Below are 576,716 nucleotides of genomic sequence, written 5' to 3' on the forward strand. Positions count from 1 at the left end.
GTTACAAGGTATAGATGGAGGGAGAAGAGAGCTGCGAACAGCGAAACAGTACGTCTCACAGATTTCAACAATCATCAGTCTTATCGATCCCGTAGGGCAAAATGTATCTTCCATTCTAAACAAGAAAGATCTCCGTGATAAATGGCTGGCAAAGATGGCGAAAACAAAGAAGCCAGGGACATGCAAATCTTACTTGGGCACACTCGAGAGATTTCTGCGCTTTATTATCGTGGAAAAGCCTCGAAGTCTTGAAGAGTGTGGCAAGGAGGCTTCGAAAGTCCGCGAGCAAGTCCATGAATGACAATGCTCAATATTTGCCTCTCTCTTCCAGCAGTCGTACGACTCGGGAAAACTGCCATCTTCCTGGAAAGATGCGAACGTTGTTGCAATTTTCAAGAAGGGTCACAGAGCTGACCCAAAGAATTACAGACCGGTATCCCTAACCTCCCTCGTATGCAAGGTCATGGAGCATATAGTATGTAAACAACTCACAAGCCACCTCTCTGAACATAGCATTATCTCACACCACCAGCATGGTTTTCAGAAAGGTCTCTCCTGTACAACGCAGTTAGTCTCAGCGATTCATGACTGGGCCTCAGTGTTAAATGCTCATGGCCAAGTAGATGTCATCTTTTTGGATTTCGCCAAAGCATTTGACTCCGTTCCCCACGAACGTCTTCTTGCTAAGGCTCAGTTCTATGGTGTCAGAGGAAAAATGCTTATATGGCTTAGAAACTTTCTGATTGACCGTAGGCAACGAGTTGTTGTAAATGGTGCCTGTTCAAGCTGGTCAACTGTGCTGTCTGGAGTGCCGCAAGGCACTGTATTGGGACCAATATTATTTCTAATGTTCATCAATGACATGCCATCTGGTATCCAATCACAAGTGAAGCTTTTTGCTGATGACAGTGTACTCTATCGCCCCATCCATGACCATTCCGACTACGCAATCTTACAACAAGACCTGCATTACCTTGAGCAATGGGCCAAACGGTGGCAGATGTCATTCGCCCCTAAAAAATGCTACGTGATGTCGATCACTTTGAAGCGCTTCCCATTTCAAGGTTCCTACACATTATGTGGTTCTGTTCTGGAAGGTGTGCGGTTTCAAAAGTACTTAGGCATTTACATCACGCCCAGTCTAAACTGGTCCAAACAGTGTGACGAGATCAAGAAGAAAGCGAACAGGGTGCTAAACATTCTCCAGAGGAACTTATCATCATGTCCCGCTGAGGTCAAGGAGAAAGCCTACATTAGTCTTGTGCGTCCTGTAGCTGAATATGCCTCCCCAGCGTGGTCTCCACACACTCAAAAGGACATCAACTGTGTCGAGTCAATTCAACGCCGCGCTGCCCGCTTTGTCACAAACGATTATCGTAGAGATAGTAGTGTTTCAAACATGATTGCCCAACTAGGATGGCAATCGTTACAAAATCGTAGAGTGGTAAATGATATTTCGTTATTTTACAATGTTAATTTTCATCACGTAAACATTGACTTTCCCACTGACATTAAGCTGAGACACTTCAATTATGCTACTAGGACTAGTGCCCGTCATTGTTTCCAGTTTGACCATCCAACACCAGCAGTAAATTGTTACAAGTTTTCGTTCTATGTAAGATCTGTTCCAGTTTGGAACTCACTGTCTCAATCATGCTTTAACAATATATCAACTGTAACACAATTTCGTGCGGCCTTGCCTAGCGAGCTAATCCTGCAATGATCGTATGCTTTATTTATTTGTTTTAAATGTGTTTTTTGTGTATCATTATTATTACTTGATTGTACTGTTTATTTATGTATTATTTATTATTATTTATTTATTTATTCTGTTGTTGTAGTCAGTTTTTTTTTTTTTTTTTTTTTTTTTTTTTTTTTTTTATCCATTGGTCCTTGGTCGTCGACCGCTCATTGCCGGATTAGCTTGCTAGGGGCAATTAACCTAATTAAAGATTAAAGATAAAGCTCGTTTAAAAAGCCACTCGCCGAGAGAAGATGGGAGAAACTCATGGAAGATTTGGAGAAACTTATAACACCTGAAGTCCAGAAATCTAACAAGACAGGCTGTTTCCACTCTAGGTGAGCATATGGATGCCAAGTACGCGCCAAATTCGCCCACCATGACAGATTATTGTCTCGTAAGGGACCATATAATCACCCGATTGTGCATCGAGAATGCCTGCAGAGCTGGACCGCTCGCCAACATGACATTAGGAGAGCTAGAGAAAGCAAGACAAGATAAAGAGCAAATGGTAGTGACTGTTCTGAGAAACAAGACTTTGGCCTCTCTTGGGCCTGCTTATTTGGTACTTAGCCCTTGCATTGTAACTTGGCTGAAGGCATTCGTCAAGTACATGCGCAACAAGCTACCTGGCGCAGGAGAAAGCAACGATGATCATGTCTTCATTAGCTTCTCTGCAAACGACATGTCATCGTCCATGATTTCCGCTCAACTGGTTTTGGCACAAAGCTATGGGCAAGGAGCTGGATAGAGTTAACGCAGCCTCCTTTCGAAAGGCGGCCGTCTCTGTTATCCACGAGGATCACGATCACCTGAAGAAAGATCTTGCAGACTTAATGGGCCATCATCAGAAGACAGCAGAGAAGTTTTACCTGATCCGACAAAAATCAAAGAACGCAGCAAAAACATCTGCTGCGCTGCGCAATATTTTGTACAGCCCGCAAGAAGTCCCCGAGAAAGACGAGACGGACGCAAATGAAGTAACGGACAAGGTGCAGTAAGATGGTGAGACCTCTTCAGGAAAATCTGACATACATCGCTGGACAGCCGAAGAGAATGAAGCGGTGAAGACGGCATTTGAAGCAGCTATCAAGGATCAAGGTATAGACATAGGAACGGTCAAAGTCAGATACTTCATCAAGGCAGCTCCAGCAAAGGAGACTGCATCAGCTTGTCTTCCGCCAAAACAAATGGAAACGACCAACGAGAAGATTCTACGTCTGCTACCGTACAACGAACCGTCCACCTCTGTGCCAGCAAGCCGCAAGAATGGACCTGCATTTTCAAGTTACCAAACAAACATCTACTGGAGATTGTTTAAAGATCTGATTGAAAGTAACAAGCCGATTACCCAACCTATTGTTGTGGCCAAAATAGAAGAAGACAAGGAGAAAAAGAGGGAGATTATCGGCTTTACAATACGACACCTTGTGGATAAGATTCGCACAGAGCGCAGAAAGATTAAACGTGATCTAGACAAGAAAAAATTTGTTCGTCATTAACAACACTAACTTTTAGGCTGTCACCATGCTGACAAGCCATTTTGTTACAATCATGGCGTTGATTTTATGACTTAAATGTTGTGTATTCCAGCTTCTGTTTTCCAGAAAAGCCATTTGTTGATACCTCGTTTCAAGAAAAAACATTTCAATTTGTTAATCGAGCAAGCAATATTTCTTTTATTATTGTATTTGTTCATTTTATGACTTGAACAACTCATACGTTAAGCCCCCTTTTCAAGGGCTTCGATGCTTTATTGTTAAGAAGAGACAACCTTGCAGAACTCAGAATAAACATAATAGTTTATCATTGTCTAGCATCAAATGCTTGCTATGTGAATCATTGCAAAAGCTGGAAAAACAACTATATTGCTCTTTCAAATACCCCCGCGGTCACAAATATTCTTAGCATGTGATGGCGTTTGATTACATTCTTTAACTGGAGTGAAATATTTGTCAGCTTTTGCATTGATATCGCCAAATAAACCGCACGACACGCGCTAATAGTACCACGCGCCTTCTTTATTCAGGAACAAAACGCGCTTAGAGTATCTGTAAGGAGCATTCGTCTTGTTTATTGCATCATTTTCTTTGTTCATTTGATGACTTGAAAGTCTGATATGTTTAGTACGTCGATGCTTCGAATTGTTAAGAAGAGGCTATCTAAAGGAATACAATCAAGCTTTACAAATTATTGCAGAAAATATCCTCTGTTTCTGTTTTAAATATCCCCTGGTTAACAATACGAGGGTAATTTGTCAGCGCTTGCATTAGTATCGACCAATATATACTTTTTGAGGAAAGAACTCTCGCATTAGTAAAACGCACAATTTTCACTATGTTCCTTTTTGTAACCTCTTAGAGTCTTTGAATAAAAAAAGAAAAGACTTTGTAACATTAAATATTCAGATTTACTGCACTTCCCAAAGAATATGCAACACGAAAAGAAAAGAAAATTGTGATCCGAAAACTACTGAATACTCATTTCTGTGTATCCTGTCGCACACCCTGCAAATGTTCCTTTTCGTAACATTGGTGCATTTTGAACGAACTCAGGAAAAAAATTTAAACTCTCTTCTGCTTGACCGTATTGCTTCCATTCTTTTATATTACACAACCAAACATTTCCAAAATTATTGGTCATCATCCTCAGCTATTCCTCTCGCTAACCTATAAATAACAATGCATTAGACTGTGAATTTAAAGAGATATTACGTTTTTATGCAGGGAACCAAATATTACTACTTTTCGAAATTTGCTAAGGATTAGTCGACTATTATAGAGTACATGTACATCTACTAGACTTGGATGCTTTTAAATTATAACACGAATTAAAACGTTTCAGGAAGCTTGGTGGCCAGTATGTTAGTAAAGGGGATATATCCCAATGACTCGCGTTATTTCCTAATTTATTAAGTATTCTATTTCAGAAACCTGAAGAGTGTTCCTTTTAGTAACATTTTCGACTTTGTCAAGACTTGACGCCCTTAAATATTAACGCCAGCTAATACGGTCATCAGTGCCGTAAAGTATGTATTTTATCTAGCCAACCGCCTTAATATGGTTCAAAAAGTATGTAGTATATGACAGAAGGTTACGAAAAGAACCCACGGTGAATCTAAGGAACGGACGGACGGACAGATGTTGGTATATTAAAACCAATTGCAGTAGTGACTGAATTGCTGGGTCCGTCAGCGCCAGCAAGAATTACACACATTGATATTTTACAGAAATAAAATCATTGAACCTATGTGTGTGTCCTATCTGAGGTCATAAAGCATTAGATGGTAGGTTATAACTGTCAGTATTCTGCTGTGGTCTTGGGATAATGTTCTTGAGGGGAGGAAGGAGACGGGCCCGCACAAATAATTTCTTGCATGCAGCGTCTCTCCTATCACTAAGGGACTTGAGACCAGGCATGTCCAACCCTCCCCCCCCACCCCTCCCTCCTGGCCGCAAAAAAATTGGTCATTTCTTATTGAAAGACTAGATAGACAGTTGGTACAGAATAGAAGCTATTGTATTAGCCTGGTCTCGTAAAAATATCCGCACTGAGCAAGGTACAGTACAGTACAGACTTTGTCATTTTAGATATAACAATAATAATGATAACGTTGCAACGAAAAAAAATGCCTTTGTAATGCTCCATGTAAGAGCTACAAAACTAAAAGGACTGCGAAATGGCATGTGAGCTAGAAATTCGGTTGGCCAAGACTCAAAATCATAGCCTAACTGTTCTTGAATATTTTACTCATATGCTAATAGCTATCGATAAGCAGCCTTCTGCTGCAGTCTACTGCAGGCGGAAATGGGAATGCTGCTGTAGTACAGTTTACCTAAAAAATTTTTTTTTTTTATGATGGTGACTAAAAGATGAAGTTCAGGAGAACGCAAAAACTACTTTTCAGGTACAAGAAACAATAACAATAACGGTTCCTCAGAAGGAAATCAAGAAGCAAAAAAGGCTAGATGATATATTGTGGGCTGGGCTAACACGCTTTGGCCAGTCTAGACCTCCAAAGCAATGCTGTGAAGGCAGTTGAGCTGAAGATTCTTTAGTTACAGTACGATGACCAGTTTTTGCCGAGGGCCCAATGTTCATGATTTTTTTAAGACGAATACAAATTTACTTACGCATATAATATGCATAGAAAAGACTACACATTTTCAAATTTTGTGATTTATATGGTATTTTCTGTTTGCACATAGTGGCAGTAGCAGCAGGCATAGTTCCGTATCACTCAAAAATTCTGTCTCTATAATTTTTAGAATCAATAAAAACATTTACAGAATCCCTTCCTTTTTGCTTAAAATTAATGTATACAAATGATTTTAACTTCGCATTGCAGCAGGTTAACAAACCAACAATCGTCAATGGGCTTTCACTCGCGTGTCGCTAACAAATCCATATTGCAAGAAACAAAACGGTCTGATAGAATTTTTCCAATATAAATGCCACAACCCACACAAATACTGAAACGGCAAAATAGACAAAATTCAAAAATGTAGAGGATAAGGTGAACCTGTATTGGTTCAGCCAAATGACTGAAAAGGCCCACATAATAAAATTAACAGTTTAGAATATACATTACTGGGATTAAAATGATTAATTGAGAATGAGATAATCAAATCAACCCTTTTCGCGGCTTTATATCTGCAGTCAAACCAAAAACCCACTATGGGCGCAGGGTGATACGGAACTATTCCCACGTCCTCCGGGAAGCACAAAAAACAAAAAGGCATGCTGCTTGTTGCTGTTTACCTAAATTGTGGCCGTTTACTGACGAATTGGCTTTTTTCTTAACAAATAATTTTGAAATACTTTATCAAGCCGCTAGCATTTGTTTATATTTTTTGAACAAATTTATATTCGCTTTTTATTATGTGGGTTTCTACCTACAGTAATGAGGTTTCAACCTCTTTATTTATTTAATTATACACTATTCATACATTATTGTTTGATGTTTTTTGGTCAGGCATCTCTCATCCTTCTTTTATATTCATTTCAGATGCCTCCAAGACGTTCAACAAGAAAACGAAAACGTGATGCGGAGCCTAACCTGGTAGTAGAGGTGCCTGTCCCTCCTAACAAACGCACACGAGCTGGCCGCAAGACAAAAGAGGGTGCTATCATTCCAGCGACATCGGCTTCAACAACAGAATCAGCTACTCTTGTCGCAGATATAGTAAGGAGAGTGACTGCAGAGGTAATTTAGACAGTTACCACTGAAGTGACGAAACAGCTGCTCTCGTTAATCCAGCAAGTGCACCCTGCAGCGATTCCCGGCAACCCTCCTGTCCCTCCACTGGAAACATTGCCTCCTGCCATCGTGGAGGATTCTGTTTCATCGATACAGGACGCTCTGTCAGGTATGGAGCCCAACCAAAGCTTTATGTCCATTGGTGTGGCTATAGATCACCGCGTCTCTACGAAATTACACAGTAAGATTTGAAATAACGAATTCATCGGCTTTGGCTTATTGATAGATAGTTAGGTGAAGGCAGATTTCAAATCAGAATGTCTTCAGTAGATGAAAGCGACCGACCATCACTCTGTTTTGAGCCAACAAGCAAGCCAAAACGTATTCGCTCAATAGATGATTGGCTATCAGCATTCCATGTTTTTGTTGGGGTATATTTACGAAAGTACCCTAATGAGGGCCCAGCCCTCATGAAGTATTGGGATGTCATTCGGGATTTGGCTGTCAGGGGGCAGAATTGGCAACTACACGATGAGAATTTTAGATCAATGCAGGAGACAAGGGCATCTGCAATGCCTTGGGATGCAATCCACTCCGAGCTATGGCTTCGCTCCCAAGGTACTCAGACCAAGAGGCGCAGCCCGTGGACAGGGATTTGTCGGGTATGACAAACGGGGTATGTTATGACTTCCACAGGGGAGCGGGTTGCTCAGGCTGACTACAAACATGCGTGCTACAGTGGCGCGTCACACCCTACCTTTTAAGATTATTGTTAATTTTTCGGTGTTATTGTTTGTTCAGTAGATTTCTCGTTATTCATTCTCGTTATTGTTCAGCTAAGAGCTCTTTGTTTACTTAAGTTAAGCTTTTTGCCTTAGATTTATTATGAAGTTTCATTTATTTTTTTCGTTATTTTATTGGTAGTCCCTAAATGTTGTCCCGAAATGTTTAAATCATATTTAAAACTGTCGAAAGATGTTTAAAAAAAGGCAACACGATTCACCGAGGAAATGAACAGAGTGCTGGTGGAGAACTTCTCCAAACACAAGGTGAGCACTACTCTACATGATTACTTCTATTAGCCTGACCTTGCATTTTTTATTTCAATTTTTTGCAGAGAACATAGTATACACTAGTATACGAAATTAAATGCATAATTTATCTATAGTTGCAATTTTATCTGCTTTGTTTTGTGTATGTTGCAGACCTTTTTACAGGCAAAATTTTCTTCAACTATAACTTATGCAAGGAAGAAGGAGTTATGGGAGGAGTTGACCGCAGTAAACGCGGTCAACACTGGAGAAGAAAAAACCGTGGAACAGGTATACAATACAGTAGTTTTGAGTCTCCATGATCTAGCTAGATCCGTAAAATGATTTGTTTTAAATTCCTGTTATTCAAGATCAAGTTATTTTTATGACGCTATTCAACTCAGCCTTTAGAACATAAAAAAGCCATCTTTTGGTCTGTGAAATGTGAACCATACCCTGCTTTACCACCCAAACTATGCATGGTCTGTGTTTTTTTTTTGTTCGCATTATGTCACATCACAATTGTAACCAGGTTCGAAAGAGGTGGGAAGACTTGATGATAACTGCCAAGAGAAAAAAGAGGTCTGCACTCCAGCAAGAAGTGAAACGAGTAAAAGTAACAGGAAATGGCAACCTGCCAGATGACCAAGTAAGATTCTTTGTTTAGGGAGATTATTTACAGTAAATTGTCATCATTATCATTATTTTCCTATTTTTGCCCTCTGTCCTGGGTACAGGTAAATATTCGCTCGTGTGAACAAGTATTTCGTGGTGAAATACATGTTTGGTTGTCAGATGAATATTAATTTTTAGGGGTGATGTTTACCGGAAATGAGATTTATAGTGTCGGAGTCATGTGTCGGAACCGCAAAATGTTAAGAGTGTGATGGAAGGTCAAAAGTTTTGTTGATCTGAGCAAAGCTGTGCTATGTTTATGCTATATTCCTTTCACTAGCAATTTAAAGTTGTGTATTTGTTTTGGACTCTGTTTATGGGTTTAACGCCGGGCAATGTAATAAATAGAAGTATTGTGTTGGAATTTAATATTTTTAAGTCACGTTGTTTAGAAACGAGTCGCTGTTAACCCTTTATTATGCTTCAAGAATTGCAAGTATTTCTTCTGCTTTCCCTTTGTCCATTACCGTAATTCCTTGGGGTTGATTTCGGGGACTCCTCAGTATCGTTTCGGGTCCGAGGATCAGTTGGGGTACTTTTGGGGATCATTTCGGGTCCTGGGATCGTTTCGGGTCCTGGGATCATTTCGGGTCCTGTACAGACCCATCGCATTCGCATCTAGGACTCTCACTGCAACAGAGCGGAATTACTCGCAGTTTGGGAAAGAGGGATTATCGCTTGTATGGTGAGTAAAGAAGTTCAATCAGTATTTAGAAGGTAGACATTTTACCTGGTCACCGCTGCACGCATACAGCGAGGGGCAGTTTTCTTGAGTGGTTTTGACTAGACCATTGTATAGAAAATCACTAACGGTCATGGCAATGCAGACGGATTGTCTAGGCTACCACTTTAGACAACTGAGAGAGATGATAACGAGTATGATACTGTCGGTATGTTTCATATGAGTCAGGTTCATGACTTACTAGTGTCCGCAGAAGAAATCAAGAATGAAAAGCGTAGAGACCCTGTGTTGTCCCAAGTACTACAAGAAACTATGGACGGTTGGTCACCACGACTTTGTGAGGTTAGTGAACTACAACCATACTGGAACATGAAGGCTGTTTGCTGTGGGGAATCAGAGTTATTGTACCACTAAAGCTTAGAGACCGAGTCCTTGACTTACTTCATGAAGGTCATATTGTTATAATGGAATAGTCGAAATGAAGGGCTTTGCAAGAGATCGTGTATGGTGACCTGGTATCGACCAGAGCATCGAGAATTTGTCTAAGTCCTGTCAGGGTTGTCAAGAGGTGCAGAATTCACCCAGGTCAGCTCCACTACATTGTTTGCAGTTTTCAGAGCCCCCATGACAACGCATTTACATAGATTTTTCTGGTCCATTCCATAATCGTATGTTTCTTGTTGTTGTGGACGCATATTCAAATGGCCTGAAGTTACTATCATGAAGTCCTCTACCTCTGAAGATACCGCTAATGTACTTAGAACACACAGTGCAATATTCGGAGTTCCTGAGATTGTAGTGTCCGATAATCGCCCTCAGCTAGTGTCAGAAGAGTTTGAGTACTTTTTGAAGAGAAATGGTATACGACATATCACTAGCGCACCCTACCATCCATCTACTAATGGACTCACGGAGAGGTTCGTGCAGACATTTAAGAAGGGCATCTCTGGATTCAAAGAGAAAGTTCCACTACAAACAAAGGTTGACATCGTGTTACTAGCTTATCGCAATGCTCCTCATGGAACCACAGGGCAGCCTCCTGTTGTATTGCTTATGGGTCGAAGGTTAAGGTCAAGGTAAGATGTCCTCAAGCCTGATGTGCAAAAGACTGTAGCAAAGAGGCTGCAGCTGAAAGAAGGAAGGGAAAGGAGAGGTTAAAAGAAAAAGTAGAGTGAGAGAAAAGAAATATTTTTAGTCATTCTTTCATTCTTGTCATTCTATTCCATTATGTATAATTTACCTTGCTATCCCTTTTTTCCTTTAAACTTTCTCCCTTTTTCATCTTCCCAGCCCAGGTGCTACAGCTAAGATTTATACCAAATGAAATTTTTTTAAACAATATTTCAGGGTTTGAACCAGAGTAGAATCCTGCCTATCTCAAGGAGACAAGTTTTTTTCATCAGGTATGTAAACGATATCGCAAAAAAATTACAGTTATTCAATTTTAGTAATTGAGGAATACCGGTTTGTGGATTTAGACAGCCTCAATGAAGCTAAAAGGATCCATCGCCGGCTTGGAAAGTGTGAAGGTAAAATTATAATTTCTTTTTAGAGCTTGGTTGGTTATTTCTGTGCTATATTAAGCACTATGGATATATGTGTATACTGTATACCGCACGGAGATATAAACACATACTAATGGTTATAATAAATAATATTATAAATATATAAATGAATAATATTTTTAATTTTCCCTCTAGAAAAGGTTTCTTTGATCGAAGACACCAGTAAACGCTATGGCCTGAGCAGCAGCATCTACGCCACGTGCAATGGCTGTGATATGAGAGAATTTCTCAGCACTGGAAAGCACGATTTGTGCGATCAAGTGCCGAGGACAGTACAAGCCAAAGATGTGAATCAAAGAGCTGTTTTTGCTGCAAGCGAATTTGGTCTTGGCAGGGAGGGTATCAAAGCTATCTGTGAGATATTTGACATGCCTCCCCCCTGTCAATGTCACAGCCTGGGCTACCCATTAACAGGAACTTTTGAAGCCATATGGGGTGGCTGTTCAAGTAATGCTTGAAGATAATCGGAAAGAACTGCAGCAATCTGACATAGAAAACACTAAAACCCCATGGCACATGGGCGAAGAGGGGTTTCACTTCCAACCATGGAGCTGGGTTCACTATGTCCGCAGATACAAGCAAAGCCATTGACTATTCAATTGTATCAAAATCGTGCAATGCTTACAAGCTTAAATTGAGAAATCTCTCTGAAGCAGAATACGAGGAGTAGAGGGCAAGTCATGATTGCCCTGGAGATTATGAGGAGTTTAGCCCTAGTATGGAGACTGCTTGTGCTAAGCAGATATGGGAGAGAAGCAAGAGCCTTGATCTAGAGTACAGGTACATGGTATAGGATGGGGACTCCAAAGCGTATAATGAGATATGGGACAATAATGGATTATGTGACAGTTTTAAGGCTCATCATAGTCTTGACAAATCCTCCCTAGAGTACAAAGAATGGAGGGATTCAGAGGAATACAAGAAATCTGAGGATGAGCAAGCCCTTGGTAGTACGGAATGCAGACATGTAGAGAAGCTGAACTGTACCAACTATGTCTCAAAGCGAATGGGAAAAGCACTGCGAACTGTGCAAGAAAAAAGAGGAAAGCTGCCAGATGGTAAGCCTGTTGCAGGTAGAGGTGGCCGCCTAACAATAAAAACAATTCAGAAGTTGCAAAACTATTATGGGAAGGCCATACGCAACAATGTAAAGAGGTGGATTTTAAGTGCATATGAAAAATCGAAAGCAGTGGAAGCCATAAAAAGGGAGATAAAAGCTGGGCTTTACCACAGCTGTAAGCTTCCTAGTAAGGAGAGACAAGTTTTGCCCTGAGAATTCATGGTGTTCCTTCAAAACCACTGGGCGTGAGGTTACCCCCCAAAAGCCACCATCTCGACCCTGTCTTCTGCGCGCAACTTGAGCCCATATATGACAGGCTGTCAGAGGAGAACCTACTGAGACGCTGCTTGGGTGGGTACACCCAAAACCCAAATGAGTCTATCAACTCATTGGTGTGGAACCGGTGCCCTAAGCACAATGGGTTTGGAAGGGGAAGAGTGGAGATGGCAATTGTGTCGGCTGCCCTCCAGTTCAGCGCAGGTGCTACTGCAAAGCATCAGGTGATGTCTCTGGCTGGCATTCCACCAGGTAGCTCCCCCATGAAAGCCAGCAGCAGGAGAAACTCCTTGAGTGTCCAGAAGGCAGAGACCAGGTCAAGGGAACAGTACAAAAGGTTCAGGAGTGCGACCAAAAAAGTATCAGTGAGAATTGAGGAGGACAGGAAAGAGGCTGAAGGCCTCATTTATGGTGCTGGAGCATTTAGGGGACTGGTTTTCTATTTTCTTCAGTGGTTCTGTCTAGTCATATAGCCAAATGAAAGGAAAGTACTAGAAACAGAGGGAAATTATTCCCAATGTTGTACATTGTAACTTTATAGACTTTAACCGTGATTTCTTAAACAGCTTCCAACATTTGTTTATGATATAGTAACCTACTGGATGAGTGATTTTGTTTTGATTTCCAAATTTGCAATATTTTGTAAGAAAATTAATAATTAACTAAATCAGATCATTCTCAGAGCAAATATATTTATATTTTCACTTCAGTTGACACAGTAAATCCATGCAATAGAGCTTATTAAAAATCGTCCTTGATTTGATGAGAATGTGACTGTAATCCCCGCTTACGTATTAATGCACACACATACTATCACAAATCTCGCAATTTGATTGGCTCCCGTACTCACTATCTATTGAGCAATAGATAGTAAGTAGCGAAAAATCGGCGACAAAAGCGGTTATTTATTACTGAGAAATATTAAAACTGTCATTTATTTGAAGGTAGTATGTGAGTGGATGTATACTAAAACAATTAGACTACTCGTTCACGTTTTCTATGAGTCAAACAGTCAACTCGGGAAACTCGAACTTGTAGTCTAATTGTTAACTAGGGCGAGAACTTGAAGATTAGGAGCAAATGCTTGAGTCGGAGGAAACAGTCCTAGGAGAGTAAGTTGGATATTAGCTCCGTTTCAGAGCCAACAACTGAAAAAGTCCATGGTGCAGGAGACCGACTTAGATGAAACAAGAGATGAGGAAGGTGATACCTCAAGCCGGTAAAGATTGGAAAAGTTTTTTCTTATAATGAAGTTTCTTATGCATGCTTACTTTTGGCTCACTCCCCATTCGAATAAGTAACCATAAACTTGGGTCACACCCATAATTACCCATTTTATACCTGTATGCCTGTATCAAAGGACAGGGGCAAAAAATGGTAAAGTGGTAAGGTCGTGTTAGCTTATATTCGCTTGATTTTTTGCATAGATGTTCCTTGTGCAAAATAAAACAAAATAAGCGTTAGTATTTTTTTAAGTAGATAATCCGTTCTTGAGATATTGCAAATTGTAAGAATCTTGATTTGTCTGAAATTGCCCAATTTGGGCGGGCAAATTTGCTCAAGCATATCTCAGGAACGGATCACCTACCAAAAAATACTAAAGCTTATTTTGTTTTATATTATGCAAGGAACCTCTAGGCAAAATATAAATAAAATGTAAGCTTAAACAACCTTTCCATTTTAATTTTGCCTTTTTTTGCTTCTGTCGTATGAAAGCAAACATAGTATGTCGTGTTGAAATGTCCCTTACTCTGAGTAACGCAACATGAAGAAGGCAGGACTCCAAAGCTTTCACCTCCTCGTTTCAAAAGAGCTTCAAAGGATAGCTTCTCGACGCATCCAAACTCGTGGAAGGCTTTTAAAAAATGTGGCATCCTTTTTAGATTATGGAGACGATGATGAGCTTGGAGTTTGCTCGTTTAATACTACTGAGGATTTTACAGAATTCTAAATTCTCACATCATTATTATGCAAATAGGCAACCAGAGCAGAATTCGACATTCCAAGAAGATAATATTAGATTACATAATCTTTCTTGTCGTTATTAGCAATGACTATTTTGAATCTGAAGAACCTAAGGTAGAAGCTAGTATTTTTGAAGCATTTTGTTTGCTTAGTGATTCAATATGTTTGATTGGTGCACGGACAAGTTCAAGAGTTCGATAGATCAATTACTCTAAACGTTCACCAGAGGACTCGAGGAAAGAGAGGGAGAGTCACCAGAAAAGCCGAAAAGTTGAGTTTTGGATGTCTGGTTTCAAAGCCGGTGAGGAATTCAAGATTGAAGCTCACGAAATCAGCTATACAGTGCTCGATGTTCCTCTCATAGATCGCCAGGGCTAAGATCATTCAATCACCTTCGTGGCATCGATTTCACGCATAGAGCCGGCCCATTTGATCTCAACTTGGTAGTCCATTGCAGCCATATCCACGCTGAGAAGGAAATACGTCAAGGGACACCGTTCCAACCAGTAGCTTAAGGTGGTACGAAAGGCAAACAAGGCAAATATGCGCTCAAATTACCCTAAATTACAAATTACAGTTATGAGGCTGCTTTTGGATAAAAGTGATGGAAACTTTTACAACAAACAGATACGTTATCCAACTTCATGACAAAATTCCAGAAAAATTCCAGGAATTCGGCTAATTAGCGCAGGCTGTCAATTAAGCCGAAAATGCCTTTTTTTTCGCTCTAGAGCGGACGCGTTTCAATGTAACCCAACATGAATTCAATATATAATACCTAAGGATAAAAAACAGAGTGCGCCAAAAAAAATTGAAATGCAAGAAATTAGTTGCGAAAAATCAAAATTCAAGTTTCGCTGGAGATTATTCAGTTTTTGATTGCCAAGTTTCAGTTCGATCGAATAATTCCTGATACAGATAGAGCGTATTTTGTGAGTCTATGTGTCTTTGTCTCGAGTTGAATCCAGCCAATTGAGCGCATTTCTTCGCCTCATTCCTCCGGAACTTACTCAAATGCTCGTGGTGTTAACATCTTGTATAACCTGAGCCTGCTGTATCGAAACAGCGGAAAAACATTCAAAATACACGCTAAAATGACCATATATGAAGCTCTATTTTTCCCGCGCAAAACCAATCACATGCCGTTCTGGAGACGTCGCACAGCAACTGTCACAGAGAACAATAGAGTCCAGCACTCGGGTCATGACCTGCAGAGCTTTATCGCCACAGATTTGTTTAAATGCAGTTTCTGCTAGCATAATGTGTAACAAAATTAGTTGTTTATATTCAACAGCTTCAAAATTAATTTATATTTTGAGAACAGCGAAGGGGCGAGAAGATCGAACGCACTGTTGTTATGCCCGAGCGGCGTGGCACAGCAGCAATATGTGAAATCGGAGAACTTCTGATGACAAAACTTCAATCATTTCCTGGGAATCGTGACTTTGGAAAGGGGATTTGATAAATATGTGTCAAACTAGCTTCATGGGTCCACTTTGTTGGCCATTGTTTTCGAAGCTTGTGTATAAAGTATTGGCGCAAAACTTTACTTCACAACGCAACTTCGATTTAGAATATCTCGAAACCGAAACCACTAAGACGCTCGAATTTTCAGGACTTCATATTAATCTTATATGCAATCGACTGTAAAAATTTAAAGGCAAGTTGTCTTTCCTTTCGTACCGCCTTAAAGACGAAGCTCGGATGATGTCACTGACTCTGTCACTGAGAATAAGTCAAGTCAACCATACAAAGTTCTATGGGTTTGAGAGGAATACAAGAAAATGACTGTGTATGTCCAAGGCAGCCAAATTCCGACTAAAGACAGACAAGGAAAGATAATGAAGACTGGTAGAAGAGAAGACAACCGTAATGTTGTTGGGCTACAAAGGAAACAAGAGAAAGCTCTTCTCCCTGACAACCGTCCACTTGCGGAACATGATGGTCCCTAGAGAAATGTCTGCTGAAAAACCAGAAACGAAAGGGGAGATATGTATCATAAAGTAACCCTTAAATGCTAAGAAAATGGTTGGGCAAGAGAGCTTACCCAAAAAGGTCTTGAGAGGCCCGTCAAGCCAGTCCACTATCTCTGTTATACTTCCTAAAAGACTACAACACTTGAATCGGGACATTTAAAAAAACTTTTGTAGAGATCTGCCTCCCATAGGATGACTAGCAAGTCCATCGCTTCCTCTGGAGAGACCTAGACAACTCAAAACCACCAGCTTTATACGCCCTACAGAGAGTCACCTTTGATGACAAACCATCACCAGACAGCATATTGTATGGGGTGGAAATCGAATGAAGAATATTGGCTAAGAAAATTATATTTACCCTACTTTTAGTTTTTTTACTCTCTTCATTAAGAGAATTGAAGATTGTTACTTTAAAACAACTAAACATGCTACAGAAACCTGGAAACCATTTTGTGAAAGTGAGGAAATATTTATTTCAAGATATATGGCCCACATCACGTCATGTCAATTTTGCTCTTGTTTTTGCCTGGTCGATCAGACAATGTATAGTTATGACGATTTTACACAATTTTCACTCGTACAAAAAAAAACCTTCAGTTCCTGTCCATTCGATGACATGTTTGCGGTACCTCGCATATACCAAAGCCGTAGGAGAAAGTCAGCAGGAAAAAAAACGAGCAAGACAAAGGTATTTCGAGAAGGATTCCTTCCTGACAAGACGATTAGAGGACGAAGGACTCACTTACAGTCCGCAGAGCAGAACTGTGCCGTCGATTCATGGCTAAAGCAAGATGCACTGAGCCTATAAAATATATAATACAATCTGGGACTGAGGTCGCCCATGGTTATTCGCTAAGGGGGGGTTGCAGCCGTTTGGATAAATCAGTTGGTGTAACTGAAAGGTATAATAACTTTATCACAATTCGTTTCCAGTAGTTATTCCAGTATTTATTTATACATTGTTAAGTGTAGTGTGCATCGGCCGACATACTGTAATTTAGCTTATGCTACAAAAGTATGAATAAACGATTATTATTATTATTATTATTATTATTATAAGTACAGATAGCGATAGCAAGGATTATTAGATAGTTTTAGCGCTATCTGATCTTACGCTAATATTTACTCAAACATCGCAAGTGTTCCAATTTTACATAGAGCTATAGATGGGTTATCTAGTAACTAGACAAGAGACGCAAGGAAATAAGCAGTTACTCATCAGCTCTATGATATGGTTAATTTAAGGATCATGTTATAAAGTAATCTTCGCAGTTTCTCGAACATGGAATACAAATAATAGAAGTTCAAATGTTTTCAAGAATAATAGAGAATGTTAATTTATAGAAATTATCGAATTATTAAATAGGATTATCATTAATATAGATTCATACCCTCATGTTACAATTGCGTTCTTAAGATGGGAATATTTTGCTTCCAGTTTGCTACATATAAGGCAGGAGATAAATTCAACTAAACTAGGGTTCATCTTTTTTCCAGGAGTTCCAATGCAATGCAGTTTACCGGAACAGCAGACCAGTACACTCAGAAGACCATAAGGGAACTTTGAGAAGCTTTCGGTGTGCCCTTCTAGACACCACCTTAAATTTCCTAACAGTAAAAAGGGAGAAGCAGGAGATGCTGAGTCAGTGAGATTGGGCTTTGAAAGCAATAAAAAGGGTTTCCATTTGGACAAGACAATCATATTCTGCAACACATTAGTACATTGCAAATGTTACAAACTGGTTAATGATGCATCTCGGGAATCACGCCACCATTCAGGATCAAGAAAGTGATAATGCTGTTTGATAGGAAACTATCATTCTCTAACTCTAGACCAAAACAAGAAGAGACTAACTGAATCATTAAAGGAAAATGGGTTAAACGGATTGCAGTTGCTACGACTGGACTGCATGGGTGCAAATTTTTCAAATGTAAGAACTGAGTTGACGTTTAGAAAGACCTCGTAACTTCGATCAAGGAGAAGCATCAAAATGGCCTTGCGATCCTCCCTTTATTGATCAGAATTGAGGCTCGGGATCTTGCAAAGACGAAAAATGCAAGACAAGGCTTCCCTTTGACTACGAGGAGAAAATCACGCGTGGATGGGGTGACATAGACATAGTCATTTACCAGTCATACTTAGGCAATTTCCGTCCACACTGTCATCGCTAGGCTGAAAGATGCCCTCCTCTTGACATCACGCAGGCTAACAGAAGTCCCAGGGCGCACATATGCCTTGTCGTTTATGCTTGTCGTTTATGTCTTTCGTCTGTTCTTACAACAGAACAGTGACTGGCCCAAGTGCCTCTTTGCTTTGATGCTGTTCGATCGTTTGGCTCTTCCACTCTAGCTCTTCGTCTAGCTTCGGGGTGAAAGATCGTGATTCAAAGTCCTTGTTCGGAACTTACATACATACTGGGAAGATGTGATACATGTTACACTAAGATGCAAGGAGGATGGGCCGTTGTATGTCTTAAAGTGTGAAGATCACACGGGCAAGGAACCGCTACTACATAGGAACTTGCTTTCCCTGAGTACCTTCAGGATACAGCACCTGTTCTGTTATGAACATTGAAAATACAAAAAAAGAACATTGATTTAAATTCAACGGATTAGATAATTAAGATAATTGTTTAGTTAAGTTACCGCGGCTTCCTCTACTTTGAGCACAGCCGCCCTTCCCTATAATAAGACTGATAAGATTTATTGTAGTTTACGCATTTCCCTCTGAGTAAGAGTTCAGGAATGCGGCACGTCCTACTTTAGGAAACGTCCCACCTGCCTATAAATTATAGTACCAATTTAGCAATCTTTAAGAGTTGAGCAGAATAATCGAAAAGAGAAGAGTTGAGTTGAGAGCCAGAGAAGCAGAGTTAGAGGAGTCAGAGTGGAGTTTGAAGAGTTACAAGCTTACTTGGAGTTGTATTTCTTTAAGCCCCGGAGACAAGATCAGACGTAAGTTGAATTTGTAAATATTGATTTCGCCTTTTTGTGATTTACAGAACTGCCTGTAATCCTTAGCTTTTTATCCTTTATTTGTAAATTGTTAATTTATAGTTATCACCGCATGTGTTCGATAGTTGGACGAGTTGATTGTAATAAACGCTGTTAAATCAAGATTGGATGACTGTTCTACTTTCAGGCTGACACTAAAACGAGCCCACTGCACACTTCCCACAAGTCGCTGCTTTGGAACCGCTTACAGTGATAAGTCTGGTAGAAAACACCGTTGGAATGTAGGCCCTTTCAAGTTTATACTGAAATGAGCGAGAGAGGAGATCCCGAACGCCACGGCGCTGAGTCAAATTACATGCCGAACCACAAAAATGACGCAAACAGCAAAACACGATCGGGCGTAGAAGTATCGAAACAAAAGCTCCCTTGCGTTATCGAAACGTCTAAAAGTCTAAGCCAAGATAGTAACTTAGATATAGTTTTGCACGACCTCACAACTGAGGTGCAACAATACGGGACAATTATGCAACAGAGCTGCACGAGCAAAATATTAACGGTGAACGTGGACACGAGGTCCAACTCACCAAGGAAAACGAAATCCTGTAACTAGCTTTTAAAGAAATAGAGAGACTTAAGTATATGATAAGTGTTAAGCACAACGGTAAAGAATTTGATGCGAATTCTGAGCGCTCGTTTTGATCGTCGCGATCGTCCAGATCTAGAGGAAGTAGCGCCCGCATGAAAGCTTTAGCAGAGGCGAGGAAGCCGAATATGCACACATTTTGGCCGAAAAACAAAAGGAACTCGCTTTACTAACTGCAGACAAAAACGCGACATTAGCCAAAGCAAAACTCTATGCGATAGAACAAGCGATAAACGAGGAGGAATTTCGGAAAGGGCCCGTAGAAAAAAACGAATGGAGAGAACATCACGGGACAGTCAGGCCATTCCTCCCCGCACTCGAAAGCGATAGGCCAAATGTACGCAACGCCATAGGGCCCAAAAACACACCCAAACCACACACCATGTCGTCATTCCACCTCCCACGGTCAGAGAACGTACCAAAAGAATCAACAACGCTTTGCCCTACCCAGAACACATAGAACCCCAAGACACGATGTTTACCAATCAGGGCCATGACAAAGACGTCAATTACCATCCCATCATATCAACACCTGATATGATACAGAGACATCACGCATAGCCAAGTAATATATTCGCTAACGACGGTCAATAACCAAATAGTAACGAGCTTAGCACGTCAACACTTACCAATTTCTGAGCCCATTATATTTGACGGCGACGCCACGCTATTCCAGCCTTCAAAGCTATGCTTTCTGATGCGATAGTTTCACCGACCCAAGAGATAAACTATCTAAGAAAATTAAACAGCAGGCCCCCGCAAGCCCTGGTCGACAATTATAGAAATAGATTCCATTATCCCGCCATGCTACTTGGGCAACTCTGGGTCGAATTAGAGAAGCGCTTTGGCAGTCCCGCGATAATAAGCAACTCGCTCCTAGAACGACTGAAAATTGCCGCCCGCTTTAGTGAAAACCAGCCAGAAAAATTGCAACAGTTTGCCGATCTCTGCGCTGACGTCGAGAGCCAAGTCGAACAACTACCAAGCCTTGCCTGCCTTAATTTTGCGAAGGAGATGCAGCCGGTAATTAAAAAGCTACCAAAATCTATATGTGCAAAATGGGAGAAAGAGATAGGGAATTTCTCTGACGCTAACGGCGGCGCTTACCTCCCATTTGAGGCGCCGATGGCCCTAGAGAAGTCTACTACCTGTTCACATGCAGCAACGAGAGAGCGAAAGAGTGGTAGACGAGTTACAGGCATCCAGGCTCGATCAGTTAGCGGAGCTGCATTTTCGCTGCCTACACTCGTTGTGTGTGACGTTATTCCAGGGGACAAGCTCGAGATCCCCACACCTGAAATGGCGAGGAGCTTCCAGCGCCTTAAACCAATCGCCGACCAGATGTTAAGTTGAGATGCGCCAGAACTACTTAAAGTGAGAGAGTTCAAGAATGGCCCGGGAGGAGCCACATGGGCACAGCGACTGTGTGTGGGACTAGCCTTGGATGGACCATCAGCGGCCAGATGTGCCTCGATTTCCGAACAGTCCCACACACATCCTAAGCCGCCACACCCATGTGTCCAACCATATGCTACAGGAGACCGGGGAGATGAAACGAGAGTACCTTGGGTTCATAGGAAAAGTCCTCGAAAAAGGACACGCCTCCCCCATTCCCCACGATGAGCCCCCGCCAAAACCAGGCAATTCCTGGTACCTAGTGCACTTCGCAACCTATCACAACATTGAACACACCTTAAAAGTAGTTCTTGATAGCAGTTGATAATTTCAAGGAATCTCACTGAATAAAGTACTTAATGAAAAACCTTATAGGCGTATTGATGCGTTTTCGAAAAGAAAACACTGGTGTCATGTGCGCAGAGAATAAATGTTTCACTCCTTTCTTGTCGACCCCTCTCACAAAGATTTCCTCCGCTTCCTGTAGTTTGAAGAGAACACAGCCGGAAACAGCCCCAGCCCAGCGATAGCCACATACGGCCTCTGTAGAACTGCGGCGGATGGAGAGGAGGAGTATGGCAAGGAGGCAAAGAATTTTATCTGCCGCAACTTCTACGTCGATGACGGACTGGCTTCGCTTCTAACAGCCCAACAAGCGATAGATCTAGTTAAAAAACACAAGCACCCTAGGCTAACCTCAGACTCCACAAGGTCGTATCCAACTCGGTAGAATCCATGGAAGCATTCCCCGCTAAAGACAGAGCAAAGGATTGCGTGACCTTGACCTGCGTCAAGACGTCCTAGAGATGGACTCTCGAGGGAAGGAAAATACTACAAAAGCTATTGCTTATGGGTAAACAAAAAAGCAAAGACGACTCCCCATGTCATGGGACGACCTGCTCCCCACCACGATGAAAGACTGATGGGCAAGATGGAAAGACTCGCTCTCAGACCTCCAAAATGTGTCGGTACCCCGCTGCTACCACCCAAAAATTTTTGCCACTGTTTCCACGGCAGAACTACATGTGTTTTCAGATGCGGGTCAAGGCGCGATCGGGACCGCCGTTTACCTCCGACTCGTGAACGAATTGAAAAAGGCATCCGTCTCCCTAGTGTATAGCCAAGCCAGAGACGCACCAGCAAATCCAACCATCAAACCCAACCAGCAAACCACACCTAGAGCTATGTGGAGCAGTCCTTGCAGTACAAGCCGAACAAAAGGTTATGAAAGAGATCGACATCGAGATATCCCAAGTCAAGTACTAAAACGACTCGAATGTAGTACTCAGTTACATAAAGAATGAAAGCCGGCAATTTTATGTCTATGTAGCCAACATTCAACAGAGAAAGCTTGTCTAACTGACTAGCCGCAGCCCCTCTCACCTGCGATGCTTCTAAGCACGAAAGAGCGCCCGACTGGACCTCTTCCAGGCCGTTTCTTACCCACAGACATCTACGCACGTCGCCGTGTTATCCGTGCAGATGATGACAAAGAGAGCCAATAGTAGGGTAGAGTAGAATAGAATAGCAATGATTGAAATCCTTGGGCTAGGAATGTAATGAACATGGAAAATACAAAAAAAGAACATTGATTTAATATCAACGGATTAGATAATTAAGATAATTGTTTAGTTAAGCTACCGCGGCTCCCTCTATTTTGAGCACAGCCACCCTTTCCTATGATAAGACTAATGAGATTTATTTTAGTTTACGCATTTCCCTTTGAATAAGAGTTTAGGAATCTTTAAGAGTTGAGCAGAGAAATCGAAGAGAGAAGAGCTGAGTTGAGAGCCAGAGAAGCAGAGTTAGAGGAGTCAGAGTGGAGTTTGAAGAGTTACAAGCTTACTTGGAGTTGTATTTGAATTTGTAAATATTGATTTTGCCTTTTTGTGATTTACGGAACTGGCTGTAAGCGTTCGCTTTTTACCCTAAATTTGGGAATTGTTAATTACTTCGTAGTTATCACCGCATGTGTTCGATAGTTGGACGAGTTGATTGTAATAAACGCTGTTAAATCAAGCTTGGATGACTGTTCTACACTGTGGTTGACACTACGAGTCCACTGCACACTTCGCTGCTTAGGAACCGCTTACATGTTCATCAACCACGTACATGTTCATCAACCACGTACACGTTCATCAACCACGTACACGTTCATCAACCACGTACATGTTCATCAAGCACGTACATGTGCATCAAGCACGTACATGTTCATCAACCACGTACATGTTCATCAACCACGTACATGTTCATCAACCACGTACATGTGCATCAACCACGCACATGTTTATCAACCACGTACATGTCCATCAAGCACGTACATGTTCATCAAGCACGTACATGTTCATCAAGCACGTACATGTTTATCAAGCACGTACATGTTCATCAAGCACGTAGGAGGCATATAAGCACCTGACAGCGCAACCCTATAGTGAAGGGAAATGGCAGCTTAGAGAACAGTGACATTGAATGCTCAGATGGATTTGTTGAGGCAATACCTCCTCTAATGGTTGGTGAGGGGAAGCAGAGAGCAGCTAGAAGTCCTACACACACCTTTATGCCCTCCCGAGATACAAGAGATGAAATCTACAAGTCACGCGGTAGACTGCGTGACCACAAGACCTCAGAAATGAAGTCTTTGCAGCATGCCCCGGCGTCGTCAATCTACATTAGCAAAAGTCTAACGAAAATAAATCCTTATTCAAGAAAGCCTTAATCTGCAGAAAAGACCTCAAGTACGACTTTATCTGGACTGTCAATGGAAAGAGTTTCCTTAGAAAGCACACAGACATTAATTTACACGATGAAAGCTCCGAGTATGAGGATTCTTCCCAGGAGGAGTTTTTGCCAAGCCAGAGTAAAGTCCAAAAACTCTCGAACGACAGCTATTTGTCGCTAAATCATCGCAGCTAACAAATCTTGTTGATCAGGTCAACCGTAATTCTCGATGTGCTACACCAGGTTGCCAAGGTACAACATAATTTTGGTTTGCATGCTTTGATTTTGACTGTTATTGATTGACAGGCAACGGCGTCCTTGCATTGTAAAACACTCACTAGACGATGTTGTTTGCACTGTATAAGCTTACATAAAGCAAGAGACTCCAGGTCCCTGACCCTCATATTACCCTTCATATTATAATTCCAAGCTAAACATATTGAAAAAAAAAAGAACTATTGCATATAATTTTCTAGTAAAAAGGCAAAAGAAAATCGATCATTCTAATTCCATCCTGACCATTATACTCAGATATTGATATACTGTTTTTTTTTTAGGCATATTGATTCCAGCAAAGATAGATACTGTTGGCCTTGGTGGAACTATAAATGTTCTTTATGTTTGTAATGGCTGCACCAACAGACGCTTGAGTTTTGAAGGATCATTGGCTGTTGAAGGTTCTCGTCGCACTGTGGTTGGTCTGGCCCTTGCAGTGGGGTTTATTGTTACTGGACATGGATTTTCTAAATTCCAGAAAACACTGAACAATTGCCTTGGGATACCCGCAATTTCCAAGAACAGATTTTACGAGGTGATTAAACTGATATATCCCCACATTGAAGAAATCGTAAACGAGATGTGCGAAGATGAAAAAGAAAAAATGAAAAAGACGAACAGTGTAGATCTTGGGAGCTGAGACCGTGCTGTCGTTACGTCAGACGGGGTTTGGCACAACCGTGGACACTTCAGTAAAAATGGGTCATTCATTGTAAAGAATTATATGACCCAAGGGCTTCTGTGGTATGGGAACAAATCAATGAGGGGAGAAATAACTGAGGAGGAAGAGGGTGAGGAATTGTACCACGGCACGGCCAAGTCTATGGAAGGAGTTCTTGCTGAGGAATGCTATGGACAGGCAAAAGAAGAAGGGTGTGATATTATTTGTGTTTGGCAGGATGGGGACTCTTCTTCAAAGAAGTCAGTTCATAATGTCTATGGGGAGGAACCCCCTCAAAGAGTATACAAGTGTGGTGGGCATGTGGGTAGATCCCACGGGAATAATCTGAAGGACTTTGCCAAGCAGAAGGCATTCACCAGTACCCATATTTCTAAATGGAAAGAACTGTTTCCAGAAATGGAGAACTTGAAGTGCCATTGCACACGCCATTCAAAGAACTGTGGTTGCTTTTCAAAGCAGTTTCTGAAAAATGCTAGAGTTAACCATTTTTGCTGTTTGCAGCAGTGTGACTCTCCCGAAGAATATGCTAGACGCATGAGAGCATTGAGCCAGCACCATGTTGTTGATAAACACTCTTGGGAGGGAGGGAACTGTGGTTTCCATCCAGAAACAGTTTGTTCATGTGGAGAATGCAAAGACGAATTTGAGTTGAAATGTGAGGGAATACCATATTCGACAAAAAACAAGTTGTCGTGTCCATTTCATCTCTTGGCCTACCAACTGGAGTGCGAGCTACGAGTTGCTGACGCGAAATCAGTAATACATCCTGAGATGGGCCGTGGCCATTCCAATCAGTGTGAGGCTCATTTCAACGTGCTTCCCCATTTTCGTGCTAAAGACCAAAGTCTCAATAGGTAAGACATGTAACAAAATATAGAAAGCAGACAGAATCTGGCATCATTATAAATCACCTATGCTAAAGGCACTATTTTAGAACATCCACTAAACAGTTTCAGTGAATGAATTGTGTTAGTATGAAAAATTATGCCCTGGACAGTTGTTTCAAAGGAAGGGTGCCTTGGGTGGAATAAGAAGTGGGATAAGTAATGAAAGATTCAATTTCATGCTTTTCGCTACATGTGTAACATACCAGTGCCCCCAGCCTTGTTTTAAATTAGTAATAAATACATAATAATTTAATAATAATTTTATTATTTATATAGCGCAAAATTCATTATCTATGTGATCTAATGCGCATTGGATGTTTCCCAATTTAGGTTGCACTATATTACATCAACAAACTGTGGGTTGGCCCAGGGAATATGACATGGTGCTGGGAAAATCGTGGTAAGGAATACCACTGGATAAAGGACCTTTACACTCGACTTCATCTGCCTGTGCTTCCTTCCATTGAAAAGGCGCTTGATAAAGCAACTGAGGACAGGATGAACCACCTCATGAAACAAAAGACAGAGGCAGCCAAGAAGCAGCGAATATGCAATAAGCAAGCAAGACAGGAAGACCAGGAAGAGAGAAAGAAGTGGAACAAAAGGCAGGCAGTGCTGCATACATATGGCACTGAAGATGATGACGAGTTAGATAATGATGATCCAGCACTGATAAGAGAGGCAGAGAGCATGCAATCAGCCACCCACCAGCGCACTTCTCACAAGGACTGTAGTGAGAATCCCAAAAACAAAGAGTAGAATTACACAACATGTTCAAGTTTATTATACACTTTATACAGCATACAAAATATGATAGATGTTCTAGTCAAGTTTATACATGAAAATGAGGCTGGTCAGTGTCAGACATTTACATGTTTTTCAGTTCTAGTCTTGGTTCTTTTTATCTAACACAGACATAACTAAAACTAACAGAAAGCCTGGGGCTGGTTTTTGAGGAAGATATTGATTTTAAAATAGTTTTATTATTTTTTTTTAAACATTTTATGATAGAGTAGTTTTAATAAACCTGTGAAACAAAGAGTGACAGGTGCTAATGCGTCGATAGTAAAGGGAAGACAAAAGCAAACAAAGGAAATAGAGCGTAATAAAGTGTTATACGCTAAAGTGTATTTTATGGGTTTTTTGAAAACACTTTTTTATAGAAAAGTAACTAATAAAATGTAGATAAATCAATAAAAATAGACAAAAAGAAATGGGAATTATTGCTTACCCAATTTTCAGTACACCAGAAACGTACATTTTTTTATTGTTCAATTTTAAAACTTGCCTGATGAATTCTGATAAAACAACTGGTTCATCTTAGCACGAACAACAACATATGTACAGTGATTTTGGCATAGAATACATATTGAATAAAAATATAATTTGAATACTCTTATTTACATTGTTACTTTTCACTTGTTGTAATAATATATGTGATTACAGAAAATACCAAAAGCTGCTATTAATAATAATCATATCGTAATGATTCCAATGAGTGCTCATTCAATGATACGGGGCTCTTGTGTGTGTTTATTTCATTCTCAGCGGAGAGAGAAAAACAAGGTCGATCTTTTACGAAAAACTGAAACAAAATTACTAAAGGTTGATACGTTACTACTTTTAGACGTATTTGTATGGAAGGGCAGAGTGCTCATTGGGAAGGGGGCGATAATTCTAAAAGACAAGGTCGAGAGGGGGCGCTTATTCGAATCATTACGTTTCTACTTCGTCTTTGGCCACTTTGCCTCGGCCAAAAGTGCAATGTTGATCTTGTATACCTAAAAAAATAATAACAAAAATACATGGGTGAATACGAATCCAAGGATACCGAAGCCGCATTATTTTTACAATGAAAAGAAAAATAATAAACAACTGTCATGTTATTGGCAGGGTTTGAGGAAAAACACAAAAAGATGAGAGACTTTTTGTTGTTCACTTAAAATCTAATGACACTTAACTACATTTGATTAGAGTTTTTCAGGCGAAACCTACCCACAGTAAGCACCGGAGGCGCTTGTAAAGCCTGGCGCGGCCTTCGTTAACCTTCTCCCCTTCTCGGAGGCGAAACTGCCTCAGAATACTCAGAAGTCCCGCGGGCGCCTTTCCAAATCTGAAATCAAAGGGGAATACTGATTATACACTAAAAATCGTCGAAAGACAATGATATACTTGTCTTACCCATTCCTTGCAAACTCGGCGTTGAATGCCAAGAAAGCTGCTTCGAGTTGCAAATTCTCAGCCGCCATGCTGAAGCCGATCGTGTTGCATGTGCCCAGCCGAAGGTGTGAACAAAACGTGGATATTATGTGACAAAGCGTCACTTCCTTCGAATCAGCAAAGTAAATTTATTTCCGGTTCCGGTAAAAGGCCCCATTTTCGTTCACTGATTCTGTATTCGCTTTTGGAAAAAAAAAATCGAAAAATTAGTTCGGATGTTCAAATTGCACATATAAATTGTACAAAACACGGCACTTTCGAGAAGAATGGAGATACCCGAAATTAGCCAGTGCTAGTACTTAACATAGTAACTTATACCATATCTTTTAATTTGTCTTAAGCTTATACAATATGTTTCACTTTTCACTATTGGAAATGCCCGATGTAGGACATTGGTAAGAATGGGTTCCTTCTTTGGTGAGTTTCCAAAGACGCGTGGCTACAATGGTATGTAGAAGCCAAGAATTCGGCCAAGAATCTGAAGCAAAAGATATTGACAGAAATGCTGGGTATCAGCAAACAAGTTGTAGGGTATATGTTGTCAGGATGACATTTGGTGGGCCAGGCACTGTTTGCCAGATTGATGAAGCAAATTCAAACAGAAAGCCAAGGTAAAGCTCAATTCAACCAGCAAAAACTCACCATTTTGTATCTTCAGCCAACAAAAGGCTGTGGAAATAGGGGTGTTTTGAACTTTAGAGTAAATGAAAGAGAGTTACTAAATTTGCAGCTTGCCCCACATAAAAACAATATACACCTATTTCAATAAAGGTTGTCGCAAATGGAAAATGGCGATTGTCGAATGGCAGTTCTACGACCAAAAGTAACCATGCGTATCAAAGAATATGAATAAATCAAAACATTTATCCATTAAAGGGTACCAATGCTTGGCCCTAGCATTGCTGGACTTTATTTAACACCTTTAATTTTACAAATAATTAGTAATTATAAGCCATTTACCATTTACCATTTGCACTGACAACCTTTTATGAAATAGGTGTATGCTATTCTTACATCATTACTTTTAGTAATGATGTAAACTTTACCAGGTGCAAAGCCACCTTAAAGTAGATTAAGGAGAGGCAGGGTGTGAAAAGGGGGGATATATGTAAAGTTTTCTTGGACAAACAAACCTGGAGACGCTGGCACAGCTGCAATGGTAAAACTTTTTACCCTTTTGTTGGCACTGTCTGTTTTCAGTTTTTTTTTTCATACAGTAATTACTCTCAAGTGCCTCAAGGATTAGATAACCATTTAAACCATGGATAGAAAACCATACTGTTGGATGATACTTGGCCACAATGAGCCCCTGGCCAGGGTGACACCCCGGGGCTTGGTGGGGGGACCAAGATGCCCTCATTTAACTCTTGAACTCAAAAAGTGTTTAAATACACCTACAAAGCAGACATAACACACCTTAAGACTCAGCCTTCATTGTTAGTGATAGGACAGAATTTGTTAAATAGTAACTTGGCACCGTTCAGCCCTTGTCTGGGCAGTGCAACGTATCCATACATATTAGCCCAAGCTTGGGCTCTGGAGAGGCCAGTTCATTGTAGCCGCTATCCCGTGAAAGCACAGAGGACAGCAGTCTGTGTGTTATAAGTCTGCGTTGAATTGGCAAGTGTTACAGGAAAGCTCATCTAAAGAAACAAGTTCACATCCATGTGCCGGCACTCAAAAAAATTCGTTCTGAGCAATCTGTAAAACACTTAGCCCCTTGCATAAACAATTCTGCATGTGACAAGAGAGAGATAAAGGCTCTTTCAATACAGGGTTGTAATGCTATAATATATGTCTTATCACATTTAATCTCATCCATCTATTTAAATATGTTATATATAAATATGAGTATTGTATTTAATATGTAATTATCAGTATTGTAGATGATCCTTCAAGATCCTTAAAGATTTTTAAAAAAATATAGAAAGGTATAGAAATATAAGGTGCATTTAAAAATCGAACACATCATACTGTAGTTCAATATGAAATGCTTATACAACTCATGATAACTTTAAATTTTATGATGCTGTTTTGATTTTATGATGCAGTGCAATACTAAACATATCTTGGTGTGTACAGTACATATCACATTCCCTGAATTGACAAAAACAATGCACTGAGGTGAAAAAGAAGGCCAGCTGGGTACTTGCAGTCCTCTAGAGGAACCTTGCTTGCTGCTCTAAGGCAGTGAAACAGCGCTTTCCTCGCCCTAGTGAGGCCAACATTGGAGTACGCCACTCCAGCCTGGTCGCCACACACACAAAGAGACATAAATAACATTGAATCGGTCAAGAGACGTGCAGCCTGCTTTGATTACCATATAATTGCTATATAAGCAATTTTTTTAAAGCCCAATTGAAAGATTAGTTTATAAAGGGAGAGATGCGATAGTATTAAGGTATTGGCACCTATTTTCGTCCAGGACCTTTTCTTGACCACACGAAAATATCAACTATTTAGTTATCTCTGAAGAACAAGGGGAAAATGACACAAAGAGTCGAAGAAGACGTAGGTAAAACATGCTTTCTCAAGCTTTTTACGAATGTTTATTTTTTCATTTAGCTTAGAGAATTTTTATCTTACGCATCATAAAAACATATAAAAAATTGTGTTTGATTGCACTACGCGAGGATTGCACTATTAGTATCTTATTACTATATAAGCAATTACCATATAATTGCTTTTTTAAAGCCCAATTGAAAGATTACTTTATAAAGGGAGAGATGCGATAGTATTAAGGTATTGGCACCTATTTTCGTCCAGGACCTTTTCTCGACCACACGAAAATGTCAACTATTTAGTAAACTCTGAAGAACAAGCAGAAAATGACACATCGAGTCGAAGAAGACGTAGGTAAAACATGCTTTCTCAAGCTTTTAACGAATGTTTATTTTTTCATTTAGCATAGAGAATTTTTATCTTACGCATCATAAAAACATACAAAAATTGTGTTTGATTGCACTACGCGAGGATGAAAAATGCTGTTCAAATTTTCAACATTTACCGATTGTGATGAAAATCGCTCGGCAAATCGACCATTCAGTTGTTGATGTCCCAGGGTGCTTTCTGGCCTTTGTTTCAGCCTTGGTTTCATGCTAGCTTTCATTGTTTAGGCCTCTGTCACGGCACCTTTTTTCAACCACTCGAAATGAAGCTTAAATTAGAATTGAATGGCACTTTGGCAAATTACATTTATCAGAGATTATTGTCTGCAGTATTTTAGCTAAAATGAAACAAATTTTCCGTGCTATTTTTCCAAACAGACGAGAATAGGTTCCGAGCGGACGAGAATACATGTAGGTTCGCATGGGCGAAAATAGGTTCAGCGAAGGCTTATTATTTACTTTAATTTTTCTCGGTAAAAAAGAATAGTCGAAGTTTACACAATTACTCTAACATGGAAGAAGCTCAACAATGCAAAATATTCTTCTTTGATTTGAGATTTTTGCCGCAAATAAGGTAGTGGTACCTATTATCGGACAGTGCCCTATTATCAGACACGAAAAAAATTGTAAATATCTCAAACAATAGGAAAACACGCCGAAAAATGACCCATCGAGTCGAAAAAACAACATTCAGAAAACATGTATTACGAAGCTTTTTACAAGTGTTTATTGTTTCGCAAAACTAGAAATAATTTTCTCTCATGCACCGCAAAATGGCGATTGAAATCCTCTCTTTGACTTGAATACGCGAGGAAGAAAAGAAGCCGTAAAAAAGTCCAAGATTTACTGATTGTGATGAAAGTCGCTTGGCGAATCCGCCATTTTGTTGTTGATCTCCCAGGATGCTATTTGGCCTCTGTTTCCTTAGACACTTCGGGATAGCTCGAATTGTTCGTACCTAACCTAGGTGCCCTATTATCGGACCGTCGAGCAATCATTGAACGATTCAACGTAAATTTGAGCGATTGATGAGCAAATGCGCATTTCGCCATGCAGTTTGTCATGTGCGAGATGCATGTGTTTTGAATCGCTTGCTACGGAGAAGAAAGAGTCTCAAACTAAAAACTATCGTGAGTTTTGCAAAGTACATATGTCAACAATAATTGCCTGCTGTATTTTAATGAAAATGAAGCATGATTTTCCCGTTGTTTTTTGAGAAAAAATCGGTGTCCGATAATAGGGCTAGGGTGTCCGATTATAGGGCTAGGTATCCGATAATAGGGCTTCAAAACAAGTAATACGAACGATTGTTTTCTCCTAAATTTAACCATCAATTTTTTGATAAATTGGTCGAATTATTATGTTTAATAGTCAGTGATTTCTAGCTGTAAACCTAAGACTCAATTGAGTTTTGTACGCGAGATATTTTAGCGTAAATCTAAAGTGTCCGATAATACATAGGTACCATTACCTATTTCAAAATAAAGTGGACGAGAATAGGTGCCAAATACCTTACCATTTTGCTGAAGCCTTGCCAACATTAATATTTAAGGCATAAAAATTAAGAACATATTTAAGAGGCTGCAAAGCCTATTATTTTTACCAAGCACCATACAACAACCTGTTTTAAACAAGTTTTAGGATAAGCTGATAACTTGGGAAAATGTGGTTTCTTAATCGCGTCTAGATGTTCGTACTCACTGGGCTGAATGAAATGTTGTTCCATTTCCTTTCTTTCCTTGCAGCTTTGTAAAATCTTTTCCTGTAAGATTGAAAGTTTGCTTCTACTTCATTTCCTTTATGTAGAACTGGATAATATGCGAGTAAATCTGAAGGAACTGAGAGGCAACCGAAATCAAAATGGCAATCAAAAAGGTGAATCCCATGATGCATATCGATCGCGCTCATTCCCAGAGCTCCTCGGTCATGCTGATACAGCGGAGGAGCCATTGAGGAGCGGAGGAGAGCTGTGGGAACGAGATTGATTGAGAATACCGCTTTTACTCGAATAAGCGCCCCCTCTCTTTCCCAGGTTTTATGTAACTGAGTAAAATGACTATCATAATGTAGTTCTAAGAAAGCACTGGAGCTCCTAGAAAGGACAAGAAAGAGAGTATTCAATGGATGAAAATTGTAAAAAGCTGCTTCAAGTTGATATAGAGAAAAGAAACTGATGAAGTATAAAATTGATATTAACAATTCGGCCTTTTGTTCGAAATTTGCCCTTTTAAATAAGCGCCTCCCTCAAATAAGCGCCTCGCTCCGTCTGACAGTCAAAAAGTTTTTCTATAAGCGCCGGGGCGCTTATTAGAGTAAAAACGGTACAGACCATACATTATAGTACAATTCAATGAACAAGAAACTTTATATTATACATAGCAACCATCAATATGGTTTGCTAACCTATGACCCTTTCTACTTAAATAAAATGCAATGATAAGGAAATATGCTCAGATACACAGGGAAGGCAGATTTTTAGAGCAACCAGCCAAAAGGGGGGGGGGGGGGGGGGGGGTAGACGCAGATCCCGTTTCCCGGGCTAAAATAAAGGCAAATCCAAACCCCAGTTCTATCCCTTTAGGACCCTTTCTAAGAAAACGCATTAAGCATTGTGTCTGGGCGTTTCTGCAATGAAAAGAGAAAAAATCAGAGAAAGAAATTAGACAACAGCAATTCCACAAGAATAACATGGGTAAACACACCCCACACTATGCTGCAAAGAACACTATAATCCATATGCAACTCACCAAAACGATCAACTTTATTTTTGTGGAGTGGGCAGAATATGGTCAATGGAAAAGAAGAGAAGGAGTTGGGGGAGTTCGAATTAACTTAGCCTACGTGTAGCCGCTGACTCGTTCTTATACCAGGGGCGGCGGAGCGGTCCCATAAGTAGGGGGGGCGAAAGTTAGGGGGGAGGGGTGGGTATTGGTTTCAGGTGGAGGGATGGTTTGTGGTTTCAGATTTTAAACTGTTCAACAAATTTGTCCTCGGTTGCCATATGTACCGCGTGAAACCCGTTGTTGGTTTAAAAAACGTTCATATATATAAAAAAAAATCCGCACAGAAAAGTGGTGGGGTGGGGGGCGACTTCCAAGAGTGGGGGGCTGGCGCCCCCCTGCCACTCCCCTTCTGCCGCCCCTGTATATGTAGGCCTGGTTCTAAATCCAAGGGAATTCAAACCCAGCAGAGTCGTTTAAATAACAAAAAATTCACGTTAATTACGCCTTAGCCTCAATCCATGAGGTATATACCTATTGGGGAATGCTTCTAAAATGTGTCGTAATTAGCGGTGAGTTAAAAAAACCGAGATATTGGAAATTATACAAATGGCTACTCCTGTGTAACAGAGTTCGTATAAAAAAATGTTACATTACGTTATCGATATTGTTTATCGTTCATGAGAATAAATAGAATATTTCTATGCAAAAACAAAAGTGTTTTCCATGAAGCAGATGAGTCACGCGTTGCGTGTTTGTTCTATTGTGTACATAATCCAGATTGGCCTAATTGATCTTTGCGAGATGCGAGAAATCAATCAAATTGTGGCTCTTGACGATAACCAATAGAACACAAAGAAAACGCTACATCGTCCAATCATAGCGTTTGTTGAAAATGTTCCGCTCCACTTCCGGCCGCAAACGCGTGGCCTCGTTTCCAAGGAAAGCGACCATATGATGTGAATGAACTCATGGAAGTTGAAAATCGCGCCAATTTATAAGTTTTATGGAGATGCGTTTAATTCAAGGCTGTAGACATGTTCTAAATACATCGATGGAGTTGACGACAGTAGCTGGGGTATTTATTTTAATGTTTTATTAATTCTGGGACGGTTAAACATGGAAGGGTTTGAAATCCAACCGTCGACCTCGAGTAGACAAAGAACTGGATCAAACGCCACTGTGGATGATAGTTTATCTGAGATGTCGGGCACAAAAGTTGATCTAGAAGCACTTCGAAGAGAGAGGAGTCATCGTAAAGAAGCAGATCAGTTGTATACAAGACTACAAGCAGAATACGATAACCTATTAACTAAATATGCTCAAGCTGAAAATACTATAGACCAACTGCGTATAGGAGCTAAGCTCAATTTATACAGTGATCTACCTCCTCCACAACGAGGACAAGTGATAAGTGTTTCCACAGGAAAACAACCTAGGATATTTGACTTCCCTCGGGCTAATCAGGCAGTTCTGAGCCCCTCAACAAATGTGGAGCATGATCGCTCAACTTCTCGCGATTCTATCGGCACCGGAGGGAATTCGAATTTAGCTCTTACTCCAGACTTGCGCGCTGAGGGAATTCGAACTTCTTTGATGTTCCAAGTAGAATCATTGCAGGAAAATATAGATGATTTACAGGAGCAAGTGACACATGGTGAATGGAGTGAGCCCGAATTAAAGGAATTACACGAAATTTGTACACACTTGATCAGACAACACAAGCAAATGAAACGCGAACTAAAAGAGGCAAAGAACCTCGAAAATAGATCTCGAGGAAAAAGCTTGTCAGAGACTGAAAGGTAAGTTAAGATAAAGAGATTGTCAAGTGGTTATATTTTCAGCTATCCTTTATCGCATAACTCTTTAGAAAACACAAGCGAAATTCCTCGACCGGTGCATTGTTTCGGTTTCTACCGGGCTATGTTGACATAAATTCAGTAAACAAACTTTGCTGTTGTAAAAGCATTGTCCAGAAACAATTCGCTTTCTCATGGCACCGTTGTTATTTACAATATCATTTTTTCCTAATTAAAGTAATCTTTATTTTAAGGACATGACTTGGTTTGTTTTTCCTTAAAAGCCTTAAGTTTTTTATATACTCTTTGGCCATTGTCTGGGCACATACATCTTTTATTACCTGTGCAACTAATTTCCAATTAAAGCGAAAATAACCATGCTGTTATCATCAAACGCACGACGCATAAATATTTACTCTTCTTATTTCTAGCGTAATGTTTTGCTTTTCTTTAATTCTTATCTTTGGGTCGGGGATATTGCCTCGAATGAGCGTCGTAGGCGATCCGGAATTCCGTGACATTGTTTGGAGAAAATCCAAGAAAATTATTTCAATTTCCTGACAGTCATTAATATTGTTTAGCAAATTTTCTATCTGAGCACCAAACTTCACAGAGAGACGCCGTGCTCAATAAGATTTTTTTAAATAAACAACACCTCAATGCATGATAATTAGGATTCCGCTAAACAGTGTTCTTTTTTGTATTTGTGAAGTGACAAGTGTGTGTTTCATGTTGTATATTACATAATGCCTTGTAAAACAGTCGCATAGCTAGCGGTGGGGTCTGTGAGAGCTATACACCACACTAGCAAATTAATAAGGAATTAGGGGGGAGGGGGTCTATGACAGCTATACACCACACTAGCAAATTAATAAGGAATTTTGGGGGGAGGGGGTTTATGACAGCTAGATGTAGGTGTTTTATTATTGGTACCATAAAACTTTTGTCACATAGGTTGTTTCAACCAATAAATTTCTATATACACCACACTAGCAAATGTATAAGCTAATGTCTTTGTTATAGGAAAGAATAAGCAGCTGATTAAAAATTACTTACCAATAAGTTGTACCTGCCCATCTAAAATCTGACAGAGGTTGATATTATCTTGGCCTTAACTTTTTTGTTGAAATTTTGATACAACTTGAATTGATTTGATTCACATGAGTTTCCTTTTACATTTATTGCATGCCTCACAACTCTCAGATTTAGTTGTTGCTTTTTCGTACCATGAACACACTTTTTGGTGCTGCATATGTTTGCAGTTTGCAGCCTGCATAGGGCGCTAAAGTTGAGGGGGAAGGAGTCCCTGGATGAGAGGAAATAGTCCCCTGCAGCCAATTGCTCCGATTTTTCTCTCTCGTCCATGGACCCTTTACCCTCCCCTTTAGCACTGCTACGCGGGCTAGCAGTTTATGGATCTGTGTTTTTGGGTCTAATATTACATAGATTACAGATTTTATGAGAAAATAGATCCACAGATTTCAAAAGCATGCCAGATCATGAATCTAGGAGCAAATCGACTTTATTTTGTGTTTGTACTTTTTAAAGAAAAATGAACAACTTAGCAGATTTGTGGAGCCATGCTCTCCTTAGCCATGCTCTTCATAGCTCCCAGTAACTATATTAAAAAATGACAATCACTTATTGAACACATCTTTTTTTTTCAGTTTGAATGGAGAGTTTCTTCTTGAAGACAGTTTAGAGGGACAGGTAAGTCGTCTTGGGAATGTGTACTATGTACATGCTTACTATTTCTGATAACCTCAGTCAGACAGACGAATTATCTACAGTATGCTACCAAACCAGGCTACAATGCAAATGGAGTTATTTGTCTAGGGAGTCCTCCCCTCCCTCTATCTGTTGTCTCTATCTGGTGATTTTCTACCATGTGAGCATCTTGATTTTTATTATAGCAGATTTTGATAGCTAAAAATTGAAGGGGCACTTGCATGGCCAAGAGTGATTTTCATGCTACCTCAAAAGCAGTTATAACCATGTGGAATAATTTAAATAATTATCCCAACTCAATTATCCAGGTTTATTAAATGATCTTTGATCTTTAAAAAATACAATAGTGGTTTGAAGTGCTAACATCAAGAGGGGAATGAGAATGGATTGAAAAAAAATACTCATAGGTTTTTGAACAGACTGTACCTTTTACTCAAATCTTGACATTTCAAAAAAGCACCAACTGCACAATAAATCAATTTTATGGAAAATTGGTTCATTTCTATTTGTTACACTTGAACAATGTAAACAGGAAGATTTTACATTGGTTGTTACACCTGCCTACTTTTTCATTTATTATCAAACTTTCTTAGACAAAAGTATTTACCTTAAACCTTTTGCCTTATTGTTGTTCATTTTAGCTTATTATTTATGACTTTTTTTGTACAGTTATACAGACTTGGCTTGAGGTTGGATGAAGTCAATGAGCAAATAGAGAGTAGCTTGTTGCCCTTAGTAACACCCTTAGCTCAAGAAAGTCGAGTGCAAGATTACAGGTAATTAAAGACCCTGAATTGGTATAATGCATGTTTTCATAGACTATGGAACCTTTTGCAAGTGAGAAGCTCCTCATCTCAAGATCTAATTCAGTCTGCATTTGTCATTGTAGATGGAAGCCTTGGTTATGAGCAATGAATTATCCCAGCAAAAGTGCTCACCCTCACAATAAATTAAGCAAGCACCTAAAGTAATAGATGAAAGTTGCAAGAGAAGCTCAAGCTTTAAAAGGAAATATTAATTTATTAGAGTGATTAAAATCACTCTAAAACTCAAATCATCCTAAAATGAAAACCCTAAATTTAAGAACAGCTTTATTTTTTTAGAATTATGAGATTTCGAAATATTCAAAACAAAACCAACACAACATTGATACTGGGCTGATTACTGACAGTGAATCCTACTAAAAAGTTTGAATAGAGGGTGTGTAAAGTCTTTCGTGGAAAAGTAAAATGCTATCATTCCGAATGATTTAAGACTGTTTTGTAATTTCAGTGGCAATGGGTTACCGCACACAGGCAGTGACATCCAAGGACTAAGACAGGTAAGAAATTCATTAGGCACAGGTTGGAAGAAACGCCCCACTCGACTGGAAGGTCCGTTATAATAAAGGAAAATTGCGTACCACTGCGAGCTAGGACGAGCTACCTAAAAGAAAATGGTACCCCCCCCTCCCCCCAGCTCAAAATCCTGGCTACTGGCCTGAGGTAACACTGGTGTTAAGTTGCTGTAGTGCTGCATGGAATTCAAAGATACTAGTGCAGTACTGCATTGAAAGTAGAATATTTTTAATATTTTTATAAATGGCTTCAATGTTTTACCTCCATGAAACAAACACATGTATTAGAATTCCATGTCATAAATAGCAACATCTCAGTTAAAAGAGCTAAAAAAATGTTTTTTTTCTATTTTGTTTTTGCAGAGGCTTCAAAGAGTAAAAGATTTGTCCAAACAAGATGACAACTTATCAAGGTAACTGTAAAGAAAACTTCTTTTATCTCCATCACAAAAAAATCATCTATAGGAAGATTCTAAAGTTTAGGATTGCAATTTCAAGAAAAAAGATATTTTATTTGTATCAATCCTAGTACATTGGTGCTGCCACGTACATATTTTGAAATGTTTTTCTTTTTTTCTTTTTTATTCTGCCAACAAAAAAGCTGACAAAAAACATTTCAAATGTAATGACTATGGCTAGATATAACCTAAATCCTTTTAAGTTTTTTTTGTTCATAACAAAGCAACCAGAAATAAGCAAGTGAAACAATTTCTTTTTCATATAGTTTAATGCTTGTTTTAAAAATGCTGAAGTCACTTGTCTGCCGTCAATGTACAATCAATGTTATTGTTTCGTTGTAAGAGAAATCGCTAGATACCTCTGAAAAAACATTGTTTGGTGAAAATAGCCAAAATCGCAAGGTTTCCATTCACCGAAAATGAAAATGAATTCCAAATGCGAACACTCGTAGGAAGCCCTCTATTTTTTCCTGAAATGACGGGGAAGTCTTTAATATTAGAGTGAAAAAATGATCGCTATGAAGGCTTTCAGAAAATTGCTCTACTCACCGTTACTGTGTGATTATGAACAGGTGTTTGGGTTTAAGGTTTTAAGATCGACGAAATTCCCCTTGTTTTTCTATTTTAAGTAGAGTAAATATAGTTACCTGGGTTTTCTCCTTCTCGTTGTTCCGCTGTCCGTTACCGTGTATTATTCGTCTCGGCCTATGCAAGGTTTCCAAGGAAACCAATCGCCTTGGCTCGACTCTCAGGAGCTATTCTAATGAAATTTCTTCACCTCTGAATTATTATCATGTTTGAAATTCAAATTCGTTGCCAGCAAATCTGTTTGCATGAAAAAAAAATAAACAGATTTAACAGAAGACATTCAATGTTTTCTGCTTTGTTTGTCGCACAAAAAAGATATTTTTTTCGAGAAATGTTACCTTTTCTATAACAAAACTCACGATGTCTTTATGTGAGAGTATTCCCCATTTTGTTGTTTTTCCATTCCTCCATATTCAAAGTTTTGCATGAGTTCACTTAAGTATTGAATTGCTGAAACGCGATAATTGAGCTGACCGATTTGAATTAATTTGAGTTTTCTTTTCCATGCATTGTTTGCTATAGTTGGCACGTCCTATGCAGCAAGAAAGCCATTCTAAACACATAAAGCCCGAATCAAAACATCCATTAACTTGCCTGGCGGGGGGCACAACGAATCGCTTTAACCGACACACTGCTTTCAAATCTAATTTTTTCTTCCATGATTAATGAAAATTCAAGTATAAGTCATACTCGTGGTTGGCTGGATATTTTAATATCGGTTATTTGTGGACAAAGTTAGTCATTTAAACAAACAGCAATCATAATTTGCGCAGGTGCATGTTTATGAAAGACGCTGTTTTCTATCTGCAAGCTTGGAAAACTGCCAACTTGGTAGCAATCGAAACGTCTATAATGGTTCACCTTTTGAGCAATGCTTGTAACCTCGGAGTGGAGTATGTTATATAAGAAGCCTTAGAAGAGTATTCGTCGTCGATGAGTGATGAATATGGAAGCGATAGTGAAGATGGGGAAATTGTGGCAATCTTTGCAAGAGTGTTAGTAGTTTACCAGTTTTTAAACTTTTGCATTTCTCTTGTTTCTCTCTTCAGATTATCGTAGGCAGACATCATTTCAATTGCAATGAGCAAATTTTTTTAATGCGACTTTGGTAATTTTGCGTCTACTGTCGCCAATATTACTTTTACAGCAAAGGCTGCTACGATAATTTTTTTTTTTACAAAATCGGTTATGCATAGAGTTGCTCATTCTATTAGATATTCGAGATATTATTTGTAGTAGTTTCTAGTGAATGTTTGAACGGGTTGCAAATAGACCTTCAATATGAATTTTGTTCCGCGGTGCATATTGTTATTGAAATAAAGGAAAAATATTATCTGATTCGAATGAAAGGCGGACGAAAATGTCCTGATGCTACGCTCGTGTTCGACTTGTGACAATATTTCAAACTTCGCACCCGGAGTGAGCGTAAAGTCTTCGTCATGTGTCAAATTGTATCCTGTCGTTTCGTTGTGTAATTCTGTAATAATTATTTAGCTGCTCGGATTTCAAGTATTTATTTCTTCGATTTCTCGTGTTTCAGGAGTGCAAACAGTCTGGCTGACGTTGAAGATATCGAGTCGAACGATGAATTTTCTCAAAGAGGAGAAAATTCGAGACATTTCTCTCTTGGTAGGTATTTTAATTAATAGCAAAGCCATTTCTGCTTTATGAATCAATTCTAAAAAGATTTGAAAAAATATGCCCTGTGCCTTATGCTAGTAATTCTCAAAAACTTGTGTAACCATCGTATTCTGTTGGAAATTCCATGTTTTGTATATAATTCTAACGTTAATAAGAGGTATCCATTTTTTTTTATATAAAAAAGCCTTATACGGTCGAAGATCTCGCTTCTGTTTAAGTCTTGTCCTACACACACTTTTCCTGCTAAAAGATGCCTTGTGTCTCGTGCAGCAATATTCAATACTCATTAACACAAAAACACTTTAAACAAATTCATTCCGTTTTATTCATAATCTTTTTATTTTTCGCGCTTGCTGACTTGTAGTATTTACAATTTATAAAAGATGACAGGTGTTTTGTTTTGATTTTGAAGGTTCTACTTGAAAATGTTTGCTTGAGTAACGTAGGATGAGAGGAGTGTTGAATTATGCGTAACCTATAACCTATAAACGCGAGTTACCGCTTTGCAAGCCGTCGGCCCTGGGCAAATTATACTGCTTTAAACTGTTAAATCCACGTGTTTTTTTTTTTTTTGCGCTTTTAGTGGTGCAATAGGCGACTTGCGGAAAGAAGTCACGTGACTTTTTAAGTGTAAAAAAGTTGACGCCAAAATAAGCACGGCAATGGCTACGCCGTCACGCCAGAGAGCGAAGAATATTTCAACCAAAATAGGCCTATTTATATTATGGAGACACAGAAATAAAATATATATTATGTGTGGAAACATTTCAGTCATTTATTAGAATATAATGCATTAGTCCATATCTCTGAATGGATTATATTACTCTATGCTAATAATTTCTGATAATTGTCAATTTTTAAATTGATATTAAAATATCTCCTTCAACCCTTCTAGCCCTCAGCAGCTAATATCCTGCTCCCTTCAAATTTCAAGTTATTTGTCAAGTAATATCTATTGCAAGGGTGTCCGCATACTAATCGAATAGAATAAAAAGAGATAACGGTGGGTGAAAACACCTTTTCTGAAAGTAGAATACAAACGTGAATAATAGACACTTCTCGTCTACCGCGAGCACCGATTCTAACATTCCTTTTCGTGTGTTCATCCAAGATGTTGATTCTCTTACCGTGGATTACAATAATGATCCCCTTTTAAATCGTAAATCGTTGTTTAATCATTTGATCATATTTGTTAGATGCTCTCCCACATGAGGACGACGACGACGAAGACGCAAAAAACGTAAGTCAACTAAATCCATTCTCTATATTTAGTTCGTTCTCTTGATTGCTCTTTTAGTATGCATATAGAATCGTGTGCTCGATCAGTATGGATCTTGCTTGCACGATTCTTGCGGGTCAGTCATATTATAAATCCCCAGTTCTTTCGCTTGGGGCTCTTATTTGACTCCGTATTTTTCATAAGAATCAATTGGCTGTTTTCCAGATATTCCAAGTTTTGATAGATAAAAGGAAAATTGAGCGCGAAAGCGAGGTATCGGGGCCTTCTTAAAGCCGTCAATGCCATTGGTGGGAATTTTTTTTACTATGGAACGTTTTGCTAGCTTGCGCTCTAGCTTGGCCATGTGCTGTTTCAGGGCGAGCGAGGAATCGACCTTCAAGAATCTGGCTATTTCGCGTCCGAGACCATGAGCGTGTCACAGCACTCCGAACCACTCTCCAACACCTACCTCTCAAACAGCGCGGGCGCAGGCCAGCTGGACTTCCCCAGAGACGAGACGTCACTCTTCGATCAAAATAGCGTGACGTCATCACCCGAAGATCATAGGTAAGGTGTTTCCATCGTCACCGTCGGAAATTGTTACCTATTTGACCGGAAGTAAACTTTGATATTGCCGCTTGAAGTCCCCGGAAACTGGATGCAAACGATGCAAACTACCTCCTCAGAAATTATATTCATTTTTCATCAGGCGTGACTCCACTGCATTTGTCAGCCCCGACCCTCCCCTCCCTCGAGCGACAAGCCAACGCAATCGATCAAGCACGAATGAGTCTTATCTCAGAGCATCGCGGGGAACATCCCAACCTTATCCGTCCCAATCGCAAAACACAGCCTACCCAGAAAGCCCAGATACCCCTCAGCCACAAGCCTCCTCCAGCTTCCTGCCAGAGCAACCAAGGCCACGTTCACACTCGCAAACTAGTAGGCGATCCCGTGCAAGCACGTCTGAGTCCCGCAAACCTCGGGATCCTCTCGGGTCCCGTCAGGCGCCAGGTCACGTGGATATTTTAAGGACCAATCACGACGACCCTTACGCTAAATTAAACGAAAGCAGAGACAGTTCCCAGAGTTCCCCGCGGAATAACCGCAACGCATTGCAGAACTCTGTAAAACCCAGTCCCAGAGAGAGATCTCAAGCTCCCTCCCACAGGCCTGTCGCGAGGAGTATGTCAGGCGATAGTCGTGTATCAACTCCGCTCTTTTTACCGCACCCTGGGGCGAGACCCAAATTATCAAACCGACCGAGCAAACATCGACCAGTACAAGCCGAGACGGAGAGGGGATTTGATAGCGGCTTTTTCGGATCGGAAGGAAGCCGAGTGTCCCGGTCCGTGTATTCCCCGGATGTTGCGCCCGCACGCCCTGTTGACAAGAGCCAGCGTACGCTTATAAGGCAGCCCTCGGTGACCGAATCCGAGGAAGAGCCTCTTCATGTTTCTGCAGCCCAAACTCCTTTGCGGTCCGCTTCCAGGTCACGTGACCAACGAAGGCGCCGCTCTCGACTCCAATCCCTCTCTGAAACGGATGAAGAATTGGAAATGGAAACCAGTACAAAAACTCCGATGCGCGATCGACGTGGGCATCGCCACACACCGACTTTCCCCGGCAGCCGATCGGACGCCGAAAGATCCCGACGGATAGATAACCTGCGAAGACCTTCGTCGTCACCTAATCTTTACGATCCAGCGTCGGACAGGCTTACCTCATCGGGATTGGGTCGGAGCACGTCGTCTCGTCACCAGGCCTCCAGGCGAACAAAGGTCGACCTCGATACAACCGGTAAGAGTTTATCTCTTTGTGCAGTGGGAGGGGGGACTGTTAGTGCAGTGGGAGGGGGGACTGTTAGTGCAGTGGGAAGGGGATACTGTTAGTGCAGTGGGAGGGGGGTACTGTTAGTGCAGTGGGAGGGGGGTACTGTTAGTGCAGTGGGAGGGGGGTACTGTTAGTGCAGTGGAAGGGGGTACTGTTAGTGCAGTGGGAGGGGGTACTGTTAGTGCAGTGGGAGGGGGGTACTGTTAGTGCAGTGGGAGGGGGGTACTGTTAGTGCAGTGGGAGGGGGGTACTGTTAGTGCAGTGGGAGGGGGTACTGTTAGTGCAGTGGAAGGGGGTACTGTTAGTGCAGTGGGAAGGGGATATTGTTAGTGCAGTGGGGGGTGGGGTACTGTTAGTGCAGTGGGAGGGTGCAGTGGGAGGGGGAACTGTTAGTGCAGTGGGAGGGGGATGAGGAAAGGGAGGGGAGGTGAAATGGGAGCCGCTTGTTATTAGGTTGTGGTTTTGGGTTAGGCTCTTATGATGTCGCGATACGCAGATATCGCGCGTTTTGTGACAAAACGGGGCACATTTAAATTAGTTTATTTCAGCAATGACGTCATACAAGTTTTGGGTATCGATATTGCGGTTATTTTCGATTGTTAGATGCGGTGTTTCCCCGTCCTCCTTTGCGATTGTTTGTTGCGGTTCGTGCGTCAGTAGTAACCAGCCTTCTAGAATATTCAATATTAACCATCTTTGGAAATAACTACAATATTCCGACTCGCTAAGATGAATTTGTAACACTCCATAGAAACGCTTTTTGGAGATCATTACAATCTGGGACTCGCTAAGATGAGCTTATGTTAACCAGAACATATCTTAAATATTATGGTAAACGTTGACCTTTCTGTTTGTTGAGTATTTTATTGAAAGTTTATTCTTTTTTAAACCGCTCATATTTCCAGGCCCTCCACCTTTGGGGCGGTTAAATTTTTTCTTGGAAGTTTGTTTTCTATTTTAGATCGCTTATTTTTCCAGGCCCTCCACCACATCTCGACACTGGCCTCGGCCGCCATTGGTTCCTCTATTTAGGTATCTTTCTGATTTTGTTATTTGAGTCCGTTTTAGCGTCCTCTATGTATTATTCACGGTTAGCTCGTACGGATCGGACATCTGGTATCCTTGTGTAAACTAGTTTAATTTGATTTCATTTCCTGCCTTAAGAAAACTTTCAAGTAATGTTCTTTGTACGCGAGCTTTCTTTAGAAGGTAGGTAACAATGTAACAAAATTTAATTTTGGATACGCCTCATATGAAGATGAATTCATGAGTATTCTTAATTTGTTGTGAGTTATATTGGGGTTATCTTCTCATTAATATTGTATGAGTTAAACCAAACCTTTGTAAACATTACACTTATTAAGTACTGTAACAATAGCGTATAGCCATCGAGACAGGTAACCGTTCGTTAATTTAGAAATATCTTTGCGGAACTGTTCAGAGAAAGCTCCACACCCGCTGTTCTTTCGAAGATAAACAATCGTTTTAGCGAATGAAGGGGTAACGTTTCCAATAATCAGAGTTTATCTGGGCGTCCGGGCTTGTTCGTCGATTGTTGTAGGTTTGCACAACTAGTCGTCCCGTGCTCTGGACTTAAGCTCTGTTTATTTTTAATACGAATATTTAAATTCGGGAAAAATACACGATGTATCGAGACTTGGATCATGACAGCAGTGAGTAATTAATAATATTATCCTATTATCTTTACTTTTAAATTTAGTTTGTTTTTTCCTATGATCTTTACTTTCCAATTTAGTTTGTTTTTCGTATTATCTTTACTTTCCAATTTAGTTGTTGTTTTTTTTCCTATGATCTTTACACTTCAATTTATTTTGTTTTTTTCCTATGATTTTTACTTTTCAATTTAGTTATTCTAAAAACAGTGTTGTAGAAATTTGGAATATATTACTGATATAACATTCCGTTGTGATTGTTTAGTTTAACTAGACAATCTTTCACCGCTTATGCACGTAAAACCACTGCAGAGAGTGTTGTGCATCGAGAAAAATACATTTAGAAAATATTTCAGCATCGAGAAAAATACATTTTGCAAATATTTCAGCATCGAGAAAAATACATTTTGCAAATATTTCAGCATCGAGAAAAATACATTTTGCAAATATTTCAGCATCGAGAAAAATACATTTTGCAAATATCTCATCCAGTAAACTCCGGCGTATAAGAACCTAGAATTTAAAAGATCAGGCTGAATCGGTTCTTATAAATCGGGCTGTGTAGGTTCTTAATTGGTTCTGATTTTTTAGTAAACATTAGACCCACCAGAACAGTCGCTATAACAATAAGAATTAATGCTGGTCGCTACATATAAGCCCATTTTGTATTTAATTATAGTGTGCAATGTACCAAAAAAGTAATAAAAAATATATCTTGTTATCAACCGTAATTAAGAATTTTGTCGAAGATTTCCCACCAGGCTGATTAGGTTCTTATCAAAAGGGTGCTTAAGGGCCACATTTTAGCCTGTTCTTATCCTCTAGCTTCTTGTACGCGGGCGTTTACTGTATTATCAAGATTACGTATCACGATTTAAATTGAAATGCTGAATTGATGTTTCAGTCTTCTTTCTCGTCCCAGGCCCCCGCTCCGACCATGAAAACCGGCCAATGGACAAACAGAGTCTGCGAGGCTATCCCATGGACCGTGAGTCTGTGCGGTCAGGAAGACGGTCGAGGAGAGATGGGGATAGCAGCAGTGCATATAGCGATGGCGCAAGAAAATACAAACGGTATTGCACGCATCCTAGCACAACGTCAAACCCATTGCACACAACCTCACAACCTATTGCAGGCGACCTAGCACAACCTATGGCAGGCAACCGACTACAACCTCACAACCTATTGCACACCACACAACCTAGCACAACCTCAACCTATTGCAGGCAACCTAGCACAACCTCAAAACCTATTGCAGGCAACCTAGCACAACCTATTGCACACCACAGAACCTAGCACAACCTCACGCAACGAGTGATGTACGTATTTGACTAGTTATCGCGGCATAAACACGAGGTTAGAGACAGGGATACGAAGACGTAGCGAAGACGGGGGACGGCTCAAAACAATGCCATTTATTTAATAATTCAAAGGCCGAATGGGAAAATAAAATCTCAAATATTACCCGCCAAATTATGTCGTGAAATTCCATGTTTCACGGTCTAGCGAGACGGGGACATGTAAAAGATGAACTCCCCCTGTATTTTTTTACTTCATTTTTTTTTCCTTTTTCTAATTTATTGCCAATAATATTGCTAAATTGTATTTCCCGACCGCTCTGTCCTAGCTGTCACCGTTGTCGCATCCTGTTCTCTCGTACAAGGGCGTGACAACAACTCTTTTAATAATTGAATTATTAATTATTATGAATTATTATGCGAAGAAGCTTTACATTTAAACGAATCACGGGCCGGCAGGGTAAATAGATCGGGTACATATTACAAGGATTTGACTAGAAACTGACATTCTTAGTTAAGCCAAAGCATAAAAAAAACCAATAGCAATGTTAGGTTTCAGACATGCATATGACTACCTCTTTCTATTCCCGCCACAGGGATCCCGTGGAAAAGCTGAGGGCGGAGCTTCAGAGGCTTGGTGCGCAGTTGCAAGAGGAGGCTAGCGCGCGGACCATGCAGACCCACATGTACGACGACCTCCGACGCAAACACGACGACCTCGAGCGCGAAATCGCACGCAGAAACGCCGAGCAGCAGATGTCCAGTATGTACAACGGGCTACGAAGCAAGTACGACGAATTGGCGAGTCGAATGGGGGAACCGTCGAGAACTCCTCGGCAGGGTACCGACGACGAGCTGAAGCGATGTTTGGAAGAGCTAGCGAAAGAAGTCCGAGAATTGAAAACTAACAAAGGAAGCGAGAACCCCGGTGAAGTGCGGTTTTTGTGCCCGTTCTGTGGGGGGTGTGGTGGCCACCATCATGGGGACTATTATTATCCTGGATATGCCGGACCCGCCGCGCCCGCCCCCGACAGACCCCCTTCGACGCATCATGAGACCCAGGCTCCTTATTCGGGGACGGCACCACTGCATGCACGTCACGCAACTACTCCCACCGCTACATCCACACCATTCTACCAGGGGTGAGTAGATGGGTTACTAGGTCATTCTACCAGGGGTGGGTAGATGGGTTACTTGGCCATTCTACCAGGGGTGAGTAGATGGGTTACTAGGTCAATCTACCAGGGGTGAGTAGATGGGTTACTAGGTCAATCTACCAGGGGTGAGTAGTACTTGGCCATTCTACCAGGGGTGAGTAGATGGGTTACTAGGTCAATCTACCAGGGGTGAGTAGATGGGTTACTTGGTCATTCTACCAGGGGTGAGGAGATGGGTTACTTGGCCATTCTACCAGGGGTGAGTAGATGGGTTGCTAGGTCAATCTACCAGGGGTGAGTAGATGGGTTTCTTGGCCATTCTACCAGGGGTGGGTAGATGGGTTACTTGGCCATTCTACCATGGGTGGGTAGATGGGTTACTAGGTCATTCTACCAGGGGTGAGTAGATGGGTTACTTGGCCATTCTACCAGGGGTGGGTAGATGGGTTACTTGGCCATTCTACCAGGGGTGGGTAGATGGGTTACTTGGCCATTCTACCAGGGGTGGGTAGATGGGTCACTAGGTCATTCTACACGGGGTGGGTAGATGGGTTACTAGGTCATTCTACCAGGGGTGAGTAGATGGGTTACTAGGTCAATCTACCAGGGGTGAGTAGATGGGTTACTAGGTCAATCTACCAGGGGTGAGTAGATGGGTTACTAGGTCATTCTACCAGTGGTGGGTAGATGGGTTACTAGGTCATTCTACCAGGGGTGAGTAGATGGGTTACTAGGTCATTCTACCAGGGGTGAGTAGATGGGTTACTAGGTCATTCTACCAGGGGTGAGTAGATGGGTTACTAGGTCATTCTACCAGGGGTGAGTAGATGGGTTGCTTGGCCATTCTACCAGGGGTGGGTAGATGGGTTACTTGGCCATTCTACCAGGGGTGGGTAGATGGGTTACTTGGCCATTCTACCAGGGGTGGGTAGATGGGTTACTAGGTCGTTCTACCAGGGGTGGGTAGATGGGTTACTAGGTCATTCTACCAGGGGTGAGTAGATGGGTTGCTTGGCCATTCTACCAGGGGTGGGTAGATGGGTTACTTGGCCATTCTACCAGGGGTGAGTAGATTGGTTACTAGGTCATTCTACCAGGGGTGGGTGGATGGGTTACTAGGTTATTCTACCAGGGGTGGGTAGATGGGTTACTAGGTCATTCTACCAGGGGTGGGTAGATGGTTTACTAGGCCATTCTACCAGGGGAGAGTGATGAATACTACAGAAAGAACTCTAAACTTAACATATCCTTTTAGTGTCGGCGTATCGCCCATCCACCAACACACAAGTACTTATCCCGGCGCTGTTTCGGGGTCACATGGGTTTGTTGCGGGACCACACGGGATTCTTACGGGATCGCCCATCCATCATATCCATCATCTCCCAAGAAGCCGTGCAGGCAGGCTTTTGGACGAGGAGCCTGGTGACTACAGTAGTGATGAAGAAGAGCGGTACCAGTCCAAACGGTAAATATCGACAGCAGTATTTTCAATCTACAGAACTGTTTTGTCCTTTACAATTGGCAACGAGTGCTCTGAGGGAATACGGACTACCTTCTATTGTTTTTGAAATCGCGAATTTAAGTACCATGAGCATCTATAAATGTCTCTCAATTTCAACGTACTCGAAAAAAATAAAATCACACAGCGCACCATAGTATTTAAAAATATTTGTAAAATACTCTTGAACAATAACTTCTCATGTTTTGACTTTTCCACAGCCGGAGTGGGAGTACAAGACCTCGAAGAACGCCTAGGAGATCTTTCTATGAAGATGAGGTAAGCTTCTTCCTTCTTTGTCTAAAACACCGCACAAATGCTCTATCCTGTTTTTTTTTATATATTTTTTCTTAACTTTACAAGATCCCTTAGCTGTTGTAGATTTTTGTATTATTTTATTGTTGTTGTTCTAATTTTTTGTCTCTGTCCTTTCTTACAGATGTTGGACAGCCATCGCCTTCATTTATCCCTGGACGAGGCTAACCGAGCCGCACGGCACATGCAGAAAGTATCTAAGCGTATGCTCAGCTCCATAGCCAGCGATTTGATTCGCTCAGGGCAGAGATAGCGACTTGATTCGCTCAGGGCTGAGATAGTGACTTGATTCGCTCAGGGCAGAGATAGCGACTTGATTCGCTCAGGGCAGAGATAGTGACTTGATTCGATCAGTCCAGAGATAGTGACTTGATTCGATCATGCCAGAGATAGCGACTTGATTCGATCATGCTAGAGATAGCGACTTGATTCGATCATGCCAGAGATAGCGACTTGATTCGATCATGCCAGAGATAGCGACTTGATTCGCTCAGGCCATAGATAGTGACTTGATTCGATCAGGCTAGAGACAGTGACTTGACTTCATTTGGCCAGAGATTGCGTCTTGATTCGGGCCAAGAGGGCATCACCAAATTACGTAGCTGAACCGGGGTTTCCACACCATGTTGATAATTGGCATTGGCCATTTGCGCCGACACCGTTTAAAGAAGGCGTATTTTATAGCTAACATGGCTCATACATGGTACATGGATGGTACACGGTTCTCTAGCTCAGCGTTATTTCAAATACGTGTGTACTTTCTAGTCGAACTTGTCTTTCTTATTTAGCCTCAACTTCTACAGTTGTTCAAACATTTTACGCTAATTGAATACAATGAGAAAAGCGAAGCTTCAATTATAGCCACAAAACGTGGCACACATTTTATATCAATAATATATCCCCGGCTTAACCGTTTTTATTTCGATCGTTGCATTATTTACAGACTCATGTCTCGTTAAAGGTTGCACTGAAGAATCTATGTGTAGTTACCTGCAGTGCTTCATGGGAAACAAATGAACGAGCATAATGAGAAATGAATCATGGTTCAGAATGCTGTAGTATTCCTATTTGTGTGCCTCTAAACCATTCCATTTGTTTTAGAGACCAGGATCTAGCAGATCTTACTCTACTCATGAACCACTGCGGATTACGGCAATTATATTCCCCGAGAGCAACCTTATTTGAAATAGGTGTACATCTATTTTATTTTAGAATCAAAAAGCCCAAACTGTCGCGATCTCGCACCAGAACAATGAATACAATACACCAAAAACTGGAATTCGACTCTGCCAAATTTTCGTCTTTAATAAGACTTCTTCAGGGCAGGCCCAGACAGAAATACTGCAGTTTTCCAAACATGTATTTATGTTAAATTGCTCGATTTGCTCACGTAGCACTTCGGGCTAAGTTATAAATGGAAAATCGAGAACCTTATTTTAAATTGCTAAATATCGTGTAAATACCATACTCCAGTTTGATCTTGTTTGTACATTTTTATTCTCACGTAAGAATAACGTGAGGAGCTCGTCATGGAAGGATGTGACTCAAGTAAATGCATCTATATTTTTATGCTATGTCTTTATTGTCATGGGTTATTCCCGTATACCTGGTTCATCAATGCCCGTTCCCCCGGGAGAAGCCATCGACTCATGGGTGGGTCTGGTGTGCAGAGCGGGCTCCGGTCCCTCTATTCTCAGATATTCCGCTTAAAAATATGAAGAAGTATAAGGAGACCCACGGAAGAACAATTCCGGGCCCTCGCCTTCGTAAAATACCTTCACACCCATCGTCCCCCCTTTTGAGACCCATCCCACTTTAAAAGGGTCAGTCAGAGTAAGTTATTTTGTCCAGCAAGTTTGCTCGCGGCGATTTTGTTCAGACAATAGTAGCTTGTCGGTATGGTCTGGATTGTTTGAGATTGCGGAGGCAAATTGGGTTATCCCTTACATTTTGAATCTCCGGCGAATGAACCGTTAGAGCCCCTCTTTTTAACATTTAGCGAGCACGGCCAAGCTGTGAAATACTAATTGGGCACCATCTTTTTCTCTTCTATTATATATTTCTCTTTCCTTCCTTTTTCCCCAATATTCACAAGTCAGGGCCGTAGGCAGGATTCATATGGGGTGGGTGTATTTTTAGGCTTCCCAAATATAAACTGTCATCACAGGGACGGTGGAGTGGTCGCATCAACACGCAATACTATATCCTGACAATTATATTCAACATAGCGATTAAATAAAGACCACAAATCATTACAATGGGTTTGATGCAAATTATGTCTAAATTACGAACAATTTCTGAAAATGGCATAATTTCGTTTTTTAACAAGCTATTGATTTTATGCATGTAACGCAACGTATGCCTAGCGTTGCAAGCTACATGGTGCTATTCCCTCATTTTAGAGGGTAGCAATGCGATAACAGACAGCTGTCTAGACTGCAAGTGATCCTTTATCACATCGGGGGTAGCTTGTGGGTAGCTGTGGACCTACTTATCTATATCTTTCCAAATAGCATCTTCGCTGCTCGTTAATTGTGGCAAAGTTCTTCGCTTCTTGTAGCGTCGGTGTGCGCCTTATGGCAATGTAATAACATGCAAAAAAAAAGCCGCATTCTCACCAGTTTACTTCTGGTCGACATGACGGAAAAACCTGGAAAACGCGCAATTCCAGATAGAGAGAGAAAACACAATTACTCACAATGGCTATAGGTTCCTTGTTCTACTGACTGATTTTCACAACACAAATAACGGGCCGAAGTGCACAAAACCAGATTTTGGCTTTTTAAGATAATTTTTCCTTGATCATCATTGCCCTGTGCATCAGTTCATGGACGAAAAGCTAAAATTTCAATGACACTTAACAAAAAAGTCGCATCAATCCAAAAAAGGTCGCACTTGATATTTTGTTTGCTATAAGTTACTAAGTACTCAAAGAATTTCTCCGCCTTATTCGATGTGAAATGGGCTTATTTGAAGCGTCACGTCATGTTTTTCCGTCATGTCCTTCTGGTCGATTACGTAACAATCTCTGATGTTTTTCGGAAACTACGGAAAATATTTCAAAATTTTAAAAGCAGTGTTTTTTTTTTAAAGTTTTGGAAGTTTCTTTGAGGATTTGACTGATAATTTAGAGCGGATGGCCCGTTTTATAGCGCGGATTCTAATAGATTCTTTTGTCTTTTGACGGTTGAGGTTTCCGACGGACCTCCGGAAGTAAACTGGTGACAATGCGGCTTTAAGGCGATCTTGCCGCATCGTGCTTTGCATGTAGTTCTTAAGCCTTTTGATCGCCGAGAAGGTACGCTTAGAAGTCGCCGAAGCTACCGGCACGGTAAGGTAAAGGCGCAGAAGCTAGTGGACTTCGCAAAGCAATGCCTTGGTAACAGGATTGACATGTATAGCGTTACACCGTCCTCACATTTGTCACTTGTTTTACTTTAGGTAACATACAGCTGGTGTCGTAGCCTAGAAGATCACCTAAAAGTGCGCTAAACTCTTTCGAGTTGGCCGCTGCTAGCACAAGCTTCTCCAGGGTTGCAACCGGCTTCAACTTCTCTTGATTGAACCTTGTGTCAAGAGCTGCTTGAATAAGATCGCACGCTTCAAAATATTGGGCTCTGTAATGATCTTTTAGGCATGTCATGTCGGTGGGGTGCGGATCCGGCATCAAGCCTGGCGGGCGGTCTCCTGTACCTGGGCAACACCGGTTAGCTTGTGTTCTCAATAGCGAACTCTATACAGGACTTAAAGCCTTATTTCCACTGAGTCGCCAAGGATATGCTCAATAGTACAGGAAAATGGCGCAGAATTGTTCATTTGTTTAGTACAAGCATGAAATTTGGCAAGGTGATAGATCTCGGCATTACGAGTAAATTGTGATAGGACGCAACGCCCAATTTATTTGTTGTACGCTTTTTTATTATACAGTGTAATTCATTATTGCTTAAACAATAAAAATTTAATAAAATGATACTGTCTAAATATCTTGCATTAAGAGATACGTGTATTCCATTATCCATACATGCGACACGCCCTTTCCTGGTACTTAAAAAGAGCACAGAGATACTGGATTAAAATTATAATCACCAAAAGATACGCTAAATACGTAAATGTGTATCTGAAACTATGCAAAACGTTCGACTGGCTGACACTTGGCAGCTTTTGCTAGGACGCCACGCCCAGAGACTCATTTTTTTTGGCATGTCAAGTATTTAAGCGGATATCCATATAGTAAGCTAAGAAATAGTTTTTTATATAGAATTTTCCTCTCAATTATTTTTCTTATTAAGTTTTTGTATAGTTTCACGTAAATCCACGTAGATCCTTTGATTTCATGGAAAGTTAAAAATCCAAGATGGCCGCCGTTCAAGATAAATTATATTGAACATTTTACATTGAAAACAGTAATAAACGGCAGTAGCTTTATTGTTCTGTTAAAAACCAAATTTTAGCTCAATTGTGGAAAAATTCTAGCTTACCGAGTTGCACAATTTGGCTTATATGTTTATACAATATAGGAAATGGCTGGGTTGCCATCAGACTCATAGACAACAGGAATGACTGATTTCTATCGTTATCGCGGTGAGGGAATGCCATCAGACTCGCATGCAAGCAGTGGTGATCGGGTGCCATCCCGACTTGCAGTAAAGGGTGACGAAATTCCATCGGACACGCGAGCGAAAAGTGGTGACGGAATGCCGTCGGACTCGCACGCAACAAGGGATGACGGGATGCCATTGAACCCGCACGCGACAAGAGGTTAACGGATGTCATCGAACTCGCACGCGAAAAGGGGTGGCGTGATCCCATCGGACTCGCACACGATAGGGGATGACCGGATGTCATCGAACTCGCGTGCTACAGCCGACGACTGTTTAGAGTGACCCCGTCTCCAAGATTTTGAGTTAAAATTTGCACGGTATGCAAGGCTACGAACAGAAAGAGTTATCCAGCCTATATAATTTCCATTTGGTTTTAAGCTCTTACCAACTTGGAGAGTTCGCGCTTTATTGAACCTCCAAATTTCCGCCACATTTGCACATCGCTGTGCCGGGGAAGTTCCACTTGACGAACTTGCCCACGCATCTTTTCTCCGGTTAACACCCACACTTTAGGAGTAACAACTAACAAACACTTGACAGCTCTGGGAGGGTCCAGACAGGATCCCACTGTCCACTGCCGGTTTATTGTCCCCAATCAGATGGTAAAAAGATTGTAGGACAGGCAGTGAGTGCCTGACCCAGTAATAACCAGCGATGTAAGCAGTGCGCAAAACGTGCTGAAGCAAAGCAGCAGATATTGGTGGAGAACCTCTATTCTGTTTCTGTTTGGGAAGATGCCTGCCCTTGCCGCATCCCCCGCCAGACAAGTGCTGGTGCGACCGTACATTATAACTACAAATAGCTCCAGGTGTGAGGGCATGGTTCACAGACTCCTTATCAGGGATGCTGCCGAGTGAGAACAGCACTGGAGTGACATCTTCACGAACGCTCCAGGTGTCCTTTTTCTTTCCTCTGTTGTAGAACGAAGATACTTGATCACAACCAGTTAGTTAATCTGAGTCTTGCTCGCTGAGCAGCTTATAGCCGCAAGAAGTTGAAATAAGCTTTTTCCAGTTTTCGAGCATGATAAAACATCGTTCCATTAAAAAAACGTGAGTTTTTTTTGTAGAGAAACTTTTCTTAGAAACTTAACTTTTCTTAGCTTGGAACAGATGTTTGCACGTGGTATGTTATGTATTAAAGTAATAAGTATTTGGCCTACGTCATTACTATTCATTTGTTCTCAAAATAGACTGTAAGTTCACAGAATTGGGTGTGGCATCCTATGAAAAGCTATTTATTTGAAGTAAATGAATGTTTTGCATGAGTTCAGATATATCATTCCATTAATTAAATTGGACATTGTCCATTCAAAGGTTAATTATACGCAGCCCTATAATACTGTATGTATACGTTATAGGGCGTGGCGTCTTATTGCAAAATTACTTGTAATACCAACAATCGAGATCTACCATCTTGCCAAATTTTTTACTTCTACTAAAAATTTGAACAATTCGGCGTATTTTCTGCACCATTTTCCTGTACTAAAAAAATTGCACTTGATTCGACGGATGCGCTTTGGAGCATTTACCCATAATGCTTTTCAGTCAAAGACGGTCACGTGGCTGCGGAAATCCGCTGTGCTTCACAAACCGCGTATTCAAAAACAACACATTTCCAAGATGGCAGCCGACAGTCGGCAAAATATGATTTGAGCCTTTACCCTTAGATTTACTGTAGAGTTTAACAAACCAACTCTAAAGATGAAGTTTACGGAGCATTTAGGGACACATTTGACTCCAGAATGGCGAAGCCAGTACATTCAATACGAGGTATGATTAAACACATTTCCTCTAGCGAGTCGGCCTTCGAAGTTGCGCAGTTAGGTCACATGAAAAAATCTTGCGTTTCTGGTCGCGATTCGTTTCTTGGGAACATGCGGATGGGCGGTTTTTATGATTTTATTATTTTATCAACATTACGCTTTCCGGTGGAAAAAAGAATTCATTCAATCATAGGCACTAGTACGACAATTTTTGTGCAGTGAATGTTTTTCATGAAAACAACTTCCGATGTATGGCGAAATTGGATGTCTGTCTTTTGCCATTTCTTGTTATCGAAGGGCGCAATACCCAAAACTTATATGATTCTAGAAGTTTTACAGAAACATAATTGAAATAAGAAAAAAATCAAAGTTGTACCGGCACAAATTCTGGACGCTGGAGGCGACCAGAAACAATTTTTTTATGTGGCCTTGCTTATGTTTATTGTATTTGACCAATCGATCAGCTGAAATTGCTTACAAGAAACGCGATTATTCAAATATCTTGATTTCTTTGACATTAATAAGAAAATTGATGCTTTGCACAAATGTCTTGACTGTAACACTTTTTACATGGGACGGCATCTCCAATCACCAACAAAATTAACCGGGACTAATATCAGACGATGATTTGACCAATTGATGCATGAGTGACGAAAAACTTGAATTTGTGCTACATCTAGCTCTACATATTGAGTCATGTCAACTTTCTTGCCAAGCAGCATTCACTTTCCTGCTTATTTTATGTTTTTAAATTTTTTCTGTGTTCAACACCTTTTGTTAAAAACATACTATTGTCATTTTGTCAGGCATCGTAATGCTGCAATAGAGATAGCAAGCATGTTATATAGCTAGTGATGGTTAATCTAGCCCTTTTATAGTAGTTTAATCTTTTTATCGTTTTCCTCAAAGCTAAAATAATAAAACAGATCTTGACAAATTATTCTGAACCCTGTGTTTGTATTTTATTGTATATCATTATAGGGGGCAGCAAGAAGCTTGTGTATGATGAATGCAAAATAATGATAATACATTGTATAGATAATACTTCATTTTATTTTTAGTTAAGTCCTTTTGTCAGGTTTTGAAAGGAGAGCCGTCTGCTTGTGAGAGGTTCTTTTAGCAGGGGGGTTGATGTTTACTTGACGAATTCACCATAATGACCACACTGTAAAATCATGCCTTGTGTATAACTGCATGCAATGTAATTTCTTTCAGAAAATGAAGGAAGTCCTATACTCAGGATTTGAAAAAATGCCCCCTAAAGAAGGTATAATCTTTGTCTGCTTTCTCATGTTACGTATGTATACTGTATACTTGCTGTATACTAACAACCGAAAAGAAAAAATGCATTGATAGACAGGCATCAGTGCAATGGTGTTAGAATATGCATTCCAGCAATGTTATAGAAATGGCTATCCAAAATAAAAAAAAACTCAGGTTGCTAGGCAAATTAACAATTAAAACAAGAGAAATCAAACAAGGCTAAAAATATTGATTAATCTGTTTAAACACTCATTTTGTTTATAAGAACGTCTATTTTTCAGTTGAGGCTGGGCCGTTCTTATTTTTGGGGCATTTTATAAGGCTGAATATTTTCATAACGATGTTCTTAAATTTTAGTGTATATAAGAATATAATACCCAATAAATTATTAGGAAGAGAATTACACTAATGATCACTAGCAATAAAAATGTTGTTACTATGAGCACAATTTGATTCTGGATTTAAGAACGCATCAGGAGTTAAAAAGAAAAAAGCCTCTGCTATCTGAGCACAGCATGTTCTTAGCATGTTCTTAAAATTTGGTGAAACCTCAGGCTGGACGTTCTTATAAAAAAAGGAGTGTAGTTTATTTCCAAGACCAAAAAACACATGGCCAATTGTCTTGAATTCAAGTGATTACCATAAAACCTAGTTTTAATTTCGAGTAATGATGCTTTGCAATGATATGCCAAAAGAAAGGGATTTTTGACAATATGCAAAAAATTCCATCCTTAGATTCCCGTTGCAAATATTTTTGTTGAGTTGGGCAACAAAATGTGCAAGACCATAATGTTGTCTTTAGCGAAAATGATTAAACAATAATCAAAACTGATTTCCATCAGCACCTATCAACCTTCAAAAGAGTATCTTATTTTATCTTTATCATGGAGTATATAAGTATCCATATGCAATAAGCAATTTATTTCAAAGCTGCCATATGCAAATTCGAGTGCCCTCAACTCTACATGTGTGCAAAATTGCACATAAATTGGGCAAATGCTTGTGTTCAAAGCTTATTTTAGTATGTCAGTACTGCACCTCGAGGTTCTATGTTAGGGGCGGATCTATGAAGTGGGGTAGGGGAAGAATTGGTAAGGAACATAAAAATACTCAATAAAGACCTGGAGCAAAGTGTGTGCATCCAAAACTACACAAAAAAAAAAAGATTGCAGAAAATAAAAATTATTGCACGTCTTGGAGACAAAACAAGATCATGCATGAATGAAACCTCCACACCCCTCCCCCTATCACTTTTCTGCTGCCCACCCCCTGGCTCTTTAGTTTTGTATCCTTTCGCACCTAATTACTACTTTCACATTAGTCAAATTCACTATTTGATCTCATTTTTGCTGAAAAAAAATTTCATTTTTTTTTATGCCCAACCCAAACTGAAACCTAAAGTGGTAAAACAATAAATAGCTTGCAGGTGTTTGCTTTAGTTTATGACTAGGGTATTGTAATGATTCAAATATGCACTCTCCTTTTAATAAGCAATCCCTCCCAAATAAGCGCCCCCCCCCCCCCTTCGACCTCAAATTTTGGAAATAGTGCCCCCAAGAATAAGTGCCCCATTCCTCCCCCTAAAAATATCCCAACAATGACAAAAGCACCACTTGAATGGTGTGAATCTTTATTTTATTTAACTTACATTGACATTATCACATTACAACTATAATGTCATTGATTTATGAACAATTAAAATTCCCTCTATGAATGTACTGTATTGAGTCTAAGAACCAGTTACTGTCTTTACATTTTATTGCAAATACAGTTTTGTTCTCATTTTATTCAGAAGCTTATACTGTATTTTCTGCCCCCCAATAAGCATGTTCATTACTCGTGTTTAAGGCTTCTGTCAGACTGCCAATGCCAGATACTAAACATGATCTAATTTCTTTCCTAGACTCACCAGCCTCAGACATACAGAGGTATTTTAACAAATTCCAAGATGAGTGGTTTCAGATTTGTGACGAGGAGCTGCGTAAGATTAACACATTCTTTGCAGGTCAGAAACAAATGTCACATCAATCAAAGACTAGAAGACATCACCCACCATAGACTACAGGGTGTTATCCACCTTAGACTACAGGGTGTTATCCATGTTAGACTACAGGGTGTTATCCACCTTAGACTACGGGGTGTTATTAACCTTAGACTACAGGGCCCAGTTCCTTGAAAGTAGGTTAGCGCTTATCCACGGATAAATATGATTAGTGTGGTGGTAAACATTCCATGAAAGAGTAAAATTCCAACACGTCACAACTGTAACAAATGAACGATTTTATTTAACAAATTATCTGCCATTGAAACGGTGATGACGGTAATGACGGTTGCTGCGATAAATATCAGGAAAATAGCTAAAAACAAACAAGTTACAAGCAGGCAGAATGTTCTACAAAGTACGGCAACATTATGTATACAGATAATTTTACGAATTCTAGCAAATAAATGGAACGAGATACTTACAAATGATGTGAACTCTTTCAGACCGGTGACTGCTAAAAGCGATGGTAATTTACATTGATTTATACTAAGAATGTGTAAACCCAAAATAAACAAATGGAAAATAAGCAAAGAAAAAAATAATGCTATTGTTATAAAATGCTGCGGAATGTCGCAGTACTACTTATAGAGACATTTGATTGGATAACAACTTTATTTATCTCTGGGTTAGCGTTAACCTGCTTTCTAGGAACCCGGCCCAGGGTGTTATACACCATAGACTACTGGGTTTTATCCACCTTAGACAATAAGGTGTTAGCCACAATAGACTACAGGTTGTTATCCAGTATACACTACTGGGTGTTATCCACCATAGACTACGGGGTGTTATCCACCTTGGACTACCAAAGTGTTATCCACCTTAACCTGCAGGGTGTTATCCACCTTAGACTACAGGGTGTTAACCACCTTAGATAATGGGTGTTATCCACCATAGACTACGGGGTGTTATCCACCTTGGACTACCAAAGTGTTATCCACCTTAACCTGCAGGGTGTTATCCACCTTAGACTACAGGGTGTTAACCACCTTAGATAATGGGTGTTATCCACCATAGACTACAGGGTGTTATCCACTATAGATTGGAGGGTTGTATAGATTTTAGGGTGTTATGCATCATAGACTACATGATGCTATCCACTATAGACTAAGTGTAACTAGCCCCTTGTGTGCAGAATGGCCCATCTCTTCCATAAGCATGCTCTGCAGTGTGCAGAATGGCCCAATTTGACTTCATGTGTTTAAGCATATTTTACCACCATGCAACGGCTAAAGGTCCACTTTCGGTTCTTCAAACACAGGTTAGAAGATATCGAAATACAAGATAGGAGATCAAGCCTTTTTGACGATAATTTCAGATCAATTGGAGGAAACAAACTAAGAAAATTCAGAGAATTCAAATCAGAATATAAACTAGAGGATTATTTACTTATAGTTTCGAATATAGGATATCGTAGGTCACTAACAAAACTAAGAATAAGCGACCACATTCTACAAATTGAAAGAGGTTGCTACAATAAAAATTATATAACACCAGAATCAAGGTTTTGCCTGCGCTGTCACACTATGGAAAACGAAGAACATTTTCTTGTCAAATGCCCAATTTACAAAAAACGTAGAAATAGTCTTTCGCAACAACTAAATAGACATTTCCCAAACTTTACAGATTTTATAGCTCCAAAAACACCAAAGCATTATCTTATCAATATTAGAGAATAATTGTCCTATGTACAACTTTGTTCACAGCACTCTAACAAATCTGTCTGATTATTGTGGATTTCACCCCCCCCCCCCCCCCCCCCCCCCGAGGAGAAATCCTGGGTACAGGCCTGTAAGTGAGATTTTATTCAGCAATGCATAGAATGATCCAGCCATGACTCTCAGGTACAGTATTTGCTGTTTATAAACATGTTTTGCTTATCTCTTCCCCAGAAAAAATTGCTGAGGCTGATCGTAAGTTCACTTCGTTGAAGAATGATCTGGCCCTGTTAGATAACCTTAGGGGAGACTCCGCCAGAACCGTAGTGAATGGAAGTAAGTTGACATTAGCCTCCAAGACTGCTAAGCTTGGCAACAAAACCAAGAAGACTATGAACGACATGAAGCTGGCCTTTAGTGAGTTCTACCTCAGCCTGGTCTTGGTTCAAAATTATCAGGTATGACTTATTAGCTCGGCCAAATGAAAATGAGAATTCATGAAATCATGTGTTAAAGTGTGGCCCAGCTTTGAATCCTGGCTGTTTTTTTTGTTTTTTTTTGTTCATACTTAGATCCAAATCTGTGTCACCAGTCTGTTTCCAGTCTTCTAGGATAGACACAGAGACGCAAAACAAGAGTTTCTTTTCTGAGCAAACCTACAGTGCAGCCTGGAAGAAACTTAAGATTTTGTGCGCGTTTTCTGCGCGAATTTTGCGCGTTTTTTGCGTGTAGTTTGAGTGTAATTAGATTCATACACTCAAACTACACGCACCTAGAGGGGACTACACGCACCAAACTTCACGCACCTGTTTGCCTCATCAACTTCTATGGAATCCCTTGAGAGTACAGTATTCGTGGCTATAACTCAATGTTTTGGCGTTTGGCGTTAGATGTGATAGAATACCACTATTCAAAAGCCTGATACAACTTTAGCTCCTTTACTTTATATCGGCAATAAAAACTGATTTCTTTAAACTTCATGCCTAATTTGGCTTAATACAAGTAGTTTTACCAAGCGAAAGTAAAAAGTTTTGTATTAAATAAGAAGGAATAAAAGCGAAGGTTGTGTGTTGATCTGGTGCTTTCTTGCTCAAACAACGAAAAGAGTTACCGAAGCCGTGTCAAACTAATATATTTAGCCGCGCTCCGTACTAAAATCCCTACGATTCTTTAGTCTATATATTTTTCGGTTCATGTTAGTTTGTACTTCACAATGTGTTGTAGGAGTAAAGCAAATGTTGTGTGTTGAACTCCTTCCAGCTTGTCAAACAACCGAAGAGTACCGAAAGCCGTTTCAAATATCACTGTTCTTAGCCGTTTTATGAAATTGCACAGAAATAACGACGAAAGCTCACGGATTTGCCGTCAGTAACCAGTAACGTAGCAGAGAGGTTCTTGATGCACGAAAGGAATAAATGTAAAAATGTGCGCCTGTGAGGTTTTATTCGAAATAGAACCGAAGGCGTGTCAAACAATCACTGCACAGGACTGAATCGTCCTACTAAAATATCCTTTGCATTTTACATCTCGGAAAAGATTGGTTTCACTCAAATTTTTCTGAGCTACTGAGTCAAACAAAGTATGTTAGTTTAAATCGCGAGAAATACTCATAATAAGATTACGGCAGTCAGACAGTGTGTTAGTTTTACCAACGACAACGAACGTGCGAATTCACACCTTTTCGTCCCTGTATACAAAGTCTCGCCGGCTAGTCAGACACTACATCTAGTTGTTTGTCACTTGCATGACATGATGTTGTGTTTAGGAAGTGTTTTAAATTTCGCTTGTTGTAAACGCTGGTGTAAAAATTGACGACGACAACGACATGTTAATGTCGGCGGCAACTAAACTATGAATGTTTTCTCTCGCTATTAAACTCGCGCATCAAACAGACCCCTCATAAACGAATCCTCTATATCCAGCTTTAATTTGCTATAAAGAATGTCGCAATCGGTAAAGTAGTCGATTTAGTTTGGCCCGTAGGCAAGCCCGAGAAAGCGAGGTACCTTTGCAAAACAAAGACAGTATAATGTCGGCGGCAACTAAACTATGACTGTTTTCCCTTGCTTTTAAACTCGCGCATCAAACAGACCCCTCGAAAAAGAATCCTCTATGTCTAAGCTTTAATTTGCTATAAAGAACGTAACAATCGGCAAAGTAGTCGATTAGTTTGAGCCGTACGCAAGCCGAGAGAGCGAGGTGACAATTGATCTTCGCTTGCCTTTGCGAAACAAAGACAGTGCAATGTCGGCGGAAACTAAACTATGACTGTTTTCCCTTGCTTTTAAACTCGCGCATCAAACAGACCCCTCATAAACGAATCCTCTATATCCAGCTTTAATTTGCTATAAAGAATGTCGCAATCGGTAAAGTAGTCGATTTAGTTTGGCCCGTAGGCAAGCCAGAGAAAGCGAGGTACCTTTGCAAAACAAAGACAGTATAATGTCGGCGGCAACTAAACTATGACTGTTTTCCCTTGCTCTTAAACTCGCGCATCAAACAGACCCCTCGAAAAAGAATCCTCTATGTCTAAGCTTTAATTTGCTATAAAGAACGTAACAATCGGCAAAGTAGTCGATTAGTTTGAGCCGTACGCAAGCCGAGAGAGCGAGGTGACAATTGATCTTCGCTTGCCTTTACGAAACAAAGACAGTGCAATGTCGGCGGAAACTAAACTATGACTGTTTTCCCTTGCTTTTAAACTCGCGCATCAAACAGACCCCTCAAAAAAGAATCATATATATCTAAGCTTGAATTTGCTATAAAGAACGTCACAATCGGTAAAGCACGCGATTAGTTTTCTCGTAAGCAAGCCGAGAGAACGAACAACGTACCACGTTATTTTAATGCATACATGCCCGTACGCTTCAACTAAAACGTCCCCGTTTTATGTGGCTTTCGTATGGAAGTATTTTCGGCATTATCGATAGTTCTCCCTGCATTAAAAATTCGAGCGAACAATAGCCAACATTCCTTCATAACAAAGGAAAACTACACGCACCGATCGTGCAGTACACTCGGCGTTTTACACGCAAAATCCGCGCATGCACTACACTCAAACGTACCCAAAAAAAAAACACGCAAAAAACGCGCGCGACGCTGTTAAGTTTCTTCCAGGTTGTACTTGTAAACCTGAATCTGAAGGATGTAACCACCCTTGCAGTGACCACCCTTTTTGACCATGCTTGCTTACAATACACACATGGGGGCATTTGATTTGGAGCCTTACTCTAATAATAATAATAATAATAATAATAATAATAATAATAATAATAATAATAACAACAACAACAACAACAACAACAACAACAACAACAATAATAATAATAACAACAACAACAATAATAATAAATAATAATAATAATAAGCGTTTATTCACTCGATAAAAATACATATCTAGTGTTACAAAAAATTAAAAGATAAATAAAGAGTTTCTGCTGTGCCTACCAGAATAACTTCTTAAACTTATATACTGTACAAATACAAAATGAAATGTGATTTACATGTGCTAGAACTAATGTTATTCTTTTATTTGTAGCAATTGAATTTTACTGGATTTAGAAAAATTCTAAAGAAACATGATAAGGTAAAGTTTAGTTGAATTTTGTAAAATGAATGCTATTTTCCCTATGGATACTGTATATAGACATTCTACACCATTAGGAGAGAACTTTAGATTTACTGGAGCTTGTCAATCAAAATCAGGCACACAATGAATATTGCTTTCTTTTGACAGATATTTGACACAATGAGTGGCGTCTCCTATAGGCAATCGAAAGTTGAGACCTCGCTGTTTTTCACAAATAAGCACGTGGATGACCTTATTTTAGAAGTTGAGGTAAGATCAGGATTCCTGATTGAGGATTGTTGGGCGGGGGTGGTCATCAGCAAAAGCTATTTTACCTAAGGGGAGAGCACTTTGGGTGTGGTCAACAGAAATTCTTACCCCTAAAAATAGCACAAAGGTGTGGTCGAAGCAATTTTTAACACCCCCAAAGGATAGCAGTTTTTTATACCCTTAAAGATAGGGTAATCACCCTTTGTCTATTTTTATGAGAGTCCCCCCCAAGGCCCTCCATGAAGCAGGCAAATGTCTCGATTGTCTTGTAAGGTAAACTCTTTAAGCAGACATGGACATTTTTTACAGTTCTTTGATGGTCACCAGAACTATAAAATTGGGATTTCTTAAACATAACAGTACTCAAAACTTACATTTTGGCGAACAATTTGATGAAGTCAAGGTAGACAATGAGCACTACACTACAATCCTAGAATTGAAATTTTTGTCAAGGCCAACAAGAATTCTGCAATGCACAATGTATCATATCAGGATGTAAGTCAATGTTGCCGTTGCATTTGACAGTGTATCTTAAAGAACGCAACTTGTACATAGTGTTTAGACTGTTTAAATACCTAAATCATTGCTGAAACCCTTATACTGTTTTTCATGCAGAGTATATTTATCTCGGAACTGGAGCATGGTAATCGCTCCAAGGCAATGAACAGACTAAGAGTACCACCGTTAGGAGCGGAAACAGTAAGTAAAGTAGATATTAACTTTTATTTTTGTCCTTGACTCTTGCTACAAGTACTGATGTTCCGTTTACGGGAAACATGTTTTACAGTTACGTGTGAATTAGATGACACGCCAAGTTAATTAAAACACCCACAATTATAAAGACAGTGTTCTTTTATTTAGTACAAGACACATAAGACCGAGTTTTGTTTTATTTTGGAATAATTTTTCAGACTGGAAACTGAGCTTTGTTTTTTTAATTGTATTATTTCAGACAGGAGACTGGGTGAATTTCCGTGTCGGATTTTATGCGGGGATATTTTTTATGATGATAATAATCAATATTATTGCAAGTGAGTAACAGTTCGTTATTTTACTATGCTTCAAGCCCATTTTGCTAATTTTATTTCATCTATTGAAGAAAAAACATTTGTTTCTTTTAAGTTTATATGCTTTCCAAAAAGGAAATCTTGTCACATTAGTATTGAAGTGGAAATACCGTTTGATGTATGAAACGAGTCAGAGTGATCCAGCTGTTGATTCAGGATCAGATTGTGGGCTCACAGAAATGTTCTTGAAATCCAAATGTTTGGATTTCAAAAACATTTGGAAATCCATTTATCCAAACAATATGCGCAACTGATGACTAGCAGCAAAATCCCAAGAAATTTCCAGTAACAATGGCTCCAGTCTTCCATAGACCATTTAGGGCGCGTTTTTTTTCCAATCAGTCCGGAAATGGAATGGTTGGTAGTGAATGTTCAGAATGGCATTCGAGTCATTCTGCTACATGTAGCAGAATTGGTGGAATGGCCATCATTCCATTCCGGAATAGGAACGCGGGATAAACGGACTCGCGATTTTTCCATTGTAATTATTCCTATTCCGGAATAATGAGTAAAAACCGCGCCCTTATATGTAAGAATATTATGTTTGCTAATACAAGGAACATAAGAGCGCAGTTCTTGGTTTGTATTAACCGTATAGGTGTGGTCCTTGTCTTGTAAAGACCGAATTGGCGTGGTAATTATCATCTTTTCACCGTGTGGGCGTGGTCGTGATTTTGTGGTGACAATATGGGCGTGGTCCTTGTTTTGTTGCTGACAGTGTGGGCGTGGTCATTAAAGTGTGCTTACCGTATGGGCGTGGTCGTGGTTTTGTGGCGACCGTATGGGCGTGGTCCTTGTTTTGCCGTTGACCATATGGGCGTGGTCCTCGTAGTGTGCTTACCGCGTGGGCGTGGTCGTGGTTTCGTGGCGACCGTATGGGCGTGGTCCTTGTTTTGTCGTTGATCGTATGGTTGGGGTGCTTATCTAATACTGACTATACGTTCGTGCATGTTGTTTTAGTATTTTATACGGATCATTCGGGTGAGCTGGAGGTTGTTATCCGGACCTATCGGGGCATCTTCCTCGTGGTGCTCGTCACATTCCTTCTTGCGATCAATACCTGGGGCTGGAGGAAGGCGGGCGTAAACCATGTGCTGATATTCGAGCTAGATCCCAGGAATCATCTGAGCTACCAGCAACTACTCGAGGTCAGTAATACAGTGGCGCCTGTTGGCAACCCACAGGACCGCGTCAAGTGGCCGCTAAATGGAGGTTGACCATTTAATGGAGGTATCTAGTTACAAAAATTAAAGGGAAAGCAATGCTGTCTTACTTTGCATAACTACTGTATGCACCTATTTAAAAACTTTCAGTGCAAACAGCAAATGTAAAATGTGGTTAGGGAGTGAAATTATCGGGTTGAATTTATCAACTCAGGACACCAAATGTTAGAGCTCCTCATTCCTTCAGTATAAGATATTTTTGGGCCCCCCTAAACAAACCCCAGGATTTCAGCAGAACTCATAAAAAAGTGAGAGCCCCCCTTAGATGGTCAATGTCTTTTCGGAGTACCACCATTGGTTGAACACCTTTGGAGCCCCCCCCCCCCCCCTCAAGGTATTTAATGAACATTACAACTATTTGTAACCACGGAAGCGCGCTTCGCATGGTTAACTTTGTATTGTGTGTATGTAAGGAGGCTCGCCTCTTCAAAAACTGGGCGAGGATATTTTAACAAGAACTTTAAAAATCTTAATAGGCTCGTATTTAAGAATGGGTGTTAAATGTCATTTTCTTATTTAAAAGATTTCTTTCGATTGTTTAAGGTTGCTGGCATGATCGCCATAGTCTGGGCACTATCTCTGACAGCATTTATGTTTGGTCACGTGGTCGGCATCCCGTATTATCTGCCAAACCTCGTGCTTGTGTCGTTGCTCGTCGTCTTTATGTTCAATCCGTTTAGATGTTGCTACTTCAAGGCCAGATTCTGGCTTCTCAAGGTTCTTGTAAGTATGGATTTATATAAGTTATTATGGGATTATGCATTATGGGAGACCGATGCCCCGCTCCTCCCCTCTTGCCCTCTTGCCCATGCAGGAAGTTTAGCTCGTACCTTAAACCCAGGAGTTCCAATCTCTGGAAGAGGCCAAAAAAGCAGTGTTATTATCGTAAAATACGGACTTCTTCTCAAGAAAATCGGCATTGCAAATAAGCACCACCAGCCACTGAAATCTCAAATCCCGTGGAGGGTGGGATGGATATTTTTTGGAAGCAGATAACCGTATAGACACCAAATATGGCAAAATGCTCCTTACTTAAATGATTTTTTTTTGTATTTTTATTATATCTTTAAATGTGCACAATGTTTTGGTATAATTCTTGTTAAAACGTTTCTTTTTGTCCACAGTATCGTATTGTTACTGCACCATTTCATCATGTGGGTTTCGCTGATTTCTGGCTGGCTGATCAGCTCAATAGTTTAGTTGTAGCGTTGCTCGATTTTGAGTACATCATATGTTTCTATTCGTATGACTGGCATTTAAAAACATGTAAGTACCAACCATTGTATATTATTTTCTTTGTGGCGCTCGCCTCGCGCCTTTTTTTTTTGCAATGTCACGCGCTAGCGTGGTCACTTTGAGAGATTTGTGAAGTGAACCAATTCAGACCAATTAGGATGCAAACAATACGTGCTATCTGATTAACATAAGCTTTACTAGCCAATCAGCGAGGCAGAGCAATACTTAAGTGCACATCAGACTAGGGCGGATTCCTCCGAGTTATTAAGCTTGTGTCAATAAAAATGATGTTCTCCTATGCTTATTAGCTAACTGTCTCAAACCTTTGTATTGGTGGCCACGGTAGCGCGCGTCGCATGGTTAACATATATTGGTGGCCACGGTAGCGCGCGTCGCATGGTTAACATTGTATTGGTGGCCACGGTAGCGCGTGTCGCATGGTTAACTTTGTATTGGTGGCCACGGTAGCGCGCGTCGCATGGTTAACATATATTGGTGGCCACGGTAGCGCGCGTCGCATGGTTAACATTGTATTGGTGGCCACGGTAGCGCGTGTCGCATGGTTAACTTTGTATTGGTGGTCCCGGTAGCGCGCGTCGCATGTTTTACACCGAATCAAATTAAATCAGAGTTTTTCACCACCAAAGGCTATAGCCCAGAACCACTATTTACCGGTTTTTTTAACATTCATTTATTTATATTCTTTCTATGTTACCTTTTTTTATAACTTCACCTTATGGCTATGGAGTAGTAAACAATTAAGGTGCGAATCCTTGACTACCCCAATTATCACATTTTTCTCTCTTTCATTCCAGCAAAGGAACACGTGTGCCAAACCAATATTTACGGCATCAGACCGCTGGTTGCTTGCTTGCCTGCGTGGTTTCGTTTCGCTCAGTGTATCCGTCGTTACCGTGATACTAAGCTAGTGTTCCCACATCTAGTGAATGCTGGGAAATATTCCACTTCATTCCTTGTAGTTGTCTTCTCTACCTTGGGTAAGTAGACCACGGCGTTTTGACAGCGCGGACCACAGGCTTACCGTCCTCCCGTTGTTACCATCAGAATTATTTCCCGTAAATGATTTATTACAAAATAAAGGTCGAATGGAATATCATAAAGTTGTCTTTGATGTCAATAAATCGTAAAAAAATCGAAATCTTATGGATTTCAAGGAGGGAAAGGGGGGAGGGGGGGAGAAGAGTCTCTCTCTCCCCTCAAAGACAACTTTATGAGATTTATTTCGACACTTATTTTGTAATTATTTACGGGAAATAATTTTGATGATAACAACGGAAGGATGTAAGCCTGTGCGCGAACTGTTAAAACGTAAACACAAAATATGTCTTGAATGTTTATTATTTTCTTACGAATCACAAACGAGGTTCAGGTACTGAAACTTGGGGCACTTCAGGCACTGAGACACGTTCTTAGTTGACCAATCTCGCATGTGATCAAAACAAACATCCCATACCAATATCCACTGTTACGGTTTAATTGCGTTAGTTTACTTACGTTTAGTTGCGTTGTAAGAGCATTTATTCTTCGACTTTGGTGCATGAGACTTTTGTCTTTTTATAACCAACTCCAACTTTCAACAATTTTAGTGTATTTTTTTCTTATCCATATGCTAATAGTAGCATATAGTAGTAGTAGTACAATCATATAGAGTATATGTTTTTATTTATATGATAATAGTATTGTCTATGGTATAGGTTATTCACTTATGTCTGCTCTTCGTTTGCTCAACAGCCCGCTCCACGGTTGCAACTGATTATTTTTTCATGTTGTGGATAGCATCGGCCGTGTTTAGTACGTGCTACACACTTACGTGGGACATCAAGATGGACTGGGGTCTACTAGACAAGGACGCTCCGTCAGACAATAGATTTCTGAGAGATGAGACTGTTTATAAAAAGGTAAAACAACAATGTGTTACAACTCGGGTTATGTTGACCACGAGGGAGGAGACATGCTTATTGCTTTTTTATTTGATACCCATTCATGCAAGAGGCGATATTAAAGTTTCCTGTACTATTGCTTTTTATCACGTAATTTGGTAAGACTGTACCTGAAGGTGCTTAGAAAACGCAGCACATCCTAAAACGTCGGTTTTGAAACACAATTTACTGTACATCGTTCTTCCTGACGCTGAGAAGGGGTTATTTCATCTGTAAAATATAATCAACCAAGAGACTAGAAAAATGGAAAATGAAGAATATACAAAGGTTTATCAACAAAACTAAAAGACATTGGTGTGTATTTTTTAGGTAATTTATAACTGAAAATGGATATGCAAAGAGGTACAAGGAGTGTCTTCTGACACGGTTTTATATGTTTCTTACTTAGGTGTTTTACTACTTGGCGATGTTCGAAGACCTCGTGTTCAGGTTTCTTTGGACGCTTACTGTATCAGTGAGCGATGCCAATATATTGAATTCGGAACTACTCAAGCTATGCCTCTCTGTCTGTGAGGTGTTTAGGTGAGTGAGAACATACAAAGACTTTAAAAAAAGCCAAAAACACAAAAATATCACACAAGACGCTATAGTAGAGTGTTACGGCCCTATCCCGGTGTAATTATTCAAACCTGTGTGTTGCGTCACAAAAACCTCTTTTGTTTGGTAGAATGAATCATGATGAACACAGAGCTGAATAGAATAGGTGTCCTCTCGGAATGGTTCTTACACCGGGGGTAAAGCCAGTGTTACACATGGAGTGTTACAAATGATACAATGGTAGAGTTATACACATGACACAGGTGTGGAGTGTTACACATGACACAGTGTTGGAGCGTTGCACATGACACAGTGTTGGAGTGTTACACATGACACAAGTGTGGAGTGTTGCACATGACACAGGTGTGGAGTGTTACACATGACACAGTGTTGGAGTGTTACACATGACACAGGTGTGGAGTGTTACACATGACACAGTGTTGGAGTGTTACACATGACACAGGTGTGGAGTGTTACACATGACACAGTGTTGGAGTGTTACACATGACACAGTGTTGGAGCGTTGCACATGACACAGTGTTGGAGTGTTACACATGACACAGTGTTGGAGTGTTACACATGACACAGTGTTGGAGTGTTGCATATGACACAGTGTTGGAGTGTTGCACATGACGCGATGGTAAAGTTTTACATGTGTCACAGCGGTTACAATACACATCATAGCCGTAGCAGACCTCGAAAGATTGGGGGTTGGGAGCACAATACAGAAACAGCAAAATACAGAAGCATTAAGAAAACAATGGGGACACATCCACGCCCCTACTGGTTATTTCCTTATAATTTTTGAAAATATTGGGGAGCACGTGCCCCACCTGGTACGACCCTGCGCATGATATAGCGGTAGAGGACAGAGCCAAAAAAAAATCGCAAGTTTTCCCTAATAAAGTCTAGTTAACTTCGGTAAGCTTGAATTTTTGCATAGAGGTCCCTTATGATATGTAAACCAACATATCAAAAAGTATTTTTTTTCTAATGGATTCGTGCAATTTTCAAATGTTTAAAGTATTAATTATCCTCGTTTTTATGGAGAAGTCGGGCTCTGATCAGAAATTAGGCGAACTTTGCTCGCTAATATCTAAATTTCATATCTTCTAAATTTCTTTAAAATTCGGAATTAAGCTTTTGGTCAGAGGAACTGCTTGTATGCGGAATCTTGAGCTTATATATTGAGAATTGGAAAATTTCATGCCATTTTTTGCTATGCCGCGGTAGAGTAATGACACATGACACAGTTCAGGCTTTGGAGTATGGTTCCATCCGGTACCTGATTTGGGTGGGTGATACCTGAATCAATAATTCGTTAGATTGTAAAGACTTGCTCCTATTGGTTGGTCGTGCTCTAATTATTCGTTAGAATGTAAAAACGTGTTCCTATTGGTTGATCGTGCTCTAATTATTCGTTAGAATGTAAAGACGTGTTCTTTTTAATTGATTGTGCTCTTAATTATTCGTTAGAATGTACAGACGTGTACCTATTGGTTGATCGTGCTCTTATTATTCATTAGAATATAAAGACGTGTTGCTATTGGTTGATCGTGCTCTCATTATTCCTTGAATGCAAAGACGTGTTCCTATTGGTTGATCGTGCTCCTATTATCCGTTTGAATGCAAAGACGTGTTTCTATATGTTGATCGTGCTCTAATTATCCGTTGGAATGTAAAGACGTGTTCCTATTGGTTGATTGTGCTCTAATTATTCGTTAGAATGTAGAAACATGTTCCTATTTGTTGATCGTGCCTTAATTATTCGTTAGAATGTAAAGACGGATTCCTATTGGTTGATCGTGCTCTAATTATTCGTTAGAATGTAAAGACGTGTTCCTATTGGTTGATCGTGCTCTTATTATCCGTTTGAATGTAAAGACGTGTTCCTATTGGTTGATCGTGCTCTAATTATTCGTTGGAATGTAAAGACGTGTTCTTATTGGTTGACCGTGCTCTATTTATCCGTTTGAATGTAAAGAGTTGTTCCTATTGGTTGATCGTGCTCTAATATTCGTCACAATTAAAAGACGTGTTCATGTTTCTCTTGCAGGCGGTTTGTGTGGAACTTCTTCCGTCTTGAGAATGAACATCTAAATAATTGTGGACAGTTCCGTGCCGTGCGTGACATCTCAATCATGCCACATGACTCCCACCATCAAGTGAACTTAGAGCGAATGATGGATGACACTCGAGGCCTGGGCTCCAGCCATAAGCACCGCAAGCCGAGCTGTGTGGCCAAGTCCATGAAGAGACTGAACTCACAGGTCTTTGCCCAGAACAACGACATAGCACTACATGCTGATACATTTTTGTGATTACCAAGACGACGTCACGCTGATACACATGATTACCATGACGACGTCACACTCCACGCTGATACACGTGATTACCATGACGACGTCGCACTCCACGCTGATACACGTGATTACCATGACGACGTCGCACTCCATGCTGATACACGTGATTACCATGACGACGTCCCACTCCATGCTGATACACGTGATTACCAGAACGACGTCGCACTCCACGCTGATACACGTGATTACCATGACGACGTCCCACTCCATGCTGATACACGTGATTGCCACGACGACGTCGGACTCCACGCTGATACATGTGATTGCCATGATGACGTCACACTCCACGCTGATACATGTGATTGCCATGACGACGTCACACTCCACGCTGATACACGTGATTGCCATGTCGACGTCGCACTCCACGCTGATACATGTGACTGCCATGACGACGTGACACCCCATGGTGATAATTTTTTTTTATTTCCATGACAACGTTACACTACATGCTGATACATGTAATTACCATGACGACTTTACACTCCCCACTGATACATGTAATTACCATGATGACGTCACACTCCACATTGATACATGTGATTACCATGACGACGTCACACTCCACATTGATACATGTGATTACCATGACGACGTCACACTCCACATTGATACATGTGATTACCATGACGACGTCACACTCCACATTGATACATGTAATTACCATGACGACGTCACACTCCACATTGATACATGTGATTACCATGACGACGTCGCACTTTACGCGGATACATGTGATTGCCATGATGACTTCACGCTGATACACGTCATTGCCGTGATGACGTCACATTCCATTTTGATTCGTGACTGTGATGAGCTGCGTTCAGTTGTCAGGATTGCGTGACATCTCGTGCTTATTTGATTGGCTGCTCCACAAGTCGTTATAACTCGCTATGTATGGCATTATTGTATGACGTATACGTTTCACGGCTGCATGGTAATATGAAGCTAATGCGTGATTGGCTTCACCTCATGCTATTGTGGCATCTACCGGTGTGACCATACTCCGTGGGAAAGTAAGGCCAGCGGGGACTGTTACACATTGAATGTAGTGAAGTACAAGTGAAGAACTTCCATGATTGTGGGGGATGGGGGGTTAAAGCCGCATTGTCACCAGTTCACTTCCGGAGGTCCGACGGAAACCTCAACCGTTAAAAGACAAAAGAATCTACTAAAATCCGAGGTATTAAACAGGCCATCGCTCTATATTATCAATCACATCCTCAAAAAAACTTCCAATAAACATACTGCTTTCAATATTTTGAAATATTTTTCGCGTTTTCCGTTAAAAATCATCGGAGATTGTTACGTAATCGACCGGAAGTTAACTGGTGACAATGCGGCTTTAAGGTACACGACAGATGTCTTTCTGATATATACTATATTCCCAATTTGAGGTGAAGAAATTGATATATTTTCAGAATTTTGTATTTAATATATTTTTTGTTGGATTAATTTCTGCCTTACTCCCTCGCCAGATGAAGGCGGTAGAACCATGGACCTGTTCCAGGCTTTCAGGAGAATATTTCTGTCGATAAAAAGATGATCAAAAAATGTTTTGTTTAGATTTCCACATCTAAATTCTGAATTGAGAAAGACTGGAGAATGAAAGGCATCAGTTAGTGAATTATTAGTTTTATATTACTGCAATTTTTTAGTATGTTATTTGTTAGTTTTATATTACTCCCATTTGGAAATCGTGAGAGTTTCAGGATTCTAAAACTCGTATGTTAACAAGTACAGTATGTTAATTATTTGATCACGTTGAATACTTTATGTGCCTAACCAACTTACCAGGTCCCCTCGATAGACGAATTTAGGTAGTTATATTTGATGCATCTTTTTCAAAGCTTATTTTTATTTTTCTATATAATATTATTGTTATAGTGAAATTCAAACGGTTTTCGGGTTTGTGTATGAATATGTGAAATAGATGTTTTTGATACTATTAAAAAATTGAATATCTTCTACAGGAGTTTAGTGTTTTTACTTGTGCCTTTGTTTTGTGTCTGCTTGTTTTTTTGTTTTGCTTCTAAAGTTTTAACTTTAGAACTTAAAAGTTCGAAAGTCGTTTTAGAGTGCTTATTACAGTATTATATTCTCGTCGTCCTCTTTGTGCTCATGAAAGTTTGGGAAGGAGACCTGGCTCCGCCTAACGACGCTACCAAGCCTGTTAAAGCCGCATTGTCACCAGTTTACTACCGGAGGTCCGACGGAAACCTCAATCGTTAAAAGACAAAAGAATCCATTAAAATCCGAGATATAACAGGCCATCCGCTCATAATTATCAATCACATCCTCAAAGAAACTTCCAATAGACACACTGCTTTCAATATTTTGAAATATTTTTCGCGTTTTCAGTTAAAAATCATCGGATATTGTTAGGTAATCGACCGGAAGTAAACTGGTGACAATGCGGCTTTAAATGATAAGCTGGGGGCCGCCATATATGGTAATGATAATTATGAACCACTATAAACCATCCAAAGAATTCATAATTCAAAATACTATAAATCTAAATACCCACAACTCACCTACTTACTCCCATGTTTTCCCATACTTCCATACACCATGCCCGTTTCTCCCGCAGCAAATCTGTTTGTGAACAACCGTAACAAGGGTAGGAATCTAATTTGTTAAACAGGGGCAAAAGTACCATAAGCAGAAGTAATGGTAGACTAGGCACACTAAGGTACACTATAGTGGCGTGGGTAACATGGACAACGGTAACGGTAAATATAATGGCGAAGTTCCCAACTAGTAGCCCAACAAGAAATTAAATGAAAATTTTTGCGAGGTCCTTAACCGTCCTTCTGCATGCAATAAAATTACAAGAAAATTAATGGCGAGGTTCCAAACCAGTACCCTGGGTACAAGAGTCTCGAGCTTCGTTTGTTTACTATGCGCCCTCTACTGACTACGAGGAGCGCCAGGGTACCCAGGGTACCAAACCAGTCGCCCAACACAAAATGAAATGACATTTTGGCGAGGTCCCGAACCAGTCGCCCAACACCAAATGAAATGAACTTTTGGCGAGGTCCCAAACAAGTTGCTCAACACAAAATGAAATGACATTTTAGCGAGGTCCCAAACCAGTCGCTCAACATAAAATGAAATGACATTTTGGCGAGGTCCCAAACCAGTCGCCCAACACAAAATGAAATGAAATTTTGTTGAGGTCCCAAACCAGTCAACACAAAATGAAATGAAATTTTGGCGAGGTCCCAAACCAGTCGCCCAACACAAAATGAAATGACATTTTGGCGAGGTCCCAAATCAGTCGCCCAACACAAAATAAAATGACATTTTGGCGAGGTCCCAAACCAGTCGCCCAACACAAAGACCCCAAACCTTTTCAAGCGCAGGCATGCGGAAAAGAAGTTAGCTCACCCAAAGGGCGTGTGAACCACCGTTGTTGTGGTATTTTGCTTGTTTCATTTTGAAGTAACCACGGTATTTTGAAACAATGACAAAAGAAGGATTGTTGCGAAGCTGGGACTCTGGGGGACTATTTTCTTTCTATTTTGTGTTATCCGGCTTGACATTACTTAAGGTAACAAAGTCTAGTCTGATACAAAACCAAAAATTCCCCGGAGTTCATGCAGTCTCTATTGATGCACAGATCACAGGCCCGTAGACAGGGGGTGCGAACGCATCCCCCCACAACGGACGAAAGTCCACTTTCCGTTGTCAATAGACGTGCTATTTGTATAAACTAGACGTTGTGCCAAGGTTAACTCCTGTCCATTCTTCATAGGTAGGCTAGTTTTATATTGGCAGTACAGTGCCCGGTTCCTCGAAAGCAGGTTAGCGCTTATCCACGGATAAATATGGTTACCCAGACATTTGATTGGATAACAACCTTATTAATCTCTGGGTTAGCGTTAACCTGATTTCTAGGAACCCGGACCTGGACATCAATTATGAGCCTAATTATAATGAAAGTTATACAGGGTCTCTAAATGGTAATTCCCATATTTAAGGATACAATTTAGAGATACAATTCTTTCCTGTTGACAATAGCATCTGAGAATTAATACTCTTTCTACAATGCACTTGTCAAATAATGAATAATCAACGACAAAACGTTTTAAGAAAACATAATTTAGTTCAACAAAAACAAGTAATCAACAATAAAAAGAAAGACAATTTCAAGAAAATGGAACATGATAAGAAAAAACTGAATCCACACAGAAAACTTGTTATAATATAAATCAATGGACCCTACAGATAAAAAAAAACAACTACTGACAGCATGTGCTCAAAAATGCAAGTCCATGGATCCTAGCGATAAACATCAACTTCTTGTAGAACGTGTTCACAAATAATATAGATCAATGGATCTTAACAATAAAAACAAACGTCTTGCAGCGCGTGTATCATTGAAACATAATGATAAAAATAAACTTCTTGCAGCATGTGCTAACAAATATAGATCAATAAATAAATGTTTTTGAGAAAAAAGTAGTAATACCAAAAGGACAGCAGAGAAAAATTGAAGGTGCCGTATCTTAGTGCGCGATACCGCTGGACTAAACAAAGGTAGCCCAAGATTCAGTTGTGACCAGTTCCTCTCGGCTGCACGAGGAACGCCTGATTACATTTGCCTGCTAGCTCGACCCGACTAACTATAGTAACTATAAAGTAACTATAAAGCATAAGCAAGGTCACTTCGGTATGTCATCAATCCATAAGTCAGACTTTTTTTGTAGCAAAATCCGACAATAAACGTCCCGTGGAGAAACTACAAAGACATGAAAAAACCTTTTTGTTTTTTCGGAGCTGGTAAGATTTTAATTAGAGAACTCTCCCCCCCCCCCCCAAAAAAAAAAAAATTCTGATTTCGCACCCACTCCTACCCCCATCCCCCAAAAAAAAAACATCCTGGGTACGGGCCTGGATCACGTCATGAGATGCTTTTAAAAGTTTCTCACCTACATGGAATTATCTAGTGCTGAATATGTTTTATGATTTAAGGAACTAAACTGTACATTAAGATGAAATTAGAAAATGATCACTGCCACTCGACCAATCAGCTCCCCCCATTTCACACCCCTAAATCTAAAAGAAATTAAGGTGTCAAGCGGCGAGGGCATTGAACAATAGGGAATTAGTGGGGAATGTAGCTAGTAATTAGTGGTTATCTACTTGTAGTGAATTGTTTTCCTGGCGAAAACAATGAAAACAAAGTTGCAACTTAGGAAAAACTATTCACTAAGTAGATGACTACTAAAATATTTCTAACTACAAACTTCACTTAAATGTCCCTGTGAGAGTGATTTTCAAAATCCCGTGAAATACTATTTAGTTTATTTAGTACTAATACACTGCAATGTCTTTGTTCTCTTTTGTGCTGGCTTGACTATTACACTTTAACAATTACATTTTGTTTCAAGGGATTTTGAAAACCACTCTATTCAAAATCCTCAACTGTTTTACATCCTAGACAAAAATAAAGAAAGCAAAAATACAACGTTAATTGTTTACTAATAATATGTTCACAAATTTCAGCGATGGAAGAAAAGAAACAACACCTTAAGACCTCAGTTTATCCTTTTCTTCTCGTGTTTTTCTTTGCTTTATTTCTTTCGCCGAATGGTTTTTAGAACCGCGCGCTTTCTTTTCCGGGAACGGAAAAATCAAGCGCTTTGGCTTCAAGTCTTGCCATAGGTAGCCCAGGCAACGGTTGCTTGTTCGTAGCTCGGAATTCGGCTGTTCTGCTGAGAGGGGACGAGTAAAGCGTTTTTTGTAGAATGTTGTCAATAAAATTGCCTTAAAACTTAGAACATGCCTTAATTTTATTGTTAACATTCTACAAAAAACGCTTTACTCGTCCCCTCTCAGATCAGCCGAGTTCCGAGCTACGAACAAGCAACCATTGCCTGGGCTACCTGTGCTCCTTCCCAGCGCGGTCAAGCGTAACTAATCGTACAACGGCGTCGGTCAAAGAAAGCTTGTGGCTACTTTCTTGTTTTAAAATACGGCTAGCGGCCAGGGAAAATAGTTAACTGCTCACTCGTGGGATGAATTGTTCCTCATGACCTCGTGTAAGGAGAAATTCGAGCTCTTCCACAGTACTCTGACGGAAGCATTCAATAAGTACTTTCCTATCACTACTATCCACGCATCTCCCTCGGATAAACCCTGGATTACACATCAGATTAAACACGCTATTTCTAAAAGGCAACGAGCCTTCTCAAGGGGTGGCAAGGCCCCCCCCCGTAATAAGGTTCAGCGGCTAATTAAATCTTGTAAGTGCACCTATGAGAGAAAGGTTGAGGCCCTCAAAGAGTCTAACATCAGTCGTTGGTGGAAGGAGGGTAAAGCTTTGTCTGGTGGCTCCTGTCGCAACGGAAAGTGGTACGATCAGCTCCTTGTCACAAGTGAATCCGACCCTACTCGAGTCTCTGTGTAACAGGATGAATTCCTTCTTTGTCGGGCTGACCTATGACCTCCCCCCTCTAACTACTGGCGATGTGGCATCCTTTCAAGTCGATGAAGTCCCTGCTAGGTTACTTGCCACCATCCCGGAGGTTGAGCGAGCCCTATCTGCCACCAAGATAAAAAAAAGCACCCGGTCCCGATGGAATTCCCAATACCATCCTGAAGACCTTCTCCTTCGAACTTGCTCCGGTCATACAATTACAACAGCTCGCTAACTGATGGCTTCTTCCCATCTCCTCTAAAGTCTGCTATCGCACGTCCTCTCCCTAAGTCCAAGCATGCCAAGACCGTGGAAAACGATGTGAGACTTATCTCCCTAACGTCACAAGTCGCCAAGATCATGGAAGGACTAACACTTTCGAGAATGCTCCCCGCTGTCCTAGATAAAATAGATAGTAAGCAGTTTGCAGTTGCGTCTAAGTCTACCGAACAGGCTATTGTCTATATTCTACACCTTATGCTTGAGGCCCTTGATCTCGGCAATTGCTCGGTTAGACTCTTTTTCGCTGATTTCAGAAAAGCATTCGATTTAATTGACCATCACATCTTACTAGATAAGTTAAGATCACGTTATGTTGAAACGGCACTGGGTTGCAGCCTTTCTACAAGGGCGTTCGCAGTCTGTTTGCCTCGATGGTAAAACATCTTCCTCGCAACTACTTAACGGGGGAATCCCCCAGGGTACCAGGCTTGGGCCCATTCTCTTCTGTGTAATGGTCAATGACTTGGTCAGGACGTGGCCCCCGCGGGCTAAGTTCGTGGACGATTTGACTGTTCTTGAGGTGGTACCTAGGAACTCACCATCCCTCCTAGAACACATTGTTAACGACATTCAAGCATATGCCCTAAAGAATAACATGCGCCTTAATCCATCAAAGTGCAAAGAAATGTCCCTTAGCTTCTTAAACTATGATAGTTGCAGTTGGCAGCCCATGGCCGTGGCGGCAATACCATCGATCGGGTGCAGTCGTTCAAGCTGCTTGGCGTTCTCATATCGTGTGACTTGACATGGGTTGCGCACTGCGACTTCATAATTAAGAAGGCTAACAAAAGGCTTTATGCTCTAAGAGTACTTAAGAAATGCGGCCTGGATGCCATAGAGCTGATAACAGTCTACCGGTCACTTATCAGATCGGTCATTGAATATGCGTCTGCAGCCTTTGCGAACCTTCCAAATTATCTGTCTGACGCCCTAGAGAATGTTCAGAGGCGTGCGCTCAAGATCGCTTTCCCAGGTAGTAGGTTTGAGGGCTCACTCACGCTTGCAAACCTTCCAACGTTGCACGAGCGAAGAAATATCGCATGCCAGCGATTCGTTTCCAGAATCAAACCAGAGAATCCTCTTTTTCCTATCATTAAAGGGCGTCGCATTACGCATGATCCAGGTTTTAATCTCAGGTCTAAATATAAATCGTATCAGAGGCCTAATAAAACGAGTCGTTTCAATGAGTTCATTACTGTTAAATATGCTGATTACATTGATTAATTGTACTTTATTATAGTGCTTACTTGTATCTCTGACTCACCTGTAATCCAGTCTATACTGCGAAAGGTTGAATTAAACTCATTATTATTAGTTTAGCTCGGATGTTTTGCCACATATTGAATGTAAGTGTACCCTGGCATAGGTCTGCGAGATAAAAATATTTTGTTTGTTGTTTTTTCCTCTCGAATTTCGACGGTATTTGAGTGCTACCGAAAATGGCGCCTCCAACCTTGTTTCTTTCCTTAGTAGGGGGAGAGAAGTCATAAATCCCGTTAAGAAACCCCCCCAAATCGTGTATTACACGTGAATTTGACAACCACAAGGCATGTTTTAAGTTCTAAGGCAATTTTATTGACAACATTTCACACAAAAAAACGCTTTACTCGTCCTCTCTCAGAACAGCCGAATTCCGAGCTACGAACAAGCAAACATTGGCTGGGCTACCTGTGGTCTTGCAGCGAGGGCAAGAATTCCAGCAGCGAGAAATCTAGTTTTATTCGCACACAATTGACGTGCAGTATTGTCTGACGTGTCAGAATTGTCTGACGTGTCGGTATTGTCTGACGTGTCGGTATTGTCTGACGTGTCGGTATTGTCTGACGTGTCAGTATTGTCTGACGTGTCAGTATTGTCTGACGTGTCGGTATTGTCTGACGTGTCGGTATTGTCTGACGTGTCGGTATTGTCTGACGTGTCAGTATTGTCTGACGTGTCGGTATTGTCTGACGTGTCAGTATTGTCTGAATGATGTTGAAAATTTGTTGACAACCATACAATGGCCTTCGACAGTAAGATATTATTTAAATAAGATGTTAATTTGCCAGTGACATCTAGTATAAAATCATTTTGAAAATCTCGTGGCAGTGTTAATTTTCTAAGAAAGTTAGATAGAGTGGTTTTCAAAATCCCATGCAACAAAATGTAATTGTTAAAACGTAATAGTCAAGCAAAAACAAAAGAGAACAAAGACATAACAGTGTATCAGTATACTAAATAAACTAAAAAGTATTTCACGGGTTTTTGAAAACCACTCTAATGTCCGCTCGTGTTCTATGGAATTTAGGGCACTCATTAACAAAAATCTGCTCGTGTTGCGCACTCCATTATTTTTGATAATTCGTGCCCTAAATCTCATAGAACACTTGCGTCCATTATCTCACCCTTACAGTCTACATACAATATATACCCGTATAAATTAATATGTTTTACAGTGTATACCCGTCAATTGCTTTACCAGCTTTTCTTTGTAAGCTTGTCTCGCTCTTTTACGAAGGAATGTATGAGAAACTCAGCAGGAAAATCAGCAGGAAACCATGCCTCAGTAAGTTCTTCACAAAACATGGAAGACATTTAGTTTAAAAAAAGAGATTCGAAGAGTCACAAAATGTGTCACTAGTAATGGTAGGAATTTTTACTGCAAAACAGCTCCTATTACAAACGAAAATTATTTGTTTTAATCATGTCAACTAGTCCGTGACAATCAACGTTAATTACGAAATTGGAATTCTGTTCTATCATTACATGTAAATACTCGCTTGAGCTGCATACACACGGACAGGAAAAGGGAAAAAGAAACTCAAGTTTTACGCCAACAACATTTCCATACCAAGCAAAAAATTCTCGACTCAAGACCTACGCAAAGCAACTTATTATTCTATTCTTTCCATGCTTTTCCTAAGTATTTGCCACAGGGGGTCGATTGACAATTAACTAGTCAAAATAAAAAGTAGTGAGTAGTTCTTGGTGATCGCCTCGCCAGTCTGTAAGAGATGGACGGACCGTGGAACATGCTGTCGTTTTCAGTGATGCTTCTAGTTTGGGGACGCTTTGCTACAGGTAAAAAAGAGCGATGAATGCAGTGGCGGATCTAGGATTTAAAAAGAGGGGAGGGGGCTTTTTTCTGTCGCGATTTTTTTCCGACTTTAAAAATATATATTAAAACAATACAGTTGATGTTCGAGGGCGTAAATATGTTTTGGGCCCGACTCGAGCTCATTTAAGCCCGAGCGCAGCGAGCATTCAGAGCATTCAGCGCAAAAACATTTATATGGTAATTCCCTTGAAATAGTTCTACTACACAGAATATTTTAAAACTTGGCATAAACAATATTGAAGTTATGGGCTTTCAAAAAATGTTATAAAAAATGGGGGTAACCGACCTTGTTTTCACAACAGAAGGGCGTACATTTGACGCGTTTTTACTGATCGCGCGGCGCGAGGAAAAACCACAACTCTTAATTCTCCAAATATAGTGCCTAGAAAATTAAGTTCTTTGTGTCTGGCTGCCAAACTCCGATCTCCTAAACAATAACCCGTAGTAGCTAACGTTTAAAACAAATCAAATTTTAAGAGATCGAACTAGAAGACACTGTTTGCCTATTTTTACGGTAAAAAGCGCCATTTTGAAATATTTTTACGGCTATAACGAGAAAATAAACAAACTTCTACTATCAAACTTTTTTTCTTCTTTCAGTATATCATTTTTCCGTATATATTTAACTATTTGAGCAAATAAAAATTGGGGTTTCGGGTTTTTTTTGTTGGGCGACTGGTTGAGTGACAGTTTGGCATGACAGCCTGTGCAGAAGTATTTCGGGTCAAGATGAAAAACTTACATTCATTTCAATAGGGGTGGGGATTGTAACAGCACGGTTTTTTCAAATGTTACATTCCCCCCTATGTCCCGGGGTTCGGGGGCCGGAGTTTCAATTGACTAGTGCATAAAACCTCAGCATTCCCGTAGATAGGAGTTTCGCGTGAGGCCTGCTCTCACGCTCAAGGTCTTGAAAATGCTAAGGTCTTGAAAATGACCCGTAGTTGTTATTCTCCAAGCAAATAACACCTTATTATTAAAAGTAAATAACCACATTTTTTTCCTTGTTTAACAATCCTTGCGATAGTTTTTTTTATTTGGTTTTATTATTCCGACACCTTCCGTTTTGTGTACAGTCTATTTCGAGCACTTTGTCACACTACGAACTCGCGAAGTCTCGCATGCATGGGGCCCGGCATGCGGGAGTTTGAAGGCACGCAATGCTAAACTTCTTTAGGCTGAAAAAAAAAATGCTCGAATTGATGGTCTGTACACAAACAGCGGGAAGCGTCGGGTGAAAGAAACATCAATCGCTTCTTGTTTCAAAACAAACTAGAATTATGTTTATTTGCTAACATGTCATTTTCTTGGGTTTTTAAAGAGCAAAACAATCTACCGCTCATTTTTTTTTTTAAGACCTTGAGCGGGAGTTTTAGGGCACGGGATGCGAGACTTGCTCTCTTGACTGTACACAGAACGGAAAGCGTCGGAATAATAAAACCAAATAAAAAACAATCGCAAGAATTGTTAAACAAGGAAAGAATTGTGTTTATTTACTTTTATTTATAAGGTGTTATTTGCTTAGATGATTAAAGAAAACGACAAACTACGGGTCATTCTCAAGACCTTAGCATTTTCAAGACCTTGAGAGTGAGAGCGGGCCTAGCGGGTCACACGCGAAATTTCTTTCTACGGGAAGGCTGAAGTTTTAGCTGTGTACAGAAAACAAAGAGGGCAAACAAAAAGGCACACCAGAATGCATAATACATACGCGGCTACCCCTCATTTAGCCATTATAGATATTTATAGTACGAGCGAATGGCTGGCTGGTTATTGTGCGATGAATTGCAGCCCTAATACCCTTAAGGGCACTCGGCGAGAGGTCCGTCTTGTCTTTTGTTTTGACTTCAGCATAGAAAACGACATAAAATGCCTCCGAGTAGCTGATGCTGTGAAAATCACATTCAAAATTTCGCTTCGTGAATTTTTTCATCGCCCAGGATGTTGTTTCTTATTATTTGTGGGAAAAGAATGTTCTTCCATTTTTAAAAGCTTCGAGTTGAGAAGATTGTGAGTCGTGCTCAGACATATTTCCCTGTTATTTTTTGTAGTGCTTTGTAGGTATCAATACACAACCAGAAGGCAAGCAATACGACGAGCGGTTTGAATGAATTGCGGTAATTTCTGCTTCCTTCTGATTGGCTCGCTGCAATTTACTCGTCCTCTCATTGGCTTAGAGCAGCGGGCTGTAATATATTACGCAGTGGCTATATGCCCGGCAGTCGGGAAAGGTCCTCAATGGACTAAATGCCCGACAGTTTCCAATTTATTCAAATAACCCAGTAAATTGTCGACCTACTAAGTTCAAATTATTCTAGATTTGTTGATAAAGGGCAAGCCAATCTGATTCAAAAAATGCAAACGTTTTGGCGGGCTCTAATATATTTGCGGTGGCTATATGCCCGACAGTCGGCAGAGTTTGGCAAAAAAGGTGACCTAATCGAGACACAATCTGTCAACAGGAGTTGTTTTCAAGTCTTCAACCTGATATTGTGGACGACAAAAAAAAAAAAGCCAACTGGCCAAAAGATCGGGCGCCGTCGAACAGGGTAGATTCTACATTTTTTGGCTAAGTTCAAATGTCGTATTATCCATGAGCGAGGCGCGTACCCAGGATTGGCTGGGGGGGGGGGGGGGGGGCACCGCGCGCACCCTGCGCACCCCCCCGTGTACGCGCCTGTGAGCCGTATTCAGTGCAAATGCATGCAAAAGAATGAAATCGATTGTTTCATCTTCATTTGCATGCAGTTGCATTGAATACGGCTCATGGATAATACGGCTTTTGAACTTAGCCTAAGATACCTAAAACAATAGAAAAGAAAACAGGGTCGTCGTGGCTAACAGAAAACTAGGACTATGATATTTGAACATTTGAAGCAGTGATTCTTCTCAGAAAAGCATATTATTTCTAAAGTAATTCAAAAGTTCACGTGTACTGGAGTTTGAGCTCTTAAATTTAACATTTTTTGCTCTTAAATTTAACATTTTTTTGCTGACGACACAAACCCAAAGAACTATTAAAGCAATATTATTTAAGGTTGTTATTATGAACACATTTTGATTCTGCATTTTAGAACGCTTCAGACTAACAAAACAATATATTGCTGCTATCTTAGCCTCGACATGTTTTTAAAATTTGGTGAAATCTCAGCGACTGGGCGTTCTTTAAAAATAGTTTCTTCTAGAAAAAGAGTGAATCCTACACGAAACCAAGTTCTAAGGCCCGATGTAACTTATAAAATTGTTAATTTACATCATTTGAATTGAAATCAATTTCAAAATGATAACTCGCTGTAAAATTTACTAGGTATTTGATTACCCCCCCCCCCCCCATGATCCCACTATAATGATTCTAGAATCATGTCGGTATAATGCTTGGTACTCATACCGTACTGCTATGCTCAAAATCAATCATGCCTGCATAAAACCATACTTTTGAACTTGTTGCACTAAATTTGGTTGAATGGGGTTAGACTTGGTAGCTTACTATCTCTTCATTTTTTTCGGGGTCCGGTATCCATCAAATCGCGTTCTCTGATTGGCTCTCGTGAGGTCCGGTATCCTACGATTAGGACCCCGCGATACCGGACCGCATACCTCCAAAGCTCGAAATAGTGAGTTGATTTGTTAAATGACCCCAAAATGACCATCGAAAACTGGAGTTTTACTCCCGAAGTTATAAACGGCATTTTATTTGATATTTTATCAAGAATCATTGATTTTACGAAAAATCGGCTTCAAACTCCCTGTGCTTTGACAATTTCCCGCCATAATGATTTTGCAACGCGCGCGACAATTTCAAGTTTGCTGAAAGTTTATTTGGGATAGAAAAAACAGCAAATCGTCTCTTCATACGAAGAAAAACAACAAATCACTATAGGAATTTATTACCTGGATAACCAGCTTAACGTATCCACATTCAAGAAAAGTTCTTTAGTGAATATAGCTTATCCTCTGAGGAGGATTAAAGCGAAAGAAGACATTTCTACGATCAATTTGAGTTGAGAATGACGTATCCATTTGGACTAAATTATTTTACAAAATTGTTGGTCAAAACTCAGATAATGTCTTCTTTGGAGGTTCTGTATTTCTGGAGGATAAAAGGCGTTGTGTGGAAATACAAAATGGAGTTTATTGAATGATCATGAGCGAACAAAATCTTCACGAACATTGACGAAAGTCAGAAGCGAAACCTCGCCTCGTGCATTCATAAGTCCATAAGGTAAACAAAGTTGGAAAATCTATAGAGGAAAAAAATAAATATGTTATTTCCCAGCTAAGGGTCGGTCCGTACCATGAAATACAGTGACCTCGGCCTTGAAAACACTGACCTCGGCCTTCGGCCATGGTCAGTATTTTCAAGACCTCGGTCATTTTTTTTATTTGTTTATCACTCTTTATTTCTCTTTTTAACATTCCATTTACAATTCACATTAAACATTACAACTTACAGTCTATTACATTACTTTACAGATACATTACACTTTCTACTTCCCTTTCACAAGAGGCCAGTTTCTCCCATTTTTTCAAGTGGGTTATTACATTATTTTTCTGTTTACTGATATGACTTTCAATTTTGTGCACTCTATAAACTAGTGATCTGAAAAATTGATCATTTGGAAGTTTTTTTTTTCTACAAAAGTATATGCATTGCTTTGCTATAAGTATTAGATGGTTAATGATCATGAAATCATTTATACCAGAATCCCAGAGACCAAAAAGAATATACTGATCTGCTAACAAGAAATCATCAGAGCATAAATGACACTGTTCCATCCATTTTATGACTTCAAGCCAAAAAAGGCGCACATAGTTACAGTGGCAAAAAAGATGTTCTAGAGTCTCGTCTTCAGCCTCGCAAAAAGAACAGACGGGCGAGTTCACAATACCGATCTTAAATAACTTCTTATTAGTCAAGAGAATACAATGTAAAATCTTGAACTGAAACGCACGTGAATATGTATCTATCGCAACACGGAAGGGCAGCAAGTAAATCTCTTCCCAGTCAAAATCGTTCTCAGGATAGTCAAGATTATACCTTGTCTGTGCTGTGGGTGTCACCAGCATTTTAGAGATAGTATGATTGTACACTAATTTGGCAGTAATATCTAATGCATTTATCCATTTACTGCTAAGATATAAGGTTGGGATTGGGGCCTCTTGAAAAACAAGTAGCTCTTAAAAACCTGACCCTTTATCATACAAGTCCACTTTTTCGGTATTGCATTTAATAGGCCAAGCCATTTGAGAAAATCACCTGACCTTAATCCTCTAGCCTGAAGGTCATTCCATGTTAATAGTTGTCCCGTGCTTTTCATATATCTACAACTCTATGGATACCTAATTGTATATATTCCTTATAATAACAAGATTGTTTTTGAACACAAATCTCTTCATTATTCCAGATCACTTGCTCTAAAGCTTCTTCCCTTGTGTCAACTTCCTGTCTATTAAGTTTTGACCATTCCTCTAAACTCTGTAAATAAAAGTGTGGGATATTCCTTAATGGGAGTTTTGAAATATGAAATCTACAGCCTAAGATGTATGCACCGCCAACAGGAGCTAGAAAAAGGTTTAAAAACGTTTTCCAGTCAGCATTATCTTCTTCATCCAAATATCTTTTTAACATCACCACTTTCTGAGACATTATTAAGGTTTTCAAATCTGTCATTTTAAGGCCACCATCCTTAAATACTCCAACAAGAGCCCGTCTTTTGACCTTGTCGTTCCCATTCCAAATAAACTGATATATTATGCTATTTACTTCCTTAATGAAATCCTCATGTAACGATAAAAGAAAGGCCCTATGAAGGCATTTAGGTATAACAAAAGATTTCACCACCTGTATCCGCCCAGTGTTAGATTTCTCCATTTCCAGACACAGATGGATTTTTTAAGGATTCAAGAGTGTCATCAAAATTTAACTTATATGACCGTTTTTGATCGTAGGTGAAGTAAACACCTAAAATCTTCATTGGTTTATCTAAATGTTTCACATCTATTATGAGCCTGTTAGAAACTAGTGGGTCTCCCAAGTTAAGAGCTTCTAACTTATCCTTATTTACCTTTAAACCTGAGCAAACACTAAACTGCTCCAGAAGATTCATAAGAGAGTTATACGAGGCTACATCTTTAACAAAAACTGTCATATCATCTGCATACAAAGTGCACTTAATATGTTCATCCCCAATGTCAAAGCCTCTTATGTCGTCCTTGTGCCGTATATTTATTGCCAAGATCTCCAAAGCCAGAATAAAGAGATATGGCGATAAAGGGTAGCCTTGACGTACACCTCTTTCTAGGTCAAGCATAGCCGAGGAAAATCCATTATTCATTATACAACTTTGGATGTTGCAGTAAAACGTTTTCACCCAGCTAACAAAGGAGGACCCAAAATTAAAAGCTATTAAAGCCCCTGTAAGAAAGCTCCAATCCAATGAATCAAATGCCTTTTCAAAATCAATTGCTACCAATAAACCAGTCTCTAGTGTATAAAATTAATCAATAACTCTTACACTGTCAAATAACTTTCTACCCTTTACATACGCAGTTTGATTTGAATGTACGATTAACGGAAGTATCGGTTCTATACGTTTGGCTAACACCTTTGAAGCGATTTTAACATCTACATTTAATAAAGAAATTGGTCTCCAGTATGGAATAAACGTTCTGTCCCTATCCTTTTTAGCTATAAGCTTTAATACAGCCTGTTTCTGGGATGTGGATAGCTCTCCATGGCTGTATGGATAATTTAGACACTTAACCACTAAATTTCCTATGACAGGCCAAAAGGCTTTGTAAAACTCAATCGATAAACCATCCATACCAGGGGATCGGCCATTATCAAATGTGTTCAAAACATGCAAACACTCGTTATTCGAAATTTCACCTTCACATTTTTCCTTGAGTGATTCAGGAATTTTAGGAATGTTGGGATTAAGCAGAAATTTTTTCTTAAAGGAGTCCTGCAGGGGCGATGACGACTTTTTGTAGAGAGACGAATAAAACTTGTTCAACTCCGCCATAATTATTTCAGAATCCTCTGTTGTTTCATCTTCTGTTACATGAATTTTCCTTATAACAGATTTATCATAATTAGTTTTTTCCAGTTGTAAAAAGTATTTGTTATTTTTTTCACCCTGTTCAAACCACTGAGCCCGTGACCGTATGATCTGACCCTGGGCAATATACTCATAGTGAGACTCATATTATATCCTTTCTACTCATATTCTGACCTCGGTCAGAATACGGACCTCCCAGCTGGTAAATAACATATACGTATTGTTGTAGTGTTATTTTAATAATTGTTAACGAGCCCGAATTTGGGGCCATTAGGGTGGTGAAACTGACAGGCTATTTAACAATTGGAACTCGAGGCCGATTTGACTATGAGGCCGAAGCCGGGATGGTTTTTATTCAAAATCATAGTCCGAGATGCCCAGAGGTCTAATTGTTCACCAATTAAGACAAAAAATAATCAAGATCATGGTCTTTTGCTTTTAAATAAACATTCCACCCCCCCCCCCTTTTGGCCAAAAATGGGTCATTTCGTATTAAGCAATCTTCAAATACTATGCTTTTTCCATATGATACCTATGACTGCGCACCCCCCCCCCCCCCCTCGGCCAATCCTGGGTACGCGCCTGATTCATGTCTTCTATTTGTCAACTGAACTTTGGTTAACTTTAAAAACCATTCTGCAAAGTGTAAACTAACTGTAAATAAAATCAATAAAAATGTTACATTTCTCGGGGATTTCCCGCTGAAGAGTTGAACAACTTGAAAATCGCATTAATTTAACGTTTTCAGTTGTTTTCTTACAGTTGAAGATCCTCTTTCCATATCAGGGTGCCTTTCTTTTTCTTGGATAGCATTATTTAATAAGTCAGTTAAAAAGTGTCGTCGCTAGTTTCAGCAAATTGCGATTGCGCCTGCCATTTTTCCGAGCATTTCGCTACTCTTCTTCTATCACTATTTAGTATAAATCCATTCACATACTATCACAAATCTCGCAATTTGATTGGCTCCCGTACTCACTATCTATTGAGCCATAGATAGTGAGTAGCGAAAAAGTGTGCATCGCACGTGTTGCTTTTCGCGACAAAAGCGGTTATTTATTAACTGGATTATATACCAAAAGAAGACTACTCGACTACTAAAACTAGACTACTTGTTCTCACTACGAGCCTCGTTGACTATCTATTGACTTATAGAAAACTCGAACTCGTCTTATTATAGACTATTAGTAGCTCAGCCAATCAGAAAGCAGGATTTGTAATAGAGTTCTAGTTGATAAATTCTAAATCTTATTATTTAGTAGCTCACCCAATCAGATTGCAGCTTTGATGATAGACCATTAAAAGTGCAATTTGACTAAAACGAGATGTTCTGGTCTGACTGAGGGGAAATTAAAGAAATACGTGTGTTGATTTTATTTGAAAGAACAACGATGTGGAGAGAAATCTCAATATTTGGAAGCACGATAATAAATAAAATGTTGAACTAAACACACAAGTTGATAATAATACGCCATACCAATAGTCCAAACAGAGTCTCTGGGTCGTATACGGTTCTTGATATCCTGGTTCTAGAGTCTCCTTCATTCCTGTTCTCTAATTACGTGTCGCAGCTTCGCGCCTCGTGAGTAGTGAAACTTTGGGTCTGTGGAACCAGGGTAGGTTCTTGATATCTTTCAAACAAAACATACCGACCAACTAACCCGGTCAGCGTTTTCTCACATGTAGGTACCTGTCACTTATGTGTTTACCAGTCCCCTGTGATACCAGGGAACTCTCAAGTAATTATGTTTTTTTTGATGGTGGCACAAATTGGTGAATTCTGACAGATATTTATTGATATCATTTCTAGGTGTTGATATCGGATGGGAAAAGAGCACAATGAATGTTAATGAAGGAAAATTTGATGTCACGACAAAAATCAAGAGATCAACATCTTCCGGCCTTAATATTGTGACGTAAGTAATACATACTTTATATATAATCAAGAGATCGACATCTTCCGGCCTTAATATTGTGACGTTAGTAATACAAACTTTATTAATAGGTTATGGGAGTCGAGAATACAATTAGTGTACCATAAATAAGTGTACCATAAAATGTTATACGTCAAACTAACGTAATGTTAAATGTCAGGCTTGAATGCTCCTTTTGAATATTCTTTTCACAATTTTTTATCAGTGTTTCTCATCTCGATATTACTGCAAAGTTTGGAAAAGACTACGGAATACAAGAAAATGAAGATATTGTTTTTAAAGATGGCGAGAGTGAAAAGATTTTTCACTTTTACATAAAAGACGATAATGTCGTTGAATACGACGAAGATTTTCAACTAAAAATCAGTTCGAACGACTCTGTTACCATTGGACCTATAGCAACGCTTCAGGTCACCATCGCGTCAGATGATAAGGGTAGGAAGATAATGATAAAATGCGCAGTCTTTTATATGAAACCCTGTGTCCATGTGCATCACACATGACACCCTGTGTTACACCATGTGCATCACACATGACACCATGTGTTACATCATGTGCATCACACATGACACCCTGTGTTACACCATGTGCATCACACATGACACCATGTGTTACATCATGTGCATCACACATGACACCCTGTGTTACACCATGTGCATCACACATGACACCCTGTGTTACACAATGTGCATCACTCATGACACCCTAAGTTACACCATGTGCATCACACATGACAACATGTGTTACACCATGTGTATCACACATGACACCCTGCGTTACACAATGTGCATCTCACATGACACCCTGTGTCACAGACTGTGTATCACACATGACACCCTGTGTTACACCGTGTGCATCACACATGACACCCTGTGTTACATCATGTGCATCACACATGACACCCTAGATTACACAATGTGCATCACACATGACACCCTAAGTTACACAATGTGCATCACACATGACACCCTGTGTTACACAATGTGCATCACACATGACACCCTGTGATACATCATGTGCATCACACATGACACCCTAAGTTACACAATTTGCATCACACATGACACCATGTGCATCACACATGACACCCTGTGTTACACCATGTGCATCACACATGACACCCTGCGTGACACAATGAGCATCACACATGACACCCTGTGTCACACACTGTGTATCACACATGACACCCTGTGTTACACCATGTGCATCACACATGACACCCTGTGTCACACAATGTACATCACACATGACAACATGTGTTACACCATGTGCATCACACATGACACCCTGCGTTACACAATGTGCATCACACATGACACCCTGTGTCATACCATGAACATCACACATGACACCCTAAGTTACACCATGTGCATCACACATGACACCCTGTGTTACACCTTGTGCATCACACATGACACCCTGTGTCATACCATGAACATCACACATGACACCTTTTGTTACACCATGTGCATCACACATGACACCCTGTGTCACACCATGTGCATCACACATGACACCCTGTGTCACACCATGTGCATCACACATGACACCCTGTGTTACACCATGTGCATCACACATGACACCCTGTGTCATACCATGTACATCACACACAAAACCCTGTTACACCATGTGCATCACACATGACACCCTATGTCACACAATGTACATCACACATGACACCCTGTGTTACACCATGTGCATCACACATGACACCCTGTGTTACACAATGTGCATCACTCATGACACCCTAAGTTACACCATGTGCATCACACATAACACTATGTGTTACACCCATATGCATCACACATGACACCCTGTGTTACACAATGTGCATCACACATGACACCATGTGTTACACCATTTGCATCACACATGACACCCTGTGTTACACCATGTACTTTACACATGACACCCTGCGTTACACCATGTGCATCACAAATGACACCATGTGTTACACCATGTGCATCACACATGACACCATATGTTACACCATGTGCATCACACATGACACCCTGTGTTAAACGATGTGCATCACACATGACACCCTGTGTTACACCATGTGCATCACACATGACACCCTGTGTTACACCATTTGCATCACACATAACATCCTGTGTTACACCATGTGCATCACACATGACACCATGTGTTACATCATGTGCATCACACATGACACCCTGTGTTACACCATGTGCATCACACATGACACACTGTGTTACACAATGTGCATCACTCATGACACCCTAAGTTACACCATGTGCATCACACATGACAACATGTGTTACACCATGTGTATCACACATGACACCCTGCGTTACACAATTTTCATCTCACATGACACCCTGTGTCACAGACTGTGTATCACACATGACACCCTGTGTTACACCATGTGCATCACACATGACACCCTGTGTTACATCATGTGCATCACACATGACACCCTAAGTTACACAATTTGCATCACACATGACACCATGTGTCACACCATGTGCATCACACTTTACACCCTGTGTTACACCATGTGCATCACACATGACACCCTGCGTGACACAATGAGCATCACACATGACACCCTGTGTCACACACTGTGTATTACACATGAAACCCTGTGTTACACCATGTGCATCACACATGACACCCTAAGTTACACCATGTGCATCACACATGACACCCTGTGTTACACCATGTGCATCACACATGACACCCTGTGTCATACCATGTACATCACACACAAAACCCTGTTACACCATGTGCATCACACATGACACCCTATGTCATACCATGTACATCACACATGATACCCTGTGTTACAACATGTGCATCACACATGACACCCTGTGTCACACCATGTGCATCACACATGACACCCTGTGTTACACAATGTGCATCACTCATGACACCCTAAGTTACACCATGTGCATCACACATAACACTATGTGTTACCCCCATATGCATCACAAATGACACCCTGTGTTACACAATGTGTATCACACATGACACCCTGTGTTACACCATGTACTTTACACATGACACCCTGCGTTACACAATGTGCATCAAACATGACACCCTGTGTTACACCATGTGTATCACACATGACACCCTGTGTTACACCATGTGCATCACACATGACACCCTGTGTTACACCATGTGCATCACACATGACGCCCTGTGTCACACCATGTGCATCACACATGACACCCTGTGTCACACCATGTGCATCACACATGACACCCTGTGTCACACCATGTGCATCACACATGACACCCTGTGTCACACCATGTGCATCACACATGACACCCTGTGTTACACCATGTGCATCACACATGACACCCTAAGTTACACCATGTGCATCACACATGACACCCTGTGTTACACCATGTGCATCACACATGACACTCTGTGTTACACAATGTGCATCACTCATGACACCCTAAGTTACACCATGTGCATCACACATGACATCCTGTGTTACACCATGTGCATCACACATGACACCCTGTGTTAAACGATGTGCATCACACATGACACCCTGTGTTACACCATGTGCATCACACATGACACCCTGTGTTACACCATTTGCATCACACATAACACCCTGTGTTATACCATGTACATCACACATGACACCATGTGTTACATCATGTGCATCACACATGACACCCTTTGTTACACCATGTGCATCACACATGACACCATGTGTTACATCATGTGCATCACACATGACATCCTGTGTTACACCATGTGCATCACACATGACACCCTGTTACACTATTTGCATCACACATGACACCCTGTGTGACACCATGTGCATCACACATGACACTATGTGTTACACCATGTGCATCACACGTGAAACCCTGTGTTACCCTGTGTTACACCATGTCCATCACAAATGACACCCTGTGTTACACCATTTGCATCACACATAACACCCTGTGTTACAACATGTGCATCACACATGACATCTTGTGTTACACAATGTGCATCACACATGACACCCTGTGTTACACTATTTGCATCACACATAACACCCTGTGTTACACCATGTGCATCACATATGACACCATGTGCTACACCATGTGCATCACACATGACACCCTGCATTACACAATGTGCATCACACATGACAACATGTGTTACACCATGTGCATCACACATGACACCCTGCGTTACACAATGTGCATCTCACATGACACCCTGTGTCACACACTGTGTATCACACATGACACCCTGTGTTACACAATGTGCATCACACATGACACCCTGTGTTACACCATGTGCATCACACATGACACACTGTGTTACACAATGTGCATCACACATGACAACATGTGTTACACCATGTGCATCACACATGACACCCTGCGTTACACAATGTGCATCTCACATGACACCCTGTGTCACACACTGTGTATCACACATGACACCCTGTGTTACACCATGTGCATCACACATGACACCCTGTGTTACATCATGTGCATCACACATGACACCCTAAGTTACACAATGTGCATCACACATGACACCATGTGTTACACCATGTGCATCACACATGACACCCTGTGTTACACAATGTGCATCACACATGACATCCTGTGTATCACACATGACACCCTGTGTTACACCATGTGCATCACACATGACACCCTGTGTTACATCATGTACATCACACATGACACCCTGTGTTACACCATTTGCATCACACATGACACCCTGTGTTACACCATGTGCATCACACGACACCATGTGTTACATCATGTGCATCACACATGACACCCTGTGTTACACCATGTGCATCACACATGACACCCTGTGTTACACAATGTGCATCACTCATGACACCCTAAGTTACACCATGTGCATCACACATGACACCCTAAGTTACACCATGTGCATCACACATGACATCATGTGTTTCACCATTTGCATCACACATGACACCATGTGTTACACCATGTGCATCACACATGACACCATGTGCATTACACATGACACCCTGTGTCACACCATGTGCATCACACATGACACCCTGTGTCACACCACGTGCATCACACATGACACCCTGTGTCACACCATGTGCATCACACATGACACCCTGTGTCACGCCATGTGCATCACACATGACACCCTGTGCATCACACATTACACCCTGCGTTACACAATGTGCATCACACATGACACCCTGTGTATCACACATGACACCCTGTGTTACACCATGTGCATCACACATGACACCCTGTGTTACATCATGTGCATCACACATGACACCCTGTGTCACACACCGTGTATCACACATGACACCCTGTGTTACACCATGTGCATCACACATGACACCCTAAGTTACACCATGTGCATCACACATGACACCATGTATCACACCATGTGCATCACACATGACACCCTGTGTTACACCATGTGCATCACACATGACACCCTGCGTGACACAATGAGCATCACACATGACACCCTGTGTCACACACTGTGTATCACACATGAAACCCTGTGTTACACCATGTGCATCACACATGACACCCTAAGTTACACCATGTGCATCACACATGACACCATGTGCATTACACATGACACCCTGTGTCACACCTTGTGCATCACAAATGACACCCTGTGTCACACCATGTGCATCACACATGACACCCTGTGTCACACTATGTGCATCACACATGACACCTTGTGTCACGCCATGTGCATAACACATGACACCCTGTGTTACACCATGTGCATCACACATTACACCCTGCATTACACAATGTGCATCACACATGACACCCTGTGTATCACACATGACACCCTGTGTTACACCATGTGCATCACACATGACACCCTGTGTTACATCATGTGCATCACACATGACACATGTTATGTCAAAGGTCTTTCTTACTCTATATCTTATCGACTTATTGATATAATAATTAATTAATTATTTCATATTTGTATCAATATTTATTATTTATACTTGATTCCAAGGCTACCTTATTAAAGTGCATCTGAAGAAATAAAAGAGATATCTTCCAAAACGGTTCATTCACTGATATCTAGGTTGTTTACAATTTAATCGGAAATTCCGGAATGAGATCGCAGTTTTTCCGGGATGCCATAATAATAAGAAAAATTTTCCTATATTCCAGAATTTTCGGGGTGGATTATGTACCATTTGCTTCTGTACCCAGAAATTCTACTTTTGGAGTCCTGGGGCCGGTTCCTGAAAAGTAAGATAATTTTATCTGCCGATAGAACTTATCCGTAGGTTAAATTTGCTTAGCGGTGGATAGCTATCCGACCGATAAAATCTGGTTCCTGAAAGCAAAGTTATACCTCCGATAGCTATCGGTAGATAAGCGCCATTTTGAATCACCACAGGCTTCCCATCACGTCATTTGCAAGCAATATGTTATATGCGCTACGCGCTAATAATTATTTTCGAGCGACATCCTAAGACTTTTAAGTCATTTAAAAATGACTAGATAAATGATTGAGTGTTTTAAATCTAATTTTATTTGACGTTTTTCATTTAAAAACCCCAATTGTCCGAAATTTGAGTTTTATTTCCAAGCTTGGGAGCCCTGTGTTCTCCCAATAACCATGGCAACAGCTCATCCGCCATCTTGGATTACATGACTTATCGGTAGATAGCGACTTATCGGGTCCTCCCGACCTCTGCTAATTTTATCTGCTACTTTATCAGAGGATAATTTTATCTGCTGTTTGAGTAACCCAATTTATCTACAGATAGACTTATCTGAGGACAAGTAGTGCAGATTTTTCTACCGATAACTGCTAACTGAGCTTTCAGGAACCGTCCCCTGGAGAATAGTGGCCGATGGGGGCCATGGTCAAATATTCTATGGAAAACTGCAAATGGTACACGATTTTCCGTAATTTCTGGTATCCCCGGTGAAAGTGGACTACCTCTCAAGCAACTTCACATTTTCCGAAATTTTCCAGTGGGAGGAATATGTACCATTTACAAAATAACCAGAAGTACCGGAATTTCTGATTGAATGGTCAACAACCTTAGTATCTCCTATATGCTAGAAGAATCGCTATTACCCCCATTTTTTTTAAAAATCCCCGATTCTTTAACAGCCCTTTAAATATACCTGTCTGTAAAAACACCTACTTGCCCAGTCCCCTCACGGCTACAGCACGAGTTGGCGCGAAAGGATCACCAAATAAGGCGTATTGCGCGAGTTCGGGTGTGAGAGAAAACGATTTTGACAACATGTGGCTTCTTTACCTTTCAACTTTATTTGACGTGGAAAAAAGTGTTTTTCCTCTTGTTAATTAGCTATAGTTACCTACTAGTATAGGTTATAAATATAACCTATACAAGTATAAAACGTATTTATTGTTTGCGTTTTAAAGTAGCTATTATTGATAATTGAAGAGGATTTGCACTTGTGCCATTGACGCTATTATAGTTTAATAAGTGGCACCAAAACGGCCCCATTTTGGTGGGGGTAACAGCAATTCCACCTCGCACAAAATTTTTGATATCTTGCTCAAATTTGGGTTCTTTAGGTATTCGTATAAGTTACAGATAATTTCAATGATACACGATCCTCAAAACCTAGACGGAATGCTAAAGGACCAGGACCCACATATTTTCGCACAAACAGTGATCATATTTTCGGCTCGTGTAGGATACAGTATGTATGTGATATAGTAGCCTTTACAAGCAGGCCCGTACCCAGGATTTTTTTTTTTTTGGGGGGGGGCAAAACCCAAAAAAGTGGACCTAATTTTACCGGAGAAGGGAGGGGGGGGGGTTTTCTGATAAAAATCTTACCAATCCCGAAAAAATCAAAAAGGGTTTTTTATGTCTTTGCACGGGACGTTAATTGTCGGATTTGGCTACAAAAAATGTCTGACTTATGGATTGATGACATATCGGAGTGATCTAGCTTATGCTTTATAGTTTTGTCTACAAATAGCACGTCTATTGACAACAAGAAGACTTTTGGCCGTTGTGGGGGGGGGGGGGGAGTTGGGGCTGCACCTCCTGCACCCCTGGGTATGGGCCTGATAATAAGGGTACTGGTTTCTCAATCGGGATGGTTTTAGTATTATTTTTCCATTTTCTCATCGCATTTGCGTACCCCCCCCCCCCCCCAAAAAAAAAAAAAAAAAAAGCCGGCACCCACTTGTTGTGGATGTCAGCGGTTCCACCTCGCACAAAATGCTTGATACCTTGCTCAAAGTTATGTGGCGAGCAGTTGTACTAGCGTGATGTAAAACATAAAATATAACAACAATAAACTTTATGATGTAAGTTAACTCATATAATTCGTTATGGATGTATCTAAAGATATCACGATCGCGATTCTACTGTTGTCAAACCGTTCAGACGGCTGACAAGCTGCTCCTCCTTCCTCTTTTTCAATAATTTGCCAGCCATACATCGATTTTCCGAAAATGGCTCGTCTTGGTTTGGCAAAAATATGTTGCTGTAACGTTGTTGAGTTGCTTTCTCTGTCTTGATGTCAACTGGCATCGCTTTCTCACTCGGCAGCGCTTGTCGTTTCACAGGGAGGAGCGCTCATATTTTCGTGCATGCAGACTGCGCGCGAGCTGACAAGAGTATGATTTTCGCGCCACGCGCCCGCAATACGTTTGTCGGTCAGCGGCAAAGGTGTTTTACAGACTGCTATATTCAAAGGGCTGTAAAGAAATCGGGGATTGTGGGAAGAATGATTTTTTTGGTAATAGCGTTTCTTCTAGCCTAGAAGATATTAGATAGCGATGAATATGAAACGTTTTTGGAGGATATCGCTCTAATTCTTTCAGATGCACTTTATGGGCGCAGCTTAAAGTGTTATTTTTTAAATTTACTTTATTTTACTGCTGTTTACAGCCATATTTAGAGTTTATTCAATAGGATCTGTGTCAGAGGATGGCACAAAAATGTCGGTCACTGTTACCAAAGCGAAGATCTGTGAAGTTACCATTCATATAAAGTAAGTACTCAAGTAATAATATCAAGTCATAACACTAAGCACTCAGGCACCTTTTCTATTATTAAGCCATAAAGTCACATGAAAATCACCCTTGCCGTAGATCTCTCTAGACAACCCCCCTCCTCTTCCCACTTATAGTTATAACATTACCCTACCCCTAGATTCTCCCCTTCCATTTAAAGTCATACTTGTACCCGACGATACTTGGAAAGTTTGATCTATTACGCTAGCCCTAAACAAATGTCAAATGGCAATTAGATATTCCGGAAATGCCGATGTCCCAAACTCGAACAAATAGGATGGCAGTAATTTAGTAATGACTGCTTGAGGATATTTTTGTTTTTGTTTTTCAGGTGCTCCACTATTGCTGGAACCGCTACAGAAGGGGTAGACTTCACCCCTCTAAAAGATCATATACTCATATTTGGTCCAAGCGTAAGTTCCTTAAAATGCGAGATCCCGATCATTAACGACGATCTGGTGGAAGTCCCCGAAACGTTCGACTTGGTCCTTAGAACAGATGATAGCGCTATAGCTGTGATATATGGGCCTACAAAAAAATGTACCATCAACGACGACGATAAAGGTAGGCGTAGTTTTCTTCAAGGTAGTGTTACTAGGGGACTGTGCAGAAAGACTCCGAAATTAACCTATAATATGGAATACATTTTATACTACGCGCACTATGATTTCCATAAAGTCTAATGACATAACAGAGACAATTTCAATGTTATGTCACATGGTTTTCACGGGGTAGGATAACATTTGTCCCTACCATTTTAATGAGAATGCTCCAGAAATAACGGAGCGATCGTGGAAAGACAAAAACCTGTTTCTCCGCGTGGCAAAACCGGACGAGTAGCTGGACTCAGCGCACCCGAAGAGGCATTATCCTGCAATCTTTCAACCCACTCTTTCCAACACCTACTTGAAGATATTTTGCTTGGCGCATTGCCTTGCAATGCGGTAGCGTGAATCAAAACTCATTCATTTAAATGTTTGCAAATAAGAAGGAAATTCAAAGATTGACTAAAGAAAGCGAGAAGCCGATGGTTCACCCACGTAGTAAGGCACGTCATGAAAGTAGAACTGCAATTCCTTCTACTTCATTAATACTTCATTAATTCTTACTACAAGACAACTGTCAACAGTTATCAGGGGCCGCTCAGCGTATTTGGGGCCCGTATTTGATAGGGGAACGTTTATAAGTGAAATTGCATCACTATGAAGGGTGCATGAACTACAAAGAATGTGAAAAAAAAGTTGATCATGTAAGGGGGGCTACGGTCCACCGCCCCCCCTCCCCATCTGCTCGGACCCTGCATATATTCTCATTCCTCCAAACCGTGGTTTTCATCTTTAATTATTGACGAAAAGGGTGTCCTCAATATTCATGAACGCCTTTGTCAAAACTTAAACCTTTTCATGGATGAAAAGATGAATTAACAGACGTAACACGCCACGTGATTGGGGGGGACAATACAGAAACATTAAGAAAATATTGGGGGGCACAGCCACGCCCCAACTGGTCATTTCCTTATAATTTTTCTTAAATATTGGGAAGGGCACATGACCCAGTGCCCCACCCCCTGCTACGGCCCTGATTAAAGTATGATCTGATGCTTTTATGCTCAGTGATTGTGCAGTTCTCAAGCAATGGCTTCTCGGATATAGAGGGCAAGGGGAAAGTAACTCTAGGATTTGAAATGATCGGAAAGGTCACTACCATGGACCTAATCATAACGTAAGTACAATAACACAGTCAGATAATCAGCCAGGCAGACAATTAGACAGACAGACAGACAGACAGACAGACAGACAGACAGACAGACAGACAGACAGACAGACAGACAGACAGACAGACAGACAGACAGACAGACAGACAGACAGACAGACAGACAGACAGACAGACAGACAGACAGACAGACAGACAGACAGACAGACAGACAGACAGACAGACAGACAGACAGACAGACAGACAGACAGACAGACAGACAGACAGACAGACAGACAGACAGACAGACAGACAGACAGACAGACAGACAGACAGACAGACAGACAGACAGACAGACAGACAGACAGACAGACAGACAGACAGACAGACAGACAGACAGACAGACAGACAGACAGACAGACAGACAGACAGACAGACAGACAGACAGACAGACAGACAGACAGACAGACAGACAGACAGACAGACATACAGACAGACAGACAGACAGACATACAGACAGACAGACAGACATACAGACAGACAGACAGACAGACAGACAGACAGACAGACAGACAGACAGACAGACAGACAGACAGACAGACAGACAGACAGACATACAGACAGACATACAGACAGACAGACAGACAATCAGTCCAATCAGGGAATCAGACAGGCAATCTGACAATATGGGAATTAGACAGACAGACAGACAGACAGACAATCAGACAATATGGGAATCAGACAGGCAGGCAATCCGACAGACAGACAGGCAATTAGACAAACAGGCAATCAGACAATCAGGGAATCAGACAGACTGGCATTCAGACAATATGGGAATCATACAGGCAGGCAATCAGACAGACAGACAACTAGACAGGCAATCAGAAAGACAGACAGACAGACAATTAGACGGACTGGCAATCAGATTATCATGTAATCAGACAGACAGACAATTAGACAGACAGACGGTCGGACAGACAATTAGACAGACAGGCAAACAGACAGACAGACAGACAATAAGAAAGACAGAAAATCAGACAGATAGGCAATCCGGGCGGATGGTTCGATATAGATTTATCGAACTTTGTTCTTTAGCTTGCAGGATACACCAGGCACGGCTGAAAAGGTGAACTCGTCTAGTGGTGAAGGCGATTACTTCTCCTGGTATTCTGGAAAAAATATCACATTGCCTAAAGGCAAGAACTACACAACCTATACAGTATCGGTGGCCAATGATGGCGTTCCTGAGAGCAACGAGACATTTACAATTAGTATGCAGAAAAAGTCTCATCCGTTTATAACATTTGGCACCCCAACTACGACCACCATCACGATAATAGACGACGACAAAGGTTAGTATTGTCAGGGCAAACTATGCATAAATGAAATGTTATACTAGAAAAAGTTCTTACTAGGGCTGCCCCCGTGCTTTAAGAAATTTTATTTGCAATAGCCCTATTGTAATGCTAGTATTATCATCTGAATTTGAATGTTGACTTCGATTCCTGACTTAAAAGAACTCCTATTCCGAGCTTTGGATTTTGAGTGACCAAAAAGAAAAGTAACAAAAAGGTGGAAAAGTGCGCACATGTACTAGTTGTATCTTTTTTACACGTTTTTACAGAGTAGTTTAAATCAATTTTATTTCGAATTTATCCCTGTCATTTATCGCCGTAACAATCACGCTATCCGATAATCGCACAAGATGAAATTATTCCATAGGCTCACTTAATTGACAATAATACAGCTTTCAACAAAGATGTATTTTTGTTGGCGCATAAACCATGCGAATGTGAGCGAATCGTAAAGATTGAAGACCATCAATCGAGGTTCTTATTATCTACAGGAATCTATTCACGAATCGGGAATTCAGATACTAGCTACTTTAGCAAATTAACTTACTACTACAAGTAAAAAAAATTGGGGGCGAGAAAGAGAGTTATTATTTTTAAATTTAAATCCAACTCCGATAATATTTCTTAGTTTATAAGAGCGCGCGATTCTGCTTTTGAAACTCGTGAAAAAAAATCTTTACATATTTTGGAATCCTAAACTAAACTCCCCCAACCTAAAGGGACATATATAGGGACATGGAACTAAAATGTTGTATTCTGCAAACAGAGTATCTTCTCACGGCTGAGAGCGCCCCCACCTGTCAAAGAGTTTGATGGAAAGACAGCCAAAAACAGCTTTGTCTTGAGAGTCACGTTAGCTTGTCAACCAATCAGAAAGGTTACCCGATACTGTTTGCTTGCTTTTGCGAGTCACATGATCTCCTTATCCAATCAAAAACGTTACCCGATACTGTTTGCAGGCTTTTTGGCAGCGAATCGAGATTTTTTTGCCATATACCCAAATACCCCTATTTATTCTCTACGCGGGGGGTTCTATCATGCCTCCTCGGGTTTTGCCCTCTGGGCCAAAACCCTGCGGGGGAAAGTACTGCAAAATAGAAGTAACGAACCAAATCTATTAATCAAACCAACAGCCGCAATCACGTTTGCAAAATCTGCAGACACAGTTGATGAAGAGGCCGGCACGTTGGACATTATACTAAAAAAGACAACAGAGACGGAGCTCACCCTTAAGACCAAGTAAGTCGAACGGGCGGCTTAGGCAAAGTTATACCTTACAAACAGTTGCGAAAGAAGGGTGTCATAGACAAAGTTGGACCTCGTCAACAAGTACGTAAAAAGGTGGCATAGACAAAGTTAGACCTCGCCAACAAGTACGTAAAAAGGGCGTCTTAGAAAAAGTTAGACCTCAACAACAAGTACGTAAAAAGGGTGACATAGACAAAGTTGGACCTCACCAATAAGTACGTAAAAAGGACAGCTAAGGCGGAATAAACTAGAGGGCTTATTCCTTTTTTTTGTCTTATTCGTGAGGGAAGCTTATTTCAAAATCGCTTTATCACGTTTGTGGGTGTATTTTCCATCCGAAATGGTGTTAATTTTCGATTTCGGTTTTTATGTGAAATTCATTATTTTAAAACATTATTTTCCATTTCCCCCCATTAAAATGTTGACTGAAATTGTAACTGGTAACAAATGACGAAAAAAAAGTGTATCGTGAAAAATTGTTAACAAAAGTACATTTTTTCACTAATTTAACCTCGGGGTAACGCCTAGGCGATTTTAGCAATAATCTCCACATTGTTGTGACTTTCTTTTGCCCTACATCTAGCAGCGCAAAGGAAAGTAATACCATTTGAGTTGAAAAAGAAAAAAAACTCACTTTATAATGGAGCATTTTTGGCTGATTGGTTTCATTTGCTCCCCATAAGACTGAGTTTGCAATTACTCGGAATTGAGGCATAATCTGATCAAAATGTCGTTGTTTTTTTTTCAAAAATTTGGGTGAATCGCCCCCTTAATCTCACTAGAGTATTGAACTATTTCCCCGTACGGTACATTACATTTTCAATTCAAAACAACAGGGCTTTTTATTGACATTGTGAATTCGGAAGGATGGAGTAATACGTCATACGGATGGAGGATAGAGTAATACGTTTCCCGTAGGATTTTTGGGCTCACCATGTTCGCTTAAGGACTCCAAACTGTTCAAGCTGGCTGGGAGACACTATGCTTTTGTGCGTAGCCCCATAATTCTCTCTTGAAATTGGCCCAAAGAGTTAGCAGACGCTTCAAATGTAAACACAATAACAGTCGTCTTTTCCCTGGTGGTAGTACTGAATTTCACGATATCAAAAATACTATACCACGAGTTTCTAGTTCTTACATAACTGGTTTGGAATCATTTGCAAGGATATTGAACTTCAACATGAGAGGTATAATTTTAAGATTAAATCTTTGTTTCATGTTATTTGGTCCTCGAAGTCTTTGTTTGGTATAATAAATTCGAAGGCGAAAATAATGATTGCCATCTCGAATCAATTTGTCCCAGCCGAATGCCTTTATACTTGCCTTACAGAAATATAGGGCTCTGTTTTAAGACCTTACTTTTCTGTTCGCACTTATATCGTGAAATCGGTTAAAATGTTAACCAAATTAGCTTCAGGGCTGGAAACTTGATTACTCACTTGATTAAATGGCGAAAAAATTACGAAGATCGGACAATAAATGCGCGCGATATAGAGCCAGGAAAATTGCTTACATTTCTGTAAAAAATACGCGCAAGCCACCTTAAGCATCGTCTCGAGATGGGTAACAATTAGCCGAAAAACGTAACTTCGTTTCCGAAAGTAGACATTACGTACAAAGTGGTAAGGATTCAGCATACTACCCCCAATATAATAGCCACGTTCTTGTTTCTTTCTATGACTGGGCTAGATCAAAATGTCTTATGTACATTAACGTGTTACCAGAGTATGTACATTAACGTATGTACATTAACGTGTTACCAGAGTAACGTGCATTGATGTTACTGCAAAAAAGGGTGTTGATTACGAAGACGAAACATGGCCCAAAACTTGGGGCAATGCCAAAGATGAAAACCAGACAATCACATTAACTGTCAAGAACAATGCTTATGTCGACGGCGAAAGAACGCTGAAACTAAAGCTTTCCACGGAGACCCCTGACAAGGTACAATTTGGAACTGAAGAAATGGAGATCACGATTATCAACGAAGAGAACGGTAATTCAAGTTAAGTAGTTGAGTTGGGATGGTAAGATATAGATGGGTAGGGATGGTAAGATATAGATGAGTAGGGATGGTAAGATATAGATGGGTAGGGATGGTAAGATATAGATTAGTAGGGATGGTAAGAATGAGTAGGGATGGTGAGATATGGATGGGATGGTAAGATATAGATGAGTAGGGATGGTAAGATATAGATGGGTAGGGATGGTAAGATATAGATGAGTAGGGATGGTGAGATATGGATGGGATGGTAAGATATAGATGAGTAGGGATGGTAAGATATAGATGAGTAGGGATGATAAGATATGGATGGGTAGGGATGGTAAGATATGGATGGGTAGTGATGGTAACAATCCATTGTAGGGATGTGTAGGGATGGGTAGAGCTGGTAAGATATAGATGTGAAGGGATGGTAAGATATAGATGGGTAGGGATGGTAAGATATAGATGAGTAGGGATGGTAGGATATGGATGGATAGGGATGGTAAGATATAGATGGGTAGGGATGGTAAGATATAGATTAGTAGGGATGGTAAGAATGAGTAGGGATGGTAAGATATAGATGAGTATGGATGGTAAGATATAGATGAGTAGGGATGGTAAGATATAGATGAGTAGGCATGGTAAGATAATAGATGGGTAGGGATGGTTTGATATAGATGGGTAGGGATGGTAAGATATAGATGGGTAGAGATGGTAAGATATAGATGAGTAGGGATGCTAAGATATAGATAAGTAGGGAAGGTCAAATATAGATGAGTATGGATGGTAAGATATGGATGGGTAGGGATGATAATATATAGATGAGTAGGGATGGTAAGAAATAGATGAGTAGAGATGGTAAGATATAGATGAGTAGAGATGGTAAGATATAGATGAGTAGGGGTGGTAAGATATAGATGGGTAGGGATGGTAAGATATAGATAAGTAGAGATGGTAAGATATGGATGAGTAGGGATGGTGATATAGATGAGTATGAATGGTAAGATATGGATGAGTACAGATGGTAAGATATAGATGAGTATGGATGGTAAGATATAGATGAGTAGAGATGGTAAGATATAGATGAGTAGGGATGGTAAGATAATAGATGGGTAGGGATGGTTTTATATAGATGGGTAGGGATGGTAAGATATAGATGGGTAGGGATGGTAAGATATAGATGAGTATATAGATGAGTAGTAATGGTAAGATATGGATGGGTAGGGATGGTAAGATATAGATGGGTAGGGATGGTAAGATATGGATGGGTAGGAATGGTAATATATAGATGGGTAGGGATGGCAAGATATAGATGGGTAGGGATGGTAAGATATGGATGGGTAGGGATGGTAAGATATAGATGAGTAGGAATGGTAATATATGGATGGGTAGGGATTGTATAAGATATGGATGAGAGATCGATGTTTGGGTGGTAACCGCTTGAAGATTGAAGAAGGTTTATAAAGTCTAAAATTGAGATATTTTTTTTTCAGTAACTATTGCATTCAAATCAGATGCCGTGACTGTTAATGAAGATGTAGGAACAGCTACAACCATAGAACTCGAAAGAACAGGCGCGATTCCTCTTGTGGATGTGTCAGTAAAGTAAGTCTTCAGCACTCCCTGCACTTTAGTCTTCATTATATATAAGGATATAGGAACAATTGCGACCCACAGGGGTCTTTTTGTTTATCATGTACAGCGAGGTGTCCTCATTGAACGGCTGCCCTTGGAGAGCGCGATTGTATAAATTAGCATTCAGGGGCAGGGAAAGAGCGAATGTCGAAGGGACTGATGGAGCTCCCTTAACAGTTTGTACAACAATACTATGTGGTGGTCTTTGACCCTTGTTTAGTATAGAAGAGCACCCTCACTGGGGTCCTCTGCCAGTGTCATTTAACTGTATACTGAAATCCCGTGAAGGATTCCTTTTATTAGGGGCCCATGAAAATATCCTCCATTGATGAAATCGGCAAAAGCTTTCAAATAGTAAGCTAGTTCGAGTTGAGAACTATATCAGCAATAAATCAATACAAGGTTGGAATTTTAAGTTTTACTGACATTTCAAGCAATAGTCCTTTGTCGCCTTTTTTTCCTCTCCGTCGACGGTTATCATCTTATTTACAAACTTATAGCGTAGCATCAGGGGGAATTTCGTGTTTTCTTTAGAGTCACATCAGCTGATGGTACCGCCAAAGGAGGGAAGGATTTCGTTGCCATGAAAGACCAAGTTATTACCTTCAAACCTAGCGATACGGTCAAGAAAGTACCTGTCGTTATTATCAATGATAACATACAAGAGGCCGACCAGTTGTTTAGTCTCACAGTGAGGTCAGACGATAGCTCAGTTACTGTTGGTTCTACGTCTGTATGCGCCGTAACCATTGCAAGCGACAGCAACGATCTTTGTAAGTCATGCGATATGAGAAATATCTAGTGAAACCCTGTTATTTTTTTCGCACCTTGACCTGAATTTATGTAGAGGAGTGGGTACGTTATGGTACCTGACATGACGCAAAGGAAGAGCGATAGGTCATGGTACTCAAAATGAAAGACGGGGGAAGAGTGAGTGGGTGATGGTACTCGACATGACAGAATGGAGTGGAGTGAGTGGATAATGGTACTTAACATGACAGAAGGGGGAGGAGTGAGTGGGTAATGGTACTCAACATGACAGAAGGGAGAGGAGTGTGTGGGTGATGGTACTCAACATGACAGATGGGGGGAGGAGCGGGTTGGGGATGGTACTCAACATGACAGAAGGTGGATTGTGTGTCTGGGTGTGTACTCAGTCCTTCTGGTCACCATATATTGGGGGACATTTGGGGTACATCCGTGTAACATGTTGGGTACCTTGCCAGAAATTGTTTGACTTTTGACAATTGTTTTACTCTTTTTATTTACTTTTGACAATTTTTCCTTCTATTGCAGCAATATTTTCCCTGTCGGCGTCGTCCTATGCTATTGCTGAAGGCGATGGACCAGTCAAAGTGGTGATAAATAGAGAGCAGAAGTCAGAGGGCGTTGATAGTGTTAAAGTGAAGTATGTTGTAGAAGGCTATGAATAAATATAAACAATTTGACAATTAAATGAATGTAATAATATTTTTTCAGACTTACAACATCCGAAGGTACCGCCTTAACAGGGGTTGGTAAAGACTTTGCTGGTGAAACTTATGAGGAAACATTTAATTCCAATGATTTATCTAAGGAGATTTCCATTGCTCTGTTTGATGATGATATAGTAGAGCTGAACGAAACGTTTACTGTAACAATCACGCCGATAGACGCTGCCACTGCAAAAATTGGCAACATACCAGACGCCACCATTACTATTTTAAACGATGATAAAGGTAATGAATAGTTAAAAACGAAGAAAGAATTTGTTGTCATATGATGAACCAAGTGGGGCGTGGGAGTTGCGCGGCTGGATATCCGGATTGTGATGCACAGGGAGCCCGCGCGACGTACCACGAAAGTCTCATTTCTATGACTATGGAGCTCAGCACGCGGCCTGCGGCACACTGGCTCCGCTGGACCCTCCTTAAGGGCATTACGCAAATACAACGGCGACGGCAAGGAGAACGTGACTTAGCGCTCAACTCTTAATTGGCCTTCTACCGCGAACACTGCCTAAAAGCGTAGCCAGAACGGAAGTCTTCTTTCCAGCACACTGTTCGCATCCTCGTTCTAGTACATTAAATTTTCATTTTCCACGTCTTGCTTTGCAAGAAAACACTTAAAATGTATCAGATAAAGCCAACTTCTAGATGCATTGTTGCCGAATTTTTTTTTTCACCTTGCTTTCGTCGTCTTCTTGCGTAAGCTCCCTAGTATCCGCAATTTTGCACGTGGCTGAGTACTCTAATCGCGAGCTCTCTGAAACAACTGCGTTGTTGTATGAAATATGATCAAATGACTCCTATACATTGATCTTGAGATTATATATTAATCCTATACATTGATGTTATTGATATTGCAGAGATATTTGAGTTTTCGGCATCAACTTTCTCAGCCAAGGAAGACACTAAACAGGCCGTTGTGACGATTACCAAGGCGGGCAAAGCAACGCTTGCATCACATACTATGACTATTCTGTAAGTAATTTAAAGGCATCAGGCGTCCGTCGCTAGCAGAAAATACATCGTTTAAGAGAGGGTCTTTTTCCGTCTGCTTATTTGGAGGAGCTTTCATGCCATTTTTGAAACAAAAAATTGGCAGATAGAGTCTAAGAATACTTTCAGATGGTTATTTATGCTTAACATAATTTGCCTTCCAAGGTAGAATGAAAACAGTGACAAATGTGTGGCTGATAAGGACTCTTTAACCACCAACTAACTTTATCAGTGTTATCAATCTGAAACTTAAAATACTATCATTTAAGCAATAAACATGAAATACCAGTACTGTAAGCGAAATTTCGTTTTTCCAATGCAGATCATTGGATGTAAGAATTCTTTTGCAAAGACTATAGCTACGAGGATCAAGTATACTAAAACTTTAAGTCCAAAATGCCTTTTCTATTGTTAGGAAGGCGTCTGGGCGAGCAAAAAAGGCACTCTACCAGGGCTGAGACTCTTAAAGGGATATGTTTGTTATTTCAGTTTAAGCACGTATGACGTTACAGCGAACTCATCATCCGCACTGGACTACACTTCAGTCACCGACTTGCAAGTGAATTTTGCTCCAAGCGATACATCCAAGAGCGTCACAATAACTTTGTCAGAAGATAATATCGTAGAAAACGACGAAACTTTCAAAGTTCAACTCAAGCCATTTTCTTGGCTCAGCAAAATCGGAACAACAAACGAGGCTACGGTAACAATAGAGAATGACGACAAAGGTAAACAAAATCTGCCGTCCTTTTTGTTTGTTTGTCGGTCTCTTTTTGTTGATGCTGTCACTTTCACTTCTTTTTTGAGAAAGGCACTATGAATTGTTCCAGGTCAAACCATTATATAACTGGACAGTCTTCTGGTTGTATCTCAGCAGAATCATCGTGTCTGAGTACATTAAACCTAGCATAATATATTCTTTTCAGGCAATATAACTTTCCATAAGTCTACGCACACAGTTATCGAAGGCGAAAATGTTACCTTTAACTTTGGCTGCAGTGGAAACAACGATATTGACTTGAACTTCAAGTAAGTGTATTTTGCTATTCTAATTCCAGCTCGAAGAGTTTGACCGGTACAAGGCTTCAAGAAGTAAAAATGCACATAAACATTATTAAGAGCTCATCGCTCATCGTATTACTCTCAATTGACACCTTTTAATAATAATAAAAAAAAATCGACAGGGCTTCTTGTTTTGTGCACAACGAGGCCACAAAATGCCACAAAATATACCTTAGGCAGTGATACTTAACTTCTATCACAACGTATACTTCTTAACTCCCTTTCAATCATTTTGAAATTCAACCCAAGCAAACAACTAAAAGGACCCCATTCTATTGCTAAAACATAAGATAGTTTATGGATAAGGTGGTTTAAGAATGTTCAAATAAAGGCAAAACAACAGCTTCACATAAAGCTCCTTTGCAAGGTGTTGGTGGACGTAAAATATACTAGTTTAAAACTGTTCGGACCCGATCGGGACGCCTGTGCACCCGTTCGAGAGACTGGTCCTATAGTATGTTCAAAAGCTCCCGGATGTAAGAACACTGACTTTTTTCGCAACACTTTTGCATTCCATCGCAATTCTCGTACACCTTTTCGTATTTCATTGTATTTCTCGCAGTCATCTTCGCGTTCCTCATACTTCTCGTATATCAAACTGTATATATTGCATTCCTTGAAGTCCAGAATTAAAATCGTTGTTGTTAAATCACAAAAACTCTGACAATAATGTATGCATGGTATTGTTCCCTTCCATTGTTTTACCTTGTTGTTCTCTAATACGCTCCAGTACACTTTATTGTTTCAGACAATTCATAAATTTTTCAGTGTATTTGACAACCCTCAAGAGGTTCTCATTTGTACACAGAATCACGGCAAGTCCAGTTGTAGTAAGCCACACAAACTCACGAAAAGCTGATTATACCCTTGCGGACAATACTCCCCTGACGTGCGGACCGCGGGTTCTTGGTATAAACTACACCATGCCTACTACACAAGATAATAACGCGGAGTGGCCGGAAAGCTTCCATGTAGATACAACGACCACTGACACGGAAATAATTGATTTTGCGATCAGTCAAACCACTGTGACCATCATTGACAACGAGGACAAAGGTAAAGGAGGGTATCAGAGGGCCGGGTGATAGAAATAGGGGAAGAGTTTGGTCCGTAATAATGGAAGGAGGTTGGAAAGCTAGGGCCGTAACGGGGAGGGGGAAAATGGGAGGTGAGGGCCGTTACAAGGGGGCAGGGGATAGAAGAACCAGCCAAACGGTACATTTCAGTCTTGTCAAACTTGAGTTGATTCTTCTTAATAGCTCCTGTTGTTAGGGTATCAGGGGGCCGGGTGATATTAAGGGTAAGAGAAGTTTGGAGGCATGGGCAGTAACAATGAAAGGAATTTGGAACGCTAGGGCCGTAACGGGGAGGCAAAGAATAGGAGGCCACGGCTGTTAGAATGGAAGGTAAGGGTGAAGGCTTGGGATGAATCAAGGCGGGTAAGAAGAAAGGTCAGGGCCGTAACAAGGGGAAGAGAGGGAGAGATAAGGGGCGTAAAAAGAAGTGGGTGGAGTTAAAGACAATCTATCTGATATTTCACCTAAATTCACCCTAATTCATTCAGTTAAATTTATTATTGGTAAACGAGATTATAGGTCTACGGTGCCTTCAGTTAAGGTGATGAGTCAGACTTTAGTCGTTAGGCTTCGTTATGAATACCGTTTCCCTTTTTTTCAGTAAATCTATGGATAAAGGATGCGGCGTACAATCTAACGGAGGATGAAGGAAGCATTACAATGACCGTAATGAAGACGGATAATGCATAGGTTGATATCATTGTAAGGTTAGCGAAGTTGCACTTTTTCCTTTGTCCTTCCTTCCTCCTTCTTTCCTCCGCTTCTGATTTGTTGGAAGACAAATATAAAACACACACTTCTGTCGGTGTTCACGTTGTTGCATTTTATGCTGTAATGACTTTTATATGTTCCATATTCTAAGGTTGACCTCGGTGGATATGATTGCAAACTCAACAAACCAGTCCATCCCCTCTGCTCAAGACTTCAAACCAGTTTTCCAGAATATCACCATCTCTCCTTCAGAAACAGAGAAGACGTTTACAATTCCAATAACTACAGACGATTATTTGGAATACAATGACACCTTCAGTGTCTTTATAGAAACTCTAACTCCCAACAAGACTGATTCTATTATCAGGAATGAAACATTCTTTACCATCTACAACGACGACAATGGTAAGATAAGCTCTCTGCTGTGTGCGGCTATTTTGCTAAGATAAGCAAGCAATGGGTGATAAATGGGTAATGACGGCCATGGTAAGATAAGCTCTTTGCTCGTGGGTAGTGGAATGGGTAATGATGGCCATGATAAGATAAGCTCTTTGCTCGTGGGTAGTGGAATGGGTAATGATGGCCATGGTAAGATAAGCTCTTTGCAGTGTGTGGGTAGTGAAATGGGTATTGACGACCATAATAAGATAAGCTCTTTGCTATGTTAGGGTGAAGCAATTGGTACTGACAATCTTTAAGAGATACGCTCCTTGCTTTGTATGGGTATTGAAATGGGTATCATATTAGCAGCGGGCGTGTTAATGATGAAAAATGGTGTTCATTATACCAAATAGATTGTAGAAATAAGCTAATATTTATTAATGGGTCCTAGCCACTCTTGAGTTTGTTGAAAGATCAGTCACCTTAAAGGAAAACCAGGGCGTGGTCGTACTAAGCGTGCGACTTCTTGGCAAAACATTGATTCCTGTTTTTTTCAAGTAAGTTGTCATCCTGTCCTGTCCTGTCCTATCCTATCCTATCCTATCCTATCCTATCCTATCCTATCCTATCCTATCCTATCCTATCCTATCCTATCCTATCCTATCCTATCCTATCCTATCCTATCCTATCCTATCCTATCCTATCCTATCCTATCCTATCCTATCCTGTCCTGTCCTGTCCTATCCTGTCCTGTCCTATCCTATCCTATCCTATCCTATCCTATCCTATCCTATCCTATCCTATCCTATCCTGCCCTGTCCTGTCCTGTCCTATCCTGTCCTGTCCTGTCCTATCCTATCCTATCCTGTCCTATCCTGTCCTATCCTATCCTATCCTATCCTATTCTGTCCTATCCTATACTGTCCTGTCCTGTCCTATCCTGTCCTGTCCTGTCCTGTCCTGTCCTATTCTGTCCTGTCCTATCCTATTCTGTCCTGTCCTGTCCTATCCTGTCCTGTCCTGTCCTGTCCTGTCCTGTCCTATCCTGTCCTGTCCTGTCCTATCCTGTCCTATCCTATCCTATCCTATCCTATTCTGTCCTATCCTATCCTGTCCTGTCCTGTCCTATCCTGTCCTGTCCTGTCCTGTCCTGTCCTATCCTGTCCTGTCCTATCCTATCCTATCCTATCCTGTCCTGTCCTATCCTGTCCTGTCCTGTCCTGTCCTGTCCTGTCCTGTCCTGTCCTGTCCTATCCTATCCTGTCCTGTCCTGTCCTGTCCTATATCCTATCCTATCCTATCCTATCCTATCCTATCCTATCCTATCCTATCCTATCCTATCCTATCCTATCCTGTCCTGTCCTGTCCTGTCCTGTCCTGTCCTATCCTGTCCTGTCCTGTCCTATCATGTCCTGTCCTATCCTGTCCTATCCTGTCCTGTCCTGTCCTGTCCTGTCCTGTCCTATCCTGTCCTGTCCTATCCTATCCTCTCCTATCCTGTCCTGTCCTATCCTGTCCTGTCCTGTCCCGTCCCGTCCTATCCTATCCTATCCTATCCTGTCCCGTCCTGTCCTGTCCTGTCCTGTCCTGTCCTGTCCTGTCCTGTCCTGTCCTGTCCTGTCCTGTCCTATCCTATCCTATCCTGTCCTGTCCTGTCCTGTCCTATCCTATTCTGTCCTGTCTTGTCCTATCCTGTCCTATCCTATCCTGTCCTGTCCTGTCCTATCCTGTCCTGTCTTGTCCTGTCCTATCCTATCCTGTCCTGTCCTGTCCCATCCTATCCTGTCCTGTCCTATCCTATCCTATCCTATCCTGTCCTGTCCTGTCCTATCCTGTCCTGTCCTATCCTGTCCTGTCCTGTCCTGTCCTGTCCTGTCCTGTCCTATCCTGTCCTGTCCTGTCCTGTCCTGTCCTGTCCTGTCCTGTCCTGTCCTGTCCTGTCTTGTCCTGTCTTGTCCTGTCCTGTCCTATCCTGTCTTGTCCTATCCTATCCTATCCTATCCCATCCTATCCCATCCTATCCCATCCTATCCTATCCTATCCTATCCTGTCCTGTCCTGTCCTATCCTATCCTATCCTATCCTATCCTATCCTATCCTATCCTGTCCTGTCTTGTCCTATCCTGTCCTGTCCTATCCTATCCTGTCCTGTCCTGTCTTGTTCTGTCCTATCCTGTCCTGTCCTATCCTATCCTATCCTATCCTATCCTATCCTATCCTATCCCATCCTATCCTATCCTATCCTGTCCTATCCTATCCTATCCTATCCTATCCTATCCTGTCCTGTCCTTTCTTATCCTATTCTATCCTATCCTATCCTATCCTATCCTATCCTGTCCTGTCCTGTCCTGTCCTGTCCTGTCCTGTCCTGTCCTGTCCTGTCCTGTCCTGTCCTATCCTGTCCTCTCCTTTCCTATCCTGTCCTGTCCTATCCTGTCCTGTCCTGTCCTGTCCTGTCCTGTCCTGTCCTGTCCTGTCCTATCCTATCCTTTCTTATCCTATCCTATCCTATTCTGTCCTGTCCTGTCCTGTCCTGTCCTATCCTGTCCTGTCCTGTCCTGTCCCATCCTGTCCTGTCCTATCCTGTCCTGTCCTGTCCTATCCTATCCTATCCTATCCTATCCTATCCTATCCTATCCTGTCCTGTCCTGTCCTGTCCTGTCCTGTCCTGTCCTGTCCCATCCTGTCCTGTCCTGTCCTGTTCTATCCTATCCTATCCTGTCCTATCCTATCCTATCCTGTCCTGTCCTGTCTTGTCCTGTCCTGTCCTATCCTGTCCTATCCTGTCCTGTCCTGTCCTATCCTGTCCTGTCCTGTCCTGTCCTGTCCTATCCTATCCTATCCTTTCTTATCCTATCCTATCCTATCCTGTTTTGTCCTGTCCTGTCCTGTCCTGTCCTATCCTATCCTATCCTTTCTTATCCTATCCTATCCTATCCTATCCTATCCTGTCCTGTCCTATCCTGTCCTGTCCTGTCCTGTCCTGTCCTGTCCTATCCTATCCTATCCTTTCTTATCCTATCCTATCCTATTCTGTCCTGTCCTGTCCTGTCCTGTCCTATCCTGTCCTGTCCTGTCCTGTCCCATCCTGTCCTGTCCTATCCTGTCCTGTCCTGTCCTATCCTATCCTATCCTATCCTATCCTATCCTATCCTATCCTATCCTATCCTATCCTGTCCTGTCCTGTCCTGTCCTGTCCTGTCCTGTCCCATCCTGTCCTGTCCTGTCCTGTTCTATCCTATCCTATCCTGTCCTATCCTATCCTATCCTGTCCTGTCCTGTCTTGTCCTGTCCTGTCCTATCCTGTCCTATCCTGTCCTGTCCTGTCCTATCCTGTCCTGTCCTGTCCTGTCCTATCCTATCCTATCCTATCCTATCCTATCCTATCCTGTCCTGTCTTGTCCTATCCTATCCTGTCCTGTCCTGTCCTATCCTGTCCTGTCCTGTCCTATCCTATCCTATCCTTTCTTATCCTATCCTATCCTATCCTGTTTTGTCCTGTCCTGTCCTGTCCTGTCCTATCCTATCCTATCCTTTCTTATCCTATCCTATCCTATCCTGTCCTGTCCTGTCCTGTCCTGTCCTGTCCTGTCCTGTCCTGTTCTATCCTGTCCTGTCCTGTCCTATCTTGTCCTATCCTGTCCTATCCTATCCTATCCTGTCCTGTCCTATCCTATCCTATCCTATCCTATCCTATCCTATCCTATCCTATCCTATCCTATCCTATCCTATCCTATCCTATCCTATCCTATCCTATCCTATCCTATCCTATCCTATCCTATCCTATCCTATCCTATCCTATCCTATCCTGTCCTGTCTTGTCCTATCCTGTCCTGTCCTATCCTATCCTGTCCTGTCCTATCCTGTCCTGTCCTGTCCCATCCTGTCCTGTCCTGTCCTATCCTATCCTGTCCTGTCCTATCCTATCCTATCCTATTCTATCCTGTCCTGTCCTGTCCTGTCTTGTCCTATCCTATCCTGTCCTGTCCTGTCCTATCCTGTCCTGTCCTGTCCTGTCCTGTCCTGTCCTGTCCTGTCCTGTCCTGTCCTGTCCTGTCCTGTCCTGTCCTGTCCTGTCCTGTCCTGTCCTGTCCTATCCTATCCTATCCTATCCTTTCTTATCCTATCCTATCCTATCCTATCATGTCCTGTCCTGTCCCATCCTGTCCTGTCCTGTCCTGTTCTATCCTATCCTATCCTGTCCTATCCTATCCTATCCTGTCCTGTCCTGTCTTGTCCTGTCCTGTCCTGTCCTATCCTGTCCTGTCCTGTCCTATCCTGTCCTGTCCTGTCCTATCCTATCCTATCCTATCCTATCCTGTCCTGTCTTGTCCTATACTATCCTGTCCTGTCCTGTCCTATCCTGTCCTGTCCTGTCCTATCCTATCCTATCCTTTCTTATCCTATCCTATCCTATCCTGTTTTGTCCTGTCCTGTCCTGTCCTATCCTATCCTATCCTTTCTTATCCTATCCTATCCTATCCTGTCCTGTCCTGTCCTGTCCTGTCCTGTCCTGTCCTGTCCTGTCCTGTCCTGTCCTATCTTGTCCTATCCTGTCCTATTCTATCCTATCCTGTCCTGTCCTATCCTATCCTATCCTATCCTATCCTATCCTATCCTATCCTATCCTATCCTATCCTATCCTATCCTATCCTATCCTATCCTGTCCTGTCTTGTCCTATCCTGTCCTGTCCTATCCTATCTTGTCCTGTCCTATCCTGTCCTGTCCTGTCCCATCCTGTCCTGTCCTGTCTTATCCTATCCTGTCCTGTCCTATCCTATCCTATCCTATCCTATCCTGTCCTGTCCTGTCCTGTCTTGTCCTATCCTATCCTATCCTGTCCTGTCCTGTCCTATCCTGTCCTGTCCTGTCCTGTCCTGTCCTGTCCTGTCCTGTCCTGTCCTGTCCTGTCCTGTCCTGTCCTATCCTATCCTATCCTATCCTTTCTTATCCTATCCTATCCTATCCTATCATGTCCTGTCCTGTCCGTTCCTGTCCTGTCCTATCCTATCCTATCCTTTCTTATCCTATCCTATCCTATCCTGTCCTGTCCTGTCCTGTCCTGTCCTGTCCTATCCTATCCTATCCTTTCTTATCCTATCCTATCCTATCCTATCCTGTCCAGTCCTGTCCGTTCCTGTCCTGTCCTGTCCTGTCCTATGTATTTGTTGTTGTAATTTGTAGCGTATCATCAGCTTAGTATCTTTGAAAGCATTTTTCGAATCCTAGCTTAAATTCGGCGACTAATAAATAAAATTATTGTGGTCTACTCTTGTCAGTTTATCTACAATAAACAACACAGCCTTTGGTAACCGTGATTTCCCAGCCTTCGTGGAAAAGACGTACAGCTTTGGGCCGTCGATCTCTGGGAACACTTCAATGGAAATTGAGATCAACGTTACTAAGGAGGTGTTAGTGGAGCACCCTGAACGATTTGACATCGTCATGACAACTAACCAGCCCTTTGTAACTGTGGTGGAGAACAAGAGCATGAGCGAGATTCATGTACAAAACGACGATGCAGGTAAAACCTTTTTACTATTTGATTTTCTTATGTCATCATACATTGTAAGCACAGGGTGAGGTTTTAATAAAATTGAAATTGTTACAAGTTTTGAGGTGTTGCTGTTGGTTTGGTTTTTGAAGTGTAGTTTTTTTGTTTGGAAGCAGTTTAGGCGGGCTCTCTGTGTTGTGAGAGAGCAAGCGGTAAGAAACACCTTTCAATGCAACGTGACATCATCCAAAGCTGCTTGGTCTGCTGTATGTTTGCTCAATAGCGTGGTGCTGTTTTGATAGGGAAAGAAAGTAATCGAAAACATTACTTTTTATTTATTTTATCTATCATTGATATGTTACATGAACTTTGAATTGTTTGATAATCATTTTTTCAGTGCTGATAGGGTTCATGACGTCGCTTCAGACCGTCGTCGAGGCCAAGGGATTTGTGAACGTGTGTGTGGTGGTGGAAAGAGGGCTACCAGAGATTCCACTCTATTACAAGTACGTATGACAACCCCAGGGGGGAGGGGTGGGGTAAATGTGGGCTACCAGAGATTCCACTCTATTACCAGTACGTATGACAACCCCAGGGGGGAGGGGTGTGGTAAATGTGGGCTACCAGAGATTCCACTCTATTACAAGTACGTATGTCAACCCCAGGGAGGGAGGGGTGGGGTAAATGTGGGCTACCAGAGATTCCACTCTATTACCAGTACGTATGACAACCCCAGGGGAGGGGTGTGGTAAATGTGGGCTACCAGAGATTACACTCTATTACAGGTACGTATGACAACCCAACGGAGGGAGGGGTGTGGTAAATGTGGCTACCAGAGATTGCACTCTATTACAAGTACGCTTGACAGCCCCAGGGAGGGGGAGGTGGGGTAAATGTGGGCTACCAGAGATTCCACACTATTACAAGTACGCTTGACAGCCCCAGGGAGGGAGAGGTGGGGTAAATGTGGGCTACCAGAGATTCCACTCTATTACAAGTACGTATGACAACCCCAGGGGGGAGGGGTGTGGTAAATGTGGCTACCAGAGATTGAACTCTATTACAAGTACGCTTGACAGCCCCAGGGAGGGAGAGGTGGGGTAAATGTTGGTTACCAGAGATTCCACTCTATTACAAGTACGCTTGACAGCCCCAGGGGGGGAGGGAGGGGTGTGTTAAATGTGGGCTTTCAAATACTCCCCTCTATATTACAAGTACGCTTTACAGCCCAAGGGAGGGAGTGTTGAGGAAAGATGAATTGTAGATGGGCTGATGGTAAAGCACCCTTTTAGGCTAAGTAAACCCAAGGTACACACCTATTCAAACACCTTATATGTCATTCCTATTTCTCTCTCTTTTTGTTTCAGTGTGAGCACGACTCACATCGACACAACAGTTGGTAGAGACTTCATACCGCTGACCAACTTCACAGTACTTATACCGGATCGGTCAATTATCTCCTGTTTCACGGTGACAATCGAAGAGGATCACGTGACTGAGCTTGACGAGAGTTTCGGCATATCGCTTTCGAGTGATTATTTGGATGTGACTGTCGACGAAAATCGGAATTCAACTGTAATCACAATCCTGAACGACGATAAAGGTAGGTAAAGACGTCTCAGCGAATCATTTTCTCGGCCACTAAAGGTGGGTAAGAAATGCATCAGGAATCGATTTCCGAGTCAATATTAACTATATGAACATTTCAATGTGTATGATACTTTTGCCCAAACAATTTCTGCAAAATGTGGACATTTTATGTTTATTCATAATAGACTTTCACAAGAAGCGTTATTTTCGCACGTGCGTGTATATTTACATTATTATTTCTATTGATCATTTGTTTAATTCTCTTCTAATAGTTCATTTAAACAACGCGCTCTATAAAAGGGACTTGCCTTAGGCAAGCTGTCATTCGTCATTTGACATCACTCAGTGCAGAGCTCCATAGAGAAGCCAGAAAGTTATAATAGAGCTCAAGATTGGCCAAAAACACACCATTGAAGTAAACACAGTCTATTTATTAGCCTTTTGTTATTTAAAAAAATCGAAAAACAAGGAAGGATTAGATAAGTTTTTGAAGTTATGAATTTTGAAAATTTGTTGTTTGTTCGCGCGCGCACGCTGTTTTTAAAATTTATTTTTCAATTCGAACGAGCGCGCGCTGTCTGTGTTTCATTTCCCAATGACAATTTTTACTTTTGTTTTTGTAGAGAATTGATTTGAAACACTTTCCCGAATGCTATGCTTTTTCCTTATGATACCTATCACTGCGCACCTCCCCCCCCCCCCCCTTTGGCCAATCCTGGAGGAAACGCGCCGGAAGAACATCGTTAAGAACATTCAGCCTTAAAATGCTCCAAAAATAAGAACTACCCAGCCTCAACTGAAAATTAGATGTTTGAATCTGATGTGAAAATATCAATTTTAAATATGTAGTTGAACCCGATAAAATATAACACCACATGAAAATTGCATTATATTTTTCTGACAAACTGCCATCTTTTATGCTCATAATTGAAAATGTTAATTCTTTTTGTGATTGGCTAGTATTACTCAGTGCCGTAGCAGGTCTTGAAATATTGGGGGGGGGGGGGGGGGAGGCACAATACAGAAACATTAAGAAAATATTTGGGGGCACGTCCAAGCCCCTACTGTTCATTTCCTTATAATTTTTTTAAATATTGGGGGAGGGGCACATGCCCCCAGCGTCCCACCCTCTGCTACGGCCCTGTAATTGGAATGATTCTCTTTCGTCAATCGGCGACTTGTACTAAGAAATTACGTGACTAATGCGAGTGGCAAACTCAACCCTCAAGCCAACAATAGACACAGAAATGGTTACGGCCGTCAGCCCGAGAGCCAGCAATAGACACAGAAATGGTTACGGCCGTCAGCCCGAGAGCCAACAATAGACACAGAAATGGTTACGGCCGTCAGCCCGAGAGCCAACAATAGACACAGAAATGGTTACGGCCGTCAGCCCGAGAGCCAACAATAGACACAGAAATGGTTACGGCCGTCAGCCCGAGAGCCAACAATAGACACAGAAATGGTTACGGCCGTCAGCCTTCAAGCCAACAATAGACACAGAAATGGTTACGGCCGTCAGCCCTCAAGCCAACAATAGACACAGAAATGGTTACGGCCGTTAGCCCTCAAGCCAACAATAGACACAGAAATGGTTACGGCCGTCAGCCCGAGAGCCAACAATAGACACAGAAATGGTTACGGCCGTCAGCCTTCAAGCCAACAATAGACAGGGAAATGGTTACGGCCGTCAGCCCTCAAGCCAACAATAGACACAGAAATGGTTACGGCCGTCAGCCCTCAAGCCAACAATAGACACAGAAATGGTTACGGCCGTCAGCCCGAGAGCCAACAATAGACACAGGAATGGTTACGGCCGTCAGCCCGAGAGCCAACAATAGACACAGAAATGGTTACGGCCGTCAGCCCGAGAGCCAACAATAGACACAGAAATGGTTACGGCCGTCAGCTCTCAAGCCAACAATAGACACAGAAATGGTTACGGCCGTCAGCCCGAGAGCCAACAATAGACACAGAAATGGTTACGTCCGCCAGCTTGAGAGCCAACAATAGACAAAGAAATGGTTACGGCCGTCAGCCCGAGAGCCAACAATAGACACAGAAATGGTTACGGCCGTCAGCCCTCAAGCCAATAATAGACACAGAAATGGTTACGGCCGTCAGCCCTCAAGCCAACAATAGACACAGAAATGGTTACGGCCGTCAGCCCGCAAGCCAACAATAGACACAGAAATGGTTACGGCCGTCAGCCCTCAAGCCAACAATAGACACAGAAATGGTTACGGCCGTCAGCCCGAGAGCCAACAATAGACACAGAAATGGTTACGGCCGTCAGCCTTCAAGCCAACAATAGACACAGAAATGGTTACGGCCGTCAGCCCTCAAGCCAACAATAGACACAGAAATGGTTACGGCCGTCAGCCCGAGAGCCAACAATAGACAAAGAAATGGTTACGGCCGTCAGCCCGAGAGCCAACAATAAACACAGAAATGGTTACGGCCGTCAGCCCGAGAGCCAACAATAGACACAGAAATGGTTACGGCCGTCAGCCCTCAAGCCAACAATAGACACAGAAATGGTTACGGCCGTCAGCCTGAGAGCCAACAATAGACACAGAAATGGTTACGGCCGCCAGCTTGAGAGCCAACAATAGACAAAGAAATGGTTACGGCCGTCAGCCCGAGAGCCAACAATAGACACAGAAATGGTTACGGCCGTCAGCCCTCAAGCCAATAATAGACACAGAAATGGTTACGGCCGTCAGCCCGAGAGCCAACAATAGACACAGAAATGGTTACGGCCGTCAGCCCTCAAGCCAACAATAGACACAGAAATGGTTACGGCCGTCAGCCCTCAAGCCAACAATAGACAAAGAAATGGTTACGGCCGTCAGCCCTCAAGCCAACAATAGACACAGAAATGGTTACGGCCGTCAGCCCTCAAGCCAACAATAGACACAGAAATGGTTACGGCCGTCAGCCCGAGAGCCAACAATAGACACAGAAATGGTTACGGCCGTCAGCCCTCAAGCCAACAATAGACACAGAAATGGTTACGGCCGCCAGCTTGAGAGCCAACAATAGACAAAGAAATGGTTACGGCCGTCAGCCCGAGAGCCAACAATAGACACAGAAATGGTTACGGCCGTCAGCCCTCAAGCCAACAATAAACACAGAAATGGTTACGGCCGTCAGCCCTCAAGCCAACAATAGACACAGAAATGGTTACGGCCGTCAGCCCGAGAGCCAACAATAGACACAGAAATGGTTACGGCCGTCAGCCCTCAAGCCAACAATAGACACAGAAATGGTTACGGCCGTCAGCCCTCAAGCCAACAATAGACACAGAAATGGTTACGGCCGCCAGCTTGAGAGCCAACAATAGACACAGAAATGGTTATGGCCGTCAGCCCTCAAGCCAACAATAGACACAGAAATGGTTACGGCCGTCAGCCCGAGAGCCAGCAATAGACACAGAAATGGTTACGGCCGTCAGCCCGAGAGCGACGAATAATAAAATATTTCAATAAAAAGAAGCCCTTTCTGAGATAAATAAGAATCTTTTTGATTCGTAAGGGCTAGATAAGTATTTTTATTGTTGTTGTTGTTATTTGCCCCCAAAAGCCGTACTGAGCGCCTGAGTTTGACACACAAAATATCAAGTAGCCTACAAGAAAATGTTATATTTAGCATAATATGTTTTTTCTTTCCGTTGTCATTAGAAGCTTATTAACTTCCACAAATCCTTTTTCTTTTATTTAAGATATAAAATATTCTTTGCGTGCCTTCATTGAGTTTTAAAAACCGAGGTGTTTTTGCAATTAATGTACATAAATCGTATGGTACTCAACACCAAGACAAGTAAATCAATGTTAATTGGTTCCCACCAAAAAATATCAAATCTGGATGAATTTTATCTTTCAGTAACCTAAAACAGTTGTCCAATTTAGCAAGTAAACAGTGCGTGGGTTCTTGGAGTGGTGTTTGATAACCACCTCACCTGGGAACCTTATGTCGAGCACTTATGCAAAAAGATTAATAGCCGCATATCCCTACTACGCCGTATTGCTCCCTTCCTGACGCCAGCTGGTGCAATACATTACTACAATGCCTGTATTCATAGTCAGTTCCTCTACTGTGCTAGCGTTTGGGGCAACTGCTCACAAACCCTCCGGCTTTTACTTCTACGCTCTCAGAAGCGCGCTGCGCGCATTATTTTGTCTGCAGATTTTCCCGTCCCGTCTGTTTCGCTCTTTTCTCGACTAAACTGGCTCCCCATTTGTGACTTGATAAAGCTAAGGCAATTATTGACTCTTTTAAATTCTTATTTATCCAGATTCCCCTATTTGTTTCCGTTCGAAGTTTTCTTTTGTTTCGCATGAACGGAGAACAAGGTCATCGACTTCGAACAATCTCGTGCTCCCGCAGCCCATGACTGACGCTGGCAAACGCACCTTTTCCTTTTCTGCAGTTTCTCTTTTTAACCTTCTACCCCCAGCCCTTAACAACTTGCTTTCTCCCGTATTTTCAATCCCAATCAACTACCAAATGTTACAAGTCTTGCTAAGAAAAAAGTTCGTGATATTTTCCACTCTCACCTAAACTCGGTATCTCACTTAGAACAACTATTTTGCCATACATGCCGTTTTTATATAGACTGCCGCTGCTACTTTTCCTAAAACCGGTTATCCATTCACATGTTGATTGTTATTGCATGTTAATTAATGTTTGTCTGTTTGTACTTGTTTCTATGTTGACGTCTACCTGTTTTTGTAGTTAGTTTTGTAGTTAGTTTGTAGTTGCTTTATCAAGATGTAGTAATAGTGTCTTGTATAGTTTAATTTCCAAATTTCCCCTTTGTATTTCCGTAAATGTATAACATAGTTTTTTTTATTATTATCATAGGTACTTAGATATAGGGAGGGCTATATATTATACAACTGTAAATGGTTAATATGAAACCCTCGTTAAATAAAGTTTATTGTATTGTATTTTGTTTGAGAGAATTCGAGAGCAGATCAGCGGAGAGCACGAGACCGCAGGTCGAGTGCTTCACATCTGCTCGAGAATTATTTCTAATCCCAATCCTACGCACAAGACAAAAAAAAGCTTCACAACAGCGCACGTTAATGGCGTCATTCAAGAAAACAGTTTGAAAAACTGGCTTTAAATTCCAAGCAATATTTACTTTATTCATCGCTTAGGTGTTTATCTATCTGGATATATTTTGCAAATTTTTCTCCCGAAGAATAATATTTTTATTGTTAAAAAGGTAAAAGAATTCACAGAGTTGTTGAATGATGATGCACAAATTCTCCTTACTCGATTGTATGATCGATTGTATCACATGACCTTTATGTAATGAAAGTGACCAATCTCACTAATCAGAGCGCCTATATCATCACAATTATTTTATAACATTATTTCCAACAAACGACCAGCAGCACGAGAAACGATATTTATTGGATCTCCTTCACTTCATCGATGGCGTGTAGCTTTTTTTTTGTCTGGCTAAAATTTTCGTTTTTATATTTTGATTGTTGTGACAAAGTATGTAAAAAAAATTAGAGAGTTGTGTCTTACGAGACTGATATTGAAAAATTATAGTTAATCATGTTAAAAGTGAAGTCCGTTCTAATGTTTTTGTTCTCCGTTAGTGACAATGGAGATTGATGGTCCAGTCAGTCGATCTCTGACAGAAGGCGAAAAGACCGTGGTGTCTGTTGTCGCTAAAGGACACTACGATATCCCTTTATCTATCTTGTAAGTACCACATTGACCACACCACCAAGAGAGCATAAGATAAGAGAGAGACTATTTGGGGCGCGTCTCAATGCAACAATGACACCATACCAGCTTATATCTAACAACAGTTATTATTTCATAGAATTGCTCCAAATAAGACGTCTACAGCAGATGATGGGGATTTCAGATTCACATCCTTATACTGGCCTATCGATAACCAGTCTTTGCCAGAGGTTGCGGACTACCACGCCTGGAGATTACCAGTCCCCCAAAGCCTAGCGCATAACATGACCATGGTATTCAACAGAGGGGCAAAACACGTCGCCATTGAAGTAGAGATCCCGGTCGACAGGCAGTCGGAGTCCATGGAGACGCTAGTGTTGTCACTCCTGAGCCTTGACCCATCCAGAGTTGTGTTTGGAAACAATCGAACAGTGGAACTTAGTATCGAGAACACGGCTTATCCTGGTACGTACGAGTCCTAATAGCCATTCCTCCTCATTGTCTTTTACCATAGATACACTCCCTTTTAAGGTCTGTAGGATTATATGTGAGTTTCAATATCGGTTATTGATCCAAGAAGACGTTGACATGGGAAATGGCACATGGATGATAGTAGTAAGATTGTAAACGCCTATATGAATACAGAACAAGGATGTTACAAGTAATAAGTATGCTGATAGTGATGGTGGCGATGGTGATGTCGATGGTAATGATGGCGATGGTGATGATGATGGCGATGGCGATGGCGATGGCGATGGCGATGGCGATGGCGATGGCGATGACGATGGTGCTGGCGATGGCGATGGCGACGCCGTTCTTCTGATATGACCGAACGCAAATACATGTGCAAATCAGATTAATGAACATAAAATAATTGACTTGGCTCAATTGCATTCATTTTCATTTGTAGCGTTAAATTAAAAGAACGGTAGTCTATGCCCAGGCCCCAGGCCTCTTTTTCTTAAACGAACCTACTGTATCTATACTATGACGTAATACGCTAAGGAATGGACTGTTGTCCACCTTTTACGAAAAAACGGCTGGGCTAGAAAACTCCGAAACCACGCCATTTTCACACATTGCCGGAGAGGAGGTGTGCAAAATGATTTTTATTTCAAGATTACACAGGATAGAAAAGTTCCAACTCACGCGTTTTTGTAAGCGGGAGGATCGCAGTCGCAAAGGCGCCATTTTCAAGATTTCACAGAAGCACAAAAATAATTTATTTCCCGCAGCAAAAAGGACTAATGACCTTCAGACCTCCGTGTCTCTAAAAAAACACACTAAAAGTATACAGTAATAAGTCTATCTCCAAAAACCCATCGTAGAGGAGAAATCTTATTCTAGACAATTTCGGAAGATGTGTAAACAAACCTTCGAGCGAGCGGAAAATCAAATCTGAAAAAGAATTCGAATACTTGCCGTATTAATTGTAACTGAAAACACAACCGTCTTTTTATCATTATTGAGAAAGCCATTATTCCTACCTCGAAAAGAAAGTAGATTCTTTATATCCTTCGCGCATAAACAAAACGGTTCGCAAACAAGAAAAAGGAAGAAAAGAGCTTTTATTAACAACTGCAAGACTTTTGACTTTTTAACAACTTCAATTCAATCAGGTGCATCAACGCTTATTTAATCAGGTCGATATAAGAAGTAAGTACATACTCTTTCGAGTTTTTTTTATAAAAGCAAAAGGTTTGTTCATTACAAATAGTTGGCGGTCACTTTGTGTTTTCAGACCCACATACCTTTTATGTCACATTGATTTTCATTAAAAAGTATGGAATCGACCACCAAATAACACACTAGGCCCAAGAAAACCTAACGAAGCGAAGATTCACGATCCACTCTCTTATTCACGCTATATTTTCTAATTAAGAAGGAGTATTGATTTGGCCGCCATTTTGAACCTGAGGTAGACTACCTTTTTCAAAAAAGTTTGATAATGTTTTGCCACTAGACGACTAAAATGAAAGTCACAAAATGTATTTAAACCCAAGATTGCTGAAAATAACCGCATATTTTTCATTCTTGGAACTTTCAAGGAGATAGTCACCTTTAACCGGAAGTAGTCGATAGTAAAACCTCGGACGTTTATTTCACCCCGCGCCCTCTAGCAAAAGACACCAATTTTATTGCAGTTGTAGGTTGAAATAACCTTTATAAGATAAGCTATGGAGCCAAGATAAAATCGGCTTTTATCACCGACTAATATGGTTGATTAAAATTGCCGCCATTTTGCATCGGAGATTAAATTTGTCATTTTTGAAAGCACAGAGATGCACATCTTGTTTAAAAGTCTACGACTAAAATATTCATGAAATCCATTTGATAAAGTTGTGGAAAAGGCAAAACTGATTAGGTTTCTGCTATTAGTTTTACCGTTTTTTTAAACAGGAAGTAGTTTCCAAACCTGTTTCTGTACACTCTAATCAAACCAGCTTAATGCATATACGAATAAGCAATGAAGCATCATTTTCAATAGAATTGCACAAATGATAAATGACAGTTGTATTGTGCATGTGCATTAAATTGATATTTAATATTAAGAAAATATTTTCCTGCTATGTGAGCCTCGGCATGTTGTTAAAAATTAGTGAAATCTCAGGCTGGGTGTTCTTAAAATATAGATTCTTATAAAACAAAAAGAGTGTGGTTTATATACGTCGGTCTAACGTAATTACAAGCTGCGATGAGAACTGCTATCTTCATTTAATGCAGTTCAGATATTTTACAGCTTTATCGTTACACGATTCAGTGGAGCTGCAAAGGGCATTCCATGCTGGCTTTGGAGCAAGTGCAGCGTGCTGGCCACCCTATCTTGCATCTAATAGCTCTTGGTTCCTCATCTAATAGTTCTTTGGCTTCTTGGCACGCCTTGGAAAGCCTTAGTAGCGTTTTTCCAAAGCGGCTGGCAACTTTTGTCCATTCTGCTAAAAAAAACGGAAGTACTGAGGCAGGAAGGAGTGCTTTGCCCCCAACAATGCTCTGCTTGAATGGCAGCTTTCGTGGTGTGTTGTATGATAGCAGCCTTCGTCAGTGAATGACATCAAATGCCGTTCCTTTCTTCACGAAGAGCAGCATTCTTGCCTTGTCTACTTCCGAATCTCTGTACTTGTTCGGTCGTATAGAAGCAGTGGAAAGCGCTCAAGTGTTATCAAACATTCTGTCTTTTATCTTAACTGACCTGAAGGCTAACTGTCGAAAAGCATCTGTGGCTTTGGGGAATACAGCAAGTACTGTCTTTTCCCCCTATCCGCACAACAGGATACAGTAAATGCGTGAAATTCTACCAGTATTTATTTGGCGAGATACTCATTTCACTTTTCTGTAGAATAAGGAAGAAAGGCAAGGAGAGTGATAAGCGCGCACCCGAGGCCACCAGTTAAACGGTTCCTACAGTTAGAAACTGTTCATTTTGTAGCACTTGCGGTCGTTTACAGACGTTGAAGTCAATAGGTGGAGCGGCCCGCTCACCGGGTTCTTGGAATCCCCACCAGGCTTGTCACCTAAGCAGTTTCTTTCGTCTTTTTTCTTTTCTCTTGATCCGGGCTATTGAGTTTATATTTGGTATACTTGGGCTGGCTACAATTGGCTTTTCTATCATTTGACGACTTTTAGTGAGTATCGACGCGTGATTTTCACTTCCAGAAAATTATCGGCCATTTTAATAGCGCAAGATAATCCGTGAATTAATCAGATTTTTTTTGGCTCCATAGCCTATCTTGTAAAGGTTCCCCGAAACTACTCCTGAAATAAGTTTATTCTTATTTTTGTTAAAAGGCGCAAAGTGAAACAAGCGTGCCAGTATTTATTCTTGACTACTTCCGGTTCAAAATCCCTGTCACCGTAAAAGTTACGAAAATGAAAAATTTGCGGTTACTTTCAGAATTCTATGGTTAATATGCATTCTTTGATGTATATTTTATTCGCCTATGAGTAAACTTTCTCAAAATGTGCGAGTTTATTTACTTTTTGGAAAAAATTAGCTTACTTCCGGTTCAAAATGGTGGCCAAATCAATATGCATTATTAATAAGAAATTAAAGCCGAACTGAGCTTGGCTCTATAGCCTATCTTGTAAGGGGTATTAAAAACTATCACTATGCTAAAATTGGTAACTTTAGAAAAAAGTGCGAAATTCAAGGTAAAATCTGCACATATCCGCCGGACTAAAACACCATACACAGGGTTCACAACACGGATATAGGAAAAGGTGGAATACTAAAATATGGGCGGTATTTTATAGACAGCGCCTTTTAACATTTTTATGAGGTAAATTTAATATGAGATAAATATATTGGGGACTCAAAAGGGGGGCATTGGTTTAATTAATGTTTACGACGACGTATGCTATTCCCCTATAAAGCACCAGGAAGCTCAATACATTCAAGATTGAAATATACCTTTAAAAGTTCTGTACAACAAAGAATTACTTTTCGTGAATATTTCACGGGTAACCACTATGAATTCATTTCACCAACAGAAACAAAGGCACAGGCAGGAGCGCTAGCCGCGCTTCTTGCTGTGTCAATTGTGGTTCTAATAATCATCTCAGTGGTTATCCTTGCTGCGTGCTGCATTGTAAAGCTTGTCAAGTAAGTAAAACTAAAAATCCTCAGAGTATAAAAAAACGTGTCAAGCATGTAAAACTGATAGTCGATAAAGTGTGTCAAGTAAGTAACCTTCCTAGAGACTCTTCACTGTTTGGCTCGACGTAAATGGCCTTTCACAGGAAGTGAGGGGAGAAAGGCCCTGGGAAATTTATTTGAGAGCGACAATAGGGTTATATAGTAAGCCTACTAGCCTGCATAGCAAGCGTTCTCGTGTGTTTTGAGGGAAAGGAAACCCATTGAAACAGAGGAAACCGGCGAGAAGTTCGATATGCCTCATGTTCGCCGCGCGAGAAGTTCGGTTTGCCTCATGTTCGCCGCGCTCGCCCCATTTTTCGCGCGGTCAAAATCTCGCTCATCGAACTTCTCGTCGATTTCTGGGTTTACTTGCTCTCAAAACACACGGGAACTCTTGCAACGTAGGTTAATAGCCTGCTTGCAGGAGGTACTTGGTCATTGCGGAAAACCCGCTCCGTTCGATGATCCGTCGACAAGTAATCGCGCGGCTCAAAATACAAGACGGCATCCGATCATCAAACAGAGCAGGTTTTCCGCGATGATTAGCTTATTGCAAGTACATAGTGAATCTATAGTTTTTGCGCAAAAAAAAAGGGAGTTGTTCTCTTCAATAGGGGACTTGAGATCACACGACCTTTCAAAGTGGCAATTAAACCAAAATAATCAAACCAAAAAATCATAAATGACTGCGTCCTAAATGACGCAATTTTGGAACCAAAAAAGCGGGCGCTCGTGCGCAGAACTGGATGCGCAATGCAACGATAAAATTACATGTTTTCATTTTTACAGGTAAGGCGTAACTTACCATGGCCGATGTAGACGAGGAGAAATACACAACACACAGGCTGATTTAGACAGCACGATTTAGTCGTATGCAACCTGCCTACGACCTGTCTTACCCCAGAATTACACGCTACGACTTTCACAGTCGAGTATCGCAGCGGAGTCGTAGGCTGATTTACACTCTCTGCGACTCGAGTGGTGTCAAGTCGAGAAGTGAAAGTTCTTATAGCACATAAGCATTCTCGGGAACCGAGGGCGTGGAGGTCAGCGCAACGATGCGCGAGAACAAGAATGTCTCCTCCCTCCTTTCTCTTCCATCCCACCCCCTTCCCCCTCCGACGCCTCGTTTTTGCAACTCTTTACCGCCTTGTGTTCCCGAGGATAGGTGACAAGGTCATAAAGGTCAACCAAATGCAAAACAAATACTCAAAAATCTTCTAATTTCATTCCTGCTATTACAGTCTTTTATCGTTATCAAGACAAATTATTTTCACCAAGTGTGTTCGCAAGAACACAGTTAAACGGTATAGAAATGAACCAAAGTAACGAGAGTAATGCTACCCTCAATACGCTAGAAAAAAAAACTAAAACAAAGATCACTTACACTTTAAATGCTTCTTGTGACGAATAAGGCCCATACATAGGTCGTCGACATAAGAAAGCTATAACAGTGGCGTAGCCAGGATTTTTAACAAAAGGAGGCTCAAAAGGCCCTTTCAAGGCATTTTCTCCTGTGTTTTAGTAAATGTCTCATACATTTACTGTATTTTTGGCTGCTAGAAGGGGGGGCCCGGGCCCCCTTGGCTACGCCCCTGGCTAACATATAATCTGAATTTGTATTTAGAAGCAATAAATCACGTGCAACACCAAGTAAGCGAAGTAACACACCATCGAAAACTGTAAATTCCAAGGCAAATAAAGTCGATTTTTTAAATGGTTAACCGTTTTATGTTTTAGCTTACCGTTTTGCCCAAGTAAGGCCACATTCCCTCTCACCCCTCCTCTCAGATTAAATGTATGGAAGGGTATGCATATATTTTTCGTTTTTTTTTTCCAATTTTCTCTCCATTTTATATTTTTGCCACTTTTTTAGAGTAAGTACGCAGCTGCTTTGTCTCCTATTATATGTGTTCTACAAAGGAGTTCTTTTGTCTCTATTCTTCTCGTTCTTTGTGTCGAGGTGCGGATATTGTTCATTTGCCCAATCAAATTGCAGCTTGTAAGAGCTGCGTACTGACCCCTTTTTTAGTGTTCAACTGAAGCTTGCCCGGCTATTTTCCTCTTCACACATTTCTTTTTTTTTCCTCTTAGTGCCGTTACGCCTATAGGGACCCGTCTCCTTGCTTGTATCGTCCCCCCCACCCCCAATTTTTCGATGTACTGTACTATAATTTTCATTGCATTTTCAATTCATTGCATTACATTTGTTCTGCTTTATTTTATGATCCATATAGGGTTGAATACAACGTGTACAGTAAATGATCTAATAACGCCCCATATCTGAATAACGCCCCCTCTCTAATACCCTCCCTCCCAGCTTAAGAACAAACGACATAGGAATTCCGGTAATATAAATCAAATTTTATTGCCTTCTTGGGGTGAGACTTGCTGAATGTCAAGAAACGCTTGCCACGTAGGCTATAATTCAATGAGATCCTGATTGAGATTAGACCCCCACTGCACTTGGGTGCAGGGAATTCCGATCAATTTGACAATGGGTCGGTGCGCCGATTGGCCAGTGCGAAACGGCAAATGGCGTTTGGCAAATGGCAGTTCTAGGACCGAACGGAACCATGGGTCTCATTAAATTTCTACTAAATGCTGAAGAATATGGATAAATCAAACAATTATTTATTAAAGATCATCAATGTATGTCTCTGACATTGCTAGACTTTATTTAACTTCTTTAAGGTTACGAATGATTAGTACCCAGAAGCACCGTTCGGGCTTAGAACTGCCATTTACTATTTGCCATTCGCCATTTGCACTGACAACCTTTTTTGAAATAGGTGTATTTCCTTTTTTGGAAACACAAATATGGCGGCCTAAATGGATTATGACGTCATCATTCAAGCCCCTCGCCTTTTACCGCCGGGAAGATATGTTTTTCGCTTTAAAAGCTTTTTCCCGTCGATTTTTGCAATTTTAGAGCAGCCAGCGTGTTAGGTCATCTTTCCAAGATATCTCGTGCAAGGCTTCGAAGCGATGGAGTAAAAATATGGAAGATGGGGAGTATTTATTCGAAGGAAATTGGAGCTCTGCAGCGCCATGTTTGACCGATTTCGAACCCAAACACATGTAGAAATTTGCCAAGATCTCTCTACAATAATTTTTCTGGGCTTAGAAAAAATTATTCTGAGAATAAGGGGGTTATGTAGCTTACGAAATCGGTATGTCTATATGGGACGCGACGCCAGTTGCTGGGACGTTTGGTTTCTTTAAACAATATCGTGTTGAGCTCTGCACATCACCGACATAAGTATAGGAAACAAGGGCCCTCCCTACACTGTCAAGTGGACTGCTTCGTTTGATAGCTAGCCTAGCCGTATTTATTTCTATCATTTTTTGCTTTTTCTGGCTGATTTTAAAACTAGAAATCTTATACAGCTGCCAAAGTTTATTAGTAAATAGCTTAATTGAGTAAAAATAAAAATAAAATAAAATCAGTGTGTGAGGCTGTAGTTTCAGTTGGCTCCTCTGCAATAAGGCCATCATAAATAAAAAGCTACTGTACTCTATAAATCAAATTGAAAAGAAACCCCTTCCTCTTTTCTTAATATAATTGTTACAATTTATTTCAGATATTGACCATGGCAAAGAAGATGAAGATAAGTAAATATATAAGGATGGACAGAGAGATCATTGAATTTTCTCCTTTGTATTCCACTCTTAGTGATAAAAAACTTATACTATTCTTTTTTTTGAATATTTGTTTTATTTGTTTAAGCTATGTGTTATTGACTATTACACTTTTTGAAAGTATGGTTACAAACTGACCCCCCCCAGTTCTGTAGCACTGTCAAGAAAATAGGGGGGACCCCCTTCGTATTTACAAGAACAATGCTTAAAAAACGCTGCTTGGTGGAAAACTGGTATGAGATTATATGGCTTTCAACGTTAATGGAGATTTGCACCCCAGCCTCTGCTATGGCCCTGCCCCTGGACCCCTTGTTAAAAATAGATTTTCTAGAAATAACATGTTTTCTAGTGAGTGAAGGGTTTTCTACTTCTAGTATGATCCGAGTATAAACCAAGATGAAGGATGGATGAAGGTTGGTTCAAAAGTTTCTATGTATTAAAACCCCAGAGCTAACACAGTATTATACTTCTGGATTTTTTAATTTGCACTTAAACATAATATAAGACACAGCATATTGTGCATTCAAAAGGTGCAATGGGCTTTTGAAATGAGAGGGGATCTACGATTATTTCACATCACTTTTATGTATTGTGCTTGATTGTAAAAATTGTATGATTGGGCAAATTGTTTCCACTTTTCTCCCATTTACTTTGACTGAAAATTTTCTACCAGAAAGAATTCAAATCATTAGAATTCTGTTGGAGTAAAATTGTTTAGGAGAAGAATGATAAGCTCATGAAAATGATTTGTTTTCTAGACATATTGCATTATACATATGCTGTAAAAACATTTACAACATAACATGTGTCCACTGCATTTCTTTGGGATCGAACATTTTACCAACAGGCTTGTGTATTTTGGGGGTGGCAAGTTTCCATCCTTTTTGGGTGTATGAAATGTTGAGCTCTGTTGGACCATTCCATTATGTTTTGAATACTGCCCCCCTTCCAACCCACCCCTGGGCAATTATCCCTCTAACCTTCAAGGCATATAAATCCTAAGCCCATTCAGCCTTTCAGCTATCAAGTCATAGCCCATTCATGCTCTAGGGACATTGTCAAATATTTAAATTTAAGAGATATACAAAAGATGGGCTGGTTGGTACAAGCGAAGCAAAAACAAAATTCAAACTGTGTCTTCTATTTGTTTTATTTGATATTCTGTGTACCACATGCTATTTGTGTGTAGGAGATGAGATGATATAAGCTTATACCACTATTAAGTCATTAAAACAAATATGAAATACTGTATGTTTTAAGTCATTTTCTGCAGTGGCTGATCCAGGTGTGGTTCTGTGGTGCAATGGTCCAATCCTTTTTAAGCACAAAGCTATTGTAATAGTTTTCATAAATTGAACCAACTTTGAAAAATTCTAGACCCCCATTCAGCCTTTAACAGCGCCTGCACAAGGCAATTTGAATACTGAATGTTCATGATCGACCGACAAACTCGGACGGGCTGCATATATAACTTATTGAAACTAAACACAACACACCGTAAGGCATGTATTTATGCATGCATTATGAGCTTCGGAGGACGCAACGAATACCATTTGCAGTACTGAGTAGTCAACTCCATGGTCAAGAATCAACGCCTGCTTGTCCACAGTTAAGTGTGCCTTCGAATTCCAGTATAATTACGCTTCCAAGCTGTAATTCAATAGTTATGACCATCATCCTCGCCGTCATCTATTGACTTTAGCGAATCGGACTTTCCCACCGAACATAGCCATTCGAAATATAAATTTTTACCAAATCTTTGCACCCAAAGCTTTTCTACAAGTCTTTCAAGTTTTGATACGTCTAAAACCCTACCAAAAAGCAGAAAGATACTGTTTTATGCTCTTATTATCGTCTCTCTATGGCCGCCATGTTTTTTTTTACTTAGGTCCAGCGAGTGTTATGACGTCATCTTACATTTTGATCTGTGATTGGTTGTTTCAATGTTTTGATGCCTCGAATGTCAAAACAATGTTTCCAGAAAAGGAAATATTCTGAGCTGGAGACACGGTCCGACTCGTTCCCCGTCGTGATCGTGTGCGGAGAAAAAAAAAAAAGACGGCGCGCACAGGTTCACGGTCAGTGAGAAGCAAGACAATGCAAACGCAATGCATGCTGGACCGTCACAAAGGCACGAATCTCGCCCCTTCGGTCCGCCTTCCAGTGGTCCTTTGCGCGCCGCGTGTTTTTTTTTAACAGAGCCGAGACTGGGGACGAGACAACCTGGAGGTTGTTGAAGTCAATTCAAGATACGATTTGAGCTTGAAAACTCGGGGAATTAGCAATAATCTGTATCAAGAGAGCATAAGATAAGAGAGGGACACTTTGGTATTACCCGCGCGCCATGTCGATTCCCAATCTGGCTATTTTTAGTAACCACCACCCCACCACTGCGCGTGAGGATTTGCTCCTTTATTTTGTCCTACTCCCCCGCGGGTTGCGTGTTGTTGTTTTGCCAACTCGAAAGGAATGAAAAGAGATCATGTAAAATAACTCGGAAGAAGAAAACAAGTCTAGCTTAAGTAAGCAAGATTGGCAAATATACTCACAGAAAGCTAAATCCCTGAATAGTTTGACTGTTTTGTTTATCTGAGCAGCGAAGTCAAGTCAAGAAGAAAAATGGCTGTAATACCGCGTTTGATTCAAATCCCGACTCCAGCTTGTATTATATACTTAATAGTTATAGAAATGTCTAGAAACAACATAAAAAAAGTACAGTGATATCTCCCTCGTTATTTTCTCACTATTAAGAAAGGTCAGATACTACAGTTTGCTGGCTTTGATCATCACCAAAAAAACATTCCCTCGCTACAAGCGGCATTACTAAAAAGCGGAACTGGAGGAACCAGCATATTTTGAGTGCAGGTTTGAAGGGGGATATAGGGGTAGAAATGTTATGTTTTTTTTTCGATAACAATAATGTTTCCAGTCTTCTCGGATAGGGACACTAAACCGGAGGTCCCGTCTCTTCAAGCTGCACTACACTAACCTGAACCGAAGGGACGTAAAAGAACCACTGGGGACGCAATAAACCAACCCTCTGGCAGTGACCACCCCCAGTGACAGTGCTTACTAACCGAGAGTCATATGTTAGAAAACTGTATATTTGGTTAAATATGTTACCCTCGATAAACAAAGATTAAAAACAGAAAAAAATATGGAATAAGTTAACGCAAGAGCAACGGGCTATTTCGTTAATTGTTTAAACTTGAAATAAGTCCTGTTCTTTACGATTTATTCTCACCGTAAACAGCACCAGCTTCGAAGCCCCGTGTCGTCTGACGAGTCCAGGGCGACCGCGAGTTTACACACATGTAGAAATTGTTAAATAAGGTAATATGTTCGTAGTATGATATGACAAAAAAACAAAGTTGTAAAACACTTTATTTTTTAGTTGTCTGCACAGATTCACATTTGGCACTAAAAACCACACACTGCGAGCGCTTGTTTTACAGTATGTTTTTTGTTACTTATCCGGAACTTTCAACGGAATTTTTTTACAAATTGCATATGACAGAATGTGAAATGAACGTAAAATAACTTAGCACATTTGCGCTTAGTGATGTATTATGGCAAACTACCAGTCCGTTTAGAACAGAATTTTTCGAAAATAAATCGTCGTAATCCTTGTATAACATCTCTACCCCTATACCCCTCTTTGCTCCTGCCTTCAAAATGTGCTGGTTCCGCTGGTTCCTTTTTTAGTAATGCCGCGCTACAAGAATAGTTTTATGAAATGTATTTTCTTGGAATCCTTCTCAATTCACCGGAATATTCACAAAAATCAATATCATATCTAATGTCTAACTTACAGATTTCGTTTGACCATTAGGAAGATAATAAATGTTGAAAAACCACGAAGAAGCAGCAAGTTAGAGCGGAAGCGGTAAATATTTGAAGCACGAGGTTTTCCGCTCTTGATTTTGAATGAAGTCTCTTTTTTTAACGTTTTCGAAATCTTGCAATCCTCGAAGTACTACATCCCCTATTGCAGCCGCCTGTATCCTTGATGCTAGAATGAAATTTTCGATGGTATTTGTGCAAATAGGGTGGTTTTTTTTTCGGTTTCAAGTCACAAAACAGCGGCAAACAACAAGATGTAAATGCCAAAGCGCGGGGGTAGGGTGAGTAAAAATGCTCACGCGCAGTGGTGGGTACTAAAAATAGCCAGATTCGGAATCGACATGGCGCGCGTGTAATACCAAAGTGTCCTTCTCTTATCTTATGCTCTCTTGTCTGTATTATGTAAGTGTCACGGCGTTTCCCTGGATCAGGCCTCTGCTTCGATCAGAAGCGTCAATGTTTGTGCGATAGCTCTAGATTTTTTTCCAAAGACAATATGGAGAGTGCACACATGTAAAAAGTGACTACCTTGCATCGCGACACTTGACCGGCTACTCATAAGACAAATATGTTTTCTTACTATAAAATACCTGATCTCTCTCATTGAATGTCATGATTTTTTCACAATTTAAATTTAAATAATGTGTAAATTGAGGCAAGTTCCAACAGAATATCGAGCAGTTTTCATCAATATTCGCAAAAAATATTGTATAAGTAACTTAACTCAACAAGAAAAGCTTAAGCCTGCTGCTTTGGTTTGGTAAATTTTTTAGAGTAATCATGTTAGTAGCCATGTGTAATGTAAGATATGTAAAACTGAAAATTATTTTGGTATTTTAGTGCTCACTTATTTTTTGGTATTTTGGTCCTTCCTTTAGATAATTTTTGTTTTCTTCCTAAAATAACTTAATCCCTCATTGAATGTCATTTTAATTTTATGGAACATTTTCAATGAAATCTTCTATAGCCTTCTCATTTACTTCAATGTAAAAATGTTTAAACAATATGATAGCATAAATAGATATTGTTGTTTACTTTGCACTTACATAAATGAAATAATAAATTAAATCTAAATTCTATTGTTAATACAATAGGACTTACTTTGGGTGTTTAGATAAATTTCCCCCTAAGTGATAGCACATTCAGGCATGATATTAAACTGGCCAATTGTAGAATTGAATAATGTACCGGCCCTGTTAAAGTGAAGCAAGAGTTTTTCGCAGAAAGCGCACGCTGAAGAAGTTAGTTACGATTTACGTCAATCAAACATTTGGAAGTTTACAGGAGTGGCCCTGTTAAAGTGAAGCAAGAGTTTTTCGCAGAAAGCGCACGCTGAAGAAATTAGTTACGATGTACGTCAATCAAACATTTGGAAGTTTACAGGAGTGGCCCTGTTAAAGTGAAGCAAAAGTTTTTCGCAGAAAGTGCACGCTGAAGAAATTAGTTACGATTTACGTCAATCAAACATTTGGAAGTTTACAGGAGTGGATGTTTTAATAACGAGGGTGCGTTTCTAACACAAGGTTTCATTAATCTAGGCGAACAAGCAGGGGCGGATATCCACCCCCCGTTTTTGAGTAAAACAAAAAGAAAAGTATTTTTTTGTTTGTTGAAAATAAATGTCTGAGGGACGGGAGGTACTGTCCATGTACTTTGGCTTGCTTTACTTTGCTGATGCGACAAATCCAATACAGCTTGAAGTATTGTTAGAACTATGTGACCTTCCAAGAACCACTGGATCAGTTATATAGAAAGCCGTTTATCTGGCCATTATCCACCCCCCATTTTAAAATCCTGGATCCGCCCTTGACAGGTGCCGTCCAGGAACGAATACACGTGTCTTGCCCACATTATTTATGTTCCCCATGAATCCGGGTGGTGTTGTCTATCTTCGTCGACGATGATTAGGCTGGTTGAGTGACTTTGTCCTCATATTTTGTTCGTCGTTCTATTGGCAGCGCCGAGTAGCGGTTTCTTCTCCTCGCTAGTGACGTTTGCATGACTGGCGCTAAAAGAGGGCATAGTTGAATATGTAAAAATACTAATTAAGGTAAATTAAATACGGTATAAGTTTGAGATCGATTGGACAGCAACAACAATAATCACTAAAAGAAATAACTATAACAGCAAGGGTACCAACGCTAAGCTAGACCACGAAAAACAAATACATGAAAGACTAAAGAAAGTCTGGTTGAAGCCAAATGACTAAAAAAAAACAAACACAAAAAAGGTTTGAAAATTGTGAAAAATTATGCTTTCTACCTTAAACTTGAACACAGGTTCCATACGACCGTCAGTACCACCTTTTAAGAAAGTGCACAAAGCATTTTTGAGGGACAGGGTTAAACTACAGAGCATGTTTCATGAACCCTTACAACAAAGCGTAATAGGCAATTTCCTATGTACAATCTTCGCAGAGAGATTGATGTTACAGATAGTTTAAACATATAAAAAGCTGCGAAGGCGAGAGGGAAGCATCTAGGGATACTCACACCCAAATACCTCTATTCCAGGGGACCACCTCCCAACACCCATATTCCAGGGGATCCACCCCCCAATACCCCTATTCAAAGAGATCCACCTCCCAACACCCATAATCCAGGGGATCCACCTCCCAATACCCCTATTCAAAGGGAACCACCTCCCAATACCCCTATTCCAGGGGATCCACCTCCCAATACCCCTATTCAAAGGGAACCACCTCCCAATACCCCTATTCCAGGGGACCCACCTCCCAATACCCCTATTCCAGGGAACCCACCTCCAAATACCCATATTCCAGGGGACCCACCTCCCAATACCCCTATTCCAGGGGACCCACCTCCCAATACCCCTATTCCAGGGGACCCACCTCCCAATACCCCTATTCCAAGAAACCCACCTCCCAATTCCCCCATTCCAGGGAACAAACCTCCCAATATCCCTATTCCAGGGACCCACCTCCCAATACCCCTATTCCAAGAAACCCACCTCCCAATACCCCTATTCCATGGGACCTACCTCCCAATACCCCTATTCCAGGGGACCCACCTCCCAATACCCCTATTCCAGGGGACCCACCTCCCAATACCCCTATTCAAAGGGGACCCACCTCCCAATACCCCTATTCCAGGGGACCCACCTTCCAATACCCCTATTCCAGGGAACCCACCTCCCAATATCCCTATTCCAGGGGATCCACCCCCCAATATCCCTATTCCAGGGGATCCACCTCCCAACACCCATATTCCAGGGGATCCACCTCCCAATACCCCTATTCAAAGGGAACCACCTCCCAATACCCCTATTCCAGAGGATTCACCTCCCAATACCCCTATTCAAAGGGAACCACCTCCCAATACCCCTATTCCAGGGGACCCACCTCCCAATACCCCTATTCCAGGGAACCCACCTCCAAATACCCCTATTCCAGGGGACCCACCTCCCAATACCCCTATTCCAGGGGACCCACCTCCCAATTCCCCTATTCCAGGGGACCCACCTCCCAATACCCCTATTCCAAGAAACCCAACTCCCAATTCCCCTATTCCAGGGAACCCACCTCCCAATATCCCTATTCCAGGGGACCCACCTCCCAATACCCCTATTCCAAGAAACCCACCTCCCAATACCCCTATTCCAAGAAACCCACCTCCCAATACCCCTATTCCAGGGAACCCACCTCCCAATACCCCTATTCCAGGGGACCCACCTCCCAGTACCCCTATTCCAGGGGACCCACCTCCCAATACCCCTATTCCATGGGACCCACCTCCCAATACCCCTATTCCAGGGGACCCACCTCCCAATACCCCTATTCCAGGGGACCCACCTCCCAATACCCCTATTCCAAGAAACCCACCTCCCAATACCCCTATTCCAAGAAACCCACCTCCCAATACCCCTATTCCAGGGAACCCACCTCCCAATACCCCTATTCCAGGGGACCCACCTCCCAATACCCCTATTCCAGGGGACCCACCTCCCAATACCCCTATTCCATGGGACCCACCTCCCAATACCCCTATTCCAGGGGACCCACCTCCCAATACCCCTATTCCAGGGGACCCACCTCCCAATACCCCTATTCCAGGGGACCCACCTTCCAATACCCCTATTCCAGGGAACCCACCTCCCAATATCCCTATTCCAAAAAACCCAACTCCCAATTCCCCTATTCCAGGGGACCCACCTCCCAATATCCCTATTCCAGGGGACCCACCTCCCAATACCCCTATTCCAGGGAACCCACCTCCCAATACCCCTATTCCAGGGGACCCACCTCCCAACACCCCTATTCCAGGGGACCCACCTCCCAATACCCCTATTCCATGGGACCCACCTCCCAATACCCCTATTCCAGGGGACCCACCTCCCAATACCCCTATTCCAGGGGACCCACCTCCCAATACCCCTATTCCAGGGGATCCACCTCCCAATACCTCTATTCCAGGGGATCCACCTCCCAATACCCCTATTCAAAGGAACCCATCTCCCAATACCGCTATTCCAAGGGACCCACCTCCCAATACCGCTATTCCAGGGGACCCACCTCCCAATACCACTATTCCAAGGGCCCCACCTCCCAATACCGCTATTCCAGGGGACCGACCTCCCAATACCCCTATCCCAGGGGATCCACCTCCCAATATCCCTATTCCAGGGAACCCACCTCCCAATACCCCTATTCCAGGGGACCCACCTCCCAATACCCCTATTCCAGGGGACCCACCTCCCAATACCCCTATTCCAGGGAACCCACCTCCCAATACCCCTATTCCAGGGGACCCACCTCCCAATACCCCTATTCCAGGGGATCCACCTCCCAATACCCCTATTCAAGGGGACCCACTCACAATACCCCTATTTCAGGGGATCCCCTCCCAATAACCAAGAGGGCCTCCTCCCAATACCCCTTCTCTGAAATAAGATTTCCGGACAATATGGGCTCACACACACGTTAGTTTACAAACAATTACAATTGACAAAGTATCTTTAAGTACTTACAAGAAACAGGGACAAAAATGACATCACCTGAAAAAAAAAACGGAGTCAAGGTGACAATAATTACTTAAGAACATGGGTGGAAAAGTCAATGTGAAAACAGCTGGCTTCTTGGTCGCTTAATAAAGGGGGTACGTCCTGAGTTTTCCTAGGCCATGGTCTTTGCAATAACCCGCCGTTTAAGGAAAGAAGGGAGCTATCAATTAAAGGGGTAGTGTCATGGGATTTCCGTGGGCCCGACATGACGGAAAAACATGACTTCACGTTTCCAATAAGCTCATTTCACATCGAATAAGGCGCAAAATTTCCCTGAGTACTTAGTGAGTAATATGAAACAAAATATCAAATGCGAATTTTTTTTTTAAATCGATGCGACTTTTTGTAAAGTGACATTGAAATTTGAGCTTTTCGTTCCTGAGCTCATACGTTGCGCAAGGATGATCAAGGAAAAAATATCTTAAATAGCCAAAATCTGGGTATGTGAATTTCAGCCTCGCGTTATTTGTGTTTTTAAAAGGGAAAATCAGTCCGGAATACAAGGAACTGATGGACATTGTGAGAAATTGTATCTTCCTTCTCCATTTCTTCAAAGTGCGCATGTTCAGGGTTTTTCCGTCATGTCCGTGGGCCCCGGTTTACTCAATAACCCGGCATTAGATGACCAAAGAGGATGCCCTGAAGGGTCCCGCATGATGGCTCATGCTTATCGCCTTGGCACATAAACAGATATTAGAATTTCAACCCGATTTTGCATGCGCAAACTAGATGCGCAAGTAGCTTTATGCTGTGGTCTCTATGATAGGCCTCGGTTACCCCAAATCGGTCGATTACGTAACAATCTCCGATGATTTTTAACGGAAAATATATATTATATATTATTATAAATAAATTTAATTTTAACGCGAAAAATATTTCAAAATTGTGAAAGCATTGTATCTATTGGATTTTTCTCTGAGGATGTGATTGATAATTTAGAGCAGATGGCCTGTTAAATAGCGCGGATTCTATTAGATATTTTTGGCCGTATAACGGTTGAGGTTTCCGTCTGCCCTCCTGAAGTAAACTGGTGACACGGCTTTAACACGAAGGTAATGGACTCAATTCTATTCACGAAAAGATTGGTCATGATTCTTACAACAAAGAAAATGGTCAGTTTTATCAATTAATGCTTGGTTCATACCGTGGCCATCCATGGAAATCCTAGCTTTTCCACAAGTGCTCCACCAAGCACAGGACCCGCAAACCCGCTACGGACAGGACAAACAGAGTTGTTTATCAGTATCATTCTGCTCTTACTGGACATGGGGAGCACGGTGTTATCCCAAGAGGACCAGAGAGTGTTCGCCTTTTTCCCACTGCATATGGTTTCGCAAGCACAAATGTCCCAGGTCCCACTGACTCGAGCGTGTCTCTGTGGCTGGGGCATGAGTTTGCGAGAGACGTTTAATTTAAGGCCCTGGGTAGCACCAACAGAAGCGCAGGATGAAGAACCATAAGCGCAATATAAACAAACGATTACGTTCTCTTGGACTAAATTTTTAAAAAAGCTGGAAATTAGTAGTTTTTAGCTTCGTTCTTCCGTAGCCTATATAGAATTACCCAAAATTCGACGCGCCCGTGAAAATACCAGACAACATGGAGTTCAAAGCCAGGTCACTCGTGAAGCTCCGATCTCTGAAAAGATATACAGGGAACGTTATAAGGACTAGACGGCAGTCATAGAAAACACGTGCATGAAGTCACAGGAGAATCTAGGTAATTGCGAGGGTCGAGTGTCGAGGGTAAGACGAGAAAAAAATATCGAGAGTCGAGATTTTTTCCTCGACACCCAATATTTTTTCTAGACCCTTGATATTTGGGACAAACTTACAAACAGCAGCGCTGCATCTCAGGTACACACGGGATGAAGAAGAGCGAGCCTCCGATGCCATTTAGCGCCAGACTGATGCATATCAACCATATTTGTCTACGGAAAATAGACTTAGCATTAAAAGACACCACTCAATCTCACACAATCACTAGACTTCGTGGCAACCTAAACCATGGTGGAGCTCCACGTGGGGCACGGTAAACGATGGGGGTTCATGTGGGATGTGCCTTCAGGATTTGATTGGTCGAGCGAACGTTTTGCGGGAAATTTCAGTCTCGTGGGTGGCACTAACGAGACTGATTCATTTCAATGTAAGTTTCTGTCTGGCTCAGCACGAACTTGCAGTTTTGCAGCTCGAGTTTTTTGGTTCTATTATATTATATTTCTCTTCTTAACTCCCCCCCCCAAAAAAAAAATTAATATAATAATCAGAGATAACTAGAGCGACTACAGACAAACTGAAGAAAAACAAGATGGTCCGCGTAGGTGTGGTGTAGACCAGGTATAAATCAACACAAGGTCGAAAGCTTTTGTGAAACAGTAGCTGCGCTGACGTTTCTAGCGTTAGCACTTCGTCGGAGCATAAAGGCTAACGACGAAGGGCTAACTAAATAAGAGCTCTGATAACTTTTTGGCATGTGTGCACTGTGCATTGGGGTGTTGATAACTATCTGTTTTTTTATGGAATTTGGATACTTACTTTTGCGGTATGTAGGGATCGAGGAATGGTGCAGGACCGAGGAATAACAGACCGATACCAATCAGCACAAAGGACATTACTAGACACGTTCGGAACGCTTTCTAGATAACGCAAAATAGTAAAAGGTTTATTAACTACAAATATTACGATGTTTGTATGGTCGCAGTACTGTTGTTGTATGCTTTTTTTTGTTGTTGTTGGCTGTTGCTTTTGCATCCTAGGAAATAACCCAGGGCAGGAGGTCATATGCGCGAGAACGAGGCGGAATACGGCCGGCGGAGGGGGAGGGGGTAGAGTGCGGGAGCGAAGAGAAAGGAGTTCTCGCGCCTTGTTACGCTTAACTCGACGCTCTGGGTACCCGAGGATGTCGCTTGTGATATATTTAAAGCGTTTTGCATAATAAAAATTAATTAATAAATTTCATTTTCATTCCTCATAAAAACGATAAAGAGTCAAGTTCAAACAATTTTTGAATCAAAACGATTTATAACACCCTGTTATATATACTCATTCAAGAATAACATAGAGTACATGTTTTACTGTTGTTTTTGTGGTCGTCATTGTTATTGTAGTTGTTGTTATTGATGTTGTTTGTGTTGTTATTGATGTTGTTGTTGTTATTGACGTTTTTTGTTGTTGTTATTGATGTTGTTATTGGTGCTGTTGTTATATTGATGTTGTTGTTACTACTTTGTTGTGCATTGTTTTGCAGTGTATTGTTTATGTTTTGATCCACCACGTGTCACCCTGTGATAAAAGTATGAGTGGTATAAACAAATAGAACTTACTGTCGAATTCGTTGTATCGCGACTTGGTTTTTATAACACGATTTGTTTTGGTTTTCTGTTCCGTCAGTAAAACCATTCTGAGCCAATCAAAGTCTCGCTTTGTGTACTTCTCTAGCTATCGTCTGGACGTAAACCAGACAGTGTCGCGACAGAAAGCCAGACAACTGCACTAGGCGAGAGATGACAAGAATCTGATTGGCTTAGAATAATTTGACTGGCGGAACAGAAAATCCCAAAAGACAAAAACAAATCGATGTTTTGAAGATGTGGCGTCGCGATACAACGGATTCGACAGTTATAATAGCAACCCTACTGACCGTCTTCTCACAGATCCAGCCCACCACAACCGTGGAGAGAGCGTACGAAAGAGATATCACCATAAATAGAAGACCAATGTACGCCGCATTCAGGCCGAGCTAGAAACACAGGGAGACCGTGATAATATAACATCATAAATAGAAGGCCGAAGAATGCGGTGTATGCCGCATTCGGGCCGAGCTAGATAAGCCATGATATAACAACATAAAGCAAATATCAAACTGATTATTGAAATCCCTTGACACAAAACTTGTTAAAAGCTCTTTTCATGCGCAGCATCATATCGAAAACAGATAAAAACTGCGAATAGCTAGGACTTGGATTGTGGCCTGAAATGGCCATACACATTTTCGCTTTTGCTAAAATAAAAATGAATTTTGAAAATGCGAATTAGAAATTAAAATTAAAAGTTGAGTAACCGCGCTTGATCGCTCTACAAAAAGACATCTACCCCTGCGTCACATATGGTTTTAAATAATCGATCGAGGATATCCTCCGCACCAAGGAGGATAGTGAAATTCAATTATGTCTCAGTAAGATCATTTTAGCCTAACATTGATAATAAAATGAATCAAATACAAACCTTTTCCGCAAATGGAGCCAGTGTTGGGTCTAAAAATGCGAAGAGACTGGTGCCTATAGTCAACTGTATTGCTAAAAAAGAGAGGGAGGTTAATTTCTTACAGAGAACCTTATAGTGGCATCTCTTAGTAAGATTGCATCATTATGCAAGCTATACAACTTGACAGGCAAACTCTGTGTTTGTCTTGGGTGTCTTACCTACTAATATTACTCCAGGAATAAACAGAATATTGGTGACTGGTAGCTTGCCATCTCTTGACTCCGCAACCCCTTAACAGATTAAACAAAAAAAAAAAATACTAAGCGGGGCTTACAGCTATTACAGAGCCAACCATAGCTCTGTTCATTATGTACCACCCCATGCTCGAAGGTCCAGCGTACTTTGCAGGCGCTCCCAAAGGAAACCCCCACAAAGTACGCTTGATGTTCGAGCATGGTACCATCCCCAAATAATAATATAATAATAATAGTTTATTTCAACTACCACTATCGCAGGTGCTACTGAATTACAGTGGTATAGTCATAACACATGACGAAGTTATTTGCCATAAATATCACTGGTAACGAACGGTTACAAACTCATTAAGCCTAGATGTCATTCCTTGAAATGTATCAGTTCTCTGTGTACCCGATCTCAGAGAGTAGCCATGGCCTATTGTATCGCCTCTAGGAAAAACATAGCTCAGAGGAGGAGACGTTCTAGCTTTGGTCGCAAAAGAGCGAAATAGGCAATCCCGGCGCTCAGCAAGGGACCCGAGTCCAGAGCTCTGAAGTGCGGTGATATACTCGACCTGCGAAAAGATTATGCGCATCGCCCTTCTCTGAACTGTTTCAAGCATGTCTGAAAGATAGGCAGGAAGCCCAGCCCATACGGGCGCGGCATAAATAAGACCTTGTGGAATAACTGGCGCATACCCCATGCAAGGTCATGGAAGGGGAAGCAGCTTGAAAGTATGTTAGGTTGCACCTGTAAATACGTGTCATAGCCTGTACTGGCTCATGGGTAACACACAGATGGCTAGTTCCTGGTCTCTGAAAGCCATGCGAATGTTTGCTTTTGCTTATTATTTTGGTACCCTTACCGAACCTAGGGGGGTACAGGGGGTGCGAACCCCCCCCCCCCCCCCCCCACACACACACACACAACGGCCAAAAGTCTATTTTCGGTTTTCAATAGACGTCCTTTTTTCAGACAAAACTATAAAGCATAAGCTAAATCACTCTGGTATGTCAATCCATAAGTCAGACTTTTTTTAGCCAAATCCGACAATACTTGGCATAAAAAAACCCTTTTTGTTTTTTTGGGGGTGGTCAGATTTTAAGAGATATTTCATATTTTGGAACTATGTAAATAATATCTTTATACAGGTCGTAGCGCAGTTTATTGTTTTGTTTGCAACGAAGGAAAAAAAGTATTCGGTGTCCTCATTTGGTAGGCATAGCCGACATAGCCTTTGTTCAACTTTGTTTGACTCCAATATATCACCTAAACCCGTCAGACAGGGTTTGTCCCAACTTGACAGCGGATACGTCGCTAGAATACATGAAGTCAATAAGGAAGTAAAATTGACCCCAACGCCTGCTTGCATTATTTTGTTGAGAAGCTTTTACTTTGGTATCAAATTGAAGGCTTCAAAACAACTAAAAAGGAAATTAGCTTTTTTTCTTAGGTTTGTTTTTAAAGTACTTGTCAATCAATGAATTAACGATATATGTGCTTTCTAAAGTGAAAACTCTCTCCATTCCCCCCCCCCCCCAGGTAAATTAGGTCCACTTCCCCTCCCCCCCAAAATAAATCCTGGGTACGGGTCTGCTAACAGCACTGCATGTTGCAGCACATTGTTTCTTCGATTGCAACCTTAATTGAAATAGGTGTATATATAAGTACAACAACATGGGAGAAAGTGAAAGCTGGAAGGGTAGAAGAGGATGTCACAAGATGGTGGGGGACAATAGGGTTGTGCATTGTGTGACACCCAAAAGCCTCATTTCAAAAAATGTAGAGTAAAATCGGTTGAAGAACGAACTGGACAAAATCACTTATTGTTACCTGGGATTTTAGGAAGAAGTATCCACATGGTAGGAATAGATACAAAGAGTGCTGCACCCATCACAAGAAATGGTAGTTTGAAGCCCCCTACCTACAGGAATGAGGAATTGGTAAAGCAGCCGTCATGATCATAGCTAGAAAATTCTGTTGAAGGACATACTACGCCATCATCAGGCGGTGTGAAGAGATGAGTTCAATTCTGGTTGACCCCCTTATTGGTAGTTAAGAAGACATTCTAGAAAAAATTCTAGATGGATCTGTTGTCCGATAACCAGAGCAAAGGATGTGGGATTTGAATTGAATTGATCCATATGGTCAGTGGGTTAATACTCTGGACCCAACCTTGCGTTTTTCTCTAGACACGCCCCTGATCATAACATACAGTATGTAACTTCTTTTATCCAAAATTCTGCAAAATTACAAAAACTGTCAATTATATTATAAATTGTGCCCCTCAAATAGTATGATGCCATACCAAATCACAAGGAAAAAAATAAATGCTAAAAAACATGAATTGGTGTAATCCTTTGTTGAATCTCTATTCTTCCTCCTCCTCTCACTCTAGGGAGGTTTATAGCATCGCGATGTGACTGGCACTCAATCCTTACCGTGTAGAGACCACCTCCAGCAACAGGACCAAGAGCAAAGGAAATCCCAGCAAATATCTCCAATGCACTCTATATCAACCAAGAATACAATAAATCATATATTTGTTGTTACATATAGTGCAATTGTATGTCATATATTCAAGTCTTCAACTCAAAACTATATACTAAATCATGTATCAATAACAAAAAATCAAACACATGCAACTCCAATAAATAAATCAATAGGTGGCTTTTATTATTTAATAACAAAAAAGAGTAACCTTTCCATTGCTTATAAGCGTGACTGGGTTAGCCATAAGGCCATGTATCCAGTCACATCCTTACTTTTATGGGAGTGGGGTTATTCAAAGGGGGATCCTTTTTTTATTTTTTATTTCTGCATCCAGGGAGGCACTAATTCAAAGTGGGGTGCTTATTGAAAGCATTTGAAATAATTATAATTATTATTTATTTATAACAATAATGCCAATAAATTAATGTATTGCAAGGCTACACTTACCACAATTGCAGATACATTTTCAGGGAATTCTCCAATGAGGATGGCTAGCACAGCATTCTCACAAGCAGATCCCCCGAATGCACTGACTGTACGTATGAGGAAACAGAATAGGATGTAGACAGCTCCAGAGGGAAGATTCTCTACATATCTACAACAAAGTAAATACTTCTTATTTGCAAAATAGGATAAGGAAGGATTAGAAGGTGCTCAAGTGGTGTCAGAATTTTTTCCACTTCTTCCATTGGTTGTGTTTAAGAAAACGTTTAAGCCCACTCCTCTTAAGGTGCGAAGAGAGAACTACACCTCTTCGTTAATTACTTTTTTTTCACTGTTTTTTATTTGTGCATGATTTATAATTGCATGTGCAAATAACATGTGCAGGTTGATGAACCAAAAAAAATCATTTTTGGTACTTTTTTTATACCTTTTTGGAATATAAAATTAAAAAAATTCTCAACTTACACATTTTGTTCCTGTCCCTTGTCTCATTTATATACAATATGATTCCACTGAAAATTGTGGAAAAGTTGAAGACTTACGCAAATAGAAAGTGTGCTCCTCCATTCAAGACAAGACCAGTTAGAAGAACAAAGTTTGGACCCCACTGAGGCATCTGTTGCAGAGAGAAAGAGAACATCAAAATGTGACACTAAAGAATTTTCAGCATTAGCTAATAGTAGCTTGTGAAATGAGTGCGTAAGCCAGTCTTAAACTTGTCTTTTTATATTGCAGGAGCTTGCCAGCTTGTGAATATTCCATAAAATGTAATTACTATCCAACCAGAGATAACAATCACATTAAGCAATGAAAACCAGATACAACTCACATAATACTATCACCAGATTGATAAAAGAATATTCATATTTTGAAAGTAAAATGCAGACTAATAGGAGATATTGCTTATACTCACACTCCAAAGTAATTATATCTGTCAACCCCAGAGAATCTCAAGAATTGATAATATTTTGGGGGGAAGGGTGGGATGGATCCTTATGACAGGTGGCCTAAGATAAAGAATTTTGCCTCAACCAACCAATCTATCCTCCAACTGCCCAGACTTTTATCACCATCACCATCACCATCACCATCACCATCACCATCACCATCACCATCACCATCACCATCACCATCACCATCACCATCACCATCACCATCATCATCATCATCCTTTGGCCGAGATGACCTGTGCAATCTCCCCCACACCGGAGTTAATTTTCATTTTCTTACAGCTATACACTAAAAGGCACAAAGGAGAGCTGACATTTCATATAAGATTGTGTACGACCCATACCAGCCATGCCCCATACATTAAGGCGGAGAAAAATGCCATCAGGGGATACATGCCAAAAATGAATCCAATAACAGTGTTATTCACACCCTTCTTTTGAGCCTAAAACAAAACAAGAAACAGAATATATAATAAAAAATACTTACTAGTGTTCACACACAAATAATTCATATTCAGTACAACGTATTGGTTGCTTTTTTTAGCTACTCAACCAAAGCAGGCAATACCATTGCTGTTACTTCCATACCTGTCAACCTTAAAAAATCTCATGGCTTGAGAATTTTTTTGGGGAAGGGGTGGGGTATATTATTTTTTTGGGGGGGGAGGGGTGGGTTTAACCTTGCAGGCTTATCGATCTCACAGATAAATTGGGATACGCAAGGGAATTATTGTTTCAAATATTTTAATAGAAAATAGGCAAAATGACGATTTTCTATAGGATAATTTTTCGGGAGAGATTTTAACTTTTCTCAAACTAACAAACTGTGGAGCTCAAATTGTAAAAGTGTCTATGTAATTTACCAGGCTCGTAGCCAGGAGGTTCAGAAGAACCACCCAGAATGGAAGGTTCACTCTTATTAAGAGAAATTGAGTACCACTGCGAGCTACCTAAGAGAAAATGGTCCGCTAAATGGCTAAACGCTCAAAATCCTGGCTACGGGCCTGTTTAGAGTCCCATTCCGACATAACCTAATAATCTAATGAGTACGTTGTCTCACCTCTATTGTGAAAAACGCAGACATCAGTGAGAGACAAGCGTACGTAAGAAAGTAAACGAGCGACAGTAGGAGAAAAATGAAAACTCGTCTTATTGTCCATCTTGTAGAAAAAATGGCCGAACCAACTGCGCTCAGAGAACGACTGGAGCCTGCCCGAGAGCGGGTTCTCACACTAGCTACACTGTACACTTCATTTGACATGATTTCATCAACTTCAGAGTCTGTCGCCGGTGATGCTATGTGACCTTGTTTATTATGACTGTCCATGGTTTAGCTTTTGCTGTTAACAGTTAAAGTGTTTTATAGTACCCGGTCCCGTGTAGGGACATCACGTAAATACCGTAATCTTACACTTGAGCACAGGTAGCCCATGCAGACGGTGAGCAGCCGTCGGCGTTTGTCGGCACAGGCAGCCCAAGGCTACTGTCAGTAAGTTTATAAAATAATGTGCGGGGGAATTTATATGTTAGCGAAAAAAAAATAGTTAATCGTGAAAAATAAAACTTTAGACCATGTAATATTGTGTTTGAGTCTTCCTTTATTTCAATTTTGCTGATAGAATGTCAGTACAGCGAATTTGAAGCCCGCTACAAATTGTGTTTTTTAGACAACGGCATAGACACTCACTCGGCGCGGTAGTCCAGACCTGAGACTCTCTTTGCGCTCGACATTCTGCCAAAAAAAAAAAAAACTTGGCGGCAACAGTTGCACTTTTTAATTTTTGCCGCGAAGCTCGCTGATTGGTCCATTGGTTCCATTGGTCCATCGTATGACACCTGTCATACGATGTTTTTTGGGGACGGGCGGACATCGCGTCATGAAAAAAACTCGAGTCGATGGGTTACCAATGTTTGTTACCATATTTTTCTTGTATACCACTTTTCTTATGTATGGGGCTTAAGCGGCGCTTCGATATAATGAGATTCAGAACGAAATTCAGTGAAACGTAACATTACCATTTTTTATCATACTCTTGCGAGATTTTACGATTTATCCACAACATTATTACTTTGTGACAAGGGATTACGTGAATATTTTTTTAAATTATTATTTTCAGCCGTAGATTGAAAGAAAAAGCACAGCGCAAGATACTGTAGATACAAGATATATGTTATTGGTACTTTTTTTTACATAAATATCGATGTGGTACCTATTATAAAATGCTCTAAGATGTGATCTGCATTCATGGGTCTTTTGTCAGAACTCAAAACATCACCTGAGTGAAGGTACCCTCAAAAGCCTTGAGCTTTATCTTCCTGTGGTCATACAAGTCGTAGCCAGAGCAGGGGGCGGATTTAGGACTGGGCTGAGCTGGCCCAGGCCCCCTCTATTTTCAGATATTTGGCTTTGAAAATAACCAAAAATATATAATACTTAACCGATCGCAAGGTCCGTACTGAGAAATCTCAGCCCGCGGGCTTTTTGTACAGACCGAAGACCAAGGGCTGAGATTTCCATTAGTAAGGAGCGAGCAAGCGAGGTTAATAACTTTTCATTTTATGGCTTTTTAAAATATTTGCACGAGAAGGAAAACTAATGCTGCTGAAGTGAAAGTAGGAACCCTATCTGGATTTACAAGCAACGAGTGCTCAACTCCAAAGCTAGAAATAACGAGTCGATTTGTAAATGACAACGAAGGTACAAAATGCAGGTTGCCGGTCGGATGCAGGTCGGGTGCAAGTTGAGTACAAAATGCAGGTCGGGCGATTTTACTTTTTTTTTCTTTCTCTATTTCATTCAATTTCTGCGGCTCACGTGACGCGCTAAAATATTGAATACTCAGATTCTCGTTTATTACTAAGTCACTACGTCACCTTGGGAATAATATAATATCTCGCCAGCGATTTGCTGCACATCAAGTAAATTTTGGTCAAATAATGTATAACAGTATAAATATCTCAGTTAAAATTTTATAAGAACGTAAATCCACCAATTTTCCTCCGCTACATGTTTAACATACCGGTGCACCCCCTTCGAAAATCCACCCCTGCTGTCTGTTGGACTTTGAAACATTTACTCAAGAGATATAGTCAGCACATTTTGGAGTTAATTCAATGTATTTTTAGTTGATGAGTAGCAAATCACTGGCGAGATATTCGTAGTTTTCCCACGGTCACGTGATCTGTGACCTAATCACCTATACATATTTTTTTCACTTGTCCATCTACCGTTATACATTAATTGACCCAAGTTTGGTTGATGTTCAGCAAATCGCTGGCGAAATGTTCGTAATATTCCCATTCCACCGGAAGTTGGACATACAATTTGTTGGCATACAATAAATGGAAATACACGGAAGAACATTGAATCCTCCCCCCTTTCTTAAAACCCTTGCTTAGGCCCCCCTTTCTTAAAACCCTTGCTTAGGCCCCCCTTCCTTAAAACCCTTGCTTAGGCCCCCCTTTCTTAAAACCCTTACTTAGGCCCCCCTTTCTTAAAACCCCTTGCTTAGGCCCCCCTTTCTTAAAACCCTTGCTTAGGCCCCCCTTTCTTAAAACCCTTGCTTAGGCCCCCTTTCTTAAAACCCTTGCTTAGGCCCCCCTTTCTTAAAACCCTTGCTTAGGCCCCCCTTTCTTAAAACTCGTGCTTAGGCCCCCCCTTTCTTAAAACCCTTGCTTAGGCCCCCCTTTCTTTAAACCCTTGCTTAGGCCCCCCCTTTCTTAAAACCCTTGCTTAGGCCCCTCCCCTTTCTTAAAACCCTTGCTTAGGCCCCCCCTTTCTTAAAACCCTTGCTTAGGCCCCCCTTTCTTTAAACCCTTGCTTAGGCCCCCTTTCTTAAAACCCTTGCTTAGGCCCCCCTTTCTTAAAACCCTTGCTTAGGCCCCCCTTTCTTAAAACTCGTGCTTAGGCCCCCCCTTTCTTAAAACCCTTGCTTAGGCCCCCCTTTCTTTAAACCCTTGCTTAGGCCCCCCCTTTCTTAAAACCCTTGCTTAGGCCCCTCCCCTTTCTTAAAACCCTTGCTTAGGCCCCCCCTTTCTTAAAACCCTTGCTTAGGCCCCCCTTTCTTAAAACCCTTGCTTAGGCCCCCTTTCTTAAAACCCTTGCTTAGGCCCCCCTTTCTTAAAACCCTTGCTTAGGCCCCCCTTTCTTAAAACTCGTGCTTAGGCCCCCCCTTTCTTAAAACCCTTGCTTAGGCCCCCCTTTCTTTAAACCCTTGCTTAGGCCCCCCCTTTCTTAAAACCCTTGCTTAGGCCCCTCCCCTTTCTTAAAACCCTTGCTTAGGCCCCCCCTTTCTTAAAACCCTTGCTTAGGCCCCCCTTTCTTTAAACCCTTGCTTAGGCCCCCCCTTTCTTAAAACCCTTGCTTAGGCCCCCCCTTTCTTAAAACTCTTGCTTAGGCCCCCCCTTTTTGGAGCTAATGGAGCCGTCCCTGCAAAGTCAACTGAAGCCAACTCGATCGTTTCGACATTTAATAATTTATTTTCAATTAACTCTTCTATATAATAGGCGAAAATCAATTAGTTATCTAATATATCATATAGGCGACATAAAAAAAATATTGTCGTTTCTGGTCGCCCACCATGCAACTTTTTACAAATTTTTAATTTTAATTCTTTCTCAGTGAAAACATCAGAATCTTGCTAGTTTTGCGCTCTTCGATAATAGGGAAATGGCCAAAGATAGACATCCATCTAAAAATGTTCTCGGGAAACGATTTCACTGAACTAAATAATGTAGTGATAGTGCCGATTGAAGTACCACAAGAAAAGGGTCGCGACATATTACACGTTATTTCCACAAACAAAGCAAGACTGGTAATGTCTTTAATAATAATAATAATAATAATCTTTATTGCCTTAGATAAATCAACATGTCTAAGTTTACAAAATGTAGGGGAAACCGATTATAAGTAAATGCGCTACATCAATTATATGTCACTATATTTAAAGACAAGCCTATTGACAAAAGTATTTTTGAATCGCTCTGAGTTAACCCTTGGATAAATCACATTTCTTTTTCTGAGGTTGTATTTTTGGTCTTTTTTCTTAGGCAGGATTTTGCTCAGAGGATATTCAGGTTGATCTAAGCGAGTACTATCATATCTATCATATAGCTTCAAAGCAAAACCTTTGGATTTGAAAAACAAATAAAATAAAACGCCCGTCCGCATGCTCCCGAAGAAATCGCGACCAGAAACGAAATATTTTTTGTTGCCTTACAGCTATAAAGCTTTAGACGAAAAGACAAATAAATATCTGAAACCTGTCGTAAAACTCGACTCTTAATAAAAACAGTACCTCTGATCAAAAACAATAATAAAGGTGTGTCTGAGTATGGCTCTTTAAAGTTATAACACTAGTAATATAAGCTTAACACATGCTTTTGAGGACGCTTTCAACGTCCATGGACAGCAAGGAGGAATAGGTCCCCTTCGAGCATGTTTCCATCGTTACACACCTATTCCAAATAAGGAGCATGTTTCCAAATAAGGTTACACAGAAGTATCCATGTGTCTAAGCACGCGGTGCACCATGGGTGAGATATAAAATACAAATTCGATATCTCTGAAAACTGTATCGGATGTTAAAAGCACAAAAGTAATTTCACTTTGATATAGTTTATTTGATATCCCTATGGCAAATGGGTTATTACGGAATCTGCAGTCAGTTTGAGCACTGACAATCTTCATTTGTCCAACTCAAACTCTGTAAATTAGTGAGCATCACTATATAACTTAACAGGCAATTTTCTAGGTACTGAGGACCTTATTTGTAACAGTTTTTACTGTAGATTCAACTTTTGTTGAGAAAGTCCGTTTAGTTATGAAGGAATAATCTCTTTTTTTTCTCATTGAACTTTCGGCCAGACAGCCCGTTTAGCTAGGCATAATCCTTTTAGCGAGACAATCTGTTAAGCTAGGAATTATCCTTTGTTTATTGAACTTTCGGCGAGATACCCCGTTTACATAGAAATTAAATAATCCTTTTATTCTCATTGAAATTTCGGCGAAACAAAACGTTTAGCTACAGTGCCAATAGTTTCCCCAAGAAGTTTCCCCTGGGCCACGGGGACTTCAAATGGTTCCTACACTATATTGAATAGTAGTCAGCCACAAACAACAGTAGAGTTGCAGATGCTAAAAGCTAGCTTTAACTCTACTCTAATGGCAAATGGTCTGCTTTTATTAACAATGGGCTTGTGAGGACATACAAATACGAAGCTTTTTTTTTTTTCACCAACGACATATGAAGCAGTGGTGCTTAATCACCAAAGATGCAGTTCGCTTGTGAGGACATATGGACGAAGCCATCAGCGAAGATGTTATACCTGAAAAAAAAACAACAAAAGACCCGCAGGTTAAAATAATAAATGTACATATTTCACAATATGTAACACTAGGGCACGAACACTAAGAGCTGACCAGACAATCAAGTGGTGCGAGATAAGCGGTGCGAATGCATGTACACAATATGAACACACGAACACGGCGATGTAAGATATGACCAGACAATTAAGTGGTACGAGATGAAAGGTGCTAATGCATGTACACAATATGAACACACGAACACGGCTTTGTAAGAGCTGACCAGACAATCAAGTGGTGCGAGATAAGCGGTGCGAATGAATGTTCACAATATGAACACACGAACACGGCGATGTAAGATATGACCAGACAATTAAGTGGTACGAGATGAAAGGTGCTAATGCATGTACACAATATGAACACACGAACACGGCTTTGTAAGAGCTGACCAGACAATCAAGTGGTGCAAGATAAGCGGTGCGAATGAATGTTCACAATATGAACACACGAACACGGCGATGTAAGATATGACCAGACAATTAAGTGGTACGAGATGAAAGGTGCGAATGCATGTACACAATATGAACACACGAACACGGCTTTGTAAGAGCTGAACAGACAATCAAGTGGTGCGAGATAAGCGGTGCGAATGCATGTACACAATATGAACACACGAACACGGCGATGTAAGATATGACCAGACAATTAAGTGGTACGAGATGAAAGGTGCGAATGCATGTACACAATATGAACACACGAACACGGCTTTGTAAGAGCTGACCAGACAATCAAGTGGTGCGAGATAAGCGGTGCGAATGCATGTACACAATATGAACACACGAACACGGCTATGAAAGAGCTGACCAGACAATCAAGTGGTGCGAGATAAGCGGTGCGAATGCATGTACACAATATGAACACACGAACACGGCGAAGTAAGATATGACCAGACAATTAAGTGGTACGAGATGAAAGGTGCGAATGCATGTACACAATATGAACACACGAACACGGCTATTAAAAAGCTGACCAGACGATTAAGTGGTACGAGATGAACGGTGCGAACGCATGTACACAATATGAACACACGAACATGGTGATTTAATAGGAGTAGCATTTCTTGCATGTTCAAACAACATTTTCAGCCCTGTTCATGAAAGGGTTGTCACCATAAAAAGGTCATTTTTGTTCGAATTGTCACGTATGTAACTCATTATATATTGACTTTGAGATACGAAGACAGCGGCGGTAGAAAACAAAGGAATTGATTTGAAAACGGTCAAGGCCGCCCTAGATATGCGTTCTAATTGATAGTCCCTAACTGATTGGGAATCGCGGCGATTTCATGTATGAAACAATTCTTCCGCGAAGGTAAATAAATAGTGAATCATAAGTTTCAACCTTAAGAATTTCTTTTCAGATTGACAACCTTTTCAAGGACGGCTGCAAGTAACCTGTATTCGCCAGCTATATAACAAGTGGAATACGAGACCATTGCGTACTCGTGCAAACATGCTTTACCATGGCAACAATGACGTAGTGCAGTTCACACAACGTGCGGTGCGGCGTTTATGCTGTAGTCCGACTGGGAATATGACATGATACATTAGGGAATATATCATAGGGTCACACCCAAAGACAGGTGATATGACATGATACCTTAGGGAACATAGCATGGGATAACACGCAGGGAATACGACATGGTATGTTAGGGAATAATCATGGGGCCACACCCATAGACAGGCGATATGACATGATACCTTAGGGAACATAGCAAGGGATAACACACAGGGAATACGACATGGTATGTTAGGGATAATAGCATGGGGCCACATCCATTGATAGGCGATGTGACATGATACGTTAGGGAATATCATAGGGTCACACCCATAAACGGGTGATAGAAATGATACGTTAGGGAACATAGCATGGGATAACACACAGGGGATATGACATGATACATTAGGGAACATAGCATAGAAAAACACACAGGGAATATGACAAGATACATTAGGGAATAATCATGGGGTCACACCCATAGATAGGCGATATGACATGATACGTTAGGGAACATAGCATATGGGATAACACACAGGGAATATGACAAGATACATTAGGGAATAATCATGGGGTCACACCCATAGATAGGCGATATGACATGATACGTTAGAGAACATAGCATATGGGATAACACACAGGGAATATGACATGTATGTTAGGGAACATTGCATATGGGATAACACACAGGGAATATGACATGTATGTTAGGGAACATAGCATATGGGATAACACACAGGGAATATGACATGTATGTTAGGGATAATAGCATGGGGCCACACCCATTGATAGGCGATGTGACATGATACGTTAGGGAATATTATCATAGGGTCACACCCATAAACGGGTGATAGAAATGATACGTTAGGGAACATAGCATGGGATAACACACAGGGGATATGACATGATACATTAGGGAACATAGCATAGAAAAACACACAGGGAATATGACAAGATACATTAGGGAATAATCATGGGGTCACACCCATAGATAGGCGATATGACATGATACGTTAGGGAACATAGCATATGGGATAACACACAGGGAATATGACAAGATACATTAGGGAATAATCATGGGGTCACACCCATAGATAGGCGATATGACATGATACGTTAGGGAACATAGCATATGGGATAACACACAGGGAATATGACATGTATGTTAGGGAACATAGCATATGGGATAACACACAGGGAATATGACATGTATGTTAGGGAACATAGCATATGGGATAACACACAGGGAATATGACATGTATGTTAGGGAACATGGCATATGGGATAACACACAGGGAATATGACATGTATGTTAGGGAACATAGCATGGGGCCACAACCATAGTAATATGACATGGTAAGTTAACAGTGCAGTAGGGTAACATGACCCATAAAGTGTGAATCACAAGTATTGTACTGGTGCGTTTTTAGCATCTTTAATAGTGGTATGTATCATGTGCATGATACAATAAATTGTCATCTTATATCACACAATTATTTGTGTCACAAAATGCACTAACATATAAAATGGTAACTGTGTCACATGATAATATAGTATGCAGTGAATACAGGGGTGTAGCCAGGGGGGTGCCCCAGTGGTCCCGGGCCCCCCCTTCTAGCAGCCAAAAATACAGTAAATTTATGAGACATTATCTAAAATACAGGAGAAAATGCCTTGAAATGACCTTTTAGGCCCCTTCCTGTTAAAAATCCTGGCTATGCCGCTAGAATACCTTGACGTTGTTTGGTGTGTTCATGGTGCCATAGTTGCTTGTTGTGGGAGCGGAAGGTGGAAAACCATTTTCTGTACCGGACGCAACTTGGTGATATGAGGCGAAGCGTTTTCTGTGAAAAAGTCAAGTGGAACATTGTGTCTGAAATAGTGAGGGAAAGTCTTATTTTCTAGTCTAAAGTCTAATTTTCATAGCTGCCTAAGAGACCAAGGCAAGACTGGAGGCCATAAATCTACAATTTTGGAAAAGAAAATGAAAGAAGCAATCTCCAGTTTACTTAGGCATAGAGGCTGGCAGGTATGAAAAGATGCAACAATAATCAGACATCACAGAGAGGCATGCAGCAAGTGAAAAAATAGACGACAAGCTGAATGCTGTGACTGAATGCACCAAGTCGGACCTTATCTCACCTTCGGTGTGCAGCTTCAAAGATACTAAAGACAGCCAGAAGAAGACCCTAAAGAGAACAGATGATAAAAGACTGCTCTTTGTGGGTTGAGTAATCACTAATGTAATATTGAAAAGAAAAAAAATTGAATTGAATTGAATTGGAAGGGTATACCATTATTAAAAAAAATATCTCGAGCCAGACCACTGAATATAAAACAAACAAATAAACTCTAAAATTTTGTTTTTTTTAAATAAAGTCTTAAAAGACTTAGGGGAGACTTTCCAGATTATTCCCTACCTGGAATGTTAAAATCGCAGCGAGAATCTAAAATAAGAAAATACAGATTAAATTAGAATAGGTTTTCAGTTCATTGCTACCTAAAAAGAAACACTTTCAAAGAGTTTCATAAAAATGGCAAGGGATATTTGAAGCTGTCATTCAATTTTATAAGCTACAAACAATTTGTTGCACATAAAATATAGAGACTGGTAACATTAGTTAAGATCCTACAGACGGTTGAGCTTTTGTAGCAGATTTTACTTCTGGCTTCAACGGATAAAAGCCGCATTGTCACCAGTTTACTTCCGGTCGATTACGTAACAATCTCAGATGATTTTTAACGAAAAACACGAAAAATATTTCAAAATATTGAAAGCAGTGTGTTGATTGGAAGTTTCTTTTAGGATTTCATCGATAATTTAGAGCGGATGGTCTGTTAAATATCTCGGATTCTAATAGATTCTTTTGTCTTTCAACGGTTGAGGTTTCCGTCGGACCTCCGGAAGTAAACTGGTGACAATGCGGCTTTAAGGCTGTAGAATGATTGCTGTAACACACTCACCGTGGCAGACCATGGAAACCCCAGCCAGCGGTTCATCGCTCCTCCTATAGTGGGGCCAAGAAACGCCCTACATAGATAATACAATATATACTACAACACTTGTAAATCGTGGGGTCTGATTGGTTAAGGGTTTATTTTTGTTATTAGAGGACACACACAATTGGCGTCAGCGTTGGAGCCAAATTATTAGGAGATGACAACCGGCAATTTTTATGTCTCTATCAATCGTGAGTAAGGAATGCTGACTCGTGTCACAAGGCCAAAATACTGGAACGACAGAGCAACAAGAACTGCCCTCACACCAACTGAAGAACAAGCTTAGATAACTTGACCCATGAATGATTGCCAGACATAAAACTGAACACTGAGCCAAAATTTAATTGTTGACTTGATTCAGTGCCAGGTACCCATCCAAACTGAGCCAAATTCAATCCTAATAACAGCACAAGATTGAAAAAAATATAACAGGGAAAATCCAGTTCAAATACTGTATAAAGACAGAGAAACTGCATATTGACCCAACATATGGCCGAATACTGACCCAACACAATGACGAATACTGGCCAAACATAAACCCAATACTGACCCGACGCTTATGAGTGATCCAAAGATTCCAGATAGTACTCCATGCGTAGTGATATCATCAGGCAACCCGTGATACCTGAAGAAAGGTAAAGGTCACAAGTTCCGTACAATAAGCATGATATGTACTGTATCATACAGTATGTATGCTTTTTCATTGCAAACCTTACTTGATAGCCGTTTCCATCATGTCCGGGAGGCATGGGACAAGGTAGAAACTACAGGAGAGCCCAAGCAGAATAAGCGCGATTGCTGCGAACCAAACAGACCTGACAAAGCAGAAAAACAGGTTAATAATACCACAAAGAGACTAAGAACCAGTAACACCTGCCAAACCAGAAAAACAAGTTAATAATAGCACAAAGAGACTAAGAACTAGTAAGACCTGCCAAACCAGAAAAACAGGTTAATAATACCACAAAGAGACTAAGAACAAGTTAGGCCTGACAAACAAGAAAAAAAGCAGGTTATTAATACTACAAAGAGACTAAGAATGTACAGAAAGCCCAGGCCGGCCACTTGTGAACCTTAGTTTTTAATTTCACTTAGCGACTTTAACTTTCAAATCGCAATCTGTTATTGAACTTAAACTTTTAAATTGTAAACTATATTATAGAATTCTAATGTTGAAATCGCTCTCCAATATCGAGTTACGAGTTTAAAATGCCAAAAACAAGCTTCCCAAGTCGCTCTCTCTTTTAGTCATCAAAATACCAAATTGCACTCTCTTTTAACTTCTCAAATTGCTCTAGCTTTTGAACTTCAAAATACAAATCTCAAACCAAGCTCGCTTTTCATATCAAAAACACAACTCTCAAACCTCCCTGATATAGCTAAGTTTATTGTCAATAAAATAATATAACAAGACTAACTTAAAAATGCTTATCATGTGTAATCATCTGTATCATATTATCATCTGTAACAATCATTTGTTCTCACTTCTGTGGAAGGAACGGGACAAGGGGTGTTGGTCCAAGAGCCAAGTATCCTAAATCAGCAAATGCCACACCCAGTACAATAAGAAGCTTCGTCTTTTTCTGAAAATAAAAATAAGGTAATGAATAAATAGGAAAGCTATGTCAGTGATGTTTATGGTAATAACGTATTATTTTCTATCATAATAAAACATCAGTTTTTTGCTACTGTGAGAAATATAGTACAAAGCCAAGTATTAAGTTTGAATAATAATTATGTGTTATTATATAATTCTATTCAAACCTGCATCTACTTTATCCAATGGTTAGCCCGGCATGTTTGAATTCTTTTGTATTCATAAATATCCTTTTTATAAAATGAATCAAGCGTTTTTATGCTTCTTCCCATTGCAATACTGTAGTTTTGTAACTCGAGATCCTTATCAATGTGTTCAGTTTGATTGCACAGAATTTTTTTAAATGCTACATGGTAAAATATTGTGTATTTTTTCAAATTTTATCTTCCATTCTATTAATCACCAATAATAAAGCAAACAATTAAGCAATTAAGCAGTGCATCTTGGCCACTAAGCTACAGGGCAGCTTTAGGAATTTCATTCAAACACTAGACTATTGACAGGACACAGACCACAACAACTCTCCTTGCTAAAACTGTGATGTACATATAAACCCAAAACAAGGGATATAAATCACATTATTTGCCAATGATTTGATTGATTGTTAGGTTTAAGTTATTAGGTTTTTGTAAAAGGGGTGGTATCGTTTCTTATCAGGATACATAAACAATTTATTTACATATTTTTCCTTAATTCGTTCAATAGTGTTCTTTCTCTTAATTAATTTTAAACTAACCTTCAAACAATGCTATAACAAATAATCTAGATGCGAAAGCTGTTTACCGTCTTGTCTCCAATCCAGCCTACAATGGGTGAAGAGATGGCATACACTGCTCCCATCAGAAGAAACATTAGTCCAATTTGAGTTGGATTTAATTTAAACTGCAAGAAAGAAAGGAAAGATCCTGGTTAGTAATAATTTGATGCACCGACTGGCTTACTGTAAATTTGTAATAATTGCTTTTATGTATATATAATTATTACAGTAAGAGTATAGTAAAAAAGGGCAATCACACCAATTAACTCCTGGCTGGCTCATAGTCCAGACCAGGGACTCTTTTTTGCGCTCGACTGGCTCGCTAGAATGTTGAGTGCAAAGAGAGTTTCAGGTCTGGACTAGTGGGCCCTAAGAAACCAAAACTGACAAAAGACAAAATAATCATATTAGTCTAGAATCATCGTTATCTGCTGTAAGTCATATCACACAATATCAGTCACAAACTTCTGATAGACTCTGCTTTCAATTTTCCATTAAAAACCATGGAAGATTATTACATGATTGACTGGAACCAAACTGGATTCGTATCAATAAATATCTTGTAATATTTGCTGCTGAAATTCACAATGTTCCCCATAAGGGTATTGTAGGACTTGTAAGTATGTTATTTCATATTACGGAAATCTGTTAAGAAACATTAGAAACTATTTCTTACAATAATTGACAAGTTTTACAACATTTTCAAAATGCAGTACTGTAATTTACTGTATCAACACTTTGACAACTTTAGAAAGGATGCAAGACTTACCGGTTTAAGGTGAGGAGCCAGCGTAGGGTCTAGAAATCCTAGAACTACACCACTAAGGATTATACAAGAACCTGAAAACAGAAACACAGGAATAAACCAAAGGGAACTAGGTACAGACAGATGATGAGACAAAAGGAAAAAAAAGACATTATTGTTTTGACTAAACTTGCTGTCTTTCTAGTTGTGATTTCTTCTGAATTATTTTGTACCTAACATGATAATCCCTGGAATTTTCATAACCTTCAGAAGGGATCCTTTTGATTCTCTACTTGTAGTTTCTGTAAAACAGAAATAATATACCAGATTACCAGACCCGTAGCCTGGGGGGAGGGGGGGGGGTTTGGAAGAATCACCCCACTCAACTGGGGGGTCCGTTTTAATGAAGGAAAATTGAGTACCACTGCGAGCTACCTAGGAGAATTTTGCTTGGACTTGGTTGATCTTTAGACACCAAAATCCTAACAGACTATGTGCTACATAAACCAAACAAACCGCCGCTACGCAGGCTAACCCTTATTTCGATCTCTGACACGCAAGATTGTGAGGCATTGCTTCAGTTTTATTAGTAGTAGATATTTTGTTTCTAAAGTCTAGACATATCTTACGGGCTAAACACATAGAGATTTCAACTGCAATCTATGCGATCTTTGCAGTTAAGCTTTTCTTTTTAAGGAAACGCATTGAATGCTAATTACTGTAGTTTCTTGCTGTGACTTTAAACTAGAAAGTTCAAGATTCGGTAAGATGCAAATTGTGTTCCGATTCCGGTCTCAAGCTCTCACACCCCAGGATTCTATACTTTGTAACCTCCCCATGCTTGGAGAATTCCAAACTGGGCAACCTTGCTGTGCTTTCGTGATTCCAAAATGCTGCCTGTCGTTGGGGTACAGATATTTTCTGGAACAACCCATTAATAATGAGGGACATTTAGAAAAAGACAAAAGGATCTTTTACCTTCTAAATTTACCTCTACATCAGTACATGAGAGAAATTTAGAACCAAGATGCTTGTTTTCTAGTTTTCACCAAGGAAACAAATAGAAGGAAGCTTCCTGATTAGCACAATTAGACCCTGTGCCAAGAGTCCGATCTTGTGATACCTAAACAACGTTAGACTAGATCCATGTGGGATGATTTTGATTGCTGAACGCATGCAAGCTAATGACGTCAAAGAATTAAGCTGTAGATATGTCGAGAAACCATGTAAATCAACTATGTTTGATTTGAGAATTGTTCATGAAAATGTGGTGGTCTCTAGAGGGATAAAAAGAAATGCGTATGCAATGCCCTGATCCATTGAACCGTGTTCGCTTATCCAACCTAATATTATTTGTAGTTGCGAGTTTATTTCCTCAGTGATCATGCCTGCAGTGTCAGGACTTCAACTAATCATCCCTCGGTTGAGTGGACATTTCATCACTAAATTCCTCTTGTGCCATGCTATAACTTATAAATATCTAATAGTTAATTTTGAAAGAACCTTTCCCTTGTCGATATTCAACATGAATGAGGGATTAGGGGAAGGGGGAAGAGGAGTGATTGTAAGGGAAGAGGAGTGATTGTACTGTATAATATAACAAGATAAAGACTTTCTTTGCCTCATCCTTTTTTAACAGTGCATGCTTGACATTAGAGAGCTTAAGCAAGTCAACACGAACGGCATCAAAAACGGCACGCGCGCTCACGAATTGCTGAAAAACGGCGTTGACGTCCATGGCAGGAAATCTAGAACGGCATTTTCCCTATTTTTACGTTCTACGCGCGGTCACGGACGTCAACGCCGTTTTTCCAACAATTCGTCAGAGCGCGCGCCGTTTCGTGTTGACTTGCTTAAGCTCTCTATTATTTGTTATTTACCCCTTGGCATAGGAAGAACAAACATCACTAGGGGTAGGGAAAGTAGAATGCTTGCACCCATAACTATGAACGGCAACCGGAATCCACCAGCCTGCAGAGAGATACAAGTGTTCATTCAACTATTGAATTTACGAACTTTCCAACAGCGCTTTGTGGTCTCATCCTTCAACTCAACTGCTGCTCTTAGCCCAGCACATGTTGGCAGTTTGCTTGCATTTTTGATAAAAAAAACAGCTAGTAGCATATTTGGAGAGTGCCCTAGGACATCATTAAGTCTTTGAGACATAATTGAATAATTGGCTTATGGATATTTGCAAGAAAGGGTGGCTTATCGGGATCCATTCTTGTTTAGCTACTATCACCAGAGAAAGAATCACTTTCCAATGAAGCACCAACACTCTCCTTAATACAATGTCTTTTCTGAAACCAAATTGAGATTACCGTAAATAAAACGCCGCCCAGAGGAGGACCTGCCATGAAGCCAAGCCCAGAAAACACCTCCATGGAACCCTGAAAAAAAGTTAAGGCTTTCTAGAATGTTCTAGATTTGATATAGAACCCTGGAAAAAAAGACTTTGTAGAATGGTGTAGATTTGATATGTTATTTAGCGGGGGAGGGGGGTACTCCAGCAAGAAAAAAAAATCAAAGAACCCTGACAACAAAACAATAGTTATTGTATATAGAGCTTTCTAGAATATTCTAGATTTGATATGTTATTTGGCGGGGGAAGGGGGTACTCCAGCAAGAAAAAAAAAATCAAAGAACCCTGACAACAAAACAATAGTTATTGTAGATAGAGCTTTCTAGAATATTCTAGATTTGATATGTTATTTAGCGGGGGAGGGAGGTACTCCAGCAAGAAAAAAAATCAAAGAACCCTGACAACAAAACAATAGTTATTGGAGATAGAGCTTTCTAGAATATTCTAGATTTGATATGTTATTTAGCGGGGGAGGGGGGTACTCCAGCAAGAAAAAAAAAAAATCAAAGAACCCTGACAACAAAACAATAGTTATTGTAGATAGAGCTTTCTAGAATATTCTAGATTTGATAGTTATTTGGACGGGAAAGGTCTCCTTCCATGGAACCATGAAAATAGCAACAAATAGCTCTTTTTGGATAAGAATTTCCCTGAATTTCCTGAATCTTATTTAGAGGGAAAGGGGAGAAGGTTGATAGGATGGGAACAAGAAGAAAAGACAAAATTCTGCCATAGGTCATTTTATGCATCCAAGAAGAAGGGGGTGCATCTGTGAAGTCTTACTGTGACAGCGCCAATACTGTTTGGGAACTCTCCAGCCACGATGGCAAAAATAGCCACATCAGCCATGGAGCCACCCAACGCAGACACGATGCGCAGCAAGATGCAGAATACAATAAACACAGAACCATTCGGCATATCAGCTACAAACCTACAAAAATGTTTATCTCAAATTTCAAGAACATTTTGAGGCTTCTTTATATAAAATAAAGCAAAGCATATTAGTTAAAACTAAAAAAAAACAGGCCAAAGTTGTTTTAGTAAACTTTATATGGGAAAAGTGAGCTTTAAATTTTTAAATTCATATTCTTACATGTATTGTGTATTGTAGGGCCTCTAGGCTTGGTTCTCACTGCAAGGGGAGCATCCTGACTACCCTTCATACTAAAAACTGTAAATGTTTTTTAAATGTGTGGGTGGGTAGGGTAGTAATAATTTCATACTTAATGGAATACTAATACTGTAGCTTGCATGTAAACTCTGTATTGTCTTCACTCTAGGTACAGTATAAATAAAAGTCATCTGTTTGTTGTTGTATCAGCCTTTCGAATAAAATAACATACACCCTCTATTACAAATACAAAAAAAACAAAACAAATGTCTCTCTCTCTCTCTCTACATCCTCTCTTACACATAACCAAATACTGCCTCTGTCTCTCCTAACATACACACTCGCTTACACTTACCCAAATGTCTAAACTAACAGACCCTCCCCCTTACTCTTACACTTACCCAAATAATGTCTCTGCTCCACCCATTAAAAACAACCCAGATGTGATCATGAATCTGGGTCCAACTTTAGGCAACTGAAACAAAAAAAAAAACTATAGTTGAAAAACAGGCATATAGTGGTTTTCAATAACCTGTGAACTACACTTTAGTATATTACACTTTATTTCAATCTAAATCCATGGTTCTCTTTTGTGTTTTACTTGCTATTACACCTTGACTAACACACTTTGTTTCACAGGTTAATGAAAACAACTCTAGTGAAAGTGTATGATTTCCTAAAAAAAGTTTACTGAAACAGTATACCAAAGATCTGTACAGTGAAATTTATAAAATGTTTATACTGTTAACTGGGCAATATCATAGAGAATTGAATACGTAAAGTCAAGAAGAAGAGATTTGGGTGTTTTTAATAATATCTTGATATCTGACTGAGTGTTCTTTTCAGCATGAATCAAACTGCAAAAGCTGCATATTGCAGGAAATTCCCTCATCCTTGTTGTATGGTAACACAAAATTCAGGTCAGAACGAGCAGGCAGGCATGTACCCAGAATTTGGTGAGGGGTGGTGGTGTGGGCAGTCAGGAATCATATGAAAAAGGCAAGTTTCTGACAATCCTTCAATAAAAAATAAACCCATCTTAAGCTGTCAAGGGGGTGGGCGCAAACCTGATGACTGCATGGTAGACTCAGAAATCCCTGGCTTATAGCTATTTTCAAGACAATATTCTTACCCAAATGCCCATTAACGGCGACATAAGGAAGGTTACCAATGAGTAAACTCCAAATATGATGCCAATGCTTGCACTATCGGCTCCTTTAATTGCAGCCTGGATAAAAAATAAATAAATCCATGCGGTATTACTGTAAACTACAGTATAAAAGTACTAAACTCTCAGCCTGTAGGTTCTTATACATGGATGGTGTTTACTGTATTACTCTTTTCTGGTGACATCACTGATGACATCACATCACATGAACATCGTGTCTTTTGTCATGAAATCTGCCAATAATTATTTCTATTATTATTGATTAATAGATTTTGCCAGATCGTGTCACTGTGGTATTACAATTTGCTGATGTTTAAATGTCACACTTGACACCCCAGGGGGGATTTCTTTAAAAACAGATAGGGGTAATTACGACTAAATCAAATTTAGCCCTAAGGGATAGCACTTTGGGTGAAGTTAACCATAATTTTTACACCTTAAAGCTAGGACATTAGGTGTTGTCGAGGCAATTTCTAACTCTAACCATTTTCAGTTTCTCTGAATTGCAATCCTAAGATGCCACCATCAAGCACATCTCATTTCTGGCTCATTCATGTCCAGTTGTTATTAGGATGTGATGATCAACGAGCTTGAGATCACCCCCCCCCCTAAAGTATAGCAGAAGCAGAAAAAATTTTGCGCACCCCTTAAAGGCCTGGCTAAACTAGGCGACATGTCTCCTAAATGTTTCCTTGTGTAGCCACCACCAAAAACATGAAGTGCGCGACAAATTTTGTAGATTGCGACATAAAAATGTTTCTCAGCTATCGGAGAAACATTTCTTTGTCGCTTCTACAAGATTTGGCGCATGCTATAATGTCTTATTGGGTGGCTAAACTAGGAGACATGTCTCACGCTACATGTACATGTTGTGCTCAACATGTCGCCTAGTTTAACCAGGCCTTAAGGGATAGCAGTTTAGTATAATTTTATACCTTAAAAGATAGGATGACCCATGATCCCCCCATAAACTTTTGTGGAGTCCCCAACCCCGGGGCTTGACACTCAAAGCTGACACTATTACTTATGTGAAAGGTACTGTATTAACACAAAAAGTATTACATTTTGCACATTTTGCACTGGTATTACATTTATATTTAACAATTAGACTATGAGTTCGAGTTTTCTATGAGTAAATAGATAGTCAACGAGGCGCATAGAGTACGCGTAGCATAACTGAAAACGAGAACGAGTAGTCTAATTGTAGAAATTAGTATAATTAGTATAAATCCACTCACATACTTCAAATAAATGATGATTTTAATAATTCTCAGTAATAAATAACACAAACAACGCAAACAGTATTTTACAAAATCAAAACAGCACGAGCTTGTTTGAAATGGTGTTTTTTCGCATGCCACCGGTGTTTGCAGCGTGTGTAGATAAACGAAAATTGAAAACTTAAAAAAAATTGAAAAATTGAAAGCTTCAAAACCCTGCAGTCTTCGTTACTTATATTGCCCTTTTGTAAGGATGGAAAATACATTTACAAGAAAAGATTGAGAACCAAATTTCTCAAATTTGAATCAAGGTTTTTTTGTCTCTTTTGCGTCAAATGGCTTTTTCGCTACTCACTATCTATGACTCAATAGATATGATAGATAGTATACATAGTACGGGAGCCAATCAAATTGCGAGATTCATGATAGTATGTAAGTGGATTTATACTTAAAGGAGGTATAAGGACATTCTATGTATAGCATTTTATATTATTATACATTTTGTGCAGCGTATGAGAACCTATTGCGTTATAATACTACATACTATACACGGGTTATACATTTTGATCGAGGTATTACATTCTGTGGGGTTTTCGAGGAATTATGCCATGCAGGATTTGTAAAAGATTAGCCACCACAACCTGTTGTGGGGGAGGGGTGGGGGGATTGTGGTTTGTTGCACATATGGCATATGTGGCACTTGACAAGTATGTACATAATTGTTATGTAATTTTATTCGATACAGGGTTATGGAGATTGCAAAGGAAACATAAAAAAATTTAATACCAAAACAATACCCACCTCATTTGGGAAAAATGGCGATAGTATGGAAAAGCTGGCGCAGCTCGAAAAATAAACAAAACACAACGACACGAGGATAAGTTTTCGACGAGTACTTCCCCAAAGCTTCTCAGCCGGTGCATTCACTTCTGTGGATTCGGAAGCACTTCGCTGGGTTCTCTTGAATTCTTTATCTTCCAGACTTTGAAGCCTTTTGAATGCGGGTTTAGCTGACATTTTTGTGTGTTATTTGCTTGCGGAGTACGTGAGCGAACTTCCACGAGTCGAAGTCTAATAAGTAACTTTATCAATCTCGTCTATAAATCCCAACAAATACTGTAATTGTTGGCAAAAAATAGAAACGATATTCCTTCGGATGGGAAATGAATGTTTCCTTACTGACTAAGCGTGGTGTGAAAGACGTGATAGCCCCAATGGGGATACACCGGACTTTTTTTGCGTCTCGCTATTGCACCACCACCACACGAACTGTGCACACCGTACCATACGGATTTTGACGGGCTTTGTGTAATTTTACTCGTTCGGTCCCGGGCCCTTACGAGCAAATGACCCGTGACTTTGTCACACAACACATAACCTGGTAACACAATATACAGCCCCTATGAATCCTAATTTAACCTTTGCGTTCACCTAAAATCAGTTGCGACACAGAGACGAAAAGCACAGGTTAGACGTGTGACTGAATATTTACCTTTTTGAGAGATTATATTGCTGTTCTAGTGTTTTACTAGTATATGAGGCGTCGTACAGTACAAGTTCGCTTGTACAGGCACAGGCTTCCCACCCGCGTCAGTGAAGGATTTCTGAGGACATACGGATTTACCCGAATAAACATATATGAGTTATATCGTTATGCTGTAATTCATGAAGTAAACTTAGTTGGGATGAAAATGTATCCGTTTGTGGTGTCTTTTTTTTTTCTTTCCAAGAAGCTCAATTTTACGAGTTTAGAGCGATAAAAGTTTGTCTCGGATTTTGAGTCGATACGAAAGTATGTTAATGAGGCAAGGCTGGCAACTTAATTCTGATTACCTCAGCTTCAGCGCGATTTTCTGCTGGATTTTAAGCAGTACAAAATCACTGACACCGGTACAGAATGGGAGGGATGGAACTATCCCCGAATCGAGTTTTTAAGCAATCAGCCAAAAAACCTGCGAGCAACGATTTTTTGAACGTCAATTTTAGCTTTCCGTCCATATCGGGGCATAGAAGCTGGTCAAATGGCATCGTTGGAATGTAATTTGCATAGACAGCGTAGCCATTATAACTCAGTTGTAAAATTTATATAATTCTTTTTTTAATGCTTTTCCTCTTAGCATTATAGTGAGGACACAGAAAGCGGGACATGCTGAACAACTTTGACCAGATTCGGCTTGGACACCGTAAACATTTTGAAAAAAAAAAGTTCAGTCAATGAAAAACGCCGGACGTTGCTTATCACTCGTATTAACAGGATCATATTATCAACGTCCGGCGTTTCTCATATTGGCTAAACTCTTTTTTGCAAAATGTGTACGGTGTGAAAGCCGAATCTGATTGGTCAAAAGCTGTCACGAATTTATATGCACCGTGGACTTTGTCATTCCCTGCTAGCAGAGGCCTCTTCTCTCTGTATTTCGCTGGGCTGGAGTTCGCGAGGAAAAGATACCTCTGCCATTGGTCGCAAGTTCGTTTGATCAAACCGCCGTCCACGATCGTGGACGAGATTCAGAGCGCATGCTCCGTTCATTAATTACTGGCCACTATTTGAGCCCACAATGACTAGCGCATGCATGAAACGTATATCCGCTGCGGGATAATAAGCCCGCATTCGAAACGGCGTCCTCCGTCGAAATATCACGCGACGAATTATAAAAGAAGCCATTCAATGCCTTATCTTCATTCATAATTTTCTCTCTTTTGACTAACGAGTAAATCTTCCGTTTACAGGTTTTGTATATTCTTCTGGGAATAGCTGATCTAATTTTACCAAAAAGTTTTGTAACATTTTCTTCGAATCCAACTGTGAGATATTTACATTGAAGAAACTCGCTTGCCCAGATGTCTTGAAATTAATCCCACAAACAAGACAAAACTCGTCTTTGCTGCGTTTGTTGTTCAATCTTTTAATGACGTTTTAGGTGATTGAAATTGAACAGTTGTTTTCTTTTTTCGAAGAGGAGAACTAACCGGAGTTTGATTCATGATTTCCGACTAAACCCATGCAAAGCATATTAGCATATTGACAGCTTTCGCGCGATGGTACGGGTTTTGGCACGTCGGTCGCTTATTAACGCTCACGCATGCGCAACAGAAACAGTTTCGACCCATGGCAGAGGTATCTTTTCCTCGCGAACTCCAGCCCAGCGAAATACAGAGAAAAGAGGCCTCTGCTAGCAGGGAAACTTTGTCACCAAATCGGGAATAATGTTACACAATACCAACAAAAACCTCTGGAAGCCGAGGCAAGAACAATGCACTTTTAGGTCGCACTGCCTTTCCTTTACTAAACGATCCTACCGTTTGTCTCTACGTGTTAGCACTTCATCTTTTTTTCATAATGATTAGGGACCGTTTTTTATCGGGGAAATTAGGGGGGGGGGGGCATCCCAAAAAATACACGGAAAAAGGCGGGTCACACGAAATGTTACAGCTATTTTTAGGACCATAATCGCTATCCTCATCGCTTCTATATCCTCGCCATCCTCATCGCTATTCTCGCCATCTTTTTCCGCACTTTCGTTTGTGGTATACTCCTGCGGGTACAGGATCTGGTATACTTTGTCTTGCACTCGCGCTCTTAGATTGTTTGAATAATCCTACTGGCAGATACATTGCCTAGCGCAAAAGTTAAATAAAAATGGGCACATTTTGAACAGTCATCTGTGAAATGCCATCAATGTCTACTACTTGTTTCTATAACTAAGCTTCATGCTTTCTCAATTTTTTATTATTATTATTTTCTTCCCCAATACCATCAAGTCATTTTGTCTTTTGAAGGGTTCATCACTCGCCCCGGGTTTTCGCATTTTTTTGTACGAGGGGGGCATGTGAAATAATACATGGGGTTGAGGGGAGGGGGTTATCCAGAAAAATACAGAGGTTGGAGGGTGGGTCACGGCGCTTATTAAATTTTTCGACTGTCAGACGGGGCGCTTATTCGGAGTAGGCGCTAATTCGAGGGAGGCGCTTATTTAAAAGAGCAAATTTCGAACAAAAGGCCGAAGTGTTTTTATTAATTAAATATCAATTTTATACCACATCAGTTTCTTTTCTCTATATCATTATTACAACTTGAAGCAGCTCTTTTCAATTTTCATCCACTAAACACTGTTTCTTGTCTTTTCTGCTTTCTTAGACATAAATTATGATGGCCATTTTACTCAATTACAAAAAAATCTGGGGAGGGGGGCGCTTATTCGGGGGAGTCGCTTATTCGAGTAAATACGGTATGTTTGACCGATTCTCACTTGTCTTGCGCCGCAGTTTGCGTCCTAGTAAAAACCAGCCTTTAGGAAGGACGTAATGGACTAGACCTGCCCCATCGCCTGCGCGCAGTAGCCAATGAGAATAGAGCTGCGGCACCAAGCCTCATTTGTTTGGTTTGAGTTGTCAAACGTAATAACACATATTAACAATGGATAAAAATGGAATGGATGGATAAATCGATGGACAAATGGATAAAATACACATATTAACAAATGGATAAAAATCTCTTACTTGCTGTGCTATAGAATTCTCATAAAGTGGCACTTAAATATAAAGTACAAAAAGCAGTCGCTGTTTTTACTAGTATTGGAATCACTATTGAATTTTTTGATAACTTTTATAAAATACGCTAAGAATCAATTACTTTTCATACAAATTATTTTTAATTTGTTATCTCTAAGCTCTACTATAATATTCTCTTATCTTTACATTAACTATATCTTTACCAACGAATTACCTATCGTAAAGACATTCTCGTTCCCAGAGCCCCTCGGTCATGCTGACTCCGACAAATAAGAGAAAGCAGAGGAGGCTCTGGGGACGAGAATGGCCTTATATAGCTGGCCGAGTCACGCAATGCGTAACACACAAAGGTTTAGCGTGACACAAAGATGTCGCACGTGTACTGTCACGTTAGCTGATACATGACACATAACAAGTATAGCTCGTCAATAGCTCATTACTAGGATGATGCCAGAATAACGGCTCTCAAGCGCTGACAAACGTAGAAAGCTGGCCTTGATATGCTTTAAAAAGAGAACTAAAACCTTTATTTCTCCCTTATCACAATATTTACTATTTTCTCATCAAGCTTTTTGTTGCGCGTCATGAGTGTGAAATCTTGAGATCAAAGCATCTTTTTGTACTAGACCTGCTAATACCAATAGATATTGCCCATCTCCTACCCGCTCGATCACGCATGGCAAAAAAATATGAAAATGTAAAATAGTATAGGTATAGGTATGTAAATTTGTAAATCTAAACATGCCCGTTTCCAGATCGCGCGGCATTGTAGCAAATACAGGGGCGTAGCCAGGGGGGTGGCCTAGGGGTCCCCCTTCTAGCAGCCAAAACTACAGTAAATGTATGAGACCTTATCTAAAAAAACAGGAGAAAAAGTAGTCGTTCTTGTCTTTGTCACTCTGCGCCTTCATCTTGTTTAGTGTCGTGAAAAGTCTTGCGTTACTCTTGTGATATCCCTTATCAAACAAGGTATTGCGTGAAAAAGATGTTTGAACATCAAACGTGGTCGATAGTCTCATTATCAATTTGGTTACTCTTGTCTTTGTCACGCTGCACCTTCATCTTGTTGAGTGTCTAGACAAGTCTAGCGTTACTCTTGTGATGTCCCTTATCAAACAAGGTATTGCGTGACAAAGATGTTTGAACATCAAACGTGGTCAATAGTCTCGTTATCAATATGGTTACTTTTGTCTTTGTCATGCTGCACCTTCATCTTGTTGAGTGTCGTGACAAGTCTTGCGTTACTCGCGTCCAGGGTTCGTATTCTGCGCTCCTGGGCGTCGATGATCCTCTGCTTCGCTTGCGTGACACCCTGCATGTCTCGTCTCTCTCGTGCTAGCTCATTCTCTACTCTCACGAGTTTTTCCATCAGCTCGGCGACTTCGCGCTCCTTCTCTTCCCGCACGCGCCGTAGGTTCTGTTCGCTTTCTGCCAGGCGTTCCTTGAATGAGGCGACGAGTTTGTGGGTGGTGGATTCTTGGAGGATTAGTTGTTCGTGCGTGGAAGCCAGGACACGCTTTGTCTCCGCTAGCTCCCGCCTCAATTCCTCCTAAAAACATTAAGACCAGATACATCAGGTACTAACATCCCACCCCACCCACTTAAGAACGATACCACCAGATAGACCATCTGTTGGATTACCTTTACCCTTACCCTTAAACTACTTAAATTACCTCATCTGCCTTTAAGTTTTTCGTCATTCTTGTTACCTCGTCCGGTGTCTTCTGCCGCAAAGTACCGCTTGGACTTTCGTCACGGAGTTCGTCTTCAGCTAGAGGTGGGACTATTTCTGAACTTGTGGTCGAGTTTGAAAAAGGGTAAAAATGAGAATGTAAATTTGTGCTGGGAAATGAAGTAAACGATAAATTATAGCATCCGAATGAGAACAAAGGGGTGAAACTGACTTTAATTTATCAGGGTCCCTAAGCATGCGAAAACGTAGACATTGGATTTGTCCGCGGACATAGGATTTGTGCGCGTTGGGCGAGCATGCTTAAGGTCCCTATTGACAGGACAAAGGGGGTGGGGTGGGGGCGTAATCAAGAGTAAAACAACACCAATATCATTAACATCAACAACAAAATAAATAGCGACAACAAAAACAATTAACCGCAGCTAACAATAACAATAGCAGTAACGTGAACAACATCAACCATAGCAACATCAACAATAATAACAACAACAAATACAAGAATGACAGATATCAAAACAGAGAAACGAGAAGTCAGAACAATAATGACGAAAGCAATAACAGCCGTAAAATAACACCGAAATCAACGTTACCCAGACCCCCGTCTCGGCTTCTCTACAGGTGTGGCCGGTAGTTTATGTTGACGTCTCTTTGTCCGGATGGTCGACCCATCGTCCTTCCTGTCCAAACTTCCAAAACCCGAAGTCGGCCAGCTCCCGCTGCTCTCACTTGAACTGCTGCTCGTCGCCGACGGTGTCCGATTCACACGTGTCAAGGAATCGGTCTCCTCTCGGTGTGTCCGAAGCATCTTCGGCGAATGGTTCGGGCTTCTTCGACGCGTGACGGGAGATACATTCGGCGAGGATTCGTCCCCATTTTTGTTATATTTATTGCCTCGTGTAAGGGAATCATCAATCGCGAGAGAGGATGTTTTTTGCGAGCACCTACTGAGATTTGTCCCTGATGCGGATCGTGATAAATCCGTTATCAATTGGGGTGTGTGCGCGTGTTTAGGGCTCCCCGGTAGGTTGTAACCGTTGGGGGATTCAATGAGCATTGACCACGGTCTCTGCGGAGTTTTTCCTCTTTGCACGTAATCGAGGCTCGAGTAGGACTGAGATAACTGTTTTTGTGCGGTAACACGACTCTCTTGTGTTTCTGTGCTGTCAAAACCATGGATAAAATCACCATTTCCACGACGTGGACTCATGCTGACTGCCCAATTACGTTCCTTAATAAAATCATCTGCGCTATCCATCGCATTTAGATACGAATATCGCCGAAGAGTGCCCGTACTTGTATTCGACATGTCTTCGAGATCTCGGCTGACCGGCAACGAATACCGACGCGATTCCGAATCAAACGGCGACGACGCAAGGATGTCCTCAGGAGACACGATCAAGTGCTGCGGTGTCGGCAACGCTCGGTTCCCACGTTTGACGCTTTTCTTCCAGTCATCAAGTGATGTATGTGAGTCCCTGAGCTCCTTAGTTTGTGATTTCGAGAGCTTCATGGGCGTCACGGGTGTCAAAGTGACCTTCTCCTTCTCCTGGTCGCTGATCAGATCCGAGGATGACGCCCATTTTCTCGATGGTGATGCCGCAGTGTTGGGTATGCTGTGGTCGGCCGTGGCGTAGGACCCCTCCAGTGAGTTTAGGATAGAGTTCAACTCGCTGAGCTTGTCTAGGGACTCCTGTGACGAGCACCAAGAAAAAGTAATTATATTGTTCAAATTATTATTTAATATATAATGATTGATTGGTCTGATTGTTATTGTTTCATATGGCCATGAAGATGCGATCAGTGCAGCATGAAATATCGTAAGGGGAATTTCACCACTCACGAATATCATTCTACAGAGCGGAGTAATCACTGTTGCAAAAAATACAAGCTCTTTTTAAGGGAAAGCCTCGAGTGCTTCACTGATCTACTCTCGCATTCTAAAAGAAGACCAAAAATAATTTTGTTGGTAAAATCATGAGTAAGAGCCTGCATTTTGAAAGTGTGCTTAGATGGAAGGGTATTATATGAATGACATAACTAATATGAGTGACGTCACCGATATGAATGACGTCTCTTATATGAGTGACGTCACCGATATGAGTGACGCAACCCATATTTCCATACGACGTCATTTCTTACCTTGCTCAATCTGCCCAACTGATCCTTGAGAATGTTGTAGAGTAGAGCTAGTTCCCTTCCGTGATCGATACTTCCTTCAAAACGGTTTTCCCGACCAACTGATGGAGACTGTGGAGGTATTGATTAATACGAAAGAAAATCAGGTTAGAATGGTTCAGCTTCTATTTATTCTATGTAAAATAGCTGTTACTTCTTTGTGTTGGTTAAATCTCCTTTACCTCGACGAAGGGCTAACGCTCGAAAGGTCAACAGCGGAAATACTTCAATAATTCCAATTCAACCTTGTGGTGATTTATCGCATAAAATCGGAATCATTTTGTCGAAATCATTTTAGACAAAATCATTTATAACCGAGATCGTGGCGACAAACTCCCTCATTTTGTCGAACTCATTTCAAATAAAATCATTCATTACCGAGATTGTGGCGACAAACTCCCTCATTTTGTCGAATTCGTTCTGGACGAAGTCATTCATGAAACCCATGTAGTCCTCCTTGCCGCCAAACTTGGTGAAGTTCGCAAGATTCTGGATGACTTTAGCGATCAGTGTCAGCGTCCGCAGAATCCGTTCATTCGGGTATTCTGAATAAGAAAAGAATTTCGAACAGCCATTCCTTCGTGCCTTAATGAACTTAATGAATCACTTAAAAATAAAAATAAATAAAGAATAAAATAACCGATATATGCTTTGAAAGGCTCAGTCCCTAGTATTGAAAGCGCAAAATGCTTGACATTATCTTGCAGTTAAATCTAGCAGATGACTAAAACAATGTTAAAATATCTATGCCAGCCTCCGTCTCTTCTCAAATTTCCGTTTGCTAAGTTCCCTTAACGTCTCTGCTCTCAGCTAAAACCATGCAGCTGGAGGCCAATGTTATGTGTGCTACTCATTAAGCACGTAAGGAAGTCTTGCTGCAGGCGCGTTCGCAGGATTAGCTGGGGGGAGGGGGGTGCGCAGTCATAGGTATCATGAAAAGCATAGCATTTGAAGATTTCTTGATAGGAAATGACCCACTTTTTGGCCGCAAAGGGGGGTGCGCGAGCACCCTCCTGTGTATGCGCCTGTGCAGGAGGCTGATATTTGTGTGTAACTCACCCTGGACAAGATGGAACAAGCTTGGAGACATGATGGCAGGGCATAGAAACCGTAGGAAGATGGACGCACTATAAAACATGGAAGAGTCATAAACTACAGAAAACAAGTGCAACAGAATCAGTTAATCCATCATTGAGGTCAACAAAGGTAATGACAACACAGTAAAGATAACGAAGCAATAACAAATGCTATCATCATCTAAGAGAAACAAGTCAGATATCATCTAACAGAAACAAGCCATCTACGATATCAGCATTTAACAGAAACAAGCCATCTACGATATCATTATTTGACAAAAACAAGCCATCTACGATATCATAATCTAATAGGAACAAGTCATCTAAGATATATCATCATATAGCAGAAACAAGTCATCTACGATATCATAATCTATTATAGAAACAAGCAATCTACGATAGCATCATCTAACAGAAAAAGTCATCCACAATATCATAATATAACAAAAACAATCCATCTACGATATCATCATTTAACAAAAACACTCCACAATACCTGATTAATTTATTGCTGAGGTCTCTACTACCGTTGATACTTCTCTGACGGAACTCGTGAAAAGTGTCTTGCAAGTCACTGTGGTAAAACATAACACTCGTCAGAGCCTTCGTAGCCGTAGCAGGCCTCGAATTATTGTGTGTGTGTGTGTGTGTGTGGGGGGGGGGGGGGGGGGGGGGGAGGGGCACGATACGTTAACATTAAGAAAACATTAGGAGGGGCACAGCCACGCCCCTATTGGTCATTTCCTTATGTTTTTGAAAATATTGGGGGGGGGGGGGGACGCGTGCCCCAAGAGCCCCACCCCTTGTTACGGTGGGTATTACTTTTATAAAGAGCCTGTATTTTCTGTATGACCGTGTTACTCACCAGGGAAAGATACAGGATGAGCACAAGATGTGGTTCCATGCTTTCTCAGCAAAAGCCTTTAGATTCTCTTGATTACTCTGAATGCTTCCATTCACAGACTTAGCAGGGTCGACCTGAAAGTTGTTTAAGTTTAGTGAGCGACACAGCGGAAACCATTTTAAATACACGGTTAACAAGCTGCCGAAGATCATTTGATATATAATTTTATTGGGTACCGGGCACTCTCAGGACACAGCTTTGAAAGCACCTCGTTAATTAGGACAGTGGGAGTACGCTGCAAGGACACCAGCTCAAAAAGGAAACCTTTTTTTAAGTATATTTTAAAGTGTCGATAAAAAAGCTGCATTTTAAAGTAAGATATAACCACGCTAGCAATGACAATTTCAAGCGCCTCAACGACGTTCTGTATGAAGTTTTGTATGGGGACAATTTCAAGCGTCCTTATGATGCCCGCATTCCCCAGGTTCTACTGTATAAGGCCAATTTCAAGCGTCCCATGTCCACATTAACAAGGTCCTACTGATGTCCGTATAAACCAGGTTCTATTGTATGATGTCCGTATTAACCAGGTTCTACTGTATGATGTCCGTATAAACTAGGTTCTACTGTATAAGGAATGTTTCAAGCGTCCAAAGTTGTCCCTATTAACAGCGTTCCACTGCAGTCCTCAGCAAAGCGCGCAAAGAAAAGGGGAAAGCATTTTGCACCAATAGCGACTCTCACCTCACAGTCTTCGCTCATCGCGTACACGGATTGCACAAAGTCACCAAGTGTCTCCTGGAGATACTAAAACAAAATGGCGCACTTGGTTACCATGACGACCAAACTTCAAATCCCTTGAATAAACATGCTGTCATTGCCCTATACTTAAACACGAATGCGCACTGTAAAAGGGACTTGCCTAAGGCAAGCTTTCATTCGTCATTTGACATCACTCAGTGCAGAGCTCCGTAGAGAGAGGCCAAAATGCTACAATAGAGTTCTAGAGTGGCCGATGACACACTATTAAAGCAAACATAGCTTTATCAACAGCTGTTTTTTGAAACAGAACGAAAAGTAGCGAGGTTTTGAAGCGATGAATGTTTGAAATTAGTTGTTTGTATGCGCGCGCACTATAATGACGCCATTTCAAACGAGCGCGCGCTGTGTTTGATTTCTCAAGTTCAATTTTTGCTCTTGGTTTTGTAGAGAATGGACTCCAAACACTTTCCCGAATATTCCTTATAGCTCTTTAACACTTTTGATACGACCCGTCCCCACAAAAACGCAGAAACGATACGAAAACGATAACAAGTTCTACAGCGCCTGCGTACTCGCGGCCAAGTGGACTGGAACTGAGTTATCACACCATCGTTTTCGAAAGGTTCCGTTTTCGTCCGTACCCATGGCTCCGAAAGGGTATCGTTTTCAAATTGTTCCACTCTGGAGATCGTTTTCAAATTGTTCCACTTTCGGTCATCGTTTTCGCGTTTCCGTGTGGACGATACTCGTATCCGTAACAAAAAGGTTTCGTTTACAAACGAAAACGGATACGTGGGGACGGGGTCTCAATGGAGTCTAGTTGTGAATGACGACGACTTACGCGAGAACTTGCGAAAGAGGGGGTGGAGCTATTCCTTTTATAGCGCGTTCGTGTTTAAAGTTGATTTAGACAGCTCGATTTACTTGTATACGACACATCTACAACTCGAGTCGTAGAGTGAAAATCAGCCATCGACTCGTAGGTCGTAAGTCGTAGGCTGTAATTCAGGGCTAAGACATGTCGTAGGCAGGTCGCATACGAATAAATCATGCTGTCTAAATCAGCCTATACAATTTTTATGTATTTCAGCTACATGCATTTGATTATGTCACGTGTTGAATCACATGTCTGTGTGTCACGTGATTTACACTTGCTCATTATTCAATCTGGTATCACTGTGCTATTACAGTATCACGTGTTTATCACGTGCGGACGTACCGACTCGCCAACCATCTTCATGTAAGTGTCCATGGCTTTAGTTGCGAAGGAATTACCGCGAAAAACGAGATTCTCATCCGCTACAAATTTAGAAAATACAAATTAGAGAGCAATTGACGAATCCTTGCTCTCTTTAACGTGAAAGGGTGGATCCAGGAATATTTGAAGGGATGGACGGGGAACGAATGTAGAGAGGTAATATAGCTGCGGGAACATTGATATGTTTTATCTCCCATCCCTCATCGAATTTCGGCATGGGAGGATTAATTGGGTACGAGAGATAGGGGGACATATGGGGAAGGAGGGAGAGAGGGGGACATATGGGGAAGGAGGGAGAGAGGGGGGGGGAGGGGGAGGGAGGGAGATTAAGGGAGGAGGGAACAGGGAGTAAAAGAGAGGAGAATGAGAGAGATGAGATATGGAGAGGAAAAAAAGGGGGTTGCGAGGGGGAGAAAAGAAGGGGGGGAAATAGGGAGGAAGAGTGGGAGATTGGGAAGGGAGTGTGAGACAAAAATGGACAGACTGGAGAGGAAGAAGGAAGGGAGGCGGAGAGGAGGGCGCAGAGAGGTGGAGGGGGGGAGGGGTGAGAGCGAATGGAAATATCATTGTTGGTATAACCCACTGCCCCTACTTGATCACAGAGTACTGACCTGATCCGAGTCTATTGACCTCATCCATGACGATGTCAACAAGGAATTCTTGCGCTTTGCCGACAGGCTGCAGCACCCTGAGAATCACACCAGCGATCTCGTCCTGAAAAAAAGGCAAATCTGAGTTATCATAACCTTCCCAAAACATACCATAACCGGGGTCTACGACGACAATACATTCAATAGAAGCATGTAAAAATGTGTACTATCTGAAACATTTCAGTCGATTTCTACCAAAACACGTCGTGAGAACTCTATCACGATCAGCTACGTTCGTCACGGGATGTTGGATGCTGTGAAATTGTCATGTTATTCTATTGCTGACTTGTTTGAAATTGAAGCCCAAGCGCGTATTATATTCACCTTATTTTCGCTCTCGTTGTCCTAGCTTTTTGATCGTACGGTCAAATTAGCTGCGATCGGGTGAGATATGGAAACCAGCTTTAAGACTGTCGCTTACCTTAACTTTGGAGCTGACGGCCGACTCCAGGGTTCCACACAAGTGCATGTAGTTGTTGCTTAGGTACTACCAAGACAAAAACAGTGTCACTGATCTGCAAGTATCTTGCACTTATTTTCTACATTCATATTATTTATTCTAGGGGACGGTGGGTCGATGGGAAATGGTACGTACGGCCGGCTCTGAACCAACATACACTTTCCTTAGTGTCCTCGTTTGCTTCAGCCGTACGGAAACTTATGGAGACTCAAATGTTACCATCATTTTACTTCTTGGATCATAAAACGATAAAAATTTTAACAAGTTCCTGGGCGGCCTGAGCACCCGGCCAATAGTCTCCTGTGCAGACGGTCCGCGTTTGTCAGTCGCGAATGCTTTGATAACTAGATAAATGCTGATTCAGACAGCACGCTTGAGTCGTATGCGACCTGCCTACGACATGTCTTAGCCCTGAATTACACACTACGACTTATAGCAGTCGAACATCGTAGCGGAGTCGCAGGTTGATTTAAACTAACGACTCGAGTTAAGGTGTCGCGGGCAAATCACATGTCTAAATCAGCCTTGATGGAATCGATGATACGGAATAAACAAATAATTCATGACTCACCGACAGCATTTCGTTATATGTGGTTAGCGGTAAAATATGGATTTTCTGTGAATGAAAACAAAAGGAAAGTAGATTTCAACAATCTAGCTCTAATCTCAGCTAAAGTTCATTCCAAGACAGGATGGCGATCTCGTCAAGAGACGAGTGATCTCAGGCCCGAAACGGCTGTCATAATAGATGAAAGGAATCAAGATCTTCTGCAAGTCAGTCGTGATTTCTCAATTAACATAGCCAGAAAAGCAAGAAAATGATTTTCACTTAAAAATATGGCCAGCAATCTTCAAATAAGTAAAGAAAAGACTAAGTAAAAAAAAAGAGAAAAAGAGAAATCGTGAAATGCGCTACACCGAGGCGGGGCGGGGGGAAAGGGAAAAGTATTACACTGTACCTGATACTTGATCTTCAGCCTTATGCTCCCACTGTCCGCATTGCCTTTCGTTGTCATGTCAACCGGAAACCACTTCTCCACCTCTTGACTAGAGTCCAGGTCTCTGACCGGGATATTGACAGTGCCTAAAATGCACAAATAAATAATGTCAGCGCTAGAGTGAAGATATTGCGATATTGCGATATTAGGATATTTCGATATAACGATCGTACGCACGATTACGAGCCAAGTGCCGTCCCACTGAAATGCACAAAAACAGTGTTATTCAACGATACTTGATTATCGTTCCCCCGAGGCATTTCGTTAAGCATGGCTCTTACTGTAAAGAATGCCAATCACGCCGCCATTTTATGCTCCCTACAATAACCGATTCAAAAAATCCATTTCCATCTCAAACGGGTAACTGAAACACTTTCAATCAAATATCACTAATAAAATATCAGTATTTAATCGTGGCTGGTTATTTTGAACTTTTCTTGCAATTGAATCGCTGTATTTTCAATTGTAAACAATAACAAAGGAGTGGTTGATCGACATTCTTTAAAGAGCCCTTTTCAGCCAAACCTTTGTTATTGTTTTCATTGAATATTAAGAAAAATCCTCAGAAGAAAAGATTAAAGTAAAAGCCTAAAAATAAATCTTATGGTTTATTTAATGAATTCAATCGAAAATATGCCTTCTCTAAATTAGCCGATGAAAATGTATGCTTTCTATCTTTTTGTACTTTGCAAGGATGATAAAATTGCGGCTGACAGCGGCTTTTAAGTACGTTTTTTACTGGCCCACGAAAAAGGTCTGCATAGCTATCTTCTACACGAAATGAATGTTCTTTTATGATTTTAGAGACACATCAAACAGAACACTTTTTCTCACCTACAAGCTTGCGTTTCTCTTTCTTGTTCTTTGCCTCGAGATCTTTGTAGATGTTCACCGTGATGGTGGACAGGTCAAGCAAGTCACTATAAATGATAATAGACTAGCTCAACCAATAACAACCCAGAATACGGTCACGTGTACAGGGAGTGTGCTTAGCAAAAAAAAAAAAGGGAGTCATCCGAAGTGGAAGAAATGTATTACGCACAACTTAAAGAAACATCGAGAGGAAAGAACAAAGGGTAATGTAAGGTTTATGCTATAAATTACTAATCAGCCCCACCCTGATAAAAAACTGGACGGTCCCGCCTTAAATAATATTCAATTGATAACAGCCTAAGCATAACCTATGACTTGCCGAACAAACGTTCTTAGGTATGACTTCGCCTACAAAGCTGTGAAAAAGACAAATTAAATCTGCCAGAATCAGAAAAACACTCCCCACAACTGGCGTTCTTGAATAAAAGAAGCTATAACTCACTTGAACGAAAAGTTCTCTCCCCAGAACAGTGTATCGACCTTGGTCTTGGAAGTCGTTCTTGCGTAAAGCATCTTGTCTAGGAGAAGCTCGCAAAAGTACCTAAAATAAAATAGATAATATCTCACGTTAATTGACTTTTCCTTTTTTTAAAAAAAGGTGGTTTCACCTACCTCTTTTTGGGCGTGGTCATTGCACCCTTGGCCTCGCACACCCATACGCTGAGGGATATATCCATTCGATTCTGCTGGTCGCGCGCGGGCTGAATAGACTTCTTGATGCTACAAATAAAATAGTAACAGTGTATATAGTACTAGCGCATACAAGCTAATCACACTCCTTGCAGCTTAGTTGATGGAGGACGCAAATACAACAAGATCGAGTGGAAAGCTCATATGCTGCTGCCGAGGAAAACCCTTGAGGCGAAAACGGAGAGTTCTGTGTGTCCTTACTAACAGGGTTCCCCCGTTTGAAGAGAGATGTGTGTCTTAAAGGTGCCCTTATTTAAAGGGTCCTACTGTATGAAGGCGTTTTGTGGGTCCCAGCGGGGTTTTTATTACTGGGGTTCCGTATGGGGTTCCTGTGTTACCGCTGTCCTGGTTAAAAGAAGTTTCAGGTTCCACCATGTCCTAATTAACGGGGTTCTACTGTATTGGAAAGGCTTTGCTAGTCCCAAGGTGTCCTAGTTAACGGGGTTTAACTGTAGTTGATATCCCTTAAAGCTAAATGCGGTGTCCCACAAATAAGATGCGCACCTGTTCACCCATTTATTGAGCTCCTGCGCACTACGACACGAGAAGTACTTGACCTCGGTCGGTGACGTCACTTGGAAGCAGTGCTGCCGGTGAAGGATGCTGGGATGGATGGGCCGCACGCTCACCTTGCCCGACACCGACATGTCCAGCGACTCCTGCAACACATACGCATTACTATCGTATAATCGCAACAGACGCAATAATATCGTAACATCGTGGTTTGACTACAATAACAAACGTATCAGGCCATCGTATGTATCGACTCCTACGACATTTATTCCAGCACCGTAATCGTTAATAATATCCTGCGATATTCATATCGCTATCGTAATATTGTAATTCATGCCCTGCGATATTCATATCACCATTGTAATATCGTAATTAATGTACTCATATCACTATCGTTATATCGTAATCCATGTCCTGCGATATTATCATCACATTCTTTATATAGTGGCTCATGTCCTGCGATATTACCATCACAATCGTAATATCGCAATTTATGTCCTCATATCACCATCGTAATATCGTAATCAATGTCCTGGATATTATTATCACCATCGTAATATCGTAATTAATGTCCTGCGGTATTTATATCACCATCGTTATATCATAATTCATGTCCTCATATCATCATCGTAATATCGTAATCCATGTCCTGTGATATTGTTATCACCATCGTAATATCGTAATTCATGTCCTGCGGTATTTATATCACCATCGTAATATCGTAATTTATGTCCTGCGGTATTTATATAACCATCGTAATATCGTAGTTCATGTCCTGCGACAAACAAATTCTCAACACACGCTTCATACCGTATTTTCACGATATTGATTTGTAAGATAAAAGCATGAGAACCTGCGTATTGAAGATTCTCAATTTCCATAAAACGGGATGGCCTGGTAGCAAATCTAGTAATATAGTACTCATGTCCGCTTAGAGTCAGCAGAAAAAAAAAAATGACGGAGAAATGATGTTGAGTCATGTAGATATATAAAAAAAAAAGCAAATTTACCTTTAAAAAAACAATATGTTATTATGTATGTAGTATGTGTTTATTCCAGGTTCTCTAACCTTTTTCATATTTGATGCCTTTGTCTCCACCTTTCGGATGCATAACATTTCCGATACATAACACGAAAATGCGGAGAAAGCGAATTCCAAGGCGCAAGCGGTGTGAATTTTATTAGCAGTTTGTTTATACGCTAGAAATCCAAGGCCCTCACCATGGGTGACACGAAATCGATATGGCGGCTTCTCGGATAACGGGCACGTACGCAAATGAATGCGCGTCCCATAGTAGCATTAAGTAACGCAATGCGGTGCGTCACGCAAGAAACGCGTCACGCTAGGACTTGAAGGACCTCTATATGGGTGACAAGAAATCGATATCCGATATCGAGACTTCTTGGGGCATGCACGCACCTGAAAGCGCGCCTCCATAGAGGTATTTAGTAACGCAATACGGTGCCCCATATAAGGCAAAGAGAGAGAGAGAGAGAGATCATATAAGGCGAAGAGAGAGAGAGAGAGATCATATATGGCAAAGAGAGAGAGAGAGAGAGAGATCATATAAGGCAAAGAGAGAGAGAGAGAGATCATATAAGGCAAAGAGAGAGAGAGAGAGAGAGAGAGAGAGAGAGAGAGAGAGAGAGAGAGAGAGAGAGAGAGAGAGAGAGAGAGAGAGAGAGAGAGAGAGAGAGAGAGAGAGACCGTGAGAAAAGCTAATATTTTTCCCATCCTATCCCAACTTCTTATAGTATCTATCCATTCTGAAAAAAAGGTTGCCGCCTGTACACTGATGAAGTTCCTTTGTGGAAGTTTTGACACTGAACGTTTTTTTTTTATGTACGAGTTCTTCTGTCTTTACGAGATAAAAATCTCGCAATAATCAAAGTTCTTTAATTAGTCTGTTAACAAGCAAACTTTTTTTCCTTGCGCGACGTTGTGTTTTGCAACAAGGTAAAAGAGCCCTTGACGGACGCACCTTTGGTAGTGTCGTTAAACAATTGGAATCCCAAAATAACCACCTAAAAATAAAATCCTATGGTTTATTTACAAAAGTAAATCGAAAATATAGCAACAGCGTCCTAAATTGAGCCAATAAAAGTGGATGCTTCTTTCAAACTTGGTCCTTTGCTAGGATTCCAAAATTGCGGCTGAATGAGACTCTTTAATTTATAAAAAGCAACTAGATACACAAGATCGTACGTCACGCTCTAAATGACGCAAACATTGCGTGATACAACAAAGAGCTTTTAGTGAAATAACGAAAACACTCCACCAGTTTTGTAGGATTGTTTATGTAACTTCAAGGGATTTATCAAGACTCGTTCATCATTCATTCATAACATTGTAGTCAGATATAATAAGCCACTCCTACGACAGCACAGCTTGAGTTTGGAATTCAGGAAGCCATGGTTGTCCATCCTTATATACTGACTTCTAGCTAAAGATTTTTGAAAGAGAACAAAATTGAAAAAACTATATTCAAATACTATGCCACTTTGAAAATATTATAATATTTACCTAAAAATTCCATGCGTGCTATCTTCGAAGCCTGTTGAATCATAACAGTATAGAAAGCCTCAAGCCCGGCATGGGATTTGACGTAATTCACGTGTAATCTCGTATACTTAGGGAATTGGATTAGCTTACAATCTCAAAAATGAAATACCAAACGACAGTGCTGCAACTATACTTTCTCTTTATTCAATCTTTACTCCCCAAACTCCCAATATTTGTATCGGAATGTTTCTGGAATTATTTCCACTTAAACACTAGATTAACCGTCTTTCCGTTAAAATACCTCAATAGAACCAGGTATTTACCCGAGTAAAAATACTCTTGTTTGTTTTCATAGTGAAATTAAATTTCTTTACAAACACAGTGACATAATAGTATGGCATCGCGGGACCAAAACATAAAATAATAAAATAGCCACATTGCTTTCGATATTGGCTTGTTTTGGTGGAAAGAGCAACGACTGAATAATTTAGAACCCGGACACAGATATTACATTAGATATTACACGAAATAGAAGAATTATATATAGAGGTAAGAAGTCATGTGTTTGATAATCGTTTGACAAGGGCATAGGTTACTAATTCTCGTAAAACACCCATGTTTTGATTGTTCATAACTTGAACTTTACGTGCGGATCCCTAAAAGGCATATACAAGCGACATTACATAGCCTAGTAGAACTCATACTCTATCAAAACCTCTCAAATTAGATAATTCTTTGAGTGATTGAAAGGATTCAGACTTACCCCAGTTTTCTTTGAGTCATACTGGGCGCTCGCTCGCCTAGTACTAAACCTTCGCACGGGTAGTAGGCGATTCTTCCGTATAAAACTCATCTCAACTTAGCAATATTCCCTCCACTAATGTTGCCGGAATTCCATAACTTTAATTTCGCAACCGCGAGAACCCAAACTACAAGCATCAGTGATAGAAATCGCTTATCAGTAGATTCCTAGCTGTGAACTGTTGGTTGTATTTAGAGGCTACCGGTTATGCTAATCAGTCTATTGTCCTGAGCGCTAATTGGTCGCCCGTGAAGCAAAGGAAGTCTATACAAAGTTGTGAATGGGCCGGCACAAACGTTACGCTCAGTTGATAACGGGTTCTAAACTCGATTAACTGTACACATGGGCATTCAAAAAGGTACAAAGAACAGATTATTACAAACTCTTTCATAAAGGGGCTTATCGTATCCGCTTGACTCATCAGGAACTTGCAGAAATGAGACTTCTTTGCCTAATGGGTATATCGAGATATAGCAATAAGGTTTGATTCTAGTATTCTCGGAACAAATTTGTTTTTTATTCAGCCCATGACACGTTGGGGTAGGGAGTGGATGGTCGGTAAATGGTTTATAAAAATGCATTTCGATATTATTACTATACGCAGCACCGGATAAATTTCGAAATATATATCCTTTTTTTAATCCAATATGCCATTGCACGCTACGATATCAGATTTTTTGGTTTTGATACTAATAGGCTGGGTGCATGGTGCATGGTTTGCAAGTGCAATGGGGGGGGGGGGGGGGGGGATATAGTTACATACCATTCTCTGTATGAGTGCTAGGGGATGGACTGGAGGTAGCGATATACCATTGTCTGTAAGTGCTGGGGGTGGGGTAGGTACATACCATTTTCTGTAAGTGCTGGGGGTGAGGTAGGTACATACAATTGTCTTTAAGTGCTGGGGGTGGGGTAAGTACATACCATTGTCTGTAAGTGCTGGGGGTGGGGTAAGTACATACCATTGTCTGTAAGTGCTGGGGGTGGGATAGGTACATGCCATTGTCTGTAAGTGCTGGGGGTGGGGTAGGTCCATACAATTGTCTGTAAGTGCTGGGGGTGGGGTAGGTCCATACCATTGTCTGTAAGTGCTAGGGGTGGTGTAAGTACATACCATTGTCTGTAAGTGCTGGGGGTGGGGTAGTTACATACCATTGTCTGTAAGTGCTGGGGGTGGGGTGGGTCCATGCCATTGTCTGTAAGTGCTAGGGGTGGTGTAAGTACATACCATTGTCTGTAAGTGCTGGGGGTGGGGTAGGTACATACCATTGTCTGTAAGTGCACCCCCAGCACCCCCAGCACTTACAGACAATGGCATGGACCTACCCCACCCCCAGCACTTACAGACAATGGCATGGACCTACCCCACCCCCAGCACTTACAGACAATGGCATGGACCTACCCATGCCAGGGGGTGGGGTTTTATTTACCATTGTCTGAGAGTGTTGGGGGGGGGGGGGGGGGGCTGGTAGGGGGGTAGGTAAATGCTACTGGCTCTATGTTCTAGGGGGCTAGGTAAATGCCATTGTCTGGGAGTGCTGGGGGTGGGGTAGGCTCTATGTTCTAGGGGGCTAGGTAAATGCCATTGTCTGGGAGTGCTGGAGGGAAAGGGGGTTGGGGAAGGTACATACCATTGTCTCAGTGTGCTGGGGATTGTCGGTTGATCTGTTCTGGAAAAGTGATTCCTGTGATCGTGAAATGAGCAAGTGACCATGTGACAAGGACCTGGAGAAAAAAATGTTTATTGATCAGGAACATTCACCATCATCAAACTCAACATCCTAGTCCTCATTATCCATATCATCATCTTACGATCGTCATGATCGGCAGGATAATCTTATCATACTTACCATCTTATTGTCTTACTAATCATCATTATCATCATCATCGTTATCATAATCACATCATCATCATCATCCTATCAGTATCATCTTATTATAGTATTGTAATTAACATCACATCATCATCTTATCTTAAGCATCACGATAAGATGATGATGACGATGGTGATGATAGCGATGATAGTTATGAAGATGATGATGTGGTGGTGGTGGTGATCATGATGATGAAATGATAGTGATGACTGATGTAGATGATATTCATAAAATTGATAACGATGTTGGATGGTGGTTGATTAGGCAACGATGATTACGATAGAATTATGATCATGATGATTATGATGACGAAGATGATGATGATGATGATAACAACCTTGTGATCATCATCAACACCCCCATTATTTTGTCATAATAATAACGAGCGCGTAGCCAGAAAATATTATGAAATATTAATATTCGTCGTTTGGAGTTGCGTGACGCGTTGTTTCGTAGGCTATAAAGATATTTGCAAATGAGATAGATACTTATCTTAGTAGTGAATCACATTCGCGTGAATCATGGTGAATTTGAAGCCATCTCACAGCTAAAATTGCTCAAATCTATTCCTTAAGTATAGGTTAAAATTTTTGTTGATGAGAGTCAGGAATATTCAAAATATAACAAAACAATATTTAGTGACACTGGCCCTATATATATCAATAATTATATTGCTTTAAAACTTATAACTACCACATGCCGCTACATATTCGTAACTACAATGAAATTTGATATTGAAGCATAATATAATTAATTCCATGTCCTATTCATACAACGTTCCTTTTTGGGATGAAAAATGCTTCAAACTGAATTCTCTACAATGAGTTGTACAACAAAGTAAGTTTCTACCCATTCTCCGCGCGGCCATACTTTTCTCTCGCTCTCCATTACCACTGAAACTCCACAAAGGTAAACTGATAAACTGACGACAAACGATCAATCTTTACTCGGAAATCCCGATTCACGATTTTTAAAGAGCATAGATCACGATTCACGCTGCTCAAAGTTCGCCATTCACGAATCACGGCGAAGGTTTCAATCACAGATCACGGTTTTCAAATTTATTGTTCTTTTCACGATTCACGATAAACAAAAAAGGCCGTTCACGGATCACGAAAATAACCCTTAACGCCCCTGTAAGAAGGGAAAAGACGTAAGAGTGTTAAAGTACTCATATACTTCAAATATATTTTACGAAGTACGTATGCTAAATGTATTGACATTAGAATCCATAAATGGGCCAAGTACTTTACTTATCAAACAAAAAGTACACCTTCAATGACGTCTGTTAGCAGAAATAGAGTAGAGTAGAGTACCTTAGCATCCTAACCAGTACGGTGTGGTAGATGTTTGACTTAAAAATCCATACGACATTTGTCAATTACTTCACTCATCAAATAAAGAGTAAACCTGTAAAAACGTCTGCATAAATAGTGTCTTTCTCGTAGAAGCCTCTGTTAAAAAATAGAGTGCCTAAGCATCGTAACAAGTACGGTTTGGTAGATGTGTTGACATTAAAATCCATAACTTGGCCAAGTACTCTTCATTTATTAAACAAAGAGTACACCCAACACCTAAAAAGGCCAGAGAAAAAGATATAGTGCCTAGAGAGCGTAGAGAGAGTACTCAAATATTGTGACGAGTACGGCGAGAGGGCTGTTAAAGGTGATGTTATTATTATCAGCTATGCCCCTTACCCTTGTTGGTCGTGTGAGAACACACTCCTTGGACTCAAAAGCATGTCGTGTCAAAAGTCAACTGCTTAATCACGCATTCCTCCACATTAATCACTTGCCGAAGATACACGCAATTCTGCGCTCGAATGCTCCACTTTGATTAACCAACAAGCGATAAAACACACAAAGAAGACCTCTTATTTCGTTTTCTGCTCGAGTTCCTAGGAATTCGATTTTAGGAAAACATGGGGATTAATTCATCTACCAAACTGACAAGCGGCGAGTGAAAAAAAACCCTTGAATTATCATACGGAAGAAGTGAGGTCCCAAAGGACCTATCAACAAACACTTGGTCCTCACGACATAGCGGCACACTTTGTCTTTAAGACATTATCATATTTAATTAGATGACGGAACCATGCCAAAATGCACTATGAGGAATCGTCTAATCACAAAAGAGATGTGTTTACTTTACCAATGAGTTTTGTACAGAACTGCCCAGGTCGATAAATTAGACTCGTTAGTTTACCCAATGATAAACCGACAGGCGTTCACGTCGACGGAGAACCTAATTTGTGTAACGAATCACTTTCACAACCAGGAGAATCGACGGTCTATATTTAATAGATTATATATTTGTACTAAAGGCAAAAAATTATCGTTATTTCAAGACAAGTAATTGATTCCTCAAACAAACCTTTCGACAGCCAATCACAGTTCGAGATTTTTTGTTTTAAAGAAACCCATTTTCTGTTCCATTAACAATATTTTGTGTTTACAGTAGCGCCATCTGAGCAATACAGCGGAGTCCCGTGTCCACGCACGGTTTGGTACTAATAAAATTGTTAAAAAAAAGCTAGCTTTATTATAAAATAAAAAAGGATTGGAACCAGAGTCTATAGTCCCTTATTTCTATGAGAACGTTTTATTTTCAGTTCAGTTAAGGCTGGGATGTTCTTATTTTTGGAGTATTTTAGGGTGGAAAATTCTCTTCATTCCAATGAAGTAATACAAAAGAATCAATAAATGATCAACTACAATAGCATTTAACGTTGTTATTATAAACACAATTTGATTCTGCATTCTTAAACGCACCACTCTAATAAAACAATATTTTGCTGAAATTTGATGAAATCTCAGGCCCTGTCCACACGTATCCGTTTTCATTTGAAAACGCAACGTTTTTGTTACGGATACAAGTATCGTCCACACGTATCCGTATTTGAAAACGCAACGTTTTTGTTACGGATACAAGTATCGTCCACACGTATCCGTATTTGAAAACGCAACGTTTTTGTTACGGATACAAGTATCGTCCACACGTATCCGTATTTGAAAACGCAACGTTTTTGTTACCGATACAAGTATCGTCCACACGTATCCGCGAAAATGCTGACTGAAAACGAGACAATTTGAGAACCCTCTCCAGAGTGGAACAATTTAAAAACGATACTTTTTTGGTGCCGTGTGGACGGAGAACGGGACCTTTTGACAGATGACGTGTGACCATGTAATTCAGGTGACCCGTAGTACGCGTGCGCTGTAAAGCTTTTTGCGTGGACGCTTTGTTTCTAAATGAAAACGCGTGAAAACGCGAATCTTTTTAAAAATGGACTATAAAGTGTCTGTTATTAAATTAAAAAGGATACAGTACGTGTGGATGGGCCCTTCGGGGCTGGACGTTTTTTTTAAAAGATTGTCATAGAACCAAAAGAGTGGACTCTTTTACAGACACACTTTTCTCTCGCTTTCGACCAGTCTGTGCGCGAGATCTTCATATGATGGCTTATGCAATACCATATTTTGTAATTTAAAAGAAAAAAACATTCGAATCCTTTAAATTTAATTGGAAAATAATAGCTTTTAATCGATCTTTAAGATCACTTAAAAAATTCACACAAGGGCGCCACCAAACCTCTATTCCTTCTATTTGTATTCCCTAAATGCAAATTTTGTCTTCATGTTTTACCCATGCCTGATACCCAAGTTTCTCGCTCTTTAATGAGGGTCTACGTATTATAGAAATTTATTGGTTGAAAACAACCTATGTAACAAAAGTTATATGGTACCAATAATAAAACATCAACATCATCATCAACAAGATGATGTTCCCCGACTGACCCCTACCCCTGCCCCCCAAGGCTAGTTTGCCTCAACACCTTACCTCCCCTGAAGCTCGTCATCACCATCGTCAAATGACGACACACTTCGGGTCCGGTACTGTCGTAGACCCGCTGCCAGCTTTCGCGAGAAACCCTGAAGGAGAAACATAGGTGATATACAATTTTAAGACGGTGTACATTTTACAGGCGGTATAAAATCGTCGGGCGGTAAACATTTAATAGCGGGGCACTAAGACTGAACAATCCAAAACACTCTTTTTGCGCATCTGAGGTTTAGCTTGGCGCCACTCGCAGGAGCGTACCCAGGATTGGCTGAGGGGGGGGGGGGGGGGGGGTCATAGGTATCATACTATTTGAAGTAAGACATGACCCATTTTTTGGGCGCCAAGGGGGGGCACAGGGGGGGGGGGGGACACAGGCGCACCCCCTTGTGTACGCGCCTGTCTCTCCATTAGCTTGACACCACTCACCATTAAACTGTGTCCTAGCAAAGGACTCACCATTAACCTGTGTCCTAGCAAAGGACTCACCATTAATCTGTGTCCTAGCAAAGAACTCACCATTAACCTGTGTCCTATCAAATGACTCACCATTAACCTGTGTCCTAGCAAAGGACTCACCATTAACCTGTGTCCTAGCAAATGGCTCACCATTAACCTGTGTTCTAGCAAATGACTCACCATTAACCTGTGTCCTAGCAAATGACTCACCATTAACCTGTGTCCTAGCAAATGACTCACCATTAACCTGTGTCCTAGCAAAGGACTCACCATTAACCTGTGTCCTAGCAAAGGACTCACCATTAACCTGTGTCCTAGCAAAGGACTCACCATTAACCTGTGTCCTAGCAAAGGACTCACCATTAACCTGTGTCCTAGCAAATGACTCACCATTAACCTGTGTCCTAGCAAAGGACTCACCATTAACCTGTGTCCTAGCAAAGGACTCACCATTAACCTGTGTCCTAGCAAAGGACTTGAGCCACCTGGGATGAGACTCTGGCTGCGCCGCTTTGTCTTTGCTGCTTCTGAGTAAGATGAGATGAATAGAAAGATAAGTAAGCCGTGGCCCACGAAAAACACGTGACATTAACCCTTTAACGGCGCTCTTAAAATACGTCCAGCAAATTTGAACCGACTCCGACGGTCGGGTAGATTCGGTAAACGCGTCGACATTGGTTTTTCTTCCGTCCGTCTCTGGTATTGGCTGTCCGTCCGGCCTTAATGTCACCTGGTCACTCTCATGTGCTGTCAGACCGTTCGTCTTTAAATTTTTGCGACACTTAAAAATCCTCAAATTTTCGTGAAGTGGCAGGAAAAAGAGCCTTGCAAAACAAGAGAAAACTTAGAGCGAAACTCTAAATGGTGTTTGTTTTGTTACACTTGTATTTTGATAAACAGAAAGGAAATCGATATCATATTCAGAAATCTTGTCTCTTTGGTAAGACCAATATTTGCCTTTGAAAATTGCGCAAATGTGATAAGGTAATTAGGTAATAAATAAAGTTCGGAGAAGGTTAACCAAGTAGCTTTAAGAATTTAAGAGGGTTCCGATCCAGCATAAGCTTGCTGAAGTATAACGCCTTTTGAAACTACAATTATGACACAATAGTACACGATAGTGAAGGGATTAGCGGCGTCCTTATAAGATGATAGGCCGACGGAAGGCCGACGGTGATTCACGGACAATGGTGGCAGCGAGACATCAGATACGGCAAAACATTAGGCTGCATCAGGTACGGGAATACTGTTTTCTCCTGCTATTGCTTAAAAATATATGATTTGAAATAGCTTGTTCTTTTAAAGTAAAAAATAAATAAGAGTAACATTAGGCATAATTTGAATCTGACTTGAAAAAAGGACAGTCAGACGCTCGGGAGACAGTTTTTTTGTGCACAGATAAAACGTTTTAGAAGTTTTAGATAGAAGAGATGCTGTAGAGGCGATATGAAAAATATATAGTAACAACAACAAAAGTGTCCTCGAAAAAACAATCTCATCGCCAAAGCGGATAATTAAAAAAGCCGGCCCAATCATTTGTTTATAAGCTATCCCTCTGTGTTTTTGTCCGTAATGAATTTGTTCGCTAAGTGATTTGCACTAATGTCAACGGTTTGTTTGATCCATTATCACATAAGTTGCCGGCCCTGCACAGCATGCCAACACAATAAACAACAGCTAAAGTCAGTCAAACCCAAACAAAGATCAAACAGAGAAACAGGGATGAACAGATGCGCTAGATCTTGGGAACATTTGCTATCAAGAAACACAAATAGATAAATATCACTTTCCTACCTTGCTGTTTGGATTCCCATGTCTCCTTTGGCCTTACAAACTCAGTTTTTATAAAGAAGGCATCGACATATTCAAAGTAGCGCTGTTGAGAAAAAAACAACCAGATAGATACCAATGATATCGAATTTCATCTCACGAAGTTATTATTGCGTTCCCTCACCTGCTCATCTTGAAACAGCTGAATAGCATTTCTTGCTTGATCAACAACGCAGAACTTCGGTGACCAGGTTTCTTGATCTTTCTCTAACAAAACATAAATTTCTTAGAAGTTTTGTAAATAAAATCAAGGATCAAAAGATAGGGGTAGATTATAATTTTGTGGTTACATACCTAGAATTTCTACCCATCCCTCTAATTTGTTACAGAACATAGATCCAGCGAAGGCTGCTTCTCATACACTTTGGTTTTTATCGGCCTTGGTAGCCGTGCAAAGCATGTTTTGCTCGTCTAAACAATCGTGATTTTTCGGCTACTGTCACTTTACGCCTTTGTCTTTGCTTAAGCGATTCTCAACCAATCAGATCCTTCGTAGCAGATCGGAAGCGTCAACTTTCTTGGAGTGTAAGTTTGTGCAAGTCAGCCCCATTTTTAGATGTAATGTTTAAGGAGCAAAGTTCGTTTTTCTTCAAACAAATACTTATGGAGAACGTGTGCTTTTGTCGGGAACGTTGGAGGAAAGCCTGGAATAATATCAAAATAAGAATGTCATCAGTATCCTCGTGTTATTATAACACCGCAATTACTGAATACCTTTAACATAATGGTTCCTAAAATTAAACCAATGCTCACACAGTGACAGCGTACTCAAAGTACAAAAAAACACAAGTCAAAAAACAAGTCAATGCCATTGCTTAGCACACTCCATCCTAGGAAACGGGAGTCTTTTCTATCTTTGTAAGTATAACAGTATAAGACAGGAAAAACTATACGTTCCAGAGGATGAGCATAATCAGGCTTCGATATTAAAATGCATTTTATGTCTATGTAGACATGCCTTCTTGCGCTTTAAATTTCTTAATTGACAACCCGTCAAGAGAAATACGGACTGCTCCACGCAGTTAACAATCGTGAGCGTTGGTTGTGTGTAATGCCTTGTGCACACTTGCGACATATCAACATAACGACATGGGCGCGCGCACTCTTATCTTCGACCTAACGACATGACATGACGACATTAGAGAAAAAAGCATGTTTTTTTCTTTTATGTCATTATGTCCATGTCGTTATGTCGGGCTAAACATAGTGCGCGCGACCATGTCGTTATGTTGTTATGTTGCTAGTGTGCACTAGGCGTAAGCATTGTCACTGAAGATTGTACCACGGGCCAGGGTCCCCAGCGGTTCTTATCCACCCCCTAATACAGGTTAGTGCAGTGTGTTAAAGTGGCAGTAGCACGTTCGTTTCAAAGTGAAAATACACCGTGGAATCGTCCTTTCCTGAGAGTGAAATAGACGTCTGAAATAGTGTGTAGATGTGAAATCCGTTTGCATCGCGCCGAATTTACTCACAAGAAGACAATCAAACAGCTTTTAGATAGTCTGTGTTCAGTAGTTTTCCTCTGTGCTGGTTTGGTGACGGTGGTAGCATTCTTGGAAAATACTGCTACCGGTGCGACTGCCCCTTTAAGGAGTCAGGACCTCCGGCCAAACTTCCTTACCCGAGAAGACGGGTGGTAAGAGTTTTTTTTTACACCCCTAAAAAATTCTCAAGGTGATGCTACCTGGGATTGAACCCCGGTCCATTGGCTTGATAAACAAAGCCCTTACCACGGCAGGCCCGTACCCAGGGTTTTTTCTTGCGGGGGTGCGAAATCCGTTTTTTATGCCTTAGCAGTATTCCCACGAGACGTTTATTGTCGGATTTGGCTACATACCAGAGTGATCTAGCTCATGCTTTATAGTTTTGTCTACTAGCACGTCTATTGAGAACCGAAATTGGACCTTTGGCCGTTGGGGGGTGGGGGAGGGGTGCGCGTTTGCACCCCCTGCACACCCCCCTGGGTACGGGCCTGCACGGTAGGCGCTCACCAACCAAACACAGCGAGTTGGGTTGACCAGCTTACTGCCTACCTACAGGCTTCCTTATTAGTTTTCTTTTTCGGGATTACTAATGCGCGCGGACGAAGAAAAGAAGGGTGTGTAATGCCCGCTCACCGCCGACAGTGCTGAATAACGTATGCGCATGCGCGTGCTCTGGCGAAAACAAGCACAATCGTAGTGTTGAATCGTTCGAGTAAAGGTACGAAAGGCTGACTTCAGTTGCTGTTTTGACTAACTGTACAGCATTAAAACCATACTGTACAAAAATGACAGATTTGTGTGATAATGAGGGAGTCATAAAGAAAATTATAGCCTTATGTTTGGTCTAGTTTTCTTAGCATTCGCCAAAATGTGACAGTTCGCCGGTAAAATGCCGCCATTTCAAAACAAAAAGGCTGGTTTAACCGCGCGGGTACTGGAACTAGTCTTGCGTTTTGCAGCACTGTCTTCACCGCCGCTTTATGGCATACTTCGAACCGAACTTGAATTGAATTAATTAAATAACTCTGGTGCTTGTAAGAGTCGAGCTTATTTCCAGTGGAGCCTGTTTTTCAGGAGACAATACTCTTCAAGGAATTTCATTATTGTCTCAGAACAAAAGAACACAGAAATGTGCACTTTCTCGTACGGGCATTCGTTAAAAAAATAATGAATGCTGCTGTACGCAGCTAAAGAATTATAATCATCACCGACAAATGTCAAATTCTGGTCAAATACATAATAAGCACATCTGTTGCACATCGGTAATTCGCGTTTCAGGCACATGTTTTCCCCTTTAATCAGGGCCAGCATAACAAAGATTTGTGTTGACTTCTTGTAAATTCACCATATTGTTGATCAGTATGTAAAGCACATGCCATTTAACGGGGGACCCGGCATGTTTGTGGGTGAGACAGTGCTGTAACAGTTGTTTTTAAGGTTAGTGGTTCATTTGTCTGTCACCTTTCTATGGCGACTATGACCCACTTGGCTGGGGGAGGTACCGGTTTAACTTGTTCGCTGTTACAAGCTAAAGGCTTTATAAGGTGTTTCCAAAAGAGGAACGACAGCATCAAATCATGTTATCTACATATATATAATCGTGTCTCTTCATGCACACCGTACCGCTTTTTATATGCTCCTGAGACGGCATCCCTTATGCCTAGTGCACACTAGCAACATAACAACATAACGACATGGGCGCGCGCACTATGTTTAGCCCGACACGACATGGACATAATGAGATAAAAGAAAAAACATGTTTTTTCTCTTATGTCGTTATGTCGAAGATAAGAGTGCGCGCGCCAATGTCGTTATGTCGATATGTCGCTAGTGTGCACTAGGCATTAGTAAATCTGAGGCTGACAGCCATGAAAAGCTTTTAGGCACGTTCTGATAAGGACTTAGCCAATGGGAGTCCGAGGAACGAACTACCCCTCATGGGTGTGTCGGTTTGTTACAATGTTGCTACGGCTACCGATGTCACACACTAACTTGTTACACTGCTAGTGCGCATGTCAAGCTACACACGTGATTATTATAATTGACAGCATTCCAACCTTTTTTGCAGTCAAAATTTTAAAACGTACTAAAACCTACTTCTACCGACGGCAAGCCTAGTTTTCCTTCCTTCGTTAATGAGTATAAGACGAGAACTGGTGACCAAATCCCGATTCTCAAGTACCATTTGAGAAAGGACGCGCATTTTTGGGACGGCTAAGTAAGGGTTAGATACTGGACGCGAGGTTTCTATGGGATTAAAGGCACGAATTAACAACAATTTTTGTTAACGAGTGTCCTAAATTCCATAGAACCCTCGCGTTCATTGTCTAACTTTGTTAGAAAATTCACACTGACACGAGACATTTTGAAATGCTTTCGTACTAGATGTCACTGGCAAATCAACACCATTAAATGTAAAACAATTAAAATATTATCTTACTGTCGAAGGCCATTGTATTGTTGTCAACAAGTTTTCAACATCATTCAGACAATACTGACAAGTCAATTGTGTGCGAATTTCTCGCTCTGTCGGAATTCTAGTCATTGCTGCAAGACTCAAAGCCGGAGCGCTTGATTTTTCCGTCCCCGGAAAAGAAAGCGCGCGATTTTAAATACCATTCGGCGAAAAAAGTAACCCAAGCTCCGTATTGTGCCTAAATTGATCTCTCCGTCCCGAACATTATTTGAATTGGGATTCTTCAAAAACACTAAAGACGCTTTAATATGGCCAGAGAACACACAAAACGTGAACAAAAACGCAATACTAAACTTCATTTTTCTTTTCGGCAAGTATTTCTTTATTTTTCGCTTTTTTGTGTTTCGTAAAATTTTTACCGTAATATCAATTTAGGCACGAATACGAAGCTTGGGCCACCTGTGGTATGCACAACAGCCTCTATTAGTTTGCACACACCCTCTCTAGGAGCTCAAAAGATCGGTACAGTGCGTCACCTGGTTCGTAATCGTTTTTAGGAATCCTGTATTTTAGTATTTGAAAACTGAACGTGACTCGAAAAAAGAGGCTAAGGCCTAGGACAAACGCTGTTCTTTTCATGAACATAGAACAATCGAAATGGTCTATTTGCATTCTTTGGATTTGGAACGGAATAAAAACATAAAAAGAAAGGCTACTAAGCTAGATCTAAGACGTTATTAGTTATGGATTGAGGTTTCATCAATCAAACGCTTGCGGAAGACTTTGGCATAGTTTGCACAAATTGAGCCACCCTTTGAAAATTCCTGGATCCACCACCAAAATAGTTTGGAAAAAAAACCTAAACCGTTCACGCCTTTTATACAGAAAAACGTTTATCATTAGCCAACATGATACAGACCATCACAGAGGAATTTGTATTTCCAGTGTTTCATGCTACCTCCAATTACTGTTTTTTTTTTTCACAGGATAGGGTGCAGGGGTTACCGTGGAGATACGTGTTTGGGTCACCAAGCTTATTGGGTACGGATGGACTAAGTATGCACACATTTTCTGTTCGCTTTTAAAATAAAAACACCCCCTTAACATATGTTTTTATAATTTCAACTAGTGTCCGGCACTCGACTGTATATCACTGGCAAGAGGTAGGGAAATGTCCACGGACCCTACCCCTATCTGTTCGGACATGTCCTCGGACCCTACTACTATCTGTTCGGACATGTCCTCGGACCCTACCCCTATCAGTAAGGAAATCTCCTCGGCCCCTTCCCCTATCAGTTTGGACATGTCCACGTACCCTACTTCTATTAGTCCGGACATGTCCACGGACCCTACCCCTATCAGTAAGGAAATGTCCTCGGACCCAACCACTATCAGTTCAGACAAGTCCACGGACCCTACCCTTATAAGTTCGGACATGTCCACTGACCCTAGTCCTATTAGTTCGGACATGTCCAAGGACCCTATCGCTATCAGAACGGAAATGTCCTCGGCTGCGGTTTACTCAGAGAGTTGTTGCTAGTCGAGCCTGATACCCCGAATATGTTCCAGCCAGTTCCTCCAAACGAGGGCTTCTTCCCGTAATATGTGTCGTACATCCGGGACACCGAGTAGTTGCCGCTGGGCGATATGAACCGTGGATCCACAGTACTAGGTGAGGGACTGTCCGCTAATAAACTCTTAGGGGAGGGGGTCTTCGCATTCTGATCCGTTACCATGGTAGGGCTGAGCCTGAAAAGGTTAAAAAAGTGATAAACAACGGAGAAAGAGAGTGGCAAATACGCAAACGTTTACGAATTTCATTTCAGCTCTTCTTTAGGACGCCTTGTAATGATTTTAAGTCGCCGTGAAAAAATCTAAGGAAAGAGGCTTAACAGGAACATTTCGCTTTTGAGGACAGTTTTTAAAACAGACCCATAATTCTCATAATTAATAGTCTTGTGGATAAAATAATCACCAAGTCAGGGCGTAGCCAGGGGCCAAAATGCAGTAAATGTAATATATAGATTTAGGTACTGCCTAAAAGCGGAGCGAGCATTACTTTTTTCAGCATAAACTTATGTAGAACCTCCCTCCCCTCCACTTTCATTATGCATCATGTTCCACCACCCACAAAAAGGCACCATATGTAAAACATATAAAGATTGCATGTTCTATAAATACTGCAATTATTATTAAAAGGTGTCCTCCCAATCCTCATAGGGAATACCTAGAACAAATATGTTTTTTGTTTTAGGTAAAAAAGTATTTATTGACATTACTGAAGATATCATTAACTAAACTATACTTGATAGACAACTGATACAGCAAAATTAGCAAAATAAATTTATGCTTTGATTACAGGGAAGGCTTTCAGGTGTGAAGGGAGGTCAAAGTTCCTCACAAAAAACTGGGTGCTATTTTATTCTCTTCAAAATTAAAAACAATAAACAAATACATATGAAATTTCTATACATTAATAAGTATATCAGCAGATCACACTATCATAGTGGGTTTGAGGTAAAAGTACTCATTCCCTGCCTGTACTGTCCCAATTCCTTTTACTTTTTTTATATTACTTTACTTAACTTGCAAAGATAGGGCTTTATCATTTTCTTTCTCTTATGTAAGTTTTAAAGAAAGCAATTCAAATATTGAAAAAATATCTTTATTAACCTTCTCTCTTGTGCTTTAGAATGTAACTTTGCTAAAGGTGGATTAAAAGCACTCCAACATATTTGAAAAAATCTGAGTACATTATTTTATTATACAGTTAAGAACCACAGATAAGAACCTAGAATGAACCTGTTATCCTAAAATTATCAAATTAGAATCCTTTTTATAAGCATCTATTTAGCCTATAATTTGAAATAGGTTGAAATAGGAAAATTGATTTCTAAATAGTTTTAAATCTTCTAGATCTAGTTCTAGATCTTAAGGGATCATATAGGAGACCTGTTTTTGTTTTTTACGATTAACTTACTTCCTCAATCACTTTACCATGAGTCATTGTAATTGCAAGAGACTATTTATGAACCTAAATAGCCTCAGGCTAACTTGGAAGGGAAACTAGGTTTTTCTACTTAATAACTCTGGTTCATTTTTTTAGAACAATTTTTCCATTAAAATATTATCTTACTTTTTGTTACTTTATATGTGTTTATTTTTGGTGACCTACATTAAGTACCAATGCCTTATATGTACATCCTGCCCTGGGTCATGCCTCTTAGCCAGCAGCTTGTGTCTCAGCTTGATTTCAGAATCTCTGACTGAGATTAACCTGAAGAAGTTTGAAGAAAAGCATTTAAGAAAAAACTGGTAATTTCCTTACAATACAAATATTATACCACAAAAACCTAATTCATAAAACCCAAAACTAAAAATAGGATACAAATATTATGCCACAAAAACCTAATTCATAAAACTTAAAAATAAAAATAGTCCCAACTAAAATTTTCTAAAAAGATACCCATTACAGTAAAAGAAGATATGAACTTTGCTGTCTCATAAAGCTCTATGATCTGATGAGCCAGAGGTTGAAAGAGCTTTTATAGGAGAAGCTGCAGAGGGAAAAAACCATTGCTTTTGAGCAAATTGCTCCTCTACAAAAAAGCTGTATTGGCTTTCTATGAAACCTGAATTTTACTTTTGTACCACATTATATTGTGACTTTAGAAAAAAACAACATTTTTTTAAGGTTTGTAAAAAACATTGAGGTACCCAGGGTTATTGAAAATATTTTCGTTGGTATAAAAACAACGCATATTTTTTAGGTAATAACAGATCCTAGGTCCTAATATGTATGTGCACCTTTTTTTAAAATCAAAGCAGAATTCCAAAATAGTCGATTTAAATTTCAAGTGTTTATCAAATATATGTTGTTTTTCACAAATTGCCAATACTTAGGGTTTTTAGAGACCAGATCTCAATTTATTTAAGGTTTTAGGAAACCAGTTCTATATTTCTTTCTCCAAAGAAAGCTGGAGTTTACTCATCTCTGTAAGAATTTGACCAATCATTCATTGAAATGAATTAAAAATCACTTTTGGTTTTATTTCTAGTAGTAGTAGGGTTTTGCCGATTCTGGGACAAGTTTTTGATCACCCCAAATTTTATTCCAAAATGGCGCAAAAGTCTCCGCACCCCTCCGCCAAGCCTCGCGACCTGCGCATACGCGAGTTTGCCCAAGACTCCTTGCACACACGAACACGACCACGCCCACCTGTCAATCACTTTGTCACGTGATAGCCAAGCCCACCTGTCAATCACTTTGTCACGTGATAGCCAAGCCCACCTGTCAATCACTTTGTCAAAAACCTGTCGATCATTTTGTCGCGTGACGGCCACGCCCACCTGTCAATCATTTTGTCACGTGATAGCCAAGCCCACCTGTCAATCATTTTGTCAAAAACCTGTCAATCATTTTGTCACGTGTCGCACTTAGGGGGAGCTCGAGGGGATAGCCTCTCGGCTTCACATCTAAAAAAGCTTTTGAAAAGTGGTTTAAAGACATGACTGGTTTGATAGAAATGGAGAACCTGAAGGTGAAATATCTGAAAGCCCTCGCCAAGGAGCGGGGTATCCCAAGGTATTACTGGATGCGGAGAGACGAGCTCGTCGGGGCGCTGACCAGCACGTCACCACCACCACCACCCCGACGGGTCCCTTTACCCAAACTTCTCAAAGGGCTGCCACGGCCACCCCGCATTACCCCGTCCAACACGTCGGAGAGTATTCTCGACGGCCCGATACCTGAGATTAATGTCCCCATTCTCAAACCCTCCCAACCCACACGGAGTTCCCACGTCCAATCACTCAAGCATTTTGCAAACAGGGCGGCCAACTCGATCAAGAGCGAGTTAGACAAGTTTGCGGATTGGATACTATCTTATGTCCCTGAGCCCATAAAAAAGACCGCCAAAGAGGCTGTAGATAAACGGGTCAAACGTCTGAAGGAGAGGATTAAACGTTTACACGAGGAAGCGGAAGATCGCTTCACACCCAAGGAACAACAGACAGCGTTGAAGGGGTATCTTAAAACCCACGGGATAGCCGGACAGAAAGGTTACGACCCCAAGACATTCATCGCCAGCATCAAACCGAAAGTCCTTGAACTCATCGGTCGACAAAAGAAGCCTATCAAAGTGAAGTTTATCTTTACTTGCGGGTTTATAAGAGAGGATTCGGCTACAGCTAAGATCGAGGAAGAACTAGGATATTTTCATACAGAAAAGCCTGAGATTGTGACAGAGTCGACTGATCTCTCTGATTTGTTCGATACGATGGCAAATTATTTACTCGGATTAGTCGAGAAGTTCCAGAAGCAAGGCTCCGGATGGAGGTTTGACCAAGTGGAGTACTTTGATATCAACATCGATCCTTTTAAGCCGTTGTCTGGATCTTCCTATATTCCGTTACCGTCGGAGTTAGCGTCCAAGAAGGCGATCATCAATGTTAAGAACGAGAATGATCACGAATGTTTCAAGTGGGCAGTAACCTCCGCTATCTATCCTAAGGAGACACACCCTGAGAGACTGAACAAACAAATGACAGAGAGCTCTAAGAACTTCAACTGGTCAGGAATAGAGTTCCCCATCTCACTGAAACAGATCGACGAGTTTGAGAAGCAAAACCCCCACGCAGTTAACGTCTACGGGTACGAGGGTAGTGTGTATCCCCTAAGAATAAGTAAGAGACATGACACTCGTACGATCAACTTACTTCTCATCTCAGATGATGAGACAAATCATTACTGCTGGATCAAAAACATGAGTAGACTTTTATCCTCTCAAATCGGTGATCGCCAACACGCGTCTGAATTTTGTCCGAGGTGTCTGAACTCGTTTTGGTGTAAGAAAGCGTTGGAGAGACATTCTGAGTACTGTTCTAAAAATGAGGAAGTCAAGATTGAAATGCCAAGAGATATAGACGGAAACCCCCTCTACACAAAATTCAGGAGCTTTAACAGAAAAATGCGGGTTCCCTTTGTCGTCTATGCCGACTTTGAGTGCTTCACAGAGAACATAGACACGTGTTCCCCAGATGAGAGTAAAAGCTTCACTAAGCAATATCAGAAGCACAAACCATCCGGCTTTTGCTATCTAATCAAGTGCTTTGACGACAGCATATTTCCACCCACGCTTGTACGGGAGACGCTTCAAGGACCTGCCGAGGATGTCGCACAGATGTTCGTAGAGTCTTTAGAGTCAGACATTAAGGAGATTTACGATAAGTTCAGGTTCTCTAAGAGGGTGGAGATGACACAAAGGGACAGAATTGACTATAGCAATGCCACTCACTGCCACATCTGTGAGGGTGAGTTAGGAGGGGACAAGGTTTTAGATCATTGCCACCTTACAGGGAGGTACAGAGGTGCTGCTCACAACGAATGCAACCTAAAACACAAAATTCCAAAGTTCTTTCCTGTTCTCTTTCACAACCTGTCTGGATACGATTCACACCTGTTTATCAAGAACCTCGGTGAGTCGGAGGGTAAAATAGACTGCATACCTAATAACGAGGAGAAGTATATCTCTTTCACAAAACAGGTTGTGGTCGACAGGTTTACGAACAAAGAGGGCAAACAGGTTGATGTCAAGCGCGATATCAGATTCATCGACAGTTTTAAGTTCATGTCGGCAAGCCTTGACAGTTTAGTAAGTAATCTACCAAAAGAGTCTTTCAAGAACCTCACGACTTACTATGAGGGAGAACAATTACGGTTGTTGTTGAGAAAGGGCGTCTTCCCATACGACTGGTTCGGCGACTTTGGCAAACTAGACGTGACCCAACTTCCACCTAGAGAGAAGTTCTACTCGAGACTCAACGACACAGACATATCGGAGGGGGATTACCAACACGCGCAAAAAGTGTGGGAGACCTTTGAGATGAAGACCATGAGGGATTACCACGATCTCTATCTTGTGTCGGACGTGCTCCTGTTGGCAGACGTTTTCGAGAACTTTAGAGATGTCTGTCTCGAGAACTACGGTCTGGACCCAGCCTGGTACTACACAGCACCCGGACTGGCTTGGGATGCAGCCCTAAAGATCACAAGGGTAGAGTTGGAGTTGCTGACCGATTGCGATATGTTACTAATGTTTGAGGAGGGTATTCGCGGAGGTGTCTCCATGATATCCACCAGACATAGTAAGGCAAACAACCCCTACATGAGAGAGTACGATCCCAACCTACCGACAAAGTACATTACCTACCTAGATGCAAACAACTTGTACGGCTGGGCGATGAGTAAACCTCTACCCACTCACGGGTTCAGATGGATGACTGACCAAGAGCTTACAGGCTGGAGAGACTACCCGTGCGTCTTAGAGGTTGACTTGGAGTATCCTCGCCATCTCCATGACCTGCATAATGACTACCCGCTAGCCCCAGAGAGCATCAAGATTGGCAAAGTAGACAAGTTGATCCCAAACCTTAACAACAAAACAAAGTACGTCGTCCACCATGAGACTCTGAAACTTTACGAAAGTCTTGGTCTAAAAGTCACCAAGATTCACAGGGGTATTGCCTTCGAAGAGTCTGCGTGGCTAAAACCCTTTATTTACCTAAACACCAACCTTAGGGCAAAAGCGACAAACGATTTTGAGAAAGATTTTTTCAAGTTAATGAACAACTCTGTTTTCGGGAAAACCATGGAGAACATCAGGAACAGGGTGGACATTCGGTTGGTGACGGACGAGAAGCAGGCCAAGAAGCTCATATCAAAGCCGAACTATCAACATCGCACCATCTTTTGCGAGAATCTAGCCGCCATCCACATGAAGAAGACAAAGCTGATCTTCAACAAGCCTGTCTACTTGGGCATGTCCATTCTGGACCTGAGTAAGACGCTCATGTACGATTTCCACTACAACTTCGTCAAGCCCAAGTACGGTGAGGATGCAAAGCTCTTATTCACTGATACTGACAGCCTGATGTATGAGATCGAGACGAAAGACTTTTACGAGGACATCAGCGGGGATGTGAGGTCCATGTTCGACACCAGCAACTTTCCGAAGGGTCACCCATCTGGTATTGAGGTGGGTGTGAACAAGAAAGTCATCGGAATGTTTAAAGATGAGGCTGGGGGCCAGCAAATTACAGAATTTGTAGGACTGAGAGCCAAACTTTACTCATACAAGATGGATGAAGGTAAAGAAGAAAAGAAATGCAAGGGCGTCAAGAGAGCAGTCGTCAAGAAGAGCATCGGTTTCGATGACTACAAGGATTGCTTATTTGGTAAGAAACCTCAGATGAGACTTATGAATGTCATCAGAAGTCATAAGCATGATGTTTACACTGAAACGGTGAACAAGGTCGCTCTATCTCATGAGGATGACAAGCGAATCATCTGTGACGATGGCATCCACACCTTCGCTCACAGTCATTTCAAAACTGCGGCTGGTGGTAGCTCAGTATCTTCAGGAACGACTTGAAGTTCTTCCCTAACGAACGACCTCCTTGGAGCACCTTCAGAGAGGTAATACAACACAGGCTGCCCAACCGAAACAACACTACGTGATAGATCAAACACTTTTAAACTCCAAATAGGATCTGTGGCTCGTCTGCGTTCACCTCCTTCCTCTTCTCCAGGAGCTAATAGATATCTAACTCTAACCCCTGGTGGTAGTCTAACTTCATCGAGTCCAACAGGCCGCTTATACGTTGGAGGATCGATATCAACCTCTTTCAAACCAATAGATTTTGCAGGCTCTTTGCCGGTGATTCTTATAGGCTGACTATTCAGAGTTTTCAAAACATCTGGCAATCGTTTCACCCAAACTCTAGATCGATCATCGCTAATCATTTCTTGAGCATACTGATGAGAAAACAACCTCTCCGCCAGCGTTCTATTGGCGCGTTCGACAAAAGCCTGTGCGCGATGGTTCCCAGCCTCGCTTCGCTGGATGGTGACCCCCTTCTTTTTCATAATCTTCGTTACCTCCCCCCTAAATTCTGTCCCCGGATCGACAATCACCGTATGAGGCCATTTAAGTTTTCTGGAGTATATCTTTTCAAACCCTTTAGCAATTCCACTCGAATCCTTGGTAGTCAGTGCTTCTGCATCTTTATATCTCGAGGCAATATCAATCACAACCAACGCGTAACGGTAGGTTTTTCTGCCTACGTTATCGTGGGGCATAAACAACAGATCGGCTTGGTGAATCTGATTAGGTTTATTCACAGTCCAATGCGGTCTGGGGACATACTTTGGAGCTGGGAGGTAGATCTGCCACAACGCCTGTTTTTCAAGCCACTTCTTAGCCTCGGCTTCACTGACTTTAGCGACACTAGCTAACTTAGAAATAGCTGAATACCCTTTCCAGTATCCATCGGCGGAATAGTATATTTTTGATAACCTGCTTTCGTTACTCATTTAAAGATTATCTCTCTTTTCTTAAAATAAAAGATGGCACAAGCGATATCAGAAAAAATCAACCCAAACAGGATCCCGCGGGAACCCTTCGGCCTGAAAGCGGAATCGTCGCTGAATCGGATTACATTCAATCCCTCATCGGCAAGTCCTGGAGAAACCCTCTATATAAATATTCCAAAACTTGCTGAAAATGTAGTGATTGTTCCAGGTAGTGTATCCTTACTATTCGACTTAGACGTCGCAGGACACGCGAATAATACTCTCGTCAACAACGTTGGTCGAAACCTAGTGTCGAGACTCAAGATTCTCTTCGGCGGAGAAACACTACAGGATACTCAAAGATACGATCTCTTTCAAACCTATCACGACTTATACTTACAAGCTGAAGATCGTGGGGATAGAATAAAACAAGGTATTTCCTCTGAAAACATGAGGAAGCTCAGGACAAATGCAGGTGATAAAGTGACCTCAGATGCTAAGGAAGTAGCTCTTGCAACAGTTCACAACACCAAGTACTGCATTCCACTCGACCATCCTATTCTCAGCGAGCATGGGGTCTTTTATCCAAAGGCGTTACCTCATCCGCTAATCTTTGAAATTACTCTAGCCCCAGTTTCCGACGTCGTAGTTTATGCTGACACGGTCAAGACTCCAACGTACACAATCACAAACCTCGAGTTGGAATATGCTTGCATCTCAAGTGAATACTTGGCCCGTGAGGCGTTGTCGACTTATCAGGTTGGTAGAGGATTCTTTTACGAGAACGTCATTCTCCACAAAACGTTCACCATCTCCAAACCTAATGATGGTGTCATAAACGAGCACATTAATCTGCCGAGGAGGTCAATGACAGGGATATTGTGCCTGTTCACAGAGAGCTACACCGGAGGAGCAAGGGATTCCGAAAAGTTTGTCAATCCAAGCATCACATCGATCAACATTAATGTGGATGGCATGCCAAACCGTCTCTACTCCAAGGGGATGACACCGCCGGACCTCTGGGAGTCGGTAAAGAAACGTTTCGGTAGAGAGGGTGTTAAGCAAAAGGATTTTTACGCTAATAACAAGTTTGCTCTGTGGGTCGACTTGAGGGCACACCCAGATAACAGCATTCACGGAGGAGGTCTGGTCTTGAACAACACGCGAGACGGGGTAAAACTCGAAATGAAACGAAAAGTTGGAGGAACGGGGAATATCACCTGCTACATGTTTGTAGTAGCCGACGCGTTGATGGAGGTTATGAACTCGAATTTGAGAGCGATCATGTATTAAAAAAGACTTGTGTGATAATACAAAAAGAATGGAAGAATTACGGGGAAAAGTTCCTTTTCATTGTATTATCACAGGACCTACTAATTGTGGGAAGACAAAGTACCTCACGGAACAGCTCCGAGGGCCGTTCCGGCATGTGTTTGAATACATTGTGTTGATTTGCCCGACTTATGCGAAAAATAAGTCCTATCGTAGATTTGCTCACGGAGATAAACGTTTCTTGGTATTATCGCCGGATGCTAGTAACACCGATGAGATTAACGAGTTACTAACAGATTGTGCGGTGCTATTTTCTGGTACAAATACGTTACTCGTTTTGGATGACTGTGCTGTATCGAAAGATCTAAAGCAACGCTCGAACAAGTTTATCGATCTAGCGTTCTCAGGGAGACACGATGGGTTATCAGTGTGGGTATTGACGCAACAATTAACATCCATAGCAAAGCCCTTCCGTGATAACGTCGCCTGTGTGGTTACATTCCATAATCCATCTCAAATTGGCACCAAAACACTGTTTGAAGATTATGGGGGTGACTTAGACGTCGAGACTCGTAAAAAGTTCGTCGAACTGCTGAAAACTGAAAAGTATTCCAGACTCTGTTTCTGCCTACGACATCCATTCCAACGTTATTTGGAGATTCCTGCCACGCGGTGAGCTCTGATTAGAGAAAAGTTGGGGAGCTCTAGGGGCTGGCCCCTCGAAGTGGTTTAAAAACATCTTGGTCTACTTACAAAATAAGATGGCAAGCATTGAGGATTATATGGAAGAGGAGCCTAAGTCTAAGGAGAGTTCGGGGGGTGTGCCTCTCGAAGACGATGTTGAAGTCAAACGAGAATCGCTGGCTATTCTCGCATCTCTTGGGACTACAAAGGAATTTCTTGGTGTCGGTATGAGTCTTGGTGATATCAAGAAGCTCTCGGCGAAAGACGTCGAGAAATACTTTGTCCGCTACCAGACTGTCTTAGGCAAGCAAGTTACTGATGGATTAGTAGAATCAGCACTTCAAGTAGTGTCTCAAGTCATTTCCTACGTGGTTCCTGTAGATGACACCGAAGCGCTTAGCAAAGACTTACAGAACGACGAGTTGGTTAAACGCGAATTGTCAAACTTTGCAGGTCTCTTGGTATTGAAGGGAGGAAGGATGGTGGCACTTGCTAGTGCCCTCTTTCGGGTCGCTAAGCATGTTAAACTAACACCTTCACAGGAGACTTCCAACAAACTTCAAGAAGTTCCAAGCACAACTGAGCAAGCTCTTGAGCACAACTGAGCAAACTCTTAAGCACAACTGAGCAAACTCTTGAGCACAACTGAGCAGACTCTTGAGCACAACTAAGCAAGCTCTTGAGCAAACTACTAAGACGTCATTTAAAGATTATGTTTCTTATTGTAAATCGAAATAAGAAATGTCTGACGAAAATCAAGAGGTTGAACAGATTACTAGGAACCCACAACCGACAAAAAGCAAGGAGAAAGATCCTAAAAAAGTCGCTGCTGGTAAGAAACTCGCCGAATATAATAGGAGGGCTAAAGAAGCACTTGCTAGGGAGATGAAACGTGACGCGGAGGCGAGTTTAGAAGACGCTACACAGGCGGAGACACCCCACCTAGGGGGAGCTCGAGGGGCTAGCCTCTCGGACGCTTGGATTCCAGAGCTATCGTTTACAACTGTACTGTCTCTAGTTGGAATAGGGTTTACCGCATTGGATATGTATATGCGTTTTTACAAAAAGAAAGAGGGCGAACCGTCTAAGATTAACGTCAACGAGACCGAAACTCTCGAGAGACCCACCCCCCACCTAGGGGGAGCTCGAGGGGCTAGCCTCCCGAACGCGACGCCAAAAATAGGAATGTTGTGATTTAAAGATTATCTGAATCTGTAATAAATAAAATCATGTCAACTGAAAACAAACTTGTGAAAACGATCACCGACTCAGCAGTCATTGTCGGATTGGCCGCCGGCGTGGGTTATGTTGCTAAAAAGGTTATGAAAGAATCGTTTATCAGCGACCCTTCGTCGAGTGTTACAAACTATGCTAAATGGGTTGCTGTCCTGTCTGGTAGTATGTATCTGAAAGATTATCTGGAAACACAAAAGATTTTGCCAAAACCGCTGTAGGCGACTTAAAGATCTTATAGATTGATTAATAAATGGCAACTATAGCATTTATGATTGGTGGGGCTTTTGTTAATGCAACAGCATTCGTTGGAGGGAGTTACCTAGCGAGATACTTATCTTCTGACGCTACTCATGTCGATAAAGAAAAAATAAGACACGATAAAGCGCTTGAAAAGTATCAACAAGCAATGGGTGATTGGCAGAAAAAAAGACAGGAATACCAGGATTGGTTGGGGGAAGAATATAATAATAAACTTCGTGCAGACCAGAATGATAAGGAGACCGATCAGGCTTTCAAACTATACGCTCAAACACATCCAGATTTTGATTTGAAAGAGCCTGAGCTCTCAGATTACTACAGACCGAGTAGCAACCAAAAGATGGGAGAGATGGCATATGTTGGAGGTGGAATGTTAGCCCTTGGCTATGTAGCGAGTAAATGGCTCTGAGCATATTCGGTGTAAAGATCACTTAAAGATTTCTTATTTTCAAACAAAATAAGAAATGGATATAGATTTTGATCCCACAACAGAAAAAGGTAGAGAAGATTTGAATACTACTGTAGACGAAGATTATGACTCTCTTATTCCAAACGATGGTGAGGGAAGAGAATCATGGAATGAAAGGATTTCAAACAGATTTGGTAGAGGTGCAAGCTATGTGAGTAGGAGGTTGACCGACTTATGGAAAACACGAAACCCCGGGAGGGCTGTCCCCGAGTACATGGAGTTACAGAATATGGGAGGTTCTCCTTCAACGGACACACTTAGGGTAAACCTTTTGTTATCGAAATATCCAGATCTTGATGAAAATTTAGTTCAGATTTCAACGGATGAAAGAGGAAAACAATTCATCTCCTTCTTTTCTGCGAGAAAAGGTGGTTGGACTAGACCAGAAAGGTTGTATAATGAGGATAAAACGGTGCGGAAGAGTGTTGACGCCAAAATCAGATCCGGAAAATACAAGCAAATTCAGATTCAACTCGACGAACTAGACGCTACAGCTAATACACTCAGAGAAGAAGAAGAGAGAAACACCGAGCAACTGAGAAAAAATAATGAGGAACGAAGTGAAACAACTAACCAAGAAAGACTAAGAGCTATAGATCGTAAAAATGAAGAGCTCAGCGAAAGAAATTCTGTCATAGACGAGACTTTGGAAGAGAATCAATTGGAGAGAGAAAATCTTGAAGAGAGAATGTCGTTGAAAGATCGTGTCAAAGCGATTTTTAAGAAATACGGATTTACCACCGTTGCTGTCGTTACCGCTGTTGGCGTTGTTATCGGTGTTATTGTCTCTAATCTGAAAGCTGGGCTGACTAGTGTTGCAAAAGGTGTTGGAAATGGTCTGAAAACAATAGGCAAAAAATTAGGAGAAATACTCCCAGGAATGGTTGGTGCTATAGCTAGTTTCATATTTAGAACGGCAGGTGAAGTCGTCGGCTTTTTAGCTAAAAACGCATGGCTTCTCATCGTCGCTGTCGTTCTGTATTTCGTAGAACGATTTAAAAGGAGACGGAAATCATAACAAATGGTATTACTCTACATTGAAGGAAACGTTGGTGACTTTACTATCTATTTAGAACACCCTATTGAAAAGCCGCGGTTTATCGCGCTGCGAGGATGTGCGTTTCATAATCGTTGTGACAGTCTCTCAAGCGAGGGAACGGTCTCCGACGGTGAGAACATTATACTTAGGATCCCTGCGGGGCGGCATACGATCGAGACGCTAAAACGTCAAATAGACGAGGGTTTGCGTCTCGGTGAAAAGCCAATCTCTATTGAAGACTCGTCGCTCGAAGCTCATCGAAACGTTGTGTTGAATGAGCCGCTTGCCTGCCTGTTAGGACTCAAGACCAGGGAGCTGGAAGCAAACACTCGCCACAAGATAAAGATGATAGGTCACGAGGCTATTTTTATCCACTGCGATCTTGTGAACGCGTCCGACTCCCTTCAACAAGGAGCTCCCTCACAAGTCCTAGCAAGTGTAGAGCTTGATGAAGGAAAGATATACCTCAATCCAAGCGATCCGGTACGGGTTAGTACCACATCAGCCGGTTACGTGAGTAGTCTCCGTCTTAGTATAAAGGGCGGTGACGGAAACACAATAGAGCGCGGTCTCTACCCGATACGTCTAATTTTAGAAATCACTTAAAGAATAAACTCTCCCCATAATAAAGCTATGGAAGAGTACAACTCAATCTACCCAAACGTACCCCGAGGGGTCAGCCCCTCGGGTGATAACTTCAGACTCCAAAAGACCCACGATGTTTTGGTAAGTTTGGAGCAAGAAGTTAAACATTACGAGAACGTGAGGAAAAAGTATAAACGAACGCAGAGCGTGTTTTCAAAGATAAGTGTGTTCTTAGGACTCGCATCCGTCATTCTCGGATCTAGTGGTTTGGGGACTTCTCTGTCGGGTTTTGGTATCGTCGTCGGAGTTCCGTTAGGCGCTCTGGCTGGTGTTTTCGGTCTCACCTCTGTAGGCTGTGCGGCGGTTTCTAAACGGCTGTCGCAAAAAGTCTCCAAGCACGACCAAACAGCGGCGATGGCAAAGGCAAAAGTAAATAGCATACGCGACCTGGTCTCTAAAGCTTTAAAAGACAACAAAAGATCAGACGAAGAGTTCTCTCTAATCTTGAACGAGGTGGACAAGTTTGAGGCTCTAAAGCTCCAGATCCGTCAAAAGTCGGTAAGAGAGGACGAAAAAAACGTAAACATTACCAAGCTGAGGGAAACAGTAAGAGAAGAGATCTTGAAAGACCTGGCGAGTCGACCCGCTCGGTGAAATTTCTGTACGAGAGAACTCCCGTCGGATGGATCTATGAATTGAGATGCGTAAAGGACTGATTTAAAAACATCTTATATGTTAAATGAAGAACATATAAGATGAAGTTTACAGAATTTGTAAAAAGGTACCCCTACTACTCACGCTTCAGGTTCTCTGCCGACGAGCACGGCAATGTGCAATTCGTTTTCAATGGGGACGAATACGATCCATTCGACAAGAATGGGAATCTAGTCAAAACGTTATATCACTTCCCTGGTAATAGCTGGAAACCCGAGAATATCCAGGATTTTCTAGTCGCCGACGACACACAAGCATACAAGGAAACGATCCAGCAACTGTTTGGGTTCCCAAAACAATACAGACTAGACGCGCGTGCAGAGTACAAGATATTGCCGTGGGACGAAAACCCTACGAGAAATAATTACGTCTCTTTTGATGTTTTTATAACACCAAAGGTGAAGACACACTTTGTTTTTAGGGACATATTCACCGACAGCTTGCTAGTATTCAGAACAGCAAAGGAGGCTAGTAGGTGGCTCAACGCCCCGAACCTCAGTTATTGGAGTCAAGCCTTAAATTTTGCTATGTTTTGCGCGACTGCTGGATGTGGTGTGACGCGTGACATGATTGACGACTCTCAAGTGGGGTCGTTCTACAGATTCCACATCATTTTCACTATCAGACGACTATTAAATGAGCTACAATGTCCTCTTCCGAAAGATAAGCTTTTTAGTTGGAATAAAAACTTCTACAGCGAAGCAGCTTACCAAAAATTAAGGACAGAGTTCCGAACTGGCGGCGATTTCCGGTTCCTTGGACCGATAAATCATGGGTTGGGAAATGTTTATAACTATGATTATCACGGCTTGTCATCTTCTAACGACAAGTATAAGCCTTATGGCACCATTGATCAATTACACGACGAATGGGACGCTGCCAAAAGCGACCACGAACACATGAATCACTTTGAGATCGAGTACCTGAAAGACCTTAGAACTGGGTTTCAGTATGAGTGGTTCTTTCCGGAAAAATCAATGGGGTTAACCAAAGCTGGGTTGTCTAGGATAAACCAGAGCATCGAAGCCTTTGTTTACTGTATTCTAGGAGCGCAAGTTCAGACCCGGTCGTCAATCGTCGGTGATAGCGGTTCAGCTCAGGAAACGAAACAGGTCTTCACGAAACTCTTTGAAAGCGCGGTGGTGGAAAACAGTATATCGAAAAGTATACAACGGTATCAGTTTGCTTTACAACAGGCGAGACAAAAACTAGACCTGGCTTTCGCCCTCGGCTGTTGGTTAAGTCCATCGTATCTTGTGATAAATAACAACACTTCGATCGCTGGCTATAATAACAAGTTACAAAAAGCCACCACTGATATGAAACTGGGGCTGAATCCGATAAATAACGAGATAAAAACGATCCCAAAACATAATATGGGTCATTCAAAGATTGTGTTACCTCATACCGAGTCAGTCACGGCTCACAAACCGGAACCGGAGGCGAAAACTAACCCAAAGCCGGAAGTGATTAAACCCACGAACACACAGCACGAAACTAACCTTGTCATGATCACAGTCTTCACGGCTGGTTTGGCTTGGTATCTATTCCGGTAACATGCGGGGTGCATGTGGACGGATGTGACGTACCGCAAGAAGACAATACCTGTTCACGTGCATACCAGACCACCCTGGCGACCGCGAACTCTCAATGTAAATACAAAACCTATTTTCAGAATCGCTAGTTGTTAGGGTGATTAGGAATGTACGTGTTTTGTAACGTGAGACGCGTTACAAAACTGAGTGGGTCAATGTTAATTTCCGTTACACGTTCTGCAATGGTGCTTTTGTCTATCGTGTTCGCATATTTGAGACCCTCCGCATAACTTACAAAAGGGTCTCTGTTTGCCGTGTTCACACATCCCTCTCCCCTTGCAGTCTTTACAAACATATCTTGCTCGTCTGTGCTCACAAATGCTACCGCCGTTACATTCTCTGCACCGCGTTTTTCTCCGGTTGTGAGGGCAGATTTGCGATCCGTGACAATCTTTGCAATAATATTTCACTCTGCCATGAAGACACTTATAATCCGTTGTTCGCTTTACGGGGGATACTTTCGGGTCTTTCACCGTTTGGTTCTCCATTTCTATCAAACCGGTCATGTCCTTAAATCACTTTTCAATTTTTTTGACACCGCATACCAAAGCATGCCTCTCACGCCTACCCATCGAAATACTCTTCCAACATTCCCTTCTCTTGCTCATCAAGACACCAATCCCAAAACCTGTCTGGGTGCCAGGCCACCTGGAGCAATTCACCCTCCAACTCCTTGAACCTCAACTCGTGGGGCACCCTCGCCACACCGGGCGTACCAGTCCGGGCCGCCAACCGCGATAAACTGTCTAGATTGGTCGCCCCTAGTCTGACACACACCCCCGCGACGTCAGATCTCTGGCAAGCGACCGCATGGAGGAGACACCAGTTGAAGTCATCAGTCCTCCAGTCGTTCACGATATCCCTGACGCACGACCTGACCGGCCAGAACGAGGCCAATACGTGCGCGTCCCTGGACCTGACCGAACCCTCTATTATACGTTCGACGAGCCTGGTCTTTCCTAGTTTACCAAAGTTTTTGAGACCTATATTGTTAGCCAAATACTTGAGCCTGCCGGCATCTAGCCTCAGCAGGCCGTTCTCGCCCAGGTCCCCGATCTCACCCAGCGCCTGGTCTGGTTCGCACCTCGACCCGCAAACGCCACATATCCCGCCACGGTCTTCCTCGGGCGGCCCCGTCCCCGCGAAGGCGCCGCCAAAGAGACTCCACGAGTATAACATCGCACTTCAATCAATGCGTCCATGTTCTTAAATCAATTCTCAAAGATTTAGGAACGTCTCCTCGGCCCCACGCTCTCACTTCATCCGGAACAGCTTCCCCAACTCCTTCCTCTGGCCCTCATCAATGCACCAATCCATAAACCTGTCCGGGTGCCACGCGACTGGGAACAGTTCGTCCTCCAGCTTTCTACGGAATCTCACCTTGTGTAGCTTCTCCGGGAGCTCCTCATGCACGAGACCCCAACCCTGCGCCGCACGTAGCACTGCGACAATTTCGTGTAGACCCCAAAACCGTGCGTAACTCATGGGCCCACTGAGATCGGTCACGCCCCACTCCAAGCACAACCTCACAATCTTAAGGTTACCAGATTGGGTGGCTGAGGTTATAGCATAGTCTGGATCGAACTGGCTGAAGTTTTCTCTCAACAACTTTAGAACCTCAGCGTGACCATTGTACGCCGCCTCAGCGGAGGCCCAACCGACATCGGCATCGACACCTAGATCTATCAACAACTCAACAACCCCCACCTGACCTTCCCCCGCCGCAGTACCCATAGCTTCGATCATGGCCTCTTCGTCGTCACAATACTCGTCCATCACCTTCAAAACCTCTACGTGCCCGCCTTTCGCGGCCATGGACGCTGGATATACGAAGTCACAGGCGCCCAACTCACAACACATCTTAACGATCTCGGCGTGCCCATTCTTCGCGGCCTCGGCCATCGGCTTTTCGAAATCCGTCGCACCCCAACTCTTACACAACCTCACGGTCTCGACGCACCCCTCCCCCGCCGCGCGCTCCATAACGGTGTCAAAGTCTGCGGCTCCCCACCTCGCTAAGGTGGCGGCTTGATCCTCCACGGTGAGATTTGTAAGACTCCCAGCACTTTGCGTATCCATTTTGTTACTACACCCACGTCTTTAAACCAATTTAATCGAATTTTTTTAGACGTGTCAATTCACATCTACTCCGAACTGACAGTTTTCTGGAAATCCTGATTTCTCTGGAAATCAGGAAATATCATACCACACCAGGCGTACCCAGGACTGTGGCCACTTCTCTCGCTTTCCTACTGATGGTTAACTCGGAGACGCCCGTTCTTTCGGAGAATTTTTTAAGTGTAATATCGACCCCCTTTAGCCGTACCCAGTAATAGGTTAAAGCGACCGCAAAGGATTGTGGGCGAGCGCGATTCAACTCAGACGAGCGGTTCTTAGATCTGTAGTAGAGCTGGACCACCTCTCCCTTCTGTGCGGGGGACGCCGAGAATCTATCCATCACATCGCGAATGTGGTCCACGACGGTGGGAGACGTTCCGTGTAGTAAGTAATCTTTAGGCGCGTTAATACTAAAGATTTTTAGACCCTTAAGGCAACTCTTCCTGCTCAATCCAAAAGTTTCCATCAAGGTTTTCGGTGTCTGACACTTACCAGACATCTTGTAGGCGTAGTAGATACACGCAAAGACGATCGCCTTCCGTGGGTCGCCGCGAAAAATCTGGCCTTTCGTCACCTGAGTGTATATCTCGTTAGCTTTGGCTACAATCACCCCGCTAAAACCCATGTTCTCCACATCCTTGTCAATATTTCTATCCTCAGACCTACGTACCTGGACCCGACTTGGATTCGAAGACCGTTTGCCATCGGAATGTCCGTAAAAACCCCATTCCCTTTCGTGCGCGATCACGCGCTGCATCTGTTCCCCGCACTCTAAGCAACTAGTGACCCCGTCTTCTGTGACTAGGTCGTCATGATTGCAAGGGGTGTTACTACTATCCTCATCTCCCAAGGAGACTCTACTAGTCTCGTATTCGGTGAGGGCTTGGTCAAACAGTGCAAATTCCGGCATGAGGGTGGGGACGTTAATCTCAGGCACCGGTCCGCCGGGGATATTATATGGTGGTGGTGATCGATCTTCAGCCGTACGTTCAACTGTTCGTTCCTTCATTTTATTAAACTGTTCACGTCTTTAAACCACTTTTCAAAGGATTTTTAGATGTGAAGCTGAGAGGCTATCCCCTCGAGCTCCCTCTTGGTGTGATGTGTGTGGTTGCTAAGACTTCCGAAGGGGTCCGCGTGGGGGCGGTGCGGTCTAAAGCCTCCGCACCACATCCGTGGACTAGTATCTTACCCATCTTTTTTCGCCATACCGTGGCATGGAGACTAACATTGCTAGAGTACCAAGGACAATTGTCGCCGCTCCGGCCACAAACCCAACGGGGTCGAAGCTTCCGTATTCTGAGTCTTCATAGTAATCAGCGTTACAACAGCAGTGTTCAGGCCCCGCATCCGCAGTGTCACTCACATTCACCTCCAGCACCGAACAACCGCCGGCGGTAGCCGCACCGTTTTTAATCTTCACCTCCGTCTTTAATGTCATTTTATCTAGGACCCCATACGTCTTTAGACCAGAATAGCCTCCCGAGCTCCCCCTAAGTGCGACACGTGACAAAGTGATTGACAGGTGGGCTTGGCTATCACGTGGCAAAGTGATTGACAGGTTCTTGACAAAGTGATTGACAGGTGGGCGTGGCTGTCACGTGACAAAATGATTGACAGGTGGGCGTGGCTATCACGTGACAAAGTGATTGACAGGTTCTTGACAAAGTGATTGACAGGTGGGCTTGGCTATCACGTGACAAAGTGATTGACAGGTGGGCGTGGTCGTGTTCGTGTGTGCAAGGAGTCTTGGGCAAACTCGCGTATGCGCAGGTCGCGAGGCTTGGCGGAGGTGTGCGGAGACTTTTGCGCCATTTTGGAATGAAATTTGGGGTGATGAAAAACTTGTCCCAGAATCGGCAAAACCCTACTACTCTAGTATATCATAGCTGTCAACCCAACTTTTAAAGAAATCTTGTGAAATCGGATGAAATACAGCAACTATGTGAAAAAAACAAACAAACAAGAGAGACAATGCGGATGAATACCGAGAATGTATGAACGTTCTCACAAAAATTAGGTTTATAATGAGGTCCAAAATCTTGTGACAGTTGACAGCTCTAGTAACTTATATTCAATTCATTCATGAATAGTAGTTATGATTTTCCTATGATAGATGGTGAATGGAAGATTTAGAGAACGAATTTGAAAAATACAGCCTAGAATATTTATTCCCTGAGGTAAGTACTTAAAGTAAATTAAATTCAATAATGAAAAAGGTGTTCAAAGTTTGAAAACAAAACAACTCCGAAAGATCGTTCCGCTAAGTACTTTAATACAATACGCTAACTTACCTACGTCTGCCAGTGCAAGAACAAATACATAGGAGCACTTGTCGGAGAAGGTGTCCATAAAATTAGCTTGTTTTTTCTTTCTTTATCTTGTGGCTTACTCTGACATTTCAGCTGACCTTGACTCGAGCACAAGACTTGACTCTTCAAAACTTTCAACCATGCTTTTACAGTCTTTTGCACATAATTAGACAAGTTCATATCCGTGGTTAGCATTCCCACGAATGATTTTTTTCAAGCACTTCTTTTTCGACAATTCTTGGCTTTTCTGCAGTCAGTTTTTGAGGCGGGCAGAAATACTCATCCGCCATATTGTTTTGCGCGCTCTGGAGGCCTGTGCCGAGGCAGATCGCAGCTGGCTGGCAGCTTGTGACAATGACGTCATTGACCACAAAAACTCAGTCGCCTAGTTATAGACCATTTCTATACCTATGGAGCTCCGCGCGCGGCCGCGCTGGCTCCGCTACGATACATTATCTTAAATACAGGGGACATTGCCTTGAAACGGCCTTTTGGCCCCCCTCCTGATGAAAACCCTGGCTACGCCGCGGATAGTAACACTTCCACTGACCTTCTATCCTTGGGCTCAACCGTCGAGGTTCCTACATAGAATGGGTTTCCGGAGGAAGTCATATGTAGTGTGCGTCTCTTCCCTCCGCTCCCCCCTGCAACGACATTCCCAGCCCCAGCCTCCCCTCCCATGGAGTCTTGCTTGGCACGCCGACCCGTCAATGAGGTCCCCGACCCCTCCCTAGAGAGTGAGTGTCGACTGTAGGAGGTTGCACGCGCGGCGCAACCCCGTGCTGCGTTGAACGCGTCAAGCGGTGGCGTCGGTTGTGGGTTCAAGCTGAAATAATTCAAATGGAATTGAAATAAACTCAATACCTAATATTCTCAGGCAAGCGCTTTAAATCATTACTTTTATTACTGCAAGTACTTTATCTCACAATTTATTTGCGAGGAAGCACACCCCGAACTGTTTTGATCATACAATTCCAATCGTGAATTCCATGTAGTGGTCTCATTTCGCGTGTAGCTACTTTTGCACTACAGTACTTATAATAAGATTGATCTCTGTTAAATTATATTAAGGCTTCTATCTATGTTAAGGGATAATCATTTCTGAATTTATGTAAGAATAATAAAAAAACTGGTTGGTAGATTATGTGTGTGAGTGTATAGCGCATTGATAAATGACCAGATTAGCGCGAAGTTACTGCGTTACTCTACCAGTCATACCTGTTTTGTAGCACCCATCTCCCTGAGCCTGCTGATGACTCCCGGGATCTTGAGGCCGAGTGACGTCCCGGGGGTCTGGGGACTATTGACGGTAGCGTGATATCCTTGAAAGCCTCGCTTTCGCGCTGCACAGTGTCCGTGGTTGTCGAGCGATGGGTTGCACCCGCTGACTCCTGTCGGCTGTTTGCGCCGGCGCGCTCGAGGTTTTGGCGTCTTTGCAGCAAGTACTCATTTTGAAAACCTGGCGAAAATGACAATAAATCAGAATTATGGCCCTGTGCGAACTGCGCCAGCACCCGCCAGCATTTCTGGGAGAACAATGCTGGCGGGGTGCTGGGCCGAAGTTAAGCCGGTATGCAAACTGCCCCAACACATGGCCAGCTTGTTGGTAATAAGTTCACGCGTGACTTGCGTTTGATACATGACGAGACCAAAGGCAACCCAAGACTCCACAATTTTACTTGTGTTTTCAAATGGCAACCCACGATTCCACTGGATTCTTTACGATTTACCCAAGGGGGCACGGCAGAATGTGTTCCTATTTAACGTGCGATTTGTATTATTACGGAAATAAACGCGTCATGTGTGTTTGTTTTGTAAGGGGAGATATCAGTCGAACTGTTGGGGGTGTAAGGCTCGGATTATGGGTGGATTATGTTTGTCAACAGGGTCTTTCGTATAATGCCCGAATCCTTTCCGAGAATAGAGAGTTACCGCGCCTCTCCGAGGCTCGCGATGCACTTCGTGTACCTTTCGTCGGCACTTCGTGCCGACACTACGCGTATCCGATATCTTCGGGCGGGCTGTAACCGATAAACCAACAAAGACCCTGTTGACAAACATAATCCACTTTATAATGCGAGCTAACACCCCCAACAGGGCAACGGACAAACACATGAGGCGTTGCATAACAAAGTGGTTTATTTTCGTAATAATATCAATCGCGCGTTAAATAGGAACACATTCTGCCGTGCTCCCTTGATTCACCCACGATTCATTTTTACGACTACGAGTGAAAACAGGACGATAAAAACAATGAATTTAATCTGATAATTAGAAGGTAGCACGTGGGATTGTGTTCTGCATGATACATTTCAGTCATATATTGGTTTCGCGACCAAACATTGCGTTGTTTGTTCTTTTTTATTATATATGCGGGAACGTTTTTTTAAAATTAGAGCATTATTCGGACGCGAGCTATTTTCTCTGTGGAAACGCCAGCAAAGCTGTGATATGCTCGAATGACCAGGAGAGTGTTGGCCAAAAGTTTGAGCTCAATCGAAATTTCGCCAGCACCTCCCAACACGGCGTTCAAACTGCGCCAGCATTGCTGGGCCGACGTTTCACCGGTATTGCAGGGCCAAAGTCTTGCCGGTATTGCTGGGCTAACGTCTCATTAGTGGCTAGGCTAACGTCTCGCCAGTATAGATGGGCTAAATCCTCGCTAGCATTGCTGGGCTAACGTCTAGCCAGTATAGCTGGGCTAACGTCTCGCCAATATAGCTGGGCTAACGTTTCGCCAGTATAGCTGGGCTAACGTCTCGCCTGTATAGCTGGGCTAACGTCTCGCTAGTATTGCTGGGATAACGTCTCGCCAGTATTGCTAGGCTAACGTCTCGCTAGTATTGCTGGGCTAACGTCTCGCCAGTATACCTGGGCTAACGTCTCGCCAGTATAGATGGGCTAAATCCTCGCTAGCATTGCTGGGCTAACGTCTCGCCAGTATAGCTGGGCTAACGTCTAGCCAGTATAGCTGGGCTAACGTCTCGCCAGTATTGCTGGGCTAACGTCTCGCTAGTATAGCTGGGCTAACGTCTAGCCAGTATAGCTGGGCTAACGTCTCGCCAGTATAGCTGGGCTAACGTCTCGCTAGTATAGCTGGGCTAACGTCTCGCCAGTATTGCTGGGCTAACGTCTCGCTAGTATAGCTGGGCTAACGTCTAGCCAGTATAGCTGGGCTAACGTCTCGCCAGTATAGCTGGGCTAACGTCTCGCTAGTATAGCTGGGCTAACGTCTCGCCAGTATAGCTGGGCTAACGTCTCGCCAGTATAGCTGGGCTAACGTCTCGCCAGTATAGCTGGGCTAACGTCTCGCCAGTATAGCTGGGCTAACGTCTCGCTAGTATAGCTGGGCTAACGTCTAGCCAGTATAGCTGGGCTAACGTCTCGCCAGTATAGCTGGGCTAACGTCTCGCCAGTATAGCTGGGCTAACGTCTCGCCAGTATAGCTGGGCTAACGTCTCGCTAGTATAGCTGGGCTAACGTCTCGCCAGTATAGCTGGGCTAACGTCTCGCTAGTATAGCTGGGCTAACGTCTCGCCAGTATAGCTGGGCTAACGTCTAGCTAGTATAGCTGGGCTAACGTCTCGCCAGTATTGCTGGGCTAACGTTTCGCTAGTATTGCTGGGATAACGTCTCGCCAGTATCGCTAGGCTAACGTCTCGCTAGTATTGCTGGGCTAACGTCTCGCCAGTATAGCTGGGCTAACGTCTCGCCAGTATAGATGGGCTAAATCCTCGCTAGCATTGCTGGGCTAACGTCTCGCCAGTATAGCTGGGCTAACGTCTAGCCAGTATAGCTGGGCTAACGTCTCGCCAGTATAGCTGGGCTAACGTCTCGCCATTATAGCTGGGCTAACGTCTCGCCAGTATTGCTGGGCTAACGTCTCGCTAGTATAGCTGGGCTAACGTCTAGCCAGTATAGCTGGGCTAACGTCTCGCCAGTATAGCTGGGCTAACGTCTCGCCAGTATAGCTGGGCTAACGTCTCGCCAGTATAGCTGGGCTAACGTCTCGCTAGTATAGCTGGGCTAACGTCTCGCTAGTATTGCTGGGCTAACGTCTCGCCAGTATAGCTGGGCTAACGTCTCGCTAGTATAGCTGGGCTAACGTCTCGCCAGTATAGCTGGGCTAACGTCTAGCTAGTATAGCTGGGCTAACGTCTCGCCAGTATTGCTGGGCTAACGTTTCGCCAGTATAGCTGGGCTAACGTCTCGCTAGTATAGCTAGGCTAACGTCTCGCTAGTATTGCTGGGCTAACGTCTCGCCAGTATAGCTGGGCTAACGTCTCGCTAGTATAGCTGGGCTAACGTCTCGCCAGTATAGCTGGGCTAAATCCTCGCTAGCATTGCTGGGCTAACGTCTAGCTAGTATAGCTGGGCTAACGTCTCGCCAGTATTGCTGGGCCAACGTTTCGCCAGTATTGCTGGGCTAACGTCTCGCCAGTATTGCTGGGCTAACGTCTCGCTAATATAGCTGGGCTAACGTCTCGCTAGTATTGCTGGGCTAACGTCTCGCCAGTACTGCAGGCCAACGTCTCGCAAGCATTGATGGGCCAACGTATCGCCAGCATTGCTGGCCGAACGTTATTATTACTGGGCTAACGCCTTGCCAGCAATGCTTGTGCTGTTTGCACAGGGCTTTAAAAAGGTCAAATAGCACAGGTTCGATATGTCATAAGAGAACGTTATAATTACTGGGCCAACGTCTCGCCAGCATTGCTGGCCCAACGTTATTATTACTGGGCTAACGTCTTGCCAGCAACGCTTGTGCTGTTTGCACAGGGCTTTAAAAAGGTCAAATAGCACAGGTTCGATATGTCATAAGAGAACTGGGGCGAGCGCATGGAGACGAAGTAGACCTTTACCTAGATATTCTAAATAAAAATTTGTCGGGAGTCTTCACAGTTACGCTAGTGCATAGGGGGTCTTACCATTCCGCTTGTATGGGTGCATAGAGGGTCTTACCATTCTGCTTGTATGGGTGCATAGAGGGTCTTACCATTCCGCTTGTATGGGTGCATAAAGGGTCTTGCCATTCCGCTTGTATGGGTGCATAGGAGGTCTTACCATTCTGCTTGTATGGGTGCATAGAAAGTCTTACCATTCCGCTTGCATGGGTGCATAGAGGGTCTTACCATTCTGCTTGTATGGGTGCATAAAGGGTCTTAACATTCCGCTTGTATGGGTGCATAGAGGCTCTTGCCATTCCGCTTGTATGGGTGCATAGGAGGTCTTTCCATTCCGTTTGTATGGGTGCATAGAGGGTCTTACCATTCTGCTTGTATGGGTGCATAGAGGGTCTTACCATTCTGCTTGTATGGGTGCATAAAGGGTCTTACCATTCTGCTTGTATGGGTGCATAGAAAGTCTTACCATTCTGCTTGCATGGGTGCATAGGAGGTCTTTCCATTCTGCTTGTATGGGTGCATAAAGGGTCTTAACATTCCGCTTGTATGGGTGCATAGAGGGTCTTGCCATTCCGCTTGTATGGGTGCATAGAGGGTCTTACCATTCCGCTTGTATGGGTGCATAAAGGGTCTTAACATTCCGCTTGTATGGGTGCATAGAGGGTCTTACCATTCTGCTTGTATGGGTGCATAGAGGGTCTTACCATTCTACTTGTATGGGTGCATATAGGGTCTTACCATTCCGCTCGTATGGGTGCATAGAGGGATTTACCATTCTGCTTGTATGGGTGCATAAGGGGTCTTACCATTTCGCTTGTATGGGTGCATAGAGGGATTTACCAATCCGCTTGTATGGGTGCATAAGGGGTCTTACCATTCCGCTTGTATGGGTGCATAGAGGGTCTTACCATTTCGCTTGTATGGGTGCATAGAGGGATTTACCAATCCGCTTGTATGGGTGCATAAGGGGTCTTACCATTCCGCTTGTATGGGTGCATAGAGGGTCTTACCATTCTGCTTGTATGGGTGCATAGAGGGTCTTACCATTCCGCTTGTATGGGTGCATAGAGGGCCTTACCATTCTGCTTGTATGGGTGCATAAGGGGTCTTACCATTCCGCTTGTATGGGTGCATAGAGGGTCTTACCATTCTGCTTGTATGGGTGCATAGAGGGTCTTACCATTCCGCTTGTATGGGTGCATAGAGGGCCTTACCATTCTGCTTGTATGGGTGCATAGAGGGTCTTACCATTCCGCTTGTATGGGTGCATAGAGGGTCTTACCATTCCGCTTGTATGGGTGCATAAAGGGTCTTACCATTCCGCTTGTATGGGTGCATAAAGGGTCTTACCATTCCGCTTGTATGGGTGTACAGGGGGTCTTCCACGTCCACTTGAAGTCTGTTGGTTTCTTTTTTGGGCCTGGTTTACGGCTAAAATACAAATAGTAAAGAAATGTGAAAATCATAAATCGAAAAATAAATCATGCATATCATTTGTGGCTAATCAGAACAGATCTTTAACACTTCTCTCAAAGTCTTATAAGTGAAACATTTGGGGGCCCAGCTTTTTACAGTTTCATGAAGGTAGAGGAGTTATTGGTAGAGCATACAATTTATAGGGTGAGGCCCGTGTAAATTTGTGTTTTTCGTTATCTGCCTTGCACAATAAAGGATAGTCACAGTAATAAACATTTGTTTCTAAATAGTTAAACACAGCTGTGTCCTCACAGTAAATTTCCAAATGTTGCTTTTTCATCTTATTGATAAGAGTTTTAAATGCCTTTTACATACCTTGTAAGTCCCTAAAGAATTCAACAAAGACCACAAAGTTGTTGACCTGCAACAGACGAAAGCAACAATGTCAATAAACTATTCATCAGAATAAAAAAAAGGCAACGAAATAGAGATATAACCTTGATGAGTTGGACGAGTTTCATGCTGTATAGTCTGAGGTCCCTTAAAAAGCCAATTTTTTAACCGCTCAAAAATTCATACAGAAAATTGTGCCTACACAGAACTGTCCAATTTTTCACACTGTTTTCATGGCTCTCTGCACAGCCAGCTCACTATCCCATGTAAATGGCATGGGTAACCATGCTTATCTGTCGAAAAGTTCACTGTCATCGTGTGTGTGCCTTAGATTGAACAAGTCATCATGGGAAGGCTTGATGACTCTTAAATAATGGCATAATACTTATTACATATCACCACCTGTGGTATGGATTTGTCCAGGTTATAATGTTTTTTCAAGAAGGAGAGAAACTTTGGTGACGGTCTATCAATAGCCAGCATGTGCGGCTCAATGCCCTCCATCTGAAACAAAATAAGTCAATTTTCAGAATTAACGCATCTTGTTTCACATTACCTTCCCTGGGATAACTTCAAATACTGTCTGGTCAGCTAGCAATTGTAAAAAAACTCGACCTGTTCAAAAAAGGCTCTTGTTTCTTATTGATGTTTTAAACTTCCACAAGAAGTCAAAACCGGGTCACCACAGGGTGCCCAAATGATAACATTGATTTCCCATCTATGCCACCACAAGGTACCCAAATGATAACAATGATTTAAAATCTACGCTACCACAGATAACCCTATTGATAACAATGACTTCCTATCTATGCAGCCACAGGATGCCAAAATGATAACCTTCAAGACATGTGATGTGTTATCGGGCTTGCACTTTATATGGAATCATTCCACCAACAAATAGCTCTAGATTGAAGGCTAGATGGATCCTTAAGTTTATGTCACACTAGGATATTATGTACACTTTTATAAGTTAAAAATGAAATCATCGGTGATTCCCAGCAAGTTTGTTTGCCAGTTTCAGATGAACCAGACGTCTAAATATCAGTGAATTTGCATCAGTGGCAGCAGACAGACCTGGCGATTTTCAGCCGATGATAGACTTTTATTTTAAGTACCTTTAGGAAATGCTGGAACAAAGACTTGCCACACCCCTTCCGCTGCCGTGATTCATGTACATAAAAATCCAGCACACATAGAGGGTTGACTTCATGCTGATTGCCTTGGTAATCCTACATAGAGATATCAGTTAAGTCTTGAGCAAACATACACAAGGGCATGGATGTAGGTACTGTAAATATAATTGTGACTATTGCAATCATAAAAAAGTGACGATAACGACAGTAGTAATGGCAGCATCTATCAATTCTGGGGTTTGGGAGATATTGCCTGCTCAAAAGTCAAACCAAACAAGTGCTGTCCCTCAACCATATTTTAAGCACTAGATCACTTATCAATAACAAAATTTTAACAGCCCTTTTCCATCCTACTGTACATTATTAATTAAACAGGGACATGCTGCTGGATAGAGTACACAGGGTTGTATATACTTTAAGCCTCTGTGTCCTAAAAAACAGGATTCTGATTTCATTATTTTGTCATCACAAGAATTGCTAAGTAGAAAATTAAAAGGGTTCTTAGGTTTGGGGCATATTCAGGTTTTCCTTTATTGTTTCTTCTTTGTCCTAAACAGGTTATGAAAATTATTGAAAATTGTTTTTTGTCCTTAGCAGAGAATGTTATTCTAAGATATTTTGTCCTACATAGGGTCAGGGTTACAGACCCTTGTCCGCACCTCTGCACCAAAAAAATTGCTGAGTCTCCCTGAGTATCTCCATCACCTACCAGAAGGAACAGCCTTTTGTAGCCAATCTTGATTAGACCAACCACTGCACCTTTGCCACTAGAAATAACAACAAAGTAAAGAAAAGCAAAGAATGGTTCTATTTACTCACCAGAAACAGATGTACAATCTTAAATTTGAGTAGAAACAATTATTTTTACTATGGTTTCCAATTTCTGGTCTTTGTTTTAGGTAAATTCAAGTTTGGTTATCTTTTTTCAGTTCTGTGTTTTCTAACCGTTTAGCTCTGTCAACATATTTTTACATTATTTCCCATATAACTTATTGTCTGTGGAAGCCTGTTAAAAATACATAGCTGGTCAAACATACACAAGGGAGCACTTGCTTGACATCTTAATCAAAGAACATGTAGATCAGAGCTAAATACAGTTACCTAATACAGATACCTGTTAGCAGACGCATCCTTGGATATGTAAAGTTTGTGATCTGAATGGGAAAGCTTCATGGCACTAGTGATAGGAGAACGCAAGCCCTGTGCCTATACAACAAAAGGATTTACAGTACATCAAGTTTAACTCAATGATTCCATGGCACTGATTTCTTGAATAAAAGTAGCAACAGAAGGCATGGACCAGGAAGAGACTGTGAATATCTATAAAAGAGTTATCCTCCACATCAGAGTATTTAAATTTGGTTGAAACCTCTTCTAAAATTGTGGGATATGTAAATTTTAAGGTTTGATAATATTTACTGTATACATGGAGCTGTACTTGGCACAGAGAGCTGTAAGAGAACTTACTCTTGAAGATGCTTCTCCCATCATATCAATCACTTTCTTCAGCTCTGCTTGCTTGGTAGAGAACTCAAATCTGAATCCAGTGGAAAGATTAATATATACATCTATCAGCAAAGAAAAGTTCCAATTCAACTCTTTCGCCAGGATAGTGGACCTTCCAGTTGAGAATTCTTTTTTATTAAAAGCATGTTGTGGAGAGATGTAGAACTTTCTGTACTATAGTAATTTTTCGTAAAAAAACAGAGGTCATAACAAATGGTTGTGTTTAGGTTGTTTACTAAATGCCCTGTTACACAATATACTTTTCAGGTGCAACATGTCTCGCAAAAAAAATTGCTGCAGGTTGCATGCACAATGTTGCAGGTTGCATGCACAATGTTGCAGGTTGCATGCACAATGTTGCAGAAAGTAATTGCAATTTTTTGCAGAAAGTGGATGGGCATTCCTCTTTTTCGTGTGACTTTGACAAATGCTAAACAAGTTGCAAAGGGGGTGTCACACGCGAGACAGATCACAAGAGCAAAAATGAAGTGGGATAGGGCCTTAACATAAATGGAATTTTTTTTTCAGGTAAGTTCAAATGCACAGGTCTACCAGGCATTGTGTAAGGGGGTTGTATGAAGGTTTTTTAATAACTTACCCCAAAATTAATAAGAACTTCTCAATATAATTGACTTAGTTCGATAGCATTAACGTTATGTTTGTTTTCTTAACACTCGAGAGGAGTTTCAATTCAATGTAACTTCACTTATATACTTTTGCTAATAAAGTTCAAATGTTTTCTCACCGGTCTCGAGTATGTTTCCCACGAAATGGTGCCACTTTCTCGTCAACCAAAGTAATGTCGTCTGGCAGCAGCTCGTTGATGTCAAATGCAAACTCCATGATTAAGTTCTACTGTTTGTTGATTTATAATTGTTTAAGTTATTACTACAAAAAGTGTTTGTTTGTTTATAATCTGTCAGATGCGTAAAAGCAGTGTCCCCATCGTGTTTGTATAGAATCATATCAGTCTTCGATCAATCTTGCGATGCATGCTCGGGTCTCTAAGATATTTCTGTAGCAAAACCATCCCAGTTCCCTCGTCGATCTCTTCGTTATGTGTTGTGTTGCTCAGCTATTTGTTGTTGTAGTCAACAACCCTGAGAATTTCAGCACACTAAACCTTTTGCTTCGTCCAAAACTTCTTCTTAGTAAGTTTTTTTATAAAATAATGGGCAAAGAAACGAAAAACTTGATAGATTTCTTTTCTACGGTAGCAAAAACAAAATTATTTTTTCTGTTCGTAATTCATAGCAACGGATACGTGCCGCCATTTTTTTCTAACAGTGAGGAGCCTGGGGATAAGACCACAGGTGTCCCGGCGACTATGATTTCTTAAATTAGCGTCTCCCTCATATACGATTCAGTCTACGGAACAGATGCTCATTTGCATAAGCCACTGTCCGGCGTCCTCGATTCCATGCGACGCCATTTTCTGCCATTTGTCATGACAACAGCCCACGCTTTGACAAGGCGATGTTTTGCGAAGTTTTATTACATTTATAACATTAGATAGTATGCTCGCCTGTTATTCTTTTTAAACAAAAAATATCATGACAATAAAGTATAAGGGTCAACTTATCTCATGTTAGCAAATCAACTTCCTAAGAAGTCTTAAAATAATCAGATTTTGGCGATATTTTGAAGAGAATGAATCACATGAGAAAAGTTATATTCTATATATCTCGAAAAGGCGTGGAAATCGCTGGAAAGTTTGTATTGGACGTTTGATAAGAATTCCTTCAGGAATTTGTCTGGGAGGTCTGATTTCCGTGGCACCCTTTATTAAGAGCAATAAGTCCTTAAATAGCAAACACATACAGCAACAGCCAAAAATTATGTTTGCTTCTAAAAACATTTTTTTTTTTGGGGGGGGGGGGGGGATTGGGGATTTCATAGACACCGAAACACGTTTCGCGTAGATTAATAATTAGCAATTATCAATCTACGTCGGGATCACTTCGCGTAGATTAATAATTAGAAATTATCAATCTACGTCGGGACAACTTCGCGTAGATAAATAATTAGCAATGGTTAGCGATCATTAATCCGCTGTCTATCGACAGCAGCGGGAATGGGACCTTTCATAGAAACGAGTGGGAACCTTGCAATTAGACCCCCGTCTGTCCTGTAGTATATGCACATGTGCATAGCATTCGAAGGATGAAGTGCGGAAAAGATTACTTCAGGTGGCTAAAGGTCGGCCATGCAAACACGTGTGGCCAGAGGTGCATGGACACCTACTGCAAGGTGCACCTCGAAAGGCTCCGTAAGGGCAGCCCCCTCCCCGTGCCGTGCAGGATCTGCGGCATAGGGACGCAGTCAGAGACGCGGTTGTGCCGCCCCTGCGGAGCGAATCGTTTAGGGCAGTGGATGCGCGGCACCGAGAGGCGCGCTCGGGAATGGTTCGCACTCGTCCTGTCTGATATCGTAGCCCGCGATACGGGCAGTTAGAGACTGGGTGGCATAAGGCATACCCAAACACTCGTCCTGTCTGATACCGCAGGGCTGCGATACGGGCAATTAGAGACTGGGTGGCACAAGGCATACCCAACATGGACGCTTACATAGAGGAGATTCTCAATAGCATGCCTGACAAAGAGGCGTCCGCCGTACTGGCAGGGCTGGTCCAGAACATCCTGGACGAGGGCATCCCCGAGGATACCAAGCGCAAGCTGCTTAAGCCGCTCATGCCGGCGAGCTCGCAGCCAGAGGAAGTGTGGCGCGAGTTCAACCCTTTGCTGGAGCAAAGGGGCCCAGAGGGCTTAGACCCCGAGAAGTACTATTCTCTCTTCGTCGGCGGCGCCCATCTTCGGTTCCCAAGCGTGGATGCCACTCTTCGGGGCCAAGACATAAGCGCCGGTGTTTACCAGGAGATACGAGATCTTGGTGGGGCAGGGGTCATTGCTCCAAAGCCGGTTATGCGGGGGCCTGATATTAATGACGATGGCTCGGTGTGGTGGGTCTCGCACGAGAGAGAGTCTCTGCGGGCAAACGCAGTGTTGCCACCGGTGCTTGAGATGGTAGACCCTGACCGGTGTTACAGACTCTTTACGGTCGTTGGTAAGGCCCCCGCAGAGCCATTGGCGCCAATCACAGAGGAGGAAGGGCGCTCGGAGCACAAGATTGGTGGGTCATTAGTCAAAAGAGGGGAACAAATCGCAGTCGGCGCCCTGGAAGGCATCGATGCGGGTATTTGGGAGAAAGGACGAGAGTACCTCGTCTACGTGAGATACGAGCTTCGCCCTTTACCTGAGCAAAATGGTGAGCCTGGGCCAATGTTTGAGCGAGAGGGGGGTGACACCTTCGCTAACTGTGTTGCGAGTTATGTTGCCGACTTCTTGAGGAATCGCGGCACCTCGCGCTCCCTCGGTCTAACCAAGACACGAAACAGGATCCTCGAGCGATTTGACAAGAAGCTGGCCACTACGGGATGCACCAAAGAAGAACTCTTTGAGATGGAAAAGAAGCTCGAGGTAAAGCTAGTAGCCGTGGACGCCCTGGGCAACGTTATGTGGGACTCGGGGAAGTACAAGACTAAGGCGAGGGTCAGTATCCCTTGCCACAATAACCACGCCTGGGCGGAGCTCCCGACCGAACCACCTGCGATTACGAGCGTCCACGGCCTAGACTTCGAGGCTGAGGGGGAGCTCCGTTCGTTATGTCAGGAGAAGGCAGCGCTTCGCGCTACCAGTGCCGCCACAAAAACGCGCGAGGCGAAAGTGCGAGAGGTGCTCATCCGCTTTGTAAACAGGGCGATCCCCAGAAGCACGAGGATCTGGCTGTGCGGGCGCGTTATAGTCACGCACGAAGGCAAACTGTACCGATCGGGACAGGACGGAGCGGCTATCGACAGGGCGTTTACAGAGGAGACAGGATATGATCCCCAATGGCTCCCTGATGATCACCCAGCCTACCAAGAGTACACCGAAGCTACGCTCTCGATGGCCGTTGCAATAGGGTATCGCTTCAAGAAGTGGACCCAAAGAGAGAACATCAGACCAACGCCTCTTAAATACAGGGACGTCTGACGAGCGGCACAGGTTGAGTCCAAAGTGTGGAATAGCAAGTAAAACTTAGGGGCGCAGCCCCATGCGCACATCGACATGCGTGCGGCGTACCTAGGATGCGAGGACAGTGTCTTCGGCGGCGCCTCGGACGCCATTGATTTGGTACGGGAATTCGGCTTCCCTACGAACGTGTATCGTATCGCGGATGTTGTGAGACGGCCATTGAGCGAGGTTCTTCAACTAACCGGGGTCATTCAGCTGACCGAGTGGGAGTTCTCTGAGGCCTGCCACCCCTACACTTCCGGGAGGGTAGGGCAGCACTTGGAACAAAACGAGGGCTGGATCACCACGCCAGAGCTCAAGGACCTGTTGGGCTCGGGTGACCTCGTCATGGCCACGGCGAGGGAGGTGTTGTATAGCGTCGGAAAAAAGGGCTCCATCAAGTTCCCCCACTCAATCGCGTGCTGCCCCGGAGGTGAAGACTCGCAGTACCATGAGGGTCGAGATCTTGCTGTCCGTTTCGTAGGCAAGTGCGCTCGCCATGGCGACGAGTCCTCGATCGTAGTCCGCGACCGTGAAGAAACCGCGTATCTGACAAACCTCCATGCGGGCACCGACCACTTACTTAACTTCGAGCACGCCGACGGGGCTCATCTGATCCAATACAAAGACGGTGTCCGACGCTCACAATGGTACAATATCAGGGCCTTCGTCTTGGCGTACACAAACATAGCGTTGCGACGCATGTTGAGGCGGATTCCTCGCGAAGACGTCCTCCGGGTGTGCACAGATGCCATATACGCAAAGGCGGTGCCCAGTGGTGTAAAGCTCGTGGAGCGAAATCCGAGGTATGGAGAGTGGCGCCACAAGAAGCCTGGGTATGAGTGGCGACCCGAAGCGGCTTGGGGTTCGAAGAAGTCGGGGAGCTTGGCTAGGGAGCCAAGCACTGCGCCGAGTCTGCCGTGCGATCTAGTGGCCGCAACCTCTGCGAAGATGTATCTAGCCGGCCAAGGAGGATCGGGGAAGACCGAGCGGGCGGTGAGCATGTTCCGCGGCCGCAACGTTGTGGTGCTCACCCCCGAGAACGACCTCGCCCAGTAGAGAAGTGGAGACCTTCCGAGCTGGGGCACAAACTCGACCGTCTCGCAGAAGTAATCATCATTGACGAGTGCTGTAAGGTACAGACTAAAGTGCTACGCGCCATCCTAGGGTATCTCGCCACGCGGCCGTGTCAGGTAGTGTGTTGTGGCGACTATGGGCAGGTCCCGCCCTGGGGAGATAAAGAGGGGCCTCACGATATGCTCGAGGAGTGGGCACAAGGGAACATCCGCCGGTTCGAGTCCGACTACCGCTGCCTGTGTGTAGACTGCGGAAAGCCGTACAGTACATGCGGCTCTGCCGCGCCCTCCTCCAGGCTCCACAACATAAAGGGCCGGATTTGTTTTCCAACAGCTTGAGGTGTTTCGAGAGGAGTGGGATGGGGTGGCGTTCGACGCGGCGATCGAGCAGGCCCACCTAAGCGATATGTGGGTGTGCTCGACCAACAAGATGGGGGCTCTTGTTCAGCAGCGGTTGATAGAGCACCACAGGAAAAACTACCCCCGATTGCCAGCAACCATCCGCTTTGACCCCGATCCTAGCGGCGCGCATCGTTACCGCAAGCAAGGGCGGCCAGTGCCCGTGCCAGGCAAAAGGGGTGAGAAGGTCGACGCATACAAAGGAACGGTAGTCGAGGTTCCTCTCGACGCGGTCCTTAACTGGCTTCCCCTCGAGTGGAAATACGCGGGCTGGGGAACCATCCACCGGGTGCAGAGCAAGACTATCCAGACTCCAAGACGTCTGTTTATCGTAGACCACAGCTTAGAGGGCTGGATCACGAATGCTGTATACACCGGCATCTCCCGCGTGCGGCACGCCGACCAGATAGTCCGCGTGATCCCCCCCGGTAACACCCCCGGTGCCTTGGTTCCCACAGGACTGCAGGCTACTCTCAGTGAAGAGCTCATTATAGCGCGAATCAAGCGGTACGCTATAGATGACAGGCAAAAAGGTCGCACAAAGTACACGGGATCGCACCACGTTCTGACGGTAGACCACGTCCTCGGCATGATTGCTGACGCGGAAAAGAAGTGCACGGTCTGTGGCACTCAGCTTCTGCTTCAGGGGTACACCAAGAGTACGTGCGTGAGTAGTGGGGTGATGTCTGTGGCCGTGCTCTACGCGTTGGTCGCGGGCACGGCATAGAGCAGCTTTTGCGCGAGGGTCAAAGACCTAGGGAAACCGGGTTTTGCGTGTTTGACTTGTTCGGCTATAGCATGTTTGGTATGTTCGGCTATAGAGGCTCCCGCCGCAGTTGCCGCCTTTTTCGTCTCTTCCTCCCCCCTTCGGGGGGCCGCCTCCTCGTTCAGCATCCGCCTGCCTTCCCAATCCATGCTCAGTCCTATTAAACACGAAGGCGGGCTATGTTCAACACAATGGTGGTCCTACATATTGTGCTCACCAAAGGCGAACAGACGCTCTTCTTCGAGCGGCCGATAAGGCGCCCACGCTTCGTGGCGCTCCGGCAATGCTCTCTGTTTAACAGCTGGTATAATCTCGATATAATCTCGAGCGGGAGCATCAGATAACGACTATAGCCGCCCTCCCGCCTATCGCTACTCTGCCAGCCGGGCACCACACGGCCGAGTCCATCGAGGAAACGATCAACCGCGCTGAAAGCAAGATTCTGACCGCGAAGCTGGATCCCCTCACCGGGGAAGATCGCGCTCATGTCCAATGGCTTCGCGTTCCTGAATGCCGAGCTTTGCGCACTATTTGGCCTAGAGGTTAAAGACTACCAGTTGAGGGAGCGGGGCCTCGCACTGCCCTTGGGGGGGGGCACTTAAGGTGGCGAAAAGATGAAAAAGAGACTGCGAGAAATTCGTGAGGAGTTCGGGAGCGAGGTGTTCGAGTAAAGCTCAGGTTTAAACGCCACGCCAGCGGCTTTGAATTTACGGCCGAAAAACGGTCATTCCGCGCTCCGTAGGGTGGCGGCCCAACCCAATGCTATGCACATGTGTATATATATATATACAGGTTCCCACGAGGCCCCCAGACGGTATACCGCCGACGGAACGGCAAGCGCTGGCGTTGGGCATGCCCTAGGGCATACAAAAAACAACGGAGAACGGGCTGGGGGGCGCGGCGCGGGTCTCTCTCGTTTCTATGAAAGGCCCCGCTCCAGATCCGTTAACGCGTTGAAAAATAGGAGGATAAATTCAAAAGTGTGTCATTTACTCAGTATCGACTAAATCTTTGTTCTAGCCGTAGAAGCATTCCAGCATGGCAACTGCGTTAAAAATAAACTTCCCTCTTTTTTCTCCAAAATTTTGTTTATTTGGACAAAATAAAATTTTTTTATTATGCGTGAACATTACTCTTTAGGATGAGGTACAATTTAGAAAATGAAAACGAATGAAACGCTCAAAATATAATTTTATTCACGTCCTAGTGATTTTATGCTAATAAGTCGAGCATGATTTTTTATTGTAAATTTCCTCTTCGCATTTTCATGGGGGCAAGACACCGGGAGAGAGGGTAGAAAATCATCGAAAAATACCTCTTAAGCCTCTTTGAAGCTAGAAACATAACTTTTGGTACTCCGCCTGAAGAAGGAAAATGCCATTTATATGATAGTGTAGGCTGTTTCATTTATGAAAGTTTTTTTACCAGCTTTTAAGCAATGCGATTCAATCGAATCAAAATGTAAACATATGACCAATGATTGATATTAACAAAAAAAATACTTGCAAAATAGGTTCTCTATGAAAAGAGTCATCAAACTGTCATGTGACCCATAGTCCCTAATTTGTCAGGTTAAAGCGGTTAAAATCGAGAGAGTCCTCTTTTTTAAAAAACTAAAAGTTTGGCGATCAGCTTAGAAACTTTGAGTAAAACAACCTAACTCAAACCCCCAAATGCACTGTTCGGTCGCATTTCTCCTCAGAAGCTCTCTTCCACTATATCTATATTTTTAGTGCGTTTCCTGAAAAAAAAATTAAAAGAATTCGGCTAGAAAAGTTGCTCACGATAAATTTTGAAATGTATCAAAGTGTGTGCTCAAGTACAGGCTTGGGTTTATTATCATTAAGCTAGGTAGAAATCTTGGTAAAATAGGTCATCCTTGTGAAACTTAAAATGGCGTCGCATGGAATCGAGGACGCCGGACAGTGGCTTATGCAAATGAGCTCTGTTTCGTAGACTGATTCCACCGGATAAACACCTCTTCTATCACAGATGACAATTGACTGCAATAGACTTCGATGACGAGAGGGACTGTGGGTTGGAAGGGAAGTAACGAAAACTGACACTATCCGCCAAAACATTCTATCATTGAAAGCCGGTTTTGATATGCGTGTTCTGTTGTAAAATTTAATATAATAGTTTCGTTACTTCTTATCTACTTTTTTTTCTTTATTTTTAACATATATAACAAGAGTTGTAAAGCGCTATTGGATTTTAAAGAAATAGCGCTATATAAGTATTTATTATTATCACCACCATCATCATCAGCATCACCATCACTTTGCGCTATATGGTTACCACCACATAAAGAAAGGTGTCCTTGCCTGTCAGTTTGGAGAGTATTTACAGAAATTTGCGTTTCGTAAATGCAAACTGAATAAAATGCCGTGTTGGTGACATTTTGTAAGAGGGCTTGTGTTTGTTTGGTGGAGAAGATTACAGTAGCGGATCTAAAGGGAGGGTTTAAATCCCCATTTGTGCTGCCAGGCAGCCATAGGTAACAAAAAATAGTTATCCCCTCCCCCCTTTGTATCTGAGCCAACCCCCCCCCCCCCCCCCCCCCACAGTAAAAAGTTAGATCCGCCTCTGTAAGAAAGCAGGAGTGTAATGTTATGATATTAGATTAATCACACGCAATTATAATAACTGATTATGCAAGCTCAATATGTAACTTGAACCGACACTGTTATCCCCTCTCTTATCGGCATCAAGCGCCATCGCCCACCGTAAATGATCTAATTAACACCCGGGGCGTTTATTACATTTCGATGGTCCGAGGGGGGCGTTCAATAGATAGGAGGCGTTTATTACAGAGGAACGTTCTTTACAAACTATAACAATATAACAAACCCAAGTGCAGTGGGGTTCTAATCTCAGCCAGGATCACGTTAAATCATTGCCTGTGTGGCAAACGTTACTTGACATTGAGCAAGTCTCACCCAGTAAAAGCCAAGCTCAGATTAAGCAAGAAGGCAATTGCATTTGATTCAAATTACCAGAGTTCCTATGTCGTTTGTTTTAAAGCTAGAAAGGAGGGTGGGGGTGGGGGTAATTTGAAATTGGCGTTCACTACAAACTTGTAAACATTGGGAGAGGGGGGGGGGGAGGTGTTCATATGATAGGAGGCGTTTTTCAGATAGGGGGCGTTTATTAGATTTTTTTACGGTACACTTTATATTCACCCCTCTATGGATCATGAAATATAGCATTTAAAATAATTAATTGCAATGCAATGAAAATTGTAGTTTGTTTACAGTTTGTATACAGTTTGGTGGTGGGGGGAAGGCGTGATACAAGCGACATTAAGGAAACGGGGGGGGCACAGTCTCGCTACTGTTCATTTTCTTATAACCTTAGGAAAATAACTGATAGGCACGCCCTCCCTGGTTCCTAAAGGCGTCTGAGAGAAGAAGAAAAAGAAAGGTAAACTAAAACATAAAACGATTAGCCATTTTAAAAATCGACTTTATTAGCCTTGGAATTTACAATTTTCGATGGTGTGTTACTTTGCTTACTTAGTGTTGCATGTGATTTGTTACCTATTACTCTGCTCCTTAAATTTGTCAACAATTCAGATTATATCTAAGGTGGTTTCTTATGTCGACGACCTGTGAATTTGCCTTTTGCGTCACAAAAAGCATTAAAAGTCTAAGTGATCTTTGTTTTAATTTTTTTTATTCCAGCGTGTTCAGACGATAGAACAGAAAGATGATATTAATCGCTTGCAAACGATGCATATAGCTAATTGTATCGGCAATCGTTAATAATCGATGGCAGAAAAATTCTGAAGTTAATCGATAATTATTCCGATGATCAGAGTAATTGACTTAATCATCGATATCGATTTTTAACGTTTGAGTACACCTAGTTTTTTTAAATCGTTTTTACTCAAGCCGACAAGTAGAAAATCTTACTCACAGAAAAGCTTAAATCAACCTAGTTATATGCTTGTGTAGCTATAGCTGCACTCTTTTATAAGACCGTCTAATTTTAAGTTGAGGCATGGCCGTTCATATTTTTGGAGCATTTTAAGGCTGAAACTGCTCTTGACGATGTTGTTAAATTATAGTACCCAATGAACTATTAGGAAGATAATTACTCAAATGATCAATAGAAATAATATTTAAGGTTGTTATTGATAAACACAATTTGACAATGCACTTAAGGACACTTCAGACTAGATAAGTAATATTTTGCTGCTTATTTGATGAAATCTCAGGCTGGGCGTTTTTATAAAAAAAAATTCTTTAAAAGAAGAGTGTATTGACGAATAAATTTCTTGAGTATGATCATTGCTGACAGTTTCTAATGGTTTTGCCTCATTCGTGATTAATTTCTGGCTACTGCCCTAGTTTAACGTACAGTGCAAGGGTGTAAGCTTTTTCACAGGACTACTGTGAAAGTTTTCAATACCATGCAGTTTTGAATACAGGGGGAGGGCCAAGGGGGACGGTGCCCCCAACCCCACCCCTGAAAAATCCATCCCTGCCATGATCTGGCTGGAGTTTCCGGTTTGGTGTACTGAGCTTTTGGAAGTCTAGGGTGTTAACGTGACGTATTTCATAAATCAAATTCTTATTACTGACGGCCTGTTGTATCATTATTTGGCTCTGTGGAATATGAAAAATATATTTATGTTTATTATATTAAGCTACAGCTACAGGGGTAAATATACAATATTAAAGGGAACATATCGCTTTAATTTTTACATCATCCCTTAATTATCCTAGCTCCTGACTAACAAGATAAATATAAATTGGAGGCCCGCTGTAAGGATTGTTAATATTGATTGTTAAGAAGAGAGAATCAGAGCAATGCGATTACATATTATCGTATCGTTGAAAAGACGTGATTTTCCAAAACGCAATCCTTCCGTTAACAAAGAATTGTCTTTTTTACGCTGGATGAAAGAAATTTGAATCCAAAAATACTTAGAAAAAAACAGGCCCCACCTCCCTCCCCTTCATTTTATTTGACGAGTATTCCCCCACCCCTGGGACTAAATCCTGAACTCACTTTGTTCGCTTTAAGATGTGGCACGCTGCAAGGATGACTGCCACCCAGACGATCAAAGCGAATATGATCGCTATGATGAGCAGCACGATGAATGGAGTTGCATCCACTAGTGAAAGACACAGTACTTCATTCAGTGTTTATTATAAGATTCATTCAGTGTTTATTATAAGATTCATTCAGTGTTCATTATAAGATTCATTCAGTGCTCATTATAAGATTCATTCAGTGCTCATTATAAGATTCATTCAGTGCTCATTATAAGATTCATTCAGTGTTCATTATAAGATTCATTCAGTGTTTATTATAAGATTCATTCATTGTTTATTATAAGATTCATTCAGTGTTCATTATAAGATTCATTCAGTGTTCATTATAAGATTCATTCAGTGTTCATTATAAGATTCATTCAGTGTTCATTATAAGATTCATTCAGTGCTCATTATCAGATTCATTCAGTGTTCATTATAAGATTCATTCATTGTTTATTATAAGATATTTACTGTCCAGTTAAGATATTCATTAATCAAAATATATAAAATTTAGTCAATATATGATATTCAGTGTTCAATAAAAGATACTCAGTATTTAATATATGATATTTAGTGCTCAATATAGAAGACCCGGTGTTCATTATAAGGTGTTTAGTGTTTAATATAGGATATTTAATGTTCAATATAAGATACTCAGTATTCAATATATGATATTTAGTGCTCAATATAGAAGACCCTCAATATAGAATGTTAGTGTTCAATATAGGATTTTTAGTATTTCATATAGGACATTTTATGTTCAATATAGGTTATTAGGTGTTCAATATATGATATCCAATACATGTATATATATATAGATATACATATGTAAGATATACAATATACGATATACAATAAGATATACAATATAAGATACGCAATGTTCAATATAAGATACGCAGGGTTCAGTATAGAATACGCAAGGGTTTAATATAGGATACACAGGGTTCAAAATAGGATACGAAGGGTTCAATATGAGATACGCAGGGTTTAATATAGGATACACAGGGTTCAAAATAGGATACGAAGGGTTCAATATGAGATACGCAGGGTTTAATATAGGATACACAGGGTTGAAAATAGGATACGAAGGGTTCAATATACGATACGCAGGGTTCAATATAAGATACGCAGGGTTCAATATAAGATACGCAGGGTTCAATATAGAATACGCAAGGGTTTAATTTAGGATACACAGGGTTAAAAATAGGATACGAAGGGTTCAATATGAGATACGCAGGGTTTAATATAGGATACACAGGGTTGAAAATAGGATACGAAGGATTCAGTATGAGATACGCAGGGTTTAATATAGGATACACAGGGTTGAAAATAGGATACGAAGGGTTCAATATGAGATACGCAGGGTTCAGTATATGATACACAGGGTTCAATATAAGATACGCAGTGTTTAATATAAAATACGCAGGGTTCAATATAAGATACGCAGGGTTCAATATAAGATACGCAGGGTTCAATATAAGATGCGCAGGGTTCAATATAAGATACGCAGGGTTCAATATAAGATACGCAGTGTCCAATATAAGATAGCTATGTATTGCTTGGTATTTAGTATAGGATGTTAGATATATGCTAGCAATATTTTGGAGTGCAACATTATGTAAAATAGGTGGAAACATCTTATAAAGATGCACCACTATAACAATAAAGGGCATCAAGCACAAACCTGGTTCTTCCTCCATTTTCTGGGGTTGAGGAGCTGTGAATTAAATTATTGCATGCCATTAATTATTACGCAAATTGGAATACCATTAGAAATCCAAGTAGGGTTAAACTGGATAGCCAACTCTAATAGTGCTAGCTCACATAATCTTGAATGCCCCAAGAAGCCATGTTAAAAATACAACTTTATATGAGCCCTTTGTTCTAACCCCACATCTGCGTAAGTCATACATTCACACATACAACCCCACATCTGCGTAAGTCATACATTCACACATACAACCTCACATCTGCGTAAGTCATACATTCACACATACAACACCACATCTGCGTAAGCCATACATTCACACATACAACCTCACATCTGCGTAAGTCATACATTCACACATACAACCCCACATATACGTAAGCCATACATTCACACATACAACCCCACATCTACTTAAGCCATACATTCACACATACAACCCCACATCTGCGTAAGCCATACATTCACACATACAACCCCACATCTGCGTAAGCCATACATTCACACATACAACCCCACATCTACGTAAGTCATACATTCACACATACAACCCCACATCTGCGTAAGTCATACATTCACACATACAACCTCACATCTGCGTAAGTCATAAATTCACACATACAACCCCACATCTACGTAAGCCATACATTCACACATACAACCTCACATCTGCGTAAGCCATACATTCACACATACAACCTCACATCTGCGTAAGTCATACATTCACACATACAACCCCACATCTGCGTAAGTCATACATTCACACATACAACCTCACATCTGCGTAAGTCATACATTCACACATACAACCCCACATCTACGTAAGCCATACATTCACACATACAACCCCACATCTGCGTAAGCCATACTATCCATTCTCTAGACTCTGTCAACCTGTCTGATATAGTATCCACTACGACAGAAACATTCTTGGCATCCATGTTGAACACAATGGTCAAGTTATGGGATGAGTTTGCAGGGATAGGTAACTCCCAGTCGGGGAAAACTGGCATGCCAGGAAGCGACGGCATATCTTGAGGCCATACAATGCTTGTCAGGTTGTAATCGTCTTGGTATGCTGTCGATGATTCGTTCATTGTATAGAGCCTACAATCGTAAAAAAGAACCATTTTTTTGGTTAGAGGGTACAGTATTTATTTCGTTTTAGGTTTAATCTTAGTCTGCAGAAGTCCGAACAATAAGCAAATCGGGATTAGGTAAAGCTAAGTTCAAACGTCGTATAATCCATGAGCCGTTTTCAATGCAAATGTTGCGAATGAATCGAGTCGATTGTTTCATCTTCATTTGCATTGAATACGGCTCATGGAGAAAACAACGTTTGAACTCAGCCTAAGAAGGAAAATATAACAACACAAGCAAGGTCCCGCTATAAAAGGGAAAGCTCCTCCCACCCCCCGGGCTCGTTTATTTCAGTGAACAAATTCTATATGTATTTAATTTACGTGCGGCAAGAATGTAATTTTTCTACTGAATGGAATTTGCATGTGATTATAGGCAGTATTAGTAAAGTAGTATAAGTGTATACATTTTGCGGTATCAAATCCACATTTAGAAACAAATCTTAAAAGAGAGTACGCAATTTCTGTGTGAAAGTTTGAATATAGATTTGATACTGCAGAATATAAACCTCTTTCATATACACCTGTTTCAAGTAAGGTTGCATTCGGAGAATCTGTGTATCGTAACCTGCAGTGCTTCATGGGTATCAAATAAATAAGAAAATAAGTGTAAATATAATAAAATTCCAGGTTTCAAAAGCTGTAGCTTATGAATATTCAGCCACAAGGATTCAGCCATTTATACGCTACCCATGAACCACCGCGGGTTACGACACATGGATTCTGGAGTGCAGCCTTTATTTGAAATAGGTGTATTGTTGTCCGCGAGAATCTAAACCCGAAACGGTTAATGGGTGGAATCCTGATTTTTGAAAAGCATGTGACGGTTTAACAAAACCAGTGATGCCAGAGCTTTCTAAAACAGTACTTATTTGCCTATCTCTTCGATACCAATAAAGTACTTCATAGGTTATGACAAATGCATTCCCCGACTGCAACCTTTGAAAAAGGTGCATACATCTTTGAATATTTCTATTTCGTTCAGAGCATACAACAAATACAAAAAATGCGAAGCGCTCTGAGGGAGGTGTAATTATAGCATACCACACAGACAAGGGGATGTCATATTTGCCATTCACAACCACAGTCACAAGAGTCCTATCTCCCTCTGACACAGAAGTATTTTCCGGCACATGAAACTCCATTGTCACTGAAACAAGACAATAATTTGTGAACAACGAGAGCAATTTGAGCAAGGAAACGTCAGATCAACACGAGCAAGTGAACATTAGAGTAATATGAGCAAGTAACATCACATCAATACGAGCAAATTTAAACCAGAGCAGGTAACAAGTAGACATAAGCAAATACATTTCTGCAATACCGACTTTATCACAGTAGAGGTAATGTATGTGCGAGGTCAATCAAGGTTTTGGATGTTTAGAGTTATTTAATTATTTTTCGCTTTATTTAGATTTAACATCAAGTTTAAGAAGTGGTGTTTTGTCCAGTCTGCTAGTCTGAATATCTAATAAACCGAAGGATAGTTAAAAACCCTTACATACCGAATCCTCTATGGAATCCACTTACCAGAGTCAAAGTGAAAACCCCGATAAACCGAACCCTTTATAAAATCCACTTACCGAAGTCATTGTAAGGATAGAAAAAACCCTGATAAACCGAACTCTCTCTAAAATCCACTTACCGGATTCATCGTTAACGTCAGCGAAAATCCAGAAAAAATTCGAACCCTCTATAAAATCCACTTACCGGATTCATCGTTAAGGTCAGTAAAAACCACGATAAACCGAACTCTTTATAAAATCCACTTACCGGATTCATCTTTAAGGTCAGCGAAAACCCCAATAAACCTTAACCCTCTATAAAATCCACTTACCGGAGTCATCGTTAAGGTCAGTAAAAACCACGATAAACCGAACTCTTTATAAAATCCACTTACCGGATTCATCGTTAAGGTCAGCGAAAACCCCGATAAACCTTAACCCTCTATAAAATCCACTTACCGGAGTCATCGTTCAGGATAGTAATCTCGTAACTATTTAGTGTTTGGTCGATGACCACATTTCGTTTCCCACTATAAAGCTTTACGCCAAAAGTCTCGTCCAGCTCGGCCACGTCATCATCTCTTATGGTCACAGTAAAGCATGAGGTGTTCGTTCCATACGGAATAGTGACGGTGAAGTTACTGAGAGTTACGAAATCTCTTCCAACTGTCGTGGTGATGTGATACGTGCTGACGCTGGTAAAAGAAAGCAGCAGTGTTAGGCACCCACTATCTTAGAGTGATGTGCCACAACTTAGTTGTATCTGCTGACATAAAACATGATGATTATCTTTCCAGCTTTAACTCATTACATATACGGCAATAAAAGCAAAAGAAGCGCATTCTCCCCCCCCCCCCCCCCCCCCCACCTGAAAATTAGTTAAACGGTAACACGTACTTGTAAAAGACGGGAACTGATCATTACATAGACGACAATAAACGTACTTGTGAAAGACGGGAACTGATCATTACATAGACGACAATAAACGTACTTGTGAAAGACGGGAACTGATCATTACATAGACGACAATAAACGTACTTGTAAGAGACGGGCATAACTCTCTCCCCTCTGACCAATAGTTAGACGGTAATACGTACTTGTAAGAGACGGGCATAACTCTCTCCCCTCTGACCATTAGTTAGACGGTAATACGTGCTGTAAGAGACGGGCATAACTCTCTCCCCTCTGACCAATAGTTAGACGGTAATACGTGCTTGTAAGAGACGGGCATAACTCTCTCCCCTCTGACCATTAGTTAGACGGTAATACGTACTTGTAAGAGACGGGTATAACTCTACTCTCCCCTCTGTCCAATAGTCAAAATGGTAATGCGTAATTGTAAGAGACGGGAACAATTCTCTCCCCACTGACGATTAGTTAGATGGTAATACGTACTTGTAAGAGACAGGTATAACTATCTCCCCTCTGACCATTAGTTAGATGGTAATACGTACTTGTAAAAGACGGGTATAACTATCTCCCCTCTGACCATTAGTTAAATGGTAATACGTACTTGTAAAAGACGGGTATAACTCTCTCCCCTCTGTCCAATAGTCAAAATGGTAATACGTAATTGTAAGAGACGGGTATAACTATCTCCCCTCTGACCATTAGTTAGACGGTAATACGTACTTGTAAGAGACGGGTATAGCTCTCTCCCCTCGGACCACCATCACACACACGTTAGCGTATCCTTGGGACTCGTTTACAGACTGAGCGGTATTGATGAACCCAACCATCACTGGAAGAAAAGAAAATATTACCCAACAAGACAGAAACATGTCCATATATAGGTACACAAAAAACACATACGCGTATGAAAACCTAGTATGTTCGTTGAATTATAGGGAGTGCGAATTATGTGTCCTAAAAATGCAATAATACTGTTTTACCGCAAAATTGGTCTTCAATGCGTAATTGTTTTATCACGTGCGCGGAGCATTCTTGGAGGGCATGGTTGACAGGGCCGTACCCTGGAAGGGGGGGGGGGGGGTGCGAAATCCGAAAATGTAGCCCTGTTGGGGGCATAAACACCACCCGCCCTGCGTAACTCTTTCGGAAAATCTCGAGTTATGTTTCTAGCCGAACTCGAAAGCGGCGAGAGGCAAGCTGAAGCACGGAGCCCTGAGATTAACATCCACACCCACACAATTTTTTCAGTTTTGAAAACGGGGGGCACGCGACAACGAAATTGGCTATAAGCGACACATCTTTTCAATGCCTTTTTCTAGGGTTTGTCTGCAGTTTATATTATATTGTATATAAAAATGCGCCAAGTGTAATAAAACAAGTAAGCATTATTCTCATCCGGGACATACCATGATCGTCGTTGATGATTTGAACCTCGCTTGTATTCATACTCTCCACCACATACACAAATGGCTGCTCGGTCGTTAAGACGATGTCAAATTGCTCAAGATATTCTACGAGCAGCTCATCGGTGACGTTCACTTCAATCTGCATAGTGCTTTCTCCTGATGGAGACGGTCTAAAGCTGTAGGTTTGTTTGACGACGCGAGGAAAGTCACGACTGTCGATCGCTGTGCTGTTCATTGTGGATATGCTATCGATTGGAAGATAAATAAATGAAAAACGGAACAAAAAAGGCATCGACAACACGAAACAAAACATCACATTTAAAAAGAATACTTTTGTGTCTAGCTTTCGCGTAATGCTGCCATTTTCCTCTAAACGGCATAAAAAAATGCTAAGATGTTCTTAAAAAATATTCCATAGCATGGAAGTTCTGTAAAGTTCAATGACGGATTTTAAATAATCAAAAATCTATAACCTGACAATGTCTTTAAAAGACGGTTTTGCATAAACAGAGCTCTAGATTTAGAACGAAAATAACTCACTTGTAATAAACAGGAATCAGTGTTTTTCCGAGAAGTCGCACGGTTAACTTGACCATCGCTTGCGCTTCCTCTAGGCTAACTAACCTCTCCACAAGTTCAAGTGTTGCTAAAAAGTTACAATATTCATTACTTAACCCCATGTTATCTATTTTTTGCAACCTTTGTTCCTTGGGTAACGTACGGCTTCGGTTTTGTTAAGGCTTCGTCTCTAAATCATAGGTTGTTTACCATTTAATCGGAAATTCCGGTACTTCTAGTTATTTTGCAAATGGTACATATTCCTCCAACTAGAAAATTCCCGGAAAATGTGGAATTGCTTGGGAGGTAGACCAGGGTTTGAACCCAGGTCAAGTCATCTTGGGATTTTTGGTGTAAAAACCTGCCCACTACATTGGTGAATGTGAGCCCCGAGTCTTCTCGGATACAAGGTCCCGTGTCTCTCGGCATTTCATTGACATGTATTGGGGAACGTAAAAGAATCACTGGGGACGACCTTCGCGTTGCCACTGGCTCGCGGCTATTTGGTAGTGAAGCTTAAAACCTTTGGTAACCAAGGTTACTTGCTAACTAGCTCGCACCCATTATCGTCGTTGTATATCGTAATAATAGTCTCGTTCTTCTCGTGAGAGTTTGTCTTAGGCTTAGTCATTCTTCTACTGATTGGGGGTCCTTTAGAGTGTTTAAAAGAGTAAAGTCGTTTCACAGTAACTCACCAATGTCGTCGTTGTATATCGTAATGATAGTCTCGTTCTTGACGATAGGCTTGGTCTTGTTCGGGGTCAAGCTCTCTAAGACAATCTTGAAAGTCTCATTGTATTCCAAAAAGTCGTCATCGGTCATAGGTATTAAAAACGTACGCTCTGTCTCAGAAGGAGCAAAGGTGATGTTCAATGTGTAAGGCTCGAAGTCTTGAATAGTTGAGGCCCGAGGTGGGCATTTATAGCTAGTGTCGGTGTAGTTGTAAAAGCATGTAGAATTGTAAAAGTATGTCGTGTTTGTTGTGTTGGACGAGACTGTAGTATTTAATAAGCATGTGTAGTTTTTGAGGAATGTGGGGTGTGGAGGTTTTGGTGAAGGTTTTGGAAAGCCTGTCGAATTTGTCATGATGTCCATCGAGGAAACCCTAAAATTAAAAAAGCGTGTGTCAAATTAATGAATCAACCTATGTATAAAGAAAGAATTCATAGCCGAATTGTAAGACCTCTGCGAATCTAAAACTCTGGTCTCGTTTGGGAACAGCGCGCAATCAATCAATTGTCTAAACCAATCGATGGCTTTTATTTCAACATCTTTCATGTTAAACCATTACCTTATTACCCCGGCTGACAGAGCCTCCAGACTTCTCTCGTCCAGTGACGCTCAGCCCAAATGCCGTGACGAGTTGGCTGAGCATCGCTGGGCGAGAGAAGTCTGGAGGCTCTGTTACCCAGGGTAGTTAAACCATTTGACTGCACAGCAAAGGGGAATTGATTGTTCGCGTTGGTATGACTACACGCTATTCCCTGACGAGAAATGGATTTGAATTTTCTGCGGTCATGCAACAACGAATTCGGCTATAAATGATTTATTCGCGAAAAAAATAAAATATAAAAAAGAGAAAATATCATCGAAGGAGAAAAAAGGATCTCATTTCAAAATCAAACTGACAATAACAGTTATTGTGTTCTTAAAATGGCGAAATCTCAGGCTGGACGTTCTTATAAAAAAGGTTCTTATAAAAAAAGAAGTGTACAAGAAAAAAAGAGAAAGAATTCATAATGGAGATACCATTGTTAGTGGTTGTGACGAATATGACATACTTTACGGTTATATCGACCTCTGTATTTGGCGTCTTCTCTAGAGTTACTACAATGTGGCAATCTGCTTCCGTCAGATTGTACTCTACATGCTTGATGCCGATGTCCACTGCAATTGAAGAAAGATGTTTGAGTTTAATCATATTTGAGTTAATAAAATAAACCCTCCGGTAGTGACCACCCCCAGTGGCAGTGCTTAAAATGCTTACTAACAATACACTCAAGGGGGCAAGTGATTTGGAGCCTAGCTCTGTTCTGCCTTCTCATCGGTATAACTGGTGGAGGGCCGACGGAAACCTCAACCGACAAGAGACAAAAGAATCTCGAGGAAACCTCCTCGAAGAAATTTCCAAAAGACACACTGCTTTTACAATTTTGAAATATTTTTCGCGTTTTCCGTTAAAAATTATCGGAGATTGTTACGTAATCGACCGGAAGTAAACTGGTGACTTTGCCACTTTACTTCAAATGTGCATAAGAGGACGTATGGTAGTGTGCTAATTGGACTCCAGTTTACCCTTATCCTCATCGTCCACAATAGTCACCGTGGCTTCAGTGACCAACAAGTCAACATGATCCTGAGAAGTGCTCATATTCACATGGAAGGTCTCTGGCCATTCAGCGTTCACATCGTCCGTTAAAGGTACAGTATAGGTAACACCCGTAACTCTCGGTGAACATTTCACAGCTTGGCCGTCCGCTAGTGTGTAATCAGCCTTCTCAGACAGCGTATTATTGGCCATGATAGGCATTGCCTTTAGACTGGGAATACAAAAATCGATACATAAGTGTCTGAAAGTTGCTGCATCTTTAGATGTGCTTTAAGTTTGTATATGCAGTTGAAGCTCTATGTTTTCTCAAGTATATCCATCGGATGACTTAAAGAAATGGTCTTTATCAGGTTCTTAAGGTCTCTCAAGCATGCATAGCGCCGCGAAACAAAGCGAGGAAAAATGTCGGTACAGCATCATACTTGAAGAACTCGTGTTCACTTGAATATCAGCGAGCCTAAAAACAAACAGACTGGAGTATCTAAATCACATTTGATCAAGTTTTCCAGTGACACATAACGGAAAACTTTTAATTAAATTTGACGCGTGTATCGGTATTTTTCGTTGACTTTCGTAGCCTTAGGGCCTTGAAAACCACCCAGACCAGATTTTTTTTGTTTTTATCCACATATTTACGTGATGATATGATATGATCTCCTGAAGGTGCTTACTTGAAGTTCATGTCGATGTCGTTGTTCCCGCTGCAGCCAAAATTTAAGACAGCGCCGTCGCCTTCGTTGAATGTATACACCGTCTCATTAAAGGTAACGTTGCCTGGAAAGCATATATGAGACAAGCACTTAGTAACTTTATTTGTAAATATGAACAATAAGCCAAAGTAGGGAGAGAAGTTATCATTCTTGATATTCACCTCTATCTTCGTTCCATATTTTTATCGTAGCCTCCTGATTTGACCCTATTTTGGTGTCCCAATCAAATGGAACCAACTTGACTTTGAATATCTCATCGTGTTCCAGTATTTTGTCCACTGTCACATACACTGTGACGTTCTTTGTTGTTTCCATTGGAGCAAATGTGATTTGCTGACCGGTGAGCTTGGGGAAATCCCCGGATGAGGCAGTAGCCGTATCGTCCACAGTAGTCAGCCTGAAAGTGTCAAACATCAGGGTTTGGCAAACAGTAGAAATACCTACTATTGCATTTGAATTCATTTAATGGGCATACACCTATTTCAAATAAGTTTGAAATCAAGAAGCCATGTATCGTAGCCCGCGGTGGTTCATTTGTAGCGCATAAACGGCTGAATCCTTGTACCTGAAAGCTATGTGAACGTTCATGAGAATGTAAACTAGAATTCTACAGCTTTTGAAACCTGGATTTGTATTCTATTTACGCTTACTTTTGCTAATTTACTTGAAACAACCTTCCTGGCGAATTGAAAAAGCGGCCATCCTGTGCGGCTTTCAAAGCTGCAATGCCCCACTATCTCCCAATGTCAGGCCTCGGACTTGGTTTTCAATCTATTTCACTATAAATATTATCTATTTTGTTATTGATTAATGATTATATTGTATGATTATTATTATTATTTTTAGCTTAAAAGTTTAACACACTTTTAAGTGTTACCCTCTTAAAATAAACCTACTGCTGCTGCTACTATACCCCAGCCCCACCCCCACCCCCACCCCAACCCCCCGCTCCCCGCTCCCCGGGGGGGACTTTACACTTACAAGATAGTTAGCACGTGCTCCGGTAGAGTGGCTTTCCCTGCTTTGGTGATCGTAACATTCACTTCTCCCGTGTCTTCGTAGAGCTCATAGGCCGTAGGCGATAACTCAAATATTTCTGGAAAGAAAGAATAGAAATTGGATTTGTAGATGCTAATCACGCCGCAATTTTACGCTCCCGCACCGACTCACTCAAAGGATCCATTTCCATCGGCTAATTCAAGCAAGTGACAGAGATGCTTTCATTCCTGCGAATAAACCGGATGTATCTACCATAGTAAACAATAAATAAAGGAGTGGTTGATCGAAATTGTTTAATGAAGATTAGAGAGAAAAGCCCAAATCGTTTTAATCATTTTTAGTTACCATGTAACAACGCGTGGTTGTTTGCGGTTGTTTTTGCAGTAGTATCCCACCTTTATTTATACTCAAACAGGTTTTGCCGAGCTATAAGGGAAATAAGGGTTTAAGAAAATCCGCGGAGTCCTGGAACGAGGGGGAAAAAAACTTGAACGGAAGTCGTATTCTTCCAAATGTTTCTTTGTAAAGTATGTCTGATTTGTGCTCGATTAATTGCGCTCTGGCGATAGAGTTCGCAGTTTTATGTGGAAATCTCGTAGGTTTTTAGGTTAATACTTTCCTCGCTTAGGATTAAGGCAGTCTTTATCGCAAAATAGTTATCTTCTCAAGAAACGAACTCGAAGTCGAACTCGAACGAACTCGAAGTCGAACTCGAACTAACTCGAAGTCGCTTCTCTGGTGCGGTTCTTATCGATTATCATGAGTCGAAAGGATTGCTTTTTTTCATGCAATTCTTTCTCTATCTTATTCATTTAAATATATTGACTATCTAAAATAAAAGGTTAGCAACGCCGTCGCCTGAGGGGTCTTATTTGTACTGTATAGGGCGCGCGAAGTTCGATGGGTAAAATCTTAAAATCAAAGATGGCTGAAGAGCGGCCTTTCGCTGGTGAAATGCCTTCCCGGAACATTTTACCACAATTATGGCGAATAAGAGTGGAATACTTTTCAAAAGTTGATCAAGTCGATAGTCTCAATGTTGTTGGGGCATAATTCAAGGAGCTGGAAAATCACTGCGCATTTCTATACTTTTTTGCATTTGAAGTACCTGGCCTTTTCTCCTGATGATAATCTTTGTACTAGATCTCATGAGATTGCTCTTCAGTACAAACTACAAACAGCTCTATAAAAAATATCCCACCCACTTACTTATTCTATATACTAAAACTATATTTTCTATACTCTTTACTGTTAACTTACACCTAGTTCACCCCCCCCCCCCACCACCACCACCAACAACAACACCGTTTAACACACACACTATCCCAATGCCCCAGGTGCCGATACAAATCCCCTTTTTCAACCAATAAAAAATAAGGTAACAAAAGGACGAACTGGTCGCAACAGTGTATTGGGCAAGTGTTTTTTAAGGAGGGAAAAGGCTTATTGCTTCTTTGATTCCAAGTGGTTAAAGCAGTTTTTTTTTACGATGATATTTTCCCATAATCAAAATACTGCTACTTTATATCAGATTCAACTCCCTATTTATAAATATTTGGCCAAGCAAGATCTGGGTCTGTGTTGAATACAATCTGGAAATGTGGTCTCCAACTATTGCACTTGCAGTGTAAGTGATTTGACGTTTAGAGTTTATTGGGAGGTGGAATTTAAGAAGGGTGTGGGTTCAGGGTTTGAAATAGCACGTTGGGACATCTTCAGAAAAATGTGTGAGTCTCTTCAATCCCCATGATCCCACCACAATATATCTCATGGTTAGAAAATGTATTTGAGTAAAATCTTATGACAATATTGAATCTCTCAATAACAGTTTTTTTTACTTGATTTGTTAATAAAGAAATACAATATTTGCACCAGATTGTTTTTTATGACTTCTCTTGACTTGAACAAATTCTATATGTTCTTATTATAGATTTATTATAGTACTAAGTTCGTGATGTTAGTTATCATTTAGATAATTATATTTTAAGAATTATGAAAAGCACTTACTAGAGCGTGCCCAAGCGTGTTCCGTTTGGGGACTGGCATTCGTCATTAGGAATACCCCCCTATAAGGTGAAATGCGAGGAGCACGCGCCACAATCCGAACAGTCTCATGGAGGCAAAACGTCCCACCCATCCCCACCCAAACCACGTTTTAGCAACCTAGTGAGCGATAGAGTGCCCTCACCTTCACTGGGCAACATGTTAAAGGTACTTGCGGCACGTAGCCATTTTAATCCCAGTCTGTGTCCTATTGCCCTTGCGAACAAGCTCGCCAAATCGTTTCTATTTCTCATTTGTCAAGCAAGCAGTAGAGGGGAAGGCATAAACTCCATACTCTTACTATTGTACCCACCACTTCATAATACCCAGTACCCTTTATTTGTTGTAGGGTATTCCTTCTGGATATGTAAGTTCTTCTCTCTTGTGTGGAGGACTCTGGTGTCCATCTTTGGCATTATTCTTTAACTGTACACATGTTTTAAATTTGAAATGCATTGTTGCGTGCAATTTAAGAGTCTGTATTATATGATTTGATGAAAAAAAAACTCCCAGACTCCTGTAGAAAAAATGTGTCTTTCCCTCCATTCATTAAACACTAGAATCTGTTAAGTCTCACTGAGAACACTGAGAACATTACCTTTATCGTCATTGACGATCTTGACTGTCATCACGGAGTGGTCACCAATCTTCGCTCTGGCTTCGTTCGTCGTGAGAGTAACTGTAAAGGTTTTGTTGAGTTCCACTATATCATCATTAAACAGTGGGATACTTAAGGTCTTGGATGTGTCGCTAGGCGCGAATTCTAACTCCGTATAAAGCGGTTGCGTCTTGTAGTCTGCTCCTGTCAAACCGTTCATGCCATTCTTGGCGGTACCATCCGTGACAGTGAGGCTAAGGGATGGTGTAGCAAATAACTGATCAATACAACGACAATACAAATCAATGCCATAATCACTTTTATAATAAAGATTCAGGCACTGCCCTAAAGCGGCGCCAGCATATCACATTCCCCATGATCAATACAACGAGAATTCAAATTAATGGCCATAATTATTTTTTTATGATATAGAGATTCAGTCACTGCCTTAAAGCGGAGCCAGCATATCACCCCAATGTTCAATACAACGACAACACAATGAATAATGATCAACACAACGAGATTACAATAAACAATGATTTATACAAAGAGAATACAACAAACAATGATTTATACAAAGAGAAAGCAATAAACAATGATTAATGCAAAGAAAATACAATAAACAATAATTTATACAAAGATAATACAATAAACAATGATTTATACAAAGATAATACAATAAACAATGATTAATGCAAAAAGAATACAATAAACAATGATTTATACAAAGAGAATACAATAAAGAATGATTTTTACAAAGATAATACAATAAACAATGATTAATGCAAAGTGAATACAATAAATAATTTTAATACAAATAAAATATAATAATCAATGATCAATACAAAGCAAATACAATGAACATTTATCAATACAAAGTGAATACAATAAACAAGATCAATACAAAGAAAAAACAAAATAAACAATGATCAATACATAGAGAATATAATAATCAATTTTCAATACAAAGCGAAAACAAATCATCACAATATATTTAAATACTTACTTGACTTTAAGTGTAACCGACTGAGTTGCTTTTGCTTTAGTCACAATTATATCTACCGTCCCAGCGTCCTCTTCGACTTCCAAAGTCGCCGACTTTAAGGAAAATGTCTCTGGAAGTAGAAAAATAACGTCTTTTAGCTGGAAGCTGGCGAGTAGGGACGAGTCGATTATGCTTATAACAGCTTTTGCTTGCATAATATGCTAGTACCATTGCTCGCTTTTATTAAAATTATGCTCAAATTTTGCTCGCTTTTATGTGCATGTGCATATTTTCCAACATTATGCTCGAAAAAAAAATGGAAAAAACATTAATAAAAAAGTTGATCTTTAAACCTCTTCTTCAATATGGGCGGTATTACAGCAACCCAGTAAAATACTTTTCTATCCTCCTGATCAGCAAGGGACTGGGAACAAGTTTTCCTAGACTTCCACCTCTTCCCTCGTCCTCAGCCTCCCGCCCCCTCCCCCCCAAAAAAAATATTAACAATGATAATAATAAGAGTGATAATAATAATACATTGTTATAAGAATAATAACAACAAACACAGTAATAAAATAAAAAAGAGAGATCAATGTTACATTTAAATGATACATTAAAAAATATACATGAGGTTTGTTTCTACATTTTCGGTCTGAAAAATGCAGAATATTCTGAGCATTGCTTTTTTGCAAAAAAAAAATATACCAGAAATTATGCTTATCGTCCCAACAAGCTAGTCTGTACGTCAATGAAGCGTTTGACTGCTGAAAAAACAACTACATACACGCACGCACGCACACACACGTCAATTTACACACAAATCAACAATAAACCGTTCAATTACTTACCCTGGAGGTCATTGTCCAGGATGGTAATGATAACTTCTTTTCTTGTTCCAATCCTTACATCAGCGTAGTCTTCTGTCATAACTACTTTTAATTGCTGTGTTCCTTCGACAATGTCATCGTCGGTGATAACGACATCGACAGTTGTCGCCTTGTCAGCAATTGCCATAGTCTTAACTTCATCGGATAGACCGGTAAAGTCCTCTCCGCTTGTAGCAGAATCGTCTTTTGTGTTAATCTTAAGATCCACCGCTTTGGTTGGTGCCGGATTTGTGCGCTCGATGTCTAATGTTACTTTTCCAACATCTTCATTGACTGTCACTGCCGTTTGTTTGAATTGGTACGTCACTAAAATAACAATAATAATAATGATAATAATGATTGTAAGAGGAGGGGGGAGAGGATACCCTAAAAAACTTGTTTAGGGCATCAGAGTCTAATAGAGAGTTCTACTTGTATGGCATGCCAATGCGAGAAAGTAATAAACAATGAAGCAGGCAGCCAAGCCAGCAAAAAGCAATCAACTGTAAGCGGTCAAAATTGACAAAAAGGTGCACAGGTATACCGTACCTAGATCGGTATCCTTGATTGTGACCACGCATTCCGTGGTTGACCCCCATTCAACGTTATCTGTGAAATCCGGGGAAGTGAGCTTCAAATTTATTGTTCTGTCGCCATCGATATCATCGTTATCAATAATATTCAACACCAGGGATTCCTCAGATACTGTATTGCCGAAGGTTACCGCGTTGTTGAATGTAAAATCATCGCCCACTTTCGCCGACCCGCCAGTCACTTCAACCCTGTGGAAATAAACTAAAAATCAGAGAATATATGGTTCCAGAAAAGCCCATCATCTCTACCGCCATCCAAAGATGAAAATATATAAGCAGGGGCTGGTTCCTCCAGTAAAGGAGTTATCGGTGGATAAATTACGTTATTATCAGAAAAACTATCCGCAGATAAATATAGGAATAGATCACGGGCTATAGGATAATCTGACTCCGAAATGAAGTCTATAATGTCTTGTTAGTGTTGAATAAAGCACGTATTCCTCCTCAACTGGCCGTATCGCCTTGGTTTCTCTCCTCCAGCGTGCTCTGTCCCTACGACCTTTTGACCTTTCAAACGACGCGTTATGTAACCGCCGTCGCTGGGGGTCGTGTTTCTCATTTACCAGGCGGCGGTTACATAGCGCGTCGTTACGTGCTTAATTCAACACTAACAAGACATTAGACTTCATTTCGAAGTCAGATTATCCTATAGCCCGTGAATAGATGCAAGGGAGAATTGCATAATATCAAAAGTGATTTCACGGATAAGCGTGTGTGACCGTTGATCCAGCTGTAAGTGGGGCCGATGAGACCTAGGGCTGGTATTAAGGTTAAAGACAGAGAGACTTGCAATATAGGGGACCTTCTCCCTAACGTAAAAAATCAAATAAACGCCCCTATCTAAAGAACGCCTTCTATCTAATGAACGTCCCCTTTAAGGTTACAAGTTTATGATGAATACCCCTCTCTAATAAACGCCCCTCTATTTCACGCCCCCCACCACCTTCCCACCCAGCTTAAAAACAAACGACATAGGAATTCTGGTAATATAAATCAAACTCAAATTGCCTTTTTGCTTAATCTGAGCTTGGCTTCTATTGATTGAGAATTGCTCAACGTCAAGAAACTGCTTTCCACGCAGGCAATAATTTAACGTGATCCTGACTGAGATTAGGACCCCACTGCACTTGCGATTGTTATATTGTTATAGTTCGTAAAGAACGCCCCTCTCTAATATATACCTCTCCTATCTATTGGATAGGAGGATATATTTTTCGAAGCCCCTGTTGTCTCATTGGTATCAAATATATAAGAAATCATATAAGAAAAAATGTTATCTAATGAATATACGTTAAAAACTGTGTAGTACCCTTTATTATTTAAAATTCTTAAAAACTTTCACTTATATCAATCTAGCCAAAACAAAGCATAGATAAACTTTCAAATTTAGGGAATTGAATTTGATTAAAATTTCAATTTTCTACAGATCTTTGAAAATTTTCCTGGCCGCGCGAAGGGAGATTGAATCGAATGAATAATTCCAAGTATTGGCGGGTATATCTGAAACAACGTATTTTCCTTAAATCCTTAAAATTCAGAGACGGCAATACCATAAAATATTGGTGAATTGTTTTCTTTTGCAATGCTACCCACAACGAGGCGGAGAATAATTTAAGGTCGAGAATTGTATGAAAACAGAAAATGTCGTTTTGTTGTAGGTTTAAAAACAGCGCGCGCTCGTGAGAATGTCGCCATTCTTGATTGCGAATGCAGCGCGCGCGCACAATGCAAAAACAATTAAAAGCCTAAAAAATATCTGCTAAATTTTGTAGAATTGTTTCCTGAAGTTGAATAATCATTTCACTACCGGATGAGATATAAAGATGACGGTAAAAGTTGTAATCACACAACATTCTTCAGCAATAACTTAGAAGACAGGAAGACGGGAACCGGTTTAGCGCGCGCATATGTTTTCTCATGTAATTTGGCTGACATCTCGATCTACGTCACAAATGACTGGACCCGGGCCTTTCAGTTCACGGACTTTTTTCCGAAGGTTGACCAACATCCCTCAATATTACAGATTTGAGTTATTCGCGCGAAGGCGTGTTTTATAGGGTCCATACGAACCACCTACCATTCGGAAGATGAAAATATAAAGAATTGACAAAGACTATTAACTCTGAAAGGTTATATGGACTTTAATTATTTATAAAAAGGTTGATGAGTACCACAGGGTTGTCTTTGTAAAAGAATCCTTAGCGTCTGAGGTTTTCAAAAAAATTTTTTTCCCCATCCGAGAAAAATTAACAACCCCTAAAATCTCCTATATCCAAAAAAAGTAGGACAACTAGCTGCATAAAAAAAATTGTTCTTACTTGATAACAATGTTCAATTCGGTGGCTGTTTCCTGCTTAATCGGCACCTTAAGTGTAGATGACTCCTCGGCTACTTCAATAGTTGCTTCTTTAAACGTAAACGTTGCTGTTTGAATAATGGTAATCGATTAATATGAAAAAGTCTACAAGCATTTACATCAGCGTTTTAAGATTTTAACCTTCAAAAAACCTTCCTTATAATGTTGTTATATCCCCCTCCTTGTGTTCGTCATGTTCCATTTGTTGTCGTTATGTGCCCTATGGTATCCGTTATGTTCCCTATGGTATACGTTATGTTCCCTATGGTATCAGTTATGTTCCCTATGGTACCCGTTATGTTCCCTATGGTACCCGTTATGTTCCCTATGGTATCCGTTATGTTCCCTATGGTATCCGTTATGTATCCTATGGTATCCGTTATGTTCCCTATGGTATCCGTTATGTTCCCTATGGTACCCGTTATGTTCCCTATGGTACCCGTTATGTTCCCTATGGTATCCGTTATGATCCCTATGGTATCCGTTATGTCTCTTATGGTATCCGTTATGTTCCCTATGGTACCCGTTATGTTCCCTATGGTATCCGTTATGTTCCCTATGGTATCCGTTATGTTCCCTATGGTATCCGTTATGTCTCCTATGGTATCCGTTATGTTCCCTATGGTACCCGTTATGTATCCTATGGTACCCGTTATGTCCCCTATGGTATCCGTTATGTTCCCTATGGTACCCGTTATGTCTCCTATGGTATCCGTTATGTTCCCTATGGTACCTGTTATGTTCCCTATGGTACCCGTTATGTTCTCTATGGTATCCGTTATGTTCCCTATGGTACCCGTTATGTTCCCTATGGTATCCGTTATGTTCCCTATGGTACCTGTTATGTTCCCTATGGTACCCGTTATGTTCCCTATGGTATCCGTTATGTTCCCTATGGTACCTGTTATGTTCCCTATGGTACCCGTTATGTTCTCTATGGTATCCGTTATGTTTCCTATGGTACCCGTTATGTTCCCTATGTTATCCGTTATGTTCCCTATGGTACCTATTATGTTCCCTATGGTACCCGTTATGTTCCCTATGGTATCCGTTATGTTCCCTATGGTACCTGTTATGTTCCCTATGGTACCCGTTATGTTCTCTATGGTATCTGTTATGTTCACAAATAAGAGGGATTATTATCACAATAATCACTCACCCTTATCCGGCGTATCGGTTATGAAGATTGTGACTTTTGAAAAACTGCCAAGTTTTTGCATTCCTCCATCCCAGCTAATCGCATTTAATTGTAACTTAACCTCGAATTTTTCTTTTCCTTCTGGTATATCATCGGTTTTAATTGTGATATCTTCGGTCATTGTTGAGGTTCCGGCTTTGAAGGAGACAGCAAATCCATTGAGCCCCCCATAATCTTTTGCTCCTGCTGTGCCTGGAATAGTGACGAGCCTGCAAACCAAAACCTGTAATTAGAGTTAAAACTAAATGGCCGGATAACTCGACAAGGATAAACAAACTCGAGAACCCCTGGCCAAATTTTACTCCGTTAAATTTGTACAAAAAAATCCATTATTATCCGCGCTATTTAACAGCCAATTGGCTCTTAATTACCCAAAACATCTGGAAGAATCTTCTAATAGTCACACTGCGTTTTTTGCGTTAAAAATGATTGAAGATTGTTACGAAATTGACCGGAAGTATGAGGCGATTTAGCCGCTTTAAGTTTCTGTGTATATGATATTTGACGGGGAAAAAACAATTATATCTCTAAGCTCGATGAAATGAGAATTTACCATTGGGTAAAAAATTAAAAATGGAAGAGTGTTGAGTTTTCGCGAATTTCACGTATATACGCGGAAAATATTTCAAAGTTGTGATTGATAATCTAGAGCGGATAGCCTGTTAAATAGCGCGGATTCTTTTAACGGTTGAGGTTTCCGTTAGCCCTCCGGAAGTAAACTGGTGAGAATGCAGCTTTCAGTAGTTCAGAGCATGTTCACAAACTGATCGTGGCGTGAATACGGTGACTGGAAGATACAACCCTCCCATTTCCTTCGTTACTTTACTCCTCCCATTCCTTTGTTCCTTTACTCCTCAAATTCCTTTGTTACTTTACTCCTGCCATTCCTTTGTTACTTTACTCCTCCCATTCCTTTGTTACTTTACTTCTCCCATTCCTTTGTTACTTTACTCCTCCCATTCACTTTACTCCTCCCATTCCTTTGTCCTTTACTCCTCCCATTCCTTTGTTACTTTACTCCTCCCATTCCTTTGTTACTTTACTTCTCCCATTCCTTTGTCACTTTACTCCTCCCATTCACTTTACTCCTCCCATTCCTTTGTCTTTTACTCCTCCCATTCCTTTGTCCTTTACTCCTCCCATTCCTTTGTTACTTTACTTCTCCCATTCCTTTGTTACTTTACTCCTCCCATTCCTTTGTTACTTAACTCCTTCCATTCCTTTGTTACTTTACTCCTCCCATTCCTTTGTTACTTTACTTCTCCCATTCCTTTGTTATTTTACTCCTGCCATTACTTTGTTACTTTACTTCTCCCATTCCTTTGTTACTTTACTCCTTCCATTCCTTTGTTACTTTACTCCTTCCATTCCTTTGTTACCTTACTTCTGCCATTCTTTTGTTACTTTACTTCTCCCATTCCTTTGTTACTTTACTCCTTCCATTCCTTTGTTACTTTACTCCTGCCATTCCTTTGTTACTTTACTTTTGCCATTCTTTTGTTACTTTACTTCTCCCATTCCTTTGTTACTTTACTCCTTCCATTCCTTTGTTACTTTACTGCAGCCATTCCTTTGTTACTTTACTTCTGCCATTCTTTTGTTACTTTACTTCTCCCATTCCTTTGTTACTTTACTCCTTCCATTCCTTTGTTACTTTACTGCAGCCATTCCTTTGTTACTTTACTTCTCTTATTCCTTTGTTACTTTACTCCTACTATTCCTTCGCTACTTTACTCCTTCTATTATTTTGTTACTTTACTTCTCCCATTCCTTTGTTACATTACTTCTGCCATTCCTTTGTTACTTTACTCCTCCCATTCCTTTGTTACTTTACTCCTCCCATTCCTTTGTTACTTTACTCCTCCCATTCCTTTGTTACTTTACTCCTCCCATTCACTTTACTCCTCCCATTCCTTTGTCCTTTACTCCTCCCATTCCTTTGTTACTTTACTCCTCCCATTCCTTTGTTACTTTACTTCTCCCATTCCTTTGTTACTTCACTCCTCCCATTCCTTTGCTACTTTACTCCTCCCATTCCTTTGTTACTTTACTCCTCCCATTCCTTTGTTACTTTACTCCTCCCATTCCTTTGTTACTTTACTCCTCCCATTCCTTTGTTACTTTACTCCTCCCATTCCTTTGTTACCTTACTTCTGCCATTCCTTTGTTGCTTTACTTCTCCCATTCCTTTGCTACTTTACTCCTCCAATTCCTTTGTTACTTTACTCCTCCCATTTCCTTCGTTACTTTACTCCTCCCATTCCTTTGTTCCTTTACTCCTCCAATTCCTTTGTTACTTTACTCCTCCCATTCCTTTGTTACTTTACTCCTCCCATTCCTTTGTTACTTTACTCCTCCAATTCCTTTGTTACTTTACTCCTGCCATTCCTTTGTTACTTTACTCCTCCCATTCCTTTGTTACTTTACTCCTCCCATTCCTTTGTTACTTTACTTCTCCCATTCCTTTGCTTCTTTACTCCTCCCATTCCTTTGTTACTTTACTCCTCCCATTCCTTTGTTACTTTACTCCTGCCATTCCTTTGTTACTTTACTCCTCCCATTCCTTTGTTACTTTACTCCTGCCATTCCTTTGTTACTTTACTCCTCCCATTCCTTTGTTACTTTACTTCTCCCATTCCTTTGTTACTTTACTCCTCCCATTCCTTTGTTACTTTACTCCTGCCATTCCTTTGTTACATTACTTCTGCCATTCCTTTGTTACTTTACTCCTCCCATTCCTTTGTTACTTCACTCCTCCCATTCTTTTGTTACTTTACTCCTCCCATTCCTTTGTTACTTTACTCCTCCAATTCCTTTGTTACTTTACTTCTCCTATTCCTTTGCTGCTTTACTCCTCCCATTCCTTTGTTACTTTACTTCTCCCATTCCTTTGTTATTTTACTCCTGCCATTACTTTGTTACTTTACTTCTCCCATTCCTTTGTTACTTTACTCCTTCCATTCCTTTGTTACTTTACTCCTTCCATTCCTTTGTTACCTTACTTCTGCCATTCTTTTGTTACTTTACTTCTCCCATTCCTTTGTTACTTTACTCCTTCCATTCCTTTGTTACTTTACTCCTCCCATTCCTTTGTTACTTTACTCCTCCTATTCCTTTGTTACTTTACTTCTCCCATTCCTTTGTTACTTTACTCCTTCCATTTCTTTGTTACTTTACTGCAGCCATTCCTTTGTTACTTTACTCCTCTTATTCCTTTGTTACTTTACTCCTACTATTCCTTCGCTACTTTACTCCTTCTATTATTTTGTTACTTTACTTCTCCCATTCCTTTGTTACTTTACTCCTCCCATTCCTTTGTTACTTAACTCCTTCCATTCCTTTGTTACTTTACTCCTCCCATTCCTTTGTTACTTTACTTCTCCCATTCTTTTGTTATTTTACTCCTGCCATTACTTTGTTACTTTACTTCTCCCATTCCTTTGTTACTTTACTCCTTCCATTCCTTTGTTACTTTACTCCTTCCATTCCTTTGTTACCTTACTTCTGCCATTCTTTTGTTACTTTACTTCTCCCATTCCTTTGTTACTTTACTCCTTCCATTCCTTTGTTACTTTACTCCTGCCATTCCTTTGTTACTTTACTTTTGCCATTCTTTTGTTACTTTACTTCTCCCATTCCTTTGTTACTTTACTCCTTCCATTCCTTTGTTACTTTACTGCAGCCATTCCTTTGTTACTTTACTTCTGCCATTCTTTTGTTACTTTACTTCTCCCATTCCTTTGTTACTTTACTCCTTCCATTCCTTTGTTACTTTACTGCAGCCATTCCTTTGTTACTTTACTTCTCTTATTCCTTTGTTACTTTACTCCTACTATTCCTTCGCTACTTTACTCCTTCTATTATTTTGTTACTTTACTTCTCCCATTCCTTTGTTACTTTACTCCTCCCATTCCTTTGTTACTTAACTCCTTCCATTCCTTTGTTACTTTACTCCTCCCATTCCTTTGTTACTTTACTTCTCCCATTCCTTTGTTACTTTACTCCTGCCATTCCTTTGTTACTTCACTTCTCCCATTCCTTTGTTACTTTACTCCTCTTATTCCTTTGTTACTTTACTCCTTCCATTTCTTCGCTACTTTACTCCTCCCATTCTTTTGTTACTTTACTTCTCCCATTCCTTTGTTACTTTACTCCTCCCATTCCTTTGTTACTTTACTCCTTCCATTTCTTTGTTACTTTACTCCTGCTATTCCTTTGTTACTTTACTTCTCCCATTCCTTTGTTACTTTACTCCTTCCATTCCTTTGTTACCTTATATCTGCCATTCCTTTGTTACTTTACTCCTCCCATTCCTTTGTTACTTTACTCCTCCTATTCCTTTGTTACTTTACTCCTCCCATTCCTTCGTTACTTCACCCCTCCCATTCCTTTGTTACTTTACTCCTCCCATTCCTTTGTTCCTTTACTTCTGCCATTCCTTTGTTCCTTTACTTCTCCCATTCCTTTGTTACTTTACTCCTCCCATTCTTTTGTTACTTTACTTCTTCCATTCCTTTGTTACTTTACTCCTCCAGTTCATTTGTTACTTTACTCCTCCCATTCTTCTGTTTCTCTTTCTTCTGCCTCCTTCTAGCATGCCATGCAGACTGTTTCAACGCTACTTTTTCTACTGTTTCTCTACTAAAACCCCAAAATCAGAGATAATTTAGCTCATATCATACTACCAGAGTCGTTTGCATACGGCTTTAAAGTTACTGAAAAGAAAAGAATTTTCACCGGATTATCCAGAATTGTAGCCTTTGGGTGATTCCTGTATTTTTCTTATCGTGTGTGTACTATTTGTTTATATTTCACACATATTCATATCTACTTACTGCACGGTCAGTGTGTCTTTGATCAGCTCCTTTCCGATCATTTCCATAGTCAATGTAACCTTTCCACCGTCCTCGCTGACCGTATAGGTATCAGAACCTTTGAACTGTGTAGTCACTGCAAAAAATCAAAGACTCTGTGAGCCAACTCTTAAAGGTAAATGTATTTTCTTAGTTATTTTCTTTTGTGCATAAAATAATACAGAATACTGAACAAGGAATCAAAGATAAACATATATCAAAGATGCTAAGAATAAATAAAAATGGCCTTAATCGATTTATTTTTCTAAATGATGATGTATCATACCAATCAATGGCTGTCGTTTTGCTAAATGGTCTACAAGAGCCTGGGGCGAGCGTGCGGGTGACCTGCGATATTCTAAAACGTTAGGGACTAGGCTCCATATCAAAGTTGGCTGCCAGCAAAATCGTAGTAAACACGAATTCATGCAAGTTTTCTTTGAAATTCTCGACTTACAAAGCTCTAGAGCAATAAAAAAGCGAAAAAAGTGATTAAAGCGGACTCCCAAATATGGTATGTAATGCCTAATAAGGAAATGACCGAGCGAGCTAGAAAACGACAGTTTTTAAAACAAGATTGAGGGTGGCAAGGACAACAAAAAAAGCAGCGTACAAGAACCATTATTTTATGCAAGCGAATAGGGTACTTGCGCTAAGAGATCACGTGATTTTTTTGGGTGGCAAATTCAAACAAAATAAAGACTGCGCCCGTCACACCAGAGAACGACGAAAAAATAAAATCTTTAAATGAAACTAAACACTTCCTGAAAATAGGAATTCTGGCTTTTTTCGTAAGCGTGCGCTATTTTTCCACCCAAAAAGTCACGTGATCTCTTAGCGCAAGTCCCCTTTTCATAGATCCGACATGTCATTCACGCGCGCACGAATAGCCAATCAGGAAAGAGATGGTGCAATAACAGCCATGTGGTCCCACAAATGTCCCACATAAAGTCGGCAATCGACGGCAAAATAGATTGGTTTGAGAATCTGGACAAGCAAATAAGCATATCCGGTCAGCATAGAAGATGCTAGCCCTGTTTTCCTTGACCGGCCACGTTTAGTGTCGAGTTGGGACTCAAATTGCAGAAAAACACCTAAAATTTACTACCTAGAAACGAAAAAAAAAAAAAAAAAACTACATACAAGAGCAGTGTAAGTCCCTACCATTAAACTTGTGTTTGATATTATCCTAGGTTACTTCAATTACATATAAGAATGAGACTTTCGTTTGTATTTTTGCTGTAAATCTTGAAGTTTGCCGATAAAACTTGTAATTAGAAGTCAGACGTAAACAGCGAATTCGACTTTCTCTTCTACTTTTTCCCGCACTTAAATCACTATATATATATATAATATATATATATATATAGTTTGACGGTTATCGTTTTTAAAAGTGTTAGCCAGTGTTCCTGATAGGCGAAGTGGTGTATTCAGCTTGAATAACATATATGGATACTGTGTGTAAATACAAAAAGCCCAAATAGTCGTGTTCGTAAACCAGAAGAATAAATTCAATACACCAAAAACTGGTATTCGACTTTGCCAAATTTTCGTCTTTATTTAAGATGAAAATTTGACAGAGCCGAATACCATTTTTTGGTGTATAGAATAGGTATATATAGAGAGCCGACAAAACAAGAGCATAGCCTACGAATTAAAACTTAACTTTGCGCTATTAAAAGAATACCACCAAAAAACTTATTCCCAGTCTAATATTTCATAAAAATAAAAAAAAAACAAGTTGTTTATTCTATTATAAGCATGGCGTACCTCTGTCTTCGTCTTTGATAGTTACGACCTGATTACTTAATACTATTGTAGCGATAGTAGAATCGGTTGCCAGCTTGATCTTGAAGTCTTCAGCCCCTTCAATCAGATCGTCGGCGAGTGTCGGTATTTTGCATGTCATTTCATTATCTTCCGCTTTAAAGGTGACTATTTGATTGGAAACAGCTGTAAAGTCTGTGCCTGAGATGGCTTCATCGCTCTCAGCGGAACACCTGTGAATCAAATTAATCAAGCTGTAAACAACTATATAGTTATAAAAAAAATAAGGAAGGCCATAACATTTATTTTATCGATATCAAATAAGGCAGACCATTAAAAACAATGTAGCTATCAAATGAGGCAGGCCATATGTACTATATCGTTATCACATAAAACAGGCCATTGTGAAGTATATCGTTACGGTCGATTACGTAACAATCTCCGATGATTTTTAACGGAAAACACGAAAACTATTACAAAATATTAAAAGCAGTGTGATAACTGAGTGCGAATGGCCAGTTAAATTTGGATTCTAATAGATTCTTTTGTCTTTGAACGGTTGAGGTTTCCGTCGGACCTCCGGAAGTAAACTGGTGACAATGCGGCTTTAAGGGAGGCCATAATATATGTTGTTGGTAAATAAGGCAGGACTTAATTTTTTTAAGGTTAAGACTTAATTTTTTTAAGGTTCACGGTAACGAATCCTGCATTCTGATTGGCTAATAGAGCGGTCCGGAGATTCCTATATCTACCCTAGGTCCGAGAATATCGATATTTTGCGCGCGCTGCTCGCAAAATCGGCCTCGGTCAGTCTTTTCAAGACCTCGACCACGGTATTTCACGATACGGACCTCCCACCCGGCAAATAACCCCTATATATAGTTATAGAATAATGCTGGCCATATGATCTATATATATGGTCATCACAAATTTCCATCGTCACCTTATGAACATAATGTTGTGGAGTCACGAGGCGCGTAGCGCCTATGGGAAGTTTGTTTTCTACAATACAAACAAAGAACAGTATTTTGAAGGAAAAAAAAAGCAGCGCGCGCTCGTTTGAAATGGTGCGTGACAGGTGTTTGCAGCGCGCTTAGATTAGCGAAAATTTAAAACTTAATAAGGGAAAGTTTGATTGTAATTCTACGATTTATCTGTCAGGAAGTCACGTGAGGAAAGCGCGCTGGAGTAGAGCAGGCAGTCTTAAAAGGTTGGAGCTGCGAATGGCCATATAAACCAATTCAGCATATTGTAGGGCTAAGATATACAAGATACAGCAGGGTGGGCACGTGACTTCTCCGCTCCTGACCAATAACCAATTTGTGCTTTTATTAAACAGATTACCTATCAGGATCTACAATCTCTAGAAACTTGGCTCTGAAATTATCCGCAATGGGGGCTACTAGTTTGCTATAAAACTTCCTGAATGTCTCAGCATTGGTCCATCCTGCTGCCTCCATGATGCTCTCTATTGGCATGGCGCCTTGGCAGCAGATTTGGAGGCTGCTCTTGTGCTATGCGCACCAAATGTGCTTGTTACTTACAGCATTTTCAAGCACTTTCCTTAGTCAGACATCTGCTTATAGTTTCTGTGGACACTTCATTGAGAGGCTTGTGATAACTAATAAACAAACGCGAACTTGTCCGTAGAGATCTATTTCGTTCTTACTCCATAAGAAAAGTAACAACACATAGCTGTTTATCAAAATAAGCTTTTAACTCTAGTTTCCCAAGATGTTTACTTGGTCTTGACGTTTTCAATAGTTTTTGTATACAGTTTAAATGAAAAACCTTTAAAAGAAAAAGTTGTCAACAACGCAGATTTATAACGATATTTCGGCAGACCAATCCTGCCTTCTTCCGGTTATAATAAATGCTATATTTATAACCTGAAGAAGGCAGGTATTGGCCTGTCGAAATATCGTTCTAAAAACATAAATCTGCGTTGTTGTCGACTTTTCCTTTTAAAGGTTTATTTATTAATTCATTGTCGAGGCAGACCACAGGGTCCTACGCACACCAGCAGGCTGTCCGGTGGTTTATTCCTACCGTTTTTGTATAAAAGACACACTTGTAATCGGTCACAGACATTTCAGCATGTCTAAGGACGGAGAAATCGAAGCCAAACAAGCAGCACAAGTATGATTATTATGTTGGTTTCTCGCCAACAAATGAAAACAAATGAAACGGTACGTTTTCAAATCGTATAACTAACTATATATTTATTGCTCTGAGTACTTTATAAGCTTATACAAACTTTTTATTAACTGTAATTTTCCTTTACCGTAACTCAATATTTTTTGTAGAGTTACTGTTCGAGAACTGTTCGAAGAAAAACAATTCTGCTTCTGCTATTTCTATCAAATGATAATTTCTCGTGTCAATTATATTCTATCGGTTTCCGAGCTAATTATTCTCAACCCAATACGAATCTGAGCCAGACTAAAAGGCAAAAAGAGTAAACGAATGTAAGTTATCTCTCATATTTTCTCTGCTTTGATTTTTGTTTGGTAAAAACAATTATTGTACTCACTTGATGGATATCGTCGCATTGCAGCCCCAACATTCTGTTCTGGTAATAACTGCTCCATATACATTTTCCTCTGTGACCTCTCCTTTGTATTTAATTTCGAATTTAGCTGAGGAAAAAAGGCGGAAAATAACTCATTGATGCTCTTTTATATGCGGTAGGGACTGGAAGTATAAGGTTACCCCTAAATAAAATACTATCTACCAAGTGCCTGACAGAGCAAAAAAAAAATGGCAAGAAATTTTCCAATTCTCAATATATAAGCTGAAGATTCCGCATACAAGGAGTTTCTTTGACCAAAAGCTAAATTCCAAATTTTAAAGAAATTTAGAAGATATAAAATTTGGATATTAGTGAGCAAAGTTGGCTTAATTTTTTATCAGAGCCCGATTTCTCCCTAAAAACGAGGAGAATTCATACTTTGGACATTTGAAATTTGCACTTTAAGCCTCATATTTCGAAGACGAATCCATTAAAAACACGTTTTGAGATATGATGGTTTACATAACATAAGGAACCTCTATGCAAAAATTCAAGCTTAACAAAATTAACCAGACCTTATTTTGGGAAAACTTGCCATTTTTTTTGCTCTGTCTTAGTGTCTACGTATTCTAAGTACGCGAATATTATAAAGAATATACAAAGAAAAATCGCTTCCTTTGGCGGATGTAGAAGTGGGATTGCACGCCACGTCATCCAATGCGGCTAATACCGCATTCACACCAGCACTTAAACCAGTTTAAAGGTGGTTTAATTAAACTGGTTTAAATCTCAATCTCCAATGAGTGTACAGAATCAAGAACAAAACTGAGTAGACTGTGCTGTACATGTTCCTGAACATTGTTTTGGTGTTAAAGTAGCATGAATCTGCACCGGTAGTGCTAATACATAGCAATATCGAAAAAAATCATATAAGAATCAGACACAAGGGTGTTTCTATCTGCGAGTGCTGTTTATATGCTGACGGCAAGCTCATTTTGGACCCCCCCCCCCCCCGTCATGTTAATAGCTGAATACCCACTTGGGTCCTGTACTCACCTTTATCATCCATATTGATTGAGACCGTAAGTGTTGGTTTGATTATTGTCACATCAGAATCAGTTGAACTAAGAGTCAGTTCAAACGTCTCAACCTCTTCCACGTCAATGTCGTCTTGTATGTGGAAGTAATAGTCTTTAAAACTGTCACCGTTTCTGAACACTACATCAGTATTGGATCCTATCCCGTAATCAAAGCCTTCTTTTGCTGTGACATCTTTGAAACTGATGCTAGAATATTAAAGAAAAAAGAGAAGATTAATAGAGCTCAAATTATAAAGGAGGGAATTTGGGTTGATCCCTCCCTCCCTCCCTCCCTCCTTCTCAATTGATTTCTTAGTGCTAGCCGCTTATGCATCTAAGTTTTACTTACGAAACGATGTGTTGGCCGGTAGGAGATGATCTTGTGATCATTTGCTTTGGAGAAAATGAACCTTCGTCAACACTCATTGTTTCCACTGACCATCCAATCTCCACGGCACCTAGAAACAATATCATTGTTAGATATATATATATATATACAAAGCTTTGCCGGATTATATGTAATAAGGACTATAATATTTCTACGTAGCCGTATCCTTTGCGCTGAGTGAGTACTTTAAAGTGAGTACTTTACAACTGACTGTGGACGCAGGCCCGTACCCAGGGGGGGTGCGAACGCATCTCCCCACAACGACCGAAAGCCACTTTCGGTTCTCAATAGACGTGCTATTTGTAGACCAAACTATAAAGCATAAGCTAGTATGTCATCAATAAATAAATTAGACTTTTCTGTAGCCAAATCCGACAAACGTCCCATGAAGATAGTGCAAAAACATTAAAACACTTTTGTTATTTCGGGGGTGGTCAGAGATTTTTGTCAGGAAACCCACTCCCTCCAACCCCCAACGCTCCCCCCCCCCCCAGAAAAAATTAGGTATATTTTTTCTGATCGTTTCGTTAATAAACAATATGTCGCAGGAGGAATGAAAAAGCTTCTACAATACATACAAACTATGGACGACGACAGGAACGATTATGAACACATTATTGTACATTCAGGCACAAATGACATAGAGAAACTGCGTGTAAATGAAATAGCTGTTAATATGGAAAACTGTGTAAATACACTCAAAGGTCGCTGACCCAGCTCCAGAATAGCTGTCAGTGGAATTTTGTATGCTCCCAAGAGAGATGGCACAAAAATAGACGACACAAACTACTGCTACGAAGACATTTGCAAGGACAATGGGGCCCATTTCATCAACAATCAGCGCGTTACAAGTGACACCTTTGGAAACCTCGACCCAGAAGTTTTTCACGACGATGTACACCCAAATAACAACATTGGAACCAAGAAGTTTGTTTCAAACATCAAAGCTAGAACCGGTTTGCGAAGGGACACAGAGAGAAGTGAAAGAAGAGCAAGAGCGCCACCGCATAAGCAGCAGAAAAGGACAATGTGGGGCTCAAACGACGAATCATTCCCATCCTTGCAAGCCTTCAACGCATTAGCACATTATTTTAGAAGGCACCGTCCAAGCTAAGTGCTCTTTTTGTTTTATTTATTTAACATTCACGATATCTTCTCCAGAATATTTACAATTAAGAATCGGCTGCTGGAATATTAATGGCTTCAGCAGTAAAACGTTTGGAAACAAACTAAACCAAAATGACAGTCAGGATACAATTAACAAGCATGAAATTTTTGGTATAGTTGAGACACATGCAAATACCAATACAAACTTAAAAGTTACAAATTTTAAGCATTATGTAAAACATAGAGAAGGTTCAAACAATTCACGAAGTTATGGCGGAATAGTAATATATATTAAAAATAATATAAACAATGGCGTTGTATACATGCCATCAATAAATAAGAACGTTTTGTGGATAAAACTTAAAAAACATATTTTCATTTGAAGAAAGATATTTATATAGGAACAGTTTATCCAAGTCCACAAAGAGAGAATAACAATGAATTACTTGATGATCTCGAAAAAGAAATACTTAATTTTTCAACAAAAGGTGACATCATTGTACAAGGTGACTTTAATGCGCGAACTGGAGCTTTGCAGGAATATGTATTAAACGATGATAACAGCAAAAAGTTCTTCGAACTTCCAGAAGATTATGAGACAGATACAACAAATCGCAGAAATTCTCAAGACGTAAACACGACAGATAGCCGAGGGAAAAATCTTATAGAGATTTGTACGGCTTTCAATCTCAGAATTCTGAACGGAAGATCAGTTGGGGATCTCGAGGGAAGAAAAACATGTTTCAAATATAACGGAAGTAGCGTTGTAGATTATGTGATTGCTTCAAATAATATCATGAATAGCATTAACTATTTTATTGTCAAACCTCTGGAGCCACATCTAACTGATCATTGCTCTCTATCTTATGCTTTATCTGTCCGGAGCCCATCAAAGGGTGCAGAGGCAGAGAGGACAGGCCAAAATGAAGGATTCAGAGAATTCAAAAAACTTATCTGGAAGGACGGAATACAGGTTTAGTTTCTAATGATATGCAACAAAAACTAAGCGACGCACTAAAAAACAATAGCACAGAGACAATGACCGCTCAATTTACGCAAGCGCGGCGGCGGGCATGAAGTATCAAAACACAAAAACGGTAAACAATCAGAACAACAAACCATGGTTTGACGAGGAATGTAAAGCAGAAAAAGAAAACATTCGCTCTCTTGGATACCGAATCTCGAAAGAGATGCTCTGAATCGGAAAAGGAGAATCTTTAAAAAAACGTGCAAAAGAAAAAAAGAAAATCATTACGCGAACATAATCAATAATATCGACTTTAGAAATTCTAAGTCTTTATGGAGACAGTTGAAAAACTGTTTCCACATCGGTAAGTCAACAAAAGCGTCGCCAATTGAGACTGAAAATGCGGGAAAAATTTTTCAGCACTTCAACAATTTGAATGCAACAAATGAAGCACAGCCCAAGCAAAACGGACGAATAGATCATAGAAACTATCGGGAGGGGCCCCTGGACTACAGAATAAACGAGGAAGAAATTATAAAAGCCATAGAAAATTTAAAATCTGGGAAAGCAGCAGGCGCGGACAACATATTGAACGAATTTCTAAAGTGCAGCAAAACGATCTTGAAAAGTTATCTCGGTAACCTTTTCAACAAAATATTAAACTCTGGGATTTACCCCACAATGTGGAGTTACGGTTTAATAGTCCCGATTCATAAGAAGGAAGATCCATCGAAACCTGAAAACTACAGGGGCGTAACACTTTTGTCAACGTTAGGCAAAGTATTTATGTCAATCATGAACGAAAGATTATACAATTACCTAACGGAGAAGGGCATTTTGAAAACAGAACAATGTGGTTTTAGGAAAGAACAACGAACAATAGACATCATTTTCGCTCTAAAGTCACTAATTGACAAGCATGTCAAAGCGAAACCCAAAAAAAAAAAAAAATTCCTGTTTGCGTGCTACGTGGACTTTAGTAAAGCGTTCGACTGCGTCCCTAGGGCGAAACTATTTGAAAAACTAAAAGCAGTAGGTGTTACTGGGCGTTTCCTCGACATAATCCAATCAATGTACTCAAATGACAAGTCTTCCGTAAAAATTGGAAGCTCCATAACTGAATCCTTTCGATGCTACGCAGGCGTGAAACAAGGCTGTATGATTTCGCCAACGTTGTTTAATTTTTACTTGAGCGACCTCCCAGAAAAACTAAATGAAAAATACCGAAATGATATTGACCTAAACGGTGTGCCATTAAGTTGCATTCTCTATGCCGACGACTTATCCTATCAAAATCAGCAAAGGGCCTGCAAGAATATCTGAACAGCCTCGAAGAATATTGCAAAGCATCCGAACTATCCATCAATCTAGATAAAACAAAAGTAATGATTTTTAATAACACCGGGAAAACAATGAATAATTACCGAATCTTTTACGGAACTTATAAAATAGAAAATGTCAAAAGTTATAAGTACCTTGGACTCCATTTTTGCCCTTATGGAAATTTTAATTTGGCTAAGGAGGAGCTCAAAAACGTAGCATTAAAAGCGATGTCCAAGTTAAGAAAAGAAATGGGAGAGCACTTCAGACAAGATATCAAACTAACTCTCCGCCTTTTTGACACCTTGATACAACCAATCCAAACTTAATGGAAGCGAAATATGGAGAGCGGACTACAAGGGAAAGTTAGAAAAAGATCCAATAGAAATGGTCCACACCAAGTTTCTAAAATGGCTTCTCGGCGTAAACCGATACTGTAGCTCGAACGCGTGTAGGGCTGAATTAGGACGATTCCCTCTCGGAACAAAAGCAAAGTGTAGAGCGATCAAACTTTGGCTTAAACTTTCAAACAACAATGGGAATAACGAAAAACTCTCCCGCAAAGCATTCGCTACCATATCTAATTATGAAAACAAGAACTTTTGGCATAGAAAAATTAAACAAATACTAGACCTTGCGGGTAGGAGCGATATTTGGCTGACTGACACAAACACTCCCGAAGCAACTTACAGTTTTCTTCAACAAAGGCTTTATGACATTGAACAACAGACATGGCTTAGCTCTATTCAAAATGACAACAGAAAAGACCAAGCCCAAAAGAACAAATTGCGTACGCTCAAAAAGTTTAAACTGTCCCACAATTTAGAAGATTATCTAACGGACGTAAAAAATATTGACCATAGGATTGCCCTTACTAAATTCAGGCTAAGCAATCATAAGCTAGCAATTAAAACTGGAAGGTATGAAAAGCCATATAAAAAGCCTAACGAAAGAAAATGCTTAGTATGCCAGACAGGTAAAGTGGAGGATGAAGAGCATTTTCTGTTAGAATGTCCGGCCTATAAAGATGATCGGGATAATTTACTGGATTTCCTTAAAACGCATGCAGGTATCAATGTTAGACACCATGCCAACAAAGAAAATAACTTCGTCAGAATTATGGGATTGAGCCGGAATGAAAACGTGAATCGGCGCTTAGCGAAACATATTTTTGAATGTATGAAGGCAAGAAATGTGAAGCTTGATGACGACGTACGGTGACGTCACCTAATCATTCGAAACAAGAAAAAAAAATGCAAAAGGCAAAGTAAGAAAAACATGTTATTTGTGGATTTACGTGTTTTATAAGGTGCCATGAATAAAATCTATCTATCTATCTATCTATCTATCCATCCATCCATCCATCCATCCATCCATCCATCCATCCATCCATCCATCCATCCATCCATCCATCCATCCATCCATCCATCCATCCATCCATCCATCCATCCATCCATCCATCCATCCATCCATCCATCCATCCATCCATCCATCCATCCATCCATCCATCCATCCATCCATCCATCCATCCATCCATCCATCCACCCATCCACCCATCCACCCATCCACCCATCCACCCATCCACCCATCCATCCATCCATCCATCCATCCATCCATCCATCTAATGTCACCCCCCCCCCCCCCCCCAAGAGAAAAATCCTAGGTACGGGCCTGGGACGGCTGTCCAACTAGATCATTTACTATCAGGGTATTTATCTCAAGCTAGGGGATATGGTCATTTTACTATTTGTGGCGGAAACAAGTTCACGAGTAGGGTTTGTATACTTTTATGCAGACATGATTGATTTTGTAGGGTCGCTACTAGTCTAGAGACATAAAAACATAAGCACGTCACTGGGACAGAATTCTCTCATTTAGAAGCGAAATTTAAATGAAATGAATACACATAATTCTAGCAATAATACAATGTTGAGCATGTCTTCAGTTTTCATAGTCTTTTCGGGTGTGACATAACACTCATATGTTGCTATGTTGCTAGTGTGCACCAGGCATTGCCAAATTTTGTCAAAATATGCCACCACTGGAAGTGTAATTTTCGATTATAACGTTCCCATAAAAGTCAAGATCCTTCGGTCGGTCGGCAGTCAGTCTAGCAGCCCCAATGCTCTCAAAATCATTGCATAATCTAAAGTAAAGTTTTACTATAAACACAAACTGTTGGATTATCTGGTATTGGTCAATTATATACGCTTATTTGAAATGCAAGAGATGTATATAAATACAAGCTTGACTGGGGGGGGGGGGGGGGGATTGCGCAGACATATGCATCATATAAAAATACAAGCATTTTTAAGCATTTTATCATCCATAATCTTTTATCGATAATCAAACCCCTACCATATGGCACTCAACCTTACAATTTATCAAAATATATTGGACGAAAGAAATGACAACCTTCGAAAACTTATTTCTAGCCGACATTGTAATCATCATTCTTCCAGGGCGCCGATGTCAGAACGAGTAATTTCTTTCTTTACCCTCCCGTCCCCTCAAGATAGTTGAAACCAATTTGTTATACTTTAAGACTTTCTTCATATACCCTCAAGTTTTCCTTTCTTATATTTTTTCACCCGATTTTAGTTACTGAAGAAATAATTGCTAAGTAAAAAAATACTTTATGTCATGCTTTTATAAAATGAAATAGATAAAAATTCTGGAACAAACTCCTGTTCCTGCGCCTTTTTATTTGCATCTAAAAGGGCTCGAACTCAGGCTGTTTTTTTTTTCGAGCTAGCGAAGACGCTACGCTCATTAGCATACTAAAAACTAAGGTTATTCACATACACAATTTGATTCGACAAGAACGCACCGGACCAACAAAACAATGCTGTCATCTGAGCCTCGGCATGTTCTTAAAATTTGGACGTTCTTTAAAAAGTGATTCGCATAAAAAAAAAACAAGAGTGTACTCTTCTTTGTATTTGGCACAATTAAGTTTAATTTAGTTTTACTTGTGTGTGCAGTTTTTCACCTCCCTATTTTAAAGAACATATAGCTTGTGTTTTCTTTGTGTCTAGAGACACTAAAGATAGTTTGCTTAACTCAGTATTAATAGTTTCAAATGACCTTCTATCTTTCATACCCGTAAATAGTTCTATGTCATGTTTGTGTCATCAGCAAAAAAGTAAAATTTAAAAGCTTGTAATAATTCAGATTCCATTACAAACGAACTTATGGTTTCTTTATTTGAATTGCATTAGAAATAATATGCTTTTTATGAAATAAATTACTGCTTCAAATGTTCAAATTTGAAGCCGATGGCACACCCTGCTTTGATTGCTATTGTTTTAGGTAACTTAGGGGAACAAAAAGTGTAGAATCCACCCTGTTCAATGGCGCCCGATGTTTTGGCCAGTTGGAAAACTTTGTAAAAACGATTCATTCTTCCAAAGGAATATAGAACGCTTGTAGAATTTGCTTGCCTTTTATTTGCTTTGTATTAATAGCTGATACAGAATTGCAATTGCATGATTTTTGGTGGCACGGGCATACAGCGACATTTCCTCGAGAGTCACCAACCTGTGAATTCCAGCTGAAAACCAAAACAACAGAAGTTCGAAGTGGAATCTGGGAGTTTGGAAGAGTAACCTATGCAACGAAATTGCCGTATTGCGTCGTGACGCGCATATACATAATTAACTCAAATCTATTAGTACTTTTTCATATCCTAGCTTTGATTATTTTCAAGAAGAGATAACTGTTTAAACACAGTTCGCCGAAAGTTATAAGTTATCAAAATCAATGCATTTGAAATACGATTATGGTAAAAATATGCTGCTTACTTCTCCAAGCGCAAAACTTGTAAGCACGTTCTCCAAAATTTGTTAATGCTTACAACTTTCTATATTTTTTCCAAACTTCGACCTTGAATTAACCTATTCCGCAATCGGTTTAGATTTAAACTAGAACTGTAATAAACTCCGAATCTAGGATGTTTCTTTTATAAGAATTTCAAAGAATTAGGGAAATCTAGCAAATAATGATTGTATGAGAGCGCTTTGAAAATGCATGATTTTTGGGGAAACAAGTCCTTTTGAATTGAGTTCTTTTTACCTGTAGCAAAGCGCCCCCAAACCAGTAGCGTCACTACAAACGACAGCATGTTCCACGGTCCGTCCATCTCTTACAGACTGATAAGGCGAATCGATCACTGACAAGAATTCTCTATTTTTAAGCATATTTATTTCGATTAGCATAGTTAATCGACCCCCGGTGTCAAAAAAAGCATGGGAAGATTAAAACAATAAGTTGATGTGCGTCAGTCTTAAGTCGACTTTTGAAAACTTTTTTTTTTGCTTGGTACGGAATTGTTATTGGCGTGAAACTTTATTTTCTATTTTCTGTCTGTGTGTATGCAGCTCAAGCGAGTATTAAATGGCTAGAGCAAATTTAATTTCGTAAACAACGGTGATTGTGAAGTACTATTTGCCACAATCACACAAATATTTTCGTTTGTAATAGGATTTTTTGCAGTTAAAATTCCTGCCATGAGAGTATTCACAATCTTTGTGACTATTCGAATCAATCTTTTTAAACTGAATGACTTCAACGTTTTGTGAAGAACTTAATAAGTCATGTTTTTTTCCTGCTGATTTTCCTACAGAGTTATTGTTTCTCGTAAATTGATCTGTCTATCAAGCATGACTCCGCGGGATTTTGATTTTGTATCAGACTACAATTCACGACCTTGGTTAATCACTGAGCCGAATGACACCAAAAAGAAAGAAAATAATCCCCCAGCTTCGCAACTATCCTTGGATAGCCCCTCGGGTGAGCTAACTTCTTCTCTGCATGCCTTCGCTTGAATAGGTTTCGGGTCTTTTGTGCGCCTGTTCGCTTTATTTTGATCGTAGATAATTCCTACGAAATTAGCGAAATCCCTTCTTAAAACAGCACATTCTGTTGAAAAGAGTGCAAAAAAGGGAAAAGTTATACCAGACGGAGTATAAAATAGCCCGAGTATCAGGCGATTTTATTTTTCAAAAGTTATCGCTTCCCGGTATATACTTCATAGGGAAGTATAAAACTCCCACCATTGCAGAAAAGTCTAAATTTTGGGTTTTGCATGCAAAGCCCACTACAAAAATAATTCCCAGACAAGACTTGGGACTTCGGTTTTGCTATGGTTTTCTAAACTAAGGAGACACGCTTTGCAAGCTTTTGAATCACAGCAAGCTCTCAAAACATGAGCGTATATATAATGTTTATCCAATCAGCAACCTTGAAAAGAGTTCTGCATTGAGCCGGCCTTTTTGTTAAAATAAACGTGAGTCATGCGGTCAAATGAGGTCACGTTTAGCTTATTTACGTGCAGGTATCAAGCCTAGCACTTTGTATATATTTCATCCAATCAGCAATGTTATTCTTAAATGTTTCCCTTGGAACTTTCTGTTTTATAAAGCGCGAGTCACACGGTCACGTTTACAAAGCTAAGTAATGCAATCAAATGCAACCATTAAGCAACTTACCAATGTACGGAAATATTGGTCAAAGAACTTTAGGGCCGTATCCACCGAATACCGAATACTCTGAATTGGTACGAGCCAATTTTAAAAGGGGAAAAATTAGAAAAAATTGTAGCCAAAAGACACTCGAGATATCGAGGTAGTTAAATTTGGGAGAACGTTAATTTGTAGTGCTGAATTGATTTGGCAGCACACTGATAAACTGACTTATGCTGTATTCACACCTAAAACCATGTTTAGTTATACAAGGTTTTCCCTTGCCTGATAACTTGCCAAGTTTCTCATTCTGTTGAATTCTTACTAGCTAAATGATTACTTAGTAACATGTACAGCACAGTCTATTCAGTTTTGTTTTTGGTTCTGTCCACTCTTGGGAGATTGAGATTTAAACCAGTTTGATTAAACCACCTTTAAACTGGATTAAGTGCTGGTGTAAATGCGGTATTAGACAATTCAGAATCCGAAGTTGTCGAAAGCTTGCGCACTAAAGATATAACATATTTCGTTGTTGGCGAGAGAGACCCCAAAAAGATTTAAACAAGGAAACGCAGAAGAGTTCTCATCATCACCCAAAGACGTGTATCTTTTTACTAGCAATCAGAAAGGTTTCAATACCTTCGCTTATTTGGATCAGCTCCTCTGCTGCACACTTGTGACATAATGACATAACGACATGGGCGCGCGCACATACTTATCTTCGTATGTTCAAATGAATGGTGAATGGTTTGACACTCTCACATAAGCCCGACATTACGATATGGACATAACGACATAAGAGAAAAAACATGGTTATTTTCTTTTATGTCATCATGTTCAGGTCGTTATGTCGGTCTAAACAGCGCGCTTCCATGTCGTTATGTCACTAGTGTGTACCAAGCACAAGGAAATTGCTTCAAAGAAGAGCTGGACGGCGTTTTATTATTATGATTTTGATAATAAAGCTTTACAAACACTATTACCTACTCTTAGGCAATCGTATCTGTTGTTTGTGTTGACAACAAACAGCCCAACGTAGAGAATGTCAACACAACCCTTCGGGTCTTTCTCCTGCTCAAAGAGGTATCCTAGATGATGTTTCCAAGTTAACAACTAAAAAAAAAACCCTCTTTTGTCGTTATGTCGGGTTTAACAAAGTGCCGTTATGTCACTAGTGTGCACCAGGCACAACAAACGCAACATGTGAGCGATTGTTTAGTGCTTTACCACGCATTAAGACATACAATGTTTCTCCGGAGTACAATTTAGTGGGGTAGCAGGCCTCGAAATATTAACTTTTATTTCTATAAAGCTTGCATGGTATAACGGGAGGGTGTCCTTGGGTTTTTTAAAAACCAAAAAATCATCTTAAAAAAAAAAAACATCTTGAAAGATGATAGGACGCTTCTGGAATTGTTTGGAGCAATGTCAAGAAAGTTCACCTTCAGATTGGGGGAAGGTTGTGGGGCAATACATGACTTTCTCAAACTGTGCATTTTATTGCATTTGGATTACAGATTATGCTTTATTGAATACGTTCGTGCAGTAATCACAATCGTGTGAGTTTTACAAGGAGTTCCTCTCCTGAGCTTGAAAGATGATACTCGTCAACTCCCGATCAGGGGCGGTAAGGGTTATTTTCGTGATTTGTGAACGGCCTTTTTTGTCTATAATCGAGAATCGTGAAAAGGACAAATTAAAAACCGTCATCCGTGATTGCTACCTTCGCCATGTGATTCGTGAATGGCATAAATCTGGAACCAAGTCTAACGGGCTCAGATTCAAAAAAAGGGTGAGGCACGATTTCCAAAGGGCAGCTTGATTTCTATACCGCAGTTTATCTTGTTGCTGTTTACTTACCATTGGTAAAAAAATCTATTTGGTCTTGCAAAAATTTAAGTCCGTAATAGCAGGAATAAAATTGGGTTGATTTCTTTGAACTTTTTGCATTCTTTTGTTACGCTACGTTAAGTCAATCATGTGCCCGTTAAAGCTAGGTTCCATTTAAAGCTAATTGCCTGCAATACAGGAAAAAGGAGTTTTTTCCCTGTTATTTTTCTAATTAAAAATTTGAGTATACAGGACCACTCATTACAAAGGAGGAAACTTGGAACCAGAGACATTTAAAAACGAAAAGCATTATAAGAATTTTAAAAAAATGCTTTAATTAAGTATATCAGTAGCGGATCTAGGGGAGGGTTTAAAGGGTTTAACCCCCCCCCCCCCTTGGGCTGCCAGAAAGCCACATGTAGCAAAAAATGTCCCCCTCCCCCCTTTGTAAATGAGCAGAACCCCCCTTTTAGCAAAAAGCTAGATCCGCTCCTGTATAGTTATATGCAAGTCCAAGTGAGTAAAGGCTTTCTAAATTCGCGTGGTGTAGACTTTGTGACCTCTGTGACATTGTGATTGTATCTGTTCTTGTCGGCATTGCTGAATTACACCTTAGGCCTGTAGAAATGAAAAACGACATGTAACTTTATCGTATAAGATGTTAAGGTTGACAGAAATTGAGCTTGTCTTCTTTGTTGAAAATACTTTGGGCGTGCTTTTGTAAACCTTTTCAATTCATTGGGTATTATATTTTTATGTACACTAACTATTAAGAACATCTTCAGCCTTAAAATACTAAAAAGTAAGCTATTCTTATTTTGAATTTTTGTTTCCCCAAGTTTTTACTAAACGTATTTTTAAATACACAACACTGAAGTTTTCTTTAGTGGGTATTTGACAATCATTTTTATGAGTGACTTATTTTCTTTAATTAAGATGAGATCAGGGGCACACTTTCCCGGGAATTGCAGTGAATTGTCGAGAATCTCCGGGAATTTGTCGGGAATTCACGGGATTTCCCTTTGCTCGATTTGCTGTTAAAAATTCCCGTTCTTGTCTGTCTGGTCTTGACTACTGTCGTGAGTGGCCATTCACATGAAACCAAAGAGCGAAGAGGTCTGTAGGGAGGTTCTAATTACTTGAGACAGTTTATCGACTATCAGTTTTACGTGCTTGACACGTTTTTATACTCTAAGGATTTTAAGCTTTACTTACTTGACACGCTTAACAATGAAGCACGCAGCGAGGATAACAGCCACTAAGATGATGACTAGAATCGCGATTGACACAGACACAACCGCTACAACTGCTCCTGCCTGTGCCTTCGTCTCTGTTGGTGAAATGAATTCATGATAATTTTGTTTAACAAAAAGAGGCCTGGGGTCTTGGCATAGACTACCGTTCTTTACATATAATGTCAATGATTTTATATTCATTAATCTAATTTCTTAATGTATTTGCATCCGGTCACAACAAAAAAAACGGCATCACCATCACCGTCACCGTCATTGTCACCGTCAACGTCACCGTCACCGTCACCGTCACCGTCACCGTCACCGTCACCGTCACCGTCAACGTCAACGTTACCGTCAACGTCACCATAACCGTCACAGTCACCGTCACCGTCACCATCACCATCGCCATCACCATCATCACCATGCTTATTACTTTCATCCATGTGCCATTTTCCATATCCATTTTCCATGTCCTTCTTTATCAATAACCCATATTGCAAATCACATATAATCCTACAAACCTTAAAAGGGAGTGTATCTATGATAAAAGACAATGAGGAGGAATGGCAATGAGAGAGAATGGCTAGTGGGCTCATACGTACCAGGATATGCCGTGTTCTCGATACTAAGTTCCACTGTTTGATTGTTTCCAAACACCACTCTGGATGGGTCAAGGCTCTGGAGTGACAACACTAGCGTCTCCATGGACTCCGACTGCCTGTCGACCGGGATCTCTACTTCAATGGCGACGTGTTTTGCCCCTCTGTTGAATACCATGGTCATGTTGTGCGCTAGGCTTTGGGGGACTGGGAATCTCCAGGCGGGGTAGTCCGCAACCTCTGGCAAAGACTGGTTATCGATAGGCCAGTATAACGATGTGAATCTGAAATCCCTATCATCTGCTGTTGACGTCTTATTTGGAGCAATTCTATGAAATAATAATTATTGTTAGAGATAAGCTGGTATGGTGTCATTGTTGCATTGCGACGCGCGAAAATCTAATAAGGATGCGAGAATCGCAGATTTGACAGAAAGAGAGAGAGAGAGAGAGAGAGAGAGAGAGAGAGAGAGAGAGAGAGAGAGAGAGAGAGAGAGAGAGAGAGAGAGAGAGAGAGAGAGAGAGAGAGAGAGAGAGAGAGGGTTACTTACAAGAGAGAAAGAGGGATATCGTATTGCCCTTCAGCAACCACAGAAACCACGGTCTTTTCGCCTTCTGCCAGAGATCGACTGATTGGGCCGTCAATTTCCATTGTCACTAAAGGAGAACAAAAACATTTGAAAGTACTTCACTTTACACACTTCAGTTTTCAATATCAATTCAAAATCAAACTTAGGGGAGAAAGAAGAACTACACGTCACCGAAGAGGTGAAGGAAATCCAATAGAAAGCATTTCCGTGATGAACTATTCGTTGTACTCTATTTTTTGTAAATAGAAGCTAGAGGAAAAGGGGTTGGATTAAACGAGGCATAGGACCTTGGATTCGCCGAGGCCGCACAACAGTGATTTCGATTCAGGGGCGTAACAGGGAGTGGGATGGGGCACTGGGGAGGGGGAGGGATAGTTATTTAAAAAAAAATATATATTAAGAAATGACCAGTAGGTGTGTGGATCTACCCACTCGACATTTTTTTATGTTTCTTTATTGTGCACACCCAATCTTACCTGGCCTGCTACGACTCTGCGGCTGTTATAGGATATAGTTAAATCAATAAACTTGTAATGGTTGTGCTCATCAAACGCACGTATACAACATAGCGAGCAAAAAAAAAAAAAAAAAAAATAAGGAGACATTCACTGTAAACCGACTTTTATAATCTTCTACTATTGTAAATATGACACACACAAGCGAAAATAATAATATCATTATGCTGTAGTCATAGTTTGGACAAAAGTACCATAAAAATTGAAACGTTTATAAGGTTGATAATTGAATTTTAAAATTACTCTGCACTTTATATGATAGTAATGCACCAGACTCTAAAATCGATTCCTGAAAATTTGCAACGAATATAAAGGGTGCATTGCTTGCTCATTTTTTGCAGCCGTGAAAACGATTCGCTGAGACGTCTTCAACTACCTTTATCGTCGTTCAGGATTGTGATCACAGTTGACTTGCGATTTTCGTCGACAGTCACATCCAAATAATCACTCGAAAGCGATATGCCGAAACTCTCGTCAAGCTCAGTCACGTGATCCTCTTCGATTGTCACCGTGAAACAGGAGATGCTTGACCGATACGGTATAAGTACTGTGAAGTTGGTCAGCGGTATGAAGTCCCTACCAACTGTTGTGTCGATGTAAGTCGTGCTCACACTGAAACAAAAAGAGAGAAAAATAGCAATGACATATAAGCTGACTGAATAGATGTCTTTGGGTTATTTAGCCTGAAAGGATGCTTAACCAACAGCCCCGTTTCCAGGGTAACTGCCGTCGGGGATGAGATCAGGTAGCTCTGTTTCCAGCATGTCCCTCATGAGGTTGACATACGTACATGGAATAGAGTGGAATCTCGTAGCCCACATTTACCTCATTTACCTAGTTGCCATTCTTACTTGTAATAGAGTGAAACCTCTGGTAGCCCACATTTACCACACCTCTCCCTCCCTGGGGCTGTCATACGTACCTATAATAGAGTGGAATCTCTGGTAGCCCACATTTACCACACCCCTCCTCCTCTAGGGCTGTCAAGCGTACTTGTAATAGAGTTGAAACTATTGGTAGTCCTCTTTTAACCACCACAGATACAGTCATTTATCCCTCCCTCCCTGGGTTTGTCATACGTACTTGTAATAGAGTGGAATCTCTGGTAGCCCTCTTTCCACCACCACACACACGTTCACAAATCCCTTGGCCTCGAAGACGGTCTGAAGCGGCGCCATGAACCCTATTACAACTGAAAAAAGATATTCTTTATCAAAAAACAATCACGTCAATGATTGACAAAAAATGATGATGATGGCAATTATGACAAATAACTTTCCTTGTCAATACTTAATAATCGTCACGGTATCGCAAGCTGACCTAAGGCCTCGCAAAAACAGCGCCGTGCTATTAAGCAAACATACAGCATTGAAGGGCCAATCAGCGTTGGATAATGTCACGTGGCATTAAAAAGTGTTTATTATTGCTTAGTCACTTACAACATAGGAACCTGCCTAAATTGCTTCCGTATAATAAAAAGGTTCTAGACGAACTACACTTCAAAAACCAAACCAACAGCAACACCTCAAAACTCGTAACAATTTCAATTTTATTAAAACCTCACCCTGTGCTTACAATGTATGATGACATAAGAAAATCAAATAGTAAAAAGGTTTTACCTGCATCGTCGTTTTGTACATGAATCTCGCTCATGCTCTTGTTCTCCACCACAGTTACAAAGGGCTGGTTAGTTGTCATGACGATGTCAAATCGTTCGGGGTGCTCCACGAACACCTCCTTAGTAACGTCGATCTCAATTTCCATTGAAGTGTTCCCAGAGATCGACGGCCCAAAGCTGTACGTCTTTTCCACGAGGGCTGGGAAGTCACGGTTACCAAAGGCTGTGATGTTTATTGTAGATAAACTAGCAAGAGGAGAAAAAAAATTAATGGTCACTTTTTAGACAAATTAAAGCAACCCCCACCATCACCCACAAGCGCCTTCACGTAAAAAAATCAAATAAAAATTTGCGTATTGCCTCCAATCGTTACACAGGAAAAAAAGGAATAAAATATTTTCCCCGCGCTTTTTTCCGCTCTCAAACAGGGGAGGGGGGGGGGGGGGGGGCGGAGCCTGCCCTGCCCACAACTTTGCGACTTGTACATGAGCTCGAAGTCGTGCGATTTAACCGCTGTTTTCCTCGCTCCGCTTTATTTTAGCGCGCTGTTTTCCGCGCGCTGCTCTAGATCTCTGTTTTCCGCGCGCTGTTTTCCACACACCCGATTCTATCTGACTAAAAAATGCATACTTGAATACATATTGTCATTTCCTTTTAAAATAACCAATTTGTAATGTCGTCTATTTACAACAGACTTTTTGGCTTTGAAGATGTTCGTACGAGGATAAAAAGAGCGTTATAAACATTCGTTCATATCAGTTGAGAATAGCAAACACGTGCTGAACACGACTGGCTATCAAACCTAACTCTTAATGGTAAATAAAAATGGTAAACAAAATTTATGTATTGAAGTATATTTTCTAAAATTCAATATTTTCAAGAGTTCTTTATGAGTATTAGATCAGTTGGGAAGATTATTCTACACACGTAAAGTACTGACAGTGATCACATGTGTCAAATGATTGATAATTGTATTATTTTTGTATAGATTAACAGTGTCTTGTCTTGTCATAGGCCCATTCTTATATTTGTTCCAAATTCAGTAAAATATAAACAAAACATAAGACGACATTGCTTGAGTTTATTTATCACCTTTTTTTTTACAAATAATGACTACTCATAAACACCTTTCGGTCATAGAACTGCCATTTGGCAATTGCCATTCGCCATTCTCGTTGACAACCTTTATTGAAATAAGTGTATATATAAGATAAGTTAGGTAAGCATAGGTTTCGAGTTCAATTTGGAAATAAATTGCACCGAGTGAGATTTTCAAAAGCTCAAATTGAACTGAATTACTTTTTATCTGCACTGAATTACCTAAAAACTGCACTGCCCTCATCCAATCAGAATCGAGTAATTTTTCCATGTAAATTATAAATATTTTCATTATAATATGGCTACGATGGTACGCGCGCTCTGATTGGCTGTTAAGCGGGCTGGAATCCTACGATATTGCCCGTGGGCAGTTTTGATTTTTTTTATTTTGCAGCGGGCTTTGTTTACATGGCCTAGTGCGAATCTCGCTAAAACAAAATCGACCAAAAAAACAAAATCAACCAAAAAAACAAAATCAACCAAAAAAAAAAGAACAACAACATACACACGGGTCTTAGAGTTGATAGTGAGCTACAACGAGCACTTTTAGCCGGAGACAAGAAGAGAAACAATATGACGAGCCAGCGAGCGCCACTGATCTTAGAGTTAATAGTGAGCGACAACGAGCACTTTGAGTCGTAGACAAGAAGAGAAACAATATGACGAGCCAGCAAGCGCCACTGATCTTAGAGTTGATAGTGAGCGACAACGAGCACTTTGAGTCGTAGACAAGAAGAGAAACAATATGACGAGCCAGCGAGCGCCACTGATCTTAGAGTTGATAGTGAGCGACAACGAGCACTTCGAGTCGGAGACAAGAAGAGAAACAATATGACGAGCCAGCGAGAGCCACGGGTCTTAGAGTTGATAGTGAGCGACAACGAGCACTTTGAGTCGGAGACAAGAAGAGAAACAATATGACGAGCCAGCGAGCGCCACTGACAGCCAAGAAATACAAATCTTATCCATTCGGATAAACAAACAAATGAATAAATAACAAGGGGTGCAAATACCCAAAAGAGTTTCTTTAAGATACTACAGCTTCTTTGTAAATGCAATATTTCCATCGAATCATCATAAAGCAGCACAAAGCGAGTGGCGTTTTCTTTTACTTCAGAAGTTCGTTCTCTACATGCCGTGGAGTTTTCACACCAAACAGTCCATTCAAGAAGACTGGAGACTGATATCGCGGGTTTTTTATTGTTTGGATCTATAGCACCTTTAGTTAAAGCCTGTAGCTTCCAAAAGTTGAAAATAGGAGGATATAGCCCGAAAAGTCGTCGAATTATCACAACTATGAAAACAACGCTGAACGGCAAATAAAACTGCAGTATAAGTAAATATGAATTCATTCATTTGGGCCCACGGATTATTATTATTTTTACGTCTGAAGGGCTACTAAAACCAACATCTCTTCACTCCAAGGTTTATTAGATATTTTGGATGTTTCCACTCTTTTACGTTTCAGTCTACGGAACAAATGCTCATTTGTATAAGCAACTGTCCGTCGTCCTCGATTCCATGTGCCATTTTTAGTCATCATTACAGGGATGAGATAATTTATCAAGCTTTCTACCTAGCTCAATGATAATCAACCCAAGCCTATACTTGAGCACAACTTTAAAACATTTCAAAGTTTAGGGTGATGAGCTTCTTTTCTAGCCGAATTGTTCCAAATTTTTGTCAGGAAACGGACTAAAAATATAGATATGGTGGAAGAGAGCTTCTGAGGAGAAATGCGACCGAACAGTGCATTTGGGGGTTTGAGTTAGAAGGCTGTTTTACTCGAAGTTTCTAAGCTGATCGCCAAACTTCGTAAATCATTCACATTAACATGATCATTTCTTAGAAATCTTGACGATCGGAGTGCGACGTATTTGGTTCTTCATCACTAAAATTTATCGCATATTGTTCACAACAACACACAACAATATTAATGGCGCATTACGCCTTTATGGCTTCTATTTAAAATTATAAAAGTAATTGTCATTGATGACCTCTTAGTTGGCTCACTGTGCGATCTAGCATAGGTTGATGTAACAAAGGCTGTCTGATTTGCAACCAAACCTAAAAAAGAGTCTTGATTTTTTTCACTAATTTTTGGAGCACTGCAACATTCACTGTGTGGTTAAAATTAGTTTTTTAAACAAGGCACTCTAGATTTTTAACCGCTTTTTAACCTGACAAATTAGGGACTATGGGTCACATGACAGCTTGATTACTCTTGTCATAGAGAACCTATTTACGAAGCATTATTTTGGTTAATAACAATCATTGGTCAATTTTTACATTTTGATTCGATTGAATCGCTTTACTTAAAAAATGGTAAATGAAACCGCCTACACGATCATATACATGGCGTTTTCCTTCTTTAGGCGTAGTACCCAAAGTGATGTTTCTTGCTTCAAATAGGTGTAAGAGGTATCTTTCGCTACTTTTCTACCCTCTCTTTTCACTTTAAAAAATTGCGCAACCTATTGTACAATATGTCAGTGCGCAGCGCAGTGCCGAGTCTAAAGCCCAGCGTGGAAGGCCTCTGGGCAGCCTCTCATGTCAATTACAGACTGTGGAAGGTTATTCCACAGTCTCAGTGCACGGGGCAAAAAACTATATTTATATATGTCAGTTCTATCGTTAGGAATAGTATAGAATTCAGAGTGTTGAATGCGGAGCAAGGCGCGAGACGGTTTCCTCAGATCTTCGAGTGGCAGGATAGAGGCATTATTTAGGCCACTGTTTAGGAGCACCAATGATGAGGTGCGCCTGCGGTCTTCGAGTGGCTGCCAACCCAGTTCGGAAAGGAGGCGCGTCATTGTGCCGGGTTCGAAGGAGAAGAAGTCTGCCGTAACAAAGCGTGCTGCACGCCTCTGGACTTTCTCGATCTCGACGATGAGCTTGCTGGTATGCGGGTCCCAGATAGCACTTGCATATTCCAACAGCGGCCTAACAAGGCCGACGTAAGCTGCTTCCTTCGCTTTTGTGTCGCAAAAGTGCAGGTTCCGCCTAAGTAGGCCTAGGATCTTGTTTGCCTTGCTGACTGTTTCAGCAGCAGTCTGTTTCATCGGAGGCCCCTTGTTATTGTGACTCCGAGGTACTTTATTTTCTCAACAAAGTCCAGGGCCACACCTTCCAGATAGTACAGGTGGTTGATGTTGTTTCTGGTCTTCCTTGAGATGCGGATCATGTTACACTTGGTTGTTTGGAAGCTCATGGACCACTGGTCAGCCCAGGACGCGAGTCTCGATATGTCTCGCTGTAGCTCTTCGCAATCCTCTCGCGATCTAATAGTGCGGTAACAAATACAGTCGTCTGCACAGAGTCTGATCTCGGACCGTACAGATTCTTGTATGTCATTTATAAACAGGTTAAACAGGACTGGGCCAAGGACAGTACCTTGGGGCACACCTGATGTAACCCGCGTCCAGCTTGACTTTGCCCCATTGACACAAACAAGCTGGTACCGCTCACACAAAAAGGCATCAATCCATTTCAAGGTTTGGCCACCGATTCCATAGCTGTATAGTTTGGACTTGAGCCGTTCGTGGGGGACGCTGTCAAAAGCTTTCGCAAAGTCTAACACAAAGGCGTCGGTTTGTAAGCCACGGTCCAAGGCTGAGGCCCAGTCCTTTATGACAAAACACAGAGCTTCTAGGTGTCGATTTAATTGCGAGCACACAATGTGTTCTAGTATCTTGCAAATAACGTAAGTAAGAGAAATTGGACGATAGTTGGAGGCAAGAGATCGGTCGCCTTTCTTGTGTATAGGGCATATGTTCGCAATGCGCCACTCCCGGGGCAGGTTGCCGGCGTCCAGGGACTTCTGGAAGATCTGTTTTGATATTGGCGAGATCACCGGTGCACACTCCTTTAGCACTCGTGGATGGAAACCATCAGGGCCAACTTGCGAACTCCCTCCTCTGTGACGGCAATGCTTGGAATCTGGGGGAATCTGCGCTTGAGTAATGGTATCGAGTCAGTATCTTCATCGGATAAATTTTCCCGAAAGTGCTGGTTTAGCATTTCCGACTTTCCAATGTCGGACTCCACAAGCCGGCCATTCGTTGCTTTTAGTGGTGGCATAGATTGACTGTCTTTTCTTTGGGATCTGATGAACTTCCAGAAGGGCTTCGGATTGGACTTCACATCGCCGATCATGTTGTTTATATAGCCGCTTCACGCTTGGAGCAGGGCACGGCTTAGTTTCCTTCTGATGTTTCGCCATTTATCCCGCAGCCTGGAACACCCGGTCTTCTTGAACTTCGGTTTTCTTCCGGACAAGCCGACGCAACGTTGGGTTTAACCAGGGGAGACTGGTTCTACCAGATACAAACTTGGATGGAATGGCCTTGTCGATTGAGTCTTGAAGAGTGTCTCTAAATAGGGTCCAGTCCTCGGCGGATTTTGTCTCTGAACCGGTAGGCGGTGTGTCACCACCATATTGATTTATTGCAAAGAGGAAATTTACAATAAAAATCATGCTCGACTCATTAGCATAAAATCTCTATTATTATAACTTTAGCGAGCATTATCCAGGCTCTAATGAACGTTTTGGTTGGCTCTAATATACGATATATCCATCCCCCCCCATGGAGGTATGACCCCCACTCCTCTGGAATTTCCAACCCAAATTCCTGGGCGTTTGACCCCCCTAACCCAGGCCCGTACCTAGGATTTTTTCTTAGGGGAGGGGGGGGGGGGTTCGGAATCCGAAACCGAAAGTGGATCTTCTATCTATTTAAAATATCTATCTATCTATCCTTCGACCTGCAACCCCCCCCCCCCCCCGGCTATGGATATTCTTAGGAAGTTCATTTGCTAACATGAGATAAGTTTACCCTTATCCCCTTATACTTTTTGTAATTTTGTTTGTTTAAAAAAAATTAAAGGCGAGCATACTATCTAATGCTATAAATGTAATAAAACTTTTCAAAACATCGCCTTCATCAAAGCGTGGGCTGTTGTCATGACAAATGGGAGAAAATGGCGTCACATGGAATCGATGACGCCGGGTAGTGGCTTATGCTAATGAGCATTTGTTCCGTAGACTGTTTTGAGTTGACCGTGCGCGAGTGTTTCTTGTTTTCCCGCCTTTTTTAAATCGATCGTAGGATACGAGATCTCACAAGAGCCAATCAGAGCGCGCGATTTGATGGATACCGGAGCCTCCCAAAATAAGGATAAATATTAATTAATTAATTAATAGTAATAATATAATAATATAATAAATAGTATCATGCAACATTAATAATGGGGGGTTCATCCATTGTTTGTATTTTTTAATTTGCTGTTTGCGGAATTCAATACACTTAGACCATTTTAATGATAATATATAATGAAACTTACTTGAAAAAAACAGGAATCAATGTTTTGCCAAGAAGTCGGACGGTTAGTACGACCACGCCTTGGTTTTCCTTTAGGGTGACTGATCTTTCAACCAGCTCAAGAGTAGCTAGGACCCAAATAAATAAACAAGAGTTCATTTCTTAAATCTATTTTTTTTATACCTCAATCTAAAGTAAAACAGCTCTTGTCAGACAAACGTTTTGAAAAATATATATATATCAAAATATCCACCACAAAACGAAGTTTCATATATTAGTTCGATATAGTATATTGTTTAGATCGAAAACATTTTAGCTTTCTCAAAAGAGCCAATGGAAATACATGCTTTCTTATATTTTAATGAAATGGCGGCTGACAGAGGCATTTATTCAGTGTACCTATTCATTACTTTTAACGTTGAACTAGCTAAACTTTTCCGAATATCTATCGCGAAGATAAATATGCCAACTGCTAATTAACAATTCCCAAGCACCCTCCACACACAGCAAACAGAGCTCATCGTACCATGGCCATCATCCCATTACATTACCCACACACAGCAAAGAGCTTATCTTATCATGGCCATCATTACCCATTCCACTACCCACACACAGCAAAGAGCTTATCTTATCATGGCCATCATTACCCATTCCATTACCTACACACAGCAAAGAGCTTATCTTACCATGGCCGTCATTACCCATTCCACTACCCAAACACAGCAAAGAGCTTATCTTACCATGGCCGTAATTACCCATTCCATTACCTACACACAGCAAAGAGCTTATCTTATCATGGCCGTCATTACCCATTCCACTACCCACTCACAGCAAAGAGCTTATCTTACCATGGCCGTAATTACCCATTCCATTACCCACACACAGCAAAGAGCTTATCTTATCATGGCCATCATTACCCATTCCACTACCCACACACAGCAAAGAGCTTATCTTACCATGGCCATCATTACCCATTCCACTACCCACACACAGCAAAGAGCTTATCTTACCATGGCCGTAATTACCCATTACACTACCCACACACAGCAAATAGCTCATCTTATCATGGCCATCATTACCCATTCCACTACCTACACACAGCAAAGAGCTTATCTTACCATGGCCGTCATTACCTATTCCACTACCCAAACACACAGCAAAGAGCTTATCTTACCATGGTCGTCATTACCTATTCCATTACCTACACACAGCAAAGAGCTTATCTTACCATGGCCATCATTACCCATTACACTACCCACACACAGCAAAGAGCTTATCTTATCATGGCCATCATTACCCATTCCATTACCTACACACAGCAAAGAGCTTATCTTACCATGGCCATCATTACCCATTACACTACCCAAACACAGCAAAGAGCTCATCTTATCATGGCCATCATTACCCATTCCACTACCTACACACAGCAAAGAACTTATCTTACCATGGCCATCATTACCCATTCCACTACCCGCACACAGCAAAGAGCTTATCTTACCATGGTCGTAATCACCCATTCCACTACCCAAACACAGCAAAGAGCTTATCTTACCATGGCCGTCATTACCTATTCCACTACCCAAACACACAGCAAAGAGCTTATCTTACCATGGTCGTCATTACCCATTTAATTACCTACACAGAGCAAAGAGCTTATCTTATGGCCATCATTACCCATTCCACTACCCACACACAGCAAAGAGCTTATCTTACCATGGCCGTAATTACCCATTCCACTACCCAAACACAGCAAAGAGCTTATCTTACCATGACCGTCATTACCCATTCCATTACCTACACACAGCAAAGAGCTTATCTTAGCATGGCCATCATTACCCATTACACTACCCACACACAGCAAAGAGCTTATCTTATCATGGCCATCATTACCCATTCCACTACCCACACACAGCAAAGAGCTTATCTTACCATGGCCGTCATTACCTATTCCACTACCCAAACACACAGCAAAAAGCTTATCTTACCATGGTCGTCATTATCCATTCCATTACCTACACAAAGCAAAGAGCTTATCTTACCATGGTCGTCGTTGTAAATGGTAAAGAATGTTTCATTCCTGAGAATAGAATCAGTCTTGTTGGGAGTGAAAGTTTCTATAAAGATCCTGAAGGTGTCATTGTATTCCAAGTAATCGTCTGTAGTCATTGGAATTGTAAACGTCTTCTCTGTTTCTGAAGGAGAGATGGTGATGTTCTGGAAAACTGGGTTGAAGTCTTGAGCAGAAGGAATGGACTGGTTTGTTGAGTTTGCAATTATATCCACCGAGGTCAACCTTAGAATATGGAACATATAAAAGTCATTACAGCATAAAATGCAACAATGTGAACACCGAGAGAAGTGTGTGTTTTAAATTTGTCTTCCAACAAATCAGAAGCGGAGGAAAGAAGGGGGAAGGAAGGACAAAGGAAAAAGTGCAACATCGCTAACCTTACGATGATATCAACCTCTGCATTATCCGTCTTCATTACGGTCATGGTAATGCTTCCTTCATCCTCCGTTAGATTGTACGCCGCATCCTTTATCCATAAATTTACTGAAAAAAAGGGAAACCATATGAATAACGAAGTCTAACGACTAAAGTCTGACTCATCACCTTAACTGAAGGCACTGTAGGGCTATATTCTCGTTTACTAATAATCAATTTCACTGAATTCGAATAAAGTTTAAAAATCATGTTAAGAAAAATAGATTTAATATTGGATGCGCATCAATATCTTGTATATGTAAAATGTTTTATTTTATTGAATTGTAGGGCGAGATTTCCAAGTCGAAAGCAAAGATAGGCACACGTGCATTTTAGATGAAATATCAGATAGATTGTCTTTAACTCCCCCCACTTCTTTTAACGCCCCTTATCTCTCCCTCTCTTCCCCTTGTTACGGCCCTGACCTTTCTTCTTACCCTGCCTTGATTTATCCCAAGCCTACACCCTTCCCTTCCATTCTAACAGCCGTGGCCTCCTATTCTTTCCATCCCCGTTACGGCCTATGCCTCCAAACGTCTCTTACCCTTACTATCACCCTGCCCTCTGATACCCTAACAACAGGAGCTATTAAGAGGAATCATCTCAAGTTTGACAAGACTAAAATGTCTGTTTGGCTGGTTCTTCTTTCCCCTTCCCCGTTACGGCCCTAGCGTTCCAACCTCCTTCCATTATTACGGACCAAACTCTTCCCCTATTTCTATCACCCGGCCCTCTGATACCCTCCTTTACCTTTGTCCTCGTTGTCAATGATGGTCACAGTGGTTTGACTGATAGCAAAATTAATTATTCCCGTGTCAGTTGTCGTTGTATCTACATGGAAGCTTTCCGGCCACTCCGCGTTATTATCTTGTGTAGTAGGCATGGTGTAGTTTATACCAAGAGCCCGCGGTCCGCACGTCAGGGGAGTATTGTCCGCAAGGGTATAATCAGCTTTTCGTGAGTTTGTGTGGCTTACTATAACTGGACTTGCCGTGATTCTGTGTAAAAATGAGAACCCACAGTGAGCCTTTTTTCTTGAGGGTTGTCCAATACAGCGAAAAATTAATGCCTGACATTGTCTGGAGCAAAAAAGTGTACTGGAGCGTAGCAATAAAATGTCGTCATTTGAGTTATATGTTTGAGTTGGATTTCACAGTGATAGAAGCGGAGCTAGTTCGCCCCTGAAAGATAACAGATCTCGTTGCATAACATCATGATCACCTCGGATTCGTTTGTTTTCTGAGGGACGATTCTAACGAAATTCCCTCGAAAACAATTGATGTTTCTAAATTTCCCTCGTGCATTAATGATGAGGGAGATTTAGTTTCTAAATTTCCCTCACGCATTTATCATGAGGAAGATTTAGTTTCTAAATGTCCCATTGAACCGTGTTCGCTCATCCAATCTAATATAACTCGTAGTTGCGAGTTTATTTCCTGCGGCGACGGGACTTCAACTAATCATCCCTCTATGACTTATAATAATTGGCCTCCGGGTCTTTAAGGAATGTTTATAAAATACAAGGGTCAAGGACTGCAAAAATACAATGGAACTCCGGACTATTTTTGTGACCAGAAAAACTGGTTAATAACGGTCAACAACTTTTAAGTTTTGGAAATAACGGTCTGTCTTTATCAAGAGGTGGAATTGTACTGCGTTATAGGTAATGAAAGTACGAAAATTTAAACTGTTTAGACCCAGTTCTTGAAATGTTGCACAGGTTGCAACTCTCTGCTTGTGCTGTTATTGTATTGTAATCGTGTAGTTCCAGAAAATATCCATACCCCCCCAGAGGAGGGGGTCAGAGGTTTAACCCCACCCCTCTGGAATTTCCAACCCCCTGAAAAAAAATACAGTAACTGGAAAAAGGGCATTCCCCTCCCCCCTCCGCTCTAATAATTCCTGGGCGTTTGCCCCCCCGGAATTTCCAATGCCCTCCATGGGGAGGGGGGTATGGATTTTTTTTCTGGGACTATACATTGCAAAGTATTGCAAACAGAAATATACGCTTACTTGAAGTTCAAGTCAATATCGTTGTTTCCACTGCAGCCAAAGTTTAAGGTAACATTTTCGCCTTCGATAACTGTGTACGTAGACTCATTGAATGTTATATTGCCTGGAAAAAAACATATTATGTTAGGTTTCATAGACTCAGATATGATTGTCCTGCTACAAAACATACAGAAAAGATTGTACAGGAATATTATGAACAATGAACCAAGTCGTTTGTTTCATCTTCACTTGCATGCATTTGCATTAAATACGGCTCATAGATAATACGACGTTTGAACTTAGTCTTAAAGTCATTAAAGATTAAACTAAACGTCTACTAGAGGGTAGCCGATACTGTATAAATTTTTACTAAAATCTTTTTGAAGTAAAATGACGAGATTACATGTCAGACACAAAAACAGGGAGAAAAAAGAGGGCGAACAGTAACGAGAAATAAAAACAGAGACCGACAAACAAACAGACAGATTAGCAAAAACAGGCCCGTCCCAGGATTCTTGGCTGCGGGGGGGGAGGGGGGGTGGGGGTGGGAGGGGGGGTTGCGAAACCGAAAAAGTGGACCTAAATTTTGCGGGGGGGGGGGGGGGGGGGGGAAGAGGGAGGGAATGAGTTCTCTGATGAAAATCTCCATCCCAAAAGAACAAAAAGGGATTTTTTTATGCCTTTGCAGTATCTCCACAGGACGTTTATTGTCGGATTTGGCTACGTAACGGAGTGATCTAGCTAATGCTTTATCTGTTTATAGTTTTGTATACAAATAGCACGTCCATTGTGAACCCGTTGTAGGGGGGGGATGCGGGGGGTGCGTTCGCACCCTCTGCACCCCCCGTGGTTACGGGCCTCAAAAAGGAAGGAGGGTAGAGTTTGTCTACCTTTGTCGTCATTCTCTATTGTAACCGTAGCCTCGTTTGTTGTTCCGATTTTGCTGAGCCAAGAAAATGCCTTGAGTTGAACTTTGAAAGTTTCGTCGTTTTCTACGATATTATCTTCTGACAAAGTTATCGTGACGCTCTTGGATGTATCGCTTGGAGCAAATGTCACTTGCAAGTCGGTGATTGAAGTGTAGTCCAGTGCGGATGATGAGTTGGCTGTTGCGTCAGACGTGCTAAAACTGAAATAACAAACATATCCCTTCAAATGTCTCAAGCCTTGTTGACGTTTTCACGCGTGTAGACGTCGTCCACACAATAGACGAAGCATATTGGACTGTAGATTATAAGCTTTATTTTAAAATTGTGGCCGTAGCTACAGTAAATATTTGATTCGTTGATTTTTTTTTTTTTGCGTTTGAATTCGTCCATTCATTATTCTGCATTGAATAATTAAATTTCGCAGAACTAGTATTTGGGGACACCACCCTCAAATGACACCATATACAGTGAATAAATGATAAGATTTTAGACAAAGTTGCGGCTGTCTGAGGCCCTTTAAGGAATCACTTACAGAACAGTCATAGTATGTGATGCAAGCGTAGCTTTGCCCGCCTTGGTAATCGTCACAACGGCCTGTTTAGTGTCTTCCTTGGCTGAGAAAGTTGATGCCGAAAACTCAAATATCTCTGCAATAGCAATAAGATCAATGTATGGAATTAATGCATAATCTTAATGTATAAAATCAATGTATAGGAGTCATTTTAGTATCATATTCCATACAACAAAGCAGAGAGTATACCTCTAGTTCTACACAAGCTGATACTGATAAAATACTGGTCCCGCTTTAAGGCAGTGGCTTAACTTTTATAGTACCTTTATCATCGTTGAGAATAGTGATGGTGGCGTCTGATATGTTGCCAATTTTTGCCGTGGCAGCGTTTATCGGTGTGATTGTTACAGTAAACGTTTCGTTCAGCTCTACTATATCATCATCAAACAGAGCAATGGGAATCTCCTTAGATATATCATTGGAATCAAATCGTACATTAAAAGTTCCACCACCAAAGTCTTGACCAGCCCCTGTTAAGGCGGTACCATCGGATGTTGTAAGTCTGAAAAAAATATATAGATTATTAGGTTCATTGGTGGGAATGGAACTAGCGCACGTTGGCCGGTTCCAAGACGGCGGACTACGTTTAGAACTTTTAAGTTGTTTTAGCAACTTAATTATATCGCGTTCAGCTGTTACACATTAAGTTGTTAATTTTTTTAGACATTTTCTTAGCCTTCTACAGCATACTTACTTGACTACAACATTATCAACGCCCTCTGACTTCTGCTCTCTATTAATCACCACTTTGACTGGTCCATCGCCTTCAGCAATAGCATAGGACGATGCCAACAGGGAAAATATTGCTGCAATAGAAGGAAAAATTATAAATGCAAATTGTTTTATAACGATTTCTGAAATGAAAGGAGGAGGTCTCCTATTCTCTTATGTGCCTCACATTTCCCCCCTATGTGGCCTTCACGTTTCCCCTATGTACCCCTCATGTTCCCCTGTCTAACCTAAATGTTCCAAGGTACCCTTCATTTCCCTTACTTGCCTCACATTTCCCCCCTGTGTGGCCTTCACGTTTCCCGTATGTACCCCATCATGACCCCCTTTTGGTGCTCAGCGGGGCTGACTAGCCCACCCAGGCTCCCATCCTCCTTCTTTCATGTCGAGTATTATCGCCAAACCCCTTTGTCTCATGTTGAGTACTCACACACCCACACCAAACCCTATAACGTACCAAATTCTCCTTATGATATTTAGGTTTTGTGAGCACCAAATTGTGCAATCAATAACAGGGATTCACTAAATATTTCTCAAATCGCCTGACTCACAAACATCGTCGCTTTTTATGGTTACGGCGCATTGAGACGTAGAACCAACAGTAACTGAGCTATCGTCTGACGTCAATACGAGACCAAACTTTTGGTCGGCCTCTTGTATGTTATCATTGATAATAACGACAGGTACTGTCTTGACTGTATCGCTAGGTGTGAAGGTAATAACTTGGTCGCTCATAGCAACGAAGTCCTGCCCTCCTTTGGCGGCAGCATCAGATGTAGTGACTCTGAAGAAAACACAAAATGTAATGTAATTGTGGAAGCTCATATGCAACCTGCTGCAAACTTTAAATAGTGCCTCTTGCGGGTATTTTTTTTTAAATCGTTCAAATTGAAGCCCGCTTTGTATCCCCTTCCAAGCGTACGCTCGATCTGGTCTTTGGCGAATAACTTTTGGCGGACTTAGATTTTGTACTAAACTCCCAAAACTGCGATTTCATTTGCACATGCCTCTCCGATTATTAATATCTAATTTTTATTTCAGGATTTACAAACTAGAAGCATGGTAATAAATGTTCGCCAAAGATCAGATCGATCGTACGCTTGGAAGGGGCTACTAAACGGGTTTCAATTTGAACGAACTTTTTAAACCATTACCTGCGAGAGGCCTTAAGCAAATAAACGGAAGTATTTCTCTGAAAATAACAGTATTTCTCTGCAAAATTAGTCGAATTTTATATGAGTTTTTGTGTAAGCAGTGTTGTAAGGGAGATATAAAATAGAAAGGATGGGAATTGACAGAGTGTAAAGTTTGCCCTTTTTACGCTTATTTTTTTAAGTTGAAAAGTATAAAAGACTGGCAATCAAATGTCAACAGCAAAAAAAAACATCAAAATCGCCACCTTGTTATCACTTTTTATTTCTTATGTTTTTCCACCGTGCCTAGAAAATCTCGTCTATGAAAGCAGAATGTAAAAACTACAGATAAATGAAAAAAAAACTGTGATCGGTGAAGGCGTGCTGGGATCAAGGAAACACAAGGTTGAAATGGTTTTACACATCTGTGAAAACAGGATAGTTTCTGGGTTTTGAAGTTTTGAAGGGCTCTCAGTACAGCTCCTCCGTTCTCAGGGAGGAGGCAAGAATGTGAGTGAGCTGAGTAAAAATTGCAAAATGGGAGCTTCATCAGTTTCTTCAACCTCCTCTTCGTTTTATCCGTTTAATGAGGACAACTCACTGGAAATGAAATTTTTCAAAATTCCAGTAAACAAAGCCCCTCACATTTTGTGTATCATCTGTACTACCCAAATTATAGGGCAAATTTGTGGGTCGCAGTTGTTCCTATATCCTTATATATAATGAAGACAAAAGTGCAGGGAGCGCTGAAGACTTACTTTACTGGCACATCCACAAGAGGAGTCACGCCTGTTCTTTCGAGTTCTATAGTTGTAGCTGTTCCTACATCTTCATTAACAGTCACGGCATCTGATTTGAATGCAATCGTTACTGAAAAAAAAGGAATACATCTCAATTTTAGACTTTATAAACTATCTTCAATCTTCAAGCGGTTACCATCCAAACATCGATCTCTTATCCATATCTTATACCATCCCTACCCATCCAAATGTTAACATTCCTACTCATCTATATCTTACCATCCCTACTCATCTATCTTACCATCCATACCCATCTATATCTAGTTGAAGCTGTACCTACATCTTCATTAACAGTCCAGCTATCTGATTTGAATGCAATCGTTACTAAAATATAAATACAAAAACGAATATAATTTTAGACTGTTTTCAACGATCCAAGCGGTTACCATCCGTTAGATCACCGTGTCCGTATCTTACCATCATTACTCATCCATATCTTACCTATCCATATCTTAATATCCATACTTATCCATATCTTACCATCATTACCCATCCATACTCATCATTACCCATCCATATTCAGCATTCCATCCATATATTAGATCTTACCTAATCCATACTCAATCCTGAGGGGCGGCGGAAAGGGAGGGGCAGGGGGGGCGCCAGCTCCCCACTTTTCTGAGCGGATGTTTCTTTAGATATATATGAACGTTTTTTGAAACCAACAGGTTTCAAGCGGTATATTACAACAGACAACAAAATTTTTAAACAGTTTAAAATCCCCGCGTTCTTAAAAATAAAATTTAGAACCACCACCCACCCCTCCCCCTGAAACCACTACTCACCCATCCCCCTAAACTTTCAACTTTCCCCCCCCCCCCACTTATGGGACCACTCCGCCGCCCCTGACCCTACTTATCTATATCTTACCATCCCTACTCATCTATATCTTACCATCCCTACTCATCTATATATTACCATCCCTACTCATCTATATCTTACCATCCCTACTCATCTATATCTTACCATCCCTACTTATCTATATCTTACCATCCCTACTCATCTATCTTACCATCCCTACTCATCTATATCTTACCATCCCTACTTATCTATATCTTACCATGTCTACTCATCTATATCTTACCATCCCTACTCATCTATCTTACCATCCCTACTCACCTATATCTTACCATCCCTACTCATCTATATCTTACCATCCCTACTCATCTATATCTTACCATCCCTACTCACCTATATCTTACCATCCCTACTCATCTATATCTTACCATCCCTACTCATCTATATCTTACCATCCCTACTCATCTATATCTTACCATCACTACTGTTCTATATCTTACCATCCCTACTCATCTATATCTTACCATCCCTACTCATCTATATCTTACCATCCCTTTTCATCTATATCTTACCATCCCTACTCATCTATATCTTACCATCCCTACTCATCTATATCTCAACATCCCTACTTATCTATATCTTACCATCCCTACTTATCTATATCTTACCATCCCTACTCATCTATATCTTACCATCCCTACTCATCTATATCTTACCATCCCTAATCATTCATATCTTACCATTGTAATTTGAGATCGTCTACCATCTTTGGAGTCTAACGAAACTTTTGAATCTTAAATCTATTTACCTATTTCTTACAATCCCTACTAATCTATATCTTGACATCTCTAATCCCTTTCGCATCATCTCATCACTTGTTCTTATATATTCTTATCCCTTCCTACTCTTCCATAACTCCACAACCCAATTCATTTATAATGAGAGCTCGCTTCAGACACCTATGTTGAAGAACACAAAGGTCCCAACGATGTCGCTTTTAACAGGGTCCCGCACCGCATTCACAAACCAACAAATGAATACTAGGGAGACATTTTTGATTTTTTATTCTATTAGGAATAGTAAGCGAATAATGAACCAACCCATATCTCGACTTAAAATTGTCAGAATTGCACGGGAAAAACAAATTACCTTTGTCTTCGTTGATAATCGTGATTTCCATTTCTTCAGTTCCAAAATTTACTTTGTCAGGGGTCTCCGTGGAAAGCTTTAGTTTCAACGTTCTTTCGCCGTCCACTTTGTCATTGTTCGTGACAGATAATGTGATTGTCATTTCTTCATCCTTGGCATTGCCCCAATTTTGAGTCCATGTTTTGTCTGTGTAGTCAACGCCCTTTTTTGCGGTACCATCAATGCACGTTACCCTGGTAACATACGGGGTGTTAAAGTACATAAGACATTTTGATCTACACAGGTCACAGAAAGCGACAAAAACGCGGCTATTATATTGAGCACCCTATTGTGGCAGTTTGAAGGTACTAAGCTGAAACCATACTACTTTGTACGAAATGTCTACTTTGGGAGCGAAATTAAATATTTCAACTGATAATTACCCATCTCGAGAAAATGCTTAAGCATTGAGGCGTATCGAGAAAGGGACGTATCGTGACAGCTCTATGAAAACCCTCGTCTATTCTAGGCCCCCTCTCCAGCAGGATCTTCCCCTCTCACTTCCTTCCACAATCACAAAAATATAACGTTACATGTTACACTACTGGTAATTCTTGCATCGTTTACTTATAATATATAGATTTAGGCACTGCCTAAAGACGGAGCCAGCGTTAGATACCTTTTTGTGTTGACTGATAGGGGTAATTTAGGGGGATCTAGGTGTCTTTAAAATGTTTTTTTTAAGTAGATTAAAAAAGTCATTTTTTACTGCCATGTCATTAAGAATTGTACAGGCCCGTACCTAGGAGGAGTCCCCCCACACACACACACACAACGGCAAAAGGAACACTTTCGTTTCTCAATAGACGTGCTATTATTTGTAGACAAAACTCACTCTGGTATGTAGCCAGATCGGACATTAAACCTCCCCTAGAGAAACTGCAAAGGCGCGGTCGGATATTTGTCAGAGAACCCCCCCCCTACCGGAAATATAAGGTCCACTTTTTTTTATTTCTCCCCCCCCCCCCAAGAAAAATCCTCGGTATGGGTCTGTTGCATTGGCCCCTCCAAATGTATCAAGCAAGCACTCATTTAATAATATTAAATATGCCGTATGAAAGTTAACAAATATTAAACCTTGGTGTGAAAAAGGCTGTCAAAGTTTAGGTGTCTTAGTTGACGAGAATGATTTTCAGGAGTCTAATGGTCAATTCTTATTTTCCCTCTTATTTAACTCCACTATCTATATATATATATTTTTTTATCAAAATAGCATTCTAAAAAGCTTTGACTTTGTGAAGAATATATCAAGGATGTAACAGTATTCCAAAGAATTAGATGCCATACTGTAGTTTTCACGCACTGCAACTGATTATTCAGAAGAATGTGTTGAAATTAAACTCCACAAATATACCTCCTGACATGCATTACATATTGGTGCACCCACCCTTTGGCCTTTTTTTTAGAAACTTTGGATCCACCCATACAGCCTACTCAAAAATAAATGCAATGGAGGCAAATCCTAAATTACTGAAAGTTTCTAATTTCAAACCAAACCATGTTCATTGCGATCTATGTTGGGGGCAGAGAGGAATAAATATACAAATAAACAAAAAGTCAATCGGGAGCGGAGAAATGAGACTCTAGTTAAAATGTTACTCTATTCTAAAACATTTATAACAATAATGCAATAATAACTTGACTGAGCACTTTCCTAGTATTTTTCCCTTCCCTATTACGTTTAGGATTAATATAAAACTGTTTTCTTTACAAATTTATTATTGAAAAAGCACAAGTTTGTTGTTATCTTTATATAATTTAAGTACTTTGATCTAATAAAAACCTCTTCCCTTTATAGAAGTATAGAACTTGTATCAAAGCTACATTACCAAGGATATTACAGTCATGCATTACATATTGGTGCACCCACCCTTTAACATGTGGCCTGCTGTTTTATAGAAACCCTGGATCCACACATGCTAATGCTACTCCAAAATTAAATGCAATGGAGAAGAACAAATTTACTTGGGAAGCAAATTCTAAAAAAATCCTGGATATTACTGAAAGTAGTGCTAAAAGAAAATGTCTTATTTCAAACCTAACATATTTTAATTTATTTAGGGTGCAGAGGGGAAACAGCAAATAATATCAATTGCATACAAAAATAGTCAGCGGAGAGAAAAAAAGAAGAAATGGGAATATATCTTTGATAAAAAAATAACAATAATGCAACAACACTCTCCTAACATTTCCCCTTTCCTCATTATCTTTAGGTTGATAGATAAACGTTTTCTTTACAGATTTATCATTGAGAGCAAGTATATTGATATAAAAAACCTATTACACTTATACTGTTGTATAAAAGTAAGAAATCCCCTACTATATTATCTTAATGTTTGCCTATTATTACGCCTTCCAGCCTTCAGAATCAATCATGGCCCTCAGGTAGTCCTTGGTTGGTTTTACCTAGATAAAAGTAAAAACAATTAATTATTATTTTTTCTTTCAAAACAATATTTTCATCATGCCATTTATAACCTTACTAATTTACTAAGGGTTGCATTTTGTTTTTTTTTATTTTCGAAGAGAAATTTCTTTTGTAATTGTAAAGTTAAAGTTAAGTTATGATAATGTTGAAAAAAATGTTGCTGTATCTTTGAAAAGACTAAATACACAGAATATAAAGACAAGAAAGGTCTTCTTTAGCAATATATGACAGGATGATATTTTTCAGCCTTCATTAAATATCTCAACGCAGTCAATAAAGTATAGAGAACGAAGAATATCAAAGGATGTGTTATGCTCAACATGTTTGATTAGACCACGAATTCTCAAAGCAAACTCTAAGAAACAAATGTATAAATCCAACAAGCTAAGTGGCATTGATACAGTAACTAGACTACTACGTATTTCTGTCGTTAAATTCTTACTTACCGTGAGGAATATACGCCTGAATTTATAGAACTTGTAAGTATTTACGTATTTACATCAAAACAAGGATATATGACTTTGATATGGAATCTTGACGTCAAACTAAAGCTGGTACGGTGTTTTAGTCTGAGCGATTGGTTATGGAAAAAAAAACGAACAAACGAGCATTATAAAAGCACAACAATAAAAGAAAAATAACTTTCATATTCTCAATACAAATCGTCGTCTAAAACTCACCTTGGCAGTTTTTTTTGCTTTCTGTTGTTGTTGTGTTGTTCGCTTTTGTTGTAAACTGTGAAGTTGTCGAATTTCTGCTAGCAAGAAACTCGTCGACACAAGCGAATGATTTTTATAGCTGAAAACAAACATCAAGGCCCTTTCTTCTCAGGATCTCCTTACATAAATTTAGACGTGAATGAATATACAATGGTAGTGTAGATCCTCCATAGTCCTCCTCTATAGTCCTCTTCTTAGCTGTTGCGACGGGCGGGATTCACGAATACTAGGGTAGATTTTACTATCGACTCGTACTTCAGACAAAACGTTTCCTAAATGACTTTATTCCATTTGAATCCGTATATTTTCTCATTTAATACTGCCTTTTTTTCTGTGAACATACGAACTTTGAACTAAAAACACATAAAAGCGTAGGACCAAGAGGGGCCTGAGAGTTGCGCGGCTGGATTACTGATTTGTGACACCACAGGGTAACCGCGCTATTACCACAAAACCAAGTCGCATAGCTTACCATATTTCTATACCTATGGAGCTCCGCGCGCGGCCTGCGGCCGCGCTTGCTCCGCTAAAAAAAAAGACACCAAAGAGAAAAGCGCTCACTTTTTATAGCATCATCAACTTTTGAAGTGGTCAAATGCCTATTTTCAAAAACGATTTAGAAATTAGCTTCCAACTCCTATAAGACAAAAGAGGAAAAAAAACCTCTCTTCGCCTTAGTTGACCTTTTTAGTTACTTGGTAGTGAGGTCCGATATTGTCTAAGCCACCCCCTTATTTACTTAATTGGTGATAAGGTCCCACATTGTCTAAGTCACCCTTTTTTAACTGGGATACCTGTGGTAGCCCAGTTATAAAATGCACCTGTTTTTTTTCGTCCCGAGCTGCGCAACATCATACCCAAGAGTATTTGCGCACTTCCTAATCTCACAAGCTTTGATTGCCGCCATCATGAATGTTAAAATCTCACCTGAGAATCGCTTGTACTTGTGCAGTCAAAAAAGCAAGACTGGCTATTTTTTTACTGCAAATGGAATCAAGGCTTTGCTATCTATAATGCTCAATTTGGAATTTTAACCCCGTATTCCGTCGTGAAAGGATTTGCGATTCCACAAGAGACGCGGCAGACTCGATTCTCGCAACTACTGTACTGTAACCAGATACATATAGACTGCTCAAAGCCAAAGTTTAAATGCTCTGGGCGCTTAGGAATGAACTAGAAGTAATCTCAATGCCTATTGACTTTGTCTACTCGGGCAGGGGGGGGGGGGGTGGTGTGAATAGGTTCGCGGATTCGGCCCCGAAATGCTCACGGATTACTGATTTTGATTATTATTCCAGCGGATTGGCGGATTTTGGAAGTACGGCAGATCACGGATCTCTTCACAATTCTGGCGCGGATTTCGGATTTTGACTGCTTCGACGGTCGAATTTCGGATTTTAAATAAATGTGTGCCCGATCTCTGCGACGCCCTTGGTACCTTAGGATGCGCTTAGGAATGAACTAGAAGTATATCTCAATGCCTATTGACTTTGTCTACTCTAACCCAGAGGTTTGGATCAACTCTTAGTATAAACATTTTGTCCTTCACAGTCCTTTGTAGTCTTCTTGCAGACGGTAATCGGTGTGATTATTGCGGAAAACCCTCTCCGTTCGGTGATCGGGCGCCATCTTGTATTATAAGCCGAACTGAGCGGGTTTTTCGCGATGATAACACCGAGTACTGCCTGCAAGCAGACTAAGTCCTTTGTTGCTAAAGAAAAAATAACGCAGGCCTTTTTTATTCATTTTTATTCTAAGATAATTATAAAAAGTTTCATTTGAAAAGCATAAAACCTGTAAGAGATATATACTATTTTGTGCGGCAGATTGTTGTTTTTTTGCTAATATGGTGTCATGATCATATTGTTTAAAAAGATTACTCACTCTAGTTGTAACAGCCATACTCCTATCAAATAGTGTTTCTTACCTTTCTTAACCCAATCAGTGTAATATGGCATTTACACATTTTTATATTTGCTTTTATCATAACTAAACTTGTTTTTTAATTGTAAAAAGGCGGCTCAAACAGATTGCAAATGCACATGCAATCCACAGGTATCCCAGTCAACCCTGCACGCAGGTTCTAGTTTACTTTATTGATAGTGAGGTCCCACATTATCTTAGCCACACTTTGTACTTGCATGGTGTTGATGTACAACTTTTTTTAAGCCGCTCTTTTTTAGGTAACTTGGTGGTGGGGTCAAGCTTTTTCTAAGCCGGCCTTTCTACTTACTTGATGGTGATAGCTAGCTCCGTCTCTGTTGTCTTTTTTAGTTTGATGTCCAACGTGCCGTCCTGTTCATTAACTTTGTCTGCAGATTTTTCGAACGTAATTGTGGCTGTTGATTTGATTGAGAGATTTCGATTGTTACATTGAAGTAATATAACATTTTAGTCAGGCATAGTTTGCCCTGGCAATACTAACCTTTGTCGTCGTCTATTATCGTGATGGTGGTCGTACTTGGGGTGCCAAATGTTATCAAGGCTCCATTTTTAATATCAGTATCTTTCTCCATTCCAATAGCATATGTCTCGCTGCTCTCAGGAATGCGATCATTGTCCACAGATACTGTATAGGTTGTGTAGTTCTTGCCCTTAGGCAATGTGACCTTTTCGGGGCCGGTGTATATAGATCCCAAATCGTAATCTCCAAACCCTTGAGAGTTTTTTTTTTTAGCCGTGCCTGGTGTATCATGCAAGCTGAAGACCAAAGTACAGATAAAGCAATCTATATCGTACCACCCGCCCGGCGTGGATTGTCTGTCTGTCTGATTCCCTGATTGCCTGTCTGTCTGATTGCCTGTCTGTCTGATTGTCTGTCTGTCTGATTGTCTGTCTTTCTGATTGCCTGTCTTTCTGATTGCCTGTCTGTCTGTTTGCCTGTCTGTCTGATTGTCTGTCTGTCTGATTGTCAATCTGTCTGATAGTCTGTCCTATTTTCTGTCTGATTGTCTGTCTGATTGCCTGTCTGTCTGATTGTCTGTTTGATTTTCTGTCTGTATGATTGTCTGTCTGTCTGATTACCTGTCTGTCTGATTGTCTGACTGTCTAATTGCCTTTCTGTCTGATTGTCTGTCTGTATGATTGTCTGTCTGTATGATTACCTTTCTGTCTGATTGCCTGTCTGTCTAATTACCTGTCTGTCTGATTGTCTGTCTGTATGATTACCTTTCTGTCTGATTGCCTGTCTGTCTAATTACCTGTCTGTCTGATTGTCTGTCTGTATGATTGTCTGTCTGTCTGATTACCTGTCTGTCTGATTGCCTGTCTGTCTGATTGCCTGTCTGTCTGATTGGCTGTCTGTCTTAATGTTTGTCTGTCTGATTGTCTGTCTGTCTGATTGCCTGTCTGTCTGATTGGCTGTCTGTCTGAATGTTTGTCTGTCTGATTGCCTGTCTGTCTGATTGGCTGTCTGTCTGATTGGCTGTTTGTCTGAATGTTTGTCTGTCTGATTGTTTGTCTGGCTATTATCTGTCTGTCTGATTCCCTGATTGTTAAATTGTCTGTCCGATTCCCTGATTTTCTGTCTGTCTAATTGTCTGTCTGATTGCCTGACTGTCTAATTGTCTGATTGTCCGTCTGTCTAATTGTCTGTCTGTCTGATTGTCTATCTGATTGCCTGTCTGTCTGATTCCCTGATTGTCTGATTGCCTCTCTGATTCCCTGATTATCTGATTGTCTGTCTGCCTGGCTGATTATCAGACTGTGTTATTGTACTTACGTTATGAATAGGTCCATGGTAGTGACCTTTCCAATCATTTCAAATCCTAGAATTATCTTGCTATCCTTCTCTGTGACCGAGTAGCTGTTGCTTGAGAATTGCACAGTCACTGAGCATAAAATTTAGACAATACTTTAACTCATAATTTCATCCAATTAAAAGGTTTAAGTCTTAAATAAGGAGGCCATGAATATTGATTATACAACCTATCGTCATATATCCCATTGATGATTTTTTTTCCCCAGTGATGTGCGCACATCATTGGTCAATACCAATCACGTGTACATTTTCAAAGGACAAACTATCAACTGCGCGCGGCGGTTGATAGCAAGAAAATGCTTTCTTATTTTCAGTAAAGTAAATGGAATTTCGTCGGGAATGTGCATGGAAGGGTTCTCGAGATTTCGTAAACAGACAAGTACAGTGAGGGGCAAAAAAGTACATGAAGAGACAAATACAGGTAGGGACAGACAAGTACAGGTAGAGACAGACAAGTACAGGTAGAGACAGACAAGTACAGGTAGAGACAGACAAGTACAGGTAGGGACAGACAAGTACAGGTAGGGACAGACAAGTACAGGTAGAGAGACAGAGAAGTACAGGTAGAGACAGACAAGTACAGGTAGAGACAGACAAGTACTGGTAGGGACAGACAAGTACAGTTAGAGACAGACAAGTACAGGTAGAGACAGACAAGTACAGGAAGAGACAGACAAGTATAGGTAGAGACAGACAAGTACAGGTAGAGACAGACAAGTACAGGTAGAGACAGACAAGTATAGGTAGAGACAGACAAGTACAGTTAGGGACAGACAAGTACAGGTAGAGACAGACAAGTACAGGTAGAGACAGACAAGTACAGGGTAGAGACAGACAAGTACAGGTAGGGACAGACAAGTACAGTTAGGGACAGACAAGTACAGTTAGGGACAGACAAGTACAGGTAGAGACAGACAAGTGCAGGTAGAGACAGACAAGTACAGATAGAGACAGACAAGTACAGGTAGAGACAGACAAGTACAGGTAGAGACAGACAAGTACAGGTAGAGACAGACAAGTACAGGTAGAGACAGACAAGTACAGGTAGAGACAGACAAGTACAGGTAGAGACAGACAAGTGCAGGTAGAGACAGACAAGTGCAGGTAGAGACAGACAAGTACAGGTAGAGACAGACAAGTACAGGTGGGGACAGACAAGTACAGGTAGAGACAGACAAGTACAGGTAGACAGACAATTACAGGTAGGGGCAGACAAGTACAGGTATGGACAGACAAGTAGAGGTAGAGACAGACAAGTACAGGTAGAGACAGACAAGTACAGGTAGGGACAGACAAGTACAGATAGAGACAGACAAGTACAGGTAAAGACAGACAAGTACAGGTAGGGACAGACAAGTACAGATAGAGACAGACAAGTACAGTTAGGGACAGACAAGTGCAGGTAGAGACAGACAAGTACAGGTAGAGACAGACAAGTGCAGGTAGGGACAGACAAGTTCAGGTAGAGACAGACAAGTACAGGTAGGGACAGACAAGTACAGGTAGAGACAGACAAGTACAGGTAGAGAGACAGACAAGTACCTGTATGGACAGACAAGTACAGTTAGGGACAGACAAGTACAGGTAGGGACAGACAAGTGCAGGTAGAGACAGACAAGTACAGGTACAGACAGACAAGTACAGGTAGAGACAGACAAGTACAGGTACAGACAGACAAGTACAGGTAGAGACAGACAAGTACAGGTACAGACAGACAAGTACAGGTAGAGACAGACAAGTACAGTTAGGGACAGACAAGTACAGGTAGGGACAGACAAGTACAGGTAGGGACAGACAAGTACAGGTAGAGAGACAGAGAAGTACAGGTAGAGACAGACAAGTACAGTTAGGGACAGACAAGTGCAGGTAGAGACAGACAAGTACAGGTAGAGACAGACAAGTACAGGTAGAGACAGACAAGTACAGTTAGGGACAGACAAGTGCAGGTAGAGACAGACAAGTACAGGTATGGACAGACAAGTACAGGTAGAGACAGACAAGTACAGGTAGAGAGACAGATAAGTACAGGTATGGACAGACAAGTACATGTAGAGACAGACAAGTACAGGTAGGGACAGACAAGTACAGGTAGAGACAGACAAGTACAGGTAGAGACAGACGACAATTACAGGTAGGGGCAGACAAGTACAGGTAGAGAAGACAAGTACAGGCAGATACAGACAAGTATAGGTAGAGACAGACAAGTACAGGTAGAGACAGACAAGTACAGGTAGAGACAGACAAGTACAGGTAGAGACAGACAAGTACAGGTAGGAACAGGCAAGTACAGGTAGAGACAGACAAGTACAGGTAGAGACAGACAAGTACAGGCAGAGACAGACAAGTACAGGTAGAGACAGACAAGTGCAGGTAGAGACAGACAAGTACAGGTAGACAGACAATTACAGGTAGGGGCAGACAAGTACAGGTATGGACAGACAAGTAGAGGTAGAGACAGACAAGTACAGGTAGAGACAGACAAGTACACTGGTAGAGACAGACAAGGACCGGTAGAGACAGACAAGTACAGGTAGAGACAGACAAGTACAGGAAGAGACAAATACAGGTTGGGACAGACAAGTAGAGGTAGGGACAGAGAAGTACAGGTAGGGAACTATTAGAAGCGGTTGTTAAAGAGGCTTCTCGCTTTATTTAGTCAATCTTTGAATTTCCTTCTTATTTGCCAACATTTAAATGAGTTTTGATTCACGCTACCAGATTGCAAGTCAATTCGCCAAACAAAATATCTTCAATTAGGTGGCGAAAAGAGTGAGTTGGGAGAATGAAGGCTACTCGTCCGGTTTTGCAACGCGGAGAAACAGGTTATTGTTATTCCACGATAGCTCCATTATTTCTGGAGCATTCTCATTGAAATGGAAGGTCAATTTTCCTAGCATTCCAACAAACGATATCCCACCTTGTGAAAACCATGTGACATAAAGTTCTTTGAAATGGTCTCTGGAAATAGTGTTATGTCAATAAGCTTAATAGAAATCATAGTTCACATACTATAGAAAGTAATTTATTTTTTTAACACTCCCCAAACACGACCTTGAAGAAAAAAACACTCACCTTTATCATTGTCGTTGATGGTACATGTTTGCTCATGCTGATAGAACTCAACAATAGCGCTATCATCTGTAGTAAGGACCAAGACGAACGTTTCGGGGAATTCCACCAGATCGTCGTTAATGATCGGGATCTCGCATTTTAAGGAATTAACGCTAGGACCAAATATGAGTATATGATCTTTTAGAGGGGTGAAGTCTACCCCTTCCGTAGCGGTTTCAGCAAGAGTGGAGCATCTGAAAAACAATAATATCAATCTATTTGTTAGAGTTTGGGACATCGGCATTTTCGACATATCTAGTTACCATTTAACAGTTGATTAGGGTTAATTGGATTGATCAAATTTTCTAGGTAATCTTGGGTAGAAGTATGAATCTAGGGATAGAGTAGTGTTATAACCTTAAGTGGGAAGAGGAAGGGGGGGGGGGGTAGTCTAGAGAGATCTACGGCTAGGGTGATTTTCATGTGACTTTACAGGCCCTTACCCAGGGTTTTCCTGGGGGGGGGGGAATAAGAAGTATCTTTTTTTTTGGGGGGGGGGGGGGTGGCTGGGAGGGTGAAAGTTTTCTGATAAAAAAGAACAAAGGAACAAAAAAAAAAGGATTTTTTTTTTGCCATTGCAGATTTGGCTACAAAAAAGTATGATTTATAGTTCTGACTTGTCTACAAATAGCACGTCTATTGCGAACCGGAAGTGGGCTTTCCGCCGTTGTGGGAGGGTGCGAGCGTACCCCCTTGCATTCCCCTGGCTACGGGTCTGCTTTATGGCTTAATATTAGAAAAGGTGCCCAAGTGCTAACAACTTGTTATAACTTGATATTTTTATTTGAGTACTTACTTTATGCGAATGGTAGCTTCACATTTCTCACAAGCTGTTTTGGTAACAGTGACCGACATTTTTGTACCATCCTCTGATACAGATCCTGTCTTATAAACTTCAAATGTGGCTGTAAAAAGCAGTAAAATACATATCAATATTTGGGTGACCTTAAAACCTGCTCGGTCAATCTCTTGGAGGCCTGGATCTAAGGAGTTCATAGTATTAGTAAGAAAAAGATTTGAGGGGAATAGGCAAGTAGGTGTTTTAAAGACAGGTACATTCAAAGAGCTATAAAAGAATTTTAGTAAAAGCGATTCTTCTAGCATAGGAGATATTAGATATCAGTGAATTAACCGTTTTGAAAGATATTGCTTTTATTCCTTCAGATGCACTTTAATAGGGGTAGCCTTGAAATCTAGTATAAATAATAAATATTGATACAAATATGAAATAATTAATTAATTATTATATCAATAAGTCGATAAGATATAGAGTAAGAAAGACCTTTGACATAACATCTTTTGCTGAATAATTCTAGTACTCCTTCTCATCTTGTATTCCATGTTTACAAATTTATCCCATGGAGTCATGTGTGATGCAAATGGTGTAACACAGGGTGTCATGTGTGATGCACATGGTGTAACACAGGGTGTCATGTGTGATGCACATGGTGTAACACAGGGTGTCATGTGTGATGCACATTGTGTAACGCAGGGTGTCATGCGTGATGCAAATGGTGTAACACAGGGTGTCATGTGTGATGCACATGGTGTAACGCAGGGTGTCATGCGTGATGCAAATAGTGTAACACAGGGTGTCATGTGTGATGCAAATAGTGTAACACAGGGTGTCATGCGTGATGCAAATAGTGTAACACAGGGTGTCATGCGTGATGCAAATAGTGTAACACAGTGTGTCATGTGTGATGCACATTGTGTAACGCAGGGTGTCATGTGTGATGCACATCGTGTAACAGGGTGTCATGTGTGATGTACATGGTGTAACACAAGGTGTCATGTGTGATGCAAATGGTGTAACGCAGGGTGTCATGTGTTATGCACATCGTGTAACAGGGTGTCATGTGTGACGTACATGGTGTGACACAAGGTGTCATGTGTGATGCAAATGGTGTAACACAGGGTGTCATGTGTGATGCACATTGTGTAACGCAGGGTGTCATGTGTGATGCACATCGTGTAACAGGGTGTCATGTGTGATGTACATGGTGTAACACAGGGTGTCATGTGTGATGTACATGGTGTAACACATAGTGTCATGTGTGATACACATGGTGTAACACAGGGTGTCATGTGTGATGTACATGGTGTGACACATGGTGTCATGTGTGATTCAATTGGTGTAACACAGGGTGTCATGTGTGATGCACATTGTGTAACGCAGGGTGTCATGTGTGATATACATTGTGTAACACAGGGTGTCCTGTGTGATGTACACGGTGTAACAGAGGGTGTCATGTGTGATGCACATGGTGTAACACAGTCTGTCATGTGTGATGTACATGGTGTAACACAGCCTGTCATCTGTGATGTACATGGTGTCATGTGTGATGCACATGGTGTAACACAGTGTGTCATGTTTGATAAACATGGTGTAACACAGGGTGTCCTGTGTGATATACATGGTGTAACACAGTCTGTCATGTGTGATGTACATGGTGTAACACAGGGTGTCATGTGTGAAGCACATGGTGTAACACAGGGTGTCATGTGTGATGGACATGGTGTAACACAGGGTAACACAGGGTTTCACGTGTGATGCACATGGTGTAACACATAGTGTCATGTGTGATGCACATGGTGTCACACAGGGTGTCATGTGTGATGTAAATGGTGTGACACATGGTGTCATGTATGACGTATATGGTGTGACACAAGCTGTCATGTGTGATGCTCATGGTGTAACACATGGTGTCATATGTTATGCACATGGGTAACACAGGGTGTCATGTGTGATGAACATGGTGTATTACAGGGTGTCATGTGTGATGTACATGGTGTAACACAGGGTGTCATGTGTGATGCACATGGTGTAACACAGGGTGTCATGTGTGATAAACATGGTGTAACACAGGGTGTCATGTGTGATAAACATGGTGTAACACAGGGTGTCATGTGTGATGTACATGGTATAACACAGGGTGTCATGTGTGATGCACATGGTGTAACACAGGTTGTCATGAATGAAGCACATGGTGTCACAAAGGGTGTCATATAAAAGACTGCGCATATCATTATTATATCTTCCTACCGTTATCATCTGACGCGATGGTAACCTGAAGCGTTGCTATAGGTCCAATGGTAACAGAGTCGTTCGAACTGATTTTTAGTTGAAAATCTTCGTCGTTTTCCACGGCTTTATCGTTTTTTATGTAAAAATGAAAAACCTTCTCACTCTCGCCATCTTTAAAAACAACATCTGCATTTTGTGGTATTCCGTAGTCTTCTCCAATCTTTGCAGTCATATCGAGATGAGAAACACTGATGAAAAATTGTTAAAAGAATATTCAAAAGGAGCATTCGAGCCTAACATTTAACATTACGTTAGTTTGATGTATAACATTTTATGGTACACTTATTTATGATACACTAATTGTATTTTCGACTCCCTTAAACCATTAATAAAGTTTGTATTACTTACGTTACAATATTAAGGCCGGAAGATGTCGATCTCTTGATTTTTGTGATGACATCAAATTTTCCTTCATTAACATTCATTGTGCTCTTTTCCCATTCGATATCAACACCTAGAAATTATAGCAATAAATATCTGTCAGAATTCATCAATTTGTACCACTATCAAAATCAATAATTTCTTGAGAGTTCCCCGGTATCACAGGGGACTGGTAAACACGGAGGAGTGGTACCTACATGTGAGAAACCCGCTGACCGGGTTAGTTGATATGCCTTGTTTTTTTTAAGATATCAAGAACCATATACGACTCTGTTTGTCCCCTCCTATTTCAAGTCCAACACTACCATTTGAGTTAAGCTACCGCAGACCCAAGACGGTATGCCATGAAGTTTTCAACAATGCAATGTTCTTTTTCTCTAGCGACGGCACTCTTACAACAGTTATCTGGATAGTGCCTTGGGACATCATGAAGTCTATCTGGGCATAACTAATGATGTGTTTATGAATGTTTGCACGCTGAGTTAAATCAATGGGATAATTCCTTGTTTGGGTTTCTGGTGAATGGCCCCATGCTCTCCAATGTGGAACATCTTTGCTACCTAACATTCAAAAATTGGTTTCGGGCTTATTTTGGCTTCCTTGGACCTGGAAATGTTTTGTTTGGCTTTGAGGCAAAGACAAAAAAACTGTTATGATTATGGGGGAGGAGATTGCACGCCTGTCTGTCAAGGTGTTTCCAAGACTCCCATGATGCAGTGCAGGTATGCAATATAGCCTAAACATTGCGACTCGCTTCTAATGGAGGTCTTAGCATTGATTATTGAGGCTGATAAGTGTAAAATGGGACTTGACGGAACGCAATAAATTTGTTCTTTTGACTTGATCTGTGTTTGCTTGTCTCTATTTGAAGTTCGGAATTTTGTGTCTTTTTTAGTAAGAAATGTTTCTGTGTTTAAGCATTTGTTTACGAATTGGTCAGAAATCTAGGTTGATATTTTGACAATGAAGTCAATTCTATAACAAATGCTTGGATGCGCTTTTAAAGGTCGTCTATGCCTTGGATGAATCCATGAGTATCCGGCTCTGGTGATGTTTGGTTTGCATTTCTGATGTTTTGGAGTTGGGCCTGTATTTTAAGCGCGTGTGTTTAGTTCAACATTTGATTTATTATTGTGCTTTATATTGTAGGAGATTTCTCTCCACATCGTTGTTCTGTCAAATAAAATCATCACACATCGAGGAGGATTTCTTTAATTTCTCCAGTCCGGGACATCTCAATTGAGTCAAACTACACTACCATCAAAGCTTAAATTGGATTGGGTGAGCTTCTACATAATTTGAGAATTCATCAACTAAAGGTGTATTACAAATCCTGCATTCTGATTGGCTGAGAATTGTCAATTAGTTATATGAGCTAAGTAGTGACTTGCTCGGGAAAAGGGTAGCCTGCTTGATCGGCGCCATCTTGTATTTTAAGCCGCGTGGTTTCTGGGGGCGAGCGCAAAAAACGGACGCAGGGCCTTATACAAAATGGCGCCCGATCACCGAACGGAACGAGTTTTCTGCGTTGATAACACCGAGTATCCGGCCTCCAAGCAGGCTAGGAAAATGGCGGCGGAATCGCGATTTGCCGAAGCTAGCGACTACTTTTTAACTGCTTTATTAAATAATGCTTTCCACCAAAAAAGGCAAACAGATATGGAAAGATGATTTTCAACGGTAAGAAAACAACTCAAAACGATAAATTGATGCAATACTTTCAAGTTGTTCACTTCTTCAGCGGGAAATCCCCGACAGATGTAACATTTTTATTGATTTTATTTACTTTGCAGAATGGTTTTCAAAGTCAAACAAAGTTCAGTTGACCAATAAAAGACATGAATCAGGCGCGTATCCAGGATTGGCTGAGAAGGAAGGAGAGTGCGCAATCATAGTTATCATATGGAAAAAGCATAGGGGATAAGCGCGGACCCTGCGCACCCCCCCCCCCCCCCCCCCTGTGTACGCGCCTGTCTACGTGTCTAAAGAAGATCTGTATCGCTGTCTACAAGTATTTTATGATGGCGCAGACGCGCCAGGGCAGACGCGCCTTGTATTCTGAATAAAACAGTAAAATATTTATATTCGAGTTAACATTTTTTGTCTAAGTTTGATACTACCGGATCGGTGAACTCTAGACCTTTGGGCCTCTCGGACTATGATTTTGCATAGACCATCCCGGCTTCGGCCTCATAGTCTAATCGGCCTAGATTTCCAATTGTTAAATAGCCTGTCAATATCAACACCCTTATGGCCCATAATTAAGGCTCGATACTAATTATTAAAATAACACTACAACAATACAGAGATAGTGAGCAACCAAGTCTAACCCTTTTCAATCATATTTAGTGCGACAAGTCCAAGCGTATGGTTATATGCAGGCACGATGTTGCACGCATAATTTTGAGCATAACAGTACGGTTAAGCTCGAAGGATCAAATTAACAGGTTTTTAATTCAAGCGCTCTGAGGTCAAGCGCTGTGACCATTTGGCGGCGTATTCAGAATAAAACAATGCAAAATAACGATAAAGCAGACATGATGTAAGAGCCTAATATTAGCACTTCTTCTAAAGTAATGAGCGGGTTACAAGAATTACCCAAAAAAGAATAAGCTTTATTGAAGCATTTTTTTTATAGATTATTGGGGTTTATTGCTGTGTTTCTGATGAATTAGGGAAACATGCCGACAACACATCGCATGTCAGGCGCGTTCCCAGGGTTGGCTAGGGGGGGGGGGGGGGGGGAGTGCTCAGTCATAGGTATTATATGGTAAAAGCATAGTATTTGAAGATCCCTTAAAAAGAAATGGCATACTTTTAGTCGCCAAGTGCGTGTGTGTGTGTGTGTGTGGGGGGGGGGGGGGGGGGGGGGGGGGAGGGGGGTGCGCAGTCATAGGTATCATATGGAAAAAGCATAGTATTTGAAGATTCCTTTTAATAAGAAATGGCATACTTTTAGCCGCCCCTCTGTGTACGCACCTGCGTGTCAGGAAAGTCAGGAAAGTAGACAAAGCACTTGAGATTATACTCAAACTATTTTCTTCGCAAGGAAGCGAAACGAAATACATTCTTTAAAGAGAGGTAAATTTATGCGCGAAACTGGAAAATGTTTTCTCTAAAGCTCTCTTCAAGTGGCGACACTTCCAAATAACAACGAGACCGATTTTGTCCGGCAAAAAATGCGTTTTCGTTAAATTGATTTTGATTTGATATTTATGATGTATAGCAATGTAGCAGCAATGATAAGAGGGAATAAAGCTTTAGCCTGTTTTGTTGCGAAGAACGGACGTAATGATATACTGTATAGGTCATGGGTAATGCTTCTCTTATAACGGTATATTCATACATAGGTACTATCGAAACGCGAAACAGCTTGAAATTAAAGCTAGATTCAAATATTTCGTTGGGAGATATCAAAAACAACATGTCCCTAGAGGTAGCGATAGGGCTGATGGATTTCTAGATAACAAGAGCGCCAAACGCGAAGTGTTAGTCTTTGAACGCGAGAAACGAATGGAACGTGCGCGTTTTTATCTGTGCGTAATACGTTTTGCGTATATGAGTGAATACAAAATGCGAAAGTTTTAGAATGGCGAACAATATAAATTAATAAAAATACTTTTTGACTCTACCTCCAACACCTATTGTAAAGATAGCGTCCTATTCGTCCTGTTCGTCGTGCTTCATGAACTTACGAACTTCCAAAGCTTACATCCAAAGCGACTTTAAAATCTATATTAACAAAATTTCTAATTCTATCATCTGATTTTATAAAACCATCAAAAAATACAAATCGTGACATATTACATTGACATAAAAAAGTTGTCTTCAAGCACCAACAACAGAGGTGACAAACTGGCCGAAAACACTGTCGATAGGCTTACGCTGTTGATGGGGCTCGCTAGTCAAGGCACTTCAAACTTCCATTCGTCGATATTACATATCGTATCACAGGTAGCCCAGATAATGGTTTTGAAGCTTGTTCGTAGCTTGGAATCGGCTGTTATTCCTAGAGGTATAAAACGAGTGGATTGAAGAAGTGATTTTTTTTGTGAAATACTGCCAATAAAATTGCCTTAAAACTTAGAACATGCCTTGTTGTTGTCATATTTATGTGTAATATACGATTTGGGTTTGATTATGTTCAGTCGAGCGTAAATAATTGCCCAACGGCGTCGGTGAAGGAGTCAAATGGCTGCTTACTCATTTTGAAAAATTGCTAGCGGCCAGGGAAAATGATTTAGCTCGGATGTTTTGCAACATATCGAATGTAAGTGTACCCTGGCATAGGTCTGCGAGATAAAATGTTTCGTTTGTTGTATTTTCCTCGCGAATTTCGACGGTATTTGAGTGCTACCGAAAATGGCGCCTCCAACCTTGTATCTTTCCTTAGTAGGTGGAGAGAAGTCATAAATTCCGTTAAGAAACTCCCCCCCCCCCCCCAAAAAAAAAAAGAAAAAAAAAACGTATATTACACATAAGTATGACAACAACAAGGCATGTTCTAAGTTTTAAGGCAATTTTATTGGCAATATTTCACGAAAAATCGCTGCTTCAATCCCTTCGTTTTACCTCTAAGAAGAACAGCCGATTTGAAGATACGAACAAGCTTCAAAACCATTGCCTGGGCTACCTGTGATTTCACCAAATTTTAAGAACATGTCGAGGCTAAGATAGCAGCAAAATATTGTTAGTCTAAAGCGTTCTGATCAAATTGTGTTCACAAAAACACCCTTAAATATTATTGCTATTGATAGTTTGTGTAATTCTCTTTCTAGCTCAGACTTCATTTTACAAATGAACTTTTGAATTACTTTTAGAAATAATATGCTTTTCCTGAGAAAAATCACTGCTTCAAATATTCAAATTTCATAGTCCTAGTTTTCTGTAAGCCGCGACGATTCTGTTTTGATTTCTATTGTTTTAAGGTAACTTAGGGTAACCAAAAAGTATAGAATCTACCCTGTTCGACGGCGCCCGATCTTTTTGCCAGTTGACAATTTTTTTGTCTTCCTGACCTCAATTGGGTAGGACTTGAAAACAAGCCCTGTTGACAGATTGTGTCTGGATTAAGTCACCTTTTTTTGCCAAACGTTGCCAAGTACGACCCTAGCCTTTGATGCAATTTCATGGCAATATATTTTACAGACCATTCACTACCACTGTGACTAACTCATTATTTTACAGACCACTCACTACCTCTGTGACTACCTCTGTATCAATGTGTTAACAAATGGAAAACTTTGTAAAACAAATTTGCTTGCAAAAGAATTTAGAACGCTTGTTAAATTTGCTGCATAACTCTTTGCAAAATATTTCTTTTGTATTAATCTAATACAGAATTAAAATTACATGATAAAATTTTTTTTTTACCTGTAGCAAAGCGCCCCCAAACCAGTAGCGTCACTAAAAACGACATGTTCCACGGTCCGTCCATCTCTTACTGACTGGCGAGGCGTATCGATCACTGACAAGACTCTCTATTTTCAAGCATGACTTTTATGTTTTTTTTTATTTTGATTTGTTCATCGACCCCCTGTGGCAAAAAAGCATGGAAAGATTGAAATAATTAATTGCTGTGAGGCAATCTTAAATCGACTTTTGAAAACTTTTTGCTTGGTATGGAAAAATTGCTGGCGTGAAACTTGATTTTATTTTCCCCTTTTTCTGTCTGTGTGTATGCAGCTAGAAAGAGTATTCGATGGCTAAAGCAAATTCCAATTTTGTAAACAACGGTGATTGTTACGTACTATTTGCCATTATCAGAACAAATATTTTCGCTTGTAATTTTTTTTTTGCATTTAAAACCCCTAACATTCACAGTATTTACATTTTTTGTGACTCTTCAAATCACTTTCACGTTTTGTGAAGAGCTTACTAAGTCATCGTATATATCGTTTTTCATATATTCCTTCGTAAAAGATAGACACAAGCTCAAATCTTGTTAACCATTGGACGGGTATATACTATATATACATCTCAATTTATTGTTTATTAATAGTTATAGTCATAGAATTATTTTAGTTTCTCTAAATATACAGAGATATTCATCATTTCTAGATTAATCCACGTGGTGTGAAAGTTAATAAAAATCATCTTCGTACGTGATCTGTCAACCACTTTTAAGACAGCATGACTCCGCGGAATTTTGATTTTGTATCAGACTAGACTGTGACCTTGGGTAATTATTTGAGCCGGATAACACAAAATAGAAAGAAAAATAGTCCCCCAGAGACCTAGCTTCGCAACTATCCTTCTTTGGTCATTGTATTTCAAAATACCTTGGTTATTTCAAAATAAATAAAGCAGAATACAACAACAATGGTGGTTCATAAGCCCCTTGGGTGATCTATCTTCTTCTCCGCATGCCAGCGCTTGAAAAGGTTTCGGGTCCTTTATACGCCCCGTTACGCGGGTTCGCTTCGTTTGAGTGTAGAAGGCAATCATTGGCGACATGCCCACAAACGGTGATCACATTGCAATATATAAAAGATTACTAGCCACAATTTCAATGAAAACACGGTTTGCAAGATTTTGGATCACAACAGGATCCCATAACACAAGCGTACATGGTTTATCCAATCAGCAACCTCCTTGAAAATAGTTTTGCATGGACTCTCTGTTAAATAAAACGTACGTCTGGTATCAAGCGCGGCGCTTTGTGTGTGTTTTATCCAATCAGCAACCTCCTTGAAAATAGTTTTGCATAGACTTTCTGTTAAATAAAACGTACGTCTGGTATCAAGTGCGGCGCTTTGTGTGTGTTTTATCCAATCAGCAACCTCCTTGAAAATAGTTTTGCATGGACTCTCTGTTAAATAAAACGTACGTCTGGTATCAAGCGCGGCGCTTTGTGTGTTTTATCCAATCAGCAACCTTTTTATTAAATGTTTTACATGGAGCGGCCACTATAGAAATCTTAGGTTTTCTTAGCCAGAGGACATGCTCGAGGATCCAGCGTACTCCCAAAGGTCCTTACCGCAAAAGAGCCGCTGGAAAAGTTTCCTCCCGGGGGAATACTCCCTATAAATTTGGGTTAGGGGAGACCGTCGTATTTTTTAGGGCTTGAAATCCGAGATTTAGTTTTTCTTTTGGGTCTTGGAAGCAAAGCCTAACGAATAAAAAAGCCATGGTATTTTTTAGGGTCTACGAATGCGAGGTCCTTTTTTTTCTAAAATAGCGACCCTAAAGTTTCGCCAAGTTTTCGATTTAAAAGCTGTGATAATATTGTTTTCTGGTATACACACAAGCCATGCGTTTGCGTAAATAACGAGGCCCCGCTCACCGCGCCTGCCACCATGTGACACGAATCGACCACGAATCCTGAATAAAGCCCATATAAACTCTGACTAGCTTTTCGTTACATGGTGGCAGGCGCGGTGAGCGGGGCCTCGTTTTTTGGACTCCCACCGCCGGGTCCGCTAGAAATCCACGACGCACAGGCATCAGGCAGATGGAAAAATTCTTGCTTGCATGGAGGAGCTATTCGCTGGCGACTTCAACAGAAATGCCGACGACAAGAATACAATCGAGCCGGTCTTGAAGAAATTTGGCGAATATTGCGAACCAAGACGAAATGTCCCGTTCGACATTATCGATTTAATCGGCGGGTACAAGAGCCCGGAGAGTCGTACGATCAGTACAAAACCGCTCTCAGGAAACTCGCAGATGGTTGCGAATTCGACTCGATAACGCCGGAGGAGATTTTAAGAGATTGACTGATCTTCGGGATCAAAGACTCCAAATTTCGGGAACGCCTGTTGCGAGAATCGAAGCTAACCCTTGCCCGGACCGATAAATTACAATGCGAGGGAGGTTGTGTTTTTTTATATATTGCGATCACACTATTTGGATATTGCCAAGGGGTATACTTGCCTCGCCATACTTTCAAGAACACAAATTAGGTTGAATTAGGTAAGAATAGTGTATTTATTTTCTGACTAATCGACGAATGAAGTCATTCAGTTTTAAGAGACCACAAGTTTAAAACACACCGGTGAAACTTAAACTTGAATTTATTAACTATATATTAACTATTTATTAACTATTTATTAACTGTATATTAACTATATACATCCCTAAAATGCCAAATGCATTACCAAAAAATCTGCATATTGCATGTTTGAAACACGTTAGCCGAGAAGTAATAACGCCTGTAACAGAACCCACAAAATGGATAAGCTCCCTAGTGGCGGCACCAAAGAAAAATGGGAAACTGAGGGTGTGCTTAGATCTGAAGGATCTAAATCGCGATATACTATCAAATGCCAACTATTGAAGCTATAGCTACACGCCTGCATGGGGCAAAGGTCTTTACGGTTTCGGCACAATATCTAGCCAAGTTCCTCCCGCACTTGTCACACCTGAAAAAGCCCTTGAGGGACTTGACGCAGAAATAGGGACGCAGAAAAAGGGAGCCATCACGGGGACACCAGTGTTGCGATACTACAGCTTGGAGGACGAGGTTACTTTTCAATGCGATGCATCTCAGGCAGGTTTAGGGGCAACGTTGATGCAAATCAGCCAGCCGGTCGCATATGCCTCCCGAGCCTTAATTTCAGGGAAGACGCACGATCGAGAAAGAGCTACTAGCAATTTTCTTTGCGTGCAATTGGTTTGACGCCTACGTGTATGGGCGGCACAATGTCAACGTCGAGACCGACCACAAGCCTCTGGAACCCATATTCGTGAAGCCTCTAGCGTCCGCTCCACAGCGACGTACGTATACGTATATGCGCGACTGCAACGTATACGCTTGCAGAAATACCGCCTACAAGTAAAAGACATGTTTTTCGCTGACACCCTAAGCCGCGCATATTTTCCAGAGGTTAACGCATGCGAAGAGGTCGATCCGAGAGCGGGACTTGCAGTCACGGTGGAGCGCTGATGATCTGGTGCAGCAGGTCCTAAGAGAATTCATCCTTCGCGGGTGGCTTGAGACGAGACGAGATGCCCCGGGTTGTGTTCATGCGTAATATATTTGATGCATGAGCTAACGCTTCAAAATGAGGTGATCTTCAAAAGGGCAATATCTGGTTCGCACGATACCTGTTCACAGATAATGGACCTTAGTTCAGTGCAGCTGAGTTTGCGGTATTCGCGAAGACATGGAAGTTTAAGCATAAGACCCCATCCCCAACATATGTTCGATCCAATGGTTAGGCGGAGAATGCCGGGCAGACAGTCAAGCTACTCTTTAAGAAGTGCAAAGCACCTGGGGTATCCGAGTTCCAGGAACTTCTTGACTGGCAAAACACTACGACAGCAGGAATTGGAACCAGCCCGGAGTAGTATAGTATTTTGGCGTGTTCAGCGGATTAGAACTAATGCGCTAAACAGCGCCAAATACTATATAACTTATCTGCTGGCTGGGGTCGAGGTCTGATACACCTCCTCGGGTATTCCCAAGGCCAAGGTCGAATCGAATGGATTGCGGTGGGTGGGTTCCCAAGGTCGGTCCCTCTGCAGGGATTTTATGATGTCATAGCACGCTCTCCCAATGGTCATTGTATATGTATGGATTACATATTAATGCTACCTGGGCGTGTGGTTTAGTGTGAGTGTATATATACGGTTGTAGTCACTGATTATTGCGATGAGGGGGTTTGGGTAGTACATGTGGGGTTGGCTGAGGTCGTGGGCGGCTCAGGCTCTGCCGTTGTAGCCTGTGAGTGTTGAGGCGCTTTAGGGGTTTTGTGGTGCCCGTAGGCTAGGCTTCTAATCCCATCTCCTAGTATGTACCTTTTATCGTCGAAACAGCTGAGCGATATCTTGTTTATCTCGTAGCTTCTTAGTTGGTAGTTTGGCTTCTAATCGTTCTCATCTTATGGTGAATCTGTTCGTTGTCCATTAGTGTGCTCTTGTAGTCTTCGTGTTACTCTTGATGACGTTCTTTTTGACTCCCTTTGCTGTCTTTCCTCCAGTGTGGTCGCCTTTCACGTAGCTGTACATCTTTGATTGTAATTCAACGAATTCGCAGATGGGAGCTCCAGCGGCCTCGTCCTTGAACTTACCGATTACCTTCTTGTTTGACCCGTCGAAGTATGGCGAGTCTCTCGGGTAGTCGCTGTTGTCGAATCTGTCTCTGTTGTTCCAAAAGTCTTGGTATGCGTCTTCTGTTTCTATCTCGTATGTCAGACCGTCTGTGTCAGTGAATAGTAGCCGTGCCTTGTCTCCGTACTTCTCTTTGATGTAGTTGTAATGGCAGTCGTACATCAATACCTTGCCGAGGTCTAGGATGCACATGCCGATGTATGCGGGTCTGTTTAGGGAGCGTCTCTTTGATTTTGTGTACTGCTATTAAATCCTTATTGAATATCTTACTGCTCACATAGGATGGCTTGCTTACCAGTTTGAGTAGCCTCTTCTCGTCGGTGACTAGTCGGACGTCTACTCTTTTTCGTAGGTTCTCCATAGTCTTGCCAAATACGCTACTATTCATTAGCTTGAAGAAGTCCTTTTCGAATGGGTTTTTGGCGTTTTTCCGCTTTTCAGTGTTGAAGTCTATATACTGCCTGAGCCATTGTGATTGGTTGAACTCTAGTGCTCTATGGACTTTAGTCACCTTCAGGCCTTCAGGCCTTCAGGTGGGGATTAGTTTAGGGACCAGACCTGTTGGTATACCATACTTGGTGGATATCGTGTTGCAGTACTCCAAGAGCATGTCTTTTGATACGTTAACCCAATCTGCGGCTAGAGGGTAGTCGTTATGTAGGTCATGCAGGTGCTTAGGGTACTCTAGGTCAACTTCTAGTATCAGTCCCTTTTTACTGTCGTCACCGTATTTCACGAGGTTTGTTTCATTCATCCTCTTTTCTGTCATCCACTTAAATCCACCAGTTGGTAGGTACTGACTCATGGTCCAACCGTATAGATTGTTTGCGTCTAAGTACATGACATACTTCGAGGGCGCCGTCTCGTCGTATGATTCCATGTACTCGTTGTTGGCCTCGCCGTACCTGTTGGCTATGTATGAGATGCCGCCTCGCATGCCCTTCTCGATGAATTGGAACATGTCAATGTCTGTCATGAGTTCGAGTTTGATATCTGTCATTTTTAGCATCGCATCCCATGATAGACCGGGGGATGTGAAGTAGTGGCATGGGTCTAGCTTATAGTACTCTAGACATGTCCTCCTAAAGCTCTCAAACACGTCGGCCAGCAAAAGCGTTTCGGACTCGAGGTATAGGTCGTGGTAGTCCCCCATAGTCTTGAGCTTGAACTCCTCCCACACAGCTATAGCGTGTTTGTACTCAACCTCTGAGATGTGTTGGTCGTACAAGGTGCTATCGAAGTCTTCTCTCGCTGGTAGCTTCTCATCGAACCTTTCGAGGCTGTCCATATAGTCATATGGGCATACTCCCTTTCTAGCCATAAGGTTGAGTCTCACACCCTCGAACCTCTGAGAGGTGTATTTCAGTGACTCCCTAGGTAGGTTGCCTACTAGTTTCTCCAAGCTGGAGCTCATAAACTGGAAGCTGTCTGTAAAGACGAGGTGTTCGCCAAGCATGAAGGCCATTTACTTCTCCATATTGTTTGGTATAGCGTTGATGTCCATTTGCTTCTCTTCGCCCTTCTTGTTTACATATGTGTGCCTCTTTATGATAGCCCCGATTTCCTGCATTATGAAATGGCTGTCGTAGCCCCTCAAGTTGTGGAATACGACGGGTATCCTTATCTCTTCGGGGCTGATTCTAAGCTTTAGGTTACACTCTTGGTGCGCCAAGCCTCTGTACTTACCAGTTATGTGGCAGTGGTCTCGAACTCGAGTGTCCTCGTTAGTGTATTTCTTGTTGCAGATGTGGCATTCTTGGGCGTTCTGGAATTGGTCCTCATCAGTCTTGGACATCTTTAGTGCTTTATTGAAGTGCTTCCTCATAACTCTCTTGCAGTATGCGACTTCTTCTAACATCTTCTCCATAAACTTGTACACGGCTTTTTCGCCTCTGTAGATGTATGTCTGTGTATTTGTCGTCGTAGGTGCAGACTACTTTGTAGGCGCATCCACAGTCGGTGTGTTTTTGGTAGGCTCCAGTGTATGACTTGCCACCATCGGGTTGGCATCCATAAATCTTCTCGGTTATGGCCTCGAAATCAGCGTAGATTATAAATGGTACCGGTTGTTGCTTGTGGTGGTTTGTGAACTTGAGTGTACTGTGTTCTTTGTCAGGCATCTTGACCGCCTGTGCCCCATTAATCTCGAGGCAGTTTTCAACGTGGTTGGTCAGTACTCTTTCAGAGCTGAAACACTGGAGACATCTCATGCAAAAGTGATTGATGAGTACGTAGTGATTGTTGCTACCATTAGTGATTAGCAGAAGCTCTACGTGGTCTTCGAACCTCTCCTTTGATGTGTTTATCGGGTATGGTTGTTTGTTATCGTAACTTAATACATTGATGTTGATCCTGTTTTGCTTCTCGATTCTGTTGAAGTGTTTGACAGTCAATGGGAAATCAACACCTGAGTAGTCCAATTCTTTGACGAGTGCTTTATCAGACTTCTTCACCCGCTGTGGGTTCTTGGATTGGGGGTTTAGGTGTCTGGTGTGAAACCATCTGAAGCACTCATTGTCCTCGTTCTTCATATTGACCAACCCTTTACCTCGTAGTTCTTTCGGTAGTTGGATGTATGATGATCCCCTCATCGGCTTGTATTTTACGATATTGAGATAGTGGCCATCGACTGACACTACAGTCCAACCATACCCCTCAGATACCCATTGGGCTATCTTATTCAGAACTTGCTGTTGGGTGTTCTCTAGTGCCTCGCTAATCTCGGTGCTATTGATGATCGTTTGAGGTGTACTGTTGAAGTACGCGGTCTTATACAGTACGTTGTCAACAGATGTTTTACTGAACGTGGTTTTTAGCGTTATGGTGAGTTTGAGGCCTTTCATGGATTCTAACGTGTTTGTGATGTGGTAGGCGACGGCCTTCCTCGTGTTTTGCAGTTGTGCTAGTGGGTCTTTGTCGTTCTTTATTCCGATTTCGAAGGACGTGGTGTAGCCCTTTAGAGCGCGCCTCGTTTGTGATATCTTGGTTCTGAGTGTAGGGACTGGTTTACGAGCTCTAGGCGTGGAGACTGGTGCGTCTCGGAACTCTGGTGGTGGGGGTATTATGTTTTCTTCGTACCCCTGAACAATTTGCCTCACGCTCTTGCGTGGTGTGGGTACTGGTGGTCTCTGCTCATAAGTTCGTGGTTCAGGGGCGGGCCTATTACTCTCTAGCTCCAGTATTAATTTGATTAACTCGGATTTGCTAAGCTTCTTGAGGCTCTCCTTGTCCATATCTATATTATGGTTAGACATTTTCTGTGAGTTGTTCGTATATACTATACTATATGCTTTATTCTTAGGTGTTAAACGCACTCTCCCTTGCGAGTCACATATATACTATACTATATATTTTACTCTTAAGTGTTAAACGAACTCTCCTTAATCCTGTGACGAACCCGTCGGACTGTGTGCTTCTATATGTTTCTCTGGGGTGTCTTAGTGAGCGCGTCGGTTATGTTGCGCGTGATTTGGTACCTCTGGTGCTTCTTCTTGTTCATGTGGTTCGTCTTTCCAACAAATGAGTAGTTATTGCCGTTCTCACACACTAGCATGTACTTAATCTTGGATTCTTTTATAGCTCTCTATCTCTCTTGGCTTCCATATGTACTACTATATCTTTTTCTCTATATGCTTTTATAGTGCGTTTAAATCCCTAAATGGTATCCAACTGTTAAATTCGTCACTATACCCCTTCCACCTCACCAAAGTTTGCTTCTTTCTCTAATTTCTCCGAATGACTTTATCAATACGAAAAACATCCTGCTTGGCCTTTAGTAGGTCGGGTTCATAGAAACTACCTTGTATGCCTTCATTATTTAGATCTTTGATTTTGTAAGTGACTTGATTAGTGTATTGTATTTAATAGACTATGAAAATTTCCTCGGTCCAATTTGGTGTATAACCCTTGTCAAACACATTTCGTTTATACTTGCTTATCCTAACCTTGTCGCCTATTCTAAAGATAGGCTTTTGTTTTGGTGTCCCCATGTTACCATATAGAGTAAAGTATGCTAAACCTTCATTCCTCTTCTCGCTAGCTTCTACGGGCGTCATCTTAATGCTCGAGTGTTTGGTGTTGTTATATTGCTTCAAGGAAGTGTCTCTAGATATTGCGTATTACCTTGAACAGTAAACTGTCTCCACATTTTAGTCTTAATCGTCCTATTCCATCGCTCGCAAACGCTACTCTTTTCCTCGTTTTCAGCCGAATACATTTGTATACCGTTTTTCTTCAAGAGGTCTTTCAGGTGTCTGTTATAGAATTCTCTACCTTTACCGACCCATAGATACTTTGGCTTTCTTCCTTCCTTGATAATTGTTCTGAATGCTTCAGTTACAGTTTCGCCTTTTTTTATCTTTTAACGGTATGATCCAACCATATTTACTAAATACGTCTAAAACCATGAGTAGGTATCGAAACCCTTTATTCCATTTGCTAAACTGTTGCATCTCGACTAAATCGGAGCACCATATCTCGTCTATATGATTAGCCATAACACGCCGTCGGGTGAATCTCTTTTTTACTGGCTTGTGTACCTAATCAGATTTTAACGCCGAGGCCAAGTTTTCGTTTTGCATTGATGAGGAAGCGTGCGGTTGACCCCCACTTAGGCATCTCACCATACGGTATCCGATCAAGCGACTCAACCATTTTCCCATCGCACTCCCCTTTGCTTCTCCCCATGTCATAGCATATGTCGTGGTAAGCCGCAATCTCGTCTACCTTATTCAGCGGTTTGACCTTCCAATCAGTCACTTGGCCAGTCTCTTTGTCGTATACTATCTGTTTCTCGAGCGGGTTGTATGGCCCGCATATATTTGTAGCTCCCAGGTGTGAACCCGCCCTTGGGCTTAAGTAGGTAGCCGATCATTTTATGGATATCTAGTTTACCACCTTCCTTTGCGCTGATGAATTTGCTCTTAGTTATGCCACATGATGAACAAGTATATTTTAGCATCGTACGTCCGTTTTTAGTTTTCTCGTACCGTTCAGAGTCTGGGATGCAGAGCATCCCCTTTTGTCTCTCTAAGAGGTAGTACAAGCACCAGTAGCCGCAGAGTACTGACGACCTCTCTTGGATCTCATCCCCTGAATAAGCAAGTGCCTTTTCAGACGTAGCTAGGTACCGCTCAACCTCATATGGCACTCCAATTCCAAAGCTATCGAAGTATTCGCAGTGCGTGTCGTCTATATTTCGGTAGCATACCCAGTGCGTCCCAGCGCCTTTACTGTCGTCGAGGTTGACTACCCCAAATTCCTTTCTATGGATCCGCTTGGGTATATCATCGCGACTATATACACCTCTGAAGTGTTCTACGCCTAGCTTGGTGACCCATTTTAGAATGTCGATGTTTGAAAGTGGTTTATGTAAGTCCTTATTGGCACCCCAACTAGCTAGTCCACTAAGAGCACCCGTGGCCAATGGCGCGACGGCCTTTGATAGGTATGGTAGTGCTGCGGACCCAAGGCGGGCAATGCTGGCAATAGAGCGCCCAAGAATCCACCTTCCTGCTTTCTAATCTGAGTCTGACTGATTTTTATGTCAGTCCCTGTCCTATTCCGTTTCGACTTCTCAACTCGATTAATCTGGCTTTTTGTCAACAGCACAGTATCTGAGCCTGACAGTTGACTATGCTTTAGTCGAAGAGTTATTGGTGCTTTCTTCTGATATGACTTGAACAACTTCTCCTTTTGACCTGGAGTCAATCTTACACTGTGCTTGACATACGACATCTATACTAATACGTTATACAAAAACAGTTTTATGATCTCAATAACAGCTTCCCATTAGACTGCGTTTGCCCGATATCCTGTTCGTACAAGACAAGGGCATACACGCTGTAGTCGGCCTCAGTTCCATCGCTTAACCTATATTTGAATGTCAACTTGGTGGTACCATCTTTAATATCAGCCTTCTGGTTCCTCAAGTCGAAGTAGATGAATGGGAAAATGCTGCCGAAATTGCTTCTGGTTAGTAGGGTTCCTCCTTTGTAGTCATTAATGGAATTGAAGTACCCTAAGACGTCTCGGAACACTCTAGAGATCTCGGAACTAACCTGGTACTCACTCCCTGGATACTGGTTACCAGTCCCCACCTCTAGATGACAACTCGTTAGCGCCCTATTGTTAACCACCGAAAATGTGTTATATAGGAATGGATTTACCGTTTGAGAATCCTCATTGGCGTCATTGGATATCCACACGAAAACGTGTCTAGGACGATTGATTCCACTGGTTATCCTAAAGCTCCCTGTTTGGGCTCTTCCTGAGTTTGACCGCTCGACCATCTCCCTTAGGTAAGTCCACTTATGGGGAGCTAAATATTTACTCATATACATGCCCTCGCCCCCTGAGTTGAAGATGATTCGTGGCACCCAGAGTTTGAATTTCGTTATAACGACTCGGCAATCCGTTCCTGCTTGCCATATCAGAGTCGCGTCACTGTTCCGAGTGATCTGTATCTCAACCTTTGTGTTAGGCATGAGTTTGTCTTCGAACGCTTCGAAGAAAGAGTATCTATTGAGAGGTATTTCAGTGTTAACACTTGCAGATGTCCCGAGCAAAGCCTTTCGAGCGGCGAAGCCCTTATTATAAGTAGCTTCGGCCGGCCTCTCCTCAGCCGATCTACTAGTGTCTAGGTAGTAAAATTCATTTGTTCCAGTCGTTTGAGCATATGAAGTGTCGTACTCAAGTTGGTTCTTGATATTAACGGTGTGATCCGCCTGTGTGTTGTCGTAGACTGGGATGCCATTGACCTTGACGGACATCTCTTTGATTACCGAGTGACTACCATTTACAATACCATTGTGATCGTTGACAGCGATGTTTCCACCATTCGCTAGCAATTGGGCTTCGAAATTAACCTCGAAACCGGCGTTGTACCAATAGAGAGGTTTCTCCACTGTTGTCGGCCACAATACGATACCCTGTGAGAGTTTGGTGTACGTTGTTCGCGACCTTTGAGACTAGTGGAGTCTCTAAATCGAACGAAACGTCTTCATAGCGCTGTACGTACTTCGGATTTCTATACATTTATATAATATTGTTAAATAATACCTCACACTCTCAACCCTCGCACCCTTCCAGATCCGTTTAATATACGCTGGACACGCTCGTTGATTTCGGAGTCTGTTAACAGAGCATCCTTGGTTGGTGTTGGGCTAACAGTGGGTTGGGCGCCCTTTTTGTTCTTCTGTAAGAGTCTAACAATCTGATCCCCTGCTCTGTTCCCAGCATAATCACCAGTTTTGCTTATAGCGGTCGAGACTGTTTTACTCGTCGCATCCTTTACAGCCTTCTTTGCTGTCTTTCCAAATACCTTACGGCCGAGATTAGTTATTGAGTCAAAAACACCCCCGCCGTAGATGTGCTTCAACACGTGTCTACCCACATCGGGGTCGTATCTCCTCTTATACTCATGTTGAGAGCTCATATACAATTAGGTTAGACTAATATATCGACCTTAGGATTAGAGTCATGTGCCATTCGATACCGTTGAGATTGATAGGACGACCAAAAGAATCCACGACGTAGAACCTCATACTGCTAATCAAATTGGCAGCCACGTTGTTAAACAGCGCTCTGGTTGGTTGGACTGAGAACGGGTAGCTCCGACTCAAGTTGTCTGTCGGTATGACAAATAGCGTGTTTCTAGCGCGACCTCCTACAATGCTGTCGGTTATTAGATCAGTGTTGATGTGGAGCGTGTCTATGCTGTTCGTGATGTTGGGTAGTTTAGACCCATACTCAGTCTTCGAGATGACTTTTGGGTCGAATCCTATAACTTCGCCGAATCTTGTCCCCCTTATGTCCAGTTCATAGTTATCGCCGACTATGACGACGACTTTGTAGGTAGTGAGGACGAATACGATGTCGATGTAGAATTTGTCTTTACCATCAACAACCCCAACATGACCGTTCGATTTCATGTCCTGATGTAAAAAATCGTTAAGATCATGGTATGAGTACATCCCACTTGGAAAGGTGACGGATGTCCAAGTCACCCCACCGTCAGGTGAGTACTCTTGACACTATCGTTCCCATATTCGGGGTTGATGTTATGCCAGCTGTAGGTCATCGATATGTTGTCGACGGCGATCTCATGTCTGGCGTCGTTAGAAAGCCGTAATGATGGGTTCATTTTGACAGTGAAATCATCGGGTCGGCTGACGCCACACGCCTCGCGATCACGGGATGAGATGTACACAGCTCTCTCTACAATATTTCCATCTATACAAGATAGTTAGACAAAAGACTTCCAAGCCGGTTGTTTGAGATAACACCTAACCTTCTTAGCACATGAGCGATTTCGGAGAACTCACCCTTGACCGAGTCGTTACCCGCTTGAATCGAGCCACCCAGTAATTCCAACCTAGACAGAAGGTCTTTGGGGTCGTTGTAGTACACCACACCTGAACCAATTTTTGAATACTTCTTTGAGGTCCTATGTATTGGGAGCTCACCTAGCTCATTCAACTCGTTGAATACCATCCTAGAGATGTCGCTGTATTTTTTACTACCATTGAAACGCTTTGTGAGTATATCTATCGTATCGCAGTCGACTCTCTTGTCATACACCTTCTGACCGTCCTTATGAGCCACCAGTCTGAGGTGACCCATAAGCTTCGGCACGTCTATCTTCAGAGTCCCGTATCGTCCATTTTGTGATATCTTATACGCATTCCGTTTTGGTTGGCTATATAATCCTCCCCCTGACTTGGTCATCCTCTACCCCTCCCTAAAAATCCCTAACCTGTCCCTATACCTCTTTACCACATCAATCCTTCTAGTGAAGTCACTTATCACATCAGCATGCTTCTCCTTAGACTTCGTAGTCTTAGAAAGTTGCCCCTTCCTCCTCCCTAGTTCCTTGTTCAGTTCACTGCTTTTCTTCAACATCTCACTGTTGTACCATCACGCATCTGCCTACCCCACACCACACTCGGTAAAAGAAGCCCAGCTTCACTCAGAATCTCCCTATCATCGTCGGCGAAGCCATTGTCCAAATCCACCATCTTGGACGCAGCAGCCTCGCTCCCATCGGTGATAGCCGGCCTCTCTGGATACGCTATTGGTCTATTCACAGAGTCCACATACTTCTTTCTAAGATCGCTTATCTCCTCTATCTCCTTATCCAACTTCTCAACTAAGGGTTTGAACGCCTCTCGTTGGCCCTCGTACTCATCCTGCTTGACACGTCCTGTCTCCTTAACGGCCTCACGAACGATGCTAACCATCTTCCCAGCTTCAATCCTTTGGATGCTTCTTCGCATTGGCAATGTCCACATATACGTTACACAAACTTATTTGAACTTATCCCAACTTATCTCAAACTATCTACGGTACTTGTATACGAATCGACATCCCCAGTTACGACTCTAACAATGGAGCGAACAAAAAGTAAAAGCAGCTCTGCAAATTCATGCCTAGCAATAACTTCCGACTTTTGAAATCAGGCACTTCAGGGTCGGGGAAGACAAACTGCCTCATCCATATGCTAGTAACACCCCTCGTCTACTTCGACAAGATCTACCTGTACGCCAAGAACCTAGAGCAGTCGAAATACCAAGACCTCATCCACACATTTAGCGACATCAGTCACGAAGTGGGTTACAGCGCTATCGAGTGTAGCAGTGACGACGTCATCCCCGTGGGGGAGCTAGACGATGAGACACAAAAAATAATCATCTTCGACGACTGCGTATGTGAGGGGTCGAGGGTTAAGGTGTTAAGGTCGAGGTCGGCATAACATGCAACGATTAAATCAGTCGGTCAAACACTAGAGTTTTACAGCGACGTCGAGCAGGCGCAAAACCCCAGTTACAAGATCAAACTGGAGGTCGCATCCACCACAACCCTAGATATTAGAGAGAACAATCTAAGCCAAGGCAATAGACTGATTAAGGTGCAAGGGCTTAAATTCGGCGAGGTTGGTATCCCACTGACAGACCAAAAGGTAGAATCAACCGACTATGACACTACCATATCAGGCGGTCAATATAACCACAAGTTTAACAGTTTAACTGAATGGATTGTGGTGTACGTCCAACTAAGCACCGACAACTATGGGTCCTTTACCATGGTACAGTTCCCAAACGTCAAAAGCAAACCATTTGCTACAAAAATCGGCAAATTCGAACTGATTGATACCGGCTACAACTTCACACAGACACTACCAAACGTGACAATTAAACTACAAATCATTGAGGAGTTCACTTTTAAACAAGGCTTGCGAGGCCCTAAGGGCGATAAGGGTGATAAAGGCGACAGAGGCGACCAGGGTATACAAGGGTTTAAGGGTGATAAAGGTGACAAAGGAGACCAGGGCGCACAGGGAGCAAAAGGTGACCCATTAACGTACGGCGATCATCATATATAACACACAATGCGCTGTGGTTCCTAAACAACCAAGGCCTTATGAACTCAACGTCGAGCAAGCTGAAGATAGTTTCTGGGCCTTACGTGTTGGACGGGCTATACCCTAAGCATCAAGGTCATTACCTAGTAGACGACGTTCAAAATGGGGCACAAGGGACAATAGCCATCTCATTACCTATCGATAACACCACCGGACTGACAGCATCTAGAGGCTACACCATTCGAATCGAGTGTTACTGCATAGACCCAAATGTGACGCTTACGATGGGCACCATCAGCATCCAGACGGCTGGGTGGGGCTTCCGTGGGGATAGCATTAAGGGAGGCGTGATAGATGGGAAGCCAGGCTACCGATTCACTGAGGCCGTGATCAACACAGGTAACTCCATAGGTACTATCACTTTCACCGTCTCACATAACTCACCAAGCCCTAAAAAAATCCAGGTTTATGCCTTCGGCATCGAGGGCGAAACAGCTGCGAACTACCAAGTGAGTGAGTCAGTCGCTGACGACATAGGGAACAGTGCCCGTATAGCCTCATACAGGGCGAAGCACATACACCAAGCCCAAATATTACTCGGCAATGATGGTTGGAGGGAGGTAACCGGTTTTTACATCAGCCTAGGATTGAAAAACAGCCGAAACAATAATAGCCCTATACTGCACGGAGATCATTGGTGTGTCCACCGACCCGAGGTTCTACTTCGCTTGGAAGCGGAGCGTGGGGGGTGGCCCTGGAGCATTCATCGGAAAGAACATTCTAGCGTCTAGCCACCAAGTAGGCTCCTCCTGGGGTGTTATCATGCCGAAAAACCACCTACACACAAGCACTGGTGTAGTATTCGATAACCCTCAGACACTCTCAGCTGTGAGGTACATGCTTTACGCATGGGGTGCTAGTGGAACCGTTAACACCGAGACGGCCGCTAACCCAACGCTTTTCACTAGCAACGTAATGTGTGAGGAGCTATCCGGCGATGTCAAGTACATGTACAACAGCGCAAAACAAGAAATGTACATCGAGATTGTCTAACCATATGATATAATGGACAACATGTACGAAGCGAGACCACATGAAAGAAATAGTCAGCTATACACAACCATAATCGAAGACAATGGGCTATCGTTCAGGCTACAACAAATAACCCTCATAAAAGGCAACATTAACAAGGCCCTCGAGCACCACCGACAAGTAAGGAAGAAATACGCGAAGTCTCGGTCTGTCATTAATAAGATCGCGATAGGGTCAGGGTCACTATCAGTCGTGCTGTCAGCTGGGGCGTTAGGGACTGGGCTGACAGGCGTTGGAGTCCCTGTAGCTGTGCCTTTAGGCGTAGTGTCGGGTGTGTCAGCCATCATATCAACGATATGTGCGTCGGTGTCTAAGAGACTATCCCGTAGCGTACAGAAGCACTCTGACATCGTAATGCTATCAAGAACGAAGCTAAACACCATCAACGACCTCATCTCTAAAAGCCTAATGGACAACGCGATATCCGACCAAGAGTTCTCCCTCATAGTAGACGAGATGGACAAATATAACAAAATGCGACAGTCGATACAGGTCAATGCGACGCGTAAAGGAGACCCAGTCACCGAAGACCCCATACAAGAAAAAAAAAAGCAGAGGATAAGGGAGCAGATAACGCTAGGGATGAAAGAGAAACTAAACAAAACCTTAGCGTAAGACTCTTCTACGATAAGACTAAAGAAAGATGGTGATCACTCCCCCTTCACACGCCTAGTCATAAACTCGCTGCCATAAATATACTCCCACCCCAGACGACCACAAACCTGTCTCCACAACTCCTCATAATATCTCAGTGTCCTAGGACTGATATACTTCATACATCGCCTCATACTCTGCCTCTCACCTCTCAATTGAAACAATTTGTAGAGAATGAACTTTATCTGAATACATCGTCTCATAGAAAACAATTCATCCACAGCCGCCTCAACTAGTCTGAACCTCCTGACTAGGTCGCGCTTACTCCCTCCTAGCTCGAAAGCAAACAACACGTTCTCTAAATGGTATTTCCGATGGTACACCGACTTCCCACGTATCTTATACAAATCCTCGTAGAAATCAACATACTCGACGGCATAATCGTATCCATGGTGAACACCACAATTTCTAAACACATTAGCCCCACCGTCATTCACCATATCCTGCCTACCACAACATACCTCGAACCTCGCCGACCCCCCCTCAGCCACGTACCCCGCTATTTTTAGATCACAAAATGGACAGTCGTAATATCCCTCTTCTCCTAACGCCATATGGATCACTCTACTACAACCCATTCTATATACTAATACAAGAGACTATATCTCTCATGCGACGTCACACCTTTGCCGTCGCAGTTGGGCACCTCCATGTATGGGTTAGGTAAAATATAGGGGCGCCGCACCAAGCTGGTTTAAACGCGCCCATATATATAAAAAATATATAGCCGACATTATATGGCTAGCGGTATTTGTGTTGGGAATAGAACTATAGATTACAGGGGGTCCGATGTGGTGGAGGCGGGCACTCTTGAGGGTTTACACTTTTTAGAGAGCGAGGGCGTTACGCTACATTTGTGGGACGATGGGGAGCCGGATAGGTCGCTGCGCGTCGCGATCGAAGCGTTGGAGCGATTAGAGAAGGAGGGCACAGGAGACAGGCTGGATTGGAAGATCAGCGTCCTCAAGGGGTACGTGGGCCTAGCCGAGGTTCTCGAGGAGGTGAAGGACGCGGTGAAGGACGTATAGAAAAACGTGGAGAGCACCTTGAGCGACGACGACACCTTGAGATGGAAAGACGTGGAGCGCGACGGCGACACCTCGAGCGACGACGAGGATGGTCACCGTATAGAGATATAGGAACCATAAACGCACACAGTAGTGGTATAATGGCCCATATGTATATGGACGTCGGAAGAGCCTGTTACGACACTGCGTAATCGTCGAAGGGCTACGCGGATGTAAGAGGCTATGCAGGAGCACAGCCCACCAAATGTGCACAGTGTTCGTGGCCATTCAGGGTCCCCAGCCATTCTGCATTAACGCTTCGAGTATTCTCAGAAATGAGCAGTGCCTGAATTCTGCCCTGATCCATTCGATTTGACCCTCGACCTTGGGAATCCCCGAGGGGGTGTATCAGACCTCGACCCCAGCCAGCAGATAAGTGATATAGTATTTGGCGCTGTTTAGCGCATTAGTTCTAATGCGCTGAACACGCCAAAATACTATACTACTGCCCGGCGCAAAGGCTGATGGGCCGTCGATGCAAGACTCTCCTTCCAGTGGCGGGCTCGCTACTGCAGCCGCGGCATTCCACAGAAGAAGAGACTCGGCTCGGCTGATCGGGGCTAAGGAAGGACAGCGACACTACTATGACCAGCATGCTAGGCCTCTACCACCAATCGGAGTTGGAGAATCGGTGCGCATGAGACTCCCAGGGGAGAAGACCTGGAGTGCAGGCACCTGTGTAGGGCAAGCTGGGCCGGGGAGCTACGAGGGGAAAGTGGGAGATGGTACCTACCGGAGAAACCGGCGGCAGGTGATAGGTACAGGCACGACTGAGGCGCCAACCATGGAAACCATCCCAGACCAAGCACCTATGGCAGATGACGAGGAAGAGGACCCCATTGCTACCCAGCCTAATGGTCTGGTTCCGGCACCGAATAAACCAAGGAGATCCCAGTGTACTGTTAGACCCCCGGCTTGGCTACAGGGCTATACAGCAAAGTGAACCTGGTCTGCACCGGGTCCTTTTTTACACTTACAGGGCTTTCCTACATAAACATTAAGGAAACCCTTACCCCTTTACCCCCAAAGAACTCCCCCCCCCCTTCGGTTGTTTCCTAGTAAGACTAGTTCTGGGGGCGTGACACGTCGGAAACTTAAGCCAATTTCTGACGGAAGTAAATACAGTTTCTTTCTTCGAGATACCAAAATGGAACGTCAGAAATATGTTCCTTTTCGGTCAGTACACCCTAATCGTTGTCTTATTTTTTATTAGCTGAACTTTTTGGGAAGAAACGCTGCGTAGACAAAATGTGGAATCTTGGCCTTTGTTTACGTTATTTTCATGCTGCAGCCCGAAGTTCCAGCAGGCGAATTTTCACTCGTAAGTTTACTTAAGAAAGGATTCGTCTCAATATAGATCTGATCTCGAAGCGATCTCTTCTGCGGTAGTGACCTTTGTGAACGCCCGCAAAGTACGCTGGATCCTCGAGCATGTAGCCAGGAGGGCGTGCTGTATCATCAGATATGTATTTATTTTCGGATAACGATTGAAATTGTAGGTGCAACCTGTGGCGGTTTTGGCCGCGCGCCCCTCGATCGACCCACTCCAAATGCATTGTTACAACCACAGGAAGCCCACTCAACTTAGCGCATTGTTTATTTAGCATGTGCTTTGAACTTCGTTTATGGAATGTTAGTTTTAGAAAAACTATATTTTAATTTCTTGATTGATAAAAAAGCTTGATCATCATTATTGTTAGTAGAAGTTTCTAGAATTCGGAAAATAAGGGAAGTCACGTCGGTAAAACGCCTACATGATTGTAAATATATATTCCTGCAAAGAAGTACGCAATACGCCCTATATTACTGCGCCCCGCGTCGCACGTATCAAGTAGATTAGGACAAGTCCCAAACAGGGATATATATATATATATATATATATATATATAGAAAAATACAAACTACATAGGTTTCCCTACAGGTCTGTTTCGTGGTTGCCCACTCACTTTGCCTCGATATATATATATATATATATATATATATATATATATATATATATATTATTTAAGTTAGTTAGTCTCCCGCTACCAGCAGTTAAATGGGATCTGCTACCTTTTTGCTACAAAGATTGGTGCAAGCGTAAACCGTGACTACTTTATCGAACTGTGTTTTTTATTGCATTTGATTACAAAAATATGCTTTATTGGAATTAAAAATTTATTGAATTACATATTTTGTGCGGTTATCACAATCGAGTTCCTCTCCTGAATTTTACAGGTGATTGCCACTACAGTCAAATTCTTATGTATTGCGTGCGCAGTGCATGTAAAAACGTGAGTTAACGCTGTATAAATCTCGTCTGGGGCCGGTTGCACAAAGCTGGATAAGTCTTATCCACCGGTTAAAGTTATACGGTTGAAAGATGTCGGACAAAATCTTATCCACCGAATAAATGTGAAGAACAAAAAATAGCGTTTGCTTTCTAATTTATTGTTAGAGTTTAGATTAATTTCAGACAAAGTGCAAATTGAAACATATGCAAACGAAAAATTTTACAGTTGGTAAATTTACAATGAATTACGGACTCCATGCAGCTCTGGCAGGACTGTAATCAATCTATATTGGCCTATATTGGCCGTTCTATCGAGAAATGTGACTCCCAAAGACAGGAAGAAGCTAAACACTATCCCCTGTGATCATTCCATGATTTACATGCACTTTGCCTCGATAAACTGTTTGTTTTCTGGCACTTTTTGTAGCTCTTTCAACGGCCGCCATTTTGTTTGAAGGAAAAACAGCGCGCACTTTGCATATTTACCATGGAAACGGGGAGCCATTTAGTGGTAATGATGGCTATTCAGCGGATAGTTATCCAGCGTTCTATCCACGCTTTGTGCAACGCTATTTTATCCGCCGGATAACTTAGTTAAGCTATGTGCAACCGGTCCCTGTTTTGCAAAGTGATCTAGTGACGGGATTCTAGAGGAAGCTCTTTAGCAGAAAACTGGAACCGAAGAAAGGGGGGGGGGGGGGGGATGTGACGAATTCCAAAGGGTGGAATTATTCTCGTTACTTTGGTTCATTTCTATACCCAGTTGAACCTTGTCCTTGTGAAAACTATTCAACACATATTTTAAGTGTTCAAGGTTTTACTGGTTGCACGGTAGTTTCAAGCAAGGTTCTACTGGGCAAAAGATTCTAATTCGTGGTGGTGGTGTAGTCTTTGTAACCTTTATGACCTTGTGACCCGTCCTGGAGAACAAAAAGCGTTGAGGTCAGCTTAAAGAATTGCCAAAACGAAGCTTCGGAGGAGACATTCTCGTTCTCGCGCATGGCCCTGTGTTCCAGAGAATGCTTGTGACCCTTAAGGCTGAATTAGACAGCACGATTTAGTCTTATGCGACGTGACACCTCTACAACTCGAGTCGTAGTGTGTAAATCAGCCTACGACTCCGCGACGCTGACTATGAAAGTCGTAGTGTGTAATTCAGGGCTAAGACATGTCGTAGGCAGATCGCACACGACTAAATCGTGCTGTCTAAATCGGCCTTTATGACGTTGTATATTTCTCCTCGTCTTCATCGGCCATGGTGAGTTACGCCTTACCTGTAAAAATGAAAACATGTAACTTTATGAGTACTTCACTTACATAACACAACTTTTTTACTTACAATTACTACAATTACTGCTTGTTGTGGCTTGCCTATTTTTTCTTTTTCTTTCCTTTTTATTTGTTATCCAAAATTACCGTCACCACTAGGGACGGTAATTTCAGTTAATGGTTAAATTATATCGTACGGGTACGCGTAACATGCTACGATAGCACAGGTATGACTCAATATGTTTCACATGAGATACCTCACCAAACACGTTCTTGATTTTATTGGTCGCTATCTACCTATATAAAAGCGCCACAGCTAAAGTAAAGTCCTTCACTCTTTCGCTACCGTAAAGCTAGAGTACTGTAAGCGGGCATTTCCTTTTCCCGCGTAAAGCGACATTAAAGCCGCATTGTCACCAGTTTACTTCCGCAGGTCCGACGAAAACCTCAACCGTTAAAAGACAAAAGAATCTATTATAATCTGAGATATATAACAGGCCATCCGTTCTAAATTATCAATCACAAGCTCAAAGGAACTTCCAATAGACACACTTTTAATATTTTGAAATAGTTTTCGCGTTTTCCGTTAAAAATCGTCGGATATTGTTACGTAATCGACCGGACGTAAACTGGTGACAATGCGGCTTTAATTGTTGCTCGTCTGCTGTTGCTTTTTTTATTTGTCTGTTGTCGTGATTTTGTATTTTTTGCTTCCAAAGTCATTTTGTTTTCGATGTTCTTCCAGCTTTACTTACTTGACACGCTTAACAATGAAGCACGCAGCGAGGATAACAGCCACTAAGATGATGACTAGAATCGCGATTGACACAGACACAACCGCTACAACTGCTCCTGCCTGTGCCTTCGTCTCTGTTGGTGAAATGAATTAATCATCATAACGGCAACGATTTAAACAAACCCAAGATCATACATTACGTGCCAGAGCCATCATAAATCAAAGGCTCTGTGAGCCAACTCGTGAATGCAAATTTTTTCTAGTTATTTTCTTGTGTGCATAAAAAATAGAAACATCATCCAAGATTCTGAGAACATAAAAATGTCCTTATACCTTTTTTCTTTTTCATGACACACCGAGAACACATATATTCCTTATTTGGAAAAACTGCATGCTGACTCTTGTCATTTTTTAGGTTTACGTTCCGCAAGTGCATGGTAAACTTTATGACTTGTGATCAGGAGAGAAAAACAGTGACTGTGACCATCTTCCTTTCTAGATTCCTTGGTACCAGACCCCCAAAACGATAATTATTGTTATTGTTATTGTTAAAAAAAACAGAAAAAAAATTGCTATCTGTGGGAATCGAACCCGGGCAGTTGCGGTCCGAGACAAGTATCCGCACCGCTAGACTATCGTGGAATTACTGAATAGAGGGGTAACTAAAATTAATTTTAATGCTATTGGTGTCGTACCGTTCGAAAAGTTTTTGCTAGCATGTCAAATTTCAGCATATTCTTTCCGGAAAGAAAATAAAATACCCGCAATAATTGATCACGCTACTGTCATACAATGTGTTTTATGCATGTCAACATTCTAGAAAGGCGCAAAGTTGTTATTCGATGAATAAGGGAGGGAAATGTGTACGAGTTTTGTATGATATTGAGTTTAGCTGATTGGGAAGAATTTTGAAAAATTAATTTGTGGAAAAGTATCCTCTTTAATTTTGTCCTTCTAACAGAGGCTTTTTTATAACCCTGCAGGCTTTTCCCTTTCAGTTTCTCTGACTTAAATGTCGCAGTTTTGGCTAGTCGCTCTTTGAGCATAAATTCAAACAAACAACGCGAAAACGTACTAAAGTACTAAAAGAAGAAGAATTAAAAGCTTTGCTAGCATGTTACTTGTTTTGTTTGAAAACTAACAACTTGAATTGGACTGAACCGTAGAAGATCAATTGACGTCGGTGACGAAGGCGCGTGCGCACCCACATGGAAGACTTTTCTGAAAAAACTAGCTTATATATACTTATATAGCTTATATAGCAAGGTAAGACCGTAGCGGTCACTGGTCGATGACTCAGCCCTTTTATAGTTCTAGGCTTTAACCGGAAGTTGAACACCGGAATTATACATTTGATCTAAGGATCGCTGTGTTGCTGAAACACAGAAAGACCACAAAAAATTTACGGATGATCGATCCAACCATCCAACCATCCGACGATCGAGTGCCACAGAAGTTCCTCCAATAACTCGTAAATGCTTTGTTAAAAGGTCATTTCATGTGTCTTTAAACATTCACATGGCTCTACATGAGCTATACGTAGATAGATACGTTGTAGCTGACGCCATGTTGTTGATGTAGTGAGAGGAGACGGGGACAACGAAACCTGACATTTCGAGATAACTAACTGAAAATTTGGAGATAGCTAACTGGAAATTTCGAGATAACTAACGCGAAATGTCGATATAACTGACGCGAAATTTCGAGATAACTAACGCGAGAGTTCGAGATAGCTAGCTCAAATTGGAAAACTAATTCAATGTTCCTTATAAGCCACTTCTAAATTTGGGGATAGCTTACTGAAAATTTCGAGATAGCTAACTGGAAATTTTGAGATCTAAACTGGAAATGTCGAGATTATAACGCGAATTCGAGATAATTATAAGTTAAAGCATGGCACGAGGAAAATTTAAAATTTAGAACCATCTATTGTTTTCTTAAACTGGAAAAATAATTCATTGTCCCTTATAAGCCACTGTACAATTTTATTCAGTGATATGAGTTGACGTACACAATTCTTATCGTTTTTTAAAAAAACTTCAGCTGACTTTCGAAAGCCAATTGTCGTAAAATCTGTTTAAGAAATGGCTCTCTGTCCCACTATATATTATTTATTATCAATATATATTATTTATTTATTTTTAAGCTTTTGCTGCTTAAGTTATGAGTCTGTCAAATTTCGTGCCGTACAATTTGTCACCAAAAGCAGCAAAAAAGTAATACGCGCCTCGACCAATTGCAACGGTAATCGTTCTAAAATGGGGAAATCGTTCTAAACTAGGGAAATCTAATCTATAATGTTTATCCGACTCCAGCGATTGCACGTGTGCTATCCTAGCCATATAATAAAGGTGTATGTATACAAGCTTACTAGTAGTATAGTAAATGGGGGTTTTAGACCGGGCGGATCAGGCGGATCTGCGGATCCGCCGTGGAGCATCCTGGTTGACGATATTGTCGATACAGGAAGTGACGTCACATGCAAAAACAATGAGCTGTCTGGGCTCGCCTAGGCTTGCCCGACCGTAGTGGTACCATAATTAGGGGCAGTGAAGAAACACTAGCTGCAGGTGGTTTCAAGGTGGCCTAAATAATAGGTTGCTATATAAAGAAGAACAGTCCTTTTATAAAGGGTGCAAATAAAGACAATAGTTTACTCTTTGATATATTTATTTAAAATAGATAGCTCTATTATACAGGTTATACTATGATATATAGAGTATACACATGAGCAAGTATATTATATACAAAACTAGAAACGTGGGTAATAATTACTAAATAACATTTTCTATAAAATTCGATTATGAAGATTATGTTATTTTATATGACAAACTTTGCGATTGTAAGCATACTACATAGGTGTAATAGGTATATAGATACCTAGTGTACAGATGTATAGGTTATGATAAATACTTAAATCTGCAACGGTGATATAGAAAACTAGAATAAAAATAAAAATATAGGCTGTATAATAGGTACTTCTTAGCCAAATAAGACTTATAGAACCCTTTATAGACAGCGATGATATTTATATTACATTGGAAAACGTCTAGGAAATGATAATTAGACTGTTTAAAAAGCCTTTTACTACCGTAATGTTTTACAGGAGCCCTATTACGTATTTTCTAAAGACGCGTGTCCTTCCTTTTGTTTGTACACAAACACACACAACAGTCAGAATCCTCTCAGTATGTTAATCAAAGTCAACTAAACATACAACTCAGCCCGGTGTTTGTAAATCTTGAATTACTATCTCATAACATGGCATAGGGTCTAGGTACTGTTCTTCGAGACCTCTCCCCCTGACTCTTTCCACATCAACGGAGAACCCTTTTTAGTATGTTCTAAATTGTTCTATATACCGCTAATGTTTTCATTATAAACGCTCCAAAGTTCTTAAGTCGTAGTAGAGCGTTTCTCGGTGTCCCCCACTTCAGGACATTGAAATCCAGTTTACTGGCGGTTCTTTGACGCACTTTTTCTTTTGGTAACACCTTTCTTCGCCGCTTTTCCGCATGCTCTTTTGAAGAACCCATCTTGTCGTGATCGAGAGCGTTCGTAAATCACTTCCTCCTTTTCGTGCGTTTTATGTTTATTTTCTTTTTCCTTTAACTCCTTTGCGGTGTTTCTGAATTATCCAACTTGTTTTCATACACAATGTATTTAACTTTTGGTTGAAGTTTCGCTTCTTGCAAGTACTCGGTAGAATCTAGCGAATGCACATCGGCAAGATGATTCGATAATCGAACAAGATACTTGGCACCACATCCCGGAATCGGGCAATCACGGCAGACACGCGTATAGACCATGTTCACTGCTCGACGTCTTAGCTCAAATGATTCAAGTCTTTAAAGTAATCGCTTGATATAGAAGGTCCAGAAAGGCTATAAAACAGGACAAGAAGGGCAAAACGAGGTCGATCAAGCCAAAAACCAGGCCAAAAGTGCGGAGCAGGATAGTCAGGCTATTTCGCTGCCTCAGCCGTTTATTTTATTGTCTACATGCCCAGACTTGTTTGACGACGTCACAATACCTTTTTCGGCTTCAACCAATGGTGAAGCCGGTATCACAAGAGCCTTTGTTCAGTGCGGGTATAAATAGAGTCCTCGGTTCTGATCCGCACAGTGTGTAGAAGTTCTCGTCGGATCCCTTCAAGGAAGCTCAGAGACTTCAAGATGACCTTCGTCTGCGACACCTGCAGCAAGGAGTTCACCCAAGAGACGAATTTAGTTCGTCACAAGAAAGCTATCCATGGAAATCGAGCATTTGTTTGTGAGCGATGTCAGAAATCATTCAATCGGAAAGATATATTAAAGCGGCACGAGAAAAAAACATAGTTTTTGCATTACGGTGGTTAACCCCAGTGAATTAGAAGAACAAGTAAGCGATGCGAACCTGAAGATTTTGAACAACTGTGCTCAGTACCAAAGGGAAGGCAGCGGTTGGATTATTGATGAAATTCTACATCTTGATTTGAATGTGGCTTGTAAAGACAAACCCCTCAAAGGCTCTAGTTATCTCCCGTTACCCAAGAAATTAAAAAACAGAAAAGTGGAGGTGAATATCAAAAACAATGATAACAAGTGCTTCATGTGGAGTGTTCTAGCGGCTCTACATCCTGTGGAACGGCATTCCGAACGAGTACAGCAGTACACACCCTATGCGAACGAACTTAACTTAATTGAATTCCCCACAGGGAATTCGATGCTGTCAATGTGTTTGGATACGAACAGGGGACTCCGTTTCCAGTACATATTAGCAAGGAACGATTTTCCACTCACATCAACCTGTTACTGTACTCCCACGGAGAGAGGCGGCACTACTGCCTTATTCGGAATCTGAACCGTTTTCTTTCCCGTCAAACCAAGCACAAGGGTCGGATGTTCTACTGCCTCTACATATTAGCAAGAAACGATTTTCCACTCACATCAACCTGTTACTGTACTCCCACGGAGAGAGGCGGCACTACTGCCTTATTCGGAATCTGAACCGTTTTCTTTCCCGTCAAACCAAGCACAAGGGTCGGATGTTCTACTGCCTCTACATATTAGCAAGAAACGATTTTCCACTCACATCAACCTGTTACTGTACTCCCACGGAGAGAGGCGGCACTACTGCCTTATTCGGAATCTGAACCGTTTTCTTTCCCGTCAAACCAAGCACAAGGGTCGGATGTTCTACTGCCCCTTCTGTCTTCACGGTTTCGTGCGTCAGGATTTGTTGGATGATCATCAACTACTATGCAGTCAGCATGGCGCCCAGAGAATTGAGCTCCCAAAAGAAGAAAACATGTTTCTAAGCTATAAAGATTATCACAAGCAGTTACGAGTTCCCTTTACCATCTACGCTGATTTTGAGAATCTGACGACAAAAATACAGTCCACCGCTCAAGACCAAAACAAGTCTTCTACGGAAAAATTCCAGCACCATCAAGCTTGTGGATACTCCTATGTTGTGGTCTCGGAACGAGAGGACTATTGCAAACCACCCGTAGTCTACCGAGGTGAAGATGCGGTGGACAAATTCCTAGTATCCTTACAGCAAGAAGAAAAACATATCACAAATCTGCTGCACCACATCGAGCCCATGAATCTCACTCCTCAAGAGAAAGAGGCATGTCATCGGGCATCCCAATGTTACATTTGCGGAGACGAACTGGGTGCTGACCGAGTCAGAGATCATTGCCATGTGACAGGTAAATGTCCATTTAAGAGCTTTAATGCAGGCGTCGAGCGGGCGTTGCAGCTGTTCTTGCGGGCGTAACATCCGTTAATGCGGGCGTTACGGCTGTTTTTACGGATGTTGCGGGGTGTCTTGCTATACTAAGATCATCTGTATCACCTACCTATTTTGGCTTTAATCATTATTTCTCATCAACAGGTGTGTTTAGAGGTCCTGCGCATAACTCCTGCAACTTGAACTTCCAATTCACCGGCCGCATCCCTGTCGTGCACAATCTGAGGGGCTCGGAAAGATTAAAGACGCACCCATCAACTGCATTCCCAACAATATTGAGAAATACATATCTTTCTCTCTGGGAAAACTGGACTTTATCGACTCTCTGCAATTCATGAACGCGTCATTAGACAGGCTGGTCTCTAATCTGGCCAAGGAAGGGGACAACAAGTTCCATGTTCTCAAGAAGTACATTGCTGCAGACAAGGTCCCTTTGTTACTGAGAAAGGGGGTCTATCCTTATGACTATATGGATAGTACGGATAAGTTCCAGGAACTACAACTCCCTCCCAAAGAAACATTTTATAGTAAACTGAAAGAAGAACCAATCAGCGACGAGGATTATGAACATGCACAAATAGTGTTCGCTGCCTTCCAACACCAGAACCTTGGAGACTTCCATGATTTATATCTTCTCTCCGATGTGCTTCTCTTAGCCGATGTCTTTGAAAACTTCCGGAGTTTCTGCCTCAGCTACTATCAACTAGACCCCGCCCATTTCTTCACCTCGCCTTCTTTAGCTTGGGCTGCCTGTCTTAAGATGACCGGGGTGGAGTTGGAGCTACTGACAGACCCAGATATGTACTTGTTCGTGGAGGAGGGGGTACGAGGCGGGATATCGATGATCAGTAACCGATATGCGAAGGCTAACAATCCATACGTCCCTGGTTACCTGGCATCCCTAGACACCTTTATGGTGAGTTTCATTATATCTTTTAAATGATAGCTTGTGTGTTGTGTCATTCTCTCGACCCCCCCCCCCCACCCCCACCTTGGTGTGCCCTTACACTTCCCACAGAAACCACTCTTAGATCAAGAACCTTTGTTAATTAGTATTCTATATTTGTTTCATAGGATGGGCAATGAGTCAGCCTCTCCTTACAAGCGACTTTGCTTGGCTATCGGAACAGGGCATACGCGATTTTGATGGGCGTGGCTGCTGATAGTGAGAAGGGCTTCATTCTAGAGGTAGATCTCGAGTATCCCAAAGAGCTCCATGACCAGCACTCCGACTATCCTCTGGCCCCTGAGAAGATGAAGGTATCTGCTGACATGATGTCCCCTTACTGTCAGCAGCTCAATGAGGAGCTTCATCTCGGCGGCGCACCTGTCCCTAAACTCGTCCCCATTCTCCAGGACAAGTCGCGCTACATACTCCACTATCGCAACCTCAATTTGTACCTCAACCTCGGCATGAAGCTAACCAAGATTTACCGTGTCTTAGGGTTCACACAGAACACCTTGCTAAAAGAATATATCGATTTTAATACTGAAAAAAGGAAGCAAGCGGTAAACGACTTTGAGAAGGATTTCTTTAAGTTGATGAATAATGCAGTCTTCTGGAAGACTATGTAAAACTTGCGCAAGCGGGTGAATGTCAAACTAGTCACAGAGCAAAGAGAAACTGATCAAGCTGAGTGCATCTCCCTCTTAAGACTCTTTTCGCATCTTCTCTGACGACCTCGCCGCCATTAACATGAAGAAAACCAAGCTCTACTTGAATCGCCCGATATATGTGGGATTCTCCATTCTTGACCTTTCGAAAGTACTGATGTACGACTTTCATCACAACCACATGATTGCGAGATACGGGTCTTGCTGTAACCACTTGTTCACTGACACGGACAGCCTCTGCTACAGTGTCAAGACTACAGACATCTACCGCGATTTCCAGGAAGATGAGGACTTTTCGGAGTACTCCACAGATCACTTTCTGTACAGTGCTAGGAACAAGGTTCTCGGGAAGATGAAGGATGAGACCCATGGTATACCTATCGAAGAATTCGTGAGTCTGCGTCCGAAAATGTACTCTGTCTTGTATACAGAAAATAGCAAGACAGTAGAAAAGAAGACCGCGAAAGGCATTGCTAAACATGTTACAAAGAAGATGATTCGCCACCAAGACTATAAGACATGTCTGTTTGAAAAACAAGCACAAATGGCGCGGATGAGTCAGATTCGGAGTGAAAATCATCAGATCTACACTGTTACCATCAACAAAACTAGTTTATCGCCCTATGATGACAAGCGCCACATCCTGAACAATGGTTGTGACACCTTAGCTTATGGACAATATAGGAAGCTAGGAAGTATAGATTAAATGCTAATGTATGATAACCTTCCTTTTTTACACTTGTTTTCTATATCACCGTTGCAGATTTTAATACATATCATAACCTATACATCTATACACTAGGTATCTATATACCGATTACACCTATGTAGTATGCTTACAATCGCAAAGTTTGTCATATAAAATAACATAATCTTACGAATTTTATAGAAAAATGTTATTTAGTAATTATTACCCACGTTTCTAGTTTTGTATATAATATACTAGCTCATGTGTATACTCTATATATCATCGTATAACCTGTATAATAGCGCTATCTATTTTAAATAAATATATCAAAGAGTAAACTATTGTCTTTATTTGCACCCTTTATAAAAGGACTGTTCTTCTTTATACAGCAACCTATTGTTTAGGCCACCTTAAAATTATGGTACCACTACGGTCGGGCAAGCCTAGGCGATCTCAGACAGCTCATTGTTTTTGCCTGTGACGTCACTTCCTGTATCGACAACATCGTCACCCAGGAGACTCCACGGCGGATCCGCAGATCCGCCCTGATCCTCCCGGTCTAAAACCCCCATTTACTATACTACTCTTACTACTTTTCATCTATGCGCGTATTCCAAACCAATGTCTTATTGGTTATTATTTAAATTTAAATTAAATTATTATTCTTGCATAAATAAACTACAATATACCATTTTCACCATACAATCCTACAGACCTAAAAAGGGCGTGTATCTATGCTAGAAGGCATTTTTATCTGAGGGTAAGGCTAGTGGGCTCATACGTACCAGGATAAGCCGTGTTCTGGATACTAAGTTCCACTGTTTGATTGTTTCCAAACACCACTCTGGATGGGTCAAGGCTCAGGAGTGACAACACTAGCGTCTCCATGGACTCCGACTGCCTGTCGACCGGGATCTCTACTTCAATGGCGACGTGTTTTGCCCCTCTGTTGAATACCATGGTCATGTTGTGCGCTAGGCTTTGGGGGACTGGGAATCTCCAGGCGGGGTAGTCCGCAACCTCAGGCAAAGACTGGTTATCGATAGGCCAGTATAACGATGTGAATCTGAAATCCCCATCATCTGTTGTAGACGTCTTATTTGGAGCAATTCTATGAAATAATGATTTTTGTTAGGGATAAGCTGGTATGGTGTCAATTGCATTTTGCCAAGGTCTTCTAAGGATGCGAGAATTGCAGATTTGATTTGTATGATCTTCAAAGCTTAAATAATTTGCGCCATATTCTGAAAGGCAGTGAAGGATTGCTTTATCACGCTGATAGGTATTTATCTATGTGAAGCACAAGTGCAGTGAGGGGGGAGGGGGAGAATGGGACTCAAGACTCCAGCTTTTAAGTACAATATAGTTATAGCGGAACTCCCAAGCGGCGCGAAGCTCCGCGTGAGCGGAGCCCCATACCTAAGAAAAAGGACAGTGCCGAATAACGTATGCGCATGCGCGTTTTCTGCCGAAAACAAACACAATCGTAGTGTTGACTCGTTCGAGCAAGGGTACGAAAGGCTGACTTTAGTCGCTGTTTTGACTAACTGTACAGCATTAAAACCATACTGTAAAAAAGATGACAGATTTGTTTGATAATAAGGGAGTTATAAAAAAATATATAGCCTTAGGTTTGGTCTAGCTTTTGTAGCATTCGTCGAAATATGACAGTTCGCCGGTAAAACGCTATCGTGTATGTGTTAAGGGGGTGCACCAATATAGTCACTAGAAGCAAACATATGCTCATGCCATCAAAATAAAAAAGATCTATATTTCACGAAGGAAACATCGTATGGCAACCAAACTCGGTAGGTATCATATTTGTGTCAAGGGGGGGTGCAAAAATATGGTCAGGTGATTTGTGACGTCATCGAGAACGTCACTAAAAGCAAAACTATTTCGATTTCATTAAGAAAAAAATATACATATCTCATGAACAAAACATCATATAACAACCAATCTTGGAATGTGTCATGAAGGTGTCAAGGGGGGTGCACCAATATATTCCCGTGTTTGTGACGTCATCAATGACGTCACTAGAAGCAAAAATATGCTGACGTCATCAAATAAAAAAAATATAGCTATTTCATTAAGGAAACATCCTGTGACAACAGAACTCGGTAGGTGTGATGTGTTTCAATTGGGGTGCAATGAGATGGTCACGTGACGTCATCGATGACGTCAATAAATTAAAACTACCCTGTCGCCGAAACTTCGTATGACAACTAAACTTGTTATGTGTCATGTAGATGTTGGGGAAAGGGGGTATAACAAGTTGGTCGCGTGATTTGTGAAATCGTTGACGTCGTCAAAAACAGAAATAATTATATATTTAACATTTTTAAAAATTATTAAGAGAAAATAAGATTTGGTCGTTTGGAGCTCCGCTTTTAGGCAATGCCCAAATCTATATTAGAAATTTCTAGAAACAAAACCAAAGAGAAGCTCAGACTGTGGTTTGCTGGCTTTGATAATTACAAAAATGGATTCCCTTCGCTACAAGGATAACGTATGAAATGTACCAGGTACCGCTTTTCCTTGGATTCCTTCTCAATTCACCGGGATATTCACAAAAATCAACATCATATCTGACGTACAGACTTCGTTTGACCCTTAGAAGATAAAATAAATGTTGAGAAACAACGAAGCACCAGCAAGTTAAAGCGGAAGCATGAGGTTTTTCGCTCTTGATTTTGAAGTCTCTTATTGTCCTTGTCTTATGGGCCTGTCTTATGCCCCCTTGGGGGTGGGGATTTGGTACTTACAAGATAGAAAGAGGGATTTCGTAGTGCCCTTTAGCGACAACAGACACCACGGTCTTTTCGCCTTCTGCCAGAGATCGACTGGTTGGGCCATCAATCTCCATTGTCACTAAAGGAGAACAAAAACATTAGAACGTACTTCACTTTTAACATGATGAACTTTATTTTTCGATATCAATTTCGTGTGACACGACTCTCTGATTTTAAATACTTTGTCACAACAAGCAAAATATAAAGACGAAAATTTTAGCAACACAGAAAAAAACTACACGCCACCGACAAAGTGAAGGAGATTAAATAAAAAGCTTTACTCGTGATGTTAATAGAAAAAGGATTGGTGGCAGTTAGTTAGCTTCTAATGTCAACGGAAAGAAAAAGCAAAAATATTTAATATTATGTTAAATATATCACGTGAAATCACGTGACTTTTTGTGTATCAAACTCACAGCTGCAAAATAACAACAACGAAAAGAAACTTAACCAGTTCTTACGAGTCAAAAAGTTTTTTTTATCTCAGAAAGGAATTATTTTTATTGAAAAAATTAACATTCGTCGGCGAGACGGGTGCAACTTTTTTTTGTCAATTTTTTTTATGTTTATTTGTATTTTTTTAAGGTTTGAGTTTGTCACTCGCAGTAGTCGCGGAATTTCGAAGGAGTTCCAGTATGTTGTTCCAGTATAGTAATACTGGCCAATCGCAAAAAGGATTTTACCATATTTACTAACCACCTTCTCTACTAAACAAAAAAACCCTTCATTCATAACTCTCATGTCGTTTTATTATCAACCCCATCTCTCATAACAACCTTAACCCGTAGTCTCATAACCCATAATCTTAACCACCCGAACATAACCTTACACAATAACTTCTCCGTTTATTACAATCATTTAAGTTTTTATTTACATTCTTTCCTGTAGAATGATTTTGTTCCGATACACATTTTTAAGCTGGTTTCCGCTTTGTTAATTGCTTCACTTACAATTTATTCATCGTATCAGACACTAGGCCACTCGAGTTTTAGCAAACAATTATCTCCGTTCCTGTGGCGCATACGACCTCATTATGAATGGGGGAGATCTGTTAGATCTGTTTTACATTCTTTTCTGGAGAATGATTTTGTTCTTATACACAACTCCAGGCTAGTTTCTGCTTTGTGGGTTGCTTTACTAACAGTTCACTCATCGGGTCAGGCACGAGGTCACTCGAGTTTAAACAAGCAATTATCTCCGTTCCTATAACACGTGCGGTGTGTCATTCTGCACTCTAACCTTTTGCCATCGCTGTTGGAGCCCTTTGTCTCTCATGTGGCTCCGTCGATACACATATTTTCCGTGCGGATTCGCATCATTCACGTGAACTTATCTACCTCATGGTAACGCATCGGCTTGTGTCAAAGCGTTAGTTCGTTCAAAATTTGTTCGCATAATTTACTTACCGTATATGCATTAGTGCTACGTCACTTCCGTTCTATTCTTAACCCATAAAAGTTAGTTTTCTTTGTTTTCTTTAGTCTCATTATATTATTTCTTATAATATTTCTGCGCTACAATTTATTTTACAATTACTTTCGCTGTTACAGAAACTATTCTATTATTTTTGGTGGATTTTTTGACACCTTTTGGAAATATTTCCTGTTCATTTTTTACATCATTTAGGCATTATATTCATACTCCATATTGTCACAGTAACGATCATGATATACTATTTCATACCTAATAGTTCCCACAACTACACCTACTCCACATCTCCCTCACCACCACTCTGACCTATACACCATACCAATTTTTCCCCCACCAACACAGCCATTAGCCATCTCCATACCACACCATATTATTACTAATTTTTTCTTTTTCACCTACCCACCACACACTACCACAACCTATTCTATAGTCCCACTTTATCTTTCCACCACCCTCCACCACCTACTAGTCTTACCTATCCACCTCCCCACCGTAATTACATTACCACCATCTCCACTCCACATCACCTTACTAGCCATCCCTCACCATCACCCTCCAACATCACCATACCATACGATTACACCCACCTCACTACCACACCACTTTAGGCCCCTACGTCTTGGTACGAATACCCGATCCAAACCAAAAAGTCAGTTTTCTTTGTTTTCTTTAGTCTCATTATATTATTTCCCATAATATTTCTGCGCTACAATTTATTTTACAATTACTTCCGCTGTAACGTAAACTATTCTATCATTTTTGGTGGATTTTTCGACACCTTTTGGACATATTTCCTGTTCATTTTTTACATCATTTAGGCATTATATTCATACTCCATATTGTCATAGTAACGATCATGATATACTATTTCATACCTAATAGTTCCCACAACTACACCTACTCCACATCTCCCTCACCACCACTCTGACCTATACACCATACCAATTTTTTCCCCCACCAACACAGCCATTAGCCATCTCCACACCACACCATATTATTACTATTTTTTTCTTTTTCACCTACCCACCACACACTACCACAACCTATTCTATAGTCCCACTTTATCTTTCCACCACCCTCCACCACCTACTAGTCTAACCTATCCACCCCCCCCACCGTTATTACATTACTACCATCTCCACTCCACATTACCTTACTAGCCATCCCTCACCATCACCCTCCAACATCACCACACCATACGATTACACCCACCCCACTACCACACCACTTTAGGCCCCTACGTCTTGGTACGAATACCCGATCCAAACCAAAAAAATTTAGCTAGTTTCCGCTTTGTTAATTGCTTCACTAACAATTTATTCATCGAATCAGGCACGAGGCCACTCGAGTTTTAGCAAGCAATTATCTCCGTTCCTATAACACATACGACCTCATTATGAATGGGGGAGATCTGTTAGATCTGTTTTACATTCTTTTCTGGAGAATGATTTTGTTCTTATACACAACTCCAAGCTGGTTTCTGCTTTGTGAATTGCTTTACTAACAGTTCACTCATCGGGTCAGGCACGAGGTCACTCGAGTTTAAACAAGCAATTATCTCCGTTCCTATGGCACGTGCGGCCTCATTCAACACTCTAACCTTTTGCCATCGCTGTTGGAACCCTTTGTCTTTCATGGTACTCCATCAATACACATATTTTCCGTGCAAATTCGCATCATTCGCGTGGGCTTGTCTGTTTCGTGGTGACGCATCGGCTTGTGTCAGGGCGTTCGTTCGTTCTAAATTTGGTCGCATAATTAACTTACCGAATATGCATAAGTGCTACGTCACTTCCGTTCTATTCTTAACCCAGAAAAGTTAGTTTTCTTTAGTCTCATAATGTTGTTTCTTATAATATTTCTGCGCTACAATTTATTTTACAATTACTTTCGCTGTAATAGAAACTATTCTATTATTTTTGGTGGATTTTTGGACACCTTTTGGACATATTTCCTGTTCATTTTTTACATCATTTAGGCATTATATTCATACTCCATATTGTCATAGTAACGTTCATGATATACTATTTCATACCTAATAGTTCCCACAACTGCACCTGCTCCACATCTCCCCCACCACCACTCTTGCCTGTGCACCATACCAATTTTTCCCCCACCAACACAGCCATTAGTCATCTCCATACCACACCATATTATTATTATTATTATTTTTTTGCTTTTTCACCTACCCACCACACACTACCACAATCTATTCTAAAGTCCCACTTTATCTTTCAACCACCTACTAGTCTAACCTATCCACCTCCCCACCGTAATTACATTACTACCATCTCCACTCCACATTACCTTACTAGCCATCCCTCACCATCACCATCCAACATCACCATACCATACGATTACACCCACCTCACTACCACACCACTTTAGGCCCCTACGTCTTGGTACGAATACCCGATCCAAACCAAAAAACGTGATGTTAATAGAAAAAGGATTGGTGGCAGTTAGTTAGCTTCTAATGTCAACGGAAAGAAAAAGCAAAAATATTTAATATTATGTTAAATATATCAAGTGAAATCACGTGACTTTTTGTGTATCAAACTCACAGCTGCAAAATAACAACAACGAAAAGAAACTTAATCAGTTCTTCAGTTCGAGTCAAAAAGTTTTTTTTATCTCAAAAAGGAATTATTTTTATTGAAAAAATTAACATTCGTCGGCGTGACGGGTGCAACGTTTCTTTGTCATTTTTTTATGTTTATTTGTATTTTTTAAGGTTTGAGTTTGCCACTCGCAGTAGTCGCGGAATTTCGAAGGAGTTCCAGTATGTTGTTCCAGTATAGTAATACTGGCCAATCGCAAAAAGGATTAATCATATCAATCAATGACTGTAGTTTTTCTAAATGGTCTTAAAGAGCCTGGGGCCGAGCGCGCAGGAAACCTGTGATATTCTAAAACGTTAGGGACTAAGCTCCATTTCCAAAATCATAGTTAACACGAATTCCTGCAAGTTTACATAGGAGTTCTCGACTTACAAAGCTCTAGGGCGATAAAAAAGCATTTTAAGGCTGATGTTCTTAGTATGTTCTTCAGGCGTGTTCCTATGGTTGACCAAATGTGTGTACACGCCTGTCCTTAAATTTTAAGTAGATAAAAATATAGTACCCAATGAACGATTAGAATAGAATTAAACAAGTAATCAATAGAAAAAATATTGAAAGTATGACATGCACGCGTGAAAATAACGGTTCTTGTGAAAGTCTAATATGAATAAAAATAAAATGTCCCAATTTTGCAGAAATTGTTTGGACAAAAGCATCATGCGCATTGAAATATTCAAATAGTTAATATTGACTCGGAAATCGATTCTTGATAAATTTTTCAAAAAGGAGTATAACTTGATCATTTTTTGCGGCCGAGAAAAGATTCGCAAAGATATCTTCAACTACCTTTATCGTCGTTCAGGATTTTGATCACAGTTGACTTGCGATTTTCGTCGACAGTCACATTCATATAATCACTCGAAAGCGATATGCCGAAACTCTCATCAAGCTCAGTCACGTGATCCTCTTCGATTGTCACCGTGAAACAGGAGATGCTTGACCGATACGGTATAAGTACTGTGAAGTTGGTCAGCGGTATGAAGTCCCTACCAACTGTTGTGTCGATGTAAGTCGTGCTCACACTGAAAAAAAAAGATAGAAAAATAGGAATGACATATAAGGTGACTGAATAGGTGTCTACCTTGGGTTTACTTAGCCTAAAAGGATGCTTAACCATCAGCCCATCTACAATTCATCTTTCCTAACCCTCCCTCCCTCCCTGGGGCTGTAAAGCGTACTTGTAATAGGGTAATATTTGGTAGCCCTCCCTCCCTCCCTCCCTCCCTGGGTTTGTCATACGTACTTGTAATAGAGTGTAATCTCTGTTAACCCACATTTACCACACCCCTCCCCCCTGGGGTTGTCATACGTACTGGTAATAGAGTGGAATCTCTGGTAGCCCACATTTACCCCACCCCTCCTCCCTGGGTTTGTCATGCGTACTTGTAATAGAGTGGAATCTCTGGTAGCCCTCTTTCCACCACCACACACACGTTGACAAATCCATTGGCCTCGACGACGGTCTGAAGCGGCGTCATGAACCCTATCAGCACTGAAATAAAACAGTTAAAATACTGCAGTGAAAGGCAAACCACCGTTGAACGATGTCACGTGCATTAAAAGATGTTTCTTATTGTTTGCTCGCTCCCAACTCAGGGTACCCGCCTAAATTGCTTCCGAACAAACGAACTTCACTTCTTAAATCAAACCAACAGCAACACCGCCTTGTGCTTACGATGTATGATCAAATGAGAAAATCAAATAGTAAAAAGGTTTTACCGGCATCGTCGTTTTGTACATGAATCTCGCTCATGCTCTTGTTCTCCACCACAGTTACAAAGGGCTGGTTAGTTGTCATGACGATGTCAAATCGTTCGGGGTGCTCCACGAACGCCTCCTTAGTAACGTCGATCTCAATTTCCATTGAAGTGTTCCCAGAGATCGATGGCCCAAAGCTGTACGTCTTTCCCACGAGGGCTGGGAAGTCACGGTTACCAAAGGCTGTGATGTTTATTGTAGATAAACTAGCAAGAGGAGATTAAATTGGTGACAACAATATTTTATTATATGAGTCGTCGAATTTAAGCTCGGATTTGAGAATTCTTTTGCAAAGATGATAAGCTCATTATACGCTACAAATTAGAACAACAAACACATAATATAATATATGGCATAATATATCATTGAAATAAAAAAGTATATAATAAGCATGACACACGAAATGTTTATAATGACAACTTACTTGAAAAAAACAGGAATCAATGTTTTGCCAAGAAGTCGCACGGTTAGTACGACCACGCCTTGGTTTTCCTTTAGGGTGACTGATCTTTCAACAAACTCAAGAGTGGCTAGGACCCATAAAAAACATTAGCTTATTTCTACAATCTATTTGGTATTATGAACACGATTTTTCATCATTAACACGCCCGCTGCTAATATGATACCCATTTCGTTACCCATACACAGCAAAGAGCGTATCTCTAAAAGGTTGTCAGTACCAATTGCTTCGCCCTAACATAGCAAAGAGCTTATCTTATTATGGTCGTCATTACACATTTCCCTACCCAGACACTGCAAAGAGCTTATCTTACCATGGCCGTCATTATCCATTCCACTACCAACACACAGCAAAGAGCCTATCTTACCATGGCCGTCATTACCCATTTCACTACCCACTCACAGCAAAGAGCCTATCTTACCATGGCCGTCATTACCCATTTCACTACCTGCATACAGCAAAGAGCTTATCTTACCATGGCCATCATTACCCATTCCACTACCCACGAGCAAAGAACTTATCTTACCATGGCCGTCATTACCCATTCCACTACCCACGAGCAAAGAGCTTATCTCACCATGGCCATCATTATCCATTTCACTACCCACACACAGCAAAAAGCTTATCTTTCCATAGCCGTCATTACCCATTCCACTACCCACGAGCAAAGAGCTTATCTTACCATGGCCATCATTACCCATTTCACTATCCACGAGCAAAGAGCCTATCTTACCAAGGCCATCATTACCTATTTCACTACCCACACACAGCAAAGAGCCTATCTTACCATGGCCATCATTACCCATTTTACTACCCACACACAGCAAAGAGCTTATCTTACCATCATTACCCATTTCACTACCCGCACATAGCAAAGAGCTTATCTTACCATGGCCATCATTACCCATTTCACTACCCACACACAGCAGAGCTTATCTTACCATGGACATCATTACTCATTCCACTACCCACATATAGCAAATAGCTTATCTTTCCATAGCCGTCATTACCCATTCCACTACCCACGAGCAAAGAGCTTATCTTACCATGGCCACCATTACCCATTTCACTACCCACGAGCAAAGAGCCTATCTTACCAAGGCCATCATTACCTATTTCACTACCCACACACAGCAAAGAGCCTATCTTACCATGGCCATCATTACCCATTTTACTACCCACACACAGCAAAGAGATTATCTTACCATCATTACCCATTTCACTACCCGCACATAGCAAAGAGCTTATCTTACCATGGCCATCATTACCCATTTCACTACCCACACACAGCAGAGCTTATCTTACCATGGACATCATTACCCATTCCACTACCCACATATAGCAAATAGCTTATCTTACCATAGCCGTCATTACACATTCCACTACCCACGAGCAAAGAGCTTATCTTACCATGGCCGTCATTACCCATTTCACTACCCACACACAGCAAAGAGCCTATCTTATCATGGCCATCATTACCCATTCCACTACCCACGTGCAAAGAGCTTATCTTACCATGGCCATCATTACCCATTCCACTACCCACACACAGCAAAGAGCCTATCTTATCATGGCCATCATTACCCATTCCACTACCCAAGAGCAAAGAGCTTATCTTATCATTGTCGTCATTACCCATTCCACTACTCACGAGCAAAGAGCTTATCTTACCATCATTACCCATTCCATTACCCACACATAGCAAAGAGCTTATCTTATCATGGCCATCATTACTCATTCCACTACCCACCAGCAAAGAGCTTATCTTACCATGGCTATCATTACCCATTCCACTACCGGCACACAGCAAAGAGCTTATCTTACCGTAGCCATCATTACCCATTTCACTACCCACGAGCAAAGAGCTTATCTTACCATGGCCATCATTACCCATTCCACTTCCCACATAAAGCAAAGAGCGTTTCTTTACTCGTGATTCCGGAATGAGAATGATTAAAATAGAAAAAGCGCGCGTTTGTTTATCCAGCGTTCCCATTCCGGAATTGAATGAAGGCCATTCCACCAATTCTGCTACCTGTAGCAGAATGACTCGAATGCCATTCTGAACATTCTCTAACCAGCCATTCCCATTCCAGAATGATAGGAAATAAACGCCCCATTACCAAACGAGTCATTACCGATTCCACAACCACAACAAAGACCTTATCTTACCATGGTCGTCGTTGTAAATGGTAAAGAATGTTTCATTCCTGAGAATCGAATCAGTCTTATTGGGAGTTAGAGTTTCTATAAAGATCCTGAAGGTGTCATTGTATTCCAAGTAATCGTCTGTAGTTATTGGAATTGTAAACGTCTTCTCTGTTTCTGAAGGAGAGATGGTGATATTCTGGAAAACTGGTTTGAAGTCTTGAGCAGAAGGAATGGACTGGTTTGCCGAGTTTGCAATTATATCCGCCGAGGTCAGCCTTAGAATATGGAACATATGAAAGCCATTATTATACAACGCAAACCTTAAAACCATTAACAGTGAATCTTTGTCTTCCAACATAACAACAAGCGTAGGAATGAATGAAGGAAGGGGAGAACAGATTGATTACAACTTCGCTTACCTTACGATGATATCAACCTCTGCATTATCCGTCTTCATTACGGTCATTGTAATGCTTCCTTCATCCTCCGTTAGATTGTACGCCGCATCCTTTATCCATAAATTTACTGAAAAAAAGGGAAACCATATGAATAACGAAGTCTAACGACAAAAGTCTGACTTATCACCTTAACTGAAGGCACTGTAGAGCTATATTCTCGTTTACTAATAATCAATTTCACTGAATTCGAATAAAGTTTAAAAATCATGTTAAGAAAACCGGTTTAATATTGGATGCGCATCAATATCTTGTATATGTAAAATGTTTTATTTTATTGAATTGTAGGGCGAGATTTCCAAGTCGAAAGCAAAGATAGGCACACGTGCATTTTAGATGAAATATCAGATAGATTGTCTTTAACTCCCCCCAATTCTTTTAACGCCCCTTATCTCTCCCTCTCTTCCCCTTGTTACGGCCCTGACCTTTCTTCTTACCCTGCCTTGATTCATCCCAAGCCTACACCCTTCCCTTCCATTCTAACAGCCGTGGCCTCCTATTCTTTCCCTCCCCGTTACGGCCTATGCCTCCAAACGTCTCTTCCCCTTACTATCACCCGGCCATCTGATACCCTAACAACAGGAGCTATTAAGAGGAATCATCTCAAGTTTGACAAGACTGAAATGTCTGTTTGGCTGGTTCTTCTTTCCCCTTCCCCGTTACGGCCCTAGCGTTCCAACCTCCTTCCATTATTACGGACCAAATTCTTCCCCTATTTCTATCACCCGGCCCTCTGATACCCTCCTTTACCTTTGTCCTCGTTGTCAATGATGGTCACAGTGGTTTGACTGATAGCAAAATTAATTATTCCCGTGTCAGTTGTCGTTGTATCTACATGGAAGCTTTCCGGCCACTCCGCGTTATTATCTTGTGTAGTAGGCATGGTGTAGTTTATACCAAGAGCCCGCGGTCCGCACGTCAGGGGAGTATTGTCCGCAAGGGTATAATCAGCTTTTCGTGAGTTTGTGTGGCTTACTATAACTGGACTTGCCGTGATTCTGTGTAAAAATGAGAACCCACAGTGAGCCTTTTTTCTTGAGGGTTGTCCAATACAACGAAAAATTAATGCCTGACATTGTCTGGAGCAAAAAAGTGTACTGGAGCGTAGCAATAAAATGTCGTCATTTGAGTTGTATGTGTGAGTTGAATTTCACAGTGATAGAAGCGGAGCTAGTTCGCTCCTGAAAGATAACAGATCTCGTTGCATAACATCATGATCACCTCGGATTCGTTTTCTGAGGGACGATTACTAACGAAATTCCCTCGAAAACAATTGATGTTTCTAAATTTCCCTCGTGCATTAATGATGAGGGAGATTTAGTTTCTAAATTTACCTCACGCATTAATGATGACGAAGATTTAGTTTCTTAATGTCCCATTGAACCGTGTTCGCTCATCCAATCTAATATAACTCGTAGTTGCGAGTTCATTTTCTGCGGCGACGGGACTTCAACTAATCATCCCTCTATAACTTGTACTGCGTTATAGGTAATGAAAGTACGAAAATTTAAACTGTGTTTAGACCCAGTTCTTGAAATGTTGCACAGGTTGCAACTCTCTGCTTGTGCTGTTATTGTAATCGTGTAGTTACAGAAAATATCCATACCCTCTCAGAGGAGGGGGTCAGAGGTTTAACCCCACCCCTCTGGAATTTCCAACCCCCTGAAAAAAAATACAGTAACTGGAAAAAGGGCATTCCCTCCCCCCTCCGCTCTAATAATTCCTGGGCGTTTGCCCCCCCCCCCCCCCCCGAATTTCCAATCCCCTCCATGGGGAGGGGGGTATGGATTTTTTTCTGGGACTACACATTGCAAAGTATTGCAAACAGAAATATACGCTTACTTGAAGTTCAAGTCAATATCGTTGTTTCCGCTGCAGCCAAAGTTAAAGGTAACATTTTCGCCTTCGATAACTGTGTACGTAGACTCATTGAATGTTATATTGCCTGGAAAAAAACATATTATGTTAGGTTTCATAGACTCAGATATGATTGTCCTGCTACAAAACATACAGAAAAGATTGTACAGGAATATTATGAACAAAGAACCAAGTCGTTTGTTTCATCTTCACTTGCATGCATTTGCATTAAATACGGCTCATAGATAATACGACGTTTGAACTTAGTCTTAAAGTCATTAAAGATTAAACTAAACGTCTACTAGAGGGTAGCCGATACTTTATAAATTTTTACTAAAATCTTTTTGAAGTAAAATGACGAGATTACATGTCAGACACAAAAACAGGGAGAAAAAAGAGGGCGAACAGTAACGAGAAATAAAAACAGAGACCGACAAACAAACAGACAGATTAGCAAAAACAGGCCCGTCCCAGGATTCTTGGCTGCGGGGGGGGGGGGGGGGGGGGGGGGGGTGGGAGGGGGGTGCGAAATCGAAAAAGTGGACCTAATTTTTGCGGGGGGGGGGAAGAGGGGGGAATGAGTTCTCTGATGAAAATCTCCATCCCAAAAGAACAAAAAGGGATTTTTTTTATGCCTCACAGGACGTTTATTGTCGGATTTGGCTACGTAACGGAGTGATCTAGCTAATGCTTTATCTGTTTATAGTTTTGTATACAAATAGCACGTCCATTGTGAACCCGTTGTAGGGGGGGGATGCGGGGGATGCGTTCGCACCCTCTGCACCCCCCGTGGTTACGGGCCTCAAAAAAGAAGGAGGGTAGAGTTTGTCTACCTTTGTCGTCATTCTCTATTGTAACCGTAGCCTCGTTTGTTGTTCCGATTTTGCTGAGCCAAGAAAATGCCTTGAGTTGAACTTTGAAAGTTTCGTCGTTTTCTACGATATTATCTTCTGACAAAGTTATCGTGACGCTCTTGGATGTATCGCTTGGAGCAAATGTCACTTGCAAGTCGGTGATTGAAGTGTAGTCCAGTGCGGATGATGAGTTGGCTGTTACGTCAGACGTGCTAAAACTGAAATAACAAACATATCCCTTCAAATGTCTCAAGCCTTGTTGACGTTTTCACGCGTGTAGACGTCGTCCACACAATAGACGAAGCATATTGGACTGTAGATTATAAGCTTTATTTTAAAATTGTGGCCGTAGCTACAGTAAATATTTGATTCGTTGATTTTTTTTTTTGCGTTTGAATTCGTCCATCGTCCATTCGTCCATTATTCTGCATTGAATAATTAAATTTCGCAGAACTAGTATTTGGGAACACCACCCTCAAATGACACCATATACAGTGAATAAATGATAAGATTTTAGACAAAGTTGCGGCTGTCTGAGGCCCTTTAAGGAATCACTTACAGAACAGTCATAGTATGTGATGCAAGCGTAGCTTTGCCCGCCTTGGTAATCGTCACAACGGCCTGTTTAGTGTCTTCCTTGGCTGAGAAAGTTGATGCCGAAAACTCAAATATCTCTGCAATAGCAATAAGATCAATGTATGGAATTAATGCATAATCTTAATGTATAAAATCAATGTATAGGAGTCATTTTAGTATCATATTCCATACAACAAAGCAGAGAGTATACCTCTAGTTCTACACAAGCTGATACTGATAAAATACTGGGCCCGCTTTAAGGCAGTGGCTTAACTTTTATAGTACCTTTATCATCGTTGAGAATAGTGATGGTGGCGTCTGATATGTTGCCAATTTTTGCCGTGGCAGCGTTTATCGGTGTGATTGTTACAGTAAACGTTTCGTTCAGCTCTACTATATCATCATCAAACAGAGCAATGGGAATCTCCTTAGATATATCATTGGAATCAAATCGTACATTAAAAGTTCCACCACCAAAGTCTTGACCAGCCCCTGTTAAGGCGGTACCATCGGATGTTGTAAGTCTGAAAAAATATATAGATTATTAGGTTCATTGGTAGGAATGGAACTAGCGCACGTGGGCCGGTTCCAAGACGGCGGACTACGTTTAGAATCTTAAACCCGTTGTTGTTTTAGCAACTGTTACATACTTAATTATATCGCGTTGCAGCTGTTACACATTAAGTTGTTAATTTTTTTAGACATTTTCTTAGCCTTCTACAGCATACTTACTTGACTACAACATTATCAACGCCCTCTGACTTCTGCTCTCTATTAATCACCACTTTGACTGGTCCATCGCCTTCAGCAATAGCATAGGTCGACGCCAACAGGGAAAATATTGCTGCAATAGGAGGAAAAATTCTAAGTTTTACAACGATTTCTGAAGTGGGAGGAGGAGATCTCATATTCCTATATGTATCCCACATGCTCCCCTATGTAACCCTCGTACCCCTCTGTCTAACCCACATGTTCCCTATATGTATCCCCCATATGTACCACGTATGTTCCTCTAAGGTAGCCTTCATGTACCCCTATCTGCCTCGCATTTTCCTCTTATGTGGCCCTTATGTTTCCCCTATGTACCCCCAAATGACCCCTATGTGACTTCTATGTACCCCTCATGTCCCCTGTCTACCTTACATGTTTTAACTCATGTGCTCCTTATGACCCCCGTATGGTGCCACTATATAATCATTTAAATGCTTGCAACCTAACTGGCACTAACCTTATAATCTCATTTTTAATATTCATACCATTGGCTACTACCCCACAATACCTATACATATGATGTATTTGGTGTGGAGCGAAACCCATTAAGTTGGGATTCCTATATCAACAACAGTGAAGTTGCCACAAGAACTTGCTAGTCGAAATCTACTGAGATGGTTATACCACAACACAAAGTTACATTTTTCCGCCCATGTACTCCTCATGACCCCCGTATGTTGCCCAGGGAGCTGAGTAGCCAACCCAGACACCCACCCTCCTTCTTTCATGTCGAGTACAATCACCCACCCACTCCTCCCCCCTTTTGTCATTTTGTTTACCATCACCTACCCACTCCTCCCCCCTTTTGTCATTTTGTTTACCAACACCCACCCACTCCTCCCCCTTTTGTCCTTTTGTTTACCATCACCTACCCACTCCTCCCCCCTTTTGTCATTTTGTCTACCATCACCCACACCCTCCTTTTCCTCCTGTCAAGTCGAGTACCATCACCCACCCAATCCTGCCCCGTTCTGTCATGTCGACTACGACCCACTCCTCCCCACTTATGTCATGTCGAGTAAGAACTACTCCTCCCCCCTTTATGTCATGCTGAGTGTCATCACCCACCCCACCCCCCACCCCTGTACCACAACGTACCTACTCCTTTTTTGTGAGCCCCAAAGTGACCAATAAATAACAGTGTTTTACTATTTCTGGAATGGTAGGATGAGATCTCACATTCCCATATGTACCCTTCATGTTCCCCTATGTACCCCTTATGCCCCCTGTCTAACCTACATTTTCCAAGGTACCCTTCATTTCTCCTACTTGCCTCACATTTTCCCCCTATGTGGCTTTCATGTTTCCCGTATGTACCCCCTAATGACCCCCCTATGGTGCCCAGGGGGGCTGACTAGCCCACCCAGGCTCCCATCCTCCTTCTTTAATGTCGAGTATTATCGCCAAACCCCTTTGTCTCATGTTGAGTACTCACACACCCACACCAAACCCTATAACGTACCAAATTCTCCTTATGATATTTAGGTTTTGTGAGCACCAAATTGTGCAATCAATAACAGGGTTTCACTAAATATTTCTCAAATCGCCTGACTCACAAACATCGTCGCTTTTTATGGTTACGGCGCATTGAGATGTAGAACCAACAGTAACTGAGCTATCGTCTGACGTCAATACGAGACCAAACTTTTGGTCGGCCTCTTGTATGTTATCATTGATAATAACGACAGGTACTGTCTTGACTGTATCGCTAGGTGTGAAGGTAATAACTTGGTCGCTCATAGCAACGAAGTCCTGCCCTCCTTTGGCGGTACCATCAGATGTAGTGACTCTGAAGGAAACACAAAATGTAATCATTATGTAATTGTGGAAGCTCATATGCAACCTGCTGCTTTAAGCGGAAGTATTTCTCTGTAAACGTAGCCGAAATGTTATTTTATTTTTTTAAAGGGTGATGAGTATTGCAAGGGGGAAGGGTAAGTAAAATGGTGATGCGAAAAATAGAAAAGATGGGAATTGACAGGGTGTCAAGTTTACTTTTATTTACGCTCATTTTTGGAAAAAAGTTAAAAAGTATAAAAGACTAGGCAATCAAATATCAACAGCAAAAAAAATATCACTTTATAGATATATTTCTATATTTCTTGCATTCATACATTCAAAAATATGTTTCGCTAAGCGCCGATTCACGTTTCATTCCGGCTCAATCCCATAATTCTGACAAAATTATTTTCTTTGTTGGCATGGTGTCTAACATTGATACCTGCATGCGTTTTAAGGAAATCCAGTAAATTATCCCGATCATGTTTATAGGCCGGACATTCTAACAGAAAATGCCTACACTTTACCTGTCTGGCATACTAAGCATTTTCTTTCGTTAAGTTTTTTTATATGGCTTTTCATTCCTTCCAGTTTCAATTGCTAGCTTGTGATTGCTTAGCCTGAATTTAGTAAAGGCAATTATATGGTCAATATTTTTTACGTCCGTTAGATAATCTTCTCAATTGTGGGAAAGTTTAAATCTTCTGAGCGTACGCAATTTGTTCTTTTGGGCTTGGTCTTTTCTGTTGTCATTTTGAATAGGCTAAGCCATGTCTGTTGTTCAATGTCATAAAGCCTTTGTTGAAGAAAACTGTAAGTTGCTTCGGGAGTGTTTGTGTCAGTCAGCCAAATATCGCTCCTACCCGCAAGGTCTAGTATTTGTTTAATTTGTTTATGACAAAACTTCTTGTTTTCATAATTAGATATGGCAGAAAATGCTTTGCGGGATAGTTTTTTGTTATTCCCATTGTTGTCTGAAAGTTTAAGCAAAAGTTTGATCGCTCTACACTTTGCTTTTGTTTTGAGAGGGAATCGTCCTAATTCAGCCCTAACACGCGTTCGAGCTACTGTATCGGTTTACGCCGAGAAGCCATTTTAGAAACTTTAGTGTGGACCATTTCTATATTCCTCATGTTTATCTACCGTGTTCCTCGTCTATGAAAGCAGTATGACTTGAAAAAATTACAGATAAATGGGAAAATCTGTTATCGGTGTAGGCGTGGTGTTATAAGGGAAACACAAGGTTGAAATGGTTTTATACATCTGTGAAAACACGATAGTTTCGGGGCTCGAAACGTTAGTACAACTTCTGTCGTTTTCAGGGAGCCCACCCGTCTGTACATGATGAAGGCCGATTTATCCTTTGTTAGTCTATTAGACAATAAAATCTGCAATAAACAGTTAGATATTCGACGTCTCGGATAAGGACGTTAAACCGTAGGTCCCGTCTCTCCAAATACTACACTACACTAATCTGAACCGGAGGGACGTAAAAAAACCGCTGAGGACGCACGCAGAAACCCTTGCAGTGACCACCCTCAGTGACAAAACATACATTTCTAACACACACTTATGATTGCAAACTGCCTTGCGCAGTCTGTTATTGAGGATGAGATATCCTAGCACGTGAAACGTTTAGAGCTTTACGAATAAGCGCTATACAAATGCACAACATTTATTATAATTATTTTGTATATCAATCAAAAAACATATTAATTATTCGTAACGCTTTTCTGATCAAGTCTGTCAAGGATTTGCATCACATTTTTGTGAAATCAAAATTTCCAGAGGGGGTGGGGGGTACCGAGTACTATATCTGGAAAATTCGGAGGGGTGGGGAGGGGGGGGGGAGTTAAATTGGGCAACAAAAATGGAAATTCCAGAGGGGTGGGGGTCATACCTCCGACCCCCTCAATAGGAACTACACAATGAGGTCAAATTAGTGGGTAGCAGTTGTTCCTATATCCTTATATATAATGAAGACAAAAGTGCAGGGAGCGCTGAAGACTTACTTCACTGACACATTTACAAGAGGTGTCGTGCCTGTTCTTTCGAGTTCTATAGTTGAAGCTGTACCTACATCTTCATTAACAGTCACGCTAGCTGATTTGAATGCAATCGTTACTGAAAATATAATACAAATAAATATAAATTTTAGACTTTATTCAACGATTCAAGCGGTTACCATCCATTAGATCATCGTGTCAGTATCTTACCATCATTACACATCCATATATTACCATCATTACCTATCCATATTTTACCTTTCATAGCCAATCATATCTTACCATCATTATACCCATCCCTACTCATCACTGCCCATCTTTATCTTACCATCCCTATTCATCTATATCTTACCATCCCTACTCATCTATATCTTACCTTCCCACTCACCTATATCTTACAATCCCTACTCATCTATATCTTACCATCCCTCCTCATCTATATCTTACCATCCCTACTCATCTATATCTTCCTATCCCTACTCCTCTATATCTTACCATCCCTACTCATCCACATCTTACCTTCCCTACTCATCTATATCTTACCATCCCTTTTCATCTATATCTTACCATCCTTATTCATCTACATCTTAACATTCCCTACTCATCTATATCTTACCATCCCTTTTCATCTATATCTTACCATACCTTTTCATCTATATCTTACCATACCTTTTCATCTATATCTCACCATCCCTATTCATCTATCTTACCATCCCTACTCATCTATATCTTACCATCCCTTTTCATCTATATCTTACCATCCCTCCTCATCTATATCTTACCATCCCTACTCATCTATATCTTCCTATCCCTACTCCTCTATATCTTACCATCCCTACTCATCCACATCTTACCTTCCCTACTCATCTATATCTTACCATCCCTTTTCATCTATATCTTACCATCTCTACTCATCTATATCTTACCATCCCTACTCATCTATATCTTACCATCCCTACTCATCTATATCTTACCATCTGTACTCATCTATATCTTACCATCTCTACTCATCTATATCTTACCATCCTTACTCATCCACATCTTACCATCCCTACCCATCTATATCTTACCATGCATACTCATCTATATCTTAACATCTCTACTCATCTATGTTACCATCTCTACGCATCTATTTTTTACCATCTCTACTCATTTATATCTTACCATCTCTACTCATCTATATCTTACCATCCCTTTTCATCTATATTTTACCATCCCTACTCATCCACATCTTACCATCTCTACGAATCTATATTTTACCATCTCTACTCATCCATATCTTACCATGTCTACTCATCTATGTTACCATCTCTACGCATCTATATCTTACCATCCCTACTCATCTATATCTTCCTATCCCTACTCCTCTATATCTTACCATCCCTACTCATCAACATCTTACCTTCCCTACTCATCTATATCTAACCATCCCTTTTCATTTATATCTTACCATCCCTTTTCATCTATATCTTACCATCCTTATTCATCTACATCTTAACATTTCCTACTCATCTATATCTTACCATCCCTTTTCATCTATATATTACCATACCTTTTCATCTATATCTTACCATACCTTTTCATCTATATCTTACCATACCTTTTCTTCTATATCTTACCATACCTTTTCATCTATTACCATACCTTTTCATCTATATTTTACCATCCATACTCATCTATATCTTACCATCCATACTCATCTATATCTTACCATCCTTACTCATCTATACCATCCCTACTCATCTAAATCTTACCATCCTTACTTATCTATATCTTACCATCCCTACTCATCTATATCTTACCATCCCTTTTCATCTATATCTTACTGTCTCTACTCATCTATATACCATCCCTACTCATCTATATCTTACCATCCCTTTTCATCTATATCTTACCATCTCTACTCATCTATATCTTACCACCCCTACCCATCTTTATTACAATCCCTACTCATCTATATCTTACCATCCTTACTCATCTATATCTTACCATCCCTACTTATCTATATCTTACCATCCCTTTTCATCTATATCTTACCATCCCTACTCACATCTATATCTTACCATCCCTTTTTATCTATATCTTACCATCTCTACTCATCTATATCTTACCATCCCTACTCATCTATATCTTACCATCCCTACTCATCTATATCTTATCATCCTTACTCATCTATATCTTACCATCCCTACTCATCTATATCTTACCATCCATACTCATCTATATTTTACCATCCCTACTCATCTATATTTTACCATCCCTTTTCATCTTACCATCTCTACTCATCTATATCTTACCATCCCTACTCATCTATATCTTACCATCCCAACTCATCTATATCTTACCATCTGTACTCATCTATATCTTACCATCTCTACTCATCTATATCTTACCATCCCTCCTCATCTATATCTTACCATCCCTACTCATCTATATCTTCCTATCCCTACTCCTCTATATCTTACCATCCCTACTCATCCACATCTTACCTTCCCTACTCATCTATATCTTACCATCCCTTTTCATCTATATCTTACCATCCTTATTCATCTACATCTTAACATTCCCTACTCATCTATATCTTACCATCCCTTTTCATCTATATCTTACCATACCTTTTCATCTATATCTTACCATACCTTTTCATCTATATCTCACCATCCCTATTCATCTATCTTACCATCCCTACTCATCTATATCTTACCATCCCTTTTCATCTATATCTTACCATCCCTCCTCATCTATATCTTACCATCCCTACTCATCTATATCTTCCTATCCCTACTCCTCTATATCTTACCATCCCTACTCATCCACATCTTACCTTCCCTACTCATCTATATCTTACCATCCCTTTTCATCTATATCTTACCATCTCTACTCATCTATATCTTACCATCCCTACTCATCTATATCTTACCATCCCTACTCATCTATATCTTACCATCTGTACTCATCTATATCTTACCATCTCTACTCATCTATATCTTACCATCCTTACTCATCCACATCTTACCATCCCTACCCATCTATATCTTACCATGCATACTCATCTATATCTTAACATCTCTACTCATCTATGTTACCATCTCTACGCATCTATTTTTTACCATCTCTACTCATTTATATCTTACCATCTCTACTCATCTATATCTTACCATCCCTTTTCATCTATATTTTACCATCCCTACTCATCCACATCTTACCATCTCTACGAATCTATATTTTACCATCTCTACTCATCCATATCTTACCATGTCTACTCATCTATGTTACCATCTCTACGCATCTATATCTTACCATCCCTACTCATCTATATCTTCCTATCCCTACTCCTCTATATCTTACCATCCCTACTCATCAACATCTTACCTTCCCTACTCATCTATATCTAACCATCCCTTTTCATTTATATCTTACCATCCCTTTTCATCTATATCTTACCATCCTTATTCATCTACATCTTAACATTTCCTACTCATCTATATCTTACCATCCCTTTTCATCTATATATTACCATACCTTTTCATCTATATCTTACCATACCTTTTCATCTATATCTTACCATACCTTTTCTTCTATATCTTACCATACCTTTTCATCTATTACCATACCTTTTCATCTATATTTTACCATCCATACTCATCTATATCTTACCATCCATACTCATCTATATCTTACCATCCTTACTCATCTATACCATCCCTACTCATCTAAATCTTACCATCCTTACTTATCTATATCTTACCATCCCTACTCATCTATATCTTACCATCCCTTTTCATCTATATCTTACTGTCTCTACTCATCTATATACCATCCCTACTCATCTATATCTTACCATCCCTTTTCATCTATATCTTACCATCTCTACTCATCTATATCTTACCACCCCTACCCATCTTTATTACAATCCCTACTCATCTATATCTTACCATCCTTACTCATCTATATCTTACCATCCCTACTTATCTATATCTTACCATCCCTTTTCATCTATATCTTACCATCCCTACTCACATCTATATCTTACCATCCCTTTTTATCTATATCTTACCATCTCTACTCATCTATATCTTACCATCCCTACTCATCTATATCTTACCATCCCTACTCATCTATATCTTATCATCCTTACTCATCTATATCTTACCATCCCTACTCATCTATATCTTACCATCCATACTCATCTATATTTTACCATCCCTACTCATCTATATTTTACCATCCCTTTTCATCTTACCATCTCTACTCATCTATATCTTACCATCCCTACTCATCTATATCTTACCATCCCAACTCATCTATATCTTACCATCTGTACTCATCTATATCTTACCATCTCTACTCATCTATATCTTACCATCCCTACTCATCCACATCTTACCATCCCTACCCATCTATATCTTACCATCCATACTCATCTATATCTTAACATCTTTACTAATCTATGTTACCATCTCTACGCATCTATTTTTTTTACCATCTCTACTCATTTATATCTTACCATCTCTACTCATCTATATCTTACCATCCCTTTTCATCTATATCTTACCATCCCTACTCATCTATATCTTACCATCCTTACTCATCTATACCATCTATACCATCCCTACTCATCTAAATCTTACCATCCTTACTTATCTATATCTTACCATCACTACTCATCTATATCTTACCATCCCTTTTTATCTATATCTTACTGTCTCTACTCATCTATATCTTACCATCCCTACTCATCTATATCTTACCATCCCTTTTCATCTATATCTTACCATCTCTACTCATCTATATCTTACCATCCCTACCCATCTATATTACAATCCCTACTCATCTATATCTTACCATCCTTACTCATCTATATCTTACCATCCCTACTTATCTATATCTTACCATCCCTTTTCATTTATATCTTACCATCCCTACTCACATCTATATCTTACCATACCTTTTTATCTATATCTTACCATCTCTACTCATCTATATCTTACCATCCCTACTCATCTATATCTTATCATCCTTACTCATCTATATCTTACCATCCCTACTCATCTATATCTTACCATCCATACTCATCTATATTTTACCATCCCTACTCATCTATATTTTACCATCCCTTTTCATCTATATCTTACCATCTCTACTCATATATATCTTACCATCCCTACTCATCTATATCTTACCATCTGTACTCATCTATATCTTACCATCTCTACTCATCTATATCTTACCATCCCTACTCATCCACATCTTACCATCCCTACCCATCTATATCTTACCATCCATACTCATCTATATCTTAACATCTTTACTAATCTATGTTACCATCTCTACGCATCTATTTTTTTACCATCTCTACTCATTTATATCTTACCATCTCTACTCATCTATATCTTACCATCCCTTTTCATCTATATCTTACCATCCCTACTCATCTATATCTTACCATCCTTACTCATCTATACCATCTATACCATCCCTACTCATCTAAATCTTACCATCCTTACTTATCTATATCTTACCATCCCTACTCATCTATATCTTACCATCCCTTTTCATCTATATCTTACTGTCTCTACTCATCTATATCTTACCATCCCTACTCATCTATATCTTACCATCCCTTTTCATCTATATCTTACCATCTCTACTCATCTATATCTTACCATCCCTACTCATCTATATCTTACCATCCCTTTTCATCTATATCTTACTGTCTCTACTCATCTATATCTTACCATCCCTACTCATCTATATCTTATCATCCCTTTTCATCTATATCTTACCATCTCTACTCATCTATATCTTACCATCCCTACCCATCTATATTACAATCCCTACTCATCTATATCTTACCATCCTTACTCATCTATATCTTACCATCCCTACTTATCTATATCTTACCATCCCTTTTCATTTATATCTTACAATCCCTACTCACATCTATATCTTACCATCCCTTTTTATCTATATCTTACCATCTCTACTCATCTATATCTTACCATCCCTACTCATCTATATCTTACCATCCCTACTCATCTATATCTTATCATCCTTACTCATCTATATCTTACCATTCCTACTCATCTATATCTTACCATCCATACTCATCTATATTTTACCATCCCTACTCATCTATATTTTACCATCCCTTTTCATCTATATCTTACCATCTCTACTCATATATATCTTACCATCCCTACTCATCTATATCTTACCATCCCTACTCATCTATATCTTACCATCTGTACTCATCTATATCTTACCATCTGTACTCATCTATATCTTACCATCCCTACTCATCCACATCTTACCATCCCTACCCATCTATATCTTACTATCCATACTCATCTTTATCTTAACATCTCTACTAATCTATGTTACCATCTCTACGCATCTATTTTTTACCATCTCTACTCATTTATATCTTACCATCTCTACTGATCTATATCTTACCATCCCTTTTCATCTATATCTTACCATCCCTACTCATCCACATCTTACCATCTCTACTCATCTATATCTTACCATCTCTACTCATCTATATCTTACCATCTCTACTCATCTATGTTACCATCTCTACGCATCTATATTTTACCATCTCTACTCATCTATATCTTACCATCTCTACTCTTCTAAATCTTACCATCCCTACTCATCTATATCTTACCATCCCTACTCATCTATATCTTACCAGCCCTACTCATTTATATCTTAACATTCTTACTCACATATATATTACCATCCCTAAGACTTTTAGGACTAATTAGAATTACGCATTCATCAGATGGTGTTTGAAATGGTGCACGGCAATGATTTTGATGCTGTAGGACTTTTTGTATTCGATGAAGTACGCGTCCCTAATTATAGTCACGTACCATTCCTGCCTACTCATCTCTACTTACTTATATCATACAATCCCTACTCATCTATATCTTGCCATCTCTACCCATCTACCATCCCTTCCTTGCATCATCTGATCACTCGTCCTTATATATTCTTATCCTCTCCTGCTCTTCCATGACTCCACAACCCAATACATTTATAATTAGAGCTCGCTTCAGACACCTATGTTGAAGAACACCTATTTATCGAAGGTCCCAACGGTGTCGCTTCTAACAGGGTCCCGCACTGCATTCACAGGAACAAACCAACAAATGAATACTAGGGGGACATTTGTGATCTTTTATTCTATTAGGAATAGCATGCGAATAATAAACCCACCCATATCTCGACTTAAAATTGTCAAAATTCCACGGGGAAAAATTATGAATTATGCTGCTTTTTTAAATTACCTTTGTCTTCGTTGATAATCGTGATTTCCATTTCTTCAGTTCCAAAATTTACTTTGTCAGGGGTCTCCGTGGAAAGCTTCAGTTTCAACGTTCTTCCGCCGTCCACTTTGACATTGTTCGTGACAGATAATTTGATTGTCATTTCTTCATCCTTGGCATTGCCCCAATTTTGAGTCCATGTATTGTCTACGTAATCAACGCCCTTTTTTGCGGTACCATCAATGCACGTCACCCTGGTAACATACGGGGTGTTAAAGTACATAAGACATTTTGATCTACACAGGTCACAGAAAGCGACAAAAACGTGGCTAGTATATTGAGCACCCTATTGTGGCAGTTTGAAGGTACTAAGCTGAAACCATACTACTTTGTACGAAATGTCTACTTTGGGAGCCAAATTACATATTTCAGCTGATAGTTACTAATCTCGGGAAAATGCTTAAGCATTTAGGCTTGTTGAGAAAGGGACGTATCGTAACAGCTCAATGAACACCCTCGTCTATTCTAGGCCCCTAGCACGATCTCCGGGGGGGGGGGGGACTGGGTTATTTGAGTGAAACCCGACTGGCCCCCGCCGCCCGGCTCGCCGCGCCCCCAGCCCGTTTTCGGTGGCCTGGGGTATACCGTCTGGAAAGCAGATAGGGTTTCACGTACATAAACAACTGGGGCAACTGTGTATGTAGGCCCCCGCCGCCCGGCTCGCAGCGCCCCCCCAGCCCGTTTTTCGTATGCCCTAGGGCATACCCAAGGCCTAAGGTATACCGTCTGGGGGCCTCGTGGGAGAGGGGTGTGTTATAGGGGTCGCTTAAAGCATTTGCTTTAAGGGAATGACGGCTCGTGCCCGTTTCCGGTAGCGCTAGGCGCTGGGGGAAGCGAGGGGGGAGCCTAGCGCTAACGATAACAGGGTGGCTGGCACCCCTTGAGTGGTAACGTGTGGGAACCTTGCAATTAGACCCTCGTCTGCCCTATAGTATACCGAGCATTCGAGCATTTGATATAGCAGCCCGCGATACGGGCAATTAGAGACTGGGTGGCACAGGGCGTACCCAAACATGGGCGCTTACATAGAGGAGATTCTCAATAGCATGCCTGACAAAGAGGCGCCTGCCGTACTAGCGGACTGGTCCAGAACATCCTGGACGAGGACATCCCCGAGGATGTCGAGCACAAGCTGCTTATGCCGCTCGTTCCGGAGAGAGAGTGAAAATAGCGTGCTCATCCAAACGTAAACAAGCAGGTAATCTTATCATCTTGTTCTAGGACCTGAGGGCCTTGAAAACGAAGAATGTGGGTTTGACCGCCACCCTACGGAGCGCGGAATGACCGTTTTTCGGCCGTAAATTCAAAGCCGCTGGCGTGGCGTTTAAGCCTGAGTTTTACTCAAACACCTCGCTCCCGAACTCCTCGCGAATTTCTCGCAGTCTCTTTTTCATCTTTTCGTGTGTTTCCAGGGACTTTCTCGGGGGCCCTTTCTTGCTTTTTTTCTCACGCGATGCGAGGCCGTGTCGAGCTCTGATAGTGGCCTTGAGCGCGTAGTATTTCTCCTGTTCCCGAAGTATTAACTGAAACTCTTCGTCTGAGATGTGCCCGTTTTGTAGAGCCTTAGAGACTAGCTCGCTGATCGAGTTTTTCTTACTCTCTGCTAAAATCATCGTGTCTTCGTGTTTAGCCACCTTGCTCGTAAGATCTCTAAAGACTATCCCTGCGCCTACGCCCACGACACCGATCAGCCCAGCGATCCCTGCCAGCGGACCGCCGACCAGAACCCTTATCCCACTCAAAGATACCCCTACCCCAGCGCTGGAAAGCGCCCCTACAGCGACACCGGATACCAAAGACACAGCATGGGTAACGGCAAAGGCGCGCTTATACTTTTTCCGCACCTGTCGATGGTGCGGTATCTTGTTGTCTAGAACCGCCTGAGTGTCACATATTTTCTGGAGTCGGAAGCTTTGCACGTCGCCGCCGCTGTGCATACTGGGAAGCGAGGGGTATATGACACCACCGCTAACGTCGCTATTTGCCATGTTTGTTATGTCCCGCTCGCGATTATAACAGCTGTTAAACAGCGGGCACTGCCGGAGCGCCACGAAGCGTGGGCGCCTTATCGGCCGCTCGAAGTAGAGCGTCTGTCCGCCTTTGGTGAGCACAGTATGTAGGACCACCATTGTATTAAACACAGCCCGCCTTTGTGCTTTATAGGACTGAGCATGGATTGGGAAGGTTGGCGGATGCTGAACGAGGAGGCGAAATGGGCGGAAGAGACGAAAAAGGCTGCAACTGCGGCGGGAGCCTCTATAGCCGAACATATCAAACACGCTATAGCCGAACATATGAAACACGCTATAGCCAAACAAGTCAAACACGCAAAACCCAGTTTTCCTAGGTCTCTGACCCTCGGGCAGGAGCTGCTCTACGCCGTGCCCGCGACTACTGTGGAGAGCACGGCCTCGGAAATCACCCCACTACTCACGCAGCTAGAGATACACGTGGCTGAGGACAAATCATTCACGACTAGGGTCCAAGACATATTCAAAGAGACAGTAGTCAAGCACAAGTCCGCCAAGAAGTCTCGCCAGTGGCTATCGGAGCCTTCCTATGGGTGCTGGCCACAGCAACTCAACCTTGCGGTCTGGTGCGCAACCGCCGGATGCGGGGTGTCCCTAACCGACCACGCTTTTGCCACGCTCCCCTCTGTCATCAGGGGATTTCTAAGGTTTCACGTCTACTTTACCACGCGGAGGATACTCTACGAGCTCGGCGCCTCCTGCCTGGCGACAGCCCGTTCACAAAAAAGATAACCTACAAGAAAGCCGCTTTCGAACGTCTATGCATAGAGTTCGGTTTGCCGCGTAAGCCGGACTTCCGATGGAAAGGCGGGCGGAACCACGGGCTAGGCGATGTGTTTGTGTTCTATCCGGGGGAGGGGTATCGCAACGTGCACGTGATCCGTGGCTACGACACGGCGGCGGACGAGTACCCGAGCCACCTCAATCTGTTTAGCGACGAAGGTGGGACGTACAATAGTGGGAAGCAGGTGGGTTTCATACGCAACGACGGCCACGGGGGCGTGCAATATAGCTGGTTTGCGCCTCCCAAAGGTGTGGGGCTGACAAAAGCATGGCTAGGAAGACTCGATCTCTCGGCGAGGCGTTCGCCTACACAGTGCTCGGCGCGCAGGTGAGCGTCCGTTCCTCTATCGCGGGGGCCGGTGGGCCGGCCATGGAGGCGCAGGCGGAGTTCACGAAGCTGCTTGAAGACGCGATCATAGAAAACGACATCGCTCAAAGCGTGCAAAGGTACCAGTTAGCCGTGAAGGAGGCCAAGGTGAGACTGAGTCTTGCGGTCGCACCAGGAGTGTGGCTGATGCCGAGCGATCTGTTGATAAAAACGCAAAGCGTCGTGGGCTACAACAATAAACTGCAGAAAGCCACAGACTCCATGACGCTCGGCGCAAACGCGATCAACACCGAGACAAAGCCAGTCGGTGCTCATAACATGGCCGGTGGGCATCCTAGGGTGCAACACGTGACTAATCCGAGGATTGACCGCGAGGTGCGAAGCAAGGCCGTAGTGTACGCAGAGGGCGCGGCGCCTGCCCCCTCTTCGCGTATGCGCAGCATGACATCGACCGGACCGGGCGAAAAAAGTGACCACACCGCCCTTAAGGCGGGGTTGTCGGCACTCGCGGTGGACGCGGCGTATAACTTGTTCCGATGATTGCTTTGCATTCGACGAACCAAGAACGCGGCTACGGCTAGAATGAGCAGCCACGCATTTTCGCCAAGGAATTTCACCGCTTCCCCTTCAGCCTTAAACACGAAGTTCGCGATGCTGCCTACAAGCCCAGGGAGAAGCTCGCCTAGCTTTTTCCCGATAGCCTTAAGCCCGTTACCGACCCCTCTGGCACGGAGGAGAGCGACTTGCCGAGCGACGTCACAATGGCCGCGATCGTCGTCGCTACGGCCAATCCGATAGCGGTGACGGTAAAGCCGTACTTTTTGAAGATGGCTTTGATGCGCTCTCTGAGCGGCTTTCGGTTCTTGAGCTCTCGGTTTTTGCGTTCTAGTTCATCAATCCCGGATAGCCTTTCCTCGTTGCGCTCACGGGCCTCTTGGCGGCGACTCTCTGACAAGTTAGGGTCGTCGATGGTCTCCCTGTCTGTGGTTACCACCCCTTGCAGCTCTTGGACTCGTTCTGTGTTCTCCTGGATGACCGCGTCTATCTCTGCCATAGACCCCATCGCCAGCTTAAAGCCTTTCAGCTTCGCAACGTCCTGTCGAACGCCCCCGTTCTCATTGAACAGATGTCTTGGCTTAATCCAACCTCCTTTGCCGAGGTTGCGAAGCTGTAATAGCGTCTTTCCCCTCTGGTCTGACTGGAACCGTATCAGATTCTCGTTAAGGTCTGGGTATTTCTCCCTGATGGACTGGAGACCGAGTTTTGTCGCAGCACCCTCTGTGGTGAACGAGGTTTCAGCGGTCGTTTGCGTCCGGGCCCCCCGCGATGACGTGCTCGTCATTGGGATCGACTCCCCATCGTCGGGGTCAAACGGGATGAGGGGTGTCGTCTCGTCGTCCCTGTCTTCGGCGGACGCACCCGGCAAGGTATCGTCAATGTCAACGTCAACATTATCCATGATGCGTAAATCATGCTACGGTATATTAGATGTGTCTAACAGTTCGCAATATAGTCACGTGACTTCATACTACTAGGAATGTCAGTCAGCGATAAACTTGACCCCCAACGCACACCCAGAACTCCTCTGGGGCTGAAAGCCGAGAGAACTGTTCACCGGGTCACTCTCAACCCGTCGACGGCTTCCCCCGGCGAGACGCTATATGTGGCGGTCCCAAAGCTATCGGAAGGCGTCACGCTTGTGCCTGGCTCCTTGAGGGTCGGTTTCGATCTCTCCGTCTCAGGCCAAGCAAATAATACCGTCGTGAACAACGTCGACCGAAATCTCGTGAGCCGCCTGAAAATCACGTTTGCGGGAGAAACGCTCCAGGACACCAACCGCTACGATGTCTTCAAGACGTATGAGGAGCTTTACCTGTCCAAGGTCGAGAGAGAGGACCGCCTGGAGCAGGGCATACAGTCAGAAAACATGCGCAAGCTACGCTCCAAGGCTGGCGATAAAGCGATTAGTAACGCCAAGGAGAACGCTCTAAACGCCGCCCACGGCGCGAAGTACACCATCCCAGTAGATCATTCTCTGCTGACGGACCACGGTGTACTGTACCCAAGGGCGCTCTCCGAGGCGCTGCTCTTTGAGATCACGCTCGCAACGGTTGGTCAGGTAGTCGTCGGAAGCGATGCTACCAAATTATCCTACGGCATCAAAAATCTAGAGCTGGAATATGAAAGCCTGAGGGACGACAACCTCGCCCGGTCTGCAGCCGCCGCCTACCAAAACGGCACAACGTTCTTCTACGAGTGTCAACCTGCCGCGGAGGTCTATGAGTGGTCTGTTTCTCCTCTTTGTGGAGCCATACACGGCAGGGGCTCGCGACTCTGAGAAGTTCGTGTACCCCTACATCAACAGCGTTCGCGTTACAATCAACGGTATGCCAAAGAAGGTTTTCAGCCAGGGACTACGCCCCACGGATTTCTGGAGGGAGGCGAAAAGGCGGTTCGTCAGTGGCAGCGGAGCGCCTAGTGTCGGCCCCGAGTCGTTTTATGGCGATAACAAGTTTGCTCTGTGGATCGACCTTCGAACAACGGACGACAATACTATCCATGGGGGCGGTCTCCGATTGGTCAACACCCGCAACGGTGTGCATCTCGAAATAAAACGCACGGCAAGCGGCAGGGGTACCGTAAACTGTCACGTGTTCGTGGTGGCCGACGCCCAAATGAACCTTATGAACGGACAGCTAGAGTCCATACAATACTGAGTACAGTAGTACAGTATGGACCCGAAAACATCCCATTTAACGCTCTCATCGTGGGCCCGACGTCAAGCGGGAAGACCCGATTCATAGTGGACCGGCCGCGCGGCCCTTTCCGGGGCAAGTTTGACTACATCGTACTCGTGTGCCCTACCTTTGTCTACAGCAAAACATACGACGGCTTCGGCGAGGGCAACAATCGTCTGTTTGTCGTCACTCCTGAGGCGGGTCATATCGACATACTGCTGAGGTTTTTCTCTGCTGTCTTTTAAGGCACCAACACGCTAATCATACTCGACGACTGCGCAGCCTCAAAAGACGTGAAGAAGCGCTCTGACCAGCTCGTCAACTTGGCGTTCATCGCGCGCCACGTGGGTATTAGCGTGTGGTTGATCAAGCAGCAGCTCACCAGCATCACGAAGCCGTTTCGTGAGAACATCGCGGCCTTGGTGGTCTTCTATACCCCAAGGCGGACATGAAAGCTATCCTGCATGACTACGGCGCGGAGCTCTCAGAAGAGAAGATGAAAGAGTACATGAACGCCCTCAAGACGAAAATGTTCTCGAAGTTAGAGTTTTGCTTACCATCGCCCTAGCTGAACAATAAGCGCTGTGAATCACCGCCCACGAAAACACATTGATCACACTTGACAACACACGTGTACCATGATGAGCGACGAATACTTTGAGAGTCTTCTTGAGGGGGCCGCCGCAGATATGGAGTCGTTGGACTGCTCGACGCAGCCAGCAAAAGAGCAAACTAGGATAGCAGACGCGAGGGAGAAACTCGCGATTCTCGTAGCCTCGGGGAAGTCGAGAGAGATGGTAGGCGCCGAGGAGGTGAGGAAGTGCGAGAAGCGATACGAGACCGCTCTAGCCAGCCGGACTACAGACGCCCTGGCAGACAGCTTCCTGAAGCTTACGACCAAGCTAGTAGGCATGACGCTGCCGATAGACAGTGTGGTCGGTCTTGACAATGACCTCGTGTCCGACTACATCATCAACAACGAGCTCCGCACATTGTGCGGAAGCCTGTCTCTACGCTGCGGTCGTTTGATGGCTTTAGCCGTCGGGGCGTTACACGTAGCACGTCATGTGAACACCAACGGCGCTGACACGCGGTGTCAACACGAGGTAGCAGTCGCGGACTCACCAGATGGCGAGTCTGCCATGACGACTTTAGAGTAGATGCTCATTTGAAAGCTTGCCACTTCTTCAGCAACCAGATAACTGCATCACAAATGGAGGAACCTCAAGGAAGTACTAGTGCTCAGCATCTCGCGGAACCTGACAAACAAGCTGCGGAACAAACTGCTCATGAACCTGCACGTGAGGAAGTGAGGGGAGAATCACGAGCCCCGAGCCACCCGCGACCCGACCTAAACACCCCGGACGAGTCGAAGCTGGAAGGCGCCTGGCAGAGTGGAACCGACTTAACAGAGCGAAAAAGAAAGCTGTGCAACACGTTGTGTCGCCGGTCGCTAGCGAGTCGCAGGGACGCGAGGGCTATGACGAACACACACCAGTCCCAGAAAGCAACTCTGCTTGGTCGGCCAGCTCGGTTATCGGGGTCGCTGATCTTCTAGTGTCATTGATCGGCCTCTAAACACGTAGGCGGGAGCTAGCTGCCGCGTTCACTCGTACACCCACAGCTACCGAAGGTACCGACGACGTGACTCCGCCCGCAAATGCACAGCAACCACCACTTGCCGTTCCGGTGAGCCTACCCGGATTATGCAAATCTCGACTGTTAGCCATGGAGTAAGCAGACATTTAAACACAAGAGCCCCACCCATATCCGCACGTCCGTACATCGCAATGTCGACGACGCAGCAAAGCAAGATTACAAAGACCCTCACCGACGCCGCAGTCATAACCGGCCTCGTCGCCGGTACTGGCTGGGTTGGGCGCAAGGTCTTGCGCGAAGACTTCACCAAAGACCCCTCCGCGAACGCCATGAACTACGCAAAAATGACTGCCGCTGTCTCGGGTGCTGTCGCTTTGAAGGGTTACCTTGAGGACCAGAAGATCCTGCCCATGTAGTCTTGTGTAGGCCACGTATTAGACTCGTGTTCGCGTACACAGCATCACACACTACTCGATGGCCTCCATCGCAATTTTGGTTGGTGGCGCCGTCCTAAACGCAACTGCATTCGTCGGTGGCAACTACCTCGCAAAGTTCCTGTCGAACTATGAGAGCCCTGCCTTAGCTGAGAAGGAGAGGCACGACAAGGCCCTCGAGAAATACCAACGAGACTATGGATGCTACCAACAGGGGCGACAAAAAATCCTCGATTGGCAAGCTCAAAGTCGCGAGAGAGGGGCCCTCGCAAAGCAAAACTTCACCGACACTGACTACGCGCTCAAACTCTACAACCAGGCCCGGCCAAAACAATCCCGGGAGTCGATGCGGGCTCCTGAGCTCTCCGACTACTATGTCCCCAGCAGAACGCAGAAAAACGCCGAGTTGGCGTACATCGCCGGCGCTCTCGCCATCGGCTACACAGCTAGACACCTGCTGTGATTTAGATCTAGGCGGCCCTTTTCCATACTGCGCGTATACGTATACGTATAAGATGATTGCAGACTGGTTGTGGAGTGCGAGGTAGCAGCCCTAGCAGCCAGAGGTAGCAGCACGAGGTAGCAGCCGCTGCTAAGCGAGACAAGTCGATGAAACCGAAGGTGTCGTCGATGGGTGGATTATGTAGCTTTGGTAACACTGCTAACCGAAGCCTCGAGTTGTGGCGCGCAGACAGGGAGTGCGTTAAGAGATTCGCCAATGTCGTTCTCCGAGGGCCTACCGGCCTCAAAAGGACCGCCTCTGCACTACCCGAGCAGACAGCAACCGCCTGTTGGAGACTGATACACCTGTTGCAATACATTGCCGACACGTAATGGTGGCGAAGCGCATGTTCAACGAAGAACTCGATGCGTTCTTTCGTCCTATATACTACGCCAGAGGTGGCTTCCAGGGAGTGACCGCTCTGCATGCCAAACTTCCCAAGGGCTCAGCCTCCATAGATCGGGTGCGCAAGTGGGTAAGCTCGCAGCCCGTCGGGGGCTACACAAAGACACCCCCTCCTCCGACTACATACGCCCATTTCTTGGAGCAGACACCGAACCGTATCCACCAGTCGGACTATTCTTGCCAACCTACCCCGGGTACAAGGCACGTGAGTCTGACATTCCACTTGTAGTGACCCTGACTGTCGTCTAGCCGGTCGATACTGAAGCATTGGGGATGGCTCTTGGTGTACCCCTGAAACGGAAGCTGAGTGCCACAGACCGTGCACTTCTTTTCCGAGTCAGCAATCATGCCGAGTACGTGGTCTACCGTTAGAACGTGGTGCGATCCCGTGTACTTTGTGCGACCCTTTTGCCTGTCGTCTATAGCGTATCGCTTGATTCGCGCTATAATAAGCTCTTCACTGGGCAGTTCTGTGGGAACCAAGGCACCGGGGGCGTTATCGGGGGGAATTACGCGTCCTATCTGGTCATCGTGCCGCACGCGGAGATGCCGGTGTATACAGCAAAGCGGATTGCTGCTGGCAATCGTGGGGTATGTTTTCCTGTGGTGCTCTATCAATCGCTGCTGAACAAGAGCCCCCATCTTGTTGGTCGAGCACACCCACATATCGTTTGGGTGGGCCTGCTTGATCGCCGCGTCAAACGCTACCCCATCCCACTCCTCTCGAAACACCTCAAGCTGTTGGGAATCTGACCGACACCAAATTCGGTCCTTTATGTCGTGGAGCCTGGAGGAGGGCAGGCCGTCTCATGCACTGTACGGCTTTCCGCAGTCTTCACACAGGCAGCGGTAGTCGGACTCGAACCAGCGGATGTTCCCTTGTGCCCACTCCTTGAGCATATCGTGAGGCCCCTCTTTATCTCCCCAGGGCGGGACCTGCCCATAGTCGCCACAACACACTACCTGACACGGCCGCGTGGCGAGATACTCTAGGATGGCGCGTAGCACTTTAGTCTGTACCTTACAGCACTCGTCAATGATGATTACTTCTGCAAGATGGTCGAGTTTGTGCCCCAGCTCGGAAGGCCTCCACTCCTCTATCGGCTTCTCCGCTGGTATGCAGAGGTAATGGTGGTACGTTTGAGCCTTCACCGCGAGGCGCGGGTTATTGCGATGGTCGCGGGCGAGGTCGTTCTAGGAAGTGAGCACTACAACGTTGCGGCCGCGGAACATGCTCACCGCCCACTCAGTCTTCCCCGATCCTCCTTGGACTGCTAGATACATCTTTGCAGAGGTTGCGGCCACTAGATCGCACGGCAGACTCGGCGCAGTGCTTGGCTCTTTGGCCAAGCTCCCCAACTTCTTCGGATCCCAAGCCGCTTCGGGTCGCCACTCGTACCCAGGCTTCTTGTGACGCCACTCTCCATACCTCGGATTTCGCTCCACGAACTTTACGCCACAGGGCACCGCCTTTGCGTATATGGCATCTGTGCACACTCGAAGGACGTCTTCGCGAGGGATCCGCCTCAACATGCGTCGCAACGCTATGTTTGTGTACGCCAAGACGAAGGCCCTGATATGGTACCATTGTGAGCGTCGGACACCGTCTTTGTATTGGATCAGATGAGCCCCGTCGGCATGCTCGAAGTTAAGTAAGTGGTCGGTGCCCGCAAGGAGGTTTGTCAGACACGCGGCTTCTTCACGGTCGCAAACTACGATCGAGGACTTGTCGCCACGGCGAGCGCACTTGCCTACGAAACGGGCGGCGAGATCTCGACCCTCAGGGTACTGCGGGTCTTCGCTACTCGCGCTAGAGTGGGGGAACCTGATTGAGTCCTTCTTTCCGACGCTATACAATACCTCCCTCGCCGTGGCCATGACGAGGTCACCCGAGTCTAACAGGTCCTTGAGCTTTGGCGTGGTGATCCAGCCCTCGTTTTGTTCCAAGTGCTGCCCTACCCTCCCGGAAGTGTAGGGGTGGCAGGCCTCAGAGAACTCCCACTCGGTCAGCTTAATGACCCCGGTTAGTTGAAGAACCTCGCTCAATCGCCGTCCCACAACATCCGCGATACGATACACGTTCGTAGGGAAGCCGTATTTCCGTACCACATCAATGGCGTCCGAGGCGCCGCCAAAGACACTGTCCTCGCATCCTAGGTACGCCGCACGCATGTCGATGTGCGCATGAGGCTGCGCACCTAAGTTTTCCTTGCTATTCCACACTTTGGACTCAACCTGCGCCGCTTGCCAGACGTCCCTGTATTTAAGAGGCGTTGGCCTGATGTTCTCTCTTTGGGTCCATTTCTTGAACCGATATCCTATTGCGCCGCACATCGAGTGCGTAGCTTCGGTGTACTCTTGGTAGGCTGGATGATCATCAGGGAGCCATTGAGGATCATGGCCCGTCTCGTCCGTAAACGCCCTGTCGATCGCGACGCTATCTCTCTCCGATCGGTATAGCTTCCCCTCGTGCGTGACTACAACGCGCCCGCATAACCAGATCCTCGTGCCTCTTGGGATCGCCCTGTTTGTAAAGCGAATGAGCATCTCTCTCACTTTTGCCTCGCGCGTTTTCGTGGTGGCACTTGTTAAAGCCTTCTCCTGACGTAGCGAACGAAGCTCATCCTCAGCCTCGGATTCAAGGCCGTGGACGCTCGTGATCGCAGGTGGTTCAGTCGGAAGCTCCGCCCAGGCGTGGTTATTGTGACATGGGATGTGGATTTGTGTGTACCCTCTCTTGTATCTCCCGGAATCCCAGAGATTGTTACCAAGGGCATCGACAGCCACTAGCTTGATCTCCAGCTTTCTCTCCAGGCGAAAGAGATCCTCCTTTGTGCATCATGTAGCCGCTAATTCCTCGTCGAAGGTTTCGAGGACCTTGGCTCGTTTCTTTGTCATCCCTAAAGAACGCGCTGTGAACCAATTCCTCAGGTAGTCGGCCACGTAGGCGACAACACAGTTGACCATCTCTTTGTCTTCCGCGGGCTCGAACATGGGCCCGGGCTCTCCGTTTTGCTCTGGCAAAGGACGAAGTTCGTAACGCACGTACACCAAGTATTCCCTGTTGCCTTACCGACTACTGTAAAGAGTCTGTAGCGCCGATCCGGGTCAAGCATCTCCATCACTTCTGGCAGCAGAACGTTCCCACGCAGTGCTTCTTGCTCGTGTGAGATCCACCAAACCGCGCCGTCGTCGCCGATATCGGGGCCGCGCACGACGGGCTTCGGCTCAACGACGCCTGCCTCGCCGAGGTCACGGATCTCTTAGTAGGTGTGAGGAGTAATGCTTCTTCCTAACTTTGCAGCACTTCCGTCTGGGCACAGACGATGAACGCCGCCGACAAACAGCGAGTAATACTCGTCGCCGTTCAGCTTTTTTGGGCCCTTTTTCTTCGGCAAAGGGTCGAACTTCCTCCTTGGGCGCCTCTGGCTTTTGGCCTTCTAATGGCCGCACTTTCGCCGGTACGAGCAGCACGAGCAGCGTGCGCTTGACATCCTCGGGGATGTCCGCGTCGAGAATGTTCTGCACCACCCCTGCTAACACATCAGGTGCCTTACCATCAGGCATGCCATTGAGAATCTCTTCTATGTAAGCGTCCATCCTACTGGGTATACTCTCTTGGTGGCGTGTCTCTAAAACGAAAGTCTCGACGTGCCTGGAGACGGGGATGGGGATGCTACTGCATAAAGCGACCTCTCAGCTCCTCTAGGACGAAGGGGAATACCCTTCGAGCCCGCTGTTCTTTGTAAATGAGCTTGTGTTTTACAGGGTTATTACCGCAGACCTCGCAAAGCCGAGCCTCGGACTGGGTCCCCACCCCACACTTTCTACAAGGACGAGGTTCGATTGCGCCCTTCCTCAACCTAGCGCGATGTATCTTGCAATGCTCATAGATGCAACCTCTCCCGCAATGAGGTAAGCTCCCAATCGTGAGCCACTGACACAGGTTTTGACCTCTCATAGCCTGCTCGCATATACCAACCCAAAGATAGGTCTAAATGGGCGTATAGTGTGTGAGAATTGACTGCGTTGCGCGTGCGACACTCCCTGCTAAGCATAGCTGGGTTCCCACACGTTACCACCCAAGGGGGGCCAGCCATCCTGTTATCGTTAGCGCTAGGCGCTAAGCTCCCCCCAGCGCCTAGCGCTACCGAAACCGGGCACGCGCCGCCATCCCCTTAAAGCAAATGCTTTGAGCGACACCTATAACACCCCCCTCTCCCACGAGGCCCCCAGACGGTATACCCTAGGCCTTAGGTATGCCCTAGGGCATACGAAAAACGGGCTTGGGGGGCGCAGCGAGCCGGGCGGCGGGGGCCTACATACACAGTTGCCCCAGTTGTTTATGTACGTGAAACCCTATCTGCTACCCCAGACGGTATACCCCAGGCCACGGAAGACGGGCTGGGGGGCGCGGCGAGCCGGGCGGCGGGGCAAGTCGGGTTTCACTCAAATCACCCAGTTCGGATGCGCGCGGCCTACACACACAGTTGCCCCAAAAAGTTGTGTACGTGGGACGCGCCGGGCCTACATACACAGTTGCCCCAGTTGTTTATGTACGTGAAACCCTATCTGCTTCCCAGACGGTATACCCCAGGCCACGGAAGACGGTCTGGGAGGCGCGGCGAGCCGGGCGGCGGCCCCCAGGGAGGTTTCACTCAAATCACCCAGTCGCCCCCTCTCCCCCCTCACTTCCTTCCAGAACCACAAAAATATTACCTTACATGTTGGCAACACTACTGGTGATTCTTGCTTCGTTTTATTATTAAAAGACACCAAAGAGAAAATAGTTCACTATTTATAGCATCATCTACTTTTTTTGAAGTGGTCAAATGCCTATTTTCAAAAACGATTTTAAGGTGGCGCGCCGATGTTGTTTTGGGTAAACAGCTTATACTAAGTTCCCTACAGAAGACTCATTTTCGGCGCGATTTTCGTTAATTTTTCAGATATTATTAATACACCTATGCTTTATCAGATTTCGCTAGATTCACTCTTCATTGAAATCAAAATATTTTTGTCATGCAAGTTAAAAGGAAGCAATATGTTTATATTAAAATAAAAATCTCGAAATCTGCGCGATGAATTTTTTTCTTAAATCTACAGTAACACCTAACAATACTCCAACTTGAAGCACACAAACTTTTGGCTTAAAACTGACCTGTCAAACTTCGCGATTGATGAATCTTTATTTCACGCCAAAATTGTCCTCGCAATATTTGAAAAAATAAATGCACTCTTGCCTACAAAGATCCATCCCCGAATTTACGCCCCCTGTCAAGTCCAAACCCTAAGGCAACTTGTGTGAGAGGGGCAAGAGGACCAGTGTTGCATAAGAATAAATTCCAGATAGTCAATTCGAGAGTATTTTTGTTAAGATAATTTGAAAAATAAAGAATTTTTTCTTTTCAACATTTTAGCGCAACCCGCTCATCTTCCAAACTATTACCCGACGCTATTGGTAAAATAGGCCTTTCCGAAAGTACTTGCTTGATGTAGTTGTATGTCGAACCTGCGTTCATGAGAAATTAGAATCAAAAGTTGGACCACCTTAAAACGCGCGCCACCTTAAGACAAAAAAGGAAAAAAACCCTCCTCTCTTCGCCTTATTTGACCTTTTTAGTTACTTGGTAGTGAGGTCCGATATTGTCTAAGCCACCCTTTTTTAATTAATTGATAGTGAGGTCCCACATTATCTTAGACCCCTTTGTAATTGCATGGTGGTGAGGTACAAATTTCTTTCGTTCTTTTTTGAATAACTTCGTGGTGAGTTCAAGCTTTGTCTAAGCCGGCCTTTCTACTTACTTGGTGGTGATAGCTAGCTCCGTCTCTGTTGTCTTTTTTAGTTTGATGTCCAACGTGCCGTCCTGTTCATTAACTTTGTCTGCAGATTTTTCGAACGTAATTGTGGCTGTTGATTTGATTGAGAGATTTCGATTGTTACTTTGAAGTAATATAACATTTCAGTCAGGCATAGTTTGCCCTGGCAATACTAACCTTTGTCGTCGTCTATTATCGTGATGGTGGTCGTACTTGGGGTGCCAAATGTTATGAAGGCTCCATTTTCAGCATCTGTCTCCATTCTAATAGCATATGTCTCGTTGCTCTCAGCAGTGGCATCATCAGACACAGATACTGTATAGGTGGTGTAGTTCTTGCCCTTAGGCAATGTGACCTTTTTGGGGTTTAATTCAGATCCCAAGATGTAATCGCCTCTAGCTTCAGAGGTAGACCTTTTAGCCGTGCCTGGTGTATCACGCAAGCTGCAGAACAAAGTACAGATAAAGCAATCTATATCGAACCACGCACCCTGATTGTCTGATTGCCTGTCTGTCTGTCTAATGGTCTGTCTGTCTGATTGTCTGTCTGTTTGATTGCTCGATTGTCTGATTCCCTGACTGTCTGATTCCCTGACTGTCTGATTGTCTGCCTGGCTGATTGTCTGTCTGATTTCCTGTTTGACTGTCTGATTGCCTGTCTGTCTGTCCGATTGCCTGCCTGTATGATTCCCATATTGCCTGTCTGTCTGTCTGTCTGTCTGTCTGTCTGCCTGCCTGTCTGTCTGTCTGTCTGTCTGTCTGTCTGTCTGTCTGTCTGTCTGTCTGTCTTTCTGTCTGTCTGTCTGTCTGTCTGTCTGTCTGTCTGTCTGTCTGTCTGTCTGTCTGTCTGTCTGTCTGTCTGTCTGGCTGATTATCTGACTGTGTTATTGTACTTACGTTATGATAAGGTCATTGGTAATGACCTTTCCAATCATTTCAAATCCTAGAATTATATTGCTATCCTTCTCTGTGACCGAGTAGCTGTTGCTTGAGAATTGCACAGTCACTGAGCATAAAATTTAGACAATACTTTAACTCATAATTTCATCCAATTAAAAGGTTAATGTCTTAAATAAGGAGGCCATGAATATTGATTATACAACCTATCGTCATATATCCCATTGATGAATTTTTTTCCCCAGTGATGTGCGCACATCATTGGTCAATACCAATCACGTGTACATTTTCAAAGGACAAAATATCAACTGCGCGCGGCGGTTGATAGCAAGAAAATGCTTTCTTATTTTCAGTAAAGTAAATGGAATTTCGTACAGACAAGTACAGTGAGGGGCAAAAAGTACATGAAGAGACAAATACAGGTAGGGACAGACAAGTACAGGTAGAGACAGACAAGTACAGGTAGAGACAGACAACTACAGGTAGAGACAGATAAGTACAGGTAGGGACAGACAAGTACAGGTAGGGACAGACAAGTACAGGTAGAGAGACAGAGACGTACAGGTAGAGACAGACAAGTACAGGTAGAGACAGACAAGTACTGGTAGGGACAGACAAGTACAGTTAGGGACAGGCAAGTACAGGTAGAGACAGACAAGTACAGGTAGAGACAGACAAGTACTGGTAGGGACAGACAAGTACAGTTAGTGACAGACAAGTACAGGTAGAGACAGACAAGTACAGGTAGAGACAGACAAGTGCAGGTAGAGACAGACAAGTACAGGTGGGGACAGACAAGTACAGGTAGGGACAGACAAGTGCAGGTAGAGACAGACAAGTACAGGTAGGGACAGACAAGTACAGGTAGAGACAGACAAGTACAGGTAGGGACAGACAAGTACAGATAGAGACAGACAAGTACAGGTAGAGACAGACAAGTACAGGTATGGACAGACAAGTACAGGTAGAGACAGACAAGTACAGGTAGAGACAGACAAGTACAGGTAGAGACAGACAAGTACAGGTAGAGACAGACAAGTACAGGTAGGGACAGACAAGTACATGTAGAGACATACAAGTGCAGGTAGAGACAGACAAGTACAGTTAGGGACAGACAAGTACAGGTAGAGACAGACAAGTACAGTTAGGGACAGACAAGTGCAGGTAGAGACAGACAAGTACATGTAGAGACAGACAAGTACAGTTAGAGACAGACAAGTACAGGTAGGGACAGACAAGTACAGGTAGAGACATACAAGTGCAGGTAGAGACAGACAAGTACAGGTAGAGACAGACAAGTACAGGTATGGACAGACAAGTACAGATAGAGACAGACAAGTACAGGTAGAGACAGACAAGTACAGGTATGGACAGACAAGTACAGGTGGGGACAGACAAGTACAGGTAGGGACAGACAAGTGCAGGTAGAGACAGACAAGTACAGGTAGGGACAGACAAGTACAGGTAGAGACAGACAAGTACAGGTAGGGACAGACAAGTACAGATAGAGACAGACAAGTACAGGTAGAGACAGACAAGTACAGGTATGGACAGACAAGTACAGGTAGAGACAGACAAGTACAGGTAGAGACAGACAAGTACAGGTAGAGACAGACAAGTACAGGTAGAGACAGACAAGTACAGGTAGGGACAGACAAGTACATGTAGAGACATACAAGTGCAGGTAGAGACAGACAAGTACAGTTAGGGACAGACAAGTACAGGTAGAGACAGACAAGTACAGTTAGGGACAGACAAGTGCAGGTAGAGACAGACAAGTACATGTAGAGACAGACAAGTACAGTTAGAGACAGACAAGTACAGGTAGGGACAGACAAGTACAGGTAGAGACATACAAGTGCAGGTAGAGACAAACAAGTACAGGTAGAGACAGACAAGTACAGGTATGGACAGACAAGTACAGATAGAGACAGACAAGTACAGGTAGAGACAGACAAGTACAGGTATGGACAGACAAGTACAGGTAGAGACAGACAAGTACAGGTAGAGACAGACAAGTACAGGTAGGGACAGACAAGTACAGGTAGAGACATACAAGTGCAGGTAGAGACAGACAAGTACAGGTAGGGACAGACAAGTACAGATAGAGACAGACAAGTACAGGTAGAGACAGACAAGTACAGGTAGAGACATACAAGTGCAGGTAGAGACAGACAAGTACAGGTAGAGACAGACAAGTACAGGTATGGACAGACAAGTACAGATAGAGACAGACAAGTACAGGTAGAGACAGACAAGTACAGGTATGGACAGACAAGTACAGGTAGAGACAGACAAGTACAGGTAGAGACAGACAAGTACAGGTAGGGACAGACAAGTACAGGTAGAGACATACAAGTGCAGGTAGAGACAGACAAGTACAGGTAGGGACAGACAAGTACAGATAGAGACAGACAAGTACAGGTAGAGACAGACAAGTACAGGTAGAGACAGACAAGTACAGGTAGAGACAGACAAGTACAGGTAGGGACAGACAAGTACATGTAGAGACATACAAGTGCAGGTAGAGACAGACAAGTACAGTTAGGGACAGACAAGTACAGGTAGAGACAGACAAGTACAGTTAGGGACAGACAAGTGCAGGTAGAGACAGACAAGTACATGTAGAGACAGACAAGTACAGTTAGGGACAGACAAGTACAGGTAGAAGGTAGGGAGAGACAAGAAAAGTAAAGGACAGGCAAATATTAGAGTGTATATTACAGATTAATTTAATATTAGGCTATCGTCTGTGTGGTGCGTTGTCTTTTAACGCCTGGCTACACTAGGAGGCATGCCGAGCCCGACATGTAGTGCGCAACATGTCTCCTAAATATTTGCTAGTTAACTTACTACCAAAAACATGTAGAGCGACATACTTTGTAGGGCGCTACACGAAAATGTTTCTCAAGTATCCGAGAAACATTTCTTTTTCGCTGCTACAAGATTTGTCGCGTGCTACAATGTCTCTCTGGATGTCGCGCTTGACATGTCGCCTATTTTGGCCAAATGGCATTCAGCAATAAAACACATACCATGTGTACAACTTTGAAATGGAGTTAAGTAAATCAGTTTTGGATCCAATCATAGTGTGGGTATTATACAATGGTAGTTAATAGTTAACTATTAAACGGTGGCAAAAGAGGCTAATTTCGGACTCTCTTTTTGCAGTCACCTAATAATATGACTTTTAGGACAACACCAACCTTTATCGTTGTCGTTGATGGTACATGATTGGCTATTCTGTTCAAACTCAACGATAGATTTATCATCTGTTGTGACGACAACGACAAACTTTTCGAGGCCTTCCACCAGATCGTCGTTTATGATCGGGATCTCGCAATTTAAGGAATTAACGCTAGGTCCAAATATGAGCATTTGATCTCTGATAGGTTCGAAGTCTACCCCTTCCGTAGCGGTGTCGGCAATAGTGGAACAACTGAAAAACAAAATCAAAAAAGGAGTACTTTTAAAGTTATAAGCCGAATAACGTCAAACAAGATACGTTTTGTTTTTAAAAGTGTTATTCTTTGTTCATATTTAAATGTAATGCAGTGTATACAAATTTAAATAACTATGTTATGAAAAAAGTAAATGTTACGACATCATGGTGAAGTTGATAATCAACCCGAACTCTCAACAACGATATATCAACGATTTATATCGTAAAATCGAGGGCCGGTTCGCAACGATACCTCGATTTTATGATACAGTATCTTTTTCCCGAGGCATATCGTAAAATCCAGGTTCTACTGTAAATGTCTTCTTCAAGATAGCTTATTGGGTGTTCAGACAGCCAGGTCTTCCAGCAGATGTAGTAGAGAGGTGTTTACAAAAAGCACGATCGTCACCAACGCCCGATTTCGTCTATGAACTTTTCATCCTTCACTGAACTTTCCAGGCTCATAGTTCAGACCGTCTAAAGGAACAACGAAGGTTCACAGCGCAGTCCGTCACAACATAAAAGCGAGGTTACGTCAAAGTAAGGTTATATCTCCACATAAGAGGAAAAATGGATTCGCCACCACGCCACCATGAAAATAGGCAATATTGTACGAGCTGAATTGCGGATAGCAAGCCTCGGAGGGAAGGCGAGAGGCCATCCACAACATGCTAGTAGTATACAGATCAAAACCCCACCCTGCAACAAAAGAAGCACCTTTTGAAGCCATACAATGTGTAAGTGTTAGAACCAAGCTAGACTACACACCACCATAACAAAGAGAACGACGGAGGAGTAAGCAATAATTCCAGAACAGAAAGCGAACAGAAAACAAGAGCATGCAGGGGGCACAGTTCATCCTTGGGGACTACGTACTGTTGAGACAGCATAAGTAAAAGACAGACTGAGCACACCATACGAAACCGGGTTCTCCACCGTCACAAGCATTGAGGGATCAAAGGTGACTGCAAGCAAATAGAGCTGTGGCGGATACAGGGGGGTGGATTGGGTGGATACCCAATCATCGATCATCCACCCCCCATTTAAAAATCCTGGATCCGCCCCTGTAGAGCTACAGATAGCAGGAAGATAAACAGAAACGCAAGCTAGTTCAAGCTTGCAAACTGTATTATGGACACAGCAGACGAAACTAGAGTGAAACTGCACAAGGGAAATTCGTCCATGCTCAAGGAAACTTGAACATTGTGTAACCGCCAAACCACGGCCTAGAGAGGTCAGGGAGACACCGACTGATGAGAGATCGGCCTCAGAGGTAAAGACGAAAGCCTAGTTTCTCAAGGATTATGTTACCTATTAGAAAAGCAACTTTTCTTCGAAGCTTCATTTCATTACCTTATTATGTTAATCGTTAGAGACATTCAGATCATAGAGCTACACACTTTAAAGTAAGGGAGAACTATAATAGCGCGAAGCGCCGCCTGAACGGAGCCCCATAGCTAAGAAAAAGTGGTTTATAAGAAAAATATGGTAGCAAATATTTTCGTGACTCGATGTCCGTCCGTCCGTCCCCAAGCATCGTATGACAACCAAACTTGGCAGGTATGTGTCAAAGGAGGTGCAAAACTGTGGTCACGTGATTTGTGACGTCATCGATTTTATATCATATCTATATTCATATCTCCTAAACGAAACATCATATGACAACCAAACTTGGTATGTGTCATGTATATGTCAAGGGGGGTGCACCAATAAAGTCACGTGATTGTGACGTCATCGATGACGTAGTTAGAAGCAAAATATGCTGACGTTATCAAAATAAGAAATATTTATATTTTACGAAGGAAATACGTATAGCAACCAAACACGGTAGGGGTCAGGTTTGTGTCAAGGGGGTGCAAAAATATGGTCACGTGATTTGTGACGTCATCGATGACGACACTAAAAGCAAAACTATACCGAATAGATTAAGAACAAAAGTATCAATATATCATGAACGAAACATCATATAACAACCAATCTTGGAATGTGTCATGAAGGTGTCAAGTGGGTCCAACAATATAGTCACGTGATTGTGACGTCATCAATGACGTCAGTAGAAGCAAAAATATGCGGACGCCATCAAAATAAAAGTCGTCAAAATTAGAAATGTAATAATATCTAATATTATTAGTTATAATATCTAAAGTTATTTAGCGAAAATAAGCAAAGCTTTGGTCGTTTGGAGCTCCGCTTTTAGGCAATGCCTAAATCGATATAATTATCCTAACGCTCTTGTATGTTAATACCGCTTATTGTAAAACCTAGCTCTTATCAAAGATGGCTTCCACTATGAAGCTACCAGTTAATACAGGGATAGGGTGATGTTATGACCTTAGCGGAATGAGGGAGAATCTAGAGAAGTCTTAATATTAGAATATTAGAATGGCTTAATATTAGAAAAGGTACCTGAGTACTTACTTTATGCGTATGGTAGCTTCACATGGCTCACAACTCTTTTTGGTAACAATGACCGGCATTTTTATGTCATTCTCTTATACCACTCCTTGTTCCTTAACTGCAAATGTGGCTGAAAACAGCAGTAATATAAAGATTTTAGCGCAGCTTTAAGGAGTAGCCGTCGACATTTCGTCCACAAGCGAGTCTTTTCGTCCACATATAGTTATAACAAAGCTCTAGTCTCATGTAACAAGTGTTTCATAAAAATAAAATGCTTTATAAGTTGCACCGATACTTGAGATATGTGAAAGATTTATTCGGAACTGTTTGGCAGTTTAACAAGAAGATTTCGGCATTTATTCCTTCAATACTTCACAAACCCTACGCAATATTACACGAAATAAATCCTTGAAATGTATACACTAGACAGTCAGTTAGTTTTGTGAGATTCTAATACTCGTCGCGCCTAATATTAGTTTTTAATTTCACAAGCCTTGGTACAAGATAGCATTTACCAAAGTCCCGCAAATTGGTATTTAAATTACTTTAATGCTTTACAAACTCCTACGTTATGACATACTTGGAATTTGACTAATGGTTTCGAAGTTATTTCTGCGAGATTCTAATTCTACTTGCGGCTTTCTTGGAAAAACTGGGTGTGGACAATCCGGCTTGTGGACGAAACGGCAGCAAGCCGTAGCCGTCATTTTTTCCGAATCCAGTATAATTATTAATAGATATTGATATCAACAATGTCTATTCATCATCCACCATTGTCAATTAAATAATTGTAGTACTCCTTTCGACTCCGTTAAAAGACGCAAACTACTTCATAATCCGAGCCCGCGCCCCCAACAGCGCAAGTGATAACTCCCTTACTAAACAAACAACGTTATACATGACACAGCGGCGTAGCCAAGATGTCTAACAGGAGGGGGCCCAAAAGGCCCTTTTAAGGCATTTTCTCCTGTATTTAGATGTCTTATACATTTACTGTATTTTTGGCTGCTAGAAGGGGGGCCCTGACTACGCCCCTGTGACACGTTGCATAACAAAGTGATTTTTGTTATTTTAGACAGCATTAGACGAGCATTATTGTAGTGGACTCTTAAGCTAATCTATTCTCTACGACTCGAGTTGTAGAGGTGTCGCATACAACTCAGCCTTTCCCGCATTACAGGCGTTTTTTGGCGATGCCTGAAAGGGAGGCTACATACAACTACAACTACATAATGAATAATATATCATGTGTAATATCATGTGTGGTGTAAATGGTGTAACACAGGGTGTCATGTGTGATGTACATGGTGTAACACAGGGTGTCATGTGTGATGCAAATGGTGTGACACAGGGTGTCATGTGTGATGCACATGGTGTGACACAGAGTCTCATGTGTAATGCACATGGTGTATCACATAGTGTCATGTGTGATGCACATGAAGTAACTTAGGGTGTCATGTGTGATGCACATTGCGTAACACAGGGTGTCATATGTGATGCACATTGTGTAACACAGGGTGTCATGTGTGATGTGTCTGGTGTAACACAGGTTGTTATGTGTGATGCACATGGTGTAACACAGGGTGTCATGTGTGATGCACATGGTGTAACACGGGTGTCATGTGTGATACACATGGTGTAACACAGGGTGTCATGTGTGACGTACATGGTGTGACACAAGGTGTCATGTGTGATGCACATTGCGTAACACAGGGTGTCATATGTGATGCACATTGTGTAACACAGGGTGTCATGTGTGATGTGTCTGGTGTAACACAGGTTGTTATGTGTGATGCACATGGTGTAACACAGGGTGTCATGTGTGATGTGTCTGGTGTAACACAGGGTGTCATGTGTGATGCACATGGTGTGACACAGGGTGTCATGTGTGATGCACATGGTGTAACACAGGTGTCATGTGTGATACACATGGTGTAACACAGGGTGTCATGTGTGATGTACATGGTGTGACACAGGGTGTCATGTGTGACGTACATGTTGTAACACACGGTGTCATGTGTGATGCACATTGTGTAACACATGGTGTCATGTTTAATGCACATGGTGTAACACAGGGTGTCATGTGTGATACACATGGTGTAACACAGGGTGTCATGTGTGATGTACATTGTGTAACACAGGGTGTCATGTTTGGTGCACATGGTGTAACACAGGGTGTCATTTGTGACCCACAGGGTTTAACACAAATAGGATGTGTTTTTATCATTGTATTCTTACCTATATCATCACTTACGATGGTGACCTGAAGCGTTGCTATAGGCCCAATGGTAACAGAGTCGCTTGAACTGATTTTTAGTTGAAAATCTTCGTCATTTTCCACGCTTTTATCGTTTTTTATATAAAAGATAAAAGTCTTTTCACTCTCGCCCTCGTTAAAAATGACATCTGCATTTTCTGGCATTCCGTAGTCTGCTTTAAACTTTGCTTTTAAATCTTGAGGAGAAACACTGATAAAAAAAGAAATATTGTTTAAAGAATATTCAAAAGGCGCATTTTATGACAAATGACCATGTTACATGATATTTTACGGTACTTTTTAATACATTGCATCCAATCGGATACAGAGACATCGCTGTATGAATGTTTTTTTTGTCTTTGAAGTATGATATTTTGTGGTACCCTCATTGGTGCACTAGTTGTACACTCGACTCCCTTAATGTATTACATATGCATAACTTACGTCACGATATTTTGGCCGGAAGATGACGATCTAATAATTTTTGTCGTGACAGCAAATATTTTTTCGGAAACTGTCATGGTGCTGTTTTCCCATCCGATATTAACACCTAGAAATGATTGAAATAAATCATCATCATTATCATTATTGTTATCACTTTTGCTATCATTATAGTCAGCCTGTCAGTATCCCTCATGGCCCATCGATAATAATTATTATCGATAATAATTATTAGAATAGCATTACAATATACACGGTCCAATTCCAACAATCACGCCCAAAAATGCTTAATAAAACGCTTACAAGAATGAAGGGTTTTTCAAATTCGATCCCGATAACGTGAATGAAAGGCAAGTGCCCACTTCATTATTCGTATCTTGTGCTTTTTAACGTTTATTTCTTATACTGCAAAGTATTGTGTCGTTAGGAACTGACATTTGGTATCTGATGGGGAGGTAACCTAGTTTACCTTTTTTCTTTGAAATTTCGCTGTTCCTTCTAACTAAAGTTTATTTATAGTTGTTTTTTGTCATCTTTTGAAATATCATTATATGGGCAATCGTACTTACCATATTTGGTAAGTATTTTGGTATTTTGCTTCTATTTTACTTTCTAGGAACGCAAAAACAGGTCGATAATCATTTAATTGTTCTTTTCCACGTCTTTTTCAGTCTATAAACTCGTCTTTACCATATTCATCATTAAGGAAGTTTAGAAACAAATTATAAATTCTGACACAGAAATCTCGTTAGAATTCAAAATACCGAGACAAATATCTTGACATGTTACCCCCCGGGATGAAATTGGTCGGTCTCTTATATGGTATTGTTCTCGCATTATTAATTTGTATCATTATGGTACACATTTAGCTTTATTTTTTCGATAAAAAGTTTCCAACTCGAACTCACGTGAGCTCTAGATTTTTTTATTTCTCCTTGAACTTTAGTTATCAGAAACCAGTTGTTATGTTTTGAAATAATTAAATAGTTTTGATATACTTGACGAAACATTTGGTATTGTCGAGAATCACTTGAGGTTGAATCACATCGGAGAATGTTGAGCTAATTTAAAAAAGTTTTGGCATAATTTTTTATTTCAAAAACAGTGCATTCTTAAAATCTTTTTTGTCGATGGTATCTCACGATCAAAATAATCACTTGGGCCTAATTGACACTCCGTTCTTTTGTTATTTTCTTGTTCCAGACGTCTGCGTGCAAATGAAGATGAAACATTCGACTTCGCTAATTTGCATGTATTTGCAATTGGAAGGATACACGTAAAGAACGGGGTTAGAACTAGGCCTTTGAGTTTCACATTTTTGTTCAAAATTTAGATTATGGATGCAAAATCTCTCTTCAAGCGTTAGGTTAGCTTTTATAAGATAAAACCGTCCTGTCTGAAATTTCACTTTAGCTTAAAAACATACTCGAACGTGTCAAGGCTCAGATATCAGCAATTTTTTGTGTGTTTTTTTTAGTATTTATGCCTTAGAATTTTTTATGTGGCTCCTAGAGCGAAGGTTCTTCGTTCCTTTTAATTCAAACAGCAAGTCTTCCTAGTTACTGGTGAAAAATACACTCTCTCTCATCTAAAAAAGGCTATTTTAATTAATAATATGTTGAACTTTGAGAAAATAAACGAAAACGTTCAATTGAAGGCAGGGGCAAGACTCCAGTGTCGTTTTTTCCTCGTCTCCAATTATTCTTGCATTTACTAAATTTAAATCTTCGTCTTTTATTGTAATTATTACCAAAATAAAGTTTCCTCTGTTTATAGAAAATGGCACAAAACGCAGCCCGTTTTTTTGTTTGTTTGTTTGTTTTTTTTGCTAGCTGGGAAGATGTTAGACTCCTCGGTTGCTGGGGGGAAAATGGTTCTGCCGGCAAATTTGTGGAGCCGAACAAGTTGTGCTGGAAATATTTTTTTGGGGCGCTGGAAAAAACGTCCTGACCGGTTAAACGGGCGATTTTTTATGAGCTTAAATGCCTAAACACTGTTGGCTTGGAAAAATGATTCCTAGCTAATGCTGGCTGGGAAAAAAACATACCTTACCAATTCTGGCTGGGAAAAAAAAGGGATGGTCCCTCCTGGGAAAAAGGAACATATAATATATTCCCTGCAACTTTTAAAATGGATAGTTTCGACATCAGAACATTTTCAAACGACAAAATATGCCATTTTAACGTGTTTCGTTGTATGCCCTTGTTTAGAGACATTATAATCGCGTGATTACACATTTATCATCCGCCAAGACTTGTTCTTAAAAAAAATCAATAAGAGTTTTTCATTCATGTTGTCCTTAGGTACATATTGAGTTAAGCCAACAATATATCTCGACTCGAGCTATTGGATAACGCTTCACTTCTGCGTCTTTATCAAAATGATAAATAGCAAAACAAATTAAGTATGTTGCAAGTGTGGACTATAGGTTTAAGTAAATACCGAATCAAAATAGCGTGAGAACACATCTTTAGTATCTGCCTTTTTGTACAGCTGAAAAAAGTTTCCATGTTCGCCTACCTGAAGCAAAGTGACATAGCTGCAGTATCAGCAATAGCAGTGGTACCTTTTCCATGTTCCTTTTCCAAGTCCTTTCATCGAGTAAAAGAAAAGAACGCGATGAATGACTTTTTGAGTATATACTCAAACGTTCCGATGGTGTGAGTATTGTGATATTGAGTTATAGACGTTTGTAATGCTGATGCATTGAGGCAGCCCTTGAGGCTGAACACGATGAATTCAAACGCATCCATGCAAAGCTTTTCCCAATCGTTTGCCGTTAAGGCGAAAATGCTTAATGCGAAGAAATGCTGAGCTGAAGAATCGACATTAACACATGTGCTGTTAGGGAAATCTATATAAAGGGAGCGCATAAAAACCTAATTGTTTGATGAAAACCTTAAAAGCCAAACACACTGCCTCTTTTGTAAGCACTAGTCATGCATATATTGTTAATGGCTCTTAAAGTGAAAAACAAATATAGAAAGAATGTATCCCGAGTTTGTATTCTCTGTTACTTGTCTGCCTGCTATCATATAGAACTAATATCTTAACGTTATTTTTAACCTCCATACTATCACATATTACGGGAGGAGCGAAGCAGTATTCATTGAAACATGAAGCACGGCACATGGACTACATCATACATTCTTAATCAATGCAAAACATCCTTTTTAGCTTATTCATTATAATTTTTTAACCCTCTTTATTCAAGGATAGCCTTTTGTATCTGCAAAAGGGCGAGCGCCTGATGGACTGATCCAATATCATTCCTGTACGCTCGCGGCAAGATCTTTTCGCTTCACTTAATAGATCCGACTTGCCGATCACGTGCGCACGAATAGTCATCTGGCAAAAGATCACGTAATAGTAGCTTTGCGGTCCCACAATTCTTTTCTACTTTTCTAGCACTTTAATCACTGCAAGTTAACGGAAATAGTTTTGAAAACACACAGTACCTACCGAAGACAGCAGTGCTTTATCTTATGATTTCCAAGTTTTCTTATTTTTATCTGGATTCGTGCCGCTTTCATCCGGCTCTCTAGTGGGTTCATTCGGTAATTCATGTTTTAGGGGTTTCGCGGGACTCCTGTGGTTTTGGGGGTGAAGGGACTCCTGTGGCGACCAAAAAGCAAGGAAGACAGGAAAAAAGCTTACTTGTTGTCTATAATTTATCTTAACTGCATTTTAGGAAATGTATATGCTGTATTGATATTCGTTTCCAAAATGGAAACTTGGAACTCGCTTGATTGGCGTCCTATGCCAGTGGGGCAGTGCTGAATAACGTATGCGCATGCGCGTGTTCTGGCAAAAACAAACAAAATCTCAGTGTTGAATCGTTCGAGTAAAGGTACGAAAGGGTGACTTCAGTCGCTGTTTTGACTTACTGTTCAGCATTAAAACCATACTGCACAAAAGATGACAGATTTGTGTGATAATGAGGGACTCATAAAGAAAATTATAGCCTTAGCTTTGCCCTAGTTTTCTTAGCATTGGCCAAAATGTGACAGTTCGCCAATGAAACGCCGCCATTTCAAAACAAAAAGGCTGGTTTAACCGCGCGGTACTGGAACTAGTCTTGCGTTTTTCAGCACTGGGCATCGGGGAGCACCAGGAGCGGCAGATTGGTCCCAAAAAAAAAAGGGGGGGGGGGGTGGGCGGAAGTGGCCGAGTCGTCAAGTATCAAGTCATCGCGCGATTTATTTATGTAACACTTGACTTTTGTAACACTATTTAAAAGGAAATGCAAAAACCGTATGTTTATTTTGAAAAGCACATCCGCTAAGGAATAAAAGTTATTACATTAAGCGTTAGTATTACATTACGCGGCAAATTTTATTATAAGACGTTAGTATTGCATAAAAGCTTGACAAGTTTTTCTTGATGTGTTGTCCACACGAGCAGCTTTTACTCGACAAGTTTTCCGTGCGATGCGACAGTAATGCCTTTTGTCAGCGGTTATACAAAAAAAATCGCCATCTCTGTCTGCTACAGCAGTAGCGGCGTTTTTGATAGTCCACGAGAATGTTAAAAGTGGTCTAGGAACTATTTTCATCGGAAAAACTTGCTTGTCAAATAAATGCGAATAAATAGAATGGAAATAAATAAATGGAATGCGACTATGTCAATGATATACGTCGAGTATTTTTTAATGATCTATTTGCAATCAATAACTCTTTCAAACTGTTAAGGCCAAAAGACCGTTTTTGTATATTATGAGCTTAACAGATGACTCCATTACGAGCCTAGTCCTGAAATTTTGTGATGTTATGTTATGTTATGTTATGTTGTGTTATGATATTATGAATAGAGGATAGGCATATAAGCCAACCTACTTTGTATATTATCCTAATATACATGCACTGGTATTTATTGGAATAAAGTTATTATTATTATCATCATCATCATCATTAACATCATCATCATCATCATCATCATTATTATTATTATTATTATTATTATTATTATTATTATTATTATTACTCGTTGGCCGTCTTCACGATCAAATTTGTGCACTTGTCAGGTAATACTTGTCAAATAAAAGCAAACACGCCAGCTTTTTGAACAAGTGAGCTTGTCAAGTAAAATCTTGTCATTGTCATTTGTCGTCTTACACGGGCCACTTTTAATTGACAAGAAAAAGTTGCTTATTCCCTTAAATCGTGCTGTCTAAATCAGTCTTTGCGTACAAAAGGTAAGCATTGAAGTACTAGTTAAGCTTGGTTGATCATCATGACTTGTATTATCATCACACAGGCTTGGGGCACGCTATCTATACCTTTCTTCCTCGAGAATGGAAAAGCAAAGGGCTGCAGAGAGGAGGGGGTGGCGAGAGAAAAGGCCGATTATTTGGCTGAGTCACCATTGTGGAGTGGAAAAGTAGCTATTTGTTTGTACGCGGATTTCAACGTACTATCAATATCTGCTCAATCGATTCTTAAGCATTCCAAAATTACAGTCACGGATGGTAATTCCGGTTAATGGAGCGGGAGGCAGGGCCAAAGGTCGCGCAACCCCTTTGGCGGCCAACAAGTGGGAAATTTTTTATTACAAAATCTTCAAATACAGTCGAACCTCTATTAAGCGGTCACCCCCGGGACTTAGCTTAGTGACCGCTTAATAGAGGTTGACCGCTTAATAGAGGCTTCGCTATTTTCGCCCCTGAATTAGCGTAAATCGGGCTGTAATTATACGTAAGAACTTTTTATTATAATAAACAACAGTAACAATCATGTTAGCCCTAAGACGAGGCCTGGTGCATTCCAATTTGATCCAGAAAAGTTTGAAACCGCCCAGTTTGTTTTTGCATATGCGGCTCTTGTGGCTTTGCCCAATTCTATGGGCATGAGCTACTTTCGCTGGCGTTATGTAAAGTAAATGAGTGCGTTAAGGTGATGTTACACGCGTCGTTTCCGTCGATATCCGTCATTAAGCGTTTGCGCAATTTTGGAAGTCGAATCAAAAACTCGCAGTGCGTTGCCGTACCCAAAAACTCACAAATCTGAACCAGTTGCATTCATTCGGGGATACCATGAATACATGACTGAGTGGGAACCAGCACTAGAAGATGTTTACAAACTTATGCGGGAAACAACTAACATAAAGGATCCGAATGCTGTTGCAATCGTAAGAGAAAAAGCCGACAAAACGGTGATGGATGGAGACGGTCACCCGAATACTCTAGTTGACGATTACGAAGTTATGAGGCATATTCCCAAACTGATGTCAACGTGGGTTACCAAATATCTCAAGAGACCTACGAACTGTGAGAAAGTCGTAGTCAAAGGGAAGCGGGTGAACAGAGGTGGTAGCTATGGACTCGAGATTCCTTGTGAATACATATTTGAAGGTGACAGTTTTTCTTCTAGCTGGCTAAAGCGGAAATTGGTAATCGAGGAATTTGATGCGACTGATCCGCACAAGACCACACAAGTCTCACAAGACGATTAGCCATAGTAATTAGATTAGACAGTTAAAATATGACGTGCACTATCTGTTGTCATGCTGACAAATATTGATGATGACCGTTTAATAGAGGTGAAAAACAATGAAATTAACCAATTGGGACCCTCCTTTGGTGACCGCGTCCGCTTAATAGAGGTGACCGCTCAATAGAGGTCAAATTTACAGTAAACATAAGGGGGAAAATTCGGGACATTGGTAAATGACCGTTGAATAGAGGGCCGCTTAATAGAGGTTCGACTGTACTATGCTTTTTCCATAGGAAAGTCATGACTGCGCATCCCCCCCTTCAGCCAATCCTGGGTTCTTTTTGGCGTGACGTCAGCGACAGCGGTGGCTCCGGGTTATGTCTCTCTCCAGAGTGACGCCAGAAGAGAAGTATGGACTCTAGAGTGACGCCACGGACAAGGGTGGACTCTAGAGTGACGTCACGGACAAGGGTGGACTCTGGAGTGACGTCACGGACAAGGATGGACTCTAGAGTGACGCCGCGGACAAGCGTGGACTCTAGAGTGACGCCACGGACAAGGGTGGACTCTAGAGTGACGCCACGGACAAGGGTGGACTCTAGAGTGACGCCACGGACAAGGGTGGACTCTAGAGTGACGTCACGGACAAGCGTGGACTCTAGAGTGACGCCACGGACAAGGGTGGACTCTAGAGTGACGCCACGGACAAGGGTGGACTCTAGAGTGACGCCACGGACAAGGGTGGACTCTAGAGTGACGTCACGAACAAGGGTGGACTCTAGAGTGACGTCACGGACAAGGGTGGACTCTGGAGTGACGTCACGGACAAGGGTGGACTCTAGAGTGACGCCACGGACAAGGGTGGACTCTGGAGTGACGCCACGGACAAGGGTGGACTCTAGAGTGACGCCACGGACAAGGGTGGACTCTAGAGTGACGCCACGGACAAGGGTGGACTCTAGAGTGACGCCACGGACAAGGGTGAACTTTGGAGTGACGTCACGGACAAGGGTGGACTCTGGAGTGACGTCACGGACAAGGGTGAACTTTGTAGTGACGTTAAGGACAAGGGTGGACTCTGGAGTGACGCCACGGACAAGGGTGAACTTTAGAGTGACGTCACGGACAAGGATGAGCTTTGGAGTGACGTCACGGACAAGGGTGGACTCTGGAGTGACGCCACGGACAAGGGTGAACTTTGGATTGACGTCACGGACAAGGGTGAACTTTGGAGTGACGTCACGGACAAGGGTGGACTCTAGAGTGACGTCACGGACAAGGGTGAACTTTGTAGTGACGTTAAGGACAAGGGTGGACTCTGGAGTGACGCCACGGACAAGGGTGGACTCTAGAGTGACGCCACGGACAAGGGTGGACTCTAGAGTGACGCCACGGACAAGGGTGGACTCTGGAGTGACGTCACGGACAAGGGTGAAATTTGGAGTGACGTCACGGACAAGGGTGGACTCTAGAGTGACGCCACGGACAAGGGTGAACTTTGGAGTGTCGTCACGGACAAGGGTGGACTCTGGAGTGACGTCACGGACAAGGGTGAACTTTGGAGTGACGTTAAGGACAAGGGTGGACTCTGGAGTGACGCCACGGACAAGGGTGAACTTTGGAGTGACGTCACGGACAAGGGTGAGCTTTGGAGTGACGTCACGGACAAGGGTGGACTCTGGAGTGACGCCACGGACAAGGGTGAACTTTGGAGTGACGTCACGGACAAGTGTGGGCTTTGGAGTGACGTCACGGACAAGGGTGGACTCTAGAGTGACGTCACGGACAAGGGTGGACTTTGGAGTGACGTCACGGACAAGGGTGGACTTTGGAGTGACGTCACGGACAAGGTTGGACTCTGGAGTGACGTCACGGACAAGGGTGGACTCTGGAGTGACGTCACGGACAAGGGTGGACTCTGGAGTGACGTCACGGACAAGGGTGGACTCTGGAGTGACGTCACGGACAATGGGAGTTTGTCGAACTTTAGGGGTCAGGAAAGCGATGGGAGGGGAAGGCGTCAAACATGCGCAACTTAATATAATAGGCGCTTTATTTAGTGATAAGTCACATTTATCTTAACTGACAGGACCACCTATCTAATATGTCCACCATTTTAAGTGATTACTACACAATTACACATATAACAAACCTTTAAAATGGAAATGCGGTAGAATAGTTTACCAGAAGAACTAAACCAAACAAACACCCACTACTGAGCCAATTGAAAACCGGTTATCCAACGCACCAACAAAACACTGGCTTTTGTAAGGCCAGTTTGATGTTCAACAGGTCTACCCCTATTAATAGTTATTAGTACTATTTGCAGTTTCCACAGCTTAATCTTAACAATTAAAGATCTGCAGTTTTCACATTGAACACTACGGCTGTGCACTACTTTGGCGGTCCAAGGTGTCATAGGCATCTAGTTGGAGGCAAAGAGGGCCTTGCAGAATGACTTGTAGTCATACGCCCCTGGGATCTCGCGGCCCTTGTCATCAACGTAAGGCTGCATGCGGTCAATGCAGTACTCGGCTTGCTCCTTGGTCAACGACTGAAACAGTAAGAGATAGATAGATTGAAGCCCTTGGTCAACGACTGAAACAGTAAGAGATAGATAGATTGAAGCCCTTGGTCAACGACTGAAACAGTACGAGATAGAAAGATATAAGCCCTTGGTCAAAGACTGAAACAGTAAGAGATAGATAGATTGAAGCCCTTGGTCAACGACTGAAACAATAGAAGATAAAAATATTAAAGCCCTTGGTCAATGACTGAAAGAGTAAGAGATAGAAAGATTGAACCTCTTGGTCAACGACTGAAACAGTAAGAGATAGAAAGGTATTAGCCCTTAGTCAACGACTGAAACAAGAATGGATACTCCGCGTGGTTGAGTCATATTCGGGCGTAGCGTTAGAGCTGCTTACCTGATAAAGGTCGGACTCGGTGACGAACTTGCGCTTGCCTCCCTCGGTGAGCGCCTTGAAGGCGTTCTCAACCTCCTGGCTGGATCCCACATTCTCTGTCTCACGGCTGATCATGAACGCCATGTACTCGCCCATAGACACGACGCCGTCACTGCGTACACAAAACACGCATAAGACAAGTGATCAACGTAACAATCATTGGACACGTAATCAACACGCAAAACCACCCCACGCATCAGACACTTGAACATAAGGCACGTGATCACTACCAAACACCACGTGATGACTACCAAACACCACGTGATCACTACCAAACACCACGCATTGGGCACAATCTCGCCGTACAAAACACACGCCTTTAGGCAAGTGTTCTTTTAGAAAACGAACTAAACTACACAAAACACACGCAATCAGTACGTGCCCACTGCTGAAAACACACGCATTAAAGCACCCCTCTCCCTGTCGCACACAATGTAGTGTATCGCTTACCCGTTAGGGTCGACGCGGCTGAGAATGGTCTCAAATTCTGGATCGGTCTCACCCTCCTCCACCACCGGCAAGTCGTAGCCGAGGGATCGCAAGCAGGACTTGAACTCCTGGTGATCTAGATAGCCCGTCTTGTCCTTGTCGAAATGCCTAGACAACACAGAACGGACAGATCGGTTAGAATCGGTTGTTTTACTCAGTATTCATTTGTTAGTGTCTTGGAAATATTCTGGAATTGATTGGTGCCATTCACAAGAACTATTCTTGGGTTACTCGGTACGTATCCGTGAGTTATTCGGTAATAGGTTATATTCATATTATATTTCAGCACTTTTAGTGAATTATTCGGTGATCATTCGTAAGAAACTAGGGAATTCTTAGTCACTCAGGGTTTAAGAAACAACATCAGCGATTGAAAGCACGGGTGGTCTATTGGTAAGAACACCGGCCTCTCACCGCTGCGGTCAGAGTTCGAATCCCGGCTCTGAACTCGGGGACTAGGTTCAGGTCTGGATTTGAATTTGGTGCTGTATTTCCAGTCTTTCTAATGACATACAAAACTGAGGTCCCGTCTCCTAAACGCTTTACACACAAGGTAAATGGGACGTTGAAGAACCCGTGAAATTGCTCCCGGTTTCACGGCCTAACTATCTCTCTCTGGACCCAGAGGACGAAAAGCCATCACCTTAATGAGCCTCAATTGGGTACCGTTAGGGAGTGTTCATTAAATACACCGTAGGGGGGGGGGAGGGAAGATTTTTACCCAAGACACCTTAAAATGTCAGAGCCCCCCCTTTCATTGTAAACATTTTTTTCGGTGCCCCCCCCCCCCTCCCCACCACTTGAAAAACCCCAAATTTTCTTTCTTTTCCCTTTGAGGACCTTTTTTTTTTTAAAGTCCCCCCTTTTGGTGGTTAAAAATTTTCGGGCCCCCCCCCCCCCCCCCTCAATATCTTCCCACCCCCCTCGGTGTATTTAAAGAACACTCCCTTAGTATCGGTATCGGTATCATATTATTATTATTATTATTATTGTTTTCCTTACTTGAACATGATGGTAAACTCCTTGAGTGTCTCCTCCGACACGCCCGTTGTCTTTCGCGCCTGAATTTGCTGCTCCAGGTTGTGTTTCATGCGCATGGCAAGCTGGTCCAGCTGGTCCCACTGTTGCGCGAGGTCCACAGTACTATGCTCCGTGTACCTGGTACGGCATTAAAGAATGTCGATCGACTTCACCTTTGGTATTGTTTATATTTAAAAATACATAGTATTTGTAAGTAAACTTCAAAATAGACATCCATGATAGAAGTCTGGTAAATTATAAATGACATTTGATTGAAGGTTTCTCAGTTACTTGCTTGAATAAGCCGATGGAAATGGTTTATTTGAGTCACTCGGTATTGTGCAGGAGCGTAAAATGGCGGCGTGGTTGGCTTTCTTTAGGGACAAATATACGGCGGATAAAATGAGCTTGTGATGGCGGGTTGCGTCCTACCTGTTGTCCAGTATAAGGGCTTCTTCCATCTGTGCGCCTAGTCCCTCGATGACTTCCAGGTCCGCTTTGCAGTCCGCAATCTCCGTATCCTTCCTCTTGATCTCGGCTAGCTGATCCTCCAAGTCGCCTTGGCCTTCAACCATGATGGCCCTGCACAAAACACACGCATAAGAAAACTCAATAAAACACGCAAAGTACGCAATGAAAACACGCAAAGTACGCAATAAAACCTTGTAAAAAACACGCAACAAAAACAAGCAAAGTACGCAATGAAAACACGTAAAAACACGCAAAGCAAGCGATAAACACACGTAAAAAAAAAGCAATGAAAACACACAAAGTACGCAATAAAACCTTGTAAAAAACACGCAACAAAAACAAGCAAAGTACGCAATGAAAACACGTAAAAACACGCAAAGCAAGCGATAAACACACGTAAAAAAAAAAGCAATGAAAACACACAAAGTACGCAATGAAAACGCATAAAACACGTAATAGTTACACACGTATGCAACAAAAACACACAAAGTATGCAATAAAAACACACAAAGCACGCAAACTGTAAAGGTCATTTGCACACAGACCCATGGAGACGAACCTGGTCTCTGTGAGCCAGCTGTGGAATGCGTTGGCGTGCTGCGCGAACTCCTGGCGCAAGCGGTCGTTATACTCCTGTCGCTGCGCTTCCTTGGCGAGGTCTTCTTCGCGCTCCTGCAGAAAACAACGAGAATTTTTATTGAGACAAGCTGTTCTAGACTAGCAAGCGAGCCAACCCTCGTCCACACGGAAACTGAATAAGGAAGTTTAGACCTGGAGTTCGACCAAATAAATAAACATATGTGATAACAGTTGTAAAGAGTTTTTTAACAGTACAGTGTATCTATATCATCTTGAAACAGAAAACGACAAACACATTAAAGAAGGTCGATCAACCACTTCTTTGAAAATACAACGGTTTATTCGCAAGGAAACTTAAAAATAATAATCTACGAATGAAGTCCAGTACGTTATTGAAGACATTTGATTGAAAATATCTGGACACTCTTGATGGAAATGATACTTTTGTGCATTACATCTAGCTGTTCTACGCTCCAGTACAGCAAGTCTAAAGGGGTGTAAGCTGTGGCGTTAATTCTTTACCTCAATGATCTTCTGCAGGTTCTCCCATGTGTCCTCCAGTGCTTCCATGGTGAACCAAGTGTACCTAGAAAGAAATCAAATACAAATTTGTCTGGATAACTACGGTGTGGTGGCTACCAATGAGCAAAATACACAAAGAATTTAAATTGGGATTACGGAAGTAGAATACGAAAATTGTACAGGTTTAATTGTACAAGACACGACTCATCAAACTCACGGGTTGATGGAGACTTTGTAGCTCTTGATCTGTCGGTCAAGCTTCCTCAGTGAGTACATGTCCTCTTCTGCCTGGTCCAGGGACAGTCGGAACTGGGCATGCGCTTCTTGCAGGGCCTGGAACGAAAATAGCAATTTTAACACCCGGAGAGTACCATCGACTTGCGCGTAATTGTTTTGTTATCTGGGGCCATAGTCTCTGGCCATACCCGTAGTTTCTGGCCACACCCATAATGTCTGGCCACACCCATAGACTCTCGCCAAACATATAGTCTCTGGCCACAGCTATAGTCTCTGGCCACAGCTATAGTCTCTGGCCACAGCTATAGTCTCTGGCCACGCCCATAGTCTCTGGCAATAACCAGTCTCTCGCCACAACCAGTCTCTGGCCACACCCATAGTCTCTGGCCACACTCATAGTGTCTGGCCACAACCATAGTCTCTGGCCACACCCGTAGACTCTCGCCACACCTATAGTCTCTGGCCACACCCATAGTCTCTCGCCACACCAATAGTCTCTGGCCACACCCATAGTCTCTCGCCACACCCATAGTATCTGACCACACCCATTGTATCTGGCCACACAGCAGCAAACTTACTCTGATCTCCTCGACGGAGTTACATCTCACTGGATCGGTCAAGTCTTCCTCCGCGTTCTCAAACCAGCTGTTGAAGGCAGATGCCTTCTTGGCAAAAAGCAGGAATAGATCTTCCACCTAAAAATAGAACGCTGCTTAGTTGAGTTCAGTGGTGTGCGTGACATCGGACGATGTTTAAAATTGTGTGATACCCATAATGCGTGTGCATGGTGCAGCATCAAACTCTGAATATGACATCAGATAATGCGAGGCATGATGTTGAATGCGCAACTTCAAATCTTGTTTTTTATGACATCAGAATTTGTTTGGGTTGTGTGAGTGACAGCAAGCGTTGTGTGCGTGACAAGATAACCTTACTTTCTTATACTGCTCTTGTGACTCTAGCAAGCGTTGTGAGCGTGACAAGATAACCTTACTTTCTTATACTGCTCTTGTGACTCTAGCAAGCGTTGTGTGCGTGACAAGATAACCTTACTTTCTTATACTGCTCTTGTGACTCAAGCAAGCGTTGTGTGCGTGACAAGATAACCTTACTTTCTTATACTGCTCTTGTGACTTTAGCAAGCGTTGTGTGCGTGACAAGATAACCTTACTTTCTTATACTGCTCTTGTGACTCAAGCAAGCGTTGTGTGCGTGACAAGATAACCTTACTTTCTTATACTGCTCTTGTGACTTTAGCAAGCGTTGTGTGCGTGACAAGATAACCTTACTTTCTTATACTGCTCTTGTGACTCTAGCAAGCGTTGTGTGCGTGACAAGATAACCTTACTTTCTTATACTGCTCTTGTGACTCTAGCAGGCGTTGTGTGCGTGACAAGATAACCTTACTTTCTTATACTGCTCTTGTGACTCTAGCAAGCGTTGTGTGCGTGACAAGATAACCTTACTTTCTTATACTGCTCTTGTGACTCAAGCAAGCGTTGTGTGCGTGACAAGATAACCTTACTTTCTTATACTGCTCTTGTGACTTTAGCAGGCGTTGTGTGCGTGACAAGATAACCTTACTTTCTTATACTGCTCTTGTGACTTTAGCAAGCGTTGTGTGCGTGACAAGATAACCTTACTTTCTTATACTGCTCTTGTGACTCAAGCAAGCGTTGTGTGCGTGACAAGATAACCTTACTTTCTTATACTGCTCTTGTGACTTTAGCAAGCGTTGTGTGCGTGACAAGATAACCTTACTTTCTTATACTGCTCTTGTGACTCTAGCAGGCGTTGTGTGCGTGACAAGATAACCTTACTTTCTTATACTGCTCTTGTGACTTTAGCAAGCGTTGTGTGCGTGACAAGATAACCTTACTTTCTTATACTGCTCTTGTGACTCTAGCAGGCGTTGTGTGCGTGACAAGATAACCTTACTTTCTTATACTGCTCTTGTGACTTTAGCAAGCGTTGTGTGCGTGACAAGATAACCTTACTTTCTTATACTGCTCTTGTGACTCTAGCAAGCGTTGTGTGCGTGACAAGATAACCTTACTTTCTTATACTGCTCTTGTGACTCTAGCAAGCGTTGTGTGCGTGACAAGATAACCTTACTTTCTTATACTGCTCTTGTGACTTTAGCAGGCGTTGTGTGCGTGACAAGATAACCTTACTTTCTTATACTGCTCTTGTGACTTTAGCAAGCGTTGTGTGCGTGACAAGATAACCTTACTTTCTTATACTGCTCTTGTGACTCTAGCAAGCGTTGTGTGCGTGACAAGATAACCTTACTTTCTTATACTGCTCTTGTGACTCTAGCAGGCGTTGTGTGCGTGACAAGATAACCTTACTTTCTTATACTGCTCTTGTGACTTTAGCAAGCGTTGTGTGCGTGACAAGATAACCTTACTTTCTTATACTGCTCTTGTGACTTTAGCAGGCGTTGTGTGCGTGACAAGATAACCTTACTTTCTTATACTGCTCTTGTGACTCTAGCAAGCGTTGTGTGCGTGACAAGATAACCTTACTTTCTTATACTGCTCTTGTGACTCTAGCAAGCGTTGTGTGCGTGACAAGATAACCTTACTTTCTTATACTGCTCTTGTGACTTTAGCAAGCGTTGTGTGCGTGACAAGATAACCTTACTTTCTTATACTGCTCTTGTGACTCTAGCAGGCGTTGTGTGCGTGACAAGATAACCTTACTTTCTTATACTGCTCTTGTGACTTTAGCAAGCGTTGTGTGCGTGACAAGATAACCTTACTTTCTTATACTGCTCTTGTGACTCTAGCAAGCGTTGTGTGCGTGACAAGATAACCTTACTTTCTTATACTGCTCTTGTGACTTTAGCAAGCGTTGTGTGCGTGACAAGATAACCTTACTTTCTTATACTGCTCTTGTGACTTTAGCAGGCGTTGTGTGCGTGACAAGATAACCTTACTTTCTTATACTGCTCTTGTGACTCTAGCAAGCGTTGTGTGCGTGACAAGATAACCTTACTTTCTTATACTGCTCTTGTGACTCTAGCAAGCGTTGTGTGCGTGACAAGATAACCTTACTTTCTTATACTGCTCTTGTGACTCTAGCAAGCGTTGTGTGCGTGACAAGATAACCTTACTTTCTTATACTGCTCTTGTGACTCTAGCAAGCGTTGTGTGCGTGACAAGATAACCTTACTTTCTTATACTGCTCTTGTGACTTTAGCAAGCGTTGTGTGCGTGACAAGATAACCTTACTTTCTTATACTGCTCTTGTGACTTTAGCAAGCGTTGTGTGCGTGACAAGATAACCTTACTTTCTTATACTGCTCTTGTGACTTTAGCAAGCGTTGTGTGCGTGACAAGATAACCTTACTTTCTTATACTGCTCTTGTGACTCTAGCAAGCGTTGTGTGCGTGACAAGATAACCTTACTTTCTTATACTGCTCTTGTGACTTTAGCAGGCGTTGTGTGCGTGACAAGATAACCTTACTTTCTTATACTGCTCTTGTGACTTTAGCAAGCGTTGTTTGCGTGACAAGATAACCTTACTTTCTTATACTGCTCTTGTGACTTTAGCAAGCGTTGTGTGCGTGACAAGATAACCTTACTTTCTTATACTGCTCTTGTGACTCTAGCAGGCGTTGTGTGCGTGACAAGATAACCTTACTTTCTTATACTGCTCTTGTGACTTTAGCAAGCGTTGTGTGCGTGACAAGATAACCTTACTTTCTTATACTGCTCTTGTGACTTTAGCAAGCGTTGTTTGCGTGACAAGATAACCTTACTTTCTTATACTGCTCTTGTGACTTTAGCAAGCGTTGTGTGCGTGACAAGATAACCTTACTTTCTTATACTGCTCTTGTGACTCTAGCAAGCGTTGTGTGCGTGACAAGATAACCTTACTTTCTTATACTGCTCTTGTGACTCTAGCAAGCGTTGTGTGCGTGACAAGATAACCTTACTTTCTTATACTGCTCTTGTGACTCTAGCAAGCGTTGTGTGCGTGACAAGATAACCTTACTTTCTTATACTGCTCTTGTGACTCTAGCAGGCGTTGTGTGCGTGACAAGATAACCTTACTTTCTTATACTGCTCTTGTGACTCTAGCAGGCGTTGTGTGCGTGACAAGATAACCTTACTTTCTTATACTGCTCTTGTGACTCTAGCAAGCGTTGTGTGCGTGACAAGATAACCTTACTTTCTTATACTGCTCTTGTGACTCTAGCAAGCGTTGTGTGCGTGACAAGATAACCTTACTTTCTTATACTGCTCTTGTGACTCTAGCAAGCGTTGTGTGCGTGACAAGATAACCTTACTTTCTTATACTGCTCTTGTGACTCTAGCAAGCGTTGTGTGCGTGACAAGATAACCTTACTTTCTTATACTGCTCTTGTGACTCTAGCAAGCGTTGTGTGCGTGACAAGATAACCTTACTTTCTTATACTGCTCTTGTGACTTTAGCAGGCGTTGTGTGCGTGACAAGATAACCTTACTTTCTTATACTGCTCTTGTGACTTTAGCAAGCGTTGTGTGCGTGACAAGATAACCTTACTTTCTTATACTGCTCTTGTGACTCTAGCAAGCGTTGTGTGCGTGACAAGATAACCTTACTTTCTTATACTGCTCTTGTGACTCTAGCAGGCGTTGTTTGCGGGTGTTAGAGTCTGCCAGCAAGGCGTGCCATCGCTTAATGAGGTCATCATGCCGTTTTATGATCGCAGGTGACTGCTCGTGCTGGGATTGGACGAGCTCGTCCTTCAGCGCCGTCACGCGCGCGATTCCTTCGTTCTCAAACGCCTGCAGACCTGCATCAAACGTCTCCTGCAACACAACACATAAACAGGCCATTACAGTTGAGTAGACGGCACTAGAAACTACGGATGCAACACAACAAATTGACATCCATGAAGGCTATTTAGACGGAACTACAAACCATGGATAAAACACAAGTCACTGACAGGCTATCAAGGTTATGTAGACGGTACGAGAACATATAAATGATGTTACCATCCACTTTCACAATTTCAACAATTAAAAACATGTGATGTGCATAATCTCTTCTTTTACACGCCCCTTTGTCCCCTCCTTTTCCTCCATTGCTCCAACCTACACTAGTACCACCCTCTCAGGCCCTTACCTCCCCTCCTCCTCCATAGCCCCCTCACCCTCCCGCTAGTCCCCCTCCAGGCCCTTACCCCTCCATCTCCTAGGTATTGCAGTTCCCTCTTCCTTTCCACACCCTTCCTTACAGCTCTTGTTTTCTCACCTGTTTTGTCATGAGGGTTTGGACAGATGATAAGTCCCGCCCCAGCTCCTCTGACCGTGCGATACCCTCCTTGTCCCCAATCCATGACTCAACCACATCTGCCTTCCAGTTGAACTGAAGGAAGGCCGAGTTATCATTCAGCTTGGTCTTGCGGTAGGACGCCATGCGGTCAAGCTCAACTAGCTTCGTCTGGCAATTGAAGCAAATTTTTAGAGAAGTTGGTCGTTTCAAAACATTTGCAAGTTTAACTTATTTTCGGGAGACGTTGGTTGAATTGATCAAGGGCCAAATGCGGTTTATCAAAAAATATATAAACAACTTTCTATACCCGCCTATCGTACGCAGTAAAATACAAACGCAAGATATAAAGAGTTGCACAACAAAGCTCAGTTTATTTTCGTCACTAGCCTTAATAAGCTAGTCCGTTAAGTCAATCACAGTTTTTAACTTTGTCAACATCTTCCTTCTGTTTATATCAAAAAGTGTAAAAGCACCTCAAACTTGTCATCAAAAGGAACAGTTTCTTAAGAACAGGCCTTACTTTAATGGACGAGATGCGGTGCTCGATCAGTTCTCCCTGGTGGTTACCCTAGAAAACAGATACCGTTTAGAGCACAACAGACGGTGTACGTTATGAGGATAAAATATACGGCCATCGGATATGTGCCGTTGGGCGGTGTGGCAATTAAGGGAGAATATATAGAGCAAGGTCTGTCTGTCGTTATCTGGTCTTCACTGCAAAACAGCACTGACTTTGACACTTTACGAAAAATGAAGGGGTGAACCATCAAGAAAGGCAAACAGAAGTGGAATGACACGTGAGGAGAGAGTTTTAGGTACATAAGACCAGAATTGTTTAAGACTGACATTAAATGAAATATAGATGGATTCGTTGGTAAGATTATATGATAAGGTGTTCGGCGGGTACAGTATATGAGATGACTTCGCATCGTTGATGAGTCTAATGGTTCCCTGTTCCCCGCGTGCTCCGTGCAGGGGCGGATACAGGGGGGTGGATTGGGTGGATATCCACCCCCCCCCCCCCCCTCTTTGAGAAAAAAGTACTTGTGTCAAAGAAATAAACGACTTCGCCTGCTTGACTTTGCTGACGCGACAAATCCAATTCAGCGTGAAGTATTTTAAGATCTATGTGTCAGGTAGTGATCTTCCAAGAGCCACTGGATCGGTTCTAAGCCGTCTAACCGGCCATCATCCACCCCCCATTTTGAAATCCTGGATCCGCCCCTGCTGTGTGTATATAGCTTACATCGTTGATGAGCTGGTTGCCCGCGTTCTCGATGTCGTTGACGCGTTCACGGTGTACCTCCAGGTCAGTCTCGAAGGCTTCATGCTTCTTCAGTAGACCCTGTAACATCGATATAGATCCTATAAATCGTTTCTAGCAGGACATCATGTGCAATCATGTCTTTCAATAGAACCTTGATCAAACGCCCCAAATCTTTCTTGTATTCCATTCTAATCAAGCTTCCTTACAGTACAATACGATCAAATGTATTTCACAGTACAGCATGGTTAAACGTCTCAAGCTTTCACTTTACAATAGTAATCGCAGCGATTTACTTTCGGCGAGCCGACGAAAACATCAACCGACAAAGTAATGTATTAGAATCCACTCTTTTAACCGGCCATCCGCTCTAAATCCTGGAAAAAAAACTTCCGATGGACAAACTGCTTTTACAATTTTTAGATATTTTAAAATCATCGGAAATTGTTGGGTAATTGACAGAAAGTAAACTGGTGTGATTACCGCTTAAATGAACACCCCGATAAAACGTTTTTAATGTACAACCTAATCAAACGCCCCTTTCTGTACTAGCTAAGCACACATACCTATCACTACCTTAAAGCACACGCTTATCAGTATACCTGGACGGCAGCAAGGGTGTCCCCATAGTCGTCACTGCCAACAAGTGTATTCTTCTCGTTGATCCACGAAATTTCCTCGTCCACATTGGCACCAAACTGCTGGTATGCCAGGGAATCGTCCAGTTTGTGTTGCCTGGAAACCATTCATCAGATCCAGATGAGGCTCATTTTATAACGACAGTAGATCGTATAAGCTAACCGGTTTAGTTTTGACAAAAGATCAACAAATAGTGCAGGCCGGCTGTTAAGTCATTCGCACTTAAAACCAAAACTTCCAGATGAAAGAAATTTATACTTTTTCCGTCTACCCACTTACAAGCTATAAATTAACACAAGGTTGAAGAAGTATGTTGAACTTCTCTGAGTAATTTCACCACCCACTACCCACTTACAGCAAGAACAGTAAAACCGGAACACCGGAAGTATGTAGGAATGTTTGTTCCGACCAATCACTCGCGAGATATTGAAACACTCAACTGGAAACATGCCTCAACAAGTCGTAGTGCCTTAATTCTCGCGTCTGATTTGTCAGAAGGCAATTAACACATATTTTAGGTGTTCATGTGTTACTGGTTGTGCTGTAAATACACATCAATAAGGAACGCTCAGAAGGTCATAACAGTTTCCTAAATAAAATGGCTATATTGTGGTTACCTTGCGTCGGCGAGGGATTTGAGCTCGTCCCATTTCTCCTGCAGCCCATCAACACGGGCTTTAATCTCGTCCGCGTTGCCATGACCTTCCTCTACGAACTTATTGCCGCACTCTGTCACAGCCTTAGGGAAAGACAAAAAGACAACATAAGCCGTGGATAGTCACATAGCGGTATACTACAGTACACCACAATCCGTTCGTTTTAACGTTACACGGCACCACCATCCGTACATTACAGCGTGACACCCTACCGCGATACGTGCTTTATAACGTTACGCTGTACCGTAATCCGTAAGTTATAGGGTTACGCCGTACCGTAATCCATGAGTTATAGCGTTACACCGTACCGCAATCCGTGTATTATAGCGTTACACCGTACCGTAATCCATGAGTTATAGCGTTACGCCGTACCGCAATCCGTGCGTTTTAGCGTTACGCCGTACCGCAATCCGTAAGTTATAGCGTTACACCGTACTACAATCCCTGCATTATAGCGTTAAACCGTAACGTAAACCGTGCGTTATAGCGTAACACCGTACCGCAATCCGTGGTTCGTGGTTGTTGATCTCCGCCTCAAGCCGCTGGTGCTTCTTCCTCAGGTTTTCCACACCACTCAGATCCTTCCCATAATCCTCTGAGCTCGTCAGCAGCTTCTTCTCCCTGCACACCAAATAAGGCAAGAAGAGTTATCCTCCGTCACACAGTGTCTTACTTTGTAACGCAATTCTTCCAATTCAGGATGTGCATTACTATAGAGCCGATGTTCTGCGTTGTCACGCCATGTAAGAAGTTACTGCAGTTTTAAATATTGTGTGAGCTCTTACTTGAAGCATTTTCATTGGCCAGTGCCAGTTTTAAATAACGTCACCTCAAAAAGCACCAAATAGTAATATGTTATTTGAATGACGGTAGTCAAAAAGTGGTTTAGCAATTGGGAATAATTGACGAGAGTTTGCAGATTATTTAAAATCGCAGAAAGTATAAATAAAGCTGGAAGTAGAAAGTAGATACTTTAGGGGGGGAGGGGGGGTGGTGCTACCCACTCACTTGATCCAGGACTCCTCGTCATCCACGTCACGGTAGAACGTGTGCAGGGCGTTAGACTCGGCCAGCTTGTCACTCCTGTTCGCAGCCATGTCCTTCACCCTTCACCACAAACAAATAATTAATTCATGACATCTGGGCAAAATGCGGTTAGAAGGAGAAAGGGGGGTAATTTGAAAAAAATGCTCGTTTCTGCGTCATTGGTGATTCTGTTAGCTTTTTGTTAGTCAAGCGAGTTTAAACAACTAATTAAAAAAATACTATAATACATTCTGTGACACGCATTTGTGAGTACTAAAGACGAAGGTAGATGCTTGATATTTTTGCAGCTAAAACCAGTATTCTGATCTTAGAAATTAGACGGCATGTTGGAAGGGGGGGGGGGAGCTTATCTAATATACCCTAATATAAGGTTAACATTGGCGCTAATTAGAAGCTGCGCACACGACAATACGACGTCTTGAGCTTACTTGTCATAGCGATCCTTGATTCCCTTGGACTTCTCCTGAAGGGCGTCAGCATCAAAGTGACCCACTTCCGCGAAATGCTGCGTCTGTGTTTCTAGAACGGTGATGCGATCCTGCAATGTCACAACAAAACAGAGAATATGTCAGAAATAAGAGTTTGTTTTTAACCGACTTTGAAAATGTCCTTATTAACGTGGCGTTTACAAGTGGGTTCCCTTAGAGCAGGGTGTGGTTGTACTGCCCGTAATACCAAACGGGTTCCTGAAATGGTCTGTGAAACCCTGTTGGCATGGGGATGGCATGCAAACCACATCTAGTCCAAAACAGATATCGATATCAGTTGTCTATGTACCATAACTTTCCCACTTAGATTGAGTTACCCCGGGTTTTTTTCAGCCTATCCGTCATGCTAACATCAGGGTAAACAGCTTTCCTAAATATATAAGTATCACACTGTCATAAACCAATTGTACGCTAATATGAGTGTTGCCTACTACTACTCCCTACTAAGAGGGCTGAGTCGTGGGGGGAGGGTGGATGAGGAGGAGAGGGAGGGTGGATGAGGAGGAGAGGGAGGGTGGATGAGGAGGAGAGGGAGGGTGGATGAGAAGGAGAGGGAGGGTGGAAGAGGGGGAGAGGGAGGGTGGATGAGGAGGAGAGGGAGGGTGGAAGAGGGGGAGAGGGAGGGTGGAAGAGGGGGAGAGGGAGGGTGGATGAGGAGGAGAGGGAGGGTGGATGAGAAGGAGAGGGAGGGTGGAAGAGGGGGAGAGGGAGGGTGGATGAGGAGGAGAGGGAGGGGAGGGCAGACAGGGGAGTATTACCTCATGCGCGGCGATGTCGGCCTCCACTAGTTGGTGCTTCTTTATCAGGTTCTGAACGCTCGCGAGATCACGGCCAAAGTCATCTGAGGACAGTGAGGCCTCCACCTGGATAAGCCAAACATAATTAGTGCACTAAGTAACACCAGGGCTAAGGCATCAGGGGTAGTTGTGACAGTAGGCGACATTGTATACATACGTATGACCTATTTTGCAGCCTGAAAAACTTGGCCACGGAATCAGACCAATAAAAAATAGGGAAAAATAAAAAATCCTTCACTCGATGAGTAACAAAGTTATAAAAAATTGTAGCCGTATTTAATCAAGATTGGATCTGTTTTCCAAATATGTAAATAACAGTAACCTCAAACGAACTATTTCCTGATTTGTTTGCCAAAAATTCACAGAAAACTAAAAAAAAGGGGAAACCTGGTTTTCCTGCAGGTTTTCCAGGTATTTGATGCATTACTCACCTCGCCTAGCCAGAAGTCCAGGTCTTTGATGTTGGTGTTGAACTGCTGTTGCTGGTTGGATTCCTTCAGGTGTTGCGTCTTCTGGCTGGACTTGGTCACCAGTAGTTCCCATTGCGTCGTGATACGGGTGATGCGCTCTCGGACAACCGGCTCGCTTCCTGCGCACTTGTTCTGCTCGATTAGTCCTGGAAACATGAGAATGTTAGGCTCGGTTCACACGTCGCGCTCCTGCCGTGCGGAGTCTAATTGTTTTGATTCGCACATGAACAGATCGACGTCTGAGTCAATTAAGTTCGGCACGAAGGATTTAGTTCGGCGCGGCAGGGCATTAAGCGCGGCTGCAACAGTCGTGCTGCATGGCAAAAGTACGACACCGATTCAAACGTCGAGCTTCTGATGTGCCGAATCAAATACTATATTTTTTCATTTTGTGCAACAGAAACTCCCCATCATCAACTCCCCATCAACTCACAACCTATTTACCGCGACTTATTTAGGGCGACGTCTGAATCAACGTTAAACCCATTGATTTGTGTCGACACAAGTAGACTATTAGATTCGGCACGGCAGGAGCGCGACGTATCAATCGTGCCTTAGTGAGGGCTTTATACTAGCTAAATGCCTGGCTTCTCTTGTTTCTGATGGGCACTGGTTTGCGGTGCAAATACAATTCACTTAGTTTCTTTTCTTTAATCCCGAAACACGAAAATTCAGAACAGACTTACACATCAAAGCGGTCTATGTAACATAGTTTTCCGACTTAGATGGGGTAACACAGCTTTTTACCAGCCTTTCCGTTTCGAAAAAAAGCACGCGAAGATTAAGTACAATGGTGTACCTTCACCAAGGTTGACCGTTTCCAGGACTCGTTCCTTGTTGGCCTCCACCTCCGCCTCAAACGCCTGATGTTTCTGGAACTTAGACTGCAGGTTGGTGGGGTCCTTGTATGACTCGTCGAGGACAGTCTGCATCTTCTCACTGATCCAAACCTCGATGTCTTCAGCATCGCGACTAAACTGCTGGATAGTCTTGGACTCGCCCAGCTTAGAGCGGCGTTCGACTAGAGCTTGCTTCAGTGTGGCCCATCTGTGGCAGAAAATAACGTTTTAAAAGTAGTTTTCATCGGGTGAAGGGTATATCCTTGAACTTGCCCAGGCCGTACAGTGTCCACGTTACTGGTGGAAACAGACCACATTACTGGGCCAGCAATTGCGACGCTTTTACATAATTTTTGTTACATCCTCGAGCGAGGCGTTGTCAGCAATGGCAGATATTGCTGCTGTGATGGCATCTAATGCAGTGCAACACCGTAATGGCGTCTAAAGTATGGTGTACCACCGTAATGGCGTCAAAAGTATGGTGTACCACCGTAATGGCATCTAAAGTATGGTGTACCACCGTAATGGCGTCTAAAATATGGTGTAGTACCATAACGGCGTCTAAGGCACGGGGTAGTACCTTAACGGCGTCTTAGGCATGGTGTTGTACCGTAATGGCGTATAAGACATGGTGTAGCACCGTAACGGCGTCTAAGGTATGGTGTAATACCGTAACGGCGTCTAAGGAAAGGCGTAGCACCGTAATGGCGTCTAAGGCATGGCGTAGCACCGTAATGGCGTCTCCTACCTGGCTAACACTGCAGCGATTCTCTCAGCAATGACAGGCGAGTCATAATGATCAGCTGCAATCAGAGTATCGGCATTTTCCTTCAGCTTCCCGATCTTCTCCTCCTGCACTGTAAGTGCACGTGTGAAGTCCTCGTGTTTCTTAATAAGGGCATCAGCTCCCTCACCAGCATCTTCATCCTCCTTTTCAATAATAGCCTCACGAGTCGCCATCCATGCTTCAAGCTGCTCTGCAGAGCGATTGAAGAGCTGGAAAGAAGGCGGTAAAGCAAAGAATGAGTGAATATTACGAGGTGTTCATTTGGTAACAAACGCGGCGGCACGATGCCCACACGGTTTGTGAGCCCTAAGCGCAGCGAAAGTACAAAAAAAAAATGGTTCAAGTTGTGCCTAATCTCTCCTAAACTTCTCGTTTTTCAAAGAATTGTCTAAACGTTTTTATAAAATTTCGACCAGCTTCAAGCATAGTTCAGTACGCATCTTTCAGTACCACAAAGTTTCATTAATGTTATTCACTGTGTCTCACCTGAAGCTCAAGGCATTCGTCAAGTCGCTGTTTGCGGGAGGCAAATGCCCTGTGGAGAACATCATTTGCATAATTAAGCACTTTCAAATAAAGTAGCATCAGTCAATTTTCACGATGTTGCACGCCTAAGAGCAAGGCAGCCATCGAGTGGCGGACCACAGCAGGAAGCTAACATGGCAGACCTTGAATCATAAACCAGAGAAGTAATGCAAAATGTTGTAGATACTTTCGTTCAAATATTTGTTTTTTTAGGCCTTCATATTATTTGGGAGGGGGGGGGGGAGGGGGCGTACCTTTCCAGGTCCTCTCTCTCCTCAGCCAGGTTTTCCAGTTTCTCCTGGATGTCAGAACTAGCATAGTGCTCCTTCTCGAGCAGCTCACGGCCAAAGTCGTCAAAGGCCTGGAAGGTGCTGTCACGAGCATCTATCTCCGCACGGTATTCCTGTGCAAGTGAATGGATATGTCAAGCAAAGGACTGGGACTAAATGCATAAGTCGTGTTGTCGAGTCTAATGCCTGAAAAGGAATCTTATCAGTTGTTGGGTTCCACCTAGTATCAAATAAAACATAAAGATACTGCATATGAAACGTTTACTGGAGTGTTGTGATAAAAGAGGTCTAAGCAAGAACTAATAGCCTTTATCGACCTTGTCGGAAAGCCATAAAATTTCACCAAATGCCTAGAAATAAAACCATTAATGTAATTATCACCACATGCCTATTAATCGATAGTCTGGACATTGATTGGCTCTAATCCGATGTCAGTCAACTGAATCCTCGTCAGTGATTCGCTCTTACCTGGTGCCTGTCAATCAAAGCCTCAGCGCTTGCAACGTCCTTGGCCAGCTCGTCAGAAGACACAAGAGCCTTGATACCATGAATCCACGAGATCAGGTCCCTTGAAAATCAAACAAATTATGTAAAATAATGAATCCACGAGAGAAGGTCCCTTGAAAATCAAACAAATAATGTAAAATAATGAATCCACGAGAGAAGGTCCCTTGAAAATCAAACAAATAATGTAAAATAATGAATCCACGAGATCAGGTCCCTTGAAAATCAAACAAATTATGTAAAATAATGAATCCACGAGAGAAGGTCCCTTGAAAATCAAACAAATGATGTAAAATAATGAATCCACGAGAGAAGGTCCCTTGAAAATCAAACGAATTAAGTAAAATAATGAATCCACGAGATCAGGTCCTTTGGAAATCAAACAAATTATGTAAAATAATGAATCCACGAGATCAGGTGCCTTGAAAATCAAACAAATTATGTAAAATAATGAATCCACGAGAGGTCCTTTGGAAATCAAACAAATTATGTAAAATAATGAATCCACGAGATCAGGTCCCTTGAAAATCAAACAAATTATGTAAAATAATGAATCCACGAGAGAAGGTCCCTTGAAATCAAACAAATAATGTAAAATAATGAATCCACGAGATCACGTCCCTTGAAAATCAAACAAATTATGTAAAATAATGGATCCACGAGATAAGGTTCTTGGAAATCAAACAAATTATGTAAAATAATGGATCCACGAGATAAGGTTCTTGGAAATCAAACAAATTATGTAAAATAATGGATCCACGAGATAAGGTTCTTGGAAATCAAACAAATTATGTAAAATAATGTATCCACAAGATCAGGTCCTTTGAAAATCAAACAAATTAAGTAAAATAATGAATCCACGAGATCACATCCCTTGAAAATAAAAAAAAATATGTAAAATAATGAATCCACGAGATCAGGTCTCTTGAAAATCAACCAAACAAATTATGTAAAATAATGAATCCACAAGATCAAGTCCGTAAAACAATCACATTATGTAAAAAAAAATAATTTCCAAGAAGAATTAAACAAAATAATGTAAAATAACAAATCTAAAAAAATAAAACACATTATGAAAGAACACAGCAATCCTCAAGAATTCCCAACTTATGTCCTTATTGAAAAATGGTAATAAAAGATATACCTTTCGACTACGAAATTGACTACATTTCTAAAAAATACTTCCCTTACAAATAACTACATACCTGAACTCGTTCAGGAAACGCTGGTAGTCATACGAGTCCAACAGCTTTCCTTTTCTTGCAGCGGCCTAGATGGCGAAAAGAGTAATAAGAAAATGAATCAAAATAACAAAAAAAAGGACTAAGACTAGTTTACCATATTATTGTTCGAGTCTCTCGGTAAAAAAAAAAAACATACATAGCTACCTTTTTCAGTACTCATTATATAGACTGAAAACTGAGATCGATAAAAAAATCATAAACTTCAATATTTGTGTGAGCTAATTCAAAAAAAAGTTTCCCTGCAAAAAGGCTTGCAAATGTCTAGTATTTTTCCATCTACTGTAAGAAACCATATATCTGTAGACGTGATTGTTAGAAGTAAACTCTTTACAGGGCTTCTGGAATTACGCGAAAAAAAAACTCTTTGCTAAATTACGCGGAAAATCAATCATTACGCGCTAAATTACGCAGGATTTTGCAATAAATTTTTCTTTAAAAATCAAAATTTTGCGGGATTCTTTACTGAATTACGCGCTAAATTACACGGAATATCAACTGTTACGCCCAAACTACATTTTGTACCGAAGGAAAGCACGAAATAACTTGAAAAGGTTTATTTTTTGCGCGAAAATATCTTAGGCAAGGCCGTCGCGGTTTAGCAAAGAACGCCTAGTCATTTTATTTGTTTTCGAAATTCAGTTCGAAATATCGCACTCTTACGAAGAATATCGGTCTTTTTTTACGAGAAATAGAGGTAAGAACCCTAAAAGAACACATCAGCTGTGCACTTAAATGTTTTTTCTTTCAAAATTTAGCCAAATTACGCGGGATTACGTGGAAATTTGTGGATTACGCACAAGCGCGTAATTCCAGAAGCCCTGTCTCTACCTGGTCCTTGAGGTTGGCCCAGGCTTCTTCCAGCTCAAAGCGCTTGGACTCGATGTCCTGAGATGAGTTCGGGTGAGTAGAGGTCAGGCGGGCGGCTTCGATGTTCAGCTGACGAACCTGTCGCATGGAACGATGACTTAATGAAAACACTTAAATTATCATTGTCTTCAAACAACACAAGAAAATATGATTGAGTGCTCAGTGGCAGATCCTGGAGTTAGAAAAGAAAGGTAGGGAGGGGGGGGGGAGCAAGGGTTTCAAGAAAGGGGGGAAGATTTAATGTTCTTCCACCAATGTGCTTATATTTACAGATATCTGTAAATAGGGGTGCCCTATACCCGCTCCTGCTGCAAGTAGGGAAAAAGGCCAGAAGAGCAGCTACATCATTTAGTGCATAGACATCATGATAAAAGTTACTTCTAGTGAGCACACATGGTGCTGAGGCGAGTAAAGGTCAAACAACTAGGAGGTATTATTTTCAAGCTTATGGTCAACATTTTCAGAGGACAGACGAAACCATGCAGTGGTAATCCAAGTACAAGTTGAAGAAGTCACACTTTTTTTGACATGTCTAGAGTACCTTCTCCTCAAGAGCAGCCAAGTCCCTCTCTAGCACGTCATGTTTGCGCTGCAAGGCCTGAACACTGGCCAAGTCACGGCCATAGTCAGATGATGAGAGAGCTGTGTCCTTCTCAGATATCCAAGCCTTGGTGTCATCAGCATCCCTAAAAAGAATCAACTTCGGTCAGCCGAAACGATGTCAATCTATTCTCAAAGAAAGCTACGTCAAGAAATAGGTGGAAGTCGTCTCCACAACCGCAATTTGGAAAAATTCGCTTTTCGTTTTAGTTTTCGGAAATTCGTTTGGGGACTTAAGCCTTCATGTGCAAACTACAGGTTTCAAAATATTTTTTTTTTTAATCTGCAAGATTTTGCCGTAAGAAATAAACTTGCATACTCAAAATATGAGAGGGAAATACAGAAGAAGAAAAAAAGCCAGCAAAGACCAGAAAACAGCCGGCTATTGCCATCAGCCGGCCGCTATTTTGAACCCTGTACCAGATATGTAACTGTTGATCCAGCATCATATTTCTATCATGGATTAGGGGAGGGGTATGCTTGCAAACGAATCATTCACAGTAACTTTATACATTTTGGTTGGAGGATAGGAAGCAATTGCCCCTTATGACGAATGTGCGTTGGCAAGTAAAAAGGTAGATAGAAGTGTACCTGTGGAACTTCTGTATCTCTTGGGCGCTGTCGAGATTGTCTTTGCGCTGCTCAGCCATCTGGTTCAGGTCGGTCCACTTTTGGGTCAATTTCTGATGAAAAGAAAGAAATAGCGCTAGTCAGCCCCACATTTGTTATATGTTTTTACTTAATATTGGAAGACAAATTATATAATGCAAAATCGGAAGAACCATCTGAAAACAAAGCTTCTATACAATTTCGAATTCAATCAAAACGATTGCAACAGCAATAGCTTTTCCAATGCTCTTCAACACTAGATGATTAGCTAGGAGAACAAAATATTGACTGACAGATGAGCTCTTTGACAAATTTGCAAACAAATTGCACAACCAAAATGTATTTCAACATATATATTTCTTTAAATTATCATTCAAAATCATTAGAAGTTCATTTGATTAAGAAATAAAACATGAAATCTATGGTGTGGAGAGTATTCAATTTGATCACTTACCTCAATCATCTCTTGGATCATCTCGTATTCTGTGTAATGCTCTTCCTTCAGTCGCTCAGCTAGGATTGTCAACTCCTTGATTCGTACTTCATTGGCAGACATATCCTGGGATGAAAAAAGAAGACATACTCAGAGAGCTGCTTTAAAGCCTTTTTTTGGTGGCTGTGGTGACGTGGTAGCTTGGTGAAGGATTTGAACTCAGCCAACCATCTGATAAAAGTGCAATTTATCTTCGTTTAAAGACATCCAATGAGTCCAATCTACAAAGTTCAGAGATAGTGATTTTTTCGTCAATTGCAGCGATTTTAACTCAGTTTCAATTACTTTGACATTCCTTGCTTTGAATTTTAAATAACAGTATTCCACCATTCCTTTTGGTTGTTAAGTATTCTAACATTGAGCACTAAGTCTATGTACTGTAATTATGAGCAAGAAGCACCAACGATTCACAAGCAGAAATTTTCACCAATCAAAACCTAGAAAAAACCTGCACCGAAAATCCCAATTGTTTCAGGTGACCCTACTGACTTAGTGGAAATCGGCTAAGTAGTTTAGCAGCAGAATACAAACCTTTTGGAAGTCATCAAACTTCTTCTGCATAGCCTCAACATGCTCGAAGTCTTTCCCAACTTCTTCGGATGTAACAATGGCTTCCTGCAAGATAACAGTGGGAGTAGAATGAATAAACGAAATGTATTGCACCTACAAAAGGGGTAGAGGCAATAATGATGATTATGATGGTGATCATGATGACAAAGTTAAATTAACAAGCCCTTAATCCCCCCGTGACATTAAAGATGACACTGATGTGAATAATTACAATGGTGATGGTGATTATGAAAATGTTGGCAATGATAATAATGATGAGGAGGATAAAGCTGGTAATGAAAATAAAAAGAAACTTAAGAAACATGTTTCTGAACTGAGGATGGCCGCCTTCAAGAAACACGTTTTCTTTAGTTAACTATCAAAAATGATGATGTTGTTGACAACAACGAGGGGGCAGTTATAATGATGATATATAGCAATATGATGATATGATGATGACATTGGTGTCAATAATAATGACGATGATAGCAATATAATGATGACATTGATGACAATAATGATGATGATAGCAATATGACGATGAATACCTTGTTGACAAAAATAATAATGATGGTAATAATATGATGACAATGATGAGAACATACCTTGTCATTGATCCATGACTCCAGCTCATGGGCTTCCCTCAGTAGAGTGTATCTGTGGATGGAGTCTTCAAGTTTCTTGCGTCTCTCCTCTCCCTTATCCATCAGGTCATTATACCTGGACAATTACAAACAAACAACATAAATAACCAGCGAGTTTTTGCTTGTGGGAACACAGGGCATTAGTATGACATAAAAGGTTTTGGTAACTGAAAATGACAAAAATAGAAATAATGACATGGGCATATAGAAAACAGTTATTTATATATAAAATGAAAAACAAAAATGAAAACAAGTTTTTATGTTAAAAAAAGATGTTTGTTGATTTTGACACAGGATAGTTTTGGCTTTCTTTATACAACAAGGGACAGGTTAAAGATAGAGAGGAGATTATCTTGATTATCGTGATCAACAAGGGTTTATTATTCTGCTGACCACAGGTTCAGCTAATAGTGAACACCCTTACTTGTCATCAAGAGCTTGTTGTTTCTGAGCAACAGAGTCCACTTCTGGTGCTTGTGCCAGGAGTTCCTGAGAAGCCTTGTGGGAATCGATTCTCTTGACGTATGCCGCAGGGACAAAACCTTGGCGATCATTGGTCTCCACCTTCCACCAGTCCTAAAACATCATCAAAGTCTAGTTCTGAACACACTTCGCAAGTTTCAGAAAACAGTCAAAATCATGCGGATTAATCAAAATGATGATCCATGTTTACTAAATAACTTACAGTATGACCTTTCCGATGTATACAATATGTGACCCTCCACGGGAAAACACATACACTATGGCTTTCAAATTCCGTGCGCACACCGTGCTCACGGGAAGAAATTCCGTGAGCACTGAAAGAAATTCCGTGGGCACGGAAAGAAATTCCGGAGGGTCACATATTGCGACTTTAACACCTCACATCGAGCGGATGGAAATGGATTGAATAGTACTGTACTTTGAGGTTTTGGTACAGGCTGTACCTTGAAATTGCATAGGAAAACCACCTAGATCCCTTGCATAAAACCAATTTTATGGAAAATTGGTCATTTCTATTTATACTTGGGTGATGTGATCCAGGAAGATTTTACATTGCTAGTTACATACTTTTTCATATTTCATTAAACTTTTTTAGAATTGTGCGAGTGCCTGTTTAACACAGGTCAGCAAGAACAGCACTAATCGGTGCTAAATGAATGAAGGAGAAAAAGGCTGAGACACAGAGGTTTATTGGTTCAGGTGGCCCATTGTATATGTTAAATCATACTACCAACAAAATATTTCAAACAAAGGTTAGCCCATACCTTGTTGGTTGAGTTGAGCAGAGTCAGGATGTCTCCCTTCTTCATGGATACCTCTCTGGCTGTCTTCTCTTGGTAATCATAGAGTGCCACGACACACTCTTTGTCAGAGATGTCTGTATCCTGAGAGACTGTCTGAAAAAGTACAAGGAGCAAATGCACATAGAAGGTTACAATCATACAATGAGCATGGAAATAAATCGACAAGACCACCCAATTATTTTACATCTTGTCTGTAGTGTTTTAGTCATACTACTATTTATGAGCAGTGTGATCGCAGCCACTACACGAAAGTTAACTTTTGGGAATGCTCTCTAACTTATAAAAAAAATATTATCCACTCTTGATTACCAGAATTGAATTTAAAGCCGTATAAAGCTAACCATTAGATTAGGCACATTTCCAATATCTGAACATAACCCTATTCAGGAAAAACACTGTTCACCAACTCAAATCGAGATATACTGGCATACCTTGCACTCTTTGCTCTGTTCTCTCAGGCCATCAATAACTGTGCTGTAAGCCTCCAGGTCAGACATGATTGCCTCATGCTTTTTCAGCATTGCCTGAAGTTATGATAAAAAAGTTTGGTATAAAGTAACTACAAGTTTGATAAGGATAAGGTATTAGAATAACAGAGTAGAATGCTCATATATCAAGTTCATCTCTTGCTCATCCAGATACTGTCATCACTTGCTAAACATGAAAACCACATGGAGCTGAATTTTGTAATCTCAATTCCTCTCTGTTCAAGGTTACAGTATGAATAAGGATATAGATATTCTTTGCCTATGTATGTATGTCACATAATAATGTGGGCTCCAGCATTTAAGGGACTGGGTAACTTTCCCACTTTTGACATTGTAGATTCTCATTACCTATTTGCTAGAATTAGTTAGTAAGCAGAAGTAGGTTACTGAACAGACCTGTGCACTGTCTTCATCCTTGCCATAGTCTGATGATGTGACCACAGGCTCTTTCTCCATCAGCCAGGCATCGGCTTCACTCACATCAACAAGGTACTGGTGGGACTGCAGGGAGTCATCCAGGTGGCCTTTGCGTATGTTGGCCTTATCCTTTAAGTCATTCCACTTTTGATCCAGGTCATCCATCTTCTCCTTGATCTCGTCGGCAGCAAAATGCCCTGAAGGGAAAAGGGATTGGAATACATTTAGCATGCGTAGCAGTGAGAAACAAAGGGTCAAGTAGAAACTATCAGGTTTCACCACATTGGAAGATTCACCACAGACAAAACAATGGGAAACAAAAATGGTACTTAAATTTGAAACAAATATTTCCTGTGATATATTATGCTATGGACAAAAATCAGTATGGAAAATTTCAAAGCCATAATCATAAACTGTAGGATCCACTAACCTTCATCAACCATCTGCACACCATTGTCCTGTACAGCCCTTATACGTGGCTCATGGCCTGCTATCTCAGTCTGCAGAGAAAAGGATGACATAAACAAAGAATTGTAAAACAATCAAATTGAGAGAATAAGGTGAAGGTGCAAAGAGAATCAAGATAAATTCAAGAGAGTCAGGATCTAATTGAGAAAATCAGGATCTTACCATCAGAGCCTGATGTTTCTTTGAAAGATTCTGGGCTCCAGTCAGATCACGACCTAAGAAAATAAGCAGAGTAATTTCTCTTCAGCTGGATTTCTTTTACAAAAAATAAAAACAAAATGAAGAATGGAATGGAATGGGCAAATCTTGATAATCTTGGAATATTACCAGTGTTGGTTGATGATGCAATTGGCTCCTTCTCTCGTATCCAAACTTCTTCATCCTCAACATCGTGCAGGAACTGTCTGAGGCGAGCTGCATCCGCAAGACGAGCTTTGCGTGCTTGCATGGGACCCTGGGAACACAAGGGTATATCACACTTAGATGCATACTCAGTAGTAAGATAAAACCTGGGGTACTGAAAGGTGTACTGAAACAATGGTTTTAAGTTTTATGGTTTACTTTTGGATATTTATTGATACTGAATAGATTACACATTTTACACATTCTTGAAAAGGGTTTTCCCAAAGTCAAAGATCGTGTCGTTTTTTGTGAAAAATTTAAATGTTGGTGGATTGCAAGACATAGGCTTTAATTGTGGGCTTCAAACAACCTTGGTAAGGTATCAGAATTTTGCCACCAAATTTTGCTTTGAATTTTGTTAAAATTCATTAAATAAGTTACTTCCAAGGTATCACTTGGTAAATGAAAACCATAATACCTAGAATCCTGAACTGTTCATATACACATATCACACATTCCAACCCACCCTTCAAAGATGTGATTACGTAAGAGTTATGCTTATGTAATTACATTAAATTACATAAAATAGCGTTACTCCTTCGTCAACATTAAAAAGTGATATTTGTGTGGAACATTCTACATACCTGCAAAGCCTGATATCTGGCAGCCACCGCCTCTTTCTTAGCCTCAATGGTAGGTGCATCAAAGTGGTCTGCTTCAGCAAAGACTGCTGCCTGTGCATTGACAGCCTCAATCTTTTCCTACAATAAACAATTAAATGTAACTTTAATAGTGGGGAAAAACTTGCAATTACAGAATCGTATTAGGAGTTGTAAATTTTTCCTATTTGATTACAGCTAAGAATATCAATAAGTTTCTCTATTTTTGTTATGTGCAGGGAAATATGTTAACTTTTGAAAATCTCTAAGCACTATAAAACTGACTTTGCCACAGCTTACTGAATTTTCATGGCTGAGATTCAGTGATTATTTCATGGCACACAGTCTGATACTCAAAATACGGTATATGACGTTGAAGTATGCAGGTAAAAGTAAAGGTAAAAGAAATCACCTCAATGGACAGAACTGAGTATTAGAATATGCAAAAACAAATAAAATGTTCCCCCCTCCAAAAAAAAATATTAAAAACATGATACAAATACATCTAACATACAAAATTAAAAAAAAAAAAGAGAACAATTAATTTGAGGATTGCAATTAATTAAGGGGAAACTTATCAGAGTATACTGTAGTAAGAGCTGGAATTTAACTTACAATATGAGTGATAACATCAGCTTCAATCAGACCATGTTTCTTCTGTAGGTTCTGCACTGATGGCAAATCCTAGCCCACATAAAAAAAGTTGTTTAAGTCTACAATAACCATGAGATATTATACATAATGTAGGAGCATGATTTGGCAGTGTATCAAGTATTATGATAAAATGATTCTTTGAATTCAAGGCTTTTAAGCCTTTGAATAAATCTCTGGGGTTAACTGATACCTGTGGATAGATATGTAACCAATATCAAATATTCTCAAATAAACAGTTTCTGAAAAAACAACTGAGTAGAATGCTGGATGTTTTCCACACTTCAAAGAACTTGGAGGAAACTGTGTCTGTCCCCTTAAAAACTACAAGGAATAGTGATTGCCCTGAAGATATAATTCTCTAGCCATTGCCATAGTTTTCCTGAATATCAACCAACCTTGCCTGTCTCCTCTGTGGCCAGTAGGTTCTCAATTTCTGATATCCACAACTCTGCATCTTCAGCACACCTGGTTAACAAAAGAGAATGTTAAAATTGCAAAAATTAAACACTACTAATTGTAGTGTTTGGACTGGTGATACTCCAAACTTATTAGTTAAGGAGCCTTTTTCAGCCTCACCTATGTTTTTGGTTTAATTAAATATTGGAAGGCACATAATACAATAACACTTTGAAATAACCACCCAAATAAAGTTTTATATTGTGTTTCCGAAATTTAATCTAAAATTTTGCATTGGCTTTCCCAAATCAGCCGATGAAAAATGGATTTTCACACTTTGGTACTATGATAGGATGACAAAATGGCAGCTTACAGGCAGTTTAACTTAAACTTTCAGGCATTTAAATGTACATAAGCTGTGAATACCTGTTGAATTGCTGTTGCTGGATGGCTTCTTTGATCTTTTGCCCTAAAGATGACAAGGAAAAGATAATAAGAAATAAGTGATTGAATATTGGGACCTAGTTCATTAAGACATACTGAAACCCCATATAAAGATGGTGTCCTTAATGCTGGGTTTACTCAACAATCATCCATTGAAGAAGAATCAGAGACCAGTCAGAAAATATACTACATGTAGCTTGACTATTTTCCTTGAAACTGTATACTGAGAAAGCACTTGGCTTATAGGCAAGGCAAAACTCTGCATGCCAACCTCAACTCAACTCCTTATGTTATGTCATTACCCTTGTTGTTTGAGTGCTTAAACAGGTTTCTCCACATCTCATGGAGCTCATCCAGCCTCTCTTGGATTTGCTGTGAGGCGTAGTGATCGGCAGATATCAGCTGATGGCCGCTGTTATCAACAGCATCCAATCTGCTCTGGTTGGCATTGAGCTCAGCTTCAAAAGCCTGGTGTTTCTGGATCTTGCCTTGCAGGTTGGTCAAATCCTAGATAACAACATAGGCATATGTGTTTCGGTGGCTTGCTTACAACAGACACGAGGGCTTTGAATAAAGTATATTTTCTTTCTCCTTTTAGTTGTTATTTAGGCCTACATAGTTCTTAATGTAGTTTGACTAAAACTCTAAACCCTGTCAACCATTCATAGTCTAATTTCAAAAAATGGTGTTTCAAACTCCCTAATTGTTCTGCTACACAATAACAGTTTTATATCTAACAAGTAATTAGATTTTATTGGCATTTAAGATTTTAGAAAAAAACTAAGAAACACACCTTGTAAGATTCATCCTTTGCTGTCTTCAATTTTTCATTGATCCAAACTTTGACCTCATCAGCATCTCTCTCAAACTGCTGCAGTTTTCTGGACTCTTCAAGCTTCAACCTGCGGGCCTCGGAAGCCTCGTGGATCTTGCCCCGCCTGTTAAGCACAGCATCACGCCTCTCTGTCACCTCATCTTTGGCATAGTGATCGCCATCAATAAGCCTGTTGGCAAAGTCATCAATGTTCTTGAACTTTTCTTCCTGGGCTGCAAATGAGTTTTCAAAGTCTTCATGTTTCTTGATCATGGCTTCCACTTCATCCAGGGAGTCTCCAAGTGTTTCATCAGCAAGGAATGCCTGCCAGAGATACCATTCCAGTAAGGTCAAATTACACAAGAAGAAAGCTTGACATTTTTCGTTACTTCATGTTAAAGTTATTAAAAGAGAAAGTAGCACAAGTAGCAAAATGCAAATGTTTCCAGGGTAGCAAAATAAAAATGTTTCTGGCGTAAAATAATTCTATGTTCATATCAAATTCAGCTAACAACGACTGCCACTGGAACATTGGTTGTTAGCAAATAAATTATTTGTGCATGGACAGCATATATGTATGATAATAAGGGCATGCCTAACAATTTTGTCAGAGTATTCAAAACAAATGTTACTGGCTAGCAAATTCTGAAATTTCTGCCTGCACATACATAAAGTGTAGTTCCTTGAACTACTGCAGGTTACAATCATGTTTTTCTATTGTAAAACAGTAAAAAATATGTCCCCTTCTGCTCCTGACGAAGTGTCTCCTCTAGAACTCACCTCCTGCTTTGTCATCATGATAGAGGTGTGCTCACAATCGCGGATGAAGATCTGCAATTCCATGCACTGCTCAAACTGGTTTTTACGCTTCTCCCACAGCTCCAGCAGGCCCTTCTTCTCTTCCTCCAAAGTCGTCAGCTTCTCAGAGATCTCGTCCTTGGCATAGTGGTCAGCAGCTATCAGCCCCTGTCCATCATCTGAGAACTTCTTGAAGCCATCTTCAGATGCATCAATATAGCCCTGCAAGATGGGGAAGAAAAACATGTTAATGAGGACAGCTTATGCACTGGACGTGAACCAATTCCTGGACAGGGAGGCTTACCTTGTGTTCCTGGTGTCGCTCCAGAAGAGCCTCCCCGCCTGCAACATCTTTTGCCAGCTCATCAGCCATGATAAGCACCTTCATCTCGTTAATGAAGGACATGTGATCCCTGAAATCACCAATGAACCGCTGCAGACGATAGGAGTCTTCCAGTCTTGCCTTGCGCACATCAGACTAACAAAAACAATGAGAGAAATATCAGCAATTAAAATGCATTTCAACACCCATTGTAAATCAAGATAAATTATTAGAAAAAAATTAAACCTTTTGCAAAAGAGCTTCCTTAAAAAAGCCTTTTTTAAAACATTTTGCTGAATAATTTTTTTTCTATTTACCAAGATAAGGCACTGAAAGCTACTTTGCAAAAAAAGAATTAAAACTATTGTCACCAAACAATAACTTCTGATTATGTAAACAGTTGAAGTTTACTGTGTATATGTTTTTTTTAAACAGATAGGGCAATCAAGGGTAAAATATTACAACATTACTGTTGCTCACCTTGTCTTTGAGGTTGCCCCATGCTGCAACAATCTCATCTTGCTTAGCAGAAATCTCCTCTGCATTACCCGGATGGACCTCTTGAAGGCGGCCTGACTCCTGACCAAGTGCTGTCACCTTGTCCTCTAGTGCCGCCAAGTCACGCTCCAGGGCCTCGTGTTTGCGGGACAGGGCATTCACGCTGGCCAAATCCTTACCGTAGTCATCTGATGACAAAACCTTGTCTTTCTCGTTGATCCAGTTCTTGGTTTCATCAGCATCACTGCAATAAACCACAGCAACAAACTTGTTAAAATAAATGTTTGGCTCACCGAACATTACCAAAACATTATTCCGGCAGCAAGGCCTGTTTAGTTGCATGGATTTATAACAAGATCATAGAACAAAGGGCTTTTTCTTGGAATCTCTTTTGGATAAAAGACCACCAAGTGTGCCACACAAGTTTTTTTCTTTCTAGCTAAAAGTTGGGAAAATTCATCAGCTCATCTTTACAACTGTTTTTGAAAATTGGTTTTAATGTAATTGTTCTGTTGTTTCTTCTTCAATGATAAAATGCACAGTGATTATAACAAACCCATAAAAAATCTCCTTACCGATAGAAGCTGTGAATCTCATGAGCACTTTCAAGTCGCTCCTTCCTCATCACTGCAAGCCGCTTCAGCCTTTCCCATGCCTCATTCACCTCCTAAAAGATGGAATTTGGACATAATGTTGAAAAAACAACAAAATAAGTTTTAATATTTGCTTTTAAAATGCTTTGACGCCCTAGAAAACAACCCAAAAACAAGGCTTTGTTACATGCTATTGACGCTAGGGGTGAATGGATCTATAACCTGCTGTTTCATGGAAATAAGTTCCATGTCCGGATGTCCCTCCTCTGCTAGTTGATCAGCCAAGTCGTTAATGTAGGTGACACGCGACTCGTTAGCCTGGAGGTCCTTAAGAAAGTCGTCAAACTTCTTCTGAAGGACAACAACATGCTCCAAGTCCCTTCCGATCTCCTCTGACGTTGCAATGGCCTCCTGCAGAAATAAGACATAAAGCTCTTGAAACTGTTAAATGTTTTTTTTTTCTTGGGGTAGGGACAGTCAACATATTCTAACAAGTGTTTAAAACAGTTAATGACTACTAAAAACCTTTGAGGGGTAAATAATGGTACAGTATCTACCTTCAGGTGCAGTATTTGGGAAAGAGCCTGGCAAAGTCACAACGAAGCAAGAAAAAATCAAGATAACTAGTTTATGGGCCTTGTAAATAATATTTGTAAGCTTTCTTTGATTAGTTCATTCTTTGTCTTGCAGGTGACTGGTCAAAATACTGTAACATTAAAATTATGTTTGTTACATACTGCAATCTTATTCATATCACAGTATAATAAGAAATGCCAGGGGTTTTTACCTTCTCTGAGATCCATGACATGACTTCATCAACCTCCCGCAGGTAGTGCACTCTCTTCTGGGCAAAGAGCAGCATGCGTCCCTTCTCAGCAGACTTGGAGAGAAGCAGCTCCCAGAGACGGATCAATTCATCAAGGCGCTCCTAAAAGGGGTAATTTTTTTAAAATATTGATCAACTTCACCTTTACGATTGAATAGAATTGAAAATTGAAAATAATTGTTACTTCAAAATACCCATCCATGATTGAAGTCTACTTGATTAATGATATTTGATTTAAAGTACAGTACAGTATCTCAGTATCTCAGTACAGTAAGTTGCTTAGATAAGCAAATGAAAAAGGATGCTTTGAATTATCAGTTTTGCGTGGGAGCATAAAATGGTGGTGTGATTGGCTTTCTTTGAGCATGAGACTTGAAGTATCATGTAACTGAAAAGCGTGCATGATAGGACCACGTAAGACTCACTAACTCCCTAACTGATCTGATGTATGGCCAATTTACCAGGGTTTTCCCTAAGCACAGGCTTCCAACAAATTTTGCCAGCTGGTAAATAGGGAAGGAAAATTCCCAAAGGTACAATTCCTAGGAACATCCCTGCTTACTAAATTGCCTTTGTACAGTAGCAGAGTGAGTCTATTGACTTTGCTGAATGTGGTTCACTTACCCGAATGTCCTCTGAAGCATAGTGGGACTCATTGATCATCTCTTCTCCTGTATCTGTCAGCTCAGTGATGGCATAGCTGTGAGCGGAGATCTCTGCCTCAAAAGCCTGATGTTTCTGGAGCTTGTCCTGGAATTACACCAGTACATTAATTAAACTTTGAATATTAACTGAAAAGTAAAGTTAACTCCTCACACAGTCACAATGATAAATAGTAACTGAATGATGACAAAGTAATATCTCTAAATTTATAATGTTCGCAAACAAAAGGTAGTCCACAGACGCTGAGTGTGCGAGCAAACTAAGACCAGGAATGGGTCAATAAGCAATTCGAAAGGGATGTGCTAAGAGATTCGTAATAATCAATACAACAGGTTTTCATTAATTACTAGGGTGCTCAACAACCAAGAGAGAAAATTATTCTGTTCTCTTTCTGGGAGCACACAGCTCTGCTGACTACCTATTATTTTCCATTTTATGCCATTTCAACCTTGTGTTGAGTTTCTTCTCTAAACCAAGATTTGTTTTGGCATTTTAAGAACAGGTTTTTAACTTGGATTATTATTAATTGCATGATATTCAGATTATGTGGACCTTTTACTGCAGTAGAAAAATTTTCCTGAATCATGAACTAGCCATGCAATATAAATTAAGGAAGTCACATATATATTATTCAGAATCTGACTACTTCTTGGTCAAGTACGTAGTATGTTACTTATGTGATAATGCTTCATTGGCAGACCAGCTTTCAGACGAGCGAATTCGCATAATAAAAAAGCATAAATTTCGACATGGAAAATAAAGTTGCTATACAAAAAACCACACATCTTAACGTTTATTCCTGATATGCATATCTTAAACAATAGATAGCTTTGTACTTATAAGTTTTTGGTAAGTCGGCAGCCACGAAGAACTAAGTGGATTACTTAAATTGTAAATTGAATACAGCATCGTGGAAACATTTTTGGTCTGTGCGCCTAGAAAACTAATAATCTATGATCTTAGCTCAGTGATTATTGAAATCAATGTAATACAATCACATAGAAATGTATAGTGAGTTTGCGATTAGATCCGAGGAGAAGTTTAGTCGGGCGCTGTCTTCTAGAATTGCTGCCATTATGGCATGCAAAGGGTGTGTTGATTCGAAGCACGCTATGTTAAGAGGGACGATTTTACTAAAATTCTCTACCTGAAGGTTCATAGGATCTCTGTATGACTCATCCGAAGCGATCTGTAGCTTCTCATTGATCCAGTCTTCAACTTCGTCCGCATCTCGCTTGAATTGGAAATACCGCTTCGCATCCTCCAAACGTCTTCTCCTCAACTTCGTCGACTCTTTGAAGTCAGCATAGTGGCGCAAAACCTGTTCTCTGCGATTCTGAATATCCTCCACTGTCTCGAGAACAGGGATCTCTCGAGCCTCTATCAGAGTAGCCATGATCAAATGTAAAATCGATTCGCAATGCTGGAAGAAAGAACGGCTCAGCTATAGCAGCCAACAATACAATGGGCTAGCCCAGCCGCGCACAGAGACAAGCCCATGTCACGTGGTACCAAACCGCAAACCTATATTTGGAGGGGAGGGGACAGGTCAAAATTATGCTTTATCATGGAGACAGTCTAAATATCTAAATATGTAATCTACCAGTGTTACATTTTATTTAAGGTTCTTGTTTTTTCTTCAAATACTTATTCATCTAGCCATATGTTGCCTCTCTACTGCGGTTTTCAACATTCTGCGAAATCTCTCCGTCTAATAAAGTTGCGGAATAATATCTCGTGCTTTATTGATTGGTTAGCGCTTGCATGATTTAAAATCCTTTCAGTGTCCACCAATGAAGGTAACGTGAACTTTTTTCGTGTTAGTCTTATATTGTCAGAATTGCTTTTATTCGTGCCTTAGTTAACAATAAGCGCCAGTGGCTAAGCTATATCCCTCCTATATGGGACATGACTGGAAAACAAGACATGACGCTTCAAATAAGCTCATTTCCCATCTAATAAGGCAGACAATTTCCCTAAGTACTTAGTAAGTAATATCAAACAACATATCCAATGCGACTTTTTTTTAAATTGATGCGACTTTTAGTAAAGTGTCATTAAAATTTGAGCTTTTCATCCCTGAGCCCATACATAGCGCAAGGATGATCGAGGAAAAAATATCTGAAAAAGGCAAAATCAGGGTATATGCATTTCGGCCTCACGTTATTTGTGTTTTGAAAATCAGTCCGGATTACAAGGAACAGATGGCCACTGTAAGAAATGGTGCCTTCTTTCTCTATCTCGGATTGCGCATTTTCAAGATTTTTCCGTCATGTCCCTAAATGGTAGAATAATATTTAACAATTATATCATTTCCATTGAGGTATCCATTGGTTTTAAAAATATTTACCTCGAGCTTAAGAGTAATTTTCTTTTCGGAAACACTTGCAAATCGGCTGTTACACCCGCCATTTCGCTTGATTACGGGGCTCAGGAAAATAAAAAATACACGTTCTAGGAGGTGTATATTGCATTTTATCCCAAGTTTCTCAACCAATGAAATCGCTTGTTCTTGCGAGGTTCCCGAGTTTTATATACAAAATCAAAATATATATCATAATTGAAAATCTCTCTCGATTAATTTATTCACTCAGAAGAAACTTGGGTTATAATCTTTTGTGTAGCCTTCATTGCAGGGGTTTTTTTTTAAAAGCCGCCATCTTGGATTTTCAGCAATTTCTTTCTACGTAATCTCCCCCGTTCTTCATTTTTGCTCAAAATCCAAGATGGCGGCTACGAATCGTTCGAGTCTGGTTTTTCGCTATAAAAACACCGAGTAAACGCCTGCATTGCAGGCTTTCTTTTGTGTTGCCTTGACTATAGCCTGCTAGTCGGCTTTCAGGATGAGTTTCGGGATTACTGTGGTAAACACAAGGGAATACTTGAAGCATTAATTAAGCACTAGTGAAAAGAAACAAAGCTCTTTAGATATGCAAACAATGACCCCGTGTGGGGAACCCCATAATCACGCCTTTGTCATCGTTTTTATTTAGATTGAAGACAAATAATAATGAGACCTCGAAATACCCGAATACTGGGAATATCCATTTTAAGACATTATATTTATATTTCATTAACCAAACAAGTCGTAGTGATCGGATAATATAATACTATATGCTACTGTTGTTTGAATGAATGCCAAATGGCGGGTGACAGAGAGAATCATCAATCATAGCCGTAGCAGACCTCGAAAGATTGGGGGGGGGGGGGGGGGCAATACAGAAACATTAAGAAAACTATAGGAGGCACAGCAACGCCCCTTCTGGTTATTTCCTTATAATTTTTGAAGATATTTGGTGGCACGTGCGCCCCCAGTGCCACACTCCCTGCTACGGCCCTGTTAATTTTTATATTCAACAGTTGAAACAATTTGAATTCCTTCTAGATGCTGCATTGCAGGGAACATTCAGATTATGATTATGAAATTAATTCTATATATTTTTTTAAAATTAGATGCCGCATTGCAGGGAACATTCGGATTATGATTATGAAATTATACTCGGCTTAGAATCAGCGATACCATCACGGCTGGGGCTTCTCGCTAGCTCTCTCCTCTCACCTTTTCCCATATTTTGTATGCTTTTGAATTTAGATGGATGGGAGAGAAATATTCTCCCTCCCTTGCCCCTTAAAAGGATTAGAAGCCCATACATTTTAGAAAATGCTTCATTAGAAAAGTTAGACATAATAAAATATCTGAAATTCCTTTACTCTATTTACATTACTTATTAGAAGAATCCAGATAAATGGGAAGTTATTAGAAAATACAGGTGCCGCTTGGTATCGCTCATCAGCCCGTATTTCTCGTATCGTTTTTTAAACCCCATTGGCGGCGTCTTATCACTAATTTCCTATTCTTACAGCAGATAACATATTAATTGATTTGCCAATTGTTCCATCATTTCGCTTGTTCTTGCGAAGTTCCCGAGTTTTATATACAAAATCAAAATATATATCATAATTGAAAATCTCTCTCGATTAATTTATTCACTCAGAAGAAACTTGGGTTGTAATCTTTTGTGTAGCCTGCAATGCAGGTTTTTTAAAAAGCCGCCATCTTGGATTTTCAGCAATCTCTTTCTATGTAATCTCCCCCGTTCTTCATTTTTTGCTCAAAATCCAAGATGGCGGCTACGAATCGTTCGAGTCTGGTTTTTCGCTATAAAAACACCGAGTAAACGCCTGCATTGCAGGCTTTCTTTTGTGTTGCCTTGACTATAGCCTGCTAGTCGGCTTTCAGGATGAGTTTCGGGATTACTGTGGTAAACACAATGGAATACTTGAAGCATTAATTAAGCACTAGTGAAAAGAAACAAAGCTCTTTAGATATGCAAACAATGACCCCGTGTGGGGAACCCCATAATCACGCCTTTGTCATCGTTTTTATTTAGATTGAAGACAAATAATAATGAGACCTCGAAATACCCGAATACTGGGAATATCCATTTTAAGACATTATATTTATATTTCATTAACCAAACAAGTCGTAGTGATCGGATAATATAATACTATATGCTACTGTTGTTTGAATGAATGCCAAATGGCGGATGACAGAGAGAATCATCAATCATAGCCGTAGCAGACCTCGAAAGATTGGGGGGGGGGGGCAATACAGAAACATTAAGAAAACTATAGGAGGCACAGCAACGCCCCTTCTGGTTATTTCCTTATAATTTTTGAAGATATTTGGTGGCACGTGCGCCCCCAGTGCCTCACTCCCTGCTACGGCCCTGTTAATTTTTATATTCAACAGTTGAAACAATTTGAATTCCTTCTAGATGCTGCATTGCAGGGAACATTCAGATTATGATTATGAAATTAATTCTATATATTTTTTTAAAATTAGATGCCGCATTGCAGGGAACATTCGGATTATGATTATGAAATTATACTCGGCTTAGAATCAGCGATACCATCACGGCTGGGGCTTCTCGCTAGCTCTCTCCTCTCACTTTTTCCCATATTTTGTATGCTTTTGAATTTAGATGGATGGGAGAGAAATATTCTCCCTCCCTTGCCCCTTAAAAGGATTAGAAGCCCATACATTTTAGAAAATGCTTCATTAGAAAAGTTAGACATAATAAAATATCTGAAATTCCTTTACTCTATTTACGTTACTAATTAGAAGAATCCAGATAAATGGGAAGTTATTAGAAAATACAGGTGCCGCTTGGTATCGCTCATCAGCCCGTATTTCTCGTATCGTTTTTCAAACCCCATTGGCGGCGTCTTATCACTAATTTCCTATTCTTACAGCAGATAACATATTAATTGATTTGCCAATTGTTCCATCATTTCGCTTGTTCTTGCGAAGTTCCCGAGTTTTATATACAAAATCAAAATATATATCATAATTGAAAATCTCTCTCGATTAATTTTTTCACTCAGAAGAAACTTGGGTTGTAATCTTTTGTGTAGCCTGCAATGCAGGTTTTTTAAAAAGACGCCATCTTGGATTTTCAGCAATTTCTTTCTACGTAATCTCCCCCGTTCTTCATTTTTGCTCAAAATCCAAGATGGCGGCTACGAATCGTTCGAGTCTGGGTTTTCGCAATAAAAACACCGGGTAAACGCCTGCATTGCAGGCTTTCTTTTGTGTTGCCTTGACTATAGCCTGCTAGTCGGCTTTCAGGATGAGTTTCGGGATTACTGTGGTAAACACAATGGAATACTTGAAGCATTAATTAAGCACTAGTGAAAAGAAACAAAGCTCTTTAGATATGCAAACAATGACCCCGTGTGGGAAACCCCATAATCACGCCTTTGTCATCGTTTTTGTTTAGATTGAAGACAAATAATAATGAGACCTCGAAATACCCGAATACTGGGAATATCCATTTTAAGACATTATATTTATATTTCATTAACCAAACAAGTCGTAGTGATCGGATAATATAATACTATATGCTACTGTTGTTTGAATGAATGCCAAATGGCGGATGACAGAGAGAATCATTAATCATAGCCGTAGCAGACCTCGAAAGATTGGGGGGGGGGGGGGGGCACAATACAAAAACATTAAGAAAACAATAGGAGACACAGCAACGCCCCTTCTGGTTATTTCCTTATAATTTTTGAAAATATTTGGTGGCACGTGCGCCCCCAGTGCCTCACTCCCTGCTACGGCCCTGTTAATTTTTATATTCAACAGTTGAAACAATTTGAATTCCTTCTAGATGCTGCATTGCAGGGAACATTCAGATTATGATTATGAAATTAATTCTATATATTTTTTTCAAATTAGATGCCGCATTGCAGGGAACATTCGGATTATGATTATGAAATTATACTCGGCTTAGAATCAGCGATACCATCACGGCTAGGGCTTCTCGCTAGCTCTAGCCTTTAACTTTTTCCCATATTTTGTATGCTTTTGAATTTAGATGGATGGGAGAGAAATATTCTCCCTCCCTTGCCCCTTAAAAAGGATTAGAAGCCCACACATTTTAGAAAATGCTTCATTAGAAAAGTTAGACATAATAAAATATCTGAAATTCCTTTACTCTATTTACATTACTTATTAGAAGAATCCAGATAAATTGGAAGTTATTAGAAAATACAGGTGCCGCTTGGTATCGCTCATCAGCCCGTATTTCTCGTATCGTTTTTCAAACCCCATTGGCGGCGTCTTATCACTAATTTCCTATTCTTACAGCAGATAACATATTAATTGATTTGCCAATTGTTCCATCATTTTTGCCACATATTAAATTCATATCTATTGATTATTTTCGTGAGGAGGGGCATTACCTTATCAGCAGGGTACGTTGAATATCATAAATAAAAGGTTCCATCGATTGTCTCATTCACTAGGAGAAACTTGAGGTGTTAAAACGCACCCAACCATCCTTCAGATTGCAAAATGGTTAAACAAAAAACATCAAGAATCTTGAAAGGAAAAAGTAACAAACACGATGTAATCGTAAGTACGAAAATGTATTTTTATTTTTCTCGACGTTTTGCTCAAATACTCGGCAGGATTCGGGTACTATGAAGTCCTCTTCGGATATTTAGACAGATATTCCGCCTCTTATCGCGCTTTGAGTGAAGTTGTATTAGGAACTTGGACCGATAGGGACTCTGGCCCGCGGCCCCATGTCCCATCTACAGCAATAGTTGGCGCGTAGCTTTACGGCATCCACCCCCCTTTCCCGGAAATCCAGCCTTTTAACTTTACTGTTAAGGGATAGCCGACATTTGCATACTCAAGGGACATATGCTCACCAATATTAACCTTCAATAAGAGAAGGAAGATAATTATCGTATAAAGAAAAAACTATAGATGCAATATAATCTACGTGCATTTTTACGGCCTTGAAAATCCAACTGTGAAAAGCGGGGCGAGTAAGATTAGGAAGAAGGCGTTGGAAAATGGAGAAAATGATTCTTTCTTTTTCCATAGGTCGTTATCATGACGATCACATACATGGTTGCCATAGAGACGGCTGCGCAGACTTGCCCTGCCGTTGTACTAGAAACGTCAGTTCGAGGCAAGTTCTTGCAAGGATTCGAGTACAAGTTCATATTTACCGAGATGTTCCCGGCATGCATCTTAGCCTGCAAGAAAGACCCCAGCTGCTTCAGTCTCAATTATAATGGAGCAGCAAGAAACTGCAGTTTCAACTCGCAGACGAATTTCTCCGCTCCTCATCGTTTTGTTGTCGACTATTCTTACATCTACGATACTGTCATATTCGGACGAGATCCAAGTAAGTATTTAGGGCCGTAGCAGCGGTGGGGCACTGGGGGCACGTGCCCCCCCCTCCCCCAATATTTTCAAAAATTATAGGGAAATGACCAGTAGAGGCGTGACTGTGCCCCCCAATATTTTCTTAGTGTTTCTGTATTGTGCCCCCCCCCCCAATATTTCGAAGCTTGCTACGGCCCTAGTATTTTTGAGTAGCAAATTCAAGGCAAAATTAACACAGAAATGACTGCGTCCGAGAACGACCAAACAATTTCTTAAAATAGAAATAAGCCTTTCTGACAATTAAACTTTCCGGCTTATGCGTAATCGCCAAATATGTTGCCTTTGTTGTTGATATTTTGCTGCTTAAAACATTAGCGCATGGGTACATATTTATTGCGAGAAAAATATAAAATTTTACACGTTTGTATTGACTGTGGATGGTGAGAATGGTAATGTGTGATGATAATGTTTGCGGTGATCGTGGTAGTAACAATGGTGATTTTTAACCATACAATTATTTCCCGTAGCTCCAGTCAAAGGCCTCAAGGCTTCACCAGCAATTTCTTGTTCGCACGTGTTCAACGTAGGCAGTGGCTTGTACTGGCTTGATCCTGAACAAGCTGGGACACCTGCACTCTCGCTTTGCGACATGGACACGGACGGAGGTACTATTCATTGAGGGGATACCCCTGGGTTTATTTCCGAGGATGTATTCATCGACACTCCTTTGTTATTGTTTTTAATTGAACTACAGCGGTTTATTTGTAAGGAAACTTAAAAAAAAAAAACAATCTACGAATGAAGTCTAATACGTTATTGACAATATATGCTTGAAAATATCTTGGTTACTTGCTTGAATTAGCCGATGGAAATAGATACCTCGTGTGACTTGTGAGAGCATGAAATGGCGATGTGATTGGCTTTCTATCTTTTGGTAGCCAAACTATTTATTAGCAAATCATGCACTACAAAACTAATGGGTTTCTGTCGTGTTCTAGAGATGCACACGCTCACGCTGATTCAGAGCCGTAGCATGCATCTAAATAGGGGTCGCGGGGAAGAGAAAGGAGGGAGGGGGTTGGGCTGAGCCACGTGTGTGCAGAGCCACGCCCATGCTCGAAGATCCAGCGTACTCTGCGAGCGCTCCCAAATAAGGTGACCCCCGCGTAAGTGCACCCAAATGGTCATTTCTTTTAATTTTTGAAAATATTGGGGAATGTGTGTGGTTTCTTAATAGGGTCTCTTATTTTCTTATTTTCTGAATAAGCCTGGAAGAGTAACTTCAGAACTTGTAAATATGTACATAATATATCCATATAAGGCGTTACAAATGAAGGGCGGCTGTTCAAGGTCCAAGGCAGGAACGTGCGCCAACCCTTAAAGCCGCATTGTCACCAGTTTACTTTCGGTCGATTACGTAGCAATCTCCGATGATTTTTAACGAAAAACGCAAAAAATATTTCAAAATATTTAAAGCAGTGTGTCTATTGGAAGTTTCTTCGAGGATGTGATCGATAATTTAGAGCGGATGGCCTGTAAAATATCTCGGATTCTAATAGATTCTTTTGTCTTTTAACGGTTGAGGTTTCCGTCGGACCTCCGGAAGCAAACTGGTGACAATGCGGCTTTAACTACATGCATTTTCTTAGACACTTTTTGTCTGACTCTATTTGCAGGTGGTTGGACGAATGTTTGCCAGTCTACCCTCTCCGGGAAATCTATCCCACCTCGAGAATACATCGGTGATCTCACCACCTCCCTTTCTACCCACTCAAAGAAAGGGCGTAACTTTGCAATTGTTTCCAGTGTGTTACGGAAATACAGCCTTACTACGAATTTCACACAGATTCGTTTTAGATGCCGAAAACAATCCGTCGGTCGCACGATTGACCTAGCAACCATAAACAATGCCGCTGGACGAGATGCAGTGCGTTACTTTAGTGACGACGCTTACGCTAAAAGCACAGCTCCTGTTGCTTGTGGCTCTTTCCAGGCCCTCCCAGATGATAACTCGGTTGTCTCCAAGAATTGTGAGGGGTGGGGTGAGGGCGGGCGCGGCACATGGGGGCATGACGTATTTCATACAACAAGTGCACGTGTTATTTCATTGCCTTTTTATTTTACAAATTCGTATGGCGTTGGAATGGGAATTACCGCTAATAAGAATTCTTTCAACTGTGATGACAGTCTTTATGATTACTCTGTGAGAACTAGCGAAGGGGACGTATTCACCATATTCATCCGTTAAATTACTACAGTTTTCTCAATTCTGCGAATTCTCGCCGACGACTTCCAACAGCTAAAATCGCATTCCGGCTTTCGTCAACATTCACCAACATTTAAACTTGCAATTCTTATGCTGCGCGGGGGTTAGGTCGAGTTGATAAGCGAACAGCCTATTGGGTATCATAAAATCGTCCCAGCAAGCTGTCCGCTTATCAACTCGACCCAATCCCCCGCGCAACGTAAGAATGGCGAATGGTTTCCACACGCCACCTTTCCGCAGGCCGCTGACCAACCAAAAAGCACCAGAGTTAAGTAAGTTGCTTTGAATGACGGGAGCCAGAAAACGGTTTCGAGGTTGGAAATTTTTGTTCGCAGAGTATTGGAAATCGCAGTTAATATAAAGTCAAATTTCGTATTTGAAAAAAATTTTCGTTTACCTAGAGAAATTGTTGATTTATTTCACGAAGACGAGACCTTGGCAATCACAATACACATTTCAAAGTTAAGATTGAACGAACAATATATATGATCCGTTCCGGTAGCAGGCCTCGAAAGATTTGGGTTTGGGGGGGGGGGGGGGGGGGGGGGAAGGTCACGATACAGAAGCATCAAGAAACATTGGGGCACAGCCTGTCATTTTCTTTTTATAAAAGTATTAGATGGTGGGGGCAGGGGGGGGGGAGGTCACGATACAGAAGCACCAAGAAACATTGGGGCACAGCCTGTCATTTTCTTTTTTTAAAAGTATTAGATGGTGGGGGCAGGGGGGGGGGGGGGGGAGGTCACGATACAGAAGCACCAAGAAACATTGGGGCACAGCCTGTCATTTTCTTTTTTTAAAAGTATTAGATGGTGGGGGCAGGGGGTGGGGGTGGGGGGGCGTGTTCCCAGTGCGCCAGGTCCCTGCGTCGACACATATATAAATTATAACAAAGAGAGTCAACATTGTAATAAATTCACAATAAAAACTCAAGAAATTCACGTTCGCTGTTTAAAGTTATCGTTTTAAATAGGGCATATAGCCACTACCATAATTAAATGCCCCATATTGGCATCGTCGTTGCCATTTCCCGCCGACCCGATAATAACCTGGAATGGAGTGGGCCCTGGGAACGAGAGACGTTTTTGGTGGCGTTGGATGGAAAAGATTAGTTAGCTCGATAGTGCGCACTTTCCATGTTTTGTAATTTTGGCCTATTTTAAGTTTCAAGGCATTATGCTTCTTTAAGTGTCAAATCAGTTGGCTGGGTTTGCTTCCTGTGTATGATGCGGCAACTTGTTATTTTCCTACAATAGAAACTGCTGTGGTTTTCTGACAACTTAGAAATCGTGACACTAAAGCCCCGTTCAAACCTGGTAAGCACCTGCCAGCATTGCTGGCATTGACTGACTATAAGACAAAGGAAATGTCAAACTGGGAAATGTACTTTCTGGCATTTCCTTTGTCTTGCGGTCAGCCGAGCAAGAATTCGCCAGCAATGCTGGCCGGTGCTGGCGCAGTTTGCACAGGGCTTAATTTAGAGCTGTCCAAGCGTTCGTGTTGCGTGGCTGCGTGTTTTATTATTTATTGTTTTAGAATAAATGCAAAAGAGTTGTTTGATGTGCAATGGAAACCCCGATACCTCTAAGAGCGGCTACTAAGCAGACAGCGCAAGGGGGCAAATCAGAATTTTGAGGCGGGGGGGGGGGGGGGGGGGGGGGGGTCAACCGACCAAAAAGGAGGGGTAAATTTGTGAATTTAGCTCCCATATATATTAATTTCGGTCAGAATGGGGGACCCCCTTTTACACTGCCTGGATCCGCCACTGTAGCTTTGCAAAGAACGTTGCCTCCCTAGGTTTGCAAATATTGGCCTGGGGATATATCGTATACACCAATTTCAAAGAAGGTTGTCTCAGCGCGAACGACGAATGGCTGTGGTCTGGTTACGTTTGGGGTGTGGCTGTTACACAGAAACAGAATAGAGTCCAACTCGTCTTCATGGCAGCCCTTTTTTAAAAAAGGCCTGAAGAACACTTGTGTTTATTTCCACAGGAATTCACGCTTGCTCGCGTGAGAGGAATCTAGCATTAGAGGAGAGAAGCAAGTCATGGCTGGTCACCCTGTGCTTTCTTTCTAGCTATTCTACGCGCATGCGCAGCATCACTACTGCCATCTTGTGTCGGACGGGAAGAAGTTAGGATTTTCTCTGATTTTTTATGTTGTTTCCATTATGATAAACAGCCTCTTTATTATAAACAACACAGGGTATGTATACAACAAATATACAATTTTATCATTTTATTCCTTGGTTGAATTCTCGTTTTATGACATTAAAATATGTCCTATTCTTCGGCATTTTGTACTAATGATTTTTACCTCAGGGACATCTTTGTGGAAAAGCACTGGAAGAGTGTTATTAATAGATCTATTTGTGATCATTTCTTCGAGGCACAAAGCAAGGTAGGCGATCAACAGGCTAGTTGTATAAAAATTAAGTAAGTTACTAAATGATAATGTTTTAGTAAGAATAATAAAGGAACCAACAATTGATTTTAAACAGTCATATGATGTGATCATTTTGATTTTACTTAATAAAATTCTATTCAGCGATGGGTAAAATATTTTTAGTAAAGAATATTTTCAGGGATATTTCATTTCTGTCCTGTCATTTCTGTATCTACTGTCAATATTTTCAAAATCAAATATTAAATCTAATGTAATCAAATCCAAACAGTTATTACAATCCAATTGGAATAAAAAGAATATTTAACCAACTTTTTTCCTCTAGTAGAGAAAGAGAAAACAATATGCAGTACATAATGGACATCCATACAGTGAATACTAGACGTTCCAACCAAAGACCAGTTTTGTCCATTGACTAGTTCATCTATAGACTATAGCAAAACCAGTTCGTCTTGTTTCCAGAGGTTGCATTAAAAACTCACCTCGATCTTGATGGCAAATTTAAGCTAGATAAAAGGGTTTCTTTATCATGGGGGTGTGTTTGCTGAGAAAGTTTGATAGCAAGAAACCAACATAGTTCAGTTTAGTTTAGTTTAGTTTAGAACCAAGACAAATGCTTGATTGCAACTCTGGTAAATGGTTGAAACGTCTGGAAACCCATACAATCATAATTACTATAGATAAAGTAACAATAGGGGACTTGCACTAAGAGATCACGTTACTGTTTGGTGGGCAAACTAGCACACGCTCAGGCTTTTAGTGGCATAAACGGCAAAAAAAGTAACTTATTCAGCCCTTACAATAAAGGCAGATTTTTTTTTAGAAAGGGTTTTTGTTTCATTTAAAGATTTTGTTTTTTCGTTGTTCTCAGGTTTAACGGGTGCAATCATTTCTGATTTTTATTTTTATTTTTTTGTTTTGAATTTGCCACCCAGAAAGGTCATGTGATCTCTTAGCGCAAGACCCCTATTAGGTGGCTAAACACTCTTATGTCATATTGGATATGACACAGACAGAGTATCCCTGAGTAGAATACTGTGCACTTCATGCCAATGGAAACGTAGCTTTAGAGGGATACTGGTTTTGCCCCATTTCTAGTCATTTCTTGGGTAATTGTGCCAAGCTCTTTTCTAATACCCTGTTCTGTATAATGCTCTTGACCAACTTATCCCAAACCAGTTTTTTCAAGATATCATTTGTATTTCAGGCGTCGTCACCTGAAGATGTCCCTCCCGTCATATCGACACCCCACTACTACCTCATTAGCATTTATAGAAATCACTTGTTCTTTGTTGGTGTCGTGCAATCTGAAGGTGTGTTCCAAGCCAAATCTTTTGTTTACAGTTAATTTCACAATACTTTTTCGCGGGTAGTTGGGAACTTGGTTGGGTTGTTGGGAACTAGTGTTGTCAAGGTGGCAACCCAAGTTCTCAACCTAAGTTCCCAACTTCAATTCTAAGGTTGGGCCTTTCGAAATGGAGAGAGATCCTTTTATGAAGAGGGCTAAACATGCCAACACATGTTCGCGAGACTATACTTAATAATGAATAAACATTTTTGTTCTATTTGATTGTTTGGAAGCAGTGCATGTGTAAAGCGACCAAAAATATAACAAAATTTACAGTGTTCATAGTCTAATTTCTATTACATCATCGATCTTGAATCTCTATTTTTCTAACTCATTTTGAAGGGTCCAACCTTAAAATCGAAGTTGGGAACTTTGGTTGCAAACTTGGGTGGCCAACTTGGCAACACTGTAACTGTAACTGTGTGTAACCACCACCACAATATCTGTTAAGAACAACAAATGATGGTTTGATTTTTCACTTACCCACTTACCAGAAGTAACAGTAATAACAAGTGTTACTGGGTGTGCAGTTGTGAAAAATACTTAAAAATCCAGTTCTACTGATTCCTTTCTACTTATATTTGTTATTTCCGTTTGAAGTGGGGTTCTTATTTTTACAAAAAATGTTTTATACTCGTTCTAAGTCACAGGCTCAGTTAGAAAAAAAATTGTTTTTGGCGGAGGTCAATCAAGCCGTTTTCATGGAGAATACAGAGATAAGTTAACCAAACTCTTACTCTAAAGTGACCATTTTATTTTTAGCATGGCAAAATGGTTATCAAATTTGTTTCAGTGGAGAACCTCTATCAGAGAGGGACCTCTATCGGAGACATAACGGAAATTTTTTTAGCGTGGGTGAGACATTTATTTACTAAGATAAACTGCAAAACACTATAAATCTACAAATTACTATAAATCTTTGGCTCATAATTCCATAACCACCAGAGCTATTTTTATTCATTCAGCCAATCCTTTTAAGGTACACTCCTTTTAAGATATCTTATTGAGCAGCACCGAGAGCTCTATCTTGGCAAGGTTTTGTTGACGAGCTTCAAACATTGGATCGAGCATTGACCTAACAAATATTTTCTATTCCAATACTGAGGTTAATATGCTACCCTAGGTAAATAAAGATTATTGTATTGCATTGTATTGAGCAGAAGTTATTTACATATAAGTGTTATTACATTTTTTGTCACCCCAAATCTCAATGTACACGTCTTCGTGATCTTAGGAATCTTCTCCCGCTTCGCCGAATTCTTTTAGCCTACTTGCAAACATGTTTGTACCAGAATTCTGGACTTCCCGGTGCAAGGGATAGTGTTCGGTGGTGATTCCGTTGAAAGCCAACACTTCACTTTACTGGGAAGTAGTGTTGTCAGGTTTCTATAGAAACGGTTAATTGGCGTCAACCAAAAATGATTGTAAAACAAAGTTTTTTTATCTGATCTGTGCGTGTGACTGAGAAAGAGTATAAGTTGAACCCTGTTTAAAAACAGTGTTCTGTTATTTTTTTTTTCCTTGATCTGCAAATCTAGCCTTTCCCTATTTGTGTATATTCATGGATTTGACCTGTAATCTGTTTTTTCTCTGTCTCAGTTCCTCCGCTATTCGTGATAGAGTTCCTTCATAGAGCTGTGGATATCTTCCAAGACTATTTCAATGAATGCACAGAAACATCTATCAAAGAGCATATTGTTGTTGTGTATGAGGTACCGTAAATTCTGTCCATTTTCTTATACTGTTATCATTTAAATCACTGCACTGCCTTCATATACATAAGGACAGCAAATTGTCAGATAGGGATTCTGCAAAATATTGTTTAGTAAATCAATCATGCTATATCTGCCAAAGGGTACCATATACTGCAGTCTTTCATTCTCCAAAAGCAGCTGTTTTATAAATCAGATGATTCTACTCAACTGCATATTCTACTTGTGGTTCATGCTGGAAGTTTCTTTGAGGATGGGACTGATGATTTAGAGTGGATGTTCTGTTTAATAGCACAGATTCTAATACAAAATATTCTTTTTGTCTCTTGCCGGTTGAGGTTTCGTTGGCCCACCTGAAGTCAACTAGTGCAATAGCTGCTTTAGACATAAGCATGCGCTATAAAAGGGACTTGCCTTAGGCAAGATGTCATTTTTTATTTGACTTCACTGAATGCAGAGGTCCAAAGAGAAAAGCCAGAAAGCGTTATGAGAGTTCAAAATTGGCCGAAAACACACCATTGAAGTAAACAAAGTCTATTTATTAGCCTTTTGTTCTAATAAAACGAAAAACAAGGGAGGATTAGAAAGGTTTTGAAGTTATGGATTTTGCAAATTTGTAGTTTGTCTGTGCACATGCCTCAATGATGCCATTTTTTAAATGAGCGCAAGCTCTGTTTTTGAAATTTGTTTTTCAATTCAACCGAGCGCACTCTGTGTTTGATTTCTCATTGACTAATTTTGGCCCTGTTGTTTTAGAAAATGGTTTTCAAACACTTCCCCAAATATGCCTAATAGTTCTTTAACATTCTTCAGTACTTTAAAGTCATCATAATTAAGGATGTTATGCAGTACTTTTTGCTATGTTTTCCTCTGGCAGTTACAGAGGTTGGCACTGACCTCTGTAGAGCTTGCAATAAAAGGGGGCCGGGCTATCCCTTTTATAGTGCTTATTCGTGTTTAAGATTTTGTTTATATTTTACAGTTGCTAGAGGAGATGCTTGATAATGGTTTCCCGCTAGCTACTGAGCCTAACGTCCTGAAGGAGCTGATCCGCCCACCGAGCATAGTACGACAAGTGGTGAACACAGTCACGGGATCTTCCCAGTGAGACATTTATGCTTCATGTGTACCCCATGACTTTTGGCTCCATCTACTCAGTGACAAATAGCATACATGGATGGAGTAATATCCCCTCCACTCATCTAAACTCCTAGGGGTTTGGGTAGATATTTTATAAATCTCATAGGGGTTTTATGCAATGATTAGCACTGTCCATTGGTTGGGTGTCATGAGTGGGCGGCACCTTAATTTTAGATGCCTAGCAAGGGGTGTCTCAGGCTAAAGATACCTTCCTAAGCTGTCAGAAACTGTTGTTTTGCTATGTTTTAAAGTCCCATTAATCAAGAAGGGGACCCTTATTCCAAAATTCGAGGTTGAGGTGGGTGGCTATTTAAAATTGGTTACTTACCGTATTAGAATCCTATGGAATTTTTAAAGGAATACATCATGTCTCTTTGCCTCTTAGGGAATGCTGTCCCCATATCTCACATCTGAGTGAATTTTATGTGTCCTGACCAATTAATGTCATTAATGGTTTGTGACTCCATGTCTAGCTGCTATACATTTGTATATTGCTCATTGATATGTTTTGTATGTAGTGTGAGTACACATCTCCCTACTGGACAGCTTTCAAATGTTCCATGGAGGAGGACAGGAGTTAAATACACAAATAATGAGGTAGGGAGACAAACACACACATAATGAGGTAGGGAGTCAAATACACAAATAATGAGGTAGGGAGTCAAATACAAAAAATAATGTGGTAGGGAGTCAAATACACAAATAATGAGGTAGGGAGTCAAATACACAAATAATCAGGTAGGGAGACAAATACAAAAATAATGAGGTAGGGAGTCAAATACACAAATAATGAGGTAGGGAGACAAATACACAAATAATGTGGTAGGGAGTCGAATACACAAATAATGTGGTAGGGAGTCGAATACACAAATAATGTGGTAGGGAGTCAAAAACACAAATAATGTGGTAGGGAGTCGAATACACAAATAATGTGGTAGGGAGTCGAATACACAAATAATGTGGTAGGGAGTCAAAAACACAAATAATGAGGTAGGGAGTCAAATACAAAAATAATGAGGTAGGGGGTCAAATACACAAATAATCAGGTAGGGAGACAAATACACAAATAATCAGGTAGGGAGTCAAATACACAAATAATGAGGTAGGGAGTCAAATACACAAATAATGAGGTAGGGAGTCAAATACAAAAAATAATGTGGTAGGGAGTCAAATACACAAATAATGAGGTAGGGAGTCAAATACACAAATAATCAGGTAGGGAGACAAATACAAAAATAATGAGGTAGGGAGTCAAATACACAAATAATGAGGTAGGGAGACAAATACACAAATAATGTGGTAGGGAGTCGAATACACAAATAATGTGGTAGGGAGTCAAATACACAAATAATGAGGTAGGGAGTCAAATACACAAATAATGAGGTAGGGAGTCAAATACACAAATAATGAGGTAGGGAGACAAATACACAAATAATCAGAAAGGGAGACGAATACACAAAAAATGTGGTAGGGAGTAAAATACACAAATAATGAGGTAGGGAGACAAATACACAAATAATCAGGAAGGGAGTCAAATACAAAAATAATCAGGTAGGGAGACAAATACACAAATAATGAGGTAGGGAGTCAAATACACAAATAATGAGGTAGGGAGTCAAATACACAAATAATGAGGTAGGGAGTCAAATACACAAATAATGAGGTAGGGAGTCAATACACAAATAATGAGGTAGGGAGTCAAATACACAAATAATGAGGTAGGGAGTCAAATACACAAATAATGAGGTAGGGAGTCAAATACACAAATAATGAGGTATGGAGTCAAATACACAAATAATGAGGTAGGGAGACAAATACACAAATAATGAGGTAGGGAGTCAAATACACAAATAATCAGGTAGGGAGTCAAATACACAAATAATGAGGTATGGAGTCAAATACACAAATAATGCATTATTATGCTTTCTCCCTTTACTGCTATTGACACATACATTTTAGTTCCAAAGAGACCAATTTTTCTGTGGCTGAAAGTATGGTACCTCTCACTACTAATTGTTGCAGATTAGGCAGAATGTACATTCTATACTACTATATAAGCCTTTCATCTGTCAGGCTAGTGTTTTTTATTTGCTGAGCAGTAGTATGATGTCATCGACCTGCTCTTCCTCTGAACTTTGAAGTTGGGGGCCATTAACAGAAAGACAGCAACATGAAAAACAAACATTTTTGGAGATAAATTTACCCAAGTAGTACCTTTAATGCTAGGGGGCAAAAAAAACAAAAACACAGGTGGTTCTGATAGTATACAGAAGCACGCTCGTAGAAAGATTTAGCAAATAACTTAACTTAAATACTACAATCAGTGACTTAAGGCCCTGTCACACGTAGACTTTTCGGCTGCAACTTGTCTCGCAAAAAAAATTGTTGCAGGTCGCACGCACGCTGTCACACGTGAAGTTTTTCCTGCGACTTGAAACAATTTGTTGCTTTGAGAAATGCAAAACAAGTTGCAAAGGGGGTGTCACATGCAAAAAAATGCTTCTGTGACCTGCAACAGTTTTTTTGCGAGACAGGTCACAAAAAAAGAAACGTACGTGTGACAGGGTCTTTACAGCACTACTAGACTGGATTCTTTATCTATTATCTATGTTTTTGATTTCAGATTTATTTTGATGTCATTGAAGAAATTGATTGTATCATCGATAGACATGTAAGTTTGTTACAATACTGCATCTTCCACATAAAAAGGAATGGATAACTCATCCATTGCTAAATGATAAATGTATTAAATACTAAATTCTAACCTTTATAGGGTGGGGAACAGTGAATCTTGATCACCACATTCATAGTCCACAGAAGAAACAGTTTAATAACGATTTACTGATGTATTGTACTGGAAAAATATTTTAATATGCTCTTTTAGTTTCTTGAAGTTTTGTTAAGAAATGGATTCTTATTTTAGAAAAAGAAAATCTAATGAAAGATACTGTTTAATAGCTGAATTATCTTATTTCTTTTCTCTATATCAACAATAGTTGCACTTACTATACATAATTTAATTTGATTTGAACTGAATTTGCCATCTCCCTTTTTGCAAACATGTTTCTTGCTTAACACTGCTAAACTAACTGTACTCTCTTGATATCTGGATAAGCATTTGTTATTTATTTTCAAAGCTTTTCTCAATTTCCTAACACTTAAATAAGGTTTTTATTTATGCGTATAAAGAGAGTATAATTGAAAAATTTTAGGCCAACAGGCTCTTAAAATTTAAGTGATTTCTCTCTGATGACTGTTGTACTTCATGCAATGTAAAAACAAGCATATCATACTGTACTCAGGGCTTCTGGAATTATGCGGGGAAAAACTCAAAATTACACAGGATTCTTGGCTAAACTACGCGCTAAATTACGTGGAAAATCAATCATTACGCGCTAAATTACGCTGGATTTTGCAATACATTTTTCTTTAAAAATCAAAATTTTGCGGGATTCTTTACTGAATTACGCGCTAAATTACACGGAATATCAACTGTTATGCCCAAACAACATTTTGTACCGAAGGAAAGCACGAAATAACTTCAAAAGGTTAGTTTTTTGCGTGAAAATATCTTAGACGAGTTTTCATTGGCTCCTAACCACCAGCCAATTAAAAAAAGTATTTTATTATTGGTCCTAGGCCTTCGTGGTTTAGCATAGAACGCCTAGCCATTTTATTTGTTTTTTCGGAAATTCAGTTCGAAATATCGCACTCTTACGAAGAATATCTCTCTTTTTTCACGAGAAATAGAGATAACAACCCTAAAAGAACACATCAGCTGTGCAATTAAATGTTTTTTTTTTTCAAAATTTAGCCAAATTACGCGGGATTACTCGGAAATTTGTGGATTACGCGGAAAAAGCAAAATTATGCGCTTCCGCACAAGCGCGTAATTCCAGAAGCCCTGTGTACTTTATGAGGATTTTTATATATAATCTCACCTGACCTGGAGTGAACTTAATTTTTGTCTCAGGGCTCAGTAGTCTTCACAGAAATACATGGTGTGGTAAGTACAGTGATCTTTAGACCCCTCCCACGGATGTGCCCCACCCAGACCCCTCTGTCTGATGTGCCCCACCCAGACCCCTCTGTCTGATGTGCCCCACCCAGACCCCTCCCACTGATGTGCCCCACCCAGACCCCTCTGTCTGATGTGCCCCACCCAGACCCCTCCATCTGATGTGCCCCACCCAGACCCCTCCCTCTGATGTGCCCCACCCAGACCCCTCCCTCTGATGTGCCCCACGCAGACCCCTCCCACTGATGTGCCCCACGCAGACCCTTCCCTCTGATGTGCCCCACCCAGACCCCTCTGTCTGATGTGCCCCACCCAGACCCCTCCCTCTGATGTGCCCCACCCAGACCCCTCCCACTGATGTGCCCCACCCAGACCCCTCCCACTGATGTGCCCCACCCAGACCCCTCCCACTGATGTGCCCCACCCAGACCCCTCCCACTGATGTGCCCCACCCAGACCCCTCCCACTGATGTGCCCCACCCAGACCCCTCCCACTGATGTGCCCCACGCAGACCCCTCCCACTGATGTGCCCCACGCAGACCCCTCCCACTGATGTGCCCCACACAGACCCCTCTGTCTGATGTGCCGCACCCAGACCCCTCCATCTGATGTGCCCCACCCAGACCCCTCCCTCTGATGTGCCCCACCCAGACCCCTCCCACTGATGTGCCCCACCCAGACCCCTCTGTCTGATGTGCCCCACCCAGACCCCTCTGTCTGATGTGCCCCACCCAGACCCCTCCCACTGATGTGCCCCACCCAGACCCCTCCCTCTGATGTGCCCCACCCAGACCCCTCCCACTGATGTGCCCCACCCAGACCCCTCCCACTGATGTGCCCCATCCAGACCCCTCCCTCTGATGTGCCCCACCCAGACCCCTCTGTCTGATGTGCCGCACCCAGACCCCTCCCACTGATGTGCCCCACACAGACCCCTCCCACTGATGTGCCCCACCCAGACCCCTCCCTCTGATGTGCCCCACGCAGACCCCTCCCACTGATGTGCCCCACCCAGACCCCTCCCACTGATGTGCCCCACCCAGACCCCTCCCACTGATGTGCCCCACCCAGACCCCTCCCACTGATGTGCCCCACCCAGACCCCTCCCACTGATGTGCCCCACGCAGACCCCTCCCACTTATGTGCCCCAAGCAGACCCCTCCCTCTGATGTGCCCCAAGCAGACCCCTCCCACTGATGTGCCCCACCCAGACCCCTCCCACTGATGTGCCCCACCCAGACCCCTCCCTCTGATGTGCCCCAAGCAGACCCCTCCCACTGATGTGCCCCACGCAGACCCCTCCCACTTATGTGCCTCAAGCAGACCCCTCCCTCTGATGTGCCCCAAGCAGACCCCTCCCACTGATGTGCCCCACCCAGACCCCTCCCACTGATGTGCCCCACCCAGACCCCTCCCTCTGATGTGCCCCAAGCAGACCCCTCCCTCTGATGTGCCCCAAGCAGACCCCTCCCTCTGATGTGCCCCAAGCAGACCCCTCCCACTGATGTGCCCCACGCAGACCCCTCCCACTTATGTGCCCCAAGCAGACCCCTCCCTCTGATGTGCCCCAAGCAGACCCCTCCCACTGATGTGCCCCACCCAGACCCCTCCCACTGATGTGCCCCACCCAGACCCCTCCCTCTGATGTGCCCCAAGCAGACCCCTCCCTCTGATGTGCCCCATCCAGACCCCTCCCACTGATGTGCCCCACCCAGACCCCTCCCTCTGATGTGCCCCACCCAGACCCCTCCCACTTATGTGCCCCAAGCAGACCCCTCCCTCTGATGTGCCCCAAGCAGACCCCTCCCTCTGATGTGCCCCACCCAGACCCCCCCTCTGATGTGCCCCACCCAGACCCCTCCCTCTGATGTGCCCCACCCAGACCCCTCCCACTTATGTGCCCCAAGCAGACCCCTCCCTCTGTTGTGCCCCACCCAAACCCTTATCTCCCGCTTGGCCCGCTTGGACCCCCTAATCGCTAATGTGATAGAAATGATTTCTCATTAGCTCACTTTGCCATTGTTTCCCCTCTAGATTGATAGCTGTTGTAAATTGTCAGGAATGCCAGGTTTGTACAATATTCAATATTAAATGGTGCCCTTTATACATATAGCCCTCTCTCATAGCTGTCAAAGACGGACTTGAAGATATTTGCTGTCCCCAACCTGCCCAGCTCCAAGTAACTTATTCAAGTAAACAATACTGATTTCTTTTGCAGACCTTACCATGTCGTTTATCAACCCAAGGCTTCTTGATGACCCAAGTTTCCATCCATGTGTGCGATTTAAGAGATGGGAGGTATGACAGCCCAGGCAATGGTCTAAACATGTTATTAATACATAGTATTTAGAGGTATAGGAAAGACAGGCAAAACAGAAGTCAAAAGATTTCAAGGTAACGTTGTAATGGTTACAGTAGCTGCCTTCTGTATTGTTTGTTTTTCCTATTTTCTTTGCATGTTTTCTGTTTGAGTTTTTTTTTTCTTTTTTCATCAAAAAACATCCTTTCAGAAATCTGATACCAACATTATTTTTATACGTTTGTACAATTTTCTAGGGTACACTAAAGCTCTAGGATATTTCGAAATTAAATCAATAATGTTTGCGCCACTGTTGAAAAAAACATTTATTTAAAGGTGGAGAAATGCAAAGGAGTACATGTTAGGTGTCAGCTAACAGGGAAAATTTGTTCATTCGAGATGCAACTTTTAAAGACACCAAAATGAGAGCTCTAGATTTTGTTGAACTTTTCTTTTACAAAAATTTGGGTGAAATGTCAGTATACGTGGTATGTTTTGTTGTGTTATTTTGCCTGTCATAAAAGGATATGTTAGCAGACATGGTATATTTTGATGTATTATTGTACTTGTCATAAATAAGAGGGAATGTTAGCATGCAGACTGTTCATAGTTTTTTTTTTCCAGGCTGAAAGGCTTCTTTCTTTTGTACCACCTGATGGAAACTTCAGACTTCTGTCATATCATATCACAACTGGGTAAGGCAGTATGAGCTTTTATCTATGTGCACAACATTTTAATCCCCTGCTATACCTCTGAATAAAACTGTGTACAAAAATAGATTTAAAAAACTGGGTACAAATAGATTTATATGTCATGCTTCTGCCTTATTATTAAGATTGGGCACATGAACAATTTGGCGTCTGAATCAATGAAGCTTTGCCATGCTAGAACTAAGCTCAGCACAGCACTGGACATGGTTGTGCCAGTTGTGATGTACTTCCAAAGCACAGAACCTTTTCAATGTTAACCTTTTGTTTTTATAAATCAAATTCCATATTTGGTTTGATTTGTGGAACATAAACTCCAAGACAACTTTAACTGCTTGCAACCCATTGAGCTTACCTCATTTCAGGGGCGGATACAGGGGGGTGGATTGGGTGGATATCCACCTCCCTTTTTGAGTAAAAAAAATTGAAGTCTCTTTGTTTGAAGAAAATAAATGTCTGAGGGACGGGAGGTACTGTCCATTTTCCTTTGCCTGCTTGACTTTGCTGACGCGTCAAATCCAATTCAGCATGAAGTACTGTAAGATCTATGTAGTGACCTACCAAGAACCACTGGATCAGTTATGAGACGTCTATCCAGCAATCATTAACCCCCCATTTAGAAATCCTGGATCCGTCCCTGCATTTAGTGTAATGTCTGAATCAGTGTCAAGCTTAGATGTATTTGTGTTGATACAAATATAAAATTATACTCGGCACAGCATGGTTATGACATTAAATACTATTTACCTTCTACAGCACAGTGGCTATTCCAGTCTATGTAAAGCACCAAATCTCCTACTCTGAGGTATTGTTTATGTTGCTCTTTCCACTTTAAATACCTTTAGTAGAACATTTAACTCTGAGTAATCGTTGATGAGGATATCTCCACTTTAAACACCATTTGTACAACATCGTACTCTGAGGTATCATCAATGGTGATATCTCCACTTTAAACACCCTTTGTTACAACATTACATATATCTTCAATTGGGATATTTCCATTTAAAATACCATTTGAACAACATTGTACTCTGAGGTATCATCAATGATGATATTTCCACTTTAAATACCCTTTGTACAACATTACATATATCTTCAATTAGGATATTTCCACTTAAAATACCATTTGTACAACATTGTACTCTGAGGTATCATCAGTGGTGATATTTCCAATTTAAACACACTTTGTACAACATTACATATATCTTCAATTGGGATATTTCCACTTAAAATACCATTTTTACAACATTGTACTCTGAGGTATCATCAATGATGATATTTCCACTTTAAACACCCTTTGTACAACATTACATATATCTTCAATTAGGATATTTCCACTTAAAATACCATTTGTACAACATTGTACTCTGAGGTATCATCAATGGTGATATTTCCACTTTAAACACCCTTTGTACAAGATTATATCATCAATCAGGATATTTCCACTCAAAACACCCTTTTTACATATATCTGAGGTATCATTGCTGGTAATATTTCCTCCTTTATTTAACATCTTATTTTTGTTGTTTTGCCAGGGAGGCTCAGGTAGATTTGATTTAACAGTTGGACCAAAGCAGACGATGGGAAAGACTGTAAGTAGAGGTCAACCAATAAAGAGAATTAATAAAATAATTGATCTTGGAGTATTTTAAATACTGTATGTTTATGCCATTTCAACCTCTTCTAATACTCCAGATCTAAAGCAGTAAAAGTAAGCCTTATGTTCTGGACAAATATTAGCTGCCAAAAGGGGACAAGAGATCTGATGATTTTTGGGATGGCAAACTAGTGCATGCGTAGGCTTTTAGTGGCAAAATATCAGCAATAAAAAGCAACTCATTCGGCACTTACAAAAAAAGCCAGAGTTTTTTTTTCAGAAAAGTTCAAGTTACCTATAAAGAATTTATTTTTTTATCATTCTCTGGTGTGGCAGGCGCAAGCATATATGTGGTTATTTTTACTTGAATTTGTCACATGATGAAAGGTCACATGATCTTTTAGCGCAAGTCCCCTATTACTTGTCAATTCATTGTCAGTAAATTGCTTTTAATTTGATGCAGATTGAGAGTGTAGTGGTGAATGTTCCATTTCCCAAACAAGTTCTGAATGTAAATCTCACACCGTCAGGTAGGTTGACTAATTACAGACATGCAGAGTGGTAAAGAGCTTAACACCACCCGCAATGCATTGCTATTGTTTTCAAAATGCTCATCTCAAGAGTTTCACAATTTTAACCATGCTGTCATACAAAGTATTAAATAATTGAAAAAGAAACAGTTCTAATATTGAAACCTTTAATCTTGTTCCAAAAAAAGCTGTTATGGGTAGTGCTAGACAGCTCCCATTTGAGTATTTTTTTTTTAAAGTTGGAAATTCTTGTTTTCCAATATTTGTGGAACCCTGTGGAAGAGATGAGATGCTCCTGGTTGAATTATGCTCTACCAGCAAGCCACCCCTAATCCCTTCATGCTATAAATCATTTGCTTTGTTTTGTTGTTTTGTTTTGTGATGAGCGCATCTCTTCAAGCTGCACTATACACTCATCTGAATAGAAGGGACTTAAAATAACACTGGGGACACAATTGATTCCCTGGTAGTGACCACCCACAGTAACAGTGCTTACTAACAATACACACATGATTTGTTAGCTCTGTTGTGCCTTCCGCACCAGTATATTAGGTGGAAGTTATATACAAATACTTGATGTTTTTTTTAGTTGGTACCTATTCATTTGATCCTGTCAGAAAGGAGCTCAAATGGGAGGTGAGTAAAAAAAGTATCATTATTTACCGACCTACATAAACCATTTCTCAACTCCTTATTGCTGTCTCATTTTGTAGGTTGGAAAAATTATCCCACAAAAACTACCCACGCTTAAAGGAAGCGTAAGTTATATTGTCAATTACTGCAAGTATTCTGCATGCTTCATAGAAAACAAACAAAAAAAACTAAATTGTCGCACTCAAGAAGTTTTTCAGGGCAATTCTCGCTACCGTAGTCACAATAAGTTTTAAGAAAGTTAGCCAATCACAATGCGAGAAAGGTGCTATTTGATAGATAAGAATCGCACTAAGCCAATCAGCGTTGCAAATCTATGTGCTTTCGAAAAAACGTTCGTTTTTGGGGTTCAGGATCCCTGTGGCGCAAAAAATCGGGAGCTAGGGTAGCCACAGGATTCCCGAAACTGCGGGAACAGATTTCCGAGTTAAACCACTTGAGAGACGGCTAGATGGCTAGTGGACTGCTTGCTCAATAAATATAGATACCAAGAATATTAAAGATAGGTAAAGACTTACTTCAGAATAAACATAGATACCAAGAATATCAAAGATAGGTAAAGACTTACTTCAGAATAAACATAGATACCAAGAATATCAAAGATAGGTAAAGACTTACTTCAAAATAAATATAGATACCAAGAATATCAAAGATAGGTAAAGACTTACTTCAAAATAAATATAGATACCAAGAATATCAAAGATAGGTAAAGACTTACTTCAGAATAAATATAGATACCATGAATATCAAAGATAAGTAAAGACTTACTTCAGAATAAATATAGATACCAAGAATATCAAAGATAGGTAAAGACTTACTTCAGAATAAATATAGATACCACGAATATCAAAGATAAGTAAAGACTTACTTCAGAATAAATATAGATACCAAGAATATCAAAGATAGGTAAAGACTTACTTCGGAATAAATATAGATACCAAGAATATCAAAGATAGGTAAAGACTTACTTCAGAATAAATATAGATACCAAGAATATCAAAGATAGGTAAAGACTTACTTCAGAATAAACATAGATACCAAGAATATCAAAGATAGTTAAAGACTTACTTCAAAATAAATATAGATACCAAGAATATCAAAGATAGGTATAGACTTACTTCAAAATAAATATAGATACCAAGAATATCAAAGATAGGTAAAGACTTACTTCAGAATAAATAAAGATACCAAGAATATTAAAGATAGGTTCAGAATAAATATAGATACCAAAAATATTAAAGATAGGTAAAGACAAAATAAATATAGATACCAAGAATATCAAAGATAGGTAAAGAATTACTTCAGAATAAATATAGATACCAAGAATATCAAAGATAGGTAAAGACTTACTTCAGAATAAATATAGATACCAAGAATATCAAAGATAGGTAAAGACTTACTTCAGAACAAATATAGATACCAAGAATATTAAAGATAGGTAAAGACTTACTTCAGAATAAATATAGATACCAAGAATATTAAAGATAGGTAAAGACTTACTTCAGAACAAATATAGATACCAAAAATATTAAAGATAGGTAAAGACTTACTTCAGAATAAATATAGATACCAAGAATATCAAAGATAGGTAAAGACTTACTTCAGAATAAATATAGATACCAAGAATATCAAAGATAGGTAAAGACTTCAGAATAATTATAGATACCAAGAATGTAAAGACTTACTTCAGAATAACTGAAGAAATTGGATTCTGTAAGATGGGATACTCATAACAATAACCAAGCTTAGAGCATTGTGTGATTTAAAATAACAGTGTGACCAGAATAATGATGAACAGCGAAAATATGCACGGAGTTTCCAATCTGATAATCACTCGAAATGTTGAGACAGTGCATTTAATTAACTTTATTTCATATGGATTTACAAATTAACGTAAAAATAGTTCTCTAACTTCTTGGGAACGTTAACGTGCTGTAATTGTTAGTCTCGTGTTGATAATTTTCTAATTGTTGTTTAGATGTCCCTCCAAACTGGCGTTCCACCACCAGATGAATCCACTACAATATCTGTAAGTGTCAGAATCGAACTCACTTTCGCTCATGGCAGATGTTAACTTACAGTCATTTTACTGGATATATTGATATCACATTCACTTATTCGTGTTCTAGAAATGGATTATGAAAGGAATGTCTTTATACATTGTATTCAAAATAAGTGCATTTCGAAAGAGGTGTTTGATCAATGACATGGCAGTTAATAAAATAGAAAATAGGTTTGAGTAAAAGTAAAGCCTGCACCAAAACCTAAAAATACTGCATTTTCAATCAATTTCCTCCCGCTTGACCCAAGACTGCAATAATCTATTTATCTGAAAGATCCAACTCTTCTCCTGCCTATATATTCGTTGTTGCGCGACTTCGGCGAATCCAAAATCCTTGTCTCGTTTGGTTATAGCGCGTAGCCAATCGACCGTCTAAACCATTCGATGGCTTTCTTGTTGTCACTGCCGCTTCATAAACCATGGGGATTGATTGCTCACGGTGGTATGATTAACTATGCGCTATTCCAGACAAGAAATTATTTGAATTTTCGCCGGTCGCGCAACAACAAATTCGGCTATTAGTGCCAAGAGTAGATTTATATTGATTTGTGATATTGATAATAAATTATTAATTTTCATTTGTAATCCTAAAAGGAGTGTCACGGTATTGTCTTGTTTCCTTCACCTGCAGGTTGAGTTCAAGATCCCACAGCTCGCTTCTTCTGGCATCAAAGTCAGCAGACTTGACTTATATGGCGAGGTACTGTACATGCACGTTTAATTGCATACACAAGAGGGGCTTATTTCTATGGGCTTACAGTTGGAGTCGGTATCGCAGCTCAAATAAAGCAAATAAAACATTAAAAAGTGATTTGCACAAGCACATATTTTAATTGAATACACAAGAGCGAGTTATTTCTAAGGATTTATAGTTGGAGTGGGTATCGCAGCTAAAACAAAGCCAATGAAACATTAAAAAGTGATTTGTACAAGCACATTTAATTGCATACGCAAGAGAGAGTTATTTCTATGGGTTTATGGTTGGAGTGGGTATCGCAGTAAAATTATCAAACGAAGCAAACATTAAACGATGACTGAAATAAGGTGATAAAGCAGTTTTGATAGCGCCATATCACATTTCTAAGCATCGCGTACGTTCTGGGTGGACAGGGTCGGATCTAGGAGCTCCAAAAAGAGGGGGCGAAGCAAGGGTTTCAAGAAAGGGGGGTATTCAATGTTCTTCATTGGGTTTCCTTATATTTCTTGTTGTTTTTAAGCCAAATATCTGAAAATAGGGGGAGTCCAGGCCCACTCGGCCCACCCATAGACCCGCCCCTGGTTGACCCACGGTTAAAGCAATAAATACACACAGCATCTCACATAACAGCAAAAGATTCAGGTTACTAAAAGAATGGTGAATGTGTGAGAGATTTCTAATGGTGCAGTAACAAGGGATCTCCTTTTGAACTCTACCTTGACTCTAATTGAACTTAAAGAATGTCGATCACCCACTCCTTTGTTTTTTTTTTGTTTTTTTTTTTATCATTGAAAGTACAGCGTTTTATTTGCATGGAATCTTCAAAATAACAATTTACTAATAAAGTCTGATTTGGTATTGACGATATTGAAAAATATTGAAAAAACCTTAGTTACTTGCTTGAATTAGCCGATGAAAATTGATGTTTTCTCTGATTCCCCATTGAGCGGGAGCATAAAATGTCTTTTTTTTGTTTGTTTCCCTGATCCATCTTCGTTTCACTGATACAAGCATTTGGGCAGTTAGAGGGGAAATATATATATATATATATTTGCTGAGCGTTATCTTTTATTTTAAAAACATTTTGAAAATGCGATTCATTGACAATCTCCTTGAATTGTGCTTAAGGCACTTTTGTACTGTTCCCTTTGGTGTTTCGTTATTCTAACCTTCTAACTCGAGTTTGACTCCATCGAATAAATATGTAAAAACATTAAGACAAATTCAAACTGACTACCGAGCAATTTCCATCAATGGGTGACAAAAAGCTTGTCCCAGGAAATCTGTGTGTCTAGCAATATTCTTGATTTCTTTAGAAACGTTTTCCTTTGAAATGTCCTAAATGTAAGCTGTTGAAATTAATCTTTATTCCATCAGAAGTCACTGTTTACCTAAATCTTTTTACTTACAAATGTCAACTCTATGAGCATTTCTGACATGAGTTTCCAAAGCTCTACACCTCTTTTAAACAAGGTTGTACTCGGGAAATCCATGTGTCGTAACCCGCAGTGCTCCATGGGTTTCAAATAGATACGCAAATAAGCGTAACTAAAAAACAAAACAAGGTTTAGAAAGCTTTGGTATTATTGTTGGTAATGCACCTGTAAACGTTAACAAGGCTTTCAGAGACCAGGATCCAACTAATTATATGTTACCCATGAACCACTGCGGGTTATGATCCAAGTATCCTTAAGTGCATTCAAAAGAGGTGTATACCCTGAAACTATGTAAAATCATGTGGAAATTATCTTGGTACACGGTTTTTGGTTGTGGGCTGATCAAAGTTCTAATGAATTATTTCCAAATAATTTTAAACACTTTTATTTTATTCAGTACATGAACAGTCTTGTCATGGTTATTTTAATATCTGTGTTTTATATGATGTAATTTTCTTTAGTGTAATTTTGGTACTAATTCTGGTACTAATACGCTTTATATACTCTTGTTGTACTTCTTCTTTTAACACTCCCTGCCTTACATCTAAATATTTGAATAAAGTTGAAGCGTGATAGGGCGTGAAAGGATGCAAGGGCTCTAGGATAGTTTACTCCAAAGTGATGTCTAATGTCTTGTTAGTGTTGAATATAGACCCACCTCAAATATGGTTGCATTTGCCTTGTTTGTGCTACTCCAGCGAGCTCTGTCGCTCTGTCTGCTTCAAAGAATGACATGGCACTCCTGCCCCTGTAGAGGACTAATGGACAAATGTATCCCAAATACTTTGACAGATATTTAAGTTGAGTACTGAAAGTTATGGTTACCAAATGTGTACATTTTGCTGGTAAACACAACATTTATTGTTAGAAGTGTAAATTTGGCAGTGACCTAAATGACGCGAAATTTGATTTTTTCTAAAGAACCAACTTCACTTGGCCCAAACTCTCAGTATGTATTATTCTCATGCATCAAAATACTCCAGATGTATAGCTTATTATATAAGAAAGATTTTGTACTAATGCCGTGACTAATAATTGCTTTCTTGTAGTCCAGTTAATTCAGGCATAGGGGTCATGTAGCAGTGTCAAGAACTTAGGCGTGAAAGGGTTTAACGAATTTAAATGCGCTATGCAACCGCCGGCTTATGAAGGAGTAACTTGATCACCCAGTAGTGGGAAAAAAACTCACCCCTTGGGGTCCTGTTACTTATTTAACAGGCGGTAGTTAGACATCACTTTGGAGTGAAATTATCCTAGAGCCCTTGTTCAATGCGTTAAAAAGGTCTATGTTTACAATAACCTTCCGCGTCAGTGCATGTTTTATTCTTTTTAAACTTTGTGGGTTGTACTAACTGTATGTTGTTATTTTTGTTTTCTTCCAAACAAATGTGGGTGCTTACGGCAGACATCTTCTGGAAAAGTTAGTTGTATAACCACCTCTGTTTTTGAGGATTTTTTAAACATTTTTAAAATCTCCATTGCTTTTAAACTGGTATAGAATTTTCAGTCTAAAAGTAATATAAAAGTGGCCATATTCATACAAATAATTGGAGCTCATAGACTTGTTATCTTTATGCTCCGTTTTTTTGTGGGGGATGGGGGGGGATGGTACTTGGATATGTTAGTCAACCTCGCCCCAGGGTCTTCTGGGTAATTTCCAATGGACGCCATATTTGGAATTATCCAGACGAGTTTGGGGGCGAGGTAAGAGGAACGTCCGTTTTTTATTTTTATTTTTTTAAGCAAAAAGCTTTCCCTTTTTTTTGGGGGGGGGGGGGTGAAGATAATTTCATGGGTATTTTGGGGTTCAATTTTTTTTAATATGGGGATGAAACCTGTACGATTTCTGTAAAGAATTACAAATATTTTAATTATAAAATGCTCATCTCAATACCTAGTTTTTGGCTACAAGAATTCATGTGACTAAGACCAGAACTACGACCAAAATAACAACCTTTTGGCAATCGTCACCTCGAAAACCTAAACCCCTGAAAATTGTATAATACTACCCGAAAATATAAAATCTGCATCACCTTTCTAAGTAAGATGCAATATTTCACATAATATACCATTACTGTAGTTAAATTTAAATGCATTGTCCTAACTCAATACGTTAGAAGAACAGACTTATTGATAAAATAATGTCTCTAATTTGCTATCTATTATCTAAAATCCACCAGAAGTTACCTTGTCTTATTTTTTAGCAATAAGAATAGACAGGTATGTTTCTGCAGTTTTTAGTCAAGAAAACATGTTATGATTGAAGAGGGATGAGCTCAAAGTTATGTTTTAAAATTAAAATGAATCTTAAAATTTTACTGAAACTCCATAGAGTCATTGACTGAGTAGACGGTCGGATATCCGTACACCCTCGACTTGTGATATTTAGATAAGTGTCTTATTTCGGGCTCTTTTTAGTATTTGTGCACGCTTCTTGTTGCTTGAATCTTTTTTCTGTTAGTTTTTTTTTTTCCTAGACTAACTTTTTCGTTTCGTTGTTATTTCAGAAATACAAGCCATTCAAAGGAGTCAAGTACATTACCAAGGCGGGAAGATTCCAAGTCAGGACCTGATCTCACAACATAGGAAGAAATATTTTAATCTCAGATTAGATATTATAATTTCTGAATAAATGGAGCCCTAGAAAATAGCACAAGGTATTTGAACACAACTCCTTTTATTTGTTCTTAAAAAACATTATTATACATATACACTTATCAATAACAATAGCCGTGATTGAGATTTCTGGGGTACTTTAAGAAATATCGCATTGTGGAATATGCATGGACAACATTTGCAATGTTTCGTACGCTTTCAGTGGGGAAAGGCATCTTTATCAATATTGTATGTAACAAAGTTCTAAAGGAGTAAAAGAGGATGATTTGAATCTTTAACACAGCAAGTTACACTCATTGAAGGGTAGAGCAGCTTAGGTCTGTGCAGGAGCGAATAGGTTAACTATATTTTTCAAATCCAAAAGGATAGAAGTCTATCTATACCAACCTTTCCATATACCAATCATTTGTTTTCTACTGTGCTTAGTTGCTTTTAATTACATTTAAAGATTTTTGAAATTTCAAGGTGTGAAAGTGTGATTTCTTTCTGATGGACTATAACTGAAAAAAAAAACGTATTTCCATCCCATCTTATTTCACTACCCAATCTCATTGTTTGTGAGCATGACTTTAGTCTATTTTCCAGATAATTCTACTTAATATCACTGTTGGATTTGTTTAGATTTTTTACAATCCTGAGCGTTTATTGCTTGCCATATTATTATGAGCATACACTTATCACTTCATATGGCTTATTATATCTCCTATGGAAATTTGTGTGAAATGTGCAGAGTAGGGAAATAAATAAGATATATTTGATTTCTACTTTTGTGTCCTACAAGCCTGTACTGAAGGGGGGGGGGGGTGAATATTCTGGGCTACATTTCTCCCTACTCTAAAAGTGGACTTTTTGGTCCGTGCAACCCTCCCCTCCCATAGTTACATTCATAACCATCAGCCAGAACTGAAAACAAAGGCATGATAACTGTTTAGTAAAAAACTGGCATAAATGTAGCCTGCAATGGAATGCTGTCTGTAATGCAGGTGTTTACCCGGTGGACTAGGACATCATTCTCGGTTCGCGTTACGTTGGAGTTACTGAGGGTCAAAATACAGTGAATGCATTCAGTGAAACACAGGTAAATCGATGTGTGTTCGAATTAGCGAGGGCCCCACTCAAATGTGCATTTACGACGTGCGCACACAAGAGGGGGTTTTTCGGTATTGGTATTTTTTTGTAGAGATTGCGGTAAAAGAGCAAAAAAAAAACATGCGTTGATGCGTCGCTACCAGTAGTTGACCTCCAGAAAGAACTAAGGCCAATATCACTGACGCCTGTAGTTTCTAAAGTGGCTGAGGGTTTCGTCGTAGATGATTTTGCGAAGCCTGCAGTAATGAGCATTCTTGATGATAGTCAGTATGGTGCTATCCCACAATCATCAACTACGATGGCGCTGATCAACATGTTACATCACTGGTCGACAAGTACTGATGGGAATGGAGCCGCTGTGAGAACTCTATTATTGGACTATCGTAAAGCCTTTGATCTTATAGATCGTAGTATACTTGTTAGAAAGTTACGTAGCCAGTGCAATCTTCCAGCTAGTATTGCTAACTGGATAATGTTTCCTATCTAACAGATCTCAGCGTACTAAATTTGCATCAGATTGTTACTCTGAGTGGGGCCCAGTCCCCGCCGGCGTTCCTCAGGGTACGAAATAACGATAACCTAGATATAAGCGCGCTTCAGTGGAAATATGTGGACGACACCACGGTGTCAGAGGTAATTGCGAAAGGCAGTGACAGTCACGTGCAGGAGCTAGTTGATAAAGTGGTAAAATGGTCTTGTGATAATAAAGTCCAGCTAAACGCAGACAAGTGTAAAGAACTCAGAATTTCTTTCGCCAGACAGGAGAGAGATTTCACTCCGATAAGTATAGAAGGTAAAGAGATAGAGGTGGTCACCAGTGTAAAACTGTTGGGTCTTACGTTAACGAACAACTTAACTTGGAACGACCATGTTACTGAGGTTACGAAAAAGGCTAGTAAAAGACTATTTTCTAACACAACTAAAAAGAGCTGGAGTTCTCCAACATGAGCTAGTATTATTTTACACGTCATGCGTTAGATCCCTTATGGACTACGCCGCGCCAGTATTTTATAATAGCCTTCCTCAATACTTGAAAAATGAGTTTGTGCACCTTGAAAAAAGGGCGGTATCAATAATAACATCAGGAAGGTGTAAATTAGCGAAGTATATTGACATCAATCCGATCTTTGACCATCATAATTTACTGTGCAGCAAGCTTTTTAATGACACTATTAATAATCCTAACCACAAGTTAAGTACTCTTCTGCCGCCTGTAAATGATCACTCCCGATATGCTCTGCGACACCAGCGCCGTTTTAATGTTCCAAGACTTCGCACAAAAAGGGCTAGTAATACTTTTTTATTCTCCATTATCAAACAACATAGGCTGTAGTTATATACATTTTTATCATATATTTTTAAAGGAAGTAATTATATTTTATCATAATAATATTTATAACTATTGTCGTATTTAAATTTTTCATATTATTTTTAATTTTTTTGTACATAATGCGTAATTCAGCCTTTTGGCTGCAATGCATATTTTTTATAAACTATCCAGCCAGCCGGCCGGCTGGCTGGCTGGCCGGCTGGCCGGCTGGCTGGCTGGATGGATGTTGCTTTGTTAATTAGTCCTGCAGTGCGCGGGATTTTCCCTTGGTACGGGATGATGTAGCGGGAAACCTAGGAAATGTCGGGGTGTCGCACATGCTCTTCAAAAACCTTGTCCTTCGGTACGGTATGCGATATCTTTTTTCTGAGGTATTGCGGTATTTTCGTGTGGTATCCCCTCCCTCACGTTTTTATCTCTTTAAATTCGAGTTTAGCGTGAACAAAGTGGTAAAAAAAGCCTGCTTTTCAAGTCGTAGATCGCCATTTATTTTTGTGACGTCATCTGTGCAACGTAGCCAGGACCACTTGGACATGCGCATTACAAATGTCATTTCAAGATGGCCGCTCGATTTGATTTGAACCAGCTGAAGGTGAAACAGACGATTTCTCGCCTTCTTTCCCTTGGATTCCTTGCTAACTTGCATTGCATTGCAGGCTCAGATCAACAAAAGTCTCGGAGATGCTTCAGTTGTAGTGAAAGCCTCTTGTGGTCTTGTTACACTCCTGTATTTACTGACATTTAGTGGTCCCGTTTGGCCTGCTTTAGCCGTTTGCCCTGGATAGTAAGTATAAATTCTTACTTCGTTTGCATGCCATTTGCTCTGTCCCTACCCTTTACATAAGCGAATGCCTCTAGCATATAAATTGACAACTTTTACAGCGTACATACCGAAAGTCGCTTTTTTTTTGTACAGCTCACACTAAAACAGTTAACCACAATATTTTGATATTAAAATGACATTCATCCATCTTTACTCGTCAGCTTAATTCCACCAAAGCTCAGAATATGGACGCTCATAACAGGTGGTTTCCTAGAGTATAGATTTTGGAATGTGAGTACAAAGCTTATATAAGCTTATTCTGTAAAGATTTTAGAAATGCTGTTTGTCTACTCTGCATTTAAAGGGGAAGGGTTCTCCAAAAACTGGTAGTCGACTATCAGAGTCAACAACCAATGCTTTTTGAACCATATTTGTACTCAAAAACAAGATTATTTGGGTATTTTGATTGATTTGAAAGGCGAAAGGGGGTATGGTTGTTTAAAGACTACAAATTTCCTGTCACAGTGTATAGAATCCTATGGCCTGATTCATACGTTTTGCCTCTGCCATACCAAATCTGATTGTTTTGATTGAGCACATGAATAGCTTGACATCTGAATCAATTAATTCGGCACTGTAGAACTGAGTTCGGCACAGCACAAAGCCTGGCTGCACCAGTGATGCTGTACGGAAAAAGCACGACACTGATTTTTTTCATTTTGTGCAACAGAAATTCTACATCAAATCAATTCTACTACTAACATCCTATTTAGTGCAATTTGTTCAGTACAGCGTCTGAATCAATGTTGAACCCAATTTCTTTTTGTCAAAACAAATAGACAATTAGATTTGGCATGGCAGGTGCACAACATATGAATCTGGCCTAAGATTCTTTAGACAAAGCCATTCAGTGTTTTGGTTACCATGTTTCCATTCCTTTTAAGTGATTTGTCTCATTTATCAAATCCCCTAAATGTTTGTGTAATGTGCCATTAACCATACTCTAACTTATTGTGTGTTCTTTTGTTTCTACGGTAGGTTGGTATTGATATTGCAGTTCTGGTATTATGTGGGAAGTTTATTGAGCCCTTGTGGGGTGCTTTAGAGTTTTTAGTGAGTAGAAATTTAATATTACCCCACTATTTTGAGAAGATGACATTTTTTGCATGTAAATTCCAGTATTTCAAACCAGTATTTTCAAATGGTGCACACAGTTACATACAACCGTTTAGGTGACCATCATCCCACACTTTATGGACCACTCCCTCCCCTCCCCCCCCCTTGTGTTAAAGGTAATAGGTTATAGATATACTGTAAGAAGTCTACTTCTACCATGGTTTAGTAAATGCACACCTAGCCTCCAATTAGTGCCCCACTTTGAATTAGGTGCAAAACAAGCAATATCCTTTGCAGGGCTTCTGGAATTACCTGGAAGGAAACTCAAAATTACACGGGATTCTTTGCTAAATTACGCGGAAAATCAATCATTACGCATTAAATTACGCAGGATTTTGCAATACATTTTTTAAATCAAAATTTTGCGGGATTTTTTACTGAATTATGCGCTAAATTATACGGAATATCAACTATTACGCCCAAACTACATTTTGTACCAAAGGAAAGCACGAAATAACTTGAAAAGGTTATTTTTTGCGTGAAAATATCTTAGGCAAGTTTTCATTGGCTCCTAGCCACCAGCCAATTAAAAAAGGTATTTATAGGCCTAGGCCTAGGCCTTCGCGGTTTAGCAAAGAACGCCTAGTCATTTTATTTGTTTTCGAAATTCAGTTCGGAAGAATATCTCTCTTTTTTTACGAGAAATAGAGGTAAGCACCCTAAAAGGACACATCAGCTGTGCAGTTAAATGTGTTCTCTTTCAAAATTTAGCCAAATTACGCGGGGTTACGCGAAAATTAGTGGATTACGTGGGAAAAGCCAAATTACGCGCTTCTGCACAAGCGCGTAATTCCAGATGCCCTGCCTTTGTGTTGTTGTCAGGTGATACCATCATGGTTTATACAAAACTAAAAGATGTTTTGTTTCTATTGCAGAAGTTCGTTTTAATATTAAATGTTGGGACATCTTTGTTGATCTCAGTTGTGTGCCTGGCTTTATACATGGCAACCTTCAACTTGCACATATGGTAAGAGCCTTGTCTGGGAATCAGACTAGAGGAATGGCAAGAAGTTGACCAAGGGAATTTTTATGTTTTTAGGAATTGTCTAATTGTAATGCTGTTGATATTAACCTTTGGGAGCGTTGTGGGGCTCCACCAATCATTGCTCATCATGGATTAATGCCATCAGTTTGTTACCCTCTTGTGGTTGTAGAGACCTACATATGCTGGAGTGGCATATGTGGGTTGACTTCGGTCTACCAGCCGTTGCTACCCCTTCGGGGGCAGCCCATAACTTATTCTTTGCCTGTTTTTTGTTAGAATTTGAGTCCAAGAAAATGAAAATCCCTATTTATCTCTGTAGGTTTTTCCAGTTCAGTGGAATGACAGGCATCATATCTGGGATGCTGGTTGCATTTATGCAAATCAACCCTGACCAAGAACTCCAGGTTTCCAGTGTGGGAGTCAAGATTAAGGTGGGATACCTGTGGAAAATGGTGTAAACCTGTATCCTGTTAACATTCCCCAAATGAAAAATCGTTTCTCTATCTGGTTGGAAAAATCACTGTTGATTCTTGAGACAGAAGTTTTTGTAAGTTTTTGATTTATTGTTCAAATTCCACAATTTACCAACTGTTAAGGTTTTTATGGAATATGATGTAGACTTGATCTATGTTTTGTGCACCATAACTGTAAAGTTAACTGAATAACTGGTTAAATTTTTTAATGATAACTGTGCACTGCATTCTATCCAAGTGTTGTCCAATTTAAAAAAAAAGATTTCAGAATCACAGAATCTGTGGTACACCCCCCCACCCCATACTTTTCCTTTAATGTGACTAATTTCCTCATTTTCCACAGCAAGTACCATCCCTCCTGGTACTGCTCTACCTGGTATTGGTGCTGGTTGGTTTGCTCCCCATGGTACAGCTTGGCATGGTTCTATCTGGATTATTTATTGGATGGGTGTATTTGAGGTTTTACCAACCCAGAGCAAGAGGCGTCAAGGGTGACTTGAGCGAGGGGTTTGCTTTTGATAATTTCTTCCCAAAGATGGTTCAGTAAGTAAAAGAAGTAACATTATGTGTTAGAGCAGGAAGTTAGTTGTACCTTATGTGTACTGATGGGTATTTGTACTGTATTTTGAACAAGTTTCTGACTGTCCAACATTTCTTGCAACTCTAAAGACTGATTTAGACAGCACGATTTAGATATATAGGACACTTGAGCCATACAGTGTAAATCAGCATACAACTCTGCTATAATACTCGACTATAAAAGTTGCAGTGTGTAATTCAGGGCTGAGATTTGTCATAGCACAGGTAGCCAAGGCAACGGTTGCTTGTTCGTAGCTCGGAATTCGGCTGTTCTGCTGAGAGGGGACGAGTAAAGCATTTTTTGCGTGAAATGTTGTCAATAAAATTGCCTTAAACTAAGAGGATGCCTTGGAACTTAAAACATGCCTTGTGGTTGTCAAATTCATGTGTAATACCAATTTGGGGGGGGTTTCTTAACGGAATTTATGACTTCTCTGCCCCAACTAAGGAAAGAAACAAGGTTGGAGGCGCCATTTTCGGTAGCACTCAAATACCGTCGAAATTCGAGAGGAAAAAACAACAAACAAAATATTTTTATCCTGCAGACCTATGCCAGGGTACACTTACATTCAATATGTGGCAAAACATCCGAGCTAAACTATTTTCCCTGGCCGCTAGCCGTATTTTAAAACAAGAAAGTAGCCACAAGCATCCTTGACCGAGGCCGTTGTACGATTAGTTACGCTTGACCGCGCTGGGAAGGAGCACAGGTAGCCCAGGCAATGGTTGCTTGTTTGTAGCTCGGAACTCGGCTGATCTAAGAGGGGACGAGTAAAGCGTTTTTTGTAGAATGTTGTCAATAAAATTGCCTTAAAACTAAGAACATGCCTTAGAAAATGGCGCCTCCAACCTTGTTTCTTTCCTTAGTAGGGGGAGAGAAGTCATAAATTCCGTTAAGAAACCCCCCCCCCCCCCCCAAAATCGTGTATTACACGTGAATTTGACAACCACAAGGCATGTTTTAAGTTCTAAGGCAAATTGACAACATTTCACACACAAAAAAACGCTTTACTCGTCCCCTCTCAGAACAGCCGAATTCCGAGCTACGAACAGGTCGCATATGACTAAATCATGCTGTCTAAATCAGCCTTAAGTGGAAGTTGTTGTTTTTTTCTTGTGGGAGGGGGAAGGAAGGATGGGCGGTATACTTTTAGGCCTATTATTTAATGCAATCTGTTTTTCTATTGAAATTATACCATCATACTCTATCATCTTAGATACTGTATGTGTTTTCTTGCAAATCAAACTTCTCAAGCCTGTATTATTGTTTTGTACTAAAAAGTACATTCCAACACTTTATTTGAAGTATATATAAGTTTATAACTTTATTTTGCAGGGGCCCTATTTCCACACTATCCACAATAGTATTCAACATAATGATTAAAGTGGGGATCTGCTCCAAGCCAGTCCGCACATACGATGTAGGTGCACCATCCGCTATCACCATTAGTCTGCCTGGGATGGACCCCGCTGATGCCGAGCGCCGAAGGTGGGTGGTACACACGGGCGTAGCCAGGGGGCCCAGTCCCCCCCTTCTAGCAGCCAAAAATACAGTAAATGTATGAGTTATTATCTAAAATACAGGAGAAAATGCCTTGAAAGGGCCTTTTGGGCCCCCTCCTGTTAAAAATCCTAGCTACGCTGCTGGGTACATATAGATGGTCCCAGCAGGTCCTTAAAAAGGTCTAAAATTTTGCAAAAATTTTGATACCTTTTTTCAAAAGTCTAGATAAATGTTTACATTTTCTAGTGGAGATTATACTTTGGTTGATATTATTGGGTTGTTACTAAATAAAGTGTTGTATAATGTCTAGGTCTTAAAATAACTTAGGTCTTATTTGTCTGGTGTCCAGTTGCAGGAACCATGACAAGGATTTTGAAATTCTAGGTCTTAACTTGAGGCTTAAGTTTGTGGGAAGTTCATCAGCTGCAAGAAATATGACATGGACATGACAGCATTCTTATTCCTGTTCATGCTACTGTAGTGTTCTTGTTCAAAGTAAAATCTTCATCATGGTTTCTGTACAATTTAAGTGCAAGTTCATGGTGGTATTTATGAAATTCTTTAATTCGTGGGGTGTTCAGCATTCTGATTCCTGTTCATGCTAGTCTTTCACCCAGATTCAAGCTAAACTTGCCCCAAATTATCTGTACAATGCACATTCCTTTTACCATTGCCTTGCACTGTTGAAATACTATCCTATCAACAAAAGATTGCATAAAAGTGATGTCTTCTTTGTATATGGTTGAACAAAAAACATGTTATGATTCACATGGATTTTACTAAGATACTTAAATGTTGATTAGGATTTGAGTAAATTTATAGCTACATCAATTTGTTTTCTGCATTAATATGTATAAGATTTTTTGTATATCTTATAATTTTTTTAAACCACCTTGTGTAATTTATTTATTGCTCTGTATAAACCTGTTAGGTTTCTTAATATGATGCCAATCGCCTAAAATATCTATACTTTCTTATTTTTCTCAATTAAAAAGAAGGAGAAACGATTAATAGTTTTACTTGAGATTGTATCATGACTAGCTACAAACTATTCAATATGTTGTTTTTATTTTATAGGCAAAAAGCTTTAAAAGCCCTAAATGAACGGCTACAAAAACTGGAACAGTCACAGTCAAACTGGCCCACAATGGAGGACCAAGGAGAGCATGATGAAAGTAGTCCCTCAAGCCCAGGCCCTGATGGTGATGTACCCACCGTTGTTGTTGATAAGGGAGTCCAAGACATAACCACCACCCCAAAACCTCCTCCAAATGTAACCATCACATAGCGAGTTGTAAAAAAATTTAATAGTTGAATAATATTGCTCAGATTAGATAGGAATTTGGGCTATTTTAAGGTAATTGTATCATGTATTTAAAAGTATTTCTGGGCCATAGCAGATATATTGGGGTCGTGATAGACATTAAAAAGACTGGGGGGCAATTCTACTCCATGACTGGTCATTTCCTGGAAATTTTAAAATATAAGGGCCATGACCCCTGGCCTCTCCCCGACAATACCTCTCTTGAACAAACCTTTAAAATTATTTATCCTTAGCAAGTCTCCTTTAAAATGACCACCAGGTGTTATTATAAGATCGATTTGATAAGAGTATTTTACGTAGCGTGCGAGCTGGCACTAGGGTAATTCCGAGGTGCATGTTTTTTTATTGTTTTAAAATTTTTCTAACCAAAACACTCCCAAATAAGTTCCTTTGGAGCGCAGGCATCTTTTCACCATCGCATGGTTAATTTGCCGGGGATACTTTGACAACACCATGTAGAGGGCTTTATTTTCCTTTGCTGTTTTAAGGAAATTTCAAGTGTACAATATACATTGGCCGTGGGACAGGATGATGATCTAAGCTACTGTATGCTTCTTTGAATATTTGGTTGAACGTGAGAACTTCTCAGGCTCTAGTGTGTCTGGCGCATGGAGCTTTTACTAATAGGTTTCTCGGTGCGTGTTAACCGGTAGGTCATTTTGCATATCAAACATATTCCCCACGGATAGTGTCCTTCGTATGCATTGCCTTATATGGGCATTGATGCCCATATTTAGAAGAGCTAAAGTTTATTCGCTCCCTGATCTCCAGAAAACATGGTGAAAAATGCTGATTCCTGTCAATTTGAGACTCGAGGCAAAAATGTGTCAAAAAAACTTTATCGCTTGGTCAAATCTTTATCACACAAGTCTTGAAAAGCCTTAGACCCAGGCCTCCAAGAGATTGGCCGAGCGAGATTTAAGGTCACCCAAATATTGATATGTTGGCCTTTTTGGGTGGGGAGAGGGAGACGGGGGGAGGGGGGGGGGATGCGGAATCCGAAAAAGTGGACTCTGAAAGAACTAAGAGGTATTTTTTATGCCTTTGCAGCATCTCCACGGGACGTTTATTTTTTTCGAATTTGGCTACATATCAGTGATCTAGCTTATGCTTTATAGTTTTGTCTACAAATAGCACGTCTATTGAGAACCGAAAGTGGACCTTCGGCCGTTGTGGGGAGGTGCGTTCGCACCCCCGGCTCCCCCCCCCCCCCCCCCCCTCCCCCGCTTGGGTACGGGCCTGCCCTCCCCCTAAATCTTCTAAAAGTCCTCTTCTAAACGGCACAAGTTTATTGAGATGGGTCTCGGGACCTCTTCACCAGAGAAAAGTTATAAGATGCTTATCATGATATTAAAACCGAAAACTTAGATGTCTCATGCTTTTTATTGCTTCAACAGGGCTTATCGTACCTTAATATCATATCCTTATATGGCTTAAATAGGGGGGAGGTACCGCAGTTTTTCTCTTTTTTTTTTTAAGACTCCAGCACGACTCCACCTGAAGCGAATGCAACTTGGGATTATTCTTCGCGGTTAAGTGAAAATGTCAACCTTCCAAAGTGTATCTATATCATGTTCCATCAAATAGCTATTTTATTTCAAAGTTGATTAATGAACTTTCCCTAAACAAATAATATTTGCCTTAAACAAAATGTCGACATTTTTTGGGATCCTACGTGAACCGTAACCTAAGGTTTTTATATGAATAAAATCTTACGTATCACACTAACATAACAATATTGTACTGCTATATGAGGCTTGACATTCTCTTAGCACGTTCTTAGAATGTGTAGTTCTAGAAAATAGAACACCACTCCCCCCCCCCCCCCCCATTGAGGGGATTGGAAATTCCAGGGGGGTGGGGGGTTCAAACTCCCAGGAATTTCCAGAGGGGATGGGGGTGGGTAAAATGCCCTTTTTCCTTAACAGTTACTGTATTTATTTTTTTCCAGGGGGTTGGAAATTTTAGAGGGTTGGGGGGTCATACCTCCGACCTCTCAATAAGGGGGTATGGATATTTTCTGGAACTACACAATTTGGTATAATCTAATTAAAAAAAAGTCCACTACCGCTTTGCACCTTAACCACAATTCACTCTTTCGAATCAATATTGTCAAATATGTTTATCCAATTTTAATTTGTTTGGCCCCCGATGACCAGCTTTCCTAGATTACGCTCTTCGAAAAGACATGTCTTTGTTTAATTATTATTTTTTTCTAATTTTTTCACAATCACTCTTATTTTTTTTTCAAAACGTGCTCGTTCTCATAAACAGTAGCCATGGAGAACTCGTTATAGCATTCTTTAGTTCTTATCAACGCTAAATTAGTCGGGATTATTTACCAGGACATAGTAATTATAGAAGGGTACAAATAAAAAAATCAATTCACAAAATGTATCAACGATGCCCCTGATAAACCATGAAATTCTGATAAAAAAAATGGTTGCTACGGAACCGATGTCTTCACGTTTATCATCTGGGTTCCAGAGCTAATCCTTTCTATCTCATACTCTACCCAAAGCATATCTCCACTTTCTCCCTTAGTGCATTTATTCATAAAATGCTGGGTGGTAATGTTATCTACTTAAAATCACGCTTTGTTTTCACGGGAAGGCGTATGCGTTATTAATCATGAGTTAAAATATTTTATGGCTGAATAAGCATTGAGATTTTATTCGGCCCTGTGTACATGAATATAGGGTAGCCCAAACCTTAGGGGCAGTCTACCTAGACGGACATGACGGAAAAACATGACGTGACGCTTCAAATAAGCCCATTTCACATCGAAGAATTTCATTGAGTACATGGTAACTTATAGCAAACAAAATATCAAGTGCGACTTTTTTTAAATTGATGCGACTTTTTGTAAAGTGTCATTTTGTAAAGTGTCATTCGTCCCTGAACTGAAAAACAGGGCAATGATGATCAAGGAAAAATTATCTTAAAAGCCAAAATCTGGTTATGTGCACTTCGGCCTCATGTTATTTTTGTTTTGAAAATCAGTCCGTAATACAAGGAACCTATAGCCATTGTAAGAAATGGTGTCTTCTCTCTCTCTATCTGGAATTGCGCGTTTTCCAGGTTTTTCCATCACCTAGACGTAGGAAATGCTTCCCTAGCAGGGGGAGCCATGTCTAAAGAAGTGTTCGTCAGGCTAGATTGATTATCAAGATGGCGGATCGGAATTTTGGGACAGCTTTTCAGTAATGACCTATCTAATTCTGAAAGGCGTCGTCTTCCGGTTTAAAGCTTACAAGCAGACTATCAGTACGATGTTGCTGTTCATCGCGCGAGAGACATGATGAAGGGTTTAGCCGAGAAAGAGTTTTCACGATTCCTAGAAGTACGAAGTAGTGTGGCTCGCCCTATTCAATAGTTTTATCTGAAACAGAATAGAACAACAATCTTCACATGGACCCAAAAGTATGACCTCTACTTGATGCTTTCACATAGACACAAGTTTTCTCTATTTTCTAGTGGTTTTACTTCCAAGAGAAGAGGTTGTGAATGTTTGCATGTTCACTAAACCGCGTTGAACAAAGGAGATAGGGGAACCCTCATAAATTCTTTCGATGTGATAAAAGAGATCTATTGTTGATGAAGAAGAAAAGCCGTCTAACTCTCGTGTCTAAACAAATTGTAATGTTATAAACACTTAGTTCGGTCTATCACCTGTTATAACAGATAAGCGATTAAGACACTTGTTATCATTTAGAAAATGTCGATGACCTTTTTGAATAGAAAAAAAAAATTAATCAACTAGATATTGACCAAGTATTTTGTCAGTCAGTTTAGTTCTTGATTACATCAACAAGATCAACAATAACAAGAAGCGCAACAAGAAGTGCAAAACATCTTCAAACATGGGTAAAGTCTATGAGAGAAACGGGAATTTGTATTAGGACAGATATCAGATGAGATCTCAACCGAAAGACCTCATTACTGCCGTAGGTAGTCAATTGGTATGGAGACAAAATCGTCCCACAAACAGGTCAACGCCCATTTTCACAAAAACGTGTTTTTATTTTAATCGATTTCTATATATTGATTATCACACGATACACTAAAAACTGGTATTCTACTCTGCCAGTTTTTCCTCTTTAATAAGACTTCTTCAGGGCAGACATTAAGAAGTCTTATTGGCAGAGTCGAATACAGTTTTTGGTGTATTGTATTTGTGTTTACGAACACGACTATTTGGGCCTTTTAAATGGATTATTACACGAAATATACCTATGTTGCTTAGATATTATTTCAGGTTTATCTTGCAAAGAGTGATGTGATTTTGTAAATATCACTATTTAATATGACGTCATCGCTTTTTCATTCGTATTCACCGTGCTCATTTTTTCTATTAAGTATAATTTTAGGCTTAATTTATTTTTTAATTCAAGCTGAGAGATCGATGGATTATTTTCTTGCAAATATCTCATCGTTTCTTCCCTCTTTCTAATAACTTGTTACCTCTCGTCGTGTTTTTGTTTTATTATATATTTATATTTTTCAAAAATATGACGCAATCGTTTTCAAAAATATGGCGCCATAGCTTTTAGTCCAGAATTTTTTTCCTCTCAATTCTTCTACACAACTGTTTTACTTTATTTCCTACCAACATATTAGATCAACTTTTTTTGTGTGTTAAAATCTCCTTGTTTTCTGTATTTTGTTATTATTTTAACGATAAAGAAAATAATGGTTCACAAATAGTATTACGTATGACAGTCTAATAACCAACTGTGAGGCTCGAAATTTTCTTCATGGCGGTAACTTGCGTCACGGTTGGAATGCAGGCCAGAAACACCCCCTCTTGACGTGGCTTTCAAACGAAACAAACAGAGCCGTCTTTCTCCTCCCTAATTACTATTGTCCCTCTCAGCCAATCAGCGATTAATACTTTTTGAGAATCTTTTAAATGCCATTCCAGTCTAATTAACAATTCACTTGCAGCATAGCTGCGGTATACTAACGCCTAACTATTACCGACGTACGTCGAAAACGGTAAGCAGAAGTGGGAAAGATTCAGTTAGGACTCGGTTAGATAGTAATATATTTATCCTCTTTTTTTTCGGAGCAGATAGAAAAGATGGATAAGACTACATTAGATTTCGTGCGATCTCATGTGTTCGATGGCAATCAAGAGATGTCTTCAAGTTGCTCTGGTGAGTTTCTAAGGTTAAGCGAGCTTGCCTTTTGCAACGGCAGGGTTTGAAAAACTCATGCACAAGTTGATTCAAAGTAATGTAAATCTTAACCTATTTGAAAGCAAAAACTGTGATCAACTTTAAGTGTTGAGATTATGTTCATTTAGAATTAGCGTAAAATAATATGGCATCTTTAAGATCATGGAATTTCCTGTATAAATTTTCCAACAAAACTTTTTATTTACGAATCTTAGAGCTTAGAATAATGCCTGTGCTATCAATACTATCCTTAACTTAAAAGAAATTATTACTTATTTTTATATGTCCTTTTGGGCCTTTTTCGTTAGTTGTACGGTCGGTCAAATACTTAGTTTCACTATTTGTTTTACCACATATTTAATAGTATATTTAACCGAGTTTGATTTTGAACAAAACTTGTTGCTCGTTCAGTCAGAAATTCAGACCAATTCTTTTCTAATGCCTGTCGGAAAGATGAAAGATGAGAAATTCCGTCTTTGTTGCTCTGGCGATCGCCTCCCTGATTAGATCTCTTGTAATTTGATTTTCAACTCGTTGAGATTTCTTGCCTTACAAGTTGCCTTTTTCCCCCTTTTTCTCTGATCTATTCCTTTTTTTCTCTTAAAATTCTTCCCCGGCTAATGAAATTGCTGGCTATGCGAGGTTAAGCAGAAAAAAAAAATTAGAGCATCAAAGCCCCCAAATCCAAGATATTTTTTATGGGATAATTCCAGTAGCTTAAATAATCCTTTACTCTTTTACTCTTTTTTCTTCTCTTCTTTTCTTCTCGCGGTCTCTATCGATCGCGTCCGTTAGACTAAGCCATACCCAAAGTTTTTTTTTAAATGCCTTGCTCACCAACTTTGTGTTACTCGGCATTGAGCGGGAGCATGAAAATACGGCGAATAATTGGCCTAGGGTGTGTAAAACGTTCGTTGTATTGACCAGTGTATTGCATTTTTTGTTGTTAGGTACACCCACACCGGAGAATAACCGCACAAGTGCGACAAGTGCGGACGCGGCTTTAAGCAGCTCACACACCTCACATACCATCTGAGAACCCATTCAGACGTGCGCATGTTCACGTGCCAGTACTGCGGCAAGGGCTTCAACCAGAAGGGTAATCTACAAGCTCATGTGTACCGGCACACAGGCGAGAAGCCATTCAAGTGTCATATCTGTGGCAAAGGCTTCACCTTGGCCTCCACGCGCAACACACACCTTCGCACGCACGCCAAAAAAAAGCCATTTCAGTGCAAATACTGTGAAAAAGCTTTCTATCAGAAGAATGCTCTGAAATCGCATTACATCTCGTCTCATCCTTATAGCGGGGGTGTAATGTTGCTTTGAGAATCTCTAGAACCTTTAGTTGGAGTCATTTAAAGAATAATTTGACAGAATGCCAATTTAAAAATTGCCTGAAAAAAAGGAGGAAAAACGGTGTGTTCTTAGGTTTTCTTTGCATATTATTTCAGCTTTAATGAACCTGTACAAGAAATTCGTTTTTTTTTACCGAAAATTTATCAAATTTGGTACCGTGTTGTACATATATTTCAAAATAATTTGTTATGGTTAGCAAAAAAACGTGATGTAAAAACGTGATGTAATGAACCTAAGTATAGCGGGCCTTTATGAAAGGGACACAAAAATGTGAAGAGTTTCGAGAAACCAAGGGTGGTAAATGTGCTATGTTTGCCTGGTTTTACTGAAATTTTCAATATTTTGCGAATAATATCACCACAAAGCTTGTCAATAATTTTCAACTGCTAAACAGATACATTTGGTACTTTTTGATTGGTCAACGCCTTGGGGAGCAATGGCGTGATGGAAAACCATTTTAGTGCTGGCCGGTGAAAGATCTTCAATAATTTTAAATTACAGAAAGCGATATAGCTGTCGGGGGAATCGTCGGCGAGAGTTCCACAATATTGAAAAACTAAGAAAGTGCGAGTAGAATTGAGGAGCTTTTGAAAGCTACTTTGGTAAAATATCTAGCAACTTTTGTGTAAAGTCTCGTTAATGAAATAAAGAAGTGATTCCTTTACTATACATCGATATTTTTCAGGCGCGCGGGTCATTTCTCAGGAATCAAATACTTTGCTTCTTCCATGTCATACCTACGACTTCGCATGCCTACATCTTTCAATTTTCCTCTTCGCGAATTTCGCCCCCGCTGTCTGATGGCAGGCGCAGATATCGACAGTTCTTAACCTCATCTATTTCCCTCTCTAACTGAGTCCTTTCATCCTTATGTTTTTCTCGCCAGGCTGCGATGTTAGGACAGCTTTGAAGCCTTCTGCGAGCGATTCTCCACTTATCCATCGCTACTCTTGGTGTTTTTGAATCAAAATTATTATTCGGAGCCACGCTCGCTCGTCTCCCGTAGGGGGTGGCCCGGGGAAACAATATTGGCACAAGGTCTTGGTCAGTCTGTTTTCGCATACCTACAAAACGCTCACGAGTTTGTGAGTCCAGAACTGAGGATGATATTTTTTCGGGATTTTTTCTTGGTTGTCCCGGCGTTATCACATCTTTCTCTGATGAAATTTTGTTTTCTCTTTTTGGCGGTGAAATTGTAAGCTTAGGAAATGTCATTAGATTATGATGCTGTGTCCATGACGCAAATTCTCTCGTGCCTTCCCTTGCCCTGGGAAAATCTTGGACGTGACGACTCCAGGAAACGTTTGGGTTTGGATTGGATTTGAACATAGAATCCGACATTGATTTTCTTCGTCCTTCCTGTAACGAAACCAAACGCGTCTGCTCCTTTGTTAAATGCCGCAGCTTTTTTTCGCATTCTTTTTGATACTTTTCCAAAGATTTTGACAGCCGTCTGTCTTCTCCAGAGTTTAAAACCTTCATAGACTTAAAAGCCCCAGTGAGGCTATGTCGTTTTTCGCTTTTTCTCGTATGAGACATTGAGATACCTTGCTCGAAGTTCCGTGTGCGCATTGAACCGAATTGAGACCCCCGGAGAAGTAATACATGTCAAACGAAAGCTCAAACAAAACTTTGTTTAAATTGCTACACTAATTAATCAACAAATTTACCTTAAAGAGCCTCTACCAGCCTCCATTTTGTCATCTTAGCAAATAACCAATTTTGTATCCGAGTTTTTGTCAGCAAACTAAATGATATCAATGTACTAATTTTTGTTATACTTCAGCTATAAAATTGAATGTCTGACCCAGCTAAAATTAGCATTAAAATAGTGCATCATCTTGTTTGACCGCTTAATTACAGTTTTATGAAAGTTCTAATCCAAAGGCCAGAGTGAGCAAATCCTTGTATAAATAATGCGGTAGTTAGACACGAAAGTTTAGTAACAGTTATTTCAATTTGCGGTCCATGTTCTATTCTTTCTCGGAGCCTCGTTAAGTCTGTAACGACCGCGCCATGAACAGAGCAACTTTGCTGGAGATAAAATTTAACAACTAAATCTACTTGATAGTCGTCACTTTTTGATCAAACCCTTTTATTGCTAACATTTGAGTATTTAATCATGGAGATTCTATTTTTAGCCTTAACATGATGATTTTGCCTTACCGTTTTCTCGAAAATTTAGGTAATCTAAACGCCAGGAAAAGCGAGGACATTACAATTAAAGATCCTTTAATCAGGTTGTTTATCTTCAAGCTTACGTCGTAAAAAGGTAAAAAAAAAGTTGCAAAACGTTTCAATGAAACTCCTCCGAAATGCCTTGCTTCAATGCCTTGCGATCAAGGTTTTCTAACAAATTTGGGCCGCAAGTCTCAAATTGACATGAACCAGCATATTTTCACCATGTTTTCAGGAGATCAGGAAACGGGAAAACTGTAGCTCCTCTAAATATGGGCATCAATGCCCATATAAGGCAACACATACGAAGGACACTATATGTGGGGAATATGTTTGATATGTACCTTTCTATTGTAACACGTAGATGACGTAGGTCGGCTTGCCGCAAGAGGTCTCGGTAATTATCCCAGCAAGCCTTTTGGTCTTACGCCTGTAGCTCGCCTGAGTCCCTGGCCGTTATATGCGTACCAGAAATTGTCCCGTTAGTTGTCACACCGGAAATTCCTACCATTAAAGCGTTTGTCAAGAGAATTAAAGTTTTTAAAGTAATATTTGGCATGTCATTTTTACCTCTTATATTGTCTTCTTGTATTTTGTCGTGCACGTTGATATTTTGGAGGCCCAAAAATTATCCTGAAATTTCCCAATTAAATTTCCAGGGGGTGTACTTAGGGGATGTACCAAGGAGTGTACCCAGGCGTTGTACCTAGGGTGTGTACCTAGGGGTGTACCCAAGAGTGTACCCAGGGGGTGTACCTAGGGGTTGTACCTACGGGGTGTGCCCAGGGGGTGAACCTAACGGGTGTACCCAGGGGATGTACCCAGGGGGTGTACCTAGTTGGTGTACCCAGGGGCTGTACCTAAGGGGATGTACATAGGGGGTGTGCCTAGGAGTGTACTTAGGGGGTGTACCCAGGGGGTGTACCTAAGACGTGTACCTAGGAGATGATCCCATGGGGTGTACTTAGGGGGTGTACCCAGGGGTGTACCTAGGGGCTTTACCCAGGGGGTGTACCTAAGGGGTGTGCAAAGTTGATGATCCCAAGGGGTGTAATTAGGAGGTGCGCACATAAACCGAAAGTTGAATTGCACGCACATAGCACCAAGATGCATACAATAGGTGCTTGCATCGGCCCTGGGGGATAGTCAAAAGAGCATGTCTATAAGTAGTCTTTATGGATAACACCAGGTCACCAGAGCAGACCTTTTACAAAGTTCAAAATACATCAATTTGTTAGTAAAGTAAGTTTGAAGTCAGAGGCTTGGAGGCTAGCTAGTTAGGACAACCATCTGGGATCCAAAATAGAAAGCCCTGACACATTCCTTGACATCTATTTTCCAATTCTTTTGGTGTTTTCTTGTGTGCTGTTATGGTTTAGTACCCTTGTGAGTAAAGTCAGGGGATGATCCCAGGGGGTGTAACTAGGGGATGATCCCAGGGGTGTACATAAGGGGTGTACCTAGGGAATGATCCCAGGGGGTGTACCTAAGGGGTATACCCAGGGGGTGTACCTAGAGGGTGTACAAAGGGGATGATCTCAGGGGGTGTACCTATGGGATGTACATAGGGGCTGTACTCAGGGGGTGTACCTAGGGGATGATCCCAGGGGATGTACCCAGGGGGTGTACCGAAGGGGTGTACCTAGAGGGTGTACAAAGGGGATGATCCCAGGGGGTGTACCTAAGGGGTGTATCTAGGGGGTGTATCTAGGGGCTGTACCCAGGGTGTGTAAGTCTTCCCCGTGATGCTCTGCGTTCGGTTATCTATGTTCTTTCTGTCCGTGATGCTTTGCGTTGCGTTGTCTAACTGTGTCCTGCCCTTGCTGGGCTGGGTACTACCCTAAGTGTAAGATACACACTTTGCCTCAAAGGAATTTCACAGCCCTTGAACAACACAAATTCTGGAATTTTAATTTTGTTAATAAGAATAGAAAAAAACGCTAAAATGTTAACAATTGTCTAAACAAGCTAAAATGTTAAGAATTAAACCATTATTTTTCATTTTTTACTTATTTTTTATTGATCAAAAAATGTTGTTATCTATTTCATGACTTTAAACAAAAGCTCTCGCATGCCTAAGCAAAAACAAACACGATCTGGCTTCTTCTCTCCAAGGCTGTTGCCATAGTTACCACAGATAACCCATGATGGCAATGACTGCAGCAAGACACGTGACTGTGGGGGCCAGTACGTTGGCACTGCTTTTTGTTGTTGGGGGTTCGGCCGTCGTCCTATTCACCACGCTGGAGGTCGCTGCAGCTGAGGACTGCACTGCTGTAGGCGACACTGATACGGATACTGATGCCGAGGCGTCACCACTCGATGTTGTTGGGGAAGCTTGGGAGGAGCTTGGTGTTGAAGTAAGGGAAGGGGTAGAACTCGTGGACTGTGAAACAACTTTTAAACAGAAGTATACATTATTATGGCATGTTATATGGCATGTAAGAGTTGGTTCAACAGGCCTGTACCCAGGATTTTTCTTAGGGGGGGGGGGGGGGTGCGAAATCTGAAAAGATGGACCAAGTATTTCCGGGGGGGGGGGGGTGGGGGCGGATTTCTCTGATGAAAATCTGACGATGCCTTTGCAGTATCTCCACGGGAAGTTTATTGTCGGATTTGGCTACATATCAGAGTCACCTAGCTGAGGGTTAATAGTTTTGTCTACAAATAATAGCACGTCTATTGAAAACCGAAAGTGGACCTTTGGCCGTTGTGGATGGGGGTGGGGGGGTGGGTGCGTCCCCCTGCACCCCCCTGGGTACGGGCCCGGGTTCAAGGAGTTTGACAGCGCCAAACAATAAACACATTATTACTGCCACTAGAATATGAATTACGACCACCGCGACGGCTAGGGCGGCGTGACCGAGAAAAATGTCTGAGCTAGATTCTGTGTTAATTACAGAAACAAAAGTAAACTAACCGGGAACACAGATGGGAAAGTTTTCAGCTAAAGTTTCTCACACTTGGTGCACAAGATGCCAAAGATGGTGAATCATTTGCATATCAATGTAAGAATTTGTTGGAATTCTTATCGTTTTATGCCGTTGCCAAGCTCGTTACTAAAGTCGAAGTTAATTAATTAAAAGTGTCAATAGAATAAGCTTTCGGGTCACATGATCGAGTTTTCATGAAATCAAGAGTTGTTTCAAGTTGCTATTCCTTCAAAGCGCGTAGAAAGAATTCTTAGTTCCTGCGATTATTGACTGTCAAGAGATTTGAATATATCAGATCCACAAAATAATTTAGATACTAAAAATAAAGCTACTAAACTACACAACAGACTGAAATACGGCAGCCCCGATCGATTCACCTAATAATGTTGTAAAAGCTTTCATAACTTTCTATGTAAATAAAAAATAGCGCAAGCGAAATGTTAGGCTTTCCAGTATTTATAGTTGGTATATTTTACCTACCGTTTGAGTTATAAAAACGTTAATTTGAGTTGAAATATTTAAGCAGCTTTGACGAAACAAACGCGACTCAAGTCATGACGTGTTCGTTTTGTGCGCAATTCTTCCCTCGTCGCTAACCAAAGTCCTATATAGAAGAGTCCATTAAAATCACTTAAAAATCCCTTAAACACTTCCTTACCAGTTTTAATGATAACTGTTACCAGCATTAAAGCGAGGAAAGCGTGGATTCTCATCTTCTTTTAGCCTAGGCTTCGCGTTTCAGGAGCTTTTCAGGTTACAAAAAGATAGACTTGGCAATAACAAGCAAAGACAGTCCAATATACAAACGCAGCGCAATGCATGATTTGTCAATCAAATGTCATATCTTTGCGCCTTAACCACAATTCACTCTTTCGAATCAATATTGTCAAATATGTTTATCCAATTTTAATTTGTTTGGCCCCCGATGACCAGCTTTCCTAGATTACGCTCTTCGAAAAGACATGTCTTTGTTCAATTATTATTATTTTTAATTTTTTCACAATCACTCTTATTTTTTTTCAAAACGTGCTCGTTCTCATAAACAGTAGCCATGGAGAACTCGTTATAGCATTCTTTAGTTCTTATCAACGCTAAATTAGTCGGGATTATTTACCAGGACATAGTAATTATAGAAGGGTACAAATAAAAAAATCAATTCACAAAATGTATCAACGATGCCCCTGATAAACCATGAAATTCTGGTAAAAAAAAATGGTTGCTACGGAACCGATGTCTTCACGTTTATCATCTGGGTTAGTATTGCTGTTGCAGCCCAGAGTTAATCCTTCATATCTCATACTCTACCCAAAGCATATCTCCACTTTCTCCCTTAGTGCATTTATTCATAAAATGCTGGGTGATAATGTTATCTACTTAAAATCACGCTTTGTTTTCACGGGAAGGCGTATGTGTTATTAATCATGAGTTAAATTTTTTTATGGCTGACTAAGCATTGAGCTTTTATTCGGCCCTGTGTACATGAATATAGGGTAGCCCAAGCCTTAGGGGCAGTCTACCTGGACGGACATGACGGAAAAACATGACGTGACGCTTCAAATAAGCCCATTTCACATCGAATAAGGCGGAGAATTTCTCTGAGTACTTAGTAACTTATAGCAAACAAAATATCAAGTGCGACTTTCTTTAAATTGATGCGAGTTTTTGTAAAGTGTCATTTTAATTTGAGCTTTTCGTTCCTGAACTCAAAAACAGGGCAATGATGATCAAGGAAAAATTACCTTAAAAAGCCAAAATCTGGTTATGTGCACTTCGGCCTCATGTTATTTTTGTTTTGAAAATCAGTCCGTAATACAAGAAACCTATAGCCATTGTAAGAAATTGTGTCTTCTCTCTCTATCTGGAATTGCGCGTTTTTCAGGTTTTTCCGTCATGTCACCTAGACGTAGGAAATGCTTCCCTAGCAGGGGGAGCCATGTCTAAAGAAGTGTTCGTCAGGCTAGATTGATTATCAAGATGGCGGATCGGAATTTTGGGACAGCTTTTCAGTAATGACCTATCTAATTCTGAAAGGCGTCGTCTTCCGGTTTAAAGCTTACAAGCAGACTATCAGTACGATGTTGCTGTTCATCGCGCGAGAGACATGATGAAGGATTTAGCCGAGAAAGAGTTTTCACGATTCCTAGAAGTACGAAGTAGTGTGGCTCGCCCTATTCAATAGTTTTATCTGAAACAGAATAGAACAACAATCTTCACATGGACCCAAAAGTATGACCTCTACTTGATGCTTTCACATAGACACAAGTTTTCTCTATTTTCTAGTGGTTTTACTTCCAAGAGAAGAGGTTGTGAATGTTTGCATGTTCACTAAACCGCGTTGAACAAAGGAGATAGGGGAACCCTCATAAATTCTTTCGATGTGATAAAAGAGATCTATTGTTGATGAAGAAGAAAAGCCGTCTAACTCTCGTGTCTAAACAAATTGTAATGTTATAAACACTTAGTTCGGTCTATCACCTGTTATAACAGATAAGCGATTAAGACACTTGTTATCATTTAGAAAATGTCGATGACCTTTTTGAATAGAAAAAAAAAATTAATCAACTAGATATTGACCAAGTATTTTGTCAGTCAGTTTAGTTCTTGATTACATCAACAAGATCAACAATAACAAGAAGCGCAACAAGAAGTGCAAAACATCTTCAAACATGGGTAAAGTCTATGAGAGAAACGGGAATTTGTATTAGGACAGATATCAGATGAGATCTCAACCGAAAGACCTCATTACTGCCGTAGGTAGTCAATTGGTATGGAGACAAAATCGTCCCACAAACAGGTCAACGCCCATTTTCACAAAAACGTGTTTTTATTTTAATCGATTTCTATATATTGATTATCACACGATACACTAAAAACTGGTATTCTACTCTGCCAGTTTTTCCTCTTTAATAAGACTTCTTCAGGGCAGACATTAAGAAGTCTTATTGGCAGAGTCGAATACAGTTTTTGGTGTATTGTATTTGTGTTTACGAACACGACTATTTGGGCCTTTTAAATGGATTATTACACGAAATATACCTATGTTGCTTAGATATTATTTCAGGTTTCTCTTGCAAAGAGTGATGTGATTTTGTAAATATCACTATTTAATATGACGTCATCGCTTTTTCATTCGTATTCACCGTGCTCATTTTTTCTATTAAGTATAATTTTAGGCTTAATTTATTTTTTAATTCAAGCTGAGAGATCGATGGATTATTTTCTTGCAAATATCTCATCGTTTCTTCCCTCTTTCTAATAACTTGTTACCTCTCGTCGTGTTTTTGTTTTATTATATATTTATATTTTTCAAAAATATGACGCAATCGTTTTCAAAAATATGGCGCCATAGCTTTTAGTCCAGAATTTTTTTCCTCTCAATTCTTCTACACAACTGTTTTACTTTATTTCCTACCAACATATTAGATCAACTTTTTTTGTGTGTTAAAATCTCCTTGTTTTCTGTATTTTGTTATTATTTTAACGATAAAGAAAATAATGGTTCACAAATAGTATTACGTATGACAGTCTAATAACCAACTGTGAGGCTCGGAATTTTCTTCATGGCGGTAACTTGCGTCACGGTTGGAATGCAGGCCAGAAACACCCCCTCTTGACGTGGCTTTCAAACGAAACAAACAGAGCCGTCTTTCTCCTCCCTAATTACTATTGTCCCTCTCAGCCAATCAGCGATTAATACTTTTTGAGAATCTTTTAAATGCCATTCCAGTCCAATTAACAATTCACTTGCAGCATAGCTGCGGTATACTAACGCCTAACTATTACCGACGTACGTCGAAAACGGTAAGCAGAAGTGGGAAAGATTCAGTTAGGACTCGGTTAGATAGTAATATATTTATCCTCTTTTTTTTCGGAGCAGATAGAAAAGATGGATAAGACTACATTAGATTTCGTGCGATCTCATGTGTTCGATGGCAATCAAGAGATGTCTTCAAGTTGCTCTGGTGAGTTTCTAAGGTTAAGCGAGCTTGCCTTTTGCAACGGCAGGGTTTGAAAAACTCATGCACAAGTTGATTCAAAGTAATGTAAATTTTAACCTATTTGAAAGCAAAAACTGTGATCAACTTTAAGTGTTGAGATTATGTTCATTTAGAATTAGCGTAAAATAATATGGCATCTTTAAGATCATGGAATTTCCTGTATAAATTTTCCAACAAAACTTTTTATTTACGAATCTTAGAGCTTAGAATAATGCCTGTGCTATCAATACTATCCTTAACTTAAAAGAAATTATTACTTATTTTTATATGTCCTTTTGGGCCTTTTTCGTTAGTTGTACGGTCGGTCAAATACTTAGTTTCACTATTTGTTTTACCACATATTTAATAGTATATTTAACCGAGTTTGATTTTGAACAAAACTTGTTGCTCGTTCAGTCAGAAATTCAGACCAATTCTTTTCTAATGCCTGTCGGAAAGATGAAAGATGAGAAATTCCGTCTTTGTTGCTATGGCGATCGCCTCCCTGATTAGATCTCTTGTAATTTGATTTTCAACTCGTTGAGATTTCTTGCCTTACAGGTTGCCTTTTTCCCCCTTTTTCTCTGATCTATTCCTTTTTTTCTCTTAAAATTCTTCCCCGGCTAATGAAATTGCTGGCTATGCGAGGTTAAGCAGAAAGAAAAAATTAGAGCATCAAAGCCCCCAAATCCAAGATATTTTTTATGGGATAATTCCAGTAGCTTAAATAATCCTTTACTCTTTTACTCTTTTTTCTTCTCTTCTTTTCTTCTCGCGGTCTCTATCGATCGCGTCCGTTAGACTAAGCCATACCCAAAGTTTTTTTTTAAATGCCTTGCTTACCAACTTTGTGTTACTCGGCATTGAGCGGGAGCATGAAAATACGGCGAATAATTGGCCTAGGGTGTGTAAAACGTTCGTTGTATTGACCAGTGTATTGCATTTTTTGTTGTTAGGTACACCCACACCGGAGAAAAACCGCACAAGTGCGACAAGTGCGGACGCGGCTTTAAGCAGCTCACACACCTCACATACCATCTGAGAACCCATTCAGACGTGCGCATGTTCACATGCCAGTACTGCGGCAAGGGCTTCAACCAGAAGGGTAATCTACAAGCTCATGTGTACCGGCACACAGGCGAGAAGCCATTCAAGTGTCATATCTGTGGCAAAGGCTTCACCTTGGCCTCCACGCGCAACACACACCTTCGCACGCACGCCAAAAAAAAGCCATTTCAGTGCAAATACTGTGAAAAAGCTTTCTATCAGAAGAATGCTCTGAAATCGCATTACATCTCGTCTCATCCTTATAGCGGGGGTGTAATGTTGCTTTGAGAATCTCTAGAACCTTTAGTTGGAGTCATTTAAAGAATAATTTGACAGAATGCCAATTTAAAAATTGCCTGAAAAAAAGGAGGAAAAACGGTGTGTTCTTAGGTTTTCTTTGCATATTATTTCAGCTTTAATGAACCTGTACAAGAAATTCGTTTTTTTTTTTACCGAAAATTTATCAAATTTGGTACCGTGTTGTACATATATTTCAAAATAATTTGTTATGGTTAGCAAAAAAACGTGATGTAAAAACGTGATGTAATGAACCTAAGTATAGCGGGCCTTTATGAAAGGGACACAAAAATGTGAAGAGTTTCGAGAAACCAAGGGTGGTAAATGTGCTATGTTTGCCTGGTTTTACTGAAATTTTCAATATTTTGCGAATAATATCACCACAAAGCTTGTCAATAATTTTCAACTGCTAAACAGATACATTTGGTACTTTTTGATTGGTCAACGCCTTGGGGAGCAATGGCGTGATGGAAAACCATTTAAGTGCTGGCCGGTGAAAGATCTTCAATAATTTTAAATTACAGAAAGCGATATAGCTGTCGGGGGAATCGTCGGCGAGAGTTCCACAATATTGAAAAACTAAGAAAGTGCGAGTAGAATTGAGGAGCTTTTGAAAGCTACTTTGGTAAAATATCTAGCAACTTTTGTGTAAAGTCTCGTTAAAGTGTTTGTGAAGTGAAAATCGTGTCAGGCTGTTCTTAGGCTTATTATAAAATGATACAAAAAGGCTATGTTTCCTTTCGCTACAGAAACACTTTAATGAAATAAAGAAGTGATTCCTTTACTATACATCGATATTTTTCAGGCGCGCGGGTCATTTCTCAGGAATCAAATACTTTGCTTCTTCCATGCCATACCTACGACTTCGCATGCCTACATCTTTCAATTTTCCTCTTCGCGAATTTCGCCCCCGCTGTCTGATGGCAGGCGCAGATATCGACAGTTCTTAACCTCATCTATTTCCCTCTCTAACTGAGTCCTTTCATCCTTATGTTTTTCTCGCCAGGCTGCGATGTTAGGACAGCTTTGAAGCCTTCTGCGAGCGATTCTCCACTTATCCATCGCTACTCTTGGTGTCTTTGAATCAAAATTATTATTCGGAGCCACGCTCGCTTGCCTCCCGTGGGGGGTGGCCCGGGGAAACAATATTGGCACAAGGTCTTGGTCAGTCTGTTTTCGCATACCTACAAAACGCTCACGAGTTTGCGAGTCCAGAACTGAGGATGATATTTTTTCGGGATTTTTTCTTGGTTGTCGCGGCGTTATCACATCTTTCTCTGATGAAATTTTGTTTTCTCTTTTTGGCGGTGAAATTGTAAGCTTAGGAAATGTCATTAGATTATGATGCTGTGTCCATGACGCAAATTCTCTCGTGCCTTCCCTTGCCCTGGGAAAATCTTGGACGTGACGACTCCAGGAAACGTTTGGGTTTGGATTGGATTTGAACATAGAATCCGACATTGATCTTCTTCGTCCTCCCTGTAACGAAACCAAACGCGTCTGCTCCTTTGTTAAATGCCGCAGCTTTTTTTCGCATTCTTTTTGATACTTTTCCAAAGAGTTTGACAGCCGTCTGTCTTCTCCAGAGTTTAAAACTTTCATAGACTTAAAAGCCCCAGTGAGGCTATGTCGTTTTTCGCTTTTTCTCGTTTGAGACATTGAGATACCTTGCTCGAAGTTCCGTGTGCGCATTGAACCGAATTGAGACCCCCGGAGAAGTAATACATGTCAAACGAAAGCTCAAACAAAACTTTGTTTAAATTGCTACACTAATTAATCAACAAATTTACCTTAAAGAGCCTCTACCAGCCTCCATTTTGTCATCTTAGCAAATAACCAATTTTGTATCCGAGCTTTTGTCAGCAAACTAAATGATATCAATGTACTATTTTTTGTTTTATATCAGCTATAAAATTGAATGTCTGACCCAGCTAAAATTAGCATTAAAATAGTGCATCATCTTGTTTGACCGCTTAATTACAGTTTTATGAAAGTTCTAATCCAAAGGCCAGAGTGAGCAAATCCTTGTATAAATAATGCGGTAGTTAGACACGAAAGTTTAGTAACAGTTATTTCAATTTGCGGTCCATGTTCTATTCTTTCTCGGAGCCTCGTTAAGTCTGTAACGACCGCGCCATGAACAGAGCAACTTTGCTGGAGATAAAATTTAACAACTAAATCTACTTGATAGTCGTCACTTTTTGATCAAACCCTTTTATTGCTGACATTTACGTATTTAATCATGGAGATTCTATTTTTAGCCTTAACATGATGACTTTGCCTTACCGTTTTCTCGAAAATTAAGGTCATCTAAAAGCCAGGAAAAGCGAGGACATTACAATTAAAGATCCTTTAATCAGGTTGTTTATCTTCAAGCTTACAATCGTAAAACGGGAAAAAAAAGTTGCAAAACGTTTCAATGAAACTCCTCCGAAATGCCTTGCTTTCTCGAATATAGGACAAGGACAGGATCCCAACTACTGTATCTGAAAATATGACTAACTAGTTCAAGTTACCTTTCTATTGTAACACGTAGATGACGTAGGTCGGCTTGCCGCAAGAGGTCTCGGTAATTATCCCAGCAAGCCTTTTGGTCTTACGCCTGTAGCTCGCCTTAGTCCCTGGCCGATGCGTACCAGAAATTGTCCCGTTAGTTGTCACACCGGAAATTCCTACCATTAAAGCGTTTATCAAGAGAATTAAAGTTTTTAAAGTAATATTTGGCATGTCATTTTTATCTCTTATATTGCCTTCTTGTATTTTGTCGTGCACGTTGATATTTTGGAGGCCCAAAAATTAACCCGAAATTTCCAAATTAAATTTCCAGGGGGTGTACCTAGGGGATGTACCAAGGAGTGTACCCAGGCGTTGTACCTAGGGTGTGTACCTAGGGGTGTACCTAGGGGTTGTACCTACGGGGTGTGCCCAGGGGGTGAACCTAACGGGTGTACCCAGGGGGTGTACCTAGGGGGTGTACCTAGTTGGTGTACCCAGGGGTTGTACCTAAGGGGATGTACATAGGGGGTGTGCCTAGGAGTGTACTTAGGGGGTGTACCCAGGGGATGTACCTAAGAAGTGTACCTAGGGGATGATCCCATGGGGTGTACTTAGGGGGTGTACCCAGGGGTGTACCTAGGGGCTGTACCCAGGAGGTTTACCTAAGGGGTGTGCAAAGTTGATGATCCCAAGGGGTGTACCTAGGAGGTGCGCACATAAACCGAAAATTGAATTGCACGCACATAGCACCAAGATGCATACAAAAGGTGCGTGCATCGGCCCTGGGGGATAGTCAAAAGAGCATGTCTATAAGTAGTCTTTATGGATAACACCAGGTCACCAGAGCAGACCTTTTACAAAGTTCAAAATACATCAATTTGTTAGTAAAGTAAGTTTGGAGTCAGAGGCTTGGAGGCTAGCTAGTTAGTACAACCATCTGTGATCCAAAATAGAAAGCCCTGGAATATTCGTTGATATCTATTTTCCAATTCTTTTGGTGTTTTCTTGTGTGATGTTATGGTTTGGTACCCTTGTTAGTAATGTCAGGGGATGATCCCAGGGGGTGTACCCAGAGGGTGTAACTAGTTGTGTACCTAGGGGGTGTACATAAGGGGTTTACCTAAGGAATGAACCCAGGGGGTGTACCTAGGTGGTGTACCCAGGGGGTGTACATAGGGGATGATCCCAGGGGGTGTAACCCGGAGGTGTACTTAGGGGGTGTACCTAGGGGGTATAACCAGGGGGTGTACCGAGAGGGTGTACAAAGGGGGTGATCCCAGGGGGTGTACCTAGGGGGTATAACCAGGGGGTGTACCGAGAGGGTGTACAAAGGGGCTGATCCCAGGGGATGTACCTAGAGTGTGTAACTAAGGGATGTACCCAGTGGGTGTACCTAAGGGGTGTACCTAGGGGATGATCCCAGGGGGTGTACTCAGGGGGTGTACCTAATGGGTGTACCTAGGGGGATTATCAGGGGATGATCCCAGGGGGTGTACATAGTGTGTGTAACTAGGGGGTGTACCCAGGGGGTGTACCTAGGGGATGATCCCAGGGGGTGTACCTAGGGGGTGTACCCAGGGGTTGTACCTAGGGGGTATACCCAGGGGGGTGTACCTATAGGGTGGACAACCATCTGGGATCCAAAATAGAAAGCCCTGGCATATTCGTTGATATCTATTTTCCAATTCTTTTGGTGTTTTCTTGTGTGTTGTTATGGTTTGGTACCCTTGTGAGTAAAGTCAGGGGATTAATTCAGCGGGTGTACCCAGGGGGTGTAACTAGGTGTGTACCTAGGGGGTGTACATAAGGGGTTTACCTAAGGAATGAACCCAGGGGGTGTACCTAGGGGGTGTACCCAGGGGGTGTACCTAGGGGATGATCCCAGGGGGTGTACCCCGGAGGTGTACTTAGGGGGTGTACCTAGGGGGTATAACCAGGGGGTTTACAGAGAGGGTGTACAAATGGGGTGATCCAGGGGATGTACCTAGGGTGTGTAACTAAGGGATGTACCCAGTTGGTGTACCCAGGGGTTGTACCTAAGGGGATGTACATAGGGGGTGTGCCTAGGAGTGTACTTAGGGGGTGTACCCAGGGGATGTACATAAGAAGTGTACCTAGGGGATGATCCCATGGGGTGTACCTAGGGGGTGTACCCAGGGGGTGTACTTAGGGGGTATACCCAGGGGGGTGTACCTATAAGGTGTACAAAGAGGATGATCCCAGGGGATGTACCTAGGGGTCGTACCCAGGGGGTGTAACTAAGGGGTGTGCCTAGGGGCTGTACCCAGGGGGTGTACCTAAGGGGTGTGCAAAGGGGATGATCCCAAGGGGTGTACCTAGGAGGTGCGCCATAAACCGAAAGCTGAATTGCACGCACATAGCACCAAGATGCATACAAAAGGTGCGTGCACCGGCCCTGGGGGATAGTCAGAAGAGCATGTCTATAAGTAGTCTTTATGGATAACACCAGGTCACCAGAGCAGACCTCTTACAAAGTTCAAAATACATCAATCTGTTAGTAAAGTAAGTTTGGAGTCAGAGGCTTAGAGTCTAGCTAGTTAGGACAACCATCTGTGATCCAAAATAGAAAGCCCTGGCATATTCGTTGATATCTATATTCCAATTCTTTTGGTGTTTTCTTGTGTGTTGTTATGATTTGGTACCCTTGTGAGTAAAGTCAGGGGATGATCCCAGCGGTGTACCCAGGTGGTGTAACTAGGGGTGTACCTAGGGGGTGTACCTAGGGGGTGTACCCAGGGGGTGTACCTAGGGGATGATCCCAGGGGGTGTACCTAAGGGGTGTACCCAGGGGTTGTACCTAAGCGGTGCACCTAAGTGGGTGTACCCAGGGGGTGTACATAGATGCTGTACAAAGGGGATGATCCCAGGGGTTGTACCCAGGGGGTGTACCTAAGGGGTGTATCTAGGGGCTGTACCCAGGGTGTGTACCTATGGGGTGTGTCAGTCTTCCCCGTGATGCTTTGCGTTGCCTAAGTGTGTCCTGCCCTTGCTGGACTGGGTACTACCCTAAGTGTAAGATACACACTTTGCCTCAAAGGAATTTCACAGCCCTTGAACAACACAAATTCTGGAATTTTAATTTTGTTCAATAAGAATAGGAAAAAACACAAGCTAAAATGTTAACAATTGTCTGAACAAGCTAAAATGTTAAGAATTAAACCATTATTTTTCATTTTTTACTTATTTTTTTTTTTGATCAAAAAATGTTGTTATCTATTTCATGACTTTAAACAAAAGCTCTCACATGCCTTAGCAAAAACAAACATGATCTGGCTTCTTCTCTCCAAGGCTGTTGCCATAGTTACCACAGATAACCCATGATGGCAATGACTGCAGCAAGACACGTGACTGTGGGGGCCAGTACATTGGCACTGCTTTTTGTTGTTGAGGGTTGCGCAGTCGTCTGGCTGGTGGTCGCTGTAGCTGAGGACTGCACTGCTGTAGGCGACACTGATACATATACTGATGCCGAGGCGTCACCACTCGATGTTGTTGGGGAAGCTTGGGGGGAGCTTGGTGTTGAAGTAAGGGAAGAGGTAGAACTCGTGGACTGTGAAACAACTTTTAAACAGAAGTATACATTATTATGGCATGTTATATGGCATGTAAGAATTGGTTCAACAGGCCCGTACCCAGGATTTTTCTTAGGGGGGGGGGGGGGTGCGAAATCTGAAAAGATGGACCAAGTATTTTTCAGGGGGGGGGGGGGAAATCTGACGATGCCTTTGCAGTATCTCCACGGGACGTTTATTGTCGGATTTGGCTACATACCAGAGTCATCTAGCTGAGGCTTAATAGTTTTGTCTACAAATAATAGCACGTCTATTGAAAACCGAAAGTGGACCTTTGGCCGTTGTGGAGGGGGGGTGGTGCGTTCCCCTGCACCCCCCTGGATACGGGCCCGGGTTCAAGGAGTTTGACAGCGGCAAACAATAAACACATTATTACTGCCACTAGAATATGAATTACGACCACCGCGACGGCGAGGGCGGCGTGACCAAGAAAAATGTCTGAACTAGATTCTGTGTTAATTACAGAAACAAAAGTAAACTAACCGGGAACACAGATGGGAAAGTTTCCAGCTAAAGTTTCTCACACTTGGTGCACAAGATGCCGAAGATGGTGAATCATTTGCATATCAATGTAAGAATTTGTTGGAATTCTTATCGTTTTATGCCGTTGCCAAGCTCGTTACTAAAGTCGAAGTTAATTAATTAAGTGTCAATAGAAGAAGCTTTCGCGTCACATGAAAAGTTGCTATTCCTTCAAAGCGCGTAGAAAGAGTTCCTGCGATTATTGACTGTCAAGAGATTTGAATGTAGCAGATCCACAAAATAATTTAGATACTAAAAATAAAGCTACTAACTACACAACAGACTGAAATACGGCAGCCCCGATCGATTCACCTAATAATGTTGTAAAAGCTTTCATAACTTTCTATGTAAATAAAAAATAGCGCAAGCGAAATGTTAGGCTTTCCAGTATTTGTAGTTGGTACTTTTTACCTACCGTTTAAGTTATAAAAGCGTTAGTTTGAGTTGAAATATTTAAGCAGCTTTGACGAAACAAACGCGACTCAAGTCATGACGTGTTCGTTTTGTGCGCAATTCTTCCCTCGTCGCTAACCAACGTCCTATATAGAAGAGTCCATTAAAATCCCTTAAAAATCCCTTAAACACTTCCTTACCAGTTTTAATGGTAACTGTTACCAGCATTAAAGCGAAGAAAGCGTGGATTCTCATCTTCTTTTAGCCTAGGCTTCGCGTTTCAGGAGCTTTTCAGGTTACAAAAAGATAGACTTGGCAATAACAAGCAAAGACAGTCCAATATACAAACGCAGCGCAATGCATGATTTGTCAATCAAATGTCATCATCACCAAGCTATGCGTCATCTATTGTCTTATTGCCAAGATTGACTCAAGTCTGCAGGTAGAAAAGCCCTAAAGCATCATCAATATTTGTCATATGATAAGCTAAAGATATTGTCATGGATATTTTCGCTTGCCATCAATGAATTGAATTTCGGGGAAAAAAGAAAGAAAAACAGGACGCGTTGCGTGAAAACGAAAAAAGTCGTATTGTTTTGTCAAAGAATTGAAAGAAGAAATAACGTCAGCAGTACCAAACATTTGTTTTGCAAGTTTTTCAGCGCTGGAACCAAAAAAGAATGGACAGTATTCGCATACTTTCAAAGCCCTCCACTAATCACCGCAATGAGTAGAATAGTGCGAGACATATTCATTTCAATGTAAGTTTCTGTCTGTCTTTAAGAACATGCTAAAAACATGCCCGTTCTCAGATGCGTTCTAAAATGCAAATTGTGCTCATAATATCAACCTTATATATAAGCTTTTGATCATATGTATCATTCTCTTTCTAATATTATATCTTTTTTTACGCTAAAATTTAAGAACATTTTCTGCCTCAAAATGCTCCAAAACGGTCAGTCTCGACTGAAAATTAAACGTTCTTATAAAAAAAAAACTTCACAGCTTAGCGCTGCGCTAAAATAGAGCGTGTTCACTGACGTTAACGAAACATAGAGCGAGAAGAATAGAGACAAAAGAACTCCTTTGTAGAACAAAGATAATAGGAGACAAAGCAGCTGCGTACTTACTCACGAGTGTCGGTAGTTAATAATTACGCGTATTATAGTCCTCCAATCAAATCGCTCGCCAGACAATGCCGTTATTTTAAAACAACAACAATCGCTTTGGTTGCCAATGGGGCTTCAAGGACCACACGGACCGCCTACGAGTTTTGTTTTTAAATCAGGACAAACAACATTCTATGTGGTTGACTCATAATTGCTGAACATAAAACAATTCTCGTGTTTATTACATTACCTTTCGATCATTCAGATAAATACAGGTGTTTTTAACGTTTCACATCGAGCGGATGGATTGAGAAAAATGTAAACAAAAGTAGACAAACTTAGATAATCTGCAAACCCATTTTACGGGAATAAATGAGTTTTCTAATTAAAATCTTACCATCCCCCCAAAAAGGATTTTCTATACCATTTTATGCCACGTTTATCAGGCCCGTACCCTGGGTGCAAACGCACCCCCCCACAAGGGCCGAAAGTCCACATTTGGTTCTCAATAGACGTGTTATTTGTAGACAAAACTAAGAATCATAAGCTGGATCCTTCTGGTATGTAGCCAAATCCAAAAATAAACGTCCCGAGGAGATACTGCAAAGGCATGCTTCAAAGGCAGCCTTGGTGTTTAGATTCTTATCAGAGAACTCCTTCCCTCCCCTCCCCCCCGGAAAAATTAGATCCTTTTTTAGAATTTCGCAACCCCCTAAGAAAAACCCTGGGTACGGGCCTGTTTATTTTCGGATTTGGCTACAAAAAAGTTTGAATTATAGATTTATGAGATACCAGATTGATCCACAACGCCTTTTTTTTATCTAAGTCGCTTATGCTTTATAGATTTGTCTACAAATAGCACGTTTATTGCGAACCGGAAGTGGACTATCTGCCGTTGTGGGGGAGGGAGGGGGCAAACGCATCCCCCTTCCCCCCTGGGTACGGGCCTGCCACCTGTCACTAATTGTGTTCATGTGCTAATACAATTACTCCGCCCTTTTATAAAGTTGCGAATAAATCAAACGAAGACAACCCATGGAGCCCATTTCAAGTTTTCCATCATGCGATGTTGATGTTTTAAACTCTCTTGGCTTTGCTTCACGAAAAATGCTCGCACCATCAAAGTATCAAGCATTTTTAGCTGTTTTTCTATCTATAAAGACCGTTGCAAGGGCAACTGAATGCATCCCCAAATCATCAGAGGTTTTTTTCATCGAAAAGCAAGGATTGGTGTTTAGGAAACCCGGAACAGTTATCTCTCAGGGGTTTTATTCCACAGAGGAAAACTGTTTAATTGCCTGCTTTTTGAATACAGTTTGCATGGCCTTGAATATCGCTTTACTGAAAGTCACCGAGGGATTAATGTGCGAGCTTTTGAACTATGGAAGTTCAGACTTCAATGATTACCTCAAGCCAAACGGAACTTTTAGGACAGGCTTCGTTCAGGTATAAAAAAAACACGTCCTAGTATATTAAATAAGTACGCAAAAAAAAAGAGAATAACAAATAGTTCTTTTAATAGTCTCAAGGGCAGTGACGTGGTATATCATGTTAGTGGGATCGGGATTATTTTCAAAATATTGGGATCACCTCGATTTTCGTCGGTTTTCTGTTCCTTTTTCCCAGGAGGGACCATTCCTTTTTTTTTCCCAGCCAGAGGTGGTTAGTTATTTTAGCACATGAACAATTGTTCTTATAACCGGTCGCTACGATATTTTGTTTTCCAAGCAACATATCCAGCGCACAAAATATATTTCCAGCACAACTAGTTTGACTCCACAAATTTGCCAGGAGAACCATTCGGGACAATTTCCCCCAGCAACCAAGCGGTCAAACATTTTCCCAGCCACATAAAGTCGGGCTGCGGAACAGACCCGTTTTGTGCCCTTGATTATTTGACCATCATGTAAGAATGTTACTATTAGAAACTGTCCAGTTCTAAATTGGATGTGCGCATCCTGACAAGTTCCTTTTTTTCCCGTCCCTAAAAAAGACTTTGTCCTAAAATGTCCTGAATTTTATTGCTTCATATAAAGATATGTTTGTGGAAGAGTATATATAGAGCATGTATTACAGCGAATAATATCGATGCTCCATATTGTTTTTTTCTATTGAAGAGCACCTGTTACCCGTCAAACCCATGCGAGATGATGTGTTCGCCAAGCCCATGTGATCGTTCCGTTCCCGTGTGCCACTCGCCAGGCGTTGCGCTACCCAAATGCGGTTTGTTTTACATTTGTGTCTGTGGCATGTTCATCGTGGTGCGTGCTTAAAATGTTTGATGATTATGGTGATGGCGATAATGATGATATGGGTGATGGTGGAGGTGACGATGATGATGATGATAATTACGACGACGACGACGACGGTGATGATGGAGAAGATGATGATGGTGATGATAATGGGGAAGATGGAGGGGATGATGATAATAATGGTGATATTGAAGACGGTGAGGTGATAATAATGGGGAAGATGGAGGTGGTTATGATGGTGATAATGGTGATTTTGAAAATGGCGATTATAATGATAATGTTGGCGATGGAGATGGCGATGATGATGATTAATGGTGAGAGTGTTGATACACTCTTTGTAACACGTGATGACAATGAAAATGTAAATGACATCATCAATACAAATTTGTCTAATTCTCTATAACTAACTGTATTGTAATCTGATAGGTTGCGTCCTCTTCGACTTTGAAAACGGGACTCTCAATGGATGGACTCTGACAGGCACAGCATTCAATAACCAGCCGACGTACGGTGACAACCCCACGGCGCGCAGACGGGGGCAGCCATCAAACCATTTCGGCTATTGGTGGATCGGTACCTTTGAGAATCGCCCGGGACCTTCTTACCTTCCCGGAAAAATACAAGGAGATAGACCTCAGGGTAATGAATCATGTTTATCATGAAATAGATTCAAGATACGTGTAATGCCCCCCCCCCCCCCCCCCCAATCTCTTACAAAGAAAACTTTCTCAGCCGTCTCCCTCTCAGCACAACTTTGCATGAAATCGCAGGGATGTTTGGAAATCAGAAGTCAGTTCCTTCATTGCTGTTATGTATCTCTTCTTTGGGGTCACACAAGTTATTTCATAAAGTTATTTTGTTTGAAAAGAGTTATATATAGATAGGCTCTTATAATCGCATGAGAGCATATGTCACAGACAAATCAATTATACGTATATACGAGTGACAGGGATGAAACACCTGATGCCTGTGGCAATAGAAAACGAGAGTTCCTGGGGCCTATATAAACAGGCTGCCAAGAAATAAGAGACCTCGTCACTGTTAGACGCCGTTATAAAAAGGACAATATACTTGAAGTGTGACTTCCAAATATGGTTTCTCCTCCAAAACAAATATGTTTTATGCCTTACGCTTTTGTTGAATTCCTTGAGGTTGACGAAAGGCTCTATTCATTTTAGGGTCTGCCACTTCTCCGCTCTTTCACATTACAGGATCTCGCCTCTCTTTCATGCTGGGCGGTGGTTGCAACCTCGTAAAAGAGCGCGTTGAGCTAATTGTGGATGGGCACGTGGTTATGAAGACCCAGCCGAGCAAATGCAGCGAGACAATGAGCAAGCACTACTTGGAGGTGGCTCAGTACCGAGGCAAACAGGCACAGATCCGCATAGTAGACCACTCCTCAGGGGGGTGGGGACATATCAATTTTGATCATCTCCGTGATGAAGATTTGTGCAAAGAAAGCAACTATTCATAGTTTTTCTAATGATTTCCTGCTGGCGGAAAACAAAACCTTATTACACAAATGAAGTAAAAATCCGATATTTAGAATTCGATGTAATTGTAATTCGATATTTATTCAACAAATAACTTCTCAGAATGCATTTTCTGATTGCACGAATAATATTTGTCAGAGTTTATCCTAGTTGTGGTATTGTTAATCTAGACGACTTTTTTATGGCTTGTCCTCATAATCTCATAAGCTGTAATAATATCGGACAAAGCAATCTTTTATAGGTGTGAAAACAATGTAAACGGTTTTATGATTGTACATAAATGGCATCGTTTCATAAACAGGGCCGTAGCAGGGGTGGGGCACTTTAAAGGATTTATAAGGAAATGACCAGTAAGGGCGTGGCTGTAACCCCTATATTTTCTTAATGTTTCTGTATTGTGCCCCCCCCCCCCCCCAGTATTTCGAGGCCTGCTACGGCACTGATAAAAGCTAAACAAGCTGCACGTGAGGAAGGATCATAGGTAAACGTCTCCTCAGCCCATGGACCCAAGTAAGGATATATTAGATTTAAATCATAAAAACTGCAAGAATCAATTACCATAATAACCAAAAATAAATACATGTTCTTTGACGTAGTTTTGAGTATCGCAGTAGAGTGTCTACGGGGGATTTAAACCGACAAGAATGCCAAACTTTAGTTGCCAGATCTGCTAAGAACAAAAGGATAGCACTTTGGCTGCTTTTGGTGTGGTCAAGATAAATTCTAGAGATAGCAAGTTTGGGTGTGCTCAAAGGAATTTCTTACCCTAAGAAAAGCAAAATCGGAGAAATCTTTAAACGCCCCCTAAGGAAGTTGGTCGAATTCAATACCCTAAGGCCAAGTTCAAACCTCGTATTATCCATAACAATCGACTAAATTACATAAATTTGTATTGAATACGGCTCATGGATAATACGACGTTTGAACTTTGCCTAAGAGATTGCAGAATCGGAAAAAATTTTCAACACCTCCAAAGGGATAGCAGTTGGTCGAAAATTTATAGCCTAAAAGAAAGGACGATCACCCCGTCTACTATTATGGAGAGTCCACCCCGGGAAATTATAAGCAGATAACCTTATCCGGCAGAAACAAGGCACGGATCTTGCTGTGCGTTAAGTGGTTAGTGCAGTGGTTAGGTCGCATGCGTGATCCGCACAATTGGCATCACGCTAGCCCGGTCGCAGCTCTAGATCCCACATGGATCTGAGCTGTGGTTTAAAGCACTTCGTTCGAGTCGAAGTCGCCCTGCAGTTTTTTTGCCGATGAAGTTTAACTGAGGCAAACCGGCTATGCCATGCTGACGAGTCCTAATAAGGACGAAACAGCTGTCCATGGTTGCCGAACTGCACGGGTAATAGACTGTGCTAGCGTCCCGTCTTGGCCCGACTGGTGCCAATGTGTGTATGCTAGTGTGCTTCTAAAGTTCACATTTAGGAAATTACCAGTAGGCGCGTGACCGTGCCCCTTAAAATTTTCATGTTTCTGTATTGTGCCCCTACCCCCCCCCCCCCCCCCTAACATTTCGAGGTCTGCTAAGGCACTGTAGTATTATTTCAATCAAAAGGCAAAATTCTTGCCAAGTCCCAGAATACTTTGACAAAATGACTCAAATCTAATGTGTAGCGGGCCAGAATCTTTAAATGAAAGAACACCTCCATGTTAAGAAATCAAGGGAAAATATTAGAAATACATCTGGCCGTGAAATGGATTATGAGGACAGAAAAAAGTAACTCCCCAATGATGGGTCTCTATTGGAAAAGAATATCTCTATAACCAGAGTTTGAGAGTGTGGCACCATGGCCATAGCCGGGGGCGGGGCACTAATAACAGTCCCAAACAGTGTTATTTTCGTAAAGACAATAAAGTGTACCAAATTTGTTTACAGGGGAGGGAAGGAATAGTAGAACTAGTAAACATTTTATCCTTTAATATTTTTGTTTTCTTTCAAAAGGAATTGATCTTTATTCAAATTCTTATATTTTTTTTTCAGTTTTTGACACTAGGAATAAGGCTCATAAGTTTTAATGCCATAAACCAGGCACGTACACAGGGGGTGTGCATGTACCCCCTTGAAGGCCAAGAAGTGGGTCATTTCTTATTAAGGAATCTTCATATACGATGCATTTTCCATGTGATACCTATGACTGTCCACCCATCAGCCAATGCTTGGTATGCATCTGTAAACTACTGTATACTATACCTCTATGCTTTATGCTGACAAAAACATAGTGGTTTCAAAAACCAGTGAAATATATTTAGTTTTTTAGTACTAATACACTGTTATATTTTTTTTCTTTTTTGTTCTGGCTTGACTATATATACACTTTAACAATAATATTTTGTTGCACTTGATTTTGAAAACCACTCTATTATGTTTAAAAATATCCTGTTTCAGTAGTTGAATCCTTTTATGTCATGCATGTTTTATTTCAATTTGTCTATCTTGGTAAAAAATGGATTTGAACAGCTATACTATGGTTTTTGGACTGGTACAAGTTGTCTGTTCAGTTCTGTTCTGTACCAGTTCAAAACCAAATCCATATTGTACAATTGGACAACTGGCAATACAAAATACAGTCCAAACTTCAAATATTACGGTACCTCCACCATCATTCACGTGTCTGTGTTAAAAATGCTGTCAAAACTTATTGATTGTTTGCAAGCAGTGCTTTTCTATCTAATGGAAACACTCAAGCTGTCTTAGATATCTAAAAATATCAGATATTTCCATGCTAGCAAACGTTAAATAAATGAGACAAATTTAAGACACCAAACTGGTCCATTTCTCAAGTTTAAAAATTAGCCAGCTACAAGTGAACACATTTGAAAGAGAGAATTTGCATTTTGAATGTTGAGACTTCATCTTTTTGGGCCACGTAGTGATACAAAACAGCAGTAAGCCACCTAAAAGAGTGAGGGGTTTGCTTGCATGATTGACAAATGTTCATTTTCTAGCTTTCTTTTAATAAATTATGCTTGATATCCTTTGTTGTGCTTTCCTGGTACTCAATGAGGTCAATGCACATAATTATATTAAGTGTCAATGAGGTAACCTATACCACACTACCAATTCCAAATCATATTGTATATATCCCATGCCATGTACCCACCATGGGACCACCATCGTATGCCTGACTCTCGCTTGGAAATCAAAAGCCAATATACAGTCATGTGTTTTAAAAGCCTCATTTGCAGAGATTTCTTTACTTGGATGCTTCATCTAGTAAATCTTTTGCTTCATTGATCTTTGCAGCAATGTATGGCGAACCACCTGAAGAAAAAGTAAGATGATGCTTTGAAAAACAATCATTTCATAGCATCAGTAGGGACAGAACCAGAGTCACTAGGATGGAGTGTTTCAAGAAAATTACTAAAATCAAATGTGAAACTACAGTATACATAGTTCCCATGGTGTTTTTTTTTTTCAGTAAAATACCTACCTCTGTCTGGGTGATTGATTAGCATGATTCTTCTGTGAGCTTCCCGAACCTTATTTTTTTGTGAAGCTGGGCTATAAAATCGGACAACAAGAAAGAATGTTGGCTCACTTTGTTACAAAATGTAAAAACATCTCAGCAACTTCATACATGACCTTAGTGCACTTACAAGAGGAAACAGAATGATAAATCATGTAGTTTGCAAAGATGGGTGATCTAAAGCTGAATATAAAAATTGGCTTAAAAGGATACACTATCAATTGTTAACAATCCATGGCTATCTATTCAGGATACAAACATATTATAAAATATTTGTGCATAAAGCAGTGCAGCGCCACCTTAAAGCTGCATACAACTACACATACTGTTACTAGAAATTGCAAAAATTCAGAAGTCACTGTGTCAAATATTTATGACACGTTTAAAAAAAACAAGATTTTTACCTTATCCCAAGTATTAAAGCAGCTTCTCTTTTAGTCATTTTAGGTTCAAAACCTCCTCTGTAGTAATGTGAAAATTGCTAGAAAGAACAACAGAGTATTCAAATTACAAGACTGTGACAAAGAGCTTAATCCTTAGTATGACGCACAAAACCTTTGCACGGAACTTGGCACAAAAAGAATATCAAATTTAAGACTGTGACTTAATACTGTGTAGTATGACCAAACACAAAACCTTGCCAAAAACTTGGCACAAACAGAACAGTTATCAAAAAAACACTTGGCATAAAAACACACCACAAAGTATGGCACATGGAACTTTGCATGATCAAAACTAATACTTGAACTTTGTACAAATAGTACAAATAAAACTAAGAACAAAACATGGTGCATACAACGCTTCGCACAAACCACTTAAAAAAATTTGCAATAAATACTTGACAACATGACATTAAACATGACTGACACTTGTCACAAAATATGGCACAAGCATGACATCACCTGGCATAAACACAAAACACCACATAATGCTAAGCACAAAACATGTCACAAAACCTCAAACATTTGATGACTGCAAGAAATTGACCCATGAATGTAAGATCAGATGGGTCTAGAGTCTCAGACATGAGTCATAATAATATTTTATAATAATATCTGCTTGTTGACTATCTATCACTGATGACAAACAAAAAAAATATATGCAGCAGTTGGTAAAAAAAATGCTGGCTGACAATTGTTTAACCCTGCAATGACTACAGTAGAACAAAAAGTTTGATGATGTTGATTCCATGCATCATAATTTACATGTCTTGTACCTTGAGACCTTGTAGGGGGGAGTGAAAAGGTTTGCGGATCGGCGGATTCAGCCCCGAAATGCTCACGAATTACGGATTTGGATGATTATTTCAGCAGATTGGCGGATTTTGAAAAAACAGCGGATCACGGATCTGTTGACAATTTGGGCACGGAATTTGGATTTTGACTGCTTTGACGGTCAAATTTCGGATTTTAAATGTATTTCAATCGATGCTATTGTTTATCTGTCAAACCATGCGGATCTAAAAATATCTGCGGATCTACGGTTTGCCCGGAAAATGTTGCGGATCGGTGGATTTACATACCCCTATTCAACCCCCCCCACCCCCTTGTACAAGGAGATATCCCTGATATTTAACTATTGTGGGAGCTGTATGATACAGTAGTTTAATAGCAGACCAAACTTCTTACGTCATCAGGTAAGTAGAGAACATACACAACAGGCACCGCAGAGTGGGAGGGGCAGGGGGGCCTCAGCCATGCCACTATTTGCGACAAAAACAACTCTAATACTATGTTTTATTCCTTTTTCGTTTTACGATATGACCTTCTTTTCAATTGTCAGTCCCCCCCCCTTCCCCAAACTTATCAAAATGCTCCACACGCCATCCTTGAACAAATTGCTCTTCTGGTTTGTATATGACTCAAACTTACTGAATACTTTACAAAGGTAGTAGAAAACAAACAAAAAAATTGTTTGAGTTAGCCATGAGTTTGATTTATCTGTATTTTCATTTTGAGGTTCCCTGTTTACAAATGACAAAAAATATGGTCCAAATACAAGAAAAATCAAACTCAGTTCTTAGTTACATATAAATATGATTCAATTTTTAGTTAAGAATTTGCGTTGGGAATTCTCTGAAAACATTGTCTCATCGAAGATGTCTTAACATTTTATCTACTGTATATTATTTCAAGCATGATGATGGTTAACCAAAAGCTTATTATTGTTGCATTGAGCTTCACTTACTGGGATTTTCGGAATGACCTTGGGGATAGCATTTAAGTTGACTTTTTTGAAAGCTTGCACGGCGAAGCGACCTGGAAAAAAGCAAATTATGTTATCCATTACAGTATAAGATAAATCATTAATCGTGTGAATGCAGCCATCTCCATCTACTAGTTAGTCAAGTAAACAAGTTGTAAAGTCTTTGGAGCACGTGAGAAAAAGAATTCAAACGCAAACTCCATTATTTTACCTGCAATCGCAGCCCCGGCGACACCAAGACCAGCTATGATCAAACTTGTCTGAAAAACAGTATATATTCAAACATCAATGTACAATATACCCACAGAATGTGACTATTTTTTGTAAAATAATTCTCGACTCCACACACCATTTTGATCTTTGTTTCTGACCGAGTGACGTAACATGTTACCCATGTTGCATCACGATTTTTAGAAATTTACCCATGATGCAATCTTATACGGTTCGGAACGGGGGGGGGGGGGGATACTGCATAACCCGGGGGGTGTTCTTTCCATGACGGCTTGATAGGGATGCTCGTCGTATTTTCAAGGGGCCAAAATTAGGCCTCAGGTATTTTTAGGAAGTATCCGAGAAAAAATAGGCTTTTCTCTTAGAAATTGTATTTTTTCAGGGCTTCTGAGGTATTTTTTTATAGTAGCATCCCTATCTCATTTACCCTGAAGAACCCTCCCCTGGAGCTAACGCTTAAGATGACTGGAATGTTTCTCTCTCAAAGGACACGTTAGTGATAGTGAGAGTTTATATAACGGGAGATATGTTTAGGCATTTATTCGGTTTCTCCGCGGATTGTGTTTTTATACCTAATATCGAGGTGCCCGTAATATCGAGGTACCCGTTATAGCGAGGTGTCCGGAATAGAGGGCTGTCCGGAATAGCGAGATGTCCGGAATAGAGGGGTGTCGGTAAGGAGTCGTCGTCTGTATTGAGATACCGCTGACAGGTAGCCGCGCCGTACCACTTCCGTTCATTCATCCGGGACTTCGGTACCTCCTGTCCCCTCTCGCGCTCCCACAAATCCAACATGGCTGACTTACTAGGAGACGATACCTTCTCTGACGAACAGGCCGTCGATCCCGCAGCCGAGTTCCTGGCAAGGGAGCAAGACGACTTAGCAGAACTAGGGGAAGATTTAGGAGGCCCTAACAGTGATGTAGAGGTAGGAGCTGTGGCTCTTTCGTCGCTTGGAAGCGTTCTTTGTCGTCCCTCTTTCGGCGTTCTCGATTTTCAATCTCAATATTTGATCTCATGAAAACGCTTGAGAGTGTGGTAATTCCTCCGTGGCCTAACAGTAAGGAATTTAAGATAAAATTAGAGAATTACAATTGAAATGGTCGAGGTGAATTATAGACACTAGGAATTCGTTTCGTAAGTTATGACTCGCTTCGACAAGATTATTTAGGCGCAAAGGCGTCAGTAGCTCCCTATTTCCGAATAGAGCATTATAAACCCGTTTATTGAATGTTATTGCTGTAGTAAATGCAAAGCTTTGTACATATTTTCGAGCTTTTACGTCTGTATTCGAACTTTCTTTTCTCCCCCTCCCCTCCCCCTTACGGAAGAAATGTGAGACGTAAGGCATTGATGATAGTTGTCCATTATTGTTCCCTTTTCACTAATTCACTCTTCCAATTTAAATGTCTGATCAAATAATGAAGAGTTTTATTCTAATCTGTTCAGCTAGCAGTTTTTTGAATATTAGTAATGCTATTCAATCATTTAACAAATTTTATTCACTCTGGAATCAAGCTTTGAAAACAGCTTGAACAAACGTTTGCGACGAACCTTGCTCTAAGATTTTTCTTTTACTTATCTCAAATTTAGTTGAGGCAGATAAAGAATCTGACTAAAGTTTTCTTGACAATTTCTTTGTTTGCAGTTTGTTTGTGATGTAATTTACTGTACAAATTAAATTGTGAAGTTTTCTATTCATCATGAGTGCAGAAGTGTACAAATTGGAAAAAAAATTAACCCTGATTTTTTTATGTTTTTCTTTTTCGTGTGGCAGACTTTTACCATATAAGCTGTATAAAGCCTGTCTCTTTGATAAGCTCTCCCAAGAGCTAATTAAACTCTCTTTTACTGTGATTTTTTTAAATAGGTTCATTTTGGGATTTTGGCTCAATTGCATTTTTTGTGACGATGACGGGCAATCCATTACATAAAATTCAAACCACACAGAAAGGATGAATGATAAGATGCTGTAGCACAAAACATTCATTCAGAATAATTTCTTGCATAGAAATGCATTGTAAAGTGCCACATATCTGCAAGCTTCTCTTGCTATTGATTTCTGTTACAACTGCACCATTGACCAAACATCTACCATGCTTCAACATACAGGTAATGCTTGCTTTCACTTGGTCTTGTGTGTATCCCAATTACTGCAGTACCATCCGGTTCATGTAAAGAAGATATGTTATTGATATATTGTGATAGGTAATTAATGACACAGAGACTTTGAAATCACATCTTGTGTGTAAATTGCAGGGTGTTGGTTTTGACATGTCGGGAGGTGAAGAGCCGGTTATGAATGGATTTGAGGATGAGGTATGTGCATATAATAGGGGACTTGCATTAAGAGATCACGTGACTGTTTGGGTGACAAACTAGCGCTCGCTCAGCAACAAAAAGCAACTTATTCAGCACTTACGGAAAAAAAAACAGAACTCTTTTTTCACAAAGGGTTTAGTTTAATTTAAAGATTTTATTTCTTCGTCGTTTCTGGTGTGACTGGCGCAGTCATTTCTAATTTTTTGCTTGATCATTTTCCTGAAGTGGAACATTGCAAACATAAACTTTGTATAGAAACAGTATGACCATCTATTTCTTTTGGCAAATTTAAACATGATTGTGATACTGTCTTTAAAATACTTTAATCTAATCACACCACTTGCTATTACACTAATGCCTAGTGCACACTAGCAACATAACAACATAACGACATGGGCGCGCACACTATGTTTAGCACGACATAACGACATTGACATTATGACATAAAAGAAAAAAAACATGTTTTTTTCTTATGTCGTTACTGTATGTCCATGTCGTTATGTCGTTGAAGATAAGAGTGTGCGCGCCCATGTCGTTGTGTCGATATGTCGCTAGTGTGCACCGGGCATTACAGAGCACTATGTTTTTACAGGGGGAAAGTTCGGTATCACAACAGACAGCTCCAACCCCTGTTACAAGAGAAGTTGAACACGAATCAGTCAGGTGAGCCATAAGCAGGCTGGTAGCATAGTTATGACTGATGGTGGAAATGTTAGTATTATTTGGTTGTAACGTTGTTCTATATTGTTTTATTTTATTATTTGGTTTTAGAAAATGGAGGGAGGAAAAGGCTGCACAGCTGGAAAAAATGGACGAAGAAGAAAAGGCAGAAATAGAGGAATGGCGGGAACAAGCACATAAAGAATTAAATGACTGGTATGATAGGAGAAATGAGCAACTCGGAAAAACAAAGAATAGTAATAGGTAAGTATTACTAGATTACAGTTAGCAACCTTCATAAAGACACATTATTTATTCTCCCCTATAAATGACAATATTTGGGGCTATAGATCTGTGCCAGGGGTTTGGTTTAAGCACCACCCATCTTTCTATGTCTAAAATGTTGGTGGGTGAGCAGGTAATAGAAAAAATACCTTTAACATATCTTGTTTTGGTGAGGGGGGGGGATATGGTTGACCTTTTCCCCATGTATTCCTTTCCATTTACTCCTAGATACAGGTGTCCTTTTTTCGTAATCATACCCCAACTTCATGTATTTCTCTTCCTCATTATCACACATCTCCCATCTCCAGGGCAGACGAAGAATCTTTTGTAGCAGAACGTGACGACACCTCTACGCCTGGCACAGAGTGGGAGAAAGTGTGTCGTGCATGTGACTTCAACCCAAAAGCGACGAAAAACACAAAAGATGTGTCTCGGATGCGCTCCATCTTCCTGCAGCTTAAGCAAAACCCACTAGTGCGAGATTAGCGAAACATGGACCTGGGGAATTTGTATCTTAGACGATTTCAAATTATTATTGTCATTCATATAAGTAAAGGTACTGACTACCTGGAAGGTCACCCAGGGAAAGGTTACACTGTAGGCTATTCTTGTGTAATTGTAAGTATAGAGTTCGGAAGCACAGTGTTTTAGTGTAGGATGGTACATATAGCATTAGGGTTTCCGGCCCCTTTTATTTGGCATCGTTTTCTTGTGGCATGTTTGTAGATCTGGGGATTGTTTTGATGGTAACTTTTTGTGACTGTGATATTTAGCACTTTTTGGTACAATCAGCGTCGCATGCTTTTTGTGACAATCAAACAGAGTTCTGATTGGTGCTCTGATCGGTTGCATGACCTTTCCTGCTAATTGCATTGAGCTGTGATAGGTGGAATCGCATTCATTTGCTTTGTACTGACATCAAAGGAACTCAGGAAAAGAATTATACTGTGGTATATAGCTCTTGTTGGTCAATTAAGTTCTAGTCTGTCTGACAAAAGAATTGTGACTGTCAATGTTTTTTTTTGTTGTTGTTGTTGATTTGATCTTTTTTTTTTTAATAATGCAAACATAATCCAGCTTGGCTTTTTGCTGAAGTATTTCACACAAAAGCCCACCCTTTGATGACAAATCTAAAATCAGGCCAAAGCTCTCCAGCTTTCAGGAAAGCTTTTATATATGCAGAGATCCCTAGGCTAAAGTCCTTATATTTATTACTCAGGGAATCACGCTAAAAAGAGCACTTGATAAAAGCAATTGTCTGACAAAACACAGAAAATGATTCCAAATCCAAGACTGCTATACTGTATATTGCTATTTTGTAGGCACCAGGTTCTTGGAAAGTCCTGGATTTAAAACTCGTGCTTCTGAAGTGTAATTATTATGAAAGCTCATTCTGTCAATGATAAAGCAATGGAAATTAGGTTAACCATACGAGGCACGCGCTGTACGCATGCGCAGTATTGTGATTCATGTCATATCTACTAATAAATGTTATGTCTTTTTATTAAGTTTCTTTGATTGGGTATTTTAGCTACAGGCCGTAGCAGGGGGTGAGTGAGGCACTAGGGGCACGTCCCCCCCCCCCCCCCCCAATATTTAAAAAATATATAAGGAAATGACTAGTAGGGGCGTGGCTGTGCCCCCCCCCCCCAAATAAAAAAAACTTTTATTTTCTTAAGTTACTGTATTGTGCCCCCAATATATCGAGGCCTGCTACGGCCCTGAGCTTTAGAAAATTATTGATACTAATGTTGGTTTTCTTTGAGAGATGTCTTCAAGTATCAGTGCCCCTCCCATATAAAAGACCACAAAGACTCCTTCCCTACTTTACAACTACGGTATGTTGAGTGAGCGGTGGCCCGAGGAAAATTGGTGGAGTAGCCCCTATTATCTGCGCACTATGAGAACTAAATAGAGATTTGTGCTGAGTTTCAAGCCCTTGGGGTTAACGAGTAGCAATGAATCTAAGATAACACCGACAAACACAATATTTATCTTCAAATTTTGTCATGTTCAACCGAAGACGTTTTGCTAGAACCCGGAATCATCATGTTGAGAGAGAATTATTGTTCCAAATTGGTTTGCTACATCCGGACCAAAAAAATCCTTTCCAGGGGCGTGTCTACAAAGTAACGCTGGGTCGGGCCTAGAGAATCAATATACTGACCACGGATTCAATTAATTAAAAATCGACATCTTCTCAGGCCCGTAGCCAGGATTTTGAGCGGGGGAAAGGGTTCGTATACCCACTTAGCGAACCTTTTTTCCTTAGGTAGCTCGCAGTGGTACTCATTTTTTTCTACATTAGAGCGGACCTTCCAGTCGAGTGGGGTGGTTCTTCCGAATCCTCCCCCCCCCCCCCCCCAAATCTGGCTACGGGCCTGATCTTCAGCTCATCTAGAAACATTTGCAATCCAAATACACACATTAAATTAACAGTGTCAACCGGAGTCGAACTCATCTCGTCTCATGAGCAGGGTGGGGTCTGGGTCTGACCAATCCCCCCGACACACCCACACACCTCTGGTCACTGCATGCCCTGTGCGTGGTTGGTGATTTATTTCTATAAAATTGTATAATAAAGTTAGGGACATTCTGTTATAGGATAGCTGGACTTCAACTATCAATTCTGCTAACTGAAATATACCTTTCAGTTGTGTTGGAAGGTCCGCCACACAATGTTAAAAATGGTCTTTAAAAAAAGTTTATTTATTTATTGAGACTTTTATTACAAAATATAACTGGAAAGCTTGTCTGCCTACTCCTCCTTGTTGGATAGCAATGACAGTTTTTGTAAGTATGACCTGGAGGTTTCCCGGATGTTGACGATAATATAAGTGACCAATCCCGTGACGTAGTCCAGCACACGCCATCTACCGCGTGACGTAATGATATAATCAGCGACACTGGAGTGTGGAAACGACCGGAGAAGATCACCCTTAAAAAACAGGACAGTGTAGCATTAGGTCTATCGATGGGCAGTGGTTGTCACTTTTTGGTCGCCTTTTTTTTTGGGGGGGTGGGGACCATTTTTGTGGTAGGGGAGGGTCACCATTTTTGTGCATTAGATTGGGGGGAGGGTCGCAATTTTTGAACCGAAAAAAAAAAATTTAGCAAGCCTTCCCCCGATAAATAATGAATGACAGCTTTAGAACATTTTCAGTCTTTAAAATTCTTCAAAACTAAGAATGGCCCAACCTTAACTAAAAATTAGATGTTCTTATAAGAGTTTATGGTGATGACGCGAAAATAGACTGATTTCTTTATCGAAGCCACTTCCCATGCCATAAAGAATCCTATTTGGTATCATTTCCAAAAATAAAAACTGAAATATATTTCCGTCCCAATAGGACTTGCTCGCGTGGCAACTAGCCGAAATGGTAATCGCACGTCTACTTTTCACGCAAAAGCCTCAGGTGAATGGGATCCGGTGAATAAATAGAATACCGACTTTGCTAGAATAATCTCCATGGCAATATTGCAAAGCTAGTTATATAAATAAACCTCCTTATAAAAAAAATAAAGAGCGATATCTTAACAGTAAACAATAATGGTTAACGCAAAGCACTTTTCAATATTAGGAAACATTCTGGTATTTGCTGTTAAGAGATATCAACTCGTGACTTGGGTGCCAAAACTTGTTTAATCTAACACGATATTGGGCTATCATAGATTGTGTTATCAATCATAAATACTTACCCATCCGCCGCGCTTCTTAATCCAGTCTACGAGATGTAGAGCGGTAAATTCATACATCCAATTGCTAACTTCCGTAACAAACACGCTTCTACTGTCTTTGTAACATTCTGTGGCAAGGGCTCCAGCAAATGTATACACTGCGATAATCCTAGCCCAATTAACTCCATCTTTGACTATTTCTGTACATACACTTGAAAATACATCATGCACCACTGTTTCGCTGGTAAAAGAAGCATTTACATGGCGAGAAATGTCCGCGTATAGACGTGGATAACATTCTTCTAACATCCACCCAACTTCCTGCGCACGCTTTGAAATTGTAGGCCATTTCTCATCGCCATCAAACGTATTTCCAGTCCAGGCGGTAATGCCAGCTCGTTTAAGTCCCTCCCGCTGTAATTTCCCATCGATAAACTCAGTACAGAGTTGTTTCGCCTGGTCTAATAGCCTTGCAGCAGTCTTGTCCTGTTGTAGTTGAACGAGTCGACGCGTCAGTCGTATTTTTGAAGTTGTGGAAGCCATATCGTTCCAGCTAAGTCTCTTTGTTGGAGACGGTCTCTGTAATTTTGACATTGTTGTCTTATAAGGCGAGCCTTTGCTTGTAAATCACTTACAATAACTTTAGAGTAGTCTTTGTAGCCATAAACAAAACAGTCCGAGACTACGAATTACCATGCAAATTTCAAATCACAACAGATGTCATTGATGGGCCGTGACAGGCTTTTCAAGTGCTATTTGTTTTTGGTCAACTTTAATTGCTTTTTCAAGGCCGTGATTTGCGGAAGGGTTCGCAGGTGTTTACTGAGTAAACATTTCCGGAAGCCAAAATTTTACTTGGCGAGGATATCAATTGAAACATGTCCAAAACGCCATGATGCGTCTAGCTGGAATGAATCCTTTGTGTGTGCTAGTCTTCGATTCAAAAAACAAGTAAAGTTTGCCCGAGGTCATGAGTGCTTAAGTATCCAGCACTTTCTTTCTTCGGCCGTTAAGTCACACCGGTAGTCATCTAACCCGTAACCTGGTAACGACCGCTTGGTTTCCGAGCACGCAAGTGAAGGCCCTTACCCAGGGGGGGGCTGCAGGGGGTGCGTTCGTGCGAACGCACCCCCCCCCCCCCCCCCCCAAACGGCCTAAGGTCCACTTTCGGTTCTCAATAGTTGTGCTATTGTAGACAAAACTATAAAGCAAAAGCTATATCACTCTGGTATGTAGCCAAATCCCACAATAAACGTACTGTGGAGATACTGTAAAGGCATTAAAAAAATCCCTTTTTTTTTTTCGGCGTCAGATTTTTATCAAAGAACTCACCCCCCCCCCTCCCCCCCAAGAAAACCCTGGTATGGGCCTGAACTGTCAGAATCCCCCGGCCGCTCGCTCCGATTTTTTTCTGGCACACGGTCCCCTTCCCCCTCCCCTTTTGGGCCGCTACGCAGGCTAGAGGGACTACCCACCATACGGAATGATTACATGAAAGGCGGGTCCCATGGAAATATTTTCTATTTTCCTATTCCTTCTTTTACTGCAAACTACAATCTTTTCAAGAACTTTATTATTTATTTTTATTGGAGTACATAACTGCAATAGAATACAAAAATTAATGCTTAAAAAATTTTACACGAATTTTACAAGTCGTTTTGTATGAATCCGATACTCCATGACAAGCCATTAAAATACCTTCAAAGATATCGAACTCGTACAAAAGAAGTACAAGAAAATATAAATATCCTTACGAGTTTCTCAACTTTGTTTTACAAGTCTGTCTTCTACAAGAGAGTTATTGCATTTGACTATGAATTCCCACAGACAAACACTGGGCCCTTTATCATCTCATCAGTTAGCACTGTGTGGGATCACTCAGAAGAAGTACCCGGACCACCTCCTATATGTGCCTATACATTCGGCTTAAGTAGCCTGCAAGCCGGTCCTCCGGAGATTCGGGATTTCATCTCCGTAGAACCGGCTAGCATGCTACGGCTTAAATAAATTACAATACAACAAGTCTTACTTTGGACGTTAATCCAAGCTAATACAAGCTCTCTTACCCGTTCAGAAATATCCGAGTTTTATGAACGTGAGACAATTTGCCACTTTAATTAAAGAAATATAACAACAAGTGACAATTTCTAGATTCAGCTATTCTAGTCTTGGGAAGATTTTGAATGCCGCCTATTAACTAATGAAAGCTTAACCAACTTTCGACTGTGCAAAAAAACAACACAAACAATATTTCAGGAAACTATTAAAAACAACTACAAACCTTAAAGCCGCACCATCACCAGTTTACTTCCGGAGGCCCGACGGAAACCTGAACCGTTAAAAGACAAGAATCTATTATATCCGAGATATTAAACAGGCCATCCGCTCTCAATTATCAATAACATACTCAAAAAAACTTCCAATAAACAAACTGCCTTCAATATTTTGAAATATTTTTCGCGTTTTCCGTTAAAAATCATCGGATGTTGTTAGGTAATCGACCGGAAGTAAACTGGTGACAATGCGGCTTAAATCGGGTTCGTCAGTACAATAACTGATCCTTCCCTTCTAGAGGTCCTGACTTACAAGTGACTTCTTTAGTACAGAGCCCCGAAAACTTAAGCTCCGCGCTATCACTCAAACTGTGTTTTTTTTTGGTGTACTTTAAGGTTTCAAGTTAACAAAACTACACTCTTTCAAAAAGACTAAAGATTTATACTTACAGGGAAAATGCGACTTGAAAAATAGCCTGCTTGCAGGCGGTACTCGGTGTTATTATTGTGGGAAACCCTCTCTGTTTGGTGATCGGGTTGAGCCTTCCGGAACCACGCGGCTTAAAATACAAGATGGCGCCCGATCACCGAACGGTCTTTCGCGATGATAACATCGAGTACCGCCTGCAAGCAGGCTAATTGAAAAAAAGTGTCTAACCATTTAACTTAACCCCTACACAGTGTGTTCTGCTTGGTCTGAGAGCGGCTGTAATTGGCGGGTTGGTGCTGCTTGCTTCTTGCGTCGACCTGGCATGGGCTTCGAGGGCTTTTTGTTCTCCCGGATAGGGTTACTGCTGGGAGTGTAACGAGCACAGCAAAACACCAACAGCGCCACAAAAACTATTGCGGCTATGATTCCAAGAAGAATAGCCCACCACTTCTCCTTCACAAGTTCCTTTAGGCCTACAAAAAGAGTGGAAAAAATTTAGGACCAAGCCAACTTGCTGCTTGAGAAATGCTTATAAAATGTAACCACTAGATTAATTATATGCAAACGTGCTGTTGAAATAGCGTGTATCATATATAGTCAATAAAATATTTGATTATATCTGAGTAAATAGTGGTCCACTTTTTTGGAAAAAGTATTTTGAAGTCAGTGCTTTCAATAAAATGATGTTATGTGTTATGTCTTTCTCAAACATCTATAATGATGCCCATTCAGAAGAATTACGATACTTTTGCACAAATTAAGTACACAGAAGTGCAGCAAAAACTGGTTAAATTGATATAAATAATGGGGGGAAATTGAAGGTGCACCCTTTAGAGGTTTGTCATAGATTGATTACTTTACATAGCTTCACAGACAGTTGAAAGCAAATGTTTAATACAATACGTGAGCTTATGTTTAATGTGTATGAATCGATAGTTATGTCCTCAAAAAGCGCCAGTCAAGATACCTTTGACAGTGAAAAACTTCTCTTTAAGTCGTTTAAGAGGGCCATCAAGATCCAATCTTCGGCAGACAGCAAAGGCATCACAGTAACCGTGCATATTCGCACATGGAGAACCAGCAGACTTCATGAGACCATGGACCTGTTTGGGAAGCTGGGAGGAAAAAACGAACATCGTTTATATAGTCTCTCATCTAAAAGATAATGTTATATTTATATAGTTATTACATCCAAATTCGTTGTTGCGCGACCTCGGCGAATCCAAAATCCTTGTCTCTTTTGGGAATAGCGCGTAGTCAGACACAAGCTTTGGGGGCGGTTCGTCTGGTTTTGATTGTTTGGTTTGGTTGACTACGCGCTATTCCCAAACGAAGGAAGGAATTTTGGATTCTGGCAGGTCGCGCAACAACGAATTCGGCTATAATCCATAGATGCTTTGTGTACAATACACAGAAGTGGTCCAATATACCCAAGCTAAATGAGTGTGACTGTAAAAACAGAAAAAAAGCTGATTGCAATTAATGTGATTGCCCTTTTCGCCTTCTTATTTTACAGTGTTGTATAGACTGTTTGTAAGATAACTGAACATATCATTAAATGATTTTCTTTTAAAGCCCCGTGCAAACTAAGCCAGCACCCGCCAGCATTGCTGGCGAATCTTGCTCGACTGACCACAAGACAAAGGTAATGTCAGAAAGTCAATTTCCCATTTTTTACATTTCCTTTGTCCTATAGTCAGTCAAGCGAAAATTTGCCAGCAATGCTGGCAGGTGTTGGCGCAGTTTGCACGGAGTCCGAGACCTGGGACTCTCTTGCGTCGACATTCTGGCTCGCGTGAAAGAGGGTCCAGTATTTATTGCATGCGCATGCCCACACTTTTACCAATCAGCGATCTTCGCGGCAAAAAATTGAAATACGAGACCGCGCAATAACAGACGGGTCGATTTCCGCAAACCGATCATCGCTAAGTTAAAAAGAATGTTTTATGCATGTGAAGGAATATCGACGAACTTCTTGGGATTTGTTTTCTATAACAACGCGATAAAATTTGATTGAATATCAAATTCTAAAAAAGCGCGCGCTCATTTAAAATGACGCTATTGTACTAAAGCGAGTGCGTGAAAATAACGAAAACTGAAAAGCTCATTTATTTATATCTTTTTCAGACTCTAAATATCATCTGTCCTGTTCTCAGAAAAGATTGACAATCAAGTATTTACCCACGACCAAAATCAGCGTATCATTTCTGAAATAAACTCTCGCTCGTCCCTTTCGCAGCCATCTTGAACTAAGCAACCACGCCAAACTACATATGTGGTGTATCTAGCGGGAAACCTAGGAAATGTCTGGGTGTCGTGCATGCTCTTCAAAACCTTCTGTGCGGTATGTGATATTTCCATTTTTACCCCTCGGTATTGAAGTATTTTCGATAATATTGTGTGGTATTGCGGTAATTAGACCCCCCAACGCCCCCCCCCCTTTACTGCTAGTGCTGTACAAAGTAATATTTTGTGACAGCTGTTTGGCTTTTTTAATGTCTACATCTACATCTACATTGTTAATCCACAAAGGGGTTACCATCACTGTGGATATAAATTAATTGTATAAATAAATACATTAATTAATTAATTAATTAACTAAAATAAATAAAATAAATAAATAAAAAAATTAAAAAATAAAAATAATAAAAAATAAAAAATAAAAAAAAAAAGTGAAAAAAAAAATGTGCAAGAAAACTGATCAAAAGTGTGACTAGCTACTGTAGGGACAGAAGTGGCTTGGTCTAAAATGGCCTTACAGCTTTTAACAAATTTCTCAAACAAGGTATGATGAAAATCTTTTGAAAAGATTATAACTTACAGCATGTGAACCAAGAATATGGACTTTTCGAACAAAATGCAAACCGTGCACTTTAATTTCAAGAACAAAAATACTACTGTATGAACAATGAAATACTCCAAAGATATCTCAATAATTCTGATTAAAGCAAAACAACAGTATCACACAGGTTAGATCTAGTATTACCCAATGTCACGAGAGCATAAGATAAGAGAGGGACACTTTGGTATTACCTGCGCGCCATGTCGCGTCCGAATCCGGCTATTTTTAGTAACCACCACCCCACCACTGCGCGTGAGGATTTGCTCCTTTTATTTTGTCCTACTCCCCCGTGGGTTGCGTGTTGTTTTTTTGCCAACTCGAAAAAAATAGGGTGCGTTTTTTTCGGTTTCAAGTCACAAAACAGCGGCAAACAACAAGATGTAAATGCCAAAGCGTGGGGGTAGGGTGAGTAAAAATGCTCACGCACAGTGGTGGGGTGGTGGTTACTAAAAATAGCCAGATTCGGACGCGACATGGCGCGCGGGTAATACCAAAGTGTCCCTCTCTTATCTTATGCTCTCTTTCCAATGTTTAACCATTATTGCGTTTCATTACATGGAAGCATACCTGGGTCTTATCCCGCGTTGGTGTACAAGTGTTGTCCTTGCCTGGCTCTTTGCAGCAAACAGTACACAGATCATTATCAGCTGTGCACTGACATTCCTCAAGGGCATACTTGGTACAGATAGACTTAGCACATTCCCCTACAGAACACACACGCCGCCCTTTGTCGCATACTGTGTTATCTGGCTGATAGACAGACTTAGGGCACTCTACAGAGCTACCGCTGCACATTGCTTTATCCAGGCAATCAGTCTTGTTTCTACAGCTGATGTCGTTGCCAACATATCTACAGTCTCTACCACAGCATGGACCTACAAAGGTAATAGTTCTGATTTAGAAAGATGCAAGAAACAAATAGAGTATACCTAGATTTTACGGTACTGGATTTTATTATGGCATTCTTTTCTCCAGGCGGAAATACAGTGAAACGTACAAGAAATTACCTAGATTTTACGATATTGGATACAACGATATTACAATGCAAATCTATTCTCCTGAGCGTAATTTTGACCTCAATACAATTATATTACTGATTCTGTCTATCAACATAGAGAGAAAACCTCTTGTTAAATGCAGATTACAAACTTACAGAGAGTAACTGAAAAGTCTTTCACAGGGTACAGTTTCTGTTTAATTATTTTGTCAAAGTTGATAACTAACTCAACCTCGCTATAACAATATTTTCAATGGATTTTCTTTAAATCGTAAAATCGTGGACCTCTTTTCAACGATAACTCTATTCTACGAGACACCAAAAACAGTAATTCGACTCTGCCAAATTTCTGTCTTTAAAAAGACTTCTTCAGGGCAGACTATGATACATTTGGTCATTTCTCCCGGGCCATATCGTAAAATCCAGGTCCCACTGTAAATATCTTGGAAATTTACAAATACAGTAAAACTCGCATAAAGTGTCACTTCTCAAAAAAGTCCCAACAAGATGACAAATCATCACTTTGGCAGGTTACACACAAATCACCAAAATTATGTCAAATCTCTAAGCTGTCATCAAAATCTTAGTACTGAAAGTGTTGACTTAGGCGAAGCTTACTGTATATTTATTAAATGGATAATAAGGGTCTCCTAACACAGCTATAGATTTAAAAAAGCAGTGTAAATAGCACCAAGTCTAGAGGAACCTTGATTTAACAATAGTGCAAGATAATAAAAATACATTGTGAAAATTGTCAAATCAAGATTCTTTCTTCCCTGCTAGCAGAGGCCTCTTTTCTCTGTATTTTGCTGGACTGGCGTTCGCAAGGAAAAGAGACTTCTGCCATGGGTCGAAACTGTTTTCGTTGCGCATGCATGAGCGTTTCTAAGCGACCGCATGACGGGCCAAAACCGGTACCATCGCGCGAAAGCCGTCAATATGCAAATTTTTGTCCGAATTATAAATCAAACCCTTAAAAAAAAAACTGTTCAATTTCAATCACCTAAAACGTCACTAAAAAGATTGAACAGCAACCACAGCAAAGACGAGTTTTGTCTTGTTTGTGGGATAAATTCCAAGACATCTGGGCAGGCGAGTTTCTTCAATGTAAATATCGCACAGTTGGACTCGAAGAAAATGTTACAAAACTTTTTGGTAAACTTAGATCAGCTAATTCTAGAAGAATATACAAAAGCTGTAAACGGTAGATTGACTCATTAGTCAAACGAGTGAAAATTCTGAATGAAGACAAGGCATTCAATGGCTTCTTTTATAATTCGTCGCATGATATTTCTACGGAGGACGCCGTTTCCAATGCGGGCTTATTATCCAGCAGCGAATATACGTTTCATGCATGCGCTAGTCATTGTGGGCTCAAATAGTGGCCAGTAATTAATGAACGGAGCATGCGCTCTGGATCTCGTCCACGGTCGTGGACAGCGGTTTGATCAAACGAACTTGCGACCAATGGCAGAGGTCTCTTTTCCACGCGAACGCCAGCCAAGCGAAGTACAGAGAAAAGAGGCCTCTGCTAGCAGGGAAGATTCTTTCTTATATGAACCAAAATCGTGCTCATTATTCTATTGAGCAATGCAATTTTATATAAAAAAGTAATTTTCCTTGCATGTCTGTTTTTAGGTAGATTTCAGTTAATTGAACAGAAGTGGAATTTTTACCATCATAGCACAGGAATTAGGATACTTTGTCAGCGATTTCTTAATCAAATAAAATAAATGCATTCCCAATTCGTGTTGAATATTGTATTCAGCAATATAGCTCTAACCTGTGAATACAATATTCAACACAAATTGGGAATGCATTTATTTTATTTTATTGAGAAATCTCTGACAAAGTATCCTAATTTCCGTGGTCATAGAGGTTCAGCATACATCCCTTGGCTTATAGGCCTAGTGATGTATTTGTGTTCAATCCACAAGGCATGAAAATTAATACAAAGGTTTAAGACTAAAGTACAGATTTTTTAAAGAAGACAAAAGAGGTAGTTTTAGGAAATTTGTAAGCTTCTTGCAAGCTTAACATACCCTGGCTTGGACTGCATGTAGCTGGTAGTGTCAGACGGCACGCCTGAGGGTGTCCTGGGGGATTGCAGCATCCTCCTTCAGCCTTACAAGAATTTTCGTCACCACAATCACACTGCTCATTCCCCTCAATGATGCGGTTTCCGCAGATAGGAGTGTCAGCGGATATAAAGCATCCACTGTATTTGGGGTCGCCACGTTTGTCATTGATGTTGTCACGGATTGCTTTCAGGCTGCATGACGAGAATACATCGTTGTTGGGGCGATCGCCAGATGTCGCCTTGCTATACATAATATAGTTGCCATCCTTACCACCTGGCGAGCAATCTCCGTCTTCTGGGTCGTGCTGAATATCAATAGAAATCAACATACACCTATTTCAAATACGGTTGCACTCAGAGAATGTGTGTATCGTAACCTGCAGTGCTTCATGGGTATCAAGTAAATAAGAAAATAAGCGTAAATAAAATACAAATGCAGGTGTCAAAAGCTGTAGAATTCTTGTTTATGTTCTTATGAACATTCACACGACTTTCAGATACAAGGATTCAGCTGTTTATATGCTACCCATGAACCACCGCGGGTTACACATGGATTCTCAAGTGCAACAGCATCACTATTTTTTGCATTATTATCATTATACTATACTATTATTTGATGAAATAAACTTAATTGATTGAACCTTATTTGAAATAGGTGTACAGTCAATTTAACTGCTTTGAAATGCAAAATGACCTACCATGGTCACCAAGAAAACAACCAGCCAATCAGCCAATTGAGTTTTTTTTATTGACATGATCTTCATAACAAGGGGATTTTTATTCTTGGCCATGTTAAGAAGATAAGTATGTAGAATTCTTGTTGTTCCACATTCTCAACCAATCCAAAAAGAAATTTACTAGACAAAAGATAAAAATGGCTCCTCAAAATCTCACGTAAAATAATGAGAGAAAGAAAACCTCAAAAACCCAGTGTGAGGGAGGGGAGAGTGAGGAGGAGAAAGGATCAACTTTGGTTGGTTGTAGGTTATCATAAATTCAAATCTAACCCTGCCCGCATAATACATGTGTTAAGGGCTACAAAAGTTAGTAGTTAATGCCAGCTCAATAAAAAAAACATGGCATTGCACTTGATTCTCGGTGTGACAATCTAGAAACCTCCAGTTGAAGTTTGGCGCTATTTATATATTCATAAGGTGCGGTTTCAAAAACAATAAAAAGTCAGGAAAACTTTTTCATACCTCAGATCCAAACCCATGACCCAGTTCATGAGCAAATGTGACTTCGGAGACTTTAGGCGGTGTGAACAGTCTATATAGCTTCAATGTTACAACGCCAGTGTTGTAACTTATATACTGCCCTCCAACTTTGCTGTATCGAGAGCAGATTCCTCCGAGAAAATTCGGTTTACCGATCCATGCAAGGCCCAAAATTCCATTATCAAAATCACGATCGGTGAACATGAAAGCCTCGCAGACATCACTGTGGTCGTCTGATGATAGCAAATTGAGCATCACATCTATTGCTAGGTTATCATCTTTGTATTTGTCTGGAACATCTTGCTCGTCATAGATTACCATTTTCTTCACACGGAATGTTATTCCATACGGCGAATACAAGTCATAATTCGTGGTGTTGAAAGCGTTTTTGTAAATAATCTGAACGGCGGTTATGTGCTCCGTAAGTTTGAACACAGCTCGGCTTTTACCACCACAGAGTTTGGTAAATAAATGGTCGGCGTAGAGAGCTAAAGTACAACTGTCTAGTTTCTTTTCCTGCTCCGTTGCACGTCGTGGTCGATCTTCGCCCGAATCTCTCTTTTCCCGATCCAAAATTTCAGGCATTTTCATGCTCATATCAGCGTAATTGCCCTTGTTTTCCACATCTTCGCTTCTGTAAATCACGGAATGGAACTCAGGTTTATCAAAATATCGCTCCGATGGTTCTACATAGAAGCTTTCGGTGTTGCTTTGAATCTTGCCTTGAAACTTTCCATCTTCCATAGTTCCATAAACCGCAGAACCGGGCTCCCCAACTACTTCGCCCGCTACCATTGAATTCATGTCTATATCTAGTGGGGTACCATCTCCATTTAGGATCACGGCATCGCTGGTGAATACACCAGTGTTTCTACGAAGTCGAATTCTTCTCTCTCGGCCGAAAGCCTCGAAGCTCAACTCGTAGTGCGAGCCATCAAGAACAGATCGCCTATGGATAGCATGAAAATGAGTTGGATTATAGTCTAGCGGTTCAAAATGCTTGATGTAATCACTAAGACGTCGTAGTTCCTCGCAGTTTGCGAGAGTTAAAAAAAGTAGAAGGGCTATTATTGAGTTAGCCATGCTGCAAACACACGAGAAAGGGAGGGGAAACGAACAACCCTCCTTCTAACGACGCGAAGTCACGCTTCGGAGCGCCCTGGGGAAGTTTACGCGCAATCCGAATACCCGAAGGTTTACCGAGAACCGTCGTAAGTATTTTAATTAGTTCTGAAAATTAGGAGTATAATAAAATGACAAAATACCAACCTACAAATTTAGTGATTGATTGAAAAGGTAGCTTCTTTGGAATCAAATTCAAAAGTAAAGAGAGCTTCCTAAGGATATTTATTTGTATTTATCCTGAATTGGTTACACGAGACGCTATTTACTTTTTTTTCCGACTGCACTTCGATAGGTATTTGATGCTGTATACTGAATTACACCAAAAAGGCACTTTTCTCGGGCGATTTGAAACCAAATACAAAGTTATCCTAACAAAAAGTGTTCCGCGTCACAAATATGTTAGCTAGTGCAACCTTGTCTGTCAATAGAAGAATTTTCTTTCGGGGCACCAAAAGAAGGGATTTTATTCATTGACAAAATACTTGACTTTTAATAAACGAAGAGCGAAGTTAAAGTAAAATCTTCTATTCCATATCGTTTTATTTATGTACGATAAAACACAAATAGTTTTTACCGCGTCCGTCAAGTCGTCCCAGTCCTTCTCGACAAGAGAAGTGCATTATGGTCCCGTAAAATCCAAGATGGCGGCCGCACTTACGAAACGAAGTTGGAACTTGCTTCGGTTTTCCCGTGAGAATTGTTTTTTGGCAGTGTTTAGTTATTATACCTGGCTACCAATAACTTAACATCCTTTAATTCTCAGGGTCTGTCATGCTGAGTTCCCTGAAAGCCTTACAGACGCGCACAATATTGAGTGGAAGTATAAATTTGCTACAGAATATTAAGACCAAACCAAACTTCTCAACTATTGACAACAAGGAGCAGATAGTCGTCCCTGCAAGCGAGGGTAAGGACATTTACAATTTTAAAAACTCTGTGTGTGTGTTGCTTTTAATGCAGAGGATACTTTAGGGCCCATCAAGTCTATTTCTGCACAAGTCCCACTCCCTTGGCTCACTGTGTTACTCTTAATTTGTATAACTTATCTAAATAGGCATTTTGAAGGATTTTAAGTTAGTTGTATATGACTTTCATCAGTTATACTGGTGTGGAAGTTACTACTGGGCTTAGCTGTGAATCAAGTGCCCCCATGTGTGAATTGTTAGTAAGCCCTGCCAGGCTGGTAGCTGCCAGAGGGTTTATTGCGTCCCCAGTGGTTCTTTCACGTCCCTTAGATTCAGGTTAGTGTAGTGCAGCTTGAAGTGGCAGGGCCTCCAGGTTAGTGTCCTTATTTAAGAAGACTGTAAACACAGAAGAACAAGCTTTAACTCACTTGTGAAACAAATAAAAATGAAGGCATGATCTTGGGAAATTAGCCCAGTCAGAGTTAGAATTCAAAGCTAGTACACAGTAGTGGCCCATGACCATGCTTCTATGTAGAAGCAGATACCATGACATGCCAGGGTCTGCAGGATAAGTCAGACTGGTGTCAGAAGCCATTTGAAGTGCCAGGAGAGACTGGACCCCTGGTTATCCTTATCCAAGTACTCAATTTAGACAGCCAGGTTTTATGCACCCAAGCCAATCTGTCCCAGATTTTGACCAGGAGCAAATCTGCCACACCGAACTGTTGCAGCTCTTTGTTTTGCTACAGTATTTTGTTGATATCTAACGTGCCCTTGTAAGCTATTATTTTCCTTCCATATTTTACAGTAAGTCAAATTACATGATGAAATCTTAAAACAACCATCAAGCTTTAAATTTCATTAAGAATATTTAAAAAAATCAAATATCACAACATTTCTAAATTGCTGAAGCCGATGAAAGTCATATATGTATATCAACAGAATCAACAAGACCAGAAGAAGATGCTCTTAATCAGCAAGATTTCTTTGATGTCCATCAGCTTGTGTCATTAAGGGATTTGTTTGTTGCTGGGGTACACTATGGACATCATGAGGGATGCTGGAATCCACTGATGAAACCTTACCTGTACGGCACAAGAGAGCACTTCCACATTATTGACCTCAACCAGACTATCAAACACTTTAGGGTGAGACTATGGTACTTTGTGTACTTGTATGGCAATAGAGAGCACTCCCACATTATTGACCTCAACCAGACAATCAAACACTTTTGGGTGAGACTATGGTACTTTGTGTACTTGTATGGCAATAGAGAGCACTTCCACATTATTGACTTTAACCAGACTATCAAACACTTTAGGGTGAGACTGTGGTACCATATGTGCTTTTATGGCAATAGAGAGCACTTTCACATTATTGTCTGGTTGAGGTTATTGACCTCAACCAGACTATCAAACACTTTAGGGTGAGACTATGGTACTTTGTGTACTTGTATGGCAATAGAGAGCACTCCCACATTATTGACCTCAACCAGACAATCAAACACTTTTGGGTGAGTTTAACTTTGATGACAAGGGAAACTGTATGTTTTTAGGAAAGTATTTCCCTCCACATTATTTTAATATTTGCTCATAATGTACTTTCTACACTAAATATATATACCAAATAAACTTTACTTATAAATGGACTTTTGATTTCACCAGCTTGCATTAGACGTGCTGTGCCATACAGTTTATCGTGGGGGCAAAGTCCTTTTCATCTCTTGCAAGCCACAGTTTGAAGAGCTCACCCAAAGCCTGGCGCGTGACAGTGGCGAATACTTTGTGACCCAAAGATGGCGGGGAGGAACCTTCACAAACTCCTACATGGTGCTGGAAACAAGGAACCTCCCAGATCTTGTGGTGTTTCTGCATGTCCCTTCTCTTGGGAGGAACGCCTTGGCCGTGAAGGAGACAGCTATGTGTAACATCCCCAGTATTGGCATAGTGGACAGTGACTGTAACCCTAATCTCATTATGTACCCCATCCCAGGCAATGATGACATGCCATCCGCTGTACAGATGTACTGCAGAATATTCAAGTCTGCTGTTTTAACTGCTAAAGAAAAAAGAATGGCTCTGTTAGCCAATAGAAATATAAGGCTAACCTCAAAAGATGCTGAAGTTGAAGAGGAGTTTTAGCTTATTCATAAATCTTTGTAAATATACCCGAAAAATAATTAAAATGATAAAAAAGTTTAAAAAATCCTTTATCTGCTACAAATGTCGGGAAAGGTCTTCTATGGACTAAATGCCCGACAGTTTTCCAATCTATTCAAATAAGCCAGTAAATTGAGTGAGTTAAATTCGTCCTATATTTGTTTAGAAAGGGCAAGCAATTCTGAATTGTTTTTCCTTGCTCGTATACACCATAAAATCGCTATTTTTGTGACACTTCAATTTTATCTGCTTCAATAACACAGTCTGGAAAGGTGTTTATCCGGGGGGGGGGGGGGGGGGGGGGGGGGGGGGGGGGGGGGGGGGGGGGGGAGGAACAAACTCGGATAAAAACAGACGTGGGTGATCGTCGGCAAAATCTATTTTAACCACAGGTTACCCAAGCATTCGGTTTGTTGTCTAGTCACAAGAGAATTTGTATAGTGATGAAAAAATGTAAATTAAAGAAAATAGACTGTTTTTGGGATCTTTCCTGAGTATCATGGGCCCATTTTACTTATTTGTTTCCACTTCAGCACCCATACAAGACTTCTCTCGTCTTGTATGGGTGCTGTATGGAAACAAATGAGTAAAATGAATGAGAAAAATGAAATTTGAGAGATCCCAAAAAAAGACAAGAATAAAGTGAGTCCACTATGAAGTCTATTTCCTTTAATTTTCCATTTTTTCATCACTATACAAATTCTCTTGCGTACTAGAATACAGACCTAGTGCTTGGGTTACCTGTGTTTTAACCCTAAGGGATGGCACCTGGGGCCTGTGGGCGGCAGCGGCTTCTGTTCTAAAGCGCGCGCATTTTTCGAATCGTGATCTAAACAATGGTTGCTATAGTTTCTTTTTGTGTACGTCAATGATAATTCTTATTCCAAGCCTGAACCTTGTCAATGAAAGACTGTCGCCGCTTTTTCCAGACAAAATGTCTCATAACCGAAGAAACGGTGGGCCCAGGCCCACAGGATGCACTAAAGGTGAGTTTTGGACGAGCTACCCATCGCGGGATTCGTGCGAGTGTCCCGCGACTTTTTCGGCCGTTTTTAACCATTTAATTTGAGTATATTTGAATGAAATACTTAAAGGCGCATTGTCACCAGTTTACTTCCAGCCGATTTCGTAACAATATCCGATGATTTTTAATGGAGAACGCGAAAAATACCTTAAAATATTGAAAGCAGTGTGTTTAGTGGATTTTTCTTTGAGGATCTGATTGATAATTTAAGGCGGATGGCCTGTTTAATATCTCGGATTTTAATAGATTCTTTTGTTTTTTAACGGTTGAGGTTTCCGTCGGACCTCCGGAAGTAAACTAGTGACAATCGGCGGCTTAGGGAAGGGTAAAGAAAAAGGAACAAGATCCTCACATCCAAGACTCAGATGTGTTTTTTAGTTATTAATTATTTGTATACTAATTTTTCAATTTTCTTTAACAGCCTCAAAGATCCGGGAGTTAGTAAGTACATCTGGACTTGTTTTCTAAATGTAGAGATCCGCTTTTATAATGAGCTGGTTTGTCCGCAGATGTCGGCCTTGGATTATGCTAATCGTGCTATCCGAAGCTTGAATAACGAACTCAGAAAACTTGGGGTATGTATTTGACGCATTCAAATTCATTCATAATTTATGATTAATTCTTACGGAAACGCGCCAATATTTCTAGGCTAAAAATGATACCTTGGAATATGATCTACAAGACGGGAATCGGTGAGTATCCAAATTTTACTCATTTTAATTTAAGCTGTTAAATATGATTATATATCAAGAATTCTCCAATACATTTATATTTTTAAAGGCTCCTAACAGAAGAGCAAAGGAATGCAGAGCTCTTTCTCAAGAAGCAGGTAAAACCAATAGAATAAGATTGAGTAGTAACTGATTAATAATCAGTTAACTGTGGAAATCTTTGCGCACAAAATGTCATCGTATCCTCATCATCATATAAACCTTTTGCGCGCTATACTATGTCCTGCATTCACAAAGACTGCACTACGAAGAATAGGGCGAAAAGGGCCAGCTAGAAGGCAAGCAAGTTCATAATCGTTTATGATCATGTGCATTGTAGGATAAAGGCAAGATGCTGGCCAAGCTCCAAGAACTGTAAGTATGCATTTCTGATCAGTTTTTGCGGTAGAAAGAGACATTTTCCAGCTATTAATATATTTTTTCCTTCAGGAAGTTACAGAAAGTCTTCATACAGCATTTACTGAAAGCCATGTTAGAGAAGGTAAGGCCCACTGACGGAGAGACAGACAGACAGACGGACGGACGGACGGACGGATACATGCTCTCCCCCCCCCCCAGTTCATTTTCAAATTTACAAGGAAATGACCGGTTGGGTTGGCTGTGCCCCCTCCCCCCCCATTATTTTCTAAATGTCCCTTGTATTGTTCCCCCCCACCTTCCAGCTCCATTTCTTTAATGTCTGATACAGCCCAGTTTTACTGGCAGATTGAATGCCTATCTAACAGACTTCTCGGTGTTTCAGGTCCTGTCTGCATCGGCCCCAGCTCTTGCCGTAAGGTAGGGGGATAATTAAGTTATGAATGTTCTTGTTCATTTATTTTGACAATGCACTGATTACATTTTATTATTTTTTTAGAGAAGAGAAAAACCTCCAGTCCTTCAGTGATGGGCTACAGGAAGAAAAGGTATTAAAATATTCTACATATTTCATATCCATGTAAGAAATGATACTGAATATGCCTCTGTTTGTCAGGAGAAGTTTGCGGCACAAATTGCAGAGCAGGCAAAAAACAATGCCGCAAAAGACGCGTAAGTTGGTACTTAGTTCTTCCAAAGTAAAGATTATTCTTAACTTCATTCTCTCTTGTTTTGATTTCAACAGACTTCTCGCGGTACTGAAGGGAGAAATTAAACAGGCGAAGATTCGTTCACACGCAGTAAGTCACGTCGCGAATAAGACCCGTTCACACGCAGTAAGTCACATCGCGCATAAGACCCGTCCACACGCAGTAAGTCACATCGCGCATAAGACTCGTCCACACGTAGTAAGTCACATCGCAAAAAAGACCAGTTCACACGCAGTAAGTCACCTCGCGAATAAAACCCGTTCACACGCAGTAAGTCACCTCGCGAATAAAACCCGTTCACACGCAGTAAGTCACATCGCGAATAAGACTCGTCCGCACGCAGTAAGTCACCTCGCGAATAAAACCCGTTCACACGCAGTAAGTCACATCGCGAATAAGACTCGTCCACACGTAGTAAGTCACATCGCAAAAAAGACCAGTTCACACGCAGTAAGTCACCTCGCGAATAAAACCCGTTCACACGCAGTAAGTCACATCGCAAATAAGACCTGTTCACACGCAGTAAGTCACTACGCGAGTAAGACTCGTCAACAAGCAATTAGTCACATCGGGAATAAGACTTGTCCACACGCAGTAAGTCACATCACGAATAAGACTTGTCCACACGCAGTAAGTCACCTCGCGAATAAAACCCGTTCACACGCAGTAAGTCACATCGCGCATAAGACTCGTCCACACGTAGTAAGTCACATCGCAAAAAAGACCAGTTCACACGCAGTAAGTTACCTCGCGAATAAAACCCGTTCACACGCAGTAAGTCACATCGCAAATAAGACCTGTTCACACGCAGTAAGTCACATCGCGAATAAGACTCGTCCGCACGCATTAAGTCTTACAGCGAATAAGAACCGCCCACAAACACTTAGTCTTACAGCGAGTAAAACCCGTCCATGCATAGTAACTCTTACAGTAAACTAAAAGCTAGGGTGCCTCAGATCAAGTATGGCGAATTAATGGCAATTGTTATTTTAGTGCACCGCCGAGAGCCAGACTTGCTCTCCATCTACAACAAGCGTGGAGAGTGGATGCACTACTGAATGCGCCGAGGCTGACGTCCAGGCCACTAGTGAAGTGACAGTGGTGTCAGTTGAGACACAAACGGATGTTGTACCAGAGGTAATTAGACATTAGGTACCAGCATTTATAACAGGTTGCAGCTATTTTTATTATTATTTTTTAGTCTTCTCCTTTTAGTAACGATCCTTAATCGATTTTGTTGTTGCATTAGACCCTGCACCCCAAACAAATTGCGATACTTATAAGTATTATTTCTTTGTTTTTAAAACATTATTTTCATTGTTGTTTTCTTTTCCTATATAGAGACGCCCAAACCGTGCAATTCGTGCATGGCAAAGCTTCCGTGAGCACCTTCGTGACCTGCGCAACCGCCTTCTCCACGGATCTGATACATCTTAAACGGCCTTCAGTGGTAGCTAGCACACCTTGAGATACACCCTACAGCAACTATTCTACTCCACACTGCTCCTCAGTGTGCTAGCTACCACAACAAGCATACCATCAGTGAGTGCAACACCCTTAAAAATCCAAGACATCCGTGTGTTATACAGTAGGTGCTCCGTGTGTTATACACTACGTGCTAAATGGATAAAATGGGGGGGGGGGCTGATTTTTTTGGGGTGTTGTCTTTTCTATATAATTTGACCAAGTGTCAAATCAGACTTCTTGATTCAACGAGTCTTAGGGGCAGTTTTTGGCATTTACAGGAGTCCAGGATACGTATCAAGTCACGTTTCATCTATGGAATGCAACCCTGTATACACCCTCAAAACATCTTTAAATGGTTTCCGCTATATGCTTATGTTCCATATTTGAAATCATTGACAGAAAACTTTTTAATGCTACAAGCACTCATTCTCCGTCATCAATATCCTCACTCATACCTGATTTGCTGTCTTCCTCTCTCTTTCTTTTCGTTCTGCTCTTTTCACGCTTGGTGAAAAACAAAAAGCCTTTTGCTTCTTCTGTGTCATATATAGCTTCAACCTTTATCAACTTGGCAACCCGGCTTTGGTCGCACCTTCGAGAAATTGAGTGCCTTCACTCTATCTGAATTTATATTTTTAGCCAATTCCTTCCCCTCCACTTTCTGATCAGCTTGCAGCTAATCTCTTGCTCGCGTTCCCCTGACGTCTGGAGAAGAGGGGGGGGGGGGGGCACCCAAAATATGGGGAAGCATAAGGTCTGGAGAAGAGGGGGGGGGCATGGAAAATTTTGTTCCACCTAAAGGGGGGGGGGGCAACAAATTTTTTTCCTTACTTTTATCAAAATCCTCACGCTCCCCCCCGGGATAATAAATGAACTTTCCCTTAGAAGTATTAATAACTACAGTATTATTAATGGTGGAATTACAGCTTTGGCTTTATTTGATTCTTTAGGTTGAAAAAAACATGAACAAAAAATAATTATGCTGATTAATAACCATCTACGCTTTCCATTGCTTTCAGGGAGATGGCCTGTGTCGCTGTAGGATGTGATAAATTGATGAATTTTGAATAATTTTTATCTGCAATAATGTATTTTTGAAAGCATATTTTTTTAGACTTGATTAAGAAAATAATGAATTGTAAATGTGCGATGGTCCGTAGAGACTAAGTAAAAATCAGTTTGTTCTAACTGAGGACATCTAACACATGACAGATGTCCTGCTAGGACCCCGGTGAGGGGTAGGGGCGGGAAGGTATTCCGCGTAACCACGTATTTTACACGTGGGCCCAAATATACAGGGTATTAGCAGGAGCACAAACATCATGTGCTAGATGTCCTAATTGAAAAATAAAACATTAAAATACTACCTGTCTCTTATCTTTGTCTGCGCGGGTTTGAGTAATTCTACAAGGAATTTTTTCCCTACATTTGCAATCCAACCCTCGCAGCAGTTTCGATACTCAAAGCATTTCCTCTTGGATCATGGCAAGTAATTTTTGTTTTACGAATCCTTTTCCTTTTGGTTACATCCAGTTAAAGCTACCCTGGATTTCAGAGACTAAAGTTTTACAGATCCCTTTCGGGCCATTTTCAGTTATGAACACGCCGACAAATTTTAATAATTAAATAATAATACCTGAGAACCCTTAAACACGAACGCGCACTATAAAAGGGAATTGGCTAGGGCAAGCTGACATTCGTCATTTGACATCACTGAGTCCAGATCTCCGTGGAGAGGTACCAAAATGCTACAATAGAGTTCTAGAGTGGCCGATGACACACTATTGAAGCAAACATAGCCTTATTTTTAAATTCAAACTAGCGCGCGATGTGTTTGATTTCTCAAGTACAATTTTTGCTCTTGTTTGTGTAAATGGACTCCAAACACTGTCCCCAATATTCCTTATAGCTCTTTAACACTCTTTTGTACTTAAAAGTTGTCGTAGTTTGTCGTACGGCTTTACTTTTAGCAAGTTTTCTTACGGCGGTTTTCAGAGGTCCGCACACAATAAAGTCTAGTTGCGAATGAAAACGACTTGCGCGAGAGCTTGCGAAAAAGGAGGCGGAGCTATCCCTTTTAAGGTTGGTGACGTAAGCGCAACACAAGTGAGAATCTGTCAAACACAAGCACAAGCGCAAGAAAATCAAGCAGTTGCGTTCTCTTGCGCTCTTATGTTCTAGTGAGAATGGGAAAACTACGTGCGTTCCGCTTGCGCTTACGTCTAAGTGAGGACCAACCTTTATAGTGCGCGTTCGTGTTTAAATAGAGGGAGGGATAGTTAGAATATGCTGGTTCCGCTTTGTGGCAGTGCAAAATTACCCAGAAGCCCCCAGGGCGAGGCTGCGCTTTCCAATCTTCCAAATCACACTATGAGCCTACTGAGCCTGTAACTCAGCGGTATAACCCGTGAAAACAATATGGCGGCGTTGGGAGTGCCGAGAAAATGTGAATCGCATTATCCTTAATTCACCAAGTATCCACCCTGAGAACCTAGGAGCATACGTACTTTGCCATGTCACACGTGTTTACAGACTCGATGGACCCACTTTTGCACCTATCTGCAACAAAACTCGCAAAGAAAATACGTGAGTTGGAAGTCAGCTCGGAAGAGGTGATTGAGATCTACATAAAACGGATACGGGAAATCAACACTAAAATAAACGCGGTAGTCGACGACTGCTTTAGAGAAGCGATCGATGAAGCAAGAGATGTAGATGAACTTTTAAAGAATATGGGAAAGGATGAAAGAGAAAAAATGGGAAAGAGAAAGCCTTTACTGGGAGTGCCCTTTACTGCCAAGGAGTCTTTCTCTGCCAAAGGGATGCCAAACTGCAGTGGTCTGATGGCGCGGAAGGATTTCCGTGCTGCAGAGGATGCACCAGTTGTCGAGCGACTTCGCCTAGCGGGCGCTATCCTGATTGCTGTTACTAACTGCAGCGAGCTGTGTATGTGGTGGGAATCGGCAAACAGGGTGTATGGTCGCACATGCAATCCGTTCGATACTGCAAGGATTGCAGGAGGGAGTTCTGGAGGAGAGGGTGCGGTCCTTGGTGGGGCGGGGTCTGTGATTGGGATAGGTGCAGGTAGGCTCATTTATTCCTTAGTTTTTGGCCAATAAAAGTTGATTCAGTGATTAATGAAAAAGCACTTTTTGAGATTTCGAAATTCTAGTGAAATTTAGATGCTGGGTCATGGTTGAATTTTGAAGCAGTTTTCTAGCAGTACTTGTGTTTTCCCTCATAATCCTTTTGATACAGTGACCCATCCGAGGTTGTCGAGTCCTCGTCGATTGACTCCTTTAAATCAAGTGCACTGCCAGTCTTAAGATCCTTACGGATCCCTGGCCACCTTCGCCGCCTATAATACCTTGGCGTCCCCTAGAAATAAGCGCAAGCTTTAATAGGGTCTAACATTTAAGCATTTAAGCACCCATCTGGGAACAAGTTAAAGTTTTCTTATTTAACTCATAGTGAGCTTTTTTGGTAAGGTACCATATTTATATGCAGGAGCTGACTAAATCATGAAATCAACTTTGATATTCCTTACAATATAGTTCAAGGCATGGCGTAGAAGGAAGCATTGCCGAACTGTGGTTTACTAGCATTCAGTGATTTTTAATATCTTTTATATATTTCCCTATAGAATCAATCAATCACTCAGGACCAATTCATTGTTATTTGGCAATTTTTTTTTACTGGAAAAGGTGAAATTCTCTTCAAGAAAGAGTGATTTTTATCATGCCTTATTAGTATATGACTTTAAGGCATGAAAAAACTGCTTTAAGCTTCATTTGAATTTTTAGAATTCTTTCCCATTTGTTTACTTACCCAAAACTCCAAAATGAAAAAAAATCGTACCATTCAAATACAAAACTGTATTTTGGCAGATTTCGAAAGGGTTGTGATGGCTCTCTGTACAGGGATGGGGATCACACAACGTTACTTTTTGAAATCACAAATAAAGCTATTTCCAATCAGCTTATTCAAGCAAGTTCCTGAGATTAATTTTCTTTATCTTGCAAATATCCCATAGTTAAGTGAAAAAAAAAATCGAGTAACTTCTGGAATTCTAAGAATTGTGAAAATCATAATAACTAGTAGAGTAACTTCTGGAATTCTAAGAATTGTGAAAATCATAATAACTAGTGGAGTAACTTCTGGAATTCTAAGAATTGTGAAAATCATAATAACTAGTGGAGTAACTTCTGGAATTCTAAGAATTGTGAAAATCATAATAACTAGTGGAGTAACTTCTGGAATTCTAAGAATTGTGAAAATCATAATAACTGGTAGAGTAACTTCTGGAATTCTAAGAATTGTGAAAATCATAATAACTAGTGGAGTAACTTTTGGAATTCTAAGAATTGTGAACATTATTGATTGCCGCTATCCCACAGATATCGGTGGAAGCATCAGGATGCCATCATTTTTCAACGGTGTGTTTGGCCACAAGCCTAGCCCTGACGTGGTACCCAATGCTGGCCAGTTTCCCAATGCTGAGGGGCAGGAAGTGCATTTCCTGTGTACTGGGCCCATGTGCCGCTATGCAGAGGACCTGCTACCACTGTTGCAGGTGAGAGAGGGAGGGTAGAGGAGGGAGGGGAGGGGAGGGGGAGGAGGGAGGGGTCACTTTTTCCTGTGTACTGGGTCCATGTGCTGCTATGCAGAGGACCTGCTACCACTGTTGCAGGTAAGAGAGGGAGGGTAGAGGAGGGAGGGGAGGGGAGGGGAGTGGGAGGAGGGAGGGGTCACTTTTTCCTGTGTACTGGGCCCATGTGCTGCTATGCAGAGGACCTGCTACCACTGTTGCAGGTGAGAGAGGGAGGGGAGGGGAGGGAGGGGAGGGGGAGGAGGGAGGGGTCACTTTTTCCTGTGTACTGGGCCCATGTGCTGCTATGCAGAGGACCTGCTACCACTGTTGCAGGTAAGAGAGGGAGGGTAGAGGAGGGAGGGGGGGAGGGGGAGGAGGGAGGGATCACTTTTTCCTGTGTACTGGGCCCATGTGCCGCTATGCAGAGGACCTGCTACCACTGTTGCAGGTAAGAGAGGGAGGGTAGAGGAGGGAGGGGAGGGGAGGGGGAGGAGGGAGGGGTCACTTTTTCCTGTGTACTGGGCCCATGTGCCGCTATGCAGAGGACCTGCTACCACTGTTGCAGGTGAGAGAGGGAGGGTAGAGGAGGGAGGGGAGGGGAGGGGGAGGAGGGAGGGGTCACTTTTTCCTGTGTACTGGGCCCATGTGCCGCTATGCAGAGGACCTGCTACCACTGTTGCAGGTAAGAGAGGGAGGGTAGAGGAGGGAGGGGAGGGGAGGGGGAGGAGGGAGGGGTCACTTTTTCCTGTGTACTGGGCCCATGTGCTGCTATGCAGAGGACCTGCTACCACTGTTGCAGGTGAGAGAGGGAGGGTAGAGGAGGGAGGGGAGGGGAGGAGGAGGAGGGAGGGATCACTTTTTCCTGTGTACTGGGCCCATGTGCTGCTATGCAGAGGACCTGCTACCACTGTTGCAGGTAAGAGAGGGAGGGTAGAGGAGGGAGGGGAGGGGAGGGGGAGGAGGGAGGGGTCACTTTTTCCTGTGTACTGGGCCCATGTGCAGACATGCTGAGGACCTGCTATCATCATTTTGGCAAAAATACACAAGCGAAACTCAAAACAATTTCCTTACAAATTAAGTGTATTCTTTTAGCGGGAACAAGTTGTGTTTCCATAAATTGTTCACCCTACCATCGTCTATCTTTCGTGAGTTTAGAATTACCGGCCTTTAACCGATTGGAAACATAGACTTCGCATGTGTTTTTCGTTAATCGCGCATCATCTGTGCCATAATAACACAGAGCTTTGATAACCCTGTGTCAGTCATGAGAAAGTACAGTGTACAGAAAAAAGAGCTCATTTACAACCAAAGTCGGAAACAATAACTCTTAACTTTGCCGAGATTTCGGATGGTGCAAACTGCTATAAAAACTATAGCCGAATTTTCAGTGAAGAATAACCAAAATTTCGGATTAGAACAAAAGACAAATTTTTGACGAAATTCGTCAGATTTTGGTTGCATTACTTTCTGTCAGTACTGTAAGGGAGAGAAGAAGAGGGTTGAGGGGTCACTATTTTTCATGTGTACTGGGCCCATGTGCTGCTATGCTGAGGACCTGCTATCACTGTTGCAGGTGAGGCAGGGATAGGGAGGGGGGAGAAGGGAGGGGTCACTATTTCATGTGTACACGGCCCATAGCCTTCTTTAAAAATTTTGGGATTAGATTAATTTGCAATGACATTAACCTCTTTCTGACCAATTTGTAAGCACTGAATAGGTTGCTTTTTGCCTCCCAAAAAGTCATGTGATGTCCTAATTGCCTATAACACCATCCTTGTGTCGTGGTTTCTTTTTTCAGATCATGGCGGGTGAAAATGGTGTTAAACTCAAGCTTGACGAAGAAGTTGATGTGTCTAAACTCAAGTTTTACAGTATTGAAGATGGTGTTGGCAATTTCCTAGTGTCCAAACTGGATTCCGAGCTGCGGGAAGCTCAACGCAATGTCTGCAGTAAACTAGAAGAAAAACTTGGGGTTAAAGTGGAGGTCATAATGATGGGGAAGTTTCAGTATTCCCTGCAGATCTGGGCCCGTATGATGGCGACTTCTGGAGGAAAGCCCTTCTGTCACTATATGGGGAATGAGGTTGAACAAGTTAACCCTTTTTGGGAGTTTCTGAAGGCCATATTTGGCCTGTCCTCCCACACCTTACCTGCTATAGGACTTGGTATGCTAGAGAAGTTTGAGTCCCTAGTCCCTCAGGGCACCACTCAGGCATACCTCCAAATGGCCCAAGAGCTGCGTCAGGAGCTGCAAAGAATTCTGGGTGAAAATGGTGTATTAATCTTCCCATCTCATCCTACTCTAGCATTGCGTCACAATATGCCAATGTTTTACCCATTTAATTTTGCTTATACTGGTATTTTTAATGTTCTTTATATGCCCTCAACCCAGTGCCCTGCTGGATTAAGTAAGTCAGGGTTGCCCATGGGTGTCCAGGTTGTCGCGGCAAATGGGCAGGATCACCTTACACTTGCGGTTGCTATGGTGATTGAGGAACTTGTTGGGGGTTGGGATAGACTCTGTGCCAGCAAACAAAAAATATGATGCTGAAGAAAATACAATATCAATCCTTTAGGGTCAAAAATAAAAAATAAAATTAATACAATAATATTAATGATAGCTTATTATTCCTGTAAGGATGTCTTTATTATTTCAGAAATTATTTTGATATTATGAAATTATATATTAAATATATATTTATTTATGTCAGTAGGAATATCTTGACTCTCGGGTAAAATATGAGAAGTTGTGCAAAGTACTATTTATTATACTGTCATCATTATTATTATTAATTTTGTAACATATTTTTATCACAAATGAGTACTTAATTACATGATGTAAATGATTATCAAGTGGGAAAAAATATAAATTAAAATTGGCATTCGGAAAATCCATAGAATTTTTTTTTAGGTCTCAACAACTTTTTTGGTTTACTTAACAAATAGATCTCATTTTTGCATGCGTCTGTACTCTAATAGATGCACAGATGACGTCACCGCATGTCACGAACAAAAAAGTATGCAACATTGTTGATGTCTTCTGTACATCTATTAGAGGACAGACACACAAAACAATGAGATCTATTTGTGGTATACAACAATTTAAATGTTTTTCTTATTTATCAATCTAGTTTTTGGGGAGCGTTCTCGCATGCTGATGCCAAAGGTGTGTACTCTAATAGCACACGACCTTGACTTGACTAATAAGAGCGCACAATTTACGAGTGTCATTGTATAAAAAAACTAAATACATAAAAACTTAATGCATAACCTGTAAAATAATTAACACCATCAAATATGTGTGGAATGTTTATTTTCTTCTGACAAAAGACACTGAAACTTGTCGAGATTATTTCCTGGTTGACTGTTTGAATATATTGCATGTGATTAGTCAGAAAAAATATTCTGTACATATTTCCCCTGTACTTAGCCTGCGTGCAACACTATTTCTGGCTGCATGCAGACTAACTGATGTACATTTAATCGGTTGTGCTGTAACATTCTCACATCTGGAACAGATGACACAAAATTCTGCTCAGACCATCTTGGTTTATTGATTATCATAACAACATTTATTTTTATTTTTCCGTTTTATTTGTTCACATTTCATGCATATAAACCTAATATAAGTTTCTGAAACATCTTTGCTTGAACTGAAATAATTAGCTTTAACTGATATAAATATAAAATAAAACAATTTTCATAAAACATTTTGTAAATATATACAATTTTATGCATGCTTTGGTTTAATTGTTTTATGTCCCAAAAATAGACATTTTAAACGATTCCTAACTTTGTGAAATTATGGTTAAACTTCTCACCCTAAGGACTTGTGAGAACTTCCTAGTAACTACTGCTTATCCAACCCCGAAACACTAAAAAACACAACACCTATAGTAGTAAAAAAAACATGCATCAAAACCTCAAAGGAATTTTTATACTTAAATGACTGAGCCAAAAAATAAAATAGAATGAAAGGGAGGCAGAGCAAACCACTTATTTGAAGGCTGCCAAGGGTATATACTCCACCCCTCCCCAAATAAACAGTTCTCAAGATCTTCTGGGGTTGGTGGGTATGTTAATTTGTCTATGTTAAGTGTTAGCTCAACTGGATCATGCAATGTCTCAGTCTCAGTTCAACTGTGTCTTGTGATATTTCTAGGTTGATTCATATCTAGGTGTTTTGGATGTGTGACTTTAGGTTTTCACGAACTTTAGTAACAGCTAATGTTACAAGCCTCATAAACTCTTCCGCATCAAATGCATAGTTCCTGAACTTTGGGTGTTCTGAATACTCAGGATGGAGTTCCTAAAAAATAAAAGATGACACAAGGAAACCAATAAGTACATTTCATGGTCTTTATGTTTATTTTAAAAGGCCTAAGAAGCCTCCCCCATGATAAAATAAAGGGACAAGCACCTGGGGGGGGGGGGGGGGATTTTTATACTGCATCTTTATGCTAAGTTCTTTCTTCAAAGCAAGACCTTTTCAATTGGATAGCCAGAGGGAAAGTTTGTATCGGGGGGGGGGATGGGAGAGTGAGAAGTCATTTGTAGGGATACTATATTGGGTGTCCACTACCCCCCCCCCCCCCCTGGTTGGTTCCACCTCAAATTAATTTTTTAACTTTTCCTGCTTACAATAGAATGGTATCAAAAGCTCATCAATGGAAATGAAAAATGCATTTTGTTTTCAGGAGTAGTCAAACCAACACATTGGAAAATGGTCAAAAGTCAGTTATATATCCAAAAACATGTCTGCTTTATATCGTCATAAAACATCTATCCCAGGCAAGAAAAGTTTGTAGACATTTGATGCAACCATTAGCACTCTGATTCAAGGTGCAACAATTTATAAGAAATGTTTGTATCAAACAGTACCTCTGTTTTTTCTATAACTTTATTCTTGTCCTCCCATGTGATATAGCTAACCCCTCTGCATAACAAAAAAACAAGATGTGACACATATTACAAAGTTATGCTGTTACCCATCCGGGGGTGGACAGTCATGCAAAAAAGTTAGGGTATAAATTATCAATTCTACGAACTGTCAACGGATTGCAATATTATTTTAGTGCTTAAAATTGCTTAAACCACATCCAATATGATATCTCTTTTTCCTGTCCACCACACCCAAAGTGCTATTGGCCAATTATCTCCATCTATTTTCATCGGAGTCCCCCCTACCCAGGCTGTTAGGCCAATGAAACCAATAATTCTGGGTTCGCCTCATCCCATTTTTGGATCTGACCATGATTGGGATGCCCTGTTAAAGAGATTGGAAACACATACCTCAGTCTTGCTAAATCTTTGTAGCAATTTGGGTCATCACAGTTATAGCTGATCCAACAAACAAATAGATATTAGTAACAAATCATTAAGGTGTAATCTTATGTAGTTCATAAAACACAGCACCAGAAAAGATACTCTACCCAATTAAAGAATTTTATCCTCACCCCAAGACCTGAAATTTCTGTATTGGAAGTTAAAGAAATACCAAAAACATGGAAAACAGGGCTTGTGGATTTTAAGGTTTGTGGATTTTGGCTTCCATAAATTTCTTCTAAATATTTTAATCCTAAGGCAGGGCATAACAGACCTAAAATGCTTGGTGTGGAGACAAAATAGAAAACTGGGGGAGGAGACAGTCACATCCTTGAACAACCAGGGAGCAGACACGCCCATGGTCATTTCCCCTTCAAATTAAGAAAAAAATGGGGAAACACAGTCCCCTATAGGTGGTACAGCAATGAAAAGTTTTTTTTATGTGCCATTCTAAGATGATGTCACAAAGGGGCATTTCTTTTGGATAAATCCACCAAGCATGCATATGTTGGACAGGCCCGTACCCAGGGGGGTGCAGGGGGTGGGAACACACCCCCCCCAAAATGGCAAAAGGTCCACTTTCGGTTCCCAATGGACATGCTATTTGTAGACAAAACTATAAAGCATAAGCTAGATCACTCTGGTACGTAGCCAAATCCGAAATAAATGTCCCATGAAGATACTGCAAAGGCATAAAAAAAAACCCACATTGTTTTTTCTGGGGTGGTCAGATTTTTATTAGTAAACTCACCACCCCTCCCCTTCACACCCCCCCCCCACACACACACACACACACACACACTTTTTTGGATTTCGCCAAGAAAAAACATGGGTACGGGCCTGTTGGACTTACAGTTCAAACAGCACCGCCCAATCTGGCAGAAAGAGCGCATGTGTCAAACCTGCACCATGCATGCCAAGAAACACATCTGTGTTATGGGTAACCTGTGGTAAAAAAACACAAGGAAGTGTACTGGACAGCAAGAGTTCTGTGTACAGTGTACATGATTTTATGTTGGAAGAAAATAATTAGGTTGTCTTGCAGCTAAAGTTAGGTTGATATCATGACACAAGTTCATGTCCATGCATAGCTGCCAACCCAACTTGGACAGACATTGGTGGAATAAAGTAAATATGTGAAAAAACCTAAGAGAGCTAATACAAAGAATGTTATGGACATTCCCACAAAAATTAGGCTTGTGATGAGGTCCAAAATCTTGTGACACCCTTCTTGACAACTATGCCCATGTTAAGTTGTTTTTTTATGTAACTGTGTAGATTTTTATATGAGTGCGCACTAGAGAGTGAACCAGGGCACTTAGACTTACCTTTATTTGGTCTAAAAAGGGCACATCCCTGTTAACAACAAAAAAGAGTAATACTAGTTAAATAATAAAAAATAATGCTTATATGGGGGCCTACTACAATTAGTTGGTCATTAGGGTCACCACTGATGCTACTCCCCAAGAATACTTTGGCATCTTTAGTGAGATAACCAGGTAGACACCAATGCTACCTCCCCAGGAGAACTTTTAAATCTTCAGTGAGATAACCTGGTGGTCACTAATGCTACTCACCAGGAAAACTTTGCAATCTTCAGTGAGATGGCTGGGTGGCTGCTCAGAGCTTCCACAAGCTGCAAACAAAGGGTGTTTTCATGTTAGTGTGTGGTGTGTTGGTGTTATAAAGAGGTGATGGAAACATTCAGACAGATGGACATGGATTTTATTCTATTTAATGGATTTCTTTTGTTCTTTTTCAAACTATGGAACCAAGTGAATGCTTATTTAACACCGATCTTAAGAAAACGGTTTAAATTTGGAAACTTCCCAATCTCCTAGCTGTCATGTCATCCTTGCCAAAGCTTTCTAAATCAGGACAAAGTCTGCATACCTCATTCTCATTCAGTATATCTCGGTACTTTGTTCCTCGGGATAAAAGTGTCACACGTACAGGTGCATCAACATCCTGTCAAAGTACATCCTACATTACATATTGCAACAGCTCAAGCAAAGCTTGCATCCGTGAGAGCAAATGGCGCCAAGAACAGCGTAACAAGGTGATGGAGCAGGAGGGGGGAGGAGAGAAGATAAACGGTTGAGAAGACGGCTTCTCACTCCTTTCTCTTAGCTCTCCTCGTCCCCATCCCATCGCATCCCCAACCTTGTTTCACCTCCTTCTTATGCTTCGTTTTGTGACCTCAATGTCCTGCCTTCCAAAGGATGCAATGCTTGCTGCTGTTGGCGCTGGTGCTTTAGGCAACTATACAGAAGACTGAATGCTTTTACAGAATTTTTAGGAGACACAACATTTCCTTTTTCTTGAGTTTAACTGAGCATAGTTGTACCAGCAATGCAGACCCAGTGTTGGCAGTGTTTGCAGACAACCTTACATAATATCAATTCCAATCATGAAAGGAAACCCAAGGAAATTTCACAAAAATGATGAATAGACCTTGATTGCATGGGTCAACAGGAGTTTACATGGTCCTCCCAACCATTTGACTAGTACTTCTAACACTTGTTGTAGCAGGTTCTGATTTAGGCTATGATTTGGGTTTGACTACTCCTGATAACTAAACAATGCACTCCATAGATCATTTACAAGGACAGGTTTATGTTACCGATTCATTGCGCTCTTGCACAATCCCGAGTCGCTTCACAAGATGATTTGAAAAAGCCTTGAACAGACCACTCCCTGAGCATCCAGGAGTCTGCGGGACAATGCACACAAGGTGAATAGACTACTTCAGCAAAACGAGGCCACTGCAATAAGCAATAGAAACAAGGCCCACTGACATTGAGGTGGGCCACTGTGCCATTGATGTGGGGGTTTTCCCAGGGTAAAAAAACGTTTTCCATACAAACAATTTGGCCACTTCCAGGGGGTAGTGGTCCCAGGGTGGAACTTGCCTCATGCGGGCCTGGGTCATCAAGTATGAGATCTATTTCCTGTCATTATACGCACCAGTGGAGTGTTGTAGAACAAACCAAAGACCATGCGAGGGAGCAATGAGAAAATGGCGTGCTTGAAGCACACCTATAAACAACAAGACACAGACATCAATAACGAGGGGATAAGCAAGTATTAATAAAGACAATGATCAAGTATGGGCTACAATAGGAGTCAAAATGATATTTAAGAAAGCTAGTATAGGTATCAAATGGTCCAACCCTAATCTGCTGGTAGTTCCGGTACCAATTGTCTGGTCATGACACAACATATGGCTGAAGGTACTCAGACAGTAGTCCTTGTATCAATTCAATTCTTACCCGTTTTCCAGCAAAGTCATGGCCAAGGTAGAGCAAAGGATGGCGAGTGAACACACGCCATGTGGGACTAAAATTACCCAGGCCCCCACGTTTGTACTGCAAATGAATATTGTTGGGTATGAGTAATCATGTGAATTCAAGGATTGACAAGACCCAAATCCTGCCCCTACCCCTCCCAAAAAAATCTTCTAGTAACTATAGCGCAAACCCAAATCTAAAAAGTATAAGCATTCATGTTGGTTTCCTGAGTTAGACTTACTGCCTCCCAGAGCACAATGTTGACATCAGTACTAAAGGATCCGTTCACATGCTGTGTGGCGTACAGGTTGAAGAAATCACAGAAATGATGGTACATGTTCACAACTAGAACAATAATAATAGGGGATGTATACTGGATATTAGAAGGAAGGGAATACATAACAATACAACAAAAGAATAAAGGAAGCTAATACAATGAGACCTGTAGTTATCTTTGGCAGGTCCAGGATCTCCAAAAAAGGGGGCCGAAGAAAGAAATTTCAAGAAAAATGGGCGGTATTGGTTTTTCTTCCGTGATTTCCTTACATTTCTTTCTAGTTATTTTTAAGCCAAATATCTGCTTGGCCCACCCCTAGATCTGCCCCAAGGGAGCAATGAAAGCCAGATATAAATAGCAGATGCTCCATCAACTTGTGGCCCTTGAGGACAATCAGAATATAAGGGACAGGAAGGGATGGAGTGATGGATAGGAAGGGGTTGGTTGGTGGATGTTGTGTGAGGTTGGATTAGAAGAGAATGAAGGAAGAGGTAGGGGAAATAGATGAGGAGAGTGGGGGAGGGGTGGATGTTGTGGGTGGGGTGGATTAGAAGAGTGGAAGGGAGAGGGAAGCCTGGAGATGTGTATATAGGTGATGGTGAGAGTTGAGGGGAATGAGGGTATAGATAATGATTTGTTAGGGGTTGGGGGGAGGGGCAGTGGGAAAGGTAGGGTAGAGATGATAGGGAGTGTTAAGGCCTGGATAAACACGCAAACATGTTTGTCAAACATTGAAATCAAACACTCGTGCCAGCATGTTTGGCAAAGTGGCTAAACACAAAAACATTTTCATAGAACATGAGCGCATGCACTTTTTCCGTTATGATTACCTGAAAGATCAAAGTGGCGCCATGGGAATTTCGAGCGGTGATCACTCGTAATTCAAAAATCACGAAGCATGCGCAATGTTTTGTTTGATGAGTGGCTAAACGATAAAACATTTGCGTTGGACGCAAATGTTTGATGAAAATGTTTTGAACTTGTTCAAACATCTGTACGTGTTGTGGAAGCCAATTGAGTGCCATGTTTTGGGTGGCTAAGCGTACAAACATTTGCGTCAAACGCAATGTTTGACAAACATGTTTGCATGTTTAGCCAGGCATTTAGAAGGCAAGGAGGGGGGAAGTGGGGAGAAGATAACGAGATATCAGTACTGACCAGCATCAAGCTTCATGAAGAACGTTGGTCTTTCAATGATGACATCACAATGACCCTCAGATAAGGGGTCATACGGAATGCTTTGGTATTTCTCTATCTCTGCAACCCTACAAGATGGTACATATAAACATAAAACAAATTATGTTTTCATTCATTTACAGGGGTAAAGTCAGGTTTTGCCATAGGGGTAAGAGAGGAGGCAAAAAGGTATAAAAAAATCTGATAATTCTTCAATAATAAAACAGGGAAAGACCCTAACGTCCCTGTTCCCACCCCTAGATAGATGCCTACTCTTTTATTAATAGATTGTTTATAAGGAAAATTAAAAATATAATTACCAGGATGTTAACTCCATTCTGTGCCCTCCTAGATCTTGTAACACTGCAAGGTCAAGGTCACAGAACCCAGCCAGCATTTCAGGGTTAAACCTTAAAGACAAAAAAGTACCAAAATCAATACAGGAAATGTACTTTATATTTCAGCATGCGCACAGCAATCTTGCACAAGCCAAGTGCCATTCATTAAAAAACATAGGGTTGGCTGCAATTGCTCCCTTTCCCTACATTCCCTCCATCCTTCTCTCCAGGTGCGTGAGGTCTAACCCTTATCTTCCCCAGCCATTTTAATGCTCACAGGCTCAGGGTAACCCTTGTCCTGAAGTTTATTGGGGGAAGGTGAGGGGGGGGGGGAGGTGAGGGGTTGCCCCATGTCTGCCTCCATATAGCATTAAACATGGACATCTCTTTATGTGTCTCACACCTCTCGTTTTGCGTCCTAGTGCCTTTGCGCAGATCCATGTACAGATTATTGGCAGTGCAGTAGCCAAGCTCCTTAGAGCACTGTAGTGATCCACCATTCACCTGAAATGGAGAAATCGTTTTTTTTTTTTGTATTTTGCTAGGATGGCAAATAGCAGCTGACAAAGGCCCATTTTAAAGTATTAAACAATACTTTATCAATGCCTTCTTACCTTGTCTGATTTACAAACATCTTTTGTTGAATCTATAAATTTCTTGACATAACCAAAGTCAGCCTCTGTCCAAAAGCTATTAACCTTCTCTTCATTTCTGGGATCATTATAAAGAATCTGATTAATGAACTGTTGACATCTGCTTTCAGATAATTTAGTTGCAATTAATGACAGCTATATATAGACTAAAACTACAATACAACACAAAACCTTTGTGTCCAATCAAAATAACATTTTTTCTTTTTAATTTAGTTATCATTAGTTGACAGGTATCCCTTCCCCCCCTTTTCTTGATACAACATTGAGCTGGGGGGAGTGGGTTGAGGTTTTCCCCCCTTTTCTTGATACAACATTGAGCTGGGGGGGAGTGGATTGAGGTATACCCCCCCTTTTCTTGATACAACATTGAGCTGGGGGGGAGTGGGTTGAGGTATACCTCCCTTTTCTCGATACAACATTGAGCTGGGGGGGAGTGGGTTGAGGTATACCCCCCTTTTTTCTTGTTGTTTATAACATATTCAAATTTGAAGAAAGATGGCCCATCTTGAATAACATAAGGCAAGGGAGGTAGGTGGTTGTGAGGTATACCCGCCTTTTTCCTTGTCATTATAACCAGTGAACTTACGATGAATAGTGTCTCCACCCAGAGGAATCATCACACACTGGCCTCTTGTACCATTTATCAGGAGTAGAACATCTTGACTCATAACCCCAACACTTTGTACTTTCCACAAGTGGAACATCCTGGAAATAATCTCATTTAAAATCTATGGTCTTGATCAAATAGAGATGATAGTTAACAAAAGCTCTAACTCTCATGGCCGTTCTAATGTGTATTCTCATTGACTCTCAATTAGTTTGAACATGTTTAAATTCTACATGAGAGTTGATGAGAGCTATCACCATTTGATCAAGTGAATAAAAATTAAAGACACTTTTTCCATAGCAGTTTTCACAAAAAGTGAAATTTTACATGTAATTACAGATTTAGTGATGGATCCTGGTGTCAATTATTGACTTATACTGATTCCTGGATAAACCCTTGACCACTCTCAACATGCAACCCTGTGTGAGCTAGAAAGAGTGATAAGAGAGAAAGAGCTCCCATCTCTGCTTGGTCTACAGATAGAGATATATGTAGATAATAGCAAGACAAGTTCTACATTTATTTCCTTTGCCTGGCTGAGGAAGAGTACAAACCTAATGAATCTGACTGATGCAGCAAGGTACGCAATCAGTACAACATTTGTTTAATCCAGCAATGCTGTTTCCTTTTTCATACAATGCTGACATAACTGTATCTGGGTTTTATAGAATACACCAAAAACTGGAAATCAACTCTGCCAAATTTTCGTCTTTAATAAGACTTCTTCAGGGCAGACTGAAGAGGGTGAATCGTTACAAGCTTATTTACATCAGAATAGTGGCGCGAGACGCAAAAACATTACAACTGACAAAAATGTGCATTTTCTAGAATAGCGCGCGCTATGGATAAAAAGAATTTACACATCTCTACGTGGGTTCCTACTACAAAAAAAGTCATCACTATTAAGACCCCGCGGGTAGATAGACTTAAGCCGATAAGCCAACTGGCCTTCCCTTTCCCTAAGCTGAGCCTCAGAGTTACACTTATCTATAAGTTGTACCATAACATTATTAAGACCTAAATGATTGTCGCAATGAAAATGTTGATAGATAAGGTCATCCTTAACTCTTTCACTAACCGGTAAACTAGGGTACTTATTTAACCTACTTTCATGATTATTAAAACGCTTCCTAAAACTATTGATAGTAGACCCTACGTATCGCTTGCTACACATAGAGCAAGTAATTAGATAAAAAACTAAATCTGAGTTACAGTCCAAGTCAAAATTAATGACATATTTCTTATTAGTAACTGTACTGCGAAACTCCTGCCCTGTCTTAAGAAAGTTACACACCCTACACCTTTTACTGCCACACTTACCACAACCTCTAACCTGAGTACTATCCTCTATCTATTTTGTTGGTATCCTCTATCTATTTTGTTGGTGCACTCCTCTCTTAAAGAAGATAGTACTCAGGTTAGAGGTTGTGGTAAGTGTGGCAGTAAAAGGTGTAGGGTGTGTAACTTTCTTAAGACAGGGCGGGAGTTTCGCAGTACAGTTACTAATAAGAAATATGTAATTAATTTTGACTAGGACTGTAACTCAGATTTTGTTGTTTATCTAATAACTTGCTCTATGTGTAGCAAGCAATACGTAGGGTCTACTATCAATAGTTTTAGGAAGCGTTTTAATAATCATAAAAGTAGGTTAAATAAGCACCCTAGTTTACCGGTTAGTGAAAGAGTTACTGATGACCTTATCTATCAACATTTTCATTGCGACAATCATTTAGGTCTTAATAATGTTATGGTACAACTTATAGATAAGTGTAACTCTGAGGCTCAGCTTAGGGAAAGGGAAGGCCAGTGGGCTTATCGGCTTAAGTCTATCTACCCGCGGGGTCTTAATAGTGATGACTTTTTTTGTAGTAGAAACCCACGTAGAGATGTGTAAATTCTTTTTATCCATAGCGCGCGCTATTCTAGAAAATGCGCGTTTTTGTCAGTTGTAATGTTTTTGCGTCTCGCGCCACTATTCTGATGTAAATAAGCTTGTAACGATTCACCTTCTTCAGTCTGCCCTGAAGAAGTCTTATTAAAGACGAAAATTTGGCAGAGTCGATTTCCAGTTTTTGGTGTATTGTATTCATTGTTCTGGTACGAGATCGCGACAGTTTGGGCTTTTTGATTCTATGGGTTTTATAGAATGTGTCATTGATTCAGGGGTGTGGGAGCATAATAAAAATGAATGAGGGCATCAACTTTTACTTTAAACCCTGTGTTTTCATGAGGCTATGTTTTGGTTTCTCTTGTTATAAAAATCAAAGGCCTTAAAAATGTATTACAATAACTCAGTTGAATTACCAAGAATGTTAAACAAAGCCTATCATTTAGGGGAAAAAGTGGGGTAGCCCCCCGCCTCCCTTCCCTTCCCCATCTGTGCAGCCCATGCCACAGAGCTTCCAAATAATTGTGGAAGTGAATGTAAACCATAACTGTCAACCTCTGAAAATCCCAAGGCTTGAGAATGTTTTGGGGGAAGGGGTGGGGTATATTCATTTTTGGGGGGAGGGGTGGGTTTAACTTGCAAACAAATCCACTTATAGATCTCACAAAGGTGTTAGATAAATTGCGCTACGCAAGGGAATTTTTGTTTCAAATATTTTAATAGAGAATAGGCAAAATGATGATTTTCTATAAAATAATTTTTCGGAAGTGATAAAAATCGCTAAAAAGCGGGAGATTCGGTGCTCAACACGGAAGAGCGGGAGAAGGGGTCGAAAATCTTGACACTCCCGCCTAATGCGGGAGAGTTGACAGGTATGGTAAGCTGATAATGAAATAATAATAATTCGCTGGAATTTGAATCAAGCCAGATGGAAATACGATTACATGAGGCATCTCGAAACTAAAAGCTTTTAAGTTATTAATGTAAACTTATCCCATCCGGATTGAACGGATTTTACGGATTTAAAATCCCTCAACTGACCTTGCATTTCTGCGGGTCATGGCATGTTTCCTCGTCTTTCTTGAATTCGTTTGCAAAGAAACTCTGTTGGTTGCTTTGATGGGTAGTTTCCTCGCTTTCTACAGAGATCTCGCATTCAACAAGATAAGCCAAGCAAAGCGACCATAACAGAAGACGCCGGGGCATGAATATTAACGCCGCCATCAAGCTCAATGTAGAAGTAGACTCATGAAAAGTGCTAAAGGAAAATAATCTTCACATTCTGCGTATAAAAGCTTTGGGTTTTAGAATAAATGGGGACATTCTAAAAAGTTTTCGCTACTGTTTGAAACTTTGTACAGAAAACAGGGTAAAACATTGGGCCCCAAGCCTCACGGCCATGTAGCTACGGCAAGTCGCTGGACAGCGGGATTACACATTTCGCGCGTTGTGTTTGTAATTTCTTAGAATGTTTCTTTTTTTAACTAAACTTGAAATTGCTCTCTAATATCCAACCCCTACACTCCTATTTCCTTATTAAGCTAAAGCAATATGAATTTGGTGATGTCATAAAATATAAATTCCTTTGTCAGTTCCTGGAGTTTTGTTGCGGCGATAACACCTTAAAAGGGTGTTCCACAAACATGCGTACATTAGCACCATGAGGTCATTAAGACCTTCACCAACGCCCTCTACTAGCCACGCTTCTTCGCTGAAATAGAGATGAAACCGACTTTCCTTGGGCGTAATATCACTTCCGGTCATTATTCGTAAAAAATATCGGAAGTATATAAAATACAGAGGTCTCGTCCTTTCTCAACCAATCAGCGCGCTTGGCTGAAGATAACCTCTACACAGCTTGAAAGAATGCGCCAAAAGCCTCAGGAAATTCTGACCTAGAACGCAAAGATTGAATGAAATCCTCCGAGAATCTAAAAGGAATGGGTGCATGATTGATTTATGCTCCGATTTCCAACAAGCTCCTAGAGAAAGATACAAATCAGGTGCCAGTATCGAGCTATTATTCGCTTACTTTTACTACAACCCCGTCTGTCATAATGTCAGCGCTAAACATTACTAAAAAGATTAGAAGTATTTGGATATCTTTTATGATTGTTACAATAGCTTTACAAAGCTGTGAAGGTGAACTCTCAAGCGTAACTCGGCACACGCTTCGATCAGACACGTTTGAAATAGCGAAAACTTCAAATGAAAGTTGTATATTGGATTCTTGTGGCTATTATGGAGGAATTCAGCGGCTTCTTACTTCAGCAACCGAACCATTGCCCGTGAACCCGTGCCTTTGTGAGTGCGTTTCGCCACTCTCTACCTTATACAGCAAAACCAGTAAATGCACACGAGATGAAGCGATTCTTGCTGATAAAGATGGTAAGATTCATTGTTTAGTATATGTTAAGTGTTGAATACATTATTTGAAAGCCTGCTAGCCGGATGAAGGGAAAGAACTGTGCTTATTTTGATTCGCCTCTAATCTTGTGGAAGTTTAAATCATAGCCTCTCCTCTTAAAGTAGAAACATATTTTGGCTGATGATAATAGGGATGTCATTTTTCAAGAATAATTTTTCATGAATGTAAAATAAAAGCACCATTCACTATGAAAAAAATTACTTACATTTCTTCACTTATTCCTGTGGCCAGGAGAGAGAGGTATGCGTCAGTGTTAGTCTCGAATACCCCCCCCCCCCACAGGATTTGAGACTGGTGGCTGTGCACTAGACTAATGGACCCCCCTATCTCTAGTTAAAGGGGGTGGATATTTTTCCATACCCATCTAAGACCTTGTCCCCACATATCCGTTTTAGTTTGAAAATGCAACCTTTTTATTCCGTTTTCAAAAAGATCAGCATCCAAACGAAGCGTTTTCATTTTGATATGACCCGTCCCCACGAAAACGCAGAAACGATACAAAAACGATAAAATGCTCTACAGCGCATGCGTAGACCCACTATTTTGCTTGTTTACATCGCGCGCGCAAATCGAATCACGCCATCATTTTCGAAAGGTTCCGTTTTCCTCCATCCCCATGACATAGGGGATCGATTTCACATTGTTTCACTCTGGAGATGGTTTTCAAAATGTTCCGTTCTCGGTCGTCGTTTTCGCGTTTCCATGTGGACGATACCCGTATCCGTAACAAAAAGGTTGCGTTTTCAAACAAAAACGGATACGTGGGGATTTCCACCCCCATAATAGGCCTATTTTGTGAATTTCTAGGTGTGGCCCTAATAGTGGGTATTCAAATTTGCCATCATGCCCTCTGTTCTTATTCACCATCACCCTGTACCACACCTGCTGAAATTCCAATTTCCAGCTTTTTGTAATGGTCACCAGATTTTAAAATTTACATCAGAAAGGAAACTTAATTGGTTTATTAAAGGGATAATGTCATGGGTTTTCTTGTGGCCAGAGATTACTTAACCATTAAAACCCCAATAGGAAATGTTATGGTTCTATCTACAACATAGACCTTTTATTTCAGAGCAGTAGCAGGGGGTGGGCAATGGGGGCATGTGCCCCCCAATTTTTTCAAGAATTATAAGAAAATGATCAGTAGGGACATGGTTGTGACCCCCCCCCCCCCAATATTTTCCTACTGTTTCTGTATTGTGCCCTCCCCCCCCCCACCAAATCTTACGTGTCCTACTACGGCTCTGTATTTGGCCTCTATTTTTAAAATCCATCAGGTCAGTTCTGTTAATAAAGTTTTCATTTTGTTTTTTCCCCTTCCTAGTAAGATGCAATGTCTCTTTCAAAGATGTACCAAATGGTACCTTGAAAACACTTGATTTAAGTGTGCGCCAGTCTCTTCTGCTAGACTACTCTGAGTCTTGTGAGAGCATCGAGGATGTCCAGTGGTCTTTTTACTCCAACTTGGCTTGGGTCAATAGTACGGAGAGAGTCTTCAGAATACGTGAGAGGAAGAGGGGGAATGGAAGAAGAAGAAATGTTAAAGTTCGCCTCCAGGTATCACTTCAGGTAGTTTTACTATTTCTAAAATAATATGCACCCATGGAAGATAAATAGATAAGAAGATTGTTGAAACAATCTTAAAAGTCTAGAGATAATATGGAGAACAAATCTTTGATTTTCTGTACTATCAAGAATTTCTTATTTTGATCATGTGTAGGCTAAATTGTAGCCAGAAAAAATTTAAGAAAATCAATACAAAAAAAATCTAGCAAAAAAAAGTTGTCTGTTTTTTTTTTACAGGTTCAAAACTCCCCAACGATATATGTTAGTGGTTTGCTCATCAAAGTTACCTTCTCTTGTGTTAAAAAGAACCAAAATACAGAGAAATATTGCTTGGTGTTCAAGGCTAAAGGCACTTACAATTTTCCTTTAACAAAATCGACAAAATCCCAACCAGCGACAATACCTGTTTCAACAACCAAGTTCCCTACTGAAGCTCAAACTACAGAATATTTGCAACCTACAAAAACGAGCTTGTCATCAACAGCACCACCACACCCTACAGTTTATCGTTTGCCATCAACAGAGTCTATAAACAATGTAAGTTAACTACTAGAAGCGATTTAGTGAACAACTGGATGTAATTATTTGGTATGGTTGGTGGTGACATCCCCCCTTATTACCCCCTCCCCTCTAATCCCTGATTAACACTTCCCCTCCCTACCCCCTCTCAATATAAAAAAACAGTCAAAGAAACAGCTATTTTATGTTTATGTGTTGAGTATTAAACAAAAAAGATGTCATTGAGAACAACAGGAACAACCAAATCATCATCAGTCAATCATCATCATCATTATTGTCTAGATTGTCTAGATGTGCTGTGAAAAGAAGTGAAAGTGATCATTAATGATAAGCATTATTTCTTATTTCAGTTTACTGATACTGCTATTTTGCCGACCACCAAAAGTCGGAAGCCTGCAGCTGGTTACCATAGCGATAAGTCAGGGATCTGGATAGCTGTCACTGCAGGGGTGGTAGCAGTGCTTTTGATCTTGGTCAGTGGCATAATTCTATATTGCCTCATCAGAAGACACAAGAAGAACTCCAGGAAAGGTAAGCTATTTTAAAACAACAGGTACAGCTATCCTCACAAAACTCCTATAGTGAATTCACAAAAAAATACCATCCTTGATGGGAACCCAGTCATCAAGGTCAGCCTAACGAGGCACTCCGAATGACTGAATGACAAGGAAAACACTAAAAATAATTTGCTAGTGCAGACTCACCATTAAAAAGCATGTTCTTTAACGTGGAATGTTTTGGGGGCTATAATTGCAGTTATCCCAATGTGCATACCCAACCCT

The 576,716-nt window shown here is 41.2% G+C and overlaps 31 protein-coding genes, 8 long non-coding RNA genes and 1 pseudogene across 62 annotated transcripts in view; 20 read left to right on the forward strand and 20 right to left on the reverse strand.

Moving 5' to 3' along the window:
* Positions 1-10,049: 10,049 nt before the first annotated feature.
* On the forward strand, positions 10,050-10,409 carry LOC125570222 (uncharacterized protein K02A2.6-like). Its single transcript, XM_048731546.1, has one exon. The coding sequence runs from the start codon at positions 10,050-10,052 to the stop codon at positions 10,407-10,409; it is 360 nt and encodes a 119-aa protein (XP_048587503.1).
* A 10,888-nt stretch (positions 10,410-21,297) lies between these two features.
* On the forward strand, positions 21,298-27,509 carry LOC5514485 (annotated as a pseudogene).
* A 210-nt stretch (positions 27,510-27,719) lies between these two features.
* Positions 27,720-34,477, reverse strand: LOC125570108. 2 transcript variants are annotated; one of them, XR_007312468.1, is made up of 2 exons: positions 32,537-34,477; positions 27,720-28,128 (listed from the first exon to the last, which is right to left on the reverse strand). It is a non-coding gene; the product is annotated as an uncharacterized LOC125570108 (long non-coding RNA). The 2 variants fall into 2 exon arrangements; XR_007312467.1 differs by lacking the exon at positions 27,720-28,128 and adding an exon at positions 29,160-30,194.
* A 32-nt stretch (positions 34,478-34,509) lies between these two features.
* Positions 34,510-51,667, forward strand: LOC116619378 (uro-adherence factor A). Its single transcript, XM_032384110.2, has 14 exons — positions 34,510-35,357; positions 37,022-37,064; positions 37,752-37,858; positions 38,355-38,403; positions 38,782-38,831; positions 41,005-41,093; positions 42,302-42,345; positions 42,701-42,891; positions 43,034-44,124; positions 46,753-46,903; positions 47,725-48,270; positions 49,541-49,750; positions 50,005-50,062; positions 50,223-51,667. Exons 1-14 carry the CDS (start codon positions 34,675-34,677, stop codon positions 50,349-50,351), a joined length of 3,441 nt encoding a protein of 1,146 aa, XP_032240001.2. The 5' UTR covers positions 34,510-34,674; the 3' UTR covers positions 50,352-51,667.
* On the reverse strand, positions 36,536-40,347 carry LOC116619379. The gene is made up of 2 exons (XR_004296660.2): positions 39,803-40,347; positions 36,536-39,701 (listed from the first exon to the last, which is right to left on the reverse strand). It is a non-coding gene; the product is annotated as an uncharacterized LOC116619379 (long non-coding RNA).
* Positions 51,668-56,296: 4,629 nt separating the features above from the next.
* LOC5514478 (xenotropic and polytropic retrovirus receptor 1) lies at positions 56,297-73,683 on the forward strand. 2 transcript variants are annotated; one of them, XM_001634618.3, is made up of 15 exons: positions 56,297-56,471; positions 57,680-57,731; positions 59,631-59,732; positions 61,661-61,884; positions 64,965-65,012; positions 65,163-65,264; positions 65,880-65,963; positions 66,217-66,295; positions 67,292-67,479; positions 68,098-68,277; positions 68,679-68,820; positions 69,606-69,788; positions 70,543-70,709; positions 71,140-71,273; positions 73,345-73,683. In XM_001634618.3, the coding sequence occupies exons 1-15, from the start codon at positions 56,403-56,405 to the stop codon at positions 73,607-73,609; spliced, it is 2,019 nt and encodes a 672-aa protein (XP_001634668.3). In that variant the 5' UTR covers positions 56,297-56,402; the 3' UTR covers positions 73,610-73,683. The 2 variants fall into 2 exon arrangements, with proteins under 2 accessions (XP_001634668.3, XP_032240042.2); XM_032384151.2 differs by lacking the exon at positions 56,297-56,471 and having other exon boundaries at positions 59,631-59,655.
* A 9,254-nt stretch (positions 73,684-82,937) lies between these two features.
* LOC116614588 (adhesion G-protein coupled receptor V1) lies at positions 82,938-114,971 on the forward strand. The gene is made up of 19 exons (XM_048731341.1): positions 82,938-83,414; positions 92,320-92,425; positions 92,649-92,878; positions 101,313-101,415; positions 101,769-102,001; positions 103,051-103,159; positions 104,225-104,481; positions 105,618-105,723; positions 107,496-107,728; positions 109,210-109,321; positions 109,886-110,124; positions 110,648-110,759; positions 110,831-111,069; positions 111,699-111,813; positions 112,321-112,559; positions 112,758-112,860; positions 113,702-113,949; positions 114,571-114,676; positions 114,832-114,971. Exons 1-18 carry the CDS (start codon positions 83,348-83,350, stop codon positions 114,657-114,659), a joined length of 2,940 nt encoding a protein of 979 aa, XP_048587298.1. The 5' UTR covers positions 82,938-83,347; the 3' UTR covers positions 114,660-114,676; positions 114,832-114,971.
* LOC116614587 lies at positions 114,948-134,208 on the forward strand. Of its 2 annotated transcripts, none has more exons than XM_048731343.1 (8): positions 114,948-115,085; positions 120,341-120,585; positions 120,953-121,061; positions 121,923-122,158; positions 127,764-127,869; positions 127,994-128,319; positions 132,343-132,454; positions 133,277-134,208. In XM_048731343.1, the coding sequence occupies exons 2-8, from the start codon at positions 120,441-120,443 to the stop codon at positions 133,278-133,280; spliced, it is 1,038 nt and encodes a 345-aa protein (XP_048587300.1). In that variant the 5' UTR covers positions 114,948-115,085; positions 120,341-120,440; the 3' UTR covers positions 133,281-134,208. The 2 variants fall into 2 exon arrangements, with proteins under 2 accessions (XP_048587300.1, XP_048587299.1); XM_048731342.1 differs by lacking the exon at positions 114,948-115,085 and adding an exon at positions 115,105-115,618.
* A 7,239-nt stretch (positions 134,209-141,447) lies between these two features.
* LOC5507211 (MFS-type transporter SLC18B1) lies at positions 141,448-154,753 on the reverse strand. Of its 3 annotated transcripts, none has more exons than XM_032375753.2 (16): positions 154,378-154,753; positions 153,662-153,760; positions 152,910-152,983; positions 152,371-152,518; positions 151,872-151,940; positions 151,264-151,354; positions 149,412-149,483; positions 149,215-149,285; positions 148,631-148,729; positions 147,526-147,626; positions 146,826-146,921; positions 146,555-146,629; positions 146,136-146,202; positions 144,959-144,985; positions 142,235-142,275; positions 141,448-141,974 (listed from the first exon to the last, which is right to left on the reverse strand). In XM_032375753.2, the coding sequence occupies exons 1-16, from the start codon at positions 154,642-154,644 to the stop codon at positions 141,902-141,904; spliced, it is 1,470 nt and encodes a 489-aa protein (XP_032231644.2). In that variant the 5' UTR covers positions 154,645-154,753; the 3' UTR covers positions 141,448-141,901. The 3 variants fall into 3 exon arrangements, with proteins under 3 accessions (XP_032231644.2, XP_032231643.2, XP_048587708.1); XM_032375752.2 differs by having other exon boundaries at positions 141,448-141,980; positions 154,378-154,752; XM_048731751.1 differs by lacking the exon at positions 153,662-153,760 and having other exon boundaries at positions 141,448-141,980.
* A 3,023-nt stretch (positions 154,754-157,776) lies between these two features.
* On the reverse strand, positions 157,777-174,446 carry LOC5507206 (MFS-type transporter SLC18B1). 2 transcript variants are annotated; one of them, XM_032375743.2, is made up of 18 exons: positions 173,940-174,446; positions 171,883-171,978; positions 171,152-171,225; positions 170,423-170,570; positions 169,599-169,667; positions 169,158-169,248; positions 167,511-167,579; positions 167,302-167,372; positions 166,559-166,657; positions 165,664-165,761; positions 164,895-164,993; positions 164,729-164,803; positions 164,143-164,209; positions 163,599-163,625; positions 163,321-163,367; positions 162,911-163,022; positions 161,143-161,206; positions 157,777-159,644 (listed from the first exon to the last, which is right to left on the reverse strand). In XM_032375743.2, the coding sequence occupies exons 1-17, from the start codon at positions 174,153-174,155 to the stop codon at positions 161,168-161,170; spliced, it is 1,497 nt and encodes a 498-aa protein (XP_032231634.2). In that variant the 5' UTR covers positions 174,156-174,446; the 3' UTR covers positions 157,777-159,644; positions 161,143-161,167. The 2 variants fall into 2 exon arrangements, with proteins under 2 accessions (XP_032231634.2, XP_001627861.2); XM_001627811.3 differs by lacking the exon at positions 161,143-161,206.
* Positions 174,447-177,767: 3,321 nt separating this feature from the next.
* LOC5507202 (ras GTPase-activating protein nGAP) lies at positions 177,768-201,593 on the reverse strand. Of its 6 annotated transcripts, none has more exons than XM_048731041.1 (24): positions 201,244-201,593; positions 201,074-201,156; positions 200,914-200,995; positions 199,570-199,646; positions 198,661-198,752; positions 194,579-194,672; positions 189,634-189,788; positions 189,052-189,159; positions 188,882-188,980; positions 188,401-188,486; positions 187,528-187,652; positions 187,140-187,184; positions 186,530-186,595; positions 186,070-186,172; positions 185,420-185,499; positions 184,183-184,245; positions 183,460-183,572; positions 183,091-183,168; positions 182,578-182,645; positions 181,897-182,063; positions 181,483-181,590; positions 179,934-181,033; positions 179,360-179,456; positions 177,768-179,199 (listed from the first exon to the last, which is right to left on the reverse strand). In XM_048731041.1, the coding sequence occupies exons 1-24, from the start codon at positions 201,281-201,283 to the stop codon at positions 178,798-178,800; spliced, it is 3,531 nt and encodes a 1,176-aa protein (XP_048586998.1). In that variant the 5' UTR covers positions 201,284-201,593; the 3' UTR covers positions 177,768-178,797. The 6 variants fall into 6 exon arrangements, with proteins under 6 accessions (XP_048586998.1, XP_032231620.2, XP_032231621.2 ...); XM_032375729.2 differs by having other exon boundaries at positions 179,324-179,456; XM_032375730.2 differs by lacking the exons at positions 199,570-199,646; positions 200,914-200,995; positions 201,074-201,156; positions 201,244-201,593 and adding an exon at positions 199,120-199,140 and having other exon boundaries at positions 179,324-179,456.
* A 3,201-nt stretch (positions 201,594-204,794) lies between these two features.
* On the reverse strand, positions 204,795-237,152 carry LOC5507200 (alpha-tubulin N-acetyltransferase 1). The gene is made up of 11 exons (XM_048731043.1): positions 236,581-237,152; positions 235,797-235,866; positions 235,444-235,535; positions 235,039-235,096; positions 234,312-234,425; positions 233,599-233,700; positions 233,179-233,224; positions 232,738-232,818; positions 227,702-227,942; positions 227,034-227,309; positions 204,795-206,598 (listed from the first exon to the last, which is right to left on the reverse strand). Exons 1-11 carry the CDS (start codon positions 236,676-236,678, stop codon positions 206,340-206,342), a joined length of 1,437 nt encoding a protein of 478 aa, XP_048587000.1. The 5' UTR covers positions 236,679-237,152; the 3' UTR covers positions 204,795-206,339.
* An 8,423-nt stretch (positions 237,153-245,575) lies between these two features.
* On the reverse strand, positions 245,576-249,116 carry LOC125570131. Its single transcript, XM_048731213.1, has 3 exons — positions 248,861-249,116; positions 247,145-247,250; positions 245,576-246,738 (listed from the first exon to the last, which is right to left on the reverse strand). The coding sequence occupies exons 1-3, from the start codon at positions 248,917-248,919 to the stop codon at positions 246,535-246,537; spliced, it is 369 nt and encodes a 122-aa protein (XP_048587170.1). The 5' UTR covers positions 248,920-249,116; the 3' UTR covers positions 245,576-246,534.
* Positions 249,117-249,681: 565 nt separating this feature from the next.
* LOC116614585 (adhesion G-protein coupled receptor V1) lies at positions 249,682-285,273 on the reverse strand. The gene is made up of 24 exons (XM_048731547.1): positions 285,149-285,273; positions 277,642-277,750; positions 277,270-277,499; positions 276,235-276,340; positions 273,705-273,934; positions 271,917-272,031; positions 267,043-267,290; positions 265,846-265,951; positions 263,484-263,716; positions 262,917-263,261; positions 262,090-262,198; positions 261,084-261,337; positions 258,425-258,539; positions 257,605-257,840; positions 257,405-257,507; positions 256,700-256,944; positions 256,186-256,291; positions 255,100-255,509; positions 254,387-254,492; positions 253,847-254,091; positions 253,161-253,269; positions 251,988-252,223; positions 251,068-251,173; positions 249,682-249,991 (listed from the first exon to the last, which is right to left on the reverse strand). The coding sequence occupies exons 1-24, from the start codon at positions 285,213-285,215 to the stop codon at positions 249,682-249,684; spliced, it is 4,479 nt and encodes a 1,492-aa protein (XP_048587504.1). The 5' UTR covers positions 285,216-285,273.
* LOC125570133 lies at positions 268,365-269,651 on the reverse strand. Its single transcript, XR_007312501.1, has 2 exons — positions 269,604-269,651; positions 268,365-269,227 (listed from the first exon to the last, which is right to left on the reverse strand). It is a non-coding gene; the product is annotated as an uncharacterized LOC125570133 (long non-coding RNA).
* LOC125570132 lies at positions 278,242-282,318 on the forward strand. Its single transcript, XM_048731214.1, has 2 exons — positions 278,242-278,326; positions 281,582-282,318. Exons 1-2 carry the CDS (start codon positions 278,264-278,266, stop codon positions 282,293-282,295), a joined length of 777 nt encoding a protein of 258 aa, XP_048587171.1. The 5' UTR covers positions 278,242-278,263; the 3' UTR covers positions 282,296-282,318.
* Positions 285,274-288,811: 3,538 nt separating the features above from the next.
* Positions 288,812-320,228, reverse strand: LOC116614593 (adhesion G-protein coupled receptor V1). Its single transcript, XM_048731548.1, has 23 exons — positions 319,946-320,228; positions 316,835-316,943; positions 315,539-315,813; positions 315,347-315,452; positions 309,928-310,160; positions 307,939-308,050; positions 306,599-306,831; positions 306,013-306,124; positions 305,582-305,820; positions 305,280-305,394; positions 304,709-304,947; positions 303,840-303,942; positions 302,577-302,824; positions 301,790-301,895; positions 301,381-301,634; positions 299,364-299,469; positions 292,924-293,168; positions 292,388-292,496; positions 291,681-291,916; positions 290,751-290,856; positions 290,204-290,529; positions 289,582-289,696; positions 288,812-288,984 (listed from the first exon to the last, which is right to left on the reverse strand). Exons 1-23 carry the CDS (start codon positions 320,226-320,228, stop codon positions 288,972-288,974), a joined length of 4,023 nt encoding a protein of 1,340 aa, XP_048587505.1. The 3' UTR covers positions 288,812-288,971.
* A 493-nt stretch (positions 320,229-320,721) lies between these two features.
* On the reverse strand, positions 320,722-328,985 carry LOC125570228. The gene is made up of 4 exons (XM_048731574.1): positions 328,827-328,985; positions 323,421-323,526; positions 323,031-323,260; positions 320,722-320,889 (listed from the first exon to the last, which is right to left on the reverse strand). The coding sequence occupies exons 1-4, from the start codon at positions 328,888-328,890 to the stop codon at positions 320,777-320,779; spliced, it is 513 nt and encodes a 170-aa protein (XP_048587531.1). The 5' UTR covers positions 328,891-328,985; the 3' UTR covers positions 320,722-320,776.
* Positions 328,986-348,777: 19,792 nt separating this feature from the next.
* Positions 348,778-413,453, reverse strand: LOC116614592 (adhesion G-protein coupled receptor V1-like). 3 transcript variants are annotated; one of them, XM_048731321.1, is made up of 27 exons: positions 413,374-413,453; positions 409,915-410,020; positions 409,452-409,681; positions 407,235-407,343; positions 404,581-404,813; positions 401,375-401,483; positions 400,656-400,921; positions 400,464-400,569; positions 385,801-386,033; positions 378,512-378,623; positions 376,277-376,509; positions 374,682-374,793; positions 374,235-374,473; positions 373,933-374,047; positions 373,353-373,591; positions 372,505-372,607; positions 371,413-371,660; positions 370,627-370,732; positions 370,229-370,482; positions 368,021-368,126; positions 367,558-367,802; positions 367,222-367,330; positions 366,625-366,860; positions 361,760-361,865; positions 359,780-360,105; positions 350,976-351,090; positions 348,778-350,225 (listed from the first exon to the last, which is right to left on the reverse strand). In XM_048731321.1, exons 4-27 carry the CDS (start codon positions 407,291-407,293, stop codon positions 350,222-350,224), a joined length of 4,014 nt encoding a protein of 1,337 aa, XP_048587278.1. In that variant the 5' UTR covers positions 407,294-407,343; positions 409,452-409,681; positions 409,915-410,020; positions 413,374-413,453; the 3' UTR covers positions 348,778-350,221. The 3 variants fall into 3 exon arrangements, with proteins under 3 accessions (XP_048587278.1, XP_048587277.1, XP_048587276.1); XM_048731320.1 differs by lacking the exon at positions 413,374-413,453 and adding an exon at positions 412,478-412,802; XM_048731319.1 differs by lacking the exon at positions 413,374-413,453 and adding an exon at positions 412,432-412,802.
* LOC116614590 lies at positions 354,014-359,332 on the forward strand. 2 transcript variants are annotated; one of them, XM_032375747.2, is made up of 3 exons: positions 354,014-356,651; positions 356,837-357,608; positions 357,767-359,332. In XM_032375747.2, the coding sequence occupies exons 2-3, from the start codon at positions 357,027-357,029 to the stop codon at positions 357,776-357,778; spliced, it is 594 nt and encodes a 197-aa protein (XP_032231638.1). In that variant the 5' UTR covers positions 354,014-356,651; positions 356,837-357,026; the 3' UTR covers positions 357,779-359,332. The 2 variants fall into 2 exon arrangements, 1 of the variants encoding a protein (XP_032231638.1); XR_007312540.1 differs by having other exon boundaries at positions 355,866-356,651.
* Positions 413,454-418,377: 4,924 nt separating the features above from the next.
* Positions 418,378-452,368, reverse strand: LOC116614594 (spectrin alpha chain, non-erythrocytic 1). 3 transcript variants are annotated; one of them, XM_048731026.1, is made up of 53 exons: positions 452,023-452,368; positions 450,837-450,962; positions 450,174-450,314; positions 449,609-449,797; positions 449,369-449,460; positions 448,776-449,037; positions 448,278-448,451; positions 447,956-448,195; positions 447,155-447,499; positions 446,664-446,868; positions 446,344-446,386; positions 445,917-445,986; positions 445,483-445,551; positions 444,853-444,969; positions 444,194-444,320; positions 444,029-444,081; positions 443,829-443,898; positions 443,378-443,595; positions 442,925-443,017; positions 442,455-442,586; positions 441,632-441,783; positions 441,169-441,283; positions 440,546-440,629; positions 439,976-440,080; positions 439,504-439,595; positions 438,854-438,998; positions 438,274-438,390; positions 437,407-437,471; positions 436,166-436,265; positions 435,662-435,810; positions 435,369-435,417; positions 434,844-435,091; positions 434,056-434,303; positions 433,218-433,402; positions 432,748-432,852; positions 431,930-432,039; positions 431,463-431,561; positions 430,955-431,075; positions 430,416-430,537; positions 429,762-429,894; positions 429,142-429,240; positions 428,416-428,463; positions 427,875-428,063; positions 427,220-427,429; positions 423,205-423,321; positions 422,607-422,722; positions 422,390-422,453; positions 421,848-421,960; positions 421,250-421,399; positions 420,800-420,955; positions 419,759-419,905; positions 419,270-419,420; positions 418,378-418,896 (listed from the first exon to the last, which is right to left on the reverse strand). In XM_048731026.1, exons 1-53 carry the CDS (start codon positions 452,269-452,271, stop codon positions 418,768-418,770), a joined length of 7,248 nt encoding a protein of 2,415 aa, XP_048586983.1. In that variant the 5' UTR covers positions 452,272-452,368; the 3' UTR covers positions 418,378-418,767. The 3 variants fall into 3 exon arrangements, with proteins under 3 accessions (XP_048586983.1, XP_048586985.1, XP_048586984.1); XM_048731028.1 differs by lacking the exon at positions 418,378-418,896 and adding an exon at positions 419,007-419,072; XM_048731027.1 differs by lacking the exon at positions 418,378-418,896 and adding an exon at positions 419,058-419,160.
* Positions 452,369-457,682: 5,314 nt separating this feature from the next.
* On the forward strand, positions 457,683-461,229 carry LOC5507219. Its single transcript, XM_032375738.2, has 4 exons — positions 457,683-457,797; positions 458,278-458,584; positions 459,093-459,230; positions 460,242-461,229. Exons 1-4 carry the CDS (start codon positions 457,738-457,740, stop codon positions 460,811-460,813), a joined length of 1,077 nt encoding a protein of 358 aa, XP_032231629.1. The 5' UTR covers positions 457,683-457,737; the 3' UTR covers positions 460,814-461,229.
* A 1,697-nt stretch (positions 461,230-462,926) lies between these two features.
* On the forward strand, positions 462,927-484,814 carry LOC5507212 (AP-3 complex subunit mu-1). 2 transcript variants are annotated; one of them, XM_032375745.2, is made up of 20 exons: positions 462,927-463,038; positions 463,155-463,233; positions 464,444-464,549; positions 466,184-466,296; positions 467,279-467,400; positions 467,955-468,033; positions 470,060-470,107; positions 471,410-471,442; positions 473,490-473,523; positions 473,674-473,753; positions 474,379-474,449; positions 475,218-475,266; positions 475,997-476,053; positions 476,522-476,588; positions 477,178-477,224; positions 477,302-477,346; positions 479,218-479,268; positions 479,933-480,001; positions 482,840-482,854; positions 483,942-484,814. In XM_032375745.2, exons 1-20 carry the CDS (start codon positions 463,004-463,006, stop codon positions 484,005-484,007), a joined length of 1,266 nt encoding a protein of 421 aa, XP_032231636.1. In that variant the 5' UTR covers positions 462,927-463,003; the 3' UTR covers positions 484,008-484,814. The 2 variants fall into 2 exon arrangements, with proteins under 2 accessions (XP_032231636.1, XP_032231637.1); XM_032375746.2 differs by lacking the exon at positions 482,840-482,854.
* Positions 477,353-479,021, forward strand: LOC116614589. Its single transcript, XR_004294631.2, has 2 exons — positions 477,353-477,745; positions 477,796-479,021. It is a non-coding gene; the product is annotated as an uncharacterized LOC116614589 (long non-coding RNA).
* A 2,110-nt stretch (positions 484,815-486,924) lies between the features above and the next one.
* Positions 486,925-493,808, forward strand: LOC5507213 (transmembrane protein 115). The gene is made up of 9 exons (XM_032375751.2): positions 486,925-487,061; positions 487,126-487,253; positions 487,454-487,523; positions 488,271-488,345; positions 489,284-489,375; positions 489,713-489,824; positions 490,210-490,409; positions 491,782-491,934; positions 493,027-493,808. Exons 1-9 carry the CDS (start codon positions 487,029-487,031, stop codon positions 493,235-493,237), a joined length of 1,074 nt encoding a protein of 357 aa, XP_032231642.2. The 5' UTR covers positions 486,925-487,028; the 3' UTR covers positions 493,238-493,808.
* A 2,431-nt stretch (positions 493,809-496,239) lies between these two features.
* Positions 496,240-502,539, forward strand: LOC5507217. The gene is made up of 2 exons (XR_004294630.2): positions 496,240-498,432; positions 499,404-502,539. It is a non-coding gene; the product is annotated as an uncharacterized LOC5507217 (long non-coding RNA).
* A 1,346-nt stretch (positions 502,540-503,885) lies between these two features.
* LOC125570099 lies at positions 503,886-505,764 on the reverse strand. The gene is made up of 2 exons (XR_007312460.1): positions 505,582-505,764; positions 503,886-504,387 (listed from the first exon to the last, which is right to left on the reverse strand). It is a non-coding gene; the product is annotated as an uncharacterized LOC125570099 (long non-coding RNA).
* A 965-nt stretch (positions 505,765-506,729) lies between these two features.
* On the forward strand, positions 506,730-510,293 carry LOC125570100. The gene is made up of 2 exons (XR_007312461.1): positions 506,730-508,885; positions 509,857-510,293. It is a non-coding gene; the product is annotated as an uncharacterized LOC125570100 (long non-coding RNA).
* Positions 510,294-510,986: 693 nt separating this feature from the next.
* On the reverse strand, positions 510,987-512,153 carry LOC5501621. The gene has a single exon (XM_001622849.3). The coding sequence runs from the start codon at positions 511,934-511,936 to the stop codon at positions 511,127-511,129; it is 810 nt and encodes a 269-aa protein (XP_001622899.2). The 5' UTR covers positions 511,937-512,153; the 3' UTR covers positions 510,987-511,126.
* A 3,659-nt stretch (positions 512,154-515,812) lies between these two features.
* On the reverse strand, positions 515,813-517,603 carry LOC116608898. Its single transcript, XR_004292771.2, has 2 exons — positions 517,449-517,603; positions 515,813-516,322 (listed from the first exon to the last, which is right to left on the reverse strand). It is a non-coding gene; the product is annotated as an uncharacterized LOC116608898 (long non-coding RNA).
* LOC5501627 (putative glycosyl hydrolase ecdE) lies at positions 516,597-522,697 on the forward strand. 4 transcript variants are annotated; one of them, XM_032369930.2, is made up of 5 exons: positions 516,597-516,904; positions 519,673-519,803; positions 520,475-520,580; positions 521,036-521,248; positions 521,788-522,697. In XM_032369930.2, the coding sequence occupies exons 2-5, from the start codon at positions 519,678-519,680 to the stop codon at positions 522,081-522,083; spliced, it is 741 nt and encodes a 246-aa protein (XP_032225821.2). In that variant the 5' UTR covers positions 516,597-516,904; positions 519,673-519,677; the 3' UTR covers positions 522,084-522,697. The 4 variants fall into 4 exon arrangements, with proteins under 4 accessions (XP_032225821.2, XP_032225822.2, XP_032225820.2 ...); XM_032369931.2 differs by lacking the exon at positions 516,597-516,904 and adding an exon at positions 517,768-518,009; XM_032369929.2 differs by lacking the exon at positions 516,597-516,904 and having other exon boundaries at positions 519,268-519,803; positions 521,821-522,697.
* A 1,317-nt stretch (positions 522,698-524,014) lies between these two features.
* LOC5501622 (mitochondrial import inner membrane translocase subunit TIM14) lies at positions 524,015-528,180 on the reverse strand. Its single transcript, XM_001622850.3, has 6 exons — positions 528,133-528,180; positions 527,995-528,043; positions 527,766-527,836; positions 525,983-526,059; positions 525,543-525,613; positions 524,015-525,373 (listed from the first exon to the last, which is right to left on the reverse strand). The coding sequence occupies exons 1-6, from the start codon at positions 528,133-528,135 to the stop codon at positions 525,306-525,308; spliced, it is 339 nt and encodes a 112-aa protein (XP_001622900.2). The 5' UTR covers positions 528,136-528,180; the 3' UTR covers positions 524,015-525,305.
* A 572-nt stretch (positions 528,181-528,752) lies between these two features.
* Positions 528,753-532,785, forward strand: LOC5501628 (clathrin light chain). Its single transcript, XM_001622843.3, has 5 exons — positions 528,753-528,942; positions 530,274-530,333; positions 530,929-530,999; positions 531,108-531,260; positions 531,590-532,785. Exons 1-5 carry the CDS (start codon positions 528,808-528,810, stop codon positions 531,765-531,767), a joined length of 597 nt encoding a protein of 198 aa, XP_001622893.2. The 5' UTR covers positions 528,753-528,807; the 3' UTR covers positions 531,768-532,785.
* A 1,189-nt stretch (positions 532,786-533,974) lies between these two features.
* LOC5501629 (bcl-2-related ovarian killer protein homolog B) lies at positions 533,975-535,953 on the reverse strand. Its single transcript, XM_001622852.3, has 2 exons — positions 534,981-535,953; positions 533,975-534,219 (listed from the first exon to the last, which is right to left on the reverse strand). The coding sequence occupies exons 1-2, from the start codon at positions 535,551-535,553 to the stop codon at positions 534,040-534,042; spliced, it is 753 nt and encodes a 250-aa protein (XP_001622902.2). The 5' UTR covers positions 535,554-535,953; the 3' UTR covers positions 533,975-534,039.
* A 564-nt stretch (positions 535,954-536,517) lies between these two features.
* On the reverse strand, positions 536,518-545,949 carry LOC5501630 (disintegrin and metalloproteinase domain-containing protein 10). The gene is made up of 5 exons (XM_048731344.1): positions 544,781-545,949; positions 543,544-543,886; positions 541,072-541,379; positions 538,630-538,777; positions 536,518-538,135 (listed from the first exon to the last, which is right to left on the reverse strand). The coding sequence occupies exons 1-5, from the start codon at positions 545,879-545,881 to the stop codon at positions 537,906-537,908; spliced, it is 2,130 nt and encodes a 709-aa protein (XP_048587301.1). The 5' UTR covers positions 545,882-545,949; the 3' UTR covers positions 536,518-537,905.
* A 559-nt stretch (positions 545,950-546,508) lies between these two features.
* Positions 546,509-549,033, forward strand: LOC5501631 (28S ribosomal protein S2, mitochondrial). The gene is made up of 4 exons (XM_001622844.3): positions 546,509-546,613; positions 546,687-546,830; positions 547,771-547,976; positions 548,493-549,033. Exons 1-4 carry the CDS (start codon positions 546,565-546,567, stop codon positions 548,967-548,969), a joined length of 876 nt encoding a protein of 291 aa, XP_001622894.3. The 5' UTR covers positions 546,509-546,564; the 3' UTR covers positions 548,970-549,033.
* A 793-nt stretch (positions 549,034-549,826) lies between these two features.
* On the forward strand, positions 549,827-554,642 carry LOC116604944. Of its 2 annotated transcripts, none has more exons than XM_048731299.1 (14): positions 549,827-549,973; positions 550,433-550,452; positions 550,521-550,586; positions 550,660-550,703; positions 550,792-550,840; positions 551,062-551,096; positions 551,172-551,223; positions 551,485-551,519; positions 551,599-551,647; positions 551,716-551,771; positions 551,845-551,899; positions 552,803-552,946; positions 553,151-553,397; positions 554,296-554,642. In XM_048731299.1, the coding sequence occupies exons 1-13, from the start codon at positions 549,856-549,858 to the stop codon at positions 553,244-553,246; spliced, it is 819 nt and encodes a 272-aa protein (XP_048587256.1). In that variant the 5' UTR covers positions 549,827-549,855; the 3' UTR covers positions 553,247-553,397; positions 554,296-554,642. The 2 variants fall into 2 exon arrangements, with proteins under 2 accessions (XP_048587256.1, XP_048587255.1); XM_048731298.1 differs by having other exon boundaries at positions 553,151-553,351.
* A 995-nt stretch (positions 554,643-555,637) lies between these two features.
* On the forward strand, positions 555,638-560,758 carry LOC5501624 (fatty-acid amide hydrolase 2-A). Its single transcript, XM_048731818.1, has 3 exons — positions 555,638-556,360; positions 557,674-557,849; positions 559,666-560,758. Exons 1-3 carry the CDS (start codon positions 555,790-555,792, stop codon positions 560,410-560,412), a joined length of 1,494 nt encoding a protein of 497 aa, XP_048587775.1. The 5' UTR covers positions 555,638-555,789; the 3' UTR covers positions 560,413-560,758.
* Positions 560,759-561,396: 638 nt separating this feature from the next.
* LOC5501625 (EGF domain-specific O-linked N-acetylglucosamine transferase) lies at positions 561,397-572,925 on the reverse strand. Its single transcript, XM_048731817.1, has 17 exons — positions 572,463-572,925; positions 569,513-569,631; positions 568,888-568,984; positions 568,677-568,777; positions 568,256-568,345; positions 567,918-568,024; positions 566,724-566,827; positions 566,465-566,560; positions 566,160-566,231; positions 565,816-565,905; positions 565,086-565,160; positions 564,770-564,828; positions 564,521-564,548; positions 564,046-564,137; positions 563,160-563,207; positions 562,749-562,803; positions 561,397-562,176 (listed from the first exon to the last, which is right to left on the reverse strand). The coding sequence occupies exons 1-17, from the start codon at positions 572,643-572,645 to the stop codon at positions 562,042-562,044; spliced, it is 1,551 nt and encodes a 516-aa protein (XP_048587774.1). The 5' UTR covers positions 572,646-572,925; the 3' UTR covers positions 561,397-562,041.
* A 200-nt stretch (positions 572,926-573,125) lies between these two features.
* LOC5501632 overlaps positions 573,126-576,716 on the forward strand; it is an 8,075-nt gene continuing 4,484 nt past the window's right edge. For 2 of the 3 annotated variants that reach the window (XR_004292767.2, XM_032369921.2), the window contains exons 1-4: positions 573,127-573,809; positions 575,174-575,418; positions 575,653-575,952; positions 576,285-576,465. Coding sequence is in view for 2 of the 3 variants with exons in the window: in XM_032369921.2 (XP_032225812.2) it covers positions 573,479-573,809; positions 575,174-575,418; positions 575,653-575,952; positions 576,285-576,465 (1,057 nt within the window). In the remaining variant the exon portion in view is untranslated. Of the gene's footprint in view, positions 573,810-575,173; positions 575,419-575,652; positions 575,953-576,284; positions 576,466-576,716 lie in introns of all 3 variants that reach the window. The other variant, XM_032369922.2, reaches the window with a different exon arrangement.

This window comes from Nematostella vectensis, chromosome 8 (genome assembly GCF_932526225.1).
Source record: "Nematostella vectensis chromosome 8, jaNemVect1.1, whole genome shotgun sequence".
NCBI classification, from domain to species: Eukaryota; Metazoa; Cnidaria; class Anthozoa; order Actiniaria; family Edwardsiidae; genus Nematostella; species Nematostella vectensis.

Coding starts and splice junctions, on each gene's coding strand:
- LOC125570222 (XM_048731546.1), top strand. CDS start 10,050: ATGAAGTCCTCTACCTCTGAAGATACCGCTAATGTACTTAGAACACAC.
- LOC116619378 (XM_032384110.2), top strand. CDS start 34,675: ATGGAAGGGTTTGAAATCCAACCGTCGACCTCGAGTAGACAAAGAACT. Junction 38,404..38,781: donor ACATCCAAGGACTAAGACAG/GTAAGAAATTCA, acceptor TTGTTTTTGCAG/AGGCTTCAAAGAGTAAAAGA. Junction 38,832..41,004: donor CAAGATGACAACTTATCAAG/GTAACTGTAAAG, acceptor CTCGTGTTTCAG/GAGTGCAAACAGTCTGGCTG.
- LOC5514478 (XM_001634618.3), top strand. CDS start 56,403: ATGAAGTTTACGGAGCATTTAGGGACACATTTGACTCCAGAATGGCGA. Junction 68,278..68,678: donor TCTGGCTTCTCAAGGTTCTT/GTAAGTATGGAT, acceptor TTTTGTCCACAG/TATCGTATTGTTACTGCACC. Junction 71,274..73,344: donor TCTGTCTGTGAGGTGTTTAG/GTGAGTGAGAAC, acceptor TTTCTCTTGCAG/GCGGTTTGTGTGGAACTTCT.
- LOC116614588 (XM_048731341.1), top strand. CDS start 83,348: ATGGACGGACCGTGGAACATGCTGTCGTTTTCAGTGATGCTTCTAGTT. Junction 92,426..92,648: donor TCCGGCCTTAATATTGTGAC/GTAAGTAATACA, acceptor ATTTTTTATCAG/TGTTTCTCATCTCGATATTA. Junction 104,482..105,617: donor GATAATAGACGACGACAAAG/GTTAGTATTGTC, acceptor TCAAACCAACAG/CCGCAATCACGTTTGCAAAA.
- LOC116614587 (XM_048731343.1), top strand. CDS start 120,441: ATGGAAATTGAGATCAACGTTACTAAGGAGGTGTTAGTGGAGCACCCT. Junction 121,062..121,922: donor GAGATTCCACTCTATTACAA/GTACGTATGACA, acceptor TTTTTGTTTCAG/TGTGAGCACGACTCACATCG. Junction 122,159..127,763: donor AATCCTGAACGACGATAAAG/GTAGGTAAAGAC, acceptor GTTCTCCGTTAG/TGACAATGGAGATTGATGGT.
- LOC5507211 (XM_032375752.2), bottom strand. CDS start 154,644: ATGGACAGTCATAATAAACAAGGTCACATAGCATCACCGGCGACAGAC. Junction 144,986..146,135: donor GATTTCCATGGATGGCCACG/GTATGAACCAAG, acceptor TTTTTTTTTCAG/GTGATGTCATTTTTGTCCCT. Junction 142,276..144,958: donor CATTTTTGTCCCTGTTTCTT/GTAAGTACTTAA, acceptor CTTTCTTAAAAG/GTGGTACTGACGGTCGTATG.
- LOC5507206 (XM_032375743.2), bottom strand. CDS start 174,155: ATGTCAGCTAAACCCGCATTCAAAAGGCTTCAAAGTCTGGAAGATAAA. Junction 163,626..164,142: donor GGTTTCCATGGTCTGCCACG/GTGAGTGTGTTA, acceptor TTCTTATTTTAG/ATTCTCGCTGCGATTTTAAC. Junction 163,023..163,320: donor TTTGAAGCTGCACACCGAAG/GTGAGATAAGGT, acceptor ACTTTTTCACAG/AAAACGCTTCGCCTCATATC.
- LOC5507202 (XM_032375729.2), bottom strand. CDS start 201,283: ATGTTCTGTAACAAATTAGAGGGATGGGTAGAAATTCTAG. Junction 200,996..201,073: donor AGCTGTTTCAAGATGAGCAG/GTGAGGGAACGC, acceptor TTTTCTCAACAG/CGCTACTTTGAATATGTCGA. Junction 183,169..183,459: donor TCATCCTGTATCTTTCCCTG/GTGAGTAACACG, acceptor GTTTTACCACAG/TGACTTGCAAGACACTTTTC.
- LOC5507200 (XM_048731043.1), bottom strand. CDS start 236,678: ATGGAGTTTGCATTTGACATCAACGAGCTGCTGCCAGACGACATTACT. Junction 235,867..236,580: donor GGGAAACATACTCGAGACCG/GTGAGAAAACAT, acceptor CACTGGATTCAG/ATTTGAGTTCTCTACCAAGC. Junction 233,701..234,311: donor TGTTCCAGCATTTCCTAAAG/GTACTTAAAATA, acceptor ATTTTGTTTCAG/ATGGAGGGCATTGAGCCGCA.
- LOC125570131 (XM_048731213.1), bottom strand. CDS start 248,919: ATGGCATGCAATAATTTAATTCACAGCTCCTCAACCCCAGAAAATGGA. Junction 247,251..248,860: donor GAAAATGGAGGAAGAACCAG/GTTTGTGCTTGA, acceptor GTCTTTCACTAG/TGGATGCAACTCCATTCATC. Junction 246,739..247,144: donor CACATCTTAAAGCGAACAAA/GTGAGTTCAGGA, acceptor CATATTCCACAG/AGCCAAATAATGATACAACA.
- LOC125570132 (XM_048731214.1), top strand. CDS start 278,264: ATGGACGACGACAGGAACGATTATGAACACATTATTGTACATTCAGGC. Junction 278,327..281,581: donor CAGGCACAAATGACATAGAG/AAACTGCGTGTA, acceptor TGTAGAGCGATC/AAACTTTGGCTTAAACTTTC.
- LOC116614585 (XM_048731547.1), bottom strand. CDS start 285,215: ATGGACGGACCGTGGAACATGCTGTCGTTTGTAGTGACGCTACTGGTT. Junction 272,032..273,704: donor TATCAAAGACGAAGACAGAG/GTACGCCATGCT, acceptor GATTTTTTGCAG/TGACTACACAGTTCAAAGGT. Junction 257,508..257,604: donor AATATGGAACGAAGATAGAG/GTGAATATCAAG, acceptor TATGCTTTCCAG/GCAACGTTACCTTTAATGAG.
- LOC116614593 (XM_048731548.1), bottom strand. CDS start 320,228: ATGCCGATGTCCCAAACTCTAACAAATAGATTGATATTATTGTTTTTC. Junction 306,832..307,938: donor CTTGTGGATGTGCCAGTAAA/GTAAGTCTTCAG, acceptor TGTTTTCTTCAG/AGTCACTACATCTGATGCTG. Junction 290,857..291,680: donor AATCCTGAACGACGATAAAG/GTAGTTGAAGAC, acceptor GTTCTCCTTTAG/TGACAATGGAAATTGACGGC.
- LOC125570228 (XM_048731574.1), bottom strand. CDS start 328,890: ATGGACGGACCGTGGAACATGTCGTTTTTAGTGACGCTACTGGTTTGG. Junction 323,261..323,420: donor TCCGGCCTTAATATTGTAAC/GTAAGTAATACA, acceptor ATTTTTCATCAG/TGTTTCTCATCTCGATATGA. Junction 320,890..323,030: donor CATCGCGTCAGATGATAACG/GTAGGAAGATAT, acceptor TGCTTTTTACAG/CCACATTTGAAGTTTATAAG.
- LOC116614590 (XM_032375747.2), top strand. CDS start 357,027: ATGAACGCGTCATTAGACAGGCTGGTCTCTAATCTGGCCAAGGAAGGG.
- LOC116614592 (XM_048731321.1), bottom strand. CDS start 407,293: ATGCCGGTCATTGTTACCAAAAAGAGTTGTGAGCCATGTGAAGCTACC. Junction 374,794..376,276: donor CATAAAAAGCGACGATGTTT/GTGAGTCAGGCG, acceptor CTCCTATTGCAG/CAATATTTTCCCTGTTGGCG. Junction 361,866..366,624: donor AATCCTGAACGACGATAAAG/GTAGTTGAAGAT, acceptor GTTCTCCTTTAG/TGACAATGGAGATTGATGGC.
- LOC116614594 (XM_048731026.1), bottom strand. CDS start 452,271: ATGGCTACTCTGATAGAGGCTCGAGAGATCCCTGTTCTCGAGACAGTG. Junction 428,464..429,141: donor GCAACCAGCTCATCAACGAT/GTAAGCTATATA, acceptor TCTGTTTTCTAG/GGTAACCACCAGGGAGAACT. Junction 421,961..422,389: donor ACCTGCAGAAGATCATTGAG/GTAAAGAATTAA, acceptor TGTTTTCTGCAG/GAGCGCGAAGAAGACCTCGC.
- LOC5507219 (XM_032375738.2), top strand. CDS start 457,738: ATGGTTAAACAAAAAACATCAAGAATCTTGAAAGGAAAAAGTAACAAA. Junction 457,798..458,277: donor GTAACAAACACGATGTAATC/GTAAGTACGAAA, acceptor CTTTTTCCATAG/GTCGTTATCATGACGATCAC. Junction 458,585..459,092: donor CATATTCGGACGAGATCCAA/GTAAGTATTTAG, acceptor TATTTCCCGTAG/CTCCAGTCAAAGGCCTCAAG.
- LOC5507212 (XM_032375745.2), top strand. CDS start 463,004: ATGATAAACAGCCTCTTTATTATAAACAACACAGG. Junction 473,754..474,378: donor TGCGATTTAAGAGATGGGAG/GTATGACAGCCC, acceptor TTTTTTTTCCAG/GCTGAAAGGCTTCTTTCTTT. Junction 474,450..475,217: donor TCATATCATATCACAACTGG/GTAAGGCAGTAT, acceptor TACCTTCTACAG/CACAGTGGCTATTCCAGTCT.
- LOC5507213 (XM_032375751.2), top strand. CDS start 487,029: ATGGCCGCTCGATTTGATTTGAACCAGCTGAAG. Junction 488,346..489,283: donor GGGGTGCTTTAGAGTTTTTA/GTGAGTAGAAAT, acceptor TTTCTATTGCAG/AAGTTCGTTTTAATATTAAA. Junction 489,376..489,712: donor ACCTTCAACTTGCACATATG/GTAAGAGCCTTG, acceptor TTATCTCTGTAG/GTTTTTCCAGTTCAGTGGAA.
- LOC5501621 (XM_001622849.3), bottom strand. CDS start 511,936: ATGCGCACACGGAACTTCGAGCAAGGTATCTCAATGTCTCAAACGAGA.
- LOC5501627 (XM_032369928.2), top strand. CDS start 519,393: ATGGAGCCCATTTCAAGTTTTCCATCATGCGATGTTGATGTTTTAAAC. Junction 520,581..521,035: donor CGTTGCGCTACCCAAATGCG/GTTTGTTTTACA, acceptor GTAATCTGATAG/GTTGCGTCCTCTTCGACTTT. Junction 521,249..521,787: donor ACAAGGAGATAGACCTCAGG/GTAATGAATCAT, acceptor TATTCATTTTAG/GGTCTGCCACTTCTCCGCTC.
- LOC5501622 (XM_001622850.3), bottom strand. Junction 526,060..527,765: donor AGGTCATTCCGAAAATCCCA/GTAAGTGAAGCT, acceptor TGTTCTTTCTAG/CAATTTTCACATTACTACAG. Junction 525,374..525,542: donor AATCAATCACCCAGACAGAG/GTAGGTATTTTA, acceptor CTTTTTCTTCAG/GTGGTTCGCCATACATTGCT.
- LOC5501628 (XM_001622843.3), top strand. CDS start 528,808: ATGGCTGACTTACTAGGAGACGATACCTTCTCTGACGAACAGGCCGTC. Junction 531,000..531,107: donor GTTGAACACGAATCAGTCAG/GTGAGCCATAAG, acceptor ATTTGGTTTTAG/AAAATGGAGGGAGGAAAAGG. Junction 531,261..531,589: donor AAAACAAAGAATAGTAATAG/GTAAGTATTACT, acceptor TCCCATCTCCAG/GGCAGACGAAGAATCTTTTG.
- LOC5501629 (XM_001622852.3), bottom strand. CDS start 535,553: ATGTCAAAATTACAGAGACCGTCTCCAACAAAGAGACTTAGCTGGAAC. Junction 534,220..534,980: donor TTAAGAAGCGCGGCGGATGG/GTAAGTATTTAT, acceptor CTGTTTTTTAAG/GGTGATCTTCTCCGGTCGTT.
- LOC5501630 (XM_048731344.1), bottom strand. CDS start 545,881: ATGGCTAACTCAATAATAGCCCTTCTACTTTTTTTAACTCTCGCAAAC. Junction 543,887..544,780: donor GTCATGGGTTTGGATCTGAG/GTATGAAAAAGT, acceptor ATTGATATTCAG/CACGACCCAGAAGACGGAGA. Junction 538,136..538,629: donor GAAGTTTTTCACTGTCAAAG/GTATCTTGACTG, acceptor CTCTTTTTGTAG/GCCTAAAGGAACTTGTGAAG.
- LOC5501631 (XM_001622844.3), top strand. CDS start 546,565: ATGGCGGCCGCACTTACGAAACGAAGTTGGAACTTGCTTCGGTTTTCC. Junction 546,831..547,770: donor AGTCGTCCCTGCAAGCGAGG/GTAAGGACATTT, acceptor GTATATCAACAG/AATCAACAAGACCAGAAGAA. Junction 547,977..548,492: donor AGACTATCAAACACTTTAGG/GTGAGACTATGG, acceptor TGATTTCACCAG/CTTGCATTAGACGTGCTGTG.
- LOC116604944 (XM_048731299.1), top strand. CDS start 549,856: ATGATAATTCTTATTCCAAGCCTGAACCTTGTCAATGAAAGACTGTCG. Junction 550,704..550,791: donor GATCTACAAGACGGGAATCG/GTGAGTATCCAA, acceptor ATATTTTTAAAG/GCTCCTAACAGAAGAGCAAA. Junction 551,224..551,484: donor TGAAAGCCATGTTAGAGAAG/GTAAGGCCCACT, acceptor TCGGTGTTTCAG/GTCCTGTCTGCATCGGCCCC.
- LOC5501624 (XM_048731818.1), top strand. CDS start 555,790: ATGTCACACGTGTTTACAGACTCGATGGACCCACTTTTGCACCTATCT. Junction 556,361..557,673: donor TGTGATTGGGATAGGTGCAG/GTAGGCTCATTT, acceptor GCTATCCCACAG/ATATCGGTGGAAGCATCAGG. Junction 557,850..559,665: donor ACCTGCTACCACTGTTGCAG/GTGAGAGAGGGA, acceptor TTCTTTTTTCAG/ATCATGGCGGGTGAAAATGG.
- LOC5501625 (XM_048731817.1), bottom strand. CDS start 572,645: ATGGCGGCGTTAATATTCATGCCCCGGCGTCTTCTGTTATGGTCGCTT. Junction 568,778..568,887: donor ATGTTTGTAAATCAGACAAG/GTAAGAAGGCAT, acceptor TCTCCATTTCAG/GTGAATGGTGGATCACTACA. Junction 565,161..565,815: donor TGCAAGAGCGCAATGAATCG/GTAACATAAACC, acceptor GTACTTTGACAG/GATGTTGATGCACCTGTACG.